We start from the raw sequence: 535995 nt of genomic DNA, 5'->3' as shown, positions 1-535995 counted from the left end.
GTGTAACTGAAACAACTTGGATATGAACAGGGAAAGAAAAGAGGAATTATTTGCATGGATGAAAAGCGAATACTAAAGTTTATGCCATCAGTCACGATCCAATATTTGTTCAAGTCACAAGAGGCAAAAACAGAAAGATACAAGATTGCATGTAGAACTAATTATTCTAGAATCTTATCACACCTCAGAATGTCTCGTTTTCTCAGCTAATGTCCCAAAGTCAAGAACTTTTATATATATTAAAAAAGTGAATTTCAATCTTCTCTCTGAAGCTATGATTACTACCTTTTCATCACCACCTCTGTGTTGATTGTCTTCCTTTTGCTCCGCTAGGGCTGCTCTCTACCTGTTTGCTGTCCTGGAGTCCAAGGGCAAGAAGTACATCAATGGGGTCAACGCCCTCGGGCTTCCAACCCGTGTTTGGCTAGTGGAGAGGAAGCACAGACAGGAAACTGTAGGTTGGGAAAAGAATGAGGTCAGTATATTTATTCCTCTGGCTTTCTCCCTGAAAGGTCACCTCTGGCTGTCTGTTGCCTTCCTGGGAAGTCACTACGTCTCTTAAAGTGGCCTGCTCTCAATGACTTACTCTTCCATGTTCTGGTAATCTCTCCCTCCCCTTGTTGCTTTTTGCCTAGGGATTGTAACAGCTTTACAGTCCTAGATTCATTCACATTCCTTCAGTTCTCTATACCTTGGCCCACACCCTTTTACGTGGTCCTTTGGGGGAAAAAACTTAGTAACTTAAGTAACTAAGTAACTAAGAAAAAACGAAGTAACTTAGCTAGAGGTTTGCTGTTATGATGGCTAATGGATTTTTGGGGTTTTCTTTTGTTTTTTGGGTTTTTTTGAGGAAGATTGGCCCTGAGCTAATATCCGTTGCCAATCTTTCTCTTTTTTTGCTTGAGGAAGATTGGCCCTGAGCTAACTTCTGTGCCAATCTTCCTCTATTTTGTATGTGGGTCGCCACCACAGCATGGTTTGACGAGTGTTGTAGTTCTGTACCTGGCATCCAAACCTGTGGACCCAGGCTGCCAAAGCAGAGTGCACAGAACTTTAACCACTCAGCCATGGGGTGGCCCCTCTAATGCTATTTTTGAAAGAACTATATGTTATAAGAAGTACACTAGAATTTCTTGACTAAAAAGCACTTCATATTGTGGCTCATTACTTAAACCAGCCATATTTTAAAGGGTGTGCTCTTTCCTTTTAATAGAATCATAGATTTTTACCTTGGAAATGTACTTCAGAGGTCATTCTACTCTAACCTTCTGTTTAACAAATGAGAAAATGATTTGGACAAGGACATGTAATCAATGAATGACAGTGTTAGAGCTTAAACCCCTGACGTCCTTCCTGTCTAGCCAGTGTTATTTACCCTTCAGCTACCCTGCCCTCTTCTGTTTCTCTGGAGGCTTCCCCATTCACTTTGTCCAGAGGAAGAATCCTCATCCTTCCTGCAGTGAGTGTTCCTGGTTCTTTGGAATACCTGATGGCTCAGGTAGGAGTGGGGACCTGGGCTTCTTACTAAAGCCTTTCAATTTATCCCTGTTTTCAGTTGCATGCCTTCTCCTGCCTTCTGAGATTAGTTGCATGCCTTCCTATTGCTGAACCTTTCTGAGAGTCTTCAGGTCAATTCAGCTCAGATTTCCACACTAAAGGCAGTTGGGGTTCAACTTCCTGATGGTGGGGTCAACTTAGGGTTCAAGTTCCAGTTACAACTTGCTTGCAAAACAGATTTTAGAGGTTTAAAATAATAGCAGTCACTACACTATCTCTCACAGTTTCCATGGGACAGGAATTCTGAACTGGCTCAGTTGAAAAGCCTGAGTTCTGGCTCAAAATCTGTCATGCCATTGCAATCAGATGCAGTTAGAAATGGAAAGTTGGGGACTAGAGCAGTTTGGAACTAGCCAGGCATCTCTCCCTAAGAAATTCCGGGACTTCTCCATGTGGTCTGTCTCTGTGGGCTAGTTTGGGTTTTCTGACAGCACGACTGCCTCAGAGCAGTCAGTCTGCTTACACAGTGTTTGAAGACTTCAAGGGTGAGAATTCCAGTGAGCAAAGTGTAAGCTGTATCACTCTTTATGGTCTAGTTTGAAAATCACATTGTCACTTCTATCATATTCTTTTGACCAAAACATTCACAAAACCCCAATCAGTTTCAGGGAGAAGGATAGAGACTTGACTTCTCAATAGGAGGGGTGTCCAAGTCACATTGTAAAAAGAGCATAAGGGATGGAAGATATTGTTGCAGCCATTTTTGGTAAATATAGTCTGCAGCGTAGCTCCTCCATCTAATTTTTTCCATTCAATTTTTTTTTTGTACAACCAAGGAGTTTTTGAATTTTGAAATACATCAGTCATACAAAAAAGATATAGAGAATAATATAGTAAACACTTTTATATTCATGACCTTATTTTAGAAATAAAACATTTCAAATAGTTAAAAATCCTCTCTGCTTGCATTCCTCTTTCACTCCCTTTTCCAAAGAGATAAACATTGTCTTGAATTGGATATTTATTATTCTCATGGCTGTTTTCATACTTTGTATACATGTACATATATCTCTAGAAACAATAGTAAATTTGGAGTCTTTTTAAGCTTTATACAACTTGATTCCTTACAACATTGAAACTTACTTTTTTAACTCAATCTTATTATTTTTCTGAGATTTATTCATGTTGATATATAGCTCTAGTACAAACTTTCTTAAAGGCTCAGATGGTAACTATGTTAAGTTTTGTGGGTAGACAATGTGTTGCGTCTACTCATTCTGCAGCTGTAGTACAAAAGCAGCTCTACTTGTGGCAGAGTGCAGAATTTGGCCTATGGGACATAGTTTGCTCATGCTAGCTTTGGTATAAAATTTGTGACACTTCAGATATCTTGTGTTCCCTGAAAGTTACTTTAGGTTATAACCTAGCCCCAACCCTATCCTTATCATGCTCCTCTGCCTTAAGAAGAAATTTTAAGAAACACTGATTTAGGAGTAAAATTGACAGATTTGCTAAATTTTGATTTGTGGAAAACCTCATTGGTCTCTAGTTTTCATTTTTTGTCCTTGAGGGTAAAGGTCAATAAACTCCTACCTTTAGACCCCTCTAGCCACCATCTTTTGACTTGGCCTGGCTCTTTGTTACCATGTATGTACATGCACACACATGTATGTGAATCTGTATGCATGTATGTACCCATGTGCGTGTATATGCTCTGTGCACACACGTGGTGCATGTATGTGTGCAGATGAGTGTGTATGTGTGTGCATGTGTTTTCTACTAGATTCCCATAGGAGGAGTGAGGAAGCATAGCTTTCCTCTAAAATAGCAAAGGTTTCATGACAAGCTCCCAAATTTCTACTGAAGATCCCAAGTACTATTATTCTAGATATAACGATGTGGATTTGGGGAAATGTTCAGCTTCCGATGAATTGTTCTAGGAGGAGGTGGGGCACAAGGCACGAGCCTAGGATTAGTACATCTCTCCTGTGTTAGGGAGTAGGATATTTCTAAAGTAAGGTTAGAATCTCACTATGAAGGGAAAAGGAGGGGTTCTCTGGGACAACGTGAACTTCGAAGGAGGATGATGGGAGCAAATCTAGGAACTGTGGTGCTCACCCAGGGGGATTGTTATTTCTGCTTCTTTGGACCTGTAGCATCCAGTTCTCTGGTTTTTCCTACACTGTAATTCACTCTACCTTTCCGCCAATTTTTCAGGAAAGCATGGTACCCATTCTGCAGCCTTATGTTAGTGGTGTTGTGGGGACAGTGGGCAGGGAATTAAAAGGTGAGGAAGTAAATGGAGGAGCAGCTTTACCACCTCACCTCTTCCTGAGGCCAAGGTAACTGGAACCACAGGGTGTAGAGAAGGAGAGTGGTGATCCTAGAATTCACGAGGCCACCAGGAGTGAAGTGAACCAAACCTCACTGTGGAGGTGGTAGTTAGGAGTTATGTGACAACAGAGAAACTGCTGCAGCAGGGACAAATGTAGGAGGGGATGGGAGACAAACCTCCTGAGGTGAGGCTGGGGTGGCAACAGCAGGAGAGAGTGTGGAGACACTTGGTTCACAGTATGGTTTAGGATCTTTGGTACAGAGACTGGAATGACTCATGAATGAGAAGATAGGAAAGAATGAGACCTGTTGGATTTTTTTTAATGTGTTGAAATACCTCGGGTGTATAATTTGAAAAAGCCAAAACACATTTGCATTTAGCTTCCCGATATCATGAGATTATGGGGACAAGTGGAAGCAAGGTACAGAGTAAAAAAAAAAAGTGGGGTTATTCTCAAGATATATTCCTGAGGATTTCAATTATTCTGAATTATTCATAGATCAGTGGGGAAAAAAATCATGGGTTAGAAATGAGTATGGTTGAATTTGGTGCATATCTTCAGCAGCTTTATCCAAAATTAGCAGATATGCTAAATGAATTTTAATTGTCAAAAAGGTCAAAAGAAACTCAAGGAGAGTGAATGTAAATTGAGGCAGGGGCATGCCCTTGTCAGATTTTGTATTCAGTAACTTCAATGAAGCAACTCTCAAAATATTGCTAGAATATTTTTATATGTCCCCTAATCTTAGAGTGTAAATAGAAATAGAATAGATGTCCCTGAATATCTTCTTTGAAGCAGGAAGTCTAATCAGGCCAATACTAGAGGTAGTAGTGGTGCACAGAGGAAGTATGATTTCCCTATATCTTTTCTGGGCTGAGTGCCATTCCATAGATAGTGATTAAGAAGGTAACTCTGAATGGGGCCCAATTTTGGAGCAGTCAATTCAACTATGCTGTATTCATTAAAACATACAGACTCACATAGTCATTCTACTTGCTATTGTGTATAGAACCAGTTCATTATTTTCTGTTAAATTATTTGCAAGACTCCTGAAGTGTTTTTTTTTTTTCTATTCTCATTAGTAGGCATTTACCTGTGGCTTAAAAATACTTGGTGATTTAAATACTTCAGATGTTATGTTAGTCTGCTAGGGTTGCCATAATAAATGCCATAAACTGGGTGCCTTAAACAACAGAAATTTATTTTCTCACGGTCTGGAGGCTGAAAGTCTAAGATCAAGGTGTTGGCAGGTTTGGTTTCTCCTGAGGCCTCGCTCCTTGATTTTCAGACAGCTGCCTTCTTGCTTTGTCTTCACGTGGTCTTTTCTCTGTGTGTGTGCATCCCTGATGTCTCTCCCTCTTATTATAGGGATATCAGTCATATTGGATGAGGGCCTAGCCCTTATGACCCATTTAACTTTAAATACTTCTTTAAAGGCCCTGTCTCCAAAAAACAGTCACCTTGTGGGTTAGGACTTCAACATACGAATTTTGGGGGGGGAGGGGGACACAGTTCAGTCCATGGGATATTCCTACCCTCATGAACTTGAAATTCTCTCATTATCCACTTCTCTTTTAATATTACAACTTACTACTAATTATAAACAGTAAATACCTTAAGTAAAGGAAGAATTGCTGTTAGAAAACCCCCCAGAACTAATTTGGGAATTTAAAATTTACTTCAGCCAGGTAGAACCTCTGATTGCTAAGAGCTGAATGAATTATAGCCACATGTTGAGGTTTAATCTTAGAAAATGCAGTTATCTAAAATGTTAGTAAGATCACGGGCAAATAAGGAAAGCAACCGCGTTGAAAATGCCACTGTGAGAAAGAATACAATGATCTGATCTTTTTCACTTTGCAAATTAAAAAAAAACCTAGACGAGATGTTTTTTTAGAGCTCTTTTTCCTTTAAACAGATTACATTAAATCCTAAAATAACCAAAGTAAAGACTTCGGCTTTCTAAAGCTATATAGTTAAGATGAAATGTTTTCTTTAAAAAAACAGAGAATCCAATAATTCAGATTAATAAGTTCTAAAAATATGTAGTGAGGAAAGAAAGAGCTTTGTATGCATAACCCAAAGAGATAGAAGCTATATGTGTGTTTTGTCTTAAGAATAGTTATTTGTTTCAGAAAATGAGGAAAGAGTGTACTGAGACAAATCATTTTGAAAGATGGTGGTTCTGATTTGCCTTTCTTACTTTTTGAATAAATATGGTATGGATGCAAGAGAAGAAGTCTGTGGTTACTCATTTGGTTTGTCTGCAAATCTGGAGTGGCTCTTATGTGCTGGCAAGTTTTGGTGTGCTTGTTCTCAGAGAAATTCTCCCTATTTTGAAAATCCAAACCTTTCATTAGGGTTTAAAATATGATATTATGATCACATAAAGTTATAGATATAAAAGACATTTTTAATTTACTTTTCAAATTCAAGTTAGAAAAATTTACTTTCTATTCCTTTTCTCCAGCAACTATAACCACAGATTTTATCCACTGTAAATATCTTAATTTTCCTTGAAAATCTAGGTAAGACATTTTTGTTGTTGCTGCACAATGATGTTTTCTGAGAGAAAAGAAATGTTATATTCTTGTATGCCTTACTTTAATAGTTTCTAGAATGGCTGATGAAAGAAAAAGAGTCTTTATCCCCTTTTTTTTTCTCCTTCTGGGATTGGTAAATAAATGCACTTTAAAAGCCTATGAAGCAGGGCCTGGCCCCGTGGCCGAGTGGTTAAGTTCGCGCGCTCCGCTGCAGGCGGCCCAGTGTTTCGTCAGTTTGAATCCTGGGCGCGGACATGGCACTGCTCATCAAGCCATGCTGAGGCAGCGTCCCACATGCCACAACTGGAAGGACCCACAACTAAGAATATGCAACTGTGTACCGGGGGGCTTTGGGGAGAAAAAGGAAAAAAATAAAATCTTAAAAAAAAAAAAAAAAGCCTATAAAGCAATGATAAAAATCTATTGCAATATCCACAGAAATCTCATTACAATGAGAATTTGCCTTCTTAAGATTCTTTGTACGAGAAAATTTAGAGGCCAGTGTGATAATTCCCAGAGTTCCACAAAGGTAAATATATTTTTAAGTGATCAAAAAATCAGAATTGGTCAATTTTTTTTTTTTTTTTTGAGGAAGATTAGCCCTGAGCTAACTACTGCCAGTCCTGTTTTTTTGCTGAGGAAGCCTGGCCCTGAGCTAACATCCGTGCCCATCTTCCTTTGTTTTATACGTGGGACGCCTACCACAGCATGGTGTGCCAAGCGGTGCCATGTCCGCACCCGGGATCCGAACTGGCGAACCCTGGGCCGCCAAGAAGCGGAACGTGCAAACTTAACTGCTGCACCACTGGGCCGGCCCCGGTCAATTTTAAAAAAATAAAAATTATTGTCTTTTTAAGCCCAAAACTTTTTTCAATTTGCTCTTATTATCTTTAGTACCTAGGCAATACATATTCATTGTAGAAAATAGAGATAAACAGAATGGGGGGAAAAATCACTTGAATTTCCACCATATAGACAAAACCTCTGTGAATTTTTTTATACAAATGCATCTAGACGTTGTTCTTTGTGTATTACCTTTTACTTAACACTTAATAAAACAGGCTGAACAACCTTTCCTTGTCACTATATATGGATCTATTTTAATCATTTGATGGTTCTGCATAATATTCTGTTGAATAGATAACATAGCTAACAAACCCCCATTGATGGACATTTGAGAAGCTTCTAGTTTTGCTGCTATAATCAATGCCGACATGAGCACACACACACATACACCTGTATCTATATCTATATATCTACAAATTTATATATCTATACCTATCTATCTTTATGCACATAAAAGATCATTTCCTTAGAATAAGTTCCTAGATGTGTGATTACTGGATTAAAGAACATGCTTATTGTGACACAGAGAGGCCCTCTTAACCAAAGAGATAAAAGCTGGTAGAGGCTTATTAATTAAAATAGCTGGTTAGGGGCCGGCCCCGTGGCACAGCGGTTAAGTTTGCACATTCCGCTTTGGCGGCCTGGGGTTCACCAGTTCGGATCCCAGGTGTAGAAACGGCATTGCTTGGCAAGCCATGCTGTGGTAGGTGTCCCACATATAAAAAAGTAGAGGAAGATGGGCATGGATGTTTGCTCAGGGCCAGTCTTCCTCAGCAAAAACAGGAGGATTGGCAGCAGATCTTAGCTCAGGGCTAATCTTCCTCAAAAAAAAAAAAATAAATTAAATTAAATAAAATAGCTGGTTAGGTTAAAGAGGGAAATCATAAAAATATTTTATATATATATACATATGAAATAAACATATACATATAGCGTAAGCATTTTCTTCTAATGTTAAAAACATAAATGAATGTTCATTCACTAATTTAGATGAAATTTAAAAATTTCTTGTTAGGACTAAAGAATTTGTTGTCATTGTTTACAATGGGACCTTTGATTGAAGTTCCATATAATCTTTCTTGGATAAATGACATCCACATTGAATTGTTTAGGATTTTTAGTTTCCTTTTTTTTAAGGTGGAGTAAAAACTGAAAAAAATTATACTCCTCCAACCTTTTGCTCATAACTTGACAACATTTGCATGTGTATGATGTGCCTTTAGAATCCATCCAAAGCATTCAAATTAGTTTTCCCTGAAACAACTCTTTTTCTTTTCTTTTACATACTATTGATTAAATAACAATTATAAAACAAGTATAATCGGCATGAAAGTTATTTTAAAAAACACTAAGTCTTTTTAAGTTTCAAGAGCAGATCAAAGACTAGCCTACTGGTATCAAGGACTTGATGGGTCCTGGCTAGCAGTGTGTTTTGTAGAAGGAATAGAGTGTCAATTTATGTAATAGTTTAGTTAATCCAGGGCTGGTTGAGAGAGTTTCTACCAAACTGCCTTCCAATAAAGTTCTATTGATTTGCCCTCTTATCAACAATGTATGAGAGTGCTCATCTCCTTCCACCCTAGTTCTCAAACTTCAGTGGCTATAAGAATCAATTGGAGAACTTTTAAAAATGCAGATTCTTGTCATACCATTCTAATAGATCCTGATTTGGAGCAAATCCCAAGAATCTACAAAATATCAACCAAGCATTTCTTAGCCAGGTGATCAGTCAAAATATTTAACTCAAGGATGAGATTCTATGATTCTCATTTGCCCACAGTCTTCTAATAAAATTTGGTTAATATAACAAAGTAATCATCTGGGTCATTTCCACTCTTTGATCCAACCTATTATTTCTAGAGAAATGACTCAGGAAAAAAATTCTCTCGATCCACATGTCCTATGATAGAGATTTTGACAATCTGGTATTCAAATTTTGTTAACAAAAATTGAAGCTAGATGTTTGAAATGTTCAGATGCATCTCACCAGTGGAGGGTAGATCCTCTGAAGCATACCAAGTAGGTTTTTCAGAGTTGGATTAGAAGTTGGAGTTAACTCAGATTCTTGACTGTGTATTAAACAGTTTTAGAGGAGCAACCTCTCCTTAGTTTTTATGCAAGTCATTTTGCCATTAAACTGAATTTAAATAAATTTACAGCCAGGTAAATGAAGGCGTTGTTCTCTAAAAACCATGTCTCTAATAAGGCAATGATACTAAAACTTGAATTTATAATAAGTAGGAGGTAATGCCCATTATCCCCTAAATCAATAAGAACAACAACAAAATACTCACTTCTCTTTGGACAATAGAAAACCAGAATTAAGGGGCCGGCCCTGTGGCGGAGTGGTTAGCTTTGCACACTCCAGTGCAGTGACGCAGGGTTTCACCGGTTCGGATCCTGGGCACGGACCTGGCACCGCTCGTCAAGCCATGCTGAGGCACCATCCCACATGCCACAACTAGAAGAACCCACAACTAAAAATATACAACTGTGTACCGGGGGACTTTGGGAGAAAAAGGAAAAATAAAATGTTTTGGGGGAAAAAAAAAAGAAAACCAGAGTTAATTTACTAACCCTTAGAGGTTTAGGGGCTCAATTAATCTTGACTAAATTGCAATGTAGCTACCCAGTGTCTTGCAGAGAAGAGTCGGGGGTGAGGGAATGTTGATCAAATTTTCTTGTTGTTTTGTCAGGGCTGAGGGGATGGTATTCAACTGCAAAGGAAGATGATTTTCTTTCTGGGGTGAATGCTTCTGAACTTTCCTTGGCAACCTATGGCCCTAGGACACTGAGTTAGCCCGGAGAGCCAGGGCTAGCCTGTTGGAGTCAATGGATGTTAGGGAAAGAATGCCCAGAGTTGAATTCTGAAGAGACTTTCTGTGGCTCTAGGAAGCTGAAGCAGGGGTCTTATTTTAAGGGGCCTGAGGCTTCCATCTGTGAGTCAGGCAGGAACTGTTAAAGGCCCCAGCCTTCTCGGAGAAGTGTGGGACTAAATATACATAAGCGTCAGTGTGAAAGTCCAGGGCTCCACTGAAGAGGGCATTTGGGGAGGGAACCACCCTTGGAAACAAAGAGTTGGTATCAGAGGGTCTCTTAGTGAAGTTTAACATAAAGGAACTAACATTTATTGAACACTTTCTTCTATACATCTTATTTAACGTTATCATCATCTCTCAAGAAGTTTAAAAATGGTTGAAATAAAAGACAAAGGGTTGCAGGAAAAGGTACCAACTTTATAAGGCTTGCTTTTGCATCTATAGTATGGAATATTTTAGACTAGAGAATCGGCTGATGTCAGATATTAATATGTATCAGCCACCATAGTCCTTAGTACAGGGACGTACTGACAAAGACTCTTTCCTTGACCAAACTCAGGCTCCTTTGAGCCCTCTTTTTGACTAGGCCTCAACCTTGGTCTACACAGACTGCAGACTTTCAGCACAAACAATTCCATTCACCGCACCCTCCCCCTGCCCCCACTAAGAGACTGAACAAACTCTACCATGGTTTCTAACAGTTCGAGGCCATATACTTGGGATGATCAAGCCCCCTCAAGTTCCTGTCTGGGAAAGCTCAAGTTTGCCAAGAGAATTTACTGTTTGTTTCAGTCAACACCTGAAGATGGGGTCCCTGTCTCCCAGTCTCTGTGGGAGCAGGGGAGGAGCCTAACTTTGATAAATACCAGTTAGCACCCTCAGATGGCCTAATCACATTGACCAACCTCCCTACCCACTTTTTGTAATTTTCCACTTGCCTGCCTCTGTTGAGCTCCTACTTATTCTCCCTCCTTACTCCCTCATTTTCCCCTTAAAATGCCCAGTCATCTCTATATGAATCAAAGTTGAGCTTGGTTTACACTGGACTCTCTTCCCTACTGCAGTATTTACTGAGTAAATTTGTCTTTACTACCTTTAACTAGTGTCCAGCTTTGTCTCTCTTTGACAGTTTTCATAAGAAGGTGAGATGGTTCTAGTTCTGAGATGACATTTCCCTCCATTTGTGCTATGGCTATACCAGACCTAGTTTATGTGCCTTCTCTGATGTATTCAACCCCACAGATTCCATGGTTCTTGGCTTCTTATAATAGTAACTTCAGGAACTTGTCTAATCCATCTGGAAGTGAATGTGGAAGTGCAGGAACATTAATGCTATATGGGGCAAATTTGACTAAAGAGAGACAGGAAAAAGGAAGGAATCTGCAGATAAATTTCCCACTGACTTCTACCTAACAGGTGATTTCAAGAAACGGTGGCTTCCATATAGCCTGTCTAGAGGGTCCCATGACATTGAGCAATCCATTGTGTGCCTTGTGAAGCTATGGTCAGCTTAGTAATGCACTACTTCATGTTTGCCTTCTCTCCTTTCCTGACTGACTTCTCTTTTTCTTCACTCTTCCTTCCTTGGAAAGGATTTGCCTCAGGCTCTAATTTTTAGGGAACTAAGACTAAGAAAATGGATTTCAGGATTAGCCCTAAAAAGCAGACTCTCAGGATGCAATATTGGAGTTGGATTGCCTGCTTGACTAAAGGCAATAGAAAACCCATTGCTGGTAGTAGGTGAGGAGATAATAAACCCTGGCAGTAGGGTCACAATTAATGAAGTTTTGCCTGTGGTTAGTTGGGAGGAGATACAAGACAGAAGGCAAGGCACTGTGACATCATTATGTGGAAAATGATAAATACAAGACTTGTTACATGGGGTGGCTGCTTTTGGTGGCAGTGCAAGTTTTATAAAAAGAAAATGACAGGGGCCAGCTATATGGGCTACTGGTTGAGATAAGCGTGCTCTGCTTCGGCAGCCCAGGTTCACGGGTTTCGATCCTGGGTGCAGACCTACACCACTCGTCAGCCATTCTGTGACAGCAACCCACATATGAAGTAGAGGAAGATTGGCATAGATGTTAGCTCAGGGCTAACCGTCCTCAGCAAAAATAAAAGGGAAAATGAAAGACTCAGGGCAGTTATTGCTAATTTAAGGAATCCTCTGAAAACCAGAAGTGTCAATGGTGGTTTGGCCTCAGGTAGAATGGGTTGAAAATCCATTCTAATTATAGGTTCTAATTATAGATCCAGGTTCTAATTGTAAGAACGGTAGAAATGTAAAGGAACTTAAATTTGCAGCTTCCATGAATATGCTATGTTAAAACTAGGACCCAGATGGGGAGGAGCACACAAAGACTTGCAATGAGGATATTGGAGTGGATAAATCTAAGAACCCTGAACGAAAAATTCCCTGGAATGTTCCTGGGCCAGTGGAATGCACCTACTACCTTTGGCAAAGGAAAACCGCCTCCCCTTTCCTAGAGACTGTGCAATGGCCTCACCTGAAGCAGTTGCCTAACAAGACAATGCTTACTCTTCTCAAAACCTGCTTCCACCATACCTCATTGCCTTCAGGCCAGTAATCAGGATCACATTTGACCACAGCCTGAGAGGGAAGATACAGTCCCTGCTTAGGGAAGAAATAGACTATCTATCAAGCAAATGACAAGATCTGGCCATTATATACCAGCAGGAAACGAGGGAATATGTGTAGGAGTGAATCTTGAGGATATCAGATGGAGGGAATATAAGGCTGGATAGGGAGAATTCACTGGTATGGGGGTGTTCTCCCATGGCTCAGGATTCAGTGTTCTAGGACCTTGAGCTGGTCTAAACACACTATCAGGTTGGCTCCTTGAAACTTGGTCATGACAATGGCCTAGAGTATGTGAGGTGAAGTTACCAGGCATCATGGCATTATATTGAGCAAAGAAGACATACAGATCAGGGAAGGAGTGATGTTAGAACAGATTTACTATGTACAACCTGAGAACCTGTCACTGATTATGTTCCCTGTAAGGACGTAGAGGTCACTCCCATCTCTAAGGAAACAGAAAATACTAGTGTTGGGTGTGCCCGTTTCCTTAGGAAGCTTCGTGGTGCCTGTTCTGTGCAGGCTTCACCTGCAGATGTGGCATGGAAATTAGGCTGCCTAATATCAATGAGGATGATAGGATTCCAGAATGACAGAGACCAGTGGCAGAATTATGTCCAAGCAAGATGGACATAATTACTGCAATGGGCATCTAAATCAGAGTAGCAGTTAGAATGCCTTGGCCTACATGGATCTATGGTGATCTTAGGGGCACGATAGATGGAGAAGTGACCAGGGCATTGCTTGATTTGTGCAATAGAAAATTGAGAGCTGGAAAGCTGCCATCAGTGCTACAATGAAAAAAATCACCCAGTTTCTAGAACTAAATTGGTTTATAGACTCAGAGTCCATTGACTAAAGGAGAGACCTGATCCTTCCCTAAGGAGACCTTTGGTCATTTAGCAGAGTAACTGTGTTAGGGGAAAGGGCAATACCCAGACTCTTCAAATCTGTTAGATGTGAAGTCTGAGCTGGCACTGGCCCTGATGTTAGGAGACCCAAAATACCATCCTGGTCTTCTAGTCAGAATGGGAGTCATGGTAGCCAGATGATAAATGGTATATTAGCCCAAGTCCACTTCACAGTGGGACCAACAAGTCAGCAGACCTGCCCTGCAGTTATTTCCCTAGTTCTTGTATATATAGATGGAATAGGTATCAGCTGGAATAGATATCAGAACTCTTACATGGCTTCCCTGCACTGGGTGGACTAAGGGCCCTTATTTTCAGAAAGGCCAGTGGAAGTGCCAGAAAATGACCCCCCCAAGTCAAGGATGTAAATTAGAGACAATGCTTCACCAGAGAAGGGTCTGTAGCAATTAGCACCACTATCAAACTTCAAGGATGCCAGGGTGGTGGTCTGCATCATATTCCCTCTCAGTTCACCTCTCTGTTCTCTCAAAATGAAATGGATGAAGGTAGATGATGGTGGGCCACCATGTCCAGTCCAGTGACAGTCCCAATCATGGCTGGTGGGCAGGATATGGTCATCTTTACGGAAGCACATCCATTTGCCATGCAGGACCGGTTTAATGAACGCTTGTCTTCCAATCCCCATCGTAGTAGGGAGTCTCAAAATCTGTTTGCCTTTACATGGCAGGAGCAGCATGGAGTTAATGCTCTATGGGGCAAACTTTTACCAATGGGAAAGAGGAGATGGAAAAAAGCTGAAAGATAAATTGCTTGCCCTTCAAAGATTCCAAGATGCAGTAAATGCAAAACGCTTTTCTAGAGATATCCCACATTACCAAACAACTTTTAAAGTCTTTTTTAAAGGTATGGTCAGCTCGGTAAATATGCAAAAGATTGTATTACCTTTTTCTCCTTCCCTGCCTCACTTGCGTTTTCCCCTCACTCTTGCCTCCCTAGGACTGACTCTGGAAAGAAGAATTAGCACAAAGTTTTGCTTTATGTTGCTTTCTAAGAAATCTGAGCTAAGGGGCCAGCCCAGTGGTGCAGTGGTTAAGTGTGCAAGTTCTGCTTTGATGGCCCGGGGCCGGGGGTTCACCAGTTCGGATCCCAGGTGCGGACATGGCACCACTTGACAAGCCATGCTGTGGTAGGCATCCCACATATAAAGTAGAGGAAGTTGGGCACAGATGTTAGCTCAGGGCCAATCTTCCTCAAAAAAAAAAAAAAAAAAATCTGAGCTAAGAAAATGGCCCTCCGTAGTCTCCTTACCCAACACCAGGTGGTTGAACTTAGAAAGGGAAACAAATACATAGGTAAGCAGATGTAAGTTTTGAGGGATACATGCTCTCCACTCTTTCTATGAAAACCAATGGAGAAGAAAAAATAAAAGTCAAATAGATTGCTTTCAAAAGTTATCAGAGATTGCATTTAAAAATATTTGCACAACAGAAATATAAGTTCTATTTACCTGTGTAATAACTGGCCAGCCATCTTAAACTATAAATTAATTTATTGTTCCTTAATAAAATTAATATTGGTTACAGCTATAGACTTTCTGAATAGCCATATGGCATCTGATCGTTTTTCTTTTTTCCCTGCTGAGGAAGGTTAGCCCTGAGCCAACATCTGTTACCAATCTTTCTCCACTTTTTATGTGGGTTGCTGCCACAGCATGGCTGACAAATGGTGTATGTCCATGCCCGAGATCCAAACCTGCGAACCCAGGCCAGTGAAGCAGAGCATGCTGAATTTAACCAGTATGCCATGGTGCCAGCCCCAGCATCTGATCATTTTTATTTACATTTATCATCTAGTTTGTACCAGCAAACCAGCATCCATGAACAACTCTATTTTTTTTTTTTGAGATTTTATTTTTCCTTTTTCTCCCCAAAGCCCCCAGGTACATAGTTGTATATTTTTAATTGTAGGCCCTTCTAGTTTTGGCATGTGAGATGCTGCCTCAGCATGGCTTGATGAGTGGTGCCATGTCTGTGCCCAGGATCTGAGCTGGCGAAACCCTGGGCCGCCGAAGTGGAGTGCGCGAACTTAACCAGTCGGCCATGGGGCCAGCCCCATGAACAACTCTTTTAAGACTGCAAGTACTAAATATCCTAATCTCTGCACCAGAATCCAAATATGATTGACATTCTGATTGGAAAATACCTTGAGGAGACTGTCTTGACCATCAGTGATAAAGGCTGTGTTGTAGCATTAGTTCAGCAGTGGACTTGTGAAATGCTGGGTTTAATCCTCAAACCTTTGAGGCACTGAATATATTGGAAGACTAGGAGCAAGTTCCTGGATTTTCATCAAAAGAGGCAAGAACTAAAGGTGTCTTGGGGGAAACTTGAGCTCTGAGCTTCCCTGGCTTGATGGTTTAGCAAAGTCTTATTGAGCTGACCTTCAGGGAACAGCTGAAGGCACTGTTTTTAATTTAAGCCCTTTTTTTCCTGGGCAGTCCTAACTAAACATAGTAAGTACTTTTGCTTCTTTGTTAAATAATTATTTTCTATGTTGCTGTATTCCATGATGTGCTGTGTAACACTGAGTCTAGAGATGTACATACCAGTGGGAGTGGTCCCCTCAGGAGGATGGATCTGGGGAAGAGGTCCTTACAGGCTCTAGGAGCAGGCTTGGGGCTGTTTGCACAGAGCCTTCTGTGGTCCCAGGAATCCCAAGTGTGATCTAGAAGAGTGGGAGGTACTGGCTCTTGGTAGCCATGTCCCTTGCCCTGTGAACCTTGCCTTATATGGAGGGGCATGGGTGAAGAAAGGCTAGATGGGATCCCATAGAGGGCAGAACTCAGGGCAGTGCCTGGGTCTAGGGGTAGTATGAGAGCTTGGCATGATCAAGGACAAGAAAACTGGTGACACTGGAAGAAGGTAAGCCTGAGAGGCTGTGGAAATAACATGAGATCGATGAGATAAACCATGAAGATCACAAGGCATTTGGATTTTTGTTTTACTGGTATGCTTGTTTGCCAGTCAGACTGCACTTAGGTCTGCAGAGCCTAGAGTGGGAGCTGACTGGGACCTTGTGTGATGCTTATCTGCAAAGTTCTGGGACAGGGGACCTTCTGAAAGAAAGGGCTTGAGATTCCTGCCAGTCTGTGGTTAAGCAGAGGTCAAAGTAGACCAAAGTATTCAGAGGCAGTCAAGGTGATATCACAGCCCTGAAGGAGGAGCTTTTCAATAATATGATTCACTGATGCAAATCTTGTGCCTGGAACTGGAAACAAGACTTGTTCCAACTCACTCAAGAGCTGGACAGGAGGTAGAAGGCTGCACACTTAGCTGTGAAGCTGACACATCTGCCCAAGTATCCTTTTATGTTTCATGGTGTCTTGGTTTCACTTACAAACACCCTGAGGTTCTTTACAGCAGTGTCCTTGGACACCTTCTTTTGCTCTCTACATACTTGTAAACTGAACACCAGTTTTCCTGATTCTCATATCCTGATTCTGCAATCCCAACTTCAGCCTTTGGGTTTTGGATTAGCTCTTTGTCTTGCCAGCTTTCCAATATAAGCTTTCCCTAATGGATTCTGACTTTGCTGACCCGTCTGACCTCCTAAAGCCACATGGCAAACCCCGTTCCAGTTCTGACCACTTCAAATCCAACTTCTGCCTCAGCTAAAGCAAGCTCTGCCCCCCAGCAAGGAGAAATTGGGCATTTTGTTATGAACCACTGGATTCAGAGCACCTGCTTGGTTTCCCTGGCAACAAGGCAATGGCTTTGCTTTCCTTTAGTCCCTGGGCCTGGGGAATATGACACTACAGAAAGAAAATTCAGAGCCCTGAGGACAGGTTCCTGCTGGGTGCACCCAGTCAGCAGAGGTTGGGATGCAGATACAGACCCCACTTTCACAGATACTGGGGCTAGCAGCTGCTGTGGGCAGCTAAGCTCATCCCTATTCACCCATGCAGAGAAATTTAGAAGCAATTCAGCAGAACTCTCTGAAATTAAGCAGTCATAATGATTCATGAATATCTAGAGCTTTAGTTGGGAATTGGGGGATGGTGTGGTGGTTGGTGCAAACTGATTGCATTTCTAACATACTGCATTTTAGGAGATGTGGAGAGTGAAAACTCCTGAAACCCAGCAACCACTTCCAGAGGGGCAGCAATGAAGGTCCACCCATAAGAGCTGATAGGCATTGCTCGTCTGCCGGGAGGAAGGATTGACACCTCCAGAGCTTTATGGGCTATCCTTGGGAAGAGAAGGGGAGTGATGCAAACTTCCACCACAGTTCAGCCACAGCCTCAAGAGAGGATTATGCAAAATGAGCTAGCTCAGGTCACCAGACTTGAGCCTCCCAATATTAACAAGCCTCTGTACAAGGCTAGAGATGGGACTAGCACACACTAGGCCTCCTCCTCTCTCTTGGATGGTAGGGGGCCACTCCCCAAGACGCACTCGTGTGTGTGCATGTGTGCACACGTGCATGCCTGTGCCCCTCTATTTTCCAGCTCCCCCAAGCAGGGCACCTACATCCCTACAAGACATTATGCCTATTTTTATGCAGATTGCATTATTCATATTCTACTTCTATGTTTTATGTTCTACTCCTAAAAGATACTTGCTTAAAGACTGTCTATTGCACAAGAAGTAGATTACTTTAATTTTAAGGATTTGTTACTGGCAATAATATTCAAGAACACCTTTCTTGGCAAGTGCCCTCTTTACTACAGAGAAAACCTTTGAGAGTGTTTTGCACCTGATGCTTGCACTATGAAGATGCCCCTGGGCAATCCTTGATTATAATGGCTAATGTTTAATAGTGGCAGCAGGACTTCTGCCATCTGAGAGGCAGCAGAGTAGCTGAGAGCCTGGCTCTGAGTCAGATGCCCCTGGACTCAAATGTCCACTCTGCCATTTGTAAGCTTGGAAGACTTGGGCCAGTTCCTTAATCTCACTGCCTTAATTTTCTCATTTATGAAATGGGAGTGTTAATTTCTTCCCTAAAGGGCTTTAGTGAGGATTAAAAAGCTAGTAGATGTAAAGTCCTTAGCACATAGCAAGTGCTCAAATGCATGATATCACGGTTTAATGAACTCTATCACTGACCTCACACTTATGAATGCTCTTTAAATATTCGCAGGACCTTTCTTTCTTTCTTTCTTCCTTCCTTTCTTTCTTTCTTTCTTTCTTTCTTTTCCTTCTTCTTTCTTTCTTTTCTCCCTTCCTCCCTCCCTCCCTCCCTCCCTCCTTCCTTCCTTTCTATTTTTTTTGAGGAAGATTAGCCCTGAGCTAACATCTGCTGCCAATCCTCCTCTTTTTGCTGAGGAAGACTGGCCCTGAGCTAACATCCGTGCCCATCTTCCTCTACTTTATATGTGGGACGCCTGCCATGGCATGGCTTGTCAAGTGGTGCATAGGTCTGCACCTGAGATCCTAACCAGTGAACCTTGGGCCGCTGAAGCAGAACATGTGAATTTAACCACTCTGCCACTGGGCCAGCCCCTGCAGGACATTTCTTATATGTAAAAATGTGCATTACCAAAGCATCATATGAAAAATCTTGTTTTGGGGCCAGCCTGATTGTGTAGTGGTTAAGTTCGCGTGCTCTGCTTTGTTGGCCTGTGGTTTGTGGATTTGGATCCCAGGTGCAGACCTACACACCACTTATCAAGCTATTCTTGGCGGTGTCACACATACAAAATAGAGGAAGATTGGCACAGATGTTAGCTCAGGGCCAATCTTCTTCACCAAAAAAAAAAAAAAAAGCTCCTGTTTCATCTCTTGCTATTTTCAAACATGTGTCTTTCCTCCCTAGAAAACAATTGCAGTGTAGAAATATTTCCATGTACTGGAAGTAGACTGCATTGTTTTGCTAAGGGCCCCGCAAAAGGATAAATATGATTTAGTGGCTAGCTTGCATATAAACAATGAGTTATAGCTCACTTAGTGATGGCATGTTTTCAGAGTTAACTAGACTTTCAGCTTCACTGAGAAGATTGCATAAATCATTTTCTCCCCCCACCTCACCCTCACACACTCACACACACACACACACAATTACACTAAAGCTGATAAAATATAGTTTAATAATCTGAATTTATATAAATGTCTTTCTCTGAGCTTTGGTAAAGAAGTGTGCTTTTATCAGATATGCTTTAGTAGTTTTCATGATCACAATGCCCAGAAAAGCTAAAATTAAACTTCCTTCTGACATTTACTTGTTCTCTTCCACGACAGCTTTGCTTTGACTCTGCAGGAATCAATGGATGTATTGGTCAGTGGCTTTGGAATCCTCTAAGACCTAGCCAGAAGGAAGGGAACATATTTTTTGATCTCTAGGATGATCATAAGGCAATGTAAGAAAGCTCTCAAGCAAAAAGGCCACACACTCTTTCCTTGTCCTATGAATCTAACAGTCCCTAAAGACATCACTGTATCTTCCTCTCTCGTTTGAGAGTTGCACAGGCAGTCCCCATGTCAGTATGGCAGAATTCCAGTGGTTCATTTGCAGAAGTGAGTTATGTGCAACTCAGAGTGCATTCTCCATAGAAACCATATTATGCTTGGTGGTTAGCTATGTTTAACCCATAATGCTCTGAAGCAGAGTCTCAACAGGACTTTAGGACTTGGCCACTCGATGAACAGTATTTTTATAGGGAGGTGTGTTCAGGGGTCCAACCAAGGATGCCAGGAATGAGGGACTCTTTCCTCCCCCACTTTCCCTCACTTCTGAGCCTCTTGCCTAGGGCAGAAAATCTCCCTGCTAGATGATTGCGAGGACGATAATCAGGTGTGGAGCCGGAGGCTTTCAGAGTTTGGGGACTGGGGGATGATGTGTTGTGAGAAGCCGAGAATTCGTCCTTGCTCAGCTTTGGAGCAGCTCCTGACACACTTCCTTTCTTTGCATCCACTGACCCCAATCATCCTTGCTTAGCTTTGGAACAACTCCTGACACACTTCCTTTCTTTTCATCCACTGACCCCAATAATTGATTTTCTTCCTTCTCCCTCCACTGCCACAAACACCTCTTCCTTCAGAGAAGAATTTCTCACTTCTCATTTTGGACCAGAACAAGGAGTTCCCTCCACTTGCCTGGTCCTGAGGCGAATACACACACTTTATCAGATACTCCATGGAGTTAACAAAAAATATTTCTGTCTGATCCCCTTCTCAGCATTGCACATAGGCCTTACAGGTTAAGGTCAAAGCCCTAGTTAATGGTCAGTCTTTTTCTACTCAAGGACCTGGTATGAGGTTTATCCATATTTGAGTGGAAATCACAGATTTAGGTCTTAATGATAAACATTTCATCAAGAGATGTGGCTAATGGAGGGTTAGGGGTGAACAGCACAACAACGGGGTTTGTGTGGCACAAAATAGGGTAAAATGAGAGTGTGAGTAGCACCCTCTAGTGTTGAGGAGGAGCTGTGAGTTGGGGGAGGTGGCTGGGAGAAGGGGTATGTTTCAGAGCCTCTCTCTATTCCTTTGCCATAATCCACTCCTTTAGGAGCAGGAGCCCCAGATGCTGGGTTTGGCTGCTCAGAGACTTCTGAGTAAAGTGCTTCAAAGACAGCATCCAGGAATGAAACCACAACTAAGATGCCATCAAAAGGGACCAGGGAGAGAGGTGAAATCCACGTGGCAGGCAATGAAATAGGTAGTGGGGGAAGCTAGGCCAAAGCCAGAGATTCCCGGTGGAGCCTGGAGATCCTCCCAGCTGCTACCTGAGGGAGCACTGTAAGCATTTCCTTTTCTTGGAGTCTCAAGCTCTAAGAGGGAAGGAACTTTTGAAGGCACTGGTTAGACTTGCATATCATTCCTCAGATCACCACCAGTCTTGCCTGGGCTGAGGACAAGAGTCAAAGTAGGAGTGAGAATCACTTAGAGCATTCTGGAGGCAGACATCTGGGCAGGTGAAGCAAGCAGAAGTAAAAGCCACAAGGCTTCACAACCAGGTATGTGGCAGAGTTCGTCGTTAGCTGCCTCCATGCCCTTAATTTTTTGTGACTTCAGATGCCTCCTTGGTTTGGACCTAGTTAGCCTTTCTGATTCTGGGTACTCTGACCTTTTGTTGGAGTTGGTATTTGTCATCCTGCTGACCCCATTCTAAGTACAGACCAGATTTCACTTACTGGCCCAGCCCGGCCTCCCTACTGCCCTACGGAGTGTGATGAGATGAGGAGAACCCAGTCAGCTCCTGGACTTTCTTCCCTTCTGTCATTTATTTACTGAGCACTTACTATGTGCCAGGCACTGCAGTAGATGCTGGGGATATAATAGTGAACAAAACTGACAAAAATCTCTGCCCTTATGGAGTTTATCGTCTGTTGGAAGAGGCAGACAAAACACAAAATAAATGGCAATAATACAATCTATGATATATAGTGCTAAAGCCAGAAACGGGGATATGGTTGTTAAAATTGTACATAGGGTGGCCAAAAGGGGTGACTTTTGAATAAATATTTGAGGGAGTTGTATTGAGTCTAGTAGAGCTATCATAAAAGATACCACAGACTAGGCAGCTCAAACAGCAGACATTTATTTTCTCACAGTTCTGGAGGCTGGAAGTCCAAGATCAATGTGCTGTTTGGGTTGGTTTCTGGTTAAGACCTCTCTTCCTGGCTTGCAATGGCTCTGCAACTTACTAGCTTGTATTTTTGAGAAAGTTACTTCACCTCTTTGAGCATTGGTTTCCTAATCTGTAAAACTGGAACAATAAAAAGCCTACATTGAAGAGCTAGAGTGAAGATGAAATGAATTAAAGCATAAAATGTATTAGAATAGTTTCTGGTCCATGGTAAGTGGCATAAAAATATTAGCTTTCATTATTATAAATGTTTGCCTTCTTAGCAACTATCCATATTGCAAACTAGCCAATCTTTGGTTACTCCAAATGTGTGAGTTGCCATCTCATCTCCTATCGGATTCAGATGGGCTTATCAGGCTTTCATAGACAGCAAACAGAGTCAGAGGTCAAAGGGCAAACTAAATAAAAAAGAGTCCAATAGGAAAAGACAAGAGCCGTTTGCTGGGAATACTTGGTTTGAATACCAAATCCACAGGGCCAGAGGTAGGCTCAAAGTTTGAAGTGCAGAGAGCCAGAGGTCTGGAGTCAGACAGAGGCAGGGCAGAGTTCCAAGGAAGGAGAGTTCAGAGTGACAGCAGGCCAGGAATCAATGAGAGTGTGTCCAGGATGGCTGATGCAAAGGTTCCCCTCCCCACTCGACCCCATCAGGAGAGCTCTATGACAGGCCCCAGACAGGGTCTAGTATGTGCTTGCAGTGGGTGGCTGATTCTCACCACCACTTTTCTGCTCCATGACCTCTCCATGGTATTAAGTATAGAAGGAACCATTGTACCAACCAGCAGGCCACTAAAACTTTTCTGTGCTCTGGCTTCCTAGCCCACATTTTTGGGGCTGGGTGATAATATGTGCAGGTGGGTAAAGGTCTGGATGGACTTGGCTCAGCAAGGATCAATGAAAGTCAGGATGAATATGTGGATATAAGAATGATTAAATATGAGCTTCCATAGGGTAGATAAAGATTTGGAATATGCTAAGGATGATATCTCCAGTTGTGTGCAGCGTTGAGCGGAGCAGATGTTTCATCTCCAGTGCTGCCTCAACCCAATGGTCACGGGTGCATTTGAAGGTATTTTATACCTCTCTGTTGGCGGTCTGTGGCTTTTCTAGGTGCCAACCACTAGGGTGTTACTGATGATCAATTAATTTGGGAATTTGGGTTAAATAATGATCTGGAAGCTATAAGAGCTAGGGAATGGTGTATGTTGGGTGGTGGAGCACTGCAGTGAATTATTATATGAGATTTTTGTGGTGGTAGGAACATTGACCAACCAAATTGTCTGTAAGCAGTGTTCACAGGCTGCCATGGAGGCAAAGTGCCCTTTGCTTGTGTTTGTAGAGCTTGAAGGACTATTTTGTAGGGCAACTTCCTATTGTCTGGTTTGTTGAATAATAAAGAATTTGGCTGGTCTTTGTCCCTTCCTTGGAGGGAGCCTCTAAATCCTTGGAATTTCCTGAGTGACAGGAGTGTCTTTGTTATTCATGGTGGGTTCCTGGATAATTTCAGGATGAGGGCTGGCCATGCTGGAAAGACCCAAGCACTCCGTCATTATCGGTTGGGGGATTTGAGCCTCATGCTATGAGCTTAACCTCCCAAATTCTGGAGAGGGAAGTGGGGCTGGAGATTGCGTTCAATCATGAGGCCAGTGATTCAGTCAAACATACGTACTAAAGAAACCACACTAAAAACTCTGGACACCTGAAGCTCGGGTGAGCTTCCTAGGTTGGTAATCATACATCAATGTGCTGGGAGGGTGATGTGTCCTGAGGACATGGAAGCTTCAGGTTTCCTCCCAGATCTCCTTCTTTGTCTCTCTTCATTTGGCCAATTCTGATATGTGTCCTTTACAGTAAAACTGTAATCGTAAGTATAGTGCTTTCCTGAGTTCTGTGAGTCATTCCAGTGACTTATGGAATCTGAAGGGGTAGTGAGAATCCCCAAAAGTTTTTAGGCAGCTGGTCAAAAATGTGAGTGGCTTAGGTTACAATACAGGTTTCTAGATCAATACTAGGATAGATGAAGCCATACTAACCAAGTTAAAACATGACAAAATGAAAAGCAGGACTAAGCATGATGTGAAACTAAGCTAATTAGGAAAGAATCAGTTTCATCAGGACTTTTTATAAAGTGTTTGTAGCCTCTGGTAAATAGCTATGTGGGTTTTAAGTTGTGTGGTGTTTGTTACGTTATCATTTAATGTTTTCCCCCATATGAATATAAACTCCATGAAGGCAAGGACTTTTTGTCTGTTTTGCTCTCTGCTGAATCCTTAGCACCTAAACTGTGCCTGGGGCATAGCAGGTGCTCAATATTTGTAGAGTAAGCACGTAAATTCTTTCATAATAAAAAAAAATACAACAATATGTTAGGAGCAGAGTTTCTTCATCTTCTCTGGTCAGGGTGCCAGTGTTTCTCTAGTTTGCCAGTGGTTCCCAAGACTGCCCCCTTGCCCATAACTTTCCTAGTGGGAATAAGTGATTTCTGTTACCTTAAAAACCCAGGTGACTCTTTTCTTTTCTGGTATGGATATGAGACTTTGAGGATTTCTGTGGTGGTGATGTTTTGGCATCACAGCCCAGGTCACATTCACTTCTTTGGAATTGTATCCTGCCCTCTGTCCTGGCTGAGGAGTGATGCATGGCAACTCTCTGCATGTCTGCTCTGGTCCCCTTTCAGTAGATCACCTTCTGTGCTTGGATATGTTCCAAATACAACAAAAACGCCACATCTATATGACTGTATAGACCAGTTACCATCTGACTGAGTCTTTTTATCTCTTAGTTCTAATATTCTAGGGAGAAAGTTTGGCTCAGCCAAGTCTATGGGTTGTTCCTCTAAGTTAGGTATAATTCTTCTTCTCCAATTTGCTGCACGTTACTGGGAGAGGGAAAGAGAGAAGAGGAGAGTTTCCTTGGAGAGGTGGCACTATATAGGATGCATCAGTTTTGATGCCATGGATCTGAGGCCAGGTACCCAGGATTGGGGTAGAGATGACCAAAACTTTCAAATTCCAGAAGAACCCACTTCTCTCCCTGAGGCTGTCAGTTATTTGGGTAGTGGTATAGATAAACAAGGAACGAACTTTTAAATTACCTGTTGAACTCTCAGGAATTGCCAGACAGTTTTGACTGTCTTAGGGACCTGCTTAGTAATTTCTGAGAGATAACCAAATGGCATGATAATGTGTTCATACCAGCTGGCCAAGTTAACATCATCTGGAAGGCATTCTTGCACTTGTCACTTGCCTTATGTGAATGAGGCTCTAGGCACTGGAAGTTGTGACATCACTGAGCCTTCCACCAATAGATCTGGTCAGCAGGAGTGGGACGTGGTCTCAGATGGTGACTGCATTGAGGCCCCAGGAGTTTTGATAGAGTGATACTCTTTTTTCCCCTTACATTGGAGTTTATAGGCAAGAACTGAAATTCCATGGCCTAGATGCCACCAGCACTATTAAAGGACCTACACAGTTCTGGGTCAGTTGTCACTGCTCACCTCTCTGCAGTCCATTTAAGCCATGAGAGTAGGTATGTGATATAGTTTCTTTCAAATCTGGAGCTTAGAAGTAATGTAACCTCCAGAAGTTGCTGGTGAATTTCCCTGGGTGTGATGCTAGCAATGTGCTGGGGTAGGTATGATGGTAATGAACAGGGGTTGGTACTCTACTCCCATCCTTGCCAGCTGCAAGTGTCATCTGTGAGAGTTGGAACTTTCACTCCTTGTCTCCACCTTCTACCGCAATCCCTTCCCTCATATGGGCAATAGAAGACCAAGAAAACTGAGAGCCTCAGGGAATTTTGTTCCAATATACATTTAACCAATGGTTTTCAGGGGTTGAGCCAGATGTAGGGATGCGGCATCTTTGAGGGTTCACATATTCCAAGAACTATTGGAAATTGCATCCTGCAGTGGCCAAGTTAAAGTTAAATAGGCTGAAGTTAGGCTACAAAAGCCAAATAGGGCTAGATGAGCAGAAGTGATCAAATTATGAAGATAGGCAGGCTAGAGTATAAATGAAAGTAACGTATGGGAAGGGTAGAAGCAAGTGGAAGAAAGGAAATCCGGAGGAAACCTTTGATCCAGAGTGCACATGCTTGTGGAGGCATTTTATATGGTTTCCACGGCTATTGATCCAAGTGTGCTGGAATCCCATAAAAGAGCCAAAGCAAAATGAATGTGCAGCTCCAGCATTGTTAGTATCAAGTATTTGCAATTCTACATCCTTATCAACTCACAAATCTTTTTATCCCTCTCTCACATGCAGTTGTTTCCTATGTCTTGGAGATTCTACTCTTAAATACTTCTCAATCCATTTCTATGGTGACCAGAGTGATCTATCTAAAATGCAAATTTAAATACCTTCAATGCCTCCTCATTTCCTACAGGATTAAATACTAATATCTGAGATAGCATATAAGTTAGTTTTTCACTTAAGTACCTTCACTGCCTCCGTATTTCCGACAGGTTAAAATAGTAATGTCTGAGATAGATATAAGACTATTTATGATCTTGCCCCTGTTTGTTTCTCCATCCTCATCTCTCACCATTTCCCCTCTCTCTCTAGCCACAATGGCATTGGTATTTCCTGGAACATGCCATTCTGCTACATTCCTTCATGACTTAGTTCCTCTGGATATTGTCTGGAATGTTCTAGTCTTGTCTGTCTGGCAAATTCCTACTAGTCCTCTAGGACTTTCTGCCTCTCTCAATTCTTTTCTGACTTACCAAGGCAGAGTCAAACACCCTTCTTCACAGACTTCCTCAATTTTAGTACATACTGCAGTGAATTGTAACGATTTGAAGATCTGTTTCTAGGGAGCATGGACTATGTCTAATATCTGTGTCTTCTGAGCTTTCTGAGCCTGGCACGGTGCCTCACACGTAGAAGGTCTCAAATTGTCTTTGAATAGGGAATTAAAATGCTTTGTTTAAAAGGAGGAGGAATTTGTCAACCAGTTCATGTTGTTGATCATCTTTTGGATTCAAGATTTGATGTCTGAAGTATGTGATATTGATTCTTTCATCAGTTCAACACGTATTTATAGAACATCCACCCTGAGCCAGGCATGGGAATACAATGATGAAGAAAAATAGATATGCTCTTTACTGCTCTCAGGGAGTTGAAGATTTATTGGAGGAAACTGTTATTGAATTTTTTTGAATTATTAAATAAAATAGAATATATTTTTGTTTGGCCCATGATGTCAGTCTGAGACTTTTCCTAACATGAGGCTTTCTGTGGGATGGGGTCAAATCCTGTGCCTGTTGGACTACTTGGGCTTTATGCATGCTGCAAGTTTGTCTCTAGTTGTTCAGCATAGAAAACCATTTTGGCTGATAAAAAATTAAAAGAACAAACATTTAAAATAGTTGAACAACTTGTTTTAATCCAAGCAAAACTTTGTCTTCAGAAATCTGTTGTGGGTTGGGATACATCAGTGACTTACAGTTTACCAGGTGCTTTTGCATGTATAGTGGTATTTGGCTTTGCTTATAGGAAATCCAAAAAGTATAGGGGAAGCATTCAAGAATCAACAAAACAGGATCACTTTCTTAGGCTGGAATGACTGCCTTTATGCAATGAGATGTTATCAATATATACCCAAGCAAATAAAGGTCCTAGACCCCCTGCTGAAAGCCAGTAAGACATAAACTTCCAACTCAGGCAGTGGAACAGGAGGAATGATAGTGCTGGCAGGTCTTGGCATTTTGAAAATGGAAAAGGAAACAAAACAAAAAGTATCATTCCTCTTGTGAAAATCAGATATGAGAAAGTTCGAACAAACTGAAACCAGGTTCCTACAGGTTCCTATTAACCTGACATTTCCCTGAGGGTTGAGTTCTGTTTCCTCCTCCGTTGGGGTTAACTATAAACAAGGACAGACTTGGAGTCAAGGTGACCAGTGACATATAATTAATTAGCTCCCTTCAAAGGCATGACAGCCAGCATTACAGGGGAGAGGCATTCTGTTTTAAATGTTGCTTAAAACAAGTTTATCTTTCTTAAATTTGGTTATGCTGGTTTCCCTCCAACTGAGGAGCTGGCATCTAACTAGGAACTGCTGCAGAACAGAGAAGCAACATTCTTCCTTTTAGGTGGCATGCTGCCGTGGCAGAGACATGCTGCCACAAGGGTTAAACTTTAAAACCTTCATTTTGATATATAAAGAGATTACAAACAAAGCACACGGCAAAGTAAAGTTGCAATTTCAGCTTGAGTCCAAAGTAGTCAACAATCTCCTAAATTGTAGGTAAAGTTATTTTGCTTAATTAGGAGCTTAAAATAAAATCAAGTTTTATAAAAGTTATAGTATTATGTAACAATTAGTCTACTAATATTTTTCCCCCTTTCTGAGGGTCTCAAGAGAAAAACGAGTTTTCTTGATGATCTTTTTAAAATAAAAATCGCAGCCCAGATGGAGGTTTCAAGGTTCCTTCTGAGATTTAGAGAAGGAAGGAAGGAAATGGAAGGGAGTAAAATTACAGATTATCTCATACCTTTTCCCAGTTCTAAATTGAAACCTACTTTGGCCTTCCCATGGACCAGTTTTCCAAAAAAGAGTTTGAGCTTTGCCTAAGAAACCTCTGGAGCCATTGTCCTGTCCATTTAAATGCAACCCCAGGAAGGCTAGTATAGTGATAACATTTCATGCTTAAACTTGAGTGTAAAATAACTGGATACAAAACGTTGGGTTCTCTATCTCAACGGCAGCAAATATCTATGTACAAATGGGCATTGCTTTTCTCAAAACTGGACTCTGTCCATTTCCTGAATTAACTTTAGAGTTGTGGTCTGGCTACTTGTCTTAGATGGGCAGAACTGCAACTGTGACGAGGAAAGGAGTTCTGGCACTGGTTAGGTGGCCAGGTTCCCAAGGGGATCATTCCGGCTCCAGAAAGGCGAGCAGGTCATCCCCAGTCCTCGCTGAAGAAGGAAGGCAGTCACTGCCCAGCTCTCTGCCACCTGCGACTGTGGACTTGACTGTCCCCATCAGACCTTCAAAGGATCTGAATGTGGCCGACTTCTTGACGTCTGCAAGCTTCCTGCAGACGGCAGAGCCCATGGCGAACAGGGCAGCGGACGTCTTTTCTTTCACGTAGGCGTTGGAGACCTGAACGTCGTGCCAGCTCTTGGACAGATTCCGCCTCAGCCCCACCGAGGCCGTGAGGCCCAGCTTGCTCTTGAGCTCCACGCAGCGTCTCTCTTTGGCTGCCAGCGCCTGGCGCAGGGCGACAATCTCCGCCTCCAATTTCGTGAGCTGGGATATGAGCTCCTTCTGCTGGGCCTCTGTGAGAGCCACTGGCTGGGCAGTCGGGTGGGATTCGTATGTGTCCTCGGAGGTCTCTGGCATGGACTGAGGAAAAAGATCTTCGTTAAGAGAGTCTAGGTCCAATTCTTGGTAGAGAGAGTCGAACTGGTGGCCAGTGGAGAAATCATCTCGGCCAGCAGAGTGGAAATCTAGGCCTGCGGGGTCAGACTCTCGGCCGGTGGGGTGGGACTCTAGGCGGGACGGATCCATAGCTCGGTCAGTGGAGTGGCCGCCTAGGCGGTGGGTGAACGTCTTGGCGTCTGGAGCGGATGCGGCCGCCCGCGAGATCCACTTCCGGGTGTGTGGTGGAGGGGGTTGGGGGTTGGGGGTTGGGGGTTGGGGGTGGCGGGGCTCCAGCCGGGGCAGGGTCGCAGAGGCGGGACTTCCGGTCGGAAGGTGGCCGCTGTCAGAGCCGGCTCGGCCGGCTGCCAGTACCCTGGTGGAGGTGTGTTGAGTTCATAGCGACCCTGTGAGGTAGGCGGTGCTGCGATTATCATCAGAGAGGAAAGGTATCTTCACCTTCCCTGCTGTCACAGTGAGTGACAGGTCCCGGCCTTCAACCAAGTCTGATTCCTCTTAAGGACATCCTTCTACCACACCAGCCATTTCAAACCCTTGAACCCTTTGTATCAACAGAAATTTACGGAAAAGCCTTATACATAAAGAAAAACTGCGCCAAAGTAGGGCAGGGAGTCGAGCACTTCTGACCTCGTACCCGCCCCCTCTTCCCTTCCCAGGTTCCCCACGGGGCCTCGAGAAACTCCTAGCACCACTCATACAGTGGATGTGAAGGCCTCTCAGAACTCGAGTCCAGTGGTGACTAACATGCTCCCATGGCGTGAAGTATCTACAGTGCCACAGGCTTGGGACAGCCGAGCTCAGCGAGTCTGACCAGTCACAACTGTCAGTTATTTTGGGAGAAGAATGAGTAAATCTATGACAGTTGTGTTAAATTTATGCTTCATAAAGCAAGGACTATTGTACTGTGAGAATTTAGGAGAGAAGGAATAAGACATATGCAAATGGACGGGACATGGGTTTTCAATATTGTAGATGCATTTTCTTTCTTTTCCAAGCATTTACTCACATTTCTGAAGGCATGTCTGCCCACCTACAGGGTTATGAGTTGTGGGAGGTGATCTGCACAGTAAAGTGGAAGCAGTTGGACAGTGTCTGTCAGGAGGTCAACCCACCGTATCCCCTATTTCTATTCAGAGCTTGTAATTTATACAGTGGAAGAGTCAGGACTTCAATCCAGTGAGGGCAGGTGGTCAGGTGTCACTTAGCTCATTGTCTGGCTGCCCATTCCCAGGGAATAGCCTTGAGCAATTCTGAGCTTCCAGTGATTTTGTTGGATATGCTGGTAGTTCTTGCAAGGATGATCTCGTGGAACATGGTATGATCCTCAGCAAATTTCAGCAAATTGCCATACTCATGTAGCTGCCATGAAGCATCTAGCTGGGCATCCGAACCAACTCCAGCCCTCCTTTGGGTTTATATTCAATAACCCTTTCCCGTAAGTCAGTAGTGTCTATTCGTCTTGTCCTGAAGCATGTGCCTCCCTAGATTCAAAAAATGAAAACTGTTCTTGTTGGAAACCTGAGGGCTGTTGAGGGGTTTGGCTATGTATGTAACGGCCTGAAAGGGCAGCAAGGACTGCCTAAAAACTATTTTGTTCCAGAGAGTGGACTTTTCCTCCATTGCCTGCAGAACCACTAGCGGTTTCAGAAATGCTCTGACTCTGCACCAGAAATCCTCTTTCAAAACTGAAGATGAAGGGTAAAGAAGCCTCTGATTTAATAAGCTACATAACATGAGATACATATTGTTCATTCAAAATTGAGATTCCAAATCACCAGATTTGAACTTGCACTTGATTTTCCTTCTCTGAGTTGTTTCAGCCACCAACCAAACAATTTTCTTGTTTCTATGTTTCATTGCCCTTCAATTCAAAGTATGAAATCCTTTGTTGAACTTTTTTTAAAGATTTTATTTCTCCTTCTTCTCCCCAAAGCCACCCGGTACATAGTTGTATATATTTCTTCTAGTTGTGGGTCCTTCTAGTTGTGGCATGTGAGACGCGGCTTCAGCATGGCTTGATGAGTGGTGCCATGTCTGCACCCAGGATCTGAACCCGCGAAATCCTGGGCTGCTGAAGCGGAGCATGTGAACTTAAGGACTTGGCAACAGGGCCAACTCCTCTTTGTTAAGCTTTGATTCCCTTTGGTAGACTAATGATTTCCCTTGTAGCAAAATTAACCTGACTTCTCTCAGCAACTTTGTTTCAAGATCCCAAATCAAAACATGGCCTCTGGAAGGGGACCTCCTAGCTAGCAATGATGTTCTGACCTCCTGAGTAGACCTGGACAATAAGTAGCACAATGGAACAGTCCATTTTATTAGGCTTATGCATAGCCACGTACAAAACAACACATATTTTGAAAACATGGATCTATCAAATAAAATTTAATTTATAGTGATTCTAACCAACTGTTTGACTAAACTATCCTTTTTTAAAATTTGACTTCATAATAGTTTAACATCATTGTGAAAATTCAGTTGTACATTGTTTCTTGTCTATCACCACGTAGGTGCTTCCCTTCCTCCCTTGTGCCCACCCTCACCCCCCTTCCCCTGGTAACCATTGATCTGTTTTCTTTGCCCACATGCTTGTTTATATTCCACATATGAGTGAAATCATCTGATATTTGCCTTTCTCGGTCTGGCTCATTTTGTTAAACATAATTCCCTCCAGGTCTTTCTATGTTGTTGCAAATAGTATGAATTTGTCTTTTTTTCTGGCTGAGTAGTATTCCATAGTATATATATACCACATCTTCTTTATCCAATCATCATTCAGTGGGCACTCGGATAGTTTCCACATCTTGGCTATTGTGCATAGTGCTGTGATGAGCATGGGGTACATATGTGACTTTGGATTGTTGATTTCAAGTTGTTTGGGTAGATACCCAGTTGTGGGGTATCTTGGTCATATGGTAGTTCTATTTTTAGTTTTTTGAGGAATCTCCATACTGTTTTCCATAGTAGCCACTATGCAAACACCAGTTTGCATTCCCACCAGCAGTGTATGAGGGTTCCCTTCTCTCCACACCCTACCCAATGCTTTTTATTTTTAGTCTTAGTGGTTATAGCCATTTTAACAGGCATAAGGTGGTATCTTAGTGTAGTTTTGATTTGCATTTCCCTGATGATTATTGACGTTGAACATCTTTTCATGTGTTTGTTGGCCATCTGTATATCTTTGGAAAAATATCTGTTCATCTCCTCTGCCCATTTTTTGATTGGGTTGTTTGTTTTTTTTATTGTTCCTTGTATATTATGGAGATTAACCCCTTGTCAGATAGATGATTTGAAAATATTTTATCCCAATTGGTGGGTTGACTCTTTGTTTTGTATCTAGTTTCTTTTGCCTTGCAGAAGCTCTTTATTCTGACGAATTCCCACTTGTCTATGTTTTCTTTTGTTCCCCTTGTCTGAGAGGACGTGGTATTTGAAAAGATCCTTTTTAGTTCGAAGTCAAAGAGTGTACTTCCAATATTCTTTTCCAGGAGTTTTATAGTTTCAGGACCTATCTTCAAGTCTTTGATCCATTTTGAGTTTATTTTTGTGTATTGCGTGAGATAGTGGTCTACCTTCATTCTTTTGCATGTGGCTGTCCAGTTATCCCAACACCGTTTATTGAAGAGACTACCTTTTCTCCAGTGTATGTTCTTGGCACCCTTGTCAAAGATTAGCTGTCCGTAGATGTGTGGTTTTATTTCTGGGCTTTCAGTTCTGTTCCATTGATCTGGGTCCCTGTTTTTGTACTAGTACCATGCTGTTTTGGTCACTATGGCTTTGTAATACATTTTGAAGTGAGGGATTGTGGTACCTCCAGGTTTGTTCTTTTTTCTCAGGATTGCCTTAGCAATTCAGGGTCTTTGATTGCTGCATATGAATTTTAGGAGTCTTTGCTCTATTTCTGTGAAGAATGTCATTGGGATTCTGATAGGGATTGCATTGAATCTGTAGATTGCTTTGGGTAGTATGGACATTTTAACTATGTTTATTCTTCCAATCCATGAGCATGGAATCTCTTTCTATCTCTTTATGTCATTATCAATTTCTCTCAGTAATGTCTTATAGTTTTCATTGTATAAGTCCTTCACCTCCTTGGTTAAATTTATTCCTAGGTACTTTATTCTTTTAGTTGCGACTGCAAAATGGAATTGTATTTTTGAGTTCTCTTTCTGTAAGTCTGTTATTGGAGTATAGAAAAGCAACTGGGTCTTGTCAAGATGGCGGCATAAGCAGACTCTGAACTCATCTCCTCCCATGAACACAACCAGGTTACAACTAGTTTTGGAAAAATTACCCTGGATTGAAAACTGAAAACTGGATAGAAAGAACCCCCACAACACGGGACAGTCCTGACTAAGGCAGAAGAGGCAGAAATTCCTGCTGGAGAGGAAAAAAAGCCACTTTGGGAGCAGCAGAGCTTCTCAGCTGGCCAGGCGGGAGTCACCCTAAGGTATGCAGCCCTCCCTGGAGGAGCGAGGTCTGGAGCGGGGGCCAATACAGCTATAAGCATCTTTCAGACTCAGCCCAACTAAGATGGGGGTCTTACTGTGTGGCTTTGCTGGCTATTAACTGTAGTGATGATACCCCCAGAAAAGCTATTGGCTAAAAGCTGAAAAGACTTGGGTCCACACACAAACTCACTCATTGCAGCAACCTAAAATCACCAGAGAGAAGGCTGACAGTCCTTTGGTAAAACGAGACTCGTGTGGTGGGCTCTAGGGGCATCTTGGTGAGAGGAGGCACCTCTCTGGAGACTAAGACATTGGTGAGGGCCATTGTTCTGAACTGGTCCAGGTGTGCTGACACAGACCCTGGTGGGCGCCACTGAGGTTCATCCCTTGGCCTGTTAGCCCAGGGGTCCACCACGCCCACTAGAGCACAGATTTAATCCAGTACAGCCAGGGCAGGCAACTCGCCCTAGGGACTGGCCCCACCTAACAGCAAGCCCTCAGGCTAGTTTTCAGCCTGCATTGACTGGGTGCCTTGATCCTCTTCAGGTAGGCAAGGGTGTCTGCCTCTGTGGGGCAGGGCGTGTGTGAGGATGAGGTGAACTGTGGGGGGCATTGGTAGGGACGTCAGGGCCTCTGCAGTGTGGCATTGGGGTACACTCCAGGGGGTTGAGAAGTTTTCAGGGACCAGGACTGTGTTGACAGTGTGTGTGGCCCTTTGGGGGGTGAAGCTTATCAGTGGCAGAAGATCTGTGCTTCACAAATAGCCATAAAAAGGACAAGCCCCACCTTCCAAAGTCTGAAATAATTGAGTGCTCCCATGCCTAGGGCCAGCCATACTCAGCTGCACTCCTAAGAGAACTGACAACAGCCTTGTGGGCCTGAAGGCCTATTGCAACTGTAAGCTCCTGAAACTAGCAACCAGCTACACTGGGTACCAACCCAATTGGGAGGAAAACTGCAATAGGAGTGTGCTGATAGACTTTGTAGGCAACAGTGCTGAGGCTCCCCAAACCAGATTCCCAAACAGCTGGCCAGGGAAGGAAAGACTAGAGTCCCTGGGTACCTGCAGTGGGAGCAACCCTGCCACAGCAGATGGACACAAGTAGCCCACAAAGGGGTCACTTCTGGATCTTATGGACTGGTGATGAGAGGGAAGCACACTGCTGGGCCTCATAAGGCATCTCATACATAAGGCCACTTCTCCAAGATCAGGAGACATAGCTGACTCACCTAATACATAGAAATAAGCACAGAGAAAGAGGCGTAATGAGGAGACAAAGGAATACTTACCAAGCAAGGGAACAGGACAAAGCCCCAGAAAAAGGACTAAATGAAACAGAAACAAGTGACCTACTTGACAAAGGGTTCAAGCAAAATATCATGAGGATGCTGACAGATATTGGGAGAAGAATGGATGAACACAGTGAGATCATCAGCAAAGAACTGGAAGATATTAAAAAAAAATCAGAAATGAAGAATACAATACTGGAAATGAAAAATTGACTAGAGGGACTCAATAGCAGAGTAGAGGATGCAGAAGAATGGAGCAGCGAGCTAGATGAAAGACTAGAGGAAATCACTCAAGCAGAACAGAAAAAAGAAAAAAGAATTAGAATGAGAACAGTCTAAGGAAACTCTGGGACAATATCAAGCATGCTAACATTTGGATTATAGGTGTCCAAAAGGAGAAAAGAGAAACAAAGGGGCAGAAAATTTATTTGTCGAAATAATAGATGAAAATTTTCCTAACCTGAGGAAGGAAACAGACATCCAAGTTCAGGAAGCACAGAGAGCTCCAAATATGATAAACCCAAAGAGGCCCACACCAAGATATATTATAATTAAAATGTCCAAAATTAAAGATAAAGAGAGAATCCTAAAAGCAGCAAGAGAAAGGCCACAAGTGACATACAAAGGGAAGCCCATCAGGCTATTAGCAGACTTCTCAGCCAAGACCCTACAGGTGAGAAGAGAATGGCATGACATATTTAAAGTGCTAAAAGGAAAAAACCTACAGCCAAGAATACTCTATCCATCAAGGTTGTCATTCAGAATGGAAGGAGAGATAAAGAGCTTCCCAGACAAGCAAAAATTAAAGGAGTTTATCACCAAGAAACCAGTTCTACAAGAAATGCTGAAGGGACATATTTAAGTGGGAAAGCAATGACCAAAAATAGAGGTAAAAAAATTATCAAAAAAACAAAACAACAACAATAACAAAACTATCAAAAAAACAAAACAACAACAAAAAACCGAAACAACAACAACAATATCAAAAAAAAACCCCCAAAAACCAGGCAATAAAATCACTTGTAAAGGTTAAAATATACTAAAGGTAGCAAAGCAACTACCTGTGAAGATAATATGAAGGTTAAAAGACAAATGTACTAAAATCACCTATTTCAATGATAAGAGGGTAATGGATAGACACACACTAAAAAAGAGACTATATATGATTTGAAAAACATAAAATGTGGGAGGAGGGGAGTGAAAAAGTAGAGCTTTTAGAATGAGGTCAAGCTAAAGAGTCTATCAACTCGATGTAGACTGTTATATACATAGAATATTAAATAGGATCCTCATGGTAATCACAAATGAGAAACCTATAATAAGCAAGAAAAAAGTAAGACAAAAGAAATCAAACATATTACTAAAGATAGTCATCAAACCACAAGGGAAGAGAGCAAGAGAAAAAGAAAGGAACAGAGAAGAACTACTAAAACACCCAGAAAAAAAGGTAACAAAATGGCAATAAATACATATTTATCAATAGCTACTTTAAATGTCAATGGACTAAATGCTCCAATCAAATGCCATAGGGTGGCCAATTGGATAAAAAAGCAAGACCCATGTATATGCTGCATTTAAGAGACACACTTCATACCTAAAGAAACTCACAATTGAAAGTGAAAGGATGGAAAAAGATATTCCATGCAAATGGCAAAGGAAAGAAAGCAGTGGTAGCAGTACTTATATCAGATAAAATAGACTTTAAAACAAAAACTGTAACAAGAGACAAAGAAGGGCACTACATAATGATAAAGGGAACAATCACTTGTAAATATCTATGCACCCAACATAGGAGCACCTAAATATATAAAGCAATTATTAACAGACATAAAAGGAGAACTAGACAGTAACAGAATAATAGTAGGGGACTTTAACATTCCACTTACACCAATGGATAGGTCATCCAAACAGAAGATCAATAAGGAAACACTGGCCTTAAAGGACACATTAGACCAGGTGGACTTAGTAGATATATACAGAACATTCCATCCAAAAACCACAGAATACAGATTCTTTTCAAATGCATATGGAACATTCTCCAGGATTCATTACATATTAGGCCACAAAACAATTCTCAATAAATTTAAGAAGATTGAAATAATACCATGCATCTTTTCTGACCACAAAGGTATGAAACTAGAAATAAACTACAGGAAGAAAACCAGGAAATCCACAAAAATGTGGAGCTAAAACGAAATGCTACTGAACAACGATTGGGTCAATGAAGAAATCAAAAAATTCCTGGAGACAAATGAAAATGAAAATATGACATGCCAAAATTTGTGGGGTACAGCAAAAGCAGTTCTAAGAGAGAAATATATATCAATTCAGGCCTACCTCAACAAAGAAGAAAAATCCCAAATAGACAATCTAAAAGTGTATCTAAAGGTACTGGTAAAAGAACAACAAGCAAAGCCCAAAATCAGCAGAAGGAAGGAAATAAAAATCAGAACAGAAATAAATGATATAGAGACTAAAAAAAAACAATAGAAAAAAATCAATGAAACCAAGAGCTGATTCTTTGAAAAGATAAACAAAATTGACAAACTCTTAGGTAGACTCATCAAGAAAAAAAGAGAGAAGGCTCAAATAAATAAAATCAGAAATGAAAGAGGAGAGATTACAACAGATACCTCAGAAATACAAAAGATAATAAGAGAATACTATGAAAAGCTATATGCCAAAAAATTGGATAATCTAGAAGAAATGGATAAATTCTTAGAAACATACAAACTTCCAAAAGTGGACCAAGAAGAAGTAGAAAATTTGAATAGACAGATCACCAGTAAGGAGATCGAAACAGCAATAAAAAATCTCCCAAAAAATAAAAGTTCAGGGCCAGATGGCCTCCCTGGTGAATTCTACCAAACATTCAAAGAAGACTTAATACCTATCCTTCTCAAACTCTTCGAAAAAATTGAAGAGGAGGGGAGGCTTCCTAACTCATTCTACAAAGCCAACATTATCCTGATACCAAAACCAGACAAGGACAACACAAAACCAGAAAATTACAGGCCATTATTACTGATGAACATCAATGCAAAAATCCTCAACAAAATACTAGCAAATCGAATACAACAATACATTAAAAAGATCATACATCATGATCACGTGGGTTTCATTCCATGGATGCAGGCATGGTTCAACATCTGAAAATCTATCAACGTGATACACAACATTAATAAAATGAAGACTAAAAATCACATGATCATCTCAATAGATGTAGAGAAAGCGTTTGACACGATACAGCATCCATTTATGATAAAAACTCTAAATAAAATGAGTATAGAAGGAAAATACCTCAACATAACAAAGGCCATATATGACAAACCCACAGCAAATATCATTTCAAGGGAGAAAAACTGAAAGCTATCCCTCTAACAACAGGAACTAGACAAAGATGCCCACTGTCACCACTCTTATTTAACATAGTATTGGAAGTCCTAGCCATAGCAATCAGGCAAGAAAAAGAAATAAAAGTGATCCACATTGGAAAAGAAGTGAAATTGTCACTCTTTGCAGACAACATGATTTTATATCTAGAAAACCCTAAAAAAGCCACTAAAAAACTTTTAGAAACAATAAATACAGTCAAGTCGTGGGATACAAAATCAACATACAAAAATTGGTTGCATTTCTATACACTAACAATGAAGTAGCAGAAAGAGAAATTAAGAATACAATCCCATTTGCAATTGCAACAAAAAGAATAAAATACCTAGGAATAAACTTAACCAAAGAGGTGAAAGATCTGTACACCACAAAGTATAAAACATTGTTGAAAGAAATCGAAGATGACACAAAGAAATGGAAAAATATTCTGTGCTCTTGGATTGGAAGAAGTAACATCATTAAAATGTCCGTACTTCCTAAAGCAATCTATAGATTCAATGCAGTCTCCATCAAAATTCCAACAACCTTTTTCTCAGAAATAGAACAAAGAATCCTAAAATTTATATGGAACAACAAAAGACCCTGAATAGCCAAAGGATTCCTGAGAAAAAAGAACAAAGCTGGAGGTATCACACTCCCTGATTTCAAAATATACTACAAAGCTATAGTAACCAAAACAGCATGATGCTGGCACAAAAACAGACACACAGATCAATGGAACAGAATTGAGACCCCAGAAGTAAACCCACACATTTATGGACAGCTAATATTCGACAAGGGAGCCAAGAGCATACGATGGAGAAAGGAGAGTCCCTTCAAAAATGGTGTTGGGAAAACTGGACAGCCTCATGCAAAAGAATGAAAGTAGACCATTCCCTTACACCATGCACAGAAATCAACTCAAAATGGATTAAAGACTTGAATGTAAGATCTGAAACCATGAAACTTCTAGAAGAAAACATAGGCAGTACACTCTTTGACATCGGTCTTAGCAGCATATTTTCAAGTCCCATGTCTGACTGGGCAAGAGAAACAAAAGAAAAAATGAACAAATGGGACTACATCGAACTCAAAATCTTCTGCACAGCAAAGGAAACCATCAACAAAATAAAAATACGACCTAACAATTGGGATAAGATATTTGCAAACCATATAACAGATAAGGGGTTAATATCCAAAATATACAAAGAACTCATATAGCTCAACAACAAAAAAACCCAACAATCCAATTAAAAAATGGGCAAAGGATCTGAACAGAGATTTCTCCAAAGAAGATATACGGATGGCCAACAGGCATATAAAAAGATGCTCAACATCATTAGCTATCAGGGAAATGCAAATCAAAACTATAATGAGGTATCACCTCACTCCAGTCAGAATGGCTATAATTAACAAGACAGGAAACAACAAATGTTGGAAAGGATGTGGAGAGAAGGGAACCCTTGTACACTGCTGGTGGGAGTGCAAACTGGTGCAGCCACTATGGAAAGCAGTATGGAGTATCCTCAGAAAGTTAAGAATAGATCTACTGTATGATCTAGCTATCCCACTGCTGGGTATTTATCCAAAGAACTTGAAAATACAAAGGCATAAAGATACATGCACCCCTATGTTCATTGCAGTATTATACACAATAGCCAAGACTTGGAAGCAACCTAGGTGCCCATCAAGGGACAAATGGATAAAGAAGATGTAGTATTTATACACGGCAGAATACTACTCAGCCATAAGAAATGGTGAAATTCGGCCATTTGTGCAACATGGATGGAACTTGAGGGTATTATGCTGAGTGAAATAAGTCAGAGGGAGAAAGTCAAATACCGTATGATCTCACTCGTAAGTAGAAGATAAAAATGACGACAAACAAACACATAGCATTAGAGATTGGATTGGTGGTTACCATAGGTGAAGGGGGGAGGGCAAAAGGGATGATTAGGCTCATATGTGAGGGGATGGACTATAATTAGTTTTTGGGTGGTGAACATGATGTAATCTACACAGAATTCAAAATATATTATGATGTACATACATCTGAAAAAAATAAAAATAAAAAATAAAAAAATTTAAAAAAAGAAAAAACTGATTTTTATAAGCTGATCCTGTACCCTGCAATTTTACTGTAGTTGTTAATTATTTATATTAGCTTTCCCATGGATTTTTTGAGTTTTCCATATATAAGATCATGTCATCTGCAAACAGTGAGAGTTTCACTTCTTCAGTGCCTATTTGGATTCCTTTTATTCCTTTCTCTTGCCTAATTGCTCTGGCCAAAACCTCCAGAACTGTTGAGTAAGAGTGGTGATAGTGGGCATCCTTATCTTGTTCCTGTTCTCAGGGGGATGGTGCTCAGTTTTTGCCCATTGAGTATGATGTTGGCTGTGAGTTTGTCATATATGGCCTTTATTATGTTGAGGTAATTTCCTTGTATCCACATTTTGTAAAGAGTTTTTATCATAAATGGCTGTTGGATCTTGTCAAATACTTTCTCTGCATCTATTGAGATGATCGTGTGGTTTTTATTCCTCAATTTGTTGATGTGGTGTATCACGTTGATTGACTTGTGGATGTTGAACCATCCCTGTGTCCCTGGTATGAATCCCACTTAATCGTGACGTATGATCCTTTTGATGTATTGCTAATTCAGGTTGCCAAAATTTTGTTGAGGATTTTTGCATCTATGTTCATCAGCGATATTGGCCTGTAGTTCTCCTTTTTTGTGCTGTCCATGTCAGGCTTTGGTATCAGAGTGATGTTTGCCTTGTAGAATGTGTTGGGAAGTGTTCCATCTTCCCTAATTTTTTGGAGTAGCTTGAGAAAGATAGGTATTAAATCCTCTCTAAAAGTTTGGTAAAATTCCCCAGGAAAGGCGTCTGGTCCTGGGGTTTTATTCTTTGGGATGCTTTTGATTGCTGTTTCAATCTCTTTCCTTGTGATTAGTCTATTCAGATTGTCTTTTTCTTCTTGACTCAGCTTTGGGTGGTTGCAAGAGTAAAATAATTTATCCATTTCCTCTAGGTTATCCATTTCGTTAGCATATAGTTTTTTTTGTAGTATTCTCTTATACTCTGTTGTATTTCTGTGGAGTCAGTTGTTATTTATCCTTTTTCATTTCCGATTTTGTTTATTTGAGCTTTCTCTGTTTTTTCTTTCTTTTTTTTTTTTTTTAAAGATTGGCACCTGAGCTAACATCTGTTGCCAATCATTTTTTTTCTTCTTTTCCCCCAACCCCCCCAGTACATAGTTGTATATTCTAGTTGTGGGTCCTTCAAGTTGTGGCATGTGGGACGCTGCCTCAGCATAGCCTGATGAGCCATGCCATGTCCATGCCCAGGATCCGAACCAGTGAAACCCTGGGCTGCTGAAGCAGAGCGCGTGAACTCAACCACTCGGCCTTGGGGCTGGTCCCCTCTCTTTTTTTCTTTGTAAGTCTGGCTGGGGGTTTGTCTGTTTTATGTATCTTCTCAAAGAACCACCTCTTTGTGTCATTGATCCTTTCTACTGCCTTTTTTGTTTTAATAGCATTTATTTCTGCTCTGATTTTTATTATTTCTCTCCTTTGCTGACTTTGGGCTTTGTTTGTTCTTCTTTTTCTAATTCATTTAGGTGTTATTTGAGATTACTTATTTGGGATTTTTCTTATTTGTTAAGGTATGCCTGTATTGTGATGAATTTCCCTCCTAATATGGCTTTTGCTGCATTCCATATGAGTTTGTATGGTATGTTATCATTTTCATTTGTCTCCACATATTTTTTGATTTCTCCTTTCACTTCTTCATTGATCCATTGCTTGTTCAATAGCATGTTGTTTAGTCTCCACATCTTTGTCCCTTTCTCAGCTTTTTTCTTGTAATTAATTTGTAGCTTTATAGCATTATGATTGGAAAAGATGCTTGTTATTATTTCAATTTTTTTAAAGTTATAGAGGCTTGCCTTGTTTCCCAACATGTGGTCTATCCTTGAGAATGTTCCATGCACACTTGAGAAGAATGTGTATTCTGCTGTTTTTGGATGGAGTGTTCTATATATGTCTATTAAGTCTAACTGGTTTAACTTTTCATTTAATTCCACTGTTTCCTTGTTGATTTTCTGTCTGGATGACCTATCCATTGATGTGAGTGGGATGTTGAGGTCCCCTATTATTATTGTGTTATTTTTAATATCCTCTTTTAGGTTTGTTAATAGTTGCTTTATGGACTTTGGTGCTCCTGTGTTGGGTGCATAGATTATTTATAAGTGTTATTTCTTCTTGATGGAGTGTCCCTTTGATCATTATATACTGCCCCTCTTTGTCTCTCTTTACCTGCCTTATCTTGAAGTCTACTTTGTCTGATATAAATATTGTGACACCTGCTTTCTTTTGTTTGCCATTCATTAGCTTGGAGTATCCTCTTCCACCCCTTCACTCTGAGCCTGTGTTTGTCATTGGAGCTGAGGTGTGTTTCCTGGAGGCAGCAAATTGTTGGATCTTGTTCTTTAATCCATCTCACTACTCTGTGTCTTTTTATTGGAGAATTCAATCCATTTATGTTTAGGGTGGTTATTGATGTATGAAGGCTTAATGCTGTCATTATATCACTTGTTTTCTGGTTTTCCTGCATTTCCTTTGTTTCTCGTCTTGTGTGTTTTGGTCTACCCATTGAATTATGTAGGTTTTTGTGATGTGTTTCTTTGTTTTTTCTTTCTTTATTTTTTGTCTCTCTGTTCTGCTTTTTAGATTAGTGGTTACCCTGAAGTTTGTATTCAGAATCTCATGTATAAGACAGTTCATTTTCTGATGGCCTCTTATTTCCTTAGTCTAAACAGATTCAGTCCCTTTCCTCCTTCCCTCCTAAGTTGTTTTTCTTATATCTTATCCCAGCTTGTGTTGTGAGTTTGTGGTTAAAGTGACAAGATTGTCTTTGTTTTTGGTGTTTTCTTTCCCTTTAACCTAATGCTATAGTTGAATATTTGCTATCCTATTCTGATTCTGTCTGTTTATCTCCTTACTCTGTGTTTTGTGATCCCTTTCTCTCTTTTTTCTTTTTTCAGGTATGAGGGCCTTCTTGAGAATTTCTTGTGGTGGGGGGGGTCGTCTCGTGGCTACAAAGTCGCTAAGCTTTTGTTTCTGGGAAAGTTTTAATTTCTCCCTCATATCTGAAGGACATTTTTGCTGGATAGAGGATTCTTGGCTGAAAGATTCTTGTCTTTTAAAGTTTTGAGTATGTCATTCCATTCTCTCCTAGCTTGTAAGGTTTCTGCAGAGAAATATGCTGAAAACCTGATAGGGGTTCCTATGTAGGTTATTTTCTTCTGCTTTGCTGCCCTGAGTATTCTTTCTTTGTCATTCATTTTTGCCAGTTTTACGACTATATGCCCTGCAGTAGGTCTTTTTACATTGACAAATCTAGGAGATCTGGAAGCGTCTTCCACACATATTTCTCTCTCTTTCCCTAGATTTGGGAAGTTCTCTGCTACTATTTCTTTGAACACGCTTTCTGCTCCATTCTCCTTCTCTTCACCTTCTTGAATACCTATAATTCTTATGTTGCATTTCCTCACTGAGTCACATATTTCTCAGAGACTTTCTTCATTTCTTTTTAGTCTTAGTTCTCTCTTCTCCTCTGTCTGGAGCATTTCAACATGTCTATCTTTGATTATGCTGATTCGCTCCTCTATGATGTCCACTTGAGCATTCAGGGAATCCATATTTTGTTTTATCTCATCCATTGTGTCTTTCATCTCTAATATTTCTGATTGATTCTTCTTTATAGTTTCAATCTCTTTTATGAAGTAGCTGCTGAACTCATTGAATTGTTTCTCTATGTTCTCTTTTACCTCGTTCAGTTTTTTGATGACAGCTATTTTGAATTCATTGTCATTTAGCTTACGTATTTCTGTGTCCTTAGGCCTGAGTTCTGGGTGCTTGTTGATTTCTCTCTGGTCTGGAGATTTGATGTAGTGTCTGATTGGAAGGTCAGCTCTTTCTCATTCTGATGTTATTTGGTTGCTGTTACAGCCTATCTCGACTGGGTGGGGGTTGAGAGCACATATTCTGAGTCCTCCATCTTCAGCCAAGATGGTGCAGCTTGGGTTGGGGGTGGGGTACTTTCTCCAGTGTGCAGTCTGGGATTTCTTGCTATCAGCTCTCGCTATGTCGTCTCCTGGAGACTTGGCTTGATGAGGTCAACCCCCATGAAAGCTTTTGCCTTATTCAAGGGCTTTGATCTAGGCTGCATGGGCCCTAGGGAGTCCTGGACGATCCCAGGGATGCTCAAACCCTACCCCACTCCTTCCCTCCTGGGTCCTCCCATGGCAGTGATTGCAGTCTTTAGGGGAGGGAGTGAAGTTCTCTCTTACTCTGTTCCAGCTCCTCTGAGGGGGGCTCCAGCCTCTCCACCCTCCCTTGTGTGGCTGTGTGTCTCTCTGAGGTTTTTGTGTTGTTAGGATATCTTCTGTTAGAGTATTGTTGCACCTTTTTCTTGTATGTTGAGGGGAGAGAGTCTTGGGCAAGTTCACTCCACCATGATGCTGACATCACCTCATCTCTAATGTTTCTGATTGATTATTCTTTATAGTTTCAACCTCTTTTGTGAAGTAGCTTCTGAATTCATTGAATTGTTTCTCTACGTTCTCTTTTACCTCAGTGAGTTTTTTGATGATAGCTGTTTTGAATTCTTTGTCATTTAGGTTACATATTTCTGCATCCTCAGGACTGATTTCTGGGTACTTATCATTTTCTCTCTGATCTTGAGATATAATATGATGTTTGATATTGTTAAAGGGGATTGGTCTGTTCTTTCGCATCCTGGTGTTATTTGGTCACAGTTACTGCCTATTGCCATTGGGTGCGGGTCAAGAACCATGTATTCTGAGCTCTCTGATTTCAGCCAAAATCCTAGGGGCTGGTGCCATGCTGAGTGGGTGGGGGGAGGGGCACTTTCTCATGTGTGCTCTCTGAGTTTTCTTCCTCTGCTCTCTTGGGATGTTGGTTTGATAAGGTCACCCCCTGTGAAAGCTTTCTGCCTGGTAGAGGGCTTCCCTCTACGCTGCAGGGGCCCTTTGGAGTCCTTGACATTCCTGTGAACAAATGTCCCCTCCCCTGTCCTTCCCTCTTGGAGGGCTCCCGTGGTCCCAGATCACAGTCTTTAAGGGGAGGGAGTGAAGTTTTCTCTTACCCCATTCCATCTCCTCCAAGGGTGGCTCCAGTCTCTGCCCTCCATCATATGGCTGCATGGGTCTCTCTGTTTCTTGTGTTGTGTTTGGATGTCCTCTGTTGGATAATAGATGTTTTCTTTGTTGTATATTGGAGGGGAAAGATTTCTGAGAGACCTCACTCCACCATGATGCTGATGTCACTCCTATCCCTTTAAGGTATAAAATACCAAACTATTGCCCCATGGTTTTAGAATTTGACACATTTAGTTAGACAATGAAATAATCTGTATTACAGAGAAAGGTTCATAAAGCTGTTCATCTCAAACTGAAAGCCTTTTGATACTATTTAGGCAGTAAAAATAGTCAAAATATTTGATTCAGTAACCTCTGAAGAAAAAACTTGAGAATTATTTTTAATCCTACAATGGTTTGCTATCTTTTGTTTCCAAAGAAGACATTATTGACCCATTTTTAGTAAAGAATGAACTTTGAAGTATTTCTCTAGTCAAGGTGATGGATTTATACTAATATTCTGTAAATGAAAAGGTAAATGGAACTACAAAATGATGACTTTTACACCTTAATGTTTAGAGGACTTTATGCTATGTTTTATATATTAATTATTTAAATTTGGATCTAAAAGCAAAGCCATACTCTTCACCAGGTCTGGGTTGTTTGGGGATGGAAGAAGTGAGATTGTAGTATTTGATACTTGAGTCTAGAAATGATTAGGGACTTGTGCCAGTGCCAGCAGGTGTAACCACTTGACTTTTTTGTTATAGAAGATCAATACAGAGCTTCCTGATTACGTCAACTTGTAAAATAATCCACCTTGGTGGTTCAGATTGCTTCTAAAGAACTGACAACTCACCCTGCAGTCTGGTCATCTGCACTGCTAGATTTAACTGTAGTGAGTTCTCTAGAGCTTCATTTCTATTACTCCAGAACTACTGCCATGAACATTTTGTTCATTTTAGCTGAATGCCAGGAAAAATGTTTAAATATTTAATTGAGCCTGAAAATAAGGCATATAGTTGAAACCCTAATCCAGTCAGAATGTTTCAAAAGTAGGAGGAGAAAATTGGTAGTTGGGCTTTTCTTGTGGAAAGCCAGAATATTATATTTGATTCCAGTTTGCAAGTTATTTTCACTGCTATCTCACATCATAGCCCAGCTCCATCAATAAAATATGCAGTGAGTCACCCTCCCCATAGATATTCTCCAGCATGAGCTGGAATATTTGCTGCATTTTACAGCTGCAAGTGTTATTCCTAGCAATCCTCATCCTTCAATAGTTAAGTTGGTCTTCATTTAGGACCAGGATGATATTTCCTTTGAGCAGCCCTCCTACATGGACTAATTAGGTTTTAAAAAATACTTGGGTATATTATAGAATAAAATTTTCCCCTCTGAAGCCCAAACATACTATCAAGATATTAAATTGGAGTTTGTTACTCACTGTTATTCACAGTCTTTGGTGGTGTATATAATTGTGGCAAGAGTCCCTGGGGGAATCATATTAAAATTCAGACTCTGGTTGAATCTGAAGAACCAGTGTCCCCCTCCACTCAAGTGTCCATTTGGGTGAGTCACTATGTATGGGATGAAGAGGCTTGTAAAGAGGAATTTTGTGTGCAGATCCTCAGAGGTAGAAGACAAAGAATGACAGGGAATGGTGGGATGGAGACAAGGGAAAGGAAAATGATCAAAAGCTGTAGGAACATCCCCAGATTAAAAATGAAGATGATTCTTGTTGGAAACATGAAGGCTGTATATCTAAAGGCCTAGCCTACAGAGGGTAACAAGGGCTCCAGAGAATGGACTTTTCCTTTGATGCTTGCGGAAACACTAGTGGTTCCAGAATTTCTTCTAGACTCTGAACCAGAAACTGCCTTCTTAATGTTGAAGACGAAGGGCAAGGAAGCCCATGAACTAAGCTAAATAAAGGGCAATGTGGGCAGACTTTGGGGGAATTTCACAATGGAAGTTGTCCTCATTCCCTTTTTTCATTTGGATGATGAAAGTGGGGGGCACAGAGTCTCCCTTCCCAGAAGTTTTGACCTTTGTTTTCTTTTCTTTTCTCTTTTATTTTTTCCTTTTTCTCCCCGAAGCCCCTCCGGTACATAGTTGTATATTCTTCACTGTGGGTCCTTCTAATTGTGGCATGTGGGACGCTGCCTCAGCGTGGTTTGATGAGCAGTGCCATGTCCACACCCAGGATTCGAACCAAGGAAACACTGGGCCGCCTGCAGCGGAGCAAGTGAACTTAACCACTTGGCCACGGGGCCAGCCCCTGACCTTTGTTTTCTTTTCACATGTTGGAGGATAGCATGTTGGAAGATAAGTCCTAGGGGCAACAGTGGGGAGTAACCTAAGAGAAGAAAGTGGGCAAAGCTGGCACATGAACTAGAAAAGACTTGGTCAGTTACAGGCTGATGGATGTAGGTTGTCTGTGCTCTGCCAAGGAACTGAGGGCTTGGTGTGTTTCTCTAGTCAGGATCTTGAAATTCAGAGGATGCTTTAAAAGGGAGCAAGGGATTGTAAAAAGACAGACTGACACTTACTTCTCACAATCACCCTCCTTCCCAACCAACACACTTCCTGAATTACAGCAATTCCAACAAAGACATAGACTGCTGCTAAAGTGTCTGCAGGGGACCCAGATTAGTCAACACTTAACTAAGCAGGAAAATTTAGAAAGACAATTTGTCTGGAGGATGCTCAGATTTTGAGTACCAGGAGGTACAGTGCACCTTGCTTCAAGTGACTGGGCACAGAGTGGACATCCACAGAAAGGCCAGAACTTAAGCAATTGGAAGGGCTGGCCCTGAGCATAGAGGACTCCCATAAGTTGCTGGGGAGACCTGGGGAGGGGTGCTGAAGTCCTGAAGCTTGGTGCTAAGGGTTTAGAACTAGTAAAATGTGGGGGCCCAAGCAGTTTGACTCACTTGTCTCCACAGGCTGAAGAAGCTTGGGGAGAATCAGGCTGTTAATAGAAAACTCATGGTCTTTTAAGCTTATGACCATTGTGGTGGCTTTGCTAAGGCCTGGACTCTGCTCCCTAGTTGCTTAGCTATCCTTGTCTTGAAGCTGTCATGTCTGCTATGGCAAGAGTGTAATTAATTTATTTCCCCGAATCTGAGACACAATCAATTGTAAGACATACCTTGGTTTAAATAGGAGGTTTCTAGGAAGAAAAACCTACTATATTAAGTTGTACATTGATTTTAAGATGCAATCCCAATTTTAGAAACATTAAAATGCCACAAAATGTGTGGCTTAGAATTGAAGAAATGCAGTAGTAATGCAGCAAGGTACAAACACTAATGGCTGAGATTGATTCTTCTACTGGAATTAGAATGGACCTTCATTTGCGCTATTTCCTCTTCCCTTGCTGAAAGAAAGGACAGAAGGGAAATTAGCACTTATTAAATGTCTGCTATAATAGTAAAAATAGTGGAGACATCTAATATGTGTTAACTGCTTATTATGTGCCAGGAATTGTTCTAAGTGATTTCACATATGTTATTTTATTTAATCCTCATAATAATCTTGAGAGGTAGGTATTTGAAATACTATTAATCTCTATGAGGCTCAGTTTCCTCATTTTTGCAGATCAGGAAACCAAGATACACAGAGAATAACTTCTCTGGGGTGACATAGTTATTAAGCAGCAAACTTGGGATATTAATGTATAAACCTAGGGCTGCTTAGGTTTTTTTTTTTTTAAAAAAAAACTCCTATGTTAACTTTTTATTCTCTTTCTTAAAAACTCCAAAATATATCATGTATATATAATATGTGTACATTTAAAAAATTATAAACGTAAGTAACTATGTACTCCCCACTCAACTAAGAAATAGTATGTTCCCAATGTTTTTGAAGCTCACTATGTGTCTTTCTCATTCTCTTTCCTTACCCCTAGTTAACCTCTACTCCAAACTTTGGGATGATCATTGCTATTTTTCAAGTTTTTACCACCTATGTATGTATCTATAAATACTGTATTATTTAGTTTTGCCTGTTTTTGAACTTTATTTTTACTGAGGTATAATTGAAATGTAACATTATATTTGTTTCAAGTGTACAACATAATGAGTTGATATTTGTCTATATTGCAAAATGATCACCATAAATCTAGTTAGCATGTCACCATTTTTGAACTTTATGCAAATGGAATCATACCTTATGTATTCTTCTGTGACTTGCTCACTGTTTTTTAGATTCTTCCATGTTGGTGGTATTGCTATAGTTTATTCATTTTCTCTGCTGTAGAGTAGTCTATGGTATGCATATGGCACAGCATATGTATACAATATATCTATGAAAACTGTTTACTGAGATATTGAGTGACTTGAAGGTCAGTTTCTCTGGTGAACCACCCCAGGCTTCAGGCCTGTCTAAAGTATATTCCCGTACATACACTTAATGTTTTCTTGTACATGTGACTTCATATTTGTTCATAATAGACTTTTTCTACCTGAAATATATCCTGAAACATATTTGAGTTGTTATCTCTCCAGCTTCATTTCTTCCGCTTCCCATCATATATTTTATACTCAGACATGCTGAATCACTGCTGTTCTGAAACTGTGAGTTCACCATGCTCTGTTACCCCTAGGCCTTTGTCCATGTTGCTCTTTCTGACTGGAGTGCTTATTTTCTGGCTGACTCTTGCCCACCTGTCAGATGTGTCTGGTTACAAAAGCCTTCCTCCACTACATTCTAGTGTGGGGCTTCCCCTTGAGCTTACCAAGGGTGCTTCCTGTCGTCATCTCAGGGTTGGTTTTCCAAAGGATCCAACATATTACTGAATAAAACCTCAGAGTTGCACTTGGTGCCTGGAAAGATGGTATAAAAGATCTGTTTTGTATAGTAGTAACTGTGATGAGTGGGAAATATGGAAATACCACTTAGAATGGTCAGTACTCAATTAAAAAATGTTCTTAGGTTGGAGGTAGGGCACAAGTCACATCCTTGTTGGTAAAAAAGAGATGGATAAATACATATTATTTTAATTTGCCTTCAGGTCTTCTGGCTAGATTCTAGAGGACTTTCTCCAAAAACAACAAGGTAAGTCAGACGGAGAATGCCAAATACTGTGTGATTTCAGTTATATGTGGAAGAGAAAACAACAACAACAACAAGAAACAGAGACATAGACACAGGGAATAGGTTGGTGGTTAGCAGAGGGGAACGGGGGAAGGGGGGAGGGTGAAAGGAGTAAAAGGGCACATTTAGATGTGATAATGGCAACTAGACTTTGGGTGGTGAACATGATGTAGTCTACACCGAAGTCTAAACATAATGATGTACACCTGATGTTTATACAGTGTTATAAACCAATGTCACCTCAATAAAAATGATTAATTATAAAAAAAGCCAACCCTCTTTGCCTGGAGTTGGCTCTCTGGCAAGGGAAAGAAACCTCTCATTTGGTTCCCTCTTGGTGTTTTTCTGACACCAGCTGCTTATCTATTTGACATCTCACCAAGAAATACCTCAAGGGATGGTTGGAGATGGGAAGTAAAAATCAAAGTAGTTGGTTATATACTTAAAAAAATAAGCTTTTGATTTTTGAATAGTTTTAGATTTATATAAAAGTTGCAAAGACCATACTAAGAGTTCCTAGATCCCCTCACCTAGTTTCCCCTTTTATTAACATCCTCCATTACCATGCTACATTTGTCACATCTAAGGAACCAACGTTGGTATATTACTGTTAACTATACCCTACGACTTGAATTTCCCAGTTATTCCCTAATGTCCTTTTTCTATTCCAGGAATCCATCCACAATGCCACATTATTTATTTATTTAATTTATTTTTCTTATCTCCAAAGCCCTCCAGTACATAGTTATATATTTTAGTTGTGGGTCCTTCTAGTTGTGGCATGTGGGATGCTGCCTCAGCATGGCTTGATGAGCAGTGCCATGTCCGTGCCCAGGATCCGAACCAGCAAAACCCTGGGCTGGAGAAGCAGAGCGCACGAACTCAACCACTCAGCCATGGGCCCGCCCCACCACATTATGTTTAATCATAGTGTCTTCTTAGCCTCCTCTGGTCTGTGACAGTTTTTTGGACTCACCTTGTTTTTGATGACTTTGACAGTTTTGAGTAGTGTTGGTCAAGTATTTTGTAGCACGCCTGTCAATTTGAGGTTGTCTGATGTTTTTCTCATAGTTTGACAGGGGCTATGGGCTTCGGGGAGGATGAGCACAGAGGAGAGTGTGATTCTCATTACTTTATATCAAGGATACATGCTATCAATATGACATCACTGAGTTTACATACTTTTTAATGTCTTTCGTTAAATGGTTGGATGATGAGAGCATACATGTTGAAGTTGGAAGACTGATTTCAGATCATAGCTCTGTCACTTATTAGTGTGTGACTTGGGAAAGTTAGTCAATCTCTCTATTCCTTAGTTTCCTCATCTGTAAAGTGAGGATAACAATAATATCTACCTCAGTAATTAGTAAATACATGAAAAACACTTAGAGCAGTATCTGGCACAGAGGAAGTAGGATATAAATTTTGACTTTTATTGATATTATTGACTAACACAAGATTTCTATTATATTTTTCCTATCTCTCTTTACCTCAGAAAATCAAACTGGTGGTTTTTAGTGATTTAAAAAAATCACAAACAACCCTGGTTTTAAATTTTGAACGTGGGAAGACCTTGTCTTATCGTCTCTTGGAGTTTTGAATTATCCCTAAAATATTGTACTTTCCCTCAAAATTTGCATTGTCTGTCAATGAGAATCTTTGGCAGAAGACTCCTTTGAGTATTTTCATTATAATATAATTTTGTTTATATAATTCAGTTATTAAACTTGTGCTGCATCCTCTTACAATTTGAAAATTCTCTTCAGCGTGCTGGCTCTTTTAGCCATTGATCCACTGATATATTTCTGGTTCTCCAGACCAGGTGTGCAATTCTAATGAATAATCTGTGAAAAAGAGTTATTACTGTTTTCTTCCCTTTGGCCCAAGCAAGAGAATCCCAGGGTGTCTTTCAGCATTTATTAATATTACAAATGAAGATTTAATATTTTTCACTGCATAGGTAATGGTTGATCTTAACATCTCTAAATAGGAAAGACAGTTGCATTTACAAATCTGTATGTCAGTTTTCTGATGCATTTTCCACTTTCCTATTTGCAATTCTAAGTAATAATTTTGAATACTGATTCGGAATATTAACATATATTCTTTTGCTGTTGGGATTTCTGAAAATTTCATTTGGAACTTCGCAAAATGTTTTAGGCAAATCCAGATATGCATATTTGAAAATATTTTTGTTTAACGCCTTATTTTTCTCCCGAAAATGGTATCACCCTGGCTGTTAGTCTCTTTTCTTTTTGTTTTGTTTCTTGGCAATTTTGGCCAGTAGAATAGAGACATTTATAGAGAATCTGTGTGTGCATGTATGTGTGTGTGTGCATGTGTTTGTAAGTGGGTGCCCATGCATAGGCATGTCATGTGTTGGATCAATAAAGAGAACATTTACCTTTAGCAGCTAAAGACATTTTCACTGAATACTTACAATGACCCACATACTCTTTTAAGCACTTCACATACATTATCTCATTTGATTCTTACAATAATCCTATGATGTTGGTACTGTTATTGTTCCCATTTTTACCGATGAGGAACCTGAGACAGAGAGAGGTTAAGTACTTGCCCAAATTCACAGAGCTAGTGAGTGACAGAGCTGGAATTCAAACCTAGGTTGATCTGACTCCAAAGTCCATCCTCTTTCTCTACCATTGCATGTTCCCTGGAACATGCCCCTTATACTATTTTCTCTGAGATGTGGCATGTATCACTCTCATAATATCTTTGTGTGTATGTGTTTAGGAATATATCCTTCTAGACTTAATTTTTAAAGTGAGAAATAACATACATAAAGTAGCCAAATCTCCAGTATATAACTCCAGGTACTTGTACATATGTACACAGCCACGTAACCACTCCCAAGATCAAGACATGGAGTATTTCTCATACTCCAGAAAACTATCTAATGCCCCTTTCCAATCATAGCCATCCCCCCCACCCCCAAAAGGTATCACTAATGTGGCCTTCATCAACATAAATTTTGCTTGCTTTTGAACAGCCTATAAACGGAGTAATATAATAAGTACTCTTTTTTCGTGTGGCTTCTTTTATTTAAAACTATGTTTGATATCTATTTATGTTGTTATGTGTTTATTTTGTTATATCTTTTTTATTGCTATGTATAATATCCTTTTAAAGCTAACATTTCCTTCTAGCTGCACAAGTAATTCATTTTCAAAGCAGAGAATTTGGGTAAATAGGAAAAAGCACAGACAGGAAAATAAGAATGACTGGTAATTCCACTACCCAGAGGTAATTATTTTTAAAGCATTTGATTATACCCTGTCAGGCTTTTTTTTCCCTATGCATATATAATTACTAGATTTGGATTATATATACATTTCTGTTTTATAACCTGTTATTTTCTCTTAACAGTTTATCATGACCATTTTCCATGTCATTAAACATACATTTTTTTACAATGATCTAAAAATAGTTTTAAAAATATTTTTATTAAAAAAAATGTTTTTTTTGGTGGTAATGGGGAATGTGTAAAGTATTCACAAGACACAAAATTCAAAAGGTACAAAAAGGTATGAAAAGTCTCCTGCAATCCTTACTCTAGCCACCCCTCCACCTCCTCCCCTACCCCAGGTTCCAGCGTTACCAGTTTCCAGTATATTCTTCTAGAGCTATTCTGGGCACATATAAACAAATATGTATGCATGTTATTTCTCCATTTCTATGCAGAAATGTTAGCAGACTACAGTATTTTTCCCCTTGCTTTCTTTACTTAATAAGGTTTCTTGGGGATATTTCCACATCAGTATCAAGAGCTTCATTGTCCTTAACGTATGATAAAATGCTTACTTGACTCATATTAAGCGAATTACAAATTACAGCTACACTGAGACAGCACTTTTCATCTGACTGGCAAAAATAAAATGGCGTTCGATGTTGTCAAAGTATAAAGAAATAGTAATAGTCAAGCACTATTCTAAACAGTTAACTTGTAACAAGTCATTCAATTCTCATAGCAACCCTATGAAATCGGTTTTATTTTTATGCTCATTTTACAGAGGAGGAAACTGTTGCACAGAGAGGATAAATAACTTACCCAGGGCGCTCTTGTACAATGCTAGGGGAGAGTAAACTGATACAATTTCTATGACGAGAAATTAGACAATAGCTATGAAAATTATGCGTTTACTCTTTGACCAGAACTGTACTTCTAGGAATTTATCTTATCACATACTCCCATGTGAGAAATTACACATATACAAGGTTATTTTTTGTAGCAGTGTTTATAGTAGGAAGGTATCAAGGGCTGAGCTAGAGAGAGCTGAGCTGCCAAAAATGAAAGCACCAGTCAAGCCTGTCATTACTGCTCTAGTATAAGCAAGAGGCTACCCAAGAGAAAGCACGGGCTCCCCCAGGGCTCCATTCTTTCCCTGGGAATGGCACCTAGCAAGGGTCAGGTGGATCCATGCAGATGTGAAGATCTTCTCACTGCCAAGGGAGCCCTGAACAAAGGGCTTCTGCCATTTTATGGAACCAGAGACTGGGAGAAGCGAGAGAGGGAGGAGGTGGGAATGGAAAAATAGTACTCACTGTGTACTGAGTCAGAGTAGAGAAAAGTGTCTTCAAGATTCCCCCCCAGCCCCCTGTGATAAGGAGGTCTCAGCAGAGGTGTCTGTGAAAGGCTCCTGATAAAGAGGCCTCCAAATGGAGGTGCCTGGGCTAGGGCTGCAGCTATATGTAAGGGCATGGTTGGTTGGGGGCCTGAGCCCTTGACTACAACTCCCTTCCAAGACTGCAGGGCACTGGCTGTGCACCAAGTCTGGTATGGGAGGGCAGCTTTTCCCAAGAGACTTGCTAGGTAAAGCCTTTTTAATTGCCTGTGGTTGGGCCTGAGAGACCAGACATAGGTTTTTGGCCAGAAGTCAGGCTCCTCACTAAGATTAGAAACAATTTAATTGTTCTTTGGTAGGATATTGGTTGAACAAATTGTGGTAAACCAGAATGTGTTACAATGTAGAAGTGAAACATGATTTTCAGTGGCAGCAAAGTCAGGATCCCAGCTGGAAAAAGATGATTTACTTAAAATGAATAATTTAAGAGAGTTTAGGGAAGGTTGAGGGATACTGCAACAGCCAGGGCTAGCAACAGGGAAGCCATTTCTCTCTCTAGGCCTAAACGGGTGCAGGAGGAAATGGTTACAGCAACCCCTTGAGAGCTCTGGCCTTTGGTAGAGCCACATCGCCACTGCCAAACTATGGCCCAGCAGGGAGGGAGCAGGAGGAATAAGCACCCGGACTTCTCCCCTTCCATGTTTGATCAAAACATCCATTTTTTGCTCATGCTCTCCATCTGCCAAACCCAACCCAAATCCAGAGGGTAAGGGAAACTGTTAGATGCAGTTGATAAAGATTAACCTTACAGGGCACAGAGTTGGGAGGAAAAGAGTGGAGAAGGGTGGAGATTCAAGCTGTACCCAGCAAGGGTTAGGTGGATCAGTGTAGATGTGAGGCAAAGAAAATATCTAGCTCAATGATTTCATTGTAAAAATATATAATCTATTGTCTGTGATTGAGCATTTAGGTTGCTTCAGATTTTCTTTTTGCTTATTATAAACATTCTTTCATTTATATCTTTGCATGCCTATTCTTATTTCCATAAGAAACATTCTTAGGGGGCTGGCCCTGTGGCTGAGTGGTTAAGTTTGCGCGTTCTGCTGCAGGCGGCCCAGTGTTTCGTTGGTTGGAATCCTGGGCATGGACATGGCACTGCTCATCAAACCACGCTGAGGCAGTGTCCCACATGCCACAACTAGAAGGACCCACAACGAAGAATATACAACTATGTACCAGGGGGCTTTGGGGAGAAAAAGGAAAACAAATAAAATCTTTAAAAAAAAAAAAAAAGAAACATTCTCAGTAGAGTGCCTGGGTCCCACTTTCAAGATTTTTTTTAAAGATTACTTTTTGATTTTTCCTTTTTCTCCCCAAAGCCCCCCAGTACATAGTTGAATATATGTTTTTAGTTGTGGGTCCTTCTAGTCATGGCATGTGGGACGCTGCCTCAGCATGGCTTGATGAGCGGTGCCATGTCCGTGCCCAGGATCCAAACTGGCGAAACCCTGGCCCGCCGAAGCAGAGTGCGCAAACTTAACCACTCAGCCACAGGGCCGGCCCCTAAGATTTTTGATATATATAACCTTAATAAAATTTTTAACAATTTACCCTCCACCAGCAGAATGTGAAAGTTTGTTTTTCTGCATTCTCATTAACACTAGGTATTGTCATTAATCTTTGCCAATTTCATAGGGAAAAAATTACATCTTGCCCTTTCAATTTTCTTTGGTTACTAATTGAACTTAAAAATAAAAAATCTTCATTGGTCATCTGTGGCTTTCTTGTTTTGTTAAGTGATCTTCTTGTTTTAGTACAAAATCCTTACTCTCGCTTGTGCCTAGTGCCCTTTAATCCATAGATCCTCTCTCTGTTTTACCCTCTCTAGAGACTAAACCTTCAATATTTTGTGATGATCTTTGCCATGGTTACTTGATTAGAGTTGGAGGAGAGTTGTCGGAGTGTCTAACTCCTTAACTGGATTTTCAACCAAGCTTCATGTTTTTAGTCCCATTTTCATACCACCACCCTCTTCTTCTATAGACACCTGGTGCTGCCAATTCCCAAGCCAGTTGGTGGCAATGCAGTGTAATTTGCTTTGATTGTTGATTTTCTCCACTTCCAGCTTAGAATTCAAATTTCTCAGGTCTTCTACGTAAGTTACTACTCTTCCCTTTGCTTTCCATCTTTCTCATTTTTGTGGTGGTGATCTCTTCTTCTGATCTCTTTGTCCTTATATATTATGGCTTAGAAGTATATAATTCCCTCTCCTGTCATTTTAATGAGTTTATTGGAGGGCGTGGAGTTTTAACAGAAAGTTCCAAGTTGAATTTGTGTCTTAAAGTTGAAAGTGTTTTACTGGGCCTTGTTAGCTTGGTAAATACTACAGATGTTTCATAGACGCAGAAGGGATAGAAAGGATAGCTGTTTAGACCAGAGAGCCTTGAAGTTGCTTCAGATCAGTGTAAAGAAGGCTCCTCTATTGAGGAAAATTGTTTCCATGACCTCTTAGAATATCTCTGCACTCACATTCATAAAGGTGTTAAACACTTGGGTTGTTCATGCAAAAACATTTGGGGGGGGGGGGCCGGCCCTGTGGCTCAGTGGTTAAGTTTGCATGCTCTGCTTCGGCGGCCCAGGTTTTCGCCAGTTCGGATCCTGGGCACAGACGTGGCACGGCTCATCAGGCCACACTGAGGCGGCGTTCCACATAGCACAACCAGAGGCGCTCACAACTAGAATATACAACTATGTGCTGGGGAGCTTTGGGGAGAATAAAAAAACAAAACAAAACAAAATATTTGGGAACTTGTTTACTTGCATGCAATCTAATGACTCAGACAGGTACGCGTTTATTGTATTCACAATTTAGGTTAAGTCTCTCAGGAGCCTAGCATAATATTTAATAACTGATGATGCATGAGCACCGACAATCAGAGTGGACAGTGGCTGGAATAGGGTCCGGGGGACCTTCTGCTGGGCCATTTATGTGCTGGATCATGAGGTGATCTGGGCCACTGATCAGGTCTAGGAGGGGCAGAGTAAGGGGAGGGAGACTCTTTGAGGGCTCAGTGTAGCTGCTGTTTGCCAACTAGTATGGACATATTTTCACATTTTACGGTAGGTATGATCATAATGATACATATAACTAATTATCAGTCCTGAGCCTTTCCCTTTAGCTCCAACCATGTTGCTTTTATGTGAATTGTTTACCCTTGCTAGGATGCTCTAGATGTAACTTTAATCTATGTTTTCCCTATGTTGTCTGTCACTGCCTTATTTCCTCCACTCAGTATCTTTCCTAGCTTTCTACAGATAATGAGAGATAATCCCATCTCTCAGTTTCAGGCCCTCACCTGTTCCTGAGCCAGTCCTGAAGCTGGTGGCTGTCTAATCAATAACATCAGCAACCTAGTGCTCGCTTTCCAACAAGAGCTCTTACTGTCTAGGTAATCCCTGAATTGTAGCTTTCCCTTCCATCCCCCAATCTTGGCTTTATTTGTAAGTTGGACTTTTGTCTCAGTTTCCCTCCTCAGTATGCTTGGTACCTGATACCTTTTGGTGCGTCCTACATCCTTTGATCCCCCCTCTCCCCAGTCACTTTCTGTAGTCTTGCTGCAAATGGACAGATATAGCCTGGGATCAGGGTATAGCTACCTGTGTGGCTTTGAGCGCACCTGCCATCTCCACTCTGCTCTCTATGCCTCCATCACACTCCTTTGGTATTTATGCTTGCCCAACCGATGACCAAGTATTGCTGTGCCCTTTGGATTCTATATTACGGACTGTCTGGCTGCTCCCACAGGACCATGTTTCATACCTTGAATTGGGCAAATTTACCACCCTAAAAAAAAATCGATGTCCCGTTAGCAAGGATGGAGGGAAGAATGCTGACAGGTTAGATACCAAACAGCTTTTGGCACACCGTATCACATACTGGTATTGGAGGTTCCCAACTAAACAGGCCCTCCAAAATATCTGATGATGAAGCTTATGGTGGGCAAGTGCCACCCAGGTGCTCAGAGTTTCCAATTAGCTTTTTTAGTCCCCGTCTCTTAAGTATGAGAAGACAACCAAAGATTATCAGACATTTGAGGAAAGCTGTATACTCACAAGAAAGATACAAAATCATGCAAACATAAAAAATAGCTTGGAGATAACAGAGGCAATGTAGGGAGAAGAAAAAAGTTTAAAAATTATTGTTAATATTCTCAGAGAGATAAGAGAAGATAGTGTAATAATGAAACAAGAAGAGAACAGTATAAAAGAATGATTTAAGGAATAAAAAAGAACTCTTGGAAACTAAAAATATGATCACAAAAATGATAAACTCAATAGAAAGTTTAGACAATGAAATTGAAAAGCAAAAAATAAAGAAGATGAAAAACGAGAGAAAAGAACATTAGAGTGTCTTTCTAGCAGATCTAACGGCTGAATGTTAGAGATTTCAAAAAAGAGAACTAAGAAAATGGAGGGGATAAATTTGTCAATTAAATAAGTTAAGAAAATTCCCCGGAGCTAAAGGAATAATTTTCAATGTAATTTCATAAGGTACATCATGGTCAAGTTTCAGAACTCGAGACAAGGAGAAGATTCTATAAACTAAGAGAAAGAGGAGTGACAGACACAAAGAGAGACCAGGAATCAGAATGGCTTCAGATTTTTGAAAAGTAATACTGGAATCTAGAAGGCAATGGAGCACTGCCTTCAAGGTTTAACCTAGAATTCTGTAGCCAGACAAATTATCAATCAACTGTGAAGGTAGAATAAAGACACTTTAATACTTGCAAGGTGTCATATTTTATCTACTGTGCACCCTTTCCCAGAAGTAACTGGAGGATATGCTCCACCAAAACAAGGAAGAGGAAGAGATAGGTACAGGAAACAGGTGAGGCAGATGAGGCCAAGGGAATTCTCAGGAGTGATGATGAAGAAAGATCCCAGGATGAAAGTTATGCACCAAGGAAGGCGCTCAGGGCAGCTAGTCCAGACTAGAGCATTTCAGAAGGCTCTGGAAGAGGCTTCTTTAAGAAGATGTGAGTGATAGATTATCAGATACATATGAATGTCTCTAGTCAGATCACACTACTGGCACAGAGTTAGAGGTTAAATCAAGCTAGGGAAACAAAATCAAGCCAGGGAGAAAGCCAAAAATGGATTCAGACCTGGGAGATAGTTTGAGCAGGGAGGGAGCTACTAGCATAGAAGAGATACCACCTAATAATAGGAAGGAGATCCCCTTGCTCCCAGAGCCGCATGGAATGTATGGTCTGACTGGGCATTTGTTGACATTTGGTTCCTATATGGCTCATTTCATCCTCACTTCTTAAGAAAGGAGTGGCCTCTGATACATAGGATATTCCAATTATAGTTTTATTATCACTTTCCATTTGGACCAATGCTATCAAGCCCTTAGGTCTTAAGTTTTAAAATTGTGTCCTTTCTGTCTAGGTAGTTCTCCCAAACAGATACAGCTTTTCTAAAATATTGTGACAGCAACTGCGGGGTTTATGTAACATGTGAACATCCGGACAACAACACCTGCTTTGGTGACTCTAGGTAATGGAGTCACTACTGCAATGGTCATTGAAGAAATGCTACTGTAGTCTTCTCCTCACATCTTGCTGGTTTATGTTGGCCTTGAGCTTTTTCTGTGTCTGATTCTCCTGGAGTTGATTTGCTCATTTCCTTGTATCAGGGACTTTGTACTGATAGCTATTTCTCAGTCTCTCCACCTGCAACCATTTTGTTTAGTGCAGAACCGTCAATAACTGCATGGAGATTTGTGGTCCTCTTTAAAAAATTCTCTCTCACTCTCTGTCTCTCCCTCTCCCTCTCTCTTGTGTATTACTCTGAGCTTTCCCACATAGGCGGGATGAATGTTAGGGCCTCCACTTTTGGAAAAGAAAGAGAACAGGTTTCAGGTTAAAAAAGACTGTTTAGTGCATTGTCTTAGTTAGATTGAACTGCTGTAACAAAATACCACAGACTAGGGGGCTTAAACAACAGCCATTTATTTCTCACAGTTCTAGAGGCTACTGGGAAGTCCAAGATCAAGGTGCCAGCAGATTCGATTCTTGGCAAGAGTTCTCTTCCTGGCATGCAGATGGCTGCCTTCTCACTGTATCCTCACATGATGGAGAGAGGCAGCTCTGGTGTCTCTTCTTAGAAGGGCACTAATCCTGTCATGGGACTCCACCCTCACGACCTCATCTAAACCTAATTACCTCTCAAAGGCATCACCTCCAAATACTATCACATTGGGGATTAGGGCTTCCACATATGAATTTGGAGAGGATGCAAACATTCAGTCCATAAGAATGCATAGAAGCATTCCTTTTTTTTTCCTTTTTCTTTTTTCCCCCCATGAGCTTTATCAAAAATCCTGGCTGTAGCCACTTGGGCATTTACTGATTGACTATGTCACGTCCACTACTTATAGAGGAGTGCTTTTTAAACTTTAGTATACATACAGGTCACCTGGGGGAATTTTGTTAAAATGCAGATGATTCAGGTTCTGATGTAGAGTTTGAGAGTCTATTTCTAACAATCTCCCAGGCAATGCTGATGTTGCTGGTATAGGGAGCACACTTTGAGTAGTAAGGATATATATAACCGCAAATACTCAGAAGGATTTATTTGGGAATTTGGGAGAGAAAAGATGTGGGTTTTGTTTAAAAGTATCGAGCACAATTATGTGCAAATGAACCACTGCTGTCTAATATCTGTTCAGTATAGCTTAATATATTAAAAACCTTATTTGGTCTCAGGTAGTATGTTAGATACTATAGATCTTATACCTGGAAATTACTGGTGTTTCCATTGGCCTAATTCTCTGTAGATAGTAGAGATCTGTCCTTCTGAGATGAGTGAGCAAGGATCATCTCCTTTCGGGAGGTGTAAATGGAGGAGAGGGCAGAGATAGCACAGATAGAGACAGAGGATGTGGGGTGGACAGGGACCAACAAAATTACTTGCTAAGAGCTCTCATCTTCAAAATGTCATTGCAAATTAAACTAGTATTTCTCAAATTTTAGGGCCCTTAAGGATCACCTGGAGTACTTGAGGACAAGTGCAGATTACTCTATGCCCTGAGGTTCTGATTCAGTAGGTCAGTCAGGTAGTGGGACAGGGGAGGCAAAAGTTTGTATTTTAAAGATTTTATTATTCTTTTCTTTTTCTCCCCAAAGCCCCCGGTACATAGTTGTGTATTTTTAGTTGTGGGTCCTTCTAGTCATGGCATGTGGGATGCCATCTCAGCATGGCTTGATGAGTGGTGCCACGTCCGCACCCAGAATCCTAACTGGCGAAACCCTGGGCCGCCAAAGCGGAGCACGCAAACAACCACTCGGCCACAGGGCCGGGCCCTACAAGTTTGTATTTTAAACAGGCACCTCAGGTGAATCCAAGGCACTTGGGTCCCTGGACCATTAGTGTGAGAGACATTGCATTAGAGAGAGTGGTAGTAGTCTCTGGAGAAAGAAAAACAAAACACTAACAAAACTGGGCAAATATTTCTATCTATTTTGATTGGTGTCTTTGGGAGTTACTGTAAAAGAGAAACAAAGACATCCTGCTGCTCAGGAGACAGGGCTATCAGACATCTAACTGTCAATTAAGCAGGCTCAAACCCTGTGGCAGTTCTCTGAAGCAGGATGAAGGGCCATAATTCACAGGAACATGGAATTTAGAACTGATAGGAATTTTAGAGGCTTTCCAGCTTTTTTGGCTGTGACCCATAGCAACAGATACGTTTTATATTGTGTTCCAGGAAACACACACATGCACAGATACACTCACACAACTCATATGCATATATTTATTTACTTCATCAAGCAATACTCTTACAACTTATGATGTACTCTGATATATTTTTTGTTATATTTAGATTTTTAAAAATTCTGGTCATCACCCATTAAATTGATTGTATGCCTACTGTGTTATAACTTGCCACTTGAGAAAACATCAATCTAGTGCAGTCACTTTATTTTACAAATGAGAAACAAGCTTGGAGAGGTAAAATTTGTCCAACACCACACAGCTATAAATAGTAGAACTCCAAGCTAGAGCTCAGATCTCAGATTTCTAATCCAATGATCTGTCCACCATGGCCTACTGTATATGTAAGAGTTTTATTGCTCTTAGCCTGTTTTCTCTCAGGACCAGATGGTCTATTTATATCTACCAGATTGCCAATCTAGTTGAAACATTTTGAAGTGTACAATGTCTTTTCCCTAAATGAACCACTAGATGGTAGTGTGAACTCTTCTGATGGTGGACTATTCAGCTGAGCCAAGGTGAATTCAGTTTTGTATGTTTCCACCCTTATCTTATAATGCTTTATAGGTTGGTATTTCTCTGTAGATAAGCTAAGCTTTATGCCCATCCTAAGGAAACTATTTTACATGATTTTACAAGCAGGATGCATTTTGTTATTTGGCATTTCTGTTTTTCATCTGTGTGGAAGAGAGCTTTAGAAAAACAAACACACGTGTATTTCCAGTATCCCCCAAAGGACCCTCTTGTTTTGTAGTCAATATATTTTTATTTTCCATGTTTTTATTTTATAGGACTTGAAATAATCATTTTCTGTTATTTCTTTAATTCCAGGTTGAAAACTAAATTTCTCTTAGTGTGGGGAATCTATGTGGGCCCTTTCGGGTTTGAAATAAGTGAACAAAACCCCCAAACAACTTTATATTTACCATCTCCTAAGAAAGAAAGTGAATATTCTGCTTTATAAGAGTTTTTCCCTTTACTTGCAGCAAGGCTGGCAGAGTGATCTACGCATGTAATAGGAGCTTCTGAGGAAGGTGAGCATGAAGACAATGCTATTTGTTGGGGTTTCAGGGTTAAACAGGCTGAACAGTTGAGTTCTTCCTCAACCACACCTTCTTCACAGCTTAAGCTGGAAGAAAAAGAGTGAATCAGATGGCCATCCTTGACGCTTATTCTTTCTATCCCTCTTTCTGGCCTCCTACACAAGTTCTCCTTTAAAAAAAATGAATTCAAGGATGGAGGAAAGGATAAGAAGTATGATGGTTAATTTTATATGTTAACTTGGCTGAGCCATGGTGCCCAGGTGTTTGATCTAACATTATTCTGGATGTTTTCATGAGAGTATTTTTTGGAAGAGATTAACATTTAAATTGGTGGACTTTGAGTAAAGCAATTGCCCTCCATAATGTGGGTGGGTGGGTCTTATCTGATCAGTTGAACGTCTTAATGGAACAAAGACTGACCTTTCTCCCCCATCCTCCCCTAAATAAGAAGGAATTCTGACAGCAGACTGCCTTTGGACTCAAACTGCAATGCTTTCCTGAGTCTCTAGCATGCTGGCCTACTCATTGGATTTTGGACTTGCCAAGCCTCCACAATCACATGGGCCAGTTCCTTAAAATAAATCTTTCTCCTCTCTCTGTATACATACATACATGCATACATATATATATATATTCATCCTCCTATTGGTTTTTTTTTCTCTGGAGAACTTTCACTAATACAAGAAGTAAAGGGATAGGTAAGATAGGGGACTTCAGAATGATTAACCCAGCTTACCAATTAAAAACTCAAAGCATACGGAAAGACTATTAGAACACTGCTATTCTTTCCTTTGTTTCTCTCCCCCAACTTCTTCTTCTTTGAAGCCTTGAAAAATGCAGGGACTTATTCTGTTTTCTGCATCATTGTATCCTCAGTGCTTACCACAACTTTTGCCACATGCTAGACTCTTGGTAATTATTTGTTGGTTGAATGAATGGTTAGGAGTCTTAACTGTGCAACAGGGGGAAGGACTGAATGCTCAATGTCACAGGAGCGTGAAAATATACCACAAGTTTGGGGAATGATAAATAGCACAGAGTTGAAGATGTTTGTGGGATAGGACGGCTAGAAATAAATCTGAAAGTGTAGACTGCTCAGAATTGGGACTTTATCCTTGTGAGCAACAGGGAGTCATGAGGCAATTTTAAGGAAAGATCATATCAATGTTTGCTCCTCAGAATTCTGATTCCCAGGATTTTCTAAAGTAATAGCAAAGCTCAAAGGCTTTTATTTTTACTTTTACTGCAGTTTAGATTGTGTTAAATCCAAATGTATTCCCTTGCCTCTGCCTGTTTTGTCTCCCTAGTTAACTTTTTGTCCACTGACACAAATTGACAAAAAACAACATGGGTCTTGAATTGATGTTGAATCCTGGGTTTATTGCTTAGAGGCCTTATGTCTTGAGCAACTGCTTTTCTTCTCAGCAGCATGGTTTCTTCATCTTTAAATATTGGCATAATCCAATGTTGAAATGTTGAAAGAATTTCCTTTAAGATCAGGAACAAGAACAGAGAGTCTATTATCTGCTTTCTTTCAACATTGTATTGAAGGTTCTAGCCAGTGTGATATGGCAAGAAAAAAAGAATAAAATGTATAAAGATTGGAAAATTAGTCAATAGGTAAATTATTAGAATTAATAAGAAAGTTTAGCAAGCCTATTGGTGCATTATAAATGTACTAAAAAGTCCTTATATTTTTATACAATAGCAACAGAAAGTGTAATTCAATAAAATTTATAATAGCATTAAGATATATTAAGTTCTAGGGAGAAACTTGTGTTCAAGTACTTTATGGCATAAATTACAAAACTTTATTGAAAGACATTAGAGAAGACCTAAATAGAGAAATATACCATGTTAATGGATTAGAAGACATATTATTGTAAAGATTTTACTTATTTGAAGTTATCTACAGATTTGATGCAATTCCAATCAAAATTCCAATTTTTATATTTAAACACAATGAACCAATTCTAGAATTCATGTGGTAATGCAAAAGACTAAGAACAGATAAGGCATTTCTGAAAGAGTATCAGATTGGTGGACTTGCTTTACCAGAATACTAGATGTCAATATTTACAAAGCTATTAGTTCAAAGATGACAAATAGACTAATGGAACAGAACAGACAGTTAAGAAATAGATCCAGATATATATGGAAACTTAAAGCAAATCAGTGAGGGAAAGAATAACTTTTTGAATAAATGATGCTGGAAAAATTGATTATCCATATGGTAAAAATAAATTCTACTTGCATTAAGATTTAAACATGAAAATCAAAATTATGCAATTGTTAGAAGCAATATAGAAAAATATCTTAATGATTTGGAGTAGGGAAGGATTTCTTAAATAAGATACAAAAAGCATAAGCCATAAAGGAAAAGATTTATAACTTCAGCTATATTAAAATTAAGAATTTCTGGTAACCAAAAGACAGCACAAAGAGTGAAAATACAAGGCACAAACTGGGAGAAGACATTTGCAACTGATAAAACTGATAAAAGGTCAGTATCCAGGATCTATACATAACTTCTACACATCAGTTAGAAAAAAAATTCATAGAAAAATGGGCAAAAACTTGAGCAGACATTTCACAGAAAAAGAAAGCTGAAAAGCCAATTTACCTACTGAAAAATGTTCTGCATCATTAGTAGTTAAGGAAATGTAAATGAAAATCATAACATAATACCACGTTCTCCACCCACCAGACTGGAAAAAATAAAAAAACTCTAACAATAAATAGTGTCGGTGAGACTATGAAGCAAGAGGAACACATATACTGTGGGTGGGAATGTAAACTGATATAACCGCTTTGGAATAAAAAAATTATAAAAATACCCCATGATTCATTAGTCCCACTTGAGAGAAATTCTTGCATATTTGCACTGGGAGACATGTGAAGGCAGTATAGGAAGGTTCATAGCAGTGAGGTTGTGACAGAAAAACACAGAAAACAACTCAAATGTCCCTTGAAAGCTGTCAGCCTCACTGTTCATGAACAAGGAGGACGGATGGTGTGACTCTCCCGAGTGTTGTATAGTCCATGAACAGTGCCTGCCATACCGTGACAAGAAGATTCTGAGGAACTCTATTTCTTAAACCTGAGAAAAGTTAACGTGGTCCATTATGTTCTCTCTTTTTTCCTTTCACTTTAAAAATAATTTACAGGTCTTTAGGGATAAAGACTATGATGTCAACAATTGGCTATAAGAGAGGAATAATTTGCTGAATTGAACCTCTGCATTCTGGAAAGTCTAGAGTGGGTATAGTATATAAGAAAAGACTTTAAAAAACAATTTCAAGACCAACCTTGAAATCAATTTGTCAGTCTCTAACTTGCACAGCTACTTTGTATTAATTTTGAAGCTGATTTACACCCTTACAAAATGAGACCACAAAGGCCATGCAGAGGGTGTGGTCAGTTGTTTTTACAATAGTAACAAGCTGAATGCCTGAGCAGACTGCTTTTCCTCATAAGTAAGCCTAGTTGAGTAACTAATGATACAGCAGCTGATGTAGGAGTTGTTCATTCCCCATCCATCAAATCGTAAGGGTTTTCTAGCAAAGGCAGTAGTCCCAGGGCGAATGTTTTCTCTCAGTAGCTCACAGTTACCAGCATATTTAACAGTGACGTAAGAAAGCCTAATTTTGCCAGCATCATTGGAATATTTGAATCTTGCCCATCTTTCCTCATCTATCACTCATGTAGGAACTATTTTTTCCCCCCAAGATAAAGAAGGAAAAGAAACGCTGTGGGGAAGAGGGATACGTTGTGGGGCACAGGGGTGCGGAGAGAGTTGTATTTCATATCTTAGGGAAAGAAAATACCACTGACATTTTAGGTTGTCATGTTATCCAAAACAATAACCCCAAGAAAACAATATAAGATTGAAAGGGGTCAGACACACTTGGCTTCCAGTCCTGGCTCTGTCACTTACTAACTGACTGTGATGCTATATAGCATTGAGAAAGCTGCTTAATCTTTCTAAGGCTTGGTTTCCTCATTTGTAAACTAGAGAGAGTACTAGAGCCACTTTGCAGGATTGTTATGAGAATATGATAATGCATGTAAAGCATGTAGCCTAGCACATGGTAGGTGCACAATAAACCTTATGCGGGGGAACCCTGGGTCCTGAGCTCAGTGATCCATTTCGTTTGTCAAAAGTTGCTCTGAAAATGTTTTTCTAACAGAGTCTTTACAAAGAGTCCCCATACCACCAAGTTTATGCTAGAATTTAAGCTGTAACTTTGTGGTTACTAGCTCTGGAAGGTGCAATTGTGAAATTGGTCTCTCACTGAAAGTGGGATTAGGTAACAGCAAAACAATTATGGTGCAGATTTTATCTCTGGGAATAATGCCTCTGAGCTCCACAGCCCTATATACATAGGGACTTGTTTGACATCTGCCTGTAGATGTATCAGGCATCTCACACTCAACTTATCCAAAATGGAGCACTTGCCTGTCTATCCATGAATCTGTTCCTTTTCAGGTTTCCCCATGTCAGCAAACACTGCTTTTGTGCATCCAAATGCTCAAGCCAGAAACCTGAGTTATTCCCATATCCCTTCATCCCTCACTTCTTAATCCCGTTCATCCCCAAGCACCATTTAAAACTCCACTAAATATATCTTCAATCAGTTTACTCACCCCCATCTCTACAGCCACCTCTCTAAATCCAAATCATCATTTTTTAAAACATGGATTACTGCAACAGCTCTCTAACTTAGTGTTTCTACTTCTACTCTTAGTCCCCCTCCAATCCATTGGATTTGTCACCTTGCTGCTCCAAAGCTTTGGTGGATTCCCTTTGCACATAGGATACATCCAAAATCCCTAACATGACTTATAAAGCTCTGAATGATACGTCCCATCTCTAGATTTTCTATTTATCCATGACTATTCCCTCCCTTATGCACTCCAGTAGATTAAGATGGGAACTCAGTTTTCCCAGTGTCAGAATTTTGCATCAGTAATGTGGTATGCTTGAAAAGATGTTACCAAGGTCTCAAGCATTAATGAGGTCTTTATAGCTGTTTGAGAGCAGAATGACATAGGACCAAGAATGTTGAGATTTGACATATTCTCTGAAAGAGGTACTTGGACAAAATTTTGTGATAATCTTGGAATGAGGCTCCAAATAAGAACAGACTAAAGTTAACTTGTCCTAGTTATAGATTACTGTGAGTTCCAGCAGGAAGATAAAAAACAAGTGGAACTCATGCCCTTGTGGTACTATACCCTTAATGGGAGCTATATCATGCATACATACAATGCTAGGCAGGATACAATCAACTTTATCACCACAATGAGCTAGAGTCATCCATAAAGGCTTGAAAAGATCATGGAGAGAGCTGGATTTTGAAGGAAGCATAGGAATGACATTGATGGAAAAGGAGCAAGAAGATATTTCAAGTGTGTGAAAAAATACACTGGTAGGAATGACTGTTCCAGGTAGAGGAACAGTGAGGAAGCTACGAGAAAGAGGCATCATGATATAAAGAGAGAAGAATCAAATAGAAGTTTCAAAGTAAGGAGACCGGTGCTCCAGGTTCATCTCTGCTTCTAGCCAGCTAAGCAAGAATCTTAGCTTCTTTAGTATGTTTCCTCACATTTAGTAATGTTGACCTTAAACAAATAGATAGCCAGTTATTTCTCCAGCAAAAATAGGCTTATTTGGGATGAGCAAAGAATTGAAATCAGAGGTCTCCAACCACGCAAGCCATGTGCAAATCCCCAACAGCAAGGGGAGGAGAAACTCTTTTATAGAGGGGAAGAGGAAGTTGGGAAGGCTGTTGTAAATAAGCAGTCCATTGGAGCAGACTAGGAATTTGAAGTGTAGTGACTTTTCATTGGCTGAGTTGTGACAGTCTCTCATTGGCTGACCTTTTGCCAGTCAAGAAGAGGAAGTCTTGAGGGTCAGCCCAGTGGTCCAGTTATTAAGTTCAGCATGCTCTGCTTCTGCAGCCTGGGTTCAGTTCCAGGTGCAGACCTACACCACTTGTCAGCAGCCATGCTGTGGCAGTGACCCACAAACACCAGAGGAAGACTGGCAACAGATCTTAGCTCAGGGTGAATCTTCCTCAAGCAAAAAGAGGAAGATTAGCGATAGATGTTAGCTCAGGGCAAATTTTACTCAGGAAAAAAAAAGAAGAGGAAGTCTTTCTTTTTCCTGTTGGGCTCTGCTGTGGATGTAGGGCATGAGAGCTCCCCCTTTTGGCCTCTTGACTCCATTTTAATGTGGTTTCTGCGTATTAATTTCAATACTATACTCCTGTAATAATGAAATGTCATTAGGAAACATGGTATGCTTATTATGCTTATGGTACTTTTCTTTTTTTCAAGTAGAAGCCTTAAATTTTATGTAATCTGAGCATTTGTTCTTTTGTTTTATGATTTCTTAAAAAGATTTTAAGTGTAGGAAGTCATCCTTGGTTTTAAATTCACAGATCTAATACCTTGTTTGAGTGGGCATTTGAAAAAGGATGTTTTAAAAATATTTAACTTTTTAATGTATCCGGGATTTATTTTGTTATACACTATGAGGAATGGGTCTAAATTAATTTTATTTCCCTTAAATTCCTACCCAGTTATTCCTGCACAAGTTAATGAATAGTTCTTCCTTTCTGGTGATGTTACTTTTATTTTTCAGCAGTCTTTTATGGAATAAAATAAATTTCTGGACTATCTAGTCTGTGTTCTCTATCTATATATTTTTTCTTCTCCCAGTAGTATCTTATTTTATTTATCATAGCCTTACAATATATTTAAATATCTAGTAGGGCTAGTCCCATCTCATATTCTTCATTCAAAATTTTCTTTGATAAACTTGTCTATTTTTTCTTCCTGAGAACATTAGAATCTAGTCAGATTCTCTGAAATTTTCATAGAATGTTAATTGGATTTTGTGTCAATGATTTTGAGGATTGTAATGACTTTATGTATAATTCATTTATGTATGAATTTATGCACATTTTCAATAAACTTTGGATGTTTGTGACTATAGAGTACAGATAAGACTAGAGTCAATGAATTGGTCTAAAATGATAACAAAGATATTTTATCTAAGTGGCCTTTGTCATTTGATCAATTTAGATGTACAGAATAGCCAAATTGAATTTAATTCCCTTTCGTTTTTGTACCTAAATGTCTGGTCGAGATATAATCCAGCAATCAAAGATCCAGTGACTAGCCTCAGGGAGCAGAATAGAAACAATGATAAATATTGTCAGTGAATAGATTTAGAAGCTCTTGAAGGGTAATTCCCATTTCAATTTTTATTTTAACTTAATTCCTTAGTATTTCAAATGGAAACCCATGATCTCTTTCTGCAAGGATCTTCATTTTGAAAGTCTATAATTTCACTTCCTTTGTCTTCCTCATGCTGGTGGGATCTGTACACCCAATTGCCCGGGCCCTGGCTAATTCTTGGTACTTTTATCTCTCTCTTACTTACTTTCTCTCTGTCTATCTTAACTTTCTCTCTCCTGACAGCAGAAAGTAGTAATCAGACAGGTTGAGTGATTCAATGGAAATTTAATCTGATCTCATTTTAGCCACGTGTAAGAAGCAACCTGCTGTGAACTAGAATTGTGATGCTGGGAGTGATCTGATTCCTGCAGGCCCCTCTCCCTTCTCAGCTCTGGTGAGTGACTGATAAAGGAATTTAAAGCGTGTAAAACATAGTATACACTGATTTGTTGACTTAGTCATTGAACTGGACATCTTGTCTTCTTGTAGGTAAAGTTAGAGTGTCAGAGATTGTAGATTTTATTTATAAGGACAAAGCATTTAAGTATATTCATTGAAGTTGCTTCTTGATGCAGTAATCTCTTATTTTCCTTTAAACTAGACTTCCAGTTTTGAACCCAGATGTAAAAGCAAAACAAAACAAAATAACAACTAAAACAGAGGAATCTCGGTCAATAGATCACTGTAGCTGTAAAGATGATGACCTGAAGAATAGGGTTGACATGATGTTATTGGTCAGTTCACTGATCTGAAGGAAAGGAATCCTCTATTTATGGCTGGCTAAAGAAGGCCAGTTACAATGCAGAAAAGCTTAGAAATTGTAGCAGAAAGTAAAGAAACAAACAGAAGAGAGAAAAACTGGACATAAGAAGAGTGTAAGGAACAGAAGGAACAGCAACCTTCAGAGTTGGTGTTGCCAATGTTGAAGAAGGTTATGGTGACCACTGTCACATTGTTGGCCCCCAATGATCCATATCTCCCAGTAGTTCCCCTTGTGTGGTCCTCTCTCTTTGAACCTGAGTTGGGAGTGTGACTTATTTTAAGTAACTGGAAGTGGCAGAGTGATGCTGTATCTGTTCTTCATCTAAGCCTTAATAAGTTCTGCTTTTGTGTTCTTAGGAGCCCTCCTCTGCTTATAAGAACTTTTGGGGCTGGCCTGGTGGAATAGTGGTTAAGTTTGTGTGTTCTACTGCTGTGGCTCTGGGTTCGCCAGTTTGGATCCTGGGCATGGACCTACATACCGCTCTCAAGCCATGCTGTGGCAGCATCCCACATAGGAGAACTAGAAGGACTTACAACTAGGATATGCAACTGTACTGGGGCTTTGGGGAGAAAAACAAGAGGAAGATTGGCAAAAGATGCTCAGGGCCAATCTTTGTCACCAAAAAAAAAAAAAAAGCATAAAAAAATTTTGTTATCCTGCTACAGCTACGTGGAGAGGCCATACGAGAAGCCATATAAGAAGGAGAGGCCCTGAGAGAAAAGCCTAGCTAGAGGAATTTAAGGCCAGACCCCTGCTGACCTACTAGCTGGGTGAATCCACATGAGTGACCATTGGCAAGATCAACAGAAGAGTCACCCAGCTAAGACCGGATTGCAGAATTGTAAGCAAATAAAATGTTTATTGTTTTAAGCCACTAAGTTTCAGGGTAGTTTGTTATACAGCAAAAGACAGCTGCTGGTGTGATAATGGAGAAGAGTCAGAGATCAAGACCCAGTCTCGCAGGCCTGGGACCAAAGCAAGCTTGTTCAAGTCTTTTGTCACTTTTTAGCTCTGTGGGTTTGGGCAAGGTATTTAATCTCTCTGGGGGCTCAGTCTTATCTGTAAAATGAGAAAAAATATTTCTTCCCTCAAAGGATAGTTAGGAAATGAAATGAGTGGAAGTTTGGGGCACATATTAAGCACCCACAAACATTAGTTCTGTTTCATTTCCTCCTTGTGGTTCCCTCACCTCCTGAGGGGATGAAAGTGGTCCAAACTGCAGTAACTCTTAAGGGCAGTCCTGTGACCTGCTAAAGGCAGCTCTGTCATAGGTCAGTTTTGCACTGTGTGTATGTGATAAACATTCATTGTGTTTATATGAAAAAGAGGTAAACTACTAAAATATAAGTGATGGATTTTTTTGACTGATGGCAGGTTCAGAGGCCACTTCTGGAGTCAATGCACATTTGTGTTTGTGTCCCAGACTGTCTACACCTGCTCCTCTGGAGGACCACAATTGTTTATCAGACTAAGCTTGGGTCATCAAGGAACCTTAAGTTACACTCAGCTTATTTTATTGCAGAAGGCATGAAGGCATAGGCTATTTCCATTGGGTTTCCACAAAAAAGCATTATCATTTCACTTGTTTGTAAAGTTCACTTAGGCAAAAATTGCACATTTCAAGGCAGTGCTGGATAAAATTTGACGCTTGTTTAGGCCTTGCTCTCATATTGGAAGGTGATTTAGGGCCCTGCAAAGAAAGAAGCCCCATATCGGATGTCCAAATTATGTTAAAACTGTGCAGTCACCAAGTTCCCAATCCTTCTGAGAGAACACACACACGCACACAGACCTGAAAGGAAGGATTAAGGAGAAAAGAAATAAACCTGCCCTGCCTCACTTTCCAAATTGTAAAGTGAGAAAGCCAGACCGGAAGATTCTCCAAGGTTACTTCCAGCTCTGAGCGTAGCAGACCTCAGATCCTGTGCCTGTATTAGCCCATCTTGGACAGTGAGATTAAAAACACAGTGTGCTCTCCAGCAAAACTTTAATTACAGAGATTTAATTAGAAAAAGAACCAAAATACTCTTTCAGATTATTTTTTAAAATTTTATTTTTAATTGTTTTAATTGTTTCCATTTTATTTTAAAAGAGAAACGAAAGCCACAATTTGCCAAATTTCTGCACATTTCCTTGCCATACAACTGTTCTAGCAAGTTAACCTAAAAAAATTTTCTAAAATGAATTTTTGATGAGAAACTCAGATCCCTGTAATTTGTCTTAGACATTTTTTCCTTCAGACCTCTTGTGGGGCTCCAGGGTTTCCATACCTCAATGTCAAGAGCAGGGCAAAGGAATTTGGCTCAGTTTAGTAATTACTTTGTGTTAATTTCAAATGCTTTGATTCTTATAATCAAAGTTCCAGTGGGGAGGGTAGGTGAATGGCCATGTAATGTTTAGCCTATTAAAATGGCCATATCCAAAGCTTATGCAGAGTGAATTCTTACCAGGGACTGTGAATAAGGGGAGGTCATTGTGGAAGAAAGCATGAGAAAGTAGGAGAGTTAGAGTAAGTCTGGAAGTGTCTTTCCTTTCTCCCAATTCAGTTCTACAATTTTAGTGGACAGTTGTTTTTGTCCTCTCTCATGGCAAGAGGGAAAGATCTCCCCAAAGTCTCCCTGAGTGCTTCCAGAATGCTGATTTGCCGCCAGGCTTCACAGTGGAGCAAGTACATTAGACCGTAGTTCCTCAAAGTATGTGTGGTGAAGGACCAGTTTGCTTTCTCTCCCACATCCCCATCCACTGTGAACTGACATTTGTGTAAAATACAATATAAATGAATCACTGGAAAAATGACACGCAGAATAAAGACATACAAAATACAAGCCTCAATTTTTTACTAGATTTAATTAGTCTTGTCAAGTGCAATAAAATTTTCTAACCATCCTTAATTTCTATGCTTATCTTGTTGCAGATGGTAACAAAAATGTGGGAACAGGCACTGGTCCGTGGACCACACTTTGAGTAGAACTGACTTAGATTAGGCCAATAGTATTCTCTGGTTCCCAGTAATTATTTCAGGAGTGTTCTTATGACCTGAGCTGGTCCCATTCACTTGAATGTTGGGACTTTAATTGGGAAGACTGGGACAACAATTCTTTGTTTTTCCTGGCTCTCAACCAGCTTCTCTTTTGTCAGTCATCTTTCCAAAACATAGATCTGGATATGCCATTCTTCTGTTTATGAAAACCTTAGCTTCCCACTGCCATCAGCACAAGTTCAAGCTTCTTAAACTGTCATTCACAGTCTTTCACAATCGAGCCTTCTTCTACTTTTTCAGTCTAATTTTTTGCTACTCTCATTCTCAGGCACATACCCTATGCCTTAGTGTGACCAGATATGTACTTTCATAGATGTTACAGGCTTGCTCATGTTCCCTCTGGCTGGATTGCACTTCCTCTTCCCACACCCCTTTCTGACTTTCTAAGAATAGAACCTTGAGAACATAAGGTGTTCATTATTTTTAAATGGTAAGCATTATGCATTACCTCATTCCTACTGATTCAAGTGCTAATTTTGAGTGTTGGCAGCAGGACGAATTGATGCACCCAGATATTTGATAAACACTGCATTTAGACCCCAAAGATCTCATTTCATAGGGAGTCTAACATGGTTAATGACCAAAATATCAGAAAGCACCAAGCTTAGACAGGGTGTGACTTTAAGTTATTGCAAAAATGAATAAGCAAGAAAGAAGAACATACATCTAGACCAAAACATGCACACAAATATTCATAGCAGCTTTATTTATAATAGCCAAAAAGTGGAAACAGTCCAAATGTTCATCAACTGATCAATGTATAAACGAAATGTGGTATATCCATCCAATGGGATATTACTGGCCATAAAAAGAAGTGAAGTGCTCATACATGCTACAACATGGACAAACCTTGAAAACATTATGCTAAGTGAAAGAAGCCCAATACAAAAGGCCACATACTGTAAGATCGCATTTATATAAAATGTCTGGAATTGACAAGTCTATAGAGAAAGTAGACGAGTGGCAACCTAGGGCTGGGGGGAATAAGAAGATTGAAGGATGAAGGCTAAGGGGAATAGAGTTTCTTTTTAGAGTGATGAAAATGTTCTAAAATTGTGGTGATAGCTGCACAACATTGTGACTATACTAAAAGCTCTTGAATTGTACATTTTTAATGGGTGAATTGTATTGTATGTTAATTATGTCTCAATAAAGTGGTTTTTAAAAAAGGAACATTTATAGGAGCTTTATTCATAGTTGCCAAGACTGAGAAACAAACAAGATGTCCAAGGTGAATGGATAAAGCAGCTATGGTGGATCCAGACAATGGAATATTATTCAGCGCTAATGTGAAATGAGCTATTAAGGCATAAAAAAGACACGGTGGAACCTTAAATGCATATTACTAAATGAAAGAGGCCAATCTGAAAAAGTTACATAGTACGATTCCAACTATGTGAGTGACATTCTGGAAAAGGGAAAACTCTGGAGACGGTAAAAAATATTAGTGGTTGCCAGGGGTTAGAGGGGAGGATGGGATACATAGGTAGAGCCCAGAGTATTTTTAGGGTAGAGAAACTACTCTGTGTGATACTACAGTGATGGATACATGTCATCACACATTTGTCCAAACTCAGAATTTAGCACACCAAGAGTGAACTCTAATGTAAACTATGGACTTTGAGCGATAACAATGTGTCAATATAGGTCAATCTATTGTAACAAATGTCCCACTCCGGTGCTGGATGTTGATAGTGGGAGAGGTTGGGTGTTTGTGTGTGGGGGTCATAGAGGAACTCTGTATTTTCTGTTCAATTTTGCTGTGAACCTAAAACTGCTCTAAAAAATAAAGTCTAAAGAAGGAAAAAGAAGAGAAGGAGAAGGAAGGGGAAGAGGAGAAGGGGACAACAACCTCACAAGGCCCATCTCGCTTTGCACCAACTCTGAAGTTTTCTCTGACACCTCTCTTCCCTCCCTCCAGGCAAGAGAATTAATTGCTCCTTTATCTGTGTTTTCACTGTGTTCATTTTCTTACTTCTTTTACAGTTCCTGTCCCTTGATTAGAGTTGTTTGCATGTCTCACTTATGAACTGTGACCTGCCCGAGGGCAGAGGCAATGTCTTGTTTTGTTGATATTTCTACTAGAAATGCTACAGGGTAGAGTTCAATAAAAGTTTGTTGTGTGAACGAATGAAGGGCATCGTGCACCTGTTTTAAATGCCATTTTCAAGGATTTTGTCCCAGAATCTGCTCTCCTTCAGGCCTTTGGTGTCCTGAAAACAGCTGCCTCCATGTGGCTCATCCCAGGGACAGTGGTCAGGATGTGAGAGGACTGTCCCTAGAAAATTGAGAGCACGTGAGAATCCTGAACTAATGACTTATCTCTATTGACTCTCCTCCAATAGCAGCATATTATTCTAGTCGAGCTTTTGGAAAATACTCCTTGGAGACATTATAACCAAGTGCAGTCTGAAATCTGGGACCAGACTTCTGTGTGGTGACGTTGGTCAATTGGGAAGATGTCATGAAGCTGTGAGGAGAAGATCTCACTCTACCAACAAGCCATCTCTGCCACCTCTGGATGGCTACCTGAAATGTTCTGGTGAGAACTCGTTACAAGGCTTAGGGGTGAGAGAGATGTAAAATGTGTGAGGTGTATTCCTGCGAGGGATGACATTTTAAACTGTTATTATTCATGTATACCTGACTGAGAGTCGTATGTAATATAGTTCTTGAAAGCAAGTTTTAAGAGGGCAATAGAGAAAACCTATAAAGATACTGGTGCTGAGAGGGAAAAGGAAAAGGTACCTAAGCAGTGACAGAATAACAAAAATGCTTTTCTTTACTTTGCACATATGCCAGCATTTAATGGAGAAGGTGAATATTCTCAGCCGCACAAATGCTTTAATTTTAGGACTAGGGCATACTTTTTATTTTAAGAAGCCGCTGATTAATCTTGTTTAAAATAGAAGCGTTGAGAATGTAGGGGACTTAGTAGTCAGGGCTCTGCTACTCACTAGCTGAACGACCTACGGAAGCCACTCACCACCTCTGAGCTTCAGTTTTATTCTTTGATAAAAGGGGCACAATAACACCTGTCCCGCTTACATGCCAGGGTGGTTGTGAAAATCCAGTGAGAGCGCTGAAAGTCAAATGCTTTATAAAGCAGACAAAGAAGTTTATTATTTACAGTTGATGTTAGTGGAGAAAGGACAAGTGCCATGAACCTCTCCTACTAAACTCAATGGAGTTTATTTTTGGTGGTACGAAAAGAAACAAAACCCAAAATGTTGTACCTTTAGTATCTTGTTCCATGTTGAGAAAAGGAATCTTATTAGCATTTGGGGAAAAGCCTTTTTATTGAAACTTCTTGTAGGTTTTACTTTAAGGCACACAAATATATGTTAAGGACATCTAGCCAACACATGTCCTTTTGAAAAAGAAAAGCTGCTCTTTGACCATCTGTGTTCATTTGTACCAGAAACTGGAGAGGGGAGACCCACATGGACGCCCTCCTGAGGAACCTGGTGTGTTTGAGCAGTTGTCACGCATAGCATCTGTCCCTTCTCTGATCTCTTCCCGAGATAGCTTGGCAGTTTACAAATGTGCTGGGGCGTCTCCTGCGCAGTTGTGTCACTCTTGACCTGTGCCGGGCTTTTGCCTAAAACTGCACCGTGAGGTCCTTAAGGACAGAGACTGTGACTTACAGGTATTTACTTGTGTCTCCTAGTTTCCAGCAGTAAATATGTATTAAATGAAAACTTGGCTGAGGCTGCATATCAAGGCTGGGAGGAAGTGGTGCCTCTTGGCAGGTTTTTATCCTCATGACAGATTACCCGTTCCTGCGTAATTGAAAGGAGACTCTGCCAGGCTTGAAGGCTGTCTCACCCTTTTCCAGGAGGTCAAGGAACAGTGCGGGCCGTGGGGTCGAATCAAGTTTGAGAAATCAGCAGACAGTTCAGAGGACAGCTGTCAAGAAGATAAAGAGTTTAGAAAAGAAGATGTAGGAAGAGGGGAGGGAAATACTGGGATTATTTAAAGCTGACAGGAGGAGCCTGGAAAAAGTGTGACAGGGTACTTGATTTTTGAACATAGGTGGGGATGATCATATAGACAGAGCTTCTCAGCCTTCTTCGTGGTAGGCACTCTGAGGAAGAGTTCAGATTTACTGGGCCCCCAAGGGCACTCAGGTGAGGCTGCTCAAGACTAGATTCTGCCCTGGCTCTGACACTCCTGGGTCCCACCCTGCCAGTGGAAGGCTGAGGGGCTCCACAGCTTCCTACAATGTAAGCTATCCAGGCCTTGGGGGAGTGTTATGGACTGAATGTTTGTGTCCCCCCAATTCATATGTTGTAGCCCTAATCCCCATGTGATGGTATAAGGAGATGGGGCCTGTGGGAGGCGATTCGGTCATGAGGGAGGAGCCCTCATGAATGAGATTAGTTCCCTCATGAAAGAGCCCTCACAGAGCTCCCGCACCTCTTTTGCCACCATGTGAGGTTGCAGGGAGAAGGCAGCTGTCTGTGAGCCAGGAAGCAGGCCTCACCAGACAGTGAATCTGCTGGTGCCTTGACCTTGGACTTCCCAGCTTCTAGAATTGTGAGAAATAAATGTTGATGGTTTAAGCCACACAATCTATGATATTTTTATTACAGCAACCTGCACGGACTAGACAGGGATTTGTACACCTGTAAAGGGCAAGGATGGTCTGTATTTTAGGCAGACTAAGAAAAAGTAGGATCAAAATAAAAAATGAAAGATTGGAACAAAAGGAGAAAACACTTTATTCCTGGATTTGAAAATACTGGATTGGTTTGTCAAAGGATCTGTGAGTGTGAGAGTGTGTGTATATGTGTGTGTGTGTATAGCATGTCCCGAAAGTCTTTATACAGTTTAAGCTTCATTAACTTCAGAAAAATAAGTGCTACAAACTCACCCCCAAGATCATTTGACGGTTTAGTTATTTACATTTATTCCATATTTTATATAATTAGTTTTGTGAGTGTTGAATAATGAATTATTCATTTTAATTGCGTCAGCCTCTCAAAGATGGTAAAGGTTGACTGAAACAGAAACCGAAAATCTGCTATTCTGTATTCACAAAACTAAGTAAGCGTAGAAGAACTTTAAGTTCTACATCTGGGTTCCTGTGGATTTGAGGACATATATGATCCTGAGTGTAAATGTCTGGGTACAGCAAAAATTCCAGGCAGCATTTCAGACTTTGAAAGCAATAGAATTGGTGAGACCCACTCCAGTTCTCCAAAGAGTAAAGGGGGACCCAGGTAATATCTGGGGTACAAATAAAAAAAGCAGAAACTTTCAGTAAGGTAAATATATGATATGATGAAAGGGTGGAGTTGGAAAATAGGGTGACAGGTAGGGCAGAGGGACCTAGAGGGCCCAGGAGGAGTGGAGAGAGCTGGGCTGGTGGGGGAGGGGCTGTGGGCACACCTCTCCATGCTGTCCCCTCCCCCAACCTCTGCAACCCTTTGTGACTCTTCAGTGCTCTGTGATGCAGGCCTGGGACTACAGTCAAGTGCCTGTGCTCTCAGAGCTCAGTTGTCTCAGGCAGCCTTGAGATTCAGACAATGGAGTTCAGTCAATGGAATGTTCTCTCATTTCTGAATTGCCCCTTTGAGTTGTGTCTGAATTGTGGCTCAGCATTGTTGGATACTGACCCCAACCTCACCATCCTGTGGTGGTTGCTCCTTCTGCTCCTGTGCTACCTGGTGGGGATTCCATCTTTACCAACCTTCTGGAAAGCCAAAGACTTCCAAAAGGTAAGGGACCCTAGGCAAACCCCCAAGAGTGATTCTTTATTCTTGTTTCCATTTCTATTCCCAATTTTAAAATGCGTTTGGTTGCCTCAGAGAGACACCTAAGATGGGAAGTCTGAATAGAGGATGGAACATCATCCTTGCAGGGGAATAGGCTGGGCAGGGCTAGGGGTTCAGCTGGGACTGTTTGCATTGGAAGCTCACAGACCACCTGGGTGTGGGGGAGGATTCCAGGAAAAAATCCCAAACTCAGTGATTCTGTAGTCTTGGGTTGGGTTATTTAGAGAGTTTGGGATCTCTGCAGGAGAATGGAGTTCCCAGCAGTTGACTATGAGTCACATTCCCATGTCAGGCATCCCTCAACCAAGACTTCCTGCGTGTCAGCAGATCAGGAAAGCAGCCTGAGCCCCTGCAAGCCTCTGAGCAGAGGCTGGAGCCCGGCTCTGTCCCAGGATACAGGGTCCTATCTGAGGGAGCACAGACATGACTGTGGGCCTCAGAGTCTTTGCCTCTTCAAGCAAAAGACTTCTGACGGAGAATATCAAGTGTGAACCTTTTAGACAAAAATCTTTCTTTGAGTTTTTCAAGGAAGGAAAAATTGAAATTATTTTATCATCATTAAAAATTAATAAAAGTTACTACAATTAAAAAAATAAAATTAATAAAAGGAAAGAATACAAAGTTCTATTAATTAAAACAGAGAGTCATATTATTCTTGGATAATGAATATTTGAGTTTCCTAGAGAGAGGAGCAAGAGAAATGAGCCTCAGCCCCTCATTCTTTTCTTTTTGTTCTCAGCATCAGGGCAGAGCCAGGAGAAGGAAAGGTGGAACATCAAGAGGTAAGGTTCTGCCTATTCCACCTGAGCTCTCCAAGGGTGACCCTTCCTGTCCTTTCCAAGAAGTCCCAGGTCCTTACCTCTGAGGATGTCAGTTGCTAGATACAGTCCCTCTCAGACAATAGAGCCCTCAGAGGAGAGGCTCATGGGAAGGCAGGTAGAACCTGAGACACTTCTTAGATTCCTGCTCTGCCCACCCCTGGGCATGAAGCAGTGCTGGGCCTGGGCAGTGGGTTGCCTAATAGGTGGCCTTGTGAGATGTCAAGAGTCAGAACTTCTGTCTCCTGGCTTTGTGAAAGTACCTTGACTTCCCGGATGATCAGATTTCTCCTTGAGGTAACCATTGACCTCTGTTCTTCACATGGTGGTTTTGAGCATCACATGAGATAACGTATGCAAAAGTACTTTATAAATGAAGCAACATACACATGTGAACCTTGTTAATATTATCATTGACCATTTGACCTCATCTACTGATTCTTGGTGCTTTCAGAATCTAACATCCCAAAGGTCTCCCAAAAAGGGACTCCGGAATAATACCTATGCTTCCACCTTCATTATATATAACCCAGTCTCTTGGTTTCCCAGGTTGGAGATATTATGAGAGGGAAACAGAGGAGAAAAGGAAGCTGATTTCTATTCTGAAAAGGTGACTAGTCTTTCCCCTTCTTTCCCGATCCCTCTTTAGTATGTTGTATGTAATTCCATGGATTCTGTGCAGCCTGTGTCACGGGAGGGGGTTACCATAGGAACAGGTATGTGAATGAAGGCCTTGGGATGAGGGCTATTGAGTGTATTGTGAAGTCATGGATGTAAGGTAATGGGAAGCTTCAGGTAGCCCCTCCCCTGCCAGGCCAGCAGGTCCTCCTTTTCTTGTTCTGGGCCTGGCTGTAGCTTTGTACCTCCTGTCTCCCACAGCCCCCTGGGCCAGCATCATGATACCATCCACTTTCGTCAACTGTTATGTCCTGACCCCTTCTGTGAAGTGTGTAATAGTGCGACTGCTGAGGTCAATCGGCTGCTGTTTCTGGAGGAAATGGAAGATGATACTTCCTCTGTGTCCTCTGCGGTTTCCACAGCTTCTGTGACTGAATCATCATTCACTCTGTCCTCTGCCTTCTCAGAAGTCCCTCCAGGAGGCCGAACACCAGCCCCTCTGCCTGAGCCTTCCCTACCACGCCCTCCACTCTCTCACCTAACCCAATGATGCCCTTAGCTGGCTTTCTTTCACCCTCAACACCGGGTCACTCTCTGTCACCAGAACTTTTTTCTCCCTTTGATTCCAAATTCCTAGGGGACCATTTCCCACCCCAACCCCTTGCCTCTCCCCATCTCCCACCACATGACACTCAGACAGTGGATCCTGTTCTCCCCCTACATGCCGCTTTATCTCTGCATACCATCTTCTCTCTTGATCCCACGCATTCCCAAGACATCAAGCCCTTACCAAATTTTTCCCAGACCATGAATCCCATGGATTCACTGGATTGTCATCATGTATCATCAACCCTGTCTGTTTCACTACTGCCAGACCGCCCTTAACCTGTGACTCAATCTAAATCAGTTTCCATCTTATTGAACCCTGTTCCAGAGAACTCATCTCCACATAGCCCTGGTGGGTTGTCCACTTATGTCCCAACAATCAGAGGCACTGACCCTTCAAGTCTGTCAGTTTCAGAATTCTGAATTCTGGTGGCAAGCTCATGCCAAAGACTTGTTCCCTTCCACATTGGCACCATATGATTTCAATCGAGTTTCTTGCCCTCCATTCTTCAGAGGCCTTTTTTGGGGGAGACCCTGCAGCCAACCTTGTAGAGCCTGGTCACCTCTTGTTTCTCAGCCCTGATGTCCTGGCACTCCGGGAGAGACAAGTCCAACAGAGAAGTGATTTCTTGATGTTGAAGGAAGGGACAAAGAGAAAGGGTTCTTTTCCAAAAGAACTTAGGGCAGACTACCGACTGAATTCTTCAGGGAAAACATTAGAGGCAATTGCTGATAAGCATGACTTGGCAGTCTCCCTTTCTTTTTGGAGCAGCAAAGGCAAACCAAAGGAGTTGCACCTGCACTAGCAGCCCTATATCCTAAGACCTCAGAGGATCATTTACAGCAAAAACATATCCAGCTCTTCTGGGGTCTCCCATCTCTGCACAGCGAGTCCTTGTCCTCTGCTATTCATGTCTCTGGTGACTGTTCCTCAATCTTCATTTTCAATAGAATCTCGAATGCTTCCATGGACCATGAATCCCCAGTACTTCCCCATCCTCTACCTTTGTCCTTGCCTGAAATCCAGCCTCAACCCTTGCCTCACACTCTGCCCCCATCCCAGCCCCTACCTCTCACTCAGGTCCAGGCACAGGCCCACCTTCAGTCCCCACTTTCAATCCTACCATCGGGTCCATTACCCCAGATTAGGATCTGTGGTGTTTCCATAGAACCCAGAATGAATCAGAGTTTCTCATCTCATCTGAAATTCAGCAGCTGGAATGGAACGTGTTGCAGAAGCAACAGGAAAGTTTGTGGGGTTTACCCTCTGTGGTCCAAAGATCTCAGGAAGAGTTTTGTCCTTCAACTCCGAACTCTACCACTGGGCTTCCCAGGCCCATATTTCAATCTCCATTCTTCCTGGAGAGTTTTCTCTTAGTGATGAGCTTCAGAAGAAACTAGAGCATCACATTCGAAAGGGGCTCATCCAACACCGGTGGGGCCTGCCCCACAGGATCCATGAGTCTCTGTCACTGATGATGCCTCTGAGGGATTTCTCAGAGATATCTGAGTTGTAGAGCAATCATGGACTCTCAGGCATCTCTGTGAACAAAAATCTAAATGTTGGATTGAGCCAACCTGGAAGCTTCCATGAGGGGGGCTCAGAACTGCTTTAGCTGGAGAAGGACATGGGGAAGGACCAGGGACATAGCCCAGAGAATGGCCCAAAAGCTCATCTGTTGAGTGACCCAGAGAGCTCTTCAGATAAGGATCTGGGGTACAACTCTGAGAAAGACATAAACAGTCACATGGTGAGTCTGTCAGAAAAAAATTCAAGGGCCTCGGGGGGCAGCCTAGGTCAGAAACACCTTGAAAATGTTGTGGAAGTATATCTGAGCAAGAAGTTTGAGGAAATCAGTGATGGTTGGCTTCCTGGGACTGTGCACAGTTCATGGCTTGCTATCAAGCAGACACTGCAGCTTTCTGACAAAGCCCACACCCAGATAAAACAGAGAAGTTTGCCACCATCAGTGGGTGGGCAGTACTCCCTGGATACCTTCCAGTTTTCCTTAATTGATTCCAGTGCGCAAGAGATGCTGGAAGCCCATATTAAAAGGTTTCGTATGAGGATGGTGTGGGGCCTTTCCCGCAGGGTCCTTGAATCCATAGAGATCTTTAAATTGAAAGATGGCACATCCCAGTCTTTGTCCCATTCCCACTTTCTCTCCTCAACCAACCCAATTTCTGAGGTGGACTCCAAATCTGGGCTCTTCAAGCCCCTTAGAGGAAGCTCTAAATCTCCTCATGGAAACAAAGTGGGAAAAACAAATTCAGCCCCATTTTGATTGTCCTTTCTAGGCCACCTCACCTGTGGGCAAGGAAGGACAGGGGACCCTGAGACAATCATGCTCTGGTATCATCCAAGAGGTTGGTATCAACCAAGAGGGTGTTCAGAGAAGTAAGGGTGCCAGACAGACTCTTCTGCCTGTCACACATGGCATCACAGGCAAAGCAAGTCAGAGATAGACTCGAATAGCAACAGATGTCCCCCAAAGCTGCCCACAAGGCAAGCTGGGGCTGGACATGAGCCAAAGGATGAGTGTGATTTCCAGGGATACAGTAGAAATATGACAGATGGGGAAGAACGCAGAACCCTTTTCCATGTGCAACGTGTCCAGGGAGATATTCAGGGCCAAGGAGCTCGATGCTCTTCAATCAAAAACTGGTGACATCTTGACAACCAGCAAGTTGGGAAGCTTCCAAATGGTAAAGGTGAATGAGAATAAGGTAGAACCTACTGTGACCACTGAAAGCCCCCCACCAAAAAGTTCAGTTCCCCAAGATCCTAAATCACCAGACCTTACAGAACAGCTGTTTTGTGGGTTAAAGTCTAAACTGGACAAGAGGGAGTAGAGCCAGGCCCAAGGCCAACCCACTGACAGGCCCATTGCCTCAGAGAGCTTGACTTACAAGGCCTCACTGACTCATGCCCAGGGTGTCTCCAGGGGGGACATGGGAGTTACCCAGGGGCTACACGTCCATTTGGAGGATAGAGGAATCAGTGTGGAGCAGTGGCAGGAGCCTTGGGTCTCTACACAAGTCTCAAGGAGGTGCCAGATAAGAATTTCCCACCTGCTGCAAAGAGAGTGGGCCGTCTGGGCCCCAAAGCAGAAGAGCTTGGTGGAGGGGATGCAGGGTTGGGGACATCCAAACCTAGAAGGAAGAGTTTCCCTACTCAGGACATGGCATTAGAGGAGACACTTGGGAGTAAGTCTTCCCAGACCCCATCACAGAAGGGACAGCCTCCTCCTGAAAGCCTTTTCTGAAAAAAAATGAAGCCCTTTTTACAACGGCTTTATCCTGGGATAAAATGCAAAAGGCAAGAGAATTCCCACGGAAAGGGCAGCCCCATGTCATCTGCACAGAGCAGCAGAGCTGCTTTTACCAGGACGACTGAAGCTCAGAAGATCAAGACAGATGCTGGGAAGTTCCAAGAGGAGACAGTGAGGCATATTTATGTGACTGATATCATCTGCCCTAGAGAGACACTTTCCTCCGGGGTGAAGTTTGGAAAACTTGTCAGAAGGCAGAAGAAGTGCAGGCCCTGGTAGAGCCTCTCCAGGGACATCCTTCCCACTACAGGGCTTCCTCCTTTAAAGTGACAAACAGCAAGTCCTGCCACCATCAAGCTCTCTTTGCTGGCCAGAGTTATCCTACAAGTATTAGATGGATCTGAGACGAGGACAGACAACCCCAGAAAGTTGTGGTAAGGAGTGGAAGAGAATTCTTTTTGTGACTGTTTCCCTTATTAGAAAGTATTACTTAACAAATCAAAAGATATGGAAAAGTAGAAGGAAGAACCTTATAGACAACTCCCCGCTTCAAACAATTACTGTTAACGTTTTGAGGTATCTCTTTCCAGATTTTGCTATGTGTATTTTATTTATCTATTTTTTTTGCTGAGGAAGATTCCCCTTGAGATAACATCTGTTGCCAATCTTCCTCTATTTTGAATGTGGGCCACTGCCACAGCATGGCCACTGTCCAGTGGTGTAGGTCCACGTCTGGGAACTGAACCCAGGCTACCAAAGTGGAGTGTGCCAAACTTAACCACTGGGTCACTGGGACTGGCCCTGCTACACCTATTTTTACATTGCTTAAATAATATGTACTTTAAAAGAAAAACACACTATCCTAAACATTTTTGTTACTATAAACTTTCATAAATAACATGCTTGATGATAACATCCTGTTAAGTGGTAGAATATTAAATTCTACGTTTTGTTGTCATTTGGGTAGTTTGTAATTTTTTGAAATTTTAATATTTTGCTCACCATGTTTGATCATAATTGTACTTGCTTATGAAGTGTTCTATTCCAATGTCCTATTCATATCCCAAACAGCATAAAGTTTTTCCTAAATGTCTGATTAACCCAGGGTTCTGACCTGGGCCAATCAGCTTTTCTTTTTCTCTAGCCTCCTTAGATGAGTTATCCACTCATGTGGTTAGCTATTTCAGTGCTGGATTTGTCAGAATTTCAAGCCAATGTAACCAACTGCTTGTTAAACATCCTCAATGTACATTCTTCCAAACTTAACCCATTGCCTTCCTCTGCCCCCTACCTTCTCTTCCTCTTGTATTCCCAGTATCAATTAATGGCACCTGGACACCCAAGCAAGAAACACAAGAGCCATCCTATATTCCTCTTCCTTCATTTTCCCCATAGCTAGTCAGCTACTAGGGGATGAAATGGAAAAATATGCTGGGCAGACAAATCCTAGAGTTCTCACAGTCCATTGCATTCCTGCCAAATAGACTGTAAGATCCTCTAGGTCATGAGATGTATTGTTCAAATTAATTTTTAATTCTATTAGTAATATATGTTTACATTATCTGAGCCAAAATTAAAACATTCTGATTAAGATTAAATATCCCATTTCACATCAAATTTTCAATTTACTTATTTACTTATTTACTATTTACATCAATAGAGTCTTGATTTCCTACTTGATTTGATTCAATCTATTATTATCAATATTTATTTTGGTGCCAAAATTGTAGCAGGTTGAGCTAGTTAATTCAATCTGACTTCTGTGCTCTTCTGATTTCTAGCATTTCATACTTCCTGACACAACAGAATGTTTTAAGCTCCTCGTATATTTTTTCCTGCATCAGCCCTGGGTTCAGCCATTTCTCCGAGTAGCCCTGATTTCTTTAAAGGAGAATCGTATTAAGAAGTCAAGGTCAGGGGGCTAGATGTGCTCATTAATGCCACCATTTTATCACTCATTTTCCAGTTCTCCTGCATTTCCTTTGTTTCTCGTCCTGAGTGTTTTGGTCTACCCATTGAATTATGTAGGTTAATGATGTGTTGCTTTGTTTTCTCCTTATTTATTATTTGTGTCTGTTCTGTTTTTTTGTTTAGTGGTTACCACGAGCTTTGTATTCAGAATCTTGTGTATAAAATAGTCCCTTTTCTGATGGCCTCTTATTCCATAGTCTAAACCTATTCAGTCGCTCTCCTCCTCCCCTCCTAAGTTGTTTTTCTCCCCTCTTATTCCATCTTGTGTTGTGAATTTGTGGTTAAAATGACATGATTATCTTTATATTTGGTGTTTTTCTTCCCTTCATCTTTAATGCTACACTTGAGTATTTGCTATCCTATTTTGATTCTGTCTACCTATTTATCTCCTTACTCCATGCTTTGTGACCCCTTTCTCCCTTTTTTTCTTTCAGGTATGAGGGCCTTCTTGAGGATTTCTTGTAGGGAGGGGTCTCAAGGCTACAAACTCCCTTAGCTTTTGTCTATCTGGGAAAGTTTTTATTTCTCCGTCATATCCAAAGGATATTTTTGCTGGACAGAGTATTCTTGGCTGAAAATTGTTGTCTTTCAAAGGTTTCAATATGTCATTCCATTTTCTCCTAGCTTGTAAGGTTTCTTCAGAGAAATCTGCTGAAAGCCTAATAGGGGTTCCTGTGTAGCTTATTTTCTTCTGCCTTGCTGCTCTTAGTATTCTTTCTCTGTCATTCATTTTTGCCAGTTTTACGACTATACACCTTGTAGTAGGTCTTTTTACATTGACATATCTAGGAGATCTGGAAGCCTCTTCCACACGGATTTCCATCTCCTTCCCTAGGTTTGGGAAGTTCTCTGCTATTATTTTTTTTGAACACAGTTTCTGCTCCATTATCCTTCTCTTCTCTTTCTTGAATACCTATAATTCTTATGTTGCATTTCCTAATTGAGTCGGATATTTCACGGAGACTTTCTTCATTTCTTTTTAGTTTTAGTTCTCTCACCTCCTCTGTCTGGAGCATTTCAACACATCTATCTTCGATTATGCTGATACGCTACTCTATGATTTCCACTCCAGCGTTCAGGGAATCGTATTTTGTTTTATTTCTTCCATTGTTATGTTTCATCTCTAATATTTCTGATTGATTCTTCTTTATAGTTTCAATCTCTTTTGTGAAGTAGCTCCTGAACTCATTGAATTGTTTCTGTACATTCTCTTTTATCTTGTTGAGTTATTTGATGATAGCTATCTTGAATTCACTGTCATTTAAATTACATACTTCTGTGTCCTCAGGACTGAATTCTGGGTACCTGTCATTTTCTCTCTGGTCTGTAGATTTGATATAATGTTTGATATTGCTATAGGGGGTGGCTCTGGTCTTATGCATCCCGATATGCTTTGGTTGGTTATCGCCTATCACAACTGGGTGGGAGTCAAGGGCTGCATATTCTGAGTCCTCTGCTTTTAGCCAGGATCCCAGGCAGTGGAGCAGGGGAGGAGCAGGTGTGGGGAGGGGTGCTTTCTCCTCCATGCTCTTGGGGCTTTCTCACTCTGCTCTCACTATCTGCTCTCTTAGGGTGTTGGTGTGATGAGGTCACCCCCGTGAAAGCTCTCACCTCACTAGAGGTCTTCCCTCTAGGCTGCATGGGCCCCTGGGGGCCCTTGATGTTCCTGTGAACAAACGTCCCCTCCCCTGTTCCTTCCCTCTTGGGGGCCTCCTGGGGTTGCAGATTGCAGTTTATTCTGGGAAGGAGCAAAGTTTTCTCTAACCTTATTCCAGCTCTTCCAAGGGAGGCTCCAGCCTCTCCACCCTCCATCATATGGCTGCATGTGTCTCTCCAATGTTTTTGTGTTGTGTTAGGATGTCTTCTGTTGGAGTATGAATGTCCCTTTTCATTTTATGTTGGAGGGGACAGAATCCCGGGCAAGTTCACTCTGCCATGATGCTGACGCTACTCAATAATTAAAACTTTTTATTTTGAGCTAAGATTCACATGCAGTTGTAAGATATAGTAGAGAAATCTCATGTATGCTTTATTGTTTTCCACCAATCATAACATCTTACAAAACTATAGTGTAATACCACAACCAAGATATTGACATTGATATAGTCAAGATACAGAACATTTCTATCACACCAAGTCTCCCTCATGTTGCCATTTTATAGACACACTCACTTTCCTTCTGTCCCTATCCCCAATCTGTTTTCGACCTTTATAGTCTTGCCATTTCAACAATATCTTATTTATATGGAATCAAATACCATATAACTTTCTGGAATTGGCTTTTTTTACTCAGCTTCATACTCTCAAGATTCATCTAGGCTGTTGTGTCTATCAATAGTTCACTCTTTTATTGCTGAGTAGTATTCCATGGCATAGACGTACTATAGTTTGTTTAACCACCAGTTGAATCACAGCTGTGTGGTTTCCAGTCTTGGCTGTTATGAATAAAGCTTCTATGAACATTTGTGTAGAGCTTTTTGTATGAACATAAAGTCTTCATTTCTTTGTGATAAATGCCCAGCAATGTAACCACAGAATTGTATGGTAGTTGCAGGGTTAGTTTTTTAAGAATCTGTGAAACTGTGGCTGTGCCATTTTACTTTTCCATCAGCAATATATGAGTAATCCAGTTTCTCCTCATCTGTGCTAGCATTTGGTATTGTCATTGTTTAAATTTTTTTTTAACCATATAGTGACATTTTAATTTGCATTTCCTGAATGACTAAGGACAGTGACCATTTTTCATGTGCTTATTTGCCATCTGTATATCTTCCTTGGTGAAATGTCTCTTCACATCTTTTGCCCATGTTCTAATTGGGTTGTTTGTCTTTTTGCTGTTGAGTTGCCAGAGTTCTTTATATAATGTTGATATCAGCCCTATGTTGGATATGTGGTTTGCAAATATTTTCTCCCAGTCTGTCACTTGTCTTTTCATCTTCCTAACAGGGTCTTTTGCAGAGCAATAGTTTTGAAGTTTGATGAAGTTTAATACATCAATTTTTCCTTTTATGTTCATATTTTTGGTGTCACATCTAAAGACTCTTTGCTAAGTCTTAGGTCCTGAAGACTTTCTCCTATTTTTTTCTAAAAGTTTTATAGTTTTATGTTTTACATTTAAGTCTGTGATCCATTTTGAGTTAATTTTTATATAAGCTGTGAGACTTAGGCTGAGGTTCATTTTTTTCTTTTGGCTTATGGAAGTGCACTTGCTCCAACACTATTGAAAGGCTATCTTTACTCCACTGAATTGCTTTTGTACTTTGTTAATATTCATTGAACATATTCATGTGGGTTTATCTCTAGGTTCTCTCTTCTGTTCCATTGATCTTTGTATCTATCTCCCCATTAATACCACAGAATCTTGATTATCATAGCTACAGTAAGCTAAGTAGATCTTAAAGTCAGGTAGACTGATTTTCCCCACTTTATTCTTCTTTTTCACAATTGTTTTAGCTATTCCAGTTCCTCTGGCTTTCCATATACATTGTGGAAAATCTTGTCTACAAAAAAACCTGCTGGGTATTTGATAGCAATTATCTTAAATGTGTACATCAATTTGGGAAGAATTGACAACTTTAGTATATTGAATCTTCCAACCCATGCACATGGTATAGCTGTCCATTTATTTGGGTCTTCTTGAATTTCTTTCATTAAATTGTGTAGTTTTCAGCATACAAGTTCTGCATATGTTTTGTGAGATTATAACTATTTTATTTTTCAGGGATTGTTAATGATACTGCATTTAAAATTTTTTGTGTCTATGTACTCATTGATAGCATATAGAAATACAATCAGTCTTGTAAGCTTATTTTATATTCTTTGACCTTGGTGAACTCACATATATGTTCTAGGAGTTTTTTTTTTTTTTGTAGATTCTTTGAGATTTTCTATGTAGTCAGTCATGTCATGTACAAATAGAGGTAGTTTTATTTCCTCCTTTCTGATGTCTATGCCTTATTGCATTGGCTAGAACTTCCAATATTATGTTGAATAAGAGTGGTGAGAGCAGGCATCATGCCTTGTACCTGATCTCAGGGTAAAGGCATTCAGTCTTTCACCACAAATACCATGTTAACTGTAGGTTTTCTTTATCAAGTTAAGAAATTCCCTCTTTTGCTATTTTTCTGAGTTGTTTTTATTATAATGAATGGATGTTTAATTTTCTCAGAATTCTTCTCCATTAATTGATATAATTCTGTAATTTTTCTTCTTTAGCCCATTAATAAGGTGGATTCAATTAATTGATTTTCTAACATTGAACCAGCCTTGTATCCCTGGAATAAATGCTCCTTAGGTTTGGTGTGTAATTGTTTTGTTTTTCTTTCTTTCTACTTCTTCTCCCCAAAGCTCCTCAGTAGATAGTTGTACATTATAGTTGTAGATCCTCTGGTTGTGCTATGTGGGATGCCACCTCAGCATGGCTTGATGAGCAGTGCCATGTCCACGCCCAGGATATGAACCTGCAAAACCCTGGGCCACCAAAGCAGAGCACAAACTTAACCACTCGTCCACAAGGCCAGCCCCTGTAATTCTTTATATAGATTGCAGAATTCTGTTTACTAATATTTTGTTAAGGATATCTGCATATATATTCACAAAGATACTGGTCTGTAGTTTTATTATTTTTTACTGACTTTGCCTTGTTTTGGTATCAAAGTCATACTCACTTTATAAAACAAATTGGGAAGTGTTCCCTCCTCCTCTATTTTCTGGAAGAGATTTCGTAGAATTGGTGTCATTTGTTCTTTAAACGTTTGGTTAAATTCTCCAGTGCAACTGGATCTGGGTCTGGAGATTTTTTTTCTTGGGAACTAAAAATTCATTTCCTTTATAGTTATAGAGTTATTCAAATTTTTTATTTCATAGACCTTTACATGGGAAGAGGAGCAGAGGTTTCAAAAGACTGGAAAATAGAGTACAAAGTAGAAAAGTAAGCAGAGAGAAAAAGGATGGAGAATGGAAGCTAAAAGAGGGAGAGAAGAAAATGATTTCACAGAAGAAGCCTAGAATGCACAATTTCTGGAAGATGGCATCCTACCTTGGGTTTCTGCATCAAAGGTATAAAGCTCACTATTAGGTGATGACTTCCCCTAGAAGAGAGTCCAATACAGCATTATTCCTGGTTATTTCTGGTGGATCCCAATATTATTGAACATAGCTGGTACTTCAGGTTTACATTATCTGGGGACAGATCATCTTCACCAGCAGTAGCAGCACTAATATTTATTGAGCATTTACTATGTGCTATAAAGTCAACAAGCATTAGTTTCTTTAAGCCTTAAAAGAAATCTTGTGAGAGAGAAATGATTATAATCCCAATTTTAAAGATGGGAAATCTGAGGTTTAGTGAGCTTACAACTAGTAGACGATGGAGCCTGGACTCAAATCCCAGCAGTTGGACACCAGAGCTTGTACCCTGTGTCTCATTTTACAGTACAGTCCATGTTCTTGGACACCTTTTCAAAATTCTTTCTGTTATAACTCCTCTCCCTCCACCTCCTCCTCCTCCTCCTCTTAATCTTCTGCCTGCCCCTCTTTACATGGATCCCACCCACAGAGTCAGGTTCTATCTTGTAAGTGATGGATCGTCCAATTCTATTTCCTGTCATACAGCTGAGGTATTCCTACTGGTCATCTTTCCAGTGGCTACTAATCCAGTGAAATCAGTATCAGTCTTCACAGAAAATTCAAATACAGGGAACTGCTGCAGCTAGACTTCCATTTCCAAACAGGTGATTTGTTCCTTCCACATAGTTCCTCCCTTTCTCCTTTCCCAGAAGCCTCTGCCTTGTCTAAACATGAGGCTTTCTATTCCAGGTTAGGCCCCAAATACACTGATCTATGGAGGCATCCTGCAGACATTTAGAGGGCAGTACATTCCTTTTCACTGTCTCTTTTCTAAATAAATATATCTCTATTTCAATCTTCCTTCCTGCTCTTTCCATAATCTGAACTATCTCTGTCTTTCATCCAGTTATTTACCATCTCAATTTCTGTTCTGCTCATTTAAAAACAATATAGTCAAAACTGAGGTGAGAAGGGGCTATTGCTTTACATTGTGCTTGTTTTAAATGGCTCATCCTTACACTCATGTAGAAAAATTTCATCCTGAAAAGTGACAGAGGCAGCTGAAATCCAGATAAGAGTTTCTCCGATCTTCATCTATGGAGGAGGTAGACACATTTGAAAAGAGGACACAGAGTTTTTCACTTTCAAAGTCCAATTGCAAATAAGATACATCCATGACCCTTAAAACAGTGGTTGCTAAGACCCTTAAAAGCAGTTGGGCAAAAAGATTCCAAGAGGAGATTGTCTTGTGGTTATGTATGATCATATCTCCCAAGTTATGAAGTATATTACATTTGCTGGCTGTGTGATTTTGAGTAGTTAATTTCTATGCAGCTGAGTTTCTTCATCTATGAAATGAGGATAATAAAATTAACTACTCCCTAGTGATGTCATGAGGAATAAATTATAAATATATCTTAGAACTTTACCAACCATTGGAAATTTAAATATGTGTTACCAGTATTTATCATCATTCATTTAAAATGCTAGACCTCCTCTTTCTTATTTTAATAGTATTAACTTCTCACTCATAGATCCTTCCTTCCTTTGCAAAGAATGTATTTATTTAGTACCTACTATGTGCCAGACATTGTGCTAGGCTCTAGAATACAGTGGTAAGTAAAAAGAGAGAGTCTCTGGCTTCATGGATCTTACAGTAGTGGGGCGACCAGCAGAAATTAAATAATCATACAAGATCGTGTACATGTCCATGATACATTCTATGAAGGGTTCATGAGCTGGTTGATGGCGCCAAGGGAGTGTAAAACACAGGGATTTGGCTTCACCAGGGAGGAGAGGGTCTTCCTCAAGTGTCCCTCAGGAGCTGAATGGGTTAAGAGGTAGAAGGTGAGTAGGAGATGATTTGGCAAAGCAGGGAGGGAGGAGTGTTTCACACAGGAGAATCTGGGTGATGAGAGCCGAGAGTGAGGAGGGAAGAATGTGATGTAACAAGAAGAGGGAAAAGCAGGGAGGCATAGATTATGCAGAGCTCTCTGGGTCAAATCAACTAGTTAAGTCTTTGGAGAAATGGGGAGCCAGAGAAAAACCTGAAGTTAGGTTTTATGTGTACGTGTAGGATATTCAGATTTTAGTAGTAGTATTGGAGTTTTCAAAAGATTACTATGAGTATTACTGTGAATTAACAGTGTGAATTAATGAATTGCTGTGACTTAATCTAAAGAATGGTTGGGAGGGAGCAAAGCAGGATGAGAGACCAGTTAGAAGGCTGTTGCCTTCTACGAGAGATGTCAGAATGGACTATGCTGGTGGTGGCCAAGGAGGAGTGATGAGGATGGATGTGAGCAGCATTTATCCCTAACATTTGGAGATGGATGAGGTTGAGGTTGGAGCAGGGAAGCTGGGTGCCATGGATGACTTCATTAATTCTAATGAGACTGAACATTTTTCCTTTTGTTTCACTCCACTGCCCAAGAGGTCTAGGTTGGTATAACAATATGGGTCTTTATTAGAGCTGGAATAGCCAGCACACCTGAAACATTTGAGAAAGACCACTTAGGCATTCTGATTAGCTAAAATAGAAGAGGAACTTGACCTGCAACCCATCTTTGTTTGGTTCCAGCTGCAATCACTTTCGGTTGCTCTCTGACTCGAGTAAACACCACTCCCTGTCACCTTATCCCTTTGACAGTCGTTCTGCTTCTCTATTTTCACTGGGACATGATTCTCACTGACAGTAGAAAGTGAGGCACCCAGACCTGTGGTTGTGAAAACACTCACTCTTCTCCAGAACTGTTAGCACTTCTGGAAAACCCATCCCAGTGCCAACCACTCTCTGGTCCTGAAAGGACTTGGTTATTTTTGGAGGTAGTAAAACAAATAATATTTTTAAAAAACCCAGGGGGCTGGCCCCATGGCCAAGTGGTTAAGTTCATGCACTCTGCTTTGGTGGCCCATGATTTCGCTGCTTTGGATCCTGGGTGCAGACACGGCACTGCTCATGAGGCCATGCTGAGGCAGCGTCCCACATAGCACAACCAGAAGGACCTACAGCTAGAATACACAACTATGTCCTGGGGGCTTTGGGGGAGAAGAAGAAGAAAGAAGGAAGGAAAAAAAAAGAAGATTGGCAACAGATGTTAGCTCAGGTGTCAATCTAAAAAAAAAAGAAAACCCCAAGTGGCACTCTCTTTGGGATCAAAAGGTGTTCTGTGATAAAATGCTCACTAGACTTAAAGACCTGGGGGCTGGACACTCCCCACTCTCTCTATGGGTCAGCAGAACATATCTGAGCTCAGTGAATTAACCCAGAACCAAGTGTCCTCCTCAGCTGAATAATTAGACAACAGAGGTGGCCAAGGTAGAAAAGCTAACTATCTTCTTTGGTCCCAGCTTTTGATTTTTTATTACAAACAAAACACAATCCTTAGGCAGATTTAAGAGCACAGGACAAAGACTGCTAGATGGTGAACCGCTGGGAGCGCAGCCCACGTTTTATGCTTCTTTGTATCCAAGCACATCCACGGTGCCTGTCACGTGGCAGACACTCAGGGAATGCTGGATGGATAAAGGATTCCTCTATGTTTTCATGGGGTACTTCTACGGTATGATGAGTTAATCATTTTTGGTCCCACTTGCTAGAGATGGATGCTTCCTACACTCCATATTAACTTTGAACACTATTTGGCTACAGAGATGTTCCAAAATGAACTAATAAAGAAATTAGTTTTAACACAATTTTACATATACGATTTTCTCTCTATATATTATCATTATAAATATATATTTTATATTTATATTTTATAGATACACTTGCTGACTAGGTGCAGATATGGATGCTCTCCCTGGAAGATGCTTTTGCAACCATAGACTGCACTAGAGTCAGGTTATTGATGGGGAAGGTAGGGAAAGTAAAATAAAGCTCACAGCTTAATTTCTAGACAGGATTGCTATTTTAAAAATGGGTTTCAGGTGCTTCTTGTGTACCTGGCACAGGCACTGGAGATTTTAAGGTGATCTGTGATCTGAAATGACCCAGAACATGGTCTGATGGTCCCCTGTGCTTTGAAGCAGTTGGCCTGTTCTCTTGATTGTTGTTCTGTACTTTCCCACCATCACTCCCCATCAGGGCCCCATTCCTTCTGCTCTGTCCTGGTGGAACAGTCCCCTGGCTTCCATTCTCGCACTACTCCAGCCTTGACTTATTGTTGCTAGATTACTCTGTTACTAGTTCTCAAACTGTGGTTCCCAGACCAGCAGCCTTTGCATTGCCTGGGAACTTATTAGAAATGGGAATTCTTGTGCCTTACCCTGGACCTACTCAAGAAGAAACTTTGGCTGTGAGGTGGGGCCCAGCAATTTCATTTCAACAAACAGGTTTACTTCCAAGCTGAGAACCACTGCCATACGTAGAGCTCAGTTCTGAGCATACCACCCCTTTGCCCAACACCCTTTATTGCCTTCCTGCCAACAACCACATGAGCGTGTGTGTGCGTGTCCTTCTGGCCAAGGCCGTCTGCAATCGAGCACCAGCTCCTGTGTCCCTATCCACAGAGGCGTGTTCCACACTGTCATCCTAATGGGTCACCTGCTCTTCCCTCTGCTTTCTTGCCTCCTCTCTGTTAACGCTGGTTCCTCTGCTAGCAATGACTCCTCTCCTCCCTCTCCTTGTAGAAACCTTATTCATTCTTTAAAGACATTAAGAAACTAATATTTAAGTAATTCATACCTGTGCCTTTAAGATCAAATAATACTGAAAGGTTTATATAGAACCATGACAGGCCTTACCCCACCTTGCAACCCCAACCCCTTTCCTATCCCCCAAGTTCCACGGCCCATGGAAAACCACTTTAGCCATTTGTATTTTAGTTCTTGTGTTTAACCTACTTACATAACAAATACGCAAATACTTCTATTTCATGCCAAATTCACCTTGGTATGAAAGATGATTCTTTTCCTGGATTGTTTTCAGATACTGCTCCTCCTCTGTTTCCAGAGGGCTCTGTATCTCTCAGTGCATTCCCCTCTTACACCTCCCCCCAAACTTCTCCCCGACCCCAACCTGTGTATTATAGCAACATTTCTAGGTGTGTGTCTCCCATCCCCACCAGCCTCTAAGAGCCAGGGAAGTCTAACCTGTCTTTTACTTTCTCTGTATCCTCCCAGGGCAAAGCACAGGGCCTGGAACATAGTACATACTGAGTAAATGTGGCCAACTTAACCATAAAGAAAAACATTTGCCTGACCTTTGAAGCTTGGTGGTGTGACAGCAGTACTAGGAATCACACTTCCCATTCCAATGTGGTTTTCTAACATTATTGTGGGGAATATTAAACTGGAGTCAGGAGACTTGAGCCAGACCAGTTTTCTTGGTCTCTTCTTCTAAGACCTTGGGTGAGGCACTTAATGGCTTTGGTTCCATTTTTTCACCTTCAGTGGCTACAAAAACATCTATAGATGGAGTTGTAGTGAGGACCAAATGCAACAGCACATTACCAAATATATGGAATTACATTGATTGCTTACATTTAAAACAAAAAGGCAACACATTTTCTATTGCACATAGGGCTATAAAGAACACTAAAAACAACCTTTAAACAGAAAACTTCATATGAGATTATCCAGGAGGCTTTCTTCCAAGATCAGCCAAAAATTTTGGGGGAGGGGGGGAACTATATTCTCATTGCCTGAACTTTGAAGCAAGAAAATTAGAACATTTACTAGCATTAGCCGATTCCTACTTGTTGATGAGAAATCAGCACAACTGCCAACCCTTCAGTCTTTGAAGGGATTTCAAGCTTTATCTTGATTTGATGATTAAAAAAAAAATCAACCAAAGACACATTTTCTAAGCCCTTGTCTGGCCCTACCCATTGGAAAAGTGTGAGCTACTGTTCTATCAAAACTTATTAAACTTTAAATGTATAACAACTCTCAATGACCAAGGTTAATGGGACTCCATGCATACATGATTATCTCTTATATTTATACAGTGCTTTTAACTTGTTCAAAGCACTTTCCACTTTACTGCATACATAAAACAGATAGATTTTTTCTAAATCCACAAATAAGGTAAAAAAGCAATCTTGGAATGAGCAATTTCAACTCTGTACCTTTCCAAAGCTATTAGAACTAGTAAAATTGTCTAACAGGACTTTCATCACCCCACTCTCTTCTTGACCCCTCTCCACTAAAGCTGAGAAATGACTGAAAGATCTGGAGGAATCTCCAGAAGAAAGGAGCCAAAAAGGAAAGGAAGCCAGGGACCTGGGCCATCCACAATCTAGATCATTAGCTCCAGCACCATTAAGAATAATTGACTGTACATGTGACTATATCCAGAAAGTCCGGAAAGAGATGAAAAGACATAGGAAATGATGTGTGAGCAACAGTATTTACAGGGCTCTTGTCATTGCCATTCTCTCAACAAGCATTATTGAGCACCTACTGTATGCCATATGCTTTCAACAAAGAAGATGGATACACAATGAACAACCCAGGCAAGACTGCTATTGCCGCGGAGATGGCCTTCCTGAATGGTGCAGACAGACAACAAACAAGAACATAAACACACATAACTTCACAGAAACAAGATAGCTTCAGGTAGCACTAAGCTCTGTGAAGTCCATAAACACTGGAATGTCAAAGTCAGAGCCTTCAGGAGAGGAAGTTATTGTAGATAAGCTCGCTAGGGAAGGCCTCTCAGGGTATTTGAGTGGCAACCCGCGAGAGGAGCCCATCTTTGCAGGTCTGCTAAGCAGATGGTGGAATAAATGCACTTGCCAAGTATGCTAGAGGGAGGTCGGTCCAGACCCATTCCAGTTCTGTGGTTGTTCATTTTGTGTCCTTTTGGGGATATTCCTAAAACCTCTCCAGGACCCCTGATTTATTGCCTCTACAATGGGGGTTGCTAATACTGATCACCTCAACATGGGCGCTCTGAGGAATAACGGGTAAACAATTGTGAGGAGTTATTTAATGCTAGATAATGATCATAGTAATAACCTTTTATTAAAGTCAGCACTGTAATAGGCCGCTCACACTCCATGCCTCAGCAAACGTATAATTGACACAGCTGCTCCCTGCACACACCAGCACCTTCCTTTAAAACACAACAAGTAAATGAGCCAACAGTCCTGATATTCAAGGCAGTTAGTGATCAACCAAGTGTTTTGAGAGAAAGCTGGATTGTGAAGCATAAATGGGAGCAGCAAGATAATGGCACATTACAGCCCAGAGCAAGCAGAGGGTAACTGGTGAACCAACTGGATGCTTGCTGGTGCACACGCCACCTGTGACAGGGTGGTAATTCTGACCTCGTCAGGATGAGGTACTGCCACCACCAAAAGCCCTGCCTACCACCTCTTTGATATAAATATGCATGTGCCTAAACATTCTTTCCTGTCTCCCACCTACATCCGCAATCACATTGTGTGATACACACACACACACACACACACACACACACACACACACACAAACACACCCATCGCCTTTGTTAAGCTCTGGCTCAGCTATTAGAGTGCCTGTGGAGTGTGTGTCACATAGCAGAAAAGTTTAAATTATTGTTGCTTCTTCTCTGAAAAGCAGAAAGGAAGACAGAAAAAAGAAAGCACTTATTTTAAGGCTGATACTAAACACTTTGTCCCATGTTGACTGAGCAGGTCACTTTCCCAGTGTGGGACGGGAGAATCGAGAGGATCTCTGAGGTGCTAAGAACCGCAGTGCATACTTCACGCTTTGAGGCTTGATTAGAAAGTACGGGGGTTAAAAAGAATAGGGCAAGATAATCCTAGTCGTCAAGAAATTATGGTATAAACTCGGGTTGGGGAGGATCAAGATCCTCAAAAATATCTAATTGATTTTAATCAAATGGACTAATTTCAAAATGTCAAATATGCTGGGATATTATATTTAAATTACTTTGGGCAAGCATGTTGCATGGGACATCCTAAGTGCTCACTCACTTTCCTGCTGGTAAGTGAGTTATTTCCATCTGCCATGTCTCCAGCAGCTTGGACCTGAACCATTTATTCAAGTGTACCACTTGTTCCAGTGTTTAGTTCCCAAAAAATAGTCAATGCAGGAATCTACGGAGAATTGTCCTAAGGAGGTGTGGTCATCGTCATGGCCAGATCAGTCTGGACTAAGTTGGTTAGTTAACAGGATGACCTAAATGCCTTCCAGATCTTGTTTGGTAAGTGTTTTTAATGCCTTGTCAATAATGGACTGTCAACAAGGTGAGGGATAAATCACAAGGAGCAAAGGCACCTGCTCAGATCCTGTGCTTTTAAATTCAGCTAACCCATACTCAATAAAATCCAGTATCAAACCCCAAGGAATGGTTCCCAATTACTGTTGGACCCTTTATTTCACTGTGCTTTGTTTTTTTTCAAGTCTCTATTTCTGTTTTTACCTGGCACTTGACTTCTTGACTCTCTTTCTCCTCCCAGCTTCTGGCTCTGTGTTCCTCCTCTGGATTTGATGAGTAATTTTGGCTTGCCTCCTTTTCACCTTTGGCACTCCTTTGAAAATGGGTTAGGTTTCTCTTCTGGTTCTTTCTACTTCTGGCTGCTTGGATGTTTTCATCCTACTCAGCCAAGTTTTGATCCCGGAACCTTTCCCTGGCTTCGATCTGTCTCAGTGGTATCCGTGATGGGCTGGATTCCTTCAGGTTGGGGCATGGGCAAGAGGAAGGATCAAGCAAAAATCAAGCATGGAAATAGGAAGAATACCTGGTTCAATTTAAACTGTGCAGGATCCTGAGGCCTTGCGGGTTGTACAGTTTCTGCCTTCTTCTTCCTCTGCTGTCCCTGACCCTTTCAATTTTATTACGTCTTCACCCTCTAACTGGTCGATCCTCTTCTAGCATCCCCATGTAAGATGTAGGTGGGAATGAGAATGAAGGATATTCACTAGCCAAAATAAATTTGAAAGTTGGGAGAAATCTCTGGATCGCTAGTATCTTTATAGCGCTTATCAAATGCCATTGAACCATATTAGTTGGCAAACTGTTCTGGCTTCCCAGGGAGTCAGCTGGTAGGTAAGTCAATGAATATCTGTCAAATGAATGAATGAATGCACTCTAGTTGTATAGCATAGCATCAGGTACTTTAACAAAGTATAAGACTTCATCCTTGGCTGAAGAAGGACATCTTCTCATGCCCATTCACAAAAAGACTGAACATCACTGAAGGCCAGACTAGGTTCAGAATTTCTTCTAGAAAATAAGAAGTCATCTCAATGCACAACCGCTTCATGTGGGCAAAACGGAATGTGAGCAAAGCCCTGGTTATGGCATAAGAGACACCCACGGGCTAATGAACTTCGAAGGTGAACAATGAATTACTATCAGTGGACTTTGTAAATAATTTCTTCACAAAGAGCAAAATGCATAAAACCTAAACAAGGAGAATGAAGTGAACATTCATAGACCCACCACCCATGTCAAGTCATATAACATGGATAGCGCCCCAGAAGCCTCTACTCTCCTGTCTGATTAATAATCTTTTACTTATTTTTCTTCATAATTTCCACCTATATAAACTCCCCTAAAACGTTTAATTTTACCCAGTTTTGAAATCAAAATAGATAAAAAAAGAAAAACAATTTCGAGCAATTCAACATCAGACACGAAAAAGAAAACTAGCTTTTTCTTAAGATATTTTGAAGTGTACAATTTCTACTAGTGATAAAGACATTCACCCTTCATTCCACTTTTGAGCTTGCTGACTGCCAGTCACTCTACTCCTTAATATTTCAAAAGTATTCTTCCCAAAGCTGCCTTTGGTCTTATACTAATGCTTTCCTGGACTCAATGGAACTTTGAAGGGTACTGAGCTCATGACGATGAAATGGATGTTGGCACTCCATGATCATCACCGTAATTATTCCCAATTTGTACTTTACTTCAAAAAGTCTCTTTCCCTGGCCCCTAAAGTCTGTACTTTCAAAATAGTACCCACAGCTTTAATTATACCTGACAATAAACTTCTCTCACCACAAAATCTGTTTGATCATGGACTACACCTATCATTATCTTCAAATATGCTATTTTTTTAAAAATCCCATTTATATCAGGCTCCCAAAGAGTTATAATATTAGCAATGGTGATTTTAACTGTTTCTGTAATTAGTGTTTATAAATTATTTCAAATTAAGGCTGTGCAAATGATTGGATGCTGGTTGAATTATCTACCAAACTGGGGTGAAATGGTCATTTAAACCACTGTACTGAACAAATCTACAGAATAAAAACTGAAATGGAACTTGAGTGATTTGGTCTCCATAGAGAATCAAATCAGATGCTGTGGTGTTAACAAGGTACTTCGGGGCCAGAATAATCCTGCTAATGACACTTCTTCCAAATGAATCAGCTAATGTCAGTTTCCATGAAGAAGAGATCTTCTTGTTGGTCCTGGTGAGATAGGATTTGGGAAGCAGAGAGTAGCAGGGAAAGCTCCCGGTGATAGGATCAGTTAAGCAAAGGACAGAAGACAAAAAGGAGAAGGCTGTATTTGTGAGAACTGTTTATACCATAAGTGCTGTAATTATAAGCTTACGATGTTGCCACACTGCTTTGTGAAACATTTTTGTTGTTTATTATTCTCCTTGATCCAGATTTCATATTTTTCATGATGTAATAAATGGTGAGATCTAGTCTCATTTTCCTGTGTATTTGGATACGGTGAGAAGAATGCTGTGACTGAGTCAATAGTTTCATGTAGGGGAGACTGGAGAAACAAGATTGGCAAGGAAGGTTAGGTCAGATTATGAAAATCCTTAAAATGCTTATATTGGACTTTATCTTTCAGAAGTCATTTAGTGTCTTGTTTTTTCTTTGAATTGGGAGCACCGTGAGAAAAAGAGTGTTGTTGACAGTTTCTACTGGGATAAAGACTCTAGGCAGGGAGATTAGGTAAGACGACATAGCAATAATTCGGGTATTAAGAAATAATGCAGGCTGGCGCTGGTGGCAATAGATTGGAAAGGAAGGATGGATGCAGCATTATAGGGAGAATTTGGTTTCTTTCTCTTTGTCTTTTCAGCCACTTGAGCTTAATACTGCTCAGTCTTCCTGATTTATTTCCCTTCCCATTTGTATTTTCCTTCTTTCCTTAATAATAGACTATTTCTTTCTCAATTTTTCCCTCTCTTCTTTACTTTGCCTGCAATTAAAAAAAATTATCTTATTACCTTCCTATACAGGATAATGACTAAATCAGTTAGGCAGATATCAAATGAGAGATATGGGTAGAAGTTGACCATAAGATTTACTAATTAGAATATGTTGCTGCTTTAATTTTTTTTTTTTTTACCTTTTATCTTCAGTTACAAAGAAGGAAAGAAAAGAGAAGAAATGTGATGAGGGGAAAAAAAGAGTAGAATGGAAAAGGGAGAGACAGAGACTTTCAATTATTCATTCATTCAAGTTCTGTGTTTCCAGAGAAAGTGAAAGAGCCAAAGAGAGAAAATACAACAAAATAATTTATGTTATTGTAATTTCACTATGTATTTCCCCTTCTAACTCAGTTGGGTAAAGTAGAGATGTGAAGATGGGAGGCAAAAGACTAAGGTGAGATGGGTAGTCTCTTTCCCTCCCTTTATGGCATGTTGTTTCTCATATCAAAAGGTGGAGTCTACGTCCCTACCCCTAGGCCTCAGTGACTGGTTCAACCAATAGGATGCTGTGGAAGTGACTTTCAGGTAATTCTGAGGCTGCGCTGTAAGAAGCCTGGGTCTTCTGGAACATTTACTCTTGGGATGCTTGCTTGCTTTTTTAAAAAATTATTTTATTGAGGTCATATTGGTTTATAATATTGTGTAATTTCAGGTGTACATTATTATATATCAGTTTCTGTATAGACTGTATCATGCTCACCACCAATAGTTTAGTTTTTATCCATCGCCATACATATGTGCCCCTTTACCCCTTTCACCCACCCCTTAGGAGGCTTTCTTTTGGAACCCAGCCATGACTTTGAGAGAAGCCAAAGTCACACGGAGAGGCCATGTGTAGGCCCTCCGGTTGGCAGCCCCAAATAAGAATAAGCTAGCAGCCTTGCCAGTCATATGAGTGACCCATCTTGATGCCCAGCCCAACTGAGCCTACAGACGATTGCAGCCCAGCCGACATCTGACTGCACTTCCTAGGAGACCCCAAGCAAGAACTGCCCACCCAACCCCAGCCAATCCACAGAACCCTTAGAGACAAGGATAAACTGCTGTTCTAAGCTCCTACACTTTGCCGTGGTTTGCTACAGAGCAACAGATAACTTCTTTTATCCTGACATGAAACACAAAGAATACTTTATCAAATGTTTTAACTGTTTGAAAGATTCATAATGCCACCCAGAAGGCATGTATATTTTTAATGTATTTTTTCTTTTTAAAGATTTTATTTTTCTCCTTTTTCTCCCCAAAGCCCCCCGCTACATAGTTGTATATTCTTCATTGTGGGTCCTTCCAGTTGTGGCATGTGGGACGCTGCCTCAGCGTGGTTTGATGAGCAGTGCCATGTCCGCGCCCAGGATCTGAACCAACGAAACACTGGGCCGCCTGCAGCGGAGCGCGCGAACTTAACCACTCAGCCACGGGGCCAGCCCCCAACGTATTTTTTCTTTTAAAGTTCACTGTATTATTCATTAGCCTTGAAATTGGAATCTGAATTGACCTTAATCAGAAATCATAGAAAATGTTTAAGCAAATATTTTAAGCCCTATCATATTCTGAGTACTGGTTCAGGATAAAGTGGTATCAATGTGACAAGAATAAATGACAGGTAATCAGAAGATGGAGTTTAAATCCTAGTTCTGTCATTTAATACTGTGTGACCTAGGGCAAGTTATTTAACATCTCTGATTTCTAGGTTCCAATGCTATAATTTTTTTGAAAGTATTAGTGATGCCCGACAAAATGCAGATATTCAACACATTTCCATTTCTTTCCTTCTATGGAAGTCCTGTGTTCCTAAGTACAAGCGTCTCAAAGCTTATCATACTGCTTCCTAAAACTGAGTATTTTTATTATTTAGCAAGGATTCCCTTGATAAATATTTCATAAGCTTCCATAGTGTTGCCTTTACTAGTGTGATCTACCCTACTTTTCCTGTGAGATAGCTTGTTTAATAGATTTTGGGGACTCATTCTGTTGCTAGATTCTCACAAAGGCACTTTCGTGACAACCTTCTTTGATTTTCAAGGACATAACTCTCTTTCACATCTTGAATGTGGTACCCTACCCTCGTGCAAATGCTAATAAGCACATATTAAACAGGAATTTTAATTCCCTTTCTCATATGTTTATGTATTTAAATTTGAGTCAAATTGATATAATAGGTAACTTTAAGTTATAATTGATAACTTACTTTAAAAATTTGGACACCAGATCACCAGTTAGAGCATCTGGAACCCATAATTTAATAATAGCGTTTTTCAAACTGCAGGTCCTGACTTGCTACTGGATTACGAAATAATTCTGGGAGCTGTGACAAGCACTTAAAGATCAATGAAATGAAATGGAATAGATAATATTAGAGTGCATCATGTGTAATAAAGGAAAAATAAAGTTTCATAAAACTTTTGTCCCAGTTTTGTGCATGTGTGTGTATACTGGTTTATGATAAAAAATTATTATTATTTTTTTATATATATATATATTTTATGAGTTGCTGTGAAAGAGTTTGAAAGGTACTGCCTTGGACTTAAAGCTATGTGAAATGGTTTTACGATATAGTAGTTTGAAATGAAGCCCCAACAATATATTTAAAATATAGAAGTGCAGACAGCTTTTAGTTACATATTTTGAAGGGAAAGGCAAATTACTTTTCCTGAGAAGCCTAGCCCTGGGACGACTGGACATTTTGCTAAGGGCCAGGAACCAGTTTTCCCAATAAATGGCAGGAGCCCAAACGCTCTCTCCGCAGGAGGCTCTGAGCTAACAGGCTCCTCATCTATTTGTGATGTTGCTGTTGCCCTGCTGCAGGTGGCGATGGAAGAACTCTGTCTTTCCTAACCAGATCACAAGGACCCAGTTTTCCCAAGCTCTCAGGCTGCCAGAAAGATGGCATCTCACTTCTCCCCCATTCGTGGGACCTGCACCAGGCTTGGAGAGCTGAAAACTCAGCCCTTAACTCCCCTCTTTGCTAGAGAACCTCCCTTTTCCTTCCCACTGGGTCCTGGGAAGATGGGAGGCAGCAGTAAAGGTTACTGGTGTTTTAGCCGTACCATGGGAGTCTGTGGTTTTGTGTGAAGGCCGACTCATTTGGAGGAGAGTTCCATCCCCGGAATTAGAAGATTAATCCTAATCCGAGTAATGCAGTGCCACACTTTCAATCTGCTAATGAGCTTTAGAGAGAGGTGGCACATCTTTCTCCAGCTGATGGACGCCCCTTTTAGAGGATATATGACATCCTCCCCAGGTGTTTATTCATGAATGCTGGGCTAACACACTTCAGAACTAAAAGAACCCTGGGCAGGAAGGGGCCCCTTACTTTTCTGGCTCTTGCCCCTTGAAGTTTCACAACTTTTCCTCACTTTGCAATCCACTTTCTCTCCCATTAACACGGCTGCCTATTAGACAAATTAGTGGAATCTGCCATATTGTGTCACTTAACTTTTTCCATCTGCTTATGGTTTTTAATTTTTTTCCATAGAAATCCCTGACCTAAATCCTTTACTCTTCTTTTATAATGCTTTTATTTTGACCTTCCTACTGCTGAAAATCAACCAAACTTCTTCATCACTGCCCCTCCCCCCAATCGCCAGGGACATTTCCTGTTATCCGGGTTTGTTTAATATACACTCGAGGTAGTCAACAAAGATGGACTACATCTTTACATAGGACATTTTCAAGAATAGGAGCTTTCAGACAAATTAACAAAACCAGGTAAATAAATTTGTTACCAACATTAGAATCTTATTCTAAAATATTTTCTACATCTTAAAGCATGACATAAGGCAGATACCTATTTAAGAGAAAGGGCCTTATTATAAGTTGTCGTGAAGACCCTGAGATTGTCCTTAAGAGCACTGCAATGGGAGGATATGAGCCAAAATCTTGGTCATCCCAAAATTTAATATAAATGGAGAAAGTGAGATAGTCTCCCAAAGCACTGAAATCAATTTTGCCCTGAGCCTCTTGTTGGTTTTCAATTCTTATAATCACAGGATACAGAGAAGGAAGAAACTTGCTGTTCATTCTCACTGCCTCATTTTACAAACCAGGAAACTGAGGTTCAGAGGCACGAGGCTATTAAGGTTACCCAGTTATTTAGTTGGTTACTTGGACTAGGGTGGTTTTAGAAAGGATGCAGGCAAGTAGAAGTATTTGAGAGCTATTCACAGACTGTAACAATCAGCACTGACTGTCTGCTTGGTGGTGGGATGAGAGACTGGGTACTGAGGGAGAGGAAAGACTCAAAGATGTTGTTTGAGTGTTTAGCTAGCATCCATGCAAATGAGAGGTGCTCATTTTGAAGGAGGACATAGGAGGAAAAGCACCTGCAGAGAAAGAATTCGAGTTCAGTCTGGGAATGTTGAGTTTTGGGTGACTTTGTAAACCCAAGACAATGTATTACAATTGAATATACACAGGAGAGAAACCACAAGACTACTGAGTTATGAAAATTAAGTAAAGAGAGTGTTTCCAAGAGGAAGTTATCATCATCATCCATAGCCCCTGTGAGGTCAAGTAAGACAAAGATGGAAAGGTGTCCATTAGGTTTAGCTATAAGGAAGTCACTGGCAACCTTGGCAACTCCTGGAAGAAAACATAGAAAAAGCTCCTTGACGATCTTGGCAATGGTCTTTTGGGATATGACACCAAAAGCACAGGCAACAAAAGCAAAAATGGGGATTCTATCAAACTAAAAACCTACTACAAGTGGGATTCTATCAAACTAAAAACCTTCTGGACAGCAAAGGAAGCAATCAACAGAGCAATGGGGATTCTATCAAACTAAAATCCCACTACAAGTGGGATTCTATCAAACTAAAAACCTTCCGGACAGCAAAGGAAGCAATCAACAGAGTGAAAAGGCAACCTATGGAATTGCAGAAAATATTCACAAATTATAATAATAACTATAAGGGGCAAATATCCAAAATATATAAGGAAGTCATACAATTCAATAGCAAAAAAGCAAATAACCAGATTTAAAATATAGGCTAAGGACCTGAGTTGACATTTCTCAAGAGAAGCCACACAAATGGCCAAAAAGTATGTGAAAATGTGCTCCACACATTAATCATCAGGGAAATGTGAATCAAAACTACAATGAGGTATCACCTCACACCTCTTAGAGAATGGTGATTATCAAAAAGACAAAAGATAAGTGTTGGTGACGATGCGGAGAAAGTGGAACTCTTGTAGACTGCTGGTGGGAACATAAATTAGCAGAGCCATTACAGAAAACAGTATGGAAGTTCCTCAGAAAACCAAAAATAGAACTACCCTATGATCCAGCAATCCCACTTCTGAGCATATATCCAAAGGAAATGAAATCAGGATCGCAAAGAGATATCTGCACTCTCATGTTCACTGCAGTATTATTCACAATAGCCAAGAAAAGAAAACAATCTAAACGTCCTTTGAAGGATGTATGATGAAAGAAGACATGGTATATATGCACACAATGGAATAGTATTCAGCCAAAAAAGGAAATCCTGACACTTGCCCCAACATGAATACACCTTGAGGTCTATGCTAAGTAAAACAAGCCACACACAGAAAGACAAACTTTGCATGATCTCAGTGGAAGCGGAAACAGTCAATCTCATAGAAACAGCAGAATGGTGGTTTTCAGGGGCTGGGGAGATGGAGGATAGGGAGATGTCAGTCAAGGGGTACAAAGTTCAGTTATTCAAGATCAATAAGCTATGGAGATCTAATGTATGGCAATGTGACTATCGTTAACAATACTGTATTGTATTCTTGAAATCTGCCAAGAAGGTAAATCTCAAGTGTTCCCACTACACACACACATAAAAGGTAACTATGTCAGGTGATGGATATGTCAATTAGCTTATCCCTGGCAATTAATTCACAATGTATCTGTATATCAAGACATCAGGTTTTACACCTTAAATATATAGAATTTTTATTTGCCATTATATGCAAATAAAGATGGGGAAAAATGCACAAAAGCCATGAATAGACATTTTACTGTCTAAGGATATATAGACGGCATATGAATACATGAAAAGACAAATAATATCACTAGCCATTAATGAAATGCAAGTTAAGACAATGAAGAGATATCACTATACACCTATTACAACCACTAATACAAAAAATAGTGACAGTACAAAGTACTAGGAAGGATAGGAAGTACCTGGATTTCTCATACATTGCTGGTGGAAATGCAAAACAGTACAACCATTCTGGAAAATATTTTGGCAGTTTCTTAAAGAACAAAACATATACTTATCATACAACCCCAATCACATTCTTGGGCATAATTTATGTTCACACAAAAACCTGAACATGAATGTTCATAGTAGCTTTATTTACAATAGCCCCAAATAGGAAACAACCAAAATGTCTGTCAAGACGTGAACGGCTAAACAAACTATGATACATTCACATAGTGAAATACTATGTAGCAATAAAAGAAATAAACTATTGATTCACACTACATCTAGGATGTCCTCAATCTCAACACATCAAATACTGCATGACTGCATTTATATAACCTTCTTGAAATATCAAAATTATAGAGATGAAGAGCAGATTAGTAGTTGGCAGAGGTTAGAGATGGTAATGGGAGAGAGGATGGGGATGATTATAAAGAGGTAACATGAAAGAAACCTTTGTCATGACAAAAAAAGTTCTTTTAAAAGTATACGTAAAAACCAAAAACAATCTGAAAACACTTTCTCCTTAAAAAGGCAAGCCAGAGATGGAGAAAAAAAGTTTGCAAAACATATATATTCGATAAAGGTCTGAATTTCTTCAACTCGACAGTAAGACCAAAAATCCCCCAAAATTAACTGAACAAAAAATGGGCTAAAGATTTGATCAGACACTTCATTAAAGGAGATTATGAATGGTTAAAAAGCACATGAAAAAAGGTTCAAAATCATTAGTCACCAGGGAAATGCAAATTAAAACTCAATAAAATACAACCAGACACCAACTAGAATGGTTAAAAATAATAAAACTTACCAAACCAAATGTTGGTAACCAAAGAGCAATGAGAACTCTCAGACATTGCTGATGGGCATAAAAAACAGCAGAGCCAGCTTGGAAACATTTGGCACTTTCTTCCACAGTTAAACACACACTTACCAGAAGACCTGGCCAGCTCACTCCTAGGTATTTACACAAGAGAAACAAAACATGTCGACACAAAGACTTGTATGTGAATGTTCATAGCAGCTTTACTCATAATTGCCCCAAACTGAAAAAACCCATGTGTCTATCAACTGAAACGATAACAAACTGTGGTGTAAGCACACAAAGGAACACTACTCAGGATAGAGAGAATAAACTAGTGATACACACACATGCACGAGTCTCAAAAGCATTCTGCTAAGGGAAGGAAGTCAGACAAAAGAGTCAATACTTTATGATTCCATTTATGTGAAAGTTGAGAGCAGGCAAAACTATTGCAATAGAAAGCAGATAATAGGGCCGGCCTGGTGGCGCAGCGGTTAAGTGCACACGTTCCGCTTTCGCAGCCCGGGGTCCGCCAGTTCGGATCCTGGGTGCGGACATGGCACTGCTTGGCAAAGCCATGCTGTGGTAGGCGTCCTGCATATAAAGTAGAGGAAGATGGGCACGGATGTTAGCTCAGGGCCAGTCTTCCTCAGCAAAAAGAGGAGGATTGGCAGCAGTTAGCTCAGGGCTAATCTTCCTCAAAAAAAAAAAAAAAAGCAGATCAGTGATTGCTTTGGAGAGTCAGAGAGATAGGTATAGAGGGAGGGGACACACTACAAAGGGTTACAAGGATCTTTTCAGGTTGATGGAAATATTCCAAATCATGATTTTGATGATAGTAACCTACTGTATAATTTTTCAAAACTCACACACTTGTACACTGAAAAGCGCTGAATTTTATTTTCTGTTAAATACACCTGAACAAAAATGATTGCCATCTAAAAAAGAAAAAAGGACAAACAGAATTTGCAGTCTAAAGGGAGTCACATGGTAAGGTCTGCTCACCCACTGAGACGAGGTGGCTGTGGTTCTCCAGCACCACATCCTGTACGGGGTCCTCTGAGCAGACTTCATCCACCGCCACTCTTCTTGGGGCACTCCACAGTCATGCCCTTGAATGACTGTGACGCCTGCGACAGCACATTTCTAATCAATCTGAGGGTCCAGAATCAGGGACAAGGAAACTATTTTTGGAAACTAAGACTTACTATGTTTACTGTTCAGAGGTTAAAACAAAATGCTATAAAGGATGACTATCATGGCCCTAATTCTGTCTTATACTTTGGGGATACTACACAATTAGTAAAAAAATATTATTCTCATGTTCTGATTTATATATATTTATTTTTAATTTACACACATATATTGTCACTTAATAGAATGAGAAAGCCTAATGCCTTATTCTTTTAGGTAAAGTTGTTATAAATAGTATTCCTGTACACATTTCCCATACACCAATGGGTGATACTGAGCACTCCGCAGGGTATACACATCCCAACCCGGAGATCCATGCTGGGTAATGGGGAACCAATGGCGATACACACGTAAGCCCAGGGAGGTATTACATACCACAAGATTTATACTTCAGGAGCAATCCTCTAGAACAGGGTTTCTTCAACTTGACACTACTGACACTGTGGACCAGATAATGCTATTTTTGTGGAAGACTGTCCTGTGTATTTTAGGATGCTTATCAGTATCTTTGCCTTCTATTGATTAGATGCCAGTAATATCCCCAGTTGTGACAATCAAAAATATCTCCAAAGGTCTCCTGGGGAGCAAAATTGACCTTAGTTAGGAACCACTGCTCTATGTGAATAGTGGAAAATGTCTTAAGCAGCAAAGCAAAAAACCTATATTAAAGCAAAGAAACAAAGACAAAGATTGGGAAACTAATCCTCACAGGACCAAAATCTGCTCATTATTTTCCTTTGCAGCTATACAAAGAGATACTGCATAAGCAACTGGGTAGATGCCAATGCCATACACAGAGACTGGAAAAAATAAACAAGAGTCAGAGGTTGGGTCACAGTGAGGCAGATCTTTTTCATTTGCGTTCAAAACACTTGTGGAAGATACAGATGGAATCATTTATTTCACTGTTGGTTGCATGATTTTGGAACAGAGATGGAGGTCTAAAACAAAATTAAGGACGTAGGAGACATTAGTCATTAAGATGGTAACTGAAATCATTACAGAAAAAGGGCTGGCTCAGAAAGGACACAGAAACTGAGGAGAGGACAGGAAATGATGGGAATAGCAAAATTTAAGAGGAAGGAAGATAAAGGATAGGCTAAGAAGACTGAGAAAGAATTTCTGAATGGTGGAAAGAGAAATCAGAAAGATTAGAGTACTGGAAATCAAGAGAAGAGAGAATTACAAGCACAACTGATTCTCTAGTTCAAGGGAACAAACTGAGCAAACACATTTACATCCCCTGCCTCCAAAACATGTTCAAGTGAAATACAAAACCTGCTATAAAAGTACAACAAAAAAGGGTTGTAGAGAAATGTCCTAGCAGAATGCCTGAAAATTTGGACAAATTTTGGAAGAGAGGGTAAGATAGTACTAGATAGAAAAAACAGGACAATGTTGCCCATAATCTAATACACACACACAAGTGGGCAGAAGGAGCAGGGCGCTGATCAGAGTCCAGAAAGATGTCCAGGCTTCAAGTGAACAAGACCTAGAACAAAGTGTGTGGTGGGAAGAATGATTAACAGAGTAAACTTCTTGTTTGAATATAGGTGACATCATTCAAATGAATGAGGAAAGGCTGGACACTAATGTCACAGGGATAGCTGGAGGCCACCTGGGAAAAGACAGATCTGTCTCTCACACCACAGAGCAAGATAAAATTAAATTGCACTCAAGATCTAATGTAAAAAATCAAAGAAGACTTACACAGAACAATGACTTGATGTTAAAGTGGGAAATGCCCAGCTATGGTTGAAAATCTGGGAACCAGAAAAGAAAAAACTGCTAAATTTGACAACATAAAAATCAAATGCCTTTATCGTAAAGAAAAAATCATGAGCAAGGCAACAATTTAAAAAACTGTATGAAAGTTGTGCAATTTCTATCACAGGAAAAGAGCTATAAAGGTATACAGGTACAGTCGTTAAAATCAGCACAGCAATAGGAAAACGGGTAAAGGATAGAGCTCAACAGAAAAGAAATATAGATGAATTACAAACAAAAATGACGTCCCACCTCACTCACAAGAAGAGAAAAGCTTGTAAAACTAAACTGAGAGATCATCATAAAACCACACTGGTAAAAGTTCAGTTTGACACGCTCTATTTGCAAGCTTGTGGGGCAGAAACACTCAGACTGTTGGCTCTACCTTCACTTACATCCACAATCTGACCACTTTAAAGGAAGCAACACTCTATGATCATTTCTTGCTAGGAATTTCTTACAGAAATGGCCTCCTATATTGTTCCTGCTTCCATGACTGTCCCACTAGAGTCTATCTTCAAAGAGTAGACAGAGTTACTCTTTTAAACTCTGAGTCAAAACTGTCCTCGTGACTCAAAAGGATAAAAACCCAAATCCTCAAAACCCTCCATATCACCTAACTCAACGGAGAGAGACACTGTGTTCATGAATTGGAAGACTCATATGCTCTCCCCAAATGGATCTATACTACAGATTCTATAGATTCCATGTAATCAAACCCAAAAACTCAGCAGGCTTTTTTGAGACACACAAGCTGATTTTTAAAACTTTCTATAAAGAAGTAAAGGACCTAGAATATCCAAAACAATTTTACAAAAGAACAAAGTTGGAAGACTTGCCTTACCTGATTCCAAGACTTACTGTAAGGAGACACTCACCAAGCAGTGTGGTATTAGCAAAAGGACTAACAGAGATCATCAGAAGTGGACAGAGTTCAGAACCAGACTCATACGTACATTGCTGGTTGATTTCCCACAGAGGCGCCATGGCAATTCAATGGAGAAACAATATTCTTGTTAACAAATGGTGCTGACGGGTGGGTATGCAAAGCTACACAAATATAACAAGAGTATGTTCCTCTACTCCCAATGTTTAGAGTCTGCTGCCAGCAGATTGGGCCACCTAGAACATATTGTGCCCTTTTCTTACTAGCAGCCTTTATACTAAAATAAGATTTCAGAGCTGATCAAAAAAGGAAATTATTGATAGAACAGATGAAGATTTTGAAATCCTAAGAGAATACTATCAATAAGCTCGTGAAAATACATTTAAAAACATAAGTGAAAGTGAATAATTTTCTATGAAAACGTAACGACAAAAGTTATACTAAAAAAATTACAAATCCAGTACAGGTTTATGACAAATAAATTAATTCAATGATCAAAATCTTCACACCAAAAGTCTTTATAAGGCCCAAATTTATAGGTGAGTTTCAAAAAATCTATAGGAAACACAATTTTCTCATCTAAATTATTAGAAAAGAAAAGCAGGAAAGTGCCCCATTTCCTTTTATGAGACTATGACCTTGATACCATAATTGGAAGGGAAACAACAAAGTATAGTCTAATCCAAACTGGGGATACAGAAATAAAAATCTTAAATATAGTATTAGCAGAAATCCCTAGGAAAATACGTAAGAAGCAACTTACCACACTTATTAGCAACTAGTCTAGAAAAAATTCAAGTTCATATTAGAAAACCCATTATACTGTTTATAGTACTTATAGATCAAAGGAAATAAGCTATAGCTTTATTCTACTAGATGCACAAAAGGCAATCAATATTCAATGCACATTCACGACCAACATGAAGTCTTAGCAAACTGGTACCTGGAGGGAACCTACTTACCCTGACAAGGTCCCCTACAAAAGCTCACAGCAAACATCACAGTTAACAGTAAAACCGTATATTCTCCCTCAAGAGTGACTTGATCTACTTCTATTTCTCCTTCTCCACTTAACGCATGGATCCGTCGAAACCTTACAAATTCATTACAATACAAGTTAGGGGATGATTAAAGAGCTCACCTGAGGGATGGTCATTTCCTGCAGCTCTTGGGAGTGTGTGGAGAGCTGTGGTTCCGCTGAGGGGACAGAAAGAAGACAGGGGTCATGAGACTTGGCCTGCCTTGCAGCTCCTAGATTCCCCTCCCAAAATATCAGCACCCTAGTTGGGAATCATTCTCCCCATAAGTGTAGGGTCCTCTGGGCCTTGAAAAGGTATGAGAAGCATCATGGACAGGTGGCACCAGCTGTCTCTTTGTGACTCTGAAATGATCACAGGGCTTAAATCTGCAGGTTTTCACTGAGTGAACATAAATTTTTCTCAACTGATTTAACAATAATACATGCATCCTTTTGAGTAACACAAAGAAATAAAAGACAACAGATTAGTTGAATTCAAGTACACCAAAGGATACTATTCTTTCATTAAAATTAACTTAGCAGAAAAATACTGAGTATGCATCATTTATCTATTTTTCTCAGCAATTTTATTTACCTCCTGGTATAGACAATTCACAGAAAAGAGAAGGGATGATTTAAGGCAGGAACTTTTAGTAGTTTCAGCTGTGATGGATTTCTCAAAAGGCCCTTTTGATAAGATGATTTCGGGTACTTTCCTGTGAGAGAGTCAACTACACTATTTTCCCTCTAACTCTGTCACCAACAGACCGGGTTTCCCCGGACAAGTCACTGAACTTTTCAGGCCCAGTGTTTTTAATGCTTTCAAAAAAGTTAGAAGTAGATGATCTTGGAAAACCTGTTACATATCATCAGTCTGGGGTGCTGTCAGGTTAGGATAATATCACTAGTGTCACGTCGTAATGGACACGTGTGACAGCAGTGCAGCACCTGTAAAGAGCAGGGGGCATTTAAGGGGAGTGGAGACAGAACTTCCTCCCTCTGCCTGGTCATCCCTTACCCCAGACCTCGCCCTCACAAGCTCGCCAACAAAGTGGCCTTTCCTGAGCAGCCTTCCCCTGGGCCACCCCAGCTCACCCTGGTCTTCTCAAGGATGGCCCAAACGCCCCACTGTCACATGGTGTGGTGGCTTCTGAATTGCTTCTGACCTTGCAAATCTAGGATCTGCTCCTTTCTGGGTTCTTCTGTCTCTGCTCTGAAGCGCTGGAAAGGTCTAAGGTCAGAGGGGTGCTCTTCCAGGTAAGACTGCTGTTCACAGAGGGCCCCTGCTTCCTACCTCATAAGGGCTGCTTTGTTTCAAGGCAATTGAGACGCGGATCTGAGAAACAAATTCATCTTAGGGGCAAAAACCTTACCCTCAGAATTCATTGCAATCTCAGACTCAAGAGACAGGTAGCCTGACAACGCGCAAGGGGCCAGGAATCTCTGTCTGACCCAAGGGACCTGAAGAGACACTAGAAATCCCAGAATACATTTGACACATGGTATCATTCCATCCATATTCACTTTCCCTTATATCCCCGGGGATTTGGGGACAGGCCACTTTGCTAAGTGCTGTGAAGGCTGCGATGCCAGTTTTACATTACATTACGCCATCCAGTGAAAAAAACAGTGTCTTCTAACAACAATAGCAGTTGTCACTCACTCAGTGCTTAGCACCTGGCACCTGCCTAAATACTTTACAAGTGATGACTTTGATCTAAGTTTCAAAATAACGCGGTGAAACTGCCATTATTAATATCATTTTCAGATGAGAACCCTCTTACCCAGGTCCCTTCTCTTGCCCATGCCTGCAGGTAACAGAGCTGGAAGTGACCAGCGCCTTTCAGGCTCCGGAGCTCGGGCTCCACCGCAGACCCATGGTCACCGTGACTGTTCAAACGTACTCCTCCCCCACCTTCCCCGCCGCAGACATGAGCTGTTCTCCGGTCGGGGTGCAGGCAGAGCCGGGCACACGGTTCCTGCACACCCCGGGCGGCAGCCACACCTGCACCCAGGAGCCCGAAGGCCGAGGACCCGCCCCGGGCGCTCACGCCGGCGCTTGGGGTGGAGGGCGAGGGTCCTAAAGACTTCCCGCTCCCATCCCTAGGCACGCACGCACCGCTCCCAGCTGGTCCCCGGCACTCTCACCCCAAGGACACACCCTTTACTTTCCAAATAGACCCAGAGGTTCCCAAACCGCTTCCCTGGAGACCAGAGACGACGGCTGACGAGACCAGGCTACGGCCGCACATGCACAGAAGGAGCCCAGAATCCCCTTCCCAGAGTGCCGCGCCGTGAGCAAGACCGATTCCAGACCGCGTTTCCCACAGGCCTCCCCGTCGGTTTTTGAAGGTACTCTTCAGGCGTTTCCGCGCTTTAGAAAGATGGAGGCTGCTGTCCCTAAAAGTCTGCTGGCCAGGTTCTCTCTGAGCCCTAAGAGGTTGAGGGTTAAACTTGAACTGTACCGCCAAATGCAAAGGGTGGTCATCTATTGGCTCCTGATTGAAATAGCGTTTTTTCCGTAAGTCGTTTGGAGACAGTTGGAGAAATTTGAATATGGATTGAATATTGAAAATATTAAAATTACGGTTGCTTGCATGAAGTGTGAAAAAAATTTGGAGTTACGTAGGGAAATTGATTTTGTGGAAAAACTTCATGACAACTGAAGTATTTAGAATTGAAATTATATAGTTGTAAAATTATAACTTTATAATTTTTCATCCTGTGACCTCCACCTTGTTCCTTTACAGCCACTAGACCCACTAACCCCTGAGCCCCATCCTGGTGCCCCTAAAGCCCAGTGTGGAGGTTCTACTGGGGGCAGAGACAGGTGCTCCAGATGTAGGTGTATATAGGAAAGCTGTTGGTTTTTATACATTAACATTGTTTCTTGCTGAAATCTCTTATTGTTTCAACAGATTTTTGTTAATTATCTTGGATTTCCATGCGAATAACAAGTTTGCTTGCTTTTTGCTGATATTTATAATTCTTTGTCATTCTTTAACAAAGTACAAATAAAAGCACAAAATTGCTGGTGAAACTGTGTTAAATCAGTCATAATAGGCTTTAACATAAAGATTACCAATGGAGAGAAGGTGGTCACTTCATATGTACGTTCAAGAAACATATATTGTAAACCTGCTGTGCAATAGACATCATTTTAGATGCTGGGATAGCAACATTAAATAAAAGAGATTAAATTCCCTACGCCCTTGGAGTTTATGATCAGGGTTGTTGTGGGGACATATTAGGCAGGGTCTCCTCAAGAAACAGGTGTCAAGAAACAATGGGACACTTAAGAAGAGTCAAATAAACGGGGCCCTAAAAACATGGGGAGGGTTTGTGAAGCATCCTGTAACTGGTGACGGTAGGGAGTCATCATTACCACCAGGCCTCTAGTGAGGGTAGGTAATATTACCAGAACCTGGCAGAAAAGGCCACCCTTACGAGAGCTGTGACCTTAGGAAGAGAAACATTGTAATGGCTGTTACATGACTCAGCACAGACAGACACAGCAATAAATACCCAAACCTCACTTGTTCTCTTCTCTCTCATATATTACCTTCTGTTAAGCATTTGTAAACCCCATTGAATACCTATTCCTAGCATTCCTACATCCACCTACGTCTACTCCAGACAATTTTCTTGCCAATTTTCCAGTATTATTCTCTTCTAGCCCCTGCTACTAGTCAACTCATTGAGCTATTGGACATGAATCATTATAAATCTAAACTCAGGATATGTCTCTTCTTCTCAAAGTGAGCAACTAAATGTACCTCCTTAAACTCTGCCCACTGGGAAGATTTCTTTTCACCACGCATGTCATAACCACTCCTAAGTGAGACTAATTGCAGCAGCCATAACTTCCAATGATGCTGCCATACATTGTAGACCTCGTTTGAAGGAGATTTGACTGATATATGGTCACAGGTCTCCTTTGGGGACTTTTCGGGAATGATTAATTGTATATGCTTGTGACTAAGTTATGAGGAATTTTGTCAAATGGAGCCAGCCTCCCCTTCAGTTGAAGCCTCCTGTCTGTAAAGTAGGACATATCAAGGATTGGGAAAAAGGATCTAAATTCCTGTTATGATGACTTGTGTTAGTTCTGCCCATGAGACCCAGAATTTCATGCATATATATGTATATATTGCAAGAAAGATCTTAGTAGGGTGTCCATCTATTTAATTTCAATGGACTTCACAGTCAAAGAGCCACCACCACAGATCCCTTCAGGTCACCTAAAAGATGCTGCACATCAGAAATAGTCTGAGAGTTTTCAGAAATATTTGTCAAGATCCCATTAGAAAACTGTATATTTCATTGGTATGAAATTTGGCCCTATCCAAATATAATTCATCCTTTCTTGTCTGATATCCTAAGGATTCACTCTTATCTATGCTACCTAGTTTCTGCTGGTACTGTTGAGCAAGATCTTGAGTTCCTTTTGTGTTTTGCTTTTTTATTTCTGGATTAGGCCTAGCAGTCTTCCTCCAAACAGAGCTAGGTTTTTATTCCCATCGTGCACCTGGAGTCAGTAAAGGAGGTTGTACAGAGAGGCTCTCAGGAGAGCATGCATCCCATTTCAGGAGTGAGTTATATTAGGATCACCCCTTAGGATCTGGAGAGAGAGAAAGAAGTGAGAGAGCCACTATCAAAAGTAAGTTAATCCTCACTTCTTTTTCTCAGCTCCTCACAAGCAGTGACTTTTGGTACATTTTAAAGGACTTATAATTGTGCCAGGTACAATGAACCTTAACTGCCTAGTAAGCCCCAGAGGCCCAATTTTCCAGGCAAAGTGTACAGAGCAGAGAATATCTGTTCTTACCAGCCACTAGTAGATGTTTGACCATATTCTCCTCCTCTAGTAGTAACTCTGGGCTTCCTGGATGCTTGGTAAACCCACCCAAGTAAAGGAATACAATTTCTTCACCTTGATCTTAACCTCACACTGCATCCATCCTTGCAGGGATTGGGGGAGAAGATGTACTTACCTGGCATCCATCCTCATAGGTAGTGATCATTTTATAAAAGATTCAGGAGCATAATGTCCCTCTTGAAGATATTCTTGAATTCAAAGCTTATCTGAATGAGTATTAGAGACAATGTTCATCTATTGAGAGCCAAATATATCGGATCACCTTTTAAACTGTCCAGACATCTTCATCTGGGAACTGTCCCACTCAATTTCTGTCACTATAGATTAGTTTCATCTTTTCTAGGGTTTCATGCCAAAGGAATGATACAGTGTGTACTCTTTCATGTGGCTTTTTGTTTTTTCACTCAAGATAGTGATTTTGAGATTCATTCTATAGTTGAGTACCAGCAACGCAGGAACAGCCTCACACAGGGAGAAACAATTGCTTTGAGATCAACGGGTGCTTACTCATTGTGCCCAATGAGTTCAGGCTATATCTGCATCCAAAGACATGTACTCATTCCAATTTCCAGGTTCCCAGACGTTCCCAATAAATGTTCCAAATTTCATCTAATATACTTCCTCATATTGTGGATCCAATAGTTATTGTAGCATTTTGAAGAAATAATGACCCCCAAACTTCCCAAATTTGATGAAAAAATATTAATTCACATATCCAAGAAGCTTAGTGAATCCTAAGTAGGATAATCCTAAGTAGGGATTTATACCTAGACACATCATAGTCAAAAGCCACAAAGTTGAAAGCTGCACACAAAGAGAAAATCTTAAAAGAAAAGAAAAACAACTTACTACGTACAGGAGAGCATCAATATAAATAATGTTTAATTTCCCATCAGAGCAAACGGCCTCTGGAAGGCAATGAAATGACAACTTTCACCACTGAATAAACCAATGGACAGCACAGCCACTGCAAACTCCCTGCAAATTTCACTGGTTTTTGCCCCACAGGTACATATTTGCTTTAACTGATGCCAGCCACCTGAGTCCCTCCTTGCTTCCCATTCCCACTGGAGCCTGGGACACATGTTGGCAGCCCGTTCAGGCCTCTGCAGCTGTATGAGTGCAAAATGCCAGTCTAGACCCCCTCTGCCATGCATGCCTTTGGGCTAGTCTCTCAATCTGTGCACATGCATACCACTGGTGTCCATTGCCTTCTGAGCACCATAGCAAGATCTTATAGCCAAGGAAGTGCACTCCAATAGCCAAGGCCCTCACAGCTGCTTGTGGGCCCAGATTTGGCCCTGTATCCTGTTACCTGCCCACGTCACTGGTCTTACCTACAACTAGCCCCCATGCTTGCCCACCTGCATGCCCCTAGCCTTATTCTTATCACCAACCTCCAATGCCCTGTGCACACCTGTGGAGAGATCATGCAGCCACAGGAGTGCACACCAATAGCCAGTGCCCCCACAGCCACTTTTGGGCCTAGATTCAGCCCTGTCCCCTGTCCTGGCCTGCATCACTGAGCTCATCTGTAGGTAGTCCCTTCAGTTGTGTACCTGTACACATGCAGCCTGACCCCTGTCCCTGGCCTCCACTGCCATGTGCATGCCTTTGAGGAGACTGTGCAGACACACAACTGCATGCCAACAGCCAGGGCCCCTGCAGCCGCTTGTGGGCCTGCATCCAGCCCTGTCTCCTATCACTCTCCTGCAGCATTGGACTTATTTGCAGCCAACCCCTCCAGCTGTATAACTGTATGTTCCTGGCCTGACACCCAGCACTGACCTCCATGGCCATGCACCTGTAGTGAGAACCAGCAGCCATAGTAGTGCACACCTACAGCCAGGGCCCCCATGGCTGCCAGGGTGCCTGCAGTTGGCCTTGGTCCTTCCTGCTTACCCTGGCACCCACCATTAGGTGTGTTTGCAACTGGATATGCCACTACACAGGAACCTAAAGCTATCCCTGTGGCTGAGTGTGTACACACCACTGGCTCCAGCTACTACTGCTGCCTGTCCTTGTCTTTAGCTGCTGGACCTGGAGGTGGCTCCCATGACCTCAACAGCCCTTGCAGCCTCTATGAACTCCCTGCTGTGCTTGCCAATGACCACACAGCTGTGAAGTTTGCCCAGAACTCAGTGGCTTGAACCAATGAGTCAACACGCCCCTATCCACCAAAGCTGGAGCCACCACACACTCTCATTCTTGGCGTCCGAAGCACTGGACCTGGGGTCACCATGCTCCAGTATGTGCCCTCCTGCCAACAAGTGAAGATCTTTTCCTACCAAATTCAGTCCATAAAGTCTGGAAGAGGTGACTGTTTCTTCAAATGCACAGACACCTACACAAGGCTACAGGGATCACAAAGAATCAGAGAAACATGACTCCACCAAAGAAACACAGTACCCTTCCAATAACTGACCACAAAGAAATGGAGATACAGGAATTACCTGAGAAAGAATTCAAAATAATTGTTCTAATGATGCTCCGAGAGCTGCAAGAGAACACAGGTTAACATTTAACAAAGTCTTGAAAGCATTACAAGAACAAAAAGGTCAATAAAGTGACAAAAAACATAAAAATGAACTGAGCAGAAATTTTGGAGCTGAAAAATACAATGACTGAACTGAAGAATTCAATAGAGAGCTTCAACAACAGACGGGACCAAGCAGAAGAGAAAACCAGTGAACCTGAAGACAGATCATTTGATGTTATCCAGTCAGAGGAGCAAAAAGAAAAAAGAATAAAAATGAATGACTAAAGCCTACAAGAATTATGGGACATAAATAAGAGAAGCAATAGACACAGCATGGACTCCCAGTAGGAAAATTTGGGGAGAAAGAGGTAGAAATCTTTTTTAGAGAACTAGTGGTTGAGAAATTCCCAAACCTGGGGGAGAGGTTTGGACAGCCAAGTTCATGAAGCTAATAGGTCACCTCAAAATTTCAATCCAAAATGATCTTATTCAGGACATATTATAATGAAACTGTCTAAAACCAAAGACAAAGAGAGAATTCCAAAAGTAGCAAGAGAAAAAATGTTTCTGTTACACAGGTAACCCCCGTAAGGCTATCAGCAAATTTCTCAGCAGATACCTTGCAGATCAGAAGAGGGTAAACTGATATGTTCGAAGTGTTGAAAGAAAAAAAGAATGTCAACCAAGAGTACTTTACTCAGCAAAGCTGTCCTTCAGCAATGAAGGAAAGATAAAGACTTTGCCTAATAAAGAAAAGCTGAAGGAGTTCAAGTGAATACATGGGAGAAGATTCTACACAAATGCAACCTAAAAGAGAGCAGAGGTAGCTATACTTATATCAGACAAAATAGATTTCTAGTCAGAAACTGTTACAAGAGATAAAGAAGGTCATTATGTAATTTTAGAAGGGTCAATTCAACAAAAGGATATAACAATTGTAAATATATGTGCACACTTAATTGGAGCACCTAACTATATTAAGAAAATGCTAACAGATACAAAAGTGAGTAAAAGACAACAATACAATAATAGTGGGGTACTTTATTACTCCACTTTCAATAATGTATAGGTCATCCAGACAGAGTATCCACAAGGAAGCATTGGACTTTACTATACCTTAGACCAAAGGATCTAACAGACATACAGAACATTCCATCCAATAGAAACAGAATACACATTCTTCTCAAGCACACATGGAACATTCTCCACAAAAGACCATAGTTTAGGTTGCAAAACAAATCTCAGCAAATTTATAAACATACCAAGTATTTTTTTCTTACCACAAAGGTATAAAACTAGAAAATACTAACAGAAGGAAAACTGGAAATTTCACATCTACATGGAACTCAAACAACACACTCCTGAATACCCAATGAGTAAAAGATGAAATCAAAAAGGAAATAAAAAAATATCTTGAAACAAATTAAAATGGAAACAAACATACCAAAACTTAAGGGGTACAGCAAAAACAGTATTAAGAGGGAAGTTTATAGTGGCAAATAACTACATTAATAAAAAAGATAGTGGGGCTGGCCCCATGGTTGAGTGGTTAAGTTCATGTGCTCCATTTTGGCAGCCCAGGGTTCTACCAGTTCAAATCCTGGGCACAGACATGGTACTGCTCATCAGGCCACACTGAGGCGGCATCCCACATAGCACAACTAGAGGCACTCAGAACTAGAATATGCAACTGTGTACTGGGGGGCTTTGGGGAAAAGAAGAAGGGGGGAATAAAAGAAGATTGGCAACAGTTGTTAGCTCAAGTGACAATCTTTAAAAAAAAGAAAAAAGAAATATCAAATAAGCAATCTAACTTAAACCTTAAGGAACCAGAAAAATAAGACTACCTAAATCCAAGTTAGCAGATGGAAGAAAATAACAAAGATCAGAGCAGAAATAAATGGAATAGAGAATAGAAAAATAATAGAAAAGATCAATGAAACTAAAGGTTGGTTTTTTTTAAAAATGATAAAATAATTGACAAGACCAGCTTTTTTTCCAGAAAAAAGAGAGAAGACTCAAATAAGAAACAAAAGAGGAGACATCACAACTGGTATAACAGAAATACAAAGGATCAAAGAGAGAACTATAAACCATTATATGTCAACAAATTGGAAACCTACAAAAATGGGTAAATTTCTAGAAACATACCATATATATACCCCACATTTTCTTTATCCATTCACCCATTGATAGACACTTAGATTGCTTCCATGTTTTGGCTCTTGTGACTAGTGCTGCAATTGACATAGGAGTGCAGATAACTCTTTGAGATAGTGATTTCGTCTTCTTTGGATATATACCCAGATGTAGGATTATCGGATCATATGTTAGTTCTATTTTTAATTTTTTGAGGAACTTCCGTACTGTTTCCCATAGTGGCTGCACCAGTCTACATTCCCATCAACAGTGCACCAGAGATCCCTTTTCTCAACATCCTTTCCAACATTTGTTACCTCTTCTTTTTTTTTTTTTTTTACTTTTTATTGAGATTATGATAGTTTACAACCTTGTGAAATTTCACTTATACATTATTGTTTGTCAGTCGTGTTGTAGGTATACCACGTCACCCTTTGTGCCCACCTTCCCACCCACCCCCACCTTTCCCCTGGTAACCACTAATCTGTTCTCTTTGTCTACATGTTTAGCTTCCACATATGAGTGGAGTCATACAGAGATTGTCTTTCTCTATCTGGCTTATTTCACTTAACATAATACCCTCAAGGTCCATCCATGTTGTTGTGAATGGGACGATTTTATCCTTTTTTATGGCCGAGTAGTATTCCATTGTGTATATATATATATATATATATACCATATCTTCTTTATCCAGTCATCAGTTGATGGGCACTTAGAATGCTTCCATGTCTTGGCTAGTGTAAATAATGCTGCACTGAACATAGGGGTGCATGGGACTTTTGGAATTGCTGATTTCAAGTTCTTTGGATAGATACCCAGTAGTAGGATGGCTGGGTCATACGGTATTTCTATTTTTAATTTTTTGAGAAATCTCCATACTGTTTTCCATAGTGGCTGCACCAGTTTGCATTCCCACCAGCAGTGTATGAGGGTTCCTTTTTCTCCACAACCTCTCCAATTTGTTACTTTTTGTTTTGGTTATTTTTGCCATTCTAACTGGTGTAAGGTGATATCTTAGTGTAGTTTTGATTTGCATTTCCCTGATGATCAGTGATGGTGAGCATCTTTTCATGTGCCTATTGGCCATCCGTATATCTTCTTTGAAGAAATGTCTGTCCATGTCCCCTGCCCATTTCTTGATCGGGTTGTTTGATTTCTTGTTGTTGAGTTGTGTGTATTCTTTATATAGTATGGAAATTAACCCTTTGTCGGATATATGACTTTCAAATAGTTTTTCCAAATTGGTGGGTTGTTTTTTAGGTTCAGTACCTCTTCTTTTTTGATAATGGCCATTCTAACAGGTGTGAGATGATATCTCATTGTGGCTTTGATTTGCATTTCCCTCATAATAAATGATATTAACCACCTTTTCATATACTTCTTGACTATTTGTATGTCTTATTTGGAAAAATGTCTATTCAGATCTTTCTGAAAAATTAACATGGTTAAAAGAAATGACATCCTAGTAGCAACAAGAATATTCAGATCTTGGTTTCTAATACCACTTTCCAATAAAAGCAAACAGGTCTTCTTGGAGAAATATCTGGTTCTATGACTGGTACATAAACATACACAGTGAACCTGGATCATCTTGTCATACCATAACATAAGAAAGTGAGAATAAAACACTCCTGAAAACCAAAAACTCACAATGGTGAGGGTATGTCAAAGGGACACAAAAGCCTAGTGAGAGAGCTCCCAATGATCAAAACTAGAACAATGTAGGCAACAAAATAAAGTAGTGTGGGTTATAAACTAAAGCATAAATAAGTATCCATGAGTCCATACTGATATAAATAAATTAGAAAATAAGTTAATAAAGGGGGGAGAATAGACAAATTCAATCAAGTAGAAGAATTCCAAATAAATTACATAGATATTTCACCCTAAAGGAAGTGGAGCATAACTCTCCAGTCTTTAAGTGTGGCTTGCACACAGTGACTTCCTTCCAAAGAGTGCAGGATGGAAGGGGGGGGGGGAATAAAAAGTAACTTCACAGTAGAGAAACATAACAAATACTATTTAAGCCAGGTGATCAAGGTCATGAATCATGTTGATGGTATGATATGAAAGGAAGAAAATGGTACTTTAGCTCTGTAATCTTTTTCTCATAAATCCATAACCCTAGTTTATTCACAAGAAAAACATCAGACAAATTTCAATACAGGGACATCCTACAATATACTTAGCCAGTACTCCTCAAAGCTGTCAAGGTCATGAAAAACAAGGAAAGTGGGAGAAACTATCACAGCCAAGAGGAGCCTGAGGAGATGTGACAACTAAATGTAATGTAACATCCTGCGTGGGATCCTGGAACAGAAGAAGGATGTTAGGTAAAAACTAAGGAAATCTGAATAAACTATGGACTTTAGTTTACTAAAGTAATGACTAATAGTGACTAATAATTTGTCAATATTGATTCATTAACTGTAAGCGTACCATACTGATGTAAAATGTAACGATAGGAGAAGCTGGGTCTGGGAACTAGAGAACTCTGTACTATCCTCTCAATTTTTTGTAAATCTAAAACTATTCTAGAAAATAAGATCTATTAATTTAAGAAAATTAAAATTGTCCCAAAGCTGGGACAGAACTGTTTGCATGGTATAATTCACAGCTTTTGTCTGGAAAGAAATGAACATTACGGATGAGATGCTTAATTGATTTTCTGATAAACTTTAATGTGATATAGACTTGTTCTGGGAAATGAGTTTCTCCCTCAGCCAGTAACTGTCAGTCAAGAGTCCAGTGACCTTTCTTTAACCAGACCTTCCCTTTGTTGGGAGTATCTACTATAACAATGTTTATCTTAGTCATTCTCTTTTCTTAATAGCTTTTTTAACCAAAAATGAAAATTTGAATTGTCATAATAGGGGCTTTTTCATAAAACTTTGGAATCTGCTCATTTTATAATTATCTAAAAAGTCATTTTCAAACTTTGAAATCTTAGACTCTATTGTTTTAGAGGCATTATAAGGAGTTATTTTCACTAGCTGTTACCAGTTCCTCTTCTTTTGTCCACTTTCTCACACTGTAAAAATAAGACAATAAAAACAAGTTAAAATACCCCAAGGAAATTAAAAAAAGAAAAAAAAAATCAGTGTTGGATTTCTTCCTTTGAGTTGGAGAAAATAAAGCATCTGCTGAAGAATTTCTCTCTGGGTAGTATAATATTCTGCCCATAGGCATGGAGCCTTTGGAAAATAACTTGTAAGCTCCCTTCTGAAAAATTAGGCCTTAGTCTAAGAATGAAAAGGAAGGAAAAGGATTTTTAAAATTGCCTTTTAGACTTATTGGAAAGGAATGTGGAGGATTCCTCTAAAGTTGTGGTTTCTATCTAGAGCAAGGAGAAGGGACGTGCAAGTTGCACTCAGCAAGGACTGATCTTGCTTCTCTGCGGGAAGTTATGTGGGGGGTGGGTGTCACTGGTCAGGATGCTGATCTTGGTGACCGAAGTGGTCTAAGTGGCAAAGAACCAAACATACCTAAGGCGAGAGAGAGGGTCCCTGTGTGAGCCTTTGCCATGGACAGTCTCTGCTAGTAATATATATGGGCTGGGCTGTGTTTGAGACCCTTCTGAGTGAGACTGAAGCCGTGAGTTTCTGGCTTATTAAACCAGCATTAATCCAGAAACCTGAACTGTTTTCACTAGAGATAGAACAGGACAAAGAACTCCCCAACTCTCAGGAATAGCCTCTTTTTATGAGCTAAAGATGGATAAAGCTACAACTGGATAGAGAGCTTGTTTGGTGGTTTGGTTGCGTTGGCAGTGTAGGGTCCGGAAGACAAGACTAGACCCCCAGTGATGACCCCAGTTGAAAGAAGCTACTTGAATTGTCTTTTCATTCTGTCATGTGACAACCTACGTTTTTAAAGTGGATTTTTTTCTCATTTTTAATAATTAAATTTTATTTCCTAGAGATTTACAGCCTTATTACCAAATATTTAGAAAAGAGATATAAAGAAAATTAAGACTGCTGGGAATCTTACCACCTGCCTAATATTTTTTCAGCATAATATTTTTTAGGATAGTGCCCTCTGGTTTTTATGTATGGCTTCATAGTGAGCTTGAGATAGGTTTTGTAATCTTTACCTTTCCAATGAGAACACTGCCCTCTGGGAGCCCTTCCCTGCCCTCCTTGAAGAGATAGATGCTCCTCTGTGTCCCCAGCCCCTTCTGTTCTCTCACCACTGTGCTGTGACAGTCTGTCTCTGTGTCTGCTTCCCCAGCAAAGCAGCGTAGATTTTGAACAGAGGATATCCAGGTCTGTTCATGTGGCCTTTTTGATGTGTCATTCCTGCCCTGGTTCCATAAAGCTGGTGCAATATTGAAATAGACCCCCTCGTCCTTCTGCTTTGTCCCAAATCATCTGCCCCAGTCATTTCTGTGCCTGGGGCTGAAGCTGAAACTGAAACTGAAACTTTCTGGCTGCTTTCCCTAAACCTTGTTTTCTTGTCTATAGCCTTTCATCAACAACATGATGTACAGTATTGTCTCCTTGGCTCTGACTTCGAGTTGCCCTTCCTGCCCTTCTAGTTGGTCATATAGATTTTTGCCATTCTAAATCCAGCCTATCCTCAGGACCCTACAGCTTGTCACAAGCTTTGCAGTAGTAGAGTTCCAGATTACTGAAGCCCTGTGAGTAGAATAGAATCGTGGGAGTGACATGGCAAAATCAATAGTTTAAAAGGGTTATTCTGTGTGATGGGAACAGAGAGAGATAGAAGGTGGAGAGACAGATTTATCCAGGTTGATGGTGCCCCACAGGTTGAGTCAGTCCAACCTTTCTGTCTCGTACCTGAGATGCATGATTGGTGTTCCCCTCCAAACATTCCTCTCACTTTTCTGCCTCTCTTTTTCCTTTCATCTCCCACATGAAATCCTTTTCCCTCTCTTCTCCATCCATTCAGAATTTTTTTGATCCCTCAAGGTCCTGTTCTGTCTAACTCAATCCATCTCTAGGTCTCATCCCAGGAACACTTATTATTATGCAGGGCTTGTCCTCCGATGTCATTTGTTGTTTTATTCAGATGTTCCCTACCCATGGCATTATCAACAGAGCCACTAGGAGAGTGACTTTTCTATCCTCTTCTTTCCCCATCTACTCTTTTCAGGGACTAGAAGTGAGCCTTTCACAAGTCAATGTTCGCTGTATGCTTGTTGATAGATCGAAACATATTGTAGTAATTTGAGTATGAGTAGTGGTGGCTTGGATTAGGGTTGAGGTTGTAGGTATGATTCTAAAGGGATGCCATTGGGAAAAAAAGAGTTTAGAGTCTGTTTCTGGGCTGATGGGCTCAGGGCTGTCAGCTAATACCCAGAGTGTGGATTCTTTCCCAGTGAGGCCATCCCTCAGTCTGCTTCAGTTATGAATGCCTTTTGGATGAATTCTGGAAATTTGTGTATTAACCACAAGGGCCTCATATCATGTCTTGTTGTGGCCACTGTACCTCAAGAGAGACACAGAACAGCTGCAGAAATGCCAGATGTGAGAACCAAAGTGATTGGGAATTTCCCCTTCCTTCTGCCCACCCTTTCTCTCCCTCTTCCTTCCTTCTTTCGCAAGTTCTTCTGTGCCTGTATCTCCTTAAAGCATAAACAAGGCTCCTTAGACATCAACGAGAGCAGGGGAATTTAAAAAAATCAAATTGGGTTTTTTAAAGGGCACAGTTTTTAAGTAAATTTCTTTGTAATATACAATATTTGTAATATATACAAGTAGAATGAATTATTCAACCTCCTTTTTTTTCTTGTGAATTGCACCAAATTTCATATAATTATGTAGAAATTACATAATAAATGCCTATTTGAAAAGTTTAAGTGGCCACTAGTTTTTTCCAGTTGGGGATCACCAACTGGATGACAAGCTTGGGCAGAAAGTCAACTTCCTTGAAAACTGATATTAGAAAAAAGACAACAGGGCTTAATGCTAAACAGTCAGTTTAAGGAGAAGAGATTTGATCAGCAAACCAAATCTACTGCCCAACCTCTAACAGTCAAGCGTAAGCTTTAGATTGTTTTCCCAGTGACAACGCTGGCAGCATGAGAGGCAGTACTGGGTAGTGGTTCAGAGCTCTCACTCTGGCTTCAAATCCCAGTTTAACTCCTTACTGTCAGGAGGATTTAGGCAAATCACTCAACATCTCTGTGCCTCAGTTTTTTGTTTTTGTTTCTTAATCTGTAAAAGAGGAGTCGTTAGGGTTACTTATTTCTGCCTAACAAGATGTTCAAATTTAATGGTTTGAATCATTTCCTTTTCTCACAAACCTGTGATTTGGGCTGGGATTGGTGAGGAATTCTATGCTCTACATAGGAATGGCTTGAGGGCTGGGTGTGACCAGATGACTGGGAACTGGCATCATCTGAAGCCTCACTCACTAACATGTCTGGCAGTTGAAGCTGGCTGCTGGCTAGGAACTCAGCTGGGGTTGTAGGTTGCAACATGCACACTTGGCCTCTCCACATGGCTGCTTAGCTTCCTCACAGTGTAGTGGCTGGGCTCCAAGTGCAAGCAAGCCAAGAGAGTGAGGCAGAAATGCACAATATTTTCATGATCTAGCCTTGGCAGTCACATAGCATTCCTTCTACTATACTCTCTTTGTCCAGGCAGTCACAGAGGTCTGCCCAGGCTCAAGGTGAGAGGAGATACATCCCACCACTTCGTGGCAGAAATGTCAACGACACATTATAAGAAGAGCATTTGGGATGAGAAATATTGTGGTGGCTGTCTAGAAGATACAGTCTGCTACAGTCTGCCTTAGAAGGCCTATTGTCTGTGTGAAAGGGCCTACGAAGTGTCACGTAGAGGAAGTTTGGGGCATGGTTTGATACTCAGCTGCATATTGAAAGCCCAATGTCTAAAAACATATTTTTCAAAATGCTTATCTTTAAGGGCCTTATTTTATTTAATATTTCTTAGCTAGTGGCTTAAAGAAACTCGCCTATGGATAAAGCAATGTACCTCAGGACATCAATGTCCTTAAAGGAATAGTTTTTGCTCATGTAAATGTTATGAGACATATGCCCTTTTTGTGCCATGTGGGTCATTTGTCTGCAGGATCAACTATAGCAAAACATATGCCAACATGAAAATTTTCCTTGGATACTATTTGGGTTCAACTAGGTTTGGAACCATGTATTAAGATGTATCTTAGCATTCTTTAGAAAAATAGCAAATTTGGCCAAAGTGAGTCAACACCTGTTGAAGCTTAATAGGGACAAAGAAAAGAGACTAATGCTAAATGTTAAACATGCATGAATTCCAACCTTTAAACCGTAAAAATAAATTCCTAAAGTACCTAACATCAGTTAAGTGGCTCTGAACTAGTGATGGAGTTGTGCTCAATCATCAAGATCATGTTACCTAATTCCTATGAAAACAAAGGCATCTCTATGGCAGATGGCTACTTTAGCAAAGAGTTCAGTCTGCTGTGTGTGTTTTTAATGAGATGTAATTGACATGTAACATTATATTAGTTTCAGGTGTACAACGTAATAATTGGATGTTTGTTTATATTGTGAAATGATCACCACAATAAGTCTAGTTAATATCCATCATCACACATAATTAGAAAAAATTTTTTTCTTGTGATGAAACCTTTTAAGATCTACTCTCTTAGCCACTTCCAAATATACAATACGTTCAATTTAGTGTGGTCTTATCCACTATATTTCCACTGGCATATGATAAAACTCTGGCACACTGTGTTGGAGCCCTTGTTGTTGATCATGGGAATGGAAGTCATGGTGGCTATATCTGGCAAATTGCCAATATCTTCTCAGCCTTAACAAATTATTTTATTGCAATTAGACTGGTAAAGACCTAGGATTTTAAAGATGAAAGAAAGAAAAAGAAAGAGAGAGAAAGATGGGGGTAGGGGGAGAGAGAGGGAGAAAAGAAAAAGGAAAGAGAGAAAGGAAGGAAGGAAGGAAGGGAGGGAGGAAGGGAGGGAGGGAAAAGAAAAGAAAGGAAGAAAGAAAGAAGGAATGAAGGAAGGAAAGAAGGAAAGGAAGGAAGAAAGAGAGAGAGAGATAAGGGGGTAGAGAATAGTGGTCAAAGAGATTTCCTAGTTGAGAGAGTTCTTTTTTTTTAATGACATGTCAGTAGCTTCACTGGATAGTATGACAGTTTGGGTAAAGTAGCTGTCAACTAAGGTCAGGACTGGGTCATAGAGCAAGGAGGGGAAAGAAGGCAGGAGGCTATAGAAAGGAGAGGAAGGGGTAACTGGGTAAATGCCTTTCCTGGCTTGTCCTCTGCTCTGCCTCCTTAGTCCAAGAACAAAAGTTCATGGAGCAAGTAGAGTTTGAAGCTCTCTGGGAGAATAGGAAGGAACCCAAATTTTATCAAGCTTTCCTCAGAGGTCCCGTGTTGCATGACTCTAGGGAGAACCACTCACAGAAAACAGTACAATAACATATCAGTAATCTGGGCTTCTTGTTAAAAGGCAGATTCAGGTTCTACAGAACCAGGATGAGGCATGAAATTCTCCATTTCTAACTTGCTCCCAGTTGAATGTGGATGCTGCAGATCAAAGAAGCATACTTTGAGTATCAAGATTCCAAGGGAATTATGTATATTAAATTCATTTAATCCGCAAAACAATCCTATGATGTAGTTCTTACTGTATCCCCAGTTTATAGACAGGAAAGCTGAGAATAAATCACTAGCTTAGTTCACACAGCTAAGTAAGGGACAGAGCCAGGATTTGAACTCAGGTAGTCTGTGTCTATCATTCATGTTTTCTTTCTTTTTAAAAAAATTTAAACTAATATGCTTTATTTTTTAGAAAAGTTTTAGGTTTACAGAAAAATGGAGTGGAAAGTATAGAGTTCCCACATACTCCCTCACATCTTCCCACAGCTGCTTCTATTATTAGCATCTTGCGTTGGTATGTTACATTTGTTATAATTGATGAACTAATATTGAAACATTATTATTAACTAAAATCCATAGTTGACAGTAGAGTTTGCTCTCTGTGTTGCGCAGTACTATGGGTTCTTACAAATGCATCATGTCATGCACCCACCTTTACAGCATCATACGGAATAGGTTCACCGTTGTAAAAATCTCCTGTACACCACCTGTTTATCCGTCTCTGCTCCATTTCCCACCTGAGTCCTTGGTACCACTGATCTTTTTACTGCCTCCATAGTTTTGCCTTTTTCAGAATGTCATATAATTGGGATAATATGTAGCCTTTTAGCTGGCTTCTTTCACTTCTTGCATTTAGAGTTCCTACCTGTCCTTTAGTGTCTTGATATCTCATTTTTTTATTGCTGAATAGTATTTCATTTTATGGATATACTGCGGTAAGTTTATTCATTCGCTAATTGAAGGACATTTTTGTTGCTTCCCAATTTGGGGAATCTCAATTTGGAGAAGTTATTAATAAAGCCGCTATATGCATTTGTGTGCAGGTTTTTGTGTAGACTTAAGTTTCAACTCATTTGGGTGCATACCCAGGAGTACGATTGCTGGTCATGTAAGACTGTATTTAGCTTTTTAAGAAACAGCCAAAGTTGCTGTACCATTTGGCATTCACACCGGCAAAGAACAAGAGTTCCTGTTGCTCCACATTCTTACCAACATTTGGTGTTATCAGCATTTTGGATTTTAGCCATTCTAATAGGCATGGAGTGGTATCTTGTTTTAATCATGTTTTCTTTTTAGCTGTTATATTCTACTGCCTCTCACTGGAAGCAGTTCATCTTCCTGTTATTCTAGGCAGAATACATTCCAATCCCAGTGAGGAATTTAGCGTTGTGCCAAACTTCAAGTAAGTTTTTAATGAAAAAACAACCAACCAAACCAAAACACCATTGCACTTTCATGTCTCTCTAAAAATGCCAAAAGTTTCACTCACAGGCTAGTAGACCAGTTCCACACTGCATGGAATCAGGCAAGACTGCTGTTTGACTTTATTTTTTAGTCAGCTTTATTGAGGGATAATATTCATACACTAAATCTCATTTTTATTACATGTATAGTTTGATGAGTTTTGATAAAGAATACAGATGTATAATCACCACCTCAATCAAGATATGAACATTTCCATTACTGCAAAAGCTTCCCCCACATCCTCTTCTAAACTATCCCCACCCTAGGCTGATTTCTGTCTATAAGTGGTTGACTTTTCGGAATGTCATATAAATAGAATCATACAGTATGTTCCCTTTTGTGTATGACTTCTTTCACTTAACATGACATTGAGATTCATCTGTGTTATTGCTTGTATTGGTAACTTTTTATTGCAGAGTAGTATTCTGTTGTATGGATATATCACATTTTGTTCGTCCATTCACCACTCGATAGACGTTTGGTTGTTTCTAGTTTTTGGCTATTAAGAATAAAGCTACCATAAGCATTTACATGCCAGTCATTATGTGGAAATATGTTTTATTTCTCTTGGGTAAATACTTAGGACTGGAGTTTTTGGGTTGTATAAGTGTATATTTAATTTTGAAGGAAACTGCCAGACTGTTTTCCAAAGTGGCTGAACAATTTTGCATTCCCTCTAGCAATGTAATAGAGTTCCAGTTGCTCTTCATCCTTGACAGCACTTGATATTGCTAGTCTTTTAAATGTTATGTATTATAGTAGTTATATAGTGGTATGTCAGTGTGGTTTTATTTTGCATTTCCCTGATGACTAATGATATTGGACATTTTTTCATATGCTTGTTTGCCATCCATTTATCCTCTTTGGTATTTGTCTAAATCTTTTGTCCGTTTTCATTGAGTTATTTGTATTGTTGTGTCATAAGAATTCTTTACGTATTATTCTGAAAATAAGTCTTTTATCAGATAAATGTTTTAAAAATATTTTCTCCCAGGCTAAGGCTTATCTCTTCATTTTCTTAGTGTCTTTTGAGGAGGAGAGGTTTTTAACTTTTATAACATACAATAACAATTTTTCTTTTGTGTGTTTTTTGTGTTCTACCTAAGCAATTTTGCCTAACCCAAGGTCACAAAGGTTTTTTTTCCTATATTTTCTTAAAGAAGTTTTGTATTTTCAGCCCTTACGTTTAGGTCTGCGGTCTTTTCAAATTAATTTTTGTGTATGGTGTGAGATAGTGGCAGAGGTTCATTCTTCTTTCCTTCCTTCCTTCTACATATGGGTGTTCAATTACTCAAACACCATTTGTTGGAAAACCATCCTTTTTCCATTGATTTACATTTTTGTTGAAGGCAATTGACCATACCTGGTTAAAGCTATTTCTAGACTCTCTGTTCTATTCCATTTATCTATATGTCTGTCTTTAAGCCAGCACCACACTGTCTTGATTACTATATCTTTATAGCTAGTCTTAAAATCAGGTAGTGTGAGAATTCCTACTCTCTTTTGAACATTTTTTGGCTCTTCTCAGTCTTTGGAATTTCTATATAAGTTTTAGAACCACCTTGTCAATTTTAGAACAAGCTTCTTAAGACTTTGTTATGGTTTTGATAGAGATTTTAATAAACCTATAAATAAATTTGGCAAGCATTGACATTTTAACAATATTGATTCTTCCTATGCATAAATATGGTTGGTACATCTCTTCATTTAATTAGATCCTTTAAAAACTGTTCTCAGCAGTATTTAAATTTTTCAGTGTACAGGTCTTGAAATATATCGTTATATGTATTCCTAAGTAGTTTATGTTTTTGATGCTGTAGTATGTGACATTGTTTTTCACATTTAAATTTATAATTTTTTGCTGGTATATAAGAAATAATTTTTTGGTATTGGCCCTGTATCTTGTGACCTTGCTAAACTTACTTATAAGTTCTAATAGCTTTTTTGGTTAATTCTTTAGAATTTTCTCTGTATAGGATCGTGTCATAGACAAACAAAGACAGTTTTGCTTCTTATTTTCCAAACTGTATGCCTTTTATTTCTTTTTCTTGCTTTATTGTGCTGGTTAGTATTGCCAGTACAATGTTAAATAGGGGTGATGAGAACAAGTGTCCTTGCTGATGTTATTCCTGTCTTCAAGGGAAAGCATTGAGTCTTTCAGAATTAATTATCAGGTTAAATTTAGGTTCTGTGTAGATACGTTTTATTAGGTTAAGGAAGTTCCCTTCTATGTCTAGTTTGTTGAGTTTTTAATCCTGAATGGATGTAGAATTTTGCAAACGCTTTTCTGTATCTATTGAGATTATGATATGATTTTCTTTTTTATTCTATTCATATGGCAAGTTACAATGATTGGTTTTTGAATGTGGGACGAACATTGCAGACCTGGAATAAGCTTCATTTCATGATGTATTATCTTTTTACATATTACTGATTTCAATTTACCAATATTTTATTAAAGATTTTTGAGTTCAGGAGGGATATTGGTTGGTATATTTTCTTCTCTTGTAGTGTCTTTGTCTAGTTTTGCTACTGGGAATAGTTTTGTCATCATAAAATGAGTTGACAAGTGTTACCTTCTCTTCTATCTTCTGGAAGAGTTCATGTAAAATTGGTATCATTTCTTCCTTAATTATTTTGGTAGAATTTGCCTATGAAACCATCTGGGCTTGGGGGGTTTTTTTGGTGGCAATGTTTTTGATTATAAATTTAATTTCTTAATAGATATATGGCTATTTAGGTTATCTATTTTTCTTGAGTGAGCTTTGGTTATTTCAAGGAATATGTGCATTTCATCTAAGTTATCAAATGTATTGGCAAGAAGATGTTCAAAATATTTTCTTATGGGATCTATAGTGATGTCCCTTCTTTCATGCCCAATATTGACAATTTATATCATTTTTTTTTTCTTGATCAGTCTGGTGACATGTTTATCAGTTTTACCTAGCTATTCAAAGAACCAGTTTTTAGTTTCTTTGATTTTTTCCTATTTTCTTTGTTTTCTATTTCACTGATTTCTTTGCTTTATTATATGTTTTCTTCTGCTTGCTTTGGGTTTAATTTGCTTTTGTTTTGCTAGTTTTTAAGGTGGAGGCTTAGAGCATTGATTTGAGACTTTTCTAAAATAAGTATTTAATGTTGTAAATTTCCCTCTAAACATTGCTTTGGCTATGTCACACTAATTTTGATATATTGTGATTTTATTTTCATTCAAATAAGATATTTTATAATTTCCGTTGTGATTTCTTATTTGACTCAAAGTTGTTTAAAAGTGTGTAATTAATTTCCAAGTATTTGGGATTTTCCAGATCTCTCTGTCTTATTGATTTCTAATTTACTTCCATTGTGGTCAAAGAACATACTTAGTATGATTTCAACCCCTTTGTATTTCCTTCTTAGTGAATGTACTATGTGCCTTGAAATAATGTATATTCTGCTGTTGTTGGTGGAGTGTTTTGTAAAAGACAATTAGGTTGAGAGTGTTGTCAAAGTCTTCTATATCCTTAGTGCTTTTTTTCGTCTGCTCACTCTGTCAGATCCTGAGAGAGCAGTCTTACAGTTTCCAGCTCGAATTGTGGCCATCCTACATTCTTTCCAAAGTGTGCCTTCCCTGGCCGAGTAGTACCAAGGCAGGGCCTGTAATAAAGCAGTCACAAGCCAGGAAATCAAATGTCAGTTTGCTTCTCTGGCTGGCTCCCCAAATTTATCAGAGACTTTATGGGAAATGCTCACTTTTGATTTCCAAAAGACAAAGGGAAGGGATTGTTTCTCTTCATAAGCTTAGCATCCCTCAAAAAGATGACTTTTCCATCCCGTCCCAGTCCTCTTTTACGCTAAGGGGCAGAGACATGTCGTGGGTGAGATGATTTGCTCAAATAGCTGAATTTCAAATATTGGGTAATTACTGCTTTTGTTTTTGACAATGGGGCCTGGATGACAGTTCAAGGGAAAACAGAAAAAATCCTGTTGAGTAAGTTGTAAGTGCATGGAGCTGAATTACTAAATCAGTTCATACTGATCTCATTAAAATTCTTTGTGATAACTACTTAAGATTTTTCACTGAGGACTGTTCATGCTAAAATAGGCGATGTGTCAGCTGAGGCTCATTCCAAAATTCCCAAGTGTTTGCTTGTATAATGTTGCAGAGTAGTCATTCTTTTGATGGAAGCGAAGGCCCCCATTGTGCAAGGGGAGTATATCATGTTAACTGCAGCAGAAAGTAGAAACATATTTAGTTTTCCTCATGCCTTGTTTAACTTTACAAAATGCTTCTACCTGAGGATCCCATTCAGCTGCAGTGTTCTGACCAGAAGGAGCATCTCCCAGTTCCTTTGAGTCTAAGCAACACCAATTTAACCATTTGTGTTTGTTTTCCTTGACTGATTCTTTGAGAAGTAGACAACCCTTGGGGGAAAAAAAAAAGTCCTATTGGGTATTGAATTACAAATGCATGTGGACAGGAAGAAATGGGATTACCTTTGGTTGATCTTTTTTTTTTTGAGGAAGATTAGCCCTGAGCTAACATCTGCTGCCAATCCTCCTCTTTTTGCTGAGGAAGACTTGCCCTGAGCTAACATCCGTGCCCATCTTCCTGTATTTTATATGTGGGACATCTGCCACAGCATGGCTTGTCAAGCGGTGCCATGTCCACACCCAGGATCTGAACCAGTGGACCCCAGGCCACCGTAGCAGAATGTGAGAACTTAACTGCTGTGCCACCGGGCCGGCCCCTCTTTGGTTGACCTTAATATGGCCTAGGCACTGTGCTAGGTACTTACAACCATTTCCTTAGTCCATCTTCTCATGGGCCCTATCTGGGAAATATATTAGCCCCATTTTACAGGCAATGAGACTGAAGTACAGAGCAGTATGAGGTCCCATAGTTGGCAGAAATTAAAATTAGAACCAGGATCTCTTTAATACCCAAATTCATACTCTTTGCTGTCCATTATGTTTCCCTTAATATGGAGGTCTGACACAAAAGTAACCCACAATCCATGGCTGATTTTATTGATTAGTTCTGTGGTTTATGGAATGGTCTTACTCAAATGTAGTTGGTAGTTGAGTCCATAAAATGCCATCCTTGTCTTTAGATTTATTGTTAGGGAAGCTTTGATCATACCATGTACCTTAAACAGAAGGATATTTTGGTCTTTGATAAATTTGGCATTATACAATACTGACATCTCTTTGGACTCGAGCTTTTGCAAACATTAGGCTTGATGTCAGGACTAAACGAGGGCAACTTACGGCTTTGGTCTAGGAAAGGAGGACCAGAAAAGTTCAAAGATTTTAGCAAGGTTAATTGGCCTGTAGAAATGAGAAAGCTGGCAGGCAGGCAACAATAGTGTCAGAATTCAGGGTAGAACAGAAATCAGTGACCCAAAAGGACTGATACAAGAGAAAACAATCATGTAGAGAAGTAATCCGAAGTATAGATCATCAGTGGCCAGGCCCTTGTATGAGCTGGAATGTTGATTCTTAAAGTGTGATCCTCTGACCAGCAGCATTGCCATCACAGATTACCTTGTTAGAAATATGAATTCATGTGTTCCACCTTGATCTACTAGATCAGAATCTCTGTGGCTGGGGCTCAGGAAATTGTGTTTTAACAAGCTTTCCAGATGTTCCTTATTCGTGTTAATGTTTGAGAACCTCTGAACTGGAGGTACAGAGCAGCAAGTAGCAGGAAGAAGCAAGCCAGAGTAAAGAAGGCTTGACTGACTGCTTCATGTATTTAATAAAAAACTATTGAAAGTTCCTGTGTTATTATTTAAAGGCACTGTGTTAGGTACTGGTAATACAGAGATGAAGAGACAGAGTGTCTTTAGTGATGGGAGAGTGGAAAACAATGCATTTGCTTAGGGTTGTGTTGAGTTTTAAGAGTCTAAGGCACATCTAAATGGTCGTGTCCCACAGGCAATAGGAAGCACAGTTGGCCTGTAACTCAGGAAAGACATCAGTCTACGGAAGTGTCAGTCCACAGAGGAATAGGTAAAACCCAGGATTTAATGGCATTGAGCAAGGTGGGTTTGGGTTGGGGGATGGCAATGTGGAGTGAGGAATAAGAGGGTCGAGTGTCTGAGATTTCGTGATGCCTTGTTAACCACTCCCTCTGCAACCAGCAGCAGGCTGCCAGCTGTTCTGACCACCTTCTATTTACTCTGTTAGTTAAGGGGGAGGGGCATCCCCTGCCCTAAATAGTATGAGATGGCCAAACACACAAGACCTGACATGGGCAGATGGGATTGGTAGCAGTTTATTAGTCACAAATACTCACAGCCTGGGGGGAGGAGGACACCACATGCTGTGCACAGCCACATGGAGGTTGCTCTTGGGAGCAGAGTGAACCAGCAGGGGCAGTGGGAAGCAGGCTTTGTAATAACAAAAGGATGAGGTGACTCTTGATTCCTGTTGGAGGATGCGGTTTGCTGAATAATATCTCCAGCTGGCAGAGAGACGAACCCTATTAGCTTGAGGACCAGGTGGGGTGCAGCTGCTCCAGTTGACAGGGGTTCTGTGAGGCTTAAAGATGTCAAGGTAGCACATGGAATTTCAGATTTTACAATCTATCAGCATACAGAGGAAATCCACTTCAAAAGCCCTCTTCTTTTAAGGGAGCTTCTCTGAACTACAGCCTTCTTGTTATCTTTTTGTTCATCCCACAGATTCATATTCAATTATTTCTCTCTCTCTCTCACCCTCCCCCCTTGCCTCCACCCCCCCCCCCCCCCCCACACACACCCTTTTGTATTGACAATAGGTTTGAATAGTCATCCTGGCTGTGAATTAAACTGGAAGTCAGATTACCACCTCAGTGCCTTAGGCTATAGAGGAAAGTGCCCTCTGTTCCTTGAATGATCCAGATACCCAGACTTGGCAGTCCCAGACTACGTCTGGAGCCCTATGCCCTTGCTTATTTGGGAAAGTGGCCCAAATACGTGTATATAGGAACACAAATATTTGAGAAGGCAGAGAGAAAAAGAGAACCTGTATAGGCAGCTAAAAAGAGTGGTGAGAACAGTTGGAAAAGAAGCAGGGCAGTTGTATCACAGAAACCAAAGTAAAAGAGACGACCCAATAATGTTACAGGCACATGGGTTCTTGTTGTCCCCCAGGATGGAAATCAAGAGAGACAACAAAGTGAAAGTTTATTAGGTTGTGCACAGGAAAGTCACAAGGGAGCCAGTGCAGAAAGGACATGGGCAGGTGACCATCTCATTAGGGAATGGGATTGTGGGGCTTTTATTAGGCAAAGGCTGGGGAGGAGTGCCTTGTCATGGCATGGAGAGGTGGGGTTGTGCTTGTGCCTGCACTGTCGCGTGGCATGCTACTACGTGCAATGCATCTATCATTAGCATGCTAGCTCTCTACCCCGGGGTGTGATGTTTACTATGCTAATGGGGCTAGTGTCGCCTTCAGTGGACTCCTGGGTGCTAGGGCACATGCATAAGCCCGAGAAAGTGCCAAAACTAGGGAATGTGTATCTTGGTGGTCTCTATCTGATTCTCCTAGCTTGTGGCTGGGTTAGGGGCCTTATCTTGTTAGGCCAGGGGTCTTGCAGATGGCCCTGTCTTGTTATGTTGGTTCTTGTCTCAATAAGAACGGAGTGGTTGAGAAGCACACATGCAGCTGGAAGCTCTAGAGGAAATGGACTGTAAAATGAGTATTGGATTTGCCATTTAGGAGGTATGCATGCTATCTTGCCAGGGCCATTTTGATGGAATATGTCTGTATAGGCATGTGTGGGGAAGGGGGAGGGGATGAGTAGGAGAAACTCAGATGAAGCCATGTAACAGTGAGTTCAGAGGAAACGCATACTGAAGCATTTATGGGCGAAATCATGTCCCTTAAATACTCTAGTACCAACAACAAAAATTTAGTGGGGCTTGATTGGGGAATAGATGAAATATGAACAGAAGAATATTGATAATTGATGGAGCTGCTTGTTGGGGCCTTACGGTTCTATCTCTAGACTATTTTCTTGAACTTGTGATATGTTTGGAAAGGTCCATAACAGATGTCTGAGTGTTTCCTTTGGACCAGAAGTGGCCATGCAGGAGAAAAAGCCATGGTGGGGACACTTGTGACGGGGCAAGGAGACCTCGGTGGAAAGAGGACGGAGGTGTATCAGCTAATGACAAGAATCTGAGGGAGAAGCTGTAATGTGTTCCAACTCTCCTAACCCTACCCCTCTGCAGGAGAACAGCTGTAGAGAGGAGCCCAGAAGAGGATTATTAAAGATCCCCTTGAGAGAAAGCATCAACTTTAATCATCTTCCAGGCCCATGAAGAATATCAGCTTTAATTGACCGCTAAGCCTGGATGTTCAAAGCTACCCAACTAGTAAAGAACTGTTTTATCCATTTACCTTTCCTCTCTTCCTCATTCCCTCTGCTCCCTGCTACCCTGCCCAACGTTGATCCCTAGGGTGGAGCAAACCTTCAGGTAGAAGGTGAGGGAGACTTGGAGCCCCCTTCCTCACTGCAGGATTCCAGCCTGAAGCAGGACTTGGGGGTGGGAGTAGGGAAGGTCAGGGAGGGGAGAAGATTTGATGCCAAATTAAGTCAGAGGTTTGACTGTTTCATGGAACTGGACATTCTAATTATTGAATTGAGACTGTGTTTGCAACATAATATGGCAGTAGGATTGTCTATTACTTAAGAATGTGTGGAAAAGTGTTAAGAGGTAGGATCTGAATCAAGGGATGGTGGAAGACAACTAATATTTTGATCACCAACTATGCTTCAGGGTTGTGGACTGTACGAGTTATATTTCTAGGTGTATTTCCATATCATGATCCCATTGTCAGCTCACACTCAACCTGTCCCAACAAACTCTTTCTTTTCCTTCCCACTAATTCCTGTTTCTCACCTCTTCATTTCTGTTTCTGACAGCATCATTTCCCCTGTCCCTCACACTCAAAATCTAGGAGATAATCTTGATTCTTCAGGCATCAAATCTATCAATTTTTCCTTCTCATGAGATTCCCTGGCTCTACTGCTCATTGACTGTGGTGTCTGGCACAAGATAGGAGATATGTTCTGGGAGTCCTGGGATGCCTACTGCCCTCTTCTCTGCTGTTTCCATTGGTGAAGGTGTTCATATTTATGCTGAGTGAATGTGACCCCATGACCACAGCTGACTAGATCAGCAATCAAGGACAGCTTGATAGGTAGATTTACTGGGGCGATCTGATTCCCTCTCAAGAATGTGAACCAATATGTTTTTTGTCGAACAATTTTGAGAAAGTTTTTATTCCTAGTGACCAAACCAGCTCTGAAGGGAACAGACTCAGTATTTAATCCTTCTGAGCCTTAATTTCCATATTCATATAAAGATTTAATACCTATTCCATTTAATTACTACTCCATCACTTACACTAGCAGTGGCATGCTAGCAATTTACTACTTCTAAGCAGTATCATTTAAAAAAATTGAGGTGTAATTCACCTACCATAAAATTTACCATTTTAAACTGTACAGTTCAGATGTTTTATCATACACAAGGGTGTGCAACCATCACCACTGTCTATCTCACTCCAGAAAATTTTTGTCACCCTAGAATGAAACCCCTTACTGGTTATCAATCACTTCTCATTCTCTTCTTCCACCCTGTCACTGGAAACCACTAGTGTACTTTCTGTCTCTATGGATTTGCTTCTTCTGGATATTTCATATAAATGGAACCACACAATATGTGACCTTTTTTGTCTGGCTTGTTTCACTTAGCACTGTGTTTTCAAGCTTTATTTATGTTGTAGCATATATCAGTACTTCACTCCTTTTTAAGGCTGAATAACATGCCAGTGTATGAATATTATCAGTTGATGGACATTTAGGTTGATTCCGCTTTTTGGCTATTATAAACAAAGCTGCTATGAACATTTGTATGGATGTTTTTGTGTGAATATATATTTTCATTTCTCTTTGGTTTATACTTAGGAGTAGAATTTTTTTTGTCAAATAACTCTATGTTTAACTTTTTGAGGAACTGTCAAACTATTTTTCACATTGGTTGTACCATTTTACCTTCTCACTAGCGATGTATGAAGGTCCCAATTTCTCCACACTCTCACCAACATGTGTTATTTCTTCTTTTTTTTTTTTTTAAATTATATCCTTCCTAGTGGGTATGAAGTGTATCTGATTGTGGTTTTAATTAATTTTCTTTTCAGATAATTGATTTTCTTTTCAAAATGGAAATAAGTATTCTTTTTCTCATTATCTTTGTTCATTGTAATGCATTCAAGTAAGACAAATAGCTCTCAAGATGAAAATGAAAATTGTCCGTAACTTCATCTACCCAGTGAACTTACTCCATTAACTTTTGGAGGAGGGCATTGGTTTGGAGGCCTATTTCAGCTAGGCCTTGCTATAGCTCCACTGTTGAATATACCTCTGTAGAGACTCAGTTTCTTGTTTGCCAGAGTTTTGGATAAATACTGCCCAAATCTTGGAGAATGCCCATACTTCTCACCTCCTTTTTGCTGTTTACATGCTCTTCAGATAATTGCTCACATACAGTTTTACTTAGTCTATTGTATATCTATTGTACAGATACACCGTAGTTTGTTTATCCATTCACCAGTGGATGGACAATTGGGTTTTTTCCAGTTTTTGACTGTTACAAACAAAACAGATATGAACATTCATGTACAAGTCTTTGTATGGAAATATGCCTTCATTTCTGTTGGGTAAAGACCTAGGAATGGAGTGGCTAGATCGTATCATGGTTGTATGTTTAGTTATTTAAAATATTTTTTAAAAAACAACTTTATTGAGGTATATTTTACATACCTTACAATTTGTTCATTTTAAGTGTACAATTCAATGAATTTTAGTTAATTTACAGTCATGTAACCACAATGCAATTTTAGAAAATGTCTTTCACCTCAAAAAGACCCTTTTATCCATTTATAGTCACCCCCTGCTCCTACGCTTAGCTCCAAGCAACTGCTAATCTACTTTCTGTTTCTATAGATTTGCTGTTTCTGCATATTCATGTAAATGGGATAGTACAATATGTCGTATTTTGCATCTGGCTTCTTTATTTGTATAATGTTTTTGAGATTCATGCATGTTGTAGTAGGTATCAGTACTTTGTTATTTTTTATTGCTGAATAGTATTCCATTGTATATATACCACACTTGTTTATCCGCTCATCAGTTGTTGGACACTTGGGTTGTTTCCAGTTGTTGGATATTATGAATAATGCCTCTATAAACATTTGTGTACACATCTTTATGTGGATATATCTTTAATTTCTCTTGGATAGATTCTTAGGAGTAGAATTGTTGAGGCATAAGGTGAATTTATTCTTAACTTCTTAAGGAACTACCAAACAATTTTTCAAAGTAGTTGTACAAGTTTACATTCCCACCAGTAATGTGTAAAGGTTCCAGTTTCCCTTTATCCTTACCAACACTTGTTATTGTTTGTCCTTTGATTATAGACATTCTAGTGGATGTGAAGGAGTTTCTCACTGTGGTTTTAACATATATTTCCTTAATGACTTATTATGGTGAGCTTCTTTTCATGTGATTATTTCCCAACTATATATATTCTTTGGTGAGGTATTTATTCAAATATTTTGTCCAATTTAAAAAGTTGAGTTCTTTGTTTACTTGTTGTTGAGTTTTGAGTGTTCTTTGCATATTCTGGATAAAAGTCCTTTAACAGATACGTGTTTTGCCAATGTTTTCTCACAGTTTGTGGCTTGTCTTTTCACTCTTTTAACAGTATCTTTCTAAAAGCAGAATTTTAAAATTTTGATGAATTCCAATTTATTGGGGTTTTTTTCTTTTATGGATCATGTTTTTGATGTCATATATAAGAAATCTTTGCCCAACCCAATGTCACAAAGATTTTCCCCTAAGTTTTCTTCCAGAAGATTTATAGTTTTAGGTTTGACTTTTTAGTCTGTGATCCATCTTGAGTTAATTTTTATATATGGTGCAAGGTATGAATTGAAGTTCAGTTTTTTGTTTTGTTTGTATATGGATATCCAACTACTCCAGCACCATTTGTTCAAAAGACTATCCTTTTTCCATTGAATTGCCTTTGCGCTTTTGTAAATAATAAGTTGTGTATATGTGACTGAGTCTATTTCTGAACTCTCTATGCTGTTCCACTGATGCATTTGTCTATCTTTATGGAAATACCATAATGTCTGTATAAATGTAGCTTTATAGTAAGTCTTGAAAGCAAGTAATAGAGACCTGTAGTGTTGTTCATCTTTTTCAAAATTGTTTTGGCTATTCTAAGTCCTCTAAATTTCCATATAAATTTAAAAATCAGCTTAGGATTTTGATTGGGATTGCACCAAACCTATATATCAACTTTGGGAGAATGGACATCTTAAGCATATGGGGTCTTGTGAACCATGAACAAAGTATGTGTCTCCATTAGATCTTCTTTAATTTATCTCATTTGTGTTTGGTAGTTTTCAGTGTACAGGTCTCGCACATATTTGTCATATTTATCCTAAGTATTTTTAAATTTCTAATTGTTTTATAAATGATACTTAAAAATTTTAATTTCCAGTTATCTTTTGTTATTATATAGAAACACAATTGACTTTTGTATTGATCTTGTAACACCCTGCATCCTTGCTAAACTCATTTATTAGTGCTATTCGCTTCTTTGTAGATTCCATCAGATTTTCTACATGGATGATCATGTTATTTATAAACAAAGGCAGTTTTACTGTTTCTTTTCCAATGTGGATGTATTCATTTCTTTGTCTTGCCTTATTGCATCCAGTAAAATATTGAGAAGGAGTGGTGAGAGTCGATATCCTTTTATTGTTCTTGATCTTATTCAGTCTTTTTCTGTTCAGTCTTTCATTATTAATTATGATGTTAGCTGTAAGTTTGCTTTGGTCTAAGCTCTTTATCAGATTGAGGAAGTTCCTTTCTATCCCTACTTTGTTGAGTGTTTCTATTAGGAATGGAAGTTAGATTTTGTCAAGTGCTTTCTCTGCATCTATTGAGATGATTAGACTGTTTTTCTATTATAGTTGTTAAAATGATGATTACATTGATTGATTTTTGAATATTAAACCAAGCTTGCATTCCTGGGATAAACTCCACTTGATCATGATGTATTTTTATATCATTTTACTATACATATCCTTTATATATATTATATATCCTTTTTTAATATTGTTGGGTTTGATTTACCGAAATTTTACTTAGAATTTTTGTGTTTATGAAATATATTTGTCTGTAATTTTCTTGTAATGTCTTTGGTTTTGGTATCAGTGTAATGCTTGCCTCATAGAATCAGTTCAATATAACTCACTCCTCTTCAATTTTTTGATAGAGTTTATTTAGAATTGATATTATTTCTTCCTTAAATGTTTGGAAGAATTCACCAGTGAAAACTGGAGTTTTTTAAATGAGATTTTAAACTGCAAATTTACTTTTTAAAAGTGTATATAAGCTATTCATATTGTCTGTTTCTTCTTGAGTGAGTCTTGATAGTTTGTGCCTTTCAATGACTTTGTCTATTTTTATTAAAATTGCCAAGTATTTTCCATAATATTCCCTTTTTTATCCTTTTAATATCTTTAGAATCTATAATGATGCCAACTCTCTTATTATAACATTGGTAATTTGTATCATCTCTTTTCTTTCTTGATTAGTCTGGCTAAAGGTTTATGAATTTTATTGACTTTTCTCTAATATCCAGCTTTTGGTTTCACTGATTTCTTTACTGTTTTTCTGACCTATTTAATATTAGTGAGTTATTACATAATTTTTTAGTTATCCTATTCCTATATCTTGGAACATCTGTGCTTTTATCCAATCATCTTGTGAAGGAATATGGGTCGTTCTTTAATTTTTACTGTTATATATTTTTATATTTATAATGTAATATTTGATACACATGAATGACTATATGTAACTTATTTTTAGGTTAAGAGTAATCAAATAAATACCTATGAACTTGATGGATTACTTCTATGCCTATCAGATCTCATCCTTTCTGATTTCCCCCCCACTTTCTTCCTTGCAGGATAACTTCTCCTGAAATACTGGAGGGATTTGGTTGTGTCTTTCTATGTTCTAATTGTACCTAAGAAAACTTTTTCTCAGTTAAATCAATCAGGTTTCCCTGTCTTCCTAAGCTAGCATTCACTGAGTACTCACAATGTGCAAGGTAATTCCTGTCAGTGTCCTAAGAAGCAGGTGTTACCATCATCTCTTCTGTAGATAAAGTTGCTTTAAGCCACGTTCAACAGAAACCCAACACTAGCTTAAGCAGACATGGATTTATTTTTCTCAACAAGAAAGTCTGGCATTAATACTACAAAACTAGTATGGTAGCAAAACAATGTCGCATGTGACCTGATGTCTTACCTTAGGTTCCACAGAAGCAGACTCTGACTTAGGGATTTATGAGCGTGTGATTTACTGAGGGAGTTTTCCCAAGAAAAACTGCTAAGGGAGTTGGGCAGGGTGGGAATGGACAGGAATCTAAGCAAGAATGCAAGGTCATGCTGAAGTCCAAAAGAGGGTAGCTTCAGCATGAACCTGTAGGGGAATTTTGGAGTGAAATTTAAGACAGAATTGTTCCACCCAAGACAAGGGAGCTGGACTTTCAAAAGCCTTGTGAGGCTGGTGGGAGGAATGTAAACTCACAAAAACTTTCAACTCTGTGCAAGAAGGCAAAGCAGCATCAGTATCACAAAGGCCATCCTTGTAAGAAGAGCTACAGCTGCGGAATGTTGAAAGTATACAGAAAATGGTGGTAGTGATGTGGGTGTGTGGTACACACAGAAATGTTATCAAGAATGTTATCAAAGGATCCAGGATAAAGGAATCCTAGGGGATTTGGGAAGAACACCAATATTCTCCACAACACGAGTGTTCTTCCATCTTTCCCTATTGCTGTTTTTAATAGTAGGCCTTGTCCCCATGCTCATCATCTCATGGTCAGAAGTTGGCTGTTCTACCTACAGCCTCATGTCTACGGTCTAGGGAGGAAGAAGGGGAGAGGGTGAAAGACTGAAAAAGGGGATGCCAGTTGAGCATGTGCCCTTTAAAAAAGCTTTTCTCAGAACAAAGTCAAATGGCGACCACATCTACTGCATGGGAGTCTCAGAAGGAGTGTATTTCTAGTTGGGCCTGTTTCTGCCCAGTACAAAGGTTCTTTTTTGAGGAGGTAGGGATGGTGGTGGCGGATACTATGTAGACAACTATAACATTTGGTACCTCCTCATTTTTTAGAGGATAAACAGAGATTGGGAGAGGTTACATAATTTGCTGAAGTTTCACAGCCTGTAAACCAAACCTATGTTCTTAATATGCTGGGCAGTGATTTATGAATTCTTTTTATGGGACTATCCTCTTGGCTAGGAACTGTAGTTGGACTTGGACCAGTGTTTCATTCTCTTAGCACCTTAACAGGAAGTAGGCCATTGATTCTATCTCTCCCAAATGGTTTTTCACTTTTGTCTCTTGCATACATTCCTCAGATTCCTAAGTCCTCTAACTGACCCAAACCCTGACTATCAAGGGATTTGGGACAACAGAATTTACCCCCTTTTGCCTAAGAACTACAGAAGGAACCTGTTTAAGATGCCCTTGAGAATGGATATATAAATAGATCAGGATGGATACTAGGGAATGGGGATAGAGAATTCACTTCTATTTCTTTCCCTAATGACAAACTTACACTAATCTCTCTCACCTTTGTGCAACTGTGTACTGCAGAGTTGGAGTTTTAATACATATTGTGTATGTTTTAAGTTCTATGTGGACAAGGAACATAGCTGAGGTTTTTTTTATGCTTTCATGGTGCCTAGCAGAGTCCAGTATACATGGCATTTTTATACTGGCATTTAAATACCAGTATACATGGTATTCAAGAAGTAATGGCTAGAAAATGAGGTTTCTGGGCTGTATGGGTGATAGTATGAGGGAAGAAGGAGTTTTGGGACAAGCTTGTCCCAACCCCCACTGGAGTACCCCAGCTTAATATTTCTCTACCCATCATGCAATTTCCCAGCATGAGGCACAAATATTGAAATTGTTACTTTTTTTGGCTTGTTTTCTTCTGCAGACATGGAGTTATGACTCAATCTTTTTAGACTTAAGTCAATCTGTTGCATTCTAATTAAATTAGCCATTTTTTCCCCAAATCCCCTGAATCTCAGCTCTTACTTAGTTTTCTTTTCTAATTGTAAGTCACTTTACTCATTCAAACAAAATTTTCTTGACAATATTTCAAGGTATCCAATAAATATATAAAATATAAAAAATATAAATAAAATGAGGGAAAAGTAACTTTTGACATACTTGTCATTTCTGATACAAGGAAGTGGACAAATTCCTTCCAATAATGTGTGTTATGGACTATCAAAACACATGCAAGGGGGCCAGCCCTGTGGCCGAGTGGTTAAGTTTGGGTGCTCCACTTTGGTGGCCCAAGGTTTTACCAGTTTGGATCCTGGGTTTGGACCTAACACCCACTCGCCTAGCCATGCTGAGGTGACCTCCCACAAAGCAGAGCCAGAAGAACCTACTATTAGAATATACAACTATGTACTGGAGGGCTTTGGGGAGAAGAAGAGAAAAGATTGGCAAAAGATGTTAGCTCAGGTGCTAATCTTTAAAAAGAAAAAAAAAGTTAGGGCCGGTCCAGTGGTGCAGTGGTTAAGTTTGCATGTTCTGCTTCGGCAGCCTACGGTTCGCCCGTTCAGATCCCATGGCACCACTTGGCAAGCCATGCTATGGTAGGCATCCCACATATAAAGTAGAGGAAGATGGGCATGGATGTTAGCTCAGGGCCAGTCTTCCTCAGCAAAAAAAAAAAAAAAAAAAGGCAAATAAGTGACAAAATGCCACCACACAGTTGAATATGTTAATCAAATAACACTGACCACTTCCACTGATGGTGGAAAGTATATTTTTAAAAAAGGAAAATTAAACATGGAAAATAAGATAGCCAGGTTGAAAGGTATCTAAATAGGGAGTCAGAAGTCTCAGGTTGAAGTTCTGATGCAAGTACACTTTGGCTGTTTGATCTTGGGTAAAAGTCACTGAATACCTCCTTTCTGCTGGCCGCCATGATGGGCACTAGGGGTACAGAGGTGGAGAAGACACAATCTCTTCTCTGGAAGATCTTACTTAGTTTTGAATCACCAAAAATATCAATTACTCCAGATACCAACATTGGTGAATTACTTACTTTCACTTAAGAGTTTCAGAATATTGAGTCATTTTATAATAAAACCATTATGGCCTCACAAACTTTTAAAAATACTGTTTATTCAAGAATACAAACTATGTAATGGGTATATTTGGTTACTTAATAATAATCATTTAAGTATATCATACAAATGCTCATGCTCAACATTTAGTGTTTTTCAGAGGAGATGATATTGATTCTGCTTTTATTTTTGTCTCTATAGTAAAATTATTCACAATGAAACAAAGACATATTGTTCTACAATTGTTTGCTCTCGTACTGTAATTCTCAGCCTCTTTTATCTTAAGTTAAACCAGCAATTAGATCCAATAGATATCAACAAATTAGAAATTTAAAAGCCTACACTTTCAGAAGTCATTTTTATAAGTATTCCGTTATTATGTTTATCATGTATCGCCAGTGTTAAACCTATGAAAAATTGTAGTAGAAATGGCTAAGCCCTTAAAATCAGCAAAAACTATTCATTTAGTAATTGAAAAATGTTATTACATAGTTGAGTATAAATTTTACTACTTTACTAAAAGTAAAACACAAAGATGTTTAATAAAAAATATTGCCATCAATAGATTTATGTAAAAATTTTACAATGTCAGGTAGACAAAGTAGAATAAAGGTGTTGGCATACGGAGATCAGATCATATGGAAATGAAGCTCAGGGGGTGCAAAAGACATATCAAGGACATGGTTGGTCAAAGGAAATGAAGACAGAAGTCAAATGAATATTCCATAGTAACCAGGGTCATCGGGAAGCTGGACAATAAAAAGACTTGTGCACATAGGAGGAAAGGATTAGAAGACATTTTGTCCAAGGTGCTGAGTATATCAAGTCATAGATCCCTGGGAGCTAGGGTCAGAAGAACATGGTATGCCACAAACATGAGGGATAGCCAGATACTGAAATTGTAAGGTTAATCCTGTGCCCCATCCAGGTCCTAGGAGGTCAGAGGACTTCTGGCCCCACTGTGGGACTGGATGACCTAACATATGTTGTGGCTTGCTGCTTTTTAAAAAAATGTTTCAGTTTGTTAGATATTCTTAATGATTTCAATCATAGGTCTGAACTAAAATGTATTTCACTTCCTAATGTTAAGAATGCCTTGCTTAAAGTTAACTGTCTACAAAAATCAGAACTTTAAAAATGAAACAATGAGAGGTGAAATTATTTGCTTTATAAATATTGGATTTATTTTTCATAATTTTTTGATAATCCTTGCCTCTTCACTTATTTATATTACCTGCCTAGCCATAGAGGCATCTGAAGTTTCCGGCATCTATAAACAAACTTGGTGTTTTATTCCACTTTTGGAATGGGCAACCTGCGTGCCTTTTCACCAGCAGCTTTAGTGTTTGAGCCTATTATTTGGAACCAGGAAAAACTGTGTCCCTATGTAGTTCTTTAAAACAGATACCTGTCTACATTGTGACTTGGGCTAAGACTCTTGCTTCTTCCCAGAGGTCTCAGCTCTAAATATGAAGTTCTTTATGGACTGAAAGTGGAAAAAAGTAAAGGTCAGGCTGTGTCTCTTCTGAATGTTGGCAGATCTCTTTACCGATACCCGATTTAATATACCAATACTTGTGTTGAATATACAGTGATACAGAGGGAAGTAAAAAACAACTGAAGGACAACGAAAAATATTTTTACACATAATAAGAAAAGCATTCCACGGCGTGTGAGCACTCTCCATTTCCCTTAAATGTTCCCTGCCTCTTTCTTTTGTCTCATCCCTTCTGCAGTGGTAGCCATTTGGGCTACCCAACCCAGGATCCACAGCTTCCCATCACATTAAGTTTAAGAGAGCTTAAATATGATATTCTGCCTACTTGAAGGCTCAGTTTGCTCCCCCACTTTAATTAGAGCAAGGTGCTTGTCCTTTACTCCTATAAACACTCCAGGATTGTTCTTACATTCAAATGAAACACATCTGGACGACGTCTTATGCATAAGAAAAAAGGCCTGGTCTGGGAACGGGTTTTCACATTTTTGTAGCTGAGGAAACAAGAGAGAAAGCAACCATTATGTGTGTAGGAGATCTAGTGTCAACTTCACCTTCCTGTGTTAGAAACTAATGGGGAATAATTATTTACAACTTGGTATTTCTAGCAAGCCTACTTACTAAGTAGGGGATGGGAAGGGGATGGGAAGGAGTGAAGGAGAAAGAAGTGAGTAGAGGGCCAAAGTGGGGGGTTTGATTTGATTCATTGATAGTAGACTTTGAGAGACTATGGCTTAGAATGACTGGATCTGGATACAGCAGATCTGGATTTGTACCCCTCTTTGGCCATGTGCTATCTCTGAGACCTGGGCACATTGTTTTACCTCTCAAGCCTCAATTTTTTAGGCTAGCCAGTTTTCTAGATGCATCAACTCCCAACTTATCCACAGACATATGAGTGATATAAATGGTTATTATTTTAAGCCACTAAGTGTTCAGGATAATTTGTTACACAGCAATATCTGACCAGTACAATAACTCCATCATAGAGTTACTATGAGAATTAAATAAGACAGTACTTGTAAAACATTTAACACAGTGCTTGGTAGATGATAGAGCTCAGTATGGGTCAGCTCTTATTATTGAGTAGTTATATATGCCAAACACTTATATACACTTAGGAACATTTTGTTAAGGGAGATGTTGGTTACCATCCAGTGTTTGTGTTAATACCTTACATGGCTGTATTAGTTAGCTTTATATTTTTGTGAATTTATATAACTTATCTTCTATATTTATACTCTCATGTTTTCTTCTTTGTCTCCATCTTTGACTTGTTTGTTCCTCCAGGTGTTCATAATTTTTCATCATGACCCATATAATACTGCCATTTACTAACTGAGGAAGACTATTCAGTGAATTCTATGATTAGAATGTAGGTTGTTATGCTATCTGTAAATCTCGGTATATGGAAATGTTTATGACCATCCCTTTAGCAGGCTCAGTGTGTAAAATTATTTTTGCATTTGCCTAAGAAAGCAATATTTTACAAAGAAACAATTCCTGGAAGAACAGTATTTCCTAAAGCCAAAGAGAAAGGATTTGAGATCATTCTATATAGCAGTGCTTCTCAGACTTTAATGTGCACATGAATCTCCTGGGGATTTGTTAAAATGCTGATTCTGATTCAATTGTGAGTGAGTGTGAAGTTCTGCATTTCTAACAAGCTTCTGGGTGATGCCATACTGCTGGCAGAGACCAGACTTTCAGTAGCAAGGCTATACATGCCATTTCCCTACTTTTCCTACTCCAGAAGCAGGTGATTAGTAATAACTGATTGTGTTTTAGATACAATAGCACAAACAAAACTCCTTCAAAATACCCCAAACACCCAAATCTGCACAAATGAGTGGAGTCAATCATGACAATTAAGTGCTTATTTCTATTACCTCCACAGAGTGCTCCTTGTTGTTGGCATGCAGCAAGAAGTCTTTGTATTTTTTAGGACTCAGGTTTACCATTAACTTCTGACCATCAACACCATCTCCTTGCAATTAAAAAATGTAAATTGTAAAGTTAAGAATTATAACTCATTTTAATTTAAATAAATTTAACACCCTGGAAAAGAATGCAACATATCACGTAAAACAATGACTTCATTCACCAACATGTCTCTTAGAAATATTTGCACACAAATAAAACTAAAGAGTCATTGATTAAGTAGGGGATAATTCTAACTCCCTTGAAGAAAAGAGTTTAGTTTTCTTATATGCTTTCTAATTGTAGGATTCTGACTCTAATGGGTATTTCTCTGGGTGTCAGCTTCCCTATTTGCATAAACAGCCACTGATAGTTGGCCCCCAATATCCAACTCCTCTTCTTGTGAAATAATAGGATATTTCCCAGCTTGCCTTCTTGTAGCTCAGTGTAGCAATGTGATTAAGTTCTGACCAATGTGAGGTGAGTGGAAGTGTCAGGCACAACTTGCAGGTTGTGTCCTTAAAAGGAAAGAGAATTCATGCACCTGTCTTCCTCTGTCCTGCTGATTGGACATTATCATGGTGGCAAGTAATCTTGAATCATGTAAATGTTGGACGAGCCACAAAGAGAGAAGCAGCTGGGTTCATGGACAACCTGTGGAGTAGAACTGCCATTCCAGCCTTCACTAAGACAGAAATAAAGTTTTGTGTAGCTTAAGCTGCTATTATTCTGGATCTCTGTTAAAAGTAACCAGAGCTTGGGGCCGGCTCCATGGCCGAGTGGTTGGGTTCGCGTGCTCCACTGCGGCGGCCCAGGGTTTGGATCCTGGGTGCGGATATGGCATCGCTCATCGAGCCGCGTTGGGGTGGCGTCCCGCATCCCACAACTAGAAGGACCTGCAACTAAGGTATGCAACTATGTACGGGGGGCGGGGGTTTGGGGAGATAAAGCAGAAAAAAAAAAAGAAAAAGATTGGCAACGGTTGTTAGCTCAGTTGCCGATCTTTAAAAAAAAAAAAAAAAGTAACCAGAGCTTTACCCTAAGTATTAAACTACAAGATAGATGGGATGGAGTAAATCCTCTAAGAATCTAAGATTTTACCATGAACTTGGGCTGGAGAAAACCTTCTGAGACTGTCTTCCTTTCCCATGGAGCATTTTTAGATCTGTCTTTACCTCAAATTTAAGAATTCAAGCACTACAGCTATCCAACTCTCCAAATTACCTGTTTCACTTGAGGAGCACTGAGAAGGATAGCAACGGAATAACACTGGGTCTGAAAGAGAATGCACAAAATCCCTTTGGTGAGATACAATTTCATCAAAAGGTTTCACTTTCAACATACACACAACATCAGAAAGTATCCTCCTCTTTTATTATATATCAATAAAAGCAAGACATTTGTGGTTTTGAGAAAGGTCTCAAAAATGTGTGAATATGTTCTGATGAATTCTCTGACACAGTTGTTATTAAAATATTTAAAGTATTGTTCATGGCACTGATATATTCTTTTACTAGAGGTTGAACTTTGGTGATACTGATAAGATTGGAAAAATCTAGTAGGTAATTTAATGATAGCAAATATGTGTGGTCTCTCCTTCCATTTTTCACAACAGATGCCACTTCTTAATATCAGCACTCTTCCCTGATGAAACCTGGCTAAGCTTCTGAATCCTCCTCAGCACAGGGACATCCAAGCACCCCACTGCCAATGCGTTGGAGTTAGCACACAGCATGAAATAGGTTTGTCATGTCTGAGTTAACACATTTTTTATGGTTTGGTAAAATTACTTTTCACTTTACTAGTCATCATTATAGACACAAGGAAACATTCTACCTTTCTCTTGTTGTCCACTCAGGTCTTCAATGTAGATCTCATAACTTCCATCCTCAATAACAAAACTAATGGATTGATCGTTGTATGTGCTCAGGGAAGCAAAATCTTCTGTAACAAGTGGAAATCTTGTCATTAAGAATTCAAAAAACTTATTTCCATGAGCAATCTTTTAGCAATTTTCTAAATGCCTCCTCTAAGGTTTTTTTGTTTGGTTTTGCAATTTGAGCTACACTTTGTCCATCGCTGTCAGTTAGATGAAAGCCTTTGGTGCAAGCTTAATGTAGCTCAAAGGCTGAGGTGTGCCACCTGAACAGGATTAAAGAAGCTCTTCTCCTGCATGAAGGCTGTGGGCGGCCATGTTACTGTGCTTATGGGAGGCTTTGGTGAGGAGAAAGGAGCTGGAAAATTGACAGACATTGTCTGAGGAAACCTCTGCTTCCTAGCTCCTCATGGTCTAGGGGACTGTGACAAAGAAGGGACTATTTTGATAGACATGGGTAAATGAATACCTGTCTGTAAGGTGTGGAGTCACACAGAGACTTCCAACAGTCCTAGAGAATTCAGGTGTGAGCCCCATCCTGTCCTCTGGCCAAATAACAGAGACACTTAGACTCTAACATTTTTTAATGTCCCAGCACACAAAGAAAATGATAATATTTCTATGGCAGGCTGGGGAAAACCGGAGCAGATTTAGGGACTACCTATATGGGTCCGGGAGAAGAAATGTTCTATATTTTCTTTACATTATAGAATTATGCTAAGAAAAATAACACACAGAATATTAAGGAGAATGTCAAATATTGAATTTGTATGTGAACTTCTAAAGTAAAATGATTTAAAAATACTTCATGAGAGGGGCTGGCCTGTTGGTATAGTGGTTAAGTTTGTGTGCTCTGCTTTGGCAGCCCGGTTATATGCTGGTTTGTATCCCAGGCATGGACCTACACACCGCTCATCAAACCTTGCTGAGGTGTCATCCCTCATACAAAGTAGAGGAAGATTGGCCCAGATGTTAACTCAGGGCCAATCTTCCTCAGAAAAAACCCCACAAAAAACCTAAATGAGAAACTTCTACCTGCTTCTGAGAACTTAAGACATTTATTTCAGGAATAATACTTGAAATGGCAACATGCCATTCCTGGTCAAATTTTCTTAATGATCTCTTCACTTCTTGATAGTCATCATCAACTTGGACTTTATTTGCACAAGTAGATCATACAATTTAAAACCATCTTAACAACTATTTAAAATGTTTAAGAATTGAAAAACATTCTTCACAGAAATTGAACAAACAATCCTAAAATTCATATGGGGGAACAAAAGACCACGAATTGCTAAAGCAATCCTGAGCAGGAAAAACAAAGCCGGCGGAATCACAATCCCCGATTTCAAAACATACTACAAAGCTACAGTGATCAAAACAGCATGGTACTGGTACAAAAACAGGTCCACAGATCAATGGAACAGAATTGAAAGCCCAGAGATAAAATCACACATCTATGGACAGCTAATCTTCGACAAAGGAGCAGAGGGCCTACAATGGAGAAAAGAAAGTCTCTTCAACAAATGGTGCTGGGAAAACTGGACAGCCACATGCAAAAGACTGAAAATCGACCATTCTTTTTCACCACACACCAAAATAAACTCAAAATGGATCAAAGACCTAAAGATTAGGCCTGAGACAATAAGTCTTTTGGAAGAGAATATAGGCAGTACACTCTTTGACATCAGTTTCAAAAGAATCTTTTCGGACACTGTAACTCCTCAGTTGAGGGAAACAATAGAAAGAATAAACAAATGGGACTTCATCAGACTAAAGAGCTTCTTCAAGGCAAGGGAAAACAGAATTGAAACAAAGAAACAGCTCACTCATTGGGAAAAAATATTTACAAGCCACTTATCCGACAAAGGGTTAATCTCCATAATATACAAAGAACTCACACTGCTTAACAACAAAAAAACAAACAACCCGATCAAAAAATGGGCAGTGGACATGAACAGACATTTCTCAAAAGAAGATATGAATATAGCCAATAGACAGATGAAAAGATGTTCATCATCGCTAATCATCAGGGAAATGCAAATCAAAACTACACTAAGATATCACCTTACCCCCGTTAGATTGGCAAAAACATCCAAAACCAAGAACGACAAATGTTGGAGAGGTTGTGGAGAAAGAGGAACCCTCATACACTGTTGGTGGGAATGCAAACTGGTACAGCCACTATGGAAAACAGTATGGAGATTTCTCAAAAAGTTAAAAATAGAAATACCCTATGACCCAGCCATCCCATTACTGGGTATCTATCCTAAGAACCTGATATCAGATATCTCAAGAGTCCGTTGCACCCCTATGTTCATCGCAGCATTATTTACAATAGCCAAGACGTGGAACCAGCCTACATGCCCAGAAACTGATGATTGGATAAAGAAGATGTGGTATATATACACAATGGAATACTACTCAGCCATAAAAAAAGACGAAATTGGCCCATTCACAACAATGTGGATGGACCTCGAGGGCATTATGTTAAGCGAAATAAGTCAGTCAGAGAAAGACGAACTCTATATGACTCCACTCACAGGTGGAAAGTAGTATATTGAGAAGGAGATCTGATCGGTGGTTACCAGGGAAAAGGCGGGGTGGGGGGAGGGCACGGAGGGGGAAGTGGTGTACCCACAACATGACTAACAAAAATGTACAACTGAAATTTCACAAGCTTGTAATCCATCATAACATTAATAAAAAAAAAATATATATAATAGCTCTTCCTTTTCTTTCATGGTCAAAATGTTGAAATTTGGGGGTAATGTGGTTTTTTTCCACAAAAGGTAATATATTTTCCTCAGGAATAATGTGTATGGGATTCCAATCCACATCAAGCATCTCAAAATAGTAATGGAATGCTAACTATAGAATGCACATGCATTGTTAGAGCAACTGTCCTGTACCCAGTTTGGATATCCCTAAATGGGGATGTTAGCAGCAACTGGACAGAAGTTTCTGATATACTCAAAGACGTACACTTGGGGCAGCTTCCTGGAGCGCCACTTGCCAAGGTCCTGTGTCTTACCTCTCTCCTCATCTCCACACCACCCCTGCGACCAGTCATACCTTCAAAAATTGGACCAGCAGTTGATCTAGCACATCTCTGGATCATGGGTACATCAAAGGTGAAGCCCTCCACAGACTGTTCAAGGCGTTCCAGCTGCTGCTCACAGGCAGCCAATACCAGATGTTGCTTTCCACCTGCAGGACAGGGGTGGAGGTAGGAGTAGACTGTCAGTCCCCAGTCTGCCCAGACCCATCATTTGAGGATTCCCTTTCAAGGCTACTTGCTGAGAGTGGTGACTGACCCCAGGGCTTCAGCCACCCATGGTCTGAAGACATCACTACCTCCCGGCACACTTACACCCCAGTAGGGCACACTCTTTGGAGTCTAGGTGGAAGAAAACTAGTCATGTATGGTCTCAACATCCGAAAGGCAATCACTATTAACTTTTTAGTTTACTTCTTTTAAATGAAAAAAATCATTAAAAAATATTCTAAGTATATTTATAATTTTATACCCTCTGTTTTCACTTAACATTGTAACATAACCATTTCTCTCATGCTATTAAAAGCTCTTTATATGCCGTTTAGGAAATGGCTAAAAAATAGCTCATTATCCTTACTCTTTTCCAGAAGGAAAATTTGGGTGAGGGAAAAAAAATTGTATATCCAGATATGGTAAGTGAAGACAAATAGATGCCCATCACTATATTGAAGAATTACCAGGAGATGTGTAGTTTCCCCTTACCTGGTTTTGGTACATGCCTTCTGGTGGTTTCTTTCTTAAAGTAACAGGCTTTCTTTTCTATAAGAAGGCCTGAGCGTAGCTTCATAAAGTATATCTGGCAAACTTCTTCCACCTTCTGTTGAGATTCTAAATAATTAAAAAAATCAAAATACTATTTCTTTCCATCCATCTTTATCCTTTTACAAACCCTGAGAGTAGCAGACCAAGAAAGCAATTACAAGTCCACAGTGTCTTATCAAAAACCTTGGGGCCAGGTGTGTTCCAAAATTCAGTTTTTTAGACTTTAGAATTGTAATGTAGAGCATAAACTATATATACATGTAACACTCCCAGCAGGGACTAGCGGCAGCACCCCATAATCAAAAATTAATAATTTTACAGGGAAACAGAAAATTTACATAAAGTGAAATAAATAAAGACCTCACATTGGTTCAGGTCAGGACTTAACTGTCAAATGAGTTCAGGTCATATTTTACTGCCAAATAAGTTACGAAAAACTTGAGGTCTTTAGAAAAAAATTTCATTTTCAGAATTTCTGATAAGGGAGTGTCGATCTGCATCCAATATACATCAATCTTTGCCTAACTGAGGGGGAATGCTTATAGTCATATGAAATCTGTAATCCTTTCTACTTGCCTAGAATACACTTTTAATAATTTTGGAGGGATAGCTATAGTCTATAAAAGTTATTGATATTAAAAATAGCTGACCCGTATCAAGGAGCTTTTTTCCTATGTTTTTTTTCTAGGAGTTTCATAGTTTCAGATCTTCCATTTAAGTCTTTAATCCATTTCCAGTTAATTTCTGCGAGTGGTGTAAGATAGGAGTCAAGTTTCTTTCTTTTGCATGTGAAGATCCAATTTTTCCAGCACCATTTATTGAAGAGCCTGTCTTTTCTCCATTGAATATTCTTGGCTCCCTTGTCAAATATTAGCACTGTACTAATAATTTTACACACTGTTTTCATTTAATCCTTCACAAACAATATTGCAAGGTAGGTATTATTCTCATTTTACAGATAATGATCTGAGGCTCTTAGTAGTCATGACGCTTGCCCAAGGCTACAGGTCTGCTGAGAAGTTTTGACTCAGCTGTGCCTCATATCAAAACTACTCTTTCCATCTACCTCCATCTGACAAAATGCTGCACTGAGATTTTAGGGACTAAGAAAATGCAAATTCAAATTAAATCAGTTGAAGTGAAAAATTTAATCAATTTTCACGAATTCTTACTTCATTTAGCCAAAGAAAAATTAAAATCTCAAATAAAAAATTAAATTTGCTACTTGGAAATCATAAAAAGCCTGTCAGAGTTAAATAGAAAAGAAAATTGTAACACACGTCATAGGATCTCAACTTTCAGCATTCTAGTAAATGAATTATTAAGCAACTTGTACAACCTAGCCAAATTTCAATTATTCACAGTAATTCAGAAAATGAAAATAATTGCTTGTGACTGGAATCCATTCTATGATCTTTTTTTTATTCTCCAGAAGATTTTCCCTCCTAATATGGTTTTCAAAGTCAAGTGGAATAAACTTTTTTTAGCTACTATTTTGAATTATCTATACCTTGCTTCCAATTCAGATGGACATCTACCTTTAAGTATCTTCAACTGTCTGAACAGGGCAAGACCACTTAATTATACTCACATCTGCCCTGGAACTCCCTAACATTGCATCACAATTCAGAAATGTCAACTACAGTGTCTCACATTTATATGGTTCTTTTACAGTTACAAAGGTAGTTTACAAATCTGTGCCAGAGCCAGCATTGAACTTGGCTTCCCAATGGCTAATTTAATACAATTCTTTATTAACTGTACATCACATTATCTCTTCAGAGCTAAAAGGCATAAAGTAATACCACAAGCATGCTCATTCCTAATATAGTCATCTTTAAGTTCTAGTCAGTATCCCATGGAGACATGAAAGGCATCTCTAATATTGAGAGTGGACTCTGTATAGAGCAGGGCATGGGTCTTGGGTAGTTGAAAGTGAGGGTCAGGATGCTGAGGAAGTATTGTAAATGTAGAAGAAGAGAGTTAGGAGCTGAAGATATGGATGTAGGGGTTAGCATCTGGTGGGACAAACACTGGGTACAATTCATTGGAGCAGGGTCACTACATTTGAAGTACTGAAGATACATTACATCAGGATAATTTGGAAGAATGCATACTTTGGTGTTTGGGGCAGCTGAAAGTGGTGTACAGGTTGTGTTCCTGGGAGGAAAGCACAAACGTGGCATGGCCATGGGGACTCTGTAGGAGAGAGTGCTCCACTGGGGTCAAAGGGCCAGTACAAGCTTATGTAAGGGCTGTTGTCACTTCCTATGTCTCCATTCTGCCTGTGTCTGAGGGCAGCATCTTAGTATGGCTTTTGAGGAAATTCTCATAACTAGTTTCATCATAGAAACAGCATGATGAAATCCTTCAGGCATTTCTGGTAAGTAAATGGGAAGGGGCCTGGAAATCTTTCTTTAGTTCTGCCACTGAGAGAGCTAGACCATAGTTGACAGGAACTACAGAAGTGAATCACTTTATCTTTCATTTCTTCCCCAAACATCTATTTCACCAAGGTCTCTTCTCATTGCTCTCTACCTTTGATCTGTCTGTGACATTTGACTTCAAGGACCACATCCTTCTTTGACCCCTTCTTCCCTCATTGTCATGTCGCCAGTCTTCAGGCTCTTCTTGTTTCTCTTTGGTCAGTCCATCTCTGTCTCTTTGTTAGTTCTTCCTCCTCTTCCTGCTCCTAAAATGTTGATGTTCCTCAGGATTCTGTCCTTTGCCTTTTTTTCTCACTCTAGACTTTCTTTCTGGGCAATCTTGCTTGTTCCAATGACTTCAATCATCTTTTTGTATGCTGATGATTTCCCAAGCTGTAGCTCTACCTTCGGTTTCTCTCCTGAGCTTTGTATCTATTGCTCCTCAGGGCATTGTGATGTTAGCTATTTTAAAGCATCTCTACCTCTTAAAGCATCTCTCTCTATAATCCTCCTGAACTATGGACATCTCCACCTGGATGACCTACACATACCCCAAATTCAAATATACTCATAAATTCTTTTTAAAAAAAACTTGTTTATCTTTCTCTACTCCCAATACAGTCCTCCTGAATTTTCTATCTTGAAAAACAATACCACTATCTACCATTGTCTGCCCAATTCTTAAATCAGAAAGCTGAGATTCAACCATTTTTCCCTCTCTCTCCATCCCTCAATTTATTCAATCTGTCATTAATTCTTGTTGATTTTACCTTCTGAGTGTATGTGAAATTCAATCCTTCTTTTCCATTCTGTTGGCTTAGGTCAGGTACTCATCATCAGTCCCTTAGATGAATATAGTAGACCTCTGACCAGCTTCTGTTTCTACTCTTGGCCCCTCACTCTATCTTTACACCATGTTGCTCTAAAATAAAAATATCTTGTTATTCCCCAATTAAAAATTTGTAGTGGTTCCCTGCAGTCCACAGGATCAAGTCGAAGATCTTTCACTGTAACAGATCTTCCGTGGACAGACCCAAACTAACAGGGGTGATCTCTACTAAGTTCTACCCACAACTAATGCCATGTCGGGATATGGGCCCAGTGTTGCTAGATCTTCAGATCTTTCAAGAGAAACCATACATTCAGATTCTTATGCAAAGTTCTCCAATTTTTAAGTGTTGCCTCAATTAAAAAACAACAGTAACACTGTTCAGGCCAAATAAAATACTTCTGCTGGGTGGATCTGTCCCAAGGCTCCCGTATTGTGACCTCTGGCTAGATCCATAAGGAAGCTGGATTGTCAGGGCAGGGAAAGGGTTAATGGTTATGGAAGAGAGGAAGTAGCAGAGGGGAATGGCCGACCCTGGAGAGTAGCTTCCTGGAAATTGGAAAGGGGATTAATTTGGGAAAGGGCTTTTATCTAGCTCATGAATTCCTGTGCTCCGTTGGCACTAAAGGTGAAATGCCCTGGTGGTGACCATAACTCATATGGGACCTGACTGTGTGGATACCTGTAGTGGTTGGATTCTGAGTTTTGTGATGGTGTCAGATTCTGCTAGCCCAAGGGAGGAGAAGGAATTAAAATGAGCTTTCTTGCTCAGGGACTCAGAGCAGTTTATTTAGAAATATAAGATGTGACATTTCTTGCACCTTGAGTTTCGAGAAGTGGTTCCTACCTGTCACATACCTTATAGCTATCTGTCGAAATTTTGTCCAGGAGCATTTAAGTAATAACAATTTTAGTATTAAACTGAGCCACTTTTATGGAAAAGGGACATCTGCTAAGGGACAATAAAAATATTGTAATGCATTACAAAACCATATAAATGATTTGGGGATTATCTTTATCTCTGTTTCTCTAAATGGGGTAACTAAGCCATTAGGGCCACTGCACCCTTAAAAGAAGGGTTACTTTTTAATTATTGCATCAATGCCAGCAAGTCTGGCATAAACTCCAGCCTGCTTCCTCATTCCAGTGTCTGTAAGGAGACCACATCTCCTGGGATAAAAAGAAAATGCATTCTCTATTAAGAGGGAATCTGGGACGCGAAATCATTTCCACTCAGTCACTGCTTCTGCACAGAGCATTTTGACTCAGATGCAAGTAAGACTAACTTAACTGGTGATTTCCTAGTTATTCAGAAAACACAGTCAAATTAGCCTTTTCCCTGGTTACCAAAGAACAGCGTGGGTGGGCCAGAGCCTCAGTAAGGACAGAACGATATCCTTTAACACTGCTTTCTCTTCTAGCTTTAAAGATGTTCAGAGAAACAGACAGAAGCACAAAGGACAAAGCTACACCAGTCCCCACCATCATTCCTCATCCTCTATTTTCTCTCCAGTCCAACAGGTCTCTGTTAACTCTCTTTTGTATTACTGCTTCCATACGCAAGAGTATATATTTGCATAATTCTTTCCTAGGATAGATCATTTCAAAGATCAAAGATGTATATGGCCCTTTCACCTTAAAGCTATGGCTACTACCTGAGTTTATTTACCCTTCAGCTTATTCTAGACCCTTTGGGTTTGCAACGGGATAGACTTGAGCATCACTTGGTCAATTCTGCTTTATTTGGGGCCTGGATTATTCAAATATCTTTACTTGTTATTCTCTCCTTTATCAGAAGTCACAAGTCAAGACCACAAGCTTGATACACCAAAGATGTTAATAAATGTTTGTTGAATGAAAGTGGGTCAGTTTTCAATTTTATTCGTTAGTCTGGGAAAAAGTTTTTAGGATTTGGTGGCTCAAGATGTATGTAGGGAGAAGGGATTCATATGAAGGGCTATAGTTAAGTTTATCACTATTAGCAGGTATAAACCATCTGAGCCATTCCTGTCCTATGATGTATCATATAAGCAAAAGTTGGCTGTATATAGTCTGTTCAAACCAAAGCCTGCTGTATTACACACTTATGAGTTACCCCTTTGAATTTCAGCTCTTGTGTTCTTAGTAGCTTTTGGTAAGGTAGCATGTGTGAACATTGGCCTCATAAAGATTTGGTAACAGACAAATAATATTATTAAAACAATCCAAAATGCTTACTTCTTAACTTGGGAGATTTTACCAAGGCTTTGCCTGCTGAGCTGTTCATCTTTGCTGGGGAAGTTTTGCTGCTTGAACACTTCATTTTAGGCTTCATTTTTCACGCTTCTGTTGGATTAAAATGTAATATTAGTCCAAGTGTCTCCACTTGAAAACAAACAGAAATGACTGTGGCTTAACTCAGTTTAAAATTGATAATATAACCTCATAGAGAAAATAATTATTTCAGTAAAATTTGAACATACTATTCTGAATATATATCTATACTGGAATATAGTCAGAGGACAAAAAGAACTGCAAAGGAATACCACTAACAATAAACTAGGTGGGTTTATTGTTAGTGGTAATATTGGTATTGGAATTCTGAGACTATTTTGCTCTACTATAGGATACAGCAAATAAGTGGATATATTGATGTTATAGACTTTCACTGCAGGGAAATGAGATGCAAATATAAAATAAGTCAAGAGAAAAGCCCTGTAATGTTAAATTTGAGTCAGCAGTATCAGTGTGCCCATATCTTAATTTCTAAATATTTTCTCCACTAAAAGGAACCAGGACTCTAGATCTTGGCTGAGAAAGTAGAAGTGAACAGGGAATATCCTGTTGTGCCAGAAAACAGTGAGTCATTAAAAAACCAATAAAGTTGTGTCAAAAGAACACAAGGAGCCTCCTTGAAGGATCTCCAGCTGGCCTAATTTGGCACAATTCAAGCATCAAAAAGAATAATGATGATAATTGACTATAAAGCATTCGATGAAAAAAGAAATCCGCATGTCCTGTAGCATTTCTCAAGAATGAATGAATGAGGGCTTTATTCATTACAGTAGGAATGATAGAATCAGAAAAATCAACATCTTGCAGCTCCCCAATGTAATACTTGATTCAGGCAAGGATCGCCAATGAATGCTGTACCTTGATTATCAAGCTGGATAAAGAATATGGAGTTCTCTGTCATAAATTGCAGAAAGCTCCATGTTCTTTCAGAAGCGCACTGCACCTGGCTTCATCATCAAGATAAGGCAGTGGGGCTGTGGTTTGTGGAGGGAGCAGGACTTCTTCTCCAGTCTTAAATTCTCTCTGACATTGCCTGCAATTCTACTAATAGCTACTACTTCTTTTATTAAGCACTGCCTTCTTTTTGCTAGATTAAAGAAGATAAAATCCAAATTATCCCAGAAGTGGTTGTCATTTAAATCTCTTATAAACTTCATATGGATCAGCTCTTCTAGCAACATAAGAGAGGAGCATTGAGTTCCTGGCTTAGAGAACTCATTGGAAGATAAACTTCATGCGTCTTTATTTTTGTCCCCAGACAGTCCCAAATAGGCTGAAATTCCAAATTTTCTTGTTGTAATGGAACTTGAATCTTACACACAGCCATTCTATTTGCAGCCAGTCTTATGAGCAAAATCCTTCAATGGTAGGGTAGTCGAGAACTCCCTATTCTGACCCTGGAGTGAATCTTATCTTCCCTTAGGAAATGGATATTATCCTCACAGAGCTTGAGGACCTCACATCAATCCTTACCTTCTTCCTTGGATTCTTCCACCTGTATTGGTCAAGAACATTTAGAAGCAGGGAAGCTTAGACATCATTTTACTGAGCCCCTAACTCTGTAGATGAGAAGGCTAATACTGAAAGATTAAGTGCCTTGTCCAGGATCACAATAGCAGAACTGGGACCAGAATCTAGTCTCCTGACTCCCATCTTTATGCCAGAGCTTCCCTACCCTGTCTCCTTCCTCCGTTTTCCAAATGTAGGGAGAAAATAATGAGATCTAGGAATTTAACTTCAAATGCTCAGTCCAACTTCTTTGAAATAATGAACTTGTGAATATGGTATTTAATTTGTAATCATAACCTGTGGAATAGTGCAGTTAGGTAACCTTATCGTAGTTAAATTTTAAATTGTACAGAAAATAGTTCAAATAGTACCCTGCACACAGTAGGTATTCAGGTAACACTTTAATGATAACATGAAAATTGCATTGCTGGATTTGTTTGTTTGTTTTGCCTTATATTCAAGGATCTTTGTGTCCTAGAAAAAAATTCTCCTGGACGGACATTAAAAAAAGTTGCATTTTCAAATAAATCTTGGAAATGTTCCAATACGTATTCCACCTCTTGGGAAGTCAGAACTCACATTAGCACAGTGAGGGTTTGAAAGTCCTTCATTGAGCAATTGTGGGTACCTTTGTTTAACTAAGTATTTTAAGTAATTATTATTATTATTATTATTTAGCTTGTATTGTCCTCCACCCCCTCTATTAACACCTCCATGGACTAGTTTGAGAGAACACAGTTGGAGGAACTCTGCTCTTAAATCAAGCAAGGTAGATAAGAAACTAATATATCACATTTACAATGGAGTCACTGATACAGAGAAAGTCAGGTGCTTTTTAAGAATCACATGGTAAGTCAAAAGCATAGTCAGGAAATATTTGAAAATCGTATTCTAAAAAGCAAAGCATTTTCTTTAAACAACCTACAAATCTTTCACCTTAAAAAAATACGATTACTCTTGTCACCATTTTTTTCAGATTTAACATTTACTCTTTACTCTCCCATTTTTAAATCAGAAATATTTCAGAATATATGGCGATATAAATATCACTGATTCTTTTGTACGGCTTTTTCTAATATCACACGACAAATATTCTTGCACACTGGTGGTGATACTCACCCAGGTTATAAACATGAAGGGCTGGTTTCAAGTGATGAGATTTCCTGTCTCAACACTTGGTAGTAGCTGATGCAGTTATATTCCAACTCCACTTATATACACACAGGCCTGGATTAAGCAACATTAAGTGACAGCATCTGATGAATGAAGCTATGCAAATAGAGCTAGTTGAATCGCTTAGTATGAGCAGGAGCATAACTTAATGTCAGAGCCAAATCCTAAACAGAGCTTTGAGATTATTTTAGCTGTAGCACTTTCAATGAGTTATACTCAGTTAATCATTAATTTTCATAAAACTTCTATGACATGAACTCTAGATAGTGTTTATTGCTTAATAGAGAGCATACAAGGATACAGATGGTTTAATTGCTTTTCTCTTTTCCACAGAAAGCTGAAAACTTTTTAATTGTTTTCTAGTTACAAAAATAATGTGTGTGCACTTAGAAAATGTGTAAATGACAGGAAAACATAAATGCTGTAGATCCTGGCATTCTTTTTGCAATGCAGAAATACTACATATATCTATTTCTGTAGACTCATACTGCAAATATTATTTCATAAACTGCTTTTTTCATTTTCCAATTAACACTACATCATGAACATTTCCATATCAGAAACATTCTTTTACAGAAAGTGTTATAAATAGCATTCAATCATAAAACCATATCTAATATTTTATCAATTAACACTTTGGCTATTTCCAGTTTTTTCCTTTCTTTTCTTCTTTGCTAGTATTACCAGTGTTGCAACTGAAAGCTGTGTGTGTATGTGTTGTGATTCTTAGTAACCCTTTTTAAGTTCATTGGTAGCATAAATTCCTAGTAGTAGGATTGCTGGATCAAAGGGTACATCTGTCTTATATTTTGAATGATGTTATCCAATTGACTTCCAAAAGTTTGTATTGATTTATAATTTTTTCAACAATCCAGGTGTGTGCTCTTTTCTCCATTGCCTTATCCGCAATGGCTGTCATCACCTTTAAAATGTTTGCCTTTCTAAATGGAAACATTTGAAACATAGTTTCAAATTTTATTTCTTTAATTATTTAGTGAGTGTGCATCTTTCAAAAAAACATATTTGTTGTCAATTTCTGTAAATTATTGATTTACATGAACTCTTTGTAAATTAAGAAATGAAACCCTTGGCTGTGATACGTGTTGAAAATTTTTCCCCAGTACCACTATCTTTAGACTTTGTTAATGGCATTTTCTGTCCATACAAAAGTCTTCAAATACTATGTGGTAAAATTTAACCCATGTTTTCTTTTTGAACATCTGGGTTTTTGTATCCTGCTTCAAAAGAGCTCCCCTCCTCCAAGATTATAAATAAATTTATTATGCCATTTTCTAAAACTTTTATTGTTCACTATTTAATACCCAAATCTTTGTTCCACTATTACTTTTAGTATAAAGAATAAGTTAGGAAGCTTAACTTTCCCAAATGCTTACTCCAACGACATATACAATCCGACTTACACAAAGCGCAGTTTCATATGCTCTGTTGGGACTAGCATGCAGAGGGCTGTGTGCAACAGTAAGAATAAGGACTATGAATTTTATCCTACAGCCAACAGGAATGTTTTGAAAGATTTTTAAGCCAGTGAGAAACATCATCAAAATTGTGTTTTATGAATGTAATTTTATGGCTGTCTGAAGGACCATCTGAAGGGAAGAAAGAAGAGAGGGAAAGGAAATAAGGCCACTTAGGATGCCAGTTAAGATAGCCCAGGCAAAAAGCAATGAGGACAGAGCTAAGCGAATGTTAGTGAGACCAGTAAGGAGGGGTGAAGGTGGTGAGCGCTGCAGGCATTTCACAGAGCCCTTGAATAGTAGAGTGAGAAAGGGCCCTAGAGACCCCTGTTCCAGCTCCAAGTCACACAGCCCCTTAGTGCCCCAGTCAGGAGTAGAACCCAAGTTTCACTCCCAGTTCAAGGTTGTGTCCACCACAGATCATTTTGGATGTGGGTGTATCAGCTCTGGACTAGGGGAGAGGGGAGTTTAGGGAAGTGAAGGTGATGCCAGCGGTTCAGGGTAGGAAACTTAGGTGGGGAGTTCATTGTCAGGGACAGGTAATGAGTGTGATGTGGGGCAGATGGAGTTTGAGATAGTTCAGGAACAATAATATGGAAATTTCAGCAGAGAGCTCGAACTGGGTTGTGGGTCGGGGAGGCCAGAATTAGCCATGTTGATTTGTTCTTCATTTGTGAAGGTATGAGAGTGTTGGTGTGGGAGCAAATGAGATCGTCTCGGCTGAGTGTGAAGCAGGAGGAGAAAGCTGTGTCTAAATGGAACTGTGAGGAATCTTACATTTAAGCAGTAAAAGAAGAAAAGGCGTTAACAAAGAAGACCAGAAAGAGAAGGAGAAAAAAGAAGTCATATTATGAAGGCTAAGAAAGACGCTCATCTCAAAAAGGAACATTTGGTGATGAGCACTACAGAGACCCAGCTGGGATTAGAGACTTTGGAGAGAGGCCTTTAAGCATGGTGAGAATCTCCAAGAAACTACAATGGACCGCACATTGTGGAGAAGGAGGAAGTGAGACTTTTTCAAGAAGTGTAATTATGAACATGAAACAAAGAGAGAATGGTATCTCGACAGAGTAGCATGAAAAAGGGAAGATGCTGCTTACTAGCTAGGTGATCTTGAGGAAGTTACTTGACGTCTCTAAAGCCTCAGTTTCCTCATAATAATAATTTTCCTAATAATAATTTGACTTCATTACGTTGTTGTGAGAATTATATGAGAAGGTGTATTTTTAGCACTTGGCACAGTGGCTGGCACATCGTGGAAACTTAATACATGTTTTTAATATTATTGTTGTTATTGATTTTTTTTAATTGAGATGTGGTACTCTTGGGCCAATTAAAGGAAAAAACTGAGGTAATAAAGTCCCAGAGAAGGCGGAAGTAGAGATGTTCTGATGATAATGGTGGTCAGGATGGGGTTTTGTGGGTGAGCTGTCGAACACTATTAGAGTCATCAAAACGTCACTGAAGTCACCCAGGCTGACTAAAGCAGAGGCAACATCGAATAGAAAATGAGGTCAGGGTTCCGGTGACCAGAATGGAAAGGAATTCACATAAGTAGTTGGGCCAGGGTTGGGGTTAACAAGGGCAGGGTAAAATGAGAAACATGCCACTTTCTTTATTGGCCCTGGGAGATGGGCATACAAGGAAAGAGGAGGGTTTGGAGAATAGTGGTATCACCAGAGAAAAGTTACCTTTTGGGTAAGAAAAGGAAATAGAAGGAGCTTTTTAAGGAAAATGGAGGAAAAGAGTTAGGAGAGTGCGTGTGTGTGGGAGGGGAACATTCCAGATGAAATGACATACATTTAAATTATGAAAGAAAGAAAAATTGAAAGAATATTTTAACCTATCAAGAAATAGTATCCTGAATAGAAATTCATTAGTTGATAATTCACCTCTGAGCAACAACAACAAAAATGTATGAAGTACCGTAATTTCCAGAATTGCAGTTTGTGTGGTTGCCTCTGGCTGGAGAAGGCTTCCAGAAACTTGCATTCAACAGATGTTGAATGCTCATTATCTGCCAGGGACTATGAGTTCCATCAGCATTAACCCATGGGACCCTGCATGAAAATTTTCATTTCATTTGTCATATTATCTACATCTAATCAACTGGAAAATCATGTATTGAATCACTAACTTCTTAAACATCAGGCAAGGCCTTTTGATTAGTTTTTTTCCCTCTTTTAAAATACTGATAGCCTTAAGAACATTAGGCTGGCTGTTAGTCTTTCTTTACTGTGAATTTTACTTTTGAAATAAATTCATTTAAAATAAGTTTTAAAATAAATTCATTTGATTTCCTGTGAAGGGTCTTGTTGTTAAAATGCAAAGTTTACAAGAAATTTTTATTAAAAATACATGTTCATCATGGTAAATGTGGGTGATAGAAAATAGAAAGCTCAATCTTGGATGTACTAGAAAGTAGTTAAATGCTTTGAAAAGTAACATGACTAGTAATCATTGTAAGGAAACCTTAACCTCCTTGAGATGCCAAGGTCACAAACGATGCTAAATTTGTATCTGTTTGTACTACAGCAGAGTGCTGCCTAATAATAACAACAGTAATAAATCAAACACTTGTCTGGTGCTGGGGATTACTTTGGTGAACAAAGCAAACTCTTTCCCACCCTCCTAGAGTTTGCTCTCTTTTGGGGTGATAGATGTTGAGCAAATAATCATACAAATAAGTCATTTACAAACAGTGATAAATAAGAATTAGGCTAGTAAAGAAGATAAGGAAGTACAGTGGTACTGAGGTAGTGTGGTTAGAGAAGGTCGCATTTAAGCTGTAGCCAAAGGGTGTGAAGAACATATGGAGGGAGGGGACAGAGGGAGCCTTCTGGGCAGAGAAAACCCCAGGGACAAAGGCCCTGACAGAACCTGTAGTGTCCAGGGAACTGAGAGGGCCGATGTGGCTGGAGCAGAGAAGGTAATAGGGAGACTATAATGTAATGGGGTTGGGAATGGACGAGGACAGAAAGCCAGGTAGAGTTGGGCCCTGGAGGCCAGGGGAAGGAGGTTGGATTTTATTCAAAGTGCAGTGGGAAGCCAAAGGAAGGTTTTAAGTAATATGGGATGTGACTTGGTTTTTGTGTTCAAAAGAGTTCTCTGGCTGCCATGTAAAGAACAGATAGAGGGCAGTAAGAGGGAAGGAATGAAACCAGCAAGGAGCCTGCATTACTTCAAGCTCTTAATAATGGTGGTGGAGGTGATGATGATGATAATGGTGACAGCAGTTACAGTGTCTTGGGCATCTTCCGTGGGCCAGATGTTTTACATACATTATCTCTAATGGTCACCGTGACTCTGGTATTTGAGTATGATTGCTTCTATTTTACAAGTGAGGAAACAGAGGCTCAGAGAGAGGGTTTTGCAAAAGGCCGCATAGCTAATAAGGGTAGCAAAGCCAGAATCTGAAATCAAGTCCATTTGATTCTTTCTCTTAGTCCAGGGGAGCCACTGGTAGAATGAGCTGGAACTGAATTCCTGGGCCTTAATTTCCATTCACCATCTTGTCAAGCTTGCATTCTCTTGCATGAGGATAGGCTCTATAAGGGTATGGTGGGATCATACAAACCCATTGCTGGGTACTAGAAACTTACTGGAAGAGAGTGTCCCAAGATGAGTCCTGACTGGTAAGAGAGAGAGGAAATGGGGAGCATGACTAAGCTTGACAACACTCTGACTTTATTCAGAGAGATTTTGCAGAGGAACAGAAGGGGGAGTGTGAGAGGCCAGGGTGCTCACACTGATCCTCTCCTTCCTTGGGTGTAGTGGTTTCACTTCTTTCTTGAGGAGGTTAGAATAAGCCATGCGGGAGAAAGGGAGGCCGCAGTTTGGAGAATAGCAAGGCAGCACTTTCCTCACTCAAACTGAATCACTTCCTGTCCCCACTACCCACCACTCAGAAAGTTCCTACATGCCGCTTAACTGAACCCAGGAGAGAACGTTTCTGCTAGGAAGAGGAAACACTCTATAAAGAAATCTGGCAAATCAACCTATAACTGAAGCCAAACCCCTTGTGAGAGGAGGGGAGGGATGGTGTGAGATTTTAGGGAAATTTTCTTTCAAGTCTGTAAAGTGAATAACACTTAGCATTTGTAAAGCATTTCTATGCTTTCCAAGTTTTCTTGGATGCAGTCCTATCCAATCATTTTTATACACTGAAACTACCTGCCCCTTCAACATTTCTGGACTCACACAGCCTCTCCCGCCACACCCTGTACGTCTGGACGTACTGTTCCTCAATTCACCATGAGCTTTCACACCTCCATGCCTTTGCTCGAGCTGTTCCTCTTGCTAGAGATGCCTCTCCCCCTTTGCCTGGGAAACTTCTACTTAACCATTAGAGCCAAGTTCAAATGCTTTGTCCCCCTAACCATCCACAATCAAGCAGAATTTATTGCTTCTTTTCTTACTTGCTTATCACATTCAACTTTGTTTCTTAGCTCCTCCACTGGACTGCCTGCTCCTTGGGAACAAGAGTCGTACCTTGGTTATCTTTGTTTCCCATGCAATCATCCACAGCACACACTCAGTAAATGTTGTATAATTTGGATCAATCCTCGTAAAAACTCTGCAAATTAGACAAGGCAGGCATCACCCACTGGACAAATGAGGAGACTCTGTTCAAACCCCCAAAAGCTACAGACTGGTGGAACTGGCACTGTGGGTTTAGCAGTACGAAATTGGCGCTACTACATTTTGACCTACAAAAATGACAATTTTATAACCTGATAGAACCCAGATCTGCTTGTTCTTGGGTCAATGCTCTTTCTAAAGCATTTAAAGAAGCTGACTTTCTGTTTGGCCTATGACCCTGTGGTTGTAGGGTGACCAAACATTTTGAATTATTCAATCCAACATGTTTTATTTCCCTCCAGTGCCTCCTCCCCATGCCTCACATACTTTGGAGACCTAGCTGTGTGTTGGACCAAATCTTTAGGGATTTTCGAAGAAGCAGAGGTAGAATGACCTTCCATTCCCAAGCTTAGCCCCAAGAGTTTCTCCCTCCCTGCAGGGCTTGTCAGCTCTTCAGGTCTCAGTTTCCTCATCTCAGAAATGAAGAGAGTGCATGAAAGCCAGTGCCTTCCTATCCCTTTGAACCTCTTTCCTATGGTCCTGTACAGGCTCCTGGTCCAGCACCTTCCTTCCCCTCTCCCTGGTCCCGCATTTATTCCAGCAGCTGCACCGGCCTCTTGCCCATCCTAAAGATGCCATCCTTGGAAGGATGCACAAGCTCTGCCTCAACCCTGTGTCCTCCTCCTCTCCTTTCACTAACCTTCAAGCACACAGGATGAGGCAGGCAGACAAGGGGGCATATAAGTAACCTGGGGTTTTGCTTTACGTGGAGGCAGATCTGAAATCCAGGTAAGCCATGAACTTGGCTACATTCGTCTTAGGGCAAAATTACAGTGAAAAGAAAAGTCTATAGAGTCCATAGTGTATTTTTGTTTTGTCATTATGGATTCAGAATGTTCCAAGTGCTAGAAGAAAGCAATGTATGGGAAAGAAATAACATGGAACAAACAGGTCTTTGGTTTTAGTTTAACTCTGAAGTTTAAAGTTAAGATTATTTTTTCTTTTACTTTTAAAATTCTTTTTAGTAAAACTGGACAAATAATATACAAATTATGAATTTTATAGAAATTCCAAGAAGTAAGAAAAATTCAATAAGAGTATGCAGAGTTAAAATAAAAGTTCTCCTGTCTTTTTAAAAATTAACTCATATAGTATTTGCTATATATTTAATGTATTCAATCACCACAGCAGTCTTGTCAGGGGGGTGCTATTTGCCTATTTTAAAGATGAGGAAACTGAGACACAGAGAGATCAAGTCACTTGCCCAAGGTCCCATAGCTAAAACTTCAAGCAGACATTTTCAGACTCTTGAGGTGCTCCAGGAAAGACGTAGAGAAACGTAGACATAGAGAAACCCAACACCGGGTTTCAGAGCTTCCTCCCTACCCCCCACACCCAGAGCAGAAATCCCTTATCCATACTGGGCTTCTGCTCAAAGTTTTCTAGATCAAAAAGATTTTGCTGCTAAGCAAACAAAAGTTTGAAAATACGGCATCGGTCCATGACACCTGGATTATTTGACCCTGTGAGGGAGAGTGAGACCGATGGTACACCATCAGCGGCAGTGTAGCTAGCGAGTAGATTTAACAGCGTCATAAGGAGAAATCATCACACTTTATGATTGTAAGAGGGAATTTTCAAAACTTTTTAAGGAGAATCCTTTTCTGAAAAAGAAACATTGCATAGAACCCCAAGAGATTAAAGAAAAGAGAAAATCAGTAGTTTGTTAATATAAATGTGATTCGTGTCTAGACTTATAACATTTGCTCATTATAAAGTTAATTAATCAAAGATGTCTGTTTCCAGCATAATAGTGGATTAGTTACCATGACCAACCCTCTCAACAAAAACAACTAAAATGCTGAAAGAAATATTTTAAAAATCTTTTCAAACTTGTTGAGCTGGCATGAAAGTAAATAATGTAGTGTCCAGAGCACAAGTGAGGCAAGCAAGCTTGGCTTTTTCTGAAAGTTGTCTGCTAAATGCTAGAGACAGAGTGGACAACTATATGATGCGCAAGGGCCAGGAGATAAAGCTCAAGATATGGTTATGATGGGGATTCTAATAGGAAACTGCTGCTTAAACCTGGATGCCCAAAGGGCTACACTCACAGTGTAAGGATGATTGAGATAAACAAACCCCACCGGCAGAAGAGGACAGGTAGGAAGCTTGTTTGTCTCAACTCTGGCCTTACATGGAAGGAGAACCATTCCTCTAAGAATTTATCTCCTTGTGAAAAGTCAGCTTCCACATGGATGTGTAGTCTGAAATCACGCTACCTGTGTGCATCCAGAAGCCTGAAATAGAGGATTAAATATAAAACGGTTTTAGTTTGGTAGTGTCCAAAGACAAATGGGAAAGGCAAACACAGATCTTATCTTGAACAACTCAGCTGCAACCCCAGACACAAAGCATTCACAAAGAAAAATTTTCAGGGCAAATAAGTAGTTTGCAGTCAAGAGTTATAAAGCGAACAAGCATATTAGGGGCCATGGTGAGAGTTCACAAAAGGAACAGTCAGCAGAAACCAACCTGCAAAGGTTTTATGTACTAGAACAATCAGAAATGACGTAAATAACTGATTTTAATACGTTTAGATAGAATTCTAAAAATATTGAAGAAATGAACAGGGAGAAGATGGATTTCAAAAAGATACAAATAGAATATCTAGAAATGAAAAATATGCTATTGAAATTAAAGGTTCATGGATCGATTAAACAGCAGATTAGACACAGATGAAGAGAGTCAGTGAACTAGACAATATATCTGAATATTCTTTGGAATACAATCCAGAGACACACAGAGATGGAAAATAGGAAAAAAGGGGTAAGAGACTTGGAGGGCAGAATGAGACAGTATATATGTGTATCTATGTGGAATTTTAGAATGAGATGATAGAATAAGGAAGGAGCAATCTTTGAACATATGAAGGCTGAGAACTTCCCAGAATTATTGAAAGACCCCAATCTTTAGATACAAGAATCCCAATGAATCCCAAGAAGGTTAAAAAAAAAAAAAGAAAAAATCCACATCTTGATATATTAATTATGAAACTGAAGAATATTTTAAAAAAGAGAGAAGATTGTAAAGTTTGTCACTGAGGACAATGAAACTATTTGGATGAACAAACTGGAAATTTTGATTAGGCTTATGGATGGATGTTTGGTTTTAGAGTAGCTCCAGAACCTGTGAAGTTAACATCAGATATTTGCAGAACCACAAAAGCACCTCTGCAGTCCCCTGAGTACCATTAAAAACCTAAAACTCCTTATCTTACAGATGAGGGAAGTGACAGAGCAAGCATTACTCAAAGTCACACAGCTGGTGAGTGGGTATGTGATGGAGCCAGGATCAGAACTCAGGTCTCCCAACTAGCAGAGCAGTAGCTATGACTGCTCTTTCCTCTATATCCTGCTGCTGTTCCTTTAAAATATTAAACAACAACAGCAAATAAAAACAGAGTGGAGAAAGTACAGGGAAAAGTTACAGTTTATTGTGGAATTTTTGGTGCTGTTTTTATGTCTCATGTATGGAATTTAATAACCACTGGAATACATTCTTACACAGTGCAATGTCCTAGCTCTAGGAAACAATGAAACTGCTCAGTTTTTCGGATGCAGATAAGGGGGTGCGGCCTTGATTTGCTTCCTTCTAGCTTGTAAGACAACATAAGGGTACGGTGAGAAAAGTTTTAGGAGATGTGATTAAAACTGAGTCACAGAAAATAGTTCTGGCACAGCATTCTGCAGAAGGGGCCAGGAGAACAAGGGTGGGGCAAAATCCTAGCCTGGACAAAGGCTTGTTGAGAAATACACAAGGAAATGCAGGTGCCAAGTCACACCATGCATATATACCTGAGTCACTAGGTCATAACTGAGCACACAAAACTTTATTTCAAATTGGAGATACAATCTAGTCTATTTTGGCTTCAGTTTACTGCTTTAGAATGGCTTGTTTTATGTTCTAAAAAGTTTGTACCTAGATCCACAAATGAAGACAATTTGCAAGGGTAGGCAATGCTGAGTATATCAAAATATACTGTTTATTCATGAAAAGATAGTAATTGCATCTATGTGTACGGATGGATAGAAGAATTATTTCTGGATATTGACTAATTCTTCACAAATAGTATTACTAAGAAGTGTGAAAGCATCTGGAATGGGCAGCAATACAATCAAAACAGATTGCTTAACTGAGAATGAGAACTTGCTCATTAGTGCCAGCTTTGACTCTGGGAATAGTGCCCAGATGCTAATGCCTAAAGTAGTTATTAATATTTGCACAATTCTAAAATCCTGACAAGGATACAGTTCTTTAGGCAGTAACCTAAATTCTATCAGGTGACTAGTTGTTTGTTTTTAAAGATTTTTTTTTTCCTTTTTCTCCACAAAGCCCCCGGTACATAGCTGTATATTCTTTGTTGTGGGTCCTTCTAGTTGTGGCATGTGGGACGCTGCCTCAGTGTAGTTTGATGAGCAGTGCCATGTCTGCACCCAGGATTCCAACCAACAAAACACTGGGCCGCCTGCAGCGGAGCACACAAACTTAACCACTTGGCCACGGGGCCAGCCCTGTAGTTGTTTGTTTCTAAAGAGAAGCATGAGATTTTTAGACAGGCAAAGGTTTGGATTTTGAAGCTCATCTTCAAATAGAATGTAATATATATCTTTAAATTGGCTCATTTGTAAAGAAGCAGGCTGATTTGAGTATGGTACACTTCTCAGACACAAAAAATGTTGATAAGAAGAAATGTATTCCAGACACCGCAGATACATATTTAAAGGCAGTGAAAAGTGTACCCAAGTTCCATTCCCACTGCACGGGGACACCACTAGATACTTCCTGGGAGCTAGTAGGCTTCACTTGAAGGCAGCTTTGGGAAAATAATTAAAAATAACAAGAGGTGTTTCTGAAAAGATGAACCAGATGTTTATGGAAATGGAGAAAGACTCTAATCTCCAAAATGTAGGACCAAGAGAAGGCAGTCCAAGTAGCAATCGAGGTAGCAAAACTATGCATGAGTGGAACATAAATGTACCAGCCCTGCTTTAAAAATAAAAACATTAAAAAAATTTTTTTTCTTTAAGAATGGAAGTAAGGGACTGGTTAGTAAAGTGCTTGCTAGTTATATTATGAAGATTAAAGATAAGTTTCAAAAACGCACTTTGCTTTACCTGAACTTTCTATATTCAAGCTCCTGACATCCAACTGGAAGATAAGAATTGTCCTAGTGCTAAAAAAAAAGTAAGCTAACAAACTAATCAACCAGTCAGCCTTTCCTACTTTGGTGTCGCATGTAGAACCTCTGTATGCTCTGGTTTATCAAATGCGTGTGATAAATTACACAAAGCAGACACTTTGTTAAGTTATACGTCATTTGAACAACGTTTTAATTAAGAAAGTTAATGAGGGTGGCTTATTATTAGCTCATACTGATTCAACAATAACTTGACTAAATTTTCGTAAACTATATTTTATTCAAAGTCTAAAAAAACTCAATTTGTGACCATGTGGTTAAAAGAATAATCCTTTTTTAAAATTTCTATGCAGTATAACATTTTTAAAAAACTGATTCCTGGCTATTTTTTTTTCTGAAACCCAAGTACAATATGATGGTTTGTTTTATTAACATTTTGTTCTCCAATTAATGTTTCCTTGCAACTAGGACACAACAGAGGCGTGCCTCAGCTCCAAAATTACAATCCCAGGAAAGATTTTTTTTTTTTCCTAAAGTGTGTTTGCTACTTAACTCAAGTCTGGAGAAAAAATACCGGTTGCCCAAGACCAATATAACATATTTCTAGGAAAGGTAAAGAAAATACACACACTAAAGTTGAAGGTGAACCATAATGCCCACCTTTGAGAATGGCTAAAATGAGGACAGAAAATACCAGGTATTTGCAAGGATTTGGGACATCTGGAATTCTTATACATGGCTGGTAAGAGTGTAAATTGTTACAACCACTTTGGAAAATAATTTGGTCGTATCCACTAAAGCTGAACATATGCATCCCTTTGGCCCAGCAATTCTATCTGAAGGTATATACCCAACAGAAAGGTATAAAAATGTTTGCCAAAAGATGAACATTCACAGCAGTCTTAGTCATATAACTCCAAGCTGGAAAGAACACAAATGTCCATTTACATTTTAACAGATAAATTGTGGAACATTCATTTACAGGACTTCTAACCAGTAATGAGAATAAACAAGCCGCATCTATGTGCACCAACACAGATGCATCTCACAGACATAGTGTTGAGTGAAAAAGGCCAGACACGAAAGGGTACAGAACGTATGAATTCATTTATAAATAGTTCTAACCCCGCAGGCAAATCAAATATATGACATTAAAAAGCGTAATAATGGCTATCCTTGAGATCACAGTGACTAGAAGAGCGTATAAGGAGGCTTTAGGGGTTCTGTACTCTCCTGTTTTTTTATGTGGTTACATAGGTTTGTTCATTTTACGACAATTCGTTAAGCTGTACAGTCATGACTTGGACAATTTTCTGTGTGTATGTTATATGTTAATAAAATTTTTAAGTTAAAAGAGAGACTATCAGTGATTTCTAAAATATATAGATTGCACATTCTCCATATTTTTCATAGCAGCTTGTTTAAACATTTTAATGTTTTTAAAGTATTATGTTTAAAAAAACTTTAGTATAATAATATAGATATATAAATTGATATTAAAATCAATAAAAAATATTACATATGAGAGAAAAAGCATGATATATCAGAAATAGAATAAACTGAAAATTGTTGTATCAGGACAAGGTTTTGAAAACTTATAAGTAACTATTTGAGGTGCTCGGTTTAAATGCAGATTGCCAATATAGTACTATTATTACTATTTTATTCTTGTGAAAGGGTAAAACACTGACTGGGTTTGTTTACCAAAAAATTTTGTGTATATAAATTTGTATATAAAATTGATTATGAAAATAATGTACATATATCCATGCACTAAATCATTGTGGCTGGAAAAATAGTGAAAAAATGAAATGACTTTGACTTGACAAATGTCAAAACTTTGAAGATCAAACTTCAGTTAATATCCTATTCATAAAATGAATTGTTAAGCAGGTTTGCGTATCTCCCAGTAACTAATGTAGCTACCAAATAAAAAAACTGTCAGTTAATAAGGCAGCAACACTTTCAAAGTTAAAAAGAACTTCAACAATTGGACCAAAGTATAAATCAAACAAATCTTTATATATTCATAACAAAATAAAATACTAAAAATAATTGTAAGAAGTATTTTGACTTATTATTAGTAAAATAGATAAAATAGGTATATAATAAAGTAATGTTAGAACTCCATTGAAATAGCCAATATGAACTCATGATTTTTTTTTTTAAAGATTTTATTTTTTCCTTTTTCTCTCCAAAGCCCCCCAGTACATAGTTGTATATTCTTCATTGTGGGTCCTTCTAGTTGTGGCATGTGGGACGCTGCCTCAGCGTGGTTTGATGAGCAGTGCCATATCCGAGCCCAGGATTCGAACCAATGAAACACTGGGCCACCTGCAGCGGAGCGCGTGAACTTAACCACTCAGCCACGGGGCCAGCCCCATGAACTCATGATTTTATATATATATATATATATATTTCCTCTCCTATCTCTGTAACTGAATTCCTTTCGTGTCAGTACTGTGATGAAATAACCCAATACATATTCCAGGGCCCAGATCTTGTAATTTATAATGTTCTCCACTGAAGAAATCAGGGCTCTTTGGAGAGTGGCAAATTTCATGTTTTGGGTAGAAGAAATGCAAAGTAAGCCTGAATAACTTCTTGCCTGAAAACAGTGATGCATTTTTCAAAGTGCTGAGGTGGATAAAAAAAAAAGAGCAAGTGAACCAGCATAAAGGGGCTTCTATGTGCTGAACTGTGACAATTTGACTCAAAAAGTAAAAAATTATAACTAATCAAAACAAGTTAAATCTGAAAATGACTTAGTTATAACAGTATCAACAAAAATAACAAGTCCATAATGATGCTCAGAAAAGAAAAGCAAGGGCTGGCCCCATGGCGTAGTAGCTAAGTTCAATGCTTTCTACTTTGGTGACCCTGGTTCATGGGTTTGGATCCCAGGCACGGACCTACACCACTCATCAGACATGCTGTGGTGGTGACCCAAAGACAAATTAGAGGAAGATTGACACAGATGTTAGCTCAGGGTGAATCTTCCTTAACAAAAGGGAAAAAAAGAAAAGCACTAAAAACTGTTTCCTGATCAAAATATTATTTTGGATTACCTTTTTTCAGAAGTTAGTTATAAATATATTCTCAAAATATGTGAAAGTTTTTCCTTGTACAAAGACTACACTTAATGCTAGCATAACTTTTACAGGATTTTTTTTTTTTTTATGTTTGGGATATGCCTATCAAATTGTGGCAGAAACACTGGCCAGGTTGTTAAAAGTTCTGTAAAGCTTTAGCTATTTCACAACACCTTCAATGCCACGATATTCCCAAATTAGCTGATATGGTCCAGAGCCAGAAGGAGAGTCCCTCCCAATGCTGGTATTCAGCTGGAATGCTCCATGTGGCTGGTTTCTTTCTCTTTTATCTCTGCTCATGCCATACCATAAGCTGTTAAATGTTTTGAACATCACCCCTGGGTAGACCATGAGACTTTCTTTCACAACCAAATGGCCACCCAGTAACACATGTCATTGTGTATTAGATGATATTAAATTTGATTATTAGAAGACATTTAAGAAGTAAGAGTATGGAAGCTTTCCACTCACAGATGTGAGAGTTCCTGGCCATTGACCTGAATAAATCAAGCCACAATCCACACCCTGGATATGTAATTCCCGTAAAAGTTTAAATAGTTTAAATAGTTAAAAAAGTTTAAATGCCTTGGGCAATGATCAAGAAATCACCTCAAAGGTCTGGAAACTTGTCCACTGTGGTGTGACAAGACTTTTTCTCCCACTCTGCCTGCTCCGTGGGCTGCTCCAGCTCTTCCCCAAATCGCTGACTTTATCATCTTTACATGGGAGTCTAAGCAGGCTCAGCTTGGTTACCTGGTCACTGGGTTTGAGGTGAAAACTAGTAAAGCGGAAAGACTACTAAATACCTTTCGTCTTCTCCAAGATAAGACTTAAACATTTTCCTCCTCTGGATAGCTATGACCTGTTCCTTAGTGTACCCAATGATGCAGAGTGAAAGAATATAACAGTTGTCCCTTCCTTTGCCAACAGACCTTGCATATAATAGGTAGAGAAGTTATCTGGACCTAGTAATGAACCATAACCTTAGAAGTTATTAGAGCCTGCATGGTTCTGCCTAGATAGTAGAAAGAGCCAATGTGTCTAAACCCAGAGTTCTTTTAGGAATATGTGCCACAAAAACTGGACAAGAAAAATTGGATGCTGACAAAATAATGGACTTTTATATAATTTTTATACTTTTATGAATTAAGAAACACAAGGATTTATAAGCAATATTTTTTCCCAACTGGCACATCACAATGCAGATGACTTTAATGCTTTTAAACGCTGAGTCTGATCTCACGGACCTCACAGTACTGAGGAGAAATCCTTCCACTTGACATAATGAAAGGTAATAATCATGGGAGAGCCAGATGTAAGCATTGCATATAATGTCCCAGGAATGGGACCTTCCAAACTGTCTTAGTAGAACAGCTTATACTCCTTTGAGTTAGTAACATTCAATTTATTCTATTAAATGACCACCACATAGTGACAATTATGATTATGACTTCACAAACCATATGGCTCTTGAGTAAGTCAGTGAAGAAAAAATATGCATATTCATTCAGGTAATATGGATCTTATACAAGTCATAATGAAGGAAAAAAACAGAAGCTAAAGAGAGCCACTTTAGAATGAGTACTGGCCCTAATGTCTGTGGCTAAAACCTTTATAAAAAATTAGAAAGAAATATTATTCAAGGAAACTTACTACTACTAATTTACCAATATGAAGAAATTATGCTAGGTACTGATAAAGTATTGTCTAAACAGGATTGTTAACGAATGTGGGCAGTACATAATATATGTATGCAAGATAAGGGGAAAACTAAACCTTGGGAAGGAAAAATTTTGGAACCAATAAATTCAAGTTAGAGGAAAATTAATGTTTAGGTGTAATAAGCCCCCAAATGAAAGAACTCGAGGGAAAAGGAATATAATCTCCTCTTACAAAAGAAAAGATAAACTGCTTAAATAGCATTTCTTCTTTTTTTTGCTTTTCTGATTATTTTATTTTATTGTAGTGAGAATACTTAACATGAGATCCACTCTTAAAACTAAGTGCACAATACATTGCTGTTGACTATAGATATCATGTTGTAAACAGATATCTAGATTTAAAAAAAAATTATTTTCTTGAAGTCACATTGGCTTATAACATTTAAATAGCGTTTCTTAAACAACTGCCACTGATAGAGCCAGGAGGCTAAGAGGTTGGAGTAGTTGAGATTTGAATCTCTGCTAGGAACTCCAACAGAAATAATGAACAAAACAGTCATACAATTGCAAAAGATCTCAGTGCTAGTTTTGCTAGGGAAAATTGTGACGATCATCCAATTTATGTGGTGTTCTTAGTGACAAGGACTTAGATATAGACATGCTCTGATTAAAAGCAAAGCACCCAGCCAAGTTTGTGGGTGGACTCCTCTTGGTTCCAGGAATAGCAAAAGAAAGTTACATAAGAGTGATGGCCGGCAGGGACCATTTCTCTCAAATGGCAAAGACTGTAGTCCTGAGAAAATAGGTGCAAGGTTTTATTGTCATCCCAACAATAATTTTATGTTTGAAAATGATGGAAACTTTGAAGAGAAAATGGTTTCACAAAGATGATTGGCCATGTACTAAACGAAGTCATTTGGAATCGATCTCCTTTCTTGGTTCTTTTTCCTTCATGGGAGTTGACTCTGGGTTTTAATCTCTGGTCTGAAATTTACTGATTGTGTCATCTTGGCTTAGTGCAATCTTTTCAAATTTCACCTGCTTAATTTTATAAATGAAGAAGAGAATATTTATCTTCCAGAGATGTTGTGAGGATTAAATGGGATAATGTGGGAAAAATATCTCACATCGCGTGTATGTTCAGGGATTGATGTCACCTTTAATGACAGCTTCTGACTTGGTTTACCTTCATAAGCATCACAACACCTCTCTAGTGTAGACTGTTTTGTTGTTGTTACTGTTTTGTTTGTTCTTTTTTTTACATTTTACACCATAGGAAAAAGATTTAGGCTCAGGAACATTAAGTAAGATCCAAAATCACACAACTAGTCAATGACAGATGATGGATTTGAGGCCTGTCTGACTCAAAAAATCTGTGTTTTTTACTATTACGCTATATTGCACTCATTTAACAACAAAAAGCTTCACAGCTATAGCATGATCTACCAACAGTAACAAGGGCAGCAAGTGAGAGAGGAAGGGCCCCAAACTCCTTCCTCCTCTATGAGCACCTCAACAATGGACTCTGCCTGCCCTCTAAAGCTGTGTCCCTTGAAATGTTCCTTTTGCAGACAGATGTCAGCACCAGAGAACCCAGAGGGAAACTGTGAAGAGATCTACCATGATTTCCTGAAGTCCTTGAATAAAGCATCATTTATTTGACCTAATTAAAGTTTTTTTCTGCTATTCAAGGAGATTATTTTTGGTCTGAATATTTCTAAATGTCCCTGCTGCAAAGTGAAATATAAAGAAGAATTCTGACTGTCACTCTTGATTCCCACTGTGTTGGCCAAAATTTTAATTTGTTGAATGAAAGATACACTGATTTTGGTACAATCACACTCAAATCTCTGGAAAAGACCTCATGCTATCAGATTTACTGGCATAAATATTCTCTGATGTATATATTTTCTTCCCCAATGCTGCCCCCTCTGCAGTACTTCCCTGTAATGATTTAATTCTGCACACAATCTCAAAAAAAGACATCATGCTGTCAGATATACCGGCATAAATATTCCTTGGTGTTTATTTTTTTCTTCCCTTAATGTCGTGGCCCCCCGACTCTTACCTGCTGCAGTATTTCCCCATAATAATTTAATTCTTCTGTGGAGCAGAACTTCTACAACTGAGACTCAGGCACATTCCCTGAAGTCAGTTGCAAGCTCTGTGTCTTTAATCCTCTACAGACCCTAGCCAGGGTGGCAGCTCCCATTTCTCAATCTCTTCTCTTACTTCCAGTCCTATTTCAATCCCTAAGTGAAATTTCCCCTCAGAACTTCTCCCTCTCTATAAATGGAAAAGGGAAAGAGGTACACTCTGGCTGTAGATATTGTAAGTTAAGCAGTGATGGGAAAGAGAAAAATATCTAGGTCAATACATGACTGAGAAAATGAATTATGCAACCGCTAGTCAAGGATTGGTAGGAAATCCAGCATCCTTTCAGAAAAGAGTGGAGAAAATGTGAGATCTGAGCTGCAGAGAGTGATGCCTGTGCTGAGAATTCTTAACTATTGAAGGACACTACTGATTTGTGTGATTCAGCTCCAGCACCCCCAACTTTGGAAAACGGAGAATTCCAAAGTTTTCTGAACACAGAGCTGTGCCTTTTCAGGGATGAAATTAAAAGAGGAAAGATAACACAGAGAAAAGTGCAAGGAGAAAATATCACCACAAGGCAGACAGCAAGAAATAAAGAGAACAAAACAGTCTTTAAAGGAAAATCTCCAAATGAAGAATAGCAGCAAAGCTAATGAGCTTTTGAATTGACCCATTTAGGATGTCAGTTCCTTATTTTTCACAGATTTTTGAACACATGATTCTCAGGGGATGGTACCTCTCCATCCTTCTGTTTGTTCCCTTTTCTTGAAAACCACTTGTTAACAATCATGAGTAGGTTGTCTTCAATGAGCATTAGATGTATGAAGAAGAATTACCAACTTGCTTTATGAAATTTTGTGATGAGGGAGGAGAATATTTACTATAAAGACTATTACAATCTATTTTAGCAATTTATTAATAATTTTCCAAATCACCTGAAAGAAATCAAAATGGAGTTATAAGTTAGTAGCAACTATTATCATCAACTTTTACTGCTATTGGCAATAATAATAACAAATCAGCCTAGTCATTTATGTTATAGAAATAAAAAACAGTTCTCCTTGGTTCCCAACATCTTACTTTACAAAACCTGACCAAAAAAATCTATCAGAATATTCGTTTCATCCTTACCTTGTGATCTCGTTTTGATCTCTCCCCTGACCAGCTGCAGCTGTGTGTTCAGAGAACTTGCAGACTCTATTTATTACCCAAAGTTTGGCAGAGAACCAAACTGCTGGAGAAGGGAGATCTGAGTGGGTGAGATTCCGGCAGATTTTTAAACTCATGTAAAAAGCCAACAATACAATTCTGTCAACATCTAAGTTTCACTGCTTTCTGCCTTCTCCCTGTCTCCATACCAAAATGAATCCAGCAATTATGGATTTTATGTTCTGTGTTTTTTTACTTCCAACTCACATCAGAATCATCTCAAATGTAACCCCTACCCCATCTTCCACTCACAACCCTTCCTCTGCCCCCACACATTACAACTTGGCTCCCTTCAGAGTTGAACTTCACAATTTCAACTTTAGTGCTAATTATATTGAAATTCTTTTGCCATTTATATTTTCACTTTGGGCCACTGGCTTCTTCATTTACAACCTTCACTGAGAAGTCAATTTATTCTTCCAAACTTCTTTATATATAGGGTCACCCCCTATTGTATATCAGTTATGCGCAGCTTATTTGCAAATAAAAGCTCTCAGATACTCCATGCATCACAACATAACTGACCTGCCTCTCTGCTCCCCATTGTTCATCTCTCCTTCCATATAGCCCACAAATCTTACAGAAGATATCACTTTTTGTTGTAAAAGCAAATCCTACGCTGTAGATCCCAGCTCTTCTTCACCTCATGAGAAATTTTGCTTCTACATGCTCTCTTTCTTTCTCTCTTTTGGCATATGTAATATGCCAACTTGGCTGTTTCTGCATCCTCAGACCATACATCAGAAGGAAGATGGCTGTAGTACTTATAGGATGTTGTGATGGGACTATTTGCTACATACACACAGGCCTAGCAAGTCCCCACCACTGTCCAATCTGCAAGTTTAGAAGGGTGAACTTGAAATAAAGGGGCAGAAACACTGTTCTGAAAAATAAATAACAGGAATCTTTTAGTTTTCTTCTTGGCATACTGGTTAGGGTTCTGGAATTCAAGGGAAAAGGAACTGAGATGGCAAGAGATGACTGACCAGAACTTGGGAAAGGTACAACTGTGATAGCGTCCCTTTTGGAAAAAACTATTGAGGGACTGAGAAACAGTTATCCAGTTTAAAGCTGTTTCCTGTTCTATGTAGTAATGTCCTTTCTTCACCCCTAAGCCTGAGCAATATCTGCTACAAGCCATAGTGTTGTGTTTGTGGAAAAGGAAGGAAAAGGGCTATGTCCACTCTTGTGATAAAGCGGTTAAGAAGGAAGGCAAGCAGGCAGGAGGCTGAGATGACCAATGCTGATTAGGAATTGAGCTGTGTGCAGTAAATTGGAGGGAAAGGTGACAAGTAACAATCAAGGGAATGTCAGCATACTCTACCCTGAGAATTCTTGCAAGTACTGAGATTACAAGGGATAGATAGTGTGGCCTTCTAATGTATACTGAACTCTTCATTATTACAAAATTTCCCTCTTTATCTATTTATTTATTTAAGAAGTATCTCTTATAAGCAGTATATAGTTGGTTTTTGTTTTGTTTTTAACCAGTTTGACTATCATTTGTCTTTGAACTGGAATATTTCCTATTTACATTTATTGTAAATACTGACATATTAGCATTTATTTCTATCTTGCTTTATTTTTCTCTATTTTGTCTCCCTGGTTTATGCCTCATTTTCTTTCTTTTCTTGCTTCTTTTGAATTAATCCATTTTTAAAATTATGAAATTTTTCCCTAGCAGTCATACACTATAATTTTTGCCTCCTCAGTAGAGTAAGACTGCAAAAAAACCAGAAACACACAACAAACAAACAAACAAAACTGCCAGAACTTTGGCTCTGCTTTTAAGAAGCTTTCCAACTTTTTTCTTTTTTTGTTTTTGCCTCTCCCTCAGGCAACTGCATAATTTGGCAAGTGTTTTGAAAAAAAGAAACTCTTCGCATGTCAGGCTTAGTTCTCCAGCCCTCTCTTTTCACTGAGTTCTTGGCTCTTTGAGCCTCTAATTTTGTCTCTTCAGCCCCACAAAACAACCAAAGGCTTTGCTGATTTCTCTGTGTCCTAACAGCAGCCTTCTGCCCAGACAAAACCCAAATTCCCTGCCTCCTACAGAACACACAGAAATGGCAAATACCAGTAGAGGAAAGGCAGCTGTAACTGTCAACTAATCTCTCCTTGGAATCTTGGCTCCTCATCCTGATTGCTTCAGCAGCTTTCTCCTGCCTTTAAACCTTCTCTTGGATATTTTCAGTAGCAACATTGGACTGCCACAAACTACTGAATTACATTGGAAGTAAAATCTCTGACTGTCTGAGTTGAATACAAATGAAAGCCTGGCTCTAGAAGCCAGGAGGATTGCCGGCCAGTTGGGCTTTCTTCAAGTGGCCATAGAATTTATTATCCAAACTATAAAACTTTTGAAAATGAAAAGAATGTTATTAATAATTAGGTGAACCCTGAAATATGGTTACTCCAGGTTTTATGGCTTTTTTATAGTTCTTCCTCCTTCCCTGTTTCTTCTCAAATACCAAATCTGCCCTACCGATTGCCTGCTTTCAGGGCAGATTCAAAGTATACAGATGACTGTCTGAAATTTTGCAGACTCACAGATACATACTAGATCTGGTGATGTTATTTTGTTCCTAAAAGAGAAAGAAAGCTAAAACTGAGGGTTTGCTACCAACAGATTTTTAAAAACTGAAATTGTAAAGGATATACGTCAGGCAAAGGAAGTTGATCCCAAATGGTAGGTCTGAAATTCAGGTGAGATTAAAGAGCAAAGAGTATTATGAATGTAGAGGTAATGCTAAACAAATATTCACTATAAATGATGAAAATAATATCTTGTAATGTTAAGGGAGAGTAAAACATAGGAAAGACAAGACAGAGAGAAAAGACAAAATATAGTAGATTTAACCCAAATTTATCAATAATTTCACTCCATGAATTAAATGCCCTAGTCAAAGAACTAATTACTACACTTGAAAAGACAAGATCCATTTATATACTGTTTTTAAGAGACATATGCAAAATCTATAAATTGAAATTAAAGGGTAGAAAAATATATGCTGGCAAATCCAAATCAATAGAAAGGTGACATTGCTTCATTCATGTTATGCTTTAAGGTAAAAAGTATACCTGAAGATAAAGAAGTTGACTGAATAATGACAAAACATTCAATTCACTGGGAAAAAATACATCTAAACTAACAAATACCTATTAACCTAATCTAAAGTACATTAAAAAAAATGAACAGAATTACAGGGAGAAATACACATATCTATCATTCTAGTGAGACATTGAATACATATATCTTAGCAATTATTATTAAGCAGAAAAAACATCAAATGGATACATAAATTGCACCTCATCTAAGAGTGGAGAATACATACTCTTTTCAAGCACACATAGAACATTACCAAATTAAACATATTCTTGTCCATAAAGTAAGATGCAGAACTATTTCAATTGATGTCACTGAATATGGCAGTGTAGAGAATCCCTCCACAAAAGCAACTAAGCTGGAAAAATCTCATAGAATCCAACTTAACATGACCCTGCAATCTAGTAAAAATTTAGAATAACTGTGGAAAGCTTAATGAAGAAAGAAACTGATGCATTACAATAAGAGAGTGCTGTGGAATTTTAAATTGCCCATTTGCCGTCCTTCATCCCCAAGATCAGTGGCAGCCATGAAGATGGCAGTGTTACCAAACCAGGTTGGGTTTTACCTGTTGCCTGGAAAGCCAAACACCAAGACAATGAGATTGAAGCAGAGAGAGGGTTTAATCACAAAGCAGCCAAGTGAGGAAACAGGAGAATGAATCTCAAATTTGCCTCACCAAAAATGGGGACTCAGGGATATTTATGACATGGGGGACAAGGTGGTCTGAAATGTGGAGACAGATGATTGGAGCTGAGGAGAGGTGAAGCAATTGATGATCTGCGCAAGCGTAGTCAGACTTCATGCCTCTTCATAGGAAGCACGTTCAAAATGCGTATTATTGTGTTAACATGATCTGAAGGTGGAGTTTTTAGCCTCTTGACATCAAAAGTTCACTTATCAGACATCTGCATGGGCCCAGTTGATGGGTTTGTGGTCTCAACTGGCCTGAAGTGGACAAGGGATTCTAATTCCTGAAAAACAGCTCAAACACCCATTACCATGGTGACACAGTCTCCAGGGAGATGTTACCTATAGGAACCTACTGGGAGTCAGATAACATATTGCCTAAACAGCACAATTAACAATGGGTGGGCAAACAGCTTAAAGCCTTAATCAGTAACTGCAAAAAGGAAAAAAAAATTAGCTCCTGGCTACTTAATCATCAATGGCTAACTGCCCGTTTCAGCAGCCTCCAACACTACTGTAGATGCTAGTACCAGAGGAAGCAAGATGGACCTTATTCTCAAAGAATTGCAGTTGTGTGTTTTGACCTGTCTGGGGTTCCCTAAAGGACTGGTGCAAGTACTTGCTTTTGTTTTATCTTATTTGAAGCATTCCCAGGGCTGTGGTGGCTTCCCAGGCAGTGTTTTCCAAAGCATTTAAAGGGAAAAGTATTGGCTGCAGCAGCTTGGGCCAGTGATAAAACAGTCAGAATAAGCAATAAACAGATCAAAAAGCCTGGGAAGGAAAAGGGTGAGAAAGGAGATACATGGGAGAATAACGGCTTTAAAAAATACCCAAGTATACTGGAGACTCAAGGAGGAAACACTCAGACCCAAAGCTGGACACAGGTTCAGAATAGGCTGAGAAGATCCTACAATTTCACTTCTCGCTGATGAACAGTAAAGAAGAGTTTTTGCATACCATTGAAAATAAGTTGGCATTCCTTCAAATTTGATTATTACAAAGTTGAGATTTTATTGTAATCCCCAGGGAAACCACTAAGAAGAAAACAAAAATATACAGAAAAAGAGATAAGAGGAGAATCAAAATGGTACACTAGAAAAAATCGGTTAATCAAAAAAAGAGTGCAGCAATAGAGGAAATGAAGAAAAAAAGATACAAGACATATGGAAAACAAATAGCAAAATGGCAGAAGTTAAGTCCTTCCTTCTGAGTAGTTACTTTATGTAAATTGATTAAATTTTCCAATACAAAGGCAGAGATTGGCAAAATGGATAAAAAACATGATCCAACTATATGCTGTCTACAAGAGACTCACTTTAGATCCAAAGACACAAATAGATTGAAAGTAAAAGGATGGCAAAAGGTATTCCATGAAAATAACAACCAAAAGAGAGCTAGTGTGGCTATGCTAATATCAGACAAAATAGACTTTAAGACAAAAATTGTCACAAGAGACAAGGGACATTATACATTGATTAAAAGAACAATGCATCAAGAAGATTGCTAATTATAAATATATTCACACCAAACAAAAGAGCCCCAAAATATATGAAGTAAAAACTGACAGAACTGAAGGGAGACATGGACAATTCAACAATAATAGTTGGAGACTTCAATATCCCATTTTCAATAATGGATAGAATAATTGACAAGAAGATCAATAAAGAAATATAGGTCTTGAATAACATTATGAACCAACTAGATCAAACAAACATCTGTAGAACACTTCAGCCAACAGCATCATAATAAGCATGTTTTTCTCAAATGTACATGGAGTATTCTCCCAGAGAGACATATACTAGGCCACACAAGTCAATGAATTTAAAAAGATTAAAATCATCCAAAGTTTCTTCTCTGAGCACAATGGAATAAAACAAGAAATCGATAACAGAAGGAAAATTAGAAAATTCACAAATATGGAGAAATTAAATGGCATACTCTTAAGCAACTAAGTCAAAGAAGAAGTTACGAGTGAAATTAGAAAATAATTTGAAATGAATAAAAATGAAAATGCGGCATACCAAAACTTATGGGATGTAGCAAAAACACTTATAAGAGGGAAATTCATAGTGACACAGGTCTACCTCAAGAAATAAGAAAAATCCCAAATAAACAATCTAACATTTAACCTAAAAGAAACTAGCAGAAGAAGAATAGGCAAAGACCAAAGTTAGTAGAAGGAAGGAAATAATAAAGATCAGAGTGAAAATAAATGAATTAGAGGCTAAAAAGACAATAGAAAAGATCGATAAAACAAAGAGCTGGTTCTACAAAAAGAGAAAAGAAATTGACAAGCCATTTACTAGGTTAACCAAGAAAAGAAGAGAGAGGGTTCAAATAAATAAAATTGGAAAGGAAAGAGGAGACATTACAATTGATACCACAGAAATACAAAAGATCGTAAGAGACTACCATGAACAATTATACACCAACAAATTGGATAATGTGGAAGAAATGGATAAATTACTAGAAACATATCATCTTCTAAGACTGAACCAAGAAGAAACAGAAAATCTGAATAGACCAATTACAGTCATGTGGTGTGTAATGACGTTTCAGTCAATAACAGTTCATACATACAACGGTGATCCTATAAAATGAGTACATTATAGCCTAGGTGTGTAGTAGGCTATACCATCAAGGTTTTTATGAGCACACTCTGCAATGTTTGCACAATGAAATCATCTAATGATGCATAACTGAGAACATACCTCTGTCATTAAGTGATGCGTGACTGTACTAGTAAGGAGATTGAATCTGTAATAAAAAATCTCCCAGTACACAAAAGTTCAGGACCAGATGGCTTCACTGGTGAATTATACCAAACATTCAAAGAATATTTAATACCTATCCTTCTCAAATTCTTCCAAAAGATTGAAGAGAAGGAAAAGTTTCCAACTCATTTTATGAGGCCAGCATTACCCAGATACCATAACAAGACAAGGATACCACAAAAAAAGAAAAATACAGGCCAATATCCCTGATGAACTTAGATGCAAAAGTCCTCAAAAAATATCAGCAAACCAAATTCAACAATACATTAAAAGGATCATACACCATGATCAAGTGGGATTTATTCCAGTGATGCAAGGATGGTTCAACATCTGCAAATCAGTCAGTATGATACACCAGATTAACAAAATGCGGGATAAAAATCATATGATCATCTCAATAGATGCAGAAAAAGCACTTACAATTCAACATCCATTTATGATAAAAACTCTCAACAAAGTAGGTATCGAGGGAACCTATCAACATAATAAAGGCCATATATGACAAATCCAGAGCTAACATGATACTAAACAGTGAAAAGCTGAAGCTTTTCCTCTAAGATCAGGAACAAATCCAGGATGTCTGCTCTTTCCACTTTTATTCAACATATTATTGGCAGTTCTAGCAAGAGCAATTAGGCAAGAAAAAGAAATAAAACATCCAAATTGGAAAGGAAGAAGTAAAACTCACTATGTGGAGAAGATGTGATACTATATATAGAAAACCCTAAAGACCCCACCAAAAAACTGTTAGAACTAATAAATGAATTCAGTAAAGTTGCATGATACAAAATCAGTGTACATAAATCTGTGGCTTTTCTATACACTAACAATGAACTATCAGAAAGAGAAATATAGAAAGAAATTCCACTTACAATTGCAAGAAAAAGAATAAAACACCTAGACATAAAGTTAACCAGGGAGGTGAAAGACCTCTACACTGAAAACTAAAAAACATTGAAGAAGGAAATTGAAGAAGAAGTAAATAAATAGAAAGATATTGCCTGTTCATGGATTGGAATAATTAACATTGTTAAAATGTCCATACTACCCCAAGAAATCTATAGATTCAATGCAATCCCTACTAAAATTCAAATGGCGTTTTTCAAAGAATTAGAATAAAGGATTCTAAAATTTGTATGAAACCAGCTGTATGTCTACACAGTAGCAATGAATCAAAAAATAAAATCAAGAAAACGATTCTATTTCCAGTAGTATCAGAAAGAATAAACTACTTAGGAACAAATTTGACTAGGAGATGTAAGAATTGTACACTGAAAGATTGTTGAAAGAAATTAAAGAAGATATAAATGAATGGAAACACATTCCATGTTCATGAATCAAAGGGCTTAATATTAAGATGGCAATACTCCCCAAGTTGGTTTATAGATTCAGCATAATCACCATCAGAATTCTAGCTTTCTTCTTTGTAGAAGAAAGACTTTGATAAACTCATTCTAAAATTCATATAGAATTGCAAGGGACCCAGAATAGCTAAAATAATCTTGAAAAAGAACAAAATTGGAGGACTCTCACTTCCTGATTTCAAAACTTACTACAAAGCTAAAGGAATCGAAACGGCCAAATGTACTGACATGAAGACAGATACGCAGAACAAAGGAATGGAGAACCCAGAAATAATCCCTCGCATATATGGTCAAATGATTTTTGTCAAGGGTGCCAAGGCCATTCAATGGGGAAAGGAATGGCCTTTCTGACAGTTGTGTTGGGACATTGGATATCCACATTGAAAAGAATGAAGTTGGACCTCTACTTCACACCATTTGCAAAATACATCAAAATGGATCAAAGACCTAAATGTAAGGACTAAAACTATAGAAATTTTAGAAGAAAATACAGGGGTAAATCATTACCTTATATTTGGAAATAGATTTTTAGATCAGCCCTTGTGTAATATGAGACAGAAATAGATATTTGTTGTAACAATTTGCAGCTATTGGCTATGCAGCGTGACTCAGTGAAAGCTCACCAGAAGCCTGAGGGCAATGGAGCCAAGTAGGGTAGCCCATAAAGTCAGCCTCTATGGTCACAGAGCAGGGTTGTGGGATGGGGAGAGTGGGCCTGAGGGACACTCAGAAGGCATCTAGCCCAAAGGCCAGGGTCCCCTTCTTTAGAATTTTGCCCTCAGCAGTCATGTCTCTCTGCAGGCCAAGAATCTAGCCTGAGTTGGAGCTGGTGGCGTGATCCCTAGGTCACTGGATATCCTCCCAGACTGACACACCACCTCCTGGAGGAAACCTCTAATGGTGCCTCATTTTTCTTTGTATCCTCTGTGCTCAGCACTTGCTCATGGGATATGTAATAAAGATGTAGGTGTTGACACAGTGAAGGTAGAAATACTTATTTCTGACTCAGTTTCACAGGATCATATTATACAATTTCCCTATTCCTCTTCCAACCCATATAAGACCATCTGGGATTAATCTCTTTGAAAAATTAATTTGAAAAGGCTCTTTTCCTCACTGTTAAAATATTTGTTGACCAGAATGTGGTATGACTTGAACAATGTGCTCCTCAAATATCTGCTGTAAATGCTCCATCTTGAATCTCTAGCTCTTAGGGTTCTTTTTCTTCTCTAATTCCACAGAAATCAGAACTGCGTAAAGGTCAATCTTCCTTTAGCAAAAAACAGTAGAAACCAAATACCCTGAGTACAATCAGGATAGCAAAGTCTAAAGTTCAACACTGAAATTTAGTATCAGGTATCACCTATTCTTATCCCCAATTTTCTCTTGACTTAAAGCTATTGTTGGTTAATCTGACTCTGCATAGTGGCTCAAAGATGAAATTGTGAGAGTAATAAAATGCAGAGAATCACAGGTGTGTTCCTGTGAAAGACATTTTAACAAGTGAATGTGGTGGTTTTTATGTCTCATTCTTGGGCATGTGTCCCAGGCGCTGGGCATTCCTGCTCCCATTGGTATTACAATGAAGTGCAATGTTTGCTTTCCGTCTCATCTATAAGGTGTGAGCTGCTAGATGAACCTCATCATATGCAAATATCTCTGTGACTAAATTAGGCCCTGGCACCTAGGAAAGCTCAATAAGTATTTTCTGAATGGATGATTTCCCCAGATTGTAATAGTAAGACAAATTGCTAAGTGTACTATTTGCTCACTCTGAGTCATGCACTATGCTAAGCATCTTGCATGTACTATCTCATTTAATTTTACAGTAATTCAATGAAGTTGATACTAGTTATCCTCACTTTGCTGATTTATAACCAATGTTTTGAGATAAGCAACTTTCCCAAGTCAGTTTTTAAAATATATCTAGAATTTGATCACTTATCACCACTTTACTCCTCTCACCTGGTCCAAGTCACTATCATTTCTCACCTGGATGTACTGTTCTCCAAATATCAGTTAGCTCAAGTGGCTTATAGCGTTGTTCAGATCTTTTATGTCTTCACAGAATTTTTTGTCTAGTTGTTTTATCAATTGCTGAGAAAGGAGTGTAAAATCTATAACCATACTAGTTAAATTGTCTATTTCTCTTGTTAATTCTGTCAATTTTGACATCATGCATTTAGAAACTCTGTTATTAGGTACATACACACATTATTCTTTTGTCTCCCTTTTATTATTTTGAAAGGTCCTTTTTTTCTCATGATGTCTTTGTCTCAAAGTCTACTTTATTTGATATTAATAGAACTGCTCCAGTCTTGTTATTCTCACTATTTGTATGATATATATTTTTCATCCATTTACTTTCAAGCTATCTGTGTCTTTATATTTAAAGTACATCTCTAGTAAACAACATATGTTTGGAATTCCTTTTTATCCATTCTGACAGTTTCTGACTTTTCATTTGAATCTTTAGTCTATTAACACAATGTAATTATTGATATGATTGGATTCAGGTCTACCATTTTACTATTTGTTTCACTTTGACTCCTGTGGTTTTTATTCCTTTTTCCTACATTTTTTGGATTATTTGAATATATTTTAGAATTCCATTTTAATTTACCTACTGTCTTTTTAGCTATACTTTTTTGCATTTTTAGTGGATTTATAGGCATTGCAATTCACATCACTAACTTTTAACAGTCTGCTTTGAGTTAATATTGTACTGCTTCACAGAAAATGGGGAAAACTAGCTAGTGTATAGGTTGATTTACCATCCCCTTATGCTATAGATGTCATATGCATTACACCTACATATATTACAAGCCCTACAATATAATTTATGCTTCTAATAGTTTGTGTGGATTTTAAAGAAATTAAGGGGAAATAGTCTTCTTTTAAATTTATTTTATTGAGGTCATAATGGTTTATAATACTGTGAAATTTCAGGTGTACGTTACTATTTGTCAGTCACCATATATATGTGCCCCTTTACCCCTTATTCTCACCCCGTAAACCTCTTCCCTTCTGGTAACCACTGATCTGTGATCTTTGTCCATTTATCTGTTTATCTTCCACATATGACTGAAATCACACGGTGTTTGTCTTTCTCTGTCGGGCTTATTTTGCTTAACATATTACCATCAAGGTCCATCCAGGTTGTTGCAAATGGGACGATTTTGTCTTTTTTATGGCTGAGTAGTATTCCATTGTGTATATATATATACACCACCTCTTCTTTATCCAGTCATCAGTCAGTGGCACTTAGGTTGCTTCCACAACTTGGCTATTGTGAATAATGCTGCAATGAACATACGGGTGCATAAGTCTCTTTGAATTGCTGATTTCAAGTTCTTTGGATAAGTACCCAGTAGTGGGGTAGCTGGGTTGTATGGCATTTCTATTTGTAATTTTTAAATAAATTTTCATACTGTTTTCCGTAGTGATTGCACTAGTTTGCATTCCCACCAGCAGTATATGAGGGTTCCCTTTTCTCCACATCCTCCCCAACATTTGCTATTTTTTGTCTTTGGAATTATAGTCATTCTAATGGGTATAAGGTGATATCTCATTGTAGTTTTGATTTGCATTTCCCTAATTATTGGTGATGTTGAACATCTTTTCGTGTACCTACCGGCCTTCTGTATATCTTCTTTTGAAAAATGTGTGGTCATATCCTCTGCCTACTTTTTGATCAGGTTTTTTTTTTTTTTTTTTTGATGTTGAGTTGTATGAGCTCTTTATTTATTTTGGAGATTAACCCTTTGTCAGATAATATGATTTGCAAATATTTTCTCCCAGTTGGTGGGTTGTCTTTTCCTTTTTTTCCTGATTTCCTTTGCCTTGCAGAAGCTGTTTAGTCTGATGAAGTCCCATTTGTTTAGTTTTTCTTTTCTTTCCCTTGCTCAAGTTGACATGGAATTTGAAAAGATGCTGTTAAGACCAATGTCAAAGAGTACTGCCTATATTTTCTTCTAGGAGTTTTATGTTTTCACATCTTACCTTCAAGTCTTTAATCCATTTTGAGTTAATTTTTGTGTATGGTGAAAAATAATGATCTATTTTCATTCTTTTGTATGTGGCTGTCCAGTTTTCCCAACACCATTTATTGAAGAGAATTTCTTTTCTCCATTGTATATTCTTGGCTTCTTAGTTGAAGATTCACTGCCCATAGATGTGTGGTTTTTATTTCCGGGCTTTCATACTGTTCCATTGATCCATGTGTCTGTTTTTGTACCAGTACCATGCTGTTTTGATTACTATAGCTTTGTAGTATATTTTGAAATCAGAGATTGTGATGCTTCCAGCATTCTTCTTTTTTCTCAGGATTGCTTTAGCTATTCAAGAACTTTCTTGCCCCATATGAATTTTAGGATTCTTTATTCTATTTCCGTGAAGAATGTCATTGGGATTGGGATTGCATTGAATCTGTAGATTGCTTTAGGTAATATGGACATTCTAACTATGTTTATTCTTCTAATCCCTATGCATAGAATATCATTCCATTTCTTTATGTCATCATCAATCTCTTTCAATAATATCTTATAGTTTTTATTGTATAGGTCTTTCACCTCTTTGGTTAAATTTATTCCTAGATGTTTTATTCTTTTTGTTGTGATTGTAAGTGGGATTGTATGTTTCAGTTCTCTTTCTGTTAGTTCATTATTAGAGTATAGAAACGCAACTAATTTTCATAAGTTGATTTTGTACCCTGCAACTTTGCTGTAGTTGTTGATTATTCCTAATAGTTTTCCGATGGATTCTTTAGAGTTTTCCCAATATAGAATCATGTCCTCTGCAAACAGTGAGAGTTCCACTTCCTCCTTACCTATTTGGATACATTTTATTTCTTTTTCTTGCCTAATTGCTCTGGCCAAAACTTCTCATACTATGTTGAATAAGAGTGGTGAGAGAGGGCACCCTTATCTTGTTCCTGTTCTCAGAGGGATAGGTTTCAGTTTTTCCCCATTAAGTATGATGTTGGCCTGGGTTTGTCATATCTGGACTTTATTATGTTGAGGTATTTTCCTTCTATATCCATTTTATTGAGAGTTTTTATCATAAATGGATGTTGGATCTTGTCAAATGCTTTCTCTGCATCTATTGAGATAATGATGTGGTTTATATTCCTTAATTTGTTAATGTAGTGTATCACATTGATTGATTTGAGGATGTTGAACGATCCCTGTACCTGCTATAAATCCCGGTTGATCATGGTGTATGATCCTTTCGATGTGTTGCTGTGTTCCAACTATTCTCAACTCAATCCTTTTCAAAAAAGAAAGTATTAAATCTTCTTTGAATGTTTGGTGAATTCTCCTGAAAAGCCATCTGGTCCTGGACTTTTGGTTGTGGGGAGGTTTTTGATTACTGTTTCAATCTCTTTATTTGTGATTGGTCTGTGCAAATTCTCTATTTCTTCTTGATTCAGTTTGGGGATGTATGAGTCTAAGAAATTTATCCATTTCTTCTAGATTGTTCAATTTGTTGGCATATAGTTTTTCATAGTATACTCTTAAAATCCTTTTTATTTCTGTGGTATCCATTGTAATTTCTCCTCTTTCATTCCTAATTTTTTTAATTTGAGCCTTCTCACTTTTTTTATTAGTGAGTCTGGCTAAAAGTTTGTCTATTTAGTTTCTCTTCTCAAAGAACAAGCTCTTAGTTTCATTGATAGTTTCTACTATTTTTTTTGTTTCTATTTCATTTATTTCTGCTCTAATTTTTATTATTTCCCTCCTTCTGCTGACTTTCAGCTTTGTTTGTTTTCTTTTTCTAGTTCTGTTAGGTGTAGTTTAAGGTTGCTTATTTGAGATTTTTCTTGTTTGTTAAGGTGGGCTTGTATTGCTATGAATTTCCTTGATAGGACTAGTTTTGCTACACCCCATATGAGTTGGTATGTTATATTTTCATTTTCATTCATCTCCAGATTTTTTTATGTCTTTGTTGATCTATCGGTTGTTCAATAGCATGTTGTTTAGTCTTCATATATTTGTGACTTTCCCAGCTTTTGCTTGTAGTTGATTTCTAGTTTTATAGCATTATGTTTGGAAAAGATGCTTGATATGATTTCAATCTTCTTAAATTTATTTAGACTTGCCTTGTTTCCCAACATATGGTCTATCTTTGAGAATGTTCCATGTGCACTTGAGAAGAAAGTGTATTCTTCTGATTTCAGATGGAGTGTTCTACATATATCAATTAAGTCCATCTGGTCCATATTTTCATTTAAGACTACTGTTTCCATGTTGACTTTCTACCTGGATGATCTATTCATTGATGTAAGTCGTGGGTCAAGGTCCCCTACTATTATTGTGTTGCTGTTAATTTCTCCTTTTAGGTCTGTTAATTGTTGCTTTATATACTTTGGTGTTCCTGTGTTAGGTGCATATATATTTACAAGTTTTATGTCCTTTTGGTGGAATGTCCCTTTTATCATGATATAGTGCCCCTCTTTGTCTCTCATTACCCGTTTTATCTTGAAATCTACTTTGTCTGATATAATAATGGCAACACCTGTTTTATTTTGTTTGCCGTTAGCTTGTAGTATCATCTTCCATCCCTTCACTCTGAGCTTGTATTTGTCTTATAGCTGAGATGTGTTTCCTGAAGGCAGCATACTGTTGTGTCTTGCTTTTTAATCCATCCAGCCACTCTGTGTTTTTTGATCAGAAAATTCAATCAGTTTATATTTAGAGTGATTATAGATATATAAGGTCTTAATACTGCCATTTTATCACTTGTTTTCCCATTTTTTCGTATTTCCCTTGTTTCTCATCCTATGTATTTCCAACTGCCAGTTCAGTTTGGTGTTTCTCTATGATAGTTTTCTCTTTATTTATTATTTGTGTCTCTATTCTGGTTTTTTGTTTAGTGGTTACTGTGAGGTTTGTATAAAAGATCTTGCAGATGAGATGGTCCATTTTCTGATAGCCTCTTATTTCCTTAGCCTAAGCCAGTTCCATCCCTTTGCTCTTCCCATATGAGTTATGTCGGTGTTGCAATCCAATGTATACATCAGGATAGATGCGGAGAGGGCTGATGGCCACTCTGAGATTATTATAACCAGCGTTTCAATATATACAAAGCTTACATCTGTTAAACATACACAGTCATTCTGGATGAAGCGAATGCCAAGAATTCTTAGTGATTTCTCAAGGAGCCCTCCCTTGGCCTCTGTTTTGATATTATCATATTATTGCTGTGCTCGTATATTTTATCTTGGAGCATGCAAGTCCTCCTAGGCAATGGCCCCTCCTGCTCCTGATATCATGTCTCCATCTGTGCCCCCAGGCGACTGATGCCTGTCTTAGGTTGCCTCCCCCTGGAGGTCTTACCCGTCATTGGCTAACCGGCCTTCTCACCTCCAGGTCACAGTTTGTTGACAAACTTTTTCCAGTGATTATTAACCCTTCCTGCGTCAGGGGCGGCTACAAGTTACTGTTGTCACAACTTATTCCATTTTGTGTTCTGAGTTTGTGATTAAAATGAAGTGATTTTTGTTATTTTTGATGCTTTCCTTCTCTTTATCTTTAACGTGTAATTAAGTGTGCTAACCTGTTCTGATAGAGAGCTGAAATTTTCTGATTTTGTCTGCCTATTTATCTCCTTGCTCAAGGCTTTGTAAACTCTTTCTTTTTTTTCAGGTATGAGGGCCTTCTTGATCATTTCTTATAGGGGGGTCCTGAGATGAACTCCCTCAGCTTTTACTTACCTTTTAGTTATTTCTCCAACATATCTGAAGGATAGTTTCACCAGGTTGAGTATTCTTGGCTGAAAGTTTTTGTCTTTCAGAATTTTGAAAATATCCTTCCACTCTCTCCTAGCCTGTAAGTTTTCTGCTAAGAAATCTGCTGAAAGTCTGATAGGAATTCCTTTGTAAATTATTTTCTTCTGCCTTGTTGCCCCTAATATTTTTTCTTTGTGGTTGGCTTTTGCCAGTATGCCTCAGAGAAGGTCTTTTTGCATTGATGTAATTAGGAATCCTTTTAGCTTCATTTACATGTAATTCCAGCTCCCTCCCCAGGTTTGGAAAGTTCTCAGCTATTATTTCTTTGAACAAGCTCTCCACTCCTTTCTTCCTCTCTTCTCCTTCTTGAATACCTATAGTCCTTATGTTGCATTTTGTAATTGAGTCAGATATTTCTTGGAGAATTTCTTCGTTTCTTTTTAGTCTTAGTTCTCTCTCATTGTCCATCTGCAGCATTTCTATGTTTCTGTCCTCTAAATTACTGATTCTGTCCTCCATAATATCAGCTCTATTTTTTAAGGATTCCAGGTTTTTCTTTATCTCATTGATAGTGTTTTTCATCTCCAATATTTGTGATTTTTTTCCAGTCATTTCAATCTCTTTTGTGAATAGTTCCCTCTGTTCATTAATTTTATTCCTGAGATCCTTAAACTCTCTTTCTGAATCTTCTTATAACTCATTGTGTTTCTTTATAACTATTTTGAATTCTCTATCATTTAGGTTGTAAATTTCTGTGACTTCAGGATTGATTTCTGAGTACTTGTCATTTTCCTTCTGGTCTGGAGTGTTAATATACCTCTCCATGCTATTTGATGGGGCGGACTTTTGCTATTGCGTAAAGTAGCATCTGGTAGCAGATTCCACCTGCCACCACTGGAGGGGGCAGGAACGGTGTTATCTGAGCCCACTGTGACCCTTTGCAGATGTGGCTATCCAGCTGTGTCACCAGAGCCCATCTGTGTTTGGCTGCTGGCCACTCTGTTTCATGCACATATGTTCAGGTGCTCTGGCAGGTATCCTCTGCTCTGGCCAACTGGCTGAGCTGGTGTGCCAAGTAGGAGGGGTGGAGAGGCACTTTCTTTCATGTGCAGGATATTCCTGTGATTGTTTCACTGTCTCGGTGTGGAGCATTCCCACAGGCTTGGAGGGAATTGTGAGAGCACAAGCATTCCCACAGAGGGCTGCCTTTTCCTCCTTCTCCTCTCTGTCACATGCCAGTTACTGTGCAATGTCCCATGCCCTAGATCACTGCTGGTTGGGAAGGATAGGAGATCTCCTTTTGTTCCTCTGCTGCCTCCCGGAGGGTGTCCAGCACTGCCACCTTCAGACCTAAGGCTGTGTGGATCTCTCGGACGTCTATTGTGTTCTGTGAATGTCTTCAGTTGGTTTATGAATGTCCTTTTCATTGTATCTTAAGGAAGAGAGACTAACGGAAGAGCTCACTCTCCTGTGATGCTGACATCACTCTTGGGAAATAGTCTTTTGTATTTACAAACATAGTTACCATTTACGATGATCTTTCATTCCTTCTTGAAGATCTGAATTTCCACATGGTTTTATTTCTCTTCAGACTGAAGAACTTACTTCAATATTATTTGTTGTACCACAGATGTGGTGGTAATGAGTTCTCTTAGTTTCCTTTTATCTGAAAATCTTATTTCACTTTCATTCATGAAAGATGTTTTAGCTGAATATAGAATTCTGAGCTGACAGGTTTCTCCCCTAGTGCTTTAAAGATATCATTTTGCTGTCTTCTAGCCTCCATTGCCTCTTATGAGAAAGCAGCTGTCATTTACACTGTCATTTCCTTATATGTAATATATCATTTTTCTCTTTCTTTCAAATATTTTTCTCCCGTCTTTATCTGCTTGCCTATGATGTACTTAGGAGGATTTTATCAACTTATTTTTCCTTTATTGGCTTCACCAAGCTTCTTAAAATTGTGAATGTGTGTTTTATGCTAAATTTGGGGGATTGGGGCATTTTTTTCCATCTCAATTAACTCTCTCCTCTTCTTCAATTATCCAATTACATATATGTTAGAACTTTTGATATTATCCCATTGTTCCATAGGCATTGTTAAATTAAAAAAAATTTTATTTATGTTCTTCAAATTGGGTAATTTCTATTGATCTATTTTCCAGTCTGTTGGTTCTTTCCTCTGTCATTGCATTCTGTTCTTAAGCCTACCCAGTGAATTTTTTATTTTAGCTATTTATTTTTCAGTTTGAAAATTTCCAATTGGGCCTTTCTTCTGCTGAAATTTCCCATCTTTTCATTAATTGTGAGTTTATTCTTTTTTATGCCACTGAGCATGATTTTAATGTAAGCTTTGAAATGTCAGCTAATTCCAACATCTGTGTCATCCTAGGTTGTTTTCTGTTGATGTATTTTCTTACGAATTCATCGTGCTTTCCCACTTCTTGGAATGCTGTGCAATTTTGGATTACATCCTCAATATTGTCAGTGATATGATGTAGAAGCTCTGGAATTTGAATATTCATCTGAAGAATATTGATTTTTAAAAACATACAGTTAACTTTTCCTTTGCAATGAGTGTAGTTTAAATGTTAGTTCATTTCTTTTAACCTCAACTGGTCTACTTTGAGTCCTTCCCCAATATGTATCTTCAAGGGTTAGACAGAGATTTTGGCAAATTTTATACCCAGAATTTGGGGCTTCCACTTTTTGGTTCTCTCCTCTCTGGGATTTCCTCCTTTATTTTTTAGTGGATATAGTGTCCCAAACTCAAACCCTCTTCTCTAGTTCTTAAGGAATTAAAACTATGGTTTTCTATCAAAGCTTAAGCCACCTCACATGGCTAAAAGTCACACTAATAAAATGGGAAACTGGCCTTTGTTCTCTTCTGTCAAGTATTGAATCCCTGTAGTATCTACTTGTTTTTTTCACTATCTGGTAGCAAGTATTTGTTTTTATATTTTTTTCTACTTCATACTTGTTATCTATGAGAGGACTGATTTGGTAACTGGCCTCATTGGAAGTGGTTCTTTCATTTATTGCTTTTTTGCTAATCTTTTGTTGTAAAATAAAACACAGATACAGAAAACCATCCAAAATAAATGTATAACTTAAGTAAATGTGTTGTCTGCAGCCACAAAGGGCAAGGAATGACAGGTACTGCCAAAGCTACTTGGTTGTTTAAGCAATCAAAGTTTATCGATAAAGGGAAACGGAATGAGGAGCAGGGATTAAGGGGAACAACAAATGGGTACTTACAACATCCACACCACAATCAGCCTGGGAAGTCCCAATAGTTTGTACAGCAGGTGGGAGTGCCAATTGTCCAGGTCAGAGGCAAAGTGTCCTTTCCTCAGTGAGCCTCCCAATTGTTCTATGCCTGTGACTCCCTGTTATCTTAAGGTTTCTCTGGTTTCTGAGTCAGGGTTTCATACCTTTGGATACTTTGAGTTATTTCTTCTTGTTCCCACAGATAGGGTGTTTTCTAAAGTCCAGTCAGGTGCCTGTCAGGGTGGCCAGCCCAGACAAGGAATATGACTCAGGATATATTCTTTGTAACTTGTGCCTTAGAGTCAGGGTGGAAGTGGCCATCTTTGGCCCCGAGGCCAGACACATTCCTTCATGTAGGGCCCAGGCCCAGTATTCTTGGAAGGTGGGGAGGTCAATGAACTCTGTACAAAACGTTATAAGACAACCTTGTAATCACCTCCCACGTCAGAAAACAGAATCCTGTCACACTTCAGAAGCCACTTCCGTGTGCCCCCTCCTGTCACAACCCTGCTACTCTGCCCATAATTAACAACTACTTTAACCTTTATAGCAATTATTCTCTTGCACTTTGTAGTTTTTTCTTCCAAATGTGCATCTCTAGATATCATAGTTTGTCATGTTTTAAAATACTCCTACTCAAATATAAGCTCCATGAGCGCAAGAGTTTTTGTACATTTTGTTCACTATTTTATCCTTAATACCTAGAACAGTACCTGGCACAGAGTAGGCACTCAATAAGTATTTGCTGAATGAATGAATTAACAAGCATAATTTCTGCTATGTGTTGCTGTCTCTCCTCATATTCTCAACATTGAATATTCAGAGATCTAAAAATTACTCTGGAAACATTGATATGTCTTTATATTACTTAAAGAAAATGCCCTTCTCTGGAAAAAATGACAAGTTATAGTAGCTTCTGTTCTTTTTACAACTCAATGCATTCATTCAATCAACAAATATTTACTGAACACCTCTGAAGTGCCAAGCACTAATCTATACACAGAAAATACAACACTAAAATGGCAGAAAAATCCCCTCACCCTGGAGAACTTATATTCTAGTGAGGGAGAAAAACTATATAAGCAAATAAACAAATAGATATATCATGCAATATCAGGTTGTGGTAAAAGCTGTTAGAGAAAAATAAAGTTAGATAAGAGTGCAGAGCATGTTAGGGTTTGCTATTTTAGACATCTTGGGGTAAGATCATGCTTGTCCAAGGAAGAGAAATGAATGCAGTGTGCCTGAAGGCCAGTGCATGAGGAGAAGAGGGGTAAGAGAGAAGATCAGAGAGGAGGCAAGGGATCAGGTTATGTAAGGCTTTGTAGGCCATGGTAAAGACTATGGGATTTATTTTAAGTATGATAGGAATGTAGGGGAGGATATTTGGTAGCCAAATGACATTATATAACTTTTGTTTTAAAAAAAAACTTATTCTGGCTGCTGTCTAGTGAAAAGACTTAAAGAATGGACAAGAATTTTTTTAAACAAAGGAGTTCAATGGGGGACTATTGCAATAATCCAGGCAAGTGATGATAATGGCACAGACCAAGTGCTGGCAGTACTTTAATTTGGGGTATATTTTAAAGACAAAGGCAGCAGGACATTTCTAAAAATCACAGGTGAAGTGTAAGAGAAAGTGGGGCACCAATGATAATTCCAAGATTTTAAGCCTCCCAATGGGGTTAGGAGATGTCACTTATTGAGAGACAGAGGAATAAGTAGAGAGCAGGTTGTGGGGTAGGGGGAGAGAATTAAGAGTTCATTTTGGGCTGCATTAAACGTAAGATATCTACTAGACATAGTCAAGTGGAGATGTAAGTATGCTGCTGGATATACAAGTTTGAAGTTTGGCATATACATGGTTTTTTCATTACAAAACGGAAAACCATGGGACTTGAGGAGGTTGCATAGAGAGGTTTCCTAGTCTGTTTGGGATGCCATGAGAAAATACCATAGATTGGGTGGCTTAAACAACAGAAATTTATTTCTCACAGAAATTTATTTCCGGAGGCTGAGAAGTCCAAGATCAAAGTGCTGCCAAGGTAGGTTTCATTCTGAGGCCTGACAAATAGAAATGGCAAGCAATAGGATATACTGGGGTATATGAGGAAGCCATTTGGTGTAAACCTAATTCAGCCTGACTTTGTTTTTTCCAAAAGGGCCTGACTGGCCATTGAGCATGCATTATATATCTGCTTTAAACATTTACTATGGCAAGAACAAATGGCCTTAAGATAAAGGTGCAACTTCCCCCCTACATTGGCATTTCCTTAAGGATAAGCATCTTTGCTTAGGCTAGGAACTGATTGCTGTGCTCACCTTTGACCACCCAGCTCACCTGTTACCACCCAGCTGGCGACAACAGACCTGCCACCCTGCTGTGTCCACCGAGACAACAGACCTACCCGCTGTGTCCATCAATCGCTGTGCCAACAGAGCAGTCTCACGACTATTGTAAAAGGGACATTTCAATCATATATGAAACATCCTGTTTGGGGGATATAACCACTCTGTACACCCCACTTCTTTGGTGCCCTTTCTTCCTTCAGGAAGAAAGGCCCCGGGTCATGGTCCTCACATTTTAAGTCAGAATAAACTCACCCAAATTTTCATTTATAGATTGGTTATGGATTATGTTCATCGACAGCCCTCTTCTCTTGGCTTGTAAGTGGCTGCCATCTTGCTTTGTGCTCATGTGAACTCTTCTTTGTGCGTGCATGAAGAAACAGAAAACACAAGCTCTCTGGTGTTTCTTCTTATCAGGACACTAATATCATCAGACCATAGCTCCACTCTCATGACTTCATCTAACTCTAGTTATTCTACAAGGCCAAATACCATCTCCAAATGCCATCATATTGGGAGTTTAAGGCTTCAAGATATGAATTTGGGGAGCACAAACATTCAGTCCATAACAGGAGGGAATGTAGACTGAGAAGAGCAGCAATCTGAAGATCAAATCCTGAAGTATTCCAACATTTAAGGATTGGAAATAGTCAGAGAGCCCAACAACTAAGACAGGAAGGAGCCACAAATGAGGTAAGAAGAAAACCAGGAAAGTATGACGTCTTGAAAGCTAAATGGAGAAAGTATTTCAAGTGTTGCACCTGTGTCAAACTTCTGCTAAGAAGTTAGGAAAGAATAGGATTCAGCACTCCCCATTTGGTTCTGACAATTTGGAGATAATGATTACTTTGGCAAGATCTGCTTTAGTGGAAGGTGGGATGAAAAGCCCTCAAGAGAGAACAACAGGAGAAATGCAGAGATCATAAGAATAAACAGCTCTCTCAAAGAGTTTTGATGAAAAGAAAGTGGTAGCCAGAGGGGACGATGTGGTGCTAAGAAAGGATTTTATGGGATATGTTGCAACAGTTTGTATGTTGGTGTGAATTAGAGAGTAGGGCGGGGACATGATGATGCAGGTGAAAGAGGAGTAATCACAGTGTGAAAGTCTTTGAGCAGGTCCATGGGGATGGGATCCAATGCACACATGCAGCAGTTAACCTTATAGCCATTATTTTTAAAAAGACAGACAGAATATATGGCACAAATGCAAGTATGCTGGTATATTTGGGTGTGGGAGTATATAAAAGTTTTCTTTTACTTCTATTTTGTCAAGGGAAAAAGAAGAAAGGTCATGAACTGAAAGTGAGAAAAGTGGAGAAACTGTTCAATGTTTAGAATAGAACAGAACAGAACAGAATAGAATAGGAGAAATGCTGAACAACCCTGAAGACCACTTGCATTTGAGAGTCTTATGTTTAAAATGAGACCTATTTGCTAGTGGTGTGCTTTTCTTGGGATACGTTCAGATCCTCTGGTACAAGTGCTGAGTAGATAGAAAATTGGATTTACAGGGCTGGAATATGTTGGGTGAGAATGATAGAGAAAGATAGGAGAAAAGGAGTTGAAGATGTATGCAAAGAAGTGATGAAAATGACAGATCATAGAATGTCAGCTAGGTGAGAGGAAAGTGAGAATATGATTGAATTGATGGATAGTGCAAAGGTGGTAAGATCAGTGAGCTGAAGGTGCCAGTGAGGTCAAAGGCTTTTTGGACTATGAATGAGATAGGAAGAGATGTGGTGGTGATCATAAAGCAGTATGCTTGAAATAGAGATTTTGTTAATGGTACAATAATTGATCTCACACATGACCATGGGAGTGAGTAACTGCAGTGGGTTAGAAAACAAGTTCACTGGAGGTGAAGAGTTCAAGGAGTTATGACCTGGATATTACTTGGATTACCTTCACTAATATTAGAATCATCAATTATGATGATAAGATGAATAGTGAAGAGAGAAAGACTGTAAGCCAAGTAATCAAATTTTTACTGAAGAAAGAAGATCAACCATGATGATGATATATGACTGAAATAAGGAATGGAAGGTTCAGTGCATGGAATAGTCTGATGGCATGTACTTTAAGTACTTTATAAACTTCAATTTTTTCTCTTCTCAGGCGTTTTGTTTCTAAATGAGAAAGCGTCTTTTTTTTAGTATAGAAATTACCATCATCTTCATAATCATTTTAGTTGACCTTCTATAGATCTCCTTTAGCTTCATTATGACCTTAAAAGTAATGGTTAGGACTTCTGGAAGAGTAGTGTGAAACTTGCCCCAGTGAAACAACCAAAACTCATAAAAACTATTTTTTTTTTTTAAATTTTAAAGTCTCTGTAAAATGTCCTAAAGGCATAGTGTAAATGAAGAAACATTTATTTTAAAAAAATCTAGATCTCAATAAGAACACTGAGAATCTGTGAAACTTGAGCCATGATCTGCTCCCTCCTCCTCCTCACCCCACCTCACAGCTCAGCATGATGGAAGTTCACTCCAGGCAGGTGTGGCCAAGAAGACAGGGGTCCCTCTTTCTCCATTTCCCTGGGCTTTGGTTTTTCCTTGGGTGGGCGAGGAGATTACCAGCATTCCTCATCTTTCCCAGCTTTGTGTTGCAGACTCTAAATTCAAGGACAGTGTGGCCAAAAAGTTGGGGTTTCCGTTCTCCACCTAGCCCCCACTCCTAGGGCAGAGACTATACCCTAAGCATGGCAGGCTGAGAATACTGGGGCCCTGAATACCCTCATCACAAGTCACTTGTAAGGTAGAGGGTTCCAAACTGAGAGAGGTAAATTGAGAGGACCAGATGCTGCCATCCCTATCCAGCACTCTGCTCCTGAAGCAGAGGTGTTGCTCTATGAGAAATGGACCGCTGTGCCTGCCCCCAGCTCTGGAGCAGAGGTGCAAAGATTTTGCCCAGAGGCAAAAGCAGGCCATAAGAACAGAGTTTCAAAAGTTCTCCCCAAGAGAACTAACTTTATCTGCAACAGAGAATGGAGAAGTTTAAGCCAAAGGGCACTCTTGAAAACAATGGAGATTTTGATGGTAAGCATTTAAAAGGAAGACAATAACTCCAGGAAAACAACAACTAAACTGTAGACCAGGTAGTCAACCAAGAGGACCAGGAAAAGAGACAGCTAATAGGTAATGTTAGGTATTTTGTAGAAACTGGAAAGAATATTGAACTAGATATCAAGGGATGTGCTTTCTAGGCCAATCTCTGTCTCTTGCTGGGACAGAGAGGTGCAATCACTCTTCATTTTATGTGCATTCTTCAAAATTGAGAACTTTTTGATTATTTGTAGTTATGAAAGTTGTGAAGATTATAATGAATATATATTAGAGGATATATGTGAAAGCAAGTGTCTGTCTGTTCAATACTAGATTTAAATATCAGTGCTTGAGGTCAAAGAGTGACATATTTTTATGTTGGGGTGACCCCAATAGCCAATGGCATAGGACTACCACTGATCTGGCTTCATCCTCCAGCCCCACCCTAAGAGGCCAAAGGCTCTGGCCAAGGCCATTCCAGGAGGGAGGCAAAAGATAGCACATTTTTGGGTCTTCCCTCCCAGATATAGGAAACCTGGTTACATTTCCCCCTCTAAATCTATGTGTCACTTGGGAGAAGGTCCCTTTGATGAGGATTTTTAGGCTGGTTAATTTTAAAACTGCAGATGAGAATCAGGCTCCGAGGAGTGGAATTTGCTTGCCCTTTGATCAGAAACAATTGCATTTGTGAAGGAAATCTCCATGCCTCCCTCTCTGTGCCAGGAGGAAGGGGGGATGGCCTTATCTCTGGAAACTCTTAATGGGGAAGGCAAGAACTTAAGTCGTTTACTGTCTGGCAACCTCATGTAACTGACCCCCCTCCCCAAAATCCTCCTTTGTCTTTAGTTGAAGATAATATTTGAGCGGTGACTTCTGCCATTTACTCAATCCGGTTTGATTCTTATCTAAAAGTTGTGGGACCGCCCAATGGCCGGACCCTCCCGGCACTGGTACCATTTTAACTTTTTTTCCTTTGTCATGTAAAGAGATGACTCACATATCCATGCCTTAAATTTAGCCCTAACCCTCAACTCGGGACAGCAGCAGGAGCTCTGACTGCCCATGGGTCCTGTCCCCACACACCAGCTCTGCCTGCCCATGGGTCCTGTCCCCATGCTATTCTATACTATTCTCTAAATAAAAGAGCACTACTGCCAGATCTTGAGAGTCTAAGAAATCTTTCTTTCGACTCCTTGGCTCACCGACCCCGCATCACCTTCTCCTCTAAGTTTAGGTTTTCTCTTCTAAAAAAATAAGAGAGTTGAAGGTGAGGATCTTTAAAGCATCATCAGTGCTAGTATCTTATAAGTGTATTCCAGCCTAGAGATCTTTAATCTCTAATCTTTTCTCATGAAGTCTTGTCATGATCTTTTAGTCATTTTTTAAAATCTATTTTGGATTTGCTTCACTTTGGAGATTCAATGTTCCAAAGGGCTAAAGGGGCCCTTGTGAAAAGGCATGTTTTCTCTGTTAACACTCAACATGACACAAATGATAGAAAATGTGAAATTTCTATATAGATAGGTCAAAAATAATTGACTCTAACCTCCAAATTAGATAATGAAAATACCCACAGTGGCATTTGCAGCCCATTTTTCTCTTCCAAGTGAATATCTAATTCCCATGCTTATGTAAGAACATCATTTTTCTGGGTACAGGTCTATATTTATGATTTGAATTGAAGTGAGAATTTTAAATTTTTTAAATCATATTTCTCTCCTGAGAAGCATTTTTTCTAGAAATCCTGTTTACCACTCCCTGTCAAAAACTGCTTAATTTCCTCTCCATACCTGACTTCCTCTTCTACTTCATTCCTATTGTAGCCAAGTTTTTAAAATAAGCTTGACTGAAGCAAAACCCTCTGGAATGTGTCTATGTTCACGCATTCAAACTATGCTCAGGCAAGTGCTGGGAGACATGTGCATAGGAAACTAAAATTCATTGAATGCCTGCTAAGTGCCAGGTACTTTACATACATTGTATCATTATATATACAACATTATATCATTCAGTATACATAATGTCCCTATAAGAGATCCTGCTCCTCCATTTTACGGATAAGGAAACTGAGGTATGGTTAAGTTACTTGCCCAAGATAACACTGCTAATATGTGTTGCAGCCAGGTCTGTCTGACTGCACTACACCTTGCTGATTCTACCCCTGTGTTAACATTTCCACCAAAGGTTTAATAATAAATCACTCTCAGTTATCAGTCAGGGTCCAATCAGAAAAGCAGAATTACTCTAGGCATTTCAAATAGAGAATAAAATCCAAAGGGGTCAAAAGGGGCCACTGATGGTACCCCGAGCTCACAAGGGTTGTGTTACTGAGGAGACACTGCTGGGGCCCTTCTGTGGTTGCTGTTACTGTTGAAACAACTGCTGCTGTTATATTCCAGGAATCCGAGAATATGCACTCTTACTCAAACTGCAAGAACTTGGGGGTCCACAGTCCCACTGATCGCTACTGGGCTCACTGCCAGGACTTCTGGAGCTTATGGTTGCCTGCTGCCACTGATAGATCCAAAGGCAGAAAATGGAAAAGATGTCTTCTTTCTTCCTCTTGCCTTCTAGTCTTTCTCCAGGACCTGACTTTGGTGGAATCTAACTGGAAATTACCTGGCAAGGAAACTTAGAAAATTTAGTTTGCAGATTTCCAGTACTCTGCAATATAGAGAATGCTGAAGGGCAGGAATGAAGCTAAAAACAAGCTTTCCCAGGGAGTAAAATCATAGTATTGACTCCCATCTTCCTCTATTTTTGGGTGTGTGAGGAAGATTGGCCCTGAGCTAAAATCTGTTGCCAGTCTTCCTCTTTTTACTTGAGGAAGACTTACTGAGCTAACACCTGTGCCAATCTTCCTCTATTTTATGTGGAATGCTGCCACAGGGTGGCCTGACGAGTGGTGCTGGGTCATGCCTGGAATCCAAACCTGCAAACTCCCGGTCATCAAAATGGGGCTCACGAACCTAACCCTTAAGCCACCAGGCTGGCCCCATCATCCTCTTATTTTTAGAGGCCTCTTTTCTCATAAACTGCATTGTGATTTGGTGCCATTGCTGAGTAATTGGATTTTAATCTCTGACTTAAGCAGAAAGGGGATTCATGCATTGGAAAGATACTAGATGACTCAGAGAATTGAAGGAAAACCTGGAGAATCCACTTCAGGAAACAATCAGATCTGAGAACCAGGAACTGATAGGGGTAGGAGAGGGTAGGGGCCCTGCAAGGCACTCCTGCTCAGAGGAGTTCACTCAAAACATTTTTTATTTTTAAATCTCTACTTAAGATTCAAAGTCTGAGAGAAGCAAATTAAATTGGCCAGTCTTACAAATGATGGCAATTCTTTGGGAAATGTAATTTTCCCAAAGTAAAATAGAGATCCGTCACCCAAAGATATGGAAATAGTTCTCGGGCAGAAAATAAACCAACCAAACAAAACCAGCTACCCTGGCAGTCCCTATTTATTGCCAGGTACTGTCTCTAGTGTCCTCCCTCCACCCTGGGTCCGTTCTAGATTCCTCTGGGATAATGGTATCCATTCCTCTTCCCTGAGAATTGCAGCCCCATCTCTACATGGAATTTTTTTCATAGGAATTTCTGCTTGAATGCAAATAGAACTTTTAATGAACTTTTAACTCCCTTCTTCGACCTGATGAACCTTCCTTGGCATCCTCTACATCCAGGAAAGCTTCCTGAGTGACCCTCCCATCTTCATGGTCCCTTCTAATTTCGGTGAGAAGTGAATGAAAAGCCACGACATTCTCTTCCCACTCTGTCTACTCCTCCTTCTTTCCCTTCTTTCTTCCACTTAAGAAATGTTTTCTGCGTCTACTCCATTCTCCTGACCGGTTTAAGCTCCATAATAAATATCATCACGGCTGCCATTTATTGGGCACCTACTATGTACCTGGGGTTTTATACACATTATTTCATTTAATAGACACCAGAACCTCAATAAAATTCTCATTACACAGGTAGAAAAATTAGGCTGATCCAGGGTCACATATGTAATTAGTAGTAAAGCTCATATTTGATTCCAAGTCTGTCTGATTTCAAAACTTGTATTCTTTTCATAGAACTGTGGAATCTGTGCTGCCTCCCATATAAGGGCACAGGAGATAGAAGAGAGATCAGAGAGTCTACTCGGGCTTCTTGCCAGGCCTTTGTTTCAAAAGAACATTTTAGACAGAACATAGGGATGTGACAATATACAGAGAACTAGAAAATTAGGAAATCCCCATTTTTGTCAGATTGCATAATCTCAACCTTTCAGAATGAAGTCACACAGTGACCCCCATATTTCTGGATACTTGGAAATTTAGCCTTCTGCTCAGTTCAGCTTGCCAATAAAAAATGGAAAAATAAAATCAAAACATTTCAAGAAATTACTCTGCAACATTATTCAGAGGCATATGTCTCCTCCTTGAATGAGGGGCTTAGTCAGGTTTAGTTTACAGGTAGTACACTTTGCTCTTTAGGAGAGATAATTTGTGGACCAAAAAAAATAAGACTTTACACAATTGGTATAAATTGACAGAGCACATTATTCCAAGAAATATGTCATCTGCAATTGTGATGACAGCTGCTTTCATTTAGGCACACCTTTTCCATTAACCAGACAATTTAATAGCTCTTAGGATTCTTAATGCAACCTTGAGAGATACAGAGCTCAGAAGAAAGAATGTTAACATTTACTGAGTATCTACAATTTTCCAAGCTCTGTCATGGGTGCTTTAATTTGTCTACATTATCTCATTTAATACAGAATGTTATGAAGATAATTACTGAAGATTATTATCCATGTTTTCAGATAAAGAAAAACTCAAAGAGTTGAACTCTAAATTTTGGCTGTTTGACTTCACTCTTTGGAAAGGCCCAAAAAGGAAGGGAGGTTGGGATTGTGTGATTCCATGGAAAGGTCACAGAGTTTGGCCTGGTCTCCCAGAAGATCCAGCATGCAAAGCTGCTCCCATTCCCCTGGCCAGGTCTTTCCAACAGTGGGGGTAGTATACAAAACTCAGACTACCCTGGCTGAGACAGGGTGCCCTGACACATCATCTAGCACCAGAAACCAGAGGCTGCGTGAGCAAGCTGCAAGAAAAACCTCTCCCTGCTTAGCCCCTACTCCCCCTGTAGAGGTAGCAGGTAGAACCTGTGACCAGAGGCTTCAGGAACCACAGCAGAACCAATGACCCAGGCCCCAGTGGTGGCACCCTCAACAACAGCTCCACCAGCAGCTGGGGCTGCATACAATTCCCCAGGTCCCCAGGCCCCCAGCAGTGACAGCAACAGCCATGAACTCAGCACCCCTGGCAGTGCTGCAACCAGCACCTCCAGAAAACCCAGGAATGGCAGCAAAGGCAGTGCATGGGACAGCAGCTTCTGACCCTGTGGAGAGCCCACAGAGAGCCAGTGGAGGAACACAAGACCCAAGTGACCTTAGAAGCAATAGAAGTGATCACAGCCTGGTAAACCCAATGGCAAAACCTGAGACTGAGGCAACATTGTAAACAGCAAGGCACCAGCAACCCCAGAGGCACAAGTAGCACAAGGACGTCACTGATGATGCCCCTGGCAGATGCTGTGGAGGTGGAAATCTCAGGCTCTCAAATACAACTAGAAGCAGTTCAGAAACAAAGTAACCAAAGCCATACCCAAATAAGAAAGGTGTATACTACCACAAATGCACTGGCAGAAGATCAATTTATCAAACACTATGAAAAACTACAGTAACATGGCAGAACAGAAGGAGAATGACAGCTCTCCAGAAACCAAATGTGAACTCACAGAAGATTACATTCTAACTGGCAGACAATTCAAAATAGCTGTCATAAAGAAACTCAACAAGTTATAAGACAACTCAGAAAGACAGTTCAATGACCCCAGGAATAAAATTAATAAAGAGAAGGAGTACTTCACCAAAGAAACTGAAACTGAAAAAAAACAAACAGAAATTCTGGATGAAAAATAATGTAGAGAGCATTAAAAATAGAGCAGACCATATGGAGAAGAGAATTCATGAGCTCAGAGATAGAAACCTAGAAATGATTCTGGTGGAAGAGGAGAGAGAATTAAGTTTTTTTAAAAAATGAAGACATTCTTTGAGAAATATCCAACTCAATTAGGAAACATAAAATAAGGATTATAGGTATCCCACAGGGGAGAAGAGAGGGAGAGAGGTGCAGAGAACTTATTCAAATAAATAATAGTTGAGAACTTCCCAAACCTGGGGAAGGAACTGGACATGCAAATACATGAAACTAAAAGAACTCCTAATTACCTCAATGAAAAAAGACCTTTTCCAAAGCATATAATATTAAAACTGTCAAAAAGTCAATGATAAAGAAAAAATATTAAGGACAGCAAGAGAGAAGAAAATCATCCTACAAAGTAATCCTGATCAGACTTTCAGCAGACTTCTCAGCAGAAACCCTACAAGTAGGTGAGGGTGGAATGATATATTCAAAATGCTGAAAGACAGAAACTATTAGTCAAGAATACTCTATCCTGTGAAAATATCCTTCAGATATGACAGAGAAATAAAAGCTTTCTCAGGCAAACGAAAGCTGAAGGAGTCCATAACCACTAGATCTGCCTTACAAGAAATGTTGAAAGCCCTCCTATATGAAACAAAAAAAGCAAAGGTTTACAAAACCATGAGCAAGCAGATAAATAGACAGAATCAGGAAATTTCAGCTCTATATCAGAATAGGCTATTAAGCACTTAATTATAACATAAAAGAGAAAGAGAAAGAAAGCATCAAAATTAACTATAACCACCAGAATTTGATCACGAACTCACAACACACACACAAAAAAATGTATGACAACAAAGACATAGAAGTGGAAGAGGAGGGGGCTAGAACTAGCATAGGCTAATGGAGAAAAGAAGCTATCAGAAAAAGTACTGTCTCATCTATGAGATCTTTTATACCAACCCCATGGTTACCACAATAAAAAATCAGAGTAGAATCACAAATCATAAATAAAGAGAAAAATAGCAAAAAAAGTCACAGAAAACCACAAAACTGAAATGGCAGACAGAAATACAAGGGAAAAAAAGAAAGAAAATATAGAACAACCAGAAAACAAAAGACAAATGGCAGTATTAAGCCCTCATATATCAATTATCACTCTAAATGTAAATGGATTGAATTCACCAATCTAAATACACACAGTGGATGAATGGACTAAAAAACAAGACTCAATTATATACTGCCTTCAGGAAATACATCTCAGCTCTAAAGACAAACATAGGCTCACAGTGAAGGGATAGAAGATGATACTTCAAGAAAATTTCAAGCAAAATAAAGTGGGTATAGCCATACTTATATCAGACAAAACGGACTTCAAGATAAAAAAGATAACAAGAGACAAAGATGGGCATTATATAATGATAAAAGGGACATTCTGCCAAGAAGACATAACATTTATTAATATATATGCACTTAACACAGGAGCACCAAAGTATGTAAAGCAACTATTAACAGACACAAAGGGAGAATTTGAGAGCAACACAATAATAGTAGGGGACCTTAACGCCTCACTTACATCAATGAATAGATCATCCAGACAGAAAGTCAACAAGGAAACAGTGGTCTTAAATGAAACACTAGACAAGATGGACTTAATAGATAAATATAGACCATTCCATCCAAAAAACAGCAGAATACACATTCTTCTCAAACACACACGGAACATTCTCAAAGATAGACTATATGTTGGGAAATAAAGCAAGTCTCAATAAATTTAAGAAGATTGAAATCATATCAAGCAATTTTTCAAACCATAATGGTATAAAACTAGAAATAAACTATGAGAAAAAACCTGGGAAAGTCACAAATATGTGGAGATGAAAAAACATGCTCTGAACAACCATTGGATCAATGGAGAAATCAAAAAAATAGCTGGAGACAAATGAAGATGAAAACACAATATACCAACTATTATGGGATAGAGCAAAGCAGCACTAAAAGGGTAGTTTATAGCAATATAGGCCTACCTCAACAAACAAGAAAAACATCAAATAAACAAACTTGCAGTATACCTAAAAGAACTAGAAAAAGAAGAACACAACCCAAAGTTACCAGAAGGAAGGAAATAATAAAAACCAGAGCCAACATAAGTGAAATAGAGACTTAAAAAACAATAGAAAGGATCAATAAAATTAAGAGCTGGTTGTTTGAGAAAACAAAGAAAGTTGGTAAACCCCTAGCCAGACTCACTAAGAAAAAAAGAGAGAAGACTCCAATAAATAAAACCAGAAAGGAAAGAGGGGAAATTACAATGGACACCACAGAAATACAAAGGATTATAAGAGAATACTATGAATAAGTATATGCCAACAAACTTGATAACCTAGAAGAAATGGATAAATTCTTAGAATTATACAACCTCCAAAAACTGAATCAAGAAGAAATAGAGAATCTGAATAGACTGATCACAAGTAAAGAGTTTGAAACAGCAATAATAAACCTCCCAGAAAACAAAAGTCCAGGACCAAACGGCTTCCCTGGTGAATTCTACCAAGCATTCAAAGAATATTTAATACCTATCCTTCTCAAGCTATCCAAAAAATTGAAGAGGAAAGGATGCTTCCTAACTCATTCTATTAGGCCAACATTACCTTGATATCAAAATCAGACAAGGACAACACACAAAAAAGAATATCATAGGCCAAATCAGTGATGAACATAGATGCAAAAATCCCAAGAAAATACTAGGCAAATCAAATACAACAATAAATTTAAAGGATCATACAGCATGATCAAGTTGGATTATCCCAGGGATGCAGAGATAATTCAGTGTCTGCTAATCAATCAATGTGATACACCACTTTAACAAAATGAGGAATAAAAACCACATCATCATCTCAATAGATGCGGAGAAAGCATTTGACAAGATCCAACATTGATTTATGGTGAAAACTCTCAATAAGATGGGTATAAGAGGAAAGTACCTCAACATCATGAAGGCCATATATGACAAACCCATAGCCAACATCACACTCAACAGTGCAAGCTATTCCTCTGAGAAGAGGAACAAGACAAGGGTGCCCACTCTCACCACTCTTATTCAACATAGTATAGGAGGTTTTGGCCAGAGGAATTAGGCAAGAAAAAGAAATAAAAGGTATCCAAATTGGAAAGTAAGAAGTAAAACTCTCACTCTTTGCAGATGACATGATTCTATATACAGAAAACCTTAAGAACCCACCAAAAGATTCTTAGAAATAATCGGTGAATACAGTAAAGTTGCAGGGTACAAAATCAACATACAAAAATCGGTTGCATTTATACACACTAATAATGAACTAGCAGAAAGAGAAGTCAAGAATACAACCCCATTTACAATTGCAACAAAACGAACAAAATATAAAGGAATAAATTTAACCAAGGAGGTAAAAGATCTATACACTGAAAACTATGAGACATTATTGGAAGAAATCAAAGATGATATAAAGAAATGGAGAGATATTCCATTCTCATGGATTAGAAGAATAAACATAGTTAAAATGTCAGCATTACCTAAAACAATCTACAGATTCAACACAATCCCAATCAGAATCCCAAGGACATTCTTCACGGAAATAGAACAAGGAATCCTAAAATTTATATGGAACAACAAAAGACCCCAAATAGCCAAAATAATCCTGAGAAAAAAAGAACAAAGTTGGAGGTATCACACTCCTGAATTCAAATTATACTACAAAGCCATAATAATCAAAACAGCATGGTAGTGGCAGAAAAACAGACACACAGATCAATGGAACAGAATTGAGAGCCCAGAAATAAACCCACACATCTATAGATAGCTAGTCTTCAACAAAGGAGCCAAGTATGATGGAGAAAGGAAAGTCTCTTCAATAAATGGTGTTGGGAAAATTGGACAGCCACAAAAGAATGCAAAAGAATGAAAGTAGACCATTATCTTACACCATACACAAAAATAAACTCAAATTGGATTAAAGACTTGAATGTAAGACCTGAAACTATAAAATTCTGAGAAGAAAATATAGGCAGTACACTCTTTGACATCAGTCTTAGCAGTCTCTTTTCTAATACCATGTCTACTCAGGCAAGGGAAATGAGAAAAAATTAAGAAATTGGACTATATCAGACTAAAAGCTTCTGCAAAGCAAAGGAAACCATACACAAAATAAAAAGGCAACCCACTCACTTGGAGAAAATATTTGCAAATCATATATCCAGCAAAGGCTTAATTTCCAAAATATATTAAGAATTCATGTAATTCAACAACAAAAAATGAACAACCCAATCAAAAAATCAGCAGAGGATATGAACAGACATTTTTCCAAAGAACGTATACAAATAGCCAACAGGCATATGAAAAGATGTTCATCACTCATTATTAGGGAAATGCAAATCAAAACTACAATGAGATATCACCTCACACCCATCAGAATGTCTATAATTAACAAGAGAAGAAATAACAAATGTCAGAGAGGATGTGGAGACAAGGGAACCCTCATACACAGCTGGTGGGAATGCCAACTGGTGCTACTCTGGAAAAGAGTATGTAGGTTTCTCAAAAAATCAAAAATAGAAATACATGTAACCCAGCTATTCCACTACTGGGTATTTATCCAAAGAACATGAAATCAATAATTCCAAAAAGATTTATGCATCCTTATGTTTATCACAGCATTATTCACAATAGCCAAGATATGGAAGCAGCATCAAATGGCCATCAATGAAAGAACAGATAAAGAAGATGTGGTATATATACAATGGAATACTACTCAGCCATTAAAAAATAGGTAAAATCGTGCCATTTGCAACAACATGAATGGACCTTGAGGGTATTGTGCTAAGCAACGTAAGTCAGACAGAGAAAGACAAATCCCATATGATTTCACTCATATGTGGCATAGAAACAAACAAACACATAGATAAGGAGAACAGACTGATGATTACCAGAGGAAAAGAGGGTGGGAAGGAGAGGGTAAAGGGGCACATATGTAGGGTGATGCATAAAAACTGGACTATTGGTGGTGAACACAATGCAGTCTATACAGAAACTGAAATACAGTGATATACACTTGAAATTTACACAATGTTATAAGCCAGTATGACCTCAATAAAATAATTTTTTAAAATCCAATTTGAAAATGGGCAAAAAACATGAAGAGACAATTTACAGAGAATATATTGATAACATGGGAGAAGATATTCAATGTAACTATTAGAAAAATGCAAATTAAGACCACAATAAGATATCACTACACATCTATTAGAACAGCTAAAATGAAAAATAGTGACAATACCAAATGCAGGCAATATCAAGAAACTGATCTCTCATACATTTTGTGTGGGAATGTAAAATGGTAGACTTAGAAAATTAGCTTGGCAGTTTTTTTAAAAAATGAAACATACACTTATATGACCCAGCAGTTGCATTCCTGGGCATTTATATCAGAGGAATGAAAACTTACATTCACGCAAAACCAGTAAATGACTCTTACAGCAGTTTTATTTGTAATAGTCCAAAACTAGAAACAACCAAAATGACTCTCGATTTGTGAATGGCTAAACCATTCAAACCTTGAAACATTACTCAGCAATGAAAAGGAATGAAGTATTAATACATACAATAACTTGGATAGTTAAAAAGACATTATGCTAAGTGAAAAAGCCAATCTCAAAAGTCACATACTATAATATTCCATTTATACAATATTCTCTAAATGACAAAATTATACAGATGGAAACAAATTAGTGGTTGCTATTGTTTAGGCATGGTGGGAGATTGGGTGGAAGGAGGCAGGTGTAACTCTCAAAGAGTTGCACGAGGGAGACCTTGTGGTCATGAACTAATTCCCTATCTTGCTTGCAGTGGTGTTTACACCAGTCTCCACGTGTGATAAAATGGCATAGAACAATATACAAACATTGTACCAATGCCAACTTCCTGGCTTTGATATTGTTCTATAATTGCATGAGTCACAGTTGGGGGAAACTGGGTGAAAGGTACATGGGTCCTCTCTGTACTATCTTTGCAAGTTCGTGTGAATAATCAATTTAAAATGAAAGCTTTTTTAAAAATCAGAAAAAAATTAACTCACCAGTGTCCTCACATTGTATACAGAATAAAATCCAAGATCCTTGATATGGCTTCCAGACCCTTCCTGATGTGGGCTGGGCCTTCCTCACCAGTTTTATCATATGTCACCCTCCTCCTGCTCTATACTCCAGCCATGCTCAACTTACCTTGGTTCTTTCCTATCTAGGCCTTTGTAAGGGCTATTCTCTCTCCCAAAAATATTTTCTCCAATCACTCTCCCTTTAATCTGGATACATCTTACTCACTTTTCCAATCTCAATTTAAATGTCACCCCCTGCAGGAATTCTCTTATAACATGGCCCTGACTGGGTTTAGTGCTTTCTCATGGGTACCCATATCCTACCTCCACATCTAAGGCTTCAATAAATTGCCTGTCACTCCCACTATACTGTAAGTTTTAGGGAGCAGATTGTATTTATCATGTTCATTATTATATCCTCAGGGTGTGCCTGATACTGGTAAGTACTTAAATATTTATTGAATGAATGAGCACTTATTATATTTCATACCTGTCATTCATTACCTTTTTCATTGATTTCCTTTTATTTCCGTTTTAAGTAGAGATTTTATTAGGAGAAGCTGCTGAATTTTATCAATGACTTTCCAGCAAGTATTCATATGATCGTGTGGTTTTTCTTCTTTAATTTGCAGGTGTAATGAATGATGTTAAATGATTGATTTTGGACCATATACTTGCATTTGTAAAATATACACCATTTGATAACACTGTATATCATTTATTTTAATAGATGCTAAATTTTTTTAACTAATAATTTATTTAGAATTTTTATATCTAGATTCATTAGTGAAAGTGGCCTGAAAGTTTTACATTTTCATGCTCTTCATCTTGTTTTAGTAATAGGATTATGCTGGCTTTATAAAATAAATAAAGGAGCTTAAATCACATCAGCATTGTCTGTTATTTAAGAGTTAGAGAGAGCACAATTACGAAACAGCTGGTCTTGGCATCTTGTTTTAATGGTAGATCTATAATAACCTGTATTAGTTTCTTATTACTACTGTAAGAAATTACCACAAATTTAGTAGCTTAACAATACAAATTTATTCTTGTACAGTTCTGGAGGTCAGCAGTGTAAAATCAGTTTTACTGGGCTAAAATCACTGTGTCAGCAGGGCATTTGTTGCAATAGATTTGCATATAATAGTCTCATAATTTTTAATCTCTATTTCTTTGATGGATATCCTTTTTCATTCCTAATCTTGTGTAATTTTTATTTTTTGCCATAGTCAGATTCATGAAGTTTGTTTTTATTTGTCTTTTCAAAGCTTTTTAAAGCTTTTAAATCGATGTATTTTCTCTGCATTAAAAATCTTTTCTATTTCATCAGTTTGAGCTTTTATTTTATCTTCCTAGTTTGGGTTTTTGTTTGCTTTTTCTAAGTTTTACCATCATCTTTACATTATTTATTTCTGATCTTATTGGATTATGATCAGAGTTTGTGGTTTAAAAAATAATTGCTGTTTTAAACTGAGATGAGGATCTTACTATCTGGCTTTGCTGGCTACCACAGGAAATACTAACAGAAAAGCTGTTGGACGAAAGGTGAAAAGATCCGGATCTTAAAGGGCCCATGCACAAACTCACCTGTCTCAGGAACCTAAAATCACCAGAAAGAAGGCTGACAGTTCTTTGGTGAAAAGAGATCCACCTGGTAGGCTCTGGGTGCATCTCAGTGAGAGGAGAGACTTCTGTGGAGACTGAGACATTGGTGATGGCCATTGTTGTCACCTAGTCCAGGCTTGCTGACACAGACAGGCAGACGCCATTGAAGTTCTTCCCCTGGCATATTAGCTCAGAGGTCTGCCACACCCACTAGAGTGCAGACTTAATCTAGCTCAGCCAGGGCAGGCAGCCCACCCTAAGGACTGGCCCTGTCCAACAGCAAACCCTCAGGCTACTTGTTGGCCTACATTGACTGGGTGCCTTGATCCTCTACAGGCAGGTGAGTGTGTCCACCTCCATGGGGCATGGCCTGTGTAAAGACCAGGTGAACTGTGGGGGGTGTTGGTGGAGAGGTGGGGGCCTCTGCAGTGGGGCATTGGGGTATGCTCCAGGGAGTTGGGAAGTGTGCATGGACCAGGACTGTGTTGACAGTGTATGTGGTCCTGTGGGGGGTGAGGTTTATCAGCTGCAGAAGACCTGTGCTTCACAAATAGCCATAAAAAGGATCAGCCCCACCTTCCAAAGCCTGAAACAATTGAGCGCTCCCAAGCCTAGGGCCAGCCCCACTCAGCTGCACTCCTAAGAGAACTCACAACAGGCTTGTAGGCCTGAGGCCTATAGAAACTGTAAGCCCCTAAGTCTAGCAACCAGTTACGCTGGGTACCTACCCAATTAACAGGAAAACTGCAACAGGAGTGTGCTCTTAGACCTTGTAGCCAACAGTGCTGAAGCTCCCCAAACCAGATTTACAAACAGCTGGCCAGGGAAGGAAAGACTAGACTCCCTCAGTACCTGCGTTAAGAGCAATGCTGCTATAGCAGAAGGACACAAGTAGCCCACAAAGGGGTCACTCCTGGATCATTTGGACTGGTGACAAGAGGGAAGAACACTTCTGGACCTCAAAAGTCATCTCTTACATAAGGCCATTTCTCCAAGATCAGGAGACATTGCCAGCTCATCTAATACAGAGATATAAGCACAGAGAAAGAGGCATAATGACGAGACAGAGGAATACATTCCAAACAAGGGAAGAGGACAAAACCCCAGAAAAAAGACTAAATGAGAGGCTGGCCCCGTGGCCGAGTGGTTAAGTTCACGCGCTCCGCTGCAGGTGGCCCAGTGTTTCATTGGTTCGAATCCTGGGCGGACATGGCACTGTTCATCAAACCACGCTGAGGCAGTGTCCCACATGCCACAACTAGAAAGGACCCACAATGAAGAATATACAACTATGTACCGGGGGGCTTTGGGGAGAAAAAGGAAAAAAAAATAAAATCTTAAAAAAAAAAAGACTAAATGAAACAGAAATAAGCAACCTACCCAACAAAGAGTTCAAACAAAAACTCATAATGATGCTCACAGATATCGGGAGAAGACTGAATGAACACAGTGTGCTCATCAACAAAAAACTGGATAATATAAAAAAGAACCAATCAGAAATGAAGAATACAATGCTGGAAATGAAAAATTCACTAGAGGGACTCAATAGCAGAGTAGATGATACAGAAGAACGGATCAGTGAGCTAGAAGAAAGACTAGAGGAAATTGCCCGAGCTGAACAGAAAAAAGAAGAAGAATTAGACAGAATGAGAACAGTCTAAGGGAACTCTGGGACAATATCAAGTGCACTAACATTGGTATTATAGGTGTTCCAGATGGAGATGAGAGAGACAGAGGGGCAGAAAATCTATTTAAAGAAATAATAGCTGAAAGTTTTCCTAACCTAAGTAAGGAAACAGACATCCAAGTACAGGAAGCACAGAGAGCTCCAAACAAGATAAGCCCAAAGAGGCCCACACCAAGACACATTATAATTAAAAGGTCCAAAATTAAAGATAAAGAGAGAATTCTAAAAGCAGCAAGAGAAAGGCCACAAGTGACATACAAAGGAAAGCCCATAAGGCTATCAGCAGACTTCTCAGCTGAAATCCTACAGGCAAGAAGAGAATGCAATGACATATTTAAAGTGCTAAAAGGAAAAAACCTACAGCCAAGAATACTATATCCATCAAGGTTGTCATTCAGAATGGAAGGAGAGACAAAGAGCTTACCAGACAAGCAAAAATTAAAGGAGTTTACCACCAAGAAACCAGTTCTACAAGAAATGCTAAAGGGACCTATTTGAGAGGGGAAGCAATGACCACAAATAGGGATAAAAAATGATCAAAAAAGCCCCCCCAAAACTAGGCAATAAAATCACTGGTAAAGGTTAGAATATAGTAAAGGTGGCAGATCAACCACCTATGAAGATAACATGAAGGTTAAAAGAAAAAAGTACTAAAATTACCTATTTCAATGATAAGAGGGTAATGGATAGACATACACAAAACAGAGATTAGGTATGATTTCAAAAACATAAAATGTGGGAGGAGACAAAAGAAACCAAACTATTACTAAAGAAATCCATCAAACCACAAGGGAAGAGAGCAAGAGAAAAAGAAAGGAATAGAGAATTACTAAAACACCCAGAAAAAAGTAACAAAATGGCAATAAATGCATACTTATCAATAGCTAGTTTAAATGTCAATGGACTAAATGCTCCAATCAAAAGGCGTAGGGTGGCCAATTGGATAAAAAACAAAACCCATATATATGCTTCATACAAGAGACACACTTCAGACCTAAAGACACTCACAAACTGAAAGTGAAAGGATGGAAAAAGATATTCCATGCAAATGGCAAAGAAAAGAAAGTGAGAGCAGCAATACTTATGTCAGACAAAATAGACTTTAAAACAAAAACTGTAACAAGAGACAAAGAAGGGCACTACATAATGATAAAGGGAACAATCCAACAAGAAGATATAACACTTGTGAATATCCATGCATCCAACATAGGAGCACGTAAATACATAAAGAAATTATTAACCGACATTAAAGGAGAATTAGACAGTAACGCAATAATAGTAGGAGACTTTAACACTCCACTTACACCAATGGATAGATCATCCAAACAGAAGATCAATAAGGAAACACTGGCCTTAAGCGACACATTTGCCCAGGTGGACTTAGTAGATATATATAGAACGTTCCATCCAAAAGCCACAAAATACACATTCTTTTCAAATGCACATGGAACACTCTCCAGGATAGATCACATATTGAGCCACAAAACAAGTCTTAATAAATTTAAGAAGATTGAAATAATACCATGCATCTTTTCTGATCACGAAGGTATGTAACTAGAAATCAACTACAAGAAGAAAATCAGAAAAGCCACAAATATGTGGAGATTAAACAAAATGCTACTGAACAATGGAGAAATCAAAAAATTCCTGGAGACAAATGAAAATAAAAATACAACACACCAAAATCTATGGGCTACAGAAAAAGTGGTTCTAAGAGGGAAGTTTATAGCAATTCAGGCCTACCTCAACAAAGAAGAAAAATCCCAAATAAACAATCTAACAGTGCACCTAAAGTTACTGGAAAAAGAAGAACAAACAAAGCCCAAAATCAACAGAAGGAAGGAAATAATAAAAATCAGAGCAGAAATAGAGATTTAAAAACAATAGAAAAAATTAATGAAACCAAGACCTGGTTCTTTGAAAAGATAAACAAAATTGACAAACACTTAGCTAGACTCATCAAGAAAAAAAGAGAAAAGGCTCAAATAAATAAAATCAGAAATGAAAGAGGAGAAATTACAATGGACACCTCAGAAATACAAAAGATAATAAGAGAATATTATGAAAAGCTATACGCCAACAAGTTGGATAATCTAGAAGAAATGGATAAATTCTTAGAAACATGGAACCTTCCAAAACTGGACCAAGAAGAAGTAGAGAATTTGAATAGACCAGTCAACAGTAAGGTGATCAAAACAGCAATCAAAAACCTCCCAAAAAATAAAAGTCCAGGACCAGATGGCTTCCCTAGTGAATTCTACCAAACATTCAAAGAAGACTTAATACCTATCCTTCTCAAACTCTTCCAAAAAAATGAAGAGGAGGGAGGCTTCCTAACTCCTTCTACGAAGCCAACATTATTCTGATACCAAAACCAGACAAGGACAACGCAAAAAAAGAAAATTGCAGGCCAATATCCAAAATGCACGCAAAAATCCTCAACAAAATTCTAGCAAATCAAACACAACAATACATTAAAAAGATCATACATCATGATCAAGTGGGTTTCATTCCAGGGATTCAGGGATGGTTCAACATCTGCAAATCTATCAACGTGATACACCACATTAACAACATGAAGAATAAAAATCACATGATCATCTAAATAGATGCAAAAAAAGCATTTGACAAGATACAGCATACATTTATGTTAAAAACTCTAAATAAATGGGTATAGAAGGAAAATACCTCAACATAATAAAGGCCATATATGACAAACCCACAGCAAATATCATTCTCAATGGAGAAAAACTGAAAGCTATCCCTCTGAGAACAGGAACTAGACAAAGATGCCCACTGTCACCACTCTTATTTAGCATAGTATTGGAAGTCCTAGCTAGAGCAATCAGGCAAGAAAAAGAAATAAAAGGGATCCATGTTGTAAAAGAAGAAGTGAGACTGTCACTTTTTGCAGAGGACATGATTTTATATAGAGAAAATCCTAAAGAATCCACTAAAAAACTTTTGGAAATAACAAATGAATACAGTCAAGTCACAGGATACAAAATCAACAAGCAAAAATCGGTTGTGTTTCTGTACACTAACAATGGAGTAGCAGAAAGAGAAATTAAGAATACAATCCCATTTACAATTGCAACAAAAAGAATAAAATACTTAGGAATAAGCTTAACCAAAGAGAAGAAAAATCTGTACACCGAAAACTATAAAACATTGTTGAAAGAAATCAAAGACGACACAAAGAAATGAAAAGATATTCCATGCTCTTGGATTGGAAGAATTAACATAGTTAAAATGGCCATACTTCCTAAAGCAATCTATAGATTCAACGAAATCCCTATCAAAGTTGTAACAATATTTTTCATAGAAATAGAACAAAGAATCCTAAAATTTATATGGAACTACCAAAGACCCAAGACAGCCAAAGGATTCCTGAAAAAAAAAAGAACAAAGCTGGAGGTACCACACTCCTTGATTTCAAAATATGATACTAAGCCATAGTAATCAAAACAGCACGGTACTAGAACAAAGACAGACGCACAGATAAATGGAACAGAATAGACAGCCCAGAAATAAACCCACACGTTTATGGACAGCTAATATTCGACAAGGGAGACAAGAGCATACAATGGAGAAAAGAGAATCTCTTCAATAAATGGTGTTGGGAAAACTAGACAGCCACATGCAAAAGAATGAAAGTAGACCATTATCTTACACCATGTACAAAAATCAACACAAAATAGATTAAAGACTTGAATGTAAGACCCGAAACCATGAAACTTCTAGAAGAAAACATAGGCAGTATGCTCTTTGACATTGGTCTTAGCAGTATATTTTCAAGTACCATGTCTGACCAGGCAAGGGAAACAAAAGAAAAAATTAACAAATGGGACTACATCAAACTAAAAAGCTTCTTCACAGCAAAGGAAACCATCAACAAAACAAAAAGACAACCTAACAATTGGGAGCAGATATTTGCAAACTATATATCAGATAAGGGGTTATAATCCAAAATATACAAAGAACTCATACATCTCAACCAAAAAAAACCCAAAAACCCAATTAAAAAATGGGCAAAAGATCTGAACAGAGATTTCACCAAAGAAGATATACGGATGGCCAACAGCGTGTGAAAAAATGTTCAACATCACTGGCTATCAGGGAAATGCAAATCAAAACTACAAAGAGATACCACCTCACTCCAGTCAGAATGGCTATAATTAACAAGACAGGAAACAAGTGTTGGAAATGATGTGGAGAGAAGGGAACCCTCGTACACTGCTGGTGGGATTGTAAACTTCTGCAGCCACTATGGAAAGCAGTATGGAGTATCCTCAGAAAATTAAGAATAGATCTACCATATGATCCAGCTATCCCACTGCTTGGTATTTATCCAAAGAACTTGAAAACACAAATGCATAAAGATACATGCACCCCTATGTTCATCGCAGCATTATTCACAATAGCCAAGACTTGGAAGCAACCTAGGTGCTCATTAAGGGACGGATGGATAAAGAAGATGTGGTATATATACATAATGGAATACTACTCAGCCATAAGAAATGATGAAATCTGGCCATTTATGACAACGTGGATGGACCTTGAGGGTATTATGCTAAGTGAAATAAGTCAGAGGGAGAAAGTCAAATACTGTATGATCTCAGTCATAAGTAGAAGATAAAAACAACAAACACATGGCAACAGAGATTGGATTGGTGGTTATCATAGGGGAAGGTGGGGAGGGCAAAAGGGGTGATTAGACTCACATGTGTGGTGATGGACTATAATTAGTTTTTGGGTGGTGAACATGATGTAATCTACACAGAATTCAAAATATATCATGGTGTGCATCTGAAAAAATATTTGCTGTTTTATTTTTTAATGTTTTCTTTTCACCAAATATAACTTTCATAAGTGGATTATGGTCATGTAAAATATGTACTGTCAATTCTAAAAATGTAAAGTTCTATATACATCTATTAAATCAAATTTTATTTATATATTAAATTCTTCTATGTTATTGGTTATTTTTTGTTTATAAAATCTAATTCTGAAAGCAGTGTATTAATATCCTATGACAATTATACCTCTATTAGGGTTTCCTTTTGTTTTAACAGTTTTTGCTACATTTTTTGCTGCATGAAGATTTAGAGAAAGAGAGAGATTGATTATAAGGTATTGGCTTATGCTATTATGGAGACTGGCAAGTTTAATCTGCAGAGTGGGCTGACGAGCTGGTGACCCAAGAAGAGCACTCAAATATCTACAAGGTTCAAGGTACTGTTTGAGGCACAGAGGATGCCAGTTGATAAAGGCAAACCAAGCCTCATCGGGAGAGAGAGGGTTATCTTCCCCAAGACTGGGTCAAGGTTTTAGGGTTTTCGTGAATCACAAAAACTGTGCCCCAGTTGCTGATAGCACCCTCAGTAGGGATGGCTAGGGGAGGCCTGTAGAGTTGACCATTAAGTCTCTTGGTCTCGAGAATAGCAGTGAAGGCCTCTATGGCTGTGCCTGTGGTCTGTGGAGAGAGAACCACTATCAGACACTTTCTGAGCCCAAAGCAGCAGGATATGACAGATAGAGCAGGACCAGGCTTGAGAGCAGAGACATTTTGCAGGAAGAGCAAAAGGAGAGCTATAACAGTACAGATAAAGGGCTGGACCCTCTTCATTACCTGGTTAAGTAACTTGTCCATGTTCTCATAGTTAATAAGCATAGAAAGAGGCTTGAACTAATAGGTTGAACAATACAAAATTTCCCGTCTTTGATCGTATTTAAGGTAATTTCATATGGTTAAATCTAATAGTTTTGAACAGTTTAAAAGCATATACTATCATAAAAGGATTGGAAAAGTTTAGCGTTTCTCAAAATTTAGTCATTTAAGAACCAATTTTATGATTTTTGCCATTTCTGTGTACCACCTCTAATATTATTAGTATTTTCTAAGGTTGACTCTTTTCTTTCTCCAACTTTATTGAGGGAAATTGCCAAATATAATCATATATATTTAAAGTGTGCAATGCGGTGATTTGATATACATACAACATTGTGGAATGATTACCAAGATCAAGATAATTAACACATCCATTGTCACACATAGTTAACTCCTTTTGTGTGCATGTGTGCTAAAAACACTTGAGATTTACTCTTAGCAACTTTCAAGTAAACGATACCCTATTATTAACTATAGTCACCATGCTGTACATTAGATCATCATAACTTATTCTTCTTATGACTGTAGGTTTGTACTCTTTGACAAACATCACCTCATTTCCCCCACCCTCTAGCCCCTGGCAAGCACCATTATATTCTCTATTTCTATGAAATTGGCTTTTTTTTTTTTTAGATTCCATTAATAAGTGTTTTTCTCTGCCTGACTTATCTCACTTATAATAATGCCCTCTAGGTTCATCCATGTTGTTGCAAACTGCAGAATTTCCTTCCCTTTATGGCTAAATAATATTCCATTATATATAAATGCCAAATTTTGTATGTCTTTTATTTCTTTTTCTTGCCTGATTTCTCCGAGATACACACACACACTCACCATGTTTTCTTTTTTTTAATCCAGTTTTATTGACATATATAACGTGGTGTAAATTTAGGGTGTATAATGAATTTATTTGATACATGTATATATTGTGAAATGATTACCACAATAAATTTAGTTAACATACCTATCACCTCATATAGTTACATATTTTTGTGGTGAGAACTTTTAAGATCTACTATCTTAGCAACTTTCAAATATACAATACAGTATTGTTAACTATAGTCAACATGCTGTACATTATATCTCAGAAGTTATTCATCTTATAACTGGAATTTTGTTGCTTTGATCACATTCACCCATTTCCTTACCCCCAACACCCACTCCTGCCACTGGCAAACACCAATCTGCTCTGTTTTTATGAGTTCAGGTTTTTTAGATTTCCCATATAAGTGAGAACATACAGTATTTGTCTTTCTCTGTTTTACTTATTTCACTTAACATAATGTCCTCAAGTTTCATCTATATTGTCACAAATGGCACGATTTCCTTCTCTTTATGTCTAAATAATATTCCCTTATATATAAATGCTAGGTTTTAAATGGCTTTTATTTCTTTTTCTTGCCTGATTAGTCTGGCTAGGACTTTCAGTACTATATTTAATATGAGTGGTGAGAGTGGGCAACCTTGCCTTGTTCCTATATTAGAGGAAAAGCTTACAGTCTTCCCACATTGAGTGTAATGTTACCTGTGGGCTTGTCATATATGGCCTTTCTTATGTTGAGGAACATTCCTCATATACCCAATTTGTTGAGAGTTTTATTGTGAATGGGTGTTGAGTTTTGTCAAATGCTTTTGCTACATATATTGAGATGATCATATGATTTTTATATTTCATTCTGTTAATGTGGTGTATCACATTTATTGATTTGCATACATTGAACCATCCTTGCATCTCAGGAATGAATCTCACTTGATCATGGTGTATGATCTTTTTAATATGCTATTGAATTCAATTTACTAGTATTTTGTTGAGAATTTTTGCACGTATATTCATCAGGCATATTGGCCTATAGTTTTCTTTTCTTGTAGTGTCTTTGTCTGGCTTCAGTGTCAGGGTGATGCTGGCCTCATAAAATGAGTTTGGGAGTGTTCTCTCCTCTTCTGTTGCTTGTAAGAGTTTGAGAAGCTTAGACATGAATCGTTCTTTAAATTTTTGGTAAGATTCACCAGTGAAACCATCTGATCCTGGGCTTTCCTTTGTTAGGAGGTTTCTGATTACCAATTCAATCTCCTTGCTTATTGATGGTCTGTTCAGATTTTCTATATCTGCATGACTCAGACCTGGTAGGTTGTATGTATGTTAGCTTAAAGTCTATTTTATCTGACGTAAGTAACTGTCCCTGCTTTCTATTGGTTACCATTTGTTTGAAATATCTTTTTTCATCCCTTCACTCTCGTCATGTGTTTCCTTAAAGGTAAAGTGAGTCTCTTATAGGCAGCATATCACTGGATTTTTATTTTTGTCCATTCAGCCATTCTCTCTCTCTCTCTCTCTCTCTCGATTGGAGAATTTAACCCATTTACATTTAAGGTAATTGTTGATTGGCAGGAACCTGCCTTGACCACTTTGATAATTATTTTAGCCATTCTCTCTCTCTCTCTCTCGATTGGAGAATTTAACCCATTTACATTTAAGGTAATTGTTGATTGGCAGGAACCTGCCTTGACCACTTTGATAATTATTTTATGACTATTTTGTAGATAGCCATGTATCTTGCTTCCCTTCTTGCTGTCTTCATTGCAATTTTAAAACTTTTTGTAGCAGTATGCTTTGATTCCTGTATCACAATCATTTGCATATCTACTACAGGTTTTTCCTTTGTGATTATATTGAAACTGACACAAAATATATTTATAACATTCTATCATAAGCTGATAACTTCTTACCTTTGATAGCATACCAAAACCTTATACTTTTACTTCTCCCCTTTCACATTTCACTAATGTTACATTTTATGTAGTTTTTTATATTGTGAATTTGATAACAAATTACTGTAGTTACAGTTATTTTTAACACATTTGTTTTTTAACTTTTAAACTAGAGTTGTAAGAGAATTAGGCACTACTATTATGATATTTGAGAATCTGTTTTTGACTATACATTTATCATTACAAGTGTTTTACACATTCATATATGTTTACAACATTAATTAGCATCCTTTTATTTCTACTTGAAGAACACCCTTAAACATTTCTTGTAAGGCAGGTCTAGTAGTGATGAACTCCATCAACTTTTGTTTGTTTGGTAAAGTCTGTATTTCTCCTTCATTCTGAAGGACAGCATTGCTGAGTGTAGTATTCTTAGTTGACAGTTTTTATCTTTTAACAGTTTGAATATATCACCCAAATCTCTCCTGGCCTGCAAAGTTTCTTTTAAGAAATCTGCTGATAGTGTTATGAGGGTTCCCTTGTATGTGACAAATTGCTTTTTTCTTGTTATTTGCAAGATTCTCTCTTTGTCTATGACTTTTGACAATTTAATTATAATGCATCTCACTGTAGCCCTTTTCAGGTTCAACCTATTTAGGGTCTTTTGGGTGTCCCATTTTTCTCCCCAAGTATGGGAATTTTTTATCCATTATTACTTTAAATAGACTTTCTGTCCCTTTCTCTTTCTTTTCTCCATCTGAGATTCCCCTAATGCATGTATTAATTCTTTAGATATTGTCCCATAAGTCCTGTAGGCTTCCTTCACTTTTTTAATTCTTTTTTCTTTCACTCCTCTGACTGGATAATGTCAAATGACCTATCTTCTAGTCATTAATGCTTCTACTTGTATGTCACATTTTCCTTATCTGTTCATCCATTGATGGGTGTTTAAGTTGTTTCCATATCTTGGCTATTGTTAACAATGCTACAGTTAACATGGAATACAGATATCTCTTCAAGATATTTATTTCATTTCCTTTGGATATATGCCCAGGAGTAAGATTGCTGGTATATATGGTAGTTCTATCTTAAATTTTTTGATGAATTGCTATACTGTTTTCCATAAATGCTGTATCAATTGACATTTCCACTAACAGTGTATAAGGTTTCCCTTTCCTTCACATTTCCACTAGCATTTGTTGTCTCTTGTCTTTTTGATAATAGCTATCCTAAGAAGTGTGAGATGATATCTCATTGTGATTTTGATTTGTTTTTCCTTGATGATTAATGATGTTGAGTACCTTTTCATGTGCCTATTGGCCATTTCTACTTTCATATCATTTTGATCAGAGAATATACTTAAGATGATCTCAATCTTCTTAAATTTGTTGAGATTTGTTTTGTGACCCAACATATTATCTATCCTGGAGTATGTTTTGTGTGCACTTGAGAAAAATTCTGCTGCTGTTGGATGGAATGTTCTGTGTATATTTGTTATGTCTATTTGTTCTAAAGTGTAGTTCACATCCATTATTTCATTATTGATTTTCTGTTTGGATGATGAATCCATTGTTGAAAGTGGGGTATTGAAGTCTCCTACTATTATTGCTTTTCTATGTATACCTTCAGATCTGTTAACAATTGTTTAATTAGAGTATTTTGAATTTGATTATATATTTACTTTTACCATGCCCTCTCCACCATATGCAATGCAGCACCACTGATTTGTAGGTAAATTTCTATCCATTTGCCAACACTAGCTAAGGTTAGTTCTTCTCATTTCCTAATGTTGAATTTGGAAGGCCAGATGACCTTTGAGAAGGAGTCTTTCTTGTAGGAGTCTTTTTATAATTCAAGAAAATTGCCCCATGGAGAATCAAAGTGTTTTAATAAAAGTCATTACATCTCTGAAGAGTTAACTATTCCATAGTTGGGTTTAGCTAAAAGAAAGAGAGAATAGTTTACATTCCCATTTAATGAAGCTTTATGAAAAAAATGCAATTTGCTATAGAAAAATCTAAAAGCATTAATAATCACTATTAATAGGGTACCCAGAGCAAAATTTGAGTAATGCTAATTGAAAATGCTAATATTTATTGAGTGCTTCTAAGTTACCAGACAGTGTTCCAAGTATTTTACATTTATTTTTCTCACAGCATTCTCTGAAGTAGGTGCTGTTATTAACCCTGTTTCACAAATGAGAAAAGTGAGACATAGAGAGTGAAATATACAGCTAATAAGTAGAAAAACTGGGATTTGAAGCCAGAGAGCCTGGCTCAGAGCACATGGGCTTAGTTATATCAAACACAACATCTCAGCATTTGACTTTGTATTATGTAAACTTTTTACTTATCCTCACCCACAATTAGCCACTAATGAATTTAACCCTGGTTCACAGAAGTAATTTAGTGTAATGGTCAAAAGCACAGACTCTGGAGCTTACCTCTACCCTTTATAAATTGTGTGGCCTTGGACAAATTTATTAACTTCTCTGTGCCTTAATTTCCCTATATGTAAAATACAGATAATAATAGCATCTACCACTTAGGGTTGTTGTGAAGACTAAGTGAGTTTGTATATATAAAGTGTTTAGAACTCTTTATATATTATAGTATTTATAGTACTAGTATTTGTAATTATAGTTATGTAATTATAGTATTCACAATGTAACTATTATTAGTTTCCCACCCTCAGGATTGAATATAAGAATTATTTCCAATTCACTGTAAAATTTCTTAAATTTAGATCTTCTGATGGCTTGTCTAAGGCTTCAGGGTATCAAATTTATTGAAAATTCAAAGCATTCCTAAGGCCGCACCCTAAGTTCATTCTTTGTCTTGGTGATCATTCAAGCTAGTAATGCAAGTGATGTAAGTGGTATTCTTGGCAAGTTCTAAGAGTTTACCATTGATTCTTTGGATTTCATCCTCCTGGCAAAGAAGGAAAAGAGGCTTAGTCATGAAGAAGTGATGTCAGCATCATGATGGAGTGATTTTCTCCCTTAGTCACTTCCCCCTAAGTTACAACTAAACAGACAAGTCATTAACCAACAGAAGATTCCCTACAAAGCAGAGTAGGATGTCTGAGAGAGCCAAGGCAGCAGTCCCACACCAGAACACCCGTGCGTGCATGTGTGACCCATCAAGTGGCTGTGGCCAGCAGGCAAATGCAGATGATCCTTACCAGCACAACTTCCAGCAGACATGGTGGGTTCATAAAACATAGCTCCTGCCCACCCACAGAGGTGGCAGGCTGAATCTGCAACCTGGTACTACTACAAATGCCCCAGCAAAGGATCAGTTCCTCAAACACAATGAAAAACTACAGTGACACTTCAGAGCATAAGGAAAATGACATCAACAGAAACCAATCCTGAAGTCACAGAAATTTACAATCTAAATTACAGAGAATTCAAAATAGTTGTAATAAAATCAACAGGGGCTGGCCCAGTGGCACAGGTGTTAAGTTTGCATGTTCCACTTCTTGGCGGCCCAGGGTTCACCAGTTTGTATCCTGGGTGTGGACTTGGCACCGCTTGGCAAAAGTCATGCTGTGGTAGGCATCCCATGTATAAAGTAGAGGAAGATGGACATGGATGTTAGCTCAAGGCCACTCTTCCTCAGCAAAAAGAGGAGGATTGGCAGTAGTTAGCTCAGGGCTAATCTTCCTCAAAAAAAAAAAAGTAAATTAACAAGTTACAAGAAAACTCAGAAGGACAGTTCAATGAACTCAGGAATAAAATTAATGAGCAGAAGGAACACTTCACCAAAGAGATTGAAACTATTTAAAAAACCAAACAGATATTCTGGAGATAAAGAACACAATGAATGAGATAAAAAATAATCTAGAATCTTTAATAACAAATAATAGATCTGATGTTATCAAGGACAGAATTAGTGATTTAGAGGATATAAGTATAGAAATCCTTCAGGTGGAGGAGGAGAGCAAACTAAGATTTTTTTTTAAATGAAGAAATTATTTGAGAAACATCTCATGCAATTAGGAAATGAGACATAAGAATCATAGGTATTCCAGAAGGAGAAGAGAGGGAGACAGGAGCAGAGAAATTGTTCAAAGAAATAATTGCTGAGAACTTCCCAAATATGGGAAAGAAACTCACCTTACAAGTACATGAAGCCAATACAACTCCTATTGACATCAATGAAAAAGGAAGGACCTTCTATAAGGCATATAATAGTAACACTGGGAAAAGTCAATGACAAAGAAAAAATATTAAGGACAGTAAGACAGAAGAAAATGACCTACAAGGGAACCACCATCAGGCTTTCAGCAGACTTCTCAGCAGAAACCTTACAGGTTAGGAGAGAATGGAATGATATATTCAAAATACTGAGAGACAAAAATTTTCATCCAAGAATACTCTATCCAGGGAAACTATCCTTCAGACACGAAGGAGAAATAAAAGCTTTCCCAGATAAACAAAAGCTGAGGGAGTTCACCACCACTAGACATCCCTCATGAGAAATGTTGAAGGAAGCCCTCATACCTGAAACAAAAAGACAAAGGTTTACAAAGCTTTGAACAAGAAGATAAATTGTCAGACAAAATCAGAAAATTGCCGCTATCAGGACAGGTTATCAAACAATTATAACATAAAAGATAAAGGGAAGGAGTGCATAAAAAATAACTACAAACACTTCAATTTAGTTACAAATCCACAACATAAAACACAGTAATTTGTGACAACAATAACTCAGAAGGGGGATAGGTAAGGGATGGAACCTGCTTAGTCTAATGGAGATAAAAAAGTATCAGAAAATGGACTATCTTGTCTATGAGATCTTTTATACAAACCTCATGGTAACCACTAAACAAAATATCAGGACAGAGCTACAATTCATAAATAAACAGAAAACTGAGAAAACCACCAAACTGAAATGGCAGTCAGAAATACAAGGGAAGTGGTGAGATGGTGTCAAGATGGGGGTGTAGGTGAACTCTGAATTCACCTCCTCCCATGGACACAACATGGACACAACAAATTTACAACTAATCTTGGAACAATTACCCCTGAGATAGAACTGAAAACTGGATAAAAATAACCCCTGCAATAAGGGACAGTGCTGACTAAGGTGGAAGAAGTAGAAATTGCTTACTGGAGAGAAAAAAGTCACTTTCATGAGCTGCAGTGCTTCACAGCTGGCCAGGAGTGATTCTAAGGAATGAAGCATTCCCTGGGGAAACCTGGGATCTGAACAGGGGAACATTACCACTATAAGCAGCTTTTGGACTCAGCAGAACTGAGATGAGTGTCATAACATCTGGCTTTGCTGGCTACTAACAGCAACAGGGAATACCACCCCCCCCCAAAAAAAAACTATCAGATGTAAGGGGAAAAAGCCTGTTCTTAAAGGGCCTATGCACAAAATCACCCATTTCTGAAAGCAACCTAAAATCACCATAGAGAAAGGTGCACAGTCCTTTGGTGAAGAGACTCACCTGAAAGGCTCCAGGTGCATCTCAGTGAGAGGCAAAACATCTCCAGATACAGACATTGTTGGCAGACATTATTGTGACCTAGTACAGGTGTGCTGACACAGATGCTGGCAGACATCATTGGAGTTTTTCCCTTGGCCTGTTAGACCAGGGTCTGTGCCACCCACTAGAGCACTGATTTAATCCAACTCAACCAGGGCAGGCAGCCTGCCCTAGGGGCTGGCGCCACCCAACATCAAGCCCTCAGGCAACTCATGGGCCCACATAAGTGAGGTGCCTGGAACCTCTGTAGTGGGGCAAGTGGGTCCACCTCTGCAGGACAGGGCATGTGTGAGGAGTGGGTGCAGTGTGTGGTGCATTGGTGGAGTGTGTGGGGCCTCTGCAGTGGGGTGACTGGTTCCACTAGAGTGGGTCAGGTGTGCACACAGGGCAGGACTGTGTGGACAGGGTGTGTGGCCCTGTGGGTGGTGAGGCTTTTTAGCTGCAGCAGACTTGTGCTTCTCAAACAGCCACATAGGGGATTGGCCCCACCTTCCAAAGCCTGAAACAATTGGGTACACCCACACCTGGAGCTGGCCCCACTTAGCTGCAATCCTGAGAGAGCTGGCAACAGCCTTGCTGGACAGAGGCCTACAGCAATTGTAAGCCCCTGCACCAAGCAACCAGCCACGCTGAGGGCCTAATCACTTAACAAAAAAACTGCAACAGTGATGTGATATTAGACCTTGCAGCCAACTGTGCTGGGGCTCTCCATGACCAATAAAGTGACTGAAGTGTCCAGAGCAGCCACATGCAGCTAAGCATTACAACCAGCTGGCCAGGGGAACAGCATAGCCTCCCTGAGTGGCTGCATCAAGAGCAACACTGCAACAGCAGAAGGACACATGTAGCCCACAAAGAAGACACTCCTGGAATATTTGGAACTGGTGACAAGAGAGAAGCATACTGCTGGACCTCATAAGGTATCTCTTAATTAAGGCCACTTCTCCAAGATTTGGAGATATAGCTGACCTACCTAATACATAGATATATGCACAGAGAAAGAGGCAAAATGAGGAGACAAAGGAATACGTTCTAAGTAAGGGAACAGGACAAGACCCCAGAAGAAGAACTAAATGAGACAGAAATAAACAATTTACCTGACAAAGAGTTCAAACAAAAAGTAATAACAGTACTCACTGATCTGGAGAGAAGAACTGATGAACTTAGTGAGAACTTCAACAAAGAATTGGAAAGTAGACTTTAAAACAAAAACTGTAACAAAACATATAAAAAAGAACCAATCAGAAATGAAGAATACAATACTGGAAATGAAAAATTCACTAGAGGGACTCAATAGCAGAGTAGATGATACAGAGGAATGGATCAGCAAGCTGGATGAAAGACTAGAGGAAGTCACTGAAGCTGAACAGATAAAAGAAAAAAGAATTAAAAAGAATGAGGACTGTCTAAGGGACCTCTGGGACAACATCAAGCACACTAATATCCATATGATAGATGTCCAAGAAGGAGAAGAGAGAGACAAAGGGACAGAGAATCTATTTGAAGAAATAATAGCTTCAAATTTTCCTAAACTAAGGAAGGAAACAGATATCCAGGTAGAGCAAGCACAGAGAGCACCAAACAAGATGAACCCAAAGAAGCCCACGCCAAGACACACTATAATTAAAATGTCAAGAATTAAAGATAAAGAAAGAATCCTAAAAGCCACAAGAGAAAGGCAACAAGTTACATACAAAGGAAACTCCATATGGCTATCAGCTGACTTCTCAGCAGAAACCTTATAGGCTAGAAGGGAGTGACATGATATATTTAAAGTGATGAAAAGAAAAAAGCTAAATTGAAGGATACTCTAGCCAGCAAGTTTATCCTTCAGAATGGAAGTAGTGATAAAGTGTTTCCCAGATAAGCAAAAACTAAAGGAGTTTATCACCAAGAAACCATCCTTACAAGAAATGCTAAAGGCACTTATTCAGCTGGGAAAGAAAAGACCACAAATAGGAATAAGAAAATTATCCTCCAAAAAAGTAATAAAATCACTGGTAAAGGCAAACATACAGTAAAGGTAGCAGATCAACCATCTATGAAGATAATATGAAGGTCAAAAGACAAAAGTACTAAAATTATATATTTCCAGGATAAGAGGGTAACAGATACACACACACACAAAAAGAAGTTATATATGATATAAAAAACATAAAATGGGGGCTGACCTGGTGGAGCAGTGGTTAAGTGTGCATGTTCCACTTTGGCAGCCTGGGGTTTGCCAGTTCAGATCCTGGGTATAGACATGGCACCGCTTGGTAAGCCATGCTGTGGTAGGCGTCCCACATATAAAGTAGAGGAAGATGGGCATGGATGTTAGCTCAGAGCCAGTCTTCCTCAGCAAAAAGAGGAGGATTGGCAGCAGATGTTAGCTCAGGGATAATCTTCCTCAAAAAATAAAAACACAAAATGTGGGAGGAGGAGAGTAAACAAGTAGAGTGTTTAGCAAGACATCAAACTAAAGAGACCATCAATTTAATATAGATTGCTATATATGTAGGTTGTTATATATAAACCTCAAGGTAATCACAAACCAGAAACCTATAATAAATACACAAAAAAATAAGAGAAAGGAAACAAAACATAATACTAAAGAAAGCCATCAAACCACAAGGGAAGGGAGCAAGAGAATAAGAAAGGAACAGAGAAGAATTAGTACAACAAACAGAAAAAAAGAATGGCAATAAGTACACTCTTATCAATAGCTACTTTAAATGTCAATGGACTAAAAACGTCAATCAAAAGGCATAGGGCAGCTGATTGGATAAAAAACAAGACCCATATATACGCTGCATACAAGAGACACACTTCAGATCTAAAGACACTCACAAACTGAAAGTGAAGGAATGGAAAAAAGATACTCCATGCAAAACAAAAACTGTAACAAGAGACAAAGAAGGGCACTACATAATGATTAAGGGAACAATCCAACAAGAGGATATAACACTTGTAAATATCTATGCACCCAACATAGGAGCACTTAAATATATAAAGGAATTATTAACAGACATTAAAGAAGAATATAGTAATGCAATAATAGTAGGGCATTTTAATGCTCCACTTACACCAACGGATAGATCATACAAAAAGAAGATCAATAAGGAAAAATTGGCCTTAAATGACACAATAGGTCAGATGGACTTAGTAGATATATATAGAACATTCCATCTGAAAACTGCAGAATACACATTCTCTTCAAATGTACATGGAACATTCTCCAGGATAGACCACATATCAGGCCACAAAACAAGTCTCAATAAATTTAAGAAGATTGAAATAATGCCATGCATCTTTTCTGACCACAATGGTCTGGAACTAGAAATCAACTGCGGGAAAAAAATCAGAAAAGCCACAAATTATGTGGAGATTAAACAAAATGCTACTGAACAATGATTAGGTCAATGAAGATATCAAAAGAGAACTCAAAAATACCTGGAGACAAATGAAAATATAGCATGCCAAAATTTATGGGATACAGTAAAAGTGGCTCTAAGAGGGAAGTTTATAGCAATACAGGCCTACCTCAACAAAGAAGAAAAATTTCAAACAATCTAACAGTGCACTTAAAGGAAGTGGAAAAAGAAAAACAAAGCCCAAAATCAACAAAAGGAAGGAAATAATAAAAATCAGAGCAGAAATAAATGAAATAGAGACTAAAAAAATAAGAGAAAAAATAAATGAAACCAAGAGCTACTTCTTTGAAAAGATAAACAAAATTGACAAACACTTAGCTAGACTCACCAACAATAAAAAGAAAGAAGGCTCAAATAAACAAAATCAGAAAAGAAAGAGGAGAAATTATAATGGACACCTCAAAAATACAAAAGATTATAACAAAATACTATGAAAAGCTGTATGCCAACAAGTTGGATAATCTAGAAGAAATGGATAAATTCTTAAAACATACAACATTCCAAAACTAAATCAAGAAGAAACAAGGAATTTGAATAGACGAATCATCAGTTATGAGATCAAAACAGTAATCAAAAACCTCCCAAAAAATACAAGTTCAGAACCAGATGGCTTCCCTGGTGAATTCTACCAAACATTCAAAGAAGACTTACTATCTATCCTTCTCAAACTCTTCCAAGAAATTGAAGAGGTGGGGAAGCTTCCTAACTCATTCTATGAAGCCAACATAACCCTGATAACAAAACCAGACGAGGACAACATAAAAAAGAGAAAATTACAGGCCAATATGACTGATGAACATCAATGCAAAAATCCTCAACAAATACTAGCAAATTGAATCAACATTATATTAAAAAGATCATAGACCATGATCAAATGGGATTTATTCTAGACATGAGGGATGGTTCAACACCTACAAATCAATCAACGTGATACACCACATTAACAAAATGAAGGATAAAAATCACATGATAATCTCAATAGGTGAAGAGAAAGCATTTGACAAGATACAATATACATTTGTGATAAAAATTCTGACTAAAATGAGTATAGAAGTAGAGTACCTCAACATAACAAAGGCCATATACAACAAACCCACAGCTAATATTCTAAATGGAGAAAAAAATGAAAGCTATCTCTCTAAGAACAGGAACCAGACAAGGATGCCCACTTTCACCACTCTTATTTAACATAGTACCTGAAGTCCTAGCCAGAGCAATCAGGCCAGGAAAAGAAATAAAAGGGACCTAAGTTGGAAAGGAAGAAGTGAAACTGTCACTCTTTGCAGAGGACATGATTTTATATATAGAAAACCCTAAAGAATCCACCAAAAAACTTTTAGAAATTAAATGAATACAGCAAAGTTACAGGATGCAAAATCAACATACAAAAAATCAGTTATATTTCTATACACTAACAATGAAGTAGTAGAAAGAGAAATTAAGAATACAATCCCATTTACAGTTGCAGCAAAAAGAATAAAATACCCAGGAATAAACTTAACCGAAGAGGTGAAAGATCTGTACACCAAAAACTATAAAACATTGTTGAAAGAAATTGAAGAAGACACAGAGAAAAGGAAAGATATTCTGTGCTTTTGCACCATAGGAATTAACATAGTTAAAATGTCCATACTTCCTAAAGCAATCTACAGATTCAATGCAATCCCTCTCAAAGTTCCAAAAAGACTTTTCACAGAAATAGAACAAGCATCCTAAAATTTATACGGAACAACAAAAGACCCCAAATAGCCAAAGCAATCCTGAGAAAAAAAGAATAAAGGTGGAGGCTTCACAGTCCCTGATTTCAAAATATACTACAAAGCTAGAGTAACCAAAACAGCATGGTCCTGGAACAAAAACATACACATCGATCAATGGAACAGAATAGATAGCCCAGAAATAAAACCTCACAGCTATGGACAGTTAATCTTCAACAAGTGGCCAAGAACATACAATGGAAAGAAAGGAAACTCTCTTCAATAAATGGTATTGGGAAAACTGGACAGCCACATGCAAAAGAATGAAAGTAGACCATTATCTTACACCATACACTAAAATTAACTCAAAATGGGTTAGACTTGAATGTAAGACCCAAAACCATGAAACTTCTAGAAGAAAACATAGGTAGTATGCTCTTCAACATCAGTCTTAGCACCATATATTCAAGTACAAGGTAAACAATAGAAAAAATAAATAAATGGGACTACATCAAACTAAAAAGCTTCCCCACAGCAAAGGAAACCATCAACAAAAAGAAAAGACAACCTAACAATTGGGAGAAGGTATTTGCAAACCATATATCTGATAAGGGGTTAATATCCAAAATATATAAAGAACTCATACATCTCAACAACAACAAAAACAAACAACCAAATTAAAAAGTGAGCAAAAGATTTGAACAGACATTTCTCCAAAGAAGATACACAGATGGCCAATAGGCATATGAAAAGATGTTCAACATCACTAACTATCATGGAAGTGTAAATCAAAACTACAATGAGATATCACCTCACTCCCATCAGAATGGCTATAATTAATGGCTATAATTAACAAGACAGGAAATAAGAAGTGTTGGAGAGGATGTGGAGAAAAGGCAACTCTCATATCCTCCTGGTGGGAGTGCAAAATGTGCAGCCACTGTGGAAAATGGGATGAAGATTCTTCAAAAAATTAAGAATAGAATTTCCATATGAACCAGCTATTCCACTGTTGGGTATTTATCCAAAGAACATGAAAACACGATTGTGTAAAGATATGTGCATCTGTTTATTCATTGCAGCATTATTCACAATAGCCAAGACTTGGAAGAAACCTAGGTGCCCATCAAGGGACAAATGGATAAAGAAGATGTGGTATATATTCACAATGGAGTATTACTCAGCCATAAGAAATGATGAAATCTGGCCATTTATGACAACATGGGTGTAACTTGAGGCTATTACACTAAGCAAAATAAGTCAGAGGGACAAAGTCAAATACTGTATAATCTCACTCATAAATAGAAGATAAAAACATCAACAAACAATCACAGAGAGACAGAGATTGGATTGGCAGTTACCAGAGGGGAAGAGAAGAGGGAGGAGAGCTAAAGGGGTGATTAGGCACATGTGTGTGGTAATGGATTGTAATTACTCTTTGGGTGGTGAACACGATGTAATCTACACAGGAACTGAAATATAATGATGTATGCCTGAAATTTATATAACATTGTAAACCAAAGTTACCACAATAAAATAAAAAAAGAAATACAAGGGAAGAGAAACAATGGAAATAAAGAACAACTGGAAAATAAGAAATAAAATGGCAGTGTTATGCCCTCAGATATTAATAATCACTCTAAATGTAAATGGAATGAATTCTCCAATCAAAAGACAGAGAGTGGCTTGATGGATTAAAAGACAAGACACAACAATATGCTGCTTCCAGAAAACACACCTCAGCTCTAAAGACAAACATAGGCTCAGAGTGAAGGGATAGAAGACAATACTCAAAGCAAATGGAAAACAAAAGGAAGCAGGTGTTGCCATACTTATATCAGACAAAGCAGACTTCAAGATAAGAAAGGCAATGATAATCAAAGAGGAGCAGTATACAATGATAAAAGAGACATTCCACCAAGAGGACATAACACTTATCAACATATATGCACCTAGCACAGGAGTACCAAAGTATATAAAGCAACTGCTAACATACCTAAAGGAAGAAATTAATGGCAACACAATAATAGTAGGGGACCTCAACACCCCAATTACTTCAATAGATACATCATCCAGACAGAAAGTCAACAAGGAAATAGTGAATTTAAATGAAACACTAAATCAGATGGACTTAATAGATATAAGTAGAACATTCAATCCCAAAATAGCAGAATATACATTCTTCTCAAGTGCACATGGAACGTTCTCAAAGATAGATCATATGTTGGGAAACAACGTAAGTCCAAATAGATTTAAGAATATTGAAATCATATCAAGCATCTTTTCCAACCACAATGCTATGAAACCAGAAATCAAGTACAAGAAAAAAGCTGAGAAAGTCACAAATATGTGGAAATGAAACAACATGCTTTTGACCAACCATTGGATCAATGAAGAAATCAAAGAAGAAATTAAAAAAAATACCTGGAGATGAATGAAAATGAAAATACAATATACCAACTCTTATGGGATGCAGCAAATGAAGTTCTAAGAGGGAAATTCATAGCAATACAGGCCCACCTCAGCAAACAAGAAAAATCTCAAATAAGTAATCTTAAACTACACCCAGAAAACTAGAAAAAGAAAAACAAAGCCCAAAGTCAGCAGAAGGAGGGAAATGATAAAAATTAGAGCAGAAATAAATGAAATAGACTAAAAAAAATTAGAAAGGATCAACGTAATTAAGAGCTAGCTCTCTGAGAAGATAAATAAAATAGACAAACCCCTAGCCAGACTCACTAAGAAAAGAAGAGAGAAGCCTCAAACAAATAAAATTAGAACTGAAAGAGGAGAGATTACAACAGATACCACAGAAATACAAAGGATTAAAAGAGAATAGTATCAAAAACTATATGGAAGAAATTGGACAATCTGGAAGAAATTGGACAATCTAGAAGAAATGGATAAATTCTTAGACTCATACAACTTCCCCAAACTGAATCAAAAAGAAATAGAGAATCTGAATAGACCAATTACAAGAGATTGAAACAGTAATCAAAAGCCTCCCCAAAACCAAAAGTCCAGGACCAGATGGCTCCTCTGGTGAATTCTACCAAGCATTCAAAGAAGATTTAATACCTTTCCATCTCAAACTATTCCAAAATATTACAAAGGACAGGATGCTTCCTAACTCATTCTATGAGGTCAACATTACCTTGATACAAAAACCATACAAGGACAACACAAAGAAGGAAGATTACAGGCCAATATTGCTGATGAACATAGATTCAAAAATCCTCAAAAAATATTAGTAAATCAAATACAGCAATACATTAAAAGGATCATACACCATTACCAACTGGGATTTATACCAGGGACGCAGGAATGGTTCAACATCCACAAATCAATCAATGTGATACACCACATTAACAAAATGAGGAATAAAAATAACATGATCATCTCAATAGATGCAGAGAAAACATTTGACAAGATCCAACATCCATTTATGATAAAAACTCTCAATAAAACGGGTATAGAAGGAAAGTATCTCAACATAATGATGGCCATATATGACAAACCCACAGCCATATCATACTTAATGGTCAAAAACTAAAAGCCATCCCTCTGACAATAGGAACAAGATAAGGGTGCCCACTCTCGCCACTCATATTCAACATAGTACTGGGGGTTTTGGCCAGAGTAATTAGGCAAGAAAAAGAAATAAAAGGTATCTAAATTGGAAAGGAAGAAGTAAAACTCTTGCTGCTTGCAGATGACATGATTCTATATATTGAAAACCCTAAAGAATCCACCAGAAAACTCTTAGAAATAATCAACAACTACAGCAAAGTTGCAGGTACAAGATCAACTTACAAAAATCAGTTGCATTTATATACATTAGTAACAAACTAGCAGAAATAGAAGTCAAGAATACAATCCTATTTATAATCATGGCAAAAAGAATAAAATATCTAGGAATAAATTTAACCAGTGTGGTCAAAGACCTATACACTAAAAAGTGTATGAAATGGAAGAAAAGTGTAAGAAATGGAAGAAGACATAAAGAAATGGGCAGATATTCCATGTTCATGGGGTGGAAGAATAAACATAGTTAAAATGTCCACATCCTAAAGCAATCTACAGATTCCATGCAATCTCAATCAGAATCCCAAAGACATTCTTTATGGAAATAGAACAAAGAGTCCTAGATTTATGTTGAACAACAAAAGACCCCAAGTTGCCAAAGCAATCCTGAGGAAAAAGAAGAATGCTGGAGGCATAATAATCCCTGACTTCAAAATATACTACAAAGTTAGAGGAATCAAAACAGCATGGTGCTGGCAGAAAAACAGACACATGGATCAATGGAACAGAATTGAAAGCCCAGAAATAAAACCTCACAGCTATGGACAGTTAATCTTCAACAAAGGAGCCAAGACATTCAATGGAGAAAAAAAAAAGTCTCTTCAATAAATTGTGTTGGGAAAACCAGACAGCCACATGCGAAAGAATGAAAGTAGACCATTGTCTTACACCATACACAAAAATTAACTCAAAATGGATTAAAGACTTGAAGGTAAGATCGGAAACCACAAAATTCTGAGAAAATACAGGCAGCACACTCTTCGAAATTGGTCTTAGCAGGATATTTTTGAATACCATGTCTACGCAGGCATGGGAAACAAACGAAAAAATAAACAAATAGAACTACATCAGATTAAAAAGCTTAGCAAGGCAAAGGAAACCATGAATAAAACCAAAAGACAACCCACTAACTGGGAGAAAATATTTGCAAATCATGTATCTGGCAAGGGGTTAATTTACAAAATGTGTAAAGAACTCATCAACTCAACAACAACAAAAAACAACTCAATCAAAACATCAGCAGAGGATATGAAGAGACATTTTTCCAAAGAACATTTACAGATGGCCAACAGGCACATTAAAAGATGTTCAACATCACTAATTATTAGGGAAATTCAAATCAAAACTACTGTGAGGTATCACCTTACACCTGTCAGAATGGCTATAATTACCAAGACAATATAGTCAATTTTTCAATATTCCTTTGTAGTTAGTACTTTTTATATCTTGTTTAAGAAATCTTTCTCTACCCTTAGCTTACAAAAACATTACTTTATAATTTCTCCCAGAAGCTTTGTTGTTTTATCTTTTATATTTAGATTTACATAGCATCTGAAATTCATTTTTATGTATAGTGTGAGGTAGGGGTTAAGATTTGTTTTTTCTTTTTTTAAATAAGAGTATCCAATTGTCCCAATGACCTTTACTAAAAGACCATACTTTCCCCACTGCTTTGCTGGACCACCTTTATCATTATTAAAGTGTTCACTTATGTGTGGATTTGTTTCTGTGTTCTTGTTTCTATTCCTTTGGTCTATTTGTCTGTCCTGGTACCAATACCACACTGTTTTAATTACTATGGCTTTATAATACGTCTTGCTATCTGTTGGAGTAACATTCCCAACTTTATTCTTCTTCAAGATTGTCTTGGCTATTCAATAAATAAATTGTTAGGAAAAAATACAGTATATTAAAACATATTCATGAGATATATAAATTAATTACATATTCGAACCATGATTCAAAAATAAACTAAAATACACATACATGCACATACACATCTATGACATCTATGAGAAAACTGAAAATTTGAACATTGGCAATAGGGTAAACAATTTGATAACATGTGTATTTTGTTTTATTTTAGTGGTACTGTGTTATTGTGGTTATTTTTAAATGAATCATTGTGTTTTGGAGATATATAATGAAATATTTATAGTTGAAATATGTCTGATATTTGCTACAAAATAATTCAAAGAGAGGGAAAGTGAGTGGAGCTATAGATAAAACAATATTGACCATGAGCTGATAACTGTCGAAGATGAATGATAGGCGCATTATACTATTCTGTCTACTTTTGTGTGTGTTTGACATTTTATATAACTGGCTTAAAAATTTTGTTTTTTCTATTCTTGACCCTTTGTATTTTTATATAAACTCTAGTGTTGGTGTCACAATCCAATGTACACATCAGGATAGATGCGGAGAGGGCTGATGGCCACTCTGAGTTTATTATAACCAGCGTTTCAATATATACATAGCTTACATCTGGTAAACATACACAGGTATTCTGGATGAAGCAATTAGCGAATGCCAAGAATTCTTAGTGATTTCTCAAGGAGCCCTCCCTCAGCCTCTGTTTTGATGTTATCATGTTTTTGCTGTGCTCATATATTTTTATCTCGGAGCAGGCAAGGCCTCCTAGGCAACGGCTCCTCCTACTCCGGATATCCGATATCGTGTCTCCATCTGTGCCCCCAGGCAACCGCGCCTGGCTTAGGTTGCCTCCCCCGGAGGTCTTACCCATCATTGGCTGACCGGCCTTCTCACCTCTGGGTCACAGTTTGTTGGCAAACCTTTTCCAGTGATTATTCACCCTTCTTGCGTCAGGGGTGGCTACACTCTAGGATTCTTAATTTCTCATTCTCCTCCCTAAAAACTCATTGAATTTTGTATTGGGATTGCATTGATTTTACAGATCAACTTTGGGAGTAAGTAATAACCTTAGAACATTTTAAATTCATTTGCCCCCCCTTCTGCCTTTTATGCGAATGATTACATGTGTTTTAACAATGTATTAAATTATACATTTACATTTAATACACATATACTCCATACTCTAACCACTTTCTTTACTGGGCTTTCACAATACCCAGCCACTACCCCCTGCCCTAATAACCCCCAGAGCCAGGTAGTAGACAAGTAGAGATAGTCCCTACACCCTAGAGCCTACTGAAATGATTCAAACTAGCCAGTCCTAACCTGCCCATTCTTTCCCACAGAAACCACAATGAAGATTCTTGCCCATGTTTTCTCCTTGCTCCTTCTGCCTCCAGACTGACCCAGTTGCTTCCTCCATGTGATTCTACATGGTGTAGCATGCCACCTCCTCCTGGAAACTGTGAGTATCAAACTGTCTATTCAACAGCAGTTGTTTCCTGATCTGTTGGCCTCATCATATCTGAATTTTAAAACATTTGAGTTTTAGTATTCAAAGTTTTATTATGACCTGCCTAAGTTTAATTTTTTAGGTATTCCATAGTGCTTGGGGTTCATAGGGCTTTTTGAAAATGTATCACAATGTCTTTTGTCAGTGTGATTGATTGTGTAATTATTCCCAATTGTTTATTCCTTCATGTGTCTATACATTTTGCCATGTGATTTTATAGTTACTCACATCACAGAGTGTACTTTTCTGTCCTTTAACTTTGAGCTTGCCTATAGGACTTGCTTTGGCTAATGATATCTTAGCAAACTAGACACAAGCAGAGACTAGAAATGTATTTGTGCAACTGGACTTGCTCTTTTGCACTTCTGCCATTACCATGAGAAAAACACTCGTTGGGAGCTCTCTGAACCCACCTGAACCTTGGAGACAGGCCTACCTAGGCCCAGCTAAATAAAGAGCATAGAAAGTGATTAATACCTAGTGAATGAATAGATGAATGAGTGAAAAAAAGAAATTAGAGAGACTAGAAAAGTCATAAGAAGATTCTGGACCTGTATCCCTTTTTTTCCTATACTTGACCATGAGTGAGTAATTCCTGGGTAGGGGTGGAAAGTAGAAACCAATATGATGAATTATAAAAGTTAATTTTCTTCTATAGGTTAAAATGGTCTTAAATTGACTGACATTCTTGAGCTCAGTATGAAAGACTTGTCTTTATCTGCCAAAGAGATGAAAGTTCATACTTGTTCCTGAATGATATATTGATTTAATAATTGCCAAGTTCAGCCACAAAGTATGAAAGCAGGAAAATACCTGCTTGCTATGGGGAACATAATTTAAGCACAATCTAGGCAGGGTGGAAAAATGAGTGGAGGAGGTTGTGGAATGAAAGCTTTCTCCTGCCCTAAATATGACTATAGTGCAAAAGGCTTGAACTCTCTTGTTAAAAGGATTAAAAGTTCATATTTTTTCCTGAATCATGTACCAATGGACTAACTGCCAAGCACAGTGTACAACTTAGAAATCAGGGAATATCCCACTCACTTTATAGCAAAGAGCCCCAACCTGAGATCCTTGGTCCCTGAAGTAATGGAGGCTGTATTGGGCATGTACAAGACAGGTCTCAAGTGTCACTGTCCCTACTCCCCTTTCCACACCCTCTCTCAAGCCTACCAGGCAACTTTGTAGTAACTAAGACATTTCCACTTGGTGGAAGAACTGACCTTTGGGAAGAAGTTCTTCTGGGTCTTGGGATCATTCTTAATAGAGGGGAGTGATAGGGCAAGAGAACTATGGCAGCAATGAGGTAGTCAAATTGAAAGGGTCCCAGGGTATCAGTGGCTAAAGTGGTCATTTTAAGGCATCAGAGGCAACTCAAACCCTCAGCTTATCTTGTGTTTTCTAAGTAGCTGAGTTGAGGGTCTTCCAAGTCCAAGCTTTGACCACAGCTCAGCCTATGAGAAGAAGGAGGTCTTTGGCTAGGGACTTTGTTCAGTTCTTTGATTGAGTTGCCTAGATCCTATGGTTTTAAAAGGAGAAATAACCAAATGTGGAGAAAATTTTAGGGCCATTCAAACCACTACCATCCTTTCACCTATTCCTCTACTCACTCATTTTTCTGTTTCTGTTTCTTTTTCTTTTTACCAAGTACCAGGCATGTGCTAATACTAGGAAGTTAAAAATGAATAAACTTAACACCCAGAAACCAAAATCCAGTTTAAATTCAAAATAAGCAGACCGGACTGTGAGACTTGTTCAAGAAAAAGCAAGTTCTCTGTGACTTACAAGAGGCAGATAATTGGACAAACTGCTAACTTTTCTGTGCCTCAGTTGGCCCATCTGGAAAATGGACATAATAATAATGACATACTTCACAAGGTTGTTGCAGGAATCAAATGAGTTAATACTTGTAAAGCACTTAATATGATGCCTGAGAGATCCTAACCACTTAAATGTTAGCTAATATTACTCCTCTCTGAATCATTCAAGCCAGTTTCTTAAAGCCCAGTGCCTCAGTGGACTTCACTGTTGGGTTTATTATATATAACATCGTTTTGTGCTGGTCTCAGCCTATCAATAACCAGTGTTGTGGTTGGACCAGCCCTTGTCGTTCTTATTATTATTGTAAGATGCCCTTTAGCAATAGCCATCAGGAAACTTTGAAAAAATAAAGATTTAATACCTACAGGACCTGGAAATTACAAGCACACCTGGGGCCACAGAGCAAGATCATGGGGAGAGAGAGAGACAGAGAGAGCAAATTCTAACTTGTGTAGACAAGTTGGCTAAAATTGGATTGCTATTATAAATGCTTTATAAAAAAGCTTTACTATCAATAGTATGCTTATGTAATTTTATTTCATCTCATAAACTGACAGTTTTCTTAGGATACTGGTCTGATCCTGATAAGAGATTATGAAATGTCTTTCTTTATCTTTTAAGTAACCTGGCTATAAAGCAAAGATTTTGTGTTTTATCAAAATAATTTCCTATACTTCATGTTGTCTCAATCAGGTCTTTGATTACTTAAGAAAACTGAGTCTTCCCGATATGAAAAGAGCTAAGTTTTGCTCACAACTATGCAACCTTATGTATTTGCCTTTAAAATCTTTGTCACTGTGGTTAAGTAGATAATTAAACATTGTTTCATAACAATCTGTGATTCTATTTAGTCAAGTGTCCAAAACCTTTTAATATTTTTGACAAGCTTCCAAAAATCAAATTCTAAATTGTCTTTTTGACCTGGAAGTAACTTTGGGACTTTCCAGAGGGTCCCTGGAACATCTCAAAAGATTTGTTCTCTCTTTTTATAAAAAGAGAGACATTAAACTAATTAGGTTTATTTGATATGTTAAATTATATGTGAAGCATTGTCAAATTTAAAAAAATGCTACACCTTCTTTATGGATATCCTTGTATGAATATGTCATTAATATAAGTGTTCCAGAAATTATATGAAATTCCTGAAAATCTGATATGTAATACTGTCAATCATATTTCCAGTTTTCACCTTAAAATGTTGTGTCTCACCAAAATTACCAAATTTCCTTGTCAATTACATTACAATGAACTCTCATCAAATCTTGAACCATGGACATTTTTAAGTCTTTTGTCATTTACAGACAGTTATTGTGTTACTCTGATGCTTTTACAAAAGTGCTTCATCTAAAAGGAGATTCATGGAAAGGACTCTGACAAGTACAGGTTTCTGATAATTTTCAGATCACACCACTGAACTGGGTAAGAATTTACATAACTCTAAGAAAGAACTGGATTAATAAAACTCCTAACCAAAGATCAAAATCAATAATTATATAGGACTAAATGAACTGATGAAGATGATTACCATTTTTTATGACTTGTTTGAAACATTGCTGGTTATCTAATCTTTTGTTTTCCAGATTTAAGTAACTTTTTTTCTTAAGATAGCTATAACTTACAGCAATTTGGTAAAGTATACCTTTGGGAAGATGAAAGAATTTTCTCCCTACTGGAATTCAGAAACTCTCAGTGAATATTCTTATTTTCATTGTAATACAGTTATTTTCACAAATATAATAAAAATCTGTTCTCCTTCTAACAGGACACAATTTGAAAATTTGGTTATATTCCCAAGGCTTTGACTGGGATATCATATTTGAGAGAGACATACATAGACTCAGATATGATCAGACCTCCTTAAGGAACTAAGGTTGACTTTATGGAGCCAATAAAGCCTCTTGGAAAAATTGGCTTGGTACCTTGCTTACAGGGTTTCAGCAGCCTTACCAAGTAAATAAGGAAGGTCACTTTCTGGTAGGCCTGGGAACCTCAGGATGCTTTCTGGGCCCTGAGAAGAGAGGAACTCACCTAAACCTATAGGTATTCCGGGTGAAGTCTAATGATTTCTTGGCTTAGCTTCTTAGCCTGGAGAGGCTTTTAAATGTTCAATCTGAGAGTCCTTATGAAAGATTCCTGCAAAGCAGACTTTAAGAAGGCTATTTCATTCATCATTTACTTTAAGAAGTCAATCATTATTCTTAAGTTTATTGAAACTAGACTTGATTTGCAAATAAATTAGTCTTACTGTGGTCATCTTTGATAGAAATGGCAGTGATTGTGCAGAGAAAAATTACATTTCAGTAGAAACTACAATACACACTTGTGGGTATTTGATTCTAAGTTCTGTTAATTGTCTTTGAAGGTTTGTTTTCTACCTGTAAACTGGACAAAATTCTGAATTCTTCTCATTTTCCCCAATATCTGGCTACAACTTGGCAAACTAATGTTTCCAATTTTTCTTCCACCCTTCTTACTTTGAATCATCGAGAACTAAAAGTGTCCTTTTCCCAAAGCCATGCTAGCTAAAGTGGGACAACTTGATATAAACTTCAGAGAGATCACCACAACAGCTCATATATGGACAATAATCATGCCCGTTGCTATATGAGCCACTCAGAAAAATCACCAGACATTCAATCTGCAAACCAGGAAAACCTATCAGGTTGCCACTGCCTGCCCTCAATCCACCTGAAGATGCTTTGAACCCAACATCTAGAAATCTTCTCAACCATCCACCCTCAAGACTCAGACTGGGTTTATATCTGCTTCAACCATTACCTGTTGTTTTTCTCTTGTTTACATAGAAATGCCTTTTATTGAATAACCTGATGCAAATATTTACACCATGGAGGCCTACCATTGGGAGCCCACCTGCATCACCACCTCCTGAAATGAGACACATCCCTTTAACTTAACTGACCTATCCTCAGGACTAAGAGACTAGTTCAATGAGATATGGAGAAATCTACTAACTCAGCACAGGTTCAAACCTACTTAGACCAGATAGCCTAATAAGTTAAAACATTTCACAGTATTACCCAAAACCTTAAACAAATTCCCAGGACCCCAAGATCACTAATTTATTTTCATGGCTGGACCCTTCAAGTTTGTGACAATGGCTACAAACTGGATTTCAGACTATTGCCTACATAATTACTATAGGATTTGCTAGAATCATCTTATTTAGATGTGTATTTTCTGCGTACAACATGCCCTACCTCTGACTTTTAGCAGATCAGTTACCCAGGCAGTTAGTGTCCTCACATTGACTCTGATGCCTCCGCATCACAGGATGGATTATAGTGTAAACCCTGACAGTCGGCTTTTCTTTTTGTAATGCAAGTGCTTGACTTACGCTTTGATTGCTGAGGCATCCACTTCAAAGAGGGCTATCTTGAAGGAACATACTGGCAGCCACACAACTAGATAAAGAGCCAGGCTGCCTCCCTCTACTGAGGCTCCTTTGTTTTAGAGATCTTGGTTGATTTCAATAACTGACCATTTGGGCTACTTGTTTTTTCTCTTCCTATGCTTTAAATTCCCGCTATTATGTTTTTATGTTTTAAATTCACCAATAAAGAGCGATCCCACAATACCCCTAGGCCCCCACCATCAAGCCCAATAAAAGCAGAACCTCAGGCCCATGCTCGTTCGTGTCCCCCCCCCCCCCCCCGTCCCTTCGCTGTGTTACCCCAAGTGTGCTGTGTAATTTCCAGGTCTTCTAAGTCATAACCTTTATTTTTTCCAAATTTCCTGATGGTTGTTGCTGAAGGGCATCTTGCGATCATAATAAGAACCACAAGGGCTGGTCCAACTACAGCATTGGTTATTGATAGGCTGAGACAGGCATAGAACAATCAGAAGTTATTAGACCAGAATTTTTACCAGTGAGATCAAAGAGCATTAACATTTCAGTTGCTTTTGTTGAAAACTGGGAGTGCCTGAGCCTCCTTTGTGACTCACTACCATGGTCATTTCCTTATTTTCTGACTATATACTATTATTCATGTAATATTTGTCTTTAAACTCATCTTTTTCTTAAATATATGAGGACTTTTTCTAAACAATATTCACGAATTCATGAGCTTGGTGTCCTAGAAGTATTTTTTTTCACTGAAATGTATGAAAAGAAACTAACCAGCATAATAAATTTTTATTAAAATAAAAACAGCCATCCATGGAATCATCTGAAATCATCTCAATGTATTACAGCCTCTTGGAGTTTGTAGGTTCTTTAGGTTTTATCTGATCTAAATAATTTTCTGATATATGAATCCTCAGGCTAGGAACCTTGGCAAATGGTTACTTAGTTTCTCTACTTAGGAAGTGAAAGGGAAAAGAAGGGATTTAATTCAGATAAAGAACATATACTTGCAGTCTGAGAAGTCTTTTTGATTTTAAAGGGCTCTTTCTATTAGAAGTTCTTCTTGACACTCCCTTAGCCAAAAACTACTTGGAGTAGCTCAGTCTCAATTCTAAACTCTGGGAGACAGTTGATTGCCTTAGCTTTGTTCAGCCAGGGCTAAGGAAGCAAGATCATAATTTGGTTGTTGGGGGAAGGTTGCTGGGGAAGTCATTGGCTTGTATACTAGGCAGATAGTTCAGAAGTTACACCATTTAACCACTGTCCCCTCCACCATGTAAATACACCTAAGTCTTTTCTCAGCTCAAAAGTCCTAGTTTGTTATATAACATGGTTTCAAATCCTCTCATCATCCTGAGGATTAATTTTGGGGCACACTCAGGTTTGACAAAGAGCTCCTTATTGAAGTACAACAGGTAGAGTCTGTCAGCTGGACTTCAGGAAAGTCACTGTCCTTATTATAGAGGTAATATTATAGAGGAAATACAGAGAGGATTAACTCCAGACAGACTATATTTCTTTCTTTTATTGCTGTAGTCCATGAAAGCCCTAAGATTGTTCTTGTGGCCTAGTTAAAATTGTCCATTCTTTATACCAGAAGTTTCCAACACATGGACTGGTACAGATCCAGAATAATGCTCTCACTGGTTGAGGACAAAATAGGAAAAATGAGGACAATGTATAATATATACATGAGTCTAAGGTAATATTGACTTTTTTGGGGCAACACTTTTGGCAATACTGACCTTTATTATGATATTATTCAATTCCTACTTGATTGGTAAAGGAGATATTTACAACTCTATGTCAGTTCTCCAAACCTGATGACAACAATAAAAAATTATAATTTTGTGAATTCCAGAAATATGACAATTTACCTCAGTGATTCAAGGGGCCATTAGCTGTATGCATTTATTATTGTGACATCCAGGGAGGATGCCAACGGGCCTCAAGACTTCTTCCTGTGTTGTGGTAGAGAGTACACACTGTGGCCCTCACCTGCCCCAAGGACAGGATTGAAGATAAGGAAGACGTCATCCCTAGATAGAGCTGTAAGGAAAGGAAGATCAAAGGAACCTATTCATAGGCCTCTTCAAAGCTAGTTTTCCAAGAAAAAAAACTCTAGCTTTCATCCCTGCCCATTACCTCAGATTTTCTGGATTTCTGCCATGATTAAGCAGTAACCACTCTCACATCTTTCATAGATTCTAGTTATTATTCCTGGCAACATCTTGCCTTAGCAGCTTCCTCCTTCCTCCTAGAAAGTCCACTTTCTTTGTCTGTGAGCCAGTTCCAACATCTGTCATCTCTGATACCCACACTATCCTCTCTGTACACCTTTTCTTAGATTTGAATGTCTTGACATGCTTAACTCATTGATTCATTAATTCTTTTAACATTTGCTGAATATCTTCTCTATGCCAGGCATTTTTCTGGGTGCTGGGGACACAGATGAATGATCTTGGCTCTTGAAAAGTGCCCAATCTAGTGGAAAAAAGAAAGACAACAATAGATTACTATAAAATGATCTTCAAACTAGGGTCTGTGATTCCAGCATCCACTCTGGTGTTTCTGCTAGAACCAAGCAGTACCACTTTACGTGTCTCAGACAAAAGAGAAAAGAACAGAGGTGAATCATTACATTCCTGGGGCTTTAAGGAAAGGCTGACAATGTTTTGAAATATTTCAAATGGATAAATTGCTACCTGCTACCAGATGAAAGGGACCCTCAGGGTACTGCTTCGTATACTCCTGCCCTAAGGCAGGGTGCTCTAATCCCTCAAGCTAGTCTTTTAAGGGATTTGAAACAAGGTATTAGTGTAGGTGAACTTAAAAAACAGATTATGTCACAAAGCTAGGAATCTTGTAAGATACTGAGAGTACCCAGTTGGAACACTTATCTATTGCCACAATAATGCTGTATAACAAGCCACCCCAAAACTCAGTGGCTTAAAAAAATCATTTATTTCAAGTCCGTAGGTTGGCAGGGTGGTCCTGCTGATCTTTGCAGTGTTTCTATCACAGCTGGGACTCATTTACCTATTGGGTAGTTGACTGGCCTTTGACAGACGTAGGATGGCCTTGGCTAGGAAGAATCTCTTTGTTCCATGTGTCTCATCCTCCAACAGACTAGCTCCAGCCTGTTCCCATGGTGAAGGCAGAGGAGCAAGAGAGAGAGCAGAAGTGTGTAAGGCCTTTGAGGCCTAGGCTTAGATCCAGGATAGACACTTCTGATGCTTAGACAAGTCACAGACCAGCCCAGATTGAAGGGGTGGAGATGTAGATTCCACTTCTTGATGAGAGTGACTGCACATATTGCAAAGAGCATGAGTACAGAGAAGGAAAATCAAGGCTGTTTTGTAATCAGTTTACCACACTGGCCTCCCAGCTTTTTAAAAAATGGCACCCTTTTCCCACCTCATTACTGTGACAGAAAGGAAGAGTGACTAAAGCCACACTAGCATTTGAAGACTCTGGCACCAATATGTTCAGGATATGTGTAAAACAGCCTAACTTCTAACCAGATTAATATCAACCCTCTAAAGGTAAGAAAAAACACAGTCTAAAGAGACAAAGCAATCAGCAGAACCAGACTCAGATGTGACATAGATATGGGCATTACCAGACAGGGAATTTGAAATAACTATGATTATTGTTAAGGGCTGTAATGGAAAAAGTAGACTACAGGCAAGAACAATGGAGGATATATGCAGAGAGACAGAAACTTCAAGAAAGAATCAAGAGGAAGTTATAGAAATAAAAAACACAGTAACATAAAAAATGAATGCTTTTGATGGACTTATCAGTAGAGTCAATATGGCTGAAGAAAGAATCAGTGGGCTTGAACATGTGTCAAAAGAAACTTCCCAAACTAAAATGGAAAGAGATAAAAAGAGAGACAAGACAACCAGAGCAGAATATCTTAGTGGGACAAGACTAAAAAGTATAACATACATGTAATAAGAATATGAGAAGGAGAAGAAAGTGAGAATGGACAGAAGCAATATTTGAATAATGATCACGAATTTTCCAAAATTAATGCCAGACAAACTACAGACCTAGGTGGCCGAGAACACCAAACAGGATAAGTAAGAAAACTAAATAACAACTGCAACCCCTCACATACATAGCTGTGTGTCATAGTCAAACTACAGAAAGCCAAAAACAAAAAGAAAATCTTAAAAGAATCTATAGGAAAAAAAGAATACATTACCTATAGAGCAACAAAGATAATAATTACAACGGACTTTTTGTTAAAAGCAATGCAAGCAAGAAGAAAGTGGAGTGAAATATTTAGAGTGTTGGAGGGAAAAGCCCTACCAACCTAGAATTCTATATTCAATGAAATTATTCATCAAAAGTAAAGGATAAATAAAGACTTTCTCAGAAAAAAAAACCAAAGAATTCATCACCAGAAGAAATAAAAGAAGTTCTGTAGGCAGAAGGAAAATAACTTCGAAACTTGGATCTATATAAAGAAAGGAAAAGCATCAGAGAGGGAATAAATGAAGGTAAAATAAAACTTTTATTTGTCTTAATCTTAGTTGATTTAACTGATAACTGTTTAAAGCAATAATAGTAACAATGTATTGAGTCATTATACCATATGGGTGAATAAAATGAATGACAGCAATGTCACAAGGGATGAGAAGAAGGAACTGAGAACACTCCATTTTAAGGTATCTGCCCACGTGAAGCGATATAGTGTTAGCTGAAGGGGGTGTAGATTAGCTAAAATTGTACATTGTAAACTCCAGAACAACCACTATAATTGTTTGAAAGAACAACTGATTGTCTAGGAGAGAAGATAAAATGAAATCATATAAAATGTTCAATTAAAACAAGAGAAGGTAGGCCAGCCCTGTGGCCAAGTGGTTAAGCTGGTGCACTCCGCTTTGGCAACCTGGGGTTCACAAGTTCAGATCCTGGGCACAGACCTAGCACCACTCATCAAGCCATGCTGAGGCAGCGTCCTACATAGAAGGACTAGAAGAACCTACAACTAGGATATACAACTATGTATTGGGAGGCTTTGGGGAGGAAAAAAAGAGGAATATTGCAACAGATGTTAGCTCAGTGCCAATCTTCCTCACCAAAAAGAGAAAAAAAAGCATACCTTTAAAAAATTTTTTTTAAAAAAAGAAGGCAAAAAAAGAGAGGGCATAGTAGAAACAAAGAACAAATACAATGACTAGTAAACAGTTACAAGCATGGTACATATTAATCCAACTATAACAATAATCAGTTTAAACGTGAATGGTCTAAATATACCAATTAAAGGACAGAGATTATCAGAGTGAAAAAAGACCTAACCATATGTTGTCCACAAGAAACTCATTTTAGAAAATTTCAGAAAGCATCATTCTAACACTGGGCATCCTTACTGTGAAGGAAGGTGAGCCCAAAGGCTATTCTCCTGAAGACATCTTTAGCCTGGTATGCAAGAAGGTCCTGATCACTTTTGAAGAAGAAGATACCATCATGGAAGAATCAATAAAACACCATGGCCAAAAAATTGTCTTAAAATAAAATACCATTCTCTGAAGAAAAAAAAAGGAAACCCACTTTAAAGATGAAGTCTTCATTAAGTTAAAAGTAAAGGGATCGAGCAAGATGTACTATGCTAACACTAATCAAAAGATGGAGTATCTATACTAACTTCAGAGAAAACAGACTTCAGAACAAGAAAGATTCTCAGGGTTAAAGAAGGGCATTAAATAATGATAAAGGCATTACATAATGAAAAATTCTCTGAGAAAACATTACAACCCTAAACGTGTATGCACCTAACAAGAGAGTGTCAAAATATCTGAGACAAAAACTGATAGAACTGAAAGACAAATCCAGTTTTTTGGAACAGGGACTTCAATACCCTTCTGTCAGTAATAAATAGATCAATCAAGAAGAAAATCAGTAAGGATATAGATGACCTGAACAGCACTATCAAGCAACTTGATCTAGGAGACATTTATAGAACACTCTTCCCCATGACAAGAATACACATGCTTCTTAAGTTCACATAGAAAATCACCATAATAGACCACATTCTGGGCTATACAACACACTTTAACAGATGTAAAAGAATAGAAACAATACAAAGAATGTTCTCAGACTGCAATGAAATAGGACCAGAAATAAGTAACAGAAAGATAGCTGGAAAATTCACAAACATCTAGAAATTAAACAACACATTTCTAAATAACCCATGGATCGAAGAACAAATCTCAGGCAAAAATTAAAAAAATACTTCGAACTAAAAGTAAATGAAAATACAACTTATCAAAATTTGAGAGGTGAAGCAAAAGCAGAAATTAGACAGGTATTTAAAGCATTAGGTTCATATATTAAAAGAAAAATGATCTAAAATCTATTATTTAGCTTTCATCTTAGGAAACTAGACAAAGAAGAGCAATTGAAGCCTAAAGCAAACAGAAGAAAATAAATGATAAAAAATTAGAGTAGAAACAAATGATGTTGAGAAAAAGACAATCAATGGAGAAAATCAATGAAGCTGATTCTTTGAAAATATTAGTGAAATTGATAAAGCTGTAGTTAGGCTAGCCAAGAAAAAAATGAGAAAAGACACAAATTATCAATATCAGAAAAGAAAGAGGGGTCATCACTACTGAGTCCAACACATTATAAGATTAGTAAAGGAACACTATGAACAGCTCAGTGCTGACAAATTTGACGACTTATCTGAAATGGACCAACTCCTTGAAAGAAATAAAGAACCAAGGCACAAGAAGAAATAGATAATCCAAAAAGCCTTATATCTATTTTTAAAATTGAATCAATAATTAATAAACAATTTGAAAAAGAAAGCACCAGGCCCAGATGGTTTGCTGGTGAATTCTACCAAATATTTAAGGAAAAAATAATACCAACTCTCTACAATCTCTTCCAGAAAATATGAGAGGGAATACTTCTTAACTCATTCTGTAAGATCAGCATTACTTTAATGCCAAAATCAGATGCAAACACTAAAAGAAATACAATCCCAGGTTTGCAAGGCTGGTTCAATATTCAAAAATCAGTCAATGTATTCCACCATGCTGACAGATTAAAGAAGAAAAATATATGATCATATCAATTGATGCAAAAAAAAAGTATTTGATAAAATTCAACATATACTTGTGATAAAAACTCTCAGCAAACTAGGAATTGAGGGGGGCTTGTCAACTTGATAAAGAAAATATATAAAAATCAACAGCTAATACCACACTGAATGATGAAAGAACGGATACTTTGACCTTAGGATTGGGCATTATCACTCTTATTCAACATGATACCAGTAGTCCTGCCTAGTGCCATAAGAAAAGAAAAGGACATAAAAAGTATACAAATTGGAAAGGAAGATATAAAACTGCCTTGGTGCATAAATGACAGGGTTGTACATGTAGAAAACCTTAAAGAATCTACTAAATAAAAACTTCTGGAACTAGAAAGCAAAGTCACAGGGTAGAAGGTCAATATACAAAAGTCACTTGCTTTCCTATATGCCAGCAATGAACAATTAGAATTTAAAATTTAAAAAACAACATCATTTACAATAGCACCACAAAAATAGATAGTTTAGTATAAACTAACAAAATATATAAAGATCTGTATGTGGAAAATTACAAAACACTGAAGAAATAAATTAAAGAAGATCTAAATAAATGGAGAGAGATTCCATGTTCATGAACAGGAAGACTCAATATCGCTAAAATGTCAATACTTCCCAACTTAATCAATAGAGTCAACACAATACCATCAAAATCCCAGAAAGCAGTTTTATATATATTGACAAACAAATTCTTAAATTTATATAGAAAGGCGAAAGTCCTAGAATAGCCAATACAATATTGGAGAAGAAACAGATAAGAGGACTCACATACCTAATGTCAAGACTTACTATAAAGCTACAGTAATGAGACAGCATGGTATTAATGAAAGAATAGAAACACAAATCAATGGGACAAGTAATCCAGAAATAAGTCCACACAAATGTAGTCAAATGATTTTTTTCCACAAAAGCACAAAGGCATTCAATGGAGAATGGAGGCATTCAATGGAGTCTTTTCAACAAATGGTGCTGGACCAACTGGAAGCCCATGTACAGAAAAATGAATACAGACATAGACGTCAAACCATACACAAAAATTAACTCGAAATGGATGATAGACCTAAATGCAAAACTCTAAAACTTCTAGAAGAAAACATATGAGAAAGTTTAAGTGACTTTGGGTTTTCCGATGAGTCCTTAAATACAACACCAAAAGCATAATCCATGAAAGAAAAAATTAATTAGCTAAAACTTATTAAAATTAAAAACTTCTGCTCTGAAAAAGGCACTGTTAAGAGAATTAAAAGACAAGTCACAGTCTGGGAGAAAATATTCACAAACCAGAAATCTAATAAAGGACTTGTATCCAAAATGTACAAAGAACTCTTAAAAGCAACAATGAGCAAACAATTCAACTTAAAAGTACAAAAGATCTGAATAAACACCTCATCAATGAAGATTTGTAGATGGCAAATAAGCACCTGAACATACGCTTAACATTATTTCTCTTCAAAGAGGTGCAAAGTACAACAATAATGAGATATCAACACACCGATTAGAATGGCTACTAGCCAACACACTGACAACACTAAATACTAGTAGGATGCAGAGCAACAGGAACTCATTTGTTGCTGGTGGGAATGTGAAATGAGACAACCACTTTGGAAGATATTTTGGTGGTTTCTTACAAAACTAGACATATTCTTATGATATATTCCAGCAATCATGCTCCTAGATATCCAAGCTGATTTATGGATTTATGAAAATTTATATTCACACAAAAATCTGCACATGAATGCTCAGAGAAGCTTTATTCATAATCACCAAAAACTGGAGCAACCAAGATGTCCTTAAGAGGTAAATGTGTAAACAAACTGTGGTACATCTATTCAATGGAATACTATGCAGAAATAAAAAGGAATGAGTTATAAAGCCATGCAAAGACATGGATGAATCTTAAATGCATATTGCTAAATAAAATGGGCCTATCTGAAAAGGCTACATACTGTATTCCATTTATATGACATTCTAGAAAAGGCAAAACTATAGAGATTGTAAACAGTTAAGCAATGGCCATGATTTAAGGGTGGGGGAGGACTGAATAGGTGAACACAGTGGATTATTTTCAGTGGTGAAACTATTTTGTATGATACTGCAATCGTGGATACAGGACACTATGCAATTGTCAAGACCCATAGAACCTATTGCACAAAAAGTAAATGTTAATGTATGAAAACTTTAAAAAATCATTCAGGCAGTTGGGGGATCTCGGCAAGGAATGTATGCTGTGACAAAAGAATCTAACTGTATTCCAAATATATGAAACATCCTCACTGAAGGGCACGAGGGAAAACGTGTTGACCTCAGTAACTTTAGAAATAAGTGGAGTCTGTAAGACTAAGGGCAAAAAGAACTATACATAAGCACCGTACTCTAGTTGATAAGTTGTTTCCCCTGAGAATATGGATTAACAATTCTGATACTGCTATACATGTATCCTGCAATTTAACAATTAAGTGAATGGGTAACAGCCAGGTTTCTCACTGTTGGAGTTAGAATTTACAGAAAAGCACAAGGAGGAGGCTAAAATGACCAGTGTGATAATGGATTAGTTGGAGACATCCATATGAACTAATGTTTAGCTTAATACGGAAATAGATGGCCAAGATAGAAATATTTATGGATATGTGTATATAGACGGATGAGTATACATACATATATTTCCTTGCTCTGTCAGCTGAAAGGGCCTGGAAGCCATAACACACCAGTGTGACAATGACCACTCCTAGCATGCAGATCTTGTATCTAATACCATTCTCCAATAAAAGCAACCAGGAGTCCTTGGAGAAATGGCTGATTTTAGAACGGAGGCAGGAAATATGCAAGATGATCCTAGAGTATCTTATAGTGCCAAAAAAGTGAGGAAATGCTGAAACAAGATACAATAATGGGGGTCTGTCAAAGTGACACAGGAGCCAACTGAAGAGGTCCTAATGGCCAAAGCTGGAACAATTTGAGCAACAAAATAAATGCAGAGTTGTATTATAAGGCAAAATATAAAATAAATTTCAATACTGATATAAATAGATGATTATATAGATATATAGATAAGTGAAAGAGAATAGACAAATCTCCCACGGAGAAGAATATCACCCAAGCAGAAAAATTCCAAATAACTTCTGTAGACACTGCACTCAAGGAGGTAAAACATAACTCCTCACTCCTTAAGCTGGAAGCAGCTTTTAAAGTACACAAATATATGTCTTTCAGAGAAAGATTAGGAGATGGGCATTTCTGTCTGTTATCTCTGCACTGAGGCCTGGGAAGATAGCCTGTTAAGAACTGTTTGTTTGCTACAGTCCCGTGGGATCCATGAACACAAGTGCCACTGGCTCAGTGACAATCTTATTCAAGCAAAAAGAGGAAGATTAGCAACAGATGTTAGCTTAGGGCCAATCTTTCTCACACACACAAAAAAAGGATGAAAATACAGAGTAGGGAGAAGCCATATCATGCAGAGTTTTGAAAACTTTGCTAAGAATTTAGGCTAAGATGTTGAATGTAAATATTTGTTCCTATTTTCCAAAAGCAATTTGGCAAATACTGCCAATTACCTTTATAGTTAACCCTTCATCCTTAGCAAGAAAACCCCTATTTTCAGTTGGGCATATCACTCAGCTTCCCCAGTAGCTAATTGCAACCACATGGCTGAAGTCTCATGAATCAGAATTAAGTTATATTTTTGTATGACCAGTGCCCAAAGCAATTCCAGGAGCACCACAAATATTTTTTGAATAAATGGATGAATGAATATGAGGTTTCCATGAAGTTTTCTGGAAGAGGATAGGATATACAACATCATTATCTTTTCTCCAACCTCCTGACTGGAACACAGATGTGGTAACTGGAGTCGTGGCAACCATCTTGAACTAAGGATGAACACTTTATAGCTCACTTGTCAATGTCAGAGTAGGGAACTGGAAGGAGTCCCGACAACTACTTGGAGCCATTCCAGCACTGGAGTGCCTGTCTCTGGATTCCTTTTACAATTTCCACCTGTTTAAGCAACTGCTATTTTAGAAAGTTTCAGTTATTTGTAGGTAATCCTATTCTTAACTAATATGAGCAGTGATCCTTCCTTCTAACTCCAAAATAAAATACTCCCCAGCTAAGGCAGAGAAAACTAATGACTGGAGGTGTATTGTTAAGGATTTAGGCCAGCTGTAAGTGACAGAAAACCCAAAATAGCAGTGGCTTAAATAGGATAGGAGTTTATACGTCCCCATGTAATGAAGCAAATAGGTGTTATCTTGAAGATTTAGAGCTCAGGTTATGCTGATGTCCGTATTACTTCCTTTGAATCCTATGGCATGGGGGATGTGAAGAACAATGCCAGTAGGGCCACAAAGTTTAAAAGGTGACATTTCAGCTCCTTATTGGGTTACCTTATTGAGGGACCAACATGAGGGTAATCTTGGTAAATAATGCTTATATTGTTATTAAGAAAGAAACATAAAATACATATATATACATCAAAACACCCAAGTACACACCATCTGCAAACAGAAACATTGAAATTAATCTCACAGGCCACCTAGGGAGGAAAAGCAGACCTGTATTTTCAGTGACGCATTACACAGAATCTACTCCTCTAGCAAGCATTTGTTTAACATCTACTCCGTGGCTGGCACTGCGTTCAGTATTGCACTTTGAATGACACAAAGGAGTAGAACCCGTCTCTGTCTTCTAGAAGCTTGCAATTTAACAGATATATGATAACACACAGGAAACTATCATTGAATAGAGACGAATGTGAGGCAAGATTAATCTATCTTATCTACACTCTGTCCACCCACACTCCACAAACCAGAAGAACTGTGCTTCTTAAACTTCTTGTGAGAAAACTGATTGTCCTCCCAGAGGACGTGAGCACTCCCCAGGATGGGGTCAGAGAGACCTGAGCAGGCAGAAGGATCAGCAAACACATCCAAGTCCTACAAGAGGTAGAGGGCCAGGACAAGGGTTGCTAGATAAAATATGGGACACCCAGTTAAATGTGAGTTTCAGATAAACAATGAATAGTTTTTCAGTATAAATATGTCCCCAGAATTCAATTGGGTGTTCCATATTTTTATTTGCTAAATCTGGCAATCCTAGGTGGGACAAATTACATACAAAAAGGCCAGACTTGGGAAGCCAAATTCACTCATGAAGTGCCAGAGATGAGGGGTGCTGAACAGGAAATAAGGGACCAAGAGGAAGGGTGCAAAAGTTAGATAGACCTGAAACAGAATAGGGCAAGTGAGCAAGAGTAGAGCTGTGCAGATTGTGCACTGCACAATTCAAGACTACCACATGCAATGTCGTGGCTCTGGAGGTCCAAGACAATTATACCAACAGTGATAGAGTGCCCAAGCCTCTTTCAAATTGACGAGATTCCATAGTACAAGATATAAAAAGCAATATTAAAATCTACTCTCTCTTCTCCCTTCCCCCAAAAAACAACCCACTGTAACTGGGTTTTTCAGTTGGTCTCCTTTGTCTAAAAGGAATCTAAAAGAACTAGAAAATTTAGAGGGGGGAATATATTTTTTTTAAATAGTTCTCGAAGCTAAAAGAAACTTAGACTTAAGAGTCTAACTCCATTCTTTCCCAAAATTGAAAAGCAAAAAAAAAATAAAAGGATCTTGATACCAACAAGTGGTAACTTTTCACAAGTCTATATTTTCTACAATAAACATGTATTACTTTTGTAAAAAAGAAAACAAATTGAAATGTTACTTAGCTCTTTATCCGCACGAAGGAGGAAAATGAGCAAAGTTGTAAGATGAGTAAACAGTCCTCCACAGTTGGGAGGGGAGCCAGCAAAGTGGCTTCCCAGAAATGAAAAGGCCAAAAGGGCTTTTTCCTGGTTGGGATGGAGATGGAGTTGGGGGCTCTTAGGCCTGTATCTTAATGTCTTTTAGGCTCTAGCTGAGTTTAGACCAAGGTAAAGGGCAAGGAAAAGAGAAATTTTCCTACTCCAACCATTAAAGAATAATTCAAGTAGATTTGCCTGGTGAAGAGAGAGGAAAAAAAGGTTCTGCTAAAATAAATCAAAATAAGCCACTTAAAAATCTTTTTATTCCCAGTATCAGATGTAACCACAAGCTCTGTGGTCCAAAGGACCTAGCAGCTAGTAGCAATCCAGCCCCTTTCAGCTGGGATCTGATTGGAGGCATCACAGAGGACAAAAGATGTAAGCTTTTCTTGGAACACCTTAGGATACGTAAGATTTATTGATCATCAATGAATAACAGTTGATTTCAGAAAGCGAATGGTTTTTCATGCTTGTTTATTTACATTCTTGCTTTTTCAATATCCTCAATCTATCTTACAGGAATTCTTCCTAACCTCATTTCTGTCTATGTTCTCTTGGCACTATGACTCTGTTACTTCTAACTGAAAACTGGGCAGTTTTCATTTATGCGTGTGATTATTGGACTGTCTACTCTGACACAGAACTGTAATCTCCATGACATCAGCAACCAGACCATTCTGCTTACTGTGGAGTTTCCCAAAACCTAGCATAGAAAAGGTACTGAGTATATATGTATTGAATAAATAATAAACGAATGATTTTATTTTGCCAACAGGCAGTGTGGTATTGAAACAGGAGCCAAATGCTTCCATTTTAGTCATGGTTCTGCCAGTACCTAGTTAGATGTGGGAGGTGGGGCAAATCCCGTCTGTACCTCTGCTTTCTCTTCTGTAAAGAGGGTAAAATAAAAGCTAACTCACAGCGTAATAAGTAAAAGTGCCTTATGTTCAAGCTGGAGACTTTCTGATTAATTTCTATGTAAGAACTTAACGTTCACTGCTCTTGGGTTTGTGTCTGAAGTCATAAATCCCCTCCCTGTCTATGCTACATGTTATGTGTCCCTCCACCAATAAAGTCAACGTTTATTAAAGAGGGATAAAATATTGCATCAGTTGTGTTAAACAGGTGGTGCAGAACCACTGCTCAGAAGGCTAAGAGAGATAGCAAGAAAACAAAGTCAGGGCAGTTCATCTTCCAAATTTAGGACTTAAGTGCCAGCTGAGAAGCAACCTCTGCAAACAGCCACTGAGCCACCAAACCAAAGCTGGAAAGCTGTGAGTCCCATTTCTATTTCCCCTTCTCCAACCTCAGCAGCCGTGAGATGATGTTCGGTTACATAACAGCAGCTCAGGCTTCCTGAGTCTACCAGGGGTACCAAGTTGGGGGGAGACTTTGAACACTTCAGGCAAGAATTATTTGCAAGGAGAAGAGACAATAGAAGGCTGCAAGGAACAAAGGCATACTATTTCAAGCCAAGAAGTCTTTGTTCATTTTAAGGATACGACTTAAGTAATAGAAGGGCAGGAAACAAAGTATATCCAGGCTGTACTTGAAAGGTAAATATGCTCTATCTCAAAAGTTAAAACAAGCTTGGCCAGGAGGACAGAGCCAACTGATAAATTCAGTGGTGCCGGGGCCCAAGGCCAATAGCTTCAGAGGGACCCAGGTAAGGGATGTGAGAAAGAGATTCCTGAGTGGGAGGTATGGGTGGTCCGGCAGTCTAGCCAGGCCTCCTGTCAGATCTGGCTTCGAAGCACGGCTTTGCCACTAAGCTGTGTAACCTTAAGCACACATCTTAACCAGTTCTCATTTTCCTTAATGTGAAATGGAAAAAATTATAGGACCCACCTGGGAGACTTATGGGTAAGATTAAATAATATATATAAAGTGTTCATCATAATCTCAGTGCATAGTAGACTCTCAATAAATACTAATTATTACTACTATTACTATAATAGTGAAGTTCATGCAGATCTAAGTATATTATGATTTTTCTTGCCTTCCCTCAGTACTTGTATTTTAACAATGGGTTTTTCAAAAAAGCAAAATCATTCATTTAAGAACTATTCTTCATTCCAAGCTTATGTTTTTCCTAACTTTTGGTGGTTAAGGGTTCTCTTTTTTTTTATGAGGAAGATTGGTCCTGGGCTAACATCTCTTGCCAGTCTTCCTCTTTTTGCTTGAGGAAGATTGTTGCTGAGCTAACATCTGATCCAATTTTCCTCTATTTCATGTGGGATGCCGCCACAGCATGGCTTGATGAGCAGTGCTAGGTCTGCACCGGGGATCTGAACCTGCCAACACCAGCCTGCCAGAAGCGGAGCATGCAAACTTAACCACTACACCACCAGGCCAGCTCCAAGTGTTCTCCTTTTTAATGAAATGCTATTGATGGGGGAGGGTAGCATTTTGCCTCCCTGGTTAAGTTTATTCTTAAGTATTTTGTTTTTGATGCTGTGACTGGGATTGTTTCCTTCATTTCTGTTTCAGATATTTTATTGTTAGTCTATAGGAAATCAACTGATTTCTATATATTGATTTTGTATACTACAAGTTTATTGAATTCCTTTATTAGTTCCAACCAGTTTTTTGGTCAAGTCTTTAAGATTTTCTATATATAAGATCATATCATCTGCAAACAGGGACATTTTTACTTCTTCCTTTCCTATTTAGATGCCTTTTATTTCTTTCTCTTGCCTGATTGCTCTGGCTAGGACTTCCAGTACTATGGTGAACATGAGTGGTGAGAATGGGCATCTTTGTCTTGTTCCTGTTCTTAGAGGAACAGGATTTCCTCTAAGCTAATGCAGGCCTCATAAAACGAGTTTGGGAGTATTCCCTCCTCTTCAATATCTTTGGAAGAGCTTGAGAAGATCTGGCATTAATTTTCTTTAAATGTTTAGTAGAATTCACCAGTGAAATCATCTGTTCCTGACCTTTTCTTTGGGAAAAGAAAAGGTTTATGACTACTGATTCAATCTTCTTACTCATTATTGGTCTGTTCCAATTTTCTATTTCCTCATGATTCACTTTTGGTAGGTTGTATGTTTCTAGGAATTTATCCATTTCTTCAATCCAATTTGCTGTTGTTTAACTGTTTAGTCCCTTATGATCCTTCTCATTTTGTGGCATTAGTTGTAATGTCTCCTCTTGCATTTATAATTTTTTAATTTGGATCCTCTCTCTCTCTCTTTGTTTTTTTCTTTTGGTTAATCTAGCTAAAAGTTTGTCAATTTTGTTTATGTTTTTGAAAAACTAGCTCTTAGTTTCATTAATCTTTTTAATTGTTTTTCTGTTTTCTATTTCATTTCTTTCTGCTCTGATCTTTGTTATTTTCTTCACTCTGCTAACTTTGGGCTTAAGTTTGTTCTTCTTTTTCTAGTTCCTTGAGATGTAAAGTTAGATTATTTATTTGAGATCTTCCTTTGTTCTTAATGTAGGTATTTATCACTATAAACTTCCCTCTTAGAACTGCTTTTGCTGCATCCCATATATTCTGGTATTTTCTGTTTACATTTTCATTTCATTCAAGATATTTTTTGATTTCCATTTTGATTTCTTCTTTGACCCATTGATTGTTCACATGTATATTGTTTAATTTCCACATTTTGCAAATTTTCCAGCTCTCCTCCTGTTACTGATTTCTAGTTTCATACCATTGTGATCAAAAAAGGTCCTTGGTATAATTTCAATCTTCTTAAATTTGCTAAGGCTCGTTTGTGACCTATCATATGATCTATCCTGGAAAATATTCTGTGACCATTTGAGAAGAATGTGTATTCTATTGCTGTTGGTTGGAATGTTCTCTATATGTCTGTTAGATCCATTTGGCCTAAAGTATAGTTTACGTCCAACATTTTCCTGTTGATTTTCTGTCCGGATGATCTATCCATTATTGAAAGTGAGGTATTGAAGTTCCTTAATTTATTGTCTTGTTGTGTATATCTCCCTTCACATCCATTAGCATTTGCACTATATATTTAGGTACTTCAATGTTGGGTGCATACATATTTACGATTATTATATCTTCTTGATGAATTGTCCCTTTTATCATTATATAATGATCTTCTTTGTCTCATTACCATTTTGCCCTAAAGTCTATTTTGTCTGATATGGCATAGCCTCCTCCACTCTCTTTTGGTTTCCACTTGCATAGAATATCTTTTGCCATCCCATTACTTTGAACCTATGTGTCTCTTTAAAGCTGAAATGAGTTTCTTGTAGGAAGTATATAGTTGGTTTTTTTTTTTTTTTAAATCCATCTAGCCTCTGTATGCCTTTTGGTTGGAGAATTCAATCCATTTACATTTCGAGTAATTATCGATAGGTAAGGACTTACTAATGCCATCCTATTCACTGCTTTCTGGCTGTTTTGTAGTTCCCTTGTTCTTTTCTTCCTCCCTTTCTGCCTTCCTTTGTGAAATAACAATTTTCTGTAGTGGTATGCTTTGATTCTCTTCTCTTTATCTTTTGTAAATCTACTGTAGGGTTATTTTTGGTGGGTACCATGAGGCTACTGTATGGTTTTTTTGGCAGTTACCATGAGGATTACATAAAAAATCTCATCGATATAACAGTCTGTTTTATGATGATAACAACTTAACTTCAATTATATACAAAAATGTACACTTTAACTACCCCCTTTTATGTTTTTGATGTCACAATTTATTTCTTTTTATGTTGATTCATTATCAAAATATTGTAGCTATAGTTATTTTTAATACTCTTGTCCTTTAACCTTTATACTAGAGTTAAATGGTTAATACTCCACCAAATTACAGTATTAGAATGTTCCGAATTTGACTATATACTTACCTTTACCAGTGTGTTTTATATTTTCATATGTTTTCGTGTTACTAATTGATGTCCTTTCACTTCAGCTTGAAGAACCCCTTTCAGCATTTTTTGTAAGACAGGTCTAGTGGTGATGAATTCTCTCAGCTTTTGTTTCTCTTGGGAAGTCTTTACTGCTCCTTCATGTCTGAAGGACAACTTTGTCAGGTAAAGTATTCTTGGTTGGCAGGAATTTTTATTTCAGCATTTTGAATATATCACCTCACTCCCTCTAGCCTATAAGGTCTCTGCTGAGAAACCCACTGATAGCGTTATGGTTGTTCCCTTTTAAGTTACAAGATCTTTTTCTCTTACTGCTTTTAAGATTCTCTCTGTTTTTGATTTTTGACAGTTTTATTATAGTATCTTGGAGAGGATCTCTTTAAATGTTTTTTGATGTCCTACGACCTTCACAAATTTGGATATCCAAACAACTCCCCAGATTTGAAAAGTTCTTTGCGATATTTCTTTACAAGGTTTCTACCCCTTTCTCCTCTCTTTTCCTTCTGGAACTCCATTAATTCACAAGTTAATTCTTTTAATGGCATCCTGTAGATTACATAGGCTTTCATCACTCTTCTTCATTTTTTCCCTCTGTTCTCTGTGTAACTTCAAAGTCCTGTTTTCTATCTCATATATTTTTTCTTTTGCTTGATCCATTCTGATGTTAATGCTGTCTGTTGGATTTTTTAAAAAATTTCTTTCATTGTATTCTTCAGCTCCAGAATTTTCTGTTTGGTTCTTTTTTATGATTTCTATTGCTTTTTGTTCATGTATTTTTTCCTGATTTCATTGAATTGTCTTTCTGTGCTTTTGTTGCAGCTTGTTGAGTTTCCTTAAAATAGCTATTTTAATTCTTTAAATTGGATGTCTCCATGTCTTTGGGGCCAGTTGCTGAAAGACTGTTATGACCCTTTGGTGGTATCATGTTTCCTTGACTTTTCATGTTGCTTGAAGTTTTGCATTGCTGTCCTTGCATTTGAAGTAGCAGCCACCTCTTCTGTCTTTATCAACTGCCTGCGGGACAGAAATACCTTCCTTCAGCCCTACTAGTGATTCTGAGGCTTTCTCAAATCTTCTATAGATACACCTGTTCCATGCTTCTTGCTCCCGCTTGTGGCAGGATTCTTAAGCTTATATGCCTTCCCCCAATCCTGAAACACACCAGGCCAAGTGCCAACAGCCTCTCTTTTGTTTTCCCAAAGGCGGCACTAAAGCTCAAGTTTGTAGTCTCTACCTGGCGCTCAGATTCAGGCCAGCTTTCTGCACATGCTTAGGAGCCATCTGCCAAAGCTCATTCTCACCACTGCCATTGGGAGTGTACACTGGGAGCCCGTCAGAGGGTGGGAGTGTATGGGCAAGGCTCATAGAGTGATGGGGGTAACCATGGGCCAGTTGAGGGCATCTGTGGCTGTGGCATTCCCAGTGGTTCATGGGAAGGCATCTTGATGGAGTCTGTAATAAAGTTAGTAAGATCTGTGCCCCTTTAATGACCTCCAACAGTCCTATCTGCAACTCTCCCAGACTCTTCCCACCCATCTTACATCCCATGATTCAGTACTCTGGATGGGATAAGAGAGAAATGAGCCCTTCTGGAAGTGTCCCACACAGCTGGGGAAGCCAGTATTCACTCAAACATTCTCCCTTTCCTCCACAGAATAAATCATGGGCTGGTCTCCCACAGAAGATCTTTCTTGGCCCTGAGCTGTGCCACCTTGGGGGTGGAATGATGCATATCAAGTCAAGCTGTTTCTCTTATCTACTCCAATGTGCCCCAACTCATATTTTTTGTTCCAACAGCAATGTTGAAACGTCTCCTCTGGAGACCTGGACTTCTACAAAGGCTCTTTCATCTGTGGGTATTGTCTAAGACAGTGTTTTTGGGGGGTTCCCAGACTGTGCCCAAGAGGGAGACAGTTCACAGGCCACTGCAGAGTCCACAGCTGGAACCTAAGTCGGTATGCCTATTACCCAATGCAGAAGTGAGTGAGACTCCTCCAGGGTCTCTTGGCACATGGTGCTGGATCCCACAGCTGCCACAAAGGCACTTTTGTCCATAGTTAAATACCAAATTATTGTTTTGAGTAAGGAATAAAAGCAAGGGATGACTTATTCCACCATGATGCCAATGTCACTCTCTTTCATCCATCTTTTCATTTGGTTTTCTAAATCTTCTACAATGCTGCTTAGCATACAAAGAATCCCTCTGCAAGAACAGCTTTGATGAGAAAAAAAGAAATAAAGATTTGGACATAAATATTGATACAGATAAACATTTCTCTGACAATTTTTGGAGAAAAGGATAAAAGAGAAAGGTTGATGAAAAGTGTCAGTGCTGGAAACCTAATAAATGAGAGACAGGAATAACAGGGACTAAGTGAGTAAGTCTTTGTCAGTTCCCCACCCCAACAGCCGCTTAAGGAAAACTAATCTTGCCTGAAGTGAGAAAGGGGATTGCAAAAGAAAAGCAATTTCTTAATCTATGATTTGTTCCAGAACCTGAGTTTGCCTAGGTAAGTGATTCTCTGTAAATCTGATCTTATGAATAATTTTACATTAATATAGATGGGATAGAACAGAGGAAGAAGGAGGTCAATACCATGATTCAAGCAATAATTTCATATCACAGTTCCCAGAAAAGATGATTTTTTGCCAACTTAAATTGTTTTAAGAACAATTTCTGCCTCTGGGAGCCAGCCTGAGGTAAGACTTTTGAAATAAGCAAAATTTATCCTCAACATTCTTTCCTGCCATTTCTCTGCTCCTTGACAGTTTTCAGGGAGCCATTGGTCTTAGGCTGCCTCCTGGCTATGAGGTCACCACACTCAAACATTGCCTCCTCCCCACCAAGTCTTCCCCACCTCAATTGCCTCATGCATTTTACTCATTGAGGGCATAATGTCCACAAGTTACCAAGAAGGTCCTGAGGATACAAGAGGACATGGAGGACAAGGACTCATAGGCTAGTTAATGGAGACTTACAATGCGCTGTGTTCCAATATGACCCACTAACCTCTGTTATATTATAAATGACACCATACTCTACCCTCTGAGTATCTGCATTTTAAGAGGATCTCCAGAGATGAAAAACTCATCCTAAAAGGATGATTCTCCTGATAGTGGAAATTTTAGTAGACAACAGGCTCATGAGAAAGAAATGATGGGGCCCGAAGTGTATTTCAAACCATAAGATGAAGAGAATTGTTTACACTAAGTCAAACTATCAAGTAGTCTCCACAAAACACGTAAAATTTTTGATAAAAATATACTGACCAGCTACATAGAAAGATAAGCAGATAAACAGAAACACAGATGGACAATAAATAAATGCACACGTGGCCTGGGAAGTTTACTGATGATAACTTACATAACATCTTGTCACATATTTAATATAAAAATTTGTTAACAGATGTTGGAGAACTGACAAGGCTAACAGGGAGCACGGAACGTAATGTTGAGATGGATATTGGAGAAAGCAGCTATCACCATCAGGGCTGGGGGAACAAGGGGAAGAGTTTGGAAATTAAATCTTAGAAGCTTGAAGGAGGAGTCTAGGGCTGGGACTCAGACCTCTGAGGAGGGGCTGCTGCTTGGCAGTTTATGGGGCTCCGAGTGCTTGGAAGAAGGACCACAGAGTTGAACTGAGACCCCTGAGGAAGGGACACGAGCTAGCTGGGTTGGTGTCTCTGGAGGGGTGCAATGGAGCTGGTTCTGGGAGTGTTGGGAAAATTGCAAACTAGAATCAACTGTACCTAATGGAAGCACTGCACTAGAGGTGAAGAGCCTTTGCTGGGGTGATGGGAGAGGAATAGGAAGCAGACAGGAAGAAGCCAGGCCCTTCTGCTTCCTCCAGCCTTCCAGTCTCCATCCAGAACCCCCTACTGATGAGGCCTAACAGGGGTCCAGCTGGCAAAGGAGTAATGGGGTTTGCATAATCCCAGCCTCAGCATCATAAAGCCAAACAGAGAAGGATCGGTTTGAAGGTGAGGAACAGTAGTTTAATAACCAACACACATCTCATCTTAGATCTTACAATGTTTTACAGTTTTGTTTTTCAGAAATCTCCTTTGCTTTCAAATGAATGATTTAAAATTTAAAGTTATACCTTTTAATTATAGTTTTTAAAAGTTACTTCTGACTGATGTAACATTCAGTTCATCAGTCGTCCTCTTTCCACATGGAAAATTAAACCCTCATTTATTGAAAAAGTATATCCAATTATAACAGATGGTGTTCCCTCAAAAAAAGCAAATATCATGGCCAGGGAGTTTCCACTTCATAAGGTTTAGAAGAGACCATTCTTTCCCATAGGGACACGATCAGGATTTGAATTGCATAATAAAAATATGGAGATTTCTCAAAGATTGACTAATCAAAGCACTCAGCATGTATCTAAGTGAAGTTTCAAAAGGCTATGACTGCCAGAGAGTTTTGAGGGCTCCTGTGTACATATCTAGGTTTTGCGAGGGGCTGGGGGGGAGAGGATATAATTATTGAAAGAGTTGGTAAAATATTCTTTCCACAACATAAATAACGTCATCAAAAACTTTCTGAGAGACTACCACATACCAGGTACTATTATAAGTACTTAGCACAGTTTAACACATTTCATCCTCACAATGACTCTAGAAAGCATCTCTCTTTCACAGACGAATTAACTTGCCCAGAGTCATACAACTAGTTAGTGGCACAGCCAGAATTTGAACCCTGCAATCTGGTTCCAGGATACCTACACTTCTACTCCATCAATCCTCAATGTGGTATACTCAGAAATTTTATAACTGCTTATGATCAAATATATATTTCCAGAAAATGTGGTCTTAAATCTAAAGCTATCAAATGTCTTTTCTTAAAAGTTATGAGAGTAAAGAAAACTGGTCAAGGAACAACACTGCCACAAGTTACCATTTAGTGAAAGAAACATATTCCAGCCTTCTCTCAGCCACACACCACCTAACTAAAAGTCACAGAGAGGTGGACTCGGAACTCCACAATGGGTTCTGCGTAGCGGGTTGGTGCCGCCATCTTGAGGCAAAGGGAATTCTGGGCCACAGTTCCCTCCTTAAAGGGTATAATAAGGCTCCTCTAACTCTCAACCTCCAGGGCACGTGCACAGGGACAGAGTGGAACTGTTTTATATCCATGAAGCACTGTCATATGACATGCCATTGCTCACATATGCATTATTCATGAAGACAGAGAGAGAAGATCTGTGTTTCAGAAAGGTTACATGAGGGAAGAGTAAAAGCTGGGATGCTATAAATTATTATTCCAGTCATCTATGTGAGTAAGAATGAAAGCTTCATCTGAGCAAGCAGCGATGATGGAAACGAGGAAACAGATTTGGGAAATAATTACACTAGTTGCTTTCAAGTTGCAAGGCACGTAGGCCCAGTCAGATTATCTCAGGTAATAGACTGTAAAGATGGAGGAGGAAATAACAAACATGGAACTAAGTAGTCTTGGCAAATTTCATAGAGAAATGGATCATTATCAGGATATGACACAACTCATGCAACCTATTATTTCAGTTTACTCATCATTTATGCTTATTCATGATTCCCTACCTCATGGCTTTTAGTTTTACAGTTTTCTCTGCATTCCTCTCTGTTACTGTGTTTCTCTATCATCTGCATCCCTCTGTAGATGCCTCACCTTCAAATTCCCCAAGAGAGAATATGATTGGTTGAATAAATCATTAGCCGATATAGAGTAGCTTTGTGAAGAAGAAAGCTTTTGTGCTTCCTCATGGGTTGCCTTTGAGTCAGATTCCATTCTTTGTTCAGTGGAGCATTTATGTATTGTCAGTACAAATATAGAGGATATATAATCTGTAGAAGTTCAAAAGAAAACTTGATGTGTGCAGGATGTTGCTGGGGGAGGCTGGTGGTGTCTAATGCCTAAGAAGCCTCACTAAGTGATGAATTTATCACAGTCTCTTCCTCAATCTTGCAGTCTAAGAAAATTAGTTTGAAAATATACCAAGATTGGGTTTATCTCTCAAGGTGAACACCAATTAAATAGGTCCATGGAGTCTAATATATGAACCAGAATGCTAGCTTCTTAATTTACAATGAGAAATTTTAAATTATAGAGACCTAAATTATTAAGTCCATGTGACTTATATATTCTCTTCCAATGGGAGGACTCACTTCTTCATCCCATCCAGGAAGAAAGGGAAAGGCAAAGGGCACAATGTGCAAACCAGCTGAGACTGCCTATACCCTAACCTTCTTAAGAACTTTTTTAGGAAGCCTCACCCAACAGCTTCTGCTTATATTTCAACAATCAGAACTGTGTCACATGGCCATATTTATCTATAAGGTGGGCTGAGAAATATGAGTTTGGGCTGGACTCACTGCCACCCACAAATAAATTGGGATTCTCCTTAGACATAGAGAATAATTAATATTAGGCAGGTAGGCAACCATCAATCTCTTCATAAAAAATAAACCAAAAAAATAGAAAACATGGGATCCAGGAACCATGTAAACCATCACAGGAGAGTGACATCAGCATCATGGTGGAATAAGTCATCCCTTGTTTTTGTTCCTCACTCAAAATAATAATTTGGTATTTAGCCATGGACAAAAGTGGCTTTGCGGAGCTGTGTGCTTTTGTGGGGGACAAGGATGGGGAAATCAATTGTCCCTCCATTGGACACAATTAATTTGCATATTATGAGCAAGAATCATTTGCTTTACTATCAACTGTCTAAATTTACAGTTGTAAAATAGCTCAAAGGCAATGAAAGGTGCAAACCTCATCAAATCAGGTAACCTGTAAGGATATGTGCTAAACAAAGCCTAAGTTTCCATTGAAGACACCCAGACATTTCAGTCTTTCATAAATTTTCCCTACATGATCCACCCTTATATGACATTCTACTTTATTGCTTTATATTTCTAAAGCCGTATCTTTGTTCTCACTGTTCCAGATGAGATCGTCCTGAAATGTGATGCTTTTTAGAAGCAAGCTGTCCTGATTTGTCAGATTCTCTATAAGATTGCAGTTTCTATTGATTTTTTTTTTTACTAATTCTTCTCCCCTTCTCACCCCCACCCAATTTATTTCCTTGCCATACTATGACAGACTATAGCTGTACCATAGTTGGCTATATTACATGGCCTTGTAGCACAATCTTATTCTGGAAGCTAGCACTGTCAAGGATGGAACTGTAGGAGGGCAGGGAGTCATGGTAGCAGAGCAAGCTCTAGTAGAAATAACTAACTGTGCAGTATACAAGGAGGGGACAAAGGCAAAGGTCTGGGTGGAGTAACTTGGGATTATCAGGATTATCAAGATAAAGGCTAACTCCTTAGGAGTAAATAAAGAGGTCTGGTTGAGAGAGGAATAATGCACAGCCAGAGTGGCAGGGACAGCATAGCCCACCATGAAAACTCAAGGACCAGAGACTGCTATTGAGAAGATGCAGAGAGGCATTCTTAGTTACAGAATTCTATTTCCCCTATCCAGATTCCAAACTAAACACAGAAAGAAGCATTTTTCATAATGCATTTCATGCCTCCTAAGCTTTAGAAATTCAGAAGGAATAAGGCTGAAGTATCCAATTATAATAGTGTTTCCTGGTGTGCATTCAACTTTCAGTTGAAATATCTGCTCTGGAATGGATTTCCTCCTTCCTCTTTCTTTGCTACCTCAAATTTTAAATCTTTAAGCTTTGTTTAAACCCAGAAGTCATCTCTCAAGAATATGTTAGGCAGAACAGAAGCCTGAAGCCCACTTGAATCCCAACCTCAGTCCCTGGGGGAATCACCTTAGAGGTTCTTGAAGTTAGCAGAGCATCTAGAATTTGGAGCACCCGGCAGCCTGAAAAGTAACTATCCAGTAAAAAACCTAGTACTGTAACTGACTTTTGGCTAACCAGAGGGAAGCAGAAAATCTTTTAAAATAAAATTTTTCTCCCAATTGTGAAAGTAATATAAACTTATTGTAGAGAATAGAGAATAAAGAAAAGCAGGAAGAAGAAAAAAATCATCCAAAGTCCTAACAATGACAAGATCTATTCATCTGATTTTGTTTCTTTCCAATCACTTTTATGCCTTTAAAAAATGGTTCTAATCTTATATTATATAGTTCATGCCCTACTTTTTTCAATAAGATAAAATATGTTAACATTTACTAAAATTTTAATAACCAAGACAGCATAGTATTGGCGTTAAGATATACTAATAGATGAGTGGAACAGAATTGAGTCCCGAAATAGACCCACACATACACTGTCAATTGATTTATGACAAAGTACCCAAGGCAATTAAATGGGGAAAGAAAAGTCTTTTCAACAAATGCTGAGGGAACAACTGGGCATTTACATAGATGAAAATTAATCTTGACCCACAACTCACACCATTCACAAAATTAATCCAAGATAGATCATAACCCTGATATAAAAGCTAAACTACAAAAGCTAAACACTAAAACTTTAACTATAAAGAAGAAAATGTAGGAGAATATCTTTGCAATCTGAGCAAAGCTTTCTTAGACCTAACAAAGGCACTAACCATAAAAGAAAAGAGTGATAGATTCATCAAAATTAAAACTTTTGGATCATCAAGAGACACTGTTAAAAGAATGAAGAAAAAGAGCTACAAATTCGGACAAAATATTTGCAATTCATATATCTGACAAAGGACTTGTATCCTGAGCATATAAAGAACCTCTATAAAATTCAACAATATAAAGACAAATAATCCAGATTCATCACCTACGTTCATTTTGGGTAGTTGGCCAGGTGGTCACAGGTAGCTCTCAGAAGACAGCTGGATGAATTAGTTTGGTAGGAAGCAGAAACATCTTTGACACAGAAGATGGTGTACAATCAGGGAAAGGAAACAAGGAGTGAGGGACAGTCTCAAGACATAAAGCAACTGGAAAATCCAATTCAATATAATTAAGAGTTGGATATACTTTACTTTTGCTAGGGGGTCTGTATCAGTCAGCTTTTGCTGTGTAACAACCATAAAAATCTCAGTGGAATACAAGATGCATATAGCATTTATTCCTCACATGTCTGAGGTTGGATGAGGCAGCTCTTCTTCAGGCTGTGGTAGCTGGGGTCCCTTTACTTCACACTTCTTTGGATCAGCTGAGGTGGCTGTGCTCCACATATCTCATTTTAAGGCCCAGGCTGAAGAGGGAGCAGCTGCCCTGGAGACAATCTACTCATAGCAATGGAAAATGCACAAGAGAGCAAGCTTCACTATAAGTGTATTTCAAGCTCCTCCGGGGCCAAGGAAAGTCATATTAGCTGGGACCAAAATTAGTGGGAGAGCCACCCACCTTTAGAGAAGTGACTCTGAAATGAAGGCAATTTTGCACCACCACCACCACTACCACCCCACACACACATCCAGGGGAGGAGAGTGGCAATGTCTGGAGGCATTTTTGGTTGTCAACACTGCAGGGAGTGGGAAGTGATACTGGCTTCTTATAGGCAGAGGCCAGGGATGCTGCCAAACATCCTACAATGCACAAGAAAACTCCGCTCAGCAGAGAATTACCCAGCCAAAAATGTTAATAGTGTTGAGGTTAAGAAAACCTTCATTAGAGGGAGGAATTGCAAAGTTAGGTGGCAAAGGGCATGGATATAGGGATGAATGAGGAAATGAGGGAATTAATCCAATCTACTATAGATCATAAATGTAGATTCTCCTATTATAATTCTTCGTTGAAAACCTAAAGATGATGAAAATATGGAACTTTTGACTTAAATTTATAAAACATTAAAAATATATAAACCTGGCATTCCAAGTCCCTTCAAAATTTTGAGTACTTATGTAAACAATCATGGCAGCAAAAGCATATATCAATGGTGAATGTTCACAATATCACTCCTAGAGCAATTCTGAAAAGAGAAAACTTCCGAAAATATTCTCAAAAGGCTAATCCCAACAACATTGCCCCATCTCAAAATCAATCTCAGTTAAATCATGAAAGGCTGGAGAGTCATGAGGTCTCCCTGTGGGCCAGGTATCAGGCTAGAAGTAGTAATTGCTATTAAGGTTAAAAACATTTCATGGAAATACTCACTTAGGGGAAGGGTATTCAAGTCCTTGATATCTGGTTTGACCATAAATGACATTTCCAGTCAAGAGTTTATATGATAAGATTTTATATGATAAGACCATGGCTGCAATTTTGGATTTGTAATATACCTTGTCTTTGATGTTTCTCTTAGCAGTTTCATTTGCCTTATAAACAAAACAGATCAGAAACAAGAGGAAAAGAGAACGAAGCTCTCATACTATTACAAAGCTTTGTTGTGAAGCTGAGGCATATTCTGTTGACACCATGAAATATCATTTTCGCTATGATGTGGGCCATTGAATGATGTCATTCAGCTAATATTCTTTGTTTCCCTATAGAAAAGAGAAAGTGACTATAAGACATGAGATGCAAATTTAAGGCTATAGATTTAAAGCAGAAGTCAGGATATTAACAAGTGAAAATTCCAGAGTATTATTAATACACATAAGGTGGGATTGGCTGATATGGGTTTTTGTTTACTGCATTTGCCTTTCAGGGGTATACTGGTTGGGGACTTAGCTGCCAACAATAGAATCCTCTCTAGATAGTTTAAGCAAAAAAAAAAAGAAAAAGAAAGAGAACTTGTTAAAGGATAACAGATAGTTCACAGACTTGCTTGGAGGATGAGGGGCCAGACTCTGAGGGCACATCGTCAAAGACAGTGTCCAGACACACTTTGGGGTGGGGGAGGCTTTTCTGAGTACATTACTGCCACTGTTATTTAGTACTTATGATACTCAGGAGCTAGTGCCAGAAGTCCTGTTACTAGTAGAACCTGACACTTCTGACACCACTTACGCCAAAAGATCAGTCTTGCTTTCTGTGGCCACCTGCTCACACACTGCACTTGGAGAAATCTGACCATGTGGACACATAACGATTAATAGAAGATCGGTCACACATTTGCACCCTAGCTTTAAGGGAATCTGACCATGCAAGTTTTCTGAGAAAGTCATACTCATAATATGGAAAATTACTAAAATGAGAGAAAATATTTGATGTTGTTGTGTGGCCACTAATAGAGAATATCCACTACAGAAAGAAAGAATATCAAGGCGAAGGGAAAAACAATAGTAACCAGTGTTCCATGGCAAGAGCGAGCAGATGTGGGTTAAACAATAGCTTGGCAGGTCTGCAACACAGGGTGCTATAGATATGGAAGATGAGATGGTGCAGGATTCTAGCTTGTCTCACTAAGCCTCCTGAATCTCTGTCTTCTTGTCAAGAGAGCTGTCCACTCTGCAGGACTCATGGATGGTGCAAGGGCCCACAGTTGCAGCCTGGTCTTTAAAAAGGCAAGAGTTTCTATGAGATTTCTTCAGTTCCTGTAAAGTGACTACCCCTATAATTTGAGATTCATGTCTTTGGCTTAAGGCTTTGGTCTCATTATGAAATGAAATTATTTCCAAAAAGGGTAAATATTCTATGCCCATCTGCCATTTACATCCAAATGTGGATGACTTTGAGATCCTTTCCTGCAAGCTCACCCCTTTTCTTTAAGTTAGATATTCTGTTACTTGCAAGTGAATGTATTATAACTGATAGAATTATTGGTAATTCTATATATATACACATATAATTCTATACATATCATGGGCAGAATTGTTGATAGAATTGATAGGGTATCACTCTTTAAACCAACAATAACTTAGTTAAAACTACATCATCTCAAAATAAAGAGTTGAGTGGTAGAGTGGACACTGTGCTATACCATCCAGATCCACTTTCAGGGATAGAGGATTTATTCCCAAACCTGGTATAAGTGCTGCTGGCTGACACACTTCATCTGTATCACTCTTCGGAAAGTACCTTGAGCATAGAGATCTGCCTGAACCAAGGGCATACTCCCTTCCTTGGGGACAGCCCATAATAGGCTGGTCAAATCAGTGACTGATCTACATGAGAACATAAAGGCTGGGCCAACTTACCTCTACTCAGGCCAACTCTCAATGGCCACACCGGCGTCAGAGCTCTTTGTGAGGTCAGCTGAGGCCTTTGCTGTGACTCCATCACAGCTCATCTCCCTCTGCCCAATCCTGCTTCCTTCTCTTCCACAACTACAGATTCCAAGAGCACCCCTTAATATACTTCCTGCATGCTGATCTCCATTTCAGTCTGCTTCCTGGGGAACTTCACCTGTGATAAGAGGTGTATTTATTAGAATTAGGTTCAGTAGCAGGTGATCAATAACCAACATAATATGAATTAAACAGCATCAAAACTTGTTCCTCCCAAGTCAAAGTCTATATCAGAGGCCCAGAGGTGGTATGGTGCATCACAGGAGGTGCAGAGACCAGGTTCTCTCTATCTTTTTGCTCTTCTCTGTGTAGATTTGACGTCATGGTCCAAGATGGCAATACACACATTCTAAACCACAAGACAGAGGAAGGGACAAAGAAGGAACAAAGAGCACACTTGTGCTGTCTCTTGAAGACTGTCCCATGAGTTGAGGGGGCCCAGGGGAAAAACTCATGTTCCTGTTAAAACTTTAGGCATTTACTATGTCTTCGATGTTTTTAGTTTTCTTGGCCCTGTGACAACCAGGTCATGCTTGGACCTGCTTTGACTACAGATCTTCTCTCTGGACTCAAGCTTACTAGGATGGCTCTCCTCACTGCCCACTCATTCTCCCTGGGCCAAATTCCTATTTCCTATACTCGCCCATCATTTGCTTCTGGTCCCAGCATTAGGCCTAGCACTTATACTCACTGCCACCAGCCCTTAACACCACACTTTAGAAACAAAATGTGACCTACAGCAACCCTTGTTATAATTTGTTCTCTTCTGACCCTCTCATTGCAGGCAGAATCACTGATTCCAAAAAAAAAAAGGCTTGATCTTTAACCAAACTGCTAACTCATCACCAATTACTTTTCTTGCATAAAATCACCAGTTGCCAAAACATCCAGTTTGGCCATTTCAAATTATTTGGAATAATGAGTTTTCATATTTGGAATTTATCTTTATTTTCCTATTTTCATTTGTGCAAAGTTTCACAACAGGAGTCTCTTTTACTGATTGAGAACATATTTTGACTCTACAATAAAGGATATTATTTTGCCCTACTCTTTTCACCATAACTTGACAAAGATGGTGTTAGAAATGTATGACAACAAGTAACAGCATGGGCACTGACCAATCAGAATGGATGCGAACTGTAAGTAACCTGTGTGGCTGTACCAGCATCTAAATCCTGGCAGTGACCATGTGATGAACATCGTGGTGTTGTGTAGTCGCAGGAGGCAGTATCATGTGACAGTCAAGCATACAGGATCAAATCCCAACACTGCTGTTTACTATATGGGGCCTCAAGCTTTCCCTGAGCCTTAGTTTTCTTATCTGTAAAATAAAGATAAAGTCCCACCTTCAGAGCATTTATTAGGAACATTAGGGAAGATAATTCATGTGGAGTATTTGACACAATGCCTGACACATTGCAAAAAGTTCAAGCTACTTTTATGGTATTTAGCAGCTATTTTTATTATCTTGGGCTCTTTTGCAAAATTCCTGTAAACAGTGTTGAGCAGAATGTCCAACATCACTTTTTGTAAATTCTTCTTAGTTCAATTCTGGTCACCTGATAAACAAAGGTCTATTTTAATTGGCCTGGAGGTACAATAAGCTAAATTTAACATTTGGTTATGAAGACTATGTTAGCCATCTTTGAACATAATTGTTACCTCTCTTCCTGTGGTATTTAAATTTTTATTTTAATAGCATAGTGGTTAAAAACACAGGCTCTAGAGGCTGACTAAGTAGGCTTGTAGCCCAGCTCTTCCACTTCCTAGCTGGGAAAACTTGGGCCAGTTGCTCTCCCCCTCTGAGCTTCATTTCTCTCATCTATAAAATGGATATAATCCAAATCACTTGCCTTGTAGATTCAATGATATACTTTAGAACATTTAAAACAGTGCCTGGCAGAAAGAGGAATCATTCAATAAACATTAGCTATCATTATTTTATTGTAAATGATCTCAACTCCTTTTGTGAAGTAGAGGCAATATAAATCATAAACTTAAACTATGATTAAACCACTAAAGGAACTTTTCCACTAATTTTTTCATTATATACGGTCCTGATTTTTTTGAAAAAGCCTAGAAAATGTTCATATTTACTTATGGCTGTATAAATAAGGATTCAAAAATATTCACACTACACTCAGATGTGTAGAAAGCACATAGTTTTTTCTTTTTTGGTGTATAATTAATCTGATTTCCTTCATATGCCCCCACTTGTCAAGTAGTAGAGCAAGGGCAGTAGCCAGATGTTCTCATGACAGCAGAAGTGAGACAAAGCTCTCAAATCTTTGTGGTGACTTCTGGATCAGTGCTTTTCTCTGCCACTGAGTAGCTGTTCTGGGTGCTCCCTAGTGCTGAAGGGTGACTGGTCTCATCCCTGTGCATTTATCCGCTGCTGAAGTCAGCAGTGGGATACCTCATGGTGGTATCTCTCAGCTCGGTTGGAACCTGGTGGCACTCTCTAGATAGCTCAGCCTTGCCTTGGCTCTCAACTGATGCTGAAGATTCCTCTAAGAGCCTGCCTTTCTTATGTCTAGTCCTGACCTGCGATGCCCACCTAAGTTATTTGCCATAGCAGACTCCACAGCAGGCCAACCTTCTGTGTGCCCTTTCAGAGACGCAGGAATTTTCCATCTTTCCCGCCTGGAAACCAAAGGCAGCTCAGGAAAACTAAACTTAGACCTACCTTCTGTGCAATCAGGCTGTGCCGCAAAGATCTTTGCTGTGGCTGCCCCTAGGTTGGTGTAGGAGCTCCCTCTGGAGCCCCAAATGTGGAATGAGGCAAAGCCCTCTGCCAGGGATGGTCCCATTCTGGCTAAAGCTCAGAGAGGGGAGACTAGGCCATTTCATACTCACCCCTAAATCTGTCTCCCTTCTCCTGCCCCACAATCCCCTAGGGCCATATGACAGTTAATTTTATGTGTCAACTTGACCGGGCTAAATGATGCTCAGATAGCTGGTAAAACATTGTTTCTGGGTTTGTCAGTGATGGTGTTTCTAGAAGAGATTAGCATTTGAATTGGTAAACTCAGTAAAGATGATTGCCCTCGCTGATGCCGGAGGGCATCGTCCAATCCATTACTAGTCTGAACAGAACAAAAAGGCAGAGAGAGAAGGCCAAATTTACTGTTTCCTTGAGCTGTGACATCTGTCTTCTCCTGCCCTCAGACATCAGACACCGGTGCTCCTGGTTCTTGGGCCTTTGGAGTTGGACTGGAGGTTACACCATTGGCTCCCCTGATTTTCAAGCCTTTGGGCTTGAACTGAATTACACCACTGACTTTCCTGGTCTCTGACTTGCAGATGGCAGATTGTGGGACTTCTCAGCCTCCATAATCATGTGAGCCAATTCCTATAATAAATCTCCTTTTATATATAATTATATATATTCCGTTGTTCTGTTTCTCTGGAGAACCCTGACTAAAACAGGAGGGACAACATTTAGACTTTCCACTTCCTCTAAGTCATATCCTCTTTCTTCCAAGTCCATAGCTGAACCTTAATGGTGGACAGAGTATGGGAGGAAAAAAAAATTGGTTTACCAGTGAGATGACTTAAATTGTAGGTAATCCAAAATGTTACCCCACCCCCCACATATGAACTGATTGAATTAGTAATTGGGTTATAGATTATTTTTGGTTTAAGTAAAAATGCAGTGTATGACTATTAATAAATTATTTCTTTTAGTCAAGAGGATAGTGTTATTCTTGTATTGACAGAAAGTAAGTTCTGACTCCTACTTATTGTAAAACTAAAAATAGAAATGTCTTCTTTACATTATCCTGCAAAAAGTAAAAACACAAGGGGTTTTCTGAGTGCTAAGGAAAACTAAAGTAAAGATTTTTTTTCTGTTATGGGTTAGAGCAGAAATGGAAGTAATCATGGAAAAAAAGTGTTTTCATTTAACCTTTCAAAAATATTAAATCTAATGATATATACTTGTAACAACTGGGAAGTTCCTCATTTGTCAGTGGTGAGAAAACAAATTTCTCAAAACAAATATCTTCAAGAGGACCATGGATAATAAAAATAAACTAATTAAATCATCTCTTTTTAAGCCATGAAGAATTTACAAAGCTATTTGGAACGACCACCTTTCTTCAAGCCCCATTTGCCTAAAAATGCTGAAAAGAAAGTGTTTCCTAAAAGAAAGTGTTTAGTTCTTTGCTGACCCACTCACAAATCCCCTTACCCCCAAACAAAAGGCCAGGAGAGTTAAATTTTCATGAAAACTTACTTTTAGGGCCAGCCCTGGTGGCCTAGTGGTTAAGTTCAGCTCCCTCTGCTTCAGCGGCCCAGGTTTGGTTCCCAGGCGCAGACCTATACAGCTCTCTTAGCGGCCATGCTATGCTGGTGGCCCACATACTAAAAAACAGAGAAAGATTGGCACAGATATTAGCTCAGGGTGAGTCTTCCTCAGCAAAATGAAAAAACTGACTTGTAGGTGTGATAAAAAAATATTGTAAATTCTTTTTCTCACCAAAAGAGCTTAACTTACATGAGGATTGAGTAGCATAAATTCTGTATTACACTTTCCTCCAGTTTATTCATTTCCTGTGTCTTACAACCTTCTCTACATTAGTATTCATCCTTCCCTTCCATTAATTCTGTGGCTTGGTGTGTATTCTCACACATCTGACGCTGATCACCAGAAATTCACTTACGCAGTCCTTTAGCATTTTATTTTATGTATATGTTAATATTCTTTTTTAATGAAAAATTTCAAACATATACAAAAATAAATAAACCCCCACTTTCCTATCACCTTGCTTTAACAATGATAACATGGTCATCTTGTTTCATCTATACTACCATCCACTTCCCACCACCACCTTCTTCCTCAAATTCTTTTAAAGCAAATTGTTTCAAGTATGTGTTGCTTTTGCCAGCATAACCCGCTGTTTAATGTTCCTTCCTTGAATTCTTCCTGCAATTTCCATCATATGATTTTCAGTTCCTATTCAGGAGTTTATTTCTACTTTTGAACTTACCGTGTATATCTAATAAATGATTCAATCTAGAAGGAATTCAGTGCATAGTAAGTGTGATGTCTACATACAAAAATCCAGAATGGAGCTAACAGGAAGAAGAAAACCCTCACAACATAGACAAGAAAAATGATACCACAGTGAGCCTTCTGTGTGTTGAAGAGAACCTATACTACTGTGTAGAAGAAATGTTTGGGGAATTGGTTGGCTAACAGGTCCTCAAAATCTTGCGGTTTTGTGTTATGTACTTTAAAACAGTAAAACCCGTAACCAATCACATTTTATATACTAGATCATAACATCTTAGTTAATGGACTTGAATTTTATCTACTGGAATTTGAAACTTTCCCTTAAGACTAAGACTATTACAACCTTCTGTGGTCACATCAGCCCTTTGTTCTCAAGCTTCCCTGAGATCATTTGTATTCTTGTTCAAGGAGCTGGCGTTACTCTTCCTTATTCTTAAAGCAATAGCACCACCCTGTGGTAAGACCTCACCCTAGCGCCTAGAACTTTTTACAGCTGTTCTTAACAGGCCAAGCAACTCTTTAGCAGTCTGATGCTGTTTGGGATGCCTTCTCAAATTAATGTTTTTAGATGCATATAATACAATACATGGTATTACAAAGGAAACAAATAATATGGAAATGTTGTAGCCAGGTGTCTGAGGACTCCAGTTAAGAAGCCACAATAGGAGACTAGGAATGTGAAATTATAGTTCCTTCAGAAGCAACTTTTCTCTATTATTCTTGTAATTAAGGATTGTTATTCCGATTGAGTTTGCAGACAGGCCTTCAGGAATCACATAATGGTTTTGGCTTAATCTCTATGAATATTTATATCCATAATATGTACTATTAGAAAGGAGAGGGTATTGGAGACAGAAGGGGAGTTTCTAGCCAATAAAAACGATGTGAACAGTGAAAAAATGTTGGGTTTTGTACCCAGGTCCTTTAAATACTTGAAATTTGGATACTCTCGCCAAGAAGAAAAGATAGATTTCACAGGGTACTCCTGAAAGTGTGGTCTTGCAATATAAGGGCTTACCCTGCATGCTTTTATGGGGCCTACAAAGTAGGGCAAACTGGAAAAGTAATGCTATTATATACAGCTCTGCTAGGGTAAATTTCACTCCGGAGGGCTCAAAATTAAGTTCCCTCAGAGGGCTAATGAAATAGCTGTAGGTACCACAAGAGGGCACCGTAAGGGCTGTTACCAGTCAGGAGACAGGTGGTTATTGGATTGCAGCCCCCTGAAATGGGGGCTCAAGGAAGAGGTGGGGGTATAGGAAGGAAGAAAATTAACATTGCAGATCTTAGAGTATAAGTAAATATCAATAATAAAACCCTACCTAATATTTCAGTCTCTCCTATCTCCTGGGTACACCGTCAATTGCACTTTCCAGCCCCCTTGTAGTGGGTGAGGCCAAATGATTGGCACTGGCCAATGAGCTGTCAGTGGGAGTGACATGTACCTCTTCTGAGTCAAACATTTAATCGTCAATGTGAGACCCTCTAGCATTCTCTTTCCCTTTGACATAAAGAAGGACAATAGTTAACATGGTAGCTACTCTGTCCGCCTGGGTCCCTGAGTAACTACAATGGACAGAGTTCCCCCGCGGACCCTCAGTGGACATGTACCATGATTGAAAAGTAAATCTCACTTTAAACCACAGATATTTGGGGATTCTTCATTACTGTAGCATGACATAATCCATCTTGACTATCACAGCCAGGTACTCAACTAAGTGCTTTAAGCGTTTTCATGTTCACTCCTCTCAACAGATTTATTCCTGTTTTTTCCCTTTTTCAGATGAGGAAACAGACTTAGAGAGTTTAAGGACTTACCCAAGGTTCATGAAACAGGGTAAGTCCTTTGACTCTATATGGTGTATAGAATAGTATATTGTATACAAAATTATATATATGTAATATATAATTACTATGTAATCCTACCTCTGAAGACCTGTTGGAAGCTGTATTTCGTGGTCCCAAAAGAGAAAGGAAAAATTCTTGGAAGCAGGAAGGCCAAAGAGAGGATTACTGAAACTAGTTTCTAGCCTATGGATCCTGATTTATTCTCAACATTTAGCAGATAAGATTTCTACCAACCTCTCCTCACTAATTTAAACTGGATTCCTCTGCTCTTTTCCCACAAACACTCCCTGGGTTTTGCAAGTCTTCTACCTGGATTCCTTGCCTCTAGCCTCTGCCTCCTCCTAGTCACACTGCCTCCCAAATTATCTTTTCAGTTAGTGGTTCTTAACTCTAGCTCCCCATCAGGACCACCAGTGGAGGTTTGCATATACACATGCATAGCTCAGTAGGGGCCTGGGGAAACGTATTTTTCTTGTTTGGCTACAACTAAGGACCATAATATGAGAGACTCTATTTCATGTTTTCACCCTATCAGGCCCCAGTTAACCTTTTCTAACTTATTGCTCATACAACCCTCTCCCCATGCCTCAGTTACAGTAGAGAAAGTATCTCTTGAATGAAACATTAAGGATATTTTTCTGTCTCCGGGCCTCTGCTCCAGTTGTTCCCTTTACCTGGAATTTCTTCCTCTTCCCCACAGGTAAAAGTTCTACTATCCTTCAAGTGCTACCTCCTCCATTTAGTCTCCTCGTGCTGCCCCAAGTCAGAATACATACTTGATTCCTTGGGCTCCACCTGTATTTGGCTGCATCTCTACCATGCTTTTGATTATTCTGCCTTTATTACGTTTATTTACACGTCTGTCTCCCCACTAGCCTGTCAACTCCAGAAGGGAGGACTCCGTATTTATTTTTTTCTTTTTTGCCCACTGTTATCTTATTTTAGTATTCCACAAAGCACCTCTCACAATGCTTGATATGTAGCAAGTACTTAATACTTTAAAATGCAATTTAAATTGATGAATTAAATATTTATTCACTCATTCCACAAATATTTATTTAGTGCCTATTATGAGCCAAGCACCAGAGATACAAACAGGCAAAAATCCCTCCTTTTGTGCAGCTTGCATTCTAGGGGGTAACACGAACAATAAATGTGATAAATAATTATATATGTAGTATGTTAGAAGATGCTAAGTGCTAAGGAGAAACACCAAGCAGAAGTGGTAGATGAGTATCTATTTGAGTGATTTGTATGCAGATTAAAGTTTGAGGAGCAATATTCCTTATAGGGATTCTCTTCAAAATGATAAATGGAGGTACATGTCAGACCCCAAACCAGCTCTTTATGGGAAGCAGGGAGATTCCAGACCAGTTTCTTAGAGGTTCAGAACCAAATGCTAACATCACACAGGAACAAACTTACAATGGAATCAAAGCACTTCCTAAGAATTTTTCCTCTTATTTTTAGACAAGGGTGTGTGTATATATGCTGCCTGTGTTTGTGTGTGTGTGTGTGTGTGTGTGTGCTTATGCGTTTTGATGTGTGATTAGAAGGGGGGAACTAAACTCGGTTTTGTTTCGCTTTGTTTTTTAGCATCTGTAACGTTAGGCATTGCACTACTGTAGCAGGATTAAATCTACTCCACAAATAAGGATCTAACAGAAAGATTACATTTGTATTTAATCAAATTAAATTAGTTTCTACTTCAAAAATATATGTACTACTTTTTTTAATCAGGAGGAAAATAAATTTCCAAAAGTCTGTATGTCCCATATTGCTCAGTCATTATTTAGCCTCTCTCCCTGTAACAGACATCTGGAGCCCCACTTCAGGTCCTCTAATCTTCAGCTCCCATGCCCGTGATGGCTGTGGCAAACAGGTCCCTGCAGGTTTCCTCCCTCTTTGCACTGACAGCACTTCACCTCAAGCCTGTGCCTTGTTTCTTTCACTTCCTGCCTCCGGGCTTCTCTGGTTCCTTTCTGTGAGTGCCCATAGGTGCCTGCTCAGCACTTGCACATGTGCAAACCCAAGAGGTTCATGTCCCAACCAGTGGGAGGCAGGAGCAGATGAATAAATGCTTCTCTCTCTTGCTCCTAGTCCCTTGGGTGGACAATTTTGATTTGAGCTCATGCCAATAAGCAACTCAATAATGCAACCTTGTTTTGACTTTCCCTCATTCCCTTTCCCATACTTCTACTCCAAAGGATTACTTTCCAAATAAATTACCTACATCCAAGCCCTTGTCTCAAGCTGTGATTTCAAGGAAATACAGGCAAAGACATGCTCCTGTCCAACTGAGTTACACATAAGGCCCAATGGGTCTTATAAAGAGCAAAATAGTTGAAGAAACCTTGCCAGGCATTGGTGCTCACTTTGAGCCACCACTTGAGATGTTTATTACCCAAGCCCAAGTTGTCCCTTGGAAGTACGCAGTCACCATACTACCTCCTTTTGGGCACAGCGATATTTACCAGGGCTGGGAGCCCCAGTATTAGCATTCATCTCACCTCTATACCACATACCTGTGGAGAGCTGGCCTCCAAATAACAGCAGTTCCCCATCCTCATGGAACATCCTTCATCCTCTCCATGAACTTGGGAGAAATGCCCACTTCCTCTCTGTTCCTATTTCTTTCCCGGTAAGGGCACCGTCTCTCCCTGCGCCCATACCTAAAACAATCTCCCTGATAAGTTTAAGCTTTCACAAAAGAGTCTTGCTTACTCAATGTTATTCTATTTCTTGTTGGCATCTCCCCAAATGTCTTGCTCTGTAGAATTTATCTTCACAGGAAGATTGCATTGACTAGAACTACTTCAAGAAATTAACTAGTGTTGTTCTAGATTTATCTTTTTTTTTTTTTTTTTGAGGAAGACTGGCTCTGAGCTAACATCTGTTGCCAATCTTCCTGTTTGTTTTTTCTTTTTTCTCCCCAAAGCCCCAGTACATAGTTGTATATCCTAGGTGTCTGTCATTCTAGTTCTTCTATGTGAGATGCCACCACAGAATGGCTTGATGAGCAGTGCGTAGGTCTGTGCCCAGGATCCGAAGTGGCAAACTCTGGGCTGCCAAAGCAGAGCACGTGAACTTAACCACTCAGCAACGAGGCCAGCTTCCTAGATTTATCTTGACATATAGTACATATAAGGAGGAAAGTCACTTACATTCTGAGTCAATTATGGAATTTCTGCAATTGCAACTTATCACAGATACGAAAACAGAACCTGGAGATCTCTCCCACCAGCTGGCAGGAGATTTTAGTTTAGTTTTCAGCAGCTGGCAAAATGTAGTTTTATGAGCTGTCCAGATCTTCTCTGAGTCTGAATGGCTGTTAATGGACAGATGCAAACACTACAGCTAGTTGATATCTCTCACCACAGAAGCAGCAGAACCAGATACCACTAACCCTCGAGTGCTGGCTCTGTTTTAAGCTGTGAGGCCTATGGAGCAGCTGTGAGCTGTGCTGGGAGGAGCCAGGTAGGACTTTTGCTGGCTCTGAAGCTTCAAGTCACTGTAGAATAGGCTCTAGATGATCTCTGTGGAGATGGAGACATGCTCAGAAACCTATGGCCTTTACTAGACCATCACTTCACATTCCCCATTTTTTATACAAGTAATGCAAGAATACATTGGTATCAAAAAAAAAACAATTCAAATAAGAGGGGCTGGCCCGGCGGTGTAGTGGTTGAGTTCCTGTGCTCTGCTTCAGCACCCTAGGGTTCACAGGTTCAGATCCTGGGCATAGACCTATACACTGCACATCAAGCCATAATGTGGTGGCGTCCCACGTACGAAATAGAGGAAGATTGGCACAGATGTTAGCTCAGGGCCAGTCTTCCTCAACAACAAAAAAATTCAAATAATATAGAAATATATACAGTAAAAAGTAAAAGTCCTTTCCCCAACCTCAAACGCACTCCCCTCCTAGAAGTAACCATTATAAAAAATTGGTATATATACAGTACATTTTTCTGCATGTGTTTTACGCATACATATGGGTGTTTTTTTTAAACATGGAATTGAACCAATGATATTGAACCCTGCCTTTTTCACTTTAGAGTATGAATTGGTGGATTGTTACCACTGTGGTTTCCTGGTTTCTAACCTCAACAGGAGAAAACTTTTGCAATTCTGTTTCTTTTTAATCCTTATGTTTATCTTTGTTCAGCTCCTTTACTCCTCACTCCCATGGCTCCTCCAAAATGTTTGACTCTTTCTTCAAACCCTTACTCCCTCACCTACAGTCAATGGCTTCACCAAAAAAAGAGAGGATATCAGTTTTAAAAATTCCCTTTAACTACTGCCTACCTATCACCTCAACTGCAAGCTTACCACACATGCCTTCTCTTCCAGGCTCTCCTTCCTTTTCAATAGAAGTGTCTGTTCTCTTCTTCAAGACCTATCCTCTCTACTTGTTCTCTGAATGTTCACACCAGGGACAGCTTGAGAGCCAAAAGGACTAAGTTCCAGTCTTGTTCTGCATTTTCTAGCTGTATGACCTCAGACAAGTTACTTGACTTCTCTGAGCCTAGGAAAGGTTCTGTACACATTGTCAATGGATGACTTGTATTGACACTAATCTAAAACGGTTTTTTTTTTATCATTCTCTAAAAGTACTCATTGATCCAGTCATTTTTCTATCTTTAAGATTTTCATGAATGTTGTTGACACATCATTTTCTCCATTTTTACAAAAATGCTTAAGTAAAGTCCAAGTAAATGCCACAAACTTAGAATGTTGTGTTAAATTGCTAAGTAAATTAACATCTTTAAAATAAATCAGAAATCTAAGAAACTTTACAGGAAAACAAAAAGAAGCCAACGGACATAGAGTTATGCTTTTATACAAAGCTTATGTAGTATGTACACATTGCATGTCCTCTTTTTTCCACATAAGCATTTCAACATGTATTAAAATATCATGGTCTATTCAACAATTATTCTACCCATTGTTGAGTTATTGTCCATTTTTTCAGTACTCTGACATACGTCCATTGCAAATAACATGCACCTCATTTTTGTTTTCTTTTGTAACATCTACTTAAGATCTATTGCTCACAGTGGAATTGCTGCATCAAAGACTTTTGTAACCACCATTCTGGATCCTCAGCTAAGTCATCAGGGGCCACTAGCAACAGATCACTTACCAACAGTCCACCAATGTTGTGTTGCTGGTGTGACTTATCTTGGGTAATTAAGGAGAGATGTGATTGTGCCTCTAATTTGCTTTGCTTTAATTACTACCAAAATGGGGAATTTTTTCCTGTCAAGATTATAGTCTATATTTCTTCATTGGTAAACCACCTGCTCTGGCCGTTTATCAAATAGGATATAAATCTTTTGTACTTTTTAGTCTATGATTTTTCAAATAATTTCACTGTTACCATGTAGTCACATCTGTAAATTGTCCTAAAAGGGTCTTAACGGTATTGATCTTATACATTTGTATGAATATATTTGCATAAATTAGCACATTGAGGATAATAATATTTCCATATTTTAAAATCTCTTTTTTTGTTAAACTACCTTTCTAATCCTTGGTTTTAATAATTTCTGTTTTTTCTCTTTTCAAAACTAATAGATTCTATGAGTTCATGTAAAGATCCTAGCATGAAACAGAAAATATATTTAGAAAGTGTTACTCAAGAGATTGTACTGAAAGGATTATTTACAAAGACTCAGGCAAGGTTAAGAGAACACAACAAAGTACAGGGACTAAGAACAATTATACACTTATACCATCTTTAAGCCTAAAAAGGAAATGGGAGAAAATGAGCCTAGAGTTTCTAACATGGAAGAAAGTACCCCTTATGAGAACTGTAACTATAAATGCATCTAGTACCAGTGGGGAGAGAACAGGGTGGGGAGAGGGGACTAAATACTCTAGCCCCTCTTCCTAATCTTTTGCCGATGCCTCTCATTGGCCAATCCAACTAGAACCTGGAGAGAAAGGGAGCCTGTGTGAGGCAGCCTGTAGATGTCAGCCTCCAGCTACAGAAAAGGGCAGAGAATGTAATGAGGGAAGGGTGTGATGGAGAACAAGCAGCACATAATGATACTCATGGTCTTTCATTTTTCTGCACATCTTCTGAGCGAAGACATTCTGGACTACTTTATCAAGGATGTTTGTGTAGTGGATAGTAGAAGATAGAGAGAATGTCTCCCTCTGGAGCAAAGGGCAAGCATGATTACTGTCCAGAATAAAGAGATAATGTCTCCCTCTGGAGGAAAAGCAGTTAGGCTTATTGACTACAATAAAAGTTTCAAGTATCTAAGCTCAGTGTTTCTCTCCTATAATATAATCCACAGTGTGTGCAGCTGTCATCTATCCCTCTTTGCATCACGCTGTAGGAATTGGGGTTTGGGAACTGGTGAAAAATGCCAGTACTCTGACTACTGCTATTGCTGTAAGTAATAAACTATTTTTTCTCTCTGATGCAGGAGTCTCATATCTTTTACCATCATCCATGAAACTATGGCAGACTAACTTATTAGCTTTGAAGTAGGGTAAAATTTCAGACCCCCCTTCACAGCTCTTGACAACTCAAAAAAGAGAAAGTCAAACAGGTGCCAGCCTGGTGATGTAATGGTTAAGTTCATGTGCTCCGCTTCAGTGGCTCAGGGTTCATGGGTTCAGAGGTCAGGCACAGATCTATGCACTGCTCATCAAGTCATGCTGTGGTGACCTCCCACATACAAAAAAATAGAAGAAGATTGGAATAGATGTTAGCTCAGTGGCAATCTTCCTCAAGCAAAAAGAGGAAGATTGGCAACAGATGTTAGCTCAGGGCCAATCTTCCTAACAGGAAAAAAAAAAAAGAAAAGAAAGCCAAACAGAACATAATGAGACAACCATATTTGGCACCATCAGAGGTAGTTATTACACAACTCCCTTACTCCAAAAATTGATAAAGAGAAAGAATTAAACACTCCTTCACAGTGACCAAATAGCCTCAGATAATGAGGTAGAACTCTTCAATACAGAAAAATGCCAGGGGCCGGCCTGGTGGCACAGTGGTTAAGTGCACACCTTCTGCTTTGGCAGCCCGGGGTTTGCCGGTTCGGATCCCGGTTGTGGACATTGCACCGCTTGGCACGCCATGCTGTGGTAGGCATCCCACATGTAAAGTAGAGGAAGATGGGCACGATGTTAGCTCAGGGCCAGTCTTCCTCAGCCAAAAGAGGATTGGCATCAGTTAGTTCAGGGCTAATCTTCCTCAAAAAAAAAAAACAAAACAGAAAAATTCCAGCTTATAAACATAGAAGAGATGATGGAGTTAGAAAAATAATTACCTTTCTCCTGCTCCTGGATGAAACAACTGATTCAGACAAGAACAATTTGCAGGCAGTCAAAGTATCACCCCACAGGTAACTTATTGGTCTCAAGAGGAAAAACAAAATGGAGAGATCAGGCAGCCACTACTTAAAGCTTAGTAACAATAATCGTAGGACAACCACATATTATGTGCATCTTGATATAATGCATATGAAGTACATAGCATCACTTATAAAGGATTCTTGTCAAGAATGTTTAACTCGAATCTAATTTACCTTTACAGCTAATGTGTTTTAGCAAATCATATTTTTCCAAAACTTAAAAATTGATTGAAAGTTAGGATAATCAACTATCTCCCTTTGCCTGGGACTGTCCCAGGATCCAAAGTCCTGCATTCCAAGAAAACCCAGTGTTGGGCAAATCAGGACAGTTGGTCACGATATTGCAAGTTTAACCAATTACACCCTTCATAATTCTAATACATCATATTTTCCTAAATCTTGTAGAAGTAGACATACAATAATAAATTAGACATATAACAATACAATGGCTGCAAAAGAGATTAGTACACGAATGCCAGTTTTATACTAACAAAAGTTCTAATTCAATGGATAAATAATTTATTCTTCATTACCTCATTATTACTTCTTCCTAGATATACAATTTCCTCAACTTACCTAGAAAGTCAAGGTTATTTCTCACACCAGCTAAAGATGCAGATAAAACTGTTTTGGTGGGGGCTGGCCTTGTGGCCGAGTGGCTAAGTTTGCGCGCTCCACTTCATTGGCCCAGGGTTTTGCCGGTTCAGATCCTGGGCGTAGACATGGCACCGCTCATCAAGCCATGCTGAGGTGGAGTCCCACATAGCACAACCAGAAGGGCCTGCAACTAGTATATACAACTATGTACTGGGCGGTTTTGGGGAGAAGAAGAAGGGGAAAAAAAGATTAACAACAGATGATAGCTCAGGTGCAAATCCTTAAGGAAAAAAAATTGTTTTGGCAACTTCCAAGATGATGTTACCAAGTACACTGCACAATTGAACAGGTCCTTTTTGTAGTTTACATTTTGTCTGTTACACAAGAAACTGTCCAAAACATTATCTCTAATTAACCAGATATATTTTCCTTTTTTTAACCCTAATATTATTAGAGGTAGTAGTAGTAATACCAAAGAGATAATTTTCTGAGTGTTTTATCTTTACAAGAGAGTTTAATATGTCTGCTTTGTCTTTTTTCTTAAAATTACAGCTAATATAATTTATAATTGATTGTTTGGAGTAGGGCCCAATCTGCTTCCTACTTTGGTTCTTTTCTCATTCTCCACAACCACTGCCCCTGGGCATTGCTTCTCCTGGGCTCTCCCTAACCTTGGGAGTAGGGGCCAAACATTCTAATTTTAGGAGAACACAAAATGACATCAAATTTCTGGATGGTTAATATCCTCTACCAATCACTATCATAATTTTCCTCTGCATCAGCTATTTTATTTGCATTTAATTTTTTAAAAATCTATCTGTATTCACCTGTATTTGTTATGAGAATCAAATCTATTAATACTTGCAAGTACTATGTAAATATTCTCACCCATCTGGAGAAGCCAGTCGAGTACTCACCTTGTGAGCTTTCTGTTCCCTCCAATTCATTACATTTTTATGTAGTTTTAGGTATTCTGAATCACTGCCATGTAATTCTTAAAGATGGTAAGAGTGTTCTGCTACTGTACTTAATATGCCTGGAAGTAAGAGGCAATATGCCAGGAAATACACAAAATCTCAGGTTAAACTTGGCTGGTCTTCCTGGCATAAGCTAAAGAGTTCCAGACTAGATTGTAAATTTCATGAAGGTAGGCATTCTGCCTGATTTATTAACTATTGTATCTCCAATGCCCCAGCACAGTGCCTGAAACGTAGTGGGTACTCAATAAATATTTGTTGAATAAGTGAATGAAGTAGAAGGCTAGGACAGAAAACAATTTCATATGAAAAAACTTGAAAATATTATCAATTGGAACATCATATTCACATAAAAATTTTAAGTTTAAACATAAGCTACTCCAGGTTACAGCCCCAGATGTCAGGAATATCTTTCTCCTCAGCTATGTTTTGGGAAAAGGTCTGGGTGGAGTGGAAAAGCTGAGATATTATTCTAAATCAATAAGTTTACATTGAAAAGAAATAAGAAATTTGCTTTTAGTTTTTTCTAGCCCAGTATTTAATTTTTCAATGCACAGTATGTATAGATTTCAAAAAGTTCCTAATTATACTCAAATTTCACAAATTTGTAGGGGCTTTAAGTAGGTTAAAACTATCTTAAATTTACCGTAGACTAGAGAGGGATTTCTAAAAATTAAAATGTTCAGTGATTTGTCAGAATCTCATTATATATGTCTAAATATATATATATATATTTAGAATCTTATATAAGATTTTAGAAGCTTATTATATATTCTTCACAATAAAGCCAGAAAAAAAAGTCCCAGGTTAATAAATTGGATTATGAATATTTTCTATTTACTTTAAAGCCAGAATTAGATCTCTTACAGAAGATTATCTCATAACAAAAAGAGATATTACTAGAATGAATGAACAATGAATATCTTCACTAGACATTTTCACTGGGGGTACAGAGGGGATTTTATGTCTCTTCTGTCTCTTTTATGCTGTAACAATCCTCTTTACCTTTTTGGATGAGAAATTGGGTCATTTTTCAAAAAGAACAAAAATGATGGAAGACTATAACTACCTAGGCTCAAGATTTACTATAAAGCTACAGTAATGAAGACAGTTGGTATGGCAGTGGAGTAAGGATAGACACATAGATTAATGGAACAAAATAGTTCAGAAATAGGACTACATATATATGGTCAATTGATATTCAACAAAAGTGTCAAGGTAATTCAATGGGGTAAAAGTGGAACAACTGTAAATCCACATGCAAAAGGTAATGACCCTCAACCCATGCCTCACACCATATACAAAAATCAAATGTAAAACATAAAACTATAAAACTTATAGAAGAGAATATTAGAGAAAATCTTTGTGACCTTGAGTTAGGTAAAGATTTCTTAAATAGGACCTAAAAGGCACAAACCTTAAAATAAAAAAATTGATGAACTGAACTGCCTCAAACTTGAAAACTTTTGATTTTCTAACTAAAGACATAGTTAAGAAAAAGAAAAGGAGAAAATATTTTAAAACATATATCTGATAAAGGACTTATATCCAGAATATATAAAGAACTCTTAAAACTCAATAATGCAAGGACAAAAACTAGATCTTTAAAAATGGGCAAAAGGGGGCCAGCTCCGTGGCCGAGTGGTTAAGTTCACGCGCTCCGCTGCGGCGGCCCAGGGTTTGGATCCTGGGCGTGGACATGGCACTGCTCGTCAGGCTACGTTGAGGCGGTGTCCCACATCCCACAACTAGAAGGACCTGCAACTAAGATATACAACTGTGTACAGGAGGGGTTTGGGGAGATAAAGCAGAAAAAAAAAATGGGCAAAAGATTTGAATAAACACCTCACCAAAGAAGATACACAAATGGCAAAAAAGCACATGAAAAGATGCTCAATACTGTTAGTCCTTAGGGAAATGCAAACTAAAATCACAATCAGATACCACAACATACTCACTAGAATGACTAAAATTTAAAAGACTGACAATCCCAAGTGCTGACAAGATGGGAAGCAACTGGCACTTTCATACATTGCTATTGGAATGCAAAATGGTATGTCCACTTTGGAAAGTATTTGGCGGTTTCATATAAACCTACACTTAGCATTTGACCAAGCCATTCCACTGCTAGTGTTTGTCAAGAGAAACGAAAACATATTTTTATAGAAAAACTTGTCCTCATATGTTCATAGGAGCTTTATTCATAATAGCCTAAAACTGGGAAACCCCAAATGTCTATCAATTGGTGAATGCATAAACAAATTGTGGTGGATTCATATGATGGAATACTACTATATTTATATGATGGAATAAAAAGGAACAAACATGCAACAGAATGGATGAATGTCAGAAGCAGTGTGCTAAGATAAAGCCGCCAGACACAGAAAGCCACATGCTGAATGATTCCATTTACATGAAATGCTACATGAGACAAAGCTATAGCAACAGAAATCAGATCAGTGGTTGCTTAGAGCCAGAAGTGGGGAAAGGAGATTGTCTACTGAGGGACCCAAGGGAACTTTTAGGGGTAATGAAAATATTCTATATATATGATTGTAGTCATGGTTACTTGACTGTAATCTAATTATATACTTAAAATTGGTGAATTTTATTACATATAAATTATATGTCAATAAACATGATATAAAATAAATATACCTCATAGGTGATGCAGTGTACTTCCTATTGTATCACTGAATGCCTGGTATATAAGTCAAGGTCCAGTTGGGAAAACAAACCACATTAAGTACTTCAAGAGGAGATTTGATTTAAAGGATTGGTTACACAGGTGTGAGAGACCTGAAAGAGTAAATAAATAGCACCAAGGTAATCAAAATGTGATAACTGAGGGGCCAGCCTGGTGGCATAGCAGTTGGGTTCACGTGCTCTGCTTTGGTGGCCTGGGGTTCACAGGCTTGGATCCCAGGCGCAGACCTAGTACAAGTCATCAAGCCACACTGTGGCGGCATCCCACATAAAATAGAGGAAGAGTAGCACAGACGTTAGCTCAGCAACAGCCTTCCTCAAGCAAAAAGAGGAAGACTGGCAACAGATATTAGCTCAGGGCCAATCTTCCTCAATAAATAAAAATGATGATAACTGAAGGAACTGTTACCATGCCTGAGGGAAGCTGAGGGAACAAAATGGAACTGGTATCTTTAAACTCAAAGGAGGGACCTCCCAGAGCTGTGGGTGAAACCTCTGAGTAAGGGGTGCCCCCAAGCTACCGCTGCACTGTCTGCAGAGATGAGACATTGGGTTTTTTGAGTGTTGCAAGAGGAAGGAAATTGCTGCCACCAAGAGGAAAGGCCATTGCTGGGACAATCCAGACAATAAAAGGAACAACAGGAAGGATTAACCCCTTTTCTATCCTCCAATCTCTAGTGGCTCCTTACTGGTAAAACCTACCAGTGACCCAGCTATGAAAAGAGAAATTCTGTTTCCGGAGCCTAACCTCAGTATCAGAGAATAAATTATAGGAAGTATGGATGTGGAGCTGAAAGACAACAGGCAAATGACACCTCTGGTTTATCCTACTTTTAATAGTAAGACTAATTAGTAATTTCAGGTGGTTTCAGCTTAATCCTTCTATTATTAAATTCCCAATCAATGTTTCATTTAATGATTTTAGCATCCATTGGTTACTATTACCTAGATTCAATATTTCTTTTGAGATTATGACACAGCAATTTTCTAATTTTAGCATTTCTTTGTGCACTTATTAGCTGAAATTCTATAAAGAAGAATGTACCCTCATCAACTATGTGGTTATCCTGCACAGTTTGTACAGGAAAGATAAGAAAAATCTTGATTATTTCTCTTTATCAATTTTCAGAGTTGGTGACCTAGCAACCTCCAAAAATGATTAATGAGCTAGTGGCTTTTGTTAATTGTAGAAAATCATCCCTTTTGTTTATATTTGATGTTTTTTAACCCATTGTAGGCATTATTCTTTTTGATATTCAGATTGTCCCATTTTAGGCCAGTGAGAGACTTCATGGTATTTTTTGTTTTCTGTATTTTTATTTATTTTGGATTATTCTTGTAAAAATGTCAAGTATGTACAATGTAATTCTATCCTCCTCATTTGACTCTAAATCTCTCAGATCTTGGAAGAAATTTGCAACTTATTTTGCACTTTCCTCACTTAGTAAGCTGCTAATAAACACTTGAATTGTGTAGTATTGAGCCACATTATGGAAATATTCTTAAATGGCTCTCGACAGTGCAAACAATTTTAAAAGCCAATTTTAATTACAAAATTTAATAGAATTGTTCAACTCTAATGAAGTCTGCAAGTCCAGTCTTGAAATCTAGGGTATTATGTGTGTTCCTTGGGGGAAAACAAGAAAGGAAATAACAATGCAAAAAGTAAAAAGAACAGAATTATGTAATCGAGAGAGGAAGTACCTTAAGATTTTAAATCAGTGTATGTTTTTCTAAAAATAAAAGATCACACATAATTTTTCTAAAATGGTCAGTTTAGCTCCTACTGTTAAAATGATTGTCACTATAGCATTTAGAGAACAAAATATGGACCCTGGGAATCACCTTCTTGGGGAAACCTCTTATTCCTCCAGAAAGAGTTAGTAGTCTTTTGGTCTGCATTAATACTGTTGTTTATTCATATATAGGTAAATAAATAGGTAAATTGCAGTACCTCCAACCAGATGCCCAGGCCAAAACTTGGGGAAATTTCCTAAGCTTCTCCTTCCCCTCTAAGTGCTATACAACTTCTTAAAACCTCACTAATCCTTGCCCTCTTTTCTTTTCCTCCACCACTGCTATGGTTTAGACTTTCAGCTTAACTGAACTAGGTTATTGGCTTCCTAAATGCCCCATCTTCACACTATTATCAAAAAAAATCTTTCTAAAAATTTATTATTTCACAGCCCTTGATTAAAATCCTTAAACAGCTCATCATTACCTTTAAGGAAAAAAACCCCAATAACACAGAGTATCAGACCCTTCAGGATCTGGCCTCTATTTAACTTTCTGTCTTCCTCTTTCCTGCCTCCTGTGTCATCCCCAGGCCCCCTCAAGTCCCATACCCAATGCTCCAGCAATTCTGAAATACTGGCAGAATTCTTACCACACTAGGCTCTAACACCTCTCTGCATTTGAAAAAAGCTGTTCCATGTACTTAGAACAACCTTCTTCTCTTTCTTCAAATAGCTAATGAAGATTCATCCTTCAAAAGTCAGCCCTGATATCACCTCCTCTGGGAAGCCTTACCTGATTTCTCCCACACCCAGATTAGATCAGCTGTCTCCATAACCCCATATGGTTCCATGAGAGACTCACCGTCACCACAGTGATCACTACACTATGTGACATTTACTGTCTCTTATGAGCATCCTTACGTATTTAATCTTTGCCCCTAGCATCCAGCACCATGTTTGAGTATACCCTCAATGAATGTTTGCTGAGAGAATAAATGAATAATTGCAAAATCCAGCATTTTCCAAGCATTTTTTCAAAGTAGTTGTACCAATTTACATATATCAAAAATGTAACTGATACCCTGTTGTTCCACATCCTCACCAACCCTTGATATTGACAGACTTTTAAATTTAAAACATTGTGGTGGGTCTGTTGTAGTATTTTGTAGTTTTTAATGTCTTAAATATGCTAATAGATACAGTTTTAAGAAGAACCTTTCACCTCTCATATACTTATTAACATTTCCTGAAACAGCAAATGCAAAGGCTCTGCAGTTAGATTATTTCAAGGAACAGTAAGAAAACCAGAGAATCTGGTGCAAGATGCAAAACTATAGTCATGATCTTGGAATAAGAACCAGAATTGATCTCATCAGTAGTTCTCAAATTTTGGTATTTATATGAAAATCCAGTGTGCTTGTTAAAATTGAACATTCTTGGGTTGCATTCCCCAGAATTCTGATTCACTAGTTCAGACTTTGAGCCCTAATATCTACATTTAAAAAAAAGTATCTCAAGTGATTCTGATGAAGTTGGTTATCAGTCCACAGAAAGAAACAGTGTTTAGAGAGTAACATTTCTTCCTAAATGAGAATAGTATTACATATTACAATGTAATTTATGAGACTAACTACTTAGTCTATCATTTCATTAATGCAAAAGCTGTGATTTTCTATCTTTGTGGGTATATGCAGCAGCATTTTACAAAATTAAAATTAAGCCCGAACTACAACTAGAATATACAACTATGTACTGGGGGACTTTGGGGAGAAGAAGAAGAAGAAGAAAAAAGATTGGCAACAGATGTTAGCTCAGGACCAATCTTCAAAAACAAAAAAATTAAGCTCACTTGGAGAAGTTTAAGACTGACTTTGCAATAAGTAAGTTAAGACCAACTTTGCACTAAGTAAAGGCCTCTAATCATGTTGCAAAGCCAAGAGTAATTATGGGGAAGTGCTATGGTGAAAGATCACTGGTGTTGCCTTCACAACAGGTGGATTTAGACAGCTGTGTCATCTTAGGCAAATCCCTTAACCTCCCTGAGTTTCCATTTCTCACATAAAATTAGTATTATATCTATCTTACCAACTTTGCAAACCTGTATAATGGTCAAAATGACAGAATGGCAAAGTGCTAATACAAAAGTAAGATCTAATCACTGTTAGAGATCTTAGAAGATCTAATCATTCAATCCTTGTTTTTGATTGACAAAACTGCCTAATTAAAGAAACAATATTTATCCTCAGGGGCATTTGTTTCTTGAAATAATCTCAGCATCTTCCTACCAAAAGGAAGACTGTAAAAGGATTTTACCGTTTAGACAACATGCAAGGAAAACCTTGAGTGATATGACCAAGGATACAAAATTAATTTAGAGATAAGACCAAGATTCAAGTCTTCTGATTACTAGGCTAGGTACACCTTCCACTATACTTTATTCAGTTGTCTTTCTCATTCTTTATTTTAATCCACAGGTCAGGTGATTCTGACACACATCAGAGTTTGAACATCACTGCTCTACTGCATTAGGTGTGGTAGTGGGGTGGTAATCATTGTCTTTATCTTTTATTGCACTTATTTGATAAAAAGCTTTATTGAGGTATTATGCATATATCATACAATTCACCAGTCTAAATTGTACAAATCAATTGTACTAGTCAATGCAGACTATTTTAGTATAATCACAGAATTGTGCAACAATCACCACAATCAATTTTAGAACATTCTCATCACCCAAAAAGAAACTGCCTGACAGCATTCTCCATTCTCCCCTCCCCCCAGCCTCTGGCAACCACTAATGTACTTTCCCTATAGACTTGCCTATTCAAGACCTTTCATATATATGGAATGATACAATACGTGGCCTTTTGTGGTGGGCTGTTTTCACTTAGCGAGATTTCAAGATGTACTTACTGTTTTAAAATTGTCAGGGTAACAATAGAGAGAGTATAGGAATAAAGAAACGGAGAAAAAAATCACCCATAAACCCCACTCTAATACAATCAATATCACAATTTTCTTTCTTTTCTTCCCCCCTCTGCAGTGCACTTTTGTCTGATTAGAAAACAGGTGGAGGACGACCCTCGCGCCCATCCCCCTCTCACCTATCCCCGGGACCGCCCGGCTCCCCAGCTCCCAGAGCGCACCCGGAGAGCTCCGGCAGCGGAGGAAGAAGCGGCCCCGCCCATCCCTGCCGGCGCCTCGCTTGCGTCACTGCTTCCGGCCGCAGGCCCGCTCCCTCCTTTCCGGTCGCGGTTTCTTTGACAGAGCGCGATGGCGGCGACCGGGTCTGCAGGGATACCGGCGACCGTGTCGGGAAAGCAAGAGTTTTACCAGCTTTTGAAGAACCTGATAAATCCAAGCTGTATGGTCCGGAGGCAGGCAGAGGAAATCTATGAAAATATCCCAGGTCTGTGTAAGACTACATTCCTCTTAGATGCTGTCAGAAATAGAAGAGCAGGTTATGAGGTGAGACAAATGGCTGCCGCACTGCTACGACGGCTTTTGTCCTCTGGGTTTGAGGAAGTCTATCCAAATCTCCCCTCTGATGTTCAGAGGGACGTGAAGATTGAACTGATCCTGGCTGTTAAATTAGAAACACATGCTAGCATGAGGAAAAAACTTTGTGATATTTTTGCAGTGCTGGCCAGGAATTTGATAGACGAGGATGGCACTAACCACTGGCCTGAAGGTCTGAAGTTCCTTATTGATTCAATCTACTCTAAAAATGTGGTTCTCTGGGAGGTTGCACTTCACGTTTTCTGGCACTTTCCTGGGATTTTTGGGAACCAAGAGCGGCACGATTTGGATATCATCAAACGGTTGTTGGACCAGTGTATTCAAGATCAAGAACATCCAGCAATCAGGACATTATCCGCTAGAGCCGCCGCTGCATTTGTACTTGCTAATGAGAATAATATTGCTCTTTTCAAAGACTTTGCAGACTTGCTTCCTGGAATCTTACAGGCTGTGAATGATTCATGCTACCAGGATGATGATTCTGTGCTAGAATCCCTTGTTGAGATTGCAGATACTGTACCTAAATACTTGGGTCCTTATTTAGAAGATACTCTGCAGTTGAGTCTAAAGTTGTGTGGAGACTCTAGACTTAGTAATCTGCAACGCCAACTGGCCCTTGAAGTTATAGTGACCTTGTCTGAAACTGCAACCCCAATGTTAAAAAAACATACAAATATTATTGCACAAGCAATTCCTCATATATTAGCAATGATGGTTGATCTACAAGATGATGAGGACTGGGTAAATGCTGATGAAATGGAAGAAGATGATTTTGACAGCAATGCAGTTGCTGCTGAGAGTGCACTAGACAGATTGGCTTGTGGGCTCGGAGGAAAACTTGTTTTACCAATGACTAAGGAGCATATCATGCAGATGCTTCAGAGCCCAGACTGGAAATATCGACATGCTGGATTAATGGCCTTATCTGCCATTGGAGAAGGATGCCATCAGCAAATGGAATCAATTCTAGATGAAACAGTTAACTCTGTTTTGCTTTTTCTTCAGGATCCGCATCCTAGGGTGAGGGCTGCAGCCTGTACTACACTTGGACAGATGGCCACAGATTTTGCACCTAACTTCCAAAAGAAATTCCATGAAACAGTGATTGCAGCTCTGTTGCGTACCATGGAAAATCAAGGTAATCAGCGTGTGCAATCACATGCAGCTTCCGCGCTTATTATTTTTATTGAAGACTGCCCCAAATCATTGCTAGTTCTATATTTGGATAGTATGGTGAGAAATCTGCATTCCATCTTGGTGATTAAACTTCAAGAGTTGATTCGGAATGGAACTAAGTTGGCCTTGGAACAGCTTGTGACAACCATTGCCTCAGTTGCGGATACTATAGAAGAAAAGTTTGTTCCCTATTATGACATATTTATGCCCTCACTAAAGCACATTGTTGAACTCGCTGTTCAAAAGGAACTCAAGCTTCTGAAAGGAAAAACTATTGAATGTATTAGTCATGTTGGTCTTGCTGTTGGGAAGGAAAAATTTATGCAGGATGCATCAAATGTGATGCAGCTATTATTGAAGACACAATCAGACTTAAATAATATGGAAGATGATGACCCTCAGACCTCTTACATGATTTCAGCATGGGCTCGAATGTGTAAAATTCTTGGAAATGATTTTCAGCAGTACCTTCCATTGGTTATTGAGCCTCTTATTAAGACTGCTTCAGCTAAACCTGATGTCGCTCTCTTAGACACACAAGACGTGGAGAATATGAGTGATGATGATGGATGGCAATTTGTAAATCTTGGAGACCAGCAAAGTTTTGGAATTAAAACTTCAGGACTTGAAGCAAAAGCAACTGCTTGCCAGATGTTGGTTTACTATGCTAAGGAGTTAAGGGAAGGCTTTGTGGAATATACAGAACAAGTTGTAAAGCTGATGGTTCCTTTACTGAAATTTTATTTCCATGACAATGTTCGAGTGGCAGCAGCAGAGTCCATGCCTTTTCTCCTGGAATGTGCAAGAACTCGTGGCCCAGAGTATCTTGCACAGATGTGGCAATTCATATGTGATCCCTTAATCAAGGCTATTGGGACTGAACCTGATACAGATGTACTGTCAGAAATAATGAATTCTTTTGCAAAGTCCATTGAAGTAATGGGAGATGGGTGCCTTAATGATGAACACTTGGAAGAACTGGGAGAAATACTGAAAGCAAAACTTGAAGGGCACTTTAAAAATCAAGAATTGAGACAGGTTAAAAGACAGGAAGAAAACTATGACCAGCAGGTTGAAATGTCTCTGCAAGATGAAGATGAATGTGATGTTTATATTCTGACCAAAGTATCAGATATTTTGCACTCATTATTTAGTACTTACAAGGAAAAGATTTTACCATGGTTTGAACAGCTGCTCCCATTAATTGTAAATCTAATTTGTTCCAGTAGGCCATGGCCAGACAGACAGTGGGGATTGTGCATATTTGACGATATCATAGAGCACTGCAGTCCAACCTCTTTTAAATATGTAGAATATTTTCGGTGGCCAATGCTACTAAATATGCGAGACAACAACCCTGAAGTCAGGCAAGCTGCTGCTTATGGCCTGGGTGTTATGGCACAGTTTGGTGGAGATGACTATCGTTCTTTATGTTCAGAAGCTGTTCCACTGCTGGTAAAAGTTATTAAGTGTGCAAATTCCAAAACCAAAAAAAATGTCATTGCTACAGAGAACTGTATCTCAGCAGTAGGGAAGATTTTGAGGTTTAAGCCTAACTGTGTAAATGTAGATGAAGTTCTTCCACACTGGTTATCATGGCTTCCACTGCATGAAGATAAAGAGGAAGCTATTCAGACTTTGAGTTTTCTCTGTGACTTAATTGAAAGTAACCATCCAGTTGTACTTGGTCCAAATAATTCCAATCTTCCCAAAATAATCAGTATAATTGCAGAAGGAAAAATTAATGAGACTATTAACTATGAAGATCCTTGTGCCAAACGCCTAGCTAATGTCGTGCGTCAGGTACAGACTTCTGAAGAACTCTGGTTGGAATGCATATCCCAACTTGATAATGAGCAGCAGGAAGCCTTACAGGAGTTGCTAAATTTTACTTGAAGCACTTTAATATCACTTGAATATCATCTACCATAAAAGTAACTCCAAATAAGTGTTGTGAATGAATTCTATTATAACTGAGAGAATTGTTCTCTCCCTACTAAGCAGTTTATATTTCTTCCCTGTGTTTCTCTAGGATTAGTTAGTGTTATAGCCTTGTGTTCACCTTGCATGTTTTTATCTCTTAAATACAGATTTTGATGACAACCTTTGCTTCTGTTGTCTTAGAATGTTTGTCACCTTTCCCCTAGTTGATGTGAAGTATATAAATTGTCGCTGTTTGTCTGAATCATTGACGCTGGATAAGCAATATGCTTGGTTTCAAGATGTGCTGCCTATCACAAGATGCTAAGAGCTCACAAAGATAGCATAAGAGAACTTCCAGGACAAACATCTTTGGAATTATGGGTGAAGAATATAGTGGCAGGCTTATTCCTCCTTGATAATACTGGTTTTCTTGGTAATGAGAAGATGCTGAAATTGGGAGAGAGTTTTGAGATATTGCAGATGTGGGGAGTTTTCTCTATAATGTATATGAACCTTTTCATAATGTCCTCCTGAGAACTAGGTGAGACATATCCATATTCTAGTTCCCAAGGTGTCCAACTGAGAGTTATGAGAACTTTAAAATCTCCTTAGCCAGAACAGTCTCTCTTTTTTAAGTTATCCAGGACTCTAAGAACCATGGTTACTGAAAAGGGTGTCCTGGTACATCTAACATTGGTAGCATGTAACATACTGTAACACAGTATTTGACAAATAGTAAGTAATCGATATTTGTGGGAGTCAATCAGTGTTATGTGTTTGAGCAGAATATTGCATTGTGTATGTATGCCATTTCCCCCCTGCAAAGCAACTCAACAAGAAGAGAAGCCCTGATTCAAAATGGGGCTTAAATAGATTTCTGTTTTGAATAAGTTCTTAATAGATTCTATAGTAGCACTGAAGAGTATTCTATTGTGAAAATGAAAGGAAAGCAAAATTAATTTTATCTTTAAACATGAAAAAGAAACAGCTTTGAGACCAGTCATTTAGTAGTTATGCATTATAAGAAAACAGATCTATAAATCTAGGGTTAATTATATTAATTGGAATGTCAGTCTTTAATGTTGAGCTTTTGTTAGGGTAGGATAAAAGCTTTCTACTCAGCAAATCATTGATCCAAAATTTAAAAATAAATACATCTGTCATGATTTCCTGTGGCTATTGTGAGCACTGTGTATGTATTTAGCAAATATTTAAGACCTAGTAAGTGCTTAATAAATGGTAACTGTTACTGCTTTGTTGTTTGTACCTCCACTGTGTTCTTTTTTATGGTTTGGAATTCCTCTTATGTTAGGATTTCCCTGATTCACCCTCTACCACTTCAGATGAACAGGTCATCTAGGCCATTGTGGAAAGAGAGATGAACTTGAGATTTTTAGATAAGCAATTCCTGTCCATTCCCTACAATTATTTATCATTAATGGGGCGGGGGGGAGGACATTAAGTACAGTATAGTCACAATTTTAAGTTTATTTAAGATAAACAAGTATAGATGAATAAATAGAACAATCCTACCTCAAGGTATTAATAGAGGTTTTCTCTGGGTGGTAGGATTAAATAATGTCAATTTTTCTCCTCACCTATCTGTATTTTCTAATTTACCTACAACCAACATATTCTTGTATAATAGATTATAGAAATAGAGAATAGAAATATAATATTTCTTTGTTGTTAAGTTCAAGGACCTGATCCTACTTACATAATAGCTAAGATCATAATCATCTTGGCCTCTCCATGACCTATAACTGAAGTTCCTTCAACTCACTCGCACCTCTTTATCTTAATATCCATTAATTAAGAAGCCCTTGATCAACATTTCTAGAAATTCCCTATACTCTTGTGCATGAGGAATTGAAAATTCTTCCAGATGACTTGGAATTAGGCACCTGGAGAATTTTGAAGTATGACAGACCTATAGCTGAATTTTGGCAAACTACTTTCTTAACTTAAGCATCAGTTTCTCCATCTGTAAAATGGTCATAATACCTAGCTCATAGGAGATAATGAATATAAAGTGCTTGGTGACAGAGGGTTCAATAAATGTAAGCTAATATCTGGGAGTCATGAAATAGGGTTGGTGGCTAAACAGCAAGAGGGGATATTTGCTGGGGTAGGGTGGGTCTAGGTTCTCGGACTTTGTCAAAGGCAATGAGGGATGCCTAGTCAGGCACGTTTTTGGTTGCCAGTTGCTGAAGTAGGACTGGTCCCTGCCTTTGGTCCTGTGAGTTGAGGTACATCTATGGGTTCTGAGGAGAGAGAATGGTGTAAATGCCTCATAGATTACTGTCTGATAAGATGACAGAAGATCTTGAAAACTAGATAATGGATGTGTGTGTGGATGGGGGAAGGTCAATACCCTAAAAACTCAAAAGTGTTGCCACTTTATTTTACTTAAGGCTGCTTTTTAACTTACTGGACCAAAAAAAAAAAAAAAGCTTTGAAGTTTTTAATTTTTATCAGTGTTTGAAGGTCTACACTAATGAGAAGTAAACAATCTCAAAAGTCAGAATATCCAGACCATTTAGTCATATAGCTTTTACTTTTAAAATGCTTGATTTCTAGAATTTTGTTTTTGTGTTTTTAAGTAATTCCAAGTTTCAAGCAAGAGCGTTCAGTCTAAGTAGAAAAAGTAACGTGCATCTTTCAAATAGAACATGAGAAAATAGTAATATATTTTATGGAACCATTAGTTCCTTTCTCCCCACTTAGTTTAAACAATATGTAAACTAATGTGACTTTTTAGACGTTCTCCAAACAGTAATTTTTAAATGTGCAGTGAGATTGTAAGGCCGTGCTAATGACTATTTAATGCTGTACAGCCTAGATTTGAAATATTTGAAGACTGGTTTTAGTTCCAAGGATTTTTTTTATGAGGTTCTATTCCCTTCATTTATTCTTAGCAGATCTCAAGAATCGAGAAGTGGAAATGTGTTTTTTCATTTTAATAGAAAACATGAGATTACTTTCCAAAATAAGAGTTGATGTTAAGAACTGGGGACAGGAGTTTCAGAAATTCGAATTCTACAAATCATCTCCTTTTCGTCGAATCCTTGAACCTCCTTTCTAAACTTTTCAAAATTCTAGTTTTATATTTTAAAAAACCGGCAGTCACAAAGAGGAGGGTGTGTGCAAAGAAAATGTAAATTTTACAAGACAATACGATTTACATTTTGTGCCTTCCTACTAATTCATTTGCCATTAACGAAGGTTATCTGGCAAGCTCCTTCAGGATTAACTTTAGGTTTTAGGGCTAAAAAGGGTGCCACAAAATAAATAGCCTCTTACAGCACTCGCCTTGAAAAGCTCTTCGGTCTCTGGAAGCGGATAGTAAAGCTGCGCAGGCGCCTTGCTTCCCTCTCCACTCCTCCCCTTACAGTCGTCTACAAGCTGATGACATCATTCGTCCGCGCAACCTACCAGGCCTCAGGCCTGTAACCGAGCCGAAGTCCTTGCTTTCGTGTAGCTGGGCGTGACGCGACCGGGGTGGGTTGCTCTAGTACGCATGCGCATCGAGGAGAGCGACGATGCCCCATTCTTTGCTTCTTTCCACAGCTCGCCCCAGTCTGGGGAGGGGGTGGTGCCTGAGTGCCCTCCCCCTTCTCTCCCTGCCCCTCCTCTTTTCCCCCTCCCCCCCGCCCAGCGGGGCTTCTAACTGACAGTTGTCGCCGGGCCCCGTCCGCGCGCCGCCTCCTCCTGCCTGGGTTCCCCGCAGGTAGAGAGGGGCGGGAGGGGGTGTGAAGGAGAGGAGGAGGAGCTCAAGCCGCCACGGCTCAGCGCTGAGGCCCCCTCCGGGGAGGCGAGAGAAGAACCCCCCCTTCCTCCTCGCCCCCTCCCAGCCCCCTAGCCGGCCCGGGAGGGGGTGGGGCGCCGAGGTCGCGGCGGCCAGGCCGGGCCCGGCCGGTGAAGAGCGGGCGGGCGGGGCGCGGAGGGGTGAGGCAGGCGAGGGCCGCGCGCGCCGCCGCCGCCGGGGGGAGGGGAGAGGAGGGCACCTAGGCTCTCCTCTTCTCTCCCCCCTCCCCCGCGCGCCATGTAACCCCGCCCCGCCGGCGGCGAGCTCGAGACCCCCGCGCGTACCGGGCCGAGCCGGCGGCTGAGGAGAACGAGGCCTGATGCGGCTGGGGCTGCGCGGCACGGCCGAGCCCTGAGGAAGCGGCCCGCGCTCGCGCGTCCCCCGGCGCCTCGAGCGGGCGCTCCACACTGCCCAACCTGGGCTTGCCTGGGGCATGAGCGTGCCTGAGACGCCGGGGGAGATGGAGCCGGCCGGGGAGGAGGAGCGGCCGCCACCGGCAGCCGAGGAAGAGGACGACGAGGAGGAGGTGGCAGCGGCGGCCCCGAGCTCAGGGCCGGCTCGAGGGAGGAGCGCCTCCTCGCAGGAGGACGCGGACGACCAGGAGGAGGAGGAGGAGGCGATGGTGGTCGGGGGCGGTGGCTGCAAGGAGCAGGAGCTGACCTACGAGCTGCAGCAGGGCTACCGCATCCTGGGCGAGTTCCTGCAGGAGAAGCACCGGGGCCTGACCGCCCCTTTCCTGCAGCCCTTGGGGGGCGTTGCCGCCAGCGAGGAGGAGGAGGCCGAGGGGCCGCGCAGCGGGAGCCGGGGCAGTCGCGTCCACCCGCAGCAGCCCGGGCAGTGCATGTGTCTGCTGAAGATGGAGGAGAAGTTCGCCAGCGGCCAGTACGGGGGCATCACCGAGTTCGTCGCGGACTTCAGGCTGATGCTAGAGACGTGCTACCGCCTGCATGGAGTGGACCACTGGATCTCCAAACAGGGCCAGAAGCTGGAGATGATGCTGGAGCAGAAGTTGGCGCTTCTCTCGCGGTAAGTGAGCCCCGTCCGGGTTGGGACTGACGGACTGACACAAACACACCCTCGCACGTGTCCGAGGATGGGTTGGGCCAGGGGCCGGGGGGCGTCGCTGATAGGTGCGGAGTTGGTACTGGAGAACCCCGGGAGGAGGAGCAGAGCTGGGCGGGGGCCCGCAGGGGTGTGGTGGGTGCGGGCTGAATGAACTGAGCACCCAGATGAAAAGAAGCTTGAGGAGGAAGCGGAGCCCTGAGCGCCGAAGAGCAGGTAAAATTTGTAGATGTGAAATGGTGCCGGTCGGAAGAATTACAGGGGTAGGCAGGGGAACAGTTTTAGTGGGGTGGAAGTCGGACCTGCAACTTTCAGACAGTTTTAGCATGAAACTTTTAAAAGTTTTTAGGATGAAATATTGTTAGAAAAATAATTTTGCCTCATGTTAAAAAGGTGGTTGTTTCGATCATTAAAAAAATTGTATCCTTTTACTACCCGTGGATGCCATCGGAGTTTTATGGTGTTATTAAATGGTTAGTGATTACTCTGGCGTACTCCTGATCTGTTCTCTCAGCTTCATCTGAGCAGACTGAATTTTTGCAACAATAGTGCACCAACACAAAATTTTTATACTTTTAGACATTTGTGTTTATTCTACCAGAAATCTTAGGCAATTCAGATAGCACGTGCTCCTGGTGTACGCCACTTGTATATCCAGAGTTAATTATTTTCTTTGGTAAGAGGAAATAATGTAACACAAGAGGATACTAAAATAAACATATTAATTTATAACCATTGTATAATTGATACAAGCCAATTTATCAAGTGGAAATTCTTCAGGAATAGAAAAATCGCTGAATGTTGTTGGAAATGGTAGTTGAAGTGGAAGAATAATTTGACTCTTTACTAGCTGAAGTGAACTTGAACAAGTCGCTATACCTTTTGCCTCAGTTTCCTTATCTGTAACATGGGGATAAAATAGTACCCACCTCATTAGGTTGCTGTCGGATTAAATGAGTTATTCAGTATAAAATCAACAGTGTCCATCCCATGGTGGGCTCAATATAAATTTTAACCATTATAATATTGGTAGTAGTGGTTGAGTAAGATGAATATTTTCCTCATATCTGAAACTGGGTATTGTACTCTGCTTTTATGGAATAGCTTCTGAAAAGTTGTGTTAATTTTTTTAGTAATTTTAAAATAATCTAATCTGTCACTGGCTTCCCATGTACTGTTTTCAGGACTACCAGTGGTTTCTTTCACTGAAAACAGAAGTAACATAGTGCTTGACTCATTAGGGGAGCTGTGTTTAAACTAAGGAACCTCTTCTTGACTCCTTTCATAAAGTAGAATTATTTGGTAATAGAATAATTATTCACAAATTTTCTCTGTAAGTTACTTTTAATACTTTGTTTAATGACATTATATTTGTGTAGTGTGTTTGTTACCCTTGTCTCCACAGTGCTTAAAGTTATGACTCACATGAAAAATAGTCCATTCATATGTCATTATTTTTAAGTAGTAAAATATACTCCAAATTGATGTCACAGATTTTAGACCTGGAAGGAACCGTAGAGTTCATCTAGTCCAAGCATCCAGTTTTACAAATGTGGAAACAATTTAGAATGAGGCAAGAGAAGGGCTGCATGAAAGTGCTAAGAAGTAGCATATAGGTTTGAATGAATTATAGGTGTTTCCAAAAGCATTGTGTGTATGATAAATATTTTCTGAGTCCTACAAAAGAGCAGGGAGACTATTTCTCTTATAAATTTCTAAATGTTTAGAATCATTCTCAGTGGCTAAATCTCAGAATACTGTATTCTCATATAATCTAATCTCATCTATACTTAGGAATTAAACTTAAAACATTTCTGTTGTTTATAAACATAATAATGTATTTCTAACATTCTTAGTGCAAGAGAGATGGAATTCTTGCATTTTAGTAGCAAAAAGTAATATGGTGGTCTCAAACAGATAAAGTTTTGAATCCCTTACTTTTTTTGTATTTGATGTATGTAAACATTTTGTAAATAATAGCCTTTCCAGACCACACTTGTAGATACTAGGAAATAATTTCTTTCTCTGAACTAGCCTTAAAATCTGAGTCATCACTAAATGCTTTGAGTGGGCACAACTTTGAGAAAAGCGTGGGTTTTAGCTGTTTAGTATGCAGTTAGGATATATAGATGTTCCAGAACAATATTCTATAGACTGTCCACATGAATATAATTTTCTGCAAATAGATGTCTCAGATACCTTATTTGTAAATAAGTGGTGTGTGGTATTTTAGTAATAAAAAACACTTAGATATTATCACTTAAGTTTTATTTTGTCTTCTATGTATTTGTAAGATACTGAGTTAGCTCTTATTTTCAGATTTACTGTAAGGAGAACTTTACAGGTCTTCCGTATACTACTGAGTCTTTTAGTGAGCAAAAAATGAGGTACATTAGATAGAGAGGAGGCCACATTATCATTATAGAGTAGTCCAGTGGCATTAGTACCTTGGACACAATGTATAACTTGAATCTCAATTTCTTCGTCTGTACAATGAGAGCGGTAGGCTAGGTTAGTTGATTGTACGAATATGTGTCTGCCAGAGGTAGACATTCCAGTCCCTGAGATCAAAAAGATAAGTTCCCTGCCCTTAAGTGGTTTATAGTTGAGAAGGGAAACAGACACTTAAAAAGACAGTGATTCTATAATGGACGTATAAAGAAGGTACAAGGGGAACTTAAAAAGGAGACCTAAATCTGAAGGGGAGGGAGTAAGCATAAGGATGGCAAGTGAGAGGAGGTAAGGAGAAGAGGGAAAGAGCCTAATTAATAGGTATCACAGAGAATTTTATCCTTGAACCAATTCTTGAAGGAGTTGAAGATTGCCACTGGATTTTTTTGGAGGGTTTGAGGGGGGCATTCCAGAATGCTGAACTGCAGTGAATGCAAGGCATGAAATAGCGTAGTGTTTCTGGGAACTACTCTACTCTGTATGGCTACAGTATGGTCTGCAGAGTATTGTCCGCACCCCAGGAAGTGTGCAAGATGATCGGTTGGGAAGAGGGGAGAAAATATTACAACTTTGTATATTCTGTTTTTATTTTATCTTTTTAAAATTTTGTTTGCTTTTTGTGGTGTTTATAATAATACTACATGTATATAATCTATGAATAATTTGTAAGTATAACTTTATTATTTTATAAATACGTATTAGTAATATATAGCAATATGTTTTATGTATAATATTTGTGATAGAACTAGGACTAAGACTTAGACAACATGTCTGGTTTCGAGAAAGTTATCTTTTAGAAGGGATCTTGTTTGTTTGAGACGGCCGAGAGCAACAGCAATTAGTTTTAGAAATAGGGAGAAAATCATTTATCAAGTGGAAAGGAATAGAAAATACTTAATGATTAGGAAGTTATGCACAGAGCTTTAGAAACTGTCAAGTATTAGTAAGAATTTTTGCCTCTTCCAAATTTTAAATAATGATATTTTTGAAAGCTTTTAAGTTTTAAAATATTTTTGAAAGCTTTAAGAATATTGCTATGTAGCCAGAAGGTGGCTTTTCCTCATTTTAAAAGACTGTAAAGAAGAGGCATCACCAGTGACCCCAACAGAGCTAAAATTAAAATTCTAATTTTAGCTATTTAAAATAATATTTTGGCAAAAATAAGCTTGAATATAATGTATCCTTGTTAAAATTATTCCTGATTTGTGAATTAAGTTGCTGTTAAAAAATGGTGCATGTAATGAGCTTTTTAAAAAAAAGAAAAAGACTTGCTTAAAATAAACCTAAAGATTGTTTAGTTTTATAATTGCTTTTTAGTTGGCAGAATATTTTCCTTGGGGATGAGAGTACAAAAGCATCATTATGAAGCCTCAAAAATTTAAAAATAGAGATTTCCAAGTACAGTTAGTAATTGAAATACAAATGAATTTTGTAGACCCATTTTATTCCCCTCCTAAGTTAAATTTGAATTTTCTTTACTTGCTTTCCTCAGTTAAGATCAAAGCCCAGAAATTAATTGAGAATTTTAACAAGATACTTCTTTCTGCCTAGTAGTCTAACTCCCTCACCCCTCCTGGATTCTGTAATTCTGTCTTTTTAATGTAAATCTTTAAAAATTTGAGACCTGTGGTAATAGAATCTGGATTTACCTCTTGTTCAGAATTAGAGAATGTTAGAACTTGATACTCCATGCAGTTCTATTATAATTGCCATTTTAAAGTCATATTATTTAGAGAAGGTTCAGAAAATGTTTAAGTGCAATGATGAAAGGATGAAGGATTTCAATTAACAAGACATTTATTGAGCACGTGATTTGTTCTAGGACTGGGAGAACAGTCCCTGCCCCCAAGAGGTTTCAAAAGATGGTACACACACAGTTATGATAAAAGGTAGAATGTGTTAAAACTTGTTCCATTGTCAGAACACCTGGACGTCATGGTACTGTTTGCAGAACACCCTGAAATATTGATATATTTAGTTGTATCGTATGACTTTGCTAGGAGGTCCAAAGGCTTAAAACAAATTATCAGAGGAAACCCTTAATTAAAGAGATTTTATCTAGTACCTTAGTTTTTTCCCCCCTACAAACTGGAAGAATGTAATCACATTCGGATTTTGATGGTACATCTTGGTTCAGCTCATGAAATGACTGTGTTCCAAGGGCACATACTTTGAGGACTACTGTGATGAGTTTTAATCTAGAGTGTTATGGTAGTGCAAAGGAGGGATAACTACTTGTGAGGGAGAGCGGGCTGGAATTGAAAAATACTTTGTTAGATTTTATTCTAGAGGTCATAGTTTTGGAGGGTGGGTGAATATTGATAGGTGAAGTTGAGAAGTTCCTGAAACAGTTATTTGACCTGTTCTATAATAGGTGGTATGTAAAGCCCTGTAGATACAGTGATGACGTTATCCCTTACTTCAAGGTGATAGGTAAACAGAAATGAACAATTAAAGGTATGGAGGCAGGAAAGTACAGAGTATTCCGGAAGAATAGAGTGTAGGATGATGAGGGCCTGTAGTGGCAGAGAAGTCTAGAAAGATAGGCTGTGGCAAATTGTGGAGGACCTGGAATGCTTGCTAAGGAATTTAGAATGTAGCCAGTGTAGATCCATCGCAAGTTTTACTTAAGAAAGTGACATGATTTTACTAGTATTTTGAGGTTTGGAGGCTGAAATAAAAGAAGAGAGAATGAAGAAAGGAAACCAATTAAAAGGCTATTGAGTTAATTCCATTAAGAGATAATAAGCAGTGGAATAAAAAAGATACAAAAGACCTAAATTCAGCAGGTTAAGGTGGTAAAATGGCAAGCTGTTGGATGTGAGGTGTGAAGGAGAGGATGATGTTCAAAATGAATTTGAGCCCACGTGATGGTGAAGCTGAGGGAACGTGAAAGAAGGCATTCATTTGAAGATACATATGCAGCTGAGAATTGTTAGAAGGCTGCATATGGAGCTCAGCAGAGTGACTTGGGCTAGATTAGAGACATTAAACTAGGAATTAACCTGCGGAAAGATGATGGTTGAAGAAATGGGAGTCAATGAGATTGCCCAGGATAGAGTTTTGTAAAAGTACAAAGGGAGCAAAGGCAGAGCTTTGTGTGAGGATTGACTGTCTTCAATCCGGAAAGATGAAAGATGGAAGAATGATTAAAATGTGTATAATACATATTAAAAGTTGAAATGCTTAATTGAGAAGAGGCAGTTAATGAAGCTGAAAATAATTTATTCTGAAGTAAAAGGTATTATTTGGAATAAAGTAAACTTAGAGACTTTACTGTTTTAGGAGGTTTTGTTTCATTTGAGAATATTAATTTGAGAACGATTTAGATTTAATACAATAAAAATGCCCTAATAGATTCTAATGTATTTTGCCTTATAGTCTATTTCTTACTGTATTTGTGCCCTTGTATTTATTTTTATTTCTAAGAAAAAAAAAAACTAGAGAAGGGAGGTGGAAGCATGTTTTTGGAGAGAAGATTGAGTTCCTTTCATAGTTGTATTTTAGTTTTCAAATCATCTCAGGTTATTGCCATAAAATTAGAGGTGCCCAGGACAAATAATAGCTGTTTTCATTTCCAAGGAACTTGCATAATGATATGAATTTTTAAAATACGTATTAAATTACTCGATATTCTTCTTTATTTTTTTAATTGGGAAAGACTAATAAACCCCAATGGTAGTATTATCTATCACCAAGCCCTTTGTTATATCATCTTCCACCTGGGACCTGTGAATGTTCCAGAATTAATCATGTTTAAAAGTCAGGGTATTAAGTATATACACTTTGAAAAAAGACTTAGGAAAGCCAACAAAATGTTAATAGTGGCTATTGCTAAGTAGAAAGATCCTGAGTATTTTTCATTTTCTTCTTTTAATTTTTCTATATGTCCTAGATTTTCTGCAATAAGTGTATTACTTTTATGGTAAAAAAAAGATTTTATTTAAAGAAAATTAGTATTTGCGACTTTGAATAAGCTATACTGTTGGTAAAAAATAGAATTAAAAATATGTATCACCAAAGTTGTAAGACATTATACTCATGTTAAATGTTGTAACTGGGTAGTGGAACTATGGGTGATTTTTAATTTTCCCTTCCACTCTTTCTAGTTTTTTCTACAATGACCATGTGTTACTGCTGTTATTTTTTGAAATACCATTCACGTTATAAAATCTTCAGATTTTGTAAGTGCAGTTTTAAGGACTTGGAGTAGATAATGCTAAGGACTCACCCCAAACTTTCATGTTTAAAGCTTTTGAGTACAGACGTCTGAAAGTATCTTCAGACAAAAATAACTCTTCCCATAGCTTCTTTTATATCTCTTTAAATGTTAGTATGTCTTGGAAATCAGACTTGTTCATTTCTTTGTAGGCATTCCACTACAAGATGAAAAAGATGAGAAGGCATCTTTTACATTAAAAGTAAAACTACTTGACTGTATTTTGTTAAGTACTAATACTACTCTTCTGTGAGAATTTAAGCCTTCTAAATTAGAAGCAACGAAAAAGACATTGTCAAGATATAATGCAGAAAGTATTTGAATTGTTATTGCAGTGTTTGGGGCATCTTCTCTTTCCAAAGGACAGCTTCTTCCCTTTCTCAGATACATCTCATTTGCTAGACATGAGTTTTCTTTCAAATGGTAACATCTCAGTTTATAGTAAGTATGTTTGAGTTTGCAAAAGCTTTAAAGGTGAAAAATTTTATTTAAATTTTTCAATCTATACTAGCCTACTACATTGACTTGTATGGTAATTGTGTACTCTGTGCTTTTTAAGGTTGATATCAAAAAGAAAATCTTTTTCACAAACTGTGCATGCAGGTAGAATATTGGGATTATTTGCCTTATGGCATTTCATGTTTTATGTTTCTAAACTGCTTTTCAATTTCAGTGGTAGATTGCCTAACAAATACAGTAAGGGACACCAGAATTCTGCTAAATACACAATTCCTAGTGAATCAGGGGCTTTTCTCATATTTAGTCTAAAAATAAGAACAGAGTCCACTTCATTTTGTACTGAAGGAGAAAAACATACCATCTGAAAAACTTATTACCTAGAAATGTTTTCTCATAGAAACAATTATAAAGGTAGATTGTTTCCATGTTAGCCTACAAGCTCAATTTTTAACATTCAAGTTACTGAAATTGGAAGATAAAAATATTAGAATATAATCAATAAACAAAATTAGAGACATTTTATATTTGTCTTGAATACTTGAGGAAAAGCAGGTTTAAAGTTGACACTCTTTCCTCCGATAAACTTGTTTCCTGGCTCCCTCACTTTCTTCTCTGACACTACCCCTATCTGAAGCCTTTCCCCAGCATCCTATCTAAAGTAATATCCCTCTCCCTGGTCATTATCTATCCCTGTTAACCTCCTTTGTTTTCTTTCGTAGCATTTATTGCAATCTAACATATAATATGATCTAATTACATATATCTTTTTCTCTTCTCTCACTACCATGTAAAATCTATAGGGCAGGGAGTTATTTCTGCTTGATTTCTTGCAGTTTGACTTCTATAAATGTTGACTTGAAATTAAGCAGTAGGTGGTTATAAGTTCTAAAGGTCATTTTCAAAGGTTTTGGGGGGCATGTCTCTCAAAGTGTGTTTCCCAGATCGCCCGCTTTAGAATGGTGTTAAAGCAAATTCCTTGGCCCCAGAAAAGCATGCTGTATTTAAATCTGTTAACTCAGAATCTCAGAGGGGGAATTAGGAATATACAATTTTAATAAGCTCACTAAGTGATTTTTATACACAATAAAGTTTAAGGACTGATGCTTCAGGGTATAGTAACACTGTTTCATATTTGATTTCACCCTCAGAATTTAGAGTTTTCTTTTCATTGAAGTATTTTTTAGGGCTGCTTTTACACTTGTCAGACCTTATAAGCATTTGTATTTTGGGTTGTAGCTGGAATGTTGGGAAGGGAGGAGAGAAGTGAGAAGCAGATTCATACACTCATGTCTTCACGTGGAATACAACTGGCAAAAGTAACTGGTAAAAAGTGAGAGGTAGTGTTGGGGCGGGCGGTGAGGAGACATAATGCTAGTTGTTCACATTCTTCCTCTGAAAAAGAGCAGAGAGACCTTGATCGTGAGTATCTCATAGAATATTACACAATCTTCTTTTTTTAGATTGGTTTTTATATTGTTTTAAACTTTAATTAGAGAATTTCTGACATGTAAAAACTAAAACAGAATATTTGAACCTTCATGTGCCCATTACTCAGTCCCCAACAATGCTTATTCATGGCTGCTTCTGCTCTATCTCCATACCTTCTATATACCCTCCTTCTGTATTATTTTGGGATATATCATTGGCAGCAGATTATTCTGTAAACGCTCCAGTTTGTAACTCTCAGAGATGATACTCTTGTTTAAAATGTAACTGCCATACCGTATCAAACTGACAACCAGTGTTTTCATTTCCATTTGCTTCAGAAATCATAATTTGAAAATTTTTATATAGTTTGTTTGAATCACAATCCAGGTAGGTCCACGCATTGTGATTGGTTTGTATGTCCTTTACAGATTTCTTTTTCTTTTCTTCCCTCTCACTCTCCTTCCCCCGACCCCTTCTTTCTTGCAGTGATTTTGTTGAAGAAATCAGTTTGTTAGTCTGGAGTCTCCTACAGTCTTGGATTTTGCTGGAAGCATTCTATTCTTTTGTCCTCTGTATTTCCTATAAATTGATAGTTGGGTCTAGATGCTCCATCAAATTCAGGATCACTATTTTTGGAGGAGAGGGACAAGACTGCCTCCTTAATGTTGGATTCATTCATCAGTTTCTGGTTTCATGTTTTAAATCAATTATGGATTATTATATTTAGTATGGTGGCACAATGTAATTTTGCTGAATTTGTTAAAATGTAATGAGTGGTAATTTTTTAATTTGGTTTTTGTTTATCCTCTTTACATTTAAAATTTATATATTGAGGGGCCGGCCCGGTGGCGTAGCGGTTCAGTTCCCACATTCCGCTTTGGCGGCCCAGGGTTCACTGGTTCAGATCCCGGGTTCGGACATGGCACTGCTTGGCAAGCCATGCTGTGGCAGGCATCCCACATATAAAGTAGAGGAAGATAGGCACGGATGTTAGCTCAGGGCCAGTCTTCCTCAGCAAAAGAGGAGGATTGGCAGCAGATGTTAGCTCAGGGCTAATCTTCCTCAAAAAATAAATAACTCATATATTGAACTTTATATGACAAGTAGTTTTTTCTCAGTTTCTTCCTCCAGTGGAGTTTAGAATTAATGAAAGTTATTTCCAGAGCAAGCTACTTGATTTATAATGTGACAAAATTGATTTTAATTTAGAGTTGTATTAAAGCGTTAATTCTGTGAGTAATCCCTGTTACATAGGGCTAATATGTTAAATAGTATCAAAACTTTTTAAAGCCTGAAGTTAAAGACCCTGGGTCCTATTCCCATCCACTTGTATCCATTTAAACCTGTTTGTATGCTCTTACATTATATATCAGCTGTGGATAATAATACTATTCTTAGTGTTGCCCATTTGATTTTTGGAAGAAATGGAAAGAGATCTAGGGCTAGTTCTCATAGCATTGCTCTGCACTATATCAGGTAAAATATTAGTATATTAACTGACCTTGTAGCCTTTTGGTTGATTTTTAAATTTTATTTCTCTTTTATAGCTAAGTATGAATTCCAAGCCTTTATAAGGTTTAGAGTTTTTAAGCAGAGTTCTAACACACTGCCCCCCCCCCATATAGTGTGGAAAAGTGTGTGTGTGTGTGTGCGTGCTCATTTTAGTTTTTCTAGAAAGAGGGTGCAAAACTTTATTAGGTCAGCAGAAGGGCACAGATCCAAAAAAGGTTGAGAACCGTAGGTTTAGGGCCCAGCCCCATGGCTGAGTGGTTAAAGTTCCATGCACTCTACTTCTGTGGCTGGGATCCGTGGGTTTGGATCCCTGGTGCAGACCTACTCCACTCACTAGCCATGCTGTGGAGGTGTCCAACATACAAAATAGAGGAAGATTGGCACAGACGTTAGCCCAGGGTGAATCTTCCTCAGTAAAAAACAAAACAAAACAAAAAGAATCATAGGTTTAAACTACAGAATTAACAAGTATTCAATAAGTTATGATGATGTTGATGTTTGGTTGAAGTGAAGAAAATTCCAGTTAACTAAATGAAGAAAAAATTAAGGCTTTAACAGAAATAACAGAGAATCTGAATAGTACCTAAAGATAAATATTCTTATACTATGCTCATGTTTATACTATTAGATGTTTAAAGAGACTTATTTAACTCTGATCTTTAAGTAATGGTTTGGCTCTGTATTAAGTTAGAAGAAAAATGTCTTGGAAATAGCTCGCTCAGTATTCCAGAACTCTGGAAGAGTTAATGTATGACTTACTGTAGTAGGGGTGTCATACTTTTGTGAGTAAAGTGAGTTTAATTCTGGTTTTGCCAGTGACACGTGTTGAATTAGACACTGACTTTCTCTAGAATTCCATTTACAGTCATTGGCAATTAACTTCATCAAATTCAGAACAATTTGAAAACATCTGGAATGCCTTTTTCTTTACGTAGAAGTCTCTTTTTTCTATGTCTGTTGAAATTCTAATTATTATTTGAAACTTAGCCCAAATCTCACCACCTCTCTGAAGCCTGATACAGAATTAATTGCTTTTTTCCATGTACTCCATGATTCTTTATTTTGCATCTGTTTATAGCACTTCAAAAAAAATGTTAGGGATGTATCCGTCTCCCTCTCCGTATTGTGATCTCCCTGAGAGTAGAGGATACGTCTTATCCACCATTGCATCTCCAGAGTCTTGGGCATACATAATAGTTTGGTAATTCTTGAATTAATGAAATAAATAAGCATAAGAAAAAATCAAACGAAATATTCAGTTACATCAAGTCAAAATTCTTATGTTTTAAGACTTATTTTGTCATCTCCTCAGGAAAACAACTTTGCACATCTCTCCCTCTGCTTTTCAGCATAAGTTAGATGTATTCCTCTGTTTTTACAGAACCCACCTTTTGGATTTATATGATTTGTATTGAAGTTTTTGAATACCATGATAATTGAAGTCATCTGTTTGTATGTCTGTTTGCCTTAGTAAATTTTATTGTCTTATGCATTTTCGTATCTCTGGAAACTGGCTCTTCGAGTGAAGAGAATCTCAGTAGATATTTGTTGAGTTGAATGCAGATACCATATCCTACTTTAAGGAGTGCATACAGTATTTAAAAGCATAACAGAAAGTAGTATATGGTTAATGTAGTAAGACAGACAGGTATAGTTCATTATATTCATCCTACATTTATAGTGCTTATTATTTGATAGGCACTGTAGCGGGATTCAAAGATGAATATGGAAAGATAGGAGTTGATACATTAAGTTGTTGTAGAGGTCATTTGAGGCAACAAGAATAGCGTGCTCAAAAGTGCAAAGGCAAAAAGGCCACTTTATATAGCTAGGGAATGGCCAGTAGTTTAGTTTGGCTAGAGTGTAGTTATATATAGAAAAGTAGTGACAGGTGTGACTGGGAGGGCCAGATTATGTAGCCAGGTCATAGAGAACCTAAAATGCTGTGCTGTGTAATAAGGAATATCAAAAGAGTTTGATATTCCGTATTAGTGAATTATTATATTAAAAGCTTTTAAGCTAGAGAATTACAAGGCACATATATATGAGATGAATTAGAGAAGAAGACTAATGTCAGTTTGCTGTTTTTTCATCCCTTAATTTTCTCAGTTTTAATTTTGCATGTAAGTTTGTCTTAGGTAGAAGATTTAGTGAAGGATTATATAGACATATATCTGGAAAAATTTATTTTATATTAAGCAGAAATCCTAGAGTAATGCTAGAAAGAAGAGAAAGTACTTTCTTTTGCCAAATAATTTAGATAATTTGCTAGATTTAAATATCTAATTTGGGTTGGACTTAGTTGTTTCGTTTCTTTAGTTGAATAATTTCAGTCTTCTCCCAGTTCTCAGGGAAAAAAATTATGTTAAGTACAGAATTTTAACAATTTAAGTTATTCTATCTACCAAGTTATTTTCAGCAACTTTGTTTGCCAATAACCAAAAAAAGAATATAATTAATAAAGTTAAACACATGTTGACAGTATTGGCTGGTTATGCTTAATTTGATAACTTGTTTTTTATAAACCCAAGTCTGTTGTAACAGATAGATACTTTGTAACAGATAGATACTTATAAGAACATAATCTTAAAATCGATAACATAACATGCCCAGTAAAAGGTTTTTAGAAACAATTAAATATGACAATATTTCATGGTCATCCACAGAGTACTGAACAAGTATGAGAACCATTTATATCCTCCAGTTTATCTAAATCCCTGATTATGGTGCAGTTGCCAGTACATTAGTAATTTCCTCTACTTATTAATTCCATGGTAGGGAATTTGGTTGGTAGTGAAATTTAAGTCAAAAGTTATTAGTTATAGTCAAGTCTTATTTTAAAGTTTCATGGCAGGGGCCAGCCCGGTGGCACAGTGGTTAAGTGCACATCTTCCGCTTCTCATGGCCCAGGGTTTGCCGGTTCGGATCCCGGGTGCGGACATGGCACCTCTTGGCAGGCCATGCTGTGTTAGGCATCCCACATATAAAGTAGAGGAAGATGGGCATGGATGTTAGCTCAGGGCCAGTCTTCCTCAGCAAAAAGAGGAGTATTGGCAGCAGTTAGCTCAGGGCTAATCTTCCTCAAAAAACTAAAATAAATAAAATTAAATTAAAACAATTTAAAAAAACGTTTCATGGCAAGAGTATGTAAATTATAGGATAACTGAGATCTATTTTAATTTTTTTTCGTTTAAATCCTTTGTCTACTAATACTTAACATTTATTCATTTCTTTCCATATGCTAAATATTCTGCTAGGCGTTCTACATGCTCTGAAGAAGATTTAGAAAAAAAGTAGAAAATGGTCAAAAAATTAAAATAAAAAAATCACCCATCTCATCAGACAGAGGTGATCACTTGGTAGCCTTTTTTAGCTCATCTGTATATATACATATGTATTATTTGTTCACACAAAAAAATTCAATACAAAATTTGGATTTGCCATATATACAGTTTTATATCCTGCTTATGACCTCTTAGATTTGGTATTGCTTGTTAATCAAATGTTACACATGAATGTTGTTACATGTGAGACTGCACACTAACAGGATAACAGTGGGAACAATAGGACCCTGTAGTGTGGTTTTTGTTTTTTGACCCTATAGTTTTTTCTTCTAAAAATTTATTTTTTTTGCCTTGTAGATTAGCTGTCTTTTGCTTTGTTTGGCTCCTAACAAAAAAATGACAGACTGCTTTTACTAAAAATTAGCCTAACTCATTAAGAGGTAGGTTGAAACCATCAGTCATGCCATGATGTGTTTATAAGATTTATAGTAAGAAGATACTTAAAAATATATTTTAATGTTTGTAATCATACAAGTTAGCTAGCTTTCTAATATTTTCATTACTCTACTATGTTTTATAGCTATCTTTTTCAACAGTACTCATGATTAATTTGCAAGTCTAGAGCAAGGAGTAGCAACAGAACCTGTCTTGGCTGCCTTTACTACACAAAAGCCCAGCAGAAATTTTGAAATTACATTTTATTTGTCATAATTTTAGTAATAGTTAACAGTTACTAAGTGCCATTGTATGTTGCTCTGTTTGAAGGGCTTAACTATATTAACTTATTTAATCTGCACAGCAACTCTTGTGGTAATTAATGATTTACATAACCTGTGTTACAAATGGCAAAATGAGGCATAAAAGATAATTTGCCCAGGGGCTGGCCCCGTGGCCCAGTGGTTAAGTTCGCGCGCTCCACTACGGCGGCCCAGTGTTTCGTCAGTTCGAATCCTGGGCGCAGACATGGCACTGCTCATCAAGCCACACTGAGGCGGCATCCCACATGCCACAACTAGAATGACCCACAACTAAGAATATACAACTGTGTACCGGGGGGCTTTGAGGAGAAAAAGGAAAAAAATAAAATCTTAAAAAAAAAAAAAGATAATTTGCCTGAACTAGTTAGTGGCAGGACCTGGATGTGAATCCAGACTATTTGGCTACAGAGTCCAGATGCGTAATCACTGTGCTGTGCTGCTTTTGGACAAGAGCTGTAGGGATTGAGAGAATCCTTTCTATCTGAGAGAGAGGCTGGCGAGGAAAGAATCCTAAAAGATTTCAAGGAGGAAGGAGCATTTAGGTACCTATGGTGATAGGATTGATATTTGCAATATAAATTATTGAAAATAATTATGCATATAAAATATAACTTGTAAAAATCTAGAGGAAATAGTTGAAGTGTAACTGTACTATACACACTTTGTTTAGCAATGTAGTGATTAGTGTTTGTTTTATTATAGTTTATTAATTTAAATAATGTGTACATCTGGTGGCAAAAATTACATAGTGCAAGAAATACTACAGTAAAAATGTCTCTGGGGCCGGCCCCGTGGTTGAGTGGTTAAGTTTGCGTACTCTGCTTTGGCAGCGCAGAGTTTCACTGGTTCACGTTGCGGGTGTGGAGCTAGCACTGCTCATCAAGCCATGGTGAGGCAGAGTCCCACACGGCAGAACTAGAAGGATCTACAACTAGAGTATACAACTATGTACTGAGGGGCTTTGGGGAGAAAAAGAAAAAAAAAAAAAAGATTGGCAACAGGTATTAGCTCAGGGCCAATCTTAAAAAAAAGTCTCTTTTCTCTCACGAGTTCCCTGGTCCCCTACTATTAAGAAGCTACTACTGTTACTAGATTCTTTTATTCAGTTGGGTGTCTAATAGCTGTCTCAAATTTTAACATGTTCAAAACCGAACTTTTGGTTTGTCATTTTGTTTTGTTTGGAGTCCATTTTCTGCCTTGCAGCCAGAGTGAACTTTAAAAGAGGTACATTAAGAGAAGTCAGTACCCTGCTTAAATCATTTCACTGGCGCTTAGGATATGTAGGGAGTTTGACTTACTGTTCTTTGCCTACTTGCCAAGCCATTCTTACCTCAGGGCCTTTATATTTGCTCTTTCTTTTGTCTAGAACACTATCCTCAAGGGTTTTTTCGGTTGGTTGGTTGGTTGGCTTTTATCATGGCTGGCTTCTCCTGCTGTCACTCCCTCAAAGAAATTGTTCTTGACTGTCTTTCACAGAACTTAGAGTATGTAACTTCTAGTTAGAACTTACATATGTATGTATTTGTTTACTCAATTTTTGTGTATTTTCTTAATAACATGTTAGCTCAGTGAGGGCAGGAGTCTTGCCTAATAAGCGTTGATGCCAACACGTAGTTCACTACCTATAAGTATTTAATTAATATTGAATGAAAGAATAAATGAATGAATGAACAAATGAATGGATCTGTCTGGAATTTCTTTTGGTTAAGCAGTAAGGTTGAAATCCAGCTTTATATTTTTCCTCATGTCCAGCCAGTTGTCACAGCATCACTTTTCTCCATTGCTTCGATATACCATTTTTATAATACATTGAATTCTTGGATCTATTTTTGGACTGTCTCCACTGTGGTATTGGTATGTCTAGCTACTTATCTTATGGTTTTAAACTTCTTTATTATTGTAACTTTAAAATTCATTTTAATATCTGGTAGAATGAGTGCTCTGTCAAATGATTTTTCTTTTTCTGAGTTTTCCAGAAATGAACTTTTTCATGTATTCATTTTTCTATAAGATATTTTTTGATAGTTTGGTAGACTTTTTAATAGTATAATTTTTAGTACTGCAGTGGAATCAACATTTGCATGCATATTTTGGTCACTTGTCATAAGAAACATGTGAGAGAACAATAGAAATTACTGGTTTGTGGAGAATAAGAATGATATTCTTCCAATTCTTGAAATAAAAGTTGAAAAGAGAAGTTGGTAGCAGTACTTACTTTCTGTGGATACCACGATATCTACTTGCCACATCCTCCTAATTTTCATTTATGTCTTCAGCTCTTCCCAGGTCCCTACATCTCTTTGTTATGACGAGTTATTGCAGGTAGGCAGGGGCAAGACTTGCCCTCGTTTCCCGTCTTTCGTTTTTGTGCCATTGTCTGAATCTGAAAGTGTCCTGGATCTGCTGCTTTAAAGCCTCATCAGTACTTGGCAGATATTGGAGGAGTTGGCCAAGAACAGGAAGCCAAGGTCTCTACCTGCCCACTTTGCAGACTTGTCACAACTGTAGCACCTTCTGGGGAACATGAACATAACTGGACTGTTTGAGAGTTCGTGACCTAGAAAGCCTTCTGTTCTGCCTGTACTGAGAACTCCTGATTGCTTCTGTATGGTAAGGAATAGCTGTAATGGTAGTAAGATGTTCAGTAGAGCAGTCCTAACTTACTGAAAATGCTTATAGAAGTTGTTGAGGTTGGTAAGGCCCTTTTTAAATACCATTTCTCTGTAAATAAAAATTTTACATTTACTTTTGTGCCTTCCTTAAGTTAGGAAGACAAAATCAAGAAATGGAAATTTATTCTAAGCAGAATTTTTGGTTTTTAAAAAATTAGTTATGGTGGTCTTCAGTTGTTCTTTTGGGAATTAGGTCATTTATTTGGTGCCACTTCAGATATGAACTAAGGCCTCGAAAGGTTTTTTAATTTATAAGGTGGTGTAGTTAATCCCTTATTGAAGTTGCCCTCATGAATTTTAATAATGAATGCCTTCTTGCTAATCCGTGGCTTGTACTTAGTCCTTTCTCCACCTATCTGGAGAATTAAATAATTCAGATCACTTAGTGCTTAAAACTTTTCTCCTTTGGCCTCTATTATGCTATTTCTTAACAAACTATTTCTTAACTTATCTTTAGAGTCTTCCTTTTCTTTGGCTGTATTTTTCCATATAACTGTGGATAATCCCTAAAATTATGCCTTCAGATCTTATCTCCCTATATTTATTCTTCTGTGGAGAGACCATTTATTTTTTATGACTTTATCACTAAGACTCTCAAATCAGTATCTTGAGCCCTCCCTTTTGTTTTAGTTTCATATTTCTTTCCATAGAACTTTTCCAGTTGGTTGTGCAACTGTTATCTCAAAATGTTAAAAACTAAGTATATTTCTAACCCAGATCTCCTTCCCAGTTTTCCTATTTTTCTTTCAACTTTCACAATTTTTCAATGGTATCACTGTTGTTTCAACTTGAATATATCAAAGTCATCTTTGATTTTTATGCTTTTCATTTCAATATATGCAAATCATCAGCATGTTCATTGCTGAATCCCTGTTGCTTAGTAAATATTTTGAATGAATGAATTTGAATAACATGAATGAATATTTTTCTTAATTAGTATTCCTTCTCCACTCTTTTCTAGTGATCCAAAACTGTTTTTTCTGCAAAGTACAGGTCAAGTTCTTGCAAAAGCGTAATCAGATGGTATACAGAAGTTGAGTAGATAAGAACTGAAAAAATATCATTTGAATTTCATAACTAGGAGATCCTTTAGGAACAGTGATTTCAGTAGAGTAGGTGCAGGCAAATGCTAGATTGAGGTGTAAATGAAAGATGAAATGCACCAGCAGTTTAGATGTGACTCTTTTCAAGGGGAATGGTTTGGGGGTTTTTTCAGTGAGGGAGATTGGCCCTGAGGTAACATCTGTTGCCAATCTTCGTGTTTGTTTTTTTCTTTTTTCTCCCCATAAGACCCAATACAAACTTGTATATCCATAGTTGTAAGTCCTGTTAGTTCTTCTGTGTGGGATGCTGCCACAGCATGGCTTGATGGTCCACACCCAGGATCCGAACCAGCAAACCCCAGGCTGCTGAAGCTGAGTGTGCATACTTAACCACTCAGCCATGGGGCCGGCCCCAGGAATGCTTTGTTTTTAATATAAACTTGGACATGTTTTTATGTTAAAGGCAACTAGCAGGTAGAGGTTGAAGATGTAGAAGATAATTAATGAAATACACATGCTGAAAACCTATGGCAGGATTAATTTTTGATAAGAGGATGGGAGGCACATTTTTCACTGCAAAAATTTTAAAGTTGCATTCAGATAATTTTGTTTTTTGAGAAACGAGAAGTTAATGGAGCTCGTACTTAAAAACTACCGTTTTCTCTGTGAAATAAGTGGTGGGCAAAGTCAGCTACTAAGTGATGAGGAGTAGTGGGATGAAGCTTTTGAATAATGATGGCATTTGAAATTGCTGTTATGGGGACCCAATGAGGAAGTTGACTTCTTTCAAAGAAGTCATCTTAGGCAAGATTGAGTCCAGTTTAGGTTACAGTTGGATAACCGACTACAAGGTGGTGATTTTTTCCGTTAGTGCTTAGTAGTGAAGATATAGGAGTAAAGGAGCTTTTGACTGAGTTGCAAGAGATAGGTAGGGCCCCTGAGACAGAAAGATAATTGGTCAAGGGAGATGAGATAAGAGAAGAGGTTAGTCATGTATGATGGGTCCCAACTAGTTATCTATATGAATAGCTGAAAGAAGCTGAATTATGTTAGAGTAAATGAAGGAATCAAATAAGATGCTGGAGGTCTGGATGCAGATGAGTTAAAAATGCAGGGAGAATAAGAGTAAAAACTGGGAGAATAGAAGGTAAAGAAGATCAAGTAAGTAAATTTAACCTGTGATAAATGCCTTTTTTTATAGGTATGAAGACTTCTTTTTTTCTGAAAACTTTTTTGGGTATCGAATATATAGCTGCAGATTAAAAGCAGTGGTCTCCAAACTTTTATGATCTGGCTTCCCAAGCAGAAAAAATTTTTAATGTGTACCCGCAGTGTATGCATATTTATTTATAAATCATATATGGATACTTCTGTACTATTATGTTTTATATATTGTGAAACATACTTGAGAGATTAAGCATATTTTAAAAATAATTTTTAAACATTATTAATGTTACAAAAAGTTATTTTTGGTGAGGACATTGTGATACTTCACTAGTTTTGAAAATCTTGGTTTAATATTGGCTGTTAGAGCTATTTGACAGGCTTGTTTTAAGTTAGGTTTATTTTAGTACTTGGTTTTAATGACTGTTATAGTTCAGAGCTCATAAAAATATATAAATCCAGAGAGAGGAATGGCATTGCAAGCTGGGCAGACTACATCATGATGGTTATCTATCAAACATGCAGAAGTTTTTGTTGAAATCCACCAGTAAAAGTTCCGTCTTTCCTAATTTCAATTAGTTGCTCTTGAAAACTAATACTAAGGTTCTGCTGTGCTGGATAATCTTCATTTGCCCCTCCTAATCCATTTTCAGCCCTTGTGCCCTGTGCCCCACGAGGCTGAATTCTAAGGACTGCATCAGCTGGTCTGCCTTGTCCCTGGTGTCTGACTGGGTTCAGTCTCAGTGGCAGGCACTGACAGGAGGATGGAGAAGTAGGAATATTTATTCTAACAACTTCCTCCTTGCTGGCTGCAGCTTGTCAGTAACTATGCTCCATCATTGTCTGGGCTTTTCTACAGTTACACCTCTCTTGATTCCTCTATTTCCTCTTCGTCCCCTGTTGGTCCTAGAATAATAGCTCCCTGCCTAGCCCAGGAGGGCTTCACCATCCTGTCCTAGTTTCCCTTAACCTTGCCTGCACATTTGTAAACAGTCTCTTTATTAAACATATCTCCTTTTTAGTATTATCTTTTTCTTGCCAGGACTCTGAGGACTGTAGTTACATTTTAATGTTTTTTTAAGTAAATGGGTTAAAAAAGTGACTGAACCTCTTCATTTAGAATATTTTTAAGCACATTGGATAATTCTGTTTCCAGATTTTAATTGTGCGGATCCAATTTTTATTGGTGACACATTTACATTGTTTTGATAACAGCAAAACAAAATCACCTAATAATGGAAACCTTCCTAAATATCTGTTTTTAGTAGGGGGCCAGTGTTAGTCTATATATTAACCGTAAGTAAAGCTTAGTATCAATTTACTTCCTTCTTGATACTTATTTTAATAATTTTAAACAGAATTGAGCCTCTGAATTCTGATTTGGAATGTATTAACAACACAGAAAAGACCCTTTCATGCTTTGTGAAAGAAAAAAGAAAAAACTATTATGAGTCAACCATAATTACTGCTTAGCTTTTGCTTATAGTTACCAATCTGTTATTTTCAAACTGTCATTGATTTCATGAAATAATTTTCTTCATAGGAAAAAAGCTTGAATTTTAGAAAGGGAGAGTTATTTCAATCATTATTTGATCATTGATTAATTATCTACAATTCTTATTTGGAGGTGAGGCTCATTTTATTTTTATTTTATTGCATTTTTTTCTCTGATAAATGAAACTCAAGTAGTTAGTAACAAATGTTTAATCTAGATTCTTTTACTATGGACCATAATGGATGACTGGCATTTTTCAACTTGAATTATGTGTGTGAATTAAAAATGAAAAATAGCTTGGTTTTTGTCTTTCCAAATATCAGGTATTTGAAGTTCTGAAGATACAGCCATTAACAAAACATAGTTCTTATCCTCCTGGAGCTTTCATTCTGGTGGGGAGATGGTTAATTACCAAATAAATAGATAATTATATAATGCAATGTAGTGGTAAGTAACATGAAGAAAAAGAAACCAGGGTAAGGGAATAGAGTGGCAGGGGATCCTTTATTAGTTATGGGATCAGGGAAATCCTCTCAGATATGCTGGCATTTGAACAGAGGTTTGAATGAAATGATAGTGCCTGGGGGAAGAGTGCCTTACAGAAGGAGGATCAAGTGCAAAGCAGATGCTGGTGTGACTGCGAGTAATAAGGAGACTTTTGTGTGGCCAGACCACAAAGAGCTAAGGGCAGAGTGTTAGAAAATGAGGTCTGGAGAGGTAGATGAGGGCCATATCACACTAGGTTGCATAGGCCATCAGAACTTTGGATTGTATTTTAAGTTTAACTGGAAGGTTTTAGAGGAGACAGAGCAGGGGAATGACATGATCTGATTATCTTTTAAAAGGATTACCTGGGTTGCTGCATGAAGAACTGCCTGTAGGGAGATTAGAGTAGAAGCCAAGAGACCTGTCGTGAAGAGATTGTAATAGGCTAGGTGAGAGTTTGAACTTGTATGTGTACACAAACACACACACTACTTGGTGCCATATGTATGTTCACATATACATATATATATATTTCCTTTTGGGTTAAAAAATATATTTTGTTCAGAAACTTCTTTTTACATTTAGCAGTATAATGTGGACATCTTTTACAGTTAGTACATACTGATTTACCTAATTCCTTTTAAATGGATGATTGGTATTCCATTTTGTGGTGCATTACTTTGTTTAATCTGTCTTGTATTGATGGACATTTATGCTCCCAGGTTGTTCTTTTTAAATAACAGATAATGCTGTGTGTGTGTTTTGGCTCACAGTTGTGGAAATATGTTTATAGGATAAATTCCTAGAAGCGTGATGTGTCAGAGGCTATGTGCGTGTTAAATCTTAATGATTATTACCAAATTGGCTTCCAAAAAGGCTGTGCCAATTTTTACACACCGACTAATGTCATATGATAATTTTTCTTTGCTTGGACCCTGTCTGACACTGAGTAATATTAGCCTTTTTAATCTTTGTGTGTCGATAGAAGGGAAACATCATAGTTTTCTTTTTCGTATTTTAATTATGAATGATAGCTTATAGATTTTTATTTCTGATAAGTAATAGAGGATATTAATTTCTCTTTGGTCTTTATTCTGAGAAAATACTGTTTGAAAAAATTGTTTATAACTTCATTTCCTCTACTTATAAGACTTAAGGAGTAAAGTTTAGTTTCTATAAACTAATTAGTTTACATAATTTAGCCACGTGACTTAGTTTCCCTCAACTTTCCTTAACCCCAATGCCCTGCATATACTGTGACCTCTGAAATGTCATCATGTTTCAGTGTCGTATTGTTTATGTTCTCTTCCATTAGTATTGATGAAGAAGTAATTAAAATTACAGAACCAGTTAGTTCACCAGTAAAAACACTATCCTAAAGTGAACCCAAGTGTACCCATTCAGTACCTTTTATTGTCAGTCAGCTTATTTTCTTTGGGCCCACATCCCTTACTCCCAGCCCAATTAGCTATCATACGGATCTATGCTACTAGCATAAAAGAATCACAACCTGAAACAGAATGGATAGATTAGCCCAAATTCTTTGGGATTACTGGTAAACCAGTTTAAAAGTTCATGCCCTTTCTAAAGCTGAATCAGTTAAAATATTATCACCTTATAACAAAGAAACACATAATAGTGCCACAGTTCAGTAGAACCTTGCAGTCATACCATTCATGGGACCTAGATGGCCCAAGAGTAAGATTATTGTAAAGTTATCTAACTTAGAGTAATAAACCACTGTGAATATAGTCCAAGATGGACAGGAGTTTGATTGTATTTCATGCCATTAAGGTTTATGTTTTGATGAACCTTTATCCTATTTATATTAAAGCCTATAGGAAAGCAGGAAAATATGATTACAGGGTCAACTTTTAATTTATATAGATGCTTATCCAGCATATTGAATGCTTATGACTTGATTTTGCCATTATAGAAACAACATGTACAAAACCTTCAGAGACTGGCATATTTTACAAAGGTAGAAGAGCAGATATTTTCCTTGATGCTTGTTACAGTTAACCCTTATATAGATACAAATTCAGACGTCAGTTTTTAGTCGAGACTTAAAAACTTTATAAGATTAATGTTTCTTTTTTAAAATGTAAATTGGTTTTAATCACATTTCAGATTCATTAAGGGGGTTTATGGATAATTAAGAAAACAGAAATTTTTTCATCAATATCTTTAAGCATTAAATTAGTAGCTTAGTGTATTAGTAAAATATCGTAGAGTAGGGAGACATTTGTGGCAAGCTTGAAGAGGAAATCTAGGTTCCTAGATTCTTTTTATGATTTAGTCAGAGGTTTCCAAATTTACAACTATATTGTAATACTTAAAACTTAATATTATATATTGTATGTATATGAATATTGTATATTCATTTGTTTATAATTTATTCAAAGTGTTTATCATAAATTTTCTCCTCCAAAATGTTTTTGTATTATCGTACATTTCCCCATACCAATGATAGGTAGTGTGAAATGTATGAAGAGATATAAAGATAAGTTCATTTAACTTTGCAAACAATAAACTTTTTTTTTTTCCATTAAAGAGATAGTGCTTTAGTCCTTAATTTTAATGCTTTGGTTTTATATGTTTTTAAATGTAGGGAAGGAACTATCATACAGACTAATTAATTTTATGGCGTAAATAAGGAAAATTAGAAATTATGTAGGGAGGATCAAAATCTGGAGCATAGCTAAGTAAGATTTAACTAAATACCTTTTATGTAGTTAGCCAAAGGGATTCTTAAGATGCTGGTTAAGGGGGTTTGTTGCTTGCCCAGAAGATTTGACCTTGTGAATTGACTTATTCTTCTCCAAGGCACTTGAGAGAAAAGACAACGATAGCAGTTACATCTAGAGGCTATTATGGATTGGAGGATGAGAAGGGAACTGCATGTACTTCAACAAGGCGTCGGTCAACACCGCGAAGTTTGGCAGGCTTGACAAGTGGAGTTTTTGAATCTATAATGGTTCAAGTTTTGAGACAGGAAGAACAGCTGAGAGCAAAAGAAGAAAAAAGGTAAACATTGAAAAAATAAATTGTTTCGTTTTATTCAAATTTCCAGGACCTACTTTTCATAGAGTAGCTGTGTGACTTTTGTGTGCCCATATCAAATTTCTGGGCCCATTTTAGTAGTGCTCCAAAATGCATTGTCACCAAAGTATGAATTCTTAATGAAATATCACAATGAAATTTGTTTAAAAATACAGTTTTAAATTTTAAATCAAATTATTTTGAAGCTATACAAAAATGATTCTTATTAAAGGTTTCAGAATGCTTTCTAGATTTCTAGAAGTAGTCTCAAATGAATTATAAATTTTAAATTAGAAGAATTTTACGTAGATTTGTATAGCTTTAGAATAGACTCACAAACCTTTAGGAGAACTTTTCAGAGATTATATAGTTCAAAATGACATATAGGTTCACCTCTGCCAGTTCCTCCATTGATATTAATTTCCTGGATAACTATGCTTACTCTGGGCTCATCAGGAAAGAATGTTGTGCTCAATTAAGTGTTACCTTTTGGGGTCTAGGAGTACAGATTGATGGCACTTATATAATGTTTTATTTATAACAAAAGAGACTAGGGTCCAAAGAGGTAAGTGATTACTCAAAAAAGACTGGTGATTTTTATACTAAATTAAATTTCAAACTATGTTAGGAGTGATTGCTGATATAACAGGGAACTGCTAATGCTACTCAAAGGCAATTTATAATATATTGTTGCCTCTCTCATAGTAATAAATACAGCTTGCTTTGATATTTGTAGGATTAAAACTCAACCTTGAGACTTTCTACCACCATACTTTATATAGTAGCCATCAATTGGAAACCTGCTGTGAAATACTTTTTTCCCTTGTATAGGGCCACATAGAACTGCTTCTGCCACAGGAAAGGGGATTTTATGGAAAAGGATAAAGATCAATCTGACAGTAGTGTACAGTTGAAATGGAGAGAAATTGAAGAAAAGGAAGGGTTGTAGGAAGAAGGCTGTAGTAGTGTAGACCTCCACTACTGGTGACCAGAAATAGGGAGAGGTCAGATTGTCTAGGGAACAGTCCACAGGACTTAGTACTTTCCTTGATAGAGACAAAGATGAGTCAGGATGTAGTTGTAATAATAGTGATAGTAGCCATAAAAAGATGATAAAAAAGAATGACTAACATTTGTTGAGCATGACTATCTGCCCAGTTTAACTCTAAGCACCTTATGTATATTCAGCATTTATCCTGGGGCACAGAGAGATTAAGTAACTTCCACAAGGTGGGGCAATTTTAGAGTAGTAGTCAAGATTTGAACCCAGGGAGTTTGGGTGTAGAGCTTGTGTTTCTAAGCAATATGCTATCCTTGTGACTTGTAAAATGATGGAACCAGCAAAGAAAATAGAGGAACTTGAGTCGTAGTGTGGGGAAAGATCAGTGAACTCCAGTTTTTAATAAGTTGTGGAAGTGATAAGGGAAACATTTAGGCATCCAAGTAGGAATGGCTAGTAGGAAACTAGAAATACGATTGAATCTTTTTCTTTTCTCCAGTTTTACATATATATGTGTGTCCTCCCTTAATATCAATTAAACATAGGTGCATAAGACATGGGGAAAAATCCTCTATTAAATGTCTTAATGACTATGATAATTTAATGGAGTACTATGAATTAAGCTTTCTCTTTAGGTATAGGGTTAACTTTTTCTTTTTTAATTATAAATATTTTAAGCATGGAGCAAAGAATAAATAAAATTATAATAAAGGCTTGTGTACCCACTACCCAGCAATTTTTAAAGAAGTTAAACATAGATGTAATCAAGATTCCTTATATTTTTCCTCTGAAGAAACCACTATCCTGACTTTATCATTCCCATGCTTTTTTTTGTTGAATTTTAGGAATTCTTTTATGTATTCTAGATACAAGTCCTTTGTCAGACATATATGCATTGCAAATGTTTTCTCCCAGTCTGTAGCCTGCCTTTTCACTTTCAGTGTTTTTTGAGGAAGAGAACGTTTTAATTTTGAGTTGATTGATTTCTTTTTTAATGTTTTGTGCTTTTTGTGACCTAAGAAATCTTAGCTTACTCAAGGTTATGAAGATTTTCTCCCTTTTTTCCCCAGAAATTTCTAAGTTTTATTTTTTATGGTTAGGTCTGTGATCCATTTAAAGTAAAGTTTTGTGTGTGGTTTGAGGTGAAGATAAAAGTTTATTTTTCTTCCATATAGATAGCCAGTTGTTCTGGTATCATTTGTTGAAAAAACTTTTTCATCACCAAATTACTTTTAAGTCTTTGTTGAAAATTATTTGAACATTTATTTGTCTCTCTGGACTTTCTCTTATGTTCCATTTATTTATAGATCTATCCTTATGCTAATGCTATATTGATTTGATTATTATAGCTTTATAGTAAGCTTTCAAATTTGTTAATATGAGTCTTCCAACTTTGTGTTTCGTTTTTTTCACAATTGATAGGCTGTACTGGGATCTTTTCATTTCTGTGTGATTTTAGAATTACATTGTAAATTCCTCCCAAAAAAAAAAAACCTGAGGGAATTTTGATTGATATTGCATGCATGGAAATTATCAGTTTCTGGATAATTGTTTAATTTTTCTGAGAAGTATTCGCAGCAGTATTTTGTAGTTTACAATGTGCACATTTTCCACATATGTGGTTAACTTTATCCCTATCTATTTCATATTTTTGATGCAATTGTAAATTAGGTTTTAAATTCAGTTTATAATTTTTTGTTGCAAATATATAGAAATATAATTGATTTTAGTATAGCGACCTTTGTTCCTGCTCTAAATTCTGAAAGATTTTGCTTTACGTAATTGAAACTCTGCTTTTGGATGCATACATATTTATGATCCTTAGGGTTTTTTTGATGAATCAACTTCTTTCTTATTATGAGTGTCCCTTTTTATCCTTGATAATATTTCTTACATTTTTTAATATGGCATTTTATCTCCACTATTGGCCTAATAACTATACATCATTTGAATTATTTTTTCTTGTAGTGCCTTCTCTAGGATTTACAGTATGTGCTTAACTTATCACAGTTAACTTCAAATGTTATATCATTTCACAGTATACTTCTGTTTACCTCTTCCCATCCTGTGCTGCTGTCATCATACATTTTGCTAAACCCCACTACGCTGTTACTGTATGTGCTTTAAATACTTATCTTTTGAAGAAATTTAAGAATGAGGGAAAAAAGAATTTTATATTTATCCATTCATTTACCCTTCCCAACATTCTGCCTTCCTTTGTATTGATCTGTGATGCCATCTGGTGTCATTTTTCTACTCCCTAAAGAACTTGCTTTAACATTTCTTGTAATATAGGTCTGCCAATGATGAATTCTGAGCTTGAATTTTTCGGTCTGAAAAAATTTCTATTTCACCTTACATTTTGAAAGAGAATGATTCTAGGTTGACACTTGTTTTGTTTTGTGTTGTTTTTCCTATCAGCACTTTTAAGCATGACATGTTTTTACCATACGTAGTTTTTGAAGAGAAGTCTGCTGTCCTCTTTATCTTTGATCCTCTATGCATAATGTAACTTATTTCTCTGCTTTTTAGGTTTATCTTTATTACTAGTTTTCAGCAATTTGAGTGTATTGTCCTTTTGGTGTGAGATTGAGTTTGTGTGTTGATTATCTTACTTGGAGTTAATTTTGCTTCTCTGATCTGTAGGCTTTCAGTCTTCCATTCTGTGGTAAATTTTCAAGTTTGTGAATCTTTTCTTCTGCAGTGTCTAATCCAGGGAACTTTTTATTTCAGATATTGTGTTTTTTTAACTCTACAAGTTACAGTTCTTTTTGTTTTTAATGTCTTCATTTCTCATCATTTGTTCATGTTTTAATATCCTTATCTGCTAGCTTCATCATCTTAGCCTTTTAGGTCTTTCTATTGACTGATTTTTCTCTTGGTTATAAGTTACATTTTCCTGCTTCTTGGCATGTTTAGTGATTGTTTTTTTAATTGGAAATTGGATATAGTGAATGTTACCTTGTTGAGTATCTGGATTCTGTTTCTTTCTTTAAAGAGGATTGAACTTTGTTCAGTCAGGGAGTTAATTTTCTTGTGGATCAGTTTCATGATCCTTTCAAGTCCAGGTTTTAAGCTGTTCTAGGGTGGGTATAAGATAGCTTTCATTCCAGTTCAGCCCTACTACTAAGGCATTGACCTCTCTGGGGTCTCCACAGAATGCCCTCAAGTGATGACAGGATTCTCCACTCCAGCTGGTCTCCTCATTGTATGTAAGCTCTTTGAACCTACAATTTCCTGGTCATTCTTGTCAAACTTTGTGGAGTTTTACTCTACGCAGTGACAGACTAGTACTCAGTGAAGTCTCAAGAGGACTTGTGTAGATTTCTGAAGCTCTTTTCTGTACAGCTTCCTTCTTTTTGGAATAATCTCACAACTTATAGGTGCTTCATCCTTCCCCAGTGCTGATTTCCATTTCCTCAGCTCAACTCCATGGGACTGTTTGAGTTCCCCCTCCCTGCACTCACAGTCTAGAAATTGCCTTTAGTCAGAAAGCCAGGCAATTATAGGGATCACCTCATTTGTTTCACTTCTTGGGGAATCACAGTCCTGCAATATTTGATATTCAATGTCTGAAAACATTTTCTTCATATATTTTGTTCAGTTTTGCAATTTTTTACAGTGGGAGGTTAAGTTAGGTCCAGTTACTCCATTGTGATCGTGGAAAGAGGTCATTGCCGTACATTTTTTGTGTCTTGACTACATACATGTGTATATATTCATAGGTAATATATGGGGTTGGTTTACTTGTCTTAACCTTTATATAAATGGCAACTTTCTCTTTTCACTCAACATTATGTATCTGAGATTTTTCTGAGTTATTTCATTCTAGTTTATTTCAAGTGCTATTATGTAATATTACATTATCTCCGTTATAGTTTATCCATTCACTTAATGAGATGGATATTTTGGATTATTTCTAGTGTTTTATTATTATAGAATGCTACAATAAACAGTCTTGTATGTGTTTTCCTTAAGGATGGGGATACAGATAGAGATATATATATATAAGTGTGTGTGTGGTAGGGGGGGTGTTCATTCTGCTTTTAATCCTTTGGTTATGACAAGTTCCTTAACGTTTTAGGAAAGTTTGCCACAAGAGTGTGATCTTCTTAAAGTTATTGTGAGGAGGTTATTTTGATAAGGTAGTTACCATCTTATCAGGTCTATATAAAATGTTTAATATACCAATAAAATATCTTACTATGTATCCTTAACTTAAAGAGTCAGCTTAACATACATACACTCCTTCCCAACAACACATGAATCTTCAAACTTTTTAACTCCACTCACTCTCCCTTAGTCTTAAGCATCATCATTGTCCAATATTTTGGTTCCATCTGATTCTTAACTTCACAAATGTTGCCACATGTCAAGTTTCTGTCCAAGATCTTCTCCTTTTCTCATATTATACTTTCTTCATAAGTGATCTCATTCCATGCCCATACTGCCTAAATGCAGAAGACTCGTAGATACATGTCTCTTGCCCAAACTTCTCTAAGTTTCAGACCTCATTGCCTATTTAACATGTTCTCTAGATGTGTGATTTGTCAGTGTCAGTATCAATGTCTCTCATCTATGAAGAAACAGGTGGCACATTCGAGTTTGGATAATTCAGAGGGAGTTTATTCACAAAGGGATTGGAATATAGTGGAACGTTAAGAGATAAGACTGTTAGCCAGGGCAAACAAGGAGTAGAAGTTATTGGTACTCAGGAGAGAGTTACAAAGAAAAGACAATCTTGAGACAATACCCTTCTATTGAAGGACACAGTCCAATGCAACCTCACAGAGAGGAATCGAAGGGAATAAATACTTCACTCTACTCTCCTGTCTTTCTCTAACCACCTGCCAGGGCTTCCCTGACTGAACCCAAGGGAAGCTAGTGGTTGAGGTTGCCTATTGATACAGATAAACTAAATAGTGAAGGATAGAGAGCAGATCTGGAGGCAAACAAAAGATATTTGATATAGATATCTTCTTCAACATCTAAATATTAACTATGAAAGCATGATCTTTTCCCCCTAAAACTTTGTCTGTCTTACTGTAGTGCTCCCTATCTTGGTGAATGGCACTGCCATCTGTTGGATTATGCAAGTTAGAAACCTAGGGTTCATCCATGACACCTTCCTTTCTGTCACACACAAATTGAATCCCTCCTCAAATCTTGGCAATTTTATTTCCTAAATCTCTTTAAGTCTGCCCACTTCCCTTTATCTTCTCTGCCTCCATCCAGTTTCTTCATCTCTCACTAGACTACTGTAATCTTCTCTTAATTAGTTTAATGGTGTCCATGCTTTCTTCATTCCAGTCTGTTTTTCATCTTAAAGCTAGAGTGAACTTTTCCCAAAATAAATTTGATTGCACCACTTACCTATCCCATTACCTACCACCTCCCCAAAACAAAGCAAGTACACAGAAAAACTTTAATGGTTTAGTATAAAACCCTGCTTGCACCTTTGGCCTCACCTTACCTCTCTAACCTCATATCTATTTTTCCCTCATTCGTGCTATCCTAACTAGAGTGACCTTCTTTCCCCCTCTTCACTACCAAGAGTTTAACTTTATGTACATTGAAATTTAGAGTTTACGTAAGAACATGTGTAAAATATATCTAGAATGATGGAACTTTTCTTTTAACTTCTGTTTTCTAAATTTTCTAAAATAAGCATACTTTTCTTTCATAATTGAAAATATAATTAATATATTTTAATATAAAAATATAATTGAAAATATAGTGTTAAAATTTGTAATGTGCCACATACAAATGTCTTTTAAATGTCTTTTGAGGCTATCCCAAGATTTCTTTCGAGTCCTCAGAAGGAAAATGTGACGTTTAGGCAGCAACGTGGGATATGATAACATGCGAGCGCTAAACAAAGCTTCCCTTCCTATGTACAGTTACTCTACCATCTATCATGATACCTGAAATTCTATCAGTCTATCAGTCTGTCAATCTAAAATACCCTGTCAAGAGTTAGTCAGATGGGGCCAGCCCCGTGGCCGAGTGGTTAAGTTCATGTGCTCCTCTTCTGCGGCCCAGGGTTTCACCGATTTGGATCCTGGGCATGGACATGGCACCCCTCATCAGGCCATGTTGAGGCAGCATCCCACATGCCACAACTAGAAGGACCCACAACTAAAATATACAACTATGTACTGGGGGAATTTGGAGGAAAAAAGCAGCTAAAAAAAAAGAGGCTAGCTGAGAATATAAATACTATGAAATTAAGTCTAGAAAGGGACATTGAAATCATCATAAGGAAAGGTCATATTGGAAGACAGGGAAGGTACAAAGATGATATGATTACTGTAGTTTGCTGTAGCCCTGGGCATAGGTTTTTTTCTTTAATTATAACATTTGGCATAAGAAGTGAGAAAATAAAGTTTCCATCCCGTTGAGTAGGTTAAAACAACTTTTATAACAGAAATTCAAGTTGGCAGCAAGCTGAACAATTCTAGTACATATTTTAGTATGGTAATACTTCAGTTATCTGATGGGCATTTGATAATTTTTAGCTGATCACCTGAGCAGACACAAACCTAAAAGTAAATCTTTTAACTCCAACAGTTAGGTCTCTGGTTTGTGATCAATTCCAATTAAAGGAAGGGTGTCCCGCTCTGTATTTTAATTTTTATACAGTAGATAGTTTCCCTTTTTTGTACAGTATATGATATAAAAATAATGCTTTCTTAAATCAGATTGCAAAAATCCAAAATTCTGGCATTCCTCTGTTACTGTCTTAATTTATTTGGACAGCATTAGAAACCTCTGCAAAGGAGATAGCAGATGATGTGTGTTAAACAGAGAGGAATAAATGTTGAGTAAGGCTAGCTAGTCTGACCATCTTCAGGTAAATGTCGATAGGACAGGCAATCTTGGGGCCGATGAGTGTACAGAGGCACTGTTGATTTAGGAGACAGCAACACTGTAAGTCAAAGTTATGAGAAAATTGAGTGAAAGAATTGGTTAATTTATAGTGCTAAATAGCCTTTAAGCTACTCATGACCACTGCATTCTGTTTATAATGGTGACCTTGAGCCATTAAGAAAAGATTAAATTATATGTTGTATACCCTGTTTATTAAGCAGATGAGTACATAGTACATTTAAGATTTTATTTTAATTGTTAAAATTGGAATAAAATTGGTTAAAATTTACTCTCCTTAAGTAAATTTCTGTTAATCTGGAATATGACATTGTTAGGTAGCAGTTTTGATCATTAAAGTCTACTTTAGCTATATTAAAAATATTGGATCTGTTTACCATTCTTTTTTGCAAAACTGTTTGGATTACCAAAAATGGTGTGTATGTTTCCCATACTCTTGTTTCATATATTTGTATAAACTTATTGGTATTTTGTTGATTTGGAAATCACTGGAGTTAAGACAAAAATGTTTTCTACATTTTTGTGAAATAAAAACTATGACATGATTAAGTGATTTATTTTCAAATTCTGCATAACATAAAATAACAGTGACTTAATGAAGTAGACATTCATCATTTGTGACCATCCAACATTTTTGAACAGTTTCCCTACATTTTGATAATTTCCCATGTTACAAGTCCTGGCTTCTCAAAGTGGATGCCAGAAAATTTAAATTCTCATCCCACTCACAGCTAAGGTAGAGGTATGTGACCAGTCATACACTTTGCACTTGAAATTGCATGAGAGCAACATGAGGTGGCAGTTGTGGGCAGGAAAGTTTATCTTTTGGCACAGCTGGTGGTGGGAGCTTCTGATGGTTCTAGGTTCCTAGTATCAGAGGTGCTGCGTAGTGATAGCAGTCTACTTTTTCTTGGAGAACCTTCCAAAGCGTGGTTGAGATTCATGTCTTCATATCTTCTAAGTTTGGCTCTCTGACCCTTAACAGAGCTTCTGTAAGCTCCCTACTAATCTTTAAATAAATTCCTTTTCTGCTTTAACTAGCCAGAAGAGATTCTTTTTGTTTGCAGCTTAGTAAGAAGCTTGACTGAACACTTACTGTGAATGGTTGGTTTTCCTAAAATACAATATTATTATGTTATTCATTTTAGAATCTGTAAATAAATGTCTTGCTTTCCTTTATCATGACACCAGTTTGCATACATTGTATTGTTTCCTCAATTAATAGATTATTTTGGATTAAAGCTCCTGTATATGTTTCTTACTAGATGGTAAACTTAAACAGTAAGGTTTATGCTTTTACCTCTTTGTATCCTCACACATGTTAAATATTCAATAAAATTTTATAAAATAAATTTTGGATACATTAAAATATAATTTTTTTCTAAAACCATTCACTCATTAGCAATGTTCCTGCTAAGTTATGCATAACCAAAAATAACCTTAGGCACAGCTTCTGTTACTATTTCACGCAGTAACAGGTACTCTCTAAGCCAGTAAGGAGCACCATCAAAAATGAGAGTTTGTCCAGGAAAAAAATATTTTGCACTACTTTTTTTGTTCATTTGGCAGTGTTTATCTTTTTTTTTAATTAGTAAATGTGGTTTTTATAACTATTCTCAGGCAATATTTTAGCATTTCCCCAATACTAAAAGCTTAATTTTTTGAGCTAATATTTTAGAAATTTGTACTACTTTATCGGGTTTAAGTACTGTACTTTCGAACAAATTTTTTTTTTTGAGGAAGATTAGCCCTGAGCTAACATCTGCTGCCAATACTCCTCTTTTTGCTGAGGAAGACTGGCCCTGAGCTAACATCCTTGCCCATCTTCCTGTACTTTATATGTGGGACGCCTACCACAGCATAGCTTGCCAAGCAGTGCCGTGTCCATCCCAGGGATCCAAACCAGCGAACCTGGGGCCACCAAAGTGGAACGTGCACACTTAACCACTGTGCCGCTAGGCCGGCCCCCTGAACAAATTTTTAAATTGAGAATAACTTTGAAAGCTGGTCTTTTATCTGTTCTCAGCAAAATGTGAGTTGCTTCAACATTTCATAATATGGTATTTTTTAGAATTTTAGTTATATTTTAAGTATTTAACAAAGTTTTAAAAAATTGGCAGATTATAGGCATTAATTCTAGAGCTCTTTGGCAAGCTTCCATTCCTTATATACCACAATACTGAGGACCAGGAGAGAGACTCACAGTCCAGTTCTAAAGGACTATTCTGCGATATGCTGGCCTACACCAGACTGCACTGTTTCTCTTCCTCACATCTCTTCAGTACTCATTGTCAGAGGCTAGATTCCATCATTCTCCCGTGAAAGGTACAGTTTATAGGGAACAGAAGTGTGACTAGCAGCCCTTGAGTAACTTCAGGCAGTGCCCCACAGTTGGGCAGCATCATGCCCCAACTATGTCATGGCCTTTCCAGGCACCTGAGCCAATAGAATGTGTGTATTACACCATTGCCTAATTTTCTTCTTCCAAGAGTAAGCCAGTTGGTACTAACTTTGGCCTACCAAGTACAAACTGTATTTCTGGCTGTTACACTAACCCAATATGTAAGCCCGAGGAAGTTATTTTCTCACCCCTCTGTGTCCTTAATGTGCCTATCTATAAGTTGAATAAATAGTTTCTGAAATTACTGTATAACTAACCTATATTGGCCAAAGGTGGTTTATCACTGCTTTAGGCAAAAACAAGTCCATAAAAATATTTTGGTCTGCTCCAATTTCCCCTTTCATTTCCCCCCCTGAGCACTAGTTGTTACTCTTTCACCTCTGTAGAAACAGAGGTGGATTGATTGTGACAAGGTTGACCAAAACCAATTTTACTGCTAAGCATACTAAATAAACCCACTTTTTGATGGATGATATTCTAACAGAAACAGTTTTGTATACCAAACTTTTAAACAAACTCTGAGTTACATTCCATGGGAAATAATTCAAAAACCTTTTCTGTAGTTAACAGCAGAATATTGAAGACGAAATGAGTATCCTTCTCAATTTATAAAGTGTAGAGAAACTCAGTTTCATGGTAAGATACACATATCTATAAATTTAACCTAAACAGGCTCTTCAATATCACTGGATAATATTCTTTACCTTTTTAAAAGTTGATTTAAGAATTTTTTTTTTTATTTCACAGGCTTTGTAGTTTAAAAGTCTCATAGTATTATTAAGGCTTCTAATGAAAGACAGCAGCCTTACTTCAACTCAGTTTCAAGTCTATGACTCAAGAAGCATCCACCTTTAAATTTTAACTATTTCTTCTAGTAATTATTTCCACATTTCTAAATACATGCTTATATTGCTATTTCTTGACTTTTCAATTTGTCATTATCTGTTGATATCCATCTATGGAAGATGAAATGTTCTTTTACAATGATTTCCACTGATTTGGAAGTTATATACTCTATTTCTGTTCTTAATTTTGATCTCTTCTGCCTTATCTATCTTATATATTATGGCTGATTAATAATTTAGCTCTATCTCATTTTTTACCCGCAAACTGGGCATTATTACTGTTTTTGGAATATAATGTGTATTTACTCACATGATTAACAGTTGATTTGTTCTCCAATCTTTCTTGCATCTTATAACTTCTTTCTGTAATCATCCTTTTCTTCCTTAAGTATATACTATGGAAGTATTTTCTCTGTATCTTTACATTTGGATAGTTTCTATTACTGTCTTCAAGTTCACTAATCTTTTCTTCTGCGATGTGTAATTTGCCATGAGTCCATTCAGTATATTTTCAGATATTGTAGTTTTCATTTCTAAAAGTTCAATTTGAGTCTATTTTATGTCTTTCATGTCTCTAGTTTTTTTGACTGTATAGGTTACAGTTTCAATAATAACCTTAATGGCCTTATTTGCTAATTCTAACATTTATTTCTGGGTCAGTTTTGATAGATTTTTCTCCTCATTATGGGTCATGTGTTTCTGCTTCATTGTATGCCTGGTAGTTTTGGTGTGGATGCCAAACATTGTGATTTTTATCTTGGTAGGTATTTTATATTCCTATAAATCTTCTTGAGCTTTCTTCTGGAATGCAGTTAAATTACTTGGAAACAGTAAAAGATCATTTTGGATCTTTTATGGTTTGTTACTTGGGTCCAGAGCAATGCTCAATCTAGGGCTAATTATTCTGTTCTACCAAGGCAAGACTTTCCTAAGTATTCTGTCCAACATCCCATGAATTATGAGTTTTTCCAGCATGGATGGTGGGAATGGACACTGTGTTACTAATCTTTTGGATGTTTTCCCCCTACCTAACCTTGGGGTTGTTTCCTTACCTCTATGCACTAATCAATACTCTGAATATTTGAGGGGGACCCTCTGTACATCTTTGGTGTTTTTACTTTATGCAGCTCTCTCCTGTTTGGTACTATGTCCTGCAGACTTTAGCTGCCTTGGTATCTCTGGACGCTTGGCTCCCTCTCAACTCAGGGAGTCTGTTGGGCCCTGCCTGGGTTCCCCCACCTTGCATCATGGCCTAGAAACACTTGAGGCAATAAACTGTGACAGTTATTGGGCTCACTTTGTCTGTTTCCCATCTCTCAGAAATCACTGTCCTTCTTTGTTTTATGTTTAGGTTCTTGAAAACCATTGTTTTATCTATTTTTTTAGGGCTTTTTTGGTTGGTTCAGGTAAGAGAGTAAATCTGATTCCTTGTTATTTCATCTTGGATGGAAGCAGAAGACACTTCTAGAAGTTTTTACTTTAGGTAAAATCAGTTTTATTATTTGTATAATTGAAAATGACTTTAGTTTATCCTCATCCATGAATGGTAGTTATTGTTTCTGATTTATTTTGTTACTGGTTGAGAAATCTTGCAACCTTTCTGTCATTACTTTATATGTAATCTGTCTTTTATTTTCCCCTCTGACTGCTTGTAAGATTTTCTTTTTGTCATTGATGTTTTATTGTTTTATTATGTTGTGCCCAAGTGTGGCTTTCTTAACTGATTTTCTTGGGCTTCCTTAGATGAGAATTTCTGTGCTTCGTCAGTTCTGGGAAATTCTCAGCCATTACCTCTTCAACTATTGCCTTCATCACCACTCTCCTATCCCTCTTCTGTATTTTTATTTTCTAGAGCTCCAGGTGGTTGGTTGGTAGATTTTAGTTTGTCCTCCATCAGTCTTTGTATTTCTTCCTTATATTCTATATCTTTGTCTCTTTGCACTGAGTTCTTTGGAATTTCTTTAGCTCTTTCTTCTTTTCCTGTGTACTATCAGCTGTTTAACCTATCCATTTATTATTTTATTTTTGTCTTTATATTTTTTATTTCTGGAAGTTCTGTTTGTTTCTTTTTCACATCTGCCTAGACCAAATCCAAATCCAAAAGTTGGTTCTTTGAAATTCTCTGATAATTTCCTGTTACTTATTATTTTAATTCCTTCTTTTAACTTCTTTAACATGTCTGTTTTATATTTTGTTTCTAATAATTTCATTAACTGAAATTTTTGAGGTGAATTCTTGTAGTGAAGGTTTTAGAACCCCAATTTTCTTGTGTGGGGAAGATATTAAGTTATGTAAATTATTTAAATTATGTCATTTCTGTAATAGACACAGGATTATTCAGATTTTCATTCTTCTTGTGTCAGTTTTGTTAATTTGTGTTTTTCAGAAACTTGACTGTTTCATTTAAATTGTCTCTTGGCATAAAGTTGCTCATAATAGCTTTATATCATTTGTATCTGTAGGATCTACAAAATGTGCCTGTTTCCATCTGATATTGCTTGTGTGTGTGTGTGTGTTTGTGTGTTTTCTTGATCGATCTTGCCAAGGGTTTATTAATGTTTTCAAAGATCCAATTTTTGAATTTGATTATTTTTCTATTGTATATTTATTTTCTATCTCATTGATTTCTGCTCTTTGTTTTCTTCTTTCAACTTTAGGGGTTTGATTTGCTGTCCTTTTTCTAGTTTCTTTTTTTCTTTTTTCTTTTCTTCTTCTTTTTTTTTTTTTTTTGCTGAGGAAGATTCGCACTGAGTTGAGATCCATGCCATTCGTCATCTGTTGTTTTTGTTTTTGTTTTTTGCTGAGGAAGACTGGCCCTGAGCTAACATCCATCCCCATCCTCCTCTACTTTGTATGTGGGATGCCTGCCACAGCATGGCTTGCCAAGCAGTGCCATGTCCACCCATGGGATCCGACCTGGCGAACCCCGGACCGCTGAAGCGAAACGTGCAAACTTAACTGCTGTGTTGCTGTTTTGTATGTGGGTCACTGCCACAGCATGGCCGCTGACCAGTGGTGTAAGTCCACAGCTGGGAACCAAACCCAGGCTACCAAAGAAGAGCATGCTGAACTTAACTGCTATGCCATGGGGGTAGCCCTGTTTTTTTCTTTTAATGAATGCGTATATTTGACTTTCAACTGTTCTTCTTTTCTAAATATGCATTCTTAATCTAAAAATTTCCCTCAAAGTACTGATTTGGCTGCATCCTACCACTTTTAATTATTATATTATTTTTTCTTCCATGTTTCCATTTTTCCTAACTTGAATGTTAGGAAATCTATTATTTTAGTAGCTACCCTAGAAATTTTCACATTCATAGTTATCAAAGCCTAAAATTTATCTGTATTTTTACCCTCTTCCTGATTACTACACTTAGTAATTACTATTGATTAGTACAGTCATACCCAGCTATTTGGTAATTTGCTATTGTTGTATTTTAATTCTATCGTCTTCTTTTTAAACTCCACAAGACATTTTTATCATTTTTCTATGTCATATCTATATAGATGAACTTATCCATGACCACTTTTTTGCTCTTTTCCCATCTCTGATCTTCAGTCAAGAATCACTGGCCTTCCGTCTGAGCGATATTCTTTAGAATTTCCTTTAGGTGGCATTCTGTTCATCACAAATATTGAGTTTTTGTTTGTCTGAACATATTTTTATTTTTGAAAGATATTTTTGCTCTGAATTCAAATTTACATTGATAGTTATTTTTTAAATACATTAAAGATAGTCTTTTGTCACTGGCTTCCACTATTGCCGTTGAGGAATTAATTGTAAATCTTTTTTTCTTTTAATTTCTGTATTTTTCATATCTAGAAATTCTCTTTAGGTCTTTTTCAAAACTGTTCTGTCATTTTTCGTAGTCTCCTTCTCTTTACCCGTGTCTTCAATTCCTTTTCACTAAACATTGTATATTCTCTGTCCTGTAGTTCCTATATCTATAGTTTTTGGGGTTAGAGTTTTTTCCTGTCCCTCATAATACCTTACTTTCTTTTTTAGTTTGGTTGTCTTTCTGAACTTGTTTCTTATTACTGTGTCAGTCAGAGTTCCTTAAGATCTAGATATAAGGTGCATTCCCTTAGAGATTTTTTTTTCTATTCAAGTACTTGACAACGGTTTTGGTGTAAGACCACATCAAACTCTTTTCTTAGTGTGGTGTTCTTCTGAGTACCCAGGAAATGTGAATGTGGGCAATAAATCCACATGAGAGTCAACTTATAGTTACAAATTCTTAGGAGAGATTTTATTTTTTTCCATCCACCACTTCTATCGTGAAGACAATTTTCCTCACAGTCTCCTAGTTGGGGACAGGAGAGGGGCTGTTGTTTCTATTTGACCCATCTACTGATTATGTGGGGTTTTGCAGTCTCAGCTTTGTATTGGGGAAGCCAGATTCTGCCAGCCCACCACCACCCCCATTCAGTAAAAAGTTAAAATTCCTCAAAACTAAAAGCACATTTGAAAAAATTTGACTTTTTTTTGAAGGTTTTTTTGTTATTTTAAAGATTTTATTTTTCCTTTTTCTCCCCAAAGCCCCCCGGTACATAGTTGTGTATTTTTAGTTGTGGATCCTTCCAGTTGTGGTATGTGGGACACCACCTCAGCATGGCTTGATGAGCGGTGCCATGTCCACACCCAGGATCTGAACCAGTGAAACCCTAGGATGCGGAAGCGGAGTGCTTGAACTTAAACACTCTGCCTTGGGGCTGTCCCCAAAATTTGACTTTTATTAAGAATATTTAACATTGTTTGGTTGTTCAGATATAATTAATATACGTAATGCCAAATCACAAACAATAGTTTTTTTTAACAATCCGTGTATCTGTAAGAACAGGGTAGTTATAGTGTGACCTCTTAGCCAAAAATATAAAAGTAGGCTTGCTCTATAAAAGAGACAGTCCTGATATTACTAAAATAGTGTTCTTACTATGTATTTGTCTTAACAGATTTCAGTATGATAATACAGAAAAATAGCTAGTGTCGGACATTACACCTTGGTTTTCATTTAGAGCCCAAGAATTAGTCACATCTCAATGTTTTTATACATCTTTTCTAAAGAAAAAATTCTCACTCTTGAAAAATCAAAAGTAAGAGAAATTATTATGTTTCCCCTCCCTTGTTGTTGTTATTCTAATTTCTCCCCTAAACTTTATATGCTTTTCTTTTTTTGTACAGCTTTATTGAAATATAATTCATGCACCATACCATTCGCCTATTTAAAGTGTAAAATTTAATTGTTTTTAGTATATTCAGAGTTGTACAACCATCACTACAGTCAGTTTTAGAACACTTCATCACCACAAAAAGAAAGACTATTAACAGCCCCATTTCCCCCAACCTCCTCAATCCTAGGAAACCACTTTCTGTCTCGATAGATTTCTGGACATTTCATATAAGTGGAATTATATGATATGTGATCTTTCGCAGATGGCTTCTTTCACCTAGTACCATGTTTTCACGGTTCATCCATGACATAATATGTACCAGCGCTTCATTTTTTTTTTTATTGCCAAATAATATTCTGTTGTACAGATACGTCGCATTTTATTTATCCATGCAGCAGTTGGTGGACATTTGGGGTGTTTCCACTCTTTGGCTATTATGAATAATGCTGCTGTGAGCATTCATGTACAGTATTTTTGTGGGGACATACATTTTCATTTCTTTTGAGTATATACCCAGGAGTAGAATTGCTGGATCACATGGTAACTCTATGTTTAACCTTCTGAGGAACTGCTAGACTGTTTTCCAAAGCAGCTGTACCCCTTACAGTGTTTGAAGTTTCCAATTTCTCCATCTTTTTACCAATGCTTGCTGTTGTCTCTCTTATTATAGTCATCTAAGTGGGTATGAATTATTATCTTATTGTGGTTTTGATTTACATTTCTCTAATGAATAATGATGTTGAACATCTTTTCATGTGCTTATTGTTCATTTGTATATCTTATTTGGAGAAATGTCTTTTCAGATCCTTTGTCCATTTTTTAATTGGATTATTTGTCCTTTTATTATTGAGTTGTAAGTGTTCCTTATATTTCTAGATACAAGTCTGTTATTAGATATATGATTTGCAAAAGTTTTCTCCTATTCTGTGGATGGTCTTTTCACTTTGATGATGTTTTTTATTTTTTTTTCCTTTTTTATTTATTTATTTTTTTTTTGAGGAAGATTAGCCCTGAGCTAACATCTGCTGCCTATCTTCCTCTTTTTGCTGAGGAAGACTGGCCCTGAGCTAACATCCGTGCCCATCTTCCTCCACTTTGTATGTGGGACGCCTACCACAGCATGGCTTGCCAAGCAGTGCCATGTCCGCACCTGGGTTCCAAACCAGCGAACCCCGGGCCACCATAGTGGAACGTGCACACTTAACCACTGCACCCCTGGGCCAGCCCTTGATGATGTTTTTTAAAAGCACAAAAGTTTTTTGCTGATGTCTACTTTATATATTTTTTCTTTTGTTGCTTGTGCTTTTGGTTTCATATCTCAGAACACATTGCCTAATGCAAGATCAGAAAGATTTATGTCTATCTTTTCATCTAATTTAATTTTTTTTAATTAAGAAGATTTTATAGCAGTGCCAGTAAAGAATTTTTAAGGAGAAAAAAGCACCAATAATCCCATCAACCTAGGAATCATTTATTGTTGCGATATTGTCATCTCCTTGTTCAATGTACACATATTTTTGTTATTGCTATTATTTGTTAAGTACCATGTTTTGTTCTGATATTTTTTGTGTTTATACGTGTTATTCATAATTTTAGTTTTTAAGGCTATATAGTATAGTCAGCTTATTTCCCAATTGTGTAATACAGCTCCTTTATAGTTTTGTTTTTTTGATTTGATAGAACGCCACTTAACACTGATGAACACATAACACTTTGCTTCTATTGAATTATTTTCTTAGTCTAACTTTCTAGGCGTGAAATTATGGGGTCAAAGGATATAAACATCTTTCAGTTCTTAGATTGATATCTTACTACTTCTAGAAAGCATCAAGTTGTACTTTTGTTAAGTAAACATGCTTTAAATTTTTTTTTCATCGATTTTGAAGTTGATACACATCATAAGTTGAAGAATTTTACTTTGGTAATAATGTCAGTGATAATTCTTCATCAGTAAAACTCAAGGTCAAGTTATATGTGTTTTTCTTCATCTGAAAAAAAATGATGGTACATCTAGTGGGACACTTTGTACTCATACTGGAAACTAGAACAGCCAGTTGCCTTGTTGACTGAAGACAAATATGACATACTTTATGGTATTCTCTGCTTTAAGTAATAATAGTATAATTTATTAAATTTTCTTTAGGCTTCGGGAACAGGAAAGAAAAGAAGCAGAAGAAGCTAGTCAAAAGGAAATAGAAGAATGGGAAAGAAAACTTCTAGCTCAAGCAGCTCCAACTTGTATGGAGACCCTGTGGGAAATTCCAGCTATTGGGCATTTCCTTTGTTTAGCCCAGCAAATTCTAAATTTGCCAGAAATAGTCTTTTATGAATTGGAACGTTGTCTTCTGATGCCTCAGTGTAATGCATTTCTATCTAAAATAATGACTTCTCTATTAAGTCCTCCCCATCGCAGACCTACCTTACATCGAAGACCTACTTTGCCTTATAGGACCTGGGAAGCAGCCCTGAGACAGAAAGTACAGCAGTGGTACACTGCTGTAGGGCAGACTGAAAATCCCGATAACTGTGCTGAAAAACTTGGATTGTGTCCTCAGTTTTTTAAAGTTCTTGGAGAAGTTAATCCATTGGAAGAAAAACCTTTTCATGAACTACCTTTCTACCAGAAAGTGTGGTTACTTAAGGGTCTTTGTGACTTTGTGTATGAAACACAAAAAGAAGTTCAAGATGCTGTACTTGGACAGCCTATTCATGAATGCAGGGAAGTTATCCTTGGTTACGATTATTTGGAGAATGCTTACGTACATTTTCCACAGTTCTGTGGTGCAGATGTACGGATTTATAAACAGAGACCCTTTCAGGCCCCAGAATTTCCAGTTCCACCTATTAAAATACAAAGAGTACCTAGGATTAAACTGGAGAAATTGAAGTGTGACTATGTTAGTACAAGTAATGGAGAACATAGATGTAGTAGAGAAGGCCTGCCCTCTGCCTTCAAGAAAGAGCAGGAAATTAATTTTGATCCAACTTGCTGTCCTGCTAAAATGAACTTGGATAATCATGACATCTCTGTTGAAATGGAAGTGAAATCCAACTGTGAAATTAGAATTTGCAGGCCTTATGAAATTAAAAAAACTGATTGTTGTAAAGAAAATTTAGAGAAACCAGGGAGTCCAGGGGAAGTTACTGGCTTTGGAGAGCCTCTCAGTCCAGGTGAAATAAGGTTTATAGAAAATCAAGAAAAATATGGTGAAGCTTCCAGAGTAAAGCCTGAACCCAGTCCATTAAAAGAAAATGCTCTAAAATCTTGCCAAATACATGTAAATGGAAGTCACAGTGATCATCCAGAAATTAACTGCCACAAGGTTGTAAAGGATATTCTATTAGAGCAATCACTGCAGAGCCACAAGAAACTAAAACTAACTAAAATGAGGGCAAAAAAGAAGAAAAAGAAAAAAAAGAAATTGAAAGATGTTTTGAATGAAAACTTACAGAGAAAGCGTGAAGGTCTTCATTCTCTTGCATTCAAGTCTTACAAACCTGAGATCCAGAATAAGTTATTGATCATCAAAAAGAAAGCAAAACACAAGAAGCACAAATCTGGTAAGCTAACACAAGTAGGTGAGAATTGCATTTAAGCATACTTCAAGTGGTTCTTTCAATTAAACAACATGGAAGGCTCTGATTGACACAATGAAGTACACATGTATGCATATGTATGTATGTGTTTATGAGTCAAGTTTTATATTATCCCACATTTTTAAAACCCAGAGCAGAGGTTTTATGTACTAACAACAGCAACAAAAAATACTGGTGCAGTATATTTGAATTTAATTTTCATTTGAAAATCTTTGGACGTTATATTTTTACATTTCTCTGAACCAATTTCTCCATAAGTGATGCTTCCCATCACTTATGAGAAGTGGTTTTCTTCCCAGGCTAAGGGCAGTATAGTACAATGGAAAAAGCACTGATACCAGGAGGTATCAATCCCAGGACTGAAGTTCATAGCAACTAGCTCCTTAAACCAAGGCAAGTCAGATTACCTTTCTGGGTCTCAGCTTCTTCCCAAATCATATATTTTTCAGCATATCCAGAAAAAATGTTGTGAAATATAAGGAAAAAATTACATAACTAATAACACATGAAGCCTTTTTATATAAGAGGATTTGTAAGTTTGTCTTACATCAAATTTAAATACTCAATATATTTGTCACAAGCCTGTTTAAACAGTAACAACAAAAAATCCTATAAAAATTTTCAGTGTTTGCTGTTTTCTAATTACTCAAGGTGTTCTTGCTTTTTCTATTGTTTGCCTTTTAATCAGCTTGTCTCCTTTATCCAAAGGATAGGTAAGATTAAAGCAGATGATCAACTTCTTTTATTAACCCTAATAAAAAGTTGCCTGATTGGGAAAAACTTGAATTGTTTACTAAAATGAGTTGTGGTTTATCATCATTATTTGTTGATTTTAGTTTTTTACGCCTTCCCTCAGTAACAAAAATAATTAAGATTTGACAATAATTTGGTAATGAGTTGGCAAATGAGGGAGTGAATTTTGTTTAGCTGATATAATTGCTGTTAAGTCTTAGTTATTTAAATCATTAAATACAAGTAAATGTATTTTTAAATGTGTATGTAACGTATCATTGATAAAGAAATAGTATAAAATTTACTATCAAGAACAAGCTTAATTTGTTGAACTGAAAATTGCAAAGTGGTCCACACTTACCAAAGTGATAAAAAGCTACAATTTTTTAAAGTAACTTTCAAAAACAAGCCTTTTAAATTTTACAATCAATCCATTAGGCTATATAAATTTAGTTTGTAGGTCCTTCTAGTTCTTCTATGTGAGCCACCACCACAGCATAGCTACTGACAGACGAGTGGTGTGGTTCCACGCCCAGAAACCAAAGCAGGGCCGCCAAAGCAGACCACACTGAACTTTAACCACTAGGCTATCAGGGCTGAATCCTTTCTCACTCTTTTTAAAAGTGAGCTCCATGGTCATAGATTTGGGAAATAAATGTTCCTCTTATTGATTTACATTGTTCATTAGTACGGGTCCACAATGCATTTTACAAACTCTTGTATCAGATATGCTTTGGAATTTAGAAATCTTCAGGTTTTAGAAGGATATTATGATGTATATAATGTTTACTAAGTAACGTCCCCAGTGGAGCTTGGGGCAGCCCCTATAATCAAACACATAATTTCTACAGAAAAATGTATGAATAGTCTGATTAAATGAGGTGAAGTCTATAAAGAACCTCATAACAGTTGAGGTCAGGTTTTGCTACCATATAAATCATTTTTAAAACTTCAGTTTTCAGAACCTTTTGGACTTCTGAATTGTGGTTAAGTGACGTGGGGCCTGTATATTAAGGACTCTGGAAAGTGAAGATAAGAAAACTGTTTAGTTTTATTTAACCTAGTATTTTTTCAAGTTTATTTAAACACAGCTTTTTTTCAAGTAATAGTATTCTGTGGAATATGCTTTGGGATAAGCTATGTCATCATGACTGATACATGAACCTTCACTTAAGGTGGACTAAATTCTACATATGGTTAATCTGGTCCATTTTATGTTGATTACCACAGCCTTTAATTTTTGGTGGAATCTCCAAATTTAGTAACCCGCCTTATTGGGATGGGAGATGATTTTTAGTAAAGGGCACAAAGACAAATTGGTTGAAAATGATTTAATAATTTTAGTGCACTGTGAGGCAGTTTTGCAACTTTGAAGCATTTTTATCTGTTTTTCAGAATTGCAATTTTTTTTCTGCTTTTTAAATTTTGAATTTATTTTTAGTTATTTAAGCCTCTTCCTCATTCTTGGAAACATTATAGAATAGAAAAACATTGGAATTTTTCTCTGTTGTGGATACTTATAATGCTAGATACTTCTCCTTGTTAATACTTATGTATAAAATTTATTCATAATAGTTGCATTTATTTCTAGGTTATTTTGATGATTGTCTCCCCTTTATTCTATAACGTTCTTGAGGACAGAAGGATTATTTCTGGTTTTGCACCCTTAGCATTTAGCACAGTGACTGACACATTGTATAGGAATTTATTGGATAAATAAATGAACATACATAATATGGCACATTAATATGTATTTTCCATATGCTTTTCAAGGCACTTAGATTTTTGAATTGGATTAGACCATAAATGCCATTTTGCAATCTGCTTTTTTTCCACGTAACAGTATACCATGAACATCTTTGTGCAATAAATAGATTTCCGCAGCATTGTCTTAAATGACTGCTAGGATTCTGTTACGTGTATTTTGTAGTTATTTAACCAATCTCCTTATTAGATGTTTTGGTTGTTTGCAATAATATACTGTTATAGATTGTGTAGGGCAGGTAGAGTTGGTTGAAATGGAAATTTTAAAAATTAGAGGACTTTTCATAAAACCTGAAAAAACAGAAAAATGATTAAAGATACATTAATTGTTACAAAAAGCTTATAATGTTTTAAGTTATTCATTTCAACCAGTTTCGTTTGGACATTTTTTTCCCTTCTCACATGGTCATTATTTTCAACCAAATCATTTTGTGGTAGCTCTTCTAAACTTATTAAAATAAATAAGACAAGTAGTGTTCTTCTCTTATGGGTGAAGAAACTAAGCTTCAAAAATGGTAAATTTTAATAATTAAGTATATAGTAAAGACATACAATGAAAGGTGAAGGAGAGAGTAAATCTGTGTGCTATAGTAGTTTGGGAAGGTTTCACAGAGGGTGAGGGACTTTAAAGAATAATGGGGATTGGATAGATGAAAAATAGTAACATGAGCAAAAGCTTGAAGGTATAATTAAGTCAAGTGTCACTGAAAAAATTAGCACAGAGAAAAACTTAAGGAAAAAGTTGAGGTTTTAGAAGTTGAATGATGGGAATATGCCATTTTGGGGTAAGATCTTTCTGGGCAGGTGATGCTTGAATCAGGAGCACAGTGCAAGGAAATGAGCTTGAAGTAAGACACATCAAATGTGTAAAAAGCAATGAGCTGGGGCCGGCCCCATGGCCCAGTGGTTAAGTTCACGTGCTCTGCTTTGGGGACACGGGGTTTTGCCGGGTTGGATCCTGGGCGTGGACATGGCACCACTCATCAAGCCATGCTGAGGCGGCATCCCACATAGCAGAACTAGAAGGCCCTACAACCAGAATATCCAACTATGTACTGGGGGGTTTTGGGGAGAAGAAGAAGAAGAAGAAAAAGATTGGCAACAGATGTTAGCTCAGGGACGATCTTTAAAAAAAAAACAAAAATGAGCTGCTTTGTAGGGAAATAACTGAGAAAGTAATGTAATCTACAATGTTTTATTACATCCAGGCCCATATTTGTGAAAAGGATGTATAGTTCTGTGTTGATAGCACTATAGAACCTAACTGTGTAGATCTGAATATTATATTCTATTTTGTGGGACCAGGTGTCTTAGTGTGATGGGAGTAAAAGACCTGGGATATGATTAAGTAAGTGATAGAGGAACAGAAGCCCACTGGGGGGCAGTATGTAACTTGCCCTCTGTATATCTTGCCATGGAGCAAAACCAGACTACCAAAAGAAAGGCTGTGTGGCTTTGTAGTATCCCATGCTCCATTTTAAAAGTAGTATTTAATAAAAAGGAAGAGCTAATTTTTACTGAAGAATACAGGAAAGTTTGTATTCAGATTGTTTTTATGAGGTTATAGACTGAAGGTATTAAGTAATACTGAATATGCATACCTTCTAACCTTAATCAAAAGAAATCCTCTGAAATCAATCAGAAACAGATTACATCCCTGCAGAAAGTTTGAAAGAATGCAGTATTTTACCATAAAAAGAGCACAGCTTTGAAGTAAGACAGATCTAGTGCAAATATAGCTTCAGTGCATATTAGCTACAAGTCCTCCATCAATTTATTTACCTGTTTATAGCCTGTTTCTTTATCTGTGAAAAATGAGTTACTACCACCTTGCTGTATTGTTACAAAGATTAATTGGAATAGCAAATACATAGTACCTAACGTGGTGCCTGGCATGGTGGTAGCAATCAATAAATGGTAACTATGATTTTTGAAAGATTAGAATTACATAGTGGAAAGAGCCTGGACTTTGGACTTAGAATCCCTGACTGTGGTGCTTACTTGCAGTGTAACACTTGAGTAAGTTAAGAAATCTTTTTGATCTTTAATTATCTCACAATAAAATGGGGTATTGCCTACCTTGGAGAGTTGTTTTGAGAATTAACTGATATAATTTATAATTTATATGTAAGTGCTAACTGTCTGACACATAGTAGGCTCTCAGTAAATGTTAGTTCTTTTACCACCACTCCTAGGTCATCTTGTGAATTCTTTGGTAAATTGAAGTCATTGTCAATGTTTTCCTCGTTATAAAATGGACCCAAGTGGACCCTCAGAGTTGTAAACAATTACCTGCCTCCCTTTTCCTATTCCCAGACTGGTGAAATTTCTGATGAAAAGTAGGATTCTTGTATTTAAGGATCGTTTCTGCTAATTTATTATATGCTAAATGCTGTAAATACAAAGTGAGTAATGTGATTCTGTCATCAATAATTCAGGAAGAAAAACATATAAACATAATTACAATACTGTATAAGAAGTGTTACATTAATTGATATGTGTACAAAGTACCTGTGAGCAAGGAGTAAGTTACTAAAAGAATTTGAAGGTTAAAAGATAATATTTTGTTTAGACTCTTATCATCATAGCTTAGCTAAGGCAGATAACAACTAACATTTATGGATCACTTACCATGTGCCTAGCAGTAGTCTAAACTCTTTACATGTTTTAACTTATTTAATTCTCACAAAGTAGGGAATATCATTATCCCTGTTTTACAGATGAAGAAATCACACAAGGAAATAAATCAATTTGCAGCCAGTAGGTGATTAAAGCTGGTATTCAAACCCAGGTAGTTTAGTACCAAAACTCAAGCTTAAAATCACTACACAATACTGCCTCCAGTTACTTAATCACTTAAGTATCCTAATGACATGGGAAAGGAAATGCCCAGTAACCACCTCAGCTGCTTAATCCATTAAAGTAGAGTGGCTGCTAGAGTTAGCTGAGAATGTAGTATCTGAATTTAGTGCCTATGTGACAACAATATGAAATTCATTGGGAATCTCAAGGGTGACCTCTGTTGTGCTTATAAATAAATACAAAATCAAATGATTTTTATAAAGCTAATTAGAGCAGGGCTTGGGCAGAGGGAGCAGTTTAAGGAAGGATTTCATTTCTTTCAAATTGTTGTAAGCCTTCCCAGATGTAGATCAGTAAGTTCATTAAATCTTTGCCCATGAAACTTAAAAAATGGTAAAGATGGTGTATAGAGGACAGGCATCCTGATGTTCAGATTCATGAGTCCTCTTGAAAGGTACCTATTGCACCCAGTTTAGAAATCAATTACTAAGCTATATTACAGAGATACCAAGAATTTAATCACTTCTCACTGAATATTGCTTGTTTAAGGAGCCCACGCACTTACCTATTTTTGTAGGAGTTTAGTTCTGATATAGGTGCACTGTAAGCACAGAAGCAAATAATGGTGATGAGAAAAGAAATGTATGTATTTTAATTTAATTAAAAGCAAATGTCAAATGACAGCAAGTTGGTACTTAGAACAAGACGGTAAAACCCATGTGAACCTCAGGAGATCAAAATTAACAGTAGTTCAAGCATAGTATACATGCATTTTGAGTCAAAAGTCAGAAATTATCCAAATTACAGTTGTGTGATATGATTAAAAAGGAATACAGAAGAAAATACACTTATATTATAAACAGGAATTGTGCATACCAGTTGAATAAAATGTTGCAATCAAATTGACTGTTTTCCTGCAAGATCTTACCTGTACAGGAAAATGTTTAGAAAGGAACAAGAGAGATTATGTAGAGCAAAGTTACTTTATGTACCTTCTTATTTTCCCTTCTGAAAAAAGTTACTTTTAAGCTGATTTTAGCCTATAAATGATTGTGAACTAAAATTAACTTTTGAGTATTTTCGATTATTTTTTTTTTTAAGATTGGCACCTGAGCTAACATCTGTTGCCAATCTTCTTTTTCTTCTTCTTCTTCCCCCAAAGCGTCCCCGTACCTAGTTGTATATTCTAGTTATAGATCGTTCTGGCTGTGCTATGTGGGATGCCGCCTCAGCATGGCTTGATGAGTGGTGCCATGTCCGTGCCCAGGATCCGAACCAGCAAAACCCCAGGTAGCCAAAGCAGAGCACTCGAACCTAACCACTCAGCCACAGGCCAGCCCCTTGATTAACTTTTTTATTCCCTTACATAGATTGTGGGCCCCTGGAGCACAGAGTTTCCATTTCATAATTCTTTGTTGTCCCCATAAATTGTATAGTGCCCTATATCTCATCTTTATTGAATAATTAACCAATTTATTTGATTTTGCTAATTGCAAATTGGGAAAAAACGTATTTACTTTAACATGTTCCTTTCTAAAAATAGAGGTTATATGTGTATGTGTATGAACATATACTTCAGTCTATGCGTTGAATTTCTTTAAGAATATGGATTTATTTTTCCCAGTAGTTTCTGATTGCACAAATGACTAGGTGCACTTTGCAGGGAGCTGTTTACCTTGTTCTCAAACTGGTTATTGAATACTGCCAAAGGCAGCCCATTAGGTGAGTGCAGAGCTGAAGAGGTAGAAAAACCTTGTTTCCTAAGCTACTGAGAGGATTTTCACATTAGGTTGGCTCATGACCACATCTTTATAGTTCTATGCAAGTTCCTGACTATGGGAGTCGTTGTTAAAGGTAAGGTTTTTCTTACGTAATCTCATTTTAAGTTGTGAATTCCATTTTAACAGAGCAGTAGTAATGTGACTGTTTTGCTGCTAACTGTGCAACACATTGGAGACTGTAGTAGTTGTGTTCTTATATAAAGAAATTAGCACTTGTTAATATGTCAGTTACGGGTAGTTATAGTTTAATGTTTGCTTTTCCTAGGGCTTGTTTTGATTCATCATTTTTATTTAACTCACTGGAAGCCATCTGTTAGTTATATTTTAACTTTCAAGGTTCTATGTAATTTGGTTTTTGTTAATGAAATGCTATAAACAGCATTATGAAGCTTTTCTCTTTTAATCTTGAAAGGAAAAAAATCCATATCTAAAAAAGCAATCACAAAGAAGAGGAAAACTGTCACAAAGTCACCTACTGTACCAGAATTTCAGGTAAATGTTTCAATTTTGTCTCAACATTTTTTTAGTTTAATTTCTTTTTCAGTGTTTATATTGTTCCTCAAGAGATTCGTTGAATTGTACTGTAACACACATACTTTCAATGAAATGTTTGCAATTATAACTTTTTTCCCTGCAAGCACAGACGTAGCTAAGATTTAATCTGCTGGTATTTCAAAATTTTTTTATCTCTCTTTTTGTCTGTTGATAGTGAAAAAATCTCTGTGGTTTTTTTATATGCTCTACTGTATTATAGAAGTAGTTAAATAGAAATATATATAAAAATAAGTTTGTAAGTGAAAGTCTTCTAAGAACATAATTTGTACATGGTAATATTGCCTAGGTAATTCGTTTTCATTTATTTGGGCACTGTAGAAATGATAGATTTATTAACTTAAAAAACAAATCTTTTAACTCTTAGCTATATATGAACTTCATAGAGAATATTAAGTAAAAGTTAATGGCCTTTAAACATTTCTACAAAAATATAGGAATTCGCTTGTACCGCCATATGATTATGTGAAGGGTTTTTTGTTTGTAGCTGATACTTAGAGTAAGCAAAGAATCTCGCCCTAAATAAATATTTATTTTCTAATTTATAAAAGCTATGTTTTCTTCAACAAATGACTTTCTTTAAAAATGTCTTTGTATTAGTGTGTCCAGTCTATTTCTGAAAGTTTTGTGACCTACTACTAAATTGCCAAAAAATAAAAGTGATGTTAAAATGAATTTCTATGATTCTCAAGAAGAAAATAAAGGAGTAATAACTATGAAAATATATATTGTGAGTTTAGTAGTTACATATATCCAAAAATGTAGACACAGCTGTTTTTCAGTAAAAATCCTATTTTTTGGAAATGTTCTTATGGAAGTTACTAATTAATATAAAAGTTTAATATTTTTAAATGAACAGTGAAAGAAAATAGACATGATTTTCTCTTAGTATTATTTTAGAATAGAGTATTTTTAATAACATTCTTAGGATGAATTACAAACATTTCTACAAAATCCTTTTATATAAAGTAAACTTGGTTCTAGCATATTTAGTAAAAAATGTGTATTTGCTGTTTACTTAGAGGCCTTTCCACCATTGCTTGTACGTGTTATTTAATGCTATAATAGTATATCATCCTTCGACTGATGTCATGCTAGCCTTTGCTATTTCTTCCACTCATTTTTTTTCTCAATCCCTCAAAGTATTCATCCTGTGAATATAGATCTCAGGATAGATCTGGCCCGCTGTTGATATTTGTCTCCATTCCTATCTTAGTGGCTGGACTTTTATATGTAATAAGTGGCATAGACAGTGTTTTTAAAATTGCAGGTGATATTCATTAGTTAGACATGAAATCAATTTAGTGGATTCCATGACCTGCATCTGTTTCTTAAGGTAACAAAGTTAAAATAGGAAAGAATTTATGAGTATGTCAAAAATATTACCCAGTAAGGATAATGTTGTTTCATGAAACTTTGCTTTCGATCATGTGTGTTTTATACTGGGTGCAGTGCAAAAATGTATTTTTGACCATGGGTTGTGAGCAGAAAAGTTTGAAAAATACTGTCTTAGGTGATGCTTTTTGTCAGTCACTGACCAATTTGCTTACCACTGTCAGAAACTTAAGGTCAAAAGTACATGTTTTGCTGGAGTGAGCTGTTTAAAATAAATAAATAAGGTCCCCTTCCTGGTTCTTAAGGTGTCCTAGAATGTGTGTGTCTGTGTGTGTGTGTTTGGCTAGGAATGGGGAATAGAGTTATGAGAATAGTGGTTCTTATGCCTAGTTTACGATATGAATACCATGGTGTTACTCATAAAGAAAACTGACAGCTATCTCCCAGGAAATAGGTCATTTGCTTCAAATAAGCCAAGAATAGGAGATAGGCAGTTTTAGTCATTAGTAAACTTTGTTACATGCAAAACTTATAGTTTTGCATCTCAAAATAATTTTATGTAGAGTTTCTTTAATTACTTGAAAGTTCCCCACATTTAAGAAGACTATTATATAATAAAGAAGTGAATTTATTTTCTTCCCAAAAGCTCTAGTAATATGACATTTAGCACCTCAAATTCTGCAGATTATTCGTTTTATCCAAGTTGTTTTAAATATCACATTTCTACTATTAATAGCTAGAAGATTTTCTTCATAGTATTCATTCTTAAATGCCTCATTGCTGAAAATAATGAAACTGTTGATGAATAGATATTAGACCCCTTTTGCAAAATCTGACCTATTTGCCACAGACTTGTTGTCTTTAAATTGACAGTAAAACATGCTTAGAAAGAAATATTTTCAGGGGTTAAATTGTGAAGTTTACTTTTTTTAAGTCCTAATGAATTTAAAAAGTGAATCCTGTTTTAATCTCAACTACTTTTTAATTTGACAGTGTTTTTGTTGCCTTTTTTAAAGCTAGAACTCAAACTCCTCTGCCTGTTTGCTTTAGGAAAAATCCTTGTTTATTTATGTAGATACCTGATATCTATACCTCAGTTTAAGAAGAAGATCATCCACCCCTATTTAAAGTATACATTGTATTATTCAAATGGTGGGTTGGATTTATTTTTTTTAAGTATTGTAAAGGGACTCATCATACTTGTGCCACTTTTTCCTAAAAGTTATGTCAGTGGTTCTCAAACTTTATATAGTATAAAAATAATCTGATGCCTTTATTAAAAATGAAAATTCCTGGGTTTCATCCTCAAGGTTTCATCCTTGCTTCAGTGGGTTAGGGGGGTTCTAGTAATCTGCATAGTGGTTAAGCATATGGATTCTGGAACCAGTTTACTTTGGGTTCGAATGCCAGCTTTACCATTAACTCTGTAACCTTGGGTAAGTTACTTACCTCTTTGTGCCTCCAATTCCTCACATATACAATGTGGTAATAATAGTACCTTACTCTTAGAGTTGTGAGGATTAAGTGATGGAACTTATTGTTTTGTTATTTATTTTTTCAAATAAGCATGCCAGATGCTTCAGACAAAAAGTACTGTGTTATAAGTAGGAAAATCAATTAAGAATTGGCTTAAAGCATCTATTATTGACCTTTCCTGCTTTTTCCAGTTACTTAAGACCTTGAAATAAATCTCAGATTTGGTCGTATTTCATAAATCATGCAAGGTCATGATTAAGCCTACACGAATTTCAAAAGTGAAAAGCCAAGTAGTAGTATTTGTATCATTATATTTAATCAGAGTGAAAATTTATGCTTAGCCCTACTCTGGTGTTATGGTGGGTTACACAGTTGGCTTATAGGAGAATGTGTTGGATTTTTTTAGCTAGCAATAATTGCAAAAATTAGGAAGTACTTTTATTTTTAGTATTTAGCATATTGGTGATTTAAGCTTTTATATCAAATTTAATAGTTATTTATGACTTTTTAAAAATGACTAAATCATTTTTTTTTTTAAGGATTGGCACCTGGGCTAACAACTGTTCCCAATCTTTTTTTTTTTTCTGCGTTTATCTCCCCAACCTCCCCCCCCCACACAGTTGTATGTCTTAGTTGCATGTCCTTCTAGTTGTGGGATATGGGATGCCGCCTCAACGTGGCCTGACAAGCAGTGCCACGTCCACGTCCAGGATCCTAACCCTGGGCTGCTGCAGCGGAGCGTGAACTTAACCAGTCGGCCACAGAGCCGGCCCCATTTTTTATTTTTCTTTATCAGTTTCATAATGTAAGAAAGACTGTTAACTGAAAAGTGAATATCAATTTTCTTAATAAAGTTAAATTTTTACCAAAATTTGAGAGAGAAATCTTATATGAATTCTCTTTTTGTACACATTTATAATAAAGACATAGAAAGTATTTAAAAATACTTCCTATGTATGTCAAGAGTGTGTCATCTCAATAATAAGTTTTTAATATAAGAGCCTTGGTTACCGTAACTCTGCTTTTCATTGGTAACCGAAATCTTTCACGTAATACATATTTGCTCCTGTTCCATAGGTGTGATTAATTCTAAAGGCTGCTTTGCAGAGGAAGTCCAGAATCCAGCTGCTAAGACTTGCATAGTAGCATTGTTTTCAAACATAAGCATAAACTCACTGATCCTTAACATACCTCTGGAAAAACTGTATTTCTCCATTTAACCAATGGAGAAGCTAAGGGATGTGAAAAATTGAGACTAAAATTAAAATGAGACTTTGCTTTACTGTTAGGGATCTTTGATTATATTATTATGTTGAATTGCCACCTCTTAAAATGAGTATTTTTAGCTTTAGCTTTTTGTTTCACTTTAACAGTATGGGTTTTTACTTCCCCCTAAAATTCTCTGAATTTTTAAGTATAGTGCATTGAGAGAAGCATCTGTTTTTAATCACATAGTAGTAAAAAATATCTTACCTTGTCAATCAGACTTGTTTTTCACATCACACATGATATCCTTACTTGCAGGTTTTGAAATAGTCATTATTGCTGGTATGGTGATCATAAGAAGTGAGAAAGCATTTTCCTGTTCTCATAGTTTTAACGGATGTTAATATAATTTTAGTTTAAATACAACATAAATTCTAAATTTACAACATGCATTTAGTGTTTTACTTACAAGTTTTATAATAAATTATAGGATTGTTTTATTAGAATGGTAGTGAATGTGGACTTATTGTTTTGTACCTGTTCATTTTGACTTTTCTGCATTGTTTTCCCTTTGCTTTTTTTTTTTTTTTAAAGATTTTATTTTTTCCTTTTTCTCCCCAAAGCCCCCCGGTACATAGTTGTGTATTCTCCGTTGTGGGTTCCTCTAGTTGTGGCATGTGGGACGCTGCCTCAGCGTGGTCTGACGAGCAGTGCCATGTCCGCGCCCAGGATTCGAACCGACGAAACACTGGGCCGCCTGCAGCGGAGCGGGCGAACTTAACCACTCGGCCACGGGGCCAGCCCCTTCCCTTTGCTTTTTAATGTAATTCACTATATTGTTTATCTTTGTATGCTACCTTATGTCCTTTCTGAAATGATTAAAGTAAATATCTCTCAAACCTATTGAGTTTATACTCAAAGGGCATAATTTTTAGCTTGAAGTAGTGTTAAAGTTAAGGAATGATTTATTTTCTAAGTTTTCTGAGATGTGGTCATGGAGTTCTTTTGATCTGTATAGGACCTCCCCTCCCCCGCTACATACACGCATTTCTGGTTCTCAAGTTGAAGAGAGGTCCTTTGAATATTTACCATTTAATAGAAATGGAAGCTTAGATATCCTAAACTATAATACATGTTCAATTGTTGTTAGATTTTTTATTTTGTTTTGTTTCAAAAGACCCGTTAAAGAATATGATGCAGTAGGAGGATGATGAGTCCTAGGTTCTATGGTTTCCTCTACCAGTGTGTCGTCTTAGATTACTTTACCTCTGTTAGTTTTAATTAGCTTATATATGAATTGGAGACACATCTTTTTAGTCTAGGCCAAGGTTTGGACCAAATTACATATTTTTGGTCCCTTTCAGCTCTAAGATTTATGATTTTGTGACTGTGTCGTGAGTTGCATCACGTGAAAGGTTAACTTGAGGGAGGATATGACAACCTAAAGAGATTCTTCCTGGGGGATAAATCTCTTCTTATAACTTCTGCAGTATGACTGAAAGAAAACCTTCTCTCATGTGTGATGGCAGTGTGACCTAACTGTAGTCTGAGCTGCTGTGGAGCTTCCCTTTTCACCCCTGGAGGCCCTGAGCCTCAGATATGTTTTTCAAATTCAAGGTAATGAGAAGGAAGTTTTAATAATAAGGTGTTTTGCTTTGTTCAAAAGTTGCATCTGTTCTCCTTATTAAGGTGAACTTCACTTACTGGATTGATTTTGTGTGTGTGTGTGTGTGTGTGTGTGTGTGTGTGTGTGTGTGTGAGGACGATTGGCCCAGAGCTAACATCTGTTGCCAATCTTCCACTTTTTGCTTGAGGAAGATTGGCCCTGAGCTAACATCTATGCCAGTCTTCCTCTATTTTGTATGTGGGATGCTGCCACAGCATGGCTTGATGAGCAGTCTGTAGGTCTGTGCCTGGGATCTGAACCCACAAACCTCGGGCTGCCGAAGTGGAGTGCGAGAACTTACCCACTACTCCACCAAGCTAGCCCCATATTGGATTGATTCTATTTTTAAAAGCACTATTTGAAGTTGAGTTGAGTTTAAAAGCCACATATATGCCTTACTTTGTAAAACAGAAGAAATACAGGGTGTATATGACAGAGTTGTCATTAATCAAATTATTTTTTTCTTTTGATATTAGTCACAAAATTAGAATTATGTTCCTATACAAGAATTTTCTAATAGCTTAACTTGACTGTATATTTTAGGTATCTATATTAGGTATATATTACGTCTATATGTAGAGAGAGGTATATATTAGCATATAAAGAGAGTATCAGTTGTTTTGTAGATATTAAGTCATTTTAAGATAACTTCAAAGTAAATATTATTAAAAATATTTTAACCCTCAAATTCAATGAAATTTGTGTTTGAGTCATGTTATTTATTTGAAGGAACATTTGTCTTATAATTGTGCATTTAATTCGGTATTCTATTTGGAAATTAATCTTTTTTAATTTTCTTACTCATTAGCTTCCATAGTACCAGAATATTTTAGTAGCCATGCAGATTTATAATTCATAATCATTTAGTACCTCACTGCTCAAAAGTGTGATCTGCAGATTATACCTGGGAACTTGGTAGAAATGCAGAATCCTAGGTCCCACCTCAGACCTACTAAATCAAAAACTACATTTTAACAAGATTCCCAGGTGATTCTTAAGCACATGAAATTAAAATTTGAGAAGCAGTGATTTAGTACAACTTACTAACTAGATACCTAAGCCACTTGAAAGTTATTTTATAGCTCGTAAGCTATGGAAATCATTCATGGTTTGACTTCAGAACTGTGTTATCTACTCCTTTAAATGGATTATAAATATTTGTTCATATCATGACTAACTGCTAATTAAAAGATCTTAAATTTTTTAGGATGGGTTTTGTTGTAAGGGTGTATGTTTTCATTGTTAGTGTAAGTTTTTATAAACTACATGCAGAATGTACTCTTATTTCTTGTATATTGAGACAGCCTAAGTGAAAGTGAAAATTCGTCTGAGCTTTGCCATATGTGTAAATGAGAAATCTATGCTGTGATATTAACTGATACACCAAGTTCAGTGAAAAGGGTATAACCATCTGCATTCTCTGAGGGCAAATTTGACTTGGTAGTCATGATAGCAGATTATGCAATAGAAAGTTTAGTTCCCACTGAGTACTTACTAAAAACCTGGTGTTGGGCCAACATTATTCTGAGGCTTTATAGATATAATAGAAGTTAAAGACATTGTCCAGTTCTAGAAGCACTTACATAGTTGGCCAGTCCACTGCTTGACCATCAGCATTTCTTCTATAACTTCCAAATAACAGATTTGGCAAATGGAAATGTGTAGTTTTTAATAAATATCAGCTGCACTGTCCTGCTACATCACTGTGTACTGTTTTCTACTCTGAAATTAATACTGGTTACTTAAATACATCTTTCCTGCTTTGTCAGTTCTGTGAGTTTGAAATTATGTAGATATTTCTATTAATAATTAATACTTATTGAAATTTATAATATCTGTGATAATTTTTTCTTAGTCTGTTAGGTTGAAACATGTTGCCACTTTTGTAGATCAAAGGTGTTTCAGCTATTTCATATGGTTCAACCTAATAATAAAGGAAGTTTTAGGGGCTTCTAGCCTCCTATTTTTGTCAGTTACTCGAAATGATCTTATTGTAACACACTTTTACTTTTGTTGTTTTTGTTTGTTTTCTTTTAAAAGAAAGTGTGCCTTTTAGGAAAATAATACCCTTACACAGAAATTGATGAATGTAACAAACATGAGCTGATAAAAATTAAATTAATAGCTTTTATAAATATAATATTTTTTAATTATCATACAGTATAAACATTACAAGACTTTCATTAATCTAAAACTTTGCCACTGTATGTGGTTCCAGTTTTGTTTTATAAGTCTTTTCTTTTTCACAATAGATTTTTTAAAATATGAGCTTAAATTATTTTAGGAAAAAAGTTAAATATGTTGAATTAATTGGAAAAATTCAGTATTTTACAAGAACTAAAATGTAGTTATTAATATTTTTGTTGCTGACACTTCACTATTTAAAACTTTAGTAATTAAGCCAATTAGTTTGATTATTAATAGCTAAAAACCAATTATTTTGGCCATTTGCTAACATTACCAAAGTGAAATAAAATGAGCCACACAATTATGAAAGGAAATAGATGCTATCTGTGGGGATGGTTTTATTAAAGACTACTAAGATCATGTTAAGAGCGTACTTTCGTTTACTTCTTTGACTATATTACATGTAGTTCAAGTCCTTCTTTATTAGAAATCCCAACAGCAATGATACAGTTTGTTTAATTGTATATTTAGCAACCAAAGCAAAGGTATAATGACAGTTCTCCAGGGTGCATTTATTCACCTACTAGGAGATGCCTGTTGAAGCATTTCTTAAAGGTGATCCAGTAAACTGTGAAATCTAGGGTGAGTTTCCAGATCTTTGTCATTCTGGGCCGAAAGTTGATAAGGTTAAGAAAGTACCTGGATTATAAAACAAACTGAGAGGTGAGGATGTGGGATGAAACCACCAATGTTGAAATTTCAGCTATTTTTATACTAAGCCTGAAGTTCATACATCATAACAAGTAAATATCTTTTAAAATATAAACTGCGGAGCTCTTTGCTTTTTGCTGTTACAAAGACAAATAATTGTAAATTCAGTGTATGTTAAAACAACTTCTGTTACCACATTTTGGGTGTTTTATATTATGTGTTATCAAGCTGTGTTTTTGTGTTTTATTTTAGCTTATTTGCACTAATCTTGATGAACTCAGGGAATTAATCACAAAAATCGAGAATGAACTCAAAGATCTGGAAAACAGTAGAAAAAAATCGGTAGGTGTTGATCCAAAAGTTCTATCTATTATTGTCAGCATTAAAATTTATTCCTGCTTTTTTCTAAAGCCTTTTTTATCTTGTTCTCCTGGATTACATAAAAATTTGCAATGACAAATAGAAACATTGTTTCTTTTATTTCTCCTATGTGGTCTAGTTTTCATTTTTAATAGACAAAAATGGTGCCGGGGCAAGTAAATTAATTTTGTTTGCCTGGTTTATATCAGGTATAGTTTTAGGTATTTCCCAATATACTGGTTGGTTGTTTTCTGACTGGTAGTTTTTTGGTAATGCTTACCTCGCAGATATTCTTAATTAGTAATGTACTTTTAATGGAAGTTTATTGCTTGGTAACATAAAATTTTAATTAGGTGTGATATAAATAACAGATGTAAATTGTTTAATCCTGCCCCCAGATGTTTTTGATACATGCTTAACAATATGTCTTTTTTAAGAACCTTTATCAGCTAAAGGTCTTTTTTTAACTTTCACTATGTATTCTAAATTCATAATTAATCTTTACCTTCATTTTTCATTGTTCTTGAGAGAATAGTGTGTGAGGGCATTATATTTATTCACTCAGCACTTGGTAAAGCACTCAATTATGTTATTTATTAAATGAGTAATAACCATTTAACTGGCATTTGTAGTTCGGTTATATCACGGATTTGAAACACAATTACACACCAATAAATGGGGAAGGCTTTAAGCTTTGAAGAAAATCAACCATCATTTAAAACTTCCTTTGTTCTGTGCCTTAGGAGTGTCATGAAGCCACTTTTAGGTCTTTGCTCAGAACCTGTTAATCTAGAATTACATATAAATTACGGTTAGTGACAGAGCAAGCTTCATATCAGCAGATTTATAGTAGTCATTTTATATGCTGTTTAGAAAAGACATATTTATAGCATTCTGAAGGGAGGAAACTGAAGTACTGAAAAGTAAAACGTTCTGAGGTTATTTAATACAGGAGAAAATCAGCCTTAAACATTTCAGGAGTCTCTCATGTGATATGCCTGAGAATATCACTATAATCTAGGAGATAGAATAATGTTCATAATGATAGCCATCACTTAATAAGAAAACATATTCAATATACAATCTGAGAATGCAGAAAGCTGCATATTTTAGAAATATTTCCATTGAAAATGGTTTAGACCCTTATTAGACTTATGTTTTTCATATATGTATACTTTAGTATGTGGGCAATCTCTTGATATGAAAGACCAAGTGTTTTAAAATTTACCTCTGTGATATGTATCTCAAACAACATTTATGTTAGAATATTTTTTCCTCAGTCAAAAGTTTTTTTTAATATATTTCATGTTATATACTTATAAAGGACTGATTCTATGCCTTAATAGGCAAGAATAGTCTTTTAATCGGTGTTATTTATAATTTTTTGCTGAAGCTGTTTGTTTTAGTAGCTTGTCCGTACTTCATGACTCTAAACAGGATTCTGTTAAATGAATTTGCTAATTGTTTTTCATGCTGCAGTTAAACATAATAGATGCATCTTAATTTGTTCCCATATTATAAATTAGGGTTTTATTTGTTTTTAATGGATAGTTTTAATCAGAATAGATTTATGTACTTATGGCGTGTGTTGTAAGAGAAAAAGACTTCTGCAAGCATCCTAGAGTCTTTCTGTAAAGCTATTCACTTCACTTCCATTGGTGATATGAGGTATAAGCATATTGCCTTCCTTCACAGGAACCAGTAGAAGAAGAATAAACGAAAACATAAATTACAAATACTTGACCTGTAGTCTTTGGGGACGTGTTTATCAGAAAACTTGAGGTTATATATAGAGTTTAATTGATTAAATTTTGTGTCTCTAAATTTGACTCCTGGTATTTGCATATTAGTTTTAAAATATGTTTTCTGCTTTTCAAGAAATAGAAATTCTTGGAACTGTACTTAGTGGGAGTAATTTTGTTAGGATTACCAGCATATAGGCTATTTCTCTTTAATTTAAACTGCCTAAAAGATTGTTTTCATGAACAGCTTATCTCAGCCAATGAAATGGCCATACAACATAAAGGAAATAGACATAAAAGTTTGCATCTCAGTATCATTCCTTATTTTACAAAAGCTAGTACTGAGTGTGATAGATGTTAATTGTAGGAATTAAATTTATTGAATGTTTATGTTAATATTAAATACCAGTGTGTTTGTCTGGTATCAATTGGGAATAAGGTGATCCATTTAACTGAATTTTCTCTATAACTGAAACCTAAACCTTCAATACTAAAACTCTTATTTTAATTGTTAATGAAAAACTTCCCTGCCTCCTTGTACTGTATTGAACACAATTTAACTGTTTCTTGATGACTCAAAGATCATTATGAATATCCATAATTGTGCTGATACCCTGAAAATCGATTGATATCAGTAACTTTAATTATACATTCACCAAAAGGTCTTTATGGCATATATTTTGAAGGTTTTTGTTTGTTTGTATTTTTGCTTTTGTTCTGTCTCTTCATTGTCAACTTATCATTTCTTGTGTGTATCCATGTGCTAGCCCTAGCTGATATACTGTGGATTACAAACCAAGTAACCATATTTATTAGAATTGGGCTTATGGTAAGGACCTAAGGGACTTTCTTAATAATGAAACGCATGAAGTTGCTGATATTGACAGCTGTTTTGACTGATTTCTTGCTTTGTGGGCTTCCTTTACTGTTGCCAGAAAATCAAGTGTTAATATTGATCTTCATAAGAGAATATCACTGTCAAAACTAAAATAGCATTTAGAGTCAAAACCATTCTATTATTCAGCATCAGTTTTCATATCTACAATAATGGCTCCAATAACAAAGAGGATATATTCCATATAAACATTTGGTTGTCATAAATGCCATTGCTAAAGATGGAAATTACATATTGATAGAAAATTTAAAATGGATTCACATAAACACCTGGCTGCTTTAGGGGGCTTCTTCTCTGCAGGGCCTTTCCAGATAGTTTTCCTACCAAAGCAACAAGGAATTATTCCATTTTCTCACTTAGGTCAATATTCCATTGAAAAAGCTTTCTTAACCTTTAGAAATGTTTGCCAATGAGCTACTCATTGTTTTGGAAATTTTACAGTCTTTTAAAATCTAGATTGTTTACTCATTCTTGCAAGACAGCTAATTCCATTTATGGTTAGTAATCTGAGGAGAGAAAAATGCTTTAATTTTCTTGTTTGCTCTAGTTCATTTGATCCCATTAGTTTATTTAGAAGCTTATTTAATAAAAGATCGACATCCCTTAGCTCCTGCAGTCCTAGACCTATTTATTGTATACCTGACATTTGTTTAAAGTGAGGCATCTGGTTGAGATAAATAGAAGAATATAGTTTGACAAAGTCCTTTAATTTTGTCTTTCTCATTATTATTTAGATTATAGGATTATTTAGTGAGCTAAAGAAGAAATCATAACATTTTCTTGTTTTTTTATCTTTGAGGTTTTAGTTAAGAGATAAAATTTGTATTTTGCTTCATTATTTGGAAAATATCCTTTTTAACCTAGGAAATTTATGAGTTTTCCAGAAAGAGCTAAGATATTGATAAATTTGCCTGGTCCTATTATATTTGAAATTTACTAGATGTTATTGACTTCTAAATAATCAAAATGGAAGATTTTGTCAGGCTTAACCAGAAGTGGTTATATTTCTGAGTTTTTATGTGACTCCTTTTTTTCTCAAATCTGCTTAATTTTCTTGTGTTTTATATCATAATTTAGATCGTCAAAGAGGTGTTAATCTTTTTTTCTTTAATAAGGAAAGATCTCCATAGAGATTGGATGTAATAGAAAGTGAACATCTGCACAACCAGAAGGATCTGCAGCTGGAATATACAGCTATGTACTGGGAGGCTTTGGGGAGAAGAAGGGGAAAGAAATGAACATTTGACAAAAATAAGACGTTATTTATAAGAAAAGAAACCTTGTCTAGATTATATAATGATAAATGATAGTCTTATCAACATACATAAACTAAAATTTAAAATATAAGACCATATCTTTTCTAATACATCTTTTAGCAGTTTAAGGATCTCAACACTAAGCAGAATTTAAGATGGGCTTCATAATCAGCATGTAAGAAAAGCTATAACTGCCTGTGCTCGTTGATCCTATAATCCTATTTGTGATTTAACTTTTATTCTCCCCATTTTTACCCCCTAAAAAAGTAATTTACACAATGGTGTGTTCAGCTGACTACCTCTAATAGTGGAAATTTGGAAAAAGCCCATATGTCTAACAGTAGGGAGGTGACTAACCAAGCAGTAATATTAACACAACAGTATATTATGTAACTAGTAAAATAAAATATTTGTAGGTCTTTGTTACTACATGGAAATGCTTGTGAAATGTTAAATTTTAAAAATATACAAAATAATATGTGCATAATGATTACAATATGCAAAAAGCCATGTTAAAAAGAATTGGAAAAGAATTTCAAGTAATGAATAAAATTAATCTTAATATGTTCTTAAAGTAATTTAAATTCATAATGCAATAATAATACTTCTCTTGCTTAACCAAAAGCTGAACTTTAGCTAGATGAAACATTAGAGAAATCAGAGGCTTAGATCAGAGGTGGTGACACCCCATTTTTTGGTCACAGAGTTCTGTATAAGCCAGAGGTTATCAGGGATGGTTCCTCCCCACTACCCCACACCCCAGAGACTTTTAGCAATGCCTGAAGACATTTTTGGTTGTCATAGTTGAAGAGGTGGTACTGGCACTTAATGGATAGAGGCCAATGATGCTGCTAAAAACATCTTACATTATAATAATCCTACAATGCACATGACAGCCCTCAGAATAAAGAATTATCTGACCTCAAATGTCAGTTGTGCAGGGATTGCAAAACCCAGGCATAAACCCATAATTGCTAAAGGCCCTATTCTCTCATTTTGTTTGCTGTTGCCAACTTATGGGGAGAAAACAAGTTGCTGTTTTGAAAATTAGGTAGAAATCAATGAAGTCATATACCAGATCCCATAACTGAGAGTATTTTATTACATCATATACTTCTAATTCAGACTCATAGTTGATGGAACTTGTGAATGTCAGTATTAACTTTACTCTTTATGATTATATCAGATAGTTTAAAAAGATTCTTGATCTTAGCTTCAGATCCATCTTAGCTGTCTTCAATCCATTATGATGTATGGCCTCTCTTAAGAATGTTCACCATTTACCTTTTGCCTTCCTTAGTATAAGAAATGAAGAAGTTACAAATAACATGGTTGTATACGTATTTTCTTCATTCATTTTTAGAAAGATGATATAGTCTTAAAAAGTGAGGATGTAAGGAATGATAAACAGGTAAATGGAAAAATATAGTCAAATTATGTATAAAACTTCACTTATTATATGAATTTATATGGGCCCAAAAACATAATTGCATATAATAAAAGCTTGATATAAGGCAAAAAAATTATACGTTAGTCTTATTTTCTAACACCTGTAACAAAGAAATTTTACTCTATTATAATGAAGAATTATGGGATTTTTCCTTCTTCTCTCCATTCCGTATCTCATTTGCTCACAGTGAGGGATCAAATCAAAATTATTTTATAGCCAGCTGTTTAGAGTACAAATTCTATTTTACTACAGTGTAAGGAACTTTAGGTACATTCAGAGTCCTGAATATGCCCTGATTAACTTTATTTAATGACTTTACTTGTAGATGTGGTTGTAGTAATCTCTAAATCGTCCTTAAAATTAGTTTTATTTAAGGTCTTGACAATTATATGATTATGTATATTGTTTTCTTATTCTAGTTTGTATGGTAAACTATTTAATGGTTAACAAAACTGGAAACTGTCTCAGTTGTGGGGGGAAAAATCACTTTGTCTTTAAATAGTCATATTTAAAGCTTTTAAAAAATTAAAATGACCTTTTGGAAACCCTGCACAACAGATAAAATAAGTTTCTTTACCTGTCTTAGTTACAGATTCTAACTTATTCCTGAGGCAAATATTTCCTTAATGTCTTCTGTGTGCTGTGCATAATACCAGGAACTCAGTAGGGATCCAGAGTTAAAACAAAGTCTTTATCCTCAAGGAATTCACTTATAGAGCTTAAGATTTTATCCCCAATCCTGGGGATAAATTTTTAATTTTAATCAGGGTTGTTTGGGCTCACTCCTGTCCTTTTGTCTAAGATTTAATCTAATTTTCAAGCTGTGTTCATGCAGAAGTCACCAAACACTCTAGACATTTGCTCGCTTCCTTTAATTGCATGTTTATGTTGTTTGGGAGTAGGGTAAAGGGGCAGATAACATATGAACTTTATGAAGAATCAAATGTTAACTGACATGTTCAAAATAATAGTGAAAAAAGAAAGCTAGATGACAGGAAATGTGAACCAGAACAATATATAAGTGGTAAGACAAAGCTTCAATTGACTGTAATCACTGAATTATCTGAGAGTGCATTATCCTCATTTATCTATGGTAAGTCTTGCTTTTGGGTTTTTTTGACATTTAATAACTATGTAATGCTGTATATTCCTAGCGTGGAGTGAGCTTCAAGGAAGAGTTGAACTAAGTGACAGATCCTTCTATAGAGCTTCATAGTGTAGCTTTTATAATTTGCCTTAAACCCTTTTGAATTACATATCACATGCACTTATTCAAATATAGGTAACATTTTAAATGTCAAATATTTTTCAAAGCTCCAATTCAGTTTGTGTTATCTTCTATTTAATGGTTACTTACTACGTTCCACTGACAAGAGTTCTGGAAAATTGAATTTAAATTCTTGGAGTGCTTAAGGCTAAAAAATGAGCTTTGCATCGTTCTGGTTTTTTATATCACAGAAGATATAAAAATGTTTGGAAAAACCCTAAAATTTAAAGATAGAATAGTTCATGCCTTTTGTGAATTGAGGGAGAATATCATCAAAAAACTGAGAGGATTGAGTGCCAATAAAACTTCCCTACCATTTTATCAGACTCTAGAAAAAGAAGAGAAATGATACATTATATATTGAAAGAAAAGTAACCCAGAATCTGGCAGAGAGTGAAAAGGAGCCTATGTAGAGGGCACAAAGTCCACATGTGGATACTCTAGTACTTTAAAATAGAAAAAGGCCTTATGTGGAAACAATTTCTTTTAATGAAGATGTGATTCTAACAAGTAGTAGCAGATGCTTTTAAACAGGGCAAGAGCAAGTAAAGGAAGGTTTATTAACAATATGAGACACTGATAAGACAATTGAAAAAAAACCTACAAAAGCAGATCTTAGAAGTCCAAGAGTATTAATAGCCAATAACCGTTTAATATAGGATATAGGTTGTAGCCCTCGAAACTTGAACAGTGCTTGAGAGTCACTGTATTAAAATACAGCACAATAACTTGCCCATAATGATTGCCCAATCATCAAGAGTTAAATTATATTCATTGTGTGTTCAGAAAATCTGAAAGACATATACCTTAGGAACATTTCTATCAATTTTTTAAAGTCTTTTGCTTGTAAGGAAAAAACCTCAGTTAACTAAGAAATTTTCTCATGTAGTTTGAGTATTTATTGGGGGTCCACTCTGTGGTAGGTGTTGTGATAGAGCCTGAGAAAGTAAAAATAAGTAGGTTTTAAGATATTCCAAGTTTTAATTTCACTTAATGAAACTTCTTATGCTCTGATGATACCAAATGGAGCATTACTTAGTGATTCAAATTGTGCAGTGAATTGCTTGAGAACCCAGCTTTCTGATATCAGGTATAGATTTGATAAAAATTTATCAACTTCTTTGCTATCAATTTACTGAAAAGGATCAAATTCAGATACTCAGCCAGTTGTTAATTTCCAGTCCAGGATTCTTTCTTCTTTATAAATGAAAATGGTTTTATACCATCACTTACATATATATTGTTAGATTTTCTTCCCCAGTAATAGTAACTACCTCTCTAGGAATGTGGTCTGTCATCCAGTTTTTCCTCTCTACAAAGCCAGATGACACTGAAACTTGGAATATTATCATTGATGTATTTGTTTTTCTTCATGCTTTCTAGTTAAATGCTAATTTAGAAATATAATGCACATGTTGTGTATGCTGTTCAATGTGGGATGCCTTTAAAATAAAATGCAAACACTTTCCTTTTCTTTTAAATTAGTCCTAAGTGAAAATGGGTGAGAGTGCCTCAAGAGAAAATACTACATATGATAGTTCGTATTAGAACCCCTAGCAGTGTTAAAACACTTTTTAACATTTTCCATATCAATATGCAAACATTTCACTATACTCTCAAACTGGCACTTTTTCAAAGGACTGTATACCAAAAAGATGAATGCGATGTTTTTACCCCTAAAACTGAGAATATGCAGGAATATATGAATATGGTGGTAGTTTCTTTAGATAAGCAATAAGGAAGAAAAAGTAAATACTGATTACCTCTTCATTTAATGTTACTTAGACCCAGGAGAATGTCAAATAATTAGTTTATTAAAATACTTAATTTCAGTTAATTTTATTTGTGCTGTGTGTTTATATATATGAGTAAATTATTTGCACCTACCTTTGGATATTGCTAGTGATTTTAGATGAGACATCTTTGTGTATGGATCCATTTGGCTTTCCTAAAAGTTATTTGTATTTTATTTGAAAAGCATGATATATTGTTATTTAGTCCCTTCTCTACCATGGGATTTATGTCTGTGACAAGAATCAAGCCTGTAACAAGAAATATTTTGTCATATGACTCATGTTTCTGTGCTTTAACAAAACATGTTTATAAGTAAAAGCATATAGAAAAATAGCATTGATACTTGCATTATATGCATCCTATTTTTGTATTGTTCTTTTTAATAAAAATGTTATCTCCACAATATATCCTCTCAATTTAAAACATTCTTTGTATATTTATGATTTTAATTTTTTCATCATATAACTGTTTAGATAGAATGTTACAAGAAAATCTATATAAATAACAGTATGGTGTGTGTACACAAGTCACTTTAAATGTTAAACTTAGGTAAAAATACCTAAATTTATTAAAATGTGCAAAATATGTCCATGATGATGAGACATTTAATAAATCTGGAATTTATTTATTTTCCACTTTTTCTTCCTTTTAGGTGTCCAGTGTCCTCAGCATCAGTAGATTGCCAACTCCCTCTCTTTGCACCACCCCAACCAGTGTTATGCTGGTGCTGTCCTACCCATCCCAGATTATTACAGCAGAATGGAGTTGTTCTTTAGTTGTAAGGTAAGTTTCTGTCCCCAATCATTTCGCAAACATAGATTCAGCTTTTCATTTTATAATATTGTGTAGTTTTGTAAGTTTTTTTGAAGTTTCTTTTCCCATATGGTTCCTTGGATATCACATTCAAAAACTCACAAAACTGCATAATATAATAAAGGACTTGTGACCACAGACCAGCTCCTTTTTGTAGTAATCCCTATGAGGTTATAAAAACCTCTACTATTTGACAGTTGGGGCATCTCATGGAAAGGGAGCTGGCAATCTGCAGCTGCTGTGGACATTGGATGAGAACGTATTGAGGTAAGCTTCAAATTTAAACCATACTGTATGCTTTTGGTTCCATGGTAGATGCTTGAAATTCATACTTTATGTTAAACTGTATAGTAAATTCATAGAAGAAAAATATTATGCTCTTCTTTTTTAAAGGGACCTTCAGTAAATGTTTGAATTATTAAGTTCGCATAACACATTGAGATTATTTTAGAAAATAACTTTTTACCCCTGAAAATAGAATTCTAATATTGAAAACAGTTCATTATGCCAATATTCACATACCTGTTTATAAAGAAAAGTCAGGACTAAATTTATATATATAAAGCTTATTAAATATATTTCTTATTAGAGAAACAATTATAGATGACCTTTTACTAATCCTTCTACCTACCATCTTTATCTTTGATTCTGTATTGTTCGGTGCAGATAAAGTTTGTAAGAGCCTTTCTGATTCTTCCTACATCCATGTTCTCTCTTATGTGTTTGAAGATAGGTGAACTTGCTGTGTTTCTTGCTTTTTAATTCACTTTTAAACCTTAGATCACTATAATTATTGTAATTAAACAAAATACATTTTGGAAATTTTCATTTTTGCATTACACAGATACCTGCATGTAAATATGGGTACTTATGCAATACAGTCTCTTTCTTCTTTGGGAATTGTCTGTGTGTAGGCCAAGAGAAAGAGCATTGTGTAGTGTAAGGACAGTGGATTTTAGCATTTTAGACTAAAGTCTACTTCTATCTGCAAGTACTTCCGTGTGTTACTTTAGCCAGTTTCCCTCTATAAAATTATGTCCTCTGAGTTCATGTTTAGCTTTCATAATTTCATCCTAGAAGAAACATAATATTTGTTCTTAGTTTTTCCTTTATCTGTATATGTAAAAGCTAATCAGTTAGAAAAGCTATTGCTAGCTTTCAGTTAGTGACCTGATTTAAAGTTCAGGAAATATTTGTTTGATTTTAAATAGATTTTTATGTTAGCCCCAAGTTAAGGCAGATTGTTACCATCTCTGACTAACTTCTTTTAAAAGTTTATAACTTTTCTTCTATTTACATTAGTTCCATAGTATACTGTGACACTCTGAGACCAACACTTAAGTAGGAAGAGACGTGTCATTTTAATTCCATTTGCTATATTGACCAGAGAAGATGATAAATGAAACGAGCAGTGTGAGTTTCTCTTTTACTGTCAAGTGGTTAAAGCACCTTGCCTCAAATACCAGTCCCAGAGCAGTGATTGTGAACTTTCTTAAACCCATGCTCCCTTTTGATCAACAGAATAACTAGATACACATAGCCCACGGCAGAGTTACAGGGATGCCCTTTGTCAAGGTCATTGTATTCTTTATATGTATCTTCTAGTCAAAACATTTTATCAGTCTTTATTTTCCATAATTTGTATTATGAAAATAATAGACTTTTTGTTTTCCAAATACAGAATGATTAAATATGCATTTTCAAATAAAAGTGAAGTACCATACCATCACCACCCCAAGTTGAGAATACACAATGTAAAGAAAGGGAAGAAGGCCAAAACCATAAAGTTAGAAGGCCGTAGACATTTCCACACAGATTAGTGGGTAAGACAGAATTGTGTGAAAGTTAGAAATCTATTCTCTGATTAATATTTATGACCTCTTCCCTGTGTACAGTTAGCTAGTTCAGTAGTATGTTTTCTGAGCACTGGATTAATTAAAATTTAGTAACCAAAATAAAATCAAAAGGTAAAATCTTTTTAAAACTCTTTTCTGTCAAAATTAATGTTGTAATTTAGTAGACACACAAACACAACTGAAAAATGTCTTGAAATAACAACATCCAACTACACAGTCTCTCCTTCCTGTGCCTCATCTACCTAGTCCTAAGGCTCCATGATACTACTAGTCCTCTGCATTCCCCACCCCATCACCACCACACTAATCCAGACAGCAACCATACTGCCCATGTTAACTCTGCATCTGCCATTCTTCCCTATATAATCCCCAGTTATAAGAAATTCAGTGTAGCTCCCTAGTCTTTTAACACTTTTCCAATTAATTATACCACAAAGAGGATAGTCTCCCCACCGTCATTCCTCGTACCTTTCCCCGTTATGCTCTCTTTAGCTTAGGAAAACTTTACTTCTACTCTTACTATTTAATTTTTGAGCCAAATAGTAATTGAGAAGTAGAAAAATAAAGTTGACATGCCTTAACAGGAAAAATCTCCATATACATATTTTCTATTTTTTATTACAACAAAATCCTACTTCACTCCCCAAAGGATTTAGGGTGGCTATCATCTGCCTTTTCTTCATCTTTGGTTAGTTTTCCTGAGAAGAAAGTTATTTCTTGTTCAGCTTTATTGTTTATCATTTAATAGTTTTGTTTTCGTGGGTTGAAATAAGCAGTTTATACTATCTCTTAACATTTCTTTGAGAAAAACTTTTAAATTATAACTCATTGTAAGTTGGGTCCTTTCAAAAAGCATTTGAAAAGAGGGAAGGTCCATCTGGGTTAGTATATTATATAAAATGAAAATTACTTTTCTTGAAATTTTTTCCACAAAACTATGATTTGTCATGCCACTAAGAAAACACAAGAATTAGTCGGTGAGCCTAGGTTCCATATTTATGTGCACATGCAAGTATAATCCCACATCTTCCTACTGTTCTAGTAAACAGTTCCCCTTCCAAGATATAAAAACCTTAGAGGTAGAAACGTAGGTGTTTATTTTTACATTCATAAACATTCTGTTGGTTTAAAGCACAAAATTTTTGGGGAGTGCTAATTATTAATCAGTTAGGTTTATATGTAACTAACATTTCTGTAAGTGAAATGTTGAAGGTTTTAGATAGATATAAAATTGGGAAATTTTTGCACAGATTTAGGATATGTTTTACTCTGAAGAGTGGTACTTTTTCTGCTTTAATATTCTACATATGGGCAGATTGACTCACTTAACAGTTGCTATGGGATGAAGTCTAATTTTATGCATGTTAAATGTGACCCATGACATATATAGTTATGTGTCTTTTGTTATAAATGAAATAAAATGAGTGGACTGGATGGTATATGAATTTTATCTCAAAGCTATTACCCAAAAAAAAAAAGAAAGAAATACAACATGGTTATATAACAGTAAATGATGATGATGATGGTATTGGTGATAGGTGTACACTAACATTGTGAAGAAAAAGAGTTGACTACCTAGAGATATAACTTTAGTAAACTTATTGTTCTTAAGTTATTCGAATAATTTTATGGGTACTGGTGAAGTGTATGTTTACTAGAGGTTTTTATGATCTGGGTCAAATTGAATTTATGTGATACAGTTTTTAAGAGGTATTGATGTAGTTCTAAGAAGTTGGACTTCAGCATCAAGCAGATCTATGTTCAAGTCATGAGACCTTAAACCAGCTATTTAATCTCTCTGAGCCTTAGTTTCATCATTTGTTAAGAAAGACTAAAAATGCACACACTCAGAAGGGTTTTCATTACTGCTAGAGTGCTTGTGTACTCATTCTCACTTGACTCCTCCCTTCCTCCCCCTCCTTCTCCCTTCCTTTTTCTCTCTCTCCCTTTCTGTGTGTGTGTGTGTGTGTGTGCGTTTGTATGTATACATGAAATACTTAGGATAATACTTAGCAAATGGAGGGGGTGTCACTAATTATTAACTCTTAGTGTAGCATTATAGTATTGAAAATAGTGACTGCTTGTTTGCTTTTCTGTGCTGGAAGCACTTTTAAATAAAATAATTGTAAAATTTCCCAAGGAAGTTTGTTAAGAAGACTGCTTTTGGATATGGTAACAAGCCTATTCTCTCTTTTTTTCCCCACTGTTTGTGAAAATTACAGAAACTTTACAGAAGTGAGCCTTATCATTTACATATTTAATGAGTTTATATAAATGTATCTTTATGTTTATTTAGTAAATGACTTATTAAAATATTTACAATGAATTCAATTAAAAACTTTTAAAAACTTTCTTGTCCTAGTTTGATTAATGGGTTTTAGATTTCTCCTATAGAATTGAGAATCTTTAAAATATATCAAATAAGACTTACTACAGGATATTTCCCCCCGTTCTGCAGCCTTCTGAAGAAGAGATGCTTATTTGACTGGTATTGGTGTTTTGTTTTTTAACTCAGAAAATAAGTTTCTGAGTAAATAAAATTCACTTTTAGATGAACTCTAAGGAATTTACTTTTAAAATTGTGTTTTTAGGGCAAATGGTATCATCGGAGGCAAGCTGTAAAAGAATTGCATAGTACATTGATACGTCTTTTAAATGAATTACTGCCATGGGAACCAAAATTAATGAAAGCTTTTCAAAGAAACAGGTAATTCCAGCTTTATAATCTATTTTACTTATTTTAGTGCTCTTAATTTATGATTATGGGATGATGTCCTGGAATCATTTAGTAGTTTTCCATTGATTTGTAAATCAACAGATATTTTTGAGTGCCCACTGTGTGCAAGTTGCTTCCTAAGCCCTTAAAAAGTAGTATTGATTAAATAAAACCCCTACTCTGTGGCTTACATTCTTTTTTTCTCCTGATTTTTTTCCCTTGTAAAATGCACAAATAAAATTTATCATCTTCACCAGTTTTAAGTGTACGGTTCAGTGGTATTAAATACATTTATAATGTTGTGTTATTACCCCATCCATCTTCAGAACCCTTTTCATCGTGTAAAACTGAAACTCTATACCTATTAAATGATAACTCCGCATTCCCCCCTCCCCTTAGCCCCTGGCAACCACCGTTCTACTTTCTGTCTCTATGATTTTGACTACCCTAAGTACCTCATGTAATATACAATATTTGTCTTTTTGTGGCTTATTTCACTTAGCATAATGTTCTCAAAGTTCATCTATGTTGCAGCATATGTCAGAATTTCCTTCCTTTTTAAGGCTGAATAATATTCCATTGTATACACATACCACATTTTGCTTATCCATTCATCTGTAGATTGACCCTTATGTTGTTTCTAAATTTTAGCTATTATGAATAATGCTGCTATAAACCTAGTACAGATATCTCTTCAAGACTCTGCTTTCACTTCTTTGGGGTTTATACCCAGAAATGGAATTGCTGGATCATATGGTAATTCTATTTTTAATTTTTTGAGAAACCACCACACTGTTTTCCACAGTGACTGTACAATTTTGCATTCCCACCAGCAGTGCACAAGGTTTCCGTTTCTCCTCATCCTCACCAACATTTGTTATTTTCTGGTTTTTTGATAGTAGCCATCCTAATGAATTTGAGGTGGTATATCATTTTACTTTTGATTTGTATTTCCCTAATGGTTAGTGACATTGAGTATCTTTTCATGTGCTTATTGGTCATTTGTATATCTTTGGAGAAATGTCTGTTCAAGTCCTTTGCCCATTTTTGAATCAGCTTGTTTGGTTTTTTGTTGTTGAGTTTTAGGAGTTCTCTATATATTCTGGCTGTTAATCGCTTATCAGATATATGATTTGCAAATATTTCCTCCCATTCTGTAAGTTACCTTTTTACTTTGTTGATAGTACCTTTAATGCACAAAATTTTTAAATTTTCATCAAGTCCAACTTGTCTATTTTTTTCTTTTGTTGCCTATGCCTTTAGGGTCATATCCAAGAAATCACTGCCAAATTCAGTGTCTTGAAGCTTTTGCCCTATGTTTCCTTCTGAGAAGAGTTTTAGCTCTTACCTTTAGGTCTTTGATCCATTTTGAGTTAACTTTTATATAGTGTGTTAGGTAAAGATCTAACATCATTCTTTTGCACGTGGATATCCAGTTTTCCCAGCACCAGTTGTTGAAAAGACTGTCTTCTCCTCATTGAATGGTCTTGGCATCCTTATAACAAAATCATTTGACCATATCCAAGAGGGTTTATTTCTGGACTCTCTGTTCAGTTCCATTGGTCTGTATGTCTGTTTTGCTGCCAATACCACACTGTTTTGATTACCGTAACTTTGCAGTAAGTTTTTAAATCAGGAAGTGTGAGTACCCCAGCTTTGTTTTTCTTTTTCAGGATTGCTTTGGCTATTTGGGGTCCCTTGAGATTCCATATGAATTTTAGGATGAGTTTTTTTCAATTTCTGGAACAAACATCATTGCAATTTTAGTAGGGATTCCATTGAATCTGTAAATCTGCTTTGATTAGTATCAGTTGGTCTTAAAAAGATTAAGTCTTGGGGGCTGACCTGGTAGCATAGTGGTTAAGTTTGTGCGCTGTGGTCTGGCAGCCTGGGGTTTGTGGGTTCTGATCCTGGGTGCAGACCTACACGCTGCTCATTAAGCCATGCTGTGGTGGCATCCCACATACAAAATAGAGGAAGATTGGCATAGATGTTAGCTCAGTGACAATCTTCCTCAAGCAAAAAGAAGTTTGGCAACAGATGTTGCTCAGGACCAATCTTCCTCACCAAAAACCATATATATATATAAAATATATAATATATATTATATAAATATATATAATATATATAATGTGCATGGATTGTAAGACAATATATATGTTATATATTATATAAATATATAATATATAAATATATAATAATATATATAATATATATTAAGTCTTACAATCCATGACATGGGATGTATTTACATTTATGTCTTCTTTAATTTTTTTCTCCAATGTTTTCTAGTTTTCACTGTGCAAGTCTTTCACATCTTTGATTAATTCCTAAGTATTTTATTCTTTTTTATGCTATTATAAATGGAATTGTCTTGTTAATTTCCTTTTCAGATTGATCATTGTTAATATATAGAAATGCAACTGACTTTTTTGTGTTGACTTTGTCTCCTGCTACTTTGCTGAATTCATTTATTAATTCTAACAAGTTTTTGGTGGACTCTAGGGTTTTCTACGTAAAAGATCATATCATCTGTGAACAGAGTAGTTTTACTTCTTCCTTTCCATTTGAATGCCTTTTATTTCCTTTTCGTGCCTAATTGCTCTGGCTAGAACTTCCAGTACTATGTTGAATAGAAATAGCAAAAATGAGAATCCTTGCCTTGTTCCTGATCTTACAGAAAAAGTTTTCACCATTGAGTATCATGTTTGCTGTGGGTTTTTCATGTATGGTTTTTCTTACATTGAAGTAGTTTCCTCCTATTTCTAATTTGTTGAGTGTTTTTATCATGAAAGGATATTGAATTTTGTCAGATGCTTTTTCTGGGACAGTTGACATGATCGTGTGGTTTCTTTCCTTCATTCTGTTAATCAATTTTCATATGCTGAACTATCCTTGCATTCCAGGAATAAATCCCATTTGTCCATGGTGTATGATCCTTTTATATGCTGCTGAATTGAATTTGCCTTTATTTTGTTGAGAATTTTTATATCAGTGTTTATAAGAGATATTGGTCTGTAGTGTTCTTTTCTTATAGTGTTTATCGGGTTTTGGCATCAGGGTAATACTGGCCTCAAGAGAATAAGTTAGGAAGTGTTTCCTCCTTTCCAGTTTTTTAGAGAAATTTGAAAAAGATTAGTGTTAGTACTTCTTTAAATGTTTGGTAGAATTCACCAGTGAAGCTATCAGGTCTAGAGCTTTTCTTTATCAAGAGACTTTTTTGAATACTAATTCATTCTCTTTACTAGTTATAATTCTGTTCAGATTTCTATTTCTTCATGATTTAGTCTTGGCAGGTTTTGTGTTTCTAGGAATTTGTCCATTTCATCTAGGTTGTTCAGTTTGTTTCCTTACAATTGTTTATAGTATTCTTATAATCTTTTTAATTTCTGTAGAATCCATAGTAATAACCCCACTTTCATTTCTGAGTTCAGTAATTTGAGTCTTATCTTTTTTTCTTAGTCCATCTAGCTAAAAGTTTGTCAATTTTGTTGATTCTTTCAAAGAATGAACTTTTGGTTTCATTGATTTTTCTCTATTTTTTTATTTTCTATTTTGTTTATCTCTGGTCTAATCTTTGTTATTTCCTTCCTTCTGCTAGCCTTGGGTTTAGTTTGTTCTTTTTCTAGTTCCTCAAGTTATAGAGTTGGGTTGTTGATTTGATATCTTTCTTGTTTTTTAATGTAAGCACTTATAGCTATAAATTTCCCCCTTAGCACTGCTTTCATTGTGTCCCATAAGTTTTAATATGTTATGTTATCATTTCCATTCCTCTATAAGTATTTTCCAATTTCTCATATGATTTCTTCTTTGATTCATTGGTTATTTAAGAGTGTGTTGTTTAATTTCCACAAATTTGTGAATTTTCCAGTTTTCTTTCTTTTTTTTTTTTTCCTGCACATAGTTGTATATTTTAGTTGTGGGTCCTTCTAGTTGTGACATGTGGGATGCCGCCTCAGCATGGCCTGATGAGTGGTGCCATGTCCGTACCCAGGATCCAAACCAGCGACACCCCGGGCTGCCAAAGGGGAGCACACGAACTTAACCACTCGGCCACGGGGCCGGCCCTCCAGTTTTCTTTCTATTATTGATTTCTAACTTCATCTGTGGCTTACATTCTAACGGAATAAACAGTGAAACTCAAATGTCAGTTGGTGATAAGTGCTGTGAATAAAAGTAAAGCAGGGTAAGGGGAATAGGAAATACCTGGTTTGGACAGGATAATGCTTGCTCTTTTACCAGGGTTGTTGGGTAAAGCTTCCCTATTGAGTTGATGTTTGAACAGACACCTGAAGGAAATGAGGGAGAGATGCATATGGATATCTGAGAGAAGATGCAGAAGCCCTAAGGTTGGAAGTATGTTTGGCATTTAGAGGAAGTGCAAAGGGGCAGGTGTAACCAGAGCTGAGTAAATGAGGAGGAAAGTGGTAAGAGTCAAGAGTCAGAGAATTATAGAGAAAGGTAGTCAGATCATGTAGGTCTTTAAGGATTTTGGTTTTAATTCTGACTGAAATGAGAAGCCATTTCAAGTTTTTAAGCAGAGGAGGGACATGATCTGACTTATGTTTTAAAGCATTCACTCTACCTGCAATGTTAGGTTAGTGTAGTGGAACAAAGATGAAAGCAAGGAAATCAGTTGCATTGTAGCAGCAATCCAGGCGAAAAATGATATTGGCTTGGACCAGGATAGTAGCAGTGCAGATGTCAACCAGTGGTTGGATTCTGGATATATCTTGAAAGTAGGATTAATAGAATTTGCTTAAGATTGGGATATGGAGTGTCAGAAAAAATGAGGAGTAAAAAGGTGATGCCTAGTATTTTTCGTCTATGCAACTGGAATAATGGAATTGCCATTAGCTGAGATAGAGGAAATCAAAGGAGTAGCAGGTTTGGGGAGGAGTGGGGATCCAAGAGTTTGGATTTCAACATGTTGAGTTTTTTGTTTGTTTTAAACAGATTTATTGAGAAATAATTCACATACCATACAATTCACCCATTTAAAATGTACAGTGGTGTTTAGTACATTCACAGTTGCACCAATCACCACAGTCTAATTTTAGAACATTTTTATCACCCCAGAGAAAAGCTCTGTACCCATTAGCAGACGTCACCATGCACCACAACTCCCCAGTCCTAAACTTTAGCTCCATAGATTTGCCAGTTTGGAAATGTCATCAAGATGGAATCATACAATATGTGTTCTTTTGTGAATAGTTTCTTTCACTTAGTAGGTTTTCAAAGTTCATCCTTGTTGAATCAGTATCGGAACTTCATTCCTTCATTCATTCAATAAGCCAAAAAATATTCCATTGTAAGTACAAACCACATTTTATTTATCCATTCACCAATGGAGGACATTTGGACTGTTTCCAGTTTTTGTCCCTCATAAATACTGCTATGAACATTTGTGTAAAGTTTTGGGTGGATATATCTTTTCATTTCTTAAGAGTATATACCTCGGAGTGGAATTTCTAGGTCGAAGTGTAACTCTATGTTTAACCTTTTGAGGTGCTGCCAAACTCTTTTCCAAAGTACCTGCCCCATTTTTCATTCTCAACAGCAATATATAAGGATTCCATTTTTTACCCATTCTAACATTTGTCTGCCTTTCTTTTCTTTTTTATTGAGTTCATAATAGTTTACATCGTTGTAAAATTTCAGTTGTACATATTTCTTGTCTGTCACCATGAAAGTGCTCCCCTTCACCCCCTATGCCAACCCCCCACCCTCCTCCCCCTGATAACCACTGAACTATTTTCTTTGTCCATGCGTTTGTTTATATTCCACACATGAGTGAAATCATATGGTCTTTGTCTTTCTCACTCTGGCTTATTTTGCTTAGCATAATACCCTCCAGATCCATCCATGTTGTTGCAAATGGGATGAATTTGTCTTTTTTTACGGCTGAGTAGTGTTCCATTTCATATATATATATATACCACATCTTCTTTATCCAATCTTCAGTCGATGGGCACTTGGATTGTTTCCATGTCTTGGCTATTATGAATAGTGCTGCAATGAACATAGGGGTACGTATATTACTTTGGATTGTTGATTTCAATTTTTTTGGGTAGATACCCAATAATGGGATAGCTGGGTTATATGGTAGTCCTATTTTTAGTTTTTTGAGGAATCTCCATCCTGTTTTCCATAGTGGCTGCATCAGTTTGCATTCCCACCAGCAGTGTATGAGTGTTCCCTTTTTGCCACATCCTCTCCAACATTTGCTGTTTTTTGTCTTGGTAATTATAGCCATTCTGACTGGTGTAAGGTGATATCTCATTGTAGTTTTGATTTGCATTTCCCTAATAATTAGTGATGTTGAGTGTCTTTTCATGTGTCTGTTGGCCATCTGTATATCTTCCTTGGAAAAATGTCTGTTCATATCTTCTGCCCATTTTTTGATCAGGTTGTTTGTTTTTTTGTTGTTGTTGAGTTGTGTGAGTTCTTTATATACTTTGGAGATCAACCCCTTGTCTGATAAATCAACATGTTAAGTTTGATATGCTTTTTAGACATCTAATTGGAATTATTGAGTAGGCAGTTTAGAGTATGAGTCCCAGTTCAAGGAGTGAGCTAGGTTGGAGGTATATATTTTGTCAGGATATGGATTATGTTTAAGCTGTGAGACTGGTAGAAATCACTTAGTATGTGAGCATAAATCAAGAATAAGAGAGACTGAACCTGGAGCATTCCAACATTTAGAGATGGTAGAGATGAGTAGGACTCAGCAGAAGAGACTGAGAAGGAGTGTTCAGTAAGATAGGATAACCAAGAGAAAGAGTAGTGTCTTGGAAACCAGGTAAAGAAAGTGTTTCAAAAAGGAGGGCTGCTCCTGATGGACTGAGGAAGGTGAGGTTTGAGAATTCATTATGGAATTTGGCAACATGGAGATCATTGATGACCTTGATGAGCTGTATTGGTAGAGAAGTGGGTAAAAGTTTTAGGAGTCTGTTCAAGAGAACTAGGGGAGAGGAATTGAAGTTTTGCTATATAAAGTGGAGCAGAGAAATAGGGCAGTACTTGGAAGGACAAGTTAGAGTCAACAGAGGGTGCTTTGTTTTTTGTTGTTTGTTTTTATTAATGGGAGAAATATGTTTGTATACTGGTAGAAATTATCTAATAGGGAAAAATGGACTCAGGCAAAGAAGGGGCATTTGGTAGAGTGATATCCTTGAATAGGTGAGAGAGGATGCATAAGTGGAAGGGTTAGCTTAGATAGGAAGACGGAAAATATGAGTACAAATGAAGGTCTTAAGATGCAGATGAGGTGTGAGCATGTCAGAATTCTTGTCTGATTGCTTCCAGCTCCCCTGAAATAAGAAGCAAAGTCATTAGCTGAGACTAAAAAGGAAGGAACTTCATACTACCCCCACGAAGGTATTTCTAAAAGGAAATTAATTTTATGGTTATCCTTTAGGAATCCATTCTAGTATCTTACAGCCCTCATCTGCTCCATAAAACCCTTAAGCAATAATATGAAACGTAAATAAATTGAGAGTCATTATTAACTAACATTTCTCGAATATTTATGTGCCACACATACTATGAGGTAAGTAGTATTATTATCCCCATTTTACAAAAAAGTAAATTGATGCTTAGAAAGTTTATGGAACTTGCCCAAAGTCTTAGAACTGTTAAGTGACTGAGGGGAGACTTAAACTCCAACATACACAAATAAGAATTTGTAGCAAAAATAAATTGGAGGATATATGTTCAGATTTTCTTTTTTAAAACAAACAAAAAGTAAACTAAGGATAAAGTTGAGTGTAGAATAGAGCAACTCAGTTGAAAGCAAAAGGAATAATAAAGGATCTCTAAAATATCATGTAATCATTTGGAATTGTGTCCATATCTCCACAGGTTCATAGAAACACAGCTATTATGTTTTTATGTGAAAAGAATCTCTGAAAGATCACTTTTCAGCTATGTTTCCTTATGCTTATTAAAAATATATTTCTAGTGAGACTCAGAAGTTTAGATATGATTACTCTCAGGATTAAACGATAGGTTTTTTTTGTTTTACTCCGGATAATAGTTGAAAATGATGCTGTTTCTTAGAATTTCTTGATTAACTTTTTTAAACAACCTTTTAACTATATTATAATCAGTAATTTTAAGGCTATCTCAAATCTATTTCTGTCAATGCAGCTAGAAAAAAAATAATCTTTCTCTCATTTAATAGGTCTAATAGCAGCCTTTAGAAAGACAAATGGGTGGTATGTTGAAGTACTTTATTCTGAAATTGCAGGTATAATCTCTTCAGTTTCTTATGCCTGCACCCTGGGTTTTGTCTTCTTGAGTGATAATCATTGTCAAGACCAAACTAAGCATCTTAGACACACTTGAGATTAAAACATAGTTTTCACTGACAGAATTGAAAATATTTCAATATATTGTTTAAAACGTTGAAAGTTAGTTTAGCTTCCAGTACTTTAAAAGACATATATTTGTTTGTTATGTCGGGCATTTTATTTTATTTCAGGAGCCGCCTAAAGAGAGACTATGATGATTTCAGAAGACAGCCTGATCATGATAAATTTACTAGAGAACTATGGACTACTGAAGAAGGTGAAGGAGATCCTGGAAAAGAATCTCCTAAAGTAGAATTCAGTAAGTCTATAGACTCAACGGAATCTCTAGATATCCTGGAGAAAGATCACTTTGATTCAGGTAGGCTTTAAAACTTTCTTCAAATCAACACTAAAAGCACAAAGAGAAGTTTTAGTATCTTTTGTGGAAATAAAGGATAATCTGGTTAATGAAGTATATTGATTGGGGAAAGCTGGTATGTTTTGAAGGTGTACTATATCCTTATAAAAGGTTCTTTGGAGTCATTATTACATTTCTAGGAGTTCCTGGAGCCAATGCCTGACTCCAGACAATAGGTATATCATTGCTCATTACAGACCACACATCCTTGATCTACAATTCCTTTGAAATAGGTTCATCGTCTTCTTTTTATTATTGCTATTTTTGAAGCACTATTTCTGACATTTGCTTTAGATGGAACTCGGCAAGTCCCTAACACTGTGAAGATTTTTTTGTGAGGAATGACAAAGGTTGATGGCCTAATGAGACCAGAGACATCATTCTGATCAGGAGGCTGGATTAGATTATCTGTAATTCATTTCAACTCATCAGATTATATTATTCTGTAAATCTAGTTAAATAGCTTCCTTTAGTCATGAAAGAGGTTAGTATGCAAATTTGTAGTTAGAAACGTATTAACCCATTCTTTTCCATGTCTTTGGTGAATTGAAAAAGAATAACTTCTCATCAACACAGTTTGACCAGATATGAACATAAATTTTTTTTAAACATTGGCACCTGAGCTAACATCTCTTGCCAGTCTTCTTTTTTCTTCTTCTTCTTCTGCCCAAGTCCCCTCAGTATGTAGTTGTATATTCTGGTTGTGAATGCCTCTGGTTGTTCTATGTGGGACGCTGCCTCAGTGTGACCTGATGAGTGGTGCCATGTCCGCCCCCAGGATCCGAACCGGTGAAACCCTGGGCCACTGAAGCGGAGCACGCAAACTTAACCATTCGGCCATGGGGCCAGACCCAAACATAAATTTTTTACTGTAGGAATAATTAAACGCCAGAAAAAGCTGATCATTTTTCATACTTTACAGTTTCTAAAAATAGATTAGAACAGAGAACCATCTCTCTTTGATATCAAGATTTCTCTATCTAGAAGAAGAGAACTAGACTAGGTTCCTTTCCAGATCTAAATTCTGAGCCCTAATTGCTGGCTTGAGTATCTCTTTAAAAGATGTAAAATTTCCTTTTGCACTTGTATTGGCAGCAGAATTAGCAGAATTTGACCAAAAATAATTTTCTCAAAATAGGTTGTTTTGGGGACTATGATATCAACATTACCATGTCACAGGTCACCTTACCTTAATTTTCGTCAGTGGCGCTGAGACTTGAATCACCGTGTAGTAAATTTCTTAATAAATTGTCAGTTCAAAGATTGACTTTCTTTTTTATAATTGGTTTTATTATTGCTATTCAGTTGCTGTTTTATATAAACAGAATGCTTGGTTTTTTTCCAGATGATATGAAATTGTCAGAAATAGATTTTCCTATGGCCAGAAGCAAGTTGTTGAAAAAGGAATTGCCTTCTAAAGATGGACCGAAGACACTGCCTAAAACCCTTAAACGACAGTCCAAACAAACTAGTTATCTGGATGATAGCACAAAAGAGCTTTCCCCAAGAAAGAAAGCAAAGTTAAGCACAACTGAGACAACAGTTGAGAATGTAGATGGAAATTTGCAGATTGACTGTTTGAATGAATCAAAGCATACAGAGCCACTGTTTCCAGAGTCATTTGCCTCAGTGGAATCAACCCCAGTGTCTACTCTCCAGAAAGGGACCAAACCTATTCAGGCCTTGCTTGCAAAGAATATTGGGAACAAAGTGACCTTAACAAATCAACTGCCTCCTTCCACAGGTAGAAGTGCTCCTGCTGTGGAAAAGCCAGTTATATCTCCTCCAGAAGCAAGCCCCATAAAGCCAGCATTGACCTGCCACACCAGTACAAAAGGTCCTTTACAGATGGTATACAAAATGCCCTGTGGCCAGTGGTTGCCCATAGATCTTCATAACAGCTCTGTAAAGATTCAGATGCAACCTGTGCTGGATCCTAAAACAGGAGAAAAAATCATGCAGCAGGTTCTCATTCTGCCCAAGAATTTTGTGATTCAGCACAAGGAAGGAAAAGCAGTTGCAAAAGAAATACCACCACTTCAACAAAAAGGTACAGAACAACGTTGTTCATCTTTCCCACAGACAGCAAATGTGAACTCTTCTTTAGCATCAGTTCTTGTCAATTCAACAGGAAGTGTTTCTACCCATCTACCTAATACAGTTTTCAACAAGACGATTACACCTTTGTCAAATGTAAGTAGTGGTAGACCACAGCCTTTGTCTCCTGTAACTTCCATAAATAATTTATTAACACCACCAGTTAAGACTAGCCAGAGTGAAGCAGGAAAAGTCAAGAATACAGTTTCAGCAGCCACGTTCCCTCAGCCCATTGCTTCACCTACCATTTCCTCAACAGTTCAGACTGTTTTATCAGCAACGACACTAAGTGGATCTACAAATCCTGGTAGTTCCCTCAACTGTTTTGCACAACCACCTTCTGATTGTTCTGAAGCAAAGCAAGAGCTGAAAACTGTATGTATAAGAGATTCACAGTCAATTCTTGTTAGGACACGAGGTGGAAACACTGGAGTTGTAAAAGTACAGACCAATCCAGATCAAAATTCACCCAACAGTTTATCTTCAGGTTCAGTTTTCACTTTTGCTCCTCAGCTTCAGGCATTTCTGCTGCCAAAATCAACAACTTCTTCATCTTCTGCTTTTTCACCAGTAGCTGGAACGACTACTACATCTAGTCTCCCACCTTTTGGCCACACACCCACTTCTATTTCCATTCCAGCTGCCTTTAATCCATCTGTGGGGAAAAATCTCAAACTTACATTAGGCCAGCCTGCCTACAGTGGTAATTTGGGCCACATGATAGATAAAACTTCGCACATCCTTTCTTCTCCTTTAAAGTCCTCTGTTTCTTCTAGCACTCTACTAACATCAACAGTAAATAGTTCAGTAAGTGTAATAAGCATATCAACAGGAAATTTTGGACAAACCAATGCAAATATTATTCATACTCCCACTAAACAGCAACAAGTTGATTATATCACAAAAAGTTACCCTGTTACAAGATCAGAAGCAACAGCAGCAACAAATGGAGATGTGATCAGTAGGACTCCAGTTCAGAAACTTATGCTAGTGTCAGCTCCGTCTGTTCTTTCTTCTGGCAGTGGAACTGCAATTAATGTGACACCTGCACCAACATCTACAGGTGTTTCTGCCCAGAAGTTAGTTTTTATTAATGCTCCAATTCCCAGTGGCGCTTCAACCCCAACTATTGTGGCAGAACCATTAAAACAAACTCTTCCTCCTCCCTTGAATAAAACATATGTTAAGACTCCAGAGCAACCTCAGATAGTGCTGATTCCATCTACAGTGGGAGCACCAATAAAAATAAATTCATCACCAACTGTGTCTCAGATAAAAGATGTGAAAATTGGGCTAAACATAGGTCAAGCAATTGTAAATACTTCAGGCAGTGTGCCAGCTATACCATCAATTAACATATTGCAAAATGTAACCCCAAAAGGAGAAGAAAAAAGTACCAAGGGCTATGTTTTGCCATTGTCAACAAGTGGTAATTCAATTCCAGTAAGCTCAAATATTGTGAGTCAAAATATTACTCCTGTTAATGAATCAGTGGTTTCTACAGCTAGAGCAGTAAACATGTTTTCAGTAACAGGAGCAAATGTATCTTTGGGTTCTCTTTCAGTGACCTCAACCTCTGCTTCAGTTGGGACACGACCTCCTGTTTTAGTCAGTGGAAATGATACCTCTTCAAGAATTATGCCTATTTTGTCAAATAGACTTTGCACATCAAATCTCGGAAACACTGTGGCTATATCAACTGTGAAAACAGGACATCTTGCGTCATCTGTTCTGATTTCAACTACACAACCAACAGTGTCTCCAAAATGTTTAACATCAGCTTTGCAAATCCCTGTTACTGTTGCCTTGCCTACACCTGTGACTGTATCCCCTAAAATAATCAACACAGTTCCACAAGTGGCAACAGTACCAGGAGCCACACGTTCTGTATCTGTTTCTAAAAGACAGTCTCGGACTTCTGTCCAGTTTCAGTCACCAGGGATTTCAACTACAGTGCCAACAAATATAAATACAAATAAACCTCAAACTGAATTGCCGTCCCTTTCACCAAGCCCAGGTAAAATAATTAATATTTCCAATTTTGCTTCTCTACCAAACCAGCAAATGTCTCCTGCTTTAGTAAAATCAACCCCCAGTTATACTTCTGCTCCAAGTGGCTCTGCCATTCACACTGCTACAGCACCATCAAATGTGACTAGTGTGGTAGGGGGTCAGTTTAGTGAACCTTGTATTCAGCAAAAAATAGTCATCAACACCAGTACACCTTTGGCACCTGGTACTCAGATCATGATTAATGGAACCCGGTTTATTGTTCCACCACAAGGTCTTGGAGCTGGCAGCCATGTTCTCCTTATATCTGCTAATCCAAAATACGGACTCCCCTTAGTTCTTAACAGTGGCCAAAGCATTCAGCCTACACCAGTAGATAACCCTACCCAGAAGGTCACACTAGCATCAAATAATTCTTTAAGTGGGCAACCTGTAAAACATTCTCTAAGAAACTCTACAAAAATTGTAAACTCTCTTGGGAATGCAAGTTGTCTACCCACAGTACATACAACACCACAGATCATAAACACAACTGCTAAAGTTTCTTTTCCACCTCCTACACCAACGGTGTCATTAACTTCAGTAATTAAGTCTCCTCCAGCTACTCTTTTGGCTAAGACATCTTTGGTTTCTGCCATTTGCTCTAGTAATCCTCCACTGCCAACTAGCACTTCAGTATTTCATTTGGACACATCAGTCAAAAAATTATTGGTTAGCCCAGAAGGAGCCATTCTGAATACCATAAATACTCCAGCATCTAAGGTTTCTTCACTCTCTTCATCTCTCTCTCAAATTGTTGTATCTGCCAGTCGAAATCCTGCCTCTGTCTTCCCTGCTTTTCAGTCATCTGGCTTAGAGAAGCCTGACACAGCTGCATCTTGAATTTAGACTAAAAGAGCCAGTTTTTAAATAATGGGGCATTCTTTCAACTCCCATAAAAATTTTAAGTGTTTATTATACTGTTGAAAACATACTATACATAGTTGCGCGCGTGTGTGTGTGTGTTTTAATGTATCTTTTCATTAGCTTGAAACAAGGCTTTGTTTTCTTGGGGAGGGAAAAATCTGTTCTGTTTCACTCGTTGGTGTGAGTATATCTTCAAAGGTTGTTTGTTTAAAATAGACAGTCAGGATTTACCTGTCTGTATAACATAAATTGAACAAAGTCAAGTTTGATTAGTTTGGAGTAAGCTAGCCTTTTGCACACTTGCGTTGCCACATTTCTTCTTGAATTTGGACTTTTGCAGCGTGTATCTATGATATGGTATTCTGTGTCATTAGTGAAATCTTATTTTTGTTTCTGTAAAAAATATATATATATTTATGCATTGTGAAAATGCAGTCCATGGTGTAAAATTGTACATATTCCTAAATCCCTAACAACCTGTACCAAACTATATGTACAAAGAACTATGCTGTCTTATTTATGTTTTGTTTACATAATGTATAGTTTTTTAAGTATTTTAGTAATTTTGGACCAGTGAACTGTTAGCAACAATGCAGAAGAATCTGCATGTAATAAACTGAGTTGCTGTATTTCTTTGTTTGAATACCATTTTTAAAGTGCATTCTTGTTCTATTAAAAGAGTATTTGATGTAAAATGAAGACGGTCCTTTACAAAAAGGAATTAAGGCTGGGAAATTTGAGTCAATAATAGCTAGCATTTGTACAAGGTTTTACAGTTTGCAAACTTTACTTTCACATATCCCATTTGATTTTCACAGTACTCTTGAGAGGTTAAGTGATAATGTGTCCAAGGTCACCTGGCTAGTGGGTGGTAGAGCTGGTATTTGAACCTGATGCTTTAAATCCTTTTTTCATAATTTTACATTACTTCTGTTATAAAATTTTCTTCTAGATTTCATTATTTTAACTTTTTTCTCTTAATCCACCACCAAATTCTACACTGACCAAAATAAGTAGTCTTCTTTCAGGCCAATGTATTTGGTCTCTGTTTATACACCCTAATACACCCCAGATATGTTCTTTTAAGCTTTTTAAATAATTTTAGATTCACAGGAAGTTGCAGTGATAGTACAAAGAGTCCAGTGTACCCTTTACCTAGTTTCTCTGATACTTTTATTTTTATATTAAGGTGTTGGTTCATAGTGACTGATTTTCCAAAATGATATTTAAAAACATGAATTTTTTTTTAGTTTAGAATAATAAGTGAATGTAGACACCTTCAATTATTTATAAGTACTCTTTGCTGGGGTTTTTTGTTGTTGTTGTTTTTTTCAATTACAGAGCAGTTACTTAAATTCCATTGTAAAGCAAGTTTTATGGATCAGCTTATTCTCAGGGTTTGACTTTGTGGTATTTCAGAATATGCCTCATTTTAAATAAAAGATAGATTTTATACTTATTGGATCTTTATATCCATTATCTTATTTGGGATACTGATTGTGTACTCATCCACATTCTATTTATAGTGATAATGTTCAGCCTCATCACATGGAGTTATAGTCTGGGGTTGAAAATCGTAGGGACGAGTAGGCCTAAAAACTTCCTTTGAAACTACATTGAAATTTGTTAGTTATCAAAGTGGAGAGGGCAGTGAGGATATTCCTGGAAAGTTGCTCAAGGCTCTCAAAAACCTACATTAATGCTCTAAGACAGGACCTTTACCAATCATGTCTATGCTGTGCTCTAGTCACTCTCCCCCTTTCCCTGTCAGTTTAGATTTCAGGGGAAAGTGGGTGATGTTTGGAGTGCATTACGTTGTACATAGGTGGTGCTCAATAAATAAATGTATTACATACTCAACTTTTAAAACAAAACAACCTGAAACTATTCATCTTTTGTCTGAAAAGAATTCTTTAAGCCACTTCCTGAAACTAATTTACTGAATTACCTATGGCCCAGCTTTAATCCCAGTGAAGGACCTAAACTAATTATTAACCACGAATTCTCTTCCAACTCCTAAATCCAAAATCCTAATATGACCTTCAAAGCTCTGTGTGATCTGGTGCACCTTTTAGAGTGAAGCTCCCCACCCCCGGCTCCTTAAAAGGCTCGTCAGTCTGTTTCAGCTTACGTCTCCAGCTTCATTTCAACCTTCTTTCCCCCTTGCTCAGTGTTGTCGTTTTCTTTGAGTTCTTAGAAAGTTTGAGGTACCTCAAGTTCTTCCCAGATGTTCTCTTTGACATGATGTTCCGTTACAGGTTCTCATTACATGTTACATAACTCCCTCTCCTTACTGTACCTCAGCTAGCATCATATTAAGTCACTGATAGATTAAGAAGGACATAGCACTTCTTCACAACTGTAATAAAATTATTTGTATACAATTACTTAATGCCTGTCAAAGAAACTCTTGTCAGTTGTCTTCATCATGGTCACCCCAGCAACTGGCACACAGTAGACATTTAATATGTATTTGTTGAATAAATGAGTGAGAAATCTAGGTAGATTCTTATATTATTTTAGATCTAGGTTACTTTTTTAAAACTAATAGGCCCACTTTTTAGTAGAAATTTGGCTACATTAATGGATTTATATAATCAAAAAGCCAAATTCTTTTTCCTTTGCCTCCAGTTTGGTAGGTCATGTGGATTTCTGGGATCTTGGCCGAAGAGTAAAAGTCAAATTCCTTGGTTCTTTGTGTTCAGTGTTATCATTAAGTATTCTTTAAAAGTTGTCTATAAAGGCATTCATGTGAAGGAAGAAGAGTCACCACAACACTACCTGAAAGTCTTCTTGGTACTAGAAGCGTATGTTTCCACACTTAGTATAGAATTAAGCCATTTGGATGTCTGTATTCAGTATCATTTTAAATGCTAAGTTAAAACATGCTGAAATATCATACCTCCCTCTGATGTGTTAACTCTTCTCTTTCTTCCCATTTCCTATGATTTTTCCTGAAAAAAAAATCGATTTTCCTTTGTGATTAGTAAAAAAAAAATTATACATATTATATATATAATATATATATAAATATATATAAAATACTAAATGGTTATTTAGATTTCTGCTTCCATTCCAAGCCTCCAATTTTATTGATGAATTTAATAATTGACCTCAGTAGTTTTATGATTAAGGCAGTGATGGCTATAATATGTACACTAAGATAGTAAAAATGTTTACTTGATCCAGTATACCATTGACTTAGTGAATTTAGAAATCTTTAATGTTAAAACCTTGAGAAGGTGTCAAGTTTTGAAAGTCATCTAAGAAATTTGATGGAGAGTTTAGTTATCCAAAATTATGCTGTACTATAAGATAGAGATTATACACAGTTTACCTTAAATCATTTTAGAAGTTGTTTTGCCATCACCTGAGCCCAAAGCCACCTTGTCGCTATAATGCTGTTGTCTGCCGCATTATTTTTACTCATTTATTCAACAAGCATTTACTATGCACACCATGGTGCTTGATGCTTTCTTGTTTAATAAAAAAGCTGAAAGAGCATGGCATAGTTCAGGTTCTTATAGTTTAGCTTGGAGACAAAAATCTGTGAGGAACTTCTGTAGTTAAAAAGTAATATATGAAGTGCTACCGAATCAAAAGTATGTGTTTTTATGTATGTAATCTTCAATATAATTCTTAAAGTAATTATCAACGTAAATTCAAAGCATAATTATCAACACGAATTCAAAGAGGTGTAAATTCATTCCATACATTTATTGAGAACCATGTAATGAGAAGATGTTTTAGGAACATCATATATGAGTGAGATCTCATCCCTGTCCTCAACACAAAAAACAATAAAAGAATATAACGATAGGTTAAAAGTAAATGTCAGAGGAATAAAGAACTCTAAGCATTTAGCAGGGAAATGCCAGAGGAGGTTTCATATAAGAGGCGGCATTTGTGCTGGGACTGGAAAGTATGTTTAGAACTGGGCCTGCAAAGACTCAGTCTTAGACAGGCACAAGGAAGTTGACAGTACTGTATTGTATATTTGAAAATTGTTAAGAGAGTAGATCTTGAAAAATTCTTATCACAAGAGAGAAAAAAAGTGTAACCGTGTGATGATGGATTTTAACTAATCTTAGTGTGGTGATCACTTTGCAATATATACATATATCAAATCATGTTGTACACCTGAAACAAATACAATGTTATATGTCAATTATATCTCAAGTCAAAAGAAAGAAAAGCACAGGAACGTATAGGGAACAGAGCAATGGAGTTTGAGTGGAATGTTATGGGTTAAGAGGACCAATGAGGAATGATTAAAAAGTAGTTTGGGGGGCCTGCCCAGTGGTGTAGTGGTTAAGTTCGTGTGCTCCGCTTCAACGGCCCAGGGTTCCTGGATTGGATCCTGGGGGCCATGCTGTGGTGGCATCCCACATAGAAGAACCAGAAGGACTTACAACTAGGATATACAACTATGTACCGGGGCTTTGGGGAGAAGGAAAAAAAGCATAATAAAAAAAGATTTATAAAAAAATAGTTTAGGTTGGGTGATAGAGGACTGAAAAATATTCTGAAAGTAATTGGGGAGCTACTGAAGGTTTTGAAGCAAAGGTAGTAATGTTCACGTGTAAGATCATTAAATGACCTTGCAGGATTGCTGTGAGGATTAGATGAGATGATTTATGTAAAACACACGGCCCAATGTCTGCCATATAGTAGATGTTTAATAAGTAGTAGCTACTGTCATTCACCCTACTAGAGACAGGGAGGCCAATTAGGAAGTTACTAGGAGGGTCAGGAAGGTGGTATGAAGACCTGCTATCAGGCAGTAATGGTAGCAACAGAGAGGTGACAAAAAGAGAAATTATTTAGATTGAGAAGGATAAAGGCTTTTTTTCCCCAGGGAAAGCTTTTATTTTGAATGCATAAAATTTAGAAATGTTTAAACAGGAAAGAATATGATGGATAAAGTGTTAGTTCCCCTAAATCTGAATTTAGTGCTAAACTAATAAAAATACTAATAGGCTTGGTTGGGGGTAGTGTTCAGTTTTCTTTGGGGTGGGGGTTCTTGTTTTATGTTGTTTTTAAACTAGAATTTATTGAGATAAATATTAAGTTTCACAGGCTTCTAACAGTTCATAGCATGTACAAATGGTGTTTATTGATTTAAATGTCTGTCCCTGATCATACAAAATTCAGTTACAGCTTAATTCTAATAGTGGACCATTTAGTTCAATCTGAATTCAATACTTAATATGGATCTAATCCTAGATGGTCTAATGAAGTGGTCTAATATCCATAAGAATTTCATTAAAACCATCTAGATTCACAAAACACCATCTTAGGAATTTAATTCTATTAAACTTCAATTTGAGCAAAGGTAGCATCAATTAAGGAAAAACAGTTAAATTGGAAAGAAATTGATGTGGATGTTTAGGAATTGGCTACTGCAAACCTGAATCAAACCTGCAGGTGACCAGCACCAGAACCTTCACAGCTTATCCCTCCTCCTTCCTTGGGGACCTGATGATTCAGGGAGTCTGCTGATCCTCTTCGGCCTCTGCCCAAGGCTGCATGTGGGGACCATTTGGGAAAAGCTGGAATTTAAACTTCTTCAGCCAGTTTTGTCCATGTGATTATTTTCTTAGCTCAGTGAACTTTCTCTCAGCCAAGCTGCCAACCAACTTTCTTGAGCTTTTTTCTCATGGGAGACAATCCAGCTCTGATAAAAGAAAGTGCTTCTTTCCAGCTCTTTCTCCAGGCCATCTTCCTGTAGGAGCCATACTTCTGATGTCTATGGCTAATGTTTTCATACACTTCGGGAATTTTTTTCTAGATTTCTAAGCAATAAATTCTCTCCTCGATTTTTTGCAAATTTGCATTACATGTTCTTGATGTAGTCCAGGCAGTATTTGAAGTTTTAGCTGAAGTTTTTGAATCTTGCTTTCAAACTGAATTTTCAAACTGCAAAGATGCTAGTTCAATTTGGAGACCATTCGTGTGAACTCTAAGTGATTTGTTGATTTAGTTTTCTTCACATTTTAAATAGTCGTCTTTGTCTCCTTCAAGCCTTTTTGAGGAAACATTTAACATCAGTGTATTTCCTCAAATTAACTTCTGACTGACAGTTTAGGGGTCCTCAATTTTCTGCTTGGCTCTTCGTCTGGGGCCAGCTAGGTGGCATAGTGGTTAAGTTCATGCGCTCTGCCTCAGCCGCCCAGGGTTCTTGGGTTCAGGTCCTGGGCACAGACCTGAACACCACTCATCAAGCCATGCTATGGCGGCGTCCAACATACAAAATAGAGGAAGACTGGCACAAATGTTAGCTCAGCAACAATCTTCCTCAAGCCCCCAAAAAAAAAATCTTTGTCTAATTTCAGGTTGCCATCATCCATGTAGTCTTCTCTAAAGAAGGCAAGCAAACTTATCATCTTTAGTGTGGTTTCAGAGATCAAGGCCTCTCATTCATTGTTTTCAAGTCATCAAGAATTTTTTTCTGTTCCTTCATTTCCCACACTTTTTCTTCCACCTCACAGCTTCTTGGGAATGCAGTTTTAGGCTTTCTTAAAAATGAGTGTTCTCATCCAAACCATCCATGATTTCCCTCTGAAGTTGTTCTGTGTTCTTCTGAGAGGCTTTTAAGATGTTTTGGCATTAGTCACTTGAGATTGAGGGATTTTGATGCATCTTCAAGTGACTATGTCTGTCCTTAAAGTCAAGCCATGAAATGAAAGTTTGGGGGGCAAGGGGGCCGGCCCGGTGGTACAGCAGTTAAGTGCTCACGGTCTGCTTCTCAGCAGCCTGGGGTTCGCCGGTTTGGATCCAGGGTGTGGACATGGCACCTCTTGGTAAAAGCCATGCTGTGGTAGGCGTCCCATGTATAAAGTAGAGGAAGATGGGCATGGACGTTAGCTCAGGGCCAGTGTTCCTCAGCAAAAAGAGGATTGGCAGTAGTTAGCTCAGGGCTAATCTTCCTCAAAAAAAAAAAACAAAAAAAAGTTTGGGGGGTTCACTTCTATTCTTTTTGGAGGTCTACAGTATTCCCAAGTGACAAGTGGACCTGTCCAGATATTTGTAAGTGCTACCAAACTCAGTGTTTGTAACTTCAGAGGGCTGGAGGTAATTTGAGAGCTTTCTTGGTTTGTGTCATGTCTAATCTCACTGACTTTAATCCAGCCAGAAAAAAATCTTTCAGCTAGCTCTTTTTCCCTCCTTAAAGGATGTCTGCTCTTTACTGTAAAAACAGTCAGAGAGGCCATATCAGAATCTCCTAGGGAAATTCACAGAGACTTGGGCCTTATCTCAAGCATCAGACAACACCATGTGAGGGCTGAGAGGAGAAAGGAAGACCAGGTTCTATAAAAGAGAGCTTGCTATCTTTGCTCTGCTCACTGCACAAATAGAAAGTGATATTTGTTCAGTACATCTGGACAAGTAGAAAACAATTGCAACCAGAGGAGACCAGCCCTCAGCTCTGATCACTCTAGTCCTGACCTGATCCTACAGGAAACCTCGGAAATCAAAGGGGTGCCATGCCATTACTCATTCTCTGCACACGAGTATGTCATGGCATAGTGGTGGGGCACACTGCAGTAGAAGACTCCTGTGCCCACGGCCCTTGGTGAGGCTTATTCTTCTGAGTTCAAGTTTCTTGGGCAGCAGGGAAGCCTGATCATGCCTGCAAAGGTCACAGGGATCTCCCTCCCCCGAAGGCTCCCCCCGGTTTGTGTTTGGTCCGTCCAGGTGGGCAAGGGCAGAGCACGGAAGGGCCTCAACAAAGGTATTAACTAACAGCCCTATATTTCAATATCAGATTTGGCAGTGTCTTAACAGTTAATGGGTTTTCTGTGGGGTCAATTTGTCCCCATTCAATCCAAGCATTCCTAGAAGAGGGAAACTCCTCCAGTGGTGACTCAGTGACTCAGTGACGCAGGCTCCTTCCGTCATGTGACGCTGCCATCTTCAGCTCATGGCTCCCAAGATTGTCCTGCAATTGGTCTCCAATTCAGGGCGTCATTTTCAAAAGTGTGGCTGCCTCAGTGAAGGGAGTAGGTTCTTTTGGCTGAATCTGAGACTTTCTGTTCCTTTAAACAATATCTCACTCTCCTAGTTTCTCTCTGGTAGACTCAGCCCAAGCCTCATCACCTGGGACGGTGCCTGGAGGGACTCTGTGAAGAGTCTTTTTCCATAGGGAAAGCAAGAACTCTCAGCAGATGACGGTCTGGAGATCTCACAGGTGTCCAGGGCTCAAGCCATAGGTTTTTTTATAAATGTGGAGAATTGAGGCTCAGACTAGGCCTTGCAACAAGGAGAGGAGCTGGCCAAATGCCTGATGGAGTTTGTTTAGAATTCATTTATTTGAAAAGGGGAAGGAGAGGGCTTATTTTAAGTGGTAAACTGGACAGAATCAGGAAGGATAGGGAGGTATTTTAGTATTTTGTTGAATGACATTTTTTTTCAATATGTGTAATAAGTCTCTTTATTCAGTGTTTTTTTCCCTTCAGTGCAATTTTGTCTTTTGTAGAAAATGATGCCCTTCTGCTACACTGATGTTTCCAATGACACAAGATGATTTTAGGTGGTTTACTGACTCAGCATTAAATAACACTGAGTCAAATAGTGAGAATGTCATTTCTTTCGCTTGCAAGCCTTTTAATTATATTAAAAGCTTTTCTCTGATTCTTGCCTATCTCCCTCTTTAGTAAAGAGAGCAAGTCTCATGTTGACAGCCTTCTGTGACCATCAGTATCTTCCTAGGTTTTAATAAATACAGTTTGCTTTCATTATCTTCATTTTTATAGTTATCTTCCACTTATGGAAAATGACACTGATTTTCCATTTGGAGAGGGCGATATAAATTTAAGCCAAAAAAACCTTTTTTTTTAAAGATTTTATTTTTTTTCCTTTTTCTCCCCAAAGCCCCCTGGTACATAGTTGCATATTCTTCATTGTGGGTCCTTCTGGTTGTGGCATGTGGGATGCTGCCTCAGCGTGGTTTGAGGAGCAGTGCCATGTCTGCGCCCAGGATTCGAACCAATGAAACACTGGGCCGCCTGCAGCAGAGCGCGCGAACTTAACCACTCGGCCACGGGGCCAGCCCCAAAACCAAAAAAATTTTTAAGTGAGCTGACTGAAAGAAAAATATTAGATAAACAGTAGTATAGGTGATATGTAGATGTCAACAACAAAAAGACTGTGATGTTGCTATGCAAATAACAACACCATTCCAGAATCTCTGATCCTTTGTAATTTCTTCTATATGTTCTTTTGAGTGGGATTTGGAACTAAATTACCATTGAAACATTTAAGGCAAGACATCAGCCAAACTACAGTAGCTTTTACTTATTTAAATCCTTATACCACCTTCTGGTTTAACAGAAAATTCTTGTCCTTAATTATGATAGCATTGAGCCTTGAAGTGAAATGTAATTAAAACTGCATTATATGTATTATGTAAGATACAAGATCTCGAGCCAGCCCTGATGGCCTAGCGGTTAAAGTTTGACGTACTCCACTTCAACAGCCCAGTTCAGTTCCCAGGCACGGAACCACACCACTTGTCTGTCAGTAGTCATGCTGTGACAGCAGCTAATGTAGAAGAGCCAGAAGAACTTACAACTATGTACTGAGGCTTTGCGGGGTGGGGGAAGGAAGAAAAAAAGAGGAAGACTGGCAACAGATGTTAGCTTAGGGCAAATCTTCCCCTGCAAAAAAAGATACAGGATCTCTGCAGTATATTATTGTAGTATCATGGGATTTTAGAACACAAAGAGACATACTGATGCTTTCCTCATCAGATGAATCTATTATTTGGTAGGTCAATCAACATTTGGTCTTAAACCTTTAAAGATATCCTTTGTGAGCAGTCCATAGCACAGACTCACCTGCAACAATTCTGTTAGAGTTCATGTTGGTCAAGGGGTTGCTTCTTCAAAAGTCATAATAGTAATTTGATAGTTACTAGCTAAATTTCAACAAAAAAGAAAGTGGTTGGTCCCAAACACCCACTTGAATTCTGTCCCTCGGAAAATAACACCATAGATTTATTAGCATTACTACTGGCACAGATAATATCAGGCATTACAACCTTTATTAACAAAGTGTTTCTCATTTTAATACTTCTAGTCATTTCCTCACTTAATTAGTATTGCTAGTTGCCCTAAAGAATTTAACACTAAGCTTATTGTTAGAGACGATGTACACTGTTTCCATAGCATTCCAAAGCAGAACATTAGATGTCTGTATTAAATTCAAGCAAAAGTGTGAGGGAAATCATTACAGCATCTCTCAGGGGCCTTGCTGGCTCTCACGGCGAATAAGGTGGTGGTGACTGCGTTGCAGAAAGTTTCTCGTAGGCAGGTGGAGCATTGGGAACCTGTGAGAAAGAGAAAGGGAGAGTATGGGCTTGGCAACAGTGCATGTGTTTCTGGGAGAGGGATTAAGTCAAAATAGCATCATACTTATACTTTTGCTTGGGACTGAAACTTGTAAGTGCCCACATCTAATTTCCACCCAATGAGGTAATCATTGTTAAATTTCACAAGTGTGTATGTTGAAACATTGTTGGGGGGAAGAGCAGAGAAAAGTAGGGCTGAGGGTCTTCCCAAAAATCTCAAAAATTTATTTATACCTGAATTATCCTTGTCAGTAGAAGTCCCACACCCTAACTAATAAATCTTGAACTGCAGACACTAATATACATTGCATCTTTACAACACAGATCCTTGCAGTTGTGTCTAAAGGCCATGGCTACTATCAACAGAGCACAAATGTGTAAGGCCTTCATTTAACGCACACAACTCAAGGAGTCTTTTCATTGTTTTCATGTTACAGGCGGGGAAACTGAAGCATGGGGAGGTTAAGTCACTTGTCCAAGGACACACAACTAGTAAGTCATGGAGCTGAGAATCAAACACAGTAATTTGGCTCCAGAGTCAGTGTTCTCAACCGTTATGATACACTGCATCTATACCAGCGCCATCCAATAGAAATACAGCACACCACATATGCGATTTTACAATTCCTAGTCACTACATTAAAAAAATTAAAAGAAACAGGTAAAAATCTTAATAATATATTTTACTTAACCCCACATATCAAAATATTACCATTTCAACAAGTAATCAATATAAAAATCATTAATGAATTATTTATATTGTTTTCCTCATACTAAGTCTTTGGAATCTGGTGTGTATTACAGCACACCTTAATTTCAAACTACTATGTTTCCAGTGCTCAGTAGACATATGTGAGTAGTGGCTACTGTATCGGACAGCAGAGCTCCACACAATTAATAATAGGTACTTTTTTCTCCCCCTTAGATACATCTACATTCGGGACAGAGGCAAATATACTAAAAACATCAGACAGAAGGATGGCGTATCCACAACCAAGTTCTTTGGATCTTATTATATGTAGGGATCTCATCATTGACCCTGGGAAATCTGGGTATTAGAGGACACAATTTAAGAAAATCTCTGTGATTCCCTTGTTTTTTATCTTTATTTTTTATTATGGTAAAATATACATAACATAAAATTTACCATTTTAACCATTTTTCAGCGTACCGTCCCGTAGCATTAAGTACATTTACAATGCCCTCGCTTTTCAAATGAAAATAATTTTGTACGTTTGAGTTAAAAGCAGCCATAAGTGAAAACACCTAGATGAAGGAACTCAACCTACCACAGGGTCACAACTGTTCTCCTGAAAAGGCAGTTTGCTGTCCTGGTGACCAAGCCCCTCACGTGGACATCTTCCTGTTAAGGTATTTTGAGTACTAACATAAATGCTTTTGTCCTGAAATATGAATTCATCAAGGTCAGTGAGTGAGAAAAAATAATTGAGTACATTGAAGAAAAGAGAAGGAAGCCGAAGTTTTAAGAATGGGTTTTAATCTTAGTTCTACCACTTATTTGCTGTGTGTCCTCAGACTCGTCACTTAACCTCTCTGAATTCCCATTTTTGCGTCTGTACTATGAAGATAATACCACCTACCTCTCAGAGTTGTTCTGGGAATTAACTAAAACTCAAGCACCTGGTACAGTGCCTGAACCCAATAGTTAGTCAACAAATATTTTTTAAGGGAAGGAGAAAAAGTGAATCTAAAAAATGAACCTCAGAGAATGATTGCACGTGGAGTAGATCAGAGCTAGTGAGGCAGGAGCTGGTATCACAGTGAGGACAAGCGTATGAACAACTTGACAACAGGGGCACACTGTCTATTTCTGCCTTCTCCATAATGACAGCAAAATATCTTAAACACTGCGAATGTGTATGTTATGATAAAAATGCTGTGGTGTAGCCCTGAGCTTCCAAGTCAGGTTGCAACAATGATGACAAGTCGGTCTAAGGTGAAGTGATGAACCCTGAGTTATTGGGGGGATGGGTGGGTAAAGTCTGGGTTTGGTGCTTTGCATAGGTTGAGGGGGTGATGCTCTCCATCCCGGAATAGAATGACAACAGTCTGTACAAGACAGAGACACATCCCAAAGTGGGGACTGCAGAAGCGGTCCTCCCTAGTGAGGGGCAGTATTGCCTCACTGACATTGTTTAAAATTGCTGGCACATTGTGATCATAAAAAGCAGACTAACTTTGAGTCACTTTCATTACTGTTGTTAAATTCTCCACTGCAGTGGTTCTCAAACTTTAGCATCCATCAGCATCACCTGGAGAGCTTGTTAAACACAGATTGCTGCGCCCACACCCAGAAATTCTGACATAGTAGGTCTTAGGTGAGGCCCGTGAACTTGCATTTCTAACACGTTCCCAGGTGATGCTGCTGCTGCTGGTCCAGGGCTGCACCCAGAACCACTGCTCTACAGACAGGGCACCTCCGTATCGTCTGCACCTGGGGCAACTCAGCTATCCTCAGATGCTTAGAGGGACCAGGCAGGTGATGCAAGGGGGTCAGGTGGGACCAGGTGGGGGCCGTGGGAAAGGAGGGAGTGTACATCCCATCTAAGGGGACAACCACGGCACAGCCGCCCATTTTTGCCAGATCTTTCAATATTTTAAAAAAGAAACTAGAAATCAAGATTTTTATGTAAAATGTTACTTTTAAATGTTGGTACCTAATTCAGTTTTTTTAAATACAGGCCCAAACATATCTGTGAGCCAAATCCAGCCAGTGGGGCGTTAGCAGCATGCTTTCTGTGGTACTGGCTGAGAGGGGCTGGAACGGGGAGGCTGTGCAGGGGTCCAGCAGCTCTTCGGGCTTGTCTGTCTGATGGTGGCTAATCATTGGTTGGAGGAGAAGGGCATCAAGGCAGGTTACCCAGGGAGAAGAAGTGTTTGGAACATCAATTGGACGAGGCCAGACATGGATTGGGCTGATACCTACACAGTCTGCAAGCTGTAAAGTAGTTTTCCTAAACTCTAGTCTGAAATTATTATTGACTCTACCCCCAGGAAGGATATATGTACAAGGACCCTAATGTTGACTGAGGACCCAGGGTGGTTCTGCTCTCCGCCCCAACTCCCAGCGATATACCTCAGGTAAGGTGTTTAACGTGTTCTCTCCATTTACGTCAATTATCTCTTTTATTCTTGTTCTATTTTATAAATCTCACACCTGCCATAGGATAGGAGCATGACCCACTCACTCAGTTCACTGCCAGTTCTCGGTATTTGCATTCAAACTTCAGTGTGCACATTGAAATGTAGGTTCCTCGGTCCCACCACCAGAGATGGTCCCAGAGTCTGCATTTTAGCAAGACCCCAGGTGATTCAAGCGTGTTGAGAAACACAACACCGTGAGACATGAGTGTAAACTGAGCTGTTGGCAGGGCCTCGAAATTCTCCAAGAATCAAAAGTATTGTGTCCTAAACTTCCAAGTGAAAGAGTAAAATTGGTAAATACAAAAACCAACATCCAGTCCAGTACAGATCATTTTCCTGCAAAAACATGTTGCTGCAAAAAGCAGTCTTTCCATTCAAAAGGTGTTCTTCAGGTCTAAGGGGAATTGTTAGCCAGGGAGAAATTTTAGGAGATGTTAATTCCAAACAATGTTGCTACCATTCTGTGGTCAATGGAAGTGGGAAAGTAGACATTTCAAAGCATAATGAAGGATACTGAGGGTGGAGTAACGAGGGTACCTGGAGCTTGCATTTACTGTCATTTATGTTCTTCTGCTTTAAAATGAAAATAGAATCACCAAAGAGCGACAAGGAGGTAATTATGTAAATAAATGCAGTACTTCATACACTATTTTACATAATTTTGTCTAAATTTCTTAGACTGCTGATCTCCAACCTGGCTTTTCAGGAGACCTGAAAGTCTCAAAATAAGATTTTAATATTAATTTAAAAAACAAATGACAGAGAGCATTTTTAGACTTGTGGGGAACCAGGGAATTTAAACACAGTTCTATTTCATAAAAATTCCAGGAACTGCAAGTCACTGATCTAGAGCTAGAGGGATGGAGGCACGCTGGGTCGAACTTGAACTTCACCAAGCAAAATGTTCACAGTGTCTGAGCCCACGACATTCAGACTCTGTTATTCTTCAACTGAATGAGGTGTTGAAGCAGAAAGGAAAAAAAAATCATTCTTTTTGTCCAGTGGCATCAAGCTGGTAATTGTGGACTGTTAGGAAATGGATACCAACATTCTGAGTTTGTATAGCTTTTACTCCTTGAACGACTAAACCATTGTGTTCTTTACATACAAAAATAGAATGAAATAGAAACATAGAAGGAAATATACATTAAATAAAAACTGATATACATCATGTTATATCACATTATATAGGTGTAGAATAGAGCAAATGAAGCTCAGAGAAGTTAAAATTTAAGGTCACCAAGCAAGTCAGCAGCAGACAATGAGACCAAATCCCGATGACATACGATTGGGTGACTGCCGTGTGCCAGGCACCGTGCTCGAGGTACAAAGAAGAGTGAGAAATATTCTCTGTCCTAGTTCATAAATGGAGGAGAGAGAAGGGGTGGAAGAGGCAAAAAGTAAATAACCAATTACAAGGCAATGTCTTAACCCTTCCCCCACCCCGTGCTAGAGGTACAAATGGAATTCTGTGACAGAGCAAAGCCCCTCCCTGACTAACCTGCTGTGGACGGCCACAGAGAGGCGTCGTCTGAGCAGGAGTTCCATCCCTACCTCCTACCCCAAGGCTTTCCTATGGTACTTGGTTTGGAGGCTCATTCAGACTCAGCAACTTCTCCTCCTGCCCACTAGATGTCAGCACACTGGAGGGCTGCTACTCGGTGTGGGTAGGCGTGGAGGCGGGGGTGGTGTCAGCCCCCAAACTCACCCTGTCTTTCACGGTTTGTGTTTGGGACACTCTGGCAAGATAAGCATTAGCGAAAGGGACTCTAGGGACTGCCCAAGCTTTCTGGCAAGGAGGAGAAGAATTTGAAACTGCATCTCTCACCTTCTGCTTCTCCTCCTCAGACGGCCAAGCTCTAGCCCCCCAGCCACACCAACCCTCCCCTCCATCACAGAACCTTTTCTTCTAAATGAAGTGCTTGCTGAATGAGGAATGGAACTTTCCAACATCTTTTGTAAAGATAATTTTTTTTTTCCATTATGTGTCAACCTCGGAAGCTTTCAGATTTGTAATAACAAGAAAAAGGGAGGAGGGAGAGAAAGAATTGCAACTCTCCTTTTATTCCATCCCTCACTATGGAAAATGCCTTTGGATGCTTAAGTGCTAAAGTGCTACCTGGCTTTGAAAGGAGGTTTCTGAAACCTGTAGTTTTTATAGTTTAGAGACTCGGTGTTTCCCATTCATGGAAGATCCTGCTGCCAGAAGACTGGACTGCATCATTGTGTCAGCTGCCTGCTCGTATGGGTAAAGAAGAAAAAATTCTACTAAAACCATATTGGTCATCTAAGGAGGATGGAGCCTGTTAAAAACCCGGTGGTCCTTCGTGTTACTGAGGTGTGCATGGTTTCCTCATTGCACTGATGGCTGGAGGGGTCGTTGGTATGGTGGTGGGTTGCTTGGTATAACAGAGTTAGAAGATCTTGGAATTCCTAGGCAAACTGGGAGGAAGTGGAGGCAGGGTGAGAGCAACAGGCTCCGAAGTGGAGTCACAGGACCAGTGAGAACCCCCAGAAGGATTGGGAAGCCCTGGAGTGTCTAATATGCTGCTGTTTGCTGTGCAAGAGGACCACAAACCCTTCCCCTGTGTTCCACAAACTATCTGTGCTCAGCTACACACAACAGCCAGGCACTCAAGTGTGCTGTGAGTAGAAGCAAAGAGATGGCCACGTTCCTGATTGGGGGTCATGCCTGGGCAGAGGCAAAGGAAGAGTTGCAAGAAGTACAATGTAGAGAAAGACTCATCAGAAGCAGAAGTCAGAGCTAGAGGTGATCATGAGAATGTTACCCACTCCCTGGAAATTCAGAGAAAGAAGGGGGAAGGGGTTCTGGATCTGGAGGGATCCCAGTAGTGGGAATTATACCAACCTTCAAGCTTTTGTATCCACTTCGTCTTCTACAATACCAACAGCCAATGAGCAGTAAAATTCCCAGGATCACTATCAGGATGCCAATCCCGGCAGCCCTGGTCCAAGAGATAGACAAACCCACAGTGGTACAGAAACCTTGCTCCAGATTGTGATGACACATACATCAATCTTCTTCTCTCTTCACAGGGGCTTTGCCAGCCCAGAGCAGCACCTCCCAGGCCCCAAGTAGTTTCCCACCCCACACCACACCAGGCACCCACCAGGCCTCCAGCGCCTGTATCCAAGGACAGGATCTTCTCTAGGATCCTCCCAGGTGTGTGCCCACAGGAACAGCGCTAACTGGCATGGCCCAAGCACTCAAGTTCCAGGTGCAAGAGGTGCAGTAGCAACTGACCCTCATGTGGACAGTATATTTATTGAGACTGAATTATCTTTTCTTTTCATCAGGGCTAGTTTACAACATATTCCCCAACTATCAGCCCACAAAAAGGAAATGGAAATTAATATCGACAATGTCTACCATAAGGTGGGTGCCATACTAAGCATTCTATACACATTAGCTTATTTACTTCTCACAAGAGCCCTGTAAGGTAGGCACCATTTGTCATCTCCATTTCACAGATGAGGACATAAATGCAGAGGTTAAGGGCCTTGCTGATGGCATATATGGAGATAGCACAAGATGGAGCTAGGGTTTCAACTTGAATCTCTCTCAGTTGTGTTTGTACCCTCTCTACCCAAAACTGCCCCCCTCACTGTTTACCCATGCCCTCTCTCCATTCCCGCCCTGACTAGTATTCTCATGTTCCTAGTCTCAGCATCACCCCTCCCGGTATGAAGGCAAGCCATCTTGGCTTCTCTCATAGGCAGCCCTGTGGTGGTAATCAGCAGTGTGCTTACCTGTGTCTTCCAGAAAAAGAGCTCCCAGAGGAGTTTTTTGGGTATTGGTTTCTTTGTGTTTTAATTTGTTTCCTCAATGCCTAGAAAGGGTCAGGCACATGGGTGTTTCAGGAAATATTTCTTGAAGATGGATGGATGAATAAATGGACAGTTGGATGGATAGCCAAACAAATAAATTACAGGTGATTACAAATTCACATCCTCTCCCCCATAATACCAGTCTGTCTGCAAAATGAATGAGCCATTTAATGTCTTCCTTAAAATAACTGTTTACAACTATCTGGATTTGTGGCATAATGTTAGTCCTAATATCATCATTTTTTTTTTTTTTTTTGCATCTGCAATTGGAACTGAAGACCTGAAATACCATCTTTAAAGATTCATTCCGTTGGTCTAATAGCTTACTTCTCTATTACTTTAACCTCTTGTGGGTCAGTGACATTCTAGCGAGAATGAGGGGATCAGCAACTTTCCACAGAGCAGTTTTGGATTAGGGATGGAGAGAAGGTAATGAAGAGAAGGAGACAGCATGGCAACTGGCCACCAAGGGCTCAGAGCTGACTAAAGGCGTGGAAGGAGGACTTGTGGGATTTAAAGTTCTCTGAAACTAAAACTATCGCACGGGCTTGCCAGAGCCCAGCCCAGCTGGTAGGACATGTGTCCCATGTTTATGCTTAGCTAGGCAAGCTCCTATCTGGCCTCCGCTTGCTCCAGGAATCCCATGCAGGGTCACCAAGGACCAAACCAGATGGAACAGTACTGGCTGCTTTTTCTGGTCTCACCTGAGTGTACTGACTGCTTTTTCTGGTCTCATCTGAGTGGCCTGGAAGAGTCATCTCAGAACAGAGCTGGGGGTAGAGCCGTGGGGATGCTGAGACGAGTGGCCTGACCACCCCAGTCTGCATGGCTGCCAAGTCAGAGAGGCTAGCTGACCTTTGGAGTCAAGCACTCAGGAAAGATTTAGTAAGCACCTCTTGGCAGGCCAGGCATGGATTACTCAAAGAGACAGCATGGAGGCTCGGCTCTGGCCAGAAATGTCTGAGCTGAACCTAGAGCAAAGCTGTGGCATCACTTACTGAGAAGTGTCTGCTCCTCAGCAGCAGGATGCAATCTGGGCATCTAAGCCAGCCTCCCCGGCCCTGTGTCCAGTGGCCCGTGGGAAGTGTTAGTTACCACAAAGGCCTTAGAAATGGGGTCAGGGGCTGTACTTTCCCTGCATAATATTGTCAATTTGCTAACACCTGCCTGATTTTCCATATCACAGCACGATCAAAGTGGAGAGTGCTGAGTCTTTTTTTCTGTGACTTGCTAATGAAAGGCTCTGCAGAGCTGGGTGGTTTATAAGAGATTGAGAAGCTACAGGTGAGGCAAGGTCTAACCGAGGCTTCTCCTTCAGAGACCTTTGCCCAGTACCACCTACTGGACCACTTCCATCTCAAGGCTGCTGAGGCATTAAGCCTATCCGGTCCATCTCCAAATGGGGTAGAGAGAACCGTGGGATGACCTAATAATGCAGGCCAACACCCACCCACCTCCTAGATCATGAAGCCAAGACCAGCAGAGATTCATCAGCGTCACCGCCACCTTAGCAGCTACTCTACCATTCACTGAGCCCTGATTCGTGTCAGGCACCCCCCTTTTAGGCTTTTATTCCATCCTCACGACAATCTTCTGAGGTACATATGATGTTCATTTTACATCATCTGACATCCCCAAGACTTTACGCTGGTATAATGCCTAAGGTTGCACAACTGGTAGGTGGCAGAACCAGCATTCACAGCAACTGTCCCAAAATACCCAGCAAGTGAGTGCTAGAATTTGGGCTGGACCCAGGTCTCCCATCTCCCAGGTCAGTGCTTTTCCTGCGGTACCACCTCTTCCTGAAATGAAGCTGTCACGAGGAGCATTCAGTGGGTTCTCATGACTGAAGGCAGCTGACTCAACTCCCAGCATGCCTGCATCTAATTTTGCCCACCAGGTCTGTGGTTATCCCCTTGGACAAGTTGACACAGACAGAGCTCTGTTCCAGCTCTTTAGGAACAGTCACATTTCACTCACACACAGCAAGTGACTAACTGAGAGCAGAAAACACCAGGATATGCCAGATGAACCCACGACCCAGCCAGGCGGGGCTCCTCAGAGGGTCACCAAATACCTCCTGCAACAGTCACCTGAGGTGCACATTAAAGTGCAAATCCAGGGTCGTCACCCCTAGACCTACCAAATCAGCCTCTTGGGTCGCTGGTCTGGGAACCTGCATTTTCACAAGCTCCATGGGCGACTTATGCCTTCTCAACTGAGAGAACCCCTCTCTGCTGAGGTTTCCCAGAGATAGTGTCTACTGAGTCATCATACAGAACTGAAACAATATCCTCCCTAATACCATGTGAAATGTACCCCCCAAAGAGTATATGTTTGCTCTTGGACGTTTTTTCAGATGATCTCCCCACCCGCAACCCCAATGACCATGCGGGGACATTAGAGAATCTCACTATGGTCTTCTGAGGAGATGCTCACATCCTGAATTCTCCCTTGGGGCCTCGGATGCATTCTACATCTTGCTGGCTCCTGCTAGTTCACTCTAGTAAAGCTATTTCAACGGTTCTTTCCAAAGAGAGTGCGGGTTTGCAGGAAGTTCTGAGCAGACGACTTAAGAGATAGTCCAAATAAACTCCTGGTTCCTTGTTTGTGCTGTTGGAGTCTCCACTCAGAGGGTGGAGCCCTCGCTGCCACCACCGCACCCTTGCCCCCTCTAGTACGTGCAGCCTGTGTTCCCATTGTAGCACTTGCTGAAGTTATTCTCGAGCCTAACTCTCCCGGGAGATTGTAAGATTTTCTCTAAGACAAAAATAGTGCCTTGGGCTGGTTATGCAATGCTTAGCACTTAGAAATGCTTACTTGTATAAATACTTATTTTTAATTAATTCATAGCACCAAGCACCTTTCCTTAGGATGAAGTTATGATGCAAAGGTTATGGCCACCGCTTTGGCCCTGGAGTCAGTCTGCAGGTGAGTGGCACACACCTGCCCTTCGTCGTCACTTGCTGTTTGGCGAATTGCCTTTGTTCCGTCTGCAAACCACCTCCAGGAGCCTGAGTGGCATGGACAGAGCAAGGTTTGAGGAAAGAGGCACCTTGCTCCCAGACAGATGTTTTTCAGCCTGGGAACCTACAGCAAAGGCCTAATAGCCAAGAATCCAGACAAAAATGGCAAGATCCAACTTCTTCCTATTCCTATCTCCTTGACCATTTGGCCTCAGAAGAGCTTAAGTGACCGCTTACAGGACCAGAGGGTCTCCTCACCACATTGCCATGGTTTTTACTCCCTGGAGAAAGGAACACTAGAGAGATTTACGGACAGGCACATGCTGGTGGAAGTCAGCAGGCTGTGTCAGCAAAGGGCAAACTGGAAACCCCGCTGGGTGCGGTTTTGAACTTACTCTTCAGCTGTGATGTGGGAGCGGCCGTGCCCCATCTTGGGGTAACCATAGGTGAAGTAAGCTTCTTCTCTTGGCATCTTGTGGGGTCAGGCCACAGAACACCTAACAGCAGGGGCACACAGGCATCATTTAATGCATCTGGAGCATCCTTGCTCATCATCTCATAAAGACCCACAAAGACGTTCCCACTAGGTGACCATTAACGACAGCCGGGACCCTCTGCTTTCTCTCTGTGAGAGGATTTATACTTGCTTCTTTCACTGATATAAAGTAGAAATTGCTCAGGTTTCTAACCCCTTCCACCAACTGAAAATTAAGTTCACAGAAGAAACTACAAACAAAAGCAAAAAATTTCCAAATTCAGTTGTTATTTGGGGGGAAAATGTTCTTCATTTGCTTTCAATTTGACTCTATACCATAAACTTGTAGAGAAACAAAGGAAAAGCACTTTAGTCATTCCTTACTTTTGCTGGCCCAGGACTGTGCTTAATAAAAGAAGAGAAGTTATTTTCCCCCAAAGGTATAATTTTATATCAATCTTTGGACAAATAGAAGGTTATGTGTGTGTGGCCGAGCATAGCATCCTCCAAGCTGACTTTCCAGCAAGGGAAACTGCCCCATAGAGATGTCTGGGCTTCTCCACGTTCACTCCACCCAAAATACGCCGAGGAAGCCCATGACCTGACTTGGCCTAACAATTTGTTTTCCCTCTCACCAAAATCAATTTCTACCTCTTCCTTGTTCAAGTCCATGACTAGGGTTTAAAAATATTTTTTATATATTTTTAAATTATTGTACAAAATTTTAAACTATAAAATAAACAAAAAGCTCGTGAACCACAGTGGTCATGATTAACGTGTGCTTGTTCAAAACCAACAATGGTTTCTTTTCTCTCCTTGCTACTGTGTATTTTTCTTCCCTCTTATTGTTCTCATCAATTTCAAAGGTCTGATCCCCATAGAGTTATATTAATGAGCCTCTTTAAAACAGCAGGAGAGAAGAGGGAGAGCAGAGCGGGGAATTCACCGCCCGAACCCTTCCACTGGGGCATTTCATGTGTAATTTGCTCTTCCCAGTTGTAAAAAAGAAATTACAGTTGAACTCACTGATCATCTCAGGTGAGTAACGTAGGGGTGAACCCTGTGTTCAAAATTACAGACACAAAAGTCAATTAATTCTGTGTTCAGTTGTTTTTGTAAATCTATACCTCCAGCTTAGAGCCGTGGCAAATGATGTAGAGACAGTAAATGCACCTCATCTCACCCCAGCCAAGAGAAGCGGTCCTTCAAGTGACAGGAGGATGCTTCTGCTTCCAATCAGGCTGTAGCCCGAATAACTGCTTTTCCTAGTTCCCGGCTTTGCGCGTTGGCAGGGTAGAGAGAGGATCTAGGAGGAGACTTTGTGAACCCTCAGAAGATGGAGAACAACAAACACTGAGGAGAAAATCTGCTGAGAGCCAAGCGTCAGGGAGGCAACGACGGAGGGTGATGGAGTCCACCAGAATCTCCCACATGCCGTTCTGAAAGAACAGGACCACAACCATGAGTGAGAAGACAATGATCCTACCTTCCTGGATGGGATCCTCTCCGTCTGCTGGCTGATTGCTTCTCTGGCTCTTAATCTTTTCTTCCCCCTGGTCTCGAGTCCCATGTTAGTCATGAGTTTGGATTTCTGACGGGGTCGTCTGCGATTGCTTAATTGGCATGAAAGAAACTGACTTCATTCCTCCTCTCAAAAAGTCATGGCTCGCTGTGGCCTCTGTTTTCCCCAATCCCAGGATTTCATCCTAGGGAAGTCATTTATTTTAAATGCTAGTCCCTCCTCCTTAGGGTTGCCAGACCAAATACAGGATACCCAGTTACATTTGAATTTCAGATGAACAATGAATAATCTTTTACTACAACTGTGTCCCACTTATTGCATGGGACATATTTTTACTAAACAAATATTTTGTTGTTTATCTGAGATTCAAATGTAACTGGGTCCTCTACCCGCTCCTCATCTCCCCCCCCCCCCAGGGGGTTGAAGAGCCTTTGGGCTCAGACCTGGAGAGCATGTAGTCCCTCCCCCTCCTGATCAAGAAGAGAAAACAGACGATCCCTAAAACTTCCTAAGCTGAGCCCCCTGATTTCTTTGTGATGCCCTCTGGGATAACCGTCCCCTGGGAAGAGTGGGTTTCATGCATCTGCAAGGGGCAGACAAAATTTCCTCTTTGAAGGTACATATGACCTACCTAGAGTGTAATGGAAACCATGGCCGATTTGACCTGACATCACAGACCCTGAGAGTCAAATGTGTATAGTCCAAAAGGATTTCAGTAGGATGGAACGGTACCTTTGCTCACCAGCTCTCTGTAACCTCATGGACAAATAAAACACCCCCTCGAATGGAGGGATGTGAGAGTTCTCAGACTGAATGACCACTAAGGTCCCCTTCCCCATAACATCCGAGGGCCCCGCTCTGTCCAGTTCCCATTTTGGACTGTCCGGTGTGACGGCATTATCAACCTCCTGGATACTGGATAACCATCACTGCAGATGGCAAGGGAGAAACAACACACAGAGAGGGGGGTGGTCATTATTAGGCGAGACAGGGGAAGCCTTTCTGAAAAGGAAGAATAATGTAAACTGAGACCTAAATGACAAGAAGGAGTCAGCCATATGGAGATGGAGGAAGAGCATTTCAGACAGAACAACCAGTGCAAAAGCCCTGAAGCAGAGTAATAGAACATGACTTAGTCTGGATTCCAGAACTGAGGCAGATTCAGGAGATTTTGTACAAAAATTAGGAAGGATACAAGCCCTTGGTATTGACAGATTTGGGGAGAGCAGCTAACCACAGGGTTATATCCAGTAGCTCCCAGAAAGGCCTAGTGGTGGTGCTAGTCCAGGAAGAAGGATGCAGTTCTGAGATGAGAAGCTGAGGTTTGAGCTAAACTGGACACTACAACTAACCTGAGCTCCTGGATGATTGGTGGCAAGACCAGAGAGGAGGGAGATACTGACCTGCATCTCAGGGCAAGGGGGAGCTCCCAGGTCATGCTTCAGTCCCCTGGTGATATGAACTAATTCAAGGGCCTTGAGTGTGTGTGGGCATTATTCCAGGGTGGAGACTTCAAGGTAGCTGGCATCACCCCGTCTCCCCTGAAGGGGCTACAGGACCAGTCCCAGCATGCTGGGGACACCATGACCTGTCTGGGGACATATTCTCCAGCTCATCTGCTTTTCGGAGCTTAGCAAGCGAGGCCTGATCAGATCTTACAAGGGGATCTCTTTAGGTCTTTGAGTGGTTTGCAGCTTCAGAGGTGCGCAGCCCTGTCAGGGTGAAGTGCCCAGGATGAGCTGGGGTGGCTTCTTCAAATAAGGGTTCCCAGGGAAGCTCAGCCTGAAAATCCTACCACATTCTGTTTCCTCGAGCGTCCCCAGAAGTTCCCTTTGTCTGGGCTCCTAGTCACTGTCCTTGGACTAGCCTAGGCCTCAGATGCCACCCCAGGGCCAGCCCAGGTCAGGCCCTACCTGCCCTCACCCTCCACACTTCCTGGTGACTTTCTTCCTGGCAGCACAGCCCCCCTACACCTCACCGAGGCTGAAGGCAGCGGCTCTGGAGTCCAAACTGCCTGCACTCCATCTCTTCAATCTGTGTGACCTTGGGCAAATCATAAACCTCTTGAAGCCTCATTGCATGCATCTAAAAAGTAGGGCTAATAATACTATTTACTTCCTAGGTTAGTCGTGAGAGTTCGAGGAGAGAATGCGAACCGCAAGCTTGGCACAGTATCTGGCACAGACTAAGTCTACAACAACAGTGTGAGCTGTCACTACGAGGCTGCCCCACCCATCACCCCTTTGGCCCCCCCAAACCTGCCTAGAGTTTGGAGGTGCTGCTGCGACCTCTGCCCCAGCTCCGGCGTGAGAGCTTGCGCCACGTTACACCTCGCGGCGCTGACTGGCTCTCTGCTGCCACCTGGTGGGCCTTGGACCCCTTGCACGGCAGGCGCACCTGATGGAGGGGCTGGGGACTGACTGCAGAGATGTCCCTTTGATGTTTTCAAAACCCTCCAGCTCACAGTGCCGGGGGCTAGAATCGTCCTTGCTCATCCCCCTTGGGGCTTAGAACCTTTTTTAGTGCTCCCCACAAGACTGAGCTTTCGGTCTCTCACACAGACCCCAAAAGAAAATGCTAGAATGTTGTAAAAGGCCTTGCTGTAGATGAGGGTTGATGCTGCTGCCCTTTTGTAGGAGATTCTGAACAAACAGAGCTGGCTTTTCAGAAGGCAGAGAAGGAAGGTAGATGTCTCTACAGTGATTGAGGCAGACTATGGATGGCACTTCCTCCCTACACCCTGTAGGGTCCTGGACCCAGATGCAATGGCCTTAAATCCCAGCTCTCATTATTACCTGTGTAACCTTGGGTGAGTTACTTAACCTCTCTGAGCTTTAGCAGCCTCATTTACAAAATGGGAATAAATAATAATTACAAACTTGCTGTGAGAAGTAAATGAGGTTAAATGTGTAAAATCGTCTGGTGCCGTGCCTGGCAAGTTGCTGAAGACTGAGAAAACCTGAGACTTCTGGGAACCTCCTGTGAATGTTAAAGAGCCCTGAGCGGCAAAGCCTAGGAACTCACGCTCAGCTGTGGCCCGATGGCTGCTAAGTGCTAATCAGCTAACAAGTCATTGCCTGTGGAGTAAAGGGGTGTTGGGTGGAGAAGTTCTGAAGGTGGAGGGGCAGTGTTGGTAGAGACGGGAACAGGGTGAAGATATGTCTAGTGAGGGCCTGAGGGGGAACCCCTAGCCGGCTGGGGCCACTGGAGGACAACGGAGCCCCCTCCTGCCTCAGACACCCAAGAGCAAGAGTCAGCCTCTGCTGCCTCAGGCTGGACTCTCAGGAGGGAGTTGGGAGGACTCTTCAGTTTCCCCTCCATCAGGAAAGTTGGTCCAGGAGAACCAGCCTCAGCCCCGACACAGGCAGTGGCTGGCTCAAGGTGAGAACCATGGCCAGTTCCCAAGGCTGTTCAGGGCGGCAGAGAAGATCACCGATAAATCAGAAGTGGGATTTAATAATCCCATGGCCACTTCTGACCAGTCACTATCAAGAAGGATGGGATTGCAGGACTGGATTAGAATGACCTTTGGGGTGGAAAGATATTGAGGGATCCACCTCAGTGTCTTCTGTGATGTCAGATAATGCTAGAGACACCCCAGATTCCTGCCCAGGGTACAGCGGGGATATTGGTCCTACTTGGGGGCAGGAGGCACAGGAGAGATTTCTCAGGAAGGTGAGCTGCATTTGAGTCTGGAAAGGTAAGCAGGGGTTCACCAGGCATGGGGGGGGCATTCCATGCAGAGGATGAGTAAATGTTCACCAGTCACAACTTGGGGTGAGGGTGGGAAGGTGACATCCAGGTGGAGGGAGGGCTCAGAGGCGCAGAACAGCCTGGCTGGTTTGAGGAACTGCAAGTAATTCTATATGGCTGGAGCTCAAAGTACCAGAAAGCGTACCTGAGGCCCAGGTCCTGAATCTCAGAGCACCTGGAGCATTATGCTGAGGCTTTTGGACTGACTTTGCAGGCTGTATTGAATCACAGAAAGGGTTTTTGGTTTTGTTTTTGTTTGAGGAAGATTAGCCCTGAGCTAACATCCGTGCCCATCTTCCTGTACTCTATATGTGGGACGCCTACTACAGCATGGCTTTTGCCAAGTGGGGCCACGTCTGCACCCAGGATCCAAACCGGCGAACTTCGGGCCGCCGAAGCAGAACTTGCACACTTAACCGCTGCACCACTGGGCCAGCCCCCACAGAAAGGTTTTAAGCAAGGGAGAAATGGGGGCTAAGACTTGAGGTCAATCTACTTTCCAGGGTCATGAAAACATTCAGGTGGCTGTGAGGATTACATGCATTATTGTATATGAAAACATTTTGTAAACTGTAAATCATATTGACTTGAGATCTAGAAGCAGCAGCTTGTCCTTAAGTGGCAGGGCATTGGATTGGTGACATGGAGGGATGAGTAGGAGAAAGCCTGGGCTTTGGATTCTGCTTCAAATGCTGGCTCCAGCATGGACTGGTTGTGTGTCCTCGGGTACACAAGGCTCTCAGCATCAGTCTCTTCAGCTGCAGAATGGGAACACAATATTTCTGTCTCTCAGGGAGGCTGTTAGATGAGGGCTCCTATGCCTCGGTTTTCTTTGGGTGCTTGCAACAGAAACTCAACTCTGGCTACTTAAGGATATAAGGAAATTAACGGGAGGTTATGAAGGTGTCACAGAGATCTAAAAAAAAATGTGAGCAAACCAGGCCTTAAAAAGGAATAGAATGGAGCAGTTCTGTGGACACAGAAGGAATTAATGGAAGACCCTTCAGTTGTTGCCATCAGAAAGAAATCAGCTCTAATCATGTTCATCCTTGTTTGCGTACGAGATTTAGATTCCTTGGAGAATCTTGAGTAGCTTGGGTCTCATGCCAAATCCTTGCCCAGGCATGGAGTAGTCTTGGGTGTGGGGGTGTTTGATGCCCCCTCAAGGCTGATAAAACAGGCAAGGAGAAATTTTCAGAGGGAATCTGGGCTGTCGTTACCAAAATAAGAAGGAAGGGACGCGAGAGAGACAAAGACAGAGCTGCCCTCTACAACATTTGGCAAATGGTGACTGTCACAGTTCTTAGGGCTCATCAAGCTAGGATTTCTCCCTGAGAAGTCTCCTAGTCTTTGCTGCTCCTACTAAGCACTGGGAGAGGAAATCCTGTCGGGACTATGGAAGGCTGCCAGGTGCTTGCTGTGTGCACTCCCATCCTACCACTTACTGCATGATGTTGACATCTGCTCATCTCTCACATTTCTGTGGGTTCCTGAGCTTCTAGCGGGTAAGGTTTACATATCGTTGTATTTCTGTTGCCTAAAAGAACTGGGTTCAAAGCCTGGCATGTGGTAGAACATCAGTGAGCTGAACCATTGCTCACATCTCATCTCCAATGAGGTTTTTAAGAAGTAGCACAGTCAAAGAAAATGGGATGATATTTCAACACTAAGGACAACAATTGTCTGCTTCAGTATATTTTTCTCTCTTCAGTTTGAAAGAAGGGGCCAGCCTGACAGTGCAGCGGTTAAGTGCGCACGATCCGCTTTGGCACCCTGGGGTTCGCCGGTTCGGATCCCAGGTGTGGACATGGCACTGCTCATCAAGCCATGCTGTGGCAGGCGTCCCACATATAAAGTAGTGGAAGATGGGCACGGATGTTAGCTCAGGGCTAATCTTCTTCAAAAAAAAAAAATCAATTTTGAAAGAAATCTTCCTTTCCCTACCAAACTACCATCACCCAAAGCCTGAGGTTTGATGCTGGGAAAGGGTTTCACTCACTGTTCACAACTCTTCAACAGCTCCTGTCAAGCAGTGTTCAGAGGGGAGAAGGGCTCCGGAGCACGCAGCCCTGAGGGTCCCCAGTATCCTGGCACCCGCTGGGGGAGGCAGCTATGATCTCCACGCCTCCCTCTTCCGCTTTAGCATCAAAGAATAAAGGGGTTCAGAAAGTTTTTGTAATCTTTTAAGTATTAGGCTGCCATCTTCCCCTCTGTCTCTGGACGCTCTTGTTCCCAGGTTTCCCTCCATGGCCGTGAAATCTACAATCCCACGAGAAATTCTGGCTTCCAAGGGTTTTGAGGTTCCCATAGTTTTTGTACTTGATGTGAGTCACCATTTGTGACTGAGGCTCTTGACTCTGCTTCAGTAAGCGAGGGGCATTTGGCTCTCCCATAAGCCCTGCTGAGTTCTGCCTTCCTGCTCTTCCCCTAAATTGCTTGAAAATAACCCCCAGACCTTAAACAGGTGAAAACACCAACTATCTCTATGCAAATGAATATTTTTTGTGTGTGCCGGCAGAAAGAACAAACTTAAAGGGGAATTAAGTAATTTCATCCATCTGGGGTGAGATCTTGTGATGTCAAGAGTACCGTACTAGTAGGGGAGAGGGTAAGAATGGAAATTGAAATTGCTCAAGATCAGAGTCAGGCCTTATAATTTCTTCCTGACCATGTCTTCGTAGATCATGGGGCAGGGAGGGGGTCAGAATATGTGGTCTAGGTCAGACTTTTTAAGAGTTAAAGAACTCACTCTCAGTTTCTTTTTAAAAAGAAAGTTCTACATAGCATTTTGATTTTGTTAAAAAATAATCTGTTTAACTTGAGTTATCATCTGAATGGGAGATCCCAGCTATGGGCTTTTTTAGAATAATCGTCACGGATTGAATAAATCTGTCATCTCTGACATTCTGCTGGTAAACAAGCTGAGACCTAGAGAGACTGACCTTGTGAGTCAGATCATCCATTGCCTTATCTCTCTGTTTTCTTCCTGTGAGTTATCCCTGAGCTTTTTCAATTGGTCCGGCCCAGTGTCCATTTGTCAGTTAATTAAGGGAAATTTCATGGGCCCAAGTTTGATGCCTCATTTTAAAGAGGCAGTCATGGCCCCCAAGACCAGTGAGGGAGATCCCCAAGGGAAAGGTTCCTTCAGAGGACAAGGGTCAGGGCTGCTGGCTTTGGGGATTAGAGTTGAATTTGATCAAGAGAATAGCAGCTCTCCTTTTGCCAGTTACTGTGCATATAGGTTTGTGCAGCCCTTTGGGGATGAAAAGAAGGCAGCTCAGCCAGAGTCTTTTTTTTTTTTTTTAAGATTTTATTTTTCCTTTTTCTCCCCAAAGCCCCCCAGTACATAGTTGTGTATTTGTAGTTGTGGGTCCTTCTAGTTGTGGCATGTGGGATGCCGCCTCAGCATGGCTTGATGAGCAGTGTGGTGCTATGTCCTCGCTCAGGCTCCGAACCGGCGAAATCCTGGGCCACTGAAGCAAGCGCACGAACTTAACCACTCGGCCACGGGGCCGGCCCCTCAGCCAGAGCCTTAAAGGGATGAAGCCTGAAAGCATCTGACCATGGTGGGATCAGGGACTTACACCCCAGAAATGAGGCTGTTGGTATGTTTCTTGATGTTTCTTTGTATTTTTCTAGAGGTGTTCGGTAAATCCTTTGTAATATTTCAGCCATTATTAGCTCTACCAGGAGGAACCAAGAGTTTTAATGAGACATCAGAATAGCCATGGAGGTCAATGGGATGGCAACAGCAGAAAGTCAAGTGAGAAAACCCTAACGGAAAGGAAAAAACCCAGAAAGAGGCAGGACCTCTTTCTCCGGACCCGACCATTTCTCTCTGCCCAGAGTTTCCTTCCAAGTCTAAATTTCAGGAGTTTTGATTTTTCCAGAGTATGTTATTGGTCTAATAAGGTTGGAAAACACTGAGTTAAATAGACATTTCTTCATTACAACTCTTCTGACATCCTTAATGTATTAATGCACATTATGAATCTTTAAGGGAGGCAACCGCCAGGAGTCTCTCAAACCATTTTATCATGGCGTAAGATCTCGCCAGCCCCGGTGCTCCAAGGAACGCCCTTTGGGCAGTGTCACCATGAAGAGCCATTATAAGTCCAAATTCTCGTGTGATTGGTCTTTTCCCTCAAGTATTTAACAAAAAGCCTACAAAGCAGAACCTTTCCACAAAGAGTTCAGTCCGTAAATGTATATTAAATGTATTTTTACTGTGTGCCAGAAACAAAGTGATTAACATGGATTTTCTCATTTCCTCCTTGAATCCCCACAGCTGCACTGTCAAGTGGGTGTTGTTATTACCTGCACTTAAGGGAGGAGGAGACTAAGGCCCCTGAAAGTTGAATCACTTACTCAAGGTCTCTAGATAGTAGTAACTGGCAGAGTAGAGATGGGCAAACTCCCATTCTGAAACACGGAGCCTCCCCTGGGGGAAAACTGCACAGGAGTTGAACACAGTCCAGCAGAAGACAACTTTAAGACTAGTTACTCTTCCCCAGGGTCAGTTATTTCTTTAGAACATGTGTCCAGGAATCCTCCACATCCGTTAGTCCTTGATCTTCTCAAGGGCAGGACGGTGTCTCACTCACCTTTGCATTATCAGTTGCTGGTACAAAGCAAGGCCTCAATAACTATTTCTTGAATGAATGAATAAAATAATAAATGAATGAAGAGTTGGCTTTACAACTGACCCTGATGATACATATTTCCTAATAGAGACATTGCCCGAATTGTTTCACCCAGTCAATAAATATTTGTTGAGCACCTACAGAATGCCAAGGACTGAATTCAGTAGCCACCAAAAATATTTGAGTTGCTTTTGCCCTTTCTGAATCTGTAATGCTCCATGTCATGTGAGAACGATGTGACATGTGAGAAATATGTCCTTCTCAGACTATACATGGACAACATGAGGCATACACCCCTTTCCTGCATGAACTCATCATATTAGTTGCTTGGGGAGGTGGGTACTGGGCTAGTGGTTAAGAGTCGGAAGGATAATGCCTCAAATGAAAGAATTGCATGAACTATTCTCTCAAAGACTGGGAAACATAGAAGGCATTTATGTTTATTAGAGAAATACATGCAGAAGTGCAGAATTGAGTCCTGTTCTGGGCCCCCAAGCCAGAGAGGGAGTGATCACTTTCTTAGCAGCTTGTCACAGTCACTACCTGCTGGGCACCCTGCCCATGGTGTGGCCATTTTGTGCCCTTCAAGGGGCATTGACTGAAATATGGGACGCTAATAATAGAATCCACCTCACCTGAACAGTCTTTGCTTGGGCCTTTCCCCTGAGAGAATATCAGTTACAGTGGTAAAATAGAAACCAGGAGTTCAAGTCCGATTATCACAGTTTATTAGCTATGTGACCTTGGATAAGTTGCCTAACCTGTCTGAGCCTCAGTTTGCTCAACTGTAAAATGAATATAATAATTTTTTAATTTAGAATTATTCTCTTTTTTAATTGAGTTGATAGGTTACAAACTTGTAAAATTTCAATTGTACATTAATGTTTGTCAGTCATGTTGCAGGTGCACCACTCTATCCCCTGTGCCCACCCCCCACCCCACCTCTCCCCTGGTAGCTGCCAATCTGTTCTCTCTGTCTACATTTTTAAATTCCTCATATGAGTGGAGTCATACAGAGATTGTCCTTCTCTAACTGCCTTATTTTAGTTAACATAATTCCCTCAAGGTCCATCCATGTTATTGCAAATGGAATGCTTTTGTTCTGTTTTGCAGCTGAGTAGTATTCCATTGTAGATATATACCACATCTTCTTTATCCATTCATCTGTTGCTGGGCACTTAGGTTGCTTCCATGTCTTGGTTGTTGTAAATAATGCTGCAATAAACATTGGGGTGCATAGGACTTTTGGAATTGCTGACTTCAAGCTCTTTGGATAGATACCCAGTAGTGGAAAGGGTGGGTCGTATGGTGTTGCTATTTTTAATTTTTTGAGGAATCTCCATACTGTTTTCCATAGTGGCTGCACCAGTGTGCACTCCCACCAGCAGTGTATGAGAGTTCCTTTTTCTCCACAACCTCTCCAACATTTGTTACTATTAGTTTTAGATATTTTTGTCATTCTAATGGGTGTAAGGTGATATCTTAGTGTAGTTTTGATTTGCATTTCCCTGATGATCAGCGATGATGAACATCTTTTCATGTGCCTATTGGCCATCTGTATATCTTCTTTGGAGAAATGTCTGTTCATGTCTCCAGCCCATTTTCTGATCAGGTTGTTTGATTTTTTGTTGTTGAGTTGTGTGAGTTCTTTATATATATATTATGGATATTATATAATATGGATTTGTCAGATATATGACTTGCAAATACTTTTTCCCAGTTAGTGGGTTGTTTTTTTGTTTCAGTCCTGTTTTCATTTGCCTTGAAGAAGCTCTTCAGTCTGATGAAGTCCCATTTGTTAATTCTTTCTATTGTTTCCCTTCTCTGAGAAGGCATGGTGTCTGAAAAGATCCTTTTAATACTGATGTCAAAGAGTCTACTGCCTACGTTTTCTTCTAGAAGGCTTATGGTTTCAGATCTCACCTTTAGGTCTTTGATCAATTTTGAGTTTATTTTGGTGAATGGTGAGAAAGAATGGTCAATTTTCATTCTTTTACATGTGGCTTTCCAGTTTTCCCAGCACCGTTTGTTGAAAAGACTTTCTTTTCTCCATTGTATGTCCTCAGCTCCTTTGTCGAAGATTAGCTGTCCATAGATGTGCGGTTTTATTTCTGGGCTTTCAATTCTGTTCCACTGATCTGTGTGCCTGTTTTTGTACCAGTACCATGCTGTTTTGATTACTGTAGCTTTGTAGTATGTTTTGAAGTCAGGGATTGTGATGCCTCTCGTTTTGTTCTGTTTTCTCAGGATTGATTTAGAAATTCGGGGTCTTTTGTTGCCCCATACAAATTTTAGGATTCTTTCTTCTAATTCTAAAAGAATGTCATTGGGATTCTGATTGGGATGGCGTTGAATCTGTAGATTGCTTTAGGTAGAACGGACATTTTAACTATGTTTATTCCTCCAATCCATGTACATGGAATGTCTTTCCGTCTCCTTATGTTGTCATCCAATTCTCTCAGAAAGGCCTTGTAATTTTCATTGTATAGGTCCTTCACTTCCTTAGTTAAATTTACCCCCAAGGTATTTTATTCTTTTTGTTGTGATTGTGAATGGTATTGTGTTCTTGAGTTCTTTTTCTGTTAGTTCATTATTGGAGTATAGAAATGCTACTGATTTATGCAAATTGATTTTATACCCTGCAACTTTGCTGTAGTTGTTGATTACTTCTAAGAGTTTTCCAATGGATTCTTTGGGGTTTTCTATATATAAGATCATGTCATCTGCAAACAGCGAGAGTTTCACTTCTTCCCTCCCTATTTGGATTCCTTTTATTCCTTTTTCTTGCCTGATTGCTCTGGCCAGGACCTCCAGTACTATGTTAAATAAGAGTGGTGATAGAGGGCATCCTTGTCTCATTCCTGTTTTCATGGGGATGGTGCTCAGTTTTTGCCCATTGAATTTGATGTTGGCTGTGGGTTTGTCGTATATGGCCTTTATTATGTTGAGGTAGTTCCCTTCTATGCCCATTTTGTTCAGAGTTTTTATCATAAATGGCTGTTGGATCTTGTCAAATGCTTTCTCTGCAACTATTGAGATGATCATGTGGTTTTTATTCCTCAGTTTGTTGATGTGGTGTATCACGTTGATTGATTTGTGGATGTTGAACCATCCCTGTGTCCTTGGTATGAATCCCACTTGATCATGATGTATGATCCTTTTGATGAGTTGGTGAATTCTGGTTGCCAAAATTTTGTTTAGAACTTTTGCATCTATGTTCATCAGCAATATTGGCCTGTAGTTCTCTTTTTTCGTGGTGTCCTTGTCAGGCTTTGGTATCAGCGTGATATTGGCCTTGTAGAATGTGTTAGGAAGTGTTCCATCCTGCCTAATTTTTTGGAATAGCTTGAAAAGGATAGGTATTAAATCCTCTCTGAAAGTTTGGTAGAATTCCTCAGGAAAGCCATCTGGTCCTGGGGTTTTATTCTTTGGGATGTTTTTGATTGCTGTTTCAATCTCTTTCCTTGTGATTGGTCTGTTCAAATTGTCTGCCTCTTCTTGAGTGAGCTTTGGGAGATGGTAGGAGTCCAAGAATTTATCCACTTCCTCTAGGTTATCCATTTTGTTGGCATATAATTTTTCGTAGTATTCTCTTATAATCCATTGTGTTTCTGCAGAGTCTCTTGTTATTTCTCCTCTTTCATTTCTGATTTTGTTTATTTGAGCTTTCTCCCTTTTTTTCTTTGCAAGTCTGGCTAGGGGTTTGTCAATTTTATTTATCTTCTCAAAGAACCAGCTCTTTGTTTCATTGATCCCTTCTACCGCCTTTTTCGTTTCAATAGCATTTATTTCTGCTCTGATTTTTATTATTTCTCTCCTTCTGCTGACTTTGGGCTTTGTTTGTTCTTCTTTCTCTAATTCAGTTAGATGTAGTTTAAGATTGCTTATTTGGGATTTTTCTTGTTTGTTAAGATGTGTCTGCATTGCGATGAATTTTCCTCTTAATACAGCTTTTGCTGTATCCCATATGAGTTGGTACGGCATGTTATCATTTTCATTTGTCTCCGGGTATTTTTTAATTTCTTCTTTAATTTCTTCAATGATCCATTGCTTGTTCAGTAACGTATTGTTTAGTTTCCACATCCTTGTGCCTTTCTCAGCTTTTTTCTTGTAATTAATTTCTAGCCTTATAGCATTATGATTGGAGAAGATGCTTGTTATTATTTCAATTTTTTAAAATTTGTAGAGGTTTGCCTTGTTTCCCAACATATGGTCTATCCTTGAGAATGTTCCATGCACACTTGAGAAGAATGTGTATTCTGCTGTTTTAGAATGAAGCACTCTATAAATGTCTATTAAGTCCAATTGTTTTAGTTTTTCGTTTAGCTCCACTGTTTCCTTGTTGGTTTTCTGTCTGGATGATCTGTCCATTGATGGGAGTGGGGTATTGAGCTCCCCTACTATTATTGTGTTGTTTTTAACATCTTCCTTTAGGTCTGTTAATAGTTGCTTTATGAACTTTGGTGCTCCTGTGTTGGGTACATAGATATTTATAAGCATTATTTCTTCTTGATGAAGTGTCCCTTTGATCATTATGTATTGTCCCTCTGTGTCTCTCTTTACCTGCCTTATTTTGAAATCTGTTTTGTCTGATATAAGTATTGCAACACCTACTTTCTTTTGCTTGCTATTAGCTTGAAGTATTGTCTTCCACCCCTTCACTCTGAGCCTGTGTTTGTCCTTGGGGCTGAGGTGTGTTTCCTGGAGGCAAAAAATTGTTGGATCTTGTTCTTTAATCCATTTTGCTACTCTGTGTCTTTTTATTGGAGAGTTCAATCCGTTTACATTGAGGGTGATTATTGATGCATGTGGACTTAATGCTGTCCATCTGTTGCTTGTTATCTGGTTTTCCTGCATTACCTTTATTTCCCGTCCTGTGTGTTTTAGCCTACCCATTGACTACTGCAATTTCTTTTGCTGGGTTTCTTAGATTTTTCCTTATTTATGTTTTGTGTCTCTGTTCTGTTTTTCAGTTTAGTGGCTACCCTGAAGTTTGTATTTAGAATCTCGTGTATAATATAGTCTATTCTCTGATGGTGTCTTACTTACTTGGCCTAGACTAATTTAGTCCCTTTCCTCTTCCTCTCCTAAATTATTATTTTCATTTCTTATTCTAACTCGTGTTATGTTTGTAGTTAGGGTGATAAGATCATCTTTGCTTTGGTGGTTTCCTTACCTTTATCCTAATGCTATAGTTGAATATTTGCTATCCTATTCTGGTTCTATCTATCTGTCTCCCTACTCTGTGGTTTGTGACCCCTTTCTCCCTTTTTTTCTTTTTTCAGGTATGAGAGCCTTCTTGAGGATTTCTTGTAGTGGAGGACTTTTGGTTACAAATTCCCTTCACTTTTGTTTGTCTGGAAAAGATTTAATTTCTCTCTCATATCTGAAGGATATTTTTGCTGGATAGAGTATTTTTGGCTGAAGATTTTTATCTTTTAAAGTTTTGAATATGTCACTCCATTCTCTCCTAGCTTGTAAGGTTTCTGTAGAGAAATCCACTGAAAGTCTGATAGGAGTTCCTTTGTAGGTTATTTTCTTCTGTCTTGCTGCCCTGAGTATTCTTTCTTTGTCTTTCATGTTTGCCATTTTTACTACTATATGCCTTGCAGTAGGTCTTTTTACATTGACAAGTCTAGGAGATCTGAAAGCTTCCTCCACACACATTTCTCCCTCAATCCCTAGATTTGGGAAGTTCTCTTCTATTACTTCATTAAGCACACTTTCTGCTCCATTTTCCTTTTCCATGTTCTCAGGAATTCCGATGATCCTTAAATTCTTTCTCATTGAATCCGCTATTTCTCTAATATTTTCCTCATTCTTTTTAATCCTTAGTTCTCTTTCTTCCTCTGTCTGTAGCCATTCAGCCTGTCTATCTTCAATTATGTTAATTTGCTCTTCTATGGTGTCTACCCGAGCATTCAGGGAATCAGTATTCTGTTTTATCTGGTCCATAGTATTTTTCATCTCTAGTAGTTCTGTTTGATTCTTCTTTATAATTTCAATCTCTTTTGTGAAGTAACTCCAATACTCATTGACTTGTTTCTCTATCTTTTCCTCTACCTCATTGAGTTTTTTGATGATAGCTACTCTGAACTCATTTTCACTTAGTTTACCTATTTGCAAGTCCTCAGGACTTAATTCTGTGTTTTTATTGTTTTCCTTCTGGTCTGGAGCTTTTATAAATTGCTGGATGGTAGAGGAGCGGTTTTGCACATGATGTTAGTATTTGGTTGCAGTTACAGCCGGTGGCCACTAGATGGGGGTTGAGAGCCACGTGTTCTGAGCTCTCCACCTTCAGGCAAGATGGCGGTGCCCAGCGCAGGTTGGGGGAGGAGGGGCAGTTTCTCTCACTCGCAGATTTGGATTCCCATCAGCTCTCGTTCTCTGGTCTCCCAGGACCCTGGCTCAATGGGGTCCCCGCACACGGAAGCTTTCCTCTGTCAGCGGGTTTCCACTGCACTGGTGGCAGGAGTCCTGGACGATCCCCCTGTTGCGCGGCCCCTCCCCCACTCCTTCCCTCACCAGCAGCAGCAATCCCAGTCTCTAGGGGAGGGAGTGAAGTTCTCTCCTACCCCATTTCATCTCCTCCAACGCTGGCAGCAGCCTCTCCGTCCTCTGTCATCTTGGTGCTGTGGGTTTCTGATGGTCTGGCATTAGGTTTATTGGCTGAAATTCAGTTTTTCCAATCCTTTGTTGTAGTTTGGAGGGGAGAGAGTCCCAGGTCAGCTCACCCTGCCATTTAGCTCTGCCCCTTACCCCAATTTAGAATTATTCTTATTTGTTCAGGCTCTTCCAGGTTGCAAACAGAGACCCACAAGTGGTCTCTGATGAGGAAGAGAAGTGTATTGTTAGAAGGGACAGGACATTTCCATGGCTGAGCTGGCAGCTGCTTCATGGAGGCCTGGGGCAAACCCCATCTTCATTAAGGCGATGACTGCAGCTATAGTGACTTATCAGCAAAGGACACCCACTGCTCCTTCTGATACTTCTCATTACCTCCTTATCACTCTTACACAGGTAAAGGATCCGATTGGGCTGGTTTGTCACTCTCCAGAATGGAGCTCCCCCATTGCGCAATGTCTTTGCACCAGGCCACCTCACATCCATAGCTCTCCTTGGCTCAGGAAGGGTACCCTGGTCCTGCCAGTTGGAGTCAAGGCACTTGAAGAATGACAGTCATCTCGAGAGAACAGCTCAAGGCCAGTTTGGCTTGTAGTGTGTGTTAGTTTCCCAGTGTTGCTGTAACAAAGTAACACAACCTGGGAGGTTTAAACAACAGAAGTGTATTGTCCCGCAGTTCTGAAGGCTACGACTCTGAAATAAAGGTGTCATCAGGGCCTTGCTCCCTCAAACCCATAGGGGAGAATCCTTCCTTGCTTCTTCTAGCTTCTGGTGTGTGCTGCACTCCTTGACCTACAGTGCTTCCTTCCAATCTCTGCCTCTGTTGTCAGGTGGCTGTCTTCTCCCCGTGTGTCTGTCTTCACATGGTGTCGCCTTCTCTCTGTGTGTCTGTGTCTTCTTATAAGGACACCAGTCATATTGGACATAAGGCTCACCCTACTCCAATAGGACCTCATCTTAACTAATTACATCTGCAGTGACCCTATTTACAAATAAGGTCACATTCTGAGATACTGGGAGTTAAGACTTCAATATATCATTTGGGGGACAGAATTCAACTCAGAGAGTTTCACAGACTTCCAAGCATCTACCCAGCTGGGTTGTGGTGAGCATAATATGAGATGGTATACATATAGTATCTACGATGATGTCACATAAAATAAAATTGTTTTCCCGTAGTTCAGTGCTTCTCAAAGTTTAGTCCTCAACAAGCAACAGCAATAGCCCTTGGGGACTAGTTAGAAAAAATATTCTCAGCTCCCCACCCTCAGACCTACTGAATCAGAAACCCTAGGAGTGGGGCCCAGCAATCTGTGTTTTAACAAGCTCCCCAGGGGATTCTAATACAAGCTCAAGTTTGAGAATCATTTGCTTTATTCAATTCTCTGCCCTGGGAAGAAATGCAGGCTGGTAAGAAAAGTCCCTGAAAACCCATCCCAACAGATGAGTCCACCCCCAGCTTCTTAGGAAAGCCGTCTGAACAGCCCCAAGCCTGGGCCTTCTATTTCTTAGAGGACAGGAATGTCCCTTAAGCTGCCCCTCCTTGGCCTTAGGTCAGTCCATCCTGGCAAGGCCTGTTGATACTCTCACATGTTGGGCCAGGTCTAGTCTGCTAAGACTATGTCTTTATGGAAATATTCTCAACCTTACAATCTGGGGGCAGTAGCTCTAAGGACAGAGGCACACCCCACCCTTCCATCAGACGTCTGGCCAACTCTGCCCACTCCTCCCTTTCACTGTCCCCTGCAGAAAGAGCAGGCTGGCCTAAATTAATTTAACGCAATGAATGATCTCTTCCTAGGGCAGTGGCAGAGACAGAGAAGTGAGATGACCTGCCTGGGTCACACAAAGGTCTCCGGCAGAGCCAGGCCTGTCTCCAGTGCTCCTGGCATCTGCTCAAGAGTTCTTCCACCTAGCATTGGGAGTCCTGTCCCTGGCATCAGATTGGCTGATACTGTGACATGATTAGACAAATACCTTAACCGACAGATTTGTTCTGAACTAAGCAGTCCCACCATCTTTGACGGAAGATGACCAAACTAGGAGACCGTGTTTTGGCACCAGAGTCCCTGGCAGGAGGGACCCGGCCTGTCTTTGTTTCTGCAGGCATGTTCAGCTCTGAGAGCGGGCAGGTCTCTGAGACATAAACCTAGCAGGCCTTTCTGTTTTTGGTACGAGCTCAACATAAGGTTGACATAGAGGAAGCCATATTATTAGAAAAGAAACTATATTGTAACTTTGAATGGGCTCTGATTAACTAACCCTGACATGCTCTATAGATTTTACAACTCCTCCCAGCTGCTATAAGTTGATAACTTTATTCTTTTGAGTTCCTTAGGAATGTGATGACCCTGGGGCAGAGAGTCTGTGCTGATAGCCATCATCAATGACAACTGAAAGATCAGGGTGTAGGGCGTTGCTCCAGTCTCTGATGCATATCCAGCAAAACAAAAGACTATCAGGACCTAAGACCAGCTGCCTCCCCGCTGGGAGAACAGTCCCGTATATAACTGGCCTGTAGTCTTTGTTCTGGAAATGGTTCTTTCCAACGTTAGTCAGCCATCTTCCCTCTTGCTAGCAAGCTGTAATAAAAACTCCTTTCTCTCCTACCACCTTGCTTCCTGAATATTGGGATGTCTTGTGGCAGGCAGGAGACGCCCCTCCTTGGGCAGTAACGGTTTCATTTCCCAGCTTCCCCCTCCTGCCCCAAAAATGGCAGCCTGTGCCCTCTTGCTCCATTTCAGTTCTCCTGAGCATGGGACTTGACGTTCTAATCTCCAACCTGGGGATTTCCCTGTCTTTGGCTAACAAGAAACAAAAATAGGGAAGAAAGCTGTGAATCATATATTTTCCCCTGAAGGTTGCTTCAAGCTAGAAGTACTTGCAAGGACAAAATGGAGGCAAGCTCAGGTAGATGGCTGTGCCTGCAGTACCTGGTCCATTGCTCTGATACAGAGCCATCTCTGGGCTGTGGGAAATTTTCACAGCCCCCGTCCTCACGGGGCCTCTGGTAGGCACTGGCTCGTTGCCTCAGTGTTGCCGCTTCCTGTGGTCAGAGGACTCCCTTCCATAGCCTTGCTTGCTTTTTTTCTTTCCTTGGGTCTAGAGAGAGACTGCCGCCCTGATTGCTAACTATCCAGCTCCTGGCTGGAGAGGAGGCTGTTTTATGGGCAGGTTTGGGCCTCCCTTTCCTCCTCTCCCCACCCAGGGGAATTCCAGGCCCTCAGCCCAGGCGGAAGGAAGAGGCCCTCACCCAGGCCTGGGCCAACTCACTGTGCCCTGACTCTTCACCCTGGGAGACTACCTCCCTCCTTCCCTTTTCCTTGAGGGGGCACGTCCTTACCCCAAGGACTCTGAGTCATCCTTCCTGCCCTCTTCCAGCCACAATACTCAGTCTAAACGCACATGACCAGGGGAATGTGAAATTTTGCCTTCATTTGTTCCTTTTCTAACACTCTTCCTTTCCTTACCTAGATCTGAATTTCTTACCTATATCATTTTCCTTCTCGCCAAAGAATTTCTTTTAACGTGTCTTGCAAGGCAGATCTACTAGCAACAAATTCTTTTTTTTTTTTTTGAGGAAGATTAGCCCTGAGCTAACTACTGCCAGTCTTCCTCTTTTTGCTGAGGAAGCCTGGCCCTGAGCTAACATCCGTGCCCATCTTCCTCTACTTTATATGTGGGACACCTACCACAGCATGGCGTGCCAAGTGGTGCCATGTCCGCACCTGGGATCCAAACCTGCGAACCCCGGGCTGCCAAGAAGCGGAACATTCGAACTTAACCACTGAGCCACCAGGCCCGCCCCACAAATTCAATTTTTGTTTCTCTGATTTTCTTTATTTTTCCTTCACCTTTGAAAGATAATTTCACAGATACAGAATCCTAAGCTGGTGGTTTTTTTCTCTCAACACTTTAAATATGTCACTCCAGCCTCTTTCGTGGTTTCTGAGGAGAAGTTGGATTAATTCTTATCATTGCTCCTCTGTAGGTAAGGCAGTTTTTTCCTTTGGCTTGTTCAAGATTTTTTCTTTATCTTTGATTTTGTTCAGTTTGAATATGATAGGCTTAGGTGTAGGGGGTGTTTTTTTGGCATTTGTCCTGCTTAGTGTTTTCTGAGCTTCTTTTTTTTTTTTTTTTTTTTTTTAAGAAGATTAGCCCTGAGCTAACTACTGCCAATCCTCCTCTTTTTGCTGAGGAAGACTGGCCCTGAACTAACATCCATGCCCATCTTCCTCTACTTTATACGTGGGACGTCTGCCACAGCATGGCTTTTGCCAAGCGGTGCCATGTCCACACCCGAGATCCTAACCGGTGAACCCTGAGCCTCCAAGAAGCGGAACATGCAAACTTAACTGCTGCGCCACCAGGCCAGCCCCTTCTCTGAGCTTCTTGGATCTGTGGTGTTGCCTGACATTAATTTGGGGGAAATTCTCAGTCAATCTTTCTTTTGTTCTTTTCTTTCTTTCTTCTCCTGCTGTTGACATTTCGAAAAATAAAATAAGAGATCTTTTTCCTTTAAAATTTTACACTGATGAGCTTACTATGTGTCCAGCACAGGAAAAAAAAAAAAAAATGGTTGGGCTTATAAGCACCCTTCCAGCCCCATCTGCGCACACACAGATAACATCACCATTTGGCCTTTGTATGAATGAAGTGCAGACATCACATGGAATCCTCACTGCCCCAAAGGGATATGGTTGAACTTATCTCCAAATCTGGTTCCTGGCCTAGTGGGAAACCAGCCCTTCCCAGATTTCAGCACACTCCTTAGCATTACTTCTTCATGCTTCTGCTCCATACTCTTGTGTCCACATCTGCTGCCCTGGTTCTTCCCCGTGTCAGTTCAGAAGCAAAGCCAAGCACCTTCTGTGGTTCGCACCAAAAAATCCACTCAAACCACTCCAGCTAATAATATGCATGCCAAAAATGTTTAGGAGTGAAGTATACCGATGTCCTAGTGCCCACGTCCCCATTCTCCTGCCACTACAGGTGCAGGAGGGAGATATGCATTGGGGACACTGCACGCAAAAGCACAGCGTTTGCTATTGACTAACTTTTGGCTCCAGACTGCTGTGTGGACCCTCCAGACCTGTCAAGCTGAGCTAGAGCTCACCGGAGCCCAGAGCTCTAACTTTATACCTTTGAGCTAAGGCTTAGCCCCTCTACTGATTGCCTTCACGGCTATTCCCAAGGCCCATGCCCTGATCTTGGTCTTGGAGGACTCACCACAGGAAGAAACAGGATAAGACAACCTAAAAGAAAATAGAATGTTCCTCCCTAAGGCCTTGAGCAAAACTGGACTAAGTGCCTCCACTCCTAGACTTTTCCAGGACATGGCTGAGGTTCAAGTGGGAGTCAGCCTCAGGTGTATCTTGTTACTTCAAGTTCCTGGAAAAAGAGACCCCAAAGGCCATTACCTTTCCCTTTCTCCATGGAATAGCACCCCCTTCTTCTGAGAATCTCCCCTCCCAATGCCATGGGTAGATGTGGGAGTTTTTATGTTCTTATAGAACCTGTCCTTCTGGCTTGGTTGATTGGTCCAGGGGTAGATACCTGATGGGGGAAGTTCTGATATCACTTGACTCCCTGGTCCCTATTTCCCCTGAGGTCCAACTATATCCCGACCCTTCCCAGTTTGATTACTTTGGTAATCTTCTTTTGATTACATAAGATACTCCAGTATTCTTCTGATTGATTCCCCTTTTGCTTAAGGCAATTTGAGATGGGTTCCTGATACAGCAGGCCAGGAGCCTAGAAAACAGAATCTCCCAAAGCAGGGGCACACACAGAGCGGCCCCTGTGTGGACACAGAGTTTTCCACCTGTCGCCATTGAGAGCCTCACCTTTTAGCACTGTGTTCTGAAATGATTTTGCCTGGACCTGTGTCATCTGTCCCCCTCCTCCTGTTCATTCCCAGAGCGCCCTGGAAGGGGGGCTTTGCATTCTCCCTAAGGTAGGAGATTGCAGAATCCTAGTGAGTCTGTGTCTGGGATTTCAACCCTAGGACACAATCAGAGATGTGCACACATATTGAACTACGAAAGGTTTAGGGCTGCATTGCTCACAGCTGTAAAAAACTTGGAAATAACCTAAATGTCTAATAATGGTTAAAAGAATTATGGTCCGGTCATTCAATAGGATGTTGAAACTACTAAAAATGATATTTTGAAGAATATACTTAATCACCTGGAAAAGTACTCATGATATAATATGTGAAAATCAGGATATAAAGTTTAATATGCGTTATACTCTCAATTATATCAAATTACATAATATTATGTATATGTACTTGAATGGCCAAAAAGAATCACACCAAAATGATAATTTTATTTTCTTCGTTGTTTTCTGGACTTTCGAAATTGTTTATGATGAGCAAGTTTTATTTTTTAATTCTGTTATTATGTTGTTTTGTTTTAAATTAGAACATTTTTTCCTGTAGAAAAGTCAGATTTCTTTGTCTGCTGTTTGCTCTTGGCCTTTACCAGACAGCTACATGACCTGTTGTGACTGTGAGGCCCCATTTTTTGCCTTGCGGTTCCTTCCGGAGCACCTGTTCTCAGGTCTCCTGTGTCCCTGGAATGCTGGGCCTGGTGGTTCAGGAGGGCTGCCGTTCCACCCCCAGGGGCAGGGTTGTTTCTTTAGCTGGCAGATGGCTTTTAGCAGCAAACTAGTAACCAACCTTTCACATGAGCTTATTTGCAGTCCAAAACTACCTCCGGTAACTTGGCTGATCCTGTTACCTGCCTTATTGCAGCTCTCATTCCAGCTGAGGTTGGGAGCCTATGAATTCCTGGGCCCGACAGATGTGACAGAGCTTTTTTTTTTTTTTTAAAGATTTTATTTTTTTCCTTTTTCTCCCCAAAGCCCCCTGGTACATAGTTGTATATTCTTTGTTGTGGGTGCTTCTAGTTGTGGCATGTGGGACGCTGCCTCAGCGTGGTTTGATGAGCAGTGCCATGTCCGCGCCCAGGATTCGAACCAATGAAACACTGGACCGCCTGCAGCAGAGCGTGTGAACTTACCACTTGGCCAGGGGCCAGCCCCAACAAAGCTTTTAAGGAGCTCATGTCTGACACCTAGGACAGATTTTAGCCTGAAGTCACCAGTGTGGCAATACAGGAAGCACAAAGGACCCAGGCTCGTGGAGCCAAGCTTCTCAGCCTCCCTGCACTGCCCATGTGAGCTTGGACAAGGCCCTCTTCGAAGCTCGCTGCCACCTGTTCACAGGTGCAAACCGTGATGTGAGGGATCATGCAGTCTCCAACACTTTTCCTGACCAAGACTATGTTCTGTTTATTCCACAGAGTATGACCAATAGTAAGAGCGAATGCTTGCCATGTGCCAGAGTTCTAAATGGTTCATATATATAAATTCATCTTATCTTCAGACAACTCTGCGAGCCAGGTTCTGTCGTCATCATCGTCATCATCTCTGTTTAGTCGATGAGGAAGCTGAGGCACAGGGAGGCCAAGTAACTTGCCCAAGTGCACACAGTTGGGGCATGGAGGGACAAGGATTCAAACCCAGCAGACCTGAATGTCTAATCTAGGCCATTAACCACTCTGCTGCCTCTCAGTGACATGATTTCAGCTAACCTATTTTCTGCCTTCATTCCGAACTTGGCCAGAAGTGGTCAGTAGATCACGGTGACTCACCAGCAAAACCACAAAGGAGGTGAAGCCCATCTCCCTTGCCTTCTAGCCACCCAAAGTCGGCCTCCAGGGGCCCCGACCTATGATTCTCCTTCCTCCCCGGCTCTGCAAGGATGGCAGAGGCCTCCCCCTGCCATCCAGACTCCCTAAGATATGTCAACGGGTTGTGGGTTTCCCACTCACTTAGGCCTCATATTCTGAAGTGAGAAAGCGCTAATTTCCTGGTTTGGGGAAAAAGAGGAAATACAACATGCATCACTTAATGAACACACTCTGCATGTCCACATATATGTAAATTAACTCATTTGGTTTTCAAGTCAACTCATTCTTGTTACTTGTCCTATTTTACAAATTAGGCCAATGAGGCTTAGGGAGCTTGTGTGACCTGCCCACAGGCCCACAACCAGAAAAGGAACAGGAAACACTGCCCAAATATATGGACCATACTCTTTCTCTCCGTCTCTCCACCCTCTCTTCCCATATCTGGTTGTCTCATCTCCCTGACTCTCTCATCACCAGTCTAATTTGTGTGTGTGTATGTGTAGGGGGGATCTTTAATAATATTATTAATTCAAATTAAGTATTTTGGGTTTAAATACCTTCTCTTCAAATTTGATTGTAATTTTCCTGGAGTTTTTCATGTCTCCAGTTCTATGAAGTTGAAAGTTGAACCATCCCTGACCTAAATCAGTGTTTTAGAGTGGTTGAAAGAGAGGTAATGCATGTGCAATGATTTCAAAAGCATCAAGTCATCTACCAGTGCTGGGCTGCTGTTTTGTCTCGTCTTTGTTAATGGCGTCTGGCACAGTTGCCAGGCTGTGCGGAGGAGCACTCCTGGGAAGCTCCAGAACAGCGCCAGCATCATCCAAACCTGATATGTTTTATTCCACCTAAAAACCACAAAGGCAACTGGGACTTGTTCTACCAACATCATAGTCCTAACACTGGTGGAAACTGACGTAAACGGAGGGGCTCACTACCATCAACCCCAAACCTGAGGGGCTTTCATTTCCACAAGCAGCCTCAGAGTCTTCTCCACATATAATGAATATGCATATGGTAATAACATGGCTAAGTTTTTGAAATCTTTTATTCATTTATATTCTATCATATATACAATCACATAATAATAAAAAATGTTGATAATTTCTTTGATTAAGAAATGTTATTTTAAAAGTAACACTTGGTTTTTGCCAAAAACTTGGAAAGTGCAAAAAGAATAAGGAAGAAAATTTAACTCAATATTAACTTTAGAACCCAGATATATAACCCCTGCTAACTTTCTGTTCTATTTCTTTCTGGACTTTGATTTGCATATGTATTTTAAAGTATAATTGGGCATCATATATATATATACTGTTTTGTATGTATAATTTTTCACTTACCTTTATATAAAGAAACACTTTTCTATGTCCTGATAATCATTTTTAATGATGGCATAACTATTTTTCCCTGCCTTATTGAGATAGTATTGACATATATGTACGTTTAATGTGTACAGTGTGATGATTAGATACATGTATGTATTGCAAAATGATTACCACAGTAAGGTTAGTTAACATCTTCATCCCTTCACATAATTATGATTTGTGTGTGTGTGTGTGTGTGTGTGTGTTGATAACATTTAAGATCTACTCTCTTAAAAACTTTCAGGAATATAATACAGAACTGATAATTATCGTCACCATGCTGTGCATTAGATTCCCCAAGTCTTATTTATGTTAAAGACGGGGATCTGTACCCTTTGACCAGAATCTCCCCATTTCTCAACCTCCTGGCAACCACCATTCTACCCTATTTCTATGAGTTCGGCTGCTTTAGATTCCACATATAAGGGAGAACGTACAATATTTGTCTTTCTCTGTCTGACTTATTTCACATAGCATAATGCTCTCAAGGTCCATCCATGTCATCACAAAAGGCACGATTTCCTTTGTTTTTAGGACTGAATAATATTCCATTGTGTGTGTATGTATATACATATGGTATATATACTGTGGCATATATATATTTATGGTATATATATACTACAGTGACTGCATAACTTTTAATCCAGCAGATGTACCATAATTTACTATCCCATTTCTGAATGGTTGGCCAATTGTTTTGCAGTAAACATCTTCATGAATACAGAGTTTTTTCCCCCATAGTAACTTTTTCCCTAAAACAACTCCCAGGAGAAATATTGGGTCAAAGGTTAGGACCCCATGTTGTATCTGAAGCAACCTAACATCTTGCAGATATGGTGCCAGCTTATTCATTTTAATATTAAGTGACTGTACTGCAACTCAGCATCAGCACACACATTAGGCACCAATAGTTGCAAAGAACTCTGCAGAGGACCTGATAATCCAAGCTCAGAACCTAGGCTCTGGGGGTACAGAGGCTAACAGTAAAATGCCAGCCTCCTGTCCCATGATCATCCTCTTCTAACAGGCCAGCCTATCTCCTGGCAAGGAGGGTGCTAGAATTCTTATAGATCTGGAAAGGTTGATTTCTTCCCTCACAAATATCTCTACCATCCCTTGGTGAAGCTCTGTCATTTTGACAGCTTTGATCATTTAGCTTAAGGTTTTTAAATGTGTTAAGTGTAAATACCCGAGGAAAGGGTAGCTCAGCAAAACTGCTATCAATCCCTTCTTCTCTGGCATAAATGAGCCTTCAATTTTTTTTTTGACAATGAGTTTTGATGGGTGAAGGAGGGGTATTGAAGCCTCATGTGGGAGGATGGGATTTTTTCTGCTTTACAATGTTTCTCCAGGCTGGTCCCCTTTTCTTTTTCTTTTTTCTTTCTTTTTTTTTTTTTTTTGAGGAAGATTAGCCCTGAGCTAACATCTGCTGCCAATCCTCCTCTTTTTGCTGAGGAAGACTGGCCCTGAGCTAACATCCACACCCATCTTCCTCTACTTTATATGTGGGACGCCTGCCACAGCATGGCTTGCCAAGAGGTACCATGTCTGCACCCGGGATCCGAACCGGCAAACCCCGGGCCGCCAAAGCGGAACTTGCGCACTTAACTGCCTCGCCCTTAGGCCTGCCCCTGGTCCCCTTTTCTGGAGTGAGTAAATAGTGGCATCCACTGATCGCATTAGTGGAGGCTAGAAGAATGTAACAATTCTCACTCGGAGATATTGTTTCCTTTTGAAAATGGCCTCAGGCAACAAATCCATGAGCAAAATATACAACGTCATTGGACAATGAAATATAAATTAAAACAACAATCAGTCAACAATTTCCAACAATCAAATTAGCAACATGATACTCACTACTAGTGAAAATGTATGATATAGTAGACATTTTTTTCTGGAGGTCGGTTTAGCAATATCTATCAAAAGTGGTTTTTTGGTGGCCAGCCTGGTGGCGCAGTGGTTAAGTGCGCACCTTCCGCATCGTGGGGCCCGGATTTGCTGCTTTAGATCCTGGGTGTGGACATGGCACTGCTTGGCGAGCCATGCTGTGGCAGGCATCCCACATATAAAGTAGAGGAAGATGGGTGCAGATGTTAGTTCAGGGCCAGTCTTCCTCAGCAAAACGGGGAGGATTGGCAGCAGTTAGCTCAAGGCTAATCTTCCTCATTAAAAAAAAAAAAGAGGAGGATTGGCAGCAGATGTTAGCTGATTTTCCTCAAAAAAAAAAAAAGTGTTTTTTTGTTTTTTTTGGGGGGGGGGTGAGGAAAATTAGCCCTGAGCTAACATCTGTGCTGATCCTCCTCTATTTTATGTGTAGGATGCCTCTACAGCATGGCCGATGAAAGGAATAGGTCCCTGCTCAGGATCCCAACCCGCGAAGCCAGGTCACCAAATCGGAGCACAAAAAACTTTAACCACTCAGCCACAGGGCCAGCCCCAATCAAAAGTTTTTTTAAGTGGACATAGACAACAGAAATGTATTTTATAAGGCTGTCCACCAGAATGTTCTTTATAAAAGTGAAAAATTGGAATAATTGAGTTTTGAACTATCTGATAAAAGATCTCATAAAAGTATAGTAGATCTATATTACTAGACTATTACTCAGTCACTAAAAATGATGTAGATAAATATTTGTTAACACACACACACAAAATGGCCTATACTGTATTGTTAGGTGAAAGGTGCAAGTTATAGAACAGAATGACCTCAGTTTTGTAAAAAAAAAAAAAATTGGTATATGTGTCTGGGAAAGATATAACTAGTATTCTAAGTTTTGATAATGAATAAATGTGGCTTCTGTGATAAGCAAATTGTATTTTAAAGTTATTGTTTGAAGGCTCTAAGAATCTCTGCTCGGCTTGCAAAGGGCAGGCATGCCCTTCATCTTCCCCTGGCCCTTATAGGTGTGTCAACAATGAGGCTTGTGCACCCAAGCCAGGGAGGGGGCCTGTGCCAGCCTCAAAGAAAGCCTTCTGGGCATTCTGCCCTCTCTGCCCCTCAATACACCCTCATTATTGTCACTGCTGGGAGGAGCAGGCTGTGCCTCACAGCTCTTATCAGTTTCATTTTCTTACCTCAGTAAAAACAACAGTAGTCCTTTTTTTTTTTTTTTTGAGAAAGATTAGCCCTGAGCTAACTGCTGCCAATCCTCCTCTTTTTGCTGAGGAAGACTTGCCCTGAACTAACATCCATGCCCATCTTCCTCCACTTTATACATGGGACACCTACCACAGCATGGCTTGTCAAACAGCACCATGTTGCACCCGGGATCCGAACTGGTGAACCCCAGGCCACCGAGAAGCAGAACGTGAGCACTTAACCGCTGCGCCAACAGCTGGACCCATAAACAACAGTAGTCTTGATGCAAGGAGTGAAAATGGGAAATTGGCTACTCTATGCTTTGGTCATGAAAACGTGATGGTGATGGAAAGGCAATCCTTGGAATGTGCCAGGTCCCAGGTTATGGCACAGTGTATTTTTAAGTCACTGCGTGACAACATTTGCAGAGATTCCTGCTACAAACATACTGTCTTTAAATTCTGCTGCCCTGCAGTAGCGCAAACGCCCTGAAGCTGCCCGGTGTCAGACATGCGACTTGTCTAACATTATATGTCTGATGGGGCCCTTAAACTGCCATTAGTCAAAGACAGCAAGGGCTTTGTCCTCTCCCTAAGGACATGGGATTTCTCACTCCCGTAATTATGAGATACTGGTGGAATTTCCATTGCCCCCAGAGCTGGCTCTCCAAACTCAAAGTAGAAATTGTATTTCCACTTTGACCCTTTCTCTGAATCCCTGTGCTACCAGAAACAGATGTTTCAGTCTGTTCTCCTACACAAACTTGGCTCCATTAACTCTGCCACATCTAAGGGAGACATTTGGATTCTTGCTTTTCTATTGCATTTCATTGTATTGTCACACACCGTCTTGGTTGGTGTCCCTGGAACAAGTCCCTTTATAGGACTTGAGACTCATCTCATGGCCCCAACAAGTAAATACCCCTTTGTCATGAGATCTTGCTTTAGGGATCAGCTTGTGTTCTGCAAAAGTGAAAGCTGTGGGCCTTAAGGATTAAGTTGGCTGAGAACCTTTGATTTTAATACAGGAATTCAGGTTTAGGCACCTATGCTGTATGTGAAATGAAAAGTGTGATTGTCTTTTAACTCTATACTTTTAAGGGATTGGTGGTTGCCTTGTGTCTAGGTGGGTAGTCTCTGAACATCTGGCCACTTTTGATAACTGGAAGGACTACACTCAACTGGCCCCTATGAAGAGAGGGGCCAGGAGCCATCTGCCAGGGTGGCGTGGGGAAGCAGAATGAGCAGTGTCCCTCCCTGATGCTGCTAATGACCTACTGAGACCCTTGGGCCTTGGAGCTTCATCCCGTTTCCAGGATCAACACTATGAGCTCTGTCTACACTGGGAGAGAGTACACTCTTGGCTTCCCCCACTGCCTCAGTACCTTCCATCTCCTTTTTTCGCCAGGTCTCCAGAGGCCCTTGTGGGTCTGAGTCTCCAGTTAACTGTCCACGCCTTAGAGAGAAACGAACCTGCGGTTAGTGCCATCTTGGAAACTAGACAAATGGTCTTTAACCAAGACTGAGGCTCACGGCTCCTGCCTCCTCCTCCTTAAATGCCTCAAAAAAGAAGTAAAAAAATCAGCAGCTATGACTGTGAAAACTCAGCCATGTACCCTGAGTAGAAAGAGGCTGGAATATGTTTCCCCAAATCTTCCTTTTTGAGTCGGTTCCAGCAAAGCCTGAGGCCAACAATGACATTCTGGGACAATACTTTGAGTTATTAACTGATTTTTTCCCTCCCTGGTGGTTTATTGTTTTCTTGGATTTTACACACACACACACACACACACACACACACCCACACACCCATAGGCTATTGTGTGTTCAGTGTCTCTCAGAGAATGCAGAAATATCCCGTCAGAGAGCGCAGCATCTTAGCAACCCCCCACCTCCTCCCAGACTAGGAAAGAGTCCCTGACCTCAAATGGGGGCAAAATAACAGAAGGGAAGTGATGAGGTTGGTGGGTTCCAGACAGGCTCTGGGCTCTGCTTCTCTGGCAAGACCTCAGACAGGGGACCACCGTAGAGGCAGCTCAGGCAGGCAGGGCCTTTGATGACTTCCCTGAGGCACGAGAGGGCAGAATGACTTCTGTGCTCTGCAGCTGGCAGGGTGGGAGCAGAAATATCCCCCAAGCAAAGGGGCCAGGAAGGCAAGAACCCAAACATCTCAGCAGGCATTGACAAAGACACACAGCAGCGGGGCCCTGATCGAGCCCCTGTTTCATGAGGTTTATTTCAGCTACTCCTGGGAATTGGGCACTTGACACAGAAATTGAACTGATAAACTGAAAAATAAAGCAAATGCCATTTCTTGCTTCCTGAGTCTACGCCTGACACGCCCTGCTCCACACTATCTGTTCTCTTGGGTGAGCAGGTCATCCCAGGGTCACAGGCAGGCCTGCAGGGAGCTGAAGAAGAAATGGTATCGGAATGAGGATAAATTCAGGGATGTTCAGGCTTTCTAGGAACATGATTTGGGGGTGTACCTCTTCCTGGTGCTCTCACCAAGCAAAACTCATGCTTTGGATTCAGGATCTCAGGGAAGTTGGTTCTCTCTTGTCCTCACATAACACCTTGGCCAGACTCAGAGCCCCACACTCTCTCTCCCTCCCCTGGGGCAGAGGCTGTTGTCTCATACGTGGCAATCGGGGATCTGAACACTACAAGAGCACCTTGACTTTCTGGCCTTGCTTGTGGCTATTTGCTCCTTGGTATTTGTAACCACATTTGCACGCACCCACATCCACACATACACACAGAAAGCACTCACCAATGACATCATCTGAGAAGTCTAAAGTGTTCTTATTAAGAGCATTTTAAAAGAAAATGTGCACCAAAGGTGTAGGAATTGTCCTGGCAACTTTCATGGACAGTAGTTAAATGTCCTAGTCACTAGTTAAATTATCAGCAAATGGCTCTCAGCTTCATTCATTCGCTCACTCAGTCGTTCATCCTCTATTAATGCCCACAGTGGGCCAGACATTGGAGACGTAAAGATATATAGAACAAAGCTCCTGTACTCACGGTAAACCTCACTGGTGGTGAACTTCATGCCTACAATATTAACAGTTGCATTTATCCTATATGTAAGTGCTGTCTTTATAATTTGATTTAAGCTTATTTGGTGTCTAAGAAAGCTTTATTAGGGTTCTTTTAATCCTGGTATTGAAATCTGTGTACAAAAGAGATGTGTTTTTCTAAGATATGTCTAAAGCCATGTGTGAGAAATATGTTTGGTCTTTTTCCCTGGTTCCTGGCACAGAGCTCCTAAAACCCTTGGACTCTCCAGAGTCATAAGAGCCTCCCATATGCTAATGAATGACTGGTGGCTGGGGGCCACTAAAGAGCTTCAGGGTGGGTGCTGGTCTCCAAAAAGGCAAGGGCATGATTGGGGGTCGGAACATTCACCCGACCCCAACCACCAGGGAGGGGAGTGGGGCTGAAGATTGAGTTAATCACCGATAGACAATAATTGAATCAATTGTACCTAGTAATGAAACCTCCATAAAAACCTCTAAATGACAGGGTTTGGTGAGCTTCTGAGTTGGTGAACACATCAGGCGCTGGGAGGGTGATATTCCCAGACGGGACTTGGGAGCTCCACGCCCCTCCACCGTACCTTGCCCTATGAATCTCTTCCATTTGGCTATTCCTGAGTTGTATCCTTTAATAACAAAACAAAAAAAAAAAATAGGAAGTGTAAGTAAAGAGTTTTCCTTAGTTCTGTGAGCCATTCTAGTGAATTATCGAAGCTGAGGAGGGGGTCATGGGAACCCCCAATTTATAGCCAGTTGGTCAGAAGTACAGGTGATGACTTGGAACTTGGGACTTGAGACTGGTATGTGAAGTGGGGATGGCGTTGTGGGACTAAGCCCTTAACCTGTGGGGTCCCTGCTAACTCTGGGTAGTTAATGTCAGAATTGAATTGAGTTGTTGGGCACCTAGTTGGTGTCCAGAGAGCTGCAGAACTTATTGGTGTTGGGAAAAACATCACACATTTCATTACAAGTGTTGAGTAAAAACAACTCACCATGGGGCCGGCCCAGTGGCATAGTGGTTTAAGTTCGCAAACTCTGCTTTGGCAACCCGGGGTTTGTGGTTCAGATCCCAGGTGCAGACCTAGCAGTGTTCATCAAGCCACTCTGTGGCGGCATCCCACATAAAATAGAGGATGATTGGCACAGATGTTAGCTCAGCAACAATATTCCTCAAGCAAAAAGAGGAAGATTGGCAACAGATGTTAGATCAGGGCCAATCCTCCTCCCAAAAAAAGACAACACACCATGTTTAAGTTTAGCTGAATCTGAATGTTTATGAGCAACTTGAATGGCTATAAATGTAGCAATGTAGCCTGCCATGGTACCTGATAAATAGTAGACTCAATAAATCATCGTTGCTCTTGTACAGAGCATCAACTATGTGCCAGGCTAAGAGAATTAACATAATTCTTCATTAAGGTAAGAAATAACATAAGCCTTTGAAATAGTTATGGTAAGTCAGGATAGCAAATACTAAGTATGTGTGCCTCCCTTTATCTCTTTCCCCACCTTGGCAGACATTGCTAATCAATTGCAGGTCTCGTTCCCATTGAATCTGAACTTAGCCTCAGAATCCTTCTTTCAGTAAAAGATAGAGCCCATTTGCCTTTCCTAGGCCAGGAGAAAGAGACTGGAAGTCTAGAGATTCTTTCATGTGTTGTCTCAGGGTAAGGGTGCATGACTTTGAGATAAGTCACTACATTCCTCTGAGTGTGTGTTTACTCATCTGTAAAATGGAGATCATAACTTCCCCTAACCTATTCAGCTCTTGGAAGGTTTAAATGCTATGAGGGGTGGGAAATGCTTGAAAGGTTAAAAGATCAAGGCTCTCCCAAGAGGGTAGCAAGAGCTCTCGGAATTCATAGAAACAAAAATAGCATCTTTACTAGATGACAAAATTCCATTAAGACCCGTTTTAAACAGAGAAGATAATTGTTTCAAAAGGACTTCCTTCTTACTGATTAGAAAAAGGAAAGGAGAAGAGGAAGGAAAATGGAAAAAAGAGAGAGAGAGGACATGACTGGAGGTAGAGGCTTAGATTCAAGTCTCAGATCTGCCTCTCACTGGGCATGGAGTTGGAATGAGTTTCTAACCTTCTCTGGGCTTCACATTCCTCACCCATTAAATGGAGGAAACAATGTCCACCTCTCATGGTCATTGGAAGTGTGAAATGAGTTCGTGTCTGTGAGAGGGGCTTGGCAGAGCCGGGCACACAGTAGGGACTTGGTGAACTCCCAGCCTCAACGAGTAGAAGGAACCACAGCTTGGAGCCAGCCCAGTCCTACACAGTTTGAGAATGTAGGTTTTGCTGTGTTCCCATCCATCCATTCTTCCTCCCAACCTCTACTGAGTGTGCCCACTTGATGCTAAGCAGGGAGAATCTGTGCATTGTTACTGAATATTTCCCTTACCCCAAGGCTGCCTTGAGGGCAAAGAGGTCCATGTTGCGTGATATGATTTGAACAGCTCCCCAGTATCCCACTTGCCCACTATTTTATCTTCATTAAGCTTTTGAGTCTCTCTTTAGGGAGCTTTGCTTACAACCCTGAACCTTGAGCTTCACAGGGGCAGGGTGGCCTCCCTGGGCAATTAAAGGCAGCTATGGGCGAGAAGAATGAGTACCACTGAGTGGGGATGTGTGGGCGCTGTGTGTGGCAAGCACAGAGGATGGGGCTTTGTAAACAGTCCCTTTAGGAAACTCCCTTCTAACCCCACTTAATTATGCCATCTTTTTCCTGCCGGAATCCTGACTAATACTGGCAGTTTATGGAAAATTCCAGCTGTTTTCTTTCTAGCTTCTAAATACCAACAGGAGCACGGCCCCATCTCCTCCCTCCAGTCCTGAGTGGATCTTCCCGCACAGAAGCTCCTTTCTCTCCATTGTCAATCCAACAGGAGGATGGATAGTCCTTGCTCTAGGGCAGTGCTACTCCACGTGGTCCCCTGACCAGCAGCAGGGGCAGCCCTTGGGAGCTTGTTAGAATTGCACATTGCTGGGCAGTTTTAAGCAGGGCATGAATTTCCCTTTGTGAATGTGGTATAAACTTACCCAATCTCCTGTACCAGGATGAGAGAGCTGCCACCAAGATGAGTCTGCATAAACAGACTAAAATAACACTTGTCTTCTACCTTCCATTAATTTCCCCCAAATATTTCCTAGTCACTTGCACAGTTTATTGCCCCTAGACAGCCAAACCCTCTTTCGTTTGTCTAGTCACTTCTCCACTATTTTTCACCCTTTGTTAAAATGGTACATAAGCTCACAAATCTAACTGCTTCTTTGGGTTTTCACTTCTTTTCTGTGAAGCCCCTGTGCACATAAATATATTAACATCAATAAAATGTGCATGCCTTTGCTCCTTCTGTCTTTTGGCAGTTTAATTCATGGGTCTCAGTGACTGAACCTAAGAGAATAGAGGAAAAGTGTTTATCCCCCCTCTACAGTGGAAAGAACTGACAAGCGGGATGGTCCTGTGGCTTTGAAAGAGGAAAAGACTTTCCACCCTCTTATAAAAACATGTCTCAGTGTAGTAAATGGAATCTCTTCTGTTGCTGTTATTAATTTTCTATAATCTCTCTTATTCCAAAATGCAGCTTTGAGGCAGATTATTAAGATACATATACTACAAGGTTAAAAAATACATAGATATCCTTGGGGCTTATAAGTTGTTCACTTAAAACATTATTAAAATGATTGTCTTCTTTGCCGATATAGTAGCAACCAAGGATTCCAGTGTTAGCATCTAACAGACTCTGCTGCTTACCTGTGCTGGAAATAACAGCATCTACAAGGAAAATTTAAGAAAAACTTAGTGACTGCTAGATTATTCTTCAGGTTCTGCATTCTCTGCAATGTTCTTGGTTATTAAAAAAAATATTTGTCACAGAAATTCAATTAACATCTGACAACTGAATATGGATGTCACTTAGATAAATGTAATTGCTGTAAATGTCTGTATGATCTGGGATTTTTTTTTAAATGAGTGCCTTTTTGTTTACGAGGACATAAAAAAACTAGAAGTGTTTCGGTAAAGAAATGAGACTTTTTTAACAAAAATGCCTTGCTGACTCACTGTGAAATCAAAATCTCCCCAATTTGTTAATAGACTACTTCATGCTATTTTAGTATTTCTTTACAAATCACTTTAAATGTAGTGTTATAACTTTCCCTCAATTTTTTTTGCTTTACTATAAATTTTATAGTGTGTGTGCATGTGTGTGTGTGACTGTGAAAAGGAAGGGCATTCCTTCATGTTCTTTTTTTAATACGTAGTCCCGATACCTAGTACCCCAACTGCCAGGCCTTCGTGTTGCAACTCCTGCTGCCACTGACTTAACAGCTGGACTGACTTTTAATACGAATGAAAGTGTTAAAGAGTTGACTACAAAGGGAAGTTTTCTAAAATTCTTGGAAATTGCTATGAGCAGATTGACTCTTGTCCTTGGAGACATCACACTGTGTAAGGTTCACACAACCTTGACCTTGGCCCTCTTTCTGTGTGCAGGTGCTTCTTTTCTCAATCTTATTTGCATGCGCCTTTCTCTCTCTCTCTCTCTGACCCAAGAGAAAGAAAAGCATATTGACAATAACTCTTTCAATAGTGTAATTCGTTCATTTACAGCATGTCAAAAAAAATTAAGAGAACATTTGTTTGAAAAAAAAAAAAAAAAGGATAAACAGAGAAACAAGTGAAGGAAAAATCATGGAAGGAAAATAAGATGTGGCCCAGAGGTAAGATCATACAAAATGCATAGGTGCTGTATAATTGCTGACAGTGAGCCTCAAATTTGGCTCTGAGCTTCATAATAGAGCAAAGAAGAGAACAAATCAATTATAAGATTCACTGTGTCCATAAAATGGAAACACTCCAGAAGCTTTGCTTGATTCTAGAACAGCTGAGATGTCTCCTAAGCGGCCTCAGAGGGAACACTCTGGAATCCCGGGAATATGTCATTAGGGAAGGACGTCAGGTTTGGGCAGTTCCTTCTTCTCTGATTCTCTTCTCTGAATGAGGTTACTGATCCAAAGTGCTGGCGTTCTCAGGGGACCCAAACTTGCTCCTCATTCGTTCCCCATTCTCCCTAAGTCCTGCACTTCCTCCTCGGAGCCTGCAAACTAGGATGAGGCCAGACGGATAGGGTTGATTTGAAGGATAGGGTTACCCTGATTTTGGAGTGTAGTGTTTGTTACCACTGTTCACAGGCCTGTGAGTTTCCAACTCTACGCATTAGAATAATTTGAGAAACTTTCCAAAATTATATAATTGCCTGGGTACCACCCAGATTAACTAACTGTAGACCTCTGGGATCAGGCCCAGGAATTCATATATTTTTTAAAATGCTCCAGCTAATTCTTATGTACAGCTGAGTAGAGACCCACTGACAGTTGGGTATACTCAGAGGTTTACAAACTTGAGTGTGTATCAGCGTCACCTGAGGAGTTTGTTAAACATTCAGACTCCCCGGCCACACTCTTCCTCCTAACGCCCCCAACCTCCCTCTCAGAAGGGCAGGGAATTCTATATTTTGAACAGGAACTCCAGGTAGTTCAGATGCAGTATGTCCACAGAGTCACACTAGTCCACAAAATTTAAAAGTGGAAAGACCTGGCCTCTAGCCTGCTCTGACAACAGCAGGCTGTGTGACCTTGGGCCTATTACTTAAGCATTCTAGTTTTGTTTATTCATTCTTAAAAGGGTTATAGAAATAATCTGCTATGACTACATCTCAGGTTGTTGTAAGGATTTCCAACTGCCTCCCAACTAGAATGGGAGCCCCACTAAATTAGGGACTAGGGTCTGTTAGTTTTTGTATCCATAGCACCTAGATCAATGCCTTGAACATAGTAGGTACTTAGCTAAGTTGAAAGTGAGCCCATATTTGGGGAAGCAGATTAGAAAGAATTAAGTAGGTCTTTGGCCACCAGGTATGTATATTTATTCGGGGGGTGTGAGTGTATACAGGGGACTGGATTGAAATCCACAAGCCCATGATGGATATCCAGTTCTCTGGTTTCATTCATCTCAAGCCTGTGGGTGTGAAATTGGGGCATGGGTGGAGGAGTGCTCTTTGGTCTGGTTTTGTCTATCTTATGTCTAAACGTGTGTGGATTTATATGTGATCCAACAGGCAGATGGTTACATTTGCCACTACCAGCACAGGCACTTCTGCAAGAACTGAACATGCCAAAGATGTGCTACAACCGAATGATTTATTTTTATAACACATGTGGCTCTGAAATAAGCCTGTTATAACAGCATGGGTTTTATTGGCCAAGTATAATAGGACAATTTATTGACACATGGACATCTCTTGGTGATCTGAAAGAGTGTCTACAAATACCTCTTTCTGAACAGTGACCAAACCATGACCTTGTTTATGTGAAATGCCCAATTAGTGTACACAAAACTTCACCAAGTGCCAAGATGAGAGAAATAGGTAAAGCAAGGGACTGGGGCCAGGGTCTGGGTCTGGGTCCAGGACGCACTGTGTGCCTTGGGCAACTCAGCTCTCCTCCCTGGGACCAAGTTTCTCATCTATAAAATGAAGGGGCTGAATGATTATCCCCAAAGGTCCCTTCTGTCCCCCGCAGGCTGTGACTATCTGATTGGAAGACTGAAGCTCAGAAAGTCTTCTCCATTCATTTTCTCTGCTAGGTCAGAATTGCTGCGTCTGATCATCATGAGCCACATGGGTCCCTCCTTCTCTTTCTGGCATCTACCTGCACTCAAACTGACACCCCTGTAAACCAGTCCACACCATTCACTCTTTTATAAAGGTGATATTCAAGTGGCCTTATGAATAATTTCCAGTACAAATGGTATATATTTTATGTAGCAATCCCTATTAAACCAGAATTCTAGATACAAACAACAATCTTCAAACAACAAGGGGCTTTTGGGGGAGTGGAGGTGGGGAGAGGCCATTCATCTCAGTGGTTAGAAGTTCAGGCTCTGAGCATTAAAAAACAATTACAATTCTAGGGGCCGGCCCAGTGGCGCAGCGGTTAAGTGCACGCCTTCTGCTTCTTGGTGGCCTGGGGTTTGCTGGTTCGGGTCCCGGGTGCAGACATGGCACCGCTTGGCAAAAGCCATGCTGTGGTAGGTGTCCTGCATATAAAGTAGAGGAAGATGGGCATGGATGTTAGCTCAGGGCCAGTCTTCCTCAGCAAAAAGAGGAGGATTGGCAGTAGATAGCTCAAGGCTAATCTTCCTCAAAAAACAAAAAAGTCCACACATAAATAAATAAATAAAACTTCACCTATATAAAAAAACATTACAATTCTAGAGGCTGGCCCTATGGTGCAGTGGTTAAGTTTGGCATGCTCTCTTCAGTGGCCCAGGTTCATGGGTTTGCATCCTGGGTGGAGACCTATACCACTCGTCAGCCATGGTGTGGTGGCAACCCACATATAAAGTTGAGGAAGACTGGCAACAGATGTTAGCTCAGGGCTAATCTTCCTCAGCAAAAAAAATAATAAAAATAAAAATAAATAATCATAATTACAATAATTGTAATTGACAAAATCACTGAAACTTTTCCCTTTCTGCCACTTCTTATATCAGTATGTGTTTTAGTTTCCTATTGCTGCTGTAAGAAATTACCACAAATCTAGTGGCTTAAAACTACCCAAATTTATCTTACGGTTCTGGAGGTCAGAAGCCTAAAATCGCTCAGCTGGGCTGTGTTCCTTCTATTGGTTCTAGGGAAGAATCCATTTCCTTGCCTTTTCCAGCTCCAAGAGGTTGTCTGTACTCCTACGCTTGTGGCCCTGCACCATTCTGACCTGTGCTTCCATCATTACTTCTCCTCTTCTGACTCTCCTGCCTCCCGCTTTCCCTTGTAAACTATCTTGTGTTTCCATCAGGCCCACCCAGATAATCCAGGATAATCTCCCCATCCCAAGGTCCTTAATTTAAACGCCTCTGCAAAGTCCCATTTACAAAGCAAAGTAATATATTCACAGCTTCTCGGATTAGGGTATAGACGTCTTTAGGAGGCTATTAATTCTGTGTACCACACAGAGGTATCTTCAGATCCCACCTTGGTGACTTATTGTCTGTTTGACCTTTGGTAAATTATATCCTTTCCCTGAGGCTTAGTTTCATCAATAAAAGTGGGTTAGTAACAAATCCACCTAATGGGGTTTTGGGGGTTTTTTTGCTTGTTTGCTTGTTTGGTGAGGAAGATTGGCCCTGAGATAACATTTTTTGCCCACTTTCCTCTTTTTGCTTGAGGAAGATTGTTGCTGAGCTAACATCTGTGCCAATCTTCCTCTATTTTGTATGTGAGTTGCCACCACAGTGTGGCTCGATGAGCAGTGTGTAGATCCATGCCCAAGATCCAAACCTGCAAACCCTGGGCCACCAAAGCAGAGCATGCAAACTTAACCACTATGCCACTGGGCCAGCCCCTTGTTTTGTTTTGATTGGTTGCTTTTTGACGATTAAATAAGGTAATGCTTGTTGAGCATGTGGTATACTGCCTGCCTGGTATATGTTATTCATAAGAGAAGGAGAAAAATTGAAGTTTTAGTTTAAAAAAAGAATCTGGGGCCTGTCTACAATCATCAACATCTTAGCATCACTGTGTAATAAGTGATGATATCCAGGACGATGACTCATGTATGGGAAAATGTTAATCTTCAAAAAACCCTAAGTAATTCTTCAGGATATTTTCCTAATTAAGGGAGTAAATGGAAGAGCAATGTTTTAGAGAGACTTTTAATTACAAGAATTGGGGGGCAAGTATTTTCTAGATGTAACAGTGAGAGAAACAGAAAATTCCATTTGCCAGAGTTTCCTCCCCTCTCCCCTGGGCGTTCTTGGTCGCTGAGGCCTGCCTGGGGGTGCCTGTGCACTAGTGCTGAGGGGATGTGGTAGGGAAGGTACTGAGACTGGTGGAAAGGGTGCCATCACAGTCTCTGGTAAACTTGAAAGAAATGGGTCCTGTTTTCAGGAGAAGGCATCTGCAACCCGTCTTTGTAGCCTACCCATTTGGAGTTTTCTAAAGAAAGGGCCTCTAATTCCATGTCAAACGGGAAAATCAACTATTCTGCCCAAGAGGAGAGTGAAATGTGAGAGAGCCCAAAATAGAAAAGAACAGTTTCCATCAACACAAATGAGTCTTTCATCCTTTCAGAGAGTAATCATTATCCACCAAAATAAATTAAGTGATTGACATTGAACTAGAGGGATAGCCAGGTCCGGGGACACGGACCAGTGAACATTTTGTTGTTGAGTCTTCGCAAAGGCTCTGAAGGATGATGAAACAGATCCTGGCTCCTGCTCTCCACACTCAAGGGCGCAAGTCCTCACCAGTCCTCTGAGAAACGTAGTTAGAGATGGCTATTACTCATATGTGGGTGAAACTTTGCAATGTGATTGACAATCATAGATGACGTTTGCAAAGTACTTTGGCAGCTATACAGAGCTTCCTCACATGTATTTCATTTAATCCTCAGGGTAACTCTGGGATGTGGCCAAGGGAGATTTTATTATCCCTGTTTTTACAGATGAGGAAACTGAGACTCCGAAGGATGAAATGACTTTCTTAAGGTTACACAACAAATAAGTGGCAGAGCCAGGATTTGAACCCAACTCTATCTGCTGTAGGGGGTCTTGTTCTACTCTTGGCTGTCTCCCTGTAAGACTGTCCATCTGTTGTTTTAACAGTGAAGTGGATGCAGACTGCTTTGTCTGCTCTCTCCTGCCTCTGCCATCCACCTTACCTTTATGCTGTCTCTAGCTCCCCATATACTCTACCATATTGCTTCACAAAGCAGGGTTATCTAGTGTGGTAAAGTAGCAGCCCCAGAATTATCAGGAAGCCTATCACAAGATGCAGAATCTCTCCCACCACAGACTCAGATCCTGGGTATTTCCCATGCACAGTCAAGTTCAAGAAGCCCTGCTTTACCATACCTGCCCACCCAGGCTGCCTGATACTCCAAAGTGGCTTCTCTTCCCTTCTTCCTGTCCCAAACCCCGTGAGGGCCTGAACAACTGAGTTTCACTAATTCCCTCTCTCCTTTTGGAACTTCCCCTGACTTTAGTCAGTGGCTTTATAACCTCAGAAGAACTCCTCTGGCCCACTCAGCCCCCCTCATTTTCCCTTAAGCCCTCCCACCTTGGAGTCCTGGCTCACTCTAGCAAGGAGTTCACTCAAGGAAGTTTCCTCACAAAAGTGCTCAGGGAGCCCTGAGGAAGGCTGTGCTCCCCTGAGAGGCAAGAGCTGACCCCACTGTTTGCTCTAAGAGGGGCCAAGATAAGACCTGGACCCCAGCGACCTCTCTGGTATAGTCAAAGGGAACTAATTTGAGAGTTTTTTCCCTCCCCTCTGGCAGAAATAACAAAGGCACTGGCAGCAACAGGAGAGGGGAGAGAGGGGGAGTGTGTGATTAACCCACAGGTGGGAAGAGCCCGAATAATCAATCATTTGGGAGTGAGTTTGTGAGAGAGAAAAGAGAGAAGATAAATAACTTGAGCAAATTATTCTCTCATTCTCATGCTTTCTCTCTTTCCTCCCCACTCCCCCAAACTTTAATAAATTTCTTTTTTAAGTGCACAAATAACTGTCAAATCCTCTCATGGTCACAGATCAGGAGCATTACAAGTTTAAAAATAAACAATGATTTGAGGGGAAAAAAACCAACACAAGAAGAACACTAAAATTTGCCTGGTGAAAACAGACACAGTAAAACATAGTGATACAGGTTTTAGGCTCAGCAAATGTCAGTTTTAAGTTTCAGAGTCCCAACACTGTTCTCACGGAGGGGCCAGACAATGTGGAGGGGGCATTTTCCCCTGTTCGTGTTAGCAGGAAACCCAGCTAAACCACCAATGAAGCTAGGGTGTATCTAGCACTCTGGAGAAAACCAGAAGGCCAACGTGCTCAAACCAGCCATAATTTATGGTAGACCAGTTGGAAAGAATGTGGTGTTTGTTGATTTTTATCTCTATAGCCAGAACTGTATCTCTGGAAGGAAGAACTGGGGTTGACATAACCAGAAAGCATGAGTGTCAACTGAATATCTATTTATGGTTTCCTGTAGGGCTGATAAAGCTGCAAAACTCACCCACATATAAACAAAATTGGAGGAGGAGGGATGTGGGTCACACGCCTAGGTTTCTTCTAGAGGGGCCAATTTTAGTTTGACCCAAGTGGCTTATTGTCAGGTCTCAGCAAGGTGGACTGGAGAGGTTTCTCTTTAGCTCTCAGGAAAATTGAATTTAATCTCCTTTGCTGGGTCACTGTAGCTACCTGACCACTTATGTCTGAGCCTAGGCAGAAAGAGCTAGAAGAGTGCAGGAAGAAAGTCTCAAGATTTAAGATATTTTCTAGTTGAGGGTGTCTAATTTCAAGAAGAAAGTGTTTTCCTTAACATCAGAACCAATTTGTAGGTTTGATTGAGTCTCAACTGCTGGAAATGCCATCATAGTTTACAGATGATTACACTTCAAATTAAGAGTCTGTGCTACTGATGTTGGCCAAGGACTGGAGGGATGCTGTTTATTTCCAGTACTGTGGGCTTTATTCTGGGCCCGCTCACTCTCTCTGCTTCCCTTCTTTCCTCCTCATAGGACGCACAGGAAGAGTAAAGCTGCCTAGTCCCAGGCTTGGTCCAAAATCTAGAAAGGTGAGACAGGGCTATAACTATGCTTTTCAGTTTCACGCTTCAATGTGTTCACAACTGTACCGTGTTACAGGATGGGGGTGAGAGAGAAGGATCCAGTTCAGAACCTTCAGCTCTGTATCAGCATAAACTTCAGAAAGTGTTCTCCTCTTTATTCCTTGTTCAATGCAAAATAAACAGAGCAGTGGCTAGAAATGGGGGCTGAGGAGTAGGGGGAGGGAAACATTTGACGAAACTCACCTCCCCTCTAAGAGAGAGAGAAGAAAGAGGCCTGGCTAGCTATATCTGATCTACTCCAGTGCTGAGAACGCTCCCTAAATTGAGAGATAAGAACCCCGAGCATACCTTGAGTCTCACTCAGGGAAAATTTTATCTCTAACAAGAACGTCCTTGAAGGTTTAAAGTGAGGGCTCAGAAGTTCCAAACTGGCAGCCAGTGGGCGGGATCCAGTCTGCAGACCTGTTTTGCTCGGCGCACACATCGGCCTTTTCTTTTTAAATTAGTTTCCAATGTTAACAAAGCAGAAGGTTTCACATAAATGTCTGAATTTCTTGAAAAATGAGACGATCTCTCTACAGTGAGCCTCAAATTCCACAGAGCAATAGTCACTGATACTGGTTTGGGTGAGGCTTGGGGGTTGTAGTTCACCCAGGCCCTATCACTCCCTGCAACCCTGATCGAACCTGTTTTATTCTGACCTTATCTGCCCATATCAGGAAGTGGTTTGTAAATGCTCTGTTCTGTCACTCGGGCAGTTAAGTCACAACCACCTTGCTGACACAATAGCATATTTGAATAACCAAAGTCTGTCACTTGGGTTTTGATCTCTGAGTCTCTCAGTGTGGGCTCCCAGTCGTGCAGGAGTCCCTTAAAGATTAGCCTTACCCATGGCTAGGATATTTGGGTGGCTCCTTATGTTAAGAGAAATTAGAACCATGGAGGAATCAAAACTTGAGGCTATGAACGAAACTCCTTCCTGTGCCTTCTCTAAAGAATCAGCCTCTCTGCCACAGATCTGTTTATTGATTTTCTGTAAAAAATCTGAGAGCAGAAATCCTAATTTGAGTTGCTTGGAAGTACGAAGCTATTGAAACTCAAGGCCTTTATTATTATCATCACAGTTTATAATGATAGCAGGGGAGTAGCAAATTGCTTTAACGCTGAGCTTGGGCAGGCGTCTGTCTCTGGAGCTAAAAATTCTTTTTAAATTCTATTTGCAATAGTCACCCGTGAATAATTTATAGTGAATAACATTTTAAATATTGTTATTGAGGTGAAATTCACGTAATATAAAATTAACCATTTTAAAAGTGAACAATTTAGTGGCATTTAGTACATTCACAATATTGCATAAGCCACCACCTTTACCTAGTTCCAAAACATTTTCATCACCCCAGAAGGAGACCCTGTACTCGTCAAGCAATTGAGCCCATTCTCTCCTCTTCCCCTATCCCTGGTAACCACCAATCTGCATTCTGTCTGTATGGATTTACCTATTTTTGATATTTTATATGATCAGAATCAGACAATATATGACCTATTGTGTTCATCTACCTTTTGAGAGTCATCCACATTGTAACATGCATCAGCACTTCATTCCTTTTTATGGCTGAATATACTGTAAATGAGTTTTAATTATTAAAAAACCCAGAGCACCTATTCTTTTTTCTTTTTGAGGAAGATTAGCCCTGAGCTTACATCTGCTGCCAATCTTCCTCTTTTTGCTGAGGAAGACTGGCCCTGAGCTAACATCTGTGCCCATCTTTCTCTACTTTATATGTGGGACGCCTACTACAGCATGGCTTGCCAAGCGGTGCCTTGTCCCCACCCAGGATGCGAACTGGTGAACCCTGGGCCGCTGAAGCAGAATGTGTGTGCTTGACCACTGTGCCACCGGGCCGGCCCCTGGAGCATCTATTCTTGCTACTTAGGGGGTGTTTGCTCATTGATTGCTTATGTACCAAGGATGATGAAGACTTGAGATGAGAGAGGAAAACAGGTTTTTTACAAACCCTCTCACCAAGAAGGTAGGAGTAAAGAGGAATGTACACATAGAAACACATAGGGTGGAGAGAGCAGAGTGGTGATAAACACTTAAATAGTTCCCCCCCTTTTTTTAAAAAAAAAAAGATTGGCACCTGAGCTAACATCTGTTGCCAATCTTGTTCTTTTTTTTTTTTTTCCTCTTCTTCTCTCTCCAAAGCTCCCCAGTACATAGTTGTATATTCTAGTTGTAGGTCCTTCTGGTTGTGCTATGTGGGACACCGTCCCAGTGTGGCCTGATGAGCGGTGCCATGTCCCCAGGATCCAAACTGGCGAAACCCTGGGCGGCAGAAGCAGAGCACGGGAACTTAACCACCTGGCCATGGGGCCAGCCACTAAACATTTGCTCTTTAGGTTAAGATAGAAGTGAAGTTTCCCTCAAGTTTATGTTGCAAACTGCCTTTCACAACTTTTTAACTTAGGTCGCTATAAAAGAGTTTGCCAAGAACGTTCTAGTTTCCTTCCACCCACATGGCCACCTACAGAGGAGTGATTGCAAGATTTGGAAACTGAGTCAGAGACTCAGAGATGTTATCTCCCCAGCTTCTGAATGTCCTGCAGATGAGGTCCAGATCATGGAATAAGGGCAATAGCTGTCACATCTTGAGCTTTTACTGGGTCTCCGGGTCTAGGGCCCCAAAACAGCCCCATTAGCCCCACTTCTCAGATGGAAAACCTGAGGCACAGCAAGGTTAAGTACTTCCCTGGAGGTTACACAGCAGGTTGGTGGTAGAGTAGCACATATCGAATGGTTTGAGTACTCTTAACTACTATACCCATCTGCCTCTGGCATCCTTGTTTTCTGACGTGGTATGGCAAGGTGCTACACAGTTCTCCTGGCCATTGAGGTTAGGGGATGGGCGTGGCAGGGAAGAAGAAGGCGGGGATGCTGACTTGATCTTCATAAAGGTGAAGGAGGGACGATCTGGCCCAGGTTCCACTCACAGTCAGCACATGTATAGTCTTGGACATGTGGACCAGAGATGGAAGACCCTTAACTACACTATGGTTCACGATTTTGGCGTATGTAGGAATCACAGGTTCCATGGCTGTATCTCCAGAGAGTCAGATGCACTAAGTGGGTAGGACACAGGAAGATGATTTTTTACCAGGAACCCAGGTAATTCTCGTGTTACGTGGTCCTCAGGCCACACTTTGAGAGATATTTGTCATTCTCATCCAAGATCCACTGTTGTCCCTTTTCTCTTTTGAGCATCTTGGAAAAGCAGCAATTACAGAGGCTATTTTCAGCCAGTAAGGACCTGATGAAGGTCACAGGCTCACAGGCCATGTGAAACTAGTCCAGGACAAAGCCTGCAGGAGGGGTTCAGGGGCTGCAGGAGAAGATAGCTACTTAAAGGGGGCTCAGGAAGAGATGGGGTCTCCAGGTGTGCACTCCTAAACACCCCGAGCCTTTGGTGATGCACAAGGTCATTAATTTTTAGTAGACTAAAACAACCGAGCTTCAGCATGGAGTCAGCACCCAGCCCCAAACTGCTGAGTCACTCCCCTCTGTCCTGGCTCACCTGCCCTGCAGCCCAGGGAGAAATGCAAACAATTTCTGTATGTGACCTCCCCCAAATAAATCCCTAGAGACTTTTGGCTTCCTAGGTTCTTTTCCTCTAATACAAGGAATGTGCTATGAAGGAGGGAAAAGAAAATTCAAAATCCAAAGCCATTTAAAAATCTATGTACCAATTCTTCTGAGTCACAGGCTGAATTTAAAGAATGATAATTGGGGCTGGCCCAGTCGCGCAGCGGTTAAGTGTGCACATTCCACCTCTGGGCAGCCTGGGGTTCGTCAGTTCAGATCCCGGGTATGGACATGGTACTGCTTGGCACACCAGTCTGTGGTAGGCGTCCCACATATGAACTAGAAGAAGATGGGCATGGACGTTAGCTCAGGGCCGGGCTTCCTCAGCAAAAAGAGGAGGATTGGCAGCAGTTAGCTCAGGGCTAATCTTCCTCAAAAAAAGAATAAAATAAAAAAAAATAAAGAATGATAATTAAGTGAAAATTCTCTCAAAAATTTATTGGTTTAGCAATTGATTAATTCCTGAATCTTTACTGTAAACTTTTTTACTCTAGAAATGTGCTTGAGGAACATAGGCCAGAGATGAGCTTTTTGACATTGCCTTCTTGTTGGATAACATCCATGCTGGAATCAATTTATAAACTGCCTTCCTAGGGATTAAAATGCAGTCAGTTTTAAGTGTCTTCCTAGGCACAGGGCTGCTGGAGCCTGACCTCACGGCCTGAGGCTTTTAAACGGAACATTGATGTCAAGGTAGAAAAGGAGGAAAATAGAGAAAAGAAGAAAGAAGAAAAAAATCACCCATGGATAACCACTGTCACTGCTTCAGTGTATTTCCTTCCATGTATTTAATAGTCATACAGAATATTCTTTACTTTTGTATCTTTATTCTTTCTCAGTATTTATAACATAGCCTTTCTCCCATATAATTGAATGGACTTTGGTAATGTTACATTTAATACTACGTGATGTTCCACACTCTGGATGTACTCTAACTTATTTGACCTTTCTTTTATTTTTATATACAGAAGTATTTTCCTCATATTGGATTTTTATAGATGAGCATTCGTTTGCATTTTTCTTTTTTATCACATCTTCAATAGATTCCTACATCTGACAATACTACTTCAAAAACTGTGAATTCTTTTAAGGCTCCTGGTACATATTGCCAAACTGCTTTCCAGAAAGGTCACTCTGATACGTATCCCACTTGCATCAAGTAAAAGTGCCCATCATTATCCTAGGCCAGCAGTGCAGATAATAATTAAAAACAAAATACACAAAACTTTTTCAATGCGCTAAGTTAAAAATGGTCCATATTTTCATGTGTGCCTTTGAGACAAAGGGTGAATGGTTTACACATTTTTCTATTGAGGCTTTGGTATTTTTCTTACTGATTTTTACTATCTATTAAGTATATTAAGTAAATGATAAATTATATAATATACAATCAAATATAAATATATAAACTAAATTTATCATCCATCTATATGGAGAGACAGAGTATAAAGCATATTATCCCCTTGTTTTTAAAATTTGTTGAAAATAATGTTCCAAGCTTGTCATTTGACTTTTCATTTTTTTGGTGATTGTTTCTGACATATAGAAGTTTTCCATTTTGTGTAGTCAACATGTGATTTTTCCCTTTATGATTTGTTCTATTTCTTTTTGACTGAAGAGTCCTTGTCCCTTTTGAGTCTTAATTGTTATAATTTAATTACGTTTACCTTATTTTTTATCAGTTAAAAAGCCGTGTTGATGTTTAATTCTGAATTCTACTTAATTTTTTTTTTTGGTGTGTAATATGGTGTGAAGTTCCAATTTGACTTTTTCACCCCAAAGAGGCAATTTTCTCAGCCCCATTAGTTTCTTTTTTTTTTTTTAATACATAGTGTTCTATAGAATGTCCTTTTTTTTTTTAAGATTTTATTTTTTTCCTTTTTTCCCCCAAAGCCCCCCGGTACATAGTTGTATATTCTTTGTTGTGGGTCCTTCTAGTTGTGGCATGTGGGACGCTGCCTCAGCGTGGTTTGATGAGCAGTGCCACGTCCGCACCCAGGATTTGAACCAATGAAACACTGGGCCACCTGCAGTGGAGCACGCGAACTTAACCACTCGGCCACGGGGCCAGCCCCAGGCCCATTAGTTTGCAAAAAGGCGTTTTCAGCCAGATACAGGTTCTTCCAAAAATCAAAGAACGTCGTTTCCAGTTGGCCATGGAAAAAGGTAGTCTGACATGGTGGTTTCAGCTAATAATGTAGCGGGACTGGTTTTCTACCTCTTAGGTGGTTACCAGCTATAGAGAACTAGGGAGCAGGAGGGACCAACTTGGAGTTTGAAGGGGATGGAAAAGTGGGGCACCATCGTTCTCTCCCTGGGCTCCAAGGACAGCTCAGCACTGTCAGCTGTCAGGCTGCCTGGCTTATTGGAGGTGCTTCCTGTAGCTGACCGTTGTCACCAGCTCCCAAATGTTCCATTGCAGAGCTCTGTAGTTAGGAAGACAATTGTCCACCAGCACCCTGAGGCCTCTGCTTAAGCCTGAGGGGGTCCAACACTTCCCTCCTCACCCCCCAAAAAACCCAGGACATGAGCTCCATCCCTGGCCCTTTAAACAAAGCTGGCCCACCCTCATGCCACCTCAGTGAGCACATAAAGCCCAGCTGTAGACAACAGTACCTGTCTACAACATTTACACAAGATCCCTTTTGCATTTGTAATCTTTGTTCTTGGTTGCTCAATCTTTGACTTGTTCTGCCTGTCAGCTTTGGACATCTGCTTCTGTCTTTTGGGGCTGGTTTGGCTTCTTTTCTCATCCCTTGGCTTGACGCCTCCCGGGATTTTAATGTCACTGTAACATCAGGTAAAAGGCGTCATTCTGCCAGCCTCCGTCCCAGGGAACTTTCACCGGTGCCCTAGTAGCTCCTCTCCAAAGAAAGAGGCACATAGGGGCCGGCCCGGTGGCGCAGCAGTTAAGTTCATATGTTCCACTTCTCGGCGGCCCGGGGTTCGCTGGTTCAGATCCCGGGTGTGGACATGGCACCACTTGGTAAAAGCCATGCTGTGGTAGGCATCCCGCGTATAAAGTAGAGGAAGATGGGCATGGATTTTAGCTCAGGGCCAGTCTTCCTCAGCAAAAAGAGGGGGATTGGCAGTAGTTAGCTCAGGGCTAATCTTCCTAAAAAAAAAAAAAAAGAAAGAGGCACATAGGCTGTGGGATGACCTCTGTGGAAGACAGAGACTGGCAATTCACCTGAATCCTGACAGCTTACATGTCCTTCCACTCACCTTGGCCAGGTCACTAGGAAGTAGTGGGAAGATGGCAAAACAAAAGGGACTTGGGGCATCTCTAAGCCTGTTGGTCAGTCTAGCTCTCACTTTGTCATAAAGGGGCACACAAGAAAAACATAACTGTCTGCCAAGCCAGATGAATTGAGTCAAGCCCACTGATCAACAGCTCACCAGATGGGGCAGCTGAAGCCTTTCACAGCCTGTTCCATCCTCATCAGCAATTTGATGTGTGGGAACTAGAGTAGGTGTTTCAATTCGCTGTGGTCTACTTCCCACACAAATAAAACTACAGGTCAATGGCCTCAAACACTTCAAAGGCCAGACATTAGCAAAGTCTTTTATTAGCCTCTACGATCTAGGTGTAGTCATCATGATGCTCTGCCCAACACTGAGACTCTGAGCGACCTCAAAAAACATAACTTAGAGCCTGACCTTTCACTGCCCAAAACCACCCCAGAGTTCTTGCTGTGACCTGGGAGGCCCTCCTTGCACCAGCCCCTGCCTACTTCTCCGACCTTCCCTCTATCACTGCCCTCCTTGCTCAGCCTGTTTTAGCCACATGTCACTTCTGAACATCCCAGTTAATTTCCCTCTGCCTAGAACATTCTTTCCTCAAGCTTTCATGGCCCCATTCCTCACTTGATCCACATCACCTGAATTCTCCTCTCCTCAGAGAGGTTGTCCCAATCACCATACTTAAAACAGCAGCCTCCATCAATTCCCTGCTCTATTTTTCTTTTTTTGTTTGCTTTTGTTTGTTTGTTTTTGAGGAAGATCAGCCCTGAGCTAACATCTGCCTCCAATCTTCTTTTTGCTGAGGAAGACTGGCCCTGAACTAACATCTGTGCCCATCTTCCTCTATTTTATGTGGGATGCTTGCCACAGCATGTTTTGATAAGCCGCTGTCTAGGTCCACACCAGGGATCCAAACTGGTGAACCCTGGGCCACGGAACCAGAATGTGTGAACTTAACCGCTGCACCACCAGGCTGGCCCTTTCTATTTTTCTTCATAGCACTTTATCTGACATTTTATTCACCTCCCCCCACCCCCCCCCGACACTCTTGTTTATTGTCTCCCCACTAGAATGTAATAAGCTCTGTGAAGGCAGAAATATTGATTTGTTCTTCTCTATGTTTCCCCACCTGGATCAGTATCTGACAGAGTAGATATCCAAAAACCAGTAGCTTAAAAATACTTAAATGTGAATACCACAGTTTGCACAAATCTAGAGGAAAACTCCCTTCTAAGAACCCCACTATAACAATTCAGCTTTTGCCACCTGGGGCTCTCTGATTAACATGACAGGAAAATGGCTTTTAATCCAATCTTCAAAGGATTGTATATGAAGGAAAGTTCTGGAAAATAGTATTTAATGAGATTTATGTGTGAAGATCTTTCACATGCCTTAGCTGATTAATCCTCATTGAAGCTCTTTAAGCCAGGCATTATCTCCATTATCACAGATTAAGGACACAGACTCTGGGACTGGAACTTGTAAGGCCATGCGTGTCGAAGGTACACAATTCAGGAACTCAGATCTATCTGACTTTAACAGCCAGGCTTTTTTTCTGTTATCGTACACTGCCTCCCACAAAATATTGTCACAGATGCTTAACATACATTATTCATTCAGAAAAAGCTCAAATGATTTAACCAGTAACACAGCTCCTGAGAGGTGCATCTCATCCTTGGGTTTTCTGACATGTACCCAGGCCAGCAAGTGACAGCATAAGAGATGTAAAACTGAAAAGACCAGGGAACATTTGTGCCCTTCGCCTAGGCATTAGAGACCTCCACATCTTATTATGCTGCCGTGGAAGGAGTCGTTTCTAAGATCTTATCTTCTGAAGATGGTGGAAGCACCAGAGGTTTTGGAAAGAGAATAGCAGGACAGCTGGTTCTTATAAAGACAATATACACTCATCTGTTCATTCAGTAAACATGCACTGAGTGATGACCATGGGCGAGGCACAGAGCTAAATACTGGGGACATGGTGATGAATAAATAAGACATTGTCTTTGGTCTTATGGACCTTACAGACCAAAAAGGATCTCATCGAGCTAAAATTACGCTGCTGCCATAAAATTGTGTTTTCATTTATTCACTCAATCAGAAAGATTTATTTTCTACACAGTACACGGCATGCTTTGTTGTGTTAAGAGGTGGGAATAAAATGGTGAGCAAAACCAGACATGATTCTTGCCTTCAAGGAGTTTACAGTCCCATGAGGAAGATATTAAGTAATTACATGCATACATGGTGCTATGAGATCCTACAAATAGGGGAAACTGGCTTCATTAGATTAGGAGATTCTTGCTTGAGGAAGTACCACTTAAGATGAGAGATGTGAAGAATAAGTAGGGGTTAACTAGGCAGTGCGGGGAAGGAAGGACATGCCAGGCAACTCAAAGAGCGTGTAAGAACTTCTTGTAGAAGGAAAGATGGTGAGCAGAAAGGACTTTGAAAGAGGCCAGTGTGAGTGGAGAGCTGGCAATAATGAGCAACCTGGTGTCAAGTGGGCCTGAGCAGTAGGCAGGAGCAGACCTGTAGGGCAGGACACCGTCCAAGTGGGTCTCCAGGTTAATGATCATGCTGCCACAGCAACTGCGTGCTGGAGCACAGAACTCTGAAGCAGAGAGGCTCGCCGCATCGGCAGGCAAGAAGACGAGATGACTGTGAGGACCTACCAAAACCAAGGCTCTGCCTCCTACCACCCAGGGGGACACGGAGGGAGGAATAGCTTTTCTAAACCTTCCTTTCCAGGTGCCATATTCGGTAGTGGAACAGAATGCTGTTTTGGGAGCCGGCTGAACTAGATTTAAGTTCTTCATCTGTTACCTGTATCAGCTATTAAGTGGGAATAAAAATATTTCCTTTTCAGGGTTCTTAGGAGAATCAAATGAGATAATGTATTAAAGCACTTAGCACAGTGCTTGGTTCATGGCAGGTGTTCAATAAATAATTGCTATTATTTTTCTTCATCTTTTAAATGGAGACAGTGGTACTGCCAGGGACCCCACACGGTTATGAAGATCTGTGATTAGATGACGTGTGTGGACGCATGAGGCTGGGCCTCCTCTGCGCCATCCTATTTCTAATTTTAAGAGCCAGGAGCCTACTTTTTCCAGAGCCTGTTCTAACGCTCCTTATGAAAGCTGGGCCGTGGCCTTCATCTGCGTGGTGCACCACGCGCATTCTTTTAAAAGCAGTACCTCATCTTTCTCGGGTTTCTTGGTATCTTTCCATTTGGAAATCTCTGTCCCACGCCAGGCAAGGAAGCCCTGCAGGAGATGGCACATCCATTACGCTCAGCCAGGGCCGGTCCTGCAGCGGTGCCCGCCAGCCATCTGCCTGGAGGCTGGGTCGCAGCGCGGCGGGACGGGCCAATCAGAACAAGTTTGGCCCTCTGCAGTTTCCGTCCGCTCACTAGGAGGCGCTGCTGCCGCCGCGGCTACTCCCGGGGCTGTAGCGGGCTGGGGTAGTTGTGCTGGCGGCGGAGGCTCGTGGCTATGGAGTGGGGTTCGGAGTCGGCGGCCGTGAGGCGGCACCGCGTCGGAGGGGAGCGCCGGGACGGCCCGGGGGCCACGCCGCAACCGGAGAGGGAGGCCCCGGCGCAGGATTCCCTGGCGGACTCGTGCGGTGGCGGCGCAAGGACGCGGAAGCGGAGCGGGGCGGGCAGCGCGCTGTCTGAGGCGCCCGCCGCGCTGGGGCTGGCGCTCTACCTGCTCGCGCTGCGGACGCTCGTCCAGCTCTCGCTGCAGCAGCTCGTGCTGCGCGGGGCCCCTGGGCACCGCGGGGAGTTCGACGCGGGCCAAGCCAGGTACCGGCTGCTCCCTCCAACGCCGAACGTCCCTTTGCGGCCCCTGCCGGGGCCCGGGCACCACACCTGCGTGCGCCCGCCCCGCGGGACCGGCCGGGCTCGCCGCCTCCGCCCGGCTGCACCTGTGGTGGGGTGGCCTTGAGGGTCCCTCTTCTGGAGTCCCAGTTTACCTGACTCGGGGCTTGCGTGCGCCCTTGTCAAGCTCGTGGTGCACATAGGGGTAGACAGGGGAATTGCGCCTGCTTTTCTGCCCCACTTTACAGATGTTTGGTTGTTAGTCGTCCCCCATCTTCTTGAGCAACTTCCACTTTTTACTAGTCCTGCTTTCCAAATGAAATGAAGGAGAGTGACATTTGTGTCCCTAGACCATTTTATAAATGCGCTTTTGGGGGAGATGTCGAAGGGGATATTGCAGTGATCTAACTTTTGGGGGACACAATCCTGAAACCTGGGAGTTATGGAGACTGCCTGCAAGACCGCATGTTCAAAATTTTACAATTTCAGAAGTGCTCTGGTTCCTGGAGCTTGTCCTTGGGCCCCTGGTGTGTAAGGTTTGACTTTTTTTTTTAAGAAAAAAAAAAGACTGTACTAGGGAAGATGATTAAGTCAAAGGTATGGTAATGTAAGTGTGTCAAAGCTCATAAAATCGTTAAGCTAGAAGAGTTTTCAGTAGCCATTGTGTTTTAAAAACTTTTGAGTACAAAGTGCAGGAAGTTTATTTTCCTAAGAACTTTCTAGAACCCCCCTCCTCCCACCTTTTTTTCCTCTCTTGGAATGCAGTGAAAAGACAAAAAATGTTGTTTGTTTTAGGGGTAGAGTTGGTTTGGGCCTGAATTGAAGTTACAAGGCCTTGTGTGCACACCAGGAGGGCTAAGTCCATTCCTCACAATCAAAAGTTTTTCTTTGCTTGTCGGACCTCTTGACTTAATTGGCCTTCTTCATTGGTTTCTGCTACTTAGAGTCAGTAACCCTGGATCAGTAACCCTCCCCAGTGTGGCACAATGGAGTTGTATCCTGTCCTGTGTGGCCTTCAGCAGTTACACGTTTTGAATGGAATCCCTAGTCTTTGTAACGATTGGATATGGGGATTGGGAGAATTTGGGAATAGAGGGGGTGGAGAAAACTCTGAAGGGATGAAGCCATGGGGGAGGCAAAGTAAAATGATGGAACTTGACAAGTGATTTTCACAGGGTGCCTGAAATAATAAAAGGCAGCCTTTTTTATGTGAGAAGTCCAAGAACTTGTTTTTGGTGGGGAGGGGGAGTGTGGAGGAAAGTTCCTCTGTGCTAAGCGTTAAGTCTAGCATGCCTGGACATCATTCTTTTGGTCACTTCCAGGGATTATCTTGAACACATAACAGCCATTGGCCCCAGGACTACAGGAAGTCCAGAAAATGAAATTCTGACGGTGCATTACCTCCTGGAACAGATTAAACTGATTGAAGTTCAAAGCAGCAGCCTTCACAAGATTTCAGTAGATGTACAGCGGCCCACAGGCTCCTTTAGCATTGACTTCTTGGGTGGTTTTACAAGCTACTATGACAATATCACCAATGTTGTAGTAAAGCTGGAACCCAGAGATGGAGCCCAGCATGCGGTCCTGGCTAACTGTCATTTTGACTCAGTGGCAAACTCACCAGGTAGGTACCTATTTTTTAGTCATTTTGAAGTTGTCACAGCCCAGAAAGCTTATTAACTCCGAGCTGCTTAGGCACCTGTGGGGCACTGTTTTCACAGACAGCCCTTTTTTCATTGTGATGGAAGGCGGGATAATTAGAATAGTATCATTTAGTTTAAGATCTAACACCTCACTGTTTTCTCAATGCTTTGTTTATTTATTTTGTAAACGTGAGTACCAGCAGCCCAGTGACACTGAAGTAGTTTTATCAGTGTTACCAGGAGATGTCCATGAGTCCTACAGTTAGGTTCTGCCGCTTCAAGTGTTTACTCAGCTAGGTGTTGTACTAGGCTTTGGGGATACAGGATAAAGGAACAGTCCCTGCCTTCAGGGGACACAGGGTTTGGAGGACATCTCTCCTAGCAGTTTCTTTCAACCTGTGAAGTGAGAATTTTGGTCTCCTGGGGATGCCGGACTGTTAAGGTACCTCATTAATCCATAAATTTTGCTCTGAAAATACTTTGACAAAATAGAACTCTTGATGTGTAGGACAGTGCGTGACACAGTGAATATTTGTTGAATGAATGAGAATCCCCTAAATTGAACTTCCATTTTAAAAAATAAGACTCATCAGAAAGTTGTCTTCAGTAGTTAGATTGTAAGTAGGGAAAAATAGAAAATAGTAGCATTTTACAATGGAATCATAGCATTTTAGAGGTAGACGAGACTTAAGATGGCATCTGGTTCAACCTCCTCATTTGACACAGGAATCAACTTAGTTGATCACCACTGATCAGAGACAGAGGTGGGACCATGTGCTGGGTTTCCTGGCCAGTCAGTTCTTTCAGCTGCATTTGAAAGGGTGGAGAGTAATAGAGTGTGGTTAATGACTCCTTTGGTAAACTGCTTACCCTCTTCTTTCCTCAGTTTCTCATCTGTAAAATGGAGATAATAATAGTACTTTGCTATTGGCATTGCATAGAGGATTAAATGAGGATTATATACAAGTAAATTACTAAAATAATACCTGGCACAAAAAATCCTTTTTTTTTTTTTGCTATTAATTGTTATGTAGTATTAGTATTTCCACATTGCTTGAATTTATAGCAGGCCCAATATGAACATCTTGAGTTATGCCAAATATAAAATAAAATTTATTTGCTTGGTAAAATGATTCATACTAGGAGATCTTTAATAAGAAAGCTTGCCAGTTGCATTCAGAATGTAAAATGCTTTTTCAAAAATCGGTATTCACACATCTGTTTTATAAAGTCAGAAATACCTTTGTGTGTGCTGGGGAAACCAGAGATCTTTTATGCCTATTTCAAAGCAGTTATAAAATAAGTGTCACCCTATGCCCACTATTATTATGCTTAAATTCTAGGAAGGAGCAAATTAATACCACGGTTATTTAAGAACATTATATAAGAAAGATGTGTATACAAATATCAGAAACATAGTGCCAGATGTTACACACCACATATATGGAATCCAATAATGAAAGGATGACATTTTTGTGGGTTTTTGGAACCCATTTTTAACTAAAATTTATTTATTTTTTTTGAGGACAATTAGCCCTGAGCTAACATCTGCTGCCAATCCTCCTCTTTTTGCTGAGGAAGACTGGCCCTGAGCTAACTTCCGTGCCCATCTTCCTCCACTTTATATGTGGGACACCTACCACAGCATGGCTTGCCAAGTGGCGCCATGGCGACATCCGAGCCCCAAACCCCGGGCCGCTGAAGTGGAACGTGCGAACTTAACTGCTGCACCACCAGGCTGGCCCCTAAAATTTTATAAGAATACCTGTACCAACAATCTCAAGGACATTTCTGTCAATAATAAATTGTTAAAAATAGTTTAAAAACAGACTCATAAAATAGACTATCACCTAAATCCTTTTAGTGGATGAACTAATTGAAACATGGGTATTTTTTAAAAGTTCTTCTTGGCATTGTATCTGGAACTCAGGGACTGATACCAATTAGGAGTAATATTACCCACAGAAAGGCTTTAAATATTTTGGGTTTGCTGTGTGGTTCCAGGTTGTTGGTAGAAGAGACATTGAGTTATTTTACGGGTGGTTTCAATTTCAGGGTTAATTCTAAATGGAAAGGGATGGTTGGTTAACCACCCAGCCTTTATAGATACTGTCCTCTAATTTACCTTCACTTTCTTAGTGATATATGACCCTTCTCTAGTTCTGTTCTCAGACACCAGAACCATTAAAATAAAGGAAGATAAATGGACAGTTTAACTATTTTTTTTTAAAGATTTTATTTTTTTCCTTTTTCTCCCCAAAGCCCCCCGGTACATAGTTGTATATTCTTCGTTGTGGGTCCTTCTAGTTGTGGCATGTGGGACGCTCCCTCAGCGTGGTTTGATGAGCAGTGCCATCTCCGCACCCAGGATTCGAATCAACGAAACACTGGGCCACCTGCAGCAGAGCATGCGAACTTAACCACTCGGCCACGGGGCCAGCCCTGACAGTTTAACTTTTTTTTTTTTTTTTAAGATTTTTAAATTTTTTTCCTTTTTCTCCCCAAAGCCCCCCAGTACATAGTTGTATATTCTTCGTTGTGGGTCCTTCTAGTTGTGGCATGTGGGACGCTGCCTCAGTGTGGTTTGATGAGCAGTGCCATGTCCGCGCCCAGGATTCGAATCAACGAAACACTGGGCCGCCTGCAGCGGAGTGCGCGAACTTAACCACTCGGCCACGGTGCCAGCCCCACAGTTTAACTTTTTAATCAACCCTATCTAGATATATCTCTTTCAGTTTCCCTCTTTGAATAAAGAAAAATTTTATTGTTTGCTTTTTATATTAAAGTTACTCACAGTCTGAAAGTTAAAAACCATTAATTTCATTTGGTTCCTGAAAGGTGGCACTTTTTACTGATAGCTACAAATACTTCCTACTTGATAGTAATTAGATAATTATTGATTAAATTACAATCCTGTACTCACAACCGAGACAATTATAGCTAATAAGTAGTTACTTCTTGGGTAGGGATGGAGTCTGGAATTTACTAATGCCAAGACAAGCATCTTAGCTGGCTGCAGAGCCTTCCTTAAGTTTGCAAAGAGAAGAAGGAAAAACTAAAATTGAATGTGGACCACTTTATCTTATAATCCTCACAATACACCTGTGAGGTAGATATTATTAGCCTGCTTTCTAGACCAGGAAATTGGGTGAATGACAGAGCTAGAACTTACTTCCAAGTCTTTCTTCAGAAACCCACGTTAAACTCTGTAGCACCCTGCCTCCCACTGTGTAAAACCAGAAATGCAATTGCTTGTGTTATTGCTGTGCCTGCTTACTTTGATGACTCTTTAAAATTTTTATTATGGAAAATTTCAAATATGTACAAAAATAGAATGTTTAATGAACCTGAGTTTACCTATCACCCAGCTTCAACAGTCTGATCTTGTTTCTTTACCCCATCCAGGCAACCCTTGATTATTTGAAGCAGATCTCAGCTGTATCAGTTTCTTCATAAGTATTTCAGTCTATATCCCTGAAAGATGAGGACTCTTGCTTTTTTTTTTTTGAGGAAGATTAGCCCTGAGCTAACATCTGCCACCAAGCCTCCTGGTTTTTTTTTCTCCCCCTGAGGAAGACTGGCCCTGAGCTAACATCTATGCCCATCTTCCTCTACTTTTTTATATGTGGGACGCCTGCCACAGCATGGCTTGACAAGCAATACAGAGGTCTGCACCCAGGATCCAAACCAGCAAGCCCTGGGCCGCTGAAGCAGGATGTGCGAACTTAACTGCTGAGCCACCGGGCCAACCCTAAGGACTCTTTTTTGGCATGCCCATAACACCATGAAGTACCTCACCTAAAAAACTTAACAGTAATTCCTTAATATCATCAAATATTCAATGAGTTCCTTTAACTGCTCTTAAGTGCTTTAACAAAATCAAGAAACTAAAAGTCATCTTTATAATCAGTTTTAAATTAATATGTAAAGTTTCTGAATCAAGAAGAAGTTAAGTGATTGATGAGGTCCTCTGCTTTATCAGTGCTAGGACCAGGGATAATACTTAGGTCATTAGTCTCCTTCCCTGTATCTTACTAGATTTGGTTCTTCTTTGTACTTTTGATCACATGATCCCCTTGGAGAAAGCTTAAAAATTGCTACACCAGGGCCTGGCCCCCATGGCCTAGTGGTTAAGTTCAGCACACTCTACTTGAGCAGCCTGGGTTCAGTTCCCAGGCATGGATCTACACCACTCGTTGGCGGCCATTCTGTGGCAGTGACCCACATATAAAATAGAGGAAGACTGCACAGATGTTAGCTCAGGGCGAATCTTCCTCAGCAAAAAAAAAAAAAAAAAAAAAGCTACGCTTTCCAAACTGACCCTCCTATCAATGTGGAGTGATCTGCAGCTTTTATGATTTTGGCGGGAAAACAAGCAGGAAAGGAGAGGGTGGCAGTGGGAGATGATATAGGAAGCTGTGAACACGAGAAATGAGAAGGTTACAGAGGATGTGGAATAAGGATAAAGAATGAAACAAGTTACCTTGGGTTGATGAAAATGCCAGTTTTCAGTGTCAAATTTAGGTCCCATCTGGTTGGTTATTCAAAAAATATTAAGTGAGCATCTACTTTTGGCTATGTACAGTTCTTGACATTGAGAGTAAGTCAGCAAGCAAACCAGATAAAGATCCCTGCCCTCATGGAGTTTACTGCTGGTAGATCTACTCATCCCCAGATGACAGAGTGAGCTGTGCTTCTGCAGCTTCTGTGATGAGAACACCCCATTCCTAGCCATGATGGTTCCTACTGTGAAGGTTTTAAAGTCTGAGAAGCAAATCTCTTTTTCTGATTTAAAGGTGCCAGTGATGATGCAGTTAGCTGTTCAGTGATGCTGGAAGTCCTTCGCGTCTTGTCAACGTCTTCAGAAGCCTTACATCATGCTGTCATTTTTCTCTTTAATGGTGCTGAGGAAAATGTCTTGCAAGTGAGATTTTACTGTTTTAAGTACTAAGCTTGACTAATAATAATGAGAGTAATAATGATAATAGTTAACACTTATGCCTTTTGGTTATTCATTTAAGTGGTATTATAAAATGACGTGCAAAAGAAACATTGTACCTGGCAGTAGTTTAAAAATTCCATAGTCAGTTATGCACACATGTTCAGTATTTGAAAACTCAGCTTAGAACAGATCATCTTGTCAGTGTTTGATTCCTACAAGGATTCTGCGATGGCATAATTATTCACCTCAGGGTTTCTTTGACAGCGGAGTTTCGGAGATGTTTTGAGGCAGGCACACAGTGTGAGGCAGGCACCCACCCAGGCAGATCATCCCTTCTCCCCTATTCTTTTGCGCTTTCTTTTGCACAGCCTCACGCTTACTAAGGACGTTGTTGGCATCACTCATGGAACTCCGGCTGCCTCCTGTGATGACGACTTTCCGCTCAGCAAACTGCACACAGCCGTCATGCGTAGAGAGAGAGCCAGATAGATGTCTGTTAGATACTGCCTTTGAAAAAATGGTTATTTTCCTGTTCTTCCCCTCATCAACGTAGATGTTCTGTCTTTAAAGTAAGCAAAATAAAGACTAGTAATTTAAGATTATTTAACCTCTGCTTGTTCTGTTTCCTTCCTATTCAGGCCAGTCATGGTTTCATCACTCAGCACCCCTGGGCTAGCTTGATTCGTGCATTCATTAACTTGGAGGCAGCAGGTGTAGGAGGAAAAGAACTTGTGTTCCAAACAGGTATTTGAGGCTGTATTTTATATTTTAATGTAATTGCATTGTATATTTTAATGCAATTCTTGTTTTTATAAAAGTGGAAATTTTTTGAACGTAAGTAATCTCTCTAATGAAATGAACATTCTTTTTAGAGCATGAGATAGTTTTAGTTTGTCTTTGTAAAAAAATTTTTTTTTTTCCAAGGAAAATTTGCCCTGAGCTAACATCTGTTGCCAGTCTTCCTCTTTTTGTATGTAAGCTGCTGCCACAGCATGGCCATTGACAGATGAGTGGTGTAGGTCCACGCCTGGGAACTGAATCTGGGCTGCTGAAGAGAAGCGTGCTGAACTTAACCACTAGGCCACCAGAACTGGCCCTGTAAAAAATTTCTTTTTTTCCTGAGGAAGATTTGCCCTGAGCTAATATCCGTGCCAGTCTTCCTCTATATTTTAGTACGTAGGTTGCCAGCAGAGCATGGCTGCCAACAGAGTAGTGTAGGTCCACGCCCAGGGAAAAGAACCTGGGCTGCTGAAGTGGGCTGGCCCTGGCTCTGTAAAAACTTTTAACAAAATAATATTAATAGCACCTGTGATATTATGATTTATTATAAGAACTATGTATTTGGTCTTCATCCAGTTTCTGGCTCACGGCTCCTAAAACCCATGGGATTTCTTAAGTGTTGAGAGTGATATAGGTGTCTTGTTTATGTTAATGAAGGTGACTTTTGGATCCCACCCAAGAGTGGGGGCTGGTTGCCAGGAGAACTAGCCAGGCGATCAGAGGATTGGAACCTTCAGTCCCACCTCCTGATTTCCATGGAGGGGGGCGCTTAAGGTTGAATCAGTTGCCAGTGGCCAATGACTTTGTCAATCATGACTGCGTAATGAAGCCCCCGTAACCCCAAAGGACAACTCATTGCCTCTATTTTGGAGATGGGGATTGGTGAGCACATGGAAGTGCTGGGAGCGTGGCATGCCCAGAGAGGTCATGGAAGCTCTGTGTCCCTTCCTACATACTTGTACTATGTTTCTTCCATCTGGCTGTTCCTGAGTTATATCCTTTTCTAATAAACTAGTGATCTAGTAAGTAAAATGTTTCTCTGAGTTCTATGAGCCGTTCTAGCAAATTAATTGAACCCAAGGAGGGGGTTGTGGGCACCTCTGATTTGTAGCCCATCAGTCAGAAGTATATAGGTAACAACCACGACTTAATGATTGGCGTCTAAAGTGGAGGGTGGTCTTGTGGGACTGAGTCCTTTATTGGTGGAATCTGATTCTGATTTTGGGTAGATAAGGTCAGAATTGAGTTGAATTGTCAGCTACCCTGCTGGTCCAGGAGCCCTTTGCAGCACCTAACGCTTGTATAGCACTTATTATGTGCTGGGTGTTGTTCAAACATTTTTATATACTATATTGAGTCACTTAATCCTCAGAACAATGTGAGAAGTTATGTGATAAGAGGGATAAGTACTGTCATTACCTTTATTTTACACATGAGAAAACTGAGGCAAGAGAAATTGTAACTTGCCTAAGGTTTCACAGTTGGTAAATAGCACAGTGAGATTTGAACCTAGGCAGTCCAGGTGCAGAGCTGTTGTTCTTAACCACTAAGCAGATTATCATATAGGTGGTGAACTTTCTTTTATCCATTATGGGTGATTATGATATAAATAAATGACAAAAATTTCATGAATTAAAATGAGAAAATCTCCTTGAAGTTAAAGGACTTTATCATTGAATTAATTTGAATGTTGTAATAATCCAGCAATATTTAATCAGCCAGAGAAATATTTTTGATCTAAGGATAACAAGATTAAGTTGATAAGTATCAGTTGTCACCTTTCTTAGAATTCAAAGCTCAGATTTGTTCAGTCAGGGTATACTAAAATCTGACGTTGGGAGTTCCATGCCATTTCCCCACTCTGTTAGAAATTTGGGTAATGCATTTTAGCCAGAGAGGTAGCCTTTGCTGCAAGTTTTCTGAGTGTGTTTGGGGCCTGAGATGGGCTGGGAGAAGTTAGTAAGATGATACGGCACTTGGTTTTTAGTACTCTTTACAGATGTTGTATTGTTTGTTATGAAGATAGCCTGAGTGCTAAGTATGTCTTTATAACCTAAACAATACCACATTTTAATATTTTCCATCCAACTTATTTTAAACCTTACCCTTCAAAATGCAAATATATTTTACTTCAGCTAACCCTTGAGAATCTCAAGGTCATAAGGTCAGAAGTGAGGTTCTACTTTCTTTTCAACTCTCAAATCTTTCTGCTTACTCTTGTCTAACTAACGAGCACCTGGTATCTAATATCTATAGGAGTAAGTAGATGCTACACTATTAGCCTTTTCCCTCTAATTCTTGGATTCAGTCATGATACGAGGAACACTTAGTATAACAACCACTACATCAAAAAATAGTGAGAGAAAATTCTGTTAGCAAAGAAGAGACTGTCTTTCTTTGCTCTGGTGAAAATGTCAGGGCTCCACATGGGCAGGAGCGTATGTTAAATGCCTTCATATCCATGCTTTTAATTTATTATGACAGCACCCTACCCCTGTACTCCTCCGAGCCAGAGAAAAGCCAGTCTTAAGGTTTAGTTTGTAACTTTCCTGAATTTTTTCTGTGGATGTATATGAATGCATACATATTCCATGCATATATGTTAATATATTTTACATATATTTAGTCCAGAGAGGTTAAAACACATTTACCTAGGGTTAGTGAGGTCTTGTCCAAGTCAATTCCTCTATTTACATTTATTGAGCAGTCACTTTCACTAGGCCTGACTAGCTTATAGTCTGTGCTCTTTTTACTAAATGTAGATCATTTTACATAAAAATTGTACAGTTGCATACATTTTTAGATATAATTACATTATTTGGGAGTAAACAAACCGTATAATAACAGTTACTGCCAGATGGTACATATTGGCTGGTGGAGCTGTGGTGGGTGTGACTGGAGTGGAGGAAGGGGCAAAATGTGAAAAACCAGTTTGAACTCTCCATTGCTTCATGAATTTAAAGCCAGACCTTGTCATTACTGCTTTACTTATACTCTTTATAGTTTGTAGTAGTCTTTAAATTTTTGCATTGCATATGATTGCTTTTAATAATAACGCAAAAACAGACTTGTTACTAGTTAGCAATATACATAGATATAATTTAAATGTTTTACTCATTCTAAATAAAATCCCCACATTGCAAAATTAATTTTTTCTGGAGTGGCATCCTACAAAAGATTTGGAGAGAATGTTTCCTCCTTTTTATAAGTTTTATACAATGTTTTCCCTCTAGGTTTTGGTAGCTTCTTGGGGCTAAACTATACCCGACAGCTTTCTGGGCACTTTCTGACCTTCCAGAACCTGTCCCAGTACCTCTGTCACTTCCAGATGCCGCTGCCCACAGATGACTAGTGTTCTTGTGGGGATGGCGTTCAGAAAGCTAATTAGTGTTGCTTCCACGTTTGACTGAAAGGAGAAAGGCCTCCTGGATTTGGGGTTCGGCGTGAGAGTGTACGCTAGATTGCTCTGTCCTCGGCTACTTCAACAGGCCCTTTCTTTCCTGTGCGAGTAGCACTTGTCCTGTCCTGGAAACTTTTCCGTTAAAACAGTTTGTACTCTGTAGTGCTCCATTGTCACTTCAGAGAGAGACATTCCTTGGGGAGTTTTTAGTGACTAGGATAATCATTGCTACCTAATTTTTAAAAGGCCAGAATGCATGAAAGAATGACTTGATTTAACAGACTAGTGATTCATATTGTAAGTCAAGAAGGCTTGATTTAATAATTTTGAAGGTGTTACTATTATTTTAAAATTTAAACAGATTAAATTGGTAATATATCTTGTGAAAAATTCAGCTACTACCAACCTTGAGTAGAAGAAAGCCCATAAGCAAAGGGGTCAGAGAATCCTTTTTTCCCTCTTGTGAAAAATATCCATGACCCTGTAATCCTACCACCCAGAACAAACTAGTGTTATAATTTAGTCTCTACCCTTCTGGAATTTTTTCTATATGTATACATTAATATATTTTATATATGTGTGTGTAGGTATATATATATTTTTTTCTTACAAAAATGGGATCATACTCTAACTGCTGTTTTATAACCGGCTTGAGACTGCATTCTTCTTTTAAAAATTACAGTGTTATTGAGATATAATCCACATACCCTACAATGCACTCATTTAAAGGTAAAATTCAGTGGTTTTTACATATGTTCACAGAGTTGTGCAGTCATCCTTATAATCAATTTTAGGGATTTCCATGCTCATTACCAGTCTGGCTTCTTTCACTGTGTATGTTTTTTGAGGCTCATCTATATTGTAGCATGTATCAGTGCTTCATTCTTTTTTATGCCTGAATTATATTCCATTATGTGGATATACTGCATTTTGTTGATCCATTCATCAGTTGATAGACATTTGGATTGTTTCCACTTTGAGACTATTATGAATAATGCTGCTATGAACATTTGTGCGTAAGTGTTTGTGTGCACATATATTTTCATTTCTTTTGGGTGGATACCTCGGAATGGAATTCCTGGGTCATGTGGTAAATTCATGTTTAACTTCTTAAGAAACTGCCAAACTAAACAGTTAAGTTTTATTTTAGAAGAAATGTAAATTCAAATAACAGTAAGAATTTTTTATATTAGATTTGCAAAAAGTAAGTGGAATGATAATGCCCAATGCTGATGACTATGGAGCAACCGGCATTTTCATACTCCATTGATGGAAGTGTAGACTGATGCAATTTGGGGCTGTTTGGCTATATGTACCACTTTAAAAAATGTGCAGACCCTTCTCTCCAGCAGGTCCACTTGTAGGAATTTATCCTACAGAAATAGTTGCACATAAACACATAGGTCTAAGTACTGCATCATCTTCTTGGCTCTTTTATAAGAGTGAAAAATGGAAAACGCCTTCCAGGTCCACACATAGGAGACTGGTGACTTAAACATTTTTTTTCTTTCTTCTGTCATTAATTTTTCCCTCCCTGTGCTTTTTCTCTCTTCTTAAACATACATTTGACTCCCCGTTACCTTCCAACTACTGCTCATTTCTCTATTCCCATCTATTGCAAAGTTCCTTGAGAGAGTGGAATTCCTTTGCTTCTGTTCTTGAACCAGTTGTAGTTAACTTTAAATTCGCTCTTGTAAAAGTCACATTGCTAAATTCAGTGGTCAGTTGTCAGACCTCATCTTACTTGGCTTCCATAACAATATTGACTGCTGTCAGTCTCCTTTATTAGTTCCTTTTTTTTTTTCCTGCTTCTTCCCAGAGCCCCCCCCAGTACATAGTTGTATATTCCATTTGTGGGTCCTTCTGGTTGTGCTATGTGGGACGCCACCTCAGCATGGCCTACTGAGCGGTGCCATGTCCGCATCCAGGATCTAAACCATGGAAACCCTGGGCCCCCAAAGCGGAGTGCATGAACTTAACCACTCGGCCACGGGGCCAGCCCCAGTTCCTCCTTTTTTTTTTTTTTGTTTTTTTTGTTTCTTCTGGGTGTTGATGCCACTACCTGAAGTTAGAATGAAGTAGAGCAGTGGGAATGATGCTGTTTGACTAAGTTGGGTCTTCTTTTACTGGACTTCCAGGGAACTTTGACTTTTCATTCTTGACGCTGAGATCTGCCTCCCCTCAACATCACACATGCCCATATCCATTGCATTAAGGAAGATGGGGCTCATTCTTTAAGAAGAAATGAATGCACAAGAAATGGGAAGCATCATAGGATTTACATGATGGCAGGAGAAAGAATGTAAAGTGAAAATATTTCTGTATCTGCCCGCCACCTTTCTCTACGAGATAATTAAGAGCTTTCTGGGGGAGGCAGGATAGGGTTGTGATTAAGAGCACAGGCTGTACTCAGATGACCCAAGTTCACATCTCAGCCATAGCACACCCTGTGTCTCAGCCTTGGACAAGTCACGTAACTGCTCCACACTTCAGTTCCTCATCTGTAAAAATGGGGTAGCATTAGTACCTACCTCTTAGGGTTAATACTCACTGAGTGAAATCCTTAAGTGTGTAATTTCTTGTCAAAGGGCTCTTTTTGCCTTATTTAAATCATGGAGAGTATCTTACTCTGGAACTGATCTGCCTTCCTCATCCCAATCTTCCTAGTCTGCCTTTTTACACCAAAAGTTGACCTGTGGATGACCTCTACACCTCAATGGACCATCAGTGAGAGGCTGGAGTAGGGCTGGAGTACCAGCATGCGGCAGTGGGATCTATGTGGGGTTAAAGGCCAGGTAGTAGATAATTTAAAACTGTAAATCTGTTTCCTGCTAATGGGTCTTATATTTTTCTCAAGTATTTTTTATGGTGCAATGCATAAAATGAACTTTATCATAAAATGAATTTTATCTTTAGGTGTCTTTGTTTCATCTTTATTATAATGTAAGAAAAGCACACAGCTCTGAGTGTTCAGCCTAAGGAATTTTTACAAACTGAATATAACCATATAACCAGAACTCAGAGCAAGATTGAGATTATTGCTGGCACTCCAGAAGCCTCCTTTGTGGCCCTCCCCAGTCATTCCTCCCTCAAAACGTTACCACTATTTTGACTTACGTCTTGATGGATTTAATTTTGTTTGTATTTGAACTTTCTATAAATTGACTCATGCACTATGTTTTCCTATGTGTATGGCTTTTGTTCACTCAACATTATGTCTGTAAGACTAATCTATGTTGTGTTTGGTAGTAGTTCATTCTTTTTCATTGCTGAATAATATTCCATTGACAAGGATATCCGTTCTACTGGGGGTGTTAGATTGTTTCTAGGTTTTGGCTATTATGAATGATGCTCTTATGAACATTTTTGTAAATGTCTTTTGGTACACGTGTGTATACACATTTCTGAGTGGAATTACTGAGTTATAAGGTGTGCATATGTTTAGCTGTAGTGGATACTTTTGGTAGATAAGTGCCATACTTAGACGCAAAAATCCTAAATAAGATATTTGCAAACTGAATCCGGCAATGTGTGTGTGTGTGTATGTATATATGTCTGTATATACGTAAAAAAAGATAATGCCTTCCACCAAATTGAGCTTATTCCAGGAATACAAGATTTTTTTTTAAGTTTCAGGTATACCATATAATGATATAATATTTGTATCTACACTCATGCACTGTGTAACATTTTGGTCAGTGATGGACTGTGTACACGACGGTCCCATAAGATTGAAGTGGAGCTGAAAAATTCCTGTCACCTAGTGATGTGCTAATGTCATAGTGCAGCGCATTACTCAAGGCTTTGTGGTGATGCTGCTGTAAACAAACCTTTTGCACTGCCAGTTGTATAAAAGTGTAGCACATATAGTTATGTATAGTACATAGTACTTGATAATGATAATAAACAGCTGTGTCACTGGTTTGTGTATTTACTATACTTTTTATTGCTATTTTAGAGTACAGTCTTTTTACTTACCAAAAAAAGTGTACTGTAAAACAATGTGCTGTGTTAACACCGGCAGCAGCCTCATACATCTTATGCTTACCACGTCTCTTGATTATTTCATTTTCTCTTGTGCTTGATTTAATCTTATGTTCTTGTTCATCATGGCCCCTGAGCATACCAGATCCACTGCTAATGTTAAGAGACCACATCAAGTGATTGACCTGGAAATGAAATTAGAAGTGATTAGGACTATGAAGGTGGAAAATCAGTGATGGTTATTGCTTGCCAGTTAGGCATGTCCCATTCTACCATAGCTACGATCTTAAAGAACAAGAACAAAGTGATGGAAGCTGTTAAAGGATCTGCTTCATTGAGGGTAATGAGACTAACAAAAATCGAGAAGGGCCTATATCAGACATGAAGAAACTTCTGATGACCTGGATTGAAGACTAGACACAGAAGCATATCCCTCTTAGGAGTATGATGATCATGGCCAAAGCAAAAAGTTTGCATTGTTGAAAGAGAAGACTGGACCCAACTACGATGTTGAATTTACTGCTAGTTCTTGGTATTTAAGTGATTCAAGAATCGTTAATCATTACATAGCATGAAAGTGAGTGGTGAGTCTGTGAGTGTTGATGTGAAGGTAGCTGAAGAATCTTTGTAAACTCTAGATAAGCTGATTGTGGAGGAAAATTACTTGCCAGAGCAAATATTCAGTATGAGTGAAGCTTCTCTATTCTGGAAACAGATGCCTGAAAGGACTTTCATCCATAAGGAGGCGAAGTCAGTGCCAGGTTTCAAGGCTTATATTGAAGCAGTGTTTCTCCTTCCAAACGCTGCCACTTTAGTCCAACCGGTGGACCAAGGAGTTATAGTAGATGTTAAGGCCTACTACCTGAGGAGGACCTTTGCCCAGGTTATTGCTGCAGCTGAGGAAGACACTGATGCACTTCTGGAAGGATTATGACACCTATAACTGCATCAAGAACCTTGCTTGCACCTGGGGTGATGTCACCAAGGAATTTATGAATAGCGCCTGGAAGAAGACACTCAAGAGGTTTGTCCATGACTTCAAGGGATTTTCCAAGGATGAGGAGGTTGCAAAAATCAGGAAGGCTGTGGTTGAGATGGCAAACAACTTTAACCTGGGTGTGGATGAGGATGACATTGAGGAGCTCCTCGAGGTGGTTCCTGAGAAATTGGCTAATGAGGAATTGTTGAAACTGGAACAGGAATGCATAGCTCAAGAAGAGGCAAGAGAAAAGGAAACTGCAGGAGAAGAAAAAGAACAACGTTCGAGAAAATTCACAGTGAAGGGTTTAGCAGAAGCCTTTGCAGGCCTCAGCAAGTTCCTTAAAAAGTTTGACAACGTGGACCCCAACACTGAAAGGTTTTCGTTAATAGAGAGGAATGTTCATGGTGCATTATCTGCTTACAAGCAAATCTATGATGAAAAAAGTAAACCAAGCAAACCACCATGGACATATTTCTGAAAAGATTGACACCTCCTGAAGAAGAGCCTCAGGCAGGTCCTTTAGGAGGTGTTCCAGAAGAAGGCATTGTTATCGTAAGAGATGACAGCGCCATGTATGTTATTGCCCCTGACGACCTTCCAGTGGGACAAGATGTGGAGGTGGAAGACAGTGATATTGATGATCCTGACCCTGTCTGGGCCTAGGCTAATGTGTGTGTTTGTGTCTTAGTTTTTAATAAAAAGGTTTAAGAAAAATAAATATTTTTTTAATAGAAAAAAGCTTAAACAATAAGAGTACAAAGAAAAAATATTTTTGTATAGCACTACAATGTGTTTGTATTTTAAGCTAAATTATTACAAAAGGAGTCAAAAAGTTTAAAAAAAGTTTATAAAGTGAAAAAGTTACAGTAAGCTAAGGTTAATTTATTCCTGAAGAAAAAAATAATTTTTTAATAAATTTAGTGCAGCATAAGTGTGCAGTGTTCGTAAAGTCTGCAGGAGTGCACAGTCATGTCCTGGGCCTTCACATTCACTCCCCACTCACTCACTGACTCACCAACAGCAACTTCCAGTCCTTAAAGCTCCATTCATGTAAGTGCCCTATACAAATGTACCCTTTTTCATCTTTTATATCATAGTTTTACTGTACCTTTTCTGTGTTTAGAAACACAAATAGCATTGTGTTATGATTGCCTGTAGTTTTCAGCACAGTAACATGCTGTACAGGTTTGTAGCCTAGGAGCAAAAGCCTATACCATATAGCGTAGGTGTGTAGTAGGCTATCTAGGTTTGTGTGAGTACACTCCGTGATGTTCACGTAATGATGAAATCGCCTAATGATGCGTTTCTCAGAGTATGTCTCTATCATTAAGTGACGCATGGCTGTATTGCAAAATCATGACCACAGTAAGTCTAGTTAACTTCTGTCACCATACTTAGATACAACTTTTTTCTTGTAATGAGAACTTTTAGGATCTATTTTCTTAGCAATTTTCAAATATGTAATACAGTATTATTAACCATAGTCACCATGCTGTACTCCCCAGGACTTATTTATTTTATGACTGGAAGTTTGTACCTTTTGTCTATCTTCACCCATTTCACCCACCCCATATCCCCCACCTCTGGCAACCACTAATCTGTTCTCTCTATCTGTGAGTTTGAGTTTAGTTTAGTTTTTTAGATTTCATATATAGGTGAGACCATACAGAATTTGTCTTTCACTGTCTGACTTATTTCACTTAGCATAATGCCCTTAAGGTCCATCTGATGCTGTCACCAATGGCAAGATTCCCTTCTTTTTTATGGCTGAATAATACCCCATTCTGTATACGTACCACATTTTCTTTATCCATTCTTTCATTGATGGATACTTAGCTTGCTCCCATGTCTTGGCTGTTGTTACTAATGCTGCAGTGAACAAGGGGGTGAGGTATCTTTTCGAGTTCAGTGTTTTTGTTTCCTTCGGATAAATACCCAGCAGTGGGATAGCTGGATTATAGGGTAGTTCTATTTTTAATTTTTTGAGGAACCTCCGTACTGTTTTCCATAGTGGCTGCACCAGTTTACATTCCCACCAACTGTGCACAAGGGTTCTCTTTTCTCCACATCGTTGCCGACACTTACTTCTTTTTTCTTTTTTTTTGTAATAGCCATTCTGACACATGTGAGATGACAATCTCGTTGTGGTTTTGATTTGCATTTCCCCTGGTGATTAATGACATTCAGCATCTTTTCATGTACCTGTTGGCCATCTGTATGTCCTCTCTGGAAAAATGTCTATTCAGATCCTCTGCCTATTTTTTAATTGGGTTGTTTGTTTTTATGCTGTTGAGCTGTATGAGTTCTTTATATATTTTGGATATTAACCCTTTATCAGATATATGATTGGCAAATATTTTGTCCTGTTCAGTAGGTTGTCTTTTGATTTTGTTGATTGTTTCCTTTGCTGTGGAAATGCTTTTTAGTTTGATGTATTCCCATTTATTTGTTTTTGCTTTTATGGCCTTTGCTTGTGGTGTCAAATCCAAAAAATCGTTGTCAAGACCTGTGCCAAGGAGCTTACCACCTATGTTTTCTTCTAAGAGTTTTATGGTTTCAGGCCTTATGTTCAGATCTTTAATCCATTTTAAGTTAATTTTTGTGTATGGTGTTAGATAGTGGTCCAGTTTCATTCTTTTGTGTGTGGCTGTCCAGTTTTCCTGGCACCATTTATTGAAGAGACTGTCCTTTCCCCAGTGTATATTCTTGGCTTCTTTGTCAAAAATTAGCTGTCCGTGTATTGTATGGGTTTATTTCTGGGCTCTCTGTTCTGTTCCTTTGATCTATGTGTCTGTTTTTATGCCAATACCATGCTGTTTTGATTATTATAGCTTTGTAGTATAGTTCAAAATCAGGAAACGTGATGCTTCCAGCTTTGTTCTTCGTTCTCAAGATAGCTTTGGCTATTCAGGGTCTTTTGTGGCTCCATACAAATTTTAGGGTTGTTTTTTTCTATTTCTGTGAAAAATGCCATTGGAATTTTGATAGGGATTGCATTGAATCTGTAGATTGCTTTGGGTAGTATGGACATTTTAACAATATTAATTCTTCCAATCCATGAGCACAGAATATCTTTCCATTTATTTGTGTCATCTTTAATTTCTCTCATCAGTGTCTTAGAGTTTTCAGTATACAGATCTTTCACCTCCCTGATTAAATTTATTCACAGGTATTTTATTCTTTTTGATGAAATTATAAATGGAATTGTCTTCCTAATTTCTCTTTTGACAGTTCAGACAGTTCATTATTAGTGTATAGAAATCCAACTAATTTTTGTATATTGATTTTATATCATGCATCTGTACTGAATGGTAAATGAAGATGGCTTAATATTTGAAGATCGAGTTATGTAATTCACCACATTATCAGAATAAAGGAGAAAAATGATCTCAGTTGATAATCTCAACATAATTGTCACAGTAGAGAGAGAACAAGGATATATTCCTTCATAACAGTACATTTATCACACTCCAAAAATATTCCATTAATATAAAACTATTAGCTAATAGTGCATATTCAAATTTCTCCGATTGTTCTAATAATGTCATAGTTAGTTGTATTTTATTTTTTAATCTGAGTTCCAATCCAAGATCAAACATAGCATTTAATTGTCGTGTTTTATTAGATATATCACAATCCATTATATAACACACTTTTAAAAAATATGGAAGTGTAAACTTAATTATTGTAAGGTGGCTACCCCTCTAATCTCACTCATGAAAGATAGACTTTTGCTACACCCTTTCAGAAGTTTTCCAGCTGCCCCTTCTCAAGTACAACTCCTTCCTTCTAATCTTATCCTGATTTTTATGACACTTTCTTACCTTTATAGTGTTGCTTTACCTGTTTTTTCAGTATGGTTTTAATAATACCTTAATAGTATAATTTTAATTATTAATATCTAATTGTACTATTACAATTAATTATACAATAATTGTAATTATTATAATTATTAATCAAATTTTATTATTTAATAATATTTTAACGTGATAAGGTTTGGTAATCTGTGTTTCCCCACCTTTGTTTTTCTTTTTGCTTTTACATTTGTGTCCTTTTCAGTGCATCACATTAGGGGGCACATAATGTCTGTCTGATTACTGATGATATTAACTTCAGATCATTTGATGACAGTATTTGTCAAGTTTTTCTACTTTGTAAAGTTACTATTTTCCCCTTTGTAATAGGTACTTTGAGGCTATGAAAATCTCTCATTTCTCATAAAACTTTGATCCTAGTTTTCTAGCTCCATGATTCCATCTGTAGTTAATGTTTGGAATTCTGCTAGAAGGAAGGCTTTCTATTCTCCATTGAGTATGTATTTCAGTGTTTCGTGTGTTTTTATTTTATGAGTTATATATTCTGTTATTATCATTTTGATGCATGAAGTGTCCCAATTTGGGCCAGTGGCAGCCCCTTCAACTGGTGCCTGAGTCCTTTTGACATGTCTCTGACATGTTCCTTTGAGCACTTTCTGGCCCCGGATCTGGAATTAACTATTTCTCTAAGGAGACCTGGTCCTTTTAGTTGATAATGGTATTTAGAAGCAAAGATCTTGGTGCTAAGTTTGTTTTTTCTTTATATTTATCCTGTTTAGGGTTTGTAGAGCTTTTAAATTCACAGCTTGATGTTTTCTTGTGTTTTGGAAAATTATTGGCTATCACCTCTTTAAACATTGCTTCTGCTCCATCTGTCTCTTCTTTTGGGACTCCCGTTACTTATATGTTAGACCTTTTCACTATATCCCATATGTCTCTTCTACACATTTCTATATTTTCCATCCTTTTCCTTTTTCTACTTTAATTTTGTTGATCTATAATCCTTTCTTCTGCTGTGTTTAACCTTGTATTAAACCATCTATTAAAATTCTTTTTTTTTTTTTTTTGAGGACGATTATCACTGAGCTAACATCTGCTGCCAACCCTCCTCTTTTTAGTGAGGAAGACTGGCCCTGAGCTAACATCCATCTTCCTCTATTTTATATGTGGGACGCCTGCCACAGCATAGCTTGCCAAGTGGTGCTCTGTCCACACCCGGGATCTGAACCAGGGAACCCCGGGCTGCCGAAGCGGAATGTGCGCACTTAACTGCTGAGCCACCAGGCTGACCCTAGTAAAATTCTTAACATCAGTTATTATGTTTCTCAGTTCTACGGTTTTCATTTGACTTTTTTTAATAGATTTTACTTGTCTGGTAAAATTCTTGCTATCATCTGTGTTTTAGGACATGTTAATCATAGTTATTTTAAAATCTGTGTCTGGTAACTCCAGTATCTGGGTCACCTGGGTATCTGGTTCTATAATGTTTCTCTATCCCTCCAGCCCTTCTATGGTCATTTTTTAAAAGACTTTATTTTTTCCTATTTCTCCCAAAGCCCCCCGGTACATAGCTGTGTATTTTTAGTTGTGGGTCCTTCTAGTTGTGGCATGTGGGATGCCTCCTCAACATGGCTTGATGAATGGTGCCATGTCCGTGCCCAGGATCCAAACCATCAAAACCTTCGGCCGCTGAATCAGAGTGTGCAAACTTAACTACTCGGCCATGGGGCCAGCTCCCCCTTTTTTGTTTAATATTTTATTTTTTCCTGGTCATTTTTTCTGTAGGAAAGCAATTTGATTATCTGTTTATAAAGGTATAAAAATGTTAATATTCTTAGATTTCCTGAAGTACAGTTACTCGATCTCTCGATATCAGTCAACTTTTTGCTAAATTTTGTTGTAACCACCCCTGAATCTCAGTGGGTTACAACAGCAAAGCCTTACTTCTTGCTCACATTACATTGTGGTTCCTGGATAACTGTAGTTATATTCCATGGTTATTGTGTTCCATGTGTCTTATTTATTTTGGGGATCCAGGCTGAAGAAGGAGGCCTCATAAAGGATGTATTGATCTCAGGGTCAGAGTTATTGAGAGGGATGGACCATGTGATGTTTCCTAAAAGTCTTCTTTGTTGAGGTTCTTGTGTCTCCCTTTCACAATCTGTTGGCCAAAGTGATTCATGTGGCCGAGCCCGCAGTTAACAGGGTGAGGAAGTGTATGTGCTACTTCCACAGGGAGGCATTACAAGTTACATGGGAGGGAGGAGTGAATAATTGGGAGCAATAATACAATTTATCTAACTATCCTAAAGAAAAAGCTCCCACATTTGGAAAAAGCTGTGTATGTATGAAGATGTTAATGCAGAATTATTAGTAAGGATAAAAAATTATAAGCATTAGTAATAAAGAGCTTTACAGTATATTCAGTGAAATGTTATAGTGAAATGTTGTACAGTTATTAAAATGATCTTTGTAGTATCTAGCAACATAGGAAAATGCATTTAATATGATATTAAGTGAAAGAACAATGTACAGAGTATATATACTCTGAGTACAGCTGTGTACACACAATCATACATTTGTAAGAAAATCGAAGATATAAAAATGATAATAGTGGGGCCGGCCCTGTGGCCGAGTAGTTAAGTCCGCGAGCTCCACTTTGGCAGCCCAGGGTTTGGATCCTGGGCGTGGACATGGCGCTGCTAATTAGGCCATGCTGAGGCGGCGTCCCACATGCCACAACTAGAAGGACCCACAGGTAGGATATACAGCTGTGTACTGGGGGCATATGGGGAGAAAAAAGCAGGGGGGAAAAAAATTGGCAACAGTTGTTAGCTCAGGTGCCAATCTTTAAAAAAAAAACATGATAGTAGTTATCTTAGGATGATGGACTTATGAGTGATTTTTCATTATAAACTTAAACTTTTTATAGTGCTTTCATTCTATAATTAAACATAATTTTGTTTTCTGAAAGATTATTTTTCATTCTAAAAGCCATACACGTTATCAAAGAAATGTTCGGAGGAAAAGCCTTAAAAAATCAAACTCTGGAGCTGTCTCCCCAAACTACCACAGTAACTATTTTAAGTCTGTTAAAAAATTAGTATTTTAAAAAAATTAGCGGATTAACCTTGTATTGTTGTGTTTCATTTCAGGTCCTGAAAATCCATGGTTGGTCCAAGCTTACGTTTCAGCAGCTAAACACCCTTTTGCTTCTGTGGTGGCTCAGGAGGTTTTTCAGAGTGGAATCATTCCTTCAGATACTGACTTCCGTATCTACAGGGATTTTGGGAACATTCCAGGTATTTTGTTAATTGTTATGGGTTATAGTGTGACAGTGATTAATCAAAAGCGAGTTAGACTTTTTGGAATTTTTGAGTAAACAGCCTTTTCTGAGAGCGTGTTCTCTGTGAGAGAGCGGTATGTTCTGACTCACGAGTTCCTAGTGTTTTCCTCTTCTTTTGAACTCCAGTCTAATTTAAATGCTTGCCTTTGTTAAAATACGTCATCTTGCCCCAGTGTGGCAGAACAGGGGAGAACTGTTTAGCACTTCATTTCCAAAAGACAAGGTCTTTGACTTTCGCTGTTATCTTGCTTTGCCAACTCCCTTGGCAGCTTGGCAGTAAAAATTTGGCTCTGGCCTGGCAAGGATGTAGATGGCAAAGTTTTGATGACTTCTCAAGCTCAGTGTTTCTGCTCCTTGCCGTGTGACTCTTAATGCCTCCCTGTGCAGCAGTGCACTTCCTCAGTCCTTGTGAATTGAATTATGTACCATAGCTATAGATTTTGTAAAACATTAGAAGAGCGTTTACATCATTTGTTCATAAATGTAACAAAGCAATCATGCCCTGGCTTTGGCATTCTGTCTTTTAGGAAGTTGATACATTAAACAAATAGGCCTAAAGCAAGGTTGATCTTTAAAACAAAATGACTTTTTTTTTCCCCTGTATGTCTTAGGAATAGACTTAGCTTTTATTGAGAATGGATACATTTATCACACCAAGTACGACACAGCGGACAGAATTCTAACAGATTCCATTCAGAGAGCAGGTTGGTATTCTCATTTTGACTTTTGATATATGGCAAGATGGAAGGTTAGGGATTACCTATAGATCTGTAAATAGTCCGTGGCCTGTGCATTAGGGAGGCTAATGTATGGTGTGAATGAGCTGGGGCTTTGGAGCTAGAGAGAAGAGGGTTTGAATTTTAGCTTTGAAATCTAGTTTAACAATTAGGAACATAAGACTATTTATTGTGAGGAATTGGAAAGGGAGAAGAAGCCGAGTCAGGGCTGTTCCAACAGCAATTTAAGTCTGGAATAATGAGGACCCTAGACTGTGGTGTTGACAAAAAGTAGAAATGAAAGGGGAGGCATGGAAAATTAGATAACACTTTGAAGGTAAATTCCACAAGACTTGACAGGTTAGATAAAGGGATGAATCAGATGGATGGCAGCAAAGATGATTGCAAAGTATAAAGCCTGGCTGGCTGGGGAAAGATTATGCCATTGACCATAATGCGGATGTGAAAAGGCAACCCGCATCCAGAGCAGTGATAGAGAGGGAAGGAGACCATGAACTCTGTCAGACATATTAGATGGAGGGGGTCTGTGAACTAGATGAAAAGATAGATACAGTGTTAGAGTTCTTGGCAGAACTGTGTATATGGGTTTAGGAATTAAAGGCATAGAGAAAACCACAAAAGTATGGAGAATGGAAATGTTTTTTGAAAGAACGAACCAAAGGTGGAGGACTAAACCTGAGCTTTGGGGAAAACACATTTTAAGGCAGATAGAGAAGCCAATGAAAGAAAGCCCTCTGGAAGACAGTGTGGTGTCTTAAGTGAAAAGAAGAGAGAAGGATGGGATGAGCAGCAGGAAGAAATGCCAATTATTCAAGGCTTCTTAGTGCTCCTTTGTTGAAGCTCAAACTCATTCATTCATTCATTGATAACAAATAGTCATTATAGACCTCTGATGTGCCAGGTTCTGCCTGATAAGCACTTCCCCGCTTTCCAGCTTCATTGCTGAATACTCTCTCCTCATTCCGGACTTTCTTGCCTGTATTTGGAACTTTCCCTCCTCAAGATCTTCATCTACACAGTTCTCTCAGTCTGGACGGTCTCCCCCATTGCAGCTAGCTTCCTGTTCATCCTTTAGTTATAAATACTGCTTCCTCAGGAATGCTTCCCTGACTTCTCAAACTCTATCAGTCTCCCCTGATATGTTCCAAGGGGACTTTAATACCTCTCCTTATTAATTCTTTTTTTTAATTGAGCTATAATTGACATTCCTTATTAATTCTTAACACACCTGTAATGGCTTGTTCAGTGTCTGTGAGCTTCATGAGAGGCCTTTGTCTCTTGGGTCAGCACTGAGTTTCTGGTGAGTAGAGCAGTGTCTGCTACATTAAATGTATATTAAATGAATAGGGACTAGGAAACAGCCTTTGGGTTTGTCAACAGTGAGGGCACCATTGATCGGAGAATAGTTCTAATAGAAGGGAAAGGATGAAGGCTGTTTGGCTGGGTTTCTAAGTGGAGAGGAAACAGAATATGGGGTGTGGACCTTATTTGAGAAATTTAGTAAGAAAAGTAGGAGAGCAGTAGGATAGTAGAAACTATTTCTGTTCACATTCTTTCTAGGTATTACTTTACTAAACACTGGATGGTTTATTCAACTTTGTTATCTTTTTATTAATAGGTGACAACATTTTAGCAGTTCTTAAATATCTAGCTACATCTGATATGTTGGCCACTTCTTCTAAATATCGACATGGAAACATGGTCTTCTTTGATGTGTTTGGCTTATTTGTCATTGCCTACCCCTCTCGTGTTGGCTCAATAATTAACTACATGGTGGTAATGGCTGTTGTTTTGTACCTGGGCAAAAAATTTTTGCAGCCCAAACATAAGAGTAAGTATTTTCCTTTAAAACCGCAATACTGGCATGGGTATAGAATTTGCCTGAAGTTTTTAAATCAGTTTGCTTATATCTTTCCAAGAAGTTAAAAATCTTAAGAAAAATAACATTTGATTTATATTGTAAGAAATTTCTAAATGAATATGAGATTCATATGCTCATTATACTTTTAGTCTTGGTAAAGCAGGCAATTTTGATGAACTTATGCACTCCATGGAAGTACTACATAGATGGGGGCCGGCCCGGTGGCACAGTGGTTAAGTGCACATGTTCCACTTTGGCATCCCGGCGTTCGCCAGTTCGGATCCCGGGTGCGGACATGGCACCGCTTGGCAAAAGCCATGCTGTGGTAGGTGTCCCACATATAAAGTAGAGGAAGATGGGCATGGATGTTAGCTCAGGGCCAGTCTTCCTCAGCAAAAAGAGGAGGATTGGCAGCAGTTAGTTCAGGGCTAATCTTCCTCAAAAAAAAAAAAAAAGTACCACATAGAAACTGGTTTGTACAGATTGGCTTTTAGTGAAAAGTCCCATTAAAGTCTTACTCACATTACAGACCAGTAGTAGCACACTGTTCTGAAGTATGAAAGAACTGCTTCTGGTTAAATTGGTCTCCTTCTACTTGAAATGTTTTGTAGTGTAAGTTGGTATGTGCTGTTAAAAGATAAAATATTTAGCAGCAATTTAAATAATCCTTTATCACCAGTTATTTTCTCATGCTCCTTCTCTTCCTATGTTAGCTCCTTTTGGCAAGACTTTATATGGAATTTTGCCTCCCATTCTTGCTGATAGTTTGATATACACGGCATCCCAAAGGTGATGAAGATTAAGACGGCCCATTTCCCTAGTCAGGAATATATCTGAACTATTCCTGGAAGACTTCTCTCTTTTGAGTCTTCAGTGCCCACAGACTCTTAGTAAATGTTACTTGAATATTATTCATCGATACCTTTCCTGTTCCAGTGTTTAACAAACCCTACCCCTAGGACATTTCAGTACTTTTCAATGACAATGGTGAATTTTTTAACATTTTCCCATTAAACCCTACTGACTGGTTATGAAATTGATTTGATAAAGATGGTGCTCTCCACTTTGTGTTTTCTCATTAGCTGCTAACTACACGAAGGACTTCTTCTGTGGACTTGGCATCACTCTGATAAGCTGGTTCACTAGCCTGGTTACTGTCCTCATTATAGCAGTGTTCATCTCTCTTATCGGACAGTCTCTCTCATGGTATAACCACTTCTATGTCTCCGTTTGTCTGTATGGAACTGCAGCTGTAGCCAAAATAATATTCATACATACCCTCGCAAAAAGATTTTATTTTGTGGTAAGTGATAGGCATATTTATTGATTTCTTTTTGCTACCTTCAAGGGTGGAGACAAACTCAAGTGGGATTCATTGTATTTGGCCTTTTGAGCTAGAAACCGTTGTTTTTCATGGTTATAGGAAACTGGCTCCCAGAAGCGTGTTAATTTTCTGGAAAGTTTCTTATTCTGAGGGTTTCGTTGCAGACTTTAAATGTGGCTGTAAAGCTATAAACAGTGTTTGGGGTGGTGGTGACAGCCTTCTGCCTCTGCTGAATCTGCTGCAGTTTTTGTAACTATGCTTTTGAATCTACCGGCCCTCCCAGGGCTCACCTAATTATTCATGTTTGAATCGCTCTGTTCTCTACTGGACGGTCAGCTCCCTGAGGGCCGGGGTGGTTTTGTTCATTATCCCCTGTACTGGGGTGTGTTTGACAAATAGCACTAACACACAGTACGTAGTTGCTGCCCTAAGCTTGTTGCACTTAAAGAATGTAGCACTTAGAGCTGCACTTAAAGTTTTCTCTGTAATTTCCTTCACTTTTTTTTTTAAACCTGTATGTTGTTGATGCAGATTATGACAGCACGCATATTTGTATGGGGGTTAGAGACACATTGCTAAGGAAAAAAGAGGGAAGGGAGGTAGAGTTCCAAAATGATTTATGCTGATTTAGAGAATATTGCCATATTGTTATGGTTTCAACTGTATAGATTTGTTTGGTAAAAATAAAATTAGGAATTAGGGTTATGAAATAATAGGACTAAAAATAAATTACAGTGAGAGAGCAAGCCATGGTTTCTGATTTTCTGAGTTAAAGGGAAAATCTTTCTTACCTCCATTATTTTCAAGACAGCCAATGTACGCCTGTTTTTTCAGTTTGTCCTGCTAGGGATTAGAATGGAGGCATGGAAGATTATACTACAGCATCCTTCCAAAAGGATGTCTTTGGTACCTGAAGCTTGGTCTCAGTTTCAGGTAATGCTGGGATGTGGTCTGAGGAGCCCTTCCATGTTAGCAGGCTCTATTGAAGAAAGGTTCTTTGAGGTTAGCCATCTGTTTATTGTTGAGCTAATACTTGTATCTTAGTGGCTTCAGATTCCAAAAGAATTACACCGTGGGGTTCAGTTTCACATGCTTATTCTTAGTGCAACGGTGTGTAACCAGAGTGTGGCTGACTATTGTTGATGTGGCGGGGTGGGGGAGGGAGAGATAGAAATGCTTAGTAAAATTCCATTTACTGTGACTAATTTCAGTTGTTCGATCATAAGACTTTGGGCTGAAAGCACAATGGAAAGCGTAATGTGTTTCCTTTTCATTTCACAAATATTCTTTGAGCATCCAGTGGGCTTTGTACCATGCTAAGGCCTGGCGATACACAGATTCATAAAGATGTGCTCTCTTTCTTTGAGGAGCTCACAGTTTCATTTGGGAAGATAGGGAAACCACAGTGATTACAGTACCTTGGGATGAAGTGAAATAGAGTGACATATTTACAGTGCTATAGGAATATAGGGCCAGAAGAGATGAATTTTGTTTGTGGAAGTCAGGAAGCCTTCATGAAAGAGGTGGTGACATTTGAACTGGACTTTTGAAGCATGAGTAGAAGTGTGCCAGACAGAACAGCCTGATGGGCAGTCAAAGGTGGGAATGTACAAGATGCATGTGGGTCACAGTCAATAAAAAGACACCTTGAAGACAAGGTGGTGGCACAATCACTGGAAAAGTAGGCCAGGGCGAAGTTGGAGCATGACCCTAAAAATCAGTGGGGCTACCATTAAAATTTTCTAAGCAGGATAGTGAGCGAGAGAATTTGTGATTTAGTATGAAAACTCTGGTCACGGTGTATAGAATTGGAACGGGCAGAGGTGGGAGGGATCAGTAGAGATGGGGAGAAGAGAACTAGATTTGAGGTATATTTCTTTGATCTTTGGGTGCAATTTGGGAACTTAATATAAAACATATTTTCAGTTATTACAGTCTTCATTGTTGAGATCTTTGTTTTTAAATTTCTCAGTGACGTTCGGCTTCAAATTTAATCCTAAGAATTATTTTCTTCTTTTTAAAGACGATGTCTCTTGATTAACACTGTGTTGAACATCTAAGTATTTAACGACCATAGCCTGTTTTTCTTTGTCCAAGGGGGTTTGTCAAATGAACTTTAACTTACTTTGAAAACATGTGACTGAAACTCTTTTGAGCTCTCAAAGTAGGGTCCCATATCACAGACATGCCCTGGGCTATACAGAAATGAGAAGGCAGAGGAGAGAAAAACTTAAGTGTATCTATTTCCATTTTGGTATTTCTGCACTTTATAACTTTCATGTTTACATTAGTGGAATCACTGGTGCAGATGTTAAAATGTATTAAGTTCATGTGACAGCTTTCTTCTGACGAACTCAAGGTGCTGCACAAGAATCCTCAGACTTCAAAGTTCAAAAAATATAGATCATATTTGATAATGTGAAAGCACCAGGAATCCAGGACGTGGGCAGAAGTGCACTACAAGACCAGAGGAGATAGAAAAGACTCAGGAATCAAGCAAAAAAAAATCAAGCAAAAATATGGCCCTGTGCTGTAAAGTCCTGCAGTTTTCCAGGTGTGTGGTCGGTGGCACTGCAGCAGCCCATACTGTTCTTCACAGGTCATTTCTCTAGTTTGCTTGAAATTCTTTGGAAGTTGCATAAATAGAAAAGCTTACAGAGGTGAACGTGTTTTAGAAGTCTTTTCTTCTATTTTAGAACATTTCCAAAGGTTACTTGTAGCCCAGTGGAGGAAAAGCTCAGATTCTATGCAAGTAGTGATGTTTTTACTGTCTGGTTAAATTCCCTTTCCTGTGCAGCAGTGTGAATTTAGTGCTTCGTAATAGGAGCTAGCTTTGTTTCTTTTAGAGTTTAAAGGACAGATTCTGCTAAAACAAAATGCAGCTCTTCTGAGCACGGAAATTACATGACAGTAGAAGATCTTTATGAGTAGGCCCCGAATGAGACCACTTGTGTCTTTTTCTTTCTTTCAGAATGCCAGTGGCCAGTACCTGGGAGAAGTATTTTTTGACGTCTCGCTGTTTGTGCACTGTGGTTTCCTCATAGCTCTCACTTATCGAGGACTTTGCTCGGCCTTTATCAGCGCTGTCTGGGTGGCGTTCCCGTTGCTCACAAAGCTTTGCGTGCACAAGGGCTTTAAGCAGCACGGTAGGATATTTTTGGTTTTGATATAAATGGGAAAATATCTTAAAATACATAAGATAAGGCTTCCAGGGACTATTTCTTTTTTTGATCTTTTTGGATGGGCTTTCTAAATCGTTACTGTTTTGTTTTTTTAATTTTCAGATCACACGGATTTTTATCTTATGCCTTATACCCTATCCCATTCTCACATTTATGAATACATGCTAATATATTACTTATGTATTTTGTTAATTCTTATTTGTATTTTATCCTCTGTGAGTGAAAGTATTTTATCTCACCAGATAACAAGTCCCAAAAGGGCAGGAGACACATCTAACCTAATTTCCTCTAGGTGCCGAGGTACCTCAGCACTACAAAAATCTGTATCTCATTGTAGAATTTCAGAGATGTGTGTTTCCTTTCTCTTTTTCCCTAGGTGCTCAAGGAAAATTTATTGCCTTTTACCTTTTGGGGATGTTTATTCCTTATCTTTATGCATTGTACCTCATCTGGGCGGTATTTGAGATGTTTACCCCTATCCTTGGGAGGAGTGGTTCGGAAATTCCACCTGACGTTGTGCTGGCTTCCATTTTGGCTGGTTGTACGATGATTCTCTCTTCCTATTTCGTAAGGAAAAAAATTTTTTTTTAAATTTTCTTCTTTCTTCATTTTTTATATAAATATGTGATGAGTTTAGCCATACTAGATTCTATGACATAGTGTTGCTTATACTTTATTGAGAAAATCTTAAGCAAAAGACATAGTGAATGGCTGTGCATATTGTGGGATCGATATGGTAAGAAAATGTAGAGTGGGGTTTTTGTTATTTTTATCTCGTTATGCTCCCACATACCCTGATTATACTGCTTTTCAGACTACCTGAATGTGAATTCATAGAATGCGTACCAAGCGAGAATTGGTAGAGCTTGGTTGGTGGTAGATTTTTAGAAAGATTGCTAATCATGTGTTTTGAACTTTAATTAGAGGCAAATGTTAATAATGGTAGTTTATTAGTGCTGTTAGAGCTAACGAAGGAAGACTAATTCTGATGAGGCTTCTTCCCTTATCATTCAGCTTCCTCGCTGCTGGTGCAGCAAAGTTCATTAATTGAGTCTGTCTCCTTGAGTGATATACACTTATGATACCCAAATATGCGTTCATCTACCAAGTAATGAAAGAGTATAACGGCCTTGTCATTTTGCTGTATCAGTGTTCTGCCCTTGTATGGAGAGCCCTACGTTTGCCATCACTGCTTCTCTTCCCTGGGACTCTCCAGAGGGAGAACGAGACATGATGAAGAGTTGACAACCAGACACCCCTTTGTTAGAGCAAGCTCCAGGCAGAGTTCTGCTCTTGGCATGGTGTCAGCACTCTCCAGGACTCAGGCCTGGCTCCTGTAGAGGAGGCAAATCCTTGTTTTGTGGTTCTTTTCATTGGAATTCCTAAGAATAGGAAGTACTTACTGAATACCCCTAGGTACACTCTGAGATTTGAGGCTAGGGGACTAAATAGAAAGGTAGTTACGACTTTATTATAGTTCTTTCCTCAGTGTGGATGATAGTGAGTTTTTCATGTTGATATAGAAAGGGCCTTTCATGGGAGGTGAGGATCTAGAGACAGCAGGTAAGAATCCCACATGCATGGATGGTCAGCACTATCCATGGAAGTCCCTTAAACAGCCACTAAGTAGCTGTATATGTGACTGCAAGTATAGCCCTGTAGAGCAGTTCTTACGCACGCTGTGGTTTGAGGTCAGCTGTACTAGTCCTCAAAGAAATCTGAGCATTCTAGCCATTTTACCTTTAATATAATGATTACGGCCTTACAGGTATTTGCAAGGATTGATGGAATTCTGAAATGTTCTTTGTTGCTTTCAAGGTTTACTTCTTCTGGTTTTAATATTAAGCCTTTAAATCCTCTGTGCTTGTTAATAGATTGCTGTTGTGAGGATTAAAGATGTTGGAGATTTGTCATATGTAGATTAGGTTCTGATCTAGAGTTGGTTAAATTTTGAACTGGACCCCCCAGTGTATTTAAATTATGGTCAATGAATGAAAGCTATTGATGCTCATAAAAGATTATCAAAATGTGGGACATTTCAATTCTGTTCCATATGGAAGGGGATAAAATGAACCCTGAAAACTTCAGTTTGGAAATTGAAAATGACCCCAAAGCATGGAAATCTTGGAAAGCATAAGAAAGAGGGTTAAAGTATATTATCTTCTAAGTTATATTTTATTAGGAAAGCTTTGGAGAGTGCCTCTTGGAATACTTTGAGACTTCATTTAGTTTTTATTATAATGTGAAATAGCTTCCCTGCTCTTTGATGCTGTGAGTTATCACTGTCTTCATTATTTTCTTATTTGTGTGTAGCAGTGATGATGGCTTGTTAACAGAGTGAGCCCATTCTCCTTGGGTAATGGAGAACTGAACCACGTGCATATTTCAGAGAGTGTTTCTTTCAGTCCTTGGGGATTTATTAAATATATTTGCTAGAAAGCAATTAAATTCCTGTCAAGTGCTCAGTTAGCAGGTTTCCTGTGGTTATCCTGTGCTGGGGCTGTTCTGTGAGACTGCGGACAGGAGTGGGATCAGGAGGAGCCTCTCAGAGAGAAACAGAGAAACAGCCGGGACACGTTGGGCACGTCACAGTCCCTTCTCCTGCTTCTCTTCATTTTATTTTGTACCGCTTTAGAACCTAGAGGGTTGTAAGATGTAACATTTACGACAGTGGAATCCAAACGCATTGTTGCTTAGGCCATCCTCTTCTTCCGTCTCCTCTGCTCTGTGATTGCCATTTCACGTGTCACCATTACCAGACGTCTTCCAGAAGGTGGGTGGAAGAGGCGGAAGATGAGCTTCATGATTTGGAGAAGAGGGGATGTGGATGTGGCAACTGTAGCTTAAACCGAGGTTTTAGGAAACTTTGGGTAGTAGCTGGCTTGAGAATGGCAGGAACCACAGCGTTATGACAGGGAGGTTTGATTTTGACCTGAAAGACTCTACCTAAACTTACCAGCCTTCCAGTGGAGGGGAAGTTCGTTACTTGGCACGATATTTGCTACTGTTCTAAGGAGCCACATTTTAAATATTGTGACTGCGAGGGGAAAAAGGGACAGACAGGGTAACAAATTTTGTTTTGATAACTCACTGCCTTAAGTCTTTGGGTGCTTTCTCTTATTTCTGTGCTCACAGTGTCAAAACATCTGATCTTTGACCTAAGATAAGTACTATTTTGCTGGAGATTACCCTGGAGGGGAACCCCTAAGGGATCTGTGAGTCATGTGTGTCCTCAACAACTTTAATTCAGTGATTTCATTACAAGTAAAAAGCTAATATAAGCATAGCTAGGATTTTCTGGATGCCCTCCTTGAGACTGAGCCACTTGCTTTTCCTGCTCGAGTTCAGTGTTGTTGTCTTGATTGTTGGCTCCCTCAGCACTGAAAGGGGCAGTCTGACTTTGTATTGCAGTTGTTCCTCATATGCAGGTCCACAGGCAGTCTTGAAGGTACGTCTTAATGCTCCTTTAGATGAAGCAGCACCTTGACATACCATACAAGCATTATGAGCAGAACTCTTGAGTTTTGTTGAAATAGGCCTGCTTATGCTTAAAAGCTTACTTCTGGTTCTTTAATGAAAGCCTAATGTCATGATGTTTGGTACAGTTAAATAGTGTCTAATGTGCAGTGTTAACTACAAGGCGTTGATAGGATCAGAAATAAAATAAGGTCATGGTTTGACTGGTGATGGATCTACATTCTCTAGTCTCTGCCCACTGAGCAGAGACACTTCTCAGTTTCCTTTTTGTTGTCTGGCTGCCTGTCCAAGAGGCCCTGTCATGGAGTTGGGGACATCTTTCATTTATCTAGGCTCTGACTCATGATAGAAATCCCTTATAATTAGTGCTGTATTTACTGGGTGTTGGAGTATGTTAGCACATGCTGATAAATATTCTTCACTGTCTGTCAGATATTATTGTTACAAAATAAAGTCAATTAAAGCCACCTTTTTGCCAATGGTAATTTTTCTATTTTTGTGTTTTAGATTAACTTCATCTACCTTGCCAAAAGCACAAAAAAAACCATGCTAACTTTAACTTTGGTGTGCTCAGTTACACTCCTCCTTGTTTGCAGTGGAGCATTTTTCCCATATAGCTCCAATCCTGCCAGTCCGAAGCCAAAGAGAGTGTTTCTTCAGGTAAGGGCAATTTTGTGTGAGCTGTTTGAGATTCTGGAGAGGAAAGCCTTGTCTATTTTGAGCTTCACTAGTTAAAAGGAAAATTAACTGACTTTTCTACTGTTGACCTATTGTTTGTACTCAACCATTTTGTGTAAAGCGGTGAGGAAAAGACTGACCATCCAGAGGTGTTCTTATTAGCTAGACACACTTCTCCCAAGAGACTGAATCGGAAATGTCCTCTTGTTGTTTTTATTACTGTTCAAATTATAAAAATGCACCTGAAAAACAGAAGCAAATATGTATCATGGAATAATGAGCTTTTAGAAGTGTAGATTGTAAAAATGTCTGCAGGCTGAGTAAAAATCTGAACTCCTATCAATTGGCAAAATAAAATAGATATTTTTAAATGCTAGTAAAATTGACCTTAAGTATAATGTTCAAAGAATGTGTGATAATGAAAATATAACTTAGAAAGGGATCAATAAAATGAGATTTAGACTTACTTAGGTTTCAGATTTTTCTGCAAACTTTTTAGAGCTGGTACTGTAAAGCAGTAAAAAGGACTAAGTTGCCTTATTTCTAGTCATCCTCTTTGTGGAGGTTTGTGCAGTGGCCAAACAGAAAAACCAAGAGTCCTAATATAGATAATTATTCAAGGACTTGAATAAGTAATAATAGTATTTGAACTTAAATATCAAAAGTTTTGAAAAAGGGCCCAACTGTTCCTTGTTTGTAGTCCTGGAGGACACAGTGATATATTTTATGTGACAAATTTTAACAGTTTGGAAAAGCTTTAGTGAAAAACAGTTTTTAGGATATTCAGTGTGTTTTTAGTGACTTGCTAATTTTTATAATTATGTCAGTAGTATTGAGGAAAAGCTAGATTTTTATTTTTAAAAACTCCTGATTTGTTTGGGGGGGTTCTCTTCTTCTCCAGTGCCAGAAGTTGGCCAACTTTTCCTGTAAAGGGCCAGATAATAAATACTTTAGGCTTTGTCAGCCCTGTAGTCTCTGTCGCAGCTACTCTGTTTTCATAGAGTGAAAGCAGCCATGGACAGTACCTAAACAAATGAGCGTGGCCATGTTCCAGTGAAGCTTTATTTATAAAACTTGTAGTGGGCCATTTGGCCTGTGGGCTGTAGTTTACTGACCCCAGCCCTATGCAATCCTTTTTCTTTTCCTTTTTGATATGCTTCAGGCTGGTTTCTGCTGTTAATAAAGCGATTCCAGGTGGAGCATGGTGCCTTTTCATAGAATTCTGTTAGGCACAAGTCTGTCTTCTAGTGGTGATCTGTGAGTCCTGTTTTTCTCTGCACATGAATTAGCTTCATGTAATACATGGACAGGGCAACGTGTATGTGTGTGTTTGTGTATGTATATTTATCTTAGGATGTATTTGTTTTCAGTCCTTATCTAAAAGGAGTTCTAGTAAATCCTAAATAGTAGGTTTTCAGAAATTTTTATATGAAATTTAAATATATAAATATACTTGTAAGAAATAATAAAATGATCATCTGTATGTTCATTATCGAGTTTACAAGAAAATACTAACAGTATCTTAGAAAGTCTGAGTGTTCCCTTTGTGATCCCAACTTCCCCCTCCCGTTCTCTCCCCACTCCCCAAAGAAGTACTCACTATCTTGAAGTTTGGAGTTAATTATTACCTTACTTTTTTTTTATTTTACCACATAAAATGAATCCCTAAACAGCAACATATAATTTCGTCTGTTTTTGAACTTCTTACAGATAAAGCCATACCCTAAATATTCTTTGTGACTTGCTTCTTTTTGCCCAACAGCATGTGAGAATCTTCCATGTCAATTTTTGTCACTGTAGTTCGTGATTTTTCATTGCTGAATAGACATCTGTCATAGGATGAAGCCCCAATTTATTTGCCCATTCTACTGTTAATGGACATTTGGGTTGTTTCCAGTTTTTGCTAATATGGACAATGCTGAATGAACACTCTTGTACCTTGCAGGAGTTTCTCTAAGGTCCATATTCAGGAGTGGGCTTGCTGGTTTGAAGGGTATGTGCATGTTAACTCTATTAGGTAACACTAAACAGTTTCCTGAAGTGATTGTGCCACCACACTCCCACCAGCAGTGTGTGAGGGTTCTTGTCACTCCATAGCCACATCACTTCTTGGTATTGTCACACTTACTCATTTTTGTTAATCTGTGGTGAGGATGTAGGTGACGGAGTTGAAACAGTAGTTTTCTCATTAGTCTTGTTCTTCTCAGCATGTGACTAGAACATTTCATGACCTGGATGGAAACATAGTTAAACGGGACTCCGGAATATGGATCAATGGGTTTGATTATACTGGAATGTCTCACATAACATCTCACATTCCCGAGATCAACGACACCATCCGAGCTCACTGTGAGGAGAGTGCGCCCCTCTGTGGTTTCCCCTGGTATCTTCCAGTGCACTTTCTCATCAGGTTGGTTCATTACTTTTCTGCTTTAATTAGGGTTTAGTTTGTTCTCAAGTCCTATCACTGTATTAGTACTTCATTATTTAGACTGGTTAAACAGAAGTGAGGCATCACGTATTCTGTTTTTTCTATCACTACAGAAGTTTTACGTTTTTTTTTCTCTTTTTTAAAGATTGGCTCCTGAGCTAACAACTGTTGCCAATCTTCTTTCTTTTTTTTCCTGCTTTTTCTCCCCAAGTCCCCCCAGTCCATAGTTGTATATTTTAGTTGTGCGTCCTTCTAGTTGTGGCATGTGGGATGCCACCTCAGCATGGCCTGATGAGCCGTGCCATGTCCACACCCAGGATCCGAACCAGCGAAACCCTGGGCCGCCAAAGCAGAGTGTGCAAACTTAACCACTGGGCCATGGGACTGGCCCCAAAGTTTTCTTTCTTTAGTGGCATAAAGCCCTCACAAGTGTAAGTTTGCTTTTTCAAATTTAGGAACTCTCACCATCTTCTCCCCATTCTGTATGGGAGGAGGTAGCCATTATTTGTCCCAACCTGAGGCCCCCTCTCTGGTTTCTTATTTGCAGTTACTTCATTTAAAAAAAATATCCTTTTCTGGAAAAAAAAATTAGGAAGTCTTTCCTCTAGAAACCTGAGTAGTTAGAAAGGGTGGCCCTCTTAACTCATCTAAAAGATGGTAGTTAGTGTCCATTACAAACTGCTTGTCTTATTTTTGGCAAGTTTTTATGGCAGTGAAGGACTAGACGAGAAGAAATAGGACGGGTAGTGAAATCAAGATCACCTAGGATCCTCTGTTCTTAACTTTGGTAAAGTTTTATTACACAACAACCTGGGCTTCAGAGGAATTGGCATGTTCTTTAACACATCCATCAGAGTTTATTTTCATAACCCAAAATGTGTTTCATATTTTCTGAGCATTTCCATGAGATAGATAGTTACCAACTAAGAGAGCATCGTAAATATTGAAGCTACCTTCCCAAATAGGAAAAACTGGTATCTTCCTGCCGCAGAAGTTTCTCCAAGAGATCCTGCTCACTTCAGACTTGTGTCCAAAGAACGGACACCTTGGGATTCTGTAAAGCTGACCTTTGAAGCCACAGGTGAGTCTTAGGACAGTTTTTTCTTCTCTCCTTCATTTCTTAAAATTTTTAATAAGTAGCATGTATGTTTTTCCCTCAAATTTATAATAGTAACCAGCAACTTAGGAAGAACTTAGTATTTCTAAAAGCAATTGAAGCTGGTTGTAATTGTTTACAGAAAATTTAATAGACTTTATTTTTTAGAACAGTTTTACATTTACAGAAAAACTGAACAGAAAGTAGAGTTCCCATATCCCCCTCCCCTCTCTCGGCTTCCCCTCTTAGTAACATCTTGCATTAGTGTGGAATATTCATAACTGATGAGCCAATACTGATACAGTATTATTAACTGAAGTCCTTAGTTTACATTAAGGTTCAGCTCACTCTTTGGTTTGTATGGTTCTGTGGGTTTTGACAAATGCAAAATGTCATGTATCCACCATTACAGTATCATACAGAATAGACACACTGCCCTAACAGTCCCCTGTGCCCCACTTATTCATCTCTCTCTCCTCCCCACTCCCCTTGGCAACCAGTGATCTTTTTACTGTCTCTATTGTTTTGCCTTTTCTAGAATATCCTATAGCCGGAATCATACAGTGTGTAGCCTTTTCAGATTGGCTTCCTTCATTTAACAATATGCATTTAAGGTGCCCTCATGTCTTTTAGTGGTTTGATAGCTCACTTTTTATTGCTGAGTAACATTATATGAATGTACCACAGTTTATCTCTTCACTTACTAAACAACATCTTGGTTGTTTCTACTTTTTGGCAATTATGAATAAAGCTGCTATAGACATTTGTGTGCAGGTTTTTGAATAGACATATAAGTTTTTAACTCATTTGGATAAATACCTAGGAGCACAATTACTGGATTGTATGGTCAGCCTATATTTACCTTTGTAAGAAACTGCCAAACTCTCTTCCAAAGTGACTGTACCATTTTGCATTCCCACCAGCAATGAATGAGGGTTCCTGTTGCTCCACATTCTCACCAGCATCTGCTGCTGTTTTAGTGTTTTGGATTTTAGCTGTTCTGATAGTGATATCTCGTTGTTTTAATTTGCAATTCCCTAGTGACATAATGTTGAACATCTTTTCATATGTTTATATGCCATCTGTATATCTTGTTTGGTGATGTGTCCAGATCTTTTGTTTTTTATTAATTGGGTTTTCTTATCGTTGAGATTTGAGTTCTTTTTTATGTATGGATATAAGTCCTTTATCAGATAAGTGTTCTTGCACATATGTTCTCCTAGTTTAGCTTGTCTTTTCATTCTCTTAACAGTATTTTTCACAGAGCATAAGTTTTTAAATTTAATGAAGTCCAATTTAATAAGTTTTTTCTTTCATGGATCTTGCTTTTGGTATCATATCTACAAATTGTTACCCAAGGTCTCTAGATTTTCTCTGGTGTTATCTTGTAGAAGTTTTTTAGTTTTGCAGTTTACGTGTAGGTCTGATATATTTTGAGTTAATTTTTGTGAAAGGTATAAGGTTTGTGTGTAGATTGTTTATTTTGCATATAGATTTCCAGTTGTTCCAGTACCATTTGTTGAGGATGATCCCGTCTCCATTGAATTGCCTTTGTTTGTTTGTCAAAGATCAGTTGACCATATTTGTGTGGGTCTATTTCTGGGTTCTCTGTTCTGTTCTAATTATCTATTTCTCTATTCTTTTGCCATTACTGCACTATCATGATCATTGTAGCTGTATAGTAAGCCTTGAAGTTGGGTGGTATCAGTGCCCCAAGTTTATTCTTCTTCAGTATATTGCTAGTCTTACATATATCAGTTCATCGAAATCCATAAAAATAACTTTCTGGGGTTTTAATTGGAATTGCATTGAATCTATAGATCAAGTTGGGGAAAATGACATCTTAACAATATTGACTCTTCCTATCCATGACATGGAATGTCTCTCCATTTATTTGTATCTCGTTTGATTTCTTTAATCAGAGTTTTGCAGTTTTCCTCATATGGATCTTGTACATATTTTGTTAGATTTATAACTATTTCATTTTAGGGTAACTAATGTAAATAGTACTGTTCACTGATGGTATATAGGAAAGCAATTGAATTTTGTATATTAATCCTGTATCCTGCAACCTTGCTGTAACTGTTTATTAGTTCCAGGAATTTTTTGTTAGTTCTTTCTGATTTTCTACATAGAGGATCATGTCACCTGCAAACAAAGAGACTTTTATTTCTTATTTCCTAATCTTTACACCTTTTATTTCCTTTCCTGTCTTATTGCATTAGCTGGGACGTCCAGTATGATTTTGAAAAGGAGTGGTTGAAGGGATGTCCTTGCCTTGTTACTAATCTTCACGGGAAAGCTTCTCGTTTCTTCCTAACTATGGTGTTAGTTTTATCAGGTTGAGGAAGTTCCCCTGTATTTTAAGTTTGCTGAGTGTTTTTATTGTGAATGGATGTTAGATTTTGTCAAATTCTTTTCTTTCTATTGATATGATCTTGTGATTTTTCTTCTTTGGCCTGACGATGTGATGAATTACGTTAGTTGATTTTCAAATGTTGAACCACTCTGACATATCTGGAATAAATCTCACTTGGTTGTAGTGTATATTTCTTTTCATACATTATTGGATTTGGTCTGCTAATATGTCAAGGATTTTTGCATCTATGTTCATGAGAGGTATTACTTTGTAAGTATTCTTATAATGTCTTTGTGTGGTTTTGGTATTAGGGTAATGCTGGCTTCCTAGAATTAATTAGGAAGTATTCTCTCTGCTTCTGTCTTCTGAAGAGATTGAAGAGAATTGGTATAATTTCTTTCTTAAATGTTTGGTAGAATCCATCAGTGAACCCATGTGGGCCTGGTTCTTTCTGTTTTGGAAAGTCATTAATTATTGATTCAATTTCTTTAGTAAATATAGGACTACTCAGATTTTCTGTTTCTTTTTGTGTGGGTTTTGGCAGATTGTGTCTTTGAAGGAATCGGTCCATTTCATCTGACTTACCAAGTTTGTAGGCACAGAGTTGTTCATAACATTCTTTTATTATCCTTTTACTGTCCATGGGATCTGTAGTGACGTCCTCTCTTTCATTTCTGAAATTAGTAATTTATATCTTAGCTCATTTTTTTCTTAACCTGGCTAGAGGCTTATCAATTTTATTAATCTTTTCAAAGAACCAGTTTTTGGTTTCATTGATTTTCTCTATTGATTTCCTGTTTCAATTTCATTGTTTTCTGCTCTATTTCTTTTGTGTGTGTGATAAAGATTGGCCCTGAGCTAACATCTGTTGCCACTCTTCCTCTTTTTGCTTGAGGAAGATTGTCCCTGAGCTAACATCTGTGCCAGTCTTCCTCTATTTTGTATGTGAGACACTGCCATAGCATGGCTTGATGAGTGATGTATTCATCACTGGCATCTGAACCCACAAACCCTGGGCCACCGAAGCAGAGCATGCAAACTTAACCACTCTACCACTGGGCCAGCCCCTAATTATTTGTTTTCTTATGCTTAGTTTGGATTTAATTTGGTCATCTTTTTCTAGTTACTAACATGAAAGCTTAGACTATTGGTTTCTATATTAGCCTGTTTGTTCACAAGTTACCACACTTTTAATTATAGAAGCTTTATAATTTAATGATTGGGAGGGTTAAAATCCTTCAGTTTTCTTCTGTATTTTCCTTGCTATTTTTGCATGTTTGTTTTTCCATCTGAACTTTAGTATTAACTTGTCTAACTTCAATATAAAACTTACTGCTAATTGGTATTTTGGGGAGCATGAATGTATAAATTAAGGAGAACGACATTACAGTGTTGAGTCACCCCATCTGTGAACTGGGAGTGCCCTTGGATTTGTTCAAATCTACTTCTGTGTCTGCCAGGAGTGTTCTAAAATTCCCTCATCTATTATAATTGGGGTTTTCTCCACCATGATGTTCTCTAACTGGTTATATTTTGTGTGTATGAAGGCAGTTGACCCCTGTATATTAGTTTTGTATCTTGCTACCTCACTGAATCTTTTATTTTTTGAGTTAATCATTGATAGTTTAGGTTCTCCAGGTATACCAGGAATTGCCAAACTTTAAAGGGCCAGAGAATAAATATTTTAGCCTTTGCCATATGTCTCTGTTGTAGATTTTCTTTTTTTGTTAACCGTTCTTTAAAAACCTAAAAACCATTGTTAGTCTGAGAGCTGTACAAAAACAGACCTCAGGTATAGCTTATTGACTACTGCCTATCATCTGCAAAAATAGTTTTATTTCTTCTTTACCAATTCTTATGCCTCTGGTGATTTTTTTGTCTAACTGGCTAATACTTCTAGCACAGTGGAGGACAGTTGTGGAGACAGTGAGCATCCTTGCCTTGTCTTGATTGAGTGCAAAGGTTTCTAGTGTTTCCTGTTATGTAAGATACCAGCCTGAGGATCAAAGTACATATTTTGTATCGTGTTAAACTAGCATTCATAAATTGTGATTTCTTGAGCATTTTTATAAGGAATGGGTTTTAATTTTGTGAAAGGCTTTTTTAGCATCTATAAAGATAATCATAGAATTTTTCTTCCTTGGATCTTTTAACACGTTTTATTCCACCAGGCCACAACCTATTTATTTTCTTAGTGTGATGTTGGATTTTGTTTGCTAGTATTTTATTTAGAAATTTTGCATCAATACTCATGAATGATGTTGGTCTTTGTGTGTGTGTGTTTCTCTTGTTTTGGTACTCTGTCAGATTTAGGTATCAGTGTTATACATTATAAATGTGTAAACATCATAAATGTTATACATCATAAAAACAGTTGGTAAGTTTTCCTTAATTTTCAGTACCTTGGAACAGTTTATGGAGCGTTAGCACTATTTATTTGGCAGAAAAATTGGCCTGAATTCCTCTCTGAAACTGTCTTGGCCCAGTGCTTTTTTTGTGTTGTAGTTTAACTTTTTCTAGGGAAATTGGTCTTCTTAAGTATTATGTCTGTGTTCAGTATTGGTAATCTGTATTTTCCTAGAAACTATGCATTTCATCTGGGTTTTCAAATTTATTAGTATAGAGGTGTGCAAAGTAGTCACGTGATTAAAAAAATTTTCTTTTAAATTATTTTTCTTCTCTTTTGTATTTCTCTTCTCCTCTCCACCTCTTTCTTAATCAGGTTAGCTAGTAGTTGTCTCGTTAACTTAAAAAAATAACAGATTTCTAATTGTTTAAATTAGATCTGTTTTGTTCTGTCTCTATTTCATTGATTTCTGCTTTTATTTTTAATATTTCTTTCCTTGTCCTCTTTACTTTGTTGTCCTTTGTCATTCTTTTATTTTACTGAAACAATGTTTATTACTCTAGATTTCCCTCTTATCACCACTTTATATGTATCCAAGTTTCTATTTTCATTTTTAAAAAATTGCCATAATTTTTCTATTTCCTCTTTCACCCATGAGCCTTTTAAATAGAAGACCTTTTGATTTCCAGCTAGAAGGCCGCTTGTTTTATTGTTGATAATTTCAAGTTTTATTGAATTATGATCAGAGTGTTATTTGTAATATTTCAGTTTTACAGAACTGATAGTTCCTTCTTCATTGATCATTTTCTTTAATCTTTTATACCAGTTTTTTGTTCAATTGATATGTCTTGTATTGAGAGTGGACTATTACAGTCTCTCTTTTTTTTTTTTTTTTTTTAGATTGGCACCTGAGCTAACAACTGTTGCCAGTCTTTTTTTTTTTTTTTTTTTGCTTTTTTCTCCCCAAATCCCAAAACAGTACATAGTTGTATATTTTCATTGTGAGTCCTTCTAGTTGTGGCATGTGGGACACCGCCTCAGCATGGCCTGACCAGTGGTGCCATTTCTCCGCCCAGGATCCGAACCAGTGAAACCCCGGGCTGCCAAAGTGGAGAGTGCGAGCTTAACCACTTGGCCACGTGGCCGGCCCCTATAGTCTCTTATTTGTGTGTTTATATATCTTCTTGCATCTCCTGTGGTTTTGCTTCATAAAGTAGTTGCTGTGTTATTTGCTGCACAGAATTCACAATTTTTATATCATTGTGAATTACAGCTTTTGGTATTACAAAGTGCCTTTTTACGTTTAATGCTTTTTGTCTTGAATTCTGTTTTTTCTGATATCAAAATTGTGTCCACTTGCTTGGAATGTCTTTGTTCATACCTTTCTTTTTACCCTTTCTGAATCTCTGTAAGTATGTTTCTTGAACATAGTATATGACTGGGTCTGGCTTTGCAAGCCAAGTTGTAATTTTTTTTCTTTTAGTGGCTGAGTTAGGTCTACTCAGATTTATTTTTATGACTGATAGTTTCACTCAACCTAGTCACAATATTTTTTATAACTGTGTGTTTTATTTGCTGTATTCCTTTTTCTATGATGTGTTATCTTTGCTCTTTAATTTAAAAAAGTATTTTCTGGCATTTAAGGTGGTTTATATTTTTCTTTTACTCACCTATTATTTAACCTTCTGCTGTCTAGTGTCAGTCGCTCATGGCCTTCTTCACTGCCGCCATGAGCCTGTAGTTTGCTGACTCTGTTTCTCCTTCCCTCTCTCTGTGTCGGTTACATGTAACATTTGCACATTAGTCGTCCGCCCTCACCGCAGCGTTTATCTGTCTTAGTAATCTATTTGGATGTAGTCAGATTCTCACTGTCAGTTCTTTGGCTGTAGTTTCTGAAGTCCTCTCTTGGTTAGATGAAGCTTATTTTCTAGATTTCTGAAGAAGGGCTCTTGGATGTTAGGTTCTTGTATGTTGAAACGACAGGGCCAAGGCTTACATAGGTTTTCTCATTGTAAATTCTATGCCTTTTCTGCTGCACCTCATTACTTACCCTTTTTGATACGCTGAATGTCCAAACTGGCAAACCTCCATTAGGCTTGCAGTGAGTGTCTTTAAAGTGATAGAAGGCATGAACTTCACTGGTTTGGGTGGCAGGTTAATTACTTTTTTTTTTTGCTTTCTTAAAGACTATTTTAACTAGTCTTCCTTCCTATTATCTCACAGGACCAAGCCATATGTCATTCTACGTTCGAACCCACAAAGGGTCAACACTTTCTCAGTGGTCTCTCGGGAATGGCACCCCAGTGACAAGTAAAGGAGGGGACTACTTTGTATTTTATTCCCATGGACTTCAGGCCTCTGCATGGCAGTTCTGGATAGAAGTACAGGTGGGACTTTCCCAGCAATGCTGGTATCATTGATCAGGTTCCCAGTTGGTATTTGGTAAGAACCTTGGGGATCAGTATTCTGCCTTCACAGAACTAGAGAACTAACTAATTTTCTCTGCCAGGTCTTGGAAGAACAGCCTGAAGGAATGGTTACTGTTGCCATTGCTGCCCATTATCTTTCTGGGGAAGACAAGCGATCCTCCCAGCTGGATGCTCTGAGAGACAAGTTCCCAGACTGGACATTTCCCTCTGCCTGGGTGTGCACCTACGATCTCTTTGTGTTTTAATCTTGTGGATGAGCTCTAAGTACGTGCCCAGTGGGATACTCCATGTGACACTGGTTTCTCCCTATGTTTCATGGATGTTTGTAACGTCAGTCAGTGAATTTTAATGAGCATATGTTCAAAGAGCTTTGTGGGTAACACTCTTCAGGGCCAAGCAGTATAATGGTTATGCTGTGGGGTACTGATTCATGGCCTTTTTGAAACTTGAAAATGCCAGTTTTCTGGCGCTTAAGCACATGTGGGTACTGCCACTACACACGTATGTCATTTTATATGACCTCAAGGACAAGAGCCAACAAACCACTTTAATAGTTGTCCCCTTAGGATCTAGAAGGTAGTCTAAGACCATTTGTTAATGAGACATGACATTTCCAATTAAAGCCCAAGACCACTGGTTGCGTCTGTGGATGGGAGGTAGAGTATCATTCACTGGGGTGATGATTCCCCCCGGACTCATTAGAAAACAACTGAAATAAGGACTCGGGAAGAACCATGGGCCTTTTGAGGCCCTAGCCTGTGCTTACGGCTGTGCTGCCTCACGCAGCCTCTAGACTGCGCTGCATCTCTGTAGTGAAGCCCGTGACCTCTGATGTGGAAACCTTGCTCAGCTGGTGACTCCTGTCCTTCTAGAAAGTGTGCACTGAGATCCATCGTTGTGATCCTCCTGAGGTTGTTTTCAATGCCTCTTTCCCTCTGAAACATCTCTGTTCCCCGCGTCACCTTATCATTTTGAGAAGAGGAGCATTTGTCCAGCTCCATTTCCCTCTGCATTTTCACAGGCTCTTTTGGTTCAGAATGGTGGCTTGCGCAAGTACACAACCTTAACTTCCTTCCTCAGAGCACTGAGTTGCCATAGTGGCTATTCTTGGCGGGGAGAGGCTGGGCATTTTATAAATATTTATTCTCTTTGTTTTGTAGGAGTCTTCTGTTATCCAAGGTTAATCCTTTAGGGCATCCTTTTATTGATGCACTGGGTCCTTATTTGTATCTGTTTTCCAGCCAATTGAACAGATTAGTTTCTCAGTAACTTACTGTCTGGAAGAGCTGCCTTTCCTGAGACTTGAGCGTGTGGCTTGTACTGGAACGAGACCACTATACCTACAGCTGTTGGTGTTCAGATCCTGCGCAGTGACAGCCCCAGGTTAAAGGTGCTTTTCATTTTGAAGAAGATGGCTGTGTAGCTGGGAGGTTGTACCACAGCAGTGCCTCTCATGGCTTCTTGGCTCCAGCAGTGGAAAGGCTTGGTGAGATCAGTGATAAATTCCACTAGCTTTCTTTTTTCCATTAACAAATGTAAAAAGTTGGAGGAATTTTGAGTTGGGCAAGCATCAGCCAAGCAAAGCCATAGTAAAACAAACAAAGTAGCACTTGGATCCGCCTGAACAGAAGAGCATTTTAAGTGTGCGTTGCAGGAGGAAATTCTTTTTGAAGCTGCTTGTGTGATGTGTACATTGTGCTTTCTTAATCATGCTCCTCACATCGCCTGCCTAATCTGTGACTCCTTAAAAACTGACAGGGCCCATACAGACAGCAGGGCTGCAGCCATGGACACTGGAGCCATTGCTTTTCCCAGACTTCGTAGAAACTACATCTATTACTAGTCTCAAGTGCTTCAAGCGTCTCCTGCTAGATGTATCTGTCAGGTGGTACATAAGGTTTGCAGTGTTTAAAGCTTGAATAGAATCACAGTTGTGGAGAAAAAGTTAGAAACATCTCAATGAATTTAAAAATACAGGCATATTTCCTGTGGTGACTCTGAAATAGAGTAGAAATTATTTATGGGGGGGGAAGCAAAATCCCAAGTGTTGAGGAAGGACATTGTATGAAAACAAATAGTTTCCTGTGATTTTTTTCCCTTGGGAAGGACACTCTTACTCTTTTTCAGAAGTAATTATGGTTTTTTGTTTTGGTTTTCTTTAGCATTATGAAGCTCTGATATTGTGCGAGGTCTGTCACAAGATGCTTAATAATGCCCGAAATGGTTAAGTAATTACAACACCCATGGCTCTGTTAATAAGCACACTGTTTCAGATTAAAGAATGTTAGTTTTCTTTTTTTTTTTTTTGGAGTATATCTAATCATTTGAATAACTCATTTCTAAAAGGGTCTTTTCAAATTCTAACAAACAAATGCATTATTTCTTAAATGTAAGTAGCACAGTACTGCACATTCAGGGAGCGCGTAAAGAATTTTGATTTTGAAGAAATCTTTTCTTAAAATTTACATTGTGTCTGACCGAATGGTTGTTAGATGAAGTATTTGTTTCCACAGTTTAGCAGATGTAAATAAGCATCATAGGATTCCTAAAATGTTACCACTGAGGGGACCATAAGCCAGTTTGCTGACTCAGGAAGCTGTAGAAGAATGATCATGTCTGTCCGTTTCTTTTTACTGGTTTGCTGACTTGTTAATTGTTGCCTTACTGTTACTGAAATAAATTTTTAACATACTAAGGTAGTATCGTTAACAGAAACACAGATCTTTATTGTGTTCTCCTGTAGCCCCATATTTGAAGTTATTTCAAGTCTATAGAGCCTTTTAAAGCCTTTTTAAAAATAATTGCTGTAGAAGACCTAGATGGCTTATGTTATTTTAATGGGTGATGTGAGCAAAGAACTCAACTCAACATGGAAGTGCTAGTTTACTTCACCTGGAATCCTTTTTGCCATGGAATGAAATTGTGCCGCTCAATTTCACATAAATTAATGACCTGCTTGGTAAATGTTAAGCTTCAGCACACTTAGCAGTTTTAAATCATCTCCACTGTCAAAGAAAATCACTGAAGGGCTCATAAAGAAGGATGTCTTTATTGGTGGGTAGGGATGGGAGGGAGGGAAAAAGAAATTGTCTTTCAGTCAGAGTGACCTGCTACTCATTCTGATCTCCACACAAGGGAAGGGCACCACCACTCCCCAAAATAGAATTGTGAGTCCAAGGTATTTCATTTTCCCAGTGAATTCCCTGGAAACAGTTCAGCACAAGGTAAAGCAGCTGAACAACTTCTATTCCTAATACACTTTGCCTTCTTTTAGGGCCAATAAAGCCAGAATACGTTTATTTATGCCTCTTTATGTCTTTTTTTATTTGAAAAATATCTAAGGTAATTTTGAAGTGCGTTAATTTTTTTTTTGATACTACTACTTCCTTGATTTGTAAAAATGTTGATAATTTCTCCAAGTTTGGCCCTACACCCATGAGCAATTGGGATTTATCCCAGGAATGCAAAGTTGGTTTGACACTTGAAAATAAGAGAAAAGACAACCACCATATAATCATCTCAATAGATGCTAAAAAAAATTTTGACAGAGCCTAACACCTTTGCATGATAAAAACACTCAAGAAACATAATAGAAGGGAAGTTCCTTAATTTGATAAAGGTCATCTATGAAAAACTCACAGTTACATCATAATATATTGATGAAAATCTGAAGACTTTCTCCCTACAGTCAGAAAGAGGATAAGGATGTCCACTATTGCCACTTCCAGTGAACATGGTACTGGAGGCTCTAGCCAGGGCAATTTGGCAAGAGGCATGCAGACTAGAAAGGAAGAATTAAAACTATCTCTAGTTGCAGGCACCATGATTGCCTATACAGAGAATCCTAAGGAATCCACAAAAAAATGATTACAGGGGCCAGCCCAGTGGCATAGCAATTAAGTCCACATGCTAAGAAGCTTCAGCTGCCCAGGGTTTGCAGGTTTGGATCCTGGGTGCAGACCTACGGCACCATTTATCAAGCCATGGTGTGGCAGGCATCCCACATATAAAAGAGAGTAAGATGAGCACAGACGTTAGCTCAGGGCCAATCTTCCTCAGCAAAAAGAGGAGGATCAGCGGTGGATGTTAGCTCAGGGCTAATCTTTGTCACCAACAAAAACCCCCAAACTATTACAATAAGTAAATTCAGCAGTGTTGTAGGATCCAATGTCAATATACAGAAATCAGTTCTATTTCTATATAATAACAAAGAACAATCCAAAAATAAAGAATAAGCTTAACAAAAGTACAAGATTTTTACACCTGAAACTATAAAACATTGTTAAAGAAAGTAAAGACATCCCATATTCATGGTTTGGAAGGCTTAATATTAAGATGGCAATATTCTCCAAATTGATCTACAGATTGAATACATTCCCTATCAAAATGCCAGCTGCCTCGTGTGTGTGTGTGTGTGGGTGTGCACATTCACATGCACAAATTGACAAGCTGATCCTAAAATTCATATGGATATGCAAGGGACCCAGAACAGCCATAACAGTTGAAAAAAACAAACATGACTTATGACCCACACTTTCAAAACTTCCTACAAAGTAGCAACAGTAATCAAGACAACGTGGTACTGGCATTAAGGATCGACATATAGATCAATGTAGTACAACCGACAGTCCAGAAATAACACCCAGAACATTTATACTCAACTCATCTTCGACAACTCAATAGGAAAAAATCTTTTCAGTAAACGGTGCTGGGAAATGAATATCCACATACAAAAGAACAAAGTCGGACCCCTCACTTCATATCATATATAAAAATCAATTCAAATTGGATTAAAGACCTAAATGTAAGAGAGAAAACTATAAAACTCTTAGGAGTAAAACATAGGCATAAATCTTTATAATCTTTGATTAGGCAATGGTTTCTTAGATACGACACCAAAAGCACAAGCAGCCAAATGTTAAGTTGGACTTTACCAAAATGAAAAACTTTTGAATGAAAAAAAAAACCAAACCTTTTTTTTATGCTTCAAAGGACAGTTATCATGAAAGTGAAAAGATAAATGACCCAGTTATGAAATGGGCAAAAGATGTGAATAGACATTTTTCTCCAAAGATATACAAATGTCTAATAATCATGAAAAGACATCAGCCATCAGGGAAATGCAAATTTAAACCCTAATGAGTTACCACTTCATATATAACTCGGATGGCTATAACCAAAAATACAGACAATAACAAGTGTTGATGGTAGAAACTGGAAACCACCTCCAGTGCGAGTGGGAATGTAAAAAGTGGCACAGGCACTTTGGAATACAGTTAGACATTTCCTCAAAAAATAAACCTGTTATCAGAAGACCCAGCATTTCCATTCCTAGAGAGAACTAAACACATATGTCCACAAAGAAACTTGTACATGAATGTTCATAGTAGCATTATTCAACGTAGTCAAAAAGTGGAAACCACCCAAATGTCCCTCAACTGATGAATGGGTAAACAAATGTAATACTATGCATAAAACGGAATTAAGTACTGATATATGAAGATGAACCTTGAAAACACCATGCTAAGTGAAAGAAGCCAGACAGAAAAAGCCACATATTATGAGATTCCATTTATATGAAATGTCCAGAATAGGTAAATCCATAGAGACAGAAAGCAGATTTAGGAATATAGGAAAATAGGAAAAATTCACAATCATTTTTAATCCCACCTATTAGAGATGATGCCTAGTCTCCTCTACACTTAAATATAAAATTTTGTTTGGTGGAAATCATGGTATGCATAATTATTTTTTCAACATTTTCTGCTTCATCAACATGGACTGTCTGTTCCACTCTCCTACTGTCAGGCATCTAGGATGCTGCCAACTCTTGGTTCTCCTATTCTAAGTAATTCTGCATATAAACAAATTTTAAATAAATCGGTCTGAATTTCTAGTTATTTCATAAGGAAAACTCTAAGAGGTGGAATAATATAAGGAGAGTATTTTTGTGGCTTTTAATACATACACTTTTGCTGTTAACCTGAGATGATGAATAAACAAAAGTTCATGTAATGGTTTTATTGCCCTTTACCAAGCAAAACAATACACATTACAGTAGTAGCAGCAACTTTAATTACAAGCACAGGTTGACTCTACCCCCCAAATGATTTCTTGTTTTGGTATCAGCAAATAATTTAAATGTATCTAGTAAACTTTAAATAGTTATACTAAATATTTAAATTCACTGGTTAAAATTATGGCTTGGTTTAAACAGTTGATATGTGAACCAAACAAGGCAAAATAAAAAGGGGAAGTTTTAAAAATAAGAGTATATGACAAATTACCAAAGAGAAATTTTCTGTAAACTTGCCATTTTTTTG

At 38.8% G+C, this 535995-nt stretch overlaps 5 protein-coding genes across 31 annotated transcripts; 3 read left to right on the top strand and 2 right to left on the bottom strand.

The window, feature by feature from the left end:
- Positions 1–153029: 153029 nt before the first annotated feature.
- Positions 153030–313766, bottom strand: IL33 (interleukin 33). Of its 17 annotated transcripts, XM_070495370.1 has the most exons (12): positions 313665–313766; positions 294541–294668; positions 290214–290421; positions 189549–189666; positions 170261–170368; positions 167576–167683; positions 162044–162169; positions 161359–161493; positions 158244–158348; positions 157632–157682; positions 156377–156474; positions 153030–154981 (listed from the first exon to the last, which is right to left on the bottom strand). In XM_070495370.1, the coding sequence occupies exons 6-12, from the start codon at positions 167670–167672 to the stop codon at positions 154784–154786; spliced, it is 810 nt and encodes a 269-aa protein (XP_070351471.1). In that variant the 5' UTR covers positions 167673–167683; positions 170261–170368; positions 189549–189666; positions 290214–290421; positions 294541–294668; positions 313665–313766; the 3' UTR covers positions 153030–154783. The 17 variants fall into 17 exon arrangements, with proteins under 17 accessions (XP_070351471.1, XP_070351475.1, XP_044612683.2 ...); XM_070495374.1 differs by lacking the exon at positions 189549–189666; XM_044756748.2 differs by lacking the exon at positions 189549–189666 and having other exon boundaries at positions 158244–158351; positions 313665–313765.
- Positions 313767–313807: 41 nt separating this feature from the next.
- RANBP6 (RAN binding protein 6) lies at positions 313808–318431 on the top strand. Its single transcript, XM_014860748.3, has one exon. The coding sequence runs from the start codon at positions 313834–313836 to the stop codon at positions 317149–317151; it is 3318 nt and encodes a 1105-aa protein (XP_014716234.2). The 5' UTR covers positions 313808–313833; the 3' UTR covers positions 317152–318431.
- A 2756-nt stretch (positions 318432–321187) lies between these two features.
- BRD10 (bromodomain containing 10) lies at positions 321188–435193 on the top strand. Of its 9 annotated transcripts, XR_011497587.1 has the most exons (11): positions 321188–322012; positions 345846–346046; positions 364511–365928; positions 373456–373535; positions 382369–382458; positions 396141–396256; positions 404751–404938; positions 406323–409091; positions 423357–423443; positions 426825–426903; positions 430209–430274. XR_011497587.1 is itself a non-coding variant. In XM_044756490.2 (9 exons), the coding sequence occupies exons 1-9, from the start codon at positions 321420–321422 to the stop codon at positions 421398–421400; spliced, it is 5589 nt and encodes a 1862-aa protein (XP_044612425.1). In that variant the 5' UTR covers positions 321188–321419; the 3' UTR covers positions 421401–421415. The 9 variants fall into 9 exon arrangements, 5 of the variants coding, with proteins under 5 accessions (XP_044612425.1, XP_014716227.2, XP_014716228.2 ...); XR_006518575.2 differs by lacking the exons at positions 426825–426903; positions 430209–430274 and adding an exon at positions 434441–435193; XR_011497589.1 differs by lacking the exons at positions 426825–426903; positions 430209–430274 and adding an exon at positions 425355–425371.
- Positions 418855–432491, bottom strand: MLANA (melan-A). Of its 2 annotated transcripts, none has more exons than XM_014860747.3 (5): positions 432283–432491; positions 430717–430818; positions 426376–426472; positions 421631–421744; positions 418855–420320 (listed from the first exon to the last, which is right to left on the bottom strand). In XM_014860747.3, exons 2-5 carry the CDS (start codon positions 430791–430793, stop codon positions 420252–420254), a joined length of 357 nt encoding a protein of 118 aa, XP_014716233.1. In that variant the 5' UTR covers positions 430794–430818; positions 432283–432491; the 3' UTR covers positions 418855–420251. The 2 variants fall into 2 exon arrangements, with proteins under 2 accessions (XP_014716233.1, XP_070352169.1); XM_070496068.1 differs by having other exon boundaries at positions 419975–420320; positions 421631–421704; positions 432283–432469.
- A 49246-nt stretch (positions 435194–484439) lies between the features above and the next one.
- ERMP1 (endoplasmic reticulum metallopeptidase 1) lies at positions 484440–532971 on the top strand. Of its 2 annotated transcripts, XM_044756673.2 has the most exons (16): positions 484440–484844; positions 486182–486483; positions 491299–491426; positions 492083–492188; positions 507561–507707; positions 508363–508455; positions 510107–510319; positions 511432–511652; positions 514645–514819; positions 515232–515422; positions 518840–518992; positions 521218–521420; positions 522407–522522; positions 529467–529630; positions 529753–529936; positions 530914–532367. In XM_044756673.2, the coding sequence occupies exons 1-15, from the start codon at positions 484534–484536 to the stop codon at positions 529915–529917; spliced, it is 2688 nt and encodes an 895-aa protein (XP_044612608.1). In that variant the 5' UTR covers positions 484440–484533; the 3' UTR covers positions 529918–529936; positions 530914–532367. The 2 variants fall into 2 exon arrangements, with proteins under 2 accessions (XP_044612608.1, XP_070352167.1); XM_070496066.1 differs by having other exon boundaries at positions 529753–532971.
- The last annotated feature ends 3024 nt before the right edge of the window (positions 532972–535995 follow it).

This window comes from Equus asinus, chromosome 23 (assembly GCF_041296235.1).
Source record: "Equus asinus isolate D_3611 breed Donkey chromosome 23, EquAss-T2T_v2, whole genome shotgun sequence".
In the NCBI taxonomy this organism is placed as follows: Eukaryota; Metazoa; Chordata; class Mammalia; order Perissodactyla; family Equidae; genus Equus; species Equus asinus.
This window is presented reverse-complemented; position numbering and strand designations above follow the sequence as displayed.

Coding starts and splice junctions, on each gene's coding strand:
- ERMP1 (XM_070496066.1), top strand. CDS start 484,534: ATGGAGTGGGGTTCGGAGTCGGCGGCCGTGAGGCGGCACCGCGTCGGA. Junction 508,456..510,106: donor AGATTCCATTCAGAGAGCAG/GTTGGTATTCTC, acceptor TTTTATTAATAG/GTGACAACATTTTAGCAGTT. Junction 511,653..514,644: donor CAAAAAGATTTTATTTTGTG/GTAAGTGATAGG, acceptor TCTTTCTTTCAG/AATGCCAGTGGCCAGTACCT.
- IL33 (XM_044756748.2), bottom strand. CDS start 167,672: ATGAAGCCTAAAATGAAGTGTTCAAGCAGCAAAACTTCCCCAGCAAAG. Junction 158,352..161,358: donor TGCTGGTCCAATTTTTGAAG/GTATGACTGGTC, acceptor CACTTGTTACAG/AAGATTTTGCTTCCCTGAGC. Junction 154,982..156,376: donor ACAAGGAGCACTCTGTGGAG/GTAATAGAAATA, acceptor TTGTTTCCTCAG/CTACAAAAATGTGAAAACCC.
- MLANA (XM_014860747.3), bottom strand. CDS start 430,793: ATGCCAAGAGAAGAAGCTTACTTCACCTATGGTTACCCCAAGATGGGG. Junction 421,745..426,375: donor GTGGATACAAAAGCTTGAAG/GTTGGTATAATT, acceptor TTCATATTTCAG/GACAAAAGCATTTATGTTAG. Junction 420,321..421,630: donor AGAACAGTTGTGACCCTGTG/GTAGGTTGAGTT, acceptor TCTTTCTCACAG/GTTCCCAATGCTCCACCTGC.
- BRD10 (XM_014860741.3), top strand. CDS start 321,420: ATGAGCGTGCCTGAGACGCCGGGGGAGATGGAGCCGGCCGGGGAGGAG. Junction 346,047..364,510: donor AGAGCAAAAGAAGAAAAAAG/GTAAACATTGAA, acceptor AATTTTCTTTAG/GCTTCGGGAACAGGAAAGAA. Junction 404,939..406,322: donor GAAAGATCACTTTGATTCAG/GTAGGCTTTAAA, acceptor GTTTTTTTCCAG/ATGATATGAAATTGTCAGAA.
- RANBP6 (XM_014860748.3), top strand. CDS start 313,834: ATGGCGGCGACCGGGTCTGCAGGGATACCGGCGACCGTGTCGGGAAAG.